At 38.4% G+C, this 576,716-nt stretch overlaps 3 protein-coding genes across 4 annotated transcripts; 1 reads left to right on the forward strand and 2 right to left on the reverse strand.

Moving 5' to 3' along the window:
• Positions 1–35,735: 35,735 nt before the first annotated feature.
• LOC131042441 (methionine aminopeptidase 1B, chloroplastic) lies at positions 35,736–301,409 on the reverse strand. The gene is made up of 10 exons (XM_057975714.2): positions 301,090–301,409; positions 250,903–250,981; positions 240,388–240,634; positions 214,743–214,904; positions 214,582–214,623; positions 214,128–214,199; positions 174,165–174,244; positions 88,020–88,117; positions 86,845–86,892; positions 35,736–36,372 (listed from the first exon to the last, which is right to left on the reverse strand). Exons 1-10 carry the CDS (start codon positions 301,175–301,177, stop codon positions 36,227–36,229), a joined length of 1,062 nt encoding a protein of 353 aa, XP_057831697.1. The 5' UTR covers positions 301,178–301,409; the 3' UTR covers positions 35,736–36,226.
• LOC131042442 (uncharacterized) lies at positions 144,150–145,359 on the reverse strand. Its single transcript, XM_057975715.2, has 3 exons — positions 145,039–145,359; positions 144,711–144,926; positions 144,150–144,608 (listed from the first exon to the last, which is right to left on the reverse strand). The coding sequence occupies exons 1-3, from the start codon at positions 145,313–145,315 to the stop codon at positions 144,364–144,366; spliced, it is 738 nt and encodes a 245-aa protein (XP_057831698.2). The 5' UTR covers positions 145,316–145,359; the 3' UTR covers positions 144,150–144,363.
• An 83,340-nt stretch (positions 301,410–384,749) lies between the features above and the next one.
• Positions 384,750–422,346, forward strand: LOC131042505 (uncharacterized). 2 transcript variants are annotated; one of them, XM_057975820.2, is made up of 2 exons: positions 384,750–385,313; positions 422,080–422,346. In XM_057975820.2, exon 1 carries the CDS (start codon positions 384,904–384,906, stop codon positions 385,258–385,260), a length of 357 nt encoding a protein of 118 aa, XP_057831803.1. In that variant the 5' UTR covers positions 384,750–384,903; the 3' UTR covers positions 385,261–385,313; positions 422,080–422,346. The 2 variants fall into 2 exon arrangements, with proteins under 2 accessions (XP_057831803.1, XP_057831804.1); XM_057975821.2 differs by having other exon boundaries at positions 422,085–422,346.
• Positions 422,347–576,716: the final 154,370 nt, after the last annotated feature.

Consider the following 576,716-nt stretch of genomic DNA (forward strand, 5'->3'; position numbering starts at 1 on the left):
ATCTAATCAAACATAATGAGATTTGTCTATCTTAGTGGGTCGCATTAAGGAAACCAAGGTCAACACTAGTAAGTTGTCTATCTTATATGAATCAATATTAGTTTAGCAAATATGCCATTTTTTGATCCATCAAATGTACCTAATCAATACAATTCTAATTTTAATCTAAACCCTAATGTAACCATGTCTGTCATTAAAAAATGGATCATGAAATTTTTGTAACCCTGAAATTTCATAATGATGCTTAGTACCCCTGGCATGTTAGTCATCACCAAGATTTTGTATTTAAAAGGGTGAAAGGTTGAAGCTACAAAAGTTTTCTTTCATCTAGCATAGAGCCCCACATCTCATCTCCATTATGCCCTAGATCCTATGTAAAGCATGCCTGATAAGACTCTAGCATAGTTATCTATCTTGGAGCTTCTTTTATATTCATCTATCCATAGAGACATATTGGATCACACCTTAATAGAATCATAAGTCCCTAGTGATATTAATCTAGATCAATTTCAAGCCATAGTGGGTCAGCTACCCTCATCTTATCAACCTATGTTTAGTTTAGCAAATATGTTATTTTTTGATCCATCAAATGTACCTAATCAATACAATTCTAATTTTAATCTAAACCCTAACGTAACCATGTCTATCATTAAAAAATGGATCATGAAAATTTTGTAACCCTGGAATTTCAATATGATGCTTAGTACCCTTGACATGTTAGTCATCACCAAGATTTTATATTTAAAAAGGTGAAAGGATGAAGCTACAAAAGTTTTCTTTCATCTAGCATAGAGACCCACATCTCATCTCCATTATGCCTCAGATCTCGTGTAAAGCATGCTTGATAAGACCCAAGGAAGATTAGTATAATAACCTTCATTGAGCAACACTTTATGTATATATCAGGATAGCTTACCCAATCTAAGAAGTCAATGATAAACATCAACATCGGGATAGGATTACTGAACATGAGGTCTTAATACCTATCAGAATAACCAATAAAAGTGGAATGGCAATTCTTTGTGATTCCAATAGAACAAGATATTCCAATAACATTGCATCAGTTTAGATATACTAAACACAACACTTGAGATGTCTATCGGAATGACTACCAAAGGAAGAGAAGCATAATTTTGTAATACCAATAGAGTAAACTATTCCAACATGTGTATTTCAAAATATGTTATGCCAATACAAGTTTTATCAAAATCATATACAAGATCGGGATAGGACTAGAAGACTATCCAGATGATGCAAGTTATCACGATAAAAGAAAATAAGAGGAAATGTATCTACAGCGACAAATTTGTCAGAATGGTGCCAAACTTAGAGGCATCAATAGAAAAGAATTAAGCCGATGTCACACATACACAACACAATTCAAATTTCAAAATGACTACCCCATTGATTAGCAGGTTGAAACATTTATTGTTACATGAACGAAATTCTCAGCGAATACATTCAGGAAATTTTTTCACACCAAAGTTGTAGACATTTAGGGATGAAATTAGAGTGAGTTGAGAAGAACAATAACAACGAACAAACAAGTATCTCAAGCAATTCCTCTATGATTTCCTCAAGAAATTAGTTGAATTGCCTGTAAAATGGAAAGTTCCAGTAGTGTCAAGAAGAGACAGAGAGGGGAAACAAGTAAGGGTAAAGGGAAGAAGCAAAAAACTGATGATGTGAATATAGAAACTCAAGTAGAGGAGATAAAACTAAGCCAGGACTTGTTAGACCAATTTCCTGGTTCTACCCCTAAACCTAAGAGGTCTGCGCAATGGAAACTAGAAGACAATTATAACAATGTGGGAGATGTGTATACAACTATCAGGGGTTATGAGTTGTTTTTGTTTCATTACCGTAGGTGTGACAGTCATGGGCTGATTTGCAACCCGTGGAGATAGGCTTGGGAAAACTAGTTGTTCCCAATGTTTACGTTAATGTGGATATACTAAAATTGTTGGAACAAAACTATGACCCCAAGAAGAGGGTAATTTGTAGTGGAGATGGGAAGCCCTGTTTTTATGTGTCAAGAGATGCAATTTCTGAAGTTTTTGATTTTCCTGGGATTTATGAACATCCCATTATTCTTGAGAATTTGTTGAAGGAATACCGAAGGTTAGAAACCACCTATACATGATGGAGGTTGCCTCTTCATATGCTCAGTCTTGATGCACCATTGGAGGCAAAGGAAGGACTTGCCTTTCATGTGAATTTTTTCAAAAATTACTTGAAGTATACCTCTTACTTAGTTGGCTAGGTCCGAGGGTTGAACACCCCAGATTTCATGGTGATTGAATCGATGGTCAATCCAACAAATTTGCAAAGCCTAAATGCTAGAGAGTTTGACTATGCTACATTTGTAGCAAGACAGCTTGATATAGGGCTCATTGCCATCAAGAAGGATTCTTCCAAAATCTACTTCCCCCATTATTCTCTGCTAATGCATATGGTGTTATTATATGGTCAAGAGCTTGGTCTGTGGCCTAAGGAGATTAGACTAAAGCAATTGTATGATGACAATCAACCTTTGCCAATCCAATTATGGACTTCAATATGGGATTGCAGATTTGTGAGATCTATTTATATTCATTTTGAAGAGTTCTTTGTAAAAAATTTATACATGTTCTATGATCACCCATGCAATTTTGCACTTTCAGAAGAAGTTAAGAAATTTATGAGGCCTGCAAACTTTGGGGGGCCTGAGACAGTTCAACATAACTGGGGTGACTGGTACTATTTTTTGATGTAACAATGATTAGAGTCTATGGCTTTGAGGGATCTCCATTTCTACTGCCCAAGACCATTCTTGACAGAGTTTCCTATTTGAAAATCATTAGGTAGATGGGAGTTTGAAATCACATGCATTTGAGTTCACATGACAAGCAAGCCTTTATGCTTGTAACTTTATGTGTTGGAGAATTCATTGTTACTAGGAAAAAAGGAGCTCACATGGCATAAACTATCCCATTTCAACTTAAAGTTGGGACCACCAAGGAGAGGCTTTGACCCTAAAGGATATATTCATTCAGTAAAAAAGAAACAAAAACTTGGTGAATGTGTACACATCCCATATATAAAGGATGACTTGATAAGAAACATGGATAAGGAGGAGGCCGAATTGGCCATTGATAACCATAACAAATAAGTGGAGCTAAGGGCGAGACAGATGCAAACAATTCATGTATCATCTTCCAGCGATGAGGGATCATCAGAAGGAGATGAGATTTTATTTGAGCAGCTCTCCAAGATGTTGATTGAAGAGCAAGTGTCCCCAATTAGGGATCTAGATGAAGAAGTGCCATAGAAGAGGATCCAAGGCAATTGGCTTGTAAGGATTTTGTGTCTGATGATAGTTTTGTAAAGTCTTCTGAATTTAAGTCTTTCTTGTGTAAAATAAAAGGTAAATTAGTTAGGGAGAGTGCTGGAGAGATGAATGCCTCTAATGAAAAATAATTATTGATTGCTTTGATAAGTGAAGTAGAACAGAAATGAATCAAATGACTCCTAAGAGAGGGAGGAAATTACTTGAAGATGCAGGTGTCTTAATCTTTCCTGGATGGGATCTAAATTCAACTCTGATATTTGATAGTTTTCTCCATGATATTGATGTAAAACATAAGTTGTCTCTAGAAGGTGTGACCCAAGTGTACATGGGGTCTGTGTAAAACCCAAATGAGCACTCTATGTTGATTTCGTCTTTATATCTACCACACAAAAGACCCATGGTGATTGATACACAAAAGTCCTTTGGGCACATAATGACTTTGAAGGTTGGAGAAATAGATCCTATAGTTACAGCTGATCTAGGAGTGAATATTGCCAAATTGAATAAGGCACAGATTCAATTGCTTCTAAAAAAAAATGAGTCTACCAAACTTGAGAACATTAGACTAAATAAAGAGATTGATCATTTGAGAGAAATGTTGAAACAAAAAGAGCCACAAAAACTATTGACACAAGGTGAAAGATCACAGCCTCAAACCAAAGCTAGCAAATTGAAAGAAGAGAAACTTCAGCTCCAAGCCCAGTTCACAAATGTCAAGAATGAAACTCTATTTGTACTCATAAAAAAGAGGCTAAAAAAATTTAATGGTATGGACAGATAAATATTGGGATATGTACTTTAAGAATGAGATTGTCATCGAGGAACATGAGAGATTGGATGAGCGACTACATGAATAACTTAAAGAGATTCAGAGCAAAGATGAAGTAGACCCTGAGGCTATGCAGAATTGTGAACAACTAATAAAAATTCATAAAAAAATTATGAAGGCTCTAAGATCTAAGGGTGTTGATTTCCTTGGTGATGGATCAAACGACATCCTGCCTTTGCTTAATGAAGATGGAGATCAGAAGGAGAAAGTGGAATGGATTGGGGAATGCCAACAGGTACTCAAGGATGCAATGAAAGCTACCAAAGCTGAGGACACAAACAAAGTGGCAAAATACATGGAGGGCATGGTGCTGATGGAGGTGGAGGCACGAGACAGTGTTCATGACTGTGATACTCATTTCAGCGAGAAATACTTGGCACACTTAGCCAAAGTGCATTTGTTCCTAACTAGATGATAACTACTTTCATTTAAAGATTAATGTTTTAATTTGTTTCCAAAAGACTTTTTCAAAGGGTGTAACCCTGTGATGTGTTATAAGTACTTGATGTAATCATTTACAAAGGACAATTTGATATATGTTTTTAAGATTTTACAAGTTTTTAAAAGTTCAATTTTCAAGCAATTCTCATGTTCCAAGAACAAGACTCTTATTTTTAGAAGTAATATACAAAAATCAGTTTCCTTATTTGCAAATGGTGTTGTGGATGTTTTCATTTTAAAATCAGTTCTCTGTTGTTATTATCTACAATTGATAATTGTTGCTTTAAATCTCTATGTGAAGAAATTATATATGTTGTTACATGGTTGGATTATCAGGATACATATGGCATAAAAATTAAAAACATCATGAATTAATTATGTAATCATATAAGTCAAATATAATTATATCAAGAAACCAATGTCAAATAGATAATGATGTCATGGAAATGGGGACAAGGCAACAACAAAGTTCAATGTTAATAAGTTAGTTTCAACCATAAAAACAAAACAAAGAACTAAAAACCATTCCAAACATATCAAGAGAGATTTCAAAAAGCATGAAAGAAGTTGAACAAAATAAAAGAAAGGAGAAGAGCCTCCCTAAGATGCTTCCATGATGCCTTTTGATGCTTCTCCCTTGTTTCTCTCCTCTCCAAGTCCCAAATGAGTGTAGCTCTCAGCTTTTAGCACTAGCCATGGATGCCATATGGAGATTCAAGATGGTTGAATATGATAAGAAAATACTATGCAAGAGTAGATAGTGATGCTATGAAAAAGCTCTATGCTAATGCCAGTATAACAACAATACTCTAAAATGCTTCTTTTTGCTTGAGGAGAAGGGTTCTATTTATAGAAGAAATGGGGAAATGAAGGGTTAAGATTGAATGGTTTAATCAAGGGCCAAGTTTGAAAGTTGGGGATCCATGTGCACAATTGGCACCAATAAAATGGTGACAAGTGTCAACATAGGATTGGGTTGAGAGAAGAGGTTGGAGGCATTAAAGGCCTGAGAAGACCTCATGGTTATCTAGAAGGTAAGGGTCAAGCCTAAATTAGGATTACCCACTGGATTAGGAGTTAATGCAAGGATAAACCTTTGTGCAAATGATTAAGAGATAATCATGGTCAAAGCATTAAAGGCTTGATGAGACCCTTGGGTTGGGTAGAGGTTGAGTCAAAACAAATGTTTTAACCATGTAGGAGGGTTTGGGTTAACCATTAATGGTTTTTGAAGACTTTGTGGATTAAGTGGTTGAAGGTTGAAAGCCTTCAATGGTTATCAAAGACTTTGAGCCATTTAGTGGTTGAAGGTTGGAAGCTTTCAAAGGTTATCCAAGACTTTGAGGGTTAATTTGTTGAACACACAAAGCATTAATTGCTTTTCAAAGACTTTGGAGTCTTTGAGAAGTGACTCCAATTTGCTTAGGAATGTGACAATATTTAGGGGATGGATTAGGCTAATTAGGAAGGGTTTAGAAGAATCTAGAAGGGGTTTAGGCATACAAGTGGATTTTGTAGGAAAATGCAAGTGGGAGAAATTTTGGTATTTTCAATTAAAATAAAATCATTTATTTCAATTAAATGGTGTAAGTTGAATTTGGATAAATATTTAAATAAATATTAATTTATTTAAATGAGAAAAAGAAGATAAAGCATTTAAAATGCTTGAAGACTTTGAGGGAAACCATTAAAGGCTTGAAGACTTTAAGGAAAACCATTAAAGGCTTGAAGACTTTAAGGAAAACCATTAAAGTCTTAAGAAGACTATAGAAGGAAGCCATCAAGTTTGAAGACTTTAAAGCCATCAAGTTTGAATACTTTAAGGGAAACCATTAAAAGTTTCAAGTGGGTGAGGATAAATAGGATTTTAAATAAATAATTTATTTAAAATAGTTGTGCAACTTGCTTTTGTAGGAAAATACAAGTGGGTGGAGGATAAAGGTGATTTAAATAAATTATTTATTTAAAATAATTGTGCAACTTGCTTTTGTAGGAAAATACAAGTGGGTGGAGGATAAAGGTGATTTAAATAAATTATTTATTTATTTAAATGTGAGAGGTGGGATTTTGGGGGATTTAAATAAATATTAATTTATTTAAATGTGAGAGGTGGGATTTTGGGGGATTTAAATAAATATTAATTTATTTAAATGTGAGAGAAGATTTAATTAAATAAATATGATTTATTTATTTAATTAATGGTCTGAATTTGGTTAAGTGAATTAAATCAAATAAATTGAATAATTTATTTAATTAATAGGAGAATAGGGTTAAGATGAATTAATTAAATATTAATTTAATTAATTATTAATTGATGGTTAAATAATCAAATAAATACTAAGTATTCATTTAATTAAGTGGATAGATTTATGTGACTACATTTGCCCCTCTTTGAGACGGTGCAGTTTATCGCGTCGTTTCAAAGAAAGAAAAATAGGTGTAAAGAAATGCCCCATAAAATGTAAATTTAATGGGTGGTATGCCCCCTCGAGAGATGGGCCGAATTTTTTTTGAAAAATCGGGCAATCTCTCGAAAAAGAATGAAAAGTGGAGGGGAGGTAGAATAGAAGAAATTAGAACTAATGATAAAAGAATGGGAGAAAATGGAGTGAATATGAAGAAACAACAAGCCAGCAAGTACCCTGAGGTCATGCAAGAGATACATAGCAGATGTAGTGTGGGGTTTTGATTGATGCTATACAATTGATCAAAATTGGTTGGACAATCTGGTGCAATCGGTTGAATTGCCCCGGTCAAGTCAAAGCATGACAGTTGATGTCAGTTGGTCGCTTGGACATGATAAAGTCTGAGTAAGTGAATCAAAGTGACCTGATGGTGACTTAGACAATTGATGTAATTGCCCGATGAAGTCAAGGTATATGAAGCAAAATACTCATTGAGACGTAGACAATTGATGTAATTGTCCGTTGGATTGTGTTTGATTGGTTGATCAATTGATAGTGTGTGCGTGTGATGGATGGTTGTGGGGAATCATGGCAACCCCGTTGAGACTAGGTCATTGTGATAAATGCCTGATGTAGTCTAGGATTACCATAATCGATTACCTGTTGAGACCCGAAGATACTTGATCAGAGTATCTGTTGATAGTCTAGGTGTGTGGGAGTCGATGTATCTGTGTAGATAGAGTAACTAGCTTAATTTTGTGGATGAGTGAGGATGGGAAGCGATGAAGGGATTAGGATGATGTTGATGATCAAGATAGGGAGGGTGAGGGGGGATTTGATGTTAGATAGAAGATATGGAGGACTAGGATCGAGTCCTATGGAAGAAGATGAGTAAAATAGAGTATGTATTATTATGACTATGTATGCATGATATGCAGCTATTATGAATGTATGGATGGGTGGAATGCAACGAAATGCAATATATACAAATGAGATGGAATGACGATCCATGGTGCTTTATTTTTCATCATTGAGCTTTAAAATGTTGTAAGAAAATACAAGCAACTTGACATAAAGATTCAAGATGACCAGAGTATTTCTTACATGGATTTTTATATAGCAAGTTAATACAAGCAACTTGATATAATGGATCAAGTTGACCTGAGTATTGCTTGTGGAACAGATAAGGATTATCTCCTTTCATGCATGACTTGGAACGTCCTCCTTGATCTTAGGCTGATCATATCCTGAGACAAGTGCATACCGTAATAAGAGATAAAACCTTTATCCAGTTTGGATGAGGTAGGAGGAACCAAAGAAAGAGAATTGTACCTGCAAACAAACAATATATACATAAAGAATAAAGAATATGGATCCTTGGTAATGGTTCATGCTCATATGGTCGAGGTATACGCTGTAGTCAGAAAGCCGTAATGATCTATGACTGCATTTTGCATAAGATCATGTAGCTTGGTGAACTTTCCACGTAGACACCATTAGTACATGCCCCAGTACTTCATCGGAAGTAATGCGCAAACGATACAAAACAATGCTGAAAGATCCCGATACAGATAAACAAATGATTGTACTCATAAATCAACGAAGTATTTGATAGCTTAACATAATTTTCTTGTCAAAGAAAATGTCATCTTGTCTTTGTTTTGATAAGGAAGGATGCATCCTTGTTTAAGACAGTTTGGATTGTTGATGTTGATTGTGTTGGTCGAGTGATAAGTGGTCATTTGTGTGAGTATTTTGTATCTGATCGGATGAATATGTACAAGGTGTTGTCATGTTTTTTGGGTGATTTTCGATGGTTTTTCGATGTTTTTGGATTTTGTGTAATAGTTTTTGAATGTTTGTGGATTTTGTGAGTCATTTTTGAATGTTTTTGATATTTTGCGAGACATTTTTGAATGTTTTTGTATTTTGCGAGACATTTTTGAATGTTTTTGTATTTTGCGAGACATTTTTGAATGCTTTTGCCAATGAATCACCAGTAATGTAGAATCCACTTCCATCATCTAGATTGTAAGGGCATTGCCCCCAAGTTGGACATGATTTATGAAAAAGCGGGATGCTAGACGCATGAAGTACTTTCTTGGATGACAGATCAAATAACAAGCCATGGTTAGATGGATGGATGTGTGTATGTATGAATGTGATCGCAATGAGCCTGAAAGATACTGGAGCCATTGCCTTTACGAGTGGCGCCTGTTTGCCAGGTTTTCGCCATCGTACTTACCCAAGGTGCCACTGGAGTGGTTGTTCACCGTTTGGATGCATGATTTTTCTTTACTTTTTTGAATGTTTTTGTATTTTCTTTAGGACATTTTTCTGAATGTTTTTGGTATTTTCTTTAGGACATTTTTCTGAATGTTTTTGGTATTTTCTGATATGTAGAGGAGCCTGATGCCTTGTACACCTTAGGTATAAAACCGTTTGAGGTGCATGCTATTGATTGGATCTGGGAGCCGTTCTCCGTCTGATGTAGCCAACTGATATGCCCCGGACCCGAATACAGCAGTGACAACATATGGGCCCAACCAGTTTGATTCAAACTTGCCTTGATGTTCTCTGTTTGGTTGGTTGCGAGGATTTTCTCGAAGAACAAGATCACCTACCTCAAATGTACGAGATCTAACTCGGTGATTGTAGCTTCTACTCATGCGCTGTTGATAGGCTTTGAGGTGATTGTATGCAGCTTGTCGCTTCTCATCTAGTAACTCTAAGTTCTGAAGACGAGATACTCTGTATGCTTCATCATCGATGAGATTGTGCAATGAAACTCGTAAGGATGGTATCTCGACCTCAATAGGTAAGATAGCTTCAGCACCATAGACCAATGAATAAGGAGTTGCACCTGTAGGGGTCCGAATGCTAGTTCGATATGCCCATAGCGCTGGATTCAATTGAACATGCCAATCACGACCGACATCATTGACTGTCTTCTTTAGGATCCTCAATATGTTTTTATTGGATGCTTCGGCCTGACCATTGCCTTGTGGGTAATAGGGAGTGGAAAAGCGGTGTTGGATATGAAATTTCTCACAAAGCTCACGAACATCCTGATTTTTGAAAGGAAGACCGTTATCTGTGACAATGGACATGGGCACACCATACCGGCAGATGATGTAATTGAGGATGAATGAGGCGATCTGCTTGCCGGTGACTTGGGTAAGTGGAACAGCTTCGATCCACTTGGTGAAATATTCGGTGGCGGTAATAATGAATTTATGGCCATTGGATGAAGATGGATGGATTTTACCCACAAGATCAAGACCCCATTGACAAAAAGGCCATGGTGTTGTGATTGGTTGCAGTTCTTGTGCGGGTGCATGTATCAGGTCACCATGAATTTGACATTTCTTGCATTTCCTGACAAAGTAGTAGGAATCCTTTTCCATAGATGGCCAATAGTATCCAGCTCGCATGATCTTCTTGGCTAGTGATGGACCACTTGAGTGAGTCCCGCAAATTCCTTCATGTACCTCTTCCAAAGTCTTTGTTATCTCACCTTGTTCTAGACATCGAAGGAGAGTACCATCAAGACCGCGTCGGTATAGGGTTTCGGCAATAATGGTATATCGAGCAGTTTGGCGAATGAAGGTTTTACGTTGGTTATTTGATTGGTTGGGAGGAAGGGTGTGATCGCGGAGATAGGTGTAGAACTCACCGTACCATGGGGATTCAGAACCAACAAGGCAACATATCATTTCAGATTCGGGGATATCATAAGCGGGGATCCAAAGTTGTTCTACCAAGAACTCGTAGCGTGTTGAATTCTGTAGAAGATCTAGTAGAGATGCGATGGTAGCCATAGCGTCAGCAGCTCGATTATGATCTCTTGGTATCTGCTCAAAAGTGATAGTAGTAAATGATGTCTTTAGATTGTCCACCATTTGCTTGTATGGCATGAGTTTATCATCTTTGGTCTAATACTCATCTGTTGCTTGTCGAATGACTAGTTGGGAATCGCCATATACTTGCAATTCTTTTAATTTCCATTGTATGGCTAATCTGAGTCCTGTGATCAAGGCCTCATACTCTGCTATGTTGTTTGTGCATGGAAATGTGAGCCTGTAAGACTTCGGGATGCTATCACCTTGAGGTGTGATAAACAGAATGCCTGCCCCCGAGCCGTGCCTAGTGTATGAACCATCAAAGTATAATTTCCATGACTGTGCTTCTGTAATCATGAATATCTCTTCATCTGGAAAATTGGAAATGAGAGGATGATCACCTATGAGAGGTGCATCGGCCAACTGATCTGCAATAACCTGACCTTTGATAGCTTTACGGTCCACATACTCAATATCAAATTCACTTAGAATCATCACCCATTTGGCTAAGCGACCTATCAATGCTGCTTTGCTAAGTAAATACTTTAGTGGATCAATCTTTGCAATGAGTTGCACCTTGTGTGTTAACAGATAGTGCCTCAGTTTAGTGGTTGCCAAGATTACTGCTAGGCAAGCTCGCTCAATAGGTGTGTAATTGAGTTCATAGCCCACCAGTGTGCGAGAGATGTAGTAAATAGCACACTCTTTTCCTTCTACATTATGTTGTGCCAGTAGTACACCCAATGCTGTACTTGTTGCTGAGATATAGAGCAATAATGGTCTACTTGGATCTGGTGGCATCAGCAATGGTGGATTCATGAGATAGTCTTTAAGCGCCTGAAATGCTTGCTGGCATCTGTCATCCCACTGAAAGCGGATGTTCTTGTGTAGCAGGTGTGTGAATGGGTGACACTTATCAGCCAATTGTGCAATGAATCTGCGGATAGATTGAAGCCGTCCTTGTAGTGTTCTTAGCTGACTGATATTCTTTGGAGGTGGCATGTCCATGATTGCTTTAACCTTTGCTGGATCGACCTCAATGCCTTTGCTTGAGACAATGTATCCTAGAAGCTTCCCGGAGGTCACTCTGAAGACACATTTCTTTGGGTTGAGTCGAACATGGTATTGTTCCAGTCTATCAAAGATTTTATCTAAGATGTGAAGATGTCCTTCTCTAGTAAGTGATTTTGCTAGTAAATCATCCACATAATCTTCCATTATAGTATGCATCATGTCATGGAAGATGGTGGTCATTGCTCTTTGATAGGTCGCTCCTGCATTCTTTAGACCAAAAGGCATTACATTCCAGCATTATGTGCCCCATGGACATGTGAAGGTTGTCTTATGTTGGTCCTCTGGTGCGATCTTTATTTGATTGTATCCTGAAAAGCCATCCATGAGTGAAAGCATGGCATGTCCTGCTGTCAAATCTACTATGATGTCGATATTTGGTAGAGGGAAGTCATCCTTAGGACATGCCTTATTCAGATCTCTGAAGTCTGTACAAATGCGGATGCCCCCTTTTGGTTTGCCAACTGGTACAATGTTGGAGATCCATTCTGCATAATCAATTGGTCTAATGAAACCAACATCCAGGAGTTTCTTGAGTTCTGTTTTGACTAGCACGACAATCTGAGGATGCATCTTACGAAGCTTATGCTTGACAGGTTTGGCTCCTTTTGCTACTGTGAGATGATGCATGACTAAATCAGGATCAAGCCCAGGCATGTCTGCATATGACCATGCAAAGTTGATCTGACGCTGTTGGAAGAACTCTATAAATTGAGGCTGTTCCTCTGGAGTGAGAAGAGATGCCAGATGTATGATATGAGGGTTTTCAGGAGTCCCCACATTGTATTCTTTAGTCTCCTCAATGAGAATCGTCGATCGTTCCTGTTGTGTAGTAGCAGGGAGAATGTCAAACCCTTCATCCTCAAGTGCCTCAGAGAGGTTTTCACCGTTGGATACGCTCTTTCTTTTTACTTTTGTCGGATCAAACAGTGCCACAGTGTGGTTTTCACTGGAAGATCCATGTTTTAATGTTATATTTTTGCAGCTGAAGGGTTTGGCATCCGCCCCGAAGTATGCTGCGCTATTAAGTTCAATGGCGAATCCAGCTTTGTGATCCCCGCTTGGTAGATTATCCCTTAATTCCAAAAAGTCAATGATAGCCTCATCGTTTTGGAAGAGGTCAAGACATGGGGGATTTGGTTGGTTCCATTCCATGAGTTCAGGGTGGATAATGGGCATTACTTCATCGATTAAGTTAAGTGCGGGAGATGTATCAGTGAGGGTTAAGACAGTGTGGTGAAGGTCGTTGATGGTACTTTCCCTATCAGAATCAGGCGTAGGATGAGACGTAGGGTCTGTGGAAGATGTTTCCAGCTCAGGTACCCAAGTGGTCTTTATCTGTGCTTCTCCGTAAACAGGGATGTCTTTGTGGGGTGGAGGTGGTGATGTGTCTTCCTCATCTGAAGTGTTAAGTTGCACTGAATCGAATTCCCACTCATGTGAGTTGGTCTCTGAATCACTTTCCAGCATTCGATTGCTATACCATACTGGGATGTCGCTGGAGTTGAATACTGCAGGTGTGATTGGTTTATGTACCTTTGAGGTGATCGGTGCTGCAGGAACTATGATGGGGTTTAAAGGTTTTGTCACTGGAAGTATCGACAGTGTTGATTTAGTGGCTTCTATTGGAACGGCTGGTGCCATAGATGCTGCTACGGGTTCCAATATAGTTGCTGCTATGAATGGTTTTATTGATGTGATGACTGCTATGGATGGGATTACTAGTTCGATTGGTGGGATTTTTGGCACTGATGACGGTTGCGGTGGGTTTGTGAGCCTCGATGGGGCAGTGACAATATTGCTTGATGGTGCTTTGATTATGAAAGGTGTCCTCTTTACAGTAGGTGGGCAAAATGGTTTGCTAGGTTTTCCTTTAAATCTGAGTTTAGGAAGGATCTCTTTTTCAAAGCCTAGGCCTGTATTACCTTTGGGCTTGAACTCTGGCAGCAGCGGTTCATGTCGTCCTTGTTTGCAGTATCCCAAAGCACTCTGACCATCATATCCCATTCTTTGCATAATGAGGAGGCCTTTGCCATACTGTTCTGGAGGAAGTGTAACTCGCGGTATGTCAGTGGTGATGGGATCTTTATAGATCCAGTCCGCTAGGTCCTCATCTTGTGTTTCTTCCTCTTGACTCCTTCCAAGGACGAAAGGCATCCAAGCACATGCTGGCATGATTAGTCGTTGCTGGAGTAACTGCTGTGGTTTACCATGTGTTTTAGGAGAAGTGGGCATTTGTCCCACACAAAAGAGTTGACTTAAGTTATATTCCCCGGGACCTTCCTCTGCGACTTTCATTTTAAGCTTTTCTTGCTTGGGTATAGGGGTGTTTGAACTGGCAAGAGAGGTGGGATTTACATATGATGTGGAGGAAATGGCTTCCCTATTATTAGGAACAGTAATCTCTGGTTGATGGCTGATATTATGGCAAAATGCAAAGGGATTTGCATCGCCCAGGATTGTGATCTCTGCACCGTTATGTGGGAACTTGATACATTGATGGTAGGTAGATGGAACGGCTTGCATGGCATTTATCCAAGGTCTCCCTAATAATAGATTATATGGCAGAGGAAGGTCCAGAACCTGACAAATGATATGCTTTACCACGGGGCCTACTCGGATTGGTAGTACCACAGCTCCTTTGGATGAACGCTCTGCATCATCATAGGCCTTGATGGTGATCTTCTTGCGAGGATCCACTGATTCTATTGCATATCCCAATGTTGTGACCAACTGTAGTGTGCAAATGTTTAGGCCTGCTCCATTATCGATCAAGACTCGCTTGATCCTGTGTTGGTTGACAAAGCCTTCAATGTGGAGTGAGGCGTTATGAGGTTGTTGGAACGAAGAGTTGTCACTTTCGGAAAAAGTGAGACAAGGTGATGACTTTAGAGTTCCAACCATGGCTTGAAATTGGTCCGTGTTCAGGTTTGCAGGAACTGACGCCTCTTGGAGTGCTTCATCCAAGATTGTTTTATGAGATGGCGATAGGCGCAATAGCTCTAAAATGGATATAAGCGCAGGCGTTTTGTCTAATTGTTCCACAAGATTGTACTGCTTTGGGATGGAGGTGGTGCCTTGTGGAGCTGCCTTGATGGTGACCTTGCCACGACGTGTAACAACATTGCAATTTGAGGTGGGATTTTTGAAGGTGATAGTTGCAATTTGTTCACTGGCATCATACAGGTGATTTACAGTGTAGTTATACGCAGCCTGCGTATAGTCAGTGGTATCAGTGCCTCGCCGGGAAGTGGAAGGACCCCTTTGATCTTGTGATGGAAGTGGATTTTTGAACATCAGGTGATCATTATTTGTCGTTTTTGGATCATGTCCTTCAATCTCAATTTCTCCTCGATCAATAAGATCTTGAATGAGATCTTTCAATCGGTGACAATTACTTGTCTTGTGTCCTCTTCCTTGATGGAACTCACAGTGTTCAGTATCTCTCCACCATGCTGGTTTGACCTGAGGCTCATAGTTGGATAGTTTAGGTAGAGTGACCAAATTCTGAGAAAGGAGTTGTCGCAACACTGTTTCAATGGGTTCCCCTAAGGGAGTGTATGTGCGTTTTTGTTTTTGTGGACGAGGTCTTGGTTCATCATGAGATGTGATGCGACCTTGATTAGGAGGAACATTTGTGTTATTCTGAGGTGGAGGATTTTGTCCTGCAAACCGAACCACAGGTTGTGCATTTTGGATAGTTCGAGCATCCACAACCCCATCGTTGACGATATTTTTATTCTTGTTCCAGAAGTTTGGTTTATCACTATTGAAGCGCGGGCGAGGACCATCTTTTGGTTCATTAAAGATTTTGATGAGTCCTTTCTTGATGAGTGCCCTTTCACATTTTATACCCTTGGTGATCATATCGTTAAAGGAGTCTGTGTTTTTGACATCCAGGTGAAATTCCATTTCTTCGTTTAAGTTGGAAATGAAAATTTCCACTAGTTCTTGTTCAGGTAACTGAAGAGAACGTCTGCTAGACATTTGGCGCCATCGTTGCAGGAATACTGAGAATAATTCACCTGGTTTTTGTTTGGTGTTGCATAGATCAGCCATGGTGATGTCGCGTTCAATGTTATGAGAGTAATGAGATAGGAACTTCTGGATGAGTTCCTCAAATGTTCTAATGCCACCTGGTAGTCGGGAAAACCATGATGTGGTGGTTCCTCCCAAGCTTTGGGGAAAAAGGTGCATTAGGTATGTGTCCTCATAAGCCACTTCAAGACAAGCGGAATGAAATTCTCGGACATGATCACGGGGATCCCCCTTTCCTCTATATTTTTCAAATTTGGGTGTTTCGAACCCGCGTGGAAAGGGTGGCATATAAAGATTCCTATCAAAAGGATAGGGACAGATGTCGTTAAGTGAGAATTGATTGGTCTTAACACCACTATGAAGTTGTTGGGCGAGATTCTTGACTTGTTGCCGCAACATCTCTATTTCATTTGGAGGAGGAGGTGGTGGGTTACCTCGAGGAATGTTATATCTGATGTGATTTCTACCCCTTTCCTCCTCATGGCGACTTTGTCTTTCTGATGCTTGTCTTAATTGGGCAAGATCAAAGTCCGAGGGGAGTTTGGCTCCTTCTTGAGCGAGTTTTAAGAAGTGAGCATCCGCATTGCTCCTTAATATTTCATCAAATAATCTGTTGAAGTGAGGGTTATGCTGAGCCCTTTCGATTGTTGAAGGAGTGGGAGTACTTGGGTTTTCATCAGTTACAGTTCCTCCAAGTGCTTCTTGAAATTCATTGAGGTTGTCTTCTTCTTCCTCAATTTCTATTTCTCGTTGTCTTGATCGCAATCGGGTTTGAGCCATTTTGTTTGTAAGTTTGTGTTGAAGTTGATTGAAGATGATGATGAGTTATTGATGAAAGATTGATGATTGGTGATTTGTATTGTATGGGGATCTCTAGCACTTTAAGGTAGATGTAACCGAAATTCCTTCTTTGAATTGCTTGTTTGTTTTGAGGAGTTTGGATGTGATAAGGTGTAGAGAAATCTGAGATGTGTTACAGATTTTGACTACCTAGCAATGAGAGGATTCACTCATGAACTAGTTTTAACCTGCGTAGATGTGTCTCTTAGGATGAGCTTATCCTAGATGTAGAAACAATCTAAAAGTGATGTGATGTGTTTGATTTCAAGCAATATCTAAAAGAGAACTTGGGACAAGAACCTCTTAATGTTTTGAGAGTTTTGGGATGAATTGATGATGGAAAAATGATGTATGAATGAGATGATGGATGTTTTGTTTTCAACTTCAATAAAAACTTTGTGTTACAAATGGAACAAACTCTACTTCTTCCCTTTCAGGCGTTGGTGGCACTTCTCGAGCTGTGTTGTAGGTGATACAGATGTTTGGGAAGAAGTTGGGATTAATCTTTCCTCCTTGATTTTTGTGATAACTCAAAGCTCTATATTGCATAAAAGCTCTGCAGTTCAATGATTCGGAATCAAATTCGTTTGTTTTACCTTGAAGGTATAGACGCATGCGATGTAGAAAGACTCTATGTGAGACAAAAATTTGTCTATTGAGATAGAAGAATTTCCTTCGTTTGATCAAAGCCTTTGAGCTTAATGGTCTTCTTTTCAAGTTGATATTCTGATGACACTTCTTCTTTCGCAAGATGTGAAGAATGGTCATAAAATTTGACTCTTTGTTGTTTGTACTTTGTTTTTGATGTGTTTGGTTGTTTTTGAGAAATGTTGGATGAGTACTTTGATTTTGAAAGTGATTTGCTGATTTTTCTTTGACAAGAAAACAAAGCAAGCACACAAACACAAGAATGTTGCCCCCAAAGGCACAAATGAGTATGGGTCTAGATCAACCCAATCTTTGGACTTGTATATGACCCTTCCTTTAGATTTATTTTAAAGTGTATTTCCAAAGCCTGAAGTCGGCTCAATTTGCACTAGGTCTGTAAAACGAACACACTTCAAACACTTTTTATCCCTAAGGTCAAATGGCCAGTTGTGATAAATTTAGCCCACATCTTGATATTTCTTCGACTTTGGTACTACATACCTTATGAATCCCGCCGTGGCAGGTAAGGATGTGATATACTAAGTCTTGCACGAGCATAACAAATAAATGATCCCTATGATGGGGGAGTCACCACTTTTATCAAGCCACAAGTGACTTTTCAAAAAGCTATGTTTCTACTCAAGGAAATATGTATGGTGAGTATCTTGGGAGAAAAACCATCTATGCTCTTGCACTAAATTATATCTCAAATATCCTCAATCAATAGAACGGGTGGGCTACTACTTAAAGGTGTTTAGTCATGTTCGATATTTTTGGACATAAGTTCATTCTGCAGTGACTCACTTAAGAGCCTTGTAACTGGTGGTGGGGCCCATTTGTCCTTTCGGCCAGTTACACTGTAGGAACAGCTATACCCAAGGCTACAGCTTTCGCTCTCACCTGATTTCTATAGCGGCTCGAAGGATTTACCGCTCGAGGTCGTTCCCAAGAGTATCAATCCCTTGGCAGGCCTCTCTTAAAAAGATAAAATTTGAGCGTTACTAACACTTTTCTCTTGCACCTAGGACCACGAGAGCCAAGGGAGAGGATAGTGTGTGTTAGAGGTAGGACCACTCGACCAACTCTTTTGCACAAGTGTGCCAAACACAAAATTCACTTGTTCCTTTTAATTTTTCATCGCAATGATTTTCTATCTATTTGGAGATGTTGCTCCAACAATCATGGTGTTCTTTTTAATTTTCAAAGGCAATTGTTGGAGTAAACTAGAATTTGAAAATCCTGGTCAACTTAATGAAAAACACGTTTGCATGAAGTAAAATTGCTTTAAAAATGAGACAAGTTGATTGTGAATTTTATATGCACCAAAAATGGAAGTGTGGATTGTAAGTTTTATCTTGATGCAAGAAATAAAATTTGCCTTGTTGATTTTAAGCACCAAAAGAATTTGTTCCTAACTTTGTAACAAAAAAATTTGCGTGTTTGTTTTTGTGATTCTTTTTAACTTTGAACAAGTGTGATTCTTTTTTAGAGCTCCAAACGAAAGATATGGTTCTTTTTAAAACTCCAAATGAAAGTGTAGTTGATTTTAACCCAAAAGGAAAATGAATTTATTTTATCCTAACTTGAAAGACAAAGTTAGCAATATGAACAAATTTATTTCCTAAGCTAAAATTGCTAAAAATAATGCTATTGTAGGGGTTAGTTAAAACCTGCACAAAAGATAATTAGTTAGAAAAATCTGCATGTTTTAGTGGGCTTCTACAAGCCTAAAATTTTTGGTTTTCGGTTACAAGGAATTTTCTTACAACTCTTTGTTACAATAGCTCTACTCTGTGTGAAAACAGAAGTGCTATTTAACATGAAAGAGCAACATTATAGACAATAGCGTTAAAGTATCAATTTGCGAAGGTGCTAAATTGAGAAGAAAAATGCAAGAGAATGACCTGTGTGTCAATTAAAACATTCAAAAGTTAGTAGTCTTCAAAATGATTGCTCTTTGATTCACGTCGGGTTCACCAAATGATGTCATGGAAATGGGGACAAGGCAACAACAAAGTTCAATGTTAATAAGTTAGTTTCAACCATAAAAACAAAACAAAGAACTAAAAACCATTCCAAACATATCAAGAGAGATTTCAAAAAGCATGAAAGAAGTTTAACAAAATAAAAGAAAGGAGAAGAGCCTCCCTAAGATGCTTCCATGATGCCTTTTGATGCTTCTCCCTTGTTTCTCTCCTCTCCAAGTCCCAAATGAGTGTAGCTCTCAGCTTTTAGCACTAGCCATGGATGCCATATGGAGATTCAAGATGGTTGAATATGATAAGCAAATACTATGCAAGAGTAGATAGTGATGCTATGAAAAAGCTCTATGCTAATGCCAGTATAACAACAATACTCTAAAATGCTTCTTTTTGCTTGAGGAGAAGGGTTCTATTTATAGAAGAAATGGGGAAATGAAGGGTTAAGATTGAATGGTTTAATCAAGGGCCAAGTTTGAAAGTTGGGGATCCATGTGCACAATTGGCACCAATAAAATGGTGACAAGTGTCAACATAGGATTGGGTTGAGAGAAGAGGTTGGAGGCATTAAAGGCCTGAGAAGACCTCATGGTTATCTAGAAGGTAAGGGTCAAGCCTAAATTAGGATTACCCACTGGATTAGGAGTTAATGCAAGGATAAACCTTTGTGCAAATGATTAAGAGATAATCATGGTCAAAGCATTAAAGGCTTGATGAGACCCTTGGGTTGGGTAGAGGTTGAGTCAAAACAAATGTTTTAACCATGTAGGAGGGTTTGGGTTAACCATTAATGGTTTTTGAAGACTTTGTGGATTAAGTGGTTGAAGGTTGAAAGCCTTCAATGGTTATCAAAGACTTTGAGCCATTTAGTGGTTGAAGGTTGGAAGCTTTCAAAGGTTATCCAAGACTTTGAGGGTTAATTTGTTGAACACACAAAGCATTAATTGCTTTTCAAAGACTTTGGAGTCTTTGAGAAGTGACTCCAATTTGCTTAGGAATGTGACAATATTTAGGGGATGGATTAGGCTAATTAGGAAGGGTTTAGAAGAATCTAGAAGGGGTTTAGGCATACAAGTGGATTTTGTAGGAAAATGCAAGTGGGAGAAATTTTGGTATTTTCAATTAAAATAAAATCATTTATTTCAATTAAATGGTGTAAGTTGAATTTGGATAAATATTTAAATAAATATTAATTTATTTAAATGAGAAAAAGAAGATAAAGCATTTAAAATGCTTGAAGACTTTGAGGGAAACCATTAAAGGCTTGAAGACTTTAAGGAAAACCATTAAAGGCTTGAAGACTTTAAGGAAAACCATTAAAGTCTTAAGAAGACTATAGAAGGAAGCCATCAAGTTTGAAGACTTTAAAGCCATCAAGTTTGAATACTTTAAGGGAAACCATTAAAAGTTTCAAGTGGGTGAGGATAAATAGGATTTTAAATAAATAATTTATTTAAAATAGTTGTGCAACTTGCTTTTGTAGGAAAATACAAGTGGGTGGAGGATAAAGGTGATTTAAATAAATTATTTATTTAAAATAATTGTGCAACTTGCTTTTGTAGGAAAATACAAGTGGGTGGAGGATAAAGGTGATTTAAATAAATTATTTATTTATTTAAATGTGAGAGGTGGGATTTTGGGGGATTTAAATAAATATTAATTTATTTAAATGTGAAAGAAGATTTAATTAAATAAATATGATTTATTTATTTAATTAATGGTCTGAATTTGGTTAAGTGAATTAAATCAAATAAATTGAATAATTTATTTAATTAATAGGAGAATAGGGTTAAGATGAATTAATTAAATATTAATTTAATTAATTATTAATTGATGGTTAAATAATCAAATAAATACTAAGTATTCATTTAATTAAGTGGACAGATTTATGTGACTACAGATAATATAATCGAATAACTCATACATTTTAATATCATTGATCTTCTTCTTCATCCAACTCTTTGTTTGTATCATCTGATCCAAATTCGACATTGTAAGGATTGGTCATATCATCATCATCGTCATTGATATCAGTTTTGATAATGTCATCATCCACACAGATATCATCTTCATGAACATTAACTCCTACATCATCATGATCTAGTTCCTCTTCTTTGACATCTTCCTTGGGCATGTCATCAACAAACTGTTGATCCTGATCATCATCTAGATCATCTTCTAGTTCTTCGAAATCTTCTTCTTCCACCACATTATAATTTACCGGCGTTCCTCTTGGATCATGTCTAACAACAAATGATCAACCTGGTTTACCTAGAACCTCTTAGTAAAATACCTGCTCACATTGGCTTGGAAGAACATAGGGCTCATTTCCAGCTCGCTCAAACGACCTTGTATTAACCATGGTAAATCCATTATCATGTTCAATAACAGTTATCTCGGGATCATTTTCATTCAATTGTAGCGTGTACCATTGGATGACGAACATAACTAATTTGAAGGACTTAAAGTCATGCTCAAGTATATCATCCAAAATCCCATAGTATCAATTTTCTAAGACTTATGGATCTATGTCGCTTCTGGATGAAACATTAGTCACCTGAAAGATTGCAGTTATCCCAGAATCACAAGTTTTCTTCGTGTCATCCAAGTTTTTGATTCAAAATTTACAACCATTGCACCATATAGCCTTGTGGTGTTTCACCTACAATATGTCAAACATGTAAAAATTATTGTATCGTCAGATGATAAACATATTTATTCTTGGCCAAATGTATGCAAAGAAAAAAAATTCAACATATATATATACATCAATAATATAATTGAAAATAATTAAATAATATGGGTGATTAATATATTTATATGTACCTGTTTATCTCTTAAACCATATGCTAAATCAATTTCCCTTAGTGTAACATTGGAATCTCCATTACGATGAGCTTCTTTAACCAATGAAGTCACACCTTCCCATGTTAATGCGCAACCAGATTGTTGACATCGTTCAATCCATACCGTCATCCAATCAAGATTGTTTGTGATGTAAAAATGTAGTGCATCCCACTCTCGACCAACTATATAAAAAAAATGAAATTCACAAACGACGTATAATTAGTTAATTACCACGGTATGCGACCTTAATTTATAATTGATGTATATTGAAGATTAATAATTAAATAAGTACAATATACATAAAAACCAAATGTAAAATGTATTCTAATTAATCTCCATGACCATCTTATAATTACCTCTCACTTTCCTCAATCTACCTTTCCCCATCAAGTACTCCCCTTCGAATTTGTTAATGGATCTAGGATTCCAAATGCGATCTACATGGAACTTTGTTGCAAACATAGGAAGATATTAAGTAATGTACACCATGGTCTGGTATACCATATATCCCTCCACAATAGAACCCTTAGGATGTGCTCTTTGTCTAACCAAATCCTTCAAAAATTTCAAGAGCCTCTCAACCATCCACATTGACCTTGTGTGTACAGGTCCAAATAATTCAATCTCCTCAACTTGGTGTATAAGGTAGTGTTCTTGTGCATTGAAAAATGTCAAAGGTAGACACTTTTGCATTTCACACATTAGATGAGGAATTTTTCTCTTCCAAAAATTTATATCTTCTTTATGGATTTCTTTAGATGACAACCATCTACAAGTGATTCAAGGCACAAATATATTAATGAGATTTAACAAAAATATTCAATATATTACATAACAAGTAAAACAAATGGCAAATATAAGATATATACAATGAATTGAAAAAATGTCGCTACTTACCTCATGTATTTTCTAAGATCATATATAACTTGCTTGACATTGTTCTCAAAGTTGTCTGGGAGAGATAGAGGTAGAACGTACTGCAACAATTATAAAATGATCTTTTCATTATTTTTCCAAAACTAGTAAACATAATACACTAAAAAGTACATGCAGTATACAAATATATATATAATATACCAGAATAATTACCTTAGTGAAGGTATGTCAATCATGTGTTTTCATCTCTGACCCAAATTCACCTTTCTTTTTTATGATATTGTTTATGTTCGCTGCAAATCTTGTGGGAAATCGAATTTTTTGTATGACTTCTCTATAGCATTTCTTTTTTGCTCCGTTAATAACCAAGGAAGGACGCTTATATTAATTTGGTCTCCATCGCTATTTAATTGAATGACATTTTTCATTGCATGATTGGTTTCTTGAATGTCACTACAAATTTTGACAATTTTTTCTTTGTCATGCCTTCCCTCCAATATTTCCCATAATGTTTCTATTATATTCTTTCTAATATGCATTGTATCAAACAACTACACAATTTGTAGCTTCCCATAGTAGGGCAACCTACTATATTGTCTGGGACAACTTTTCAATACATGTGGAAGCCGACAACTAATGACTTGACGACCTTCATGAAGCATATAAGTTAAACAAATTAACAACGACAACCATTGTCAATTACAACATGAGTAAACAAAACACAATATAAAAATTTAAATTCCAAACATATCATATATGATAGATAAACAATTTGAACCAATGTATAACCTTGATGATTAATTCTATTATATTCCAAATTTCATAGGTGAGGTGTCATTGTTCGTGGTTTTGATGTAGTTTGTTCTTTCCCATTAAAAAGATGTTTTTCAGTAGTTCGATACTTATGATTTTTGTGGAGGAAGTTCCTATACTCATCAAACACCTGCTTTCCTAAACTTGTAGAACGACGGGATTTCTTCTTTGGACCACAAATTGGACATGCCAATTTTCCCTTTGTTTGAAGACCTGCAAGATCATATATAATTGGATTAAATATGTCAATTTTTATAATATATATAATATCTACTTCATAAAATTAAATATCATTAAAGCGCAGTCAAATGTTATAACATAACACAAAAATGTGTTAGCACTGGGGCATCATGAATTGTCCATACAAGCATTGCATGGAATTGAAATTGTCTTTGTCCTATTGGTGTTGAGACGTCATACATAGTGATGCCATTCCATTACTTTAGTAACTCGTCAATAAGAGGCTCGATATATACATTCATATCTTTAACTTGGTACTTACCTAGTTGAATGAACAAAAAGATTACATAATTATTATAACCATATTACTACAATATATATAAATCAATGTACATGACTATTAAATGAAAACATTATAAGTCATTATGCAACAAATAAGACAAATGAGATGCTACTACGTTAAAAAAAATTGATGTAAACAAATACCTAGAAATCATTGCCAACATTATGTGCTCCCTCTTTATCGACATTCATGGATGAATGTTATTGTTGATAACAAAAACAAGCCACGCCGAGTAAATGTATCTCAGCTCTCCAAATGGATTGACACTGTTCGCTGCCAATGAAAGCCTGAGATTACGAGGTTCTTCTTTAAAGTGTGGCCATTTTTCCTCCATGTCCCTAAATGCATAACCATCTGCAGGCATTTGAAGAATGTCATTTCCACTTCTATTTCGTTCATGGTAATCCATAAATTGCAACAAGGCTTCACACCTAAATAATCGTTGCATACGTGGAATAATGAGAATATAACGAAGAACCTTGCAAGGCACCTTTTTTGTTAGTTGATCTGATCGATATCTACTGATATGGCATTCTGAACATTCTGTTGCAAATTCATGTTGCTTATGATATATAATATGATCATTGGGATATGCATCTATTGCTTGATACTCCATTCCAATATCTTTCATAATAGCAGATAAATCTCAGTATGAGAAAGGTAAAATATTTGATGGTGGTAACAAAAAATCACCTATCAATCTACAAAAAAAAAAAAAATTGTTAATATAAAGAAATATTAATGGTACATATTTCATCATTTATTTACTAGTGATGAACTAACAAGAAAAATAGATGGAAAAAGATGACATATATGACATACCTTAACATCTGTGAGATTGCTATGTTGGATAAACCATTTATAACTTTCAAGTTCAACACCAACAATACAGCAAAGAGAAGAGTTGTTCCAGAGCCTTCATAAAGGGGCTCGTATGACTTCTTAAGTACAGGTAAATTATGAACATCATCAAAGTCCTCTCGATCATCATGATCAACTACACCACTAAATGTGTCATGGATCAATGTATTTGTACCATCATCTTCAACTGTGTTTTCTGGCACATGATCATATTCTTCCATAGGATCATTAACTTCATCTTCGATATTCACAACACCATGTTCCTCCGCTTGCAAAACCACATTCTCTGGGCTGTGATAATCCATATCATGTCCCCTAGGGTGACCCGCCTTTATAATAATGATCGACACAAATAAACCATGATCATAATCAAGTGATTTTTTGTTTATATAAAAAATGTTAAAACGATATAAACATTTACAAATTCAATCAATATAAAGACATATAATGAATATCTTACCAATGGACGATAATCATGCCCCCTTCAATGTGACCATACTGCCTACAATGTTTCTCATTTGTTGTGATTAAAAGTCTTCTCGTCTATAAGCCCTTGCAATTATTGCAAGGACAATAACATTTCCCATCACCCTTTCTTTTCAATCTAGCCCACAATCTAACAATTGTCTCTTCATTTTGTTTTGAAATAATATTATTTGACATGATTTTTCTTTACCAAGCTCCCAAGTATATGCAAATTTGATTACAATGGATCAAGTTGAAGAGTCAACCACAAAAGTGCATACATTTAATTTGACAGAAGGTAAAAGACCCTCAAAGATCAAAATCCCCTAATAAGGGCCTAGAATCCCAAAGGATAACCAACCCCTATTTTGAGCAACAACTCAGATGAATTAAAATAAAGATCAATTTTTTGTTACAATGAAGATACCTTGTTACAAATAATAATTTGTAACTCTCGGTTGTACTCTGCACCTCTCCCTCTTCTAATTTGTTTGTTATCAACTCTTTGCTCTAAACTCTTCACTTTCCTCTATTTTCTATTCATTGCTCTCTACATTGTGCTATGCACGCATTCAATGTTCTTCTTCTCTTTCCTGACTCTCTATTCCCTTCTTTTCTCTCTGCTCCACCCTCTAAAACACTTCTTTCTACTCTACCAATTCTACTCTCATCATTAATTGTATTACCAAATTTAATTTTTGAGACTCTTCCTCTATATCAAAAACTTCCACTAATTCCTGAGTTAATTTTTACTTCTTTGGATGTAAAAGGATTCAAGATATTCCATCTACCCTGTAGACTAATAGCCACCAACATTAATTGACACACTTCCTTCTTTTGGTTCAAATTTCTATGTTTAGATACGACCAAGCTCCCAACTACCATTAATTCTAGTATATTCATGCAACGATTCTCTATTAGCAATAAATCTTAGACAGAAATTAAGAATTTCATTTGTGCTTTAATTGCCACACCCTCAAGATCTTCTTTTTCATTAATTCTGCCTTAGTCAAAATCCCCTACTAAGGGTCCAAAATCTGCTGCACGGACGTTAGTTATAAATGTTTTTTGACAAGCATTAGCTGCACTGGGTCAATTATAGATAAATTATCGAAATCAATTTTATTCAAAAAACATTAGTCGGAACCCCGATGAATGCTAACCATATATACCCATCAACCCAGAAGTTAAAGGGAATGTCGAAATAGCGATGAAAATCATAGAGCATCGCAAGATCGGCAAACATCGAGCAAACACGAGAAAAAAATGAAAAATTTCGCACAGGTACCCGACGATACAAATAATTATTGGACTTTTGTCGGAATTTGCAGTGAAATGAGTTAGTGAAGTTGGTTTAAAACAACAATTCGGTGAGATGTTAAGGGGAATCATTAGACAGGAAAGCAATTCCTTGATGTTAAGATTTGTAACTTAGGATCAACAATCTCATTAGAATGCAACACAAGATTTTGGTGAATATCTTTGTTGTTTAAATGAACTAGTAAAGCATATGTGGATGCAAAGGTCCTAGATTATTTAATTTGTAGTAATATCAAAGTGGTGTGGCAAAACATAGTGGTGAGTTCATTTTGCATATAAAATTGTTGGCAAATGCACACTCCAATGAGAAATTTTAGAAGTTATTGTCATTGATGGCAACCTTACAATCATGTGATACCGGCAGGCAGACACAGGCACCGGCACCAGCAAACTCTGCACAGTTCACCGGCACCTTGGCCGACAACAATTTTGTATAAATGTATTTTTTAATTAATTGTAAAATCTTTTGTAAGCCGACATAGCGGATTGTAATATGACTCATATATGTATGAGATCATTGTAGATCATTTAGGATATATATGATATGGTGTAATGCGAAGTATGAAAAGAAGATAGCAGACCTAATATGCGAATTATTGGATAAGGGTTTATGTATATTGCAGAGCTTAGACCGGTACTGAATCTAGCATAGCAGATGCTGATCTGAAGCAATACAAGACATTGGATTAGTATAATCCATTTTTGTAAGTCAGTGTGACTTCTTTTGTAATTGAGCAGTGAGCTCTAGGCACTTGGCCTTCCTGCATGTGCAGGCCCCTATTGTAAGCAGTAATATTCTCTTATTGGCTAGTAAGTGAATATTGTGGGTCACAAATCCCAATGAGGTTTTTCCCACACAGGGTTTCCTCATTAAAATATTGTGTTATGGTGTGTTTTTCATGTTGTGGTTGTTGTTCTTATTTGTTGCATTATTTCTGGTTTACTAGTACACAGTTTTAATATGCTTTTCATGTTATAAGTTAAGAAAATTATTCCACCGGTCAGATACTGATTCCCCCGCCCTCTCAATATCTTTGGGAATCCTAACAAAAATAGCCATTGGGTAGGCTTGAAATTACAAAAAGAAAACAAACAATAAGTTTCACAAATCTAAAGAGTTTGTAGAAGCTTTGTAGGAGATTATTGACTAGCAAGCAAAGCAACTTGAGGATGGTGCATCACAAAAGAAAAATGAAGACATCTCATACTCAAATAAATTGTGTAAATGGACATACAAACTCCCAAGGATCATTTCAGATCTTAAGTTAATAGAGATTATAAATATTCAAGATTCAAGGCTATACTTGAGAAGGGTGAATTGTCATGTCCCCTTTTTCTTAAATAATTTAATTATAATTATAATATTTCAAATTGTTCAAATAACTTTATTTTTATAACATTGTAAAAGAATGAATTGGATATTATTATTTTAAACTAAGCCTAATGCAAGGTTATATTAAAAAGTGTTTCTAGACATTTCTAGAGGGAACTGCAAATTAAAAAAGGTGTTTATGAAAGGAGAGCTACACAAAAGAGGGCATTTAGTTTATGAAATCAAACCCTTATTTTATAGATCGTGTCTTTGTGTTCTTGTTTCTATCTAAGAACAAAAACCCTTTTCTTATTCATTCAAATAATTCCATCCTAAATTGCAAAACAGTTTCCAAATTTTGTTATATTTTTTCTTGATTTTTGATGTAGTTTGAGAATTCCAATTTTTGTGTGAATCTAATCATTACTCATTTTTTTTATTATTGAGCAACAAAACTTTTCATGATGGGCATACCACCCTTGCTAATCATACCATGTAAGTAACCTCCAATTGTTGTTAAGTCCATTTGCTACTAGTTGTTATTAATGTATGTAGGGATATTGGTGAGCATTTGAGTTGTATAAGGGTTTTTGGGAATGTTGTAGTTCATGGTACATAATAAATTTCAATTTCTATGATTATATGGTTATTTTTAAAATTATTTTCAATATATATCAAGAAAGATATTGTAGTTATATCATTAAATTTGAGTTATTTTTTGCAATAGTTATAGATTTTGTATTTGTTCTAGAAGGCTTCTCATTAGAACTCATTTTCAATCATTTTCGATTTTTGTAATTGCAATATTGAGTTGTGTGGTTTAGTGTCAACAAATATAATATTTTATTAATATTGTTATCCTTTAAGAGGTAGGTGATTCATGGGCTTGTGGGGTTGAACAAATAACTCCAACATGATATTAGATCCCTTTTTTGTTGATTTTCCTCCTAGTGAATTCTACATGCCTCTAAAGTCACATCTAACTATTTGTGCTTTGAAGGCCATAACTTTTATGTCCATACTCCATTTTTTGTGATCCTTGAGGCATTGGAAAGTTAGTTCTATCCTCTACACATATCATTTACTATGTATTTGTTATTTGTATCAGATCTCATATCATGTTTATTGGGTTCTTTTTTTGGAAAACATACAAATCTGATGATTTTTTTGAGATCAAGAGGCAATATGTTTTTGCCTTAAGAGGGTCTATACTACCATATTAGTTCATTTTTGTAGTTTTTAAATTTATTTATCATGGATCTAAATCATGTTATTCCCCCAATTTTTTTCAACTACTTTAGTTGAAAAAATAAATGGAGATTAATTTGAAGAAATAGGGGTTGTGTGCGAGATACATCTATAGGGGTTATACAAAGTGACCCTATGTACAAAATTTGAGCCTACAAGTACTACTAAGAAGAGAAAGTGGTATAATATGTGTGCTAAGGCTTTTGGGACATTATGCATGTATGTCTCTAGATTTTCTCTTTCATGTTGAGTCTTGCACCACATCCAAACAAATTTGGACTCAATTAGGGAAGCGGGATACTTTGAGGGGTTCTTAATTGGAGAATGACCTTATTGGCTTGAATCCTATAGATTTGATAACATCCAGGACTTCTTTACCAAACTCAGTTCTCTCAAATTGCAATTGCATCAATGTGGCATTTTGAAAGAGGACTCTCAGTTGATTCTTTCCATCCTTGCCAAACTTGGTCTTGATTATTCAGTTTTTGTATCCACCTTTTATGCCACTAGAGATACACTTGGTACCAGGTTCACCATGCCTTCACTTGATGATTTTGCTTCATCCCTCACTCGGGAGCAAGCAAAGTTAGTTCAGATGTGTAGATCGTAGTCTTCCAAATCGAACACTCTTCTTGCATCCCAGGGCACCAAAGATCAAAAGGCTTCAAATGGAAAAGGTGAGAAACAAAAGCACAAGGATTTCAAGTCATATGAGCAACCTAAGGAATCATAATCACAGGATTCTTCAAATTCTTCTTCCTCTTCTAAGAGGTCTTCATCTAAGAACAATAAATTGAAGTTATGCAAAGAAAATTGATGAATTGAAGCACCTCCTTCAAAAGGATAATATTTAGTTGCCTTCATCTAGTTCATCCTTTTCTACCACTTCAAACCTACACATTATAGGTCATCTTCTATGGCACGTGGCAAAGACAAGATGAAAGGCCATGCTCTCTTTGCATCAACACATCTTCAATCAAGTAGATGACTTCTTGATTCAAGAGCCTTTCAACATATGGCATCATCCATGAGTATGTTTTTTTCATCGAGCCTTGCACTTTACCACACATTTTGATGAGTAATAACACTTATATGAGTGCTACTAGGAGGGTTTTTATAAAGGTTGATGATGGAACATGTCATGATGTACTTTGTGTCCCTCCATTATCTTCCAATCTCCTTTCCATCTATCAGATTACTTGCAATGGGTAGGGTAGATAGTAGAGTTCACACCTAATTCAATGCTTATCAAAGACTTGCATCATAGAAAACTTATTGTAGTTGACAATGTTGATCATGCATCTCGATTGTATGAGTTCTCTCACTTTTCTCTTGACGAGATTGCAGATTTATTAATTGGTCATCACACTCATGCATCTATAGTGGATCACATATTTGAGGAGAGCTTTTGTCACTTGAACCTATGTGTTCTTCTATCATCCACCTTGGTTCTTGAGTCTTGTGTTGAGCCTCCTCCATCTCTTGCTTCTTCAAATATCAATTCAATTCAATAGGTTGATACTTCACTACCCATTTCAACATTATAAGATGACTACTTGCTAGATATTGCAGGGTTATTTGTTGAGTCATACATTACCAACATTGGGGACATTCTTGAGGATCTCCACTTCCTTTTTATGGGCAAGTTTTCATCTCATCTTCAATGCTTTCAGAGATTATTCTTTTGGTATCTTCACAGTTGTTTGGATTGACTTCATTTTGTTTGGCATCTCTTGATTCAGACATGTGGACAATTAAGTAGTCTTCCATGGCACACATTTGGAGGCTCTACCTCCCATCTCCTTTCATGGAGTTGCTTCTGCCTTGGTCATTGACATTGTTTCTTCCCAAGGGGAGGAACATCATATGTTGCTCTTGGATCATCATGAACATTCATCTTCGAACATTTATCATTGGCATTGGAGCATGTTCTTTATTGGGGGATACATTGTCTCTTCCTTTCTCCTATTGGGGGGGATGGAGGGGACCGATTTAGTGTTTAGGGGGACATATTGAGTCCTTCATTCTTAGTCAAATATACTCCTTTTTATTTCTTTTTCTCTTTTTTGGAGATGATTTTTTTTTCCCATAAAGCTTTCTCCTTTTCTCTAATTGTGAGAGATTGCATTTTTTTGTACATGGTATCTAATCAAGTCTTGTTGTCGGAACCCATTCATGCATTCATCATTAGCTTTTTAGCTTCTCCCTAAGTTAATTGTAAGGGAGTGGTGGAGGTGTTAGAGTAATTAGAATTTCACCTAATTAATTATCAAATTAGGTCCTTATCACCTTATCCACTTAAGCTAAACTTATGAGTGTTTTTTCTTTTATTAGATTAGGCTAATAATAGCTTTTGTTGTCTCATTCATTTTGATGTGGACACTTGACACTAGCTAATTTAATTTTTTAAAGGGTTTAAATCCAAGGTTGTATCATCCTTTCTATAAGGTTTCATTCATTCATTATAACCATAATCTTTTGTGCATCAATGGAATTCTTAGGTTGTTGAACAAATCTATCTTGTTTGATCTTCATTTGTGATAGGTGTTTTGCTTGCAAGTGATTTATGAGCTTGCGAGGTTAAACAAATAACTCCAACAATCGCATATTTAGAATATGAGGTAAATTAGTTTCTTTTGTTATCCTTCTAAATGTGCTAATTAGATTACTCCTTTTAGAATACCATAAAGATAAGCAATGAAGGATAGACTTACCATAATTGTAAACTTTTGTTAGACTTTTGAACAGGAAAAGTAGAAAAATTATTTAGTTTAAATAATGTAAATGTCAAAGAGAACAAAAGGGAAGGCAAGAACCCTGTTCAAAAGTTGCAAGATGGATGCCAAATTTCATGTATAGGATAGGAGAAAAAGCTAGAACAAGAGGAAACAAAGCATTGTCACTATTTAAAGATGCTACCATAATTGTGGTGGGGGATCGTTCGTTTGTAGATTCATCTTTTGTGGAAGAAAAGTAAAACAAAGTCGTATAGTGACAAATATTTCTACAAAACAATCACACGAAGACTAAAAATACCACACAAATATAGACCAAAATGAAAAATCTAAGTAAAAATGCTGAAATAATAAATGGAGATAGAGAATATGAAAACTAATAATGTTTTACTCAATTTGGTAGAATAAAAACAGAAAGTTGTCTAGAATGGAGAAAATTGTTGTAATTGTATTGGAGTCTACCAAGGTGATCAAACCCCTATTTTAGCCTTTCAGCTTCAAGAAGTAAAAGAAATGTGTTTAATGCTAAGAACTAAATAATAGTGGGAACAATAAGAATGACAATAAAATAAAATATCGAGACATTTACTATTGTTCTAGTGTGCAAAGAGGAACCTAGGCAATGCATAGAACAGTGCCAATAGAAAACAAGCAATAAAGAATTTCAAAAAGATTCAAAGAGAGAAACAATTAAAAGCTCTTTGAATTAACTACAAGAAGAGCAAAACAATTCCAGAAGAGAGCTTAGAGAGAGAGAGAGAGAGAGGTTCTACAGAGAAGAGGGAATCAATAATACATAGAAACTCTTCAACATTAGAATCTAGAATCTAAAATGCTTCAGTGAAGTGTTGTAATGGAAGATGAGAAAAAAATTGTTGACTCCTCAAGAAGCAAAGAGGATAACAATGGCAAGAAGCTATGATAGAAACCTATTAGGGTTAATAGTAATATGGAAAAACAACAATCCTACAAACAATAGTTATGCATTCACAATATAGAAACCAACAATAAATGCAAACAAATTTTATTAGCTAAGAGAAATGGATTTCACATAAGAAAACTTATAGCAACATAATCCTTAGGAAAGCTCATACTATTGAAATCTCTTGTTCAAAAAGCTAGGCTTTAAAATAAGCTTTTCAAATTTGCAAAATAACCAACAATTTTTGTAGCATAAACTTGTAGAGAATTGAGAGCGAGTGTATGAAATAAAAATGAAAGATAACATGAATTTTAAAATGCAAGAGCTTCCTTTTAGAGAACAAAGAAGCAAATCGTTATAATATTAGAATAATTAATTCTTTTAGTCAAGTTACCTTTTTAGTGGTTCTATTGATGGTCATTTAGTTAGTCATTTAGCTTTTTAGTTCGTTTAGTCGTTTAAGTGCAACTATTGCTTCTTTTATGAGAACACATACTTTGTTTTTTAGTGTTTAGCTTTTTAGCTTTATTTAGCATTTTAGCTTCATGTTGGAGCTTTAGATTAATGGTTCATCCTTTTTAGAACACCTTGTAATTATTTTATATATAGTTGTATATTCGTAATTAATTTATCGGATTATTCAATATCATTCAATTAATTTTCATGGTATCAAAGCAGGGTGATGGGATTTTTTAGAATTTGGCAAATTTTTTTATAAAAATTCGTCGAGGCACTACTTGGAAATAATTTTCAAAAAAAAAAATTAAGTTTTTTTAATGAAGAAAAATCTAGTTGCTCTTTTTAGTTCATGGGCATTCGGTTCAAGTTTTTTTGGGGAAAATTTTTGGGCATATTTTCAAAGATTTGCAGATTTTTGCGGCTGAAAATTCAAGGGTTACGGATTTTGGGATTTTGCGTTGCAGTTTAGTGCTTTGACGCTTTTTTTGAAGGACAACATTTTCGAGACGTCCGACCTTTCTTTGTTTTCCGCAGGGTTGGTTGTGTGCAAGTACAATTTTTCCAAGCGTCAGTTTTCTGGGGTTGACTGTGATCTCCACAAAAGGTTTTTTTTGAGATGGCAGATATTGTTTTCGTGCGACAAATTTCATCTGGTCCGTGATTTTGTTTTTGCCTCTTGTGCATTTTTGTGGCGACGGTGATGTTTTGTTTTGTCGTGATTTTTTTGGGCATGCTTTTTGCGTAGTAGAGTTCAATGGCTTTTTTTTCACATTTTTCGTGGGTTTTTGCGTCCATTTTTCTCCACGCGGCTTCTTTTATATATAGTTGTATATTCATAATTAATTTATCCGATTATTCAATATCATTCAATTATTTTTCATATAATGCATTGAGAATGAAAGTGACCAACCAAAAAAGAGTGTCACAAGCAAATCTAGTAGGAGAATAAAGGTGATCAACCAAAAAAGAGTGTGGCTAGCAAGCCTAGTAGAAATTCCACATTTTAAATAGTCAATTGATTTAATTTTGTTGAGAACACTTTTGCAAATGTGGGTACACCTCTGCAATTGCATAAGAGTTCAGCAAGACATAAAAAATAATAATAAAAGTTATAAAATGCCAAGAGTAGGTCAAAAACAAGAAAGAATGCATGAAAACATACAAAAATTGACACGGGTAAAAAAAAAAGTTGTGTTTAAAATGAGTTCTACGACATACTACGTGAATGAACATTAAAATGAGTGCAATTTATAGTGTAACAATTTGTAAGGAATGCAATATCCAAGTCTACACACTACTTTGTTATATCTTTCTAAAGAACACATCTAGGGTGTAAAAGTGTTTGCCAAGTAATGGCAATTATTCTTGTCCTACCCATTCATTCAAAAGATTTTGTATGGACTCTTGGGGTCATAGCAAACCTTCACCTTTACATCCATCTTAAGATCCAAGAAGATATTGCCAATCTTTCATGGCATTCTTGTGGTGTGTGTGACATTTAGGCTGTCATCAAAAAGTTTTTTTGGATCTATTTGGTGACACTCCCATAGACGTTGAAATTGTTAGATGAGTAAAGTTTTATTTGGGTCCTAACAACTTGCTAGGGTGGTTGACATCATGAGGAATTCCTTTTCCAAGTTATGTTGCTTCATTTTGATTGTTGGTCAACTTTTTGGATTAACCAAAGAGTGGATAAGGGTGTTGTGATCTCTACACCTGTATCTGATGCTTTTTTATCTATTTCAGATCGATAACAATCTTGTGCATTGAGTCACATGCATGAGCCCATTTAAAGCTACATATAGATATTTGCAACTTAGAAATTATAACTAAAGTATCATATCAAAATAGTCCAAGAGATGTATTTAAAACTAGATGGATGTAAAAGCAACATGAAACGGGTGCATGTGAGAGCAAAACTTTACCAGGATTAACATAGAACCTTGCAATCTTTCAAATTATGAGATAAAGTTTATCAAAGAGCTACATTGTGCTCTCAAATGTCTAGAATTTTCTTTGAGAAGGGTAAAGATCTTATCTTTCTTTTACCGAATAATCACAACAATAAAGAAATCAATAAAATAGCACATAGATTAGGATTTCCAATGCCACACAAATGTGCAGGGATCATGTGTACATGTGGCTGCTTGTAGGCAAGGAAAGTGCTTCACTCCTAGGGAAATGGGGGATTAACTTTGAACGTGAACATATAAACTTTAAATGTAAGACTGAATATTATTATTATTATATCAAATCATCAAAAGTTTATAATGGCACATCTCTTGACAAAATGCGGAAGGACACGAATATTATTGATAGCTGAATGGTTATATTACATAAATAAACCTTGCACAGTGGATAGCCACCAAATTTTTTTGAGGAAATAAAGATTTGTCAAGGTAGAGTATAGGGTAATGATCTTCAACATTGTGTCAAAATCTCTGCTCCTCTCTCTGTGATCAGTAAGGTATGCTCAAACTGAGCAGCCAAACTGCCATCAGCTGTAAGTGTAGTCCAATTATCATTCCAAACTATGCAATCAGTTCTTCCTGATGCAAGTATTGGTTCTGTAAAATGCAAAATTACAATCAAGACTGGAGAAGATATATTATCATATACATGAGTTTACACAGAATTACATGACATAATCTCAAAACTAATTGATATCTATCAAATTCAAAGTAACTAGGCTCTAAATTTTTTTCTTTAAAACAGCTGGATAAAACAATATTATGGCTAAAAAAATGCTGCCTTTAATATTAAAAAAGTTTAGTGTGTTAGGATCTGAATTTGTTTTAATGTAAAGAAGCTCTAATTGGTCTAAAGCCAGGCTGTGAATGTGTGTGTATACCGAGAAAGGTTTGATATATATTATAAAACAAGAGTAATTACATTAACAGCAATCCCTTACAGAAACAAAATCAGGAGAGTGAGGAAAAGACCAATTCATGAAAGTACTCTCAGCAGACAATGGAGTTGAAGTTCAAAGTAGATGGTAAGAAGGTTGTATTGAGAGGTATGTCTAATGGTGCTCCTATGATGGTGTCAGCAAAGAGAATGGAGAGTATTTTTAGACATGGCAATGTGGCATGGGCAGCACAGTGTTTGATTTCATCCAAGGCCTGCATGGATAGTAGTGATCAGTATCATGTGTATATTCAAACATTGTTGGATAAGCTCACCTTGGTGTTCAGTGAGATTTAATGTTACAAGACTTCCCAAGACTTGCCTAGACTCAGCAAGTCCCAAGGCAAGCCACCCTCCAAGTCTCGCCAAACTTGTGAAGTTTGGTGAACTTGCGGAGTCTAGTCGAGTCACTCGGCAAGTCCTGAGCCCTAGACTCAGCCACACGGCTGGGCTTAAAAAGCAAAGAAAAAATAAAACTCAGCAATTTAACTTTGTTTTTTTGACTTACAATTGCCTCCACCCTAAAAGTAACTTCATTTCATTTTCAACCCAAAGGAGAAGAAGAAAAGACAATATTGAGCCAAATTTGGATTGCAGTGTAGGAAAACCAACAAGGAGTTTGAACAAAAACCGGTTGTTGAATCACATTTGCGCAGGGTAGTAGCTACTTTTGGTGCATCTAGAGGTGTCTACAAAGATTGGAAAGAGCTCACTCTTGATTTCAAGCAAGATTTAAGAGGTAAGTTTGTATTTTCTATTTTGAAGGGTTTTTTGTTTTCTTTAGCAAAAATTTTATTTTTCTTTTACATTTTCTCTTTCTTTTTCCATTTCAGTTTATTCGATCGAAGAAAAAACCCTAGGTGTGTTTAATTTTTTTGTTGAACAAACCTTAGGTGTTTTTGTAAAGAAAAAATATAGTTTTTTAGTTGCGAACTCTACATTTTTTCATATTAGTTTAATTATAAATCACAAATGTTAATTTTTTTCTATTTATATGTTATTGCAGCATTCTTGAGATTTACAAATTGTCTTTATCACAATGCCCAAAGTCCAGTTAAAAGGAATCCTTGCTGGAAACATGCTATTATTACCACTGGCCAAAAGGAGAAGTAACTTGTTTTCATTGCAAAACAACTCTTCATGAGGGGGACAATGATAGATTGAAATAACATCTTGTAAATATACTAGTCCACGATGCTAATCCATGGACACTTGTGCCTCCTGAGGTTATGCATGAAGTGCAAGTGCAACTAGAAACCTTTGAGCAACAAAAAAAAATGAGAAAAAAAGGCAAAGAGAGGAGATGACAGCCATTGGTGGAAGTGGAGAGTCTTCTTCCATTCCTCCATTTCATCCATCTTCAGGTGCTGGTAGTGTTAGTGTTGGTGTTGGTGCTGGTGCTAGTGGCAGTGGCAGTGGCAGTGGCAGTGTTAGCATTGGGCCTAGAGTTCATGCATCTAGATTAGATTCATATATTTTGTCACATGTTACTCTAGGATCCCAACTGTCACTTGAGAGCATGGGTTGGAACAAAGATAAACATGATGAAGCTAAATGTGCAATTGGAGACTTTTGGTTCTATTGCACCATTCCATTCCATGCAACAAGGTAATTCTTTTTTGTTTGTTTGTTTGAAAAGTTATAACTTGATTCTCCGTCTGTTGAGTTTTCATATTCAGAGGTATGTCGAATTCAAATTTAAACTCTCCATTTTACAATACTTATTTTATTCAATCATTTGTGACGTGTTAGGTCTCATTGGCAAAACACGGTTCATGCCATTACTGTTTGTGGGGTGGGGTTCAAAGCCCCTAATGATGAGGAAAAAAAAGGCCCAATTTTGTCACAAAAGGTGGCTGATGTGAAAGCCACAATAGAGAAGCAACAATTTATATGGAGGCGGAAAGGTTGCATCATCATGACCAATAGTTGGATGAGTAGAAAAAATAGAACATTGCTAAATTTTCTTGTTTCTTCATCAGGGGATTGTACTTCCTAAAATGCATTGATTTAGTGATTCATATTTTTTATTTATGCTTTATTGAATCATATATTTGTTTCTTTCTCAAGTGGCATCATATTCATCAAATCTATTGATGCTTTGAGAAACACCAACAATGCTGATTTTCTTTGTGATGCTTTGGAGGGGGTCATAGCTTAGGTGAGTGAGCAGAATGTGGTGCAAGTGGTTATGGATAATGCAACAAATTATGTTGCTGCAAGTAGACTATTGATGGATAGGCACCCATCATTGTTTTGGACTCCATGTGTTGCTCATTGCCTTGACCTCATATTGGAGGATCTTGGCAAGATCCTATGCAATCACACATGGGTTGTCAACCTAATGAGGCAATTCATAGAGCAAAAAGTGTTAGGAGAAAAGTTATATTGAGAGGGGGGAGGAGGGGAGGGGAGGGGAGGGTGAATCAGTATAACACACATTTTTTCAATTTTAAACTTTATTAAACAAAGAATGCAACAACTCAAATGCAAAGAACACAAGTACACAACATATATGTGGAAACCCTAAATAGGGAGAAAACCACGACAATAAAAATTGCTTTATATGAAAGATAGTTTTACAACTTGTAGAAGCACAAACCCCTCATTCAGTTAAGAGGCACCAATCCCTCATTCAATATTCCACCTTTCCAAGGATGATGGATGATCCTAATCTGCACACCTTATGCTGTGCTTATTCTTTTCTAATTAATCTCAGATCTGCTATGAAAACTTCCTCACAAATCTGCCCTCAAGTCTACTGCAAGTCTGATTACAAACCTGCCTTCAAATCTTCTCCAGGTCTGATCACAAATCTGCCTTAATTCTTCCTCAATTCTGCCATAAAATAAGCATACTACTTTCTTCAAGAATCTGCTCCAGTTTCTTCTTCAGATTTGCTTTTAATAGATCATTAATTCTTCATACTATGCTCTTCTCCATTCACTATATTGGAGTCTTCAATATCTCCTCAAGTTCAAAAAAATCAGATCAAGGGAGTCTTTCCCTCTATAATTTATGCCTCACACCACTCTTCTATTCTTCTTACAATGATCATCTTATATTTTCAGATGCAGATCTGTAGGTACAGATATGATATTTTTCCCTTTATTTTTTCACCACATTTTTTTTTCACTTCATGAAATGGTTCACTCTTTATATCTTTTATGTTGAAAGGTTCACACCCTTTCCATACAGCTGCTGCCCTTTAGTCTATATTTGTTTATTTCCAATGATCGTGTCTTTTTGTTAGAGTATTTTATTTTTAACAAAACTCCCTCCCTTAAAGAGAATCGCTGCCTTTCGTCTATTAATCTTAGCCTTCAAATAATGAATCGCTGCCTTTAAACTACTTGTCTTATCTGTTTTGTTTTACATGCTTTTGTCTTTTTAGAATGATCTTTAGTAGATTGCACCTTTTGGAGAGTTTCCTTTGATCGCTGCTTTTATGCAAATCAGACGAGACAAATTTTGTCTTATTCTTATTTTGGCTTTTCTAGTTTTGTCTTATTCTGTTTTTGTCTTCTAATGACACCTTTTCATGAAGTAATGTGTATCGCTGACTTGAACTTCTGATCTGTCTTTTGACCAACACAAACTAATTAAATTCTCTGCAAATCGTATCTTTCTTATCATTGATACATTGCTGCCTTCTGGTGAATATTATTTGCAAAGACAAATTGCCACCTTTGCTGTATATTAATTACTGTTTTAGTAATCATCTTTTAATCTATGTAACTGTAATTCAAGACTTCTTATCATTAAGTCCAAAATGGAAGTCTCATGATTAACTGATGCAGAAGTACAATCTTGGGCATATATGTGATATTCTCTCTTGCTTGACCATCAATGACAATATCTCAACAATCTCCCCCTTTGTCATTGATGGCAACTCTTCAATTCCATCAAGGTAGTGATCTTTACACAATGCTCCCACGTGCTCTAATCTTCTCCCCCTTTGACATCAATGGTGATGCAGAGGGTTTGGTGTTGTACACAACTTGATTGTTTTCACCCTTCAAAGGGTTTTCAATAGACACCATCCAATGGCGTATTGTCTTCAGCCTTCCCAAGGCTTAATATCCTTCCCAAGGATCACTCACAATAAGACAACTTCAAATTGACAAGGAGTCTTCTACTCCTATGGTCTCAACCCCTCCAACCAAGAACACCTAACAACCCCAAACCCTTAGCTTATAGGATCTTTTGCTCAAGTGGTGAAGTATGAAATTTGTGGATGAAAAACTATGTGAGACATGGCATTTGCATTGACTTGGACCTCTTGAACAGATTCTACAAGACCCCCAATATAGTTTACCCTTTTGAGACCTAGTAAGGGCTACAAGCAATTAGGCCTCCTATTTGGGTTTTCACTCAATCACTTCCAATCTCCCTTAACAACCCCTGGAACAAATTGCAGATTTGGATACCCTTTTGGATGCCCTTAGAAACTTCACACTGTTGTCCTCAATTTTTGATTTCAAAAATTGGACTATCACATGGAAATTTTTATTAAAAAATGAAAAATTTTACTCTATGGCACGCTTCCCGAGGTAGAAATTTGTCCCATCCTTGGACTGGATCGATTGTTGACCCATCCCCAAGCTACGTTTTGAATTTCGTCGCATTTCGAGTCCGTTTGCTATGTTTTTGCTTCAATGTAGGGGAATTTTTCGATAATTACCAGTAACTGGTAATTTGTTTTTCAAAACCCCCTTGAAGCTTTTGGTCTTGTAGGGGAATTTTTCTCCAATTACAAGTTTTTGGAAACTGGTAAAAAGGGTTTTAAAACCCCCTTTACTAGTAGAATGACTTAAGTGTTTTGTAAAACTTGTAAATGGGTTTTTAAAACCCCTTTACATGTTTTTATGACTTAAAGTTATTTTTTATTTTTAAATAGAACTTGTAAATGGGATTTTAAAATCCCTTTACATGTTTTAAGTAAAATCACTTGTAAAGGGAATTCTATTTCCCTATTACAAGTAATTTTACTTGTATTTTCTTTTCTAAAACCCGAAATTTGCCTTAGAGGCAAAAATATGAACATTTTTAAAACTTGTATTTCCATTTCTAAAACCCGAAATTTCTCCCATGCCTTTGCAAATTGATTTGGGTTCGAATTTTTTGGAAGAAAGATAGGGATTCCTTCCAAAGGCGGATTTGCTGCAAGTTTGAAGGATTCAAACCCTTGTTCTATGCATCTATCAAACTGATTTTCGCCATTTGTCGTCTTCAACGTTTTTTTTTCTGAATCATGCATTTGTGCCATTTGCCACGGTTTGGAGGTTCGAATCTGCTCTTTCCTAAGGCGTTTTTGATTTAATCATAAATGCGTTGGATTTCAAGCTGTATTCAAACCATTTTGTGCGCATTTTGGGGAATCGATTTGCAAAAACGCCCTAAAAACCAGTCACATTTTTTGCAAGTTTCGCACCTTTTTCATTCAAGGTATGCTTTCAATTCTAAATCATTTTTGCTTTCTCTTGTATGTAATAATGAATCAAATCGTTTTTGAACTACTTCCTTGGCATTTTTCATGGCGTTTTTATAGCGAATCAGTTTTTCTTTGGTCACCATGCGTGGCTAAGTTTCTTCCTTTGTTTAATTTCTATTTAAAGGGTTTCGTCTTCTATGTTTGGTTGACTCTACAAGCTTGGATCCCTCCTCATCTTTGCAAGGTAGTTTTTATTTTTGTATTTCTTTCTTGTTTCTTTCCTTGCAATTTCCTTGTTTAAGTTTTGTTTTCGTTCATGTTCATATTGGGTTTATGAGAGGAAATTCCCCATTTTACAAAGAAATTTGTAAAGTAAAAGTTGTTCTTCCCCATTGAAAATTTTCCTTCTTTACTTGCATTCGGGTTTTAGAAACCCGATTGCAAGTAAGAGGAAAATATGTGTTCTTCCCTTTTTGGACAAAGACTTAACCTTCTTTGATCCAAAAGATCAAGTTTCAAAACAAGAAAAAATGTGTTCTTCCAAATGTGTTCTTCCCAATTTGCAATCTTCCCAATTTGCAAAGAAATTTGCAAGTATGAAAAGTTCTACCTCAAGATGCGTTCCTCCCTTTTTGGACAAAGACTTAACCTTCTTTAGTCCAAAAATCAAGTTTCAATGACGGAAAAATCAAGTTCTTCCCAATTTCGGGTTTTGAAATCCGGATTGCAAGTTGAAAGTCCTTCCCATTTTGGCATGACAAAGTTCCAAGTGATCTTCCCGAAATTCATTTTTACCTATCCACTTCCAATTCCCTCATCCGTACTCATCATCTTCGTCATTTCCCGCATGCCTAAATATCTTTTTCCGTCCATTCCTTTGATTTTCAGTTTGTAAATAAGTTTGCATTTGGATTTAGAAAACCAATTGCAAATGTGTTCTTCCCACTTCCAAACTGAAAATTCATTCTCCTTCCATTCAATCATGCTTCGTGTTTCGCAAGTATAATTGCATTCGGAATTTAAAATCCGATTGCACGTTTGTACTTCCCTCTTGTGTACTTGCGAAACATGTTTCAAAACCCGAAATAAGTCAAAAGCTTATTTTTCCACCTCTTATATCTCCTCTCACAAAGCCAAAATACGAAAGTTGAACTTTCTCATTTGGAGTGAAAATGTCTAAAGATACTGACTTTGATATTGCCTTGATACTCTTGGATTTACATTGCAGCATTCCCGGTTGTTTCCAGATGATAGATGTATCATCATCTCCCACTCCAAAAAAGATGAAATACAGGTATGATAAATACTAGAATGAAGTTCCGCAGTCACAGATCTCCTCCTCCCTTGATCATATCAAGGATACTGAGATAGGGCATGTTGACATGTCTGAATTCATACAAAGGATTGAAGATCCGAAGGAGGGGGATATGCAACGGTTGCTGGACAGCCATATCCATCATGCGGCATCCTTTCCAGTTGCTGCCCTAGAACCAAAATTTATTCTAGCATGTGCTCATCATTTTGACAAGAAGTCACGAGTCATGGGGAAGTGATCATTCGCCTGGATGCAGAAGCTATAGAGAGGGTCTTCAAAATACCTTCCGAAACCATTTATATAGAGATCTCCAAGCAAAGTGCAGCTAAATACTTTGCCAAAAGGGAGAAAGACTGTAAGCGTCATCAACAAATGGATTCATGAACCTCGCACTGTGCTTACCAGATGGGCAAAGTTATATCGGTCTGATTTCAAGAATGAGATTGGTGATACTATTACTCTTCTTAGCCGTATGATGGGATTGGAGCATTCCAATGTTTTTGAACCTTGGATGTACCAATTTATTATGTTAGTAAGGCAGTCTCAGCACATCTGTTGGGGTGAAATCATCAGTGATGCTTTGTGTGAGCAACTTGCAGTCGTCCCTACTACCTTCACCTTCTACATGAATTCATATCTCGTGTATATTGCTGCGTCACTTAGACATTTCCCATGTCTTTCCACCAAGGGTGACCGCATGCTTGTACCGGTTTGGGAATACTATGATCAATTGCCTCTAAGATCAAGTAGGTCTCATTTCAGAAGGGTTCAGGATGCTTTCTTTGGTCATTATTTGTGTCAATTTGACAAGAACCTGAAGAACAAAAGAGTCTCAGATGAAGCATGGGAAAAGGTGAAAGAATATGGTTGTTTGTTTCTCCAATTTCCAACTTTACCTACATGAGAGTAGGGTGTTATGGCGGGCAGCCTTACATGCTACCATGGTACCCAACAGATAAGATTATTCTCATGGAATTGGGAAGGCAGATCATGGCTGTGCATACACACCAGTCAATTAAGCACAAGGTTGGCATGGGTATTTCTTCCAACAACCCATTGAAGATTGGTCAATATTCTCTAATGACTTCAATCAAGGCCAGGGCTATGCAGACTGAGTTGCAGGAAGTCAGACTCAAAAGATTCAAACCTAGAGCTGATTTCGATTACCAAGGCATGAAAGAGAAGATCAAGAAGACCTTCATCCATGTACACCAGATAGAAGATATCTGGGCTGACCTTCGTACCGAAAAGGAGATTCGCAAGATGGATTACTGCCGACTCACTGCAGAACAGATTGTGGATCTAAACCTCGCGAACATGCCACAAGGTATGATTGATGATGGTAACGTTCTTGATCCTGAGTTTGTCAATCAGAATGTTGATGAGGCTCCGCTTCCTTCTATCCACTGGTCTCACAAGGAAGGCACTTCTATCTTGGATAGATTTCAGTCAGTTCTTGCCAATACCAATATCTGGCTTAAGAATAATGGTGTCAAACTCATTAAGATTAAGGTGGGGAAAGAAGATGATTCTACAGGTCCTCTTGGGCGGAAGTCTGAAATTCAACTAGACAACAAAGAAGGTGCATCCTCTTCTAGTACGAGGATTAAATTGCGAGTCAGCCGTGCAATGGTGCTTCCTCCCCAGGAAATAACAGTTCAAGGCAAGGAGAAGCCACAATTGGAAATTCATGTGATTGATCCTGAAGCTTCAGAGGAAGAAACTCAATCTGATAATGCTCCTCAGTCACTTTCTACAGAGTCTCCACATAATTCTCTTTCTTCATTTCCTATTGAGGTACCCATGTTTCCTCCTGTGATAGATGTGAGCTCTCAATCTGCCCCTTCAGTTTCGGAATCTCCACAGAACGTCCTCCCACTTTCAGCAGCAGAACCATCTCAAGGCCATCCTCAGGAAAATTTGTTGAATATCTTTTCGAAAGATCCTTCATATGTACCTGTGTCTGATATTGATACTTCTATGACCTATTTTGATGAGTTCATGACATCTTCATCACATCCTGTCGTCACTCAGCAGACTATGGTGGCTATCCAGATGGACACTTCTCCCAAGGTCACCACTGTTATTCAAACAGAAACTGCTTCTCCCTCTATCCCAGAATCAGAGTTAATGGCTTTACCTCCATGGCTCAGTTCCTTCACTGCAAAGAGGAAGAAGCAGGTGATCTCACCTGATCCCTTCGACTACCAACAGTTGAAACAATCAAAACCTAAAGCTGTTAAGAAGGCAAAGACAGTTTCAAGGGTGATCGTTGATGAAAACCGGATGAGAGTGGCAGAGATTGCTGAACCAATATCAGATAAACCAGTTGAAGAAATGCAAGCAGCTGATTATCGGATCACCAAAGTTCAACTGGGTAAGCAGACTCATGAGGTTGTCAAGCACGATGCTCAACAAACAGTGGCTACATTGGTACAACGATATGATGAGGTGTTGACCAAGAAAAGATCAACTAGAAGTAGAGAATCAAAGACTCGTGGCAGCTATCCAAAGTATTACTCAACCTTCAAGTGGAGAAGGCCAAGTACCTATTTCTTCCAGGGTCAGTGAACCAATCCAAGGTATCGAGAGAGCCGCCCAAAAGGTTCAAGCCTTAGACACCTGGGTTGATCAACTGCATGACTTATGTTCACAAGTCATAAAACAGGTATTTGAAATGATGGTTAAATTGGAGATCATTGAAGATAAGTTGAATCAGATCTTGGTTGCTTTCAAGCTAAATTTGGAGAAGGTTGAGGGAAATTTAGTTTCTTGGCGAAAGATGCCTCAATGTCAGTTGGGCGTTCTCCAGGGGCATGATGTGATTCCTTCCAGAGTCACGTACATTGAATATGAGGAACTCCTGGAGAACAAATCTCTTGTTCTCAAATCACTCATTGAAGAAATTGATGAAACCTTAAAGTTGCGTGAAGCAGTCTTTCAAGATGTAACCTCCCATTGCAAAAAGGCATCCTGCGACATTTTAAATCAGAATGATGAGCTGCTGCCCGAGGAAGAAGTTCTTGCAGACCTGCAACTCAAGATTCATGATGAATGGAGAAGTCAGCAATTCTCAGTCGCTTCCATTCAAATATTGATTAAGTATCAAACTGAGTTGCAGGAAATCCGGTCAGCATTGGAAAAAGGGAATTCCACGCTATGCCAATGCCATGATGTCATCGTAAAAACTAGGGTGGTGGCTATGAACACTCATGAACCAGATCCTGATGAATTGCAGAAAGTTATTCAGAAGTTCGATTTGTTCGTATCTTCAAGAGTGGCAACTTAAGTGTTTTTAACACTTGTAAATTTTTAAAAATTGTAATTTCAGAATTGTAGTTTCCCTTTCGGCAAGTTGTCATCACTTGCATTTTTGTAATTGCAAGTTGTCATCACTTGCATTTTTGTAATTACTGGTAAGGCAACTACAAGTTGTGTCCGATTAGGACTGTAGTTAGAATAAGTCTTAGTTAGTTAATGAAGTCATAATTAGTTGTTGAATAGGTCTTGGTGGTTGAGGGAATTTCTCAAGTTAGTTAGGATCCTCCCACCTTTTTCTCAAGGCTCCTCTCCTATAAATAGAAGAGAGGGTCCTTTGTAATCTTTATCTTTTGGAAAGCAAGCAAAAACTCTGCCAAATTTACAGCAAGAAGTCTTTGAGCTTATGTATGTGGATTGAAAGTTTTTGAAGAATAATAAAGAAGGATTACTCAAGTTTTGAGTCTTTGAGCTACATGTTTGAGTTTGAATCTTTTTATATCTTCTATGCAAAGTGTTTCTAAAGGAACTTAGTCCAATCTGATTTGAAGTCTTTGAGCTGCAAGTAGAGAAGATTAATTAAAATAGGAAAATCTCTAGAAGGAGCAGCAAGTCTTTGAGCTTGTGTCTATTCTTGAGGAAAAGTTACTGTTTGATAAGAAATAGCAGCAAGTCTTTGAGCTTGCATTAGTTCTTGTCTGTGTTAAAAGAATAAATTATTCCAGTCTTTGAGCTGTTGTCGTTTATTCATTGTAAAATTTAGTATAGAAAAGGGTAGATAGGACTTCCAATAGTTAAGTCTTTGAGCTTGATATTGCTGTCTCGTCCCGAAGGAAGTGACGGAAGTCTTTGCGCTTTCAGGAAACTTCATTTCCTTTCTCTTATTTCACTTTAGAGTGGTTACTGTTGTTATTCAATCGCTATCCTTTTCTGTGAAGAGAAAAGGATATTGTCTTTCTTGAAAAAAGAAGAAAGATTGTTGTCCCATCCCATTTTACTTTCCAAGTTGTAGTTAGATAGGGGGAGCCTTCCCTTAATTAGGAGAGTTTTTACTCGTGTGTTGTGGTTGAAACCACAATTTTGTATATTTCCCCAAGTGTACAAAATTTTCAACCAACACACACTTTGGCATCTGGGTTTTGAGTTTAAGAAGTCTGTCCACACTACCCCCAATTTGGCCTATCTAGCCGGTATTGGAGATTTGACACCAAAAGTCTTCACCAATCATATCAGAAGGAAGAATGGGCACTTGTCTAGGGTTTGTACATGCTCAAGGGTCCCTACCATGCCAAGTTCTCACACCCTTCAATCCGCTGCTCAAGGGTTTCACCCACTTCTTCTGTTGCACAGGCTTGCCACATAGTAGATGTCAAGCCTAGGGCTTCATCTTAAAAATATCAAATGACACTTCCTGCCTCCCAAACCACTTGGAACATTTAGTATACAAGGCAATTCAACATTCCCCAAGGTTTCAGGCCATTCCCAAGATGGAATGTTGAATTGCGCCCCTTCTAGCATTAAAACCCTAATTTTAAGGGTTTCTCAGGCCAGCAACAAGGAATTTACTCTAACTCTCAAACCAAAACGCTTCAAGACCTCACTCCAACATCAAATGAAAGGTGATTCACAGCCTCAACTTATCTTGATCTCAATTCATACCTACCGTCCGTACAAATCCGTACAAGTGCAGAAAACTCAAGGAAAATGGGAAAAAATGCAGTTTTTGATTGGTTTGGAAACAAGAATTTCATTACCAGCTTCTCCTGACCTATTGGCATCGTTCCTCGGGCTTATATCATGCCAAGGAACTCCTCCAACCACCCCCAACATGTACATTCAACTAACTAACCGTTGGGTAGCAAAAAATGCAAATAATTGTCAAAGTTGCTCATGACAACATTGCAACTTTTGACCGTTATTACAATCTTGCTCTTGCCTTCACACCAAAAGGCCAAGAATGAACACACAACACATCTAAGACTCCTAAACACCAAAAACACAACTAAAATGCCCATATAAGGCTTTGGACCAAATTGACACCTTTTGGAGCCTTATGGCTTATTATATTGTCTTGGGACCACCATGGATCAACATGGATCAACACACATCCTACCACAACACATCACCCTAGAACAACACACAAATAAATTAACATGTCTCCTTGTGCCCTTGCACCATACTCCCCGAGACAGGAAAACTCAAGTCCCTTGAGTTGCCAACCAGGTGATTGTGGTTCCATGGTTGATGATATCAACATCCATGTAGCTTCAGATTCAGGAAGCCCCTTCCATTTGACCAAGTAGTCCTTGTACACTCCTTTTCTAGTTTGTTTGATCACCTTGGAGTCAAGAATGCACTCCAATTCCAATGGCTTGCTAGGTGGAAGATCCTTCACCCAATCTACATCCTCCTCCACAAGAGATGAATCAGATGCTGCATCAGTCAAAGACCCCTTGAAAGTTGTTAGATCACACACATTGAAGATGGGAGATATTCCCAAATCTGGTGGAAGTTCAACTTCATATGCATTGTTGCCAAATTTGTGAACCACCCGGAGAGGACCTATTTTCTTCATGAGTAGTTTGGAGGGTTGGCCCTTGGGTAGTCTCTCTTTCCGTAGGTAGGCCATCACCAAATCCCCTACCTTGAGCTGAACATCTCTTAACATCTACTCTGAGTTTGTACTTATCAGCACTTTGTTGAAATGAAAGTTTAATTTGATCATGAATCTCCTTCATAGTAATGGCAAAGTCTGCACCTTGGGCACTCCTTTTGTCCATGCCTCCAAGATCTCTAAGTTCAAGTATCCCTCTAGGATGTAAGCCATACACAACCTCAAATGGACTCCTCCCTATACTCTTATTGACTGAATCATTGTATGCATATTCATCTTGTCCAATCACCAAGTCCCAACCTTGTCCATGCTGCTTGGTAAGGCATCTACGGAGATTGCCAAGAGATCTATTAACCACCTCAGTTTGTCCATCAGTCTGAGGGTGGTATGCTGAAGAAAATGACAGATTGGTACCTAATTTTTTCCAGAGAGTCCTCCAAAAATGACCCACAAACTTGGAGTCTCTATCAGTGACAATATTGAGAGGTAAACCATGTATCCTTACAACCTCTTTGAAAAACAGACCTGCAATATGAGATGCATCATTTGTGCATTTATATGGCACAAAATGAGCCATCTTACTGAACCTATCAACAATTACAAAGACACTATCAAATCCCCTAGGAGTTTTGGGCAAACCAAGTACAAAATCCATACTAAGGCTTTCCCAAGGCCTAGTAGGAATCGGTAAAGGCTGATATAATCCAGCATTAGTTGAAACACCTTTTGCCCTTTGACAAATATGACAATTCTCAACAAACCTTCTTACTTCTGCTTGCATCTTAGGCCAAAAGTAAAACCTTGATACCTACTCCAAGGTCTTATCCAGCATTTTGAGGCTTTCAAATTCTCTTCTATGACTTTGAAGTTTTGCCTTTTTCACCTTAGTGTCTCCATCATAGATGTTTTTCAATTTATCCCAAACTTCCTTTGTTGATTGACAGTGCATCACTTTTACAAGTTCTGGTTCACTTAGTCCACACAAAATTGCATTTTTTGCTTTTGCATTGTTCTCATATGCTTTCTTCCCTGCTGCATGTCCATTAGATTTTGCGATGGGTGTTATTATGATCTTCCTTCTAGTTGGTTAGACTAGTTTGAAAGGCCTGCTCTAATACCAATTGTTAGGGCCAAATTTATACTAAGAGAGGGGGGGGGGGTGTGAATTTGTATGACACACTTTTTCAATTTTTTACTTTATTAAAAAAAGAATGCAACAACTCAAATGCAAAGAAGACAAGTACACAACATATACATGGAAACTCTATATAGGGAGAAAACCACAACAATAAAAATTGCTTTATATGAAAGATAGTTTTACAACTTGTAGAGGCACCAACCCCTCATTCAATATTCCACCTTACCAAGGATCATGGATGATCCTAATCTGCACACCTTATGATGTACTTATTCGTTTCTAATTAATCTCAGATCTGCAATGAAAACTTCTCACAAATCTGCCCTCAAGTCTGCTGCAAGTCTGATTACAAACCTGCCTTCAAATCTGCTCCAGGTATGATCACAAATCTGCATTAATTCTTCCTCAATTCTGCCATAAAATAGGCATACTACTTTCTTCAACAATCTGCTCCAGTTTCTTCTTCAGATTTGCTTTTAATAGTTCATTAATTCTTCATACTATGCTCTTCTCCATTCGCTATATTAGAGTCTTCAATATCACCTTAAGTCTGAAATAAATCATATCAGAGGAGTCTTTCCCTCTATAATTTACAGCTCATACCACTCTTCTATTCTTCTTACAATGATCATCTTATATTTTCAGATGCAGACCTTTAGGTGTCGATATGATATTTTTCCCTTTATTTTTTCACTTTATGAAATGGTTCACTGTTTAAATCTTTTATGTTGAAAGGGTCACACCCTTTCCATACAGCTGCTGCCATTTCGTTTATATTTGTTTATTTCCAATGATCATGTCTTTTAGTTACCACTCTTTGCTAGAATTTTATTTTTAACAAAACTCACTTAAAGAGAATCGCTGCGTTTCATCTATTAATCTTAGTCTTCAAATAATGAGTCGCTGCCTTTAAAATACTTGTCTTACCTGCTTTTGTCTCATCTGTTTTGTTTTACATCCTTTTGTGATGCAGCCATAACCGGTAAAACCCTCAAAGAGAATCAACCAGCTTGTGCAGCAAGAGTAACACAACGAAAGCAATAAGAAAACATAACAAGATTACATAAACAGATCATATGATTGCTTTAGAACTTTCGGCAACCATCCGGTTATCATCATATAATCATCAAAGAACATCCGGTAGTTAACCGGTTACATGCAGGCTATCAGCCAGATACAATCCAACGGGACTCTAAGAATCAATCGGATCACTAAATGCGAATCTCAATTCTACTTCCCCTGCCCCTACCAATGATTACATAATATCATATATATACCCACCGGAACATATCCGGGTTGGCCTCATGAGATTACATTTACCAATGCAAGAAAATGAAACGTGTAACTAGGTCGGCCCTAAGAATTAGAGAGATCTTTTCGGAAAATAACAACCAAGAGGTGTGGTTCAACAGGAAGATCGGCCACACGCCAAAGAACATCGGACAAAACCCAAAACAGATCCACACGCCAAGAATCGCGTCGGTAATGAAGGAAAACCAACCGGTAAGCACAAAAATTGTCCCAGAACCAAAAACAGTCAACAGGAAGCGATAATTGATCAGAAAAGAACCCAAATGAACTGAAAATTTGGAAATAAGCACATGAACCAGCCTAGAAACCGAAAATAAGATTTGCCACGAAAAGCAAGCAACTACTGGTACCAACCGGTAAGAACACAGAAAACTGCATAAAGAACTATACAAGAACAAAACTGAAAGGAAATATTTTTGGTTGATGCAAGATTGCTCATCGACTGGGGATGCTCTTGCATCAAACACCCCAAGTAGAAAAAAGATGTTCCATGAGAGGCAACTCATGAACATCTAAAAGGATTCGGAATAAAGACCTGTTGATGTGTATTTTGTACACGACCAAACACAGAATAAAATACCTAAAGGTACCTTATCCTCTCTTGAGTAAAGTCTCCCGACTGCTGAAGATCTCGCCGAAGGATCAGTCAAGGCAACTCCAAGGTTCTTGTATGTAGGTTCTCTACTCGTGGGTAAGCTCTTTGTGGTATGATGCGATTTTGCTGGAATCACAAGGGGACTTACACTTGATGACTAAACGTCTGATTTGCTTTGAACATTGCTGGAACACAAGATTTCACTAGCCTAGATTTTTTTGAAAAAAAGGAAAAAGGATGAGGGCAAGGAAAGGATCTAATTCTGACACTAAGAATGTAGGAGCAATGAATGATCTTTGATGAAATTCTAACTAAGTCTTGTTTTGACATCCCAGGACCATCTCCACAAGGTTAGTGCAATCTTCGGAGGAAAACTTTTATGATGTTCAGATCATCGCTACAAGCATAGACACCATCAGGCTGATGCATACCAGTGAAGAAGCGACAATTGAAGTTAAGCTTAAACTGAATGATTCCAGTTGACTACACAAGGCAAGTCTGCAATCAACAAACTGCTAGTAGTATGGATATACGAATTTCACCATCAATCCAACACATTTCTTCCACTCATCTAATAACATGAAATCAAATATGAGAAGTATAGAGACCATGCAAATTGTTGAATCGACCCATAGATTTCACCATTTCTTCAATGAAGTTTTACAAGTCTTTTACAACAACATCCTGGCAACAATCTTTGCCTTCTCTTTCTATTCTACTTCAATTGTTATTCTATCAACTAACTATTCACTATTTCTAACTATTCACCTTCTAACTACCGACTAACTATCAGCCTTTACAAATGAGGAGCCAAGTCTTATATAGTGCCCACAATACAATTCAATGGCTTAGATCAATTTGAGATCAATGGCCAAGATTTTACAATGAAACCCTAATTAGGGTTTGTTACAACAAACTTAATTCTGACCAATGAAATAATTGCATTATTTGGACACGTCTTCTCTGGAATATTCGACCAATGGATAGCCGGGGTAGGTACATCGAAGTTAGTGCCATCTTTGATGAGTCAGGTACATTGAATCTGGACATGCTGAAGTGGACCAACCCGACTAGAGGAGTGATGACTGGGATGCCACCTTGTCTTTCCTTCAAATGTTGGACTGGAAGAGGTCGTCCTTGATGATGTTGGGCTGGAGAAGGTCGTCCTTGTTGATGCTGGGCTGGAGAAGGTCGTCCTTGTTGATGCTGGGTTGGCCTGGCCTGGTCTTCTTTCATCTGCCAAAACAAACCAAAAGATGATTAACGACACATGATAAATTCATTTCAACATAGCATTTTCAACTTAAATCATCAACAAAAAGATATTAACATGAAACTTGCCCAAGATTTTCTCCAGGAATAGACCCTATAAGAATTTCGCCCTGGACCCTTTGGAAGGGTCAGGAGCGAAATTCCAACTTTAGCTCAAAATTCACATTTTTGAAGGTCAAACATCTTTCCAAGGCATTCCAAATAGCTTTTCTCACCCTAGTCCAGGCTTGACTTAGCACAAAATTTGGAGAAAAGGATGGTTTTAGTGTTTTTCGCTCTGGACCCTTTGGAAGGGTCAGGAGCGAATTTCTTGTTTGTAGCTCATTTTTTTCATCATTTCAACTTCAATCCACCTCGCAAGGCAAGGAAACACTTTTCTCACTCCTCTCCAGGTCATAAAAACCAAAATCTTGACTTGATTTGCAAGGAAAAAGGGTGATCTTAAGAATTTCGCTCTGGACCCTTTGGAAGGGTCAGGAGCGAAATTCTCATTTGGCTTCAAAATTTGCATTCTTGGCAACCAAAATTCACTCTAAGGCAATCCAAATGACTTCTCTCACCCTTGTCCAGGTTTGACTTTGCTCAAATTTTGGAAGAAAAGATGGTTTTTAGGATTTTCGCTCTGGACCCTTTGGAAGGGTCAGGAGCGAAAATCATTTTTAGGCTCAATTCCTTCATCTTTCATGGTTTCTAGCAACTTAAAGTCACTCTCAGAGGCAACTTCTCCTTGAATTTACCTTAGCCCACACTTGATCTAGCAAAAAATTGATAGCAAAGAGAGGTTTTGAGAAAATTCGCTCTGGACCCTTTGGAAGGGTCAGGAGCGAAAATCTCATTCTTGACCCAAAATCATCATTCTTTCAACTTAAAACTTCTTTGCAAGGTAGAATCTCATCCTTCATTGCCCTAGGAACAAGGTTTCATGTCCAAGAAAGGTTAAAAAGTAGGCTTATAAGGAATTTCGCTTTGGACCCTTTGGAAGGGTCAGGAGCGAAATTTCCTTTCCTGGCTAAAATCCTTCATTTTCACAACTTCCAAACACTCTGAAAGGCAAGATCATGTCCATTTCCCCTTTCAACATGCTTTGGACATCACAATTTGGTCAAATAGGGAAGGAAATGAGGTCTAGGAGGATTTTCGCTCTAGACCCTTTGGAAGGGTCAGGAGCGAAATTCGCTTTGGACCCTTTGGAAGGGTCAGGAGCGAAATTTGACATTTTGAACTCTCCGTCGGGATCATTTTATGGAATATAACATTTAAGTATAAGTTAAGTTATATTCCATATATACTTTCAAGATGTTTGAGAGTGGTTTCGAACCTCCAGGAGTTATATTGCAAAATCTAGTTTTTGGAGGATTCTTCAGTTTTCCAGACTTAGTCAAATTTCAGGATCAGGACATTCCAGACTTAGCCAAATTTCAGGATCAGGGCATTCCAGACTTAGCCAAATTTCAGGGCATTTGAAGATCAGGATGACATTCCAAACTTCATCACTCACCAACTCGACCTAACTCAGACCTTCAAGAATGATACCCACTCACAAAGAAAGGCACAATTAGCAACAAGAGCAAAACCAAGCCCTAAGGAAGACTCTCAAAGAAACCCTAACCTGGAGCACTGTGGACTCACCCTGGCTCAAGCAAAGCCTGTAATCCAACGATCCCCTCGACAACACTCATCCTACAAAGGCTAACAGACAAAACCCTAAAAGACCTAGAAAACAAACCCTAGAAAGAAAAAAGCAGGGATCCCCATTTGCAATGGGGCGATGTGTGAATACGTCACAACAAGACCCCATGCTCATTTATGATCCAAACATCTTCCTTATCTGCCAACCTCTGCTTTAGCTCCTCCGATGCCTCAACCGGCTTCTCTAACCCCTGACTCTCTCTGCTTATCTTCCTTTGCTTCAGATCTGCTTCAGATCTGCACATTGTCTCTGTTTACTGCTTTCTTTCTTCTGCAACTCTAATTTATTTCTGCCACGAGACTTCATCCTGTTTGTCACCATAAGCTCTTTGTCATCCGGTTCCATCTATCCATCAGGCTCATCTGTCAGATCCTTCTACAAACTCATGTCACCCTCCGGTATAACCTCTGCAACCGTTTCTATCAAATCTTTCTACAAACCTTTCGGTATAACCTCTGCCACCGGTTTCTCAGTACTGCAACTTTTCTCAGGACTCAGATTCTTCACCTCCTTCTCTTTCTCCTTCAAAGAAATCAATGTGAACTTCTACCCATCCTTCTCAATAGTGACTAGGTTTTTTCTACAGTCATAAATAGCTCCTCTATAAAACTGCCAAGGTTTTCCCAACAAGACATGACAAGCACTCATAGATACGAAATCACACAAAACTTCATCCCCGAAAGGCCCAATATTAAATTTCACTAAACATTGCTCCTTTACTTCTATCTTTTGATCATCTTGCAACCAACTTACCTCATAAGGACAAGGATGCTCAAGCCTCTTCAATCCAAGCTTCACAACCATCTCCTCAGATACCAAATTGTCAGTACTTCCACTATCTACAATAACCTTGCAACACTTACCACCTGATTTACACACAGTCCGGAAAAGACTCTTCCTCTGAGTAGATCCGGTATCCTTTCTTCTAAACATAAGGGATTCTCCTTGCTCCGGTGCACAGACAAATCCAGTTCCTCATTTGCCACACAACTTCTTGCCATTCCCTACTTACATTCATAGAATCTATGTCCGTTTTCTCCACACTTGAAACATTTGCCAGGAAATTCTCTACCGGTACTTCCAGTGCCTTTCCTCTGTGTTTTTTGCTTCGATTCTTTACTCCACTTAGGTTTTGATTCATCTTCCTCAACCGGTTTCTTCATATTGTCACTTATCTGTCCTTTGAATTTCTCCTTCCCTCTATTCGGTTGTCTTCTTCTCATCTTCTCCTCAGCCTTCAAAGCATACTGGTAAGCTTCTTCAACTGTGGAAACCCTCAACATACTCATTTCATCCTGAATGTTAAAAGCAAGTCCATTTATGTACCTCGCCACCTTTTCTCTGTCCATCTCTCTATGTCCAGATCTAATCACCACCTTATAGAATTCCTCAGTAAATTCCTTCGCAGTCATGTTTCTCCGTTTTAGGTTTTGCAACTTCTTGAACAACTCCAATTCATAGTCTCCCGGTATGAACTTGGCCTTCAATCTTGCAACCATCTGTCTCCACCAGGTGATCTTCAATTCACCATTCTCCACTCTGTCTTTCTACAATTATTTCCACCACAAGGCAGCATGCCCTTTCAACTTAGTTTGTGCCAATCGGACTCTCTGTGGGTCCTTGACATCCTCAAACTCAAAGTAGTCCTCCAACTCTCCGATCCAATCAATTAGATCCTCCAGGTTCAATGTTCCGAAAAAGTTGGAAACTTCAACTTTATGAACTTTACTCGCTTGCGCCACAGCTCTCAGGAATCTTTCCTCTCTTTCATCTTCCGATCCTTCAGCTTCTTCAAGCTCTTCACCGGCTTCTTCATATTCATCCTCAGATTCAGAGTTTCTCCGCAAACTAGCCAAAGCGTTTCGAATTTCGTTCCTCACTTCATATTCATCTGCTCTACCCTCCGGGGGTTTCTCCTTCTAGGTGGCATCTCCTCTTCCACTTCGGTGAACTACCTCAACTCGGCGATCTGACTACCGGTTTCAATTGCCTCCCCTCGGCGATCTATTGAACACACGCGCAGTGTGCCTCCAATCAGAGATCTATCCACCCAAAGGAATGCCTCAATGTTCACAAACAACTCTTCCACCAGTCAGTCCATAACCAGCTTTGATACCACTTGATGCAGCCATAACCGGTAAAACCCTCAAAGAGAATCAACCGTCTTATGCAGCAAGAGTAACACAACGAAAGCAGTAAGAAAACATAACAAGATTACATAAACAAATCATATTACTGCTTTAGAATTTCCAGCAAACATCTGGTTATCATCATATAATCATCAAAAAACATCCGATAGTTAACCGGTTACAAGCCTATCAACCAGATACAATCCAATCGAGACTCTAAGAATCAATCGGATCACTAAATGTGAATCTCAATCCTCAATCTCAATTCTACTTCCCCTGCCCCTACAAATGATTACATAATATCATATATACACCCACCGGAACATATCCGGGTCGGCCTCATAAGATTACATTTACCAATGCAGGAAAATGAAACGTGTAACTAGGTCGGCCCTAAGAATTAGAGAAATCTATCCGGAAAATACCAACCAAGAGGTGCAGTTCAGCAGGAGGTCGGCCACACGCCAAAGAACATCGAACAAGACCCAAAATAGATCCACAGGCCAAGAATCGTGTCGGTAATGAAGGAAAACCAACCAGTAAGCACAAGAACTGTCCCGAAACCAAAAACAATCAACCGGAAGCGATAAATTACTGGAAAAGAACCCAAATGAACTGAAAATCTGGAATTAAGCACATGAACCAGCTTGGAAACCGAAAATAAGATCTGCCATGAAAAGCAAGCAACTACCGGTATCAACCGGTAAGAACACAAAAAACTGCATAAAGAACTAGACAAGAACAAAACTGAAAAGAAATATTTTTGGTTGATGCAAGATTGCTCATCGACCGAGGATGCTCTTGCATCATTTTGTCTTTTTAAAATGATCTTTAATAGATCGCACATTTTGGAGAGTTTCCTTTGACGGCTGCTTTATGCAAACCAGACGACAATTTTTGTCTTATTTTTATTTTGGCTTTTCTAGTTTTGTCTTATTCTGTTTTTGTCTTCTAATGACACCTTTTCATAAAGTAATGTGAATAACTGACTTGAACTTCTGATCTATATTTTGACCAACACACTAATTAAATTCTTTGCAAATCGTATCTTTCTTATCATTGATACATCACTTCCTTTTGGTGATTATTATTTGTAAAGAAAAATCGCCACCTTAGCTGTATATTCATTACTGTGTTAGTAATTATCTTTTAATTTATGTAATTGTAATTCAAGACTCCTTATCATTAAGTCCAAAACGAAAGTAGCATGATTAACTGATGCATAAGTACAATCTTGGGCATGTATCTGATATTCTCTCTTGCTTGACCATCAATGACAACATCTCAACAAAAGATATTGGCTTGTCCTAAAATAACCCAATTTGCAACCAAATTCATGACATTACAATCCTTGCTTGAGGCAAAGGGAGCTTTAAGGTGCATACTAGTTAATGAAAAGTGGACTTCCTCATTGTATGCTAAGAGAAATGCAGGGGTTGACGTGGAAAATTGGATGATTGATGAGAGAAGCTTTTGGGTACCACATTGTAAAGGTAAATCTAATTCTAGATTATATTTATTCATATTTTTCTTTTATTTGCTTATTATTGTTCAAACTTATGTTAATGTTTCACAATAATTGCAGTTCACAGAGCCTTTAATAGTTGTACAAGTTGTTGATGGGGAGAAGCCCACAATGGGCTATATATATATGAGAGCATGATAGGGCCAAGGAGGCCATTAGATCCATTTATGCAGCTGTTGAGGATAAGTATTGACCCATTTGGGAAATCATTGATAAGCAATGGCACTTCTGGCTTCACAAGCCCCTACACAATTGCTTATTTCCTTATTCCAGCATTCCAATTCTTCCCTAAATTCAAGGTAGGTGAGGAGGTTCTGAGTGGGCTCTACACAGTCATAGATTGGATGACCCCCAATTCTAGTGTTGGAGTGTAGATAGTCCACAACATTAAGATCTTTAGACTTCTACAATGAGATCTCTTTTCCAGTGATATATGGAAGGCAACTCGACCTTCATTCCAATAAGGCAAAAATCTATTAAGGGATAATTTAAGTTTAAAAATAAAAAACATTTCCTCTTCTTATTTATTATTAAATATTGAAAATTGAAATTTAACGTTGGATCAAAGAAACGAGACTCGGACTCGGCTCGGACTTGGCAAGGCCAACTCGGACTCGGACTCGGGACTCGGCGTCAGACTCGGCTCCAGACTCGTCTGGACTCGGGATAGTGAAAAACTCAAGAAATTTAGAGATTTTTAAATATTTAAAACTTGTTTCAGACACCCTTTATTGAATACACCTTAAAGACACAATAACATCATCAAACTCGGTTCATTTGATTACATACACAAGTATACATCAATCACATAAGCATAAACGCAAATTGTAGCTAAAGAAAATAACAAACATAGATATATAAATATTGTCAAATGTATACAATATTACAAAACTCATGGAATAAAAAATCCATGTCATCATATGATCATCATCAGATGTTTCATACAAATACCAAAGGTAAATACAACTACAAGTCTATGGCTCAGAGGAGCCTGCACCCTCCGGCTCCAGCCCCCTGCGAAGGTGTCTAAGGTAGGTCCTGGATGATTCGACTGCCATAGCCGCTCCCCGTGACACCATGCCATGCTCACCAACATCAGGAACATCCGTGTCACTATCTGCCTCTGAATCTCCTGTTTGTGCTCGTGCTCTCCGCTCCTCCTCTGCCATGGCTACAGTCTCAACCTCTATATCTACCTGGTCGATCCAATCAATGTCAGACTCATAGGTTAAATTTTCTCTACTTCTATCGACGCAGTTTCCCCCATATTTTTCGACGGGGGTTTGGGGGCAGCGCCCCCAAGGTGGGGTCAAGGGGCAGCGCCCCTTGCGCGCTCCCTGTCGCGATACAGGGCGAGGTCGAGGGGCAGCACCCCGCGAGGCCAAAAAAACTTATTACAAGTCTGAATTAGGGTTTCTTGGAGAGTCTTCCTTAGGGCCTGGTTTTGCTCTTGTTGCTAATTGGGTCTTGCTTGGTGAGTGAGTATCATTCTTGAAGGTCCAAGCTAGGTCAAGTTGGTGAGTGATAAAGTCTGGAATGTCATCTTGATCTTCAAATGCCCTGAAATTTGGCTAAGTCTGGAATGTCCTGATCCTGAAATTTGACTAAGTCTGGAAAATTGAAGAATCCTCCAAAAACTAGATTTTGCAATATAACTCCTTGAGGCCCGAAACCACTCTCAAACATCCTGACAGTATATATGGAATATAACTTAAAGTATAAGTGATAAGTGACATTTCCTTATATCTTTCTTCTTTCTTATACTTAAATGTTATATTCCATAAAATAATCCTGACGGAGAGACCAAAATGTCAAATTTCGCCCTTTCAAAAAAACTTATTACTTTTTAAAAAAACTTTTTAAAATGTTTTTTTTTTTGTCATTTTATTAACCTAGCCAGTAGCCGAGTCTGGGGCTCAGGACTCGCCGAGTCTGGCGATTTTGAGCCAAAATCGCCAACTCGGCGAGTCTGGCGAGTTTACTCTCCAGACTCGGCCGAGTCCGAGTCCGAGCCCTTGGGACTCGTTTGGCCTGACTCGGACTCGGACTCGCCGAGTTTGGGTGATTTCAGGCGAGTCTCGTTTCTCTGCGTTGGATAATGAGATTGATTTTTTCTTTTTCTCATATTAGATGCATAGTGGGAAAGATTTGGTGTTAAGGCATGTTGTGACGTTTTCACACATCGCCCCATTGCAAATGGGGACCCATGTTTTTTTTGCTTTTTAGGGTTTGTTCTTTAGGTCTTTTAGGGTTTTGTTAGCTGGCCTTTGCATTTTGAGTGCTGTCGGGAAGATCATGGATAAGCAAGTCCGGCTTGAGTGATGTCTTGATCCTGAAATTTGGCTAAGTCTGGAATGTCCTGATCCTGAATTTGACTAAGTCTGGAAACTGAAAGACCTCAAAAAACTAGATTTTGCAATATAACTCCTGGAGGTCTGAAACCACTCTCAAACATCTTGAAAGTATATATGGAATATAACTTAAAGTATAAAAGTCAAATTTCGCTCCTGTCCTTCACTGAGGATCCAGAGCGAATTTCGCTCCTGTCCCTCCCAGGAGGACCAAGGCGAAGCGCTCCTGTCCCTCACCAGGGGACCAGAGCGAAAATGCTTAGTGGAGTCATTCCTGACCTTGTTTGGACGAATTGAGACATCAAAGGCATGGTGAAGGACGAAATGAGCATGATAGAGCATCCAGACTTGATCAAAAACGATGAAATGATGAAGTTTTTGCCTAGAAGGTCAAATTCGCTCCTGTCCCTCACTGAAGGACCAGAGCGATTTTCTTTATATGCACAATTTTAGACCTTTTTTGGACATTAACTTTTATTCATAGCATTAAGTAAGATGATATCTTCCTTAGCCAAGACTTTTTTTGATGAAAATTGTAACGATTTGGCCTAGAGAGCAAATTTCGCTCCTGTCCCTCAGTGAAGGACCGGAGCTTAAAGTCTGACATTGCTTTGTCCTCGCAGGATTTTAACGACTTGATGATTTGAAGAAGTCCAAAGAGATGCATTTTACCAAATGAATATAACTTGAAGTGCCGTCGTGAAGAAAAATGAACCAAAATGCAAAAATCGCTCCTGTCCCTCAGTCAGGGACCAGGGTGAAGTCTATTGTAGCTCCCGTCCCTCTCCCAGGGACCAGAGCGAAATTCTTCATAAGGTAAAATTCAGGCAAAAGCAAGCAACTTTTAAGTTTGAAGGCAAGAAAGGAGGGTGAAACTAGACCGTTGAAGATAAATTTGGAAGTTGGCAAAGTGTAGTTGAGCTTGAAAGTACAAATTCGCTCCTGTCCCTCAGGCAGGGACCAGAGCGAAATCTTCATGAAAGCTTAGATTTTGAATGTTGATCACGTTTCAAGTGTCCAAAGGGGACCAAGGGACTTCATTTTACACGATGAAAGCAATGGCAAGTTGATGAAAGCAAGCATGAGCCTAGGACATTGAGGTTCGCTCCTGTCCCTCAGTCAGGGACCAGGGCGATATCCACCATATTTGCCAATTCATTCAAAATTCATGCCAAGTTAAGATTGTACATGGTTGCACAGGGTCTAAGGCGTCTTAAGATGATGATATGCAAAGGTTTCAAACGTCAAAAGACTATCAATTTGAACAAGGAAGCTATATCGCTCCTGTCCCTCATCAAGGGACCAGGGCGATTTTCATTAAATCATTCGTTTTCCTTCAAGATCACGTCAAAGTCAAGGTTCGCAAGATCAAGGATATCATTTGCAAGGTGATGAACAAGGAGTAAAGCTTGAGAGATAGCAAATGTTGGCCAGAGCATGAAGTTCGCTCCTGTCCCTCACCAAGGGACCAGGGCGATATCCACCTTAGAGGGCATTCATCCACCAAATCAAGACGATCAAGCTCGAGTTTTTTGGCAAACATGCCAGTCTCAACGTGAGGATGGAGGTTTTGAACATAAAAGGCAAGAGAATCAAGACTAAACATCAAATTCGCTCCTGTCCCTTAGTCAGGGACCAGAGCGATAGATTTGTGTCCTTACCTCTTCCAAACTTGGCGCTAAAACATTCTTTAGATTTTATTAAATGCTAGGAAAAAATCGATAAATTTGAAATCCAATTAAAGTTAGCATTTAACATTAGCGCATGGGTCTTTATTAATTAATTTTGCCTATTAAAAATCAAAAAAAAAATTAATTATAAAGGCATAAAGTTAATTAATTATAAAATCAAGTTGAGCGCTGGGGTTTATTTTGTCAAGGTCGGCCATTATTATTTATTTAAAATCGTTTTAATTGCCTCATTTTATCAAAGTCGGCCTACAGGTAATTGTGAGAGGTGAGCGCTTATAAAAGGAGGTGTTTATTTCATTTTTAAATCATTATTCAAGCATCCTCTTTCATATGCGATTTGAAGTATACAAAGGAAGTGCGAAATTATCATTCAAGAGGAGGAGCGAATTTCAATGGGAAGGTGCAAGCATTATCAAAGGAGTTCGAGTTTCAAGTTAGGCGAACTTGCCAAGGACATTGAAGAACACATCAAAGACTCCAAGGGTGGCGAATTGATAAAGAGGACGTTCCTTATCCTTGAAGATCACGTTGAAGGCTTCCAACGTTAATTTTGCCTAGGCAAATTCCTCATTTTTGCATTCTAGTGTTAGCTCTCAAGAGAGGTATGGCGATATGGATTTATTGTTTTGATTTTGATTGTTGATCGTCATAGCCTTCAAATTTTGAATTTTGAATTTTGAATTGTAATAGCTCAATCGTTTTTTAGGAAATAATAACTCAAAGATTTATTATGAAGTTTCCTAAAAATTAATCTAATCTATGTTATATATTGCAAAATCATGTTACTAATTTTGAAATGTTGTGTAGGCATCAAATGGAGATCTCATCAAGGAAAATCAAGTCGGATCAAGGACGGTCTTCGCCGGGACGATCAAGCAAGGACAGGGGTGACCTCTTTCAATCCAGCGTTCCAAGGCGAGGTACATCATCATCCTGCACATCAAGGACAAAAGGAGTTAGAACAAGAGTTAATTAAAGATAGCCTCTCAACGACATCAAATTGAATATCTAGCAAGCTACAAGTGTCAGATGAGGTGGCATCCCAGTCATCACTCCTCCAGTCAGTGTGGTCCACCTCAGCATGTCCAGATTCAATGTACCTAACTCATGGAAGGTGGCACAAACTCCGATGTACCTACCCCGGCTATCCATTGGTCGATTTTTCTAGAGGGGACATGTGTCCAAGCAATACAATTTTATCATTGGTCAAGCATTAAATGTTATGTAATGGTTGTAACAAACCCTAATTAGGGTTTTCATTGTTGAATCTTGGCCATTGATCTTGAATTGATCTAAGCCATCAAATTGTATTGTGGGCACTATATAAGCCCTGACATTTCATTTGTAAAGGCTAATTAGCAATAATTAGAGAGAGTTGTAAATAATAGAAAGCAGTTAGTAGATAGAGAGTAGTTGAAAGTTGATAGAATAGTAATTAGAGTAGAATAGGAGGACAAGGCAAGAAATTGTTGCCATTGATTGTAAACAAACTCCATTTTCATTGAAGTAATGGTGAAGTATGTCGTTTCTTGCAATTTGCATGGTTTCTTGTTGAGTCTTCAATCCTAGATGGTAGATGATTAGATGAATGGAGGAAATGCGATTGATTAATGGTGGAATTCGTATATCCATACTACTAGCAGTTTGTTGATTGCAGACTTGCCTTGTGTAGTCAACTGGAATCATTCAGCTTAAGCTCAATTTCAATTTGTCGCTTCTTCATTGATATGCATCAACTTGATGGTGTCTATGCCTGCGGTGATGATTTGAACATCATAAAGCTTCCCTTAGAAGATCGCACTAGCCTTGTGGAGATGGTCCATTGATGTCAAAACAAGACCTAGTTAGAGTTTCATCAAAAATCAAATCATTGCTCCTACATTCTTAGTATTAGGATTAGATCTTCTCTTCGCCCTCATCCTTTTTCCATTTTTTCAAATCTAAGCCAGTAAGAGCCTGTGTTCCAGCAAAGCAGATCGGAAGTTCAATCATCAGATGTAAGTCCCCTTGTGATTCCAGCAAATCACATCATACCACTGGAGTTTATCCACACGTAGAGACCCTACTAACCAGAACATTGGAGTCATCCTAACTGATCCTTCATGCGAATCTTCAGCAGTTAGAGACTTTATTCAAGAGAGGATAAGATGCCTTTGGGTATTTTATTCTGTGTATGATTGTGTACAAAATACACGTCAACAAGGCACCAAATCGTTAAAGGATTGCAATTCAAATTTCGAGCCAACCATACAGTGCTCAGGTAATGAGCGCAATTGGAGTATGTTTGAGCACATACACTCCAAGATGGGCAATAGACTATCTATGCAGAGGTTGAATGATCTAGTCTATGTTCATTACAACCTTCGTCTTTGCCACGAACATATTTTGGATGACTTAACCCCCATCACACTAGAGGAGGTTGATCCATAATTTGATATCATCGTTTAAGATGAGGATCCTATCTTTGGTGATGAGGATCTTGATTGGGTTGACCAAGCGGATAGAGAGGTTGAGGCAGTACCCATGGTAGAGGAGGATGGAACACAAGAAGACACCTTAGATGTTGTAGGTATCATTGCAACAGAGGCAGATATCTTGGTTGCAATATCATTTAGGACCTATCTTTGACACCCACACAGACTGGCCCCAATCAAGTGATGCAGGCTCCTCTAACCATAAACTTCTGGCTTTTTTTTATATTTGCTTGAAAATTTTGATGCCATGGATTTTTTTTAATTAAATACCGATTACAAAAATCTTGCACATATGAGCATGAACATTAGACTACTACAAGCTCCTTATAAGAAAATACATTAGAAATAACCTATAGAAGACCACGAGTCACCACTTAGAAATCCACTTTTATTTAGAGCCACTTCCATGTTAGAAGCCAACTATGGAAGACTGAAAGATTCCAACTAAGAATCTGACCCAATCTGAAGTTTTGGTTTCAATTTTCAATCTTTGACCAGCGGAATAAATTTTGGTTTTTTGGTGAATTTTGATGTTTTTTGTTTTTTTGTGATTTTTGCTAATGAGGAATGAAAATAGGATGCAATGAATAAAAGAATAATTGTCTAAATGAAAACTCGGAATTCTGATTTTATTACCAGTAATTAACAAATTCAAAGAAATGACTATTTATAACATCCAAGCCAAAATTGGCCTACCGGGCATCCCATGCTAGCCTGGTTGAGCTTCTTTATTGCTAGAAGTGATGCAAAAGACAATAATGGAGCCCCAAGTGCTATCAATTGTTCCAAACTTATTTATTTGCTTCACTAATAATTATCTAAAACAAATAAATGGCAGATGTGATGCGAGTTCTTCAAAGTTGCCAGGCAAGGTCCTTGGATTTGACCAATATTCCCTAATAAATTGCTGACCCCAATCATATAAGTCTTCAAATCCCTGATTGAACCTCTAATCTGCTGATTATTATTACCAACAATGAATTCTGAAACAAAATTCAACTCTAAAACCCTCCAATTTATTTATTATGATTTCCCAGGCAAGGATGAATGGTACGGCCTGATAAGGAAGGTATGGCTTGCATTAATTGGTACTTAACTTGCTGGAAATGTCTACTCCTCTGCCCAAATCTGCTAATGTTGTCTTAGACCTGCTGTAAATGCATTATTTCCTCCAAAAATGGGCCCCAATGGCCTGAAAGAGGACTCATCTATGCTGCAAGTGAGTGGGTTTTCGTCTAAACACTATAAAAGATTGAGAGTTTTCATTCCCAACCTAAAGTCCAATTGTGGCTTGCTATTGCAGACCTCTCCAATGCTGAAAGTATGTAAAAATGAATTCAATAATCCAAAAATGAAAACTCTCAAGTTGTTTTATGCCTCTCCATGCCTTGGCACCAACCCTAAGCAGAGATTCTAAGATTCCATTGGAATCTTCCTCCCTCAAAAGCTACGCCTAACTTGAGGGTTATTATTCTTCATTAAGATTTGTCCACCTTTTAAAAACAACCTTTCACGTAGGGAGGCATGCCAAGGTGATATTATAATTTTAAATTGACTTGGCATAATTATATTATAAAGTCACTTTATAACTGTGTCTATTTTTAGAAAAAAAAAGTGACTTATAATGAAATATTATTGAGTTTTAATATTATAACCTCACAAAGGCCAAGAAAATGATTAAGTACAAATCCCCTTGGTTAGCCAATCATCTCCCAACCTATAAATTTGCCTGTGAAGATAGCTAACAGACAAATCTATGCACCTAAGTGGCAACTAGAGGAGAGGGGGCATTACAAAGGCCAAGAGTCACAACTTAGAATTCCACTTTAGATGTCCCTATGGGGAATTAAACTTGGGTCTCTACAATAAAAACTCACTATATACTCTTTCTACAATTGAACTTGAAGAGGAAAATTGAATTATAGCAGATGCTCTTTCTAGGAAACCCACCATATACTCTTTAATAGAGATTTCAGCTGATTGGAAGGCTCATCTTTTAGTTGAGTATTCCAAAAATACTTTTGCTTGTGAATTGATGGATGGCAAGATTTAGGATGAGAGGTATAGGGTGGTGGATGAGGTCATTTACTACAGGGATATAATGTATTTGATGTTTGAATCAAAGTACAAGGAATATCCATCTTGAATCAATGTATTTACTACGAGGAATATCCAGCTTGAAAGGGGACGCTTCAGCAATGGTAGTAAATTAGCAAACAAAACACTTCATTCCTCCTCCAAATCTGCACTCCAAATTCTTCAGTAATTTGCAACTCCTCTATTAATATAAATCTCTGCTAATCCAAACTGAACTTCCTATGTGAAAACTCCAAGTGATTCTCAAGACTGTATCTTGCAACAACGTGAAGAATGTTGCTCATGAGGGGTTTTTCCCTCACAAACCTCTGAGAAATAATCTCCAGCAACCAAACTCTAAAAATCTCCAACCAAACATGCTGAAAATGAACCCTTAAGAGTCTTTTATAACATTCCCAGGAGAGCCCACACACTTTTTCAGCCAATGTGGGATAACTAGAAATACTTCCCTTTTAATGTTTAAGTCTCCAAGTACCTTTAATGAAGGGGAACTTTTAAATATTTAAATAACTTTCCCTTTACTTAAGTCCCCATAACAATAAAGTTCAATATTTTAATTTTAACTTTATAGCTTAAATTTATTGATAAATAAATTCATAACCACAAACGATCATTAAAATCTCTGTCAATATCAACAATTACCATCAACGGGATATTATCCATGAATCATTGATGATCCTAACCTGGCCCAACTAACTTACTATAAATAGTATCCCAAAACCACACCAAAACACCTCAGAATCACCTGCAACTGAAATTTTCTAGGCCAATGTGATGAACCCTTGCTGGTTCAACTCTTCAACCTGCTGTAATTTGTAGATCTTCTTGTAATTTTTAATTATTAAGATGGTCTTTCAGAAATAGACAGAAGTTGCAGAAGAGGGTTTCTTTAATTTGCAACACATATTGAATAATACATTAATTTAATCAACTGAAACAATGAATTGGAGAATTTCGAAGCATACCCGTAGGTCCTGAGCCAATTTATTGAAAAGAAAGAATAAATCAGCAACTTACAAAGTTCTGATTTTTATTCTAGAACAATTCAGATCTACTCTTATTTTAATACTAAGACACCCAAACAGTGGAAGATGGTGCCAATTAATGAGCAAGCTGTGTGTTTGGGAAAAGAAGCCTCCAAACCACAGAAGAATCAACAACAAAACAGTAAATAGGAAAACCCTACAACAAATCTGCCTTGTAAGAAGTCAAATCTGCCCCAATTCAATTCAATTTGACTTCTGAATAAAGCCAACCAAGCTGCAACAATTCGATTGATCTTTCACAATCTCAAAGCTACTAAATTCTAAAGAATGGCACGCTCTCCGAAACAGGTCCAAACCCTAGCCGCCATAGCCAAGTGCTTAGAAGAAAATGTCAAATGCTCAATATCAAGAATGAGGTTTAATTTCCATCTTGGCTGCCTAAATACCCAAAAGGTGCGATTTTTGGCAATTAGGGATTTAAAAATAATAACTTGCTTTTAGGGTTCCCAACTTAACCCTAAAAGCCACGCCTAGCTTAGGAGATAATAAATCTTCACTTAAATATATTTAAGTGATGCACTTTATGATTTTATATTAATATTTCATTAAAATATTAATTACCTGTGGAACCACTAAAAAATTCATATCTCGCTCATTATTGCTCGGAAACTGAATTTGTCAGAAGCTAGGATCACAGTTCGCCATGCCAATGAAAATAGGACCATGTCTATTTTTAGCAAATTTTCCCTAAAAATAGGAAATCCTCATAAAGTGTCAGAAACTAATGAAATGAAGACCAGAACTGAACTCAACACTGAACTAGATCAAATAAACAAACCACTCCTCAAGATACTGCATTACTAACCCCTTTATCCATACTCTGTTAGCCTACAAGGGTCCAAAAATAAGCTAACTCCTCAATCCCAAGTACCTAACTAGAATGGGGACACTACAGTCCGCCCTCCCAAAATTTGCTTGTCCTCAAGCAAACGCAATGTCGGATGCTATAAAATGCTATCACACTCCCAAGTAGCATCCTCTATCGGCAAATCCTTCCATTTAATCAAAAATTCCCTGATGACACTTCTCCACAAATGACGCTCTCTGAACTCCAGAATGGCCTCAGGTACTAGCACTAACTTCCCCTCATCATCTAAGGGTGGTAGAACTGCAGAAGGAACTATCTGTCGTCCCAATGCCTTCTTAAGACGTGACACGTGGAACACATTATGAACTTTACTATCAGCTGATAAATCTAACTCATAAGCCACCTGGCCAACTCGCCTGGAAATCCTGAAAGGACCATAGTAACGTGGCTTGAGTTTCTCTAAGCCCTTCTTTCTAAGAGAGGACTGTCTGTAGGGCTGTAGCATCAAATACACCATATCCCCAATCTCAAAAGATCGCTCAACCCTCCTTTGATCAGCATATTGCTTTTGCTGAATCTGAGCCTTCTGAATATTATCATGAAGTGCTCTCATAATATCCTGTTTCTCCTGTAGCAGATTCCCAACACTCGGTACTCGGCAATCGCTCATCAATAAATCCAGAAAACTAGGAGCATCATATCCATACAAAACTCTGAAAGGTGTCATCTAAATAGTCATGTGGTGAGTGGAATTATAACAATACTCGCACAAATGTAACCACTTCACCCAAGCCTTCTGCTGCCCTGAGTTGTAGTTCCGCAGGTATCCCTCCACTCACTTGTTGACAATCTCTGTCTGTCCATCAGTCTGGGGGTGGTAACTGGTACTCGGAGTGAGCTCTGTCCCGCAAAGTCTGAATAACTCCTGCCAAAAGTGACCCATGAATCTGCTATCCCTATCACTGACAATACTCTGAGGTAAACCATGCAATCTAAATACCTCACGAAAGAAAAGATCAACCAGTAACCAGCGAAATAAGTAGTCGTGATCGGAAAAAAATGTGCATACTTAGTCAACCGATCAACCACCACATATATGTTGTCTCTCCCTTGGGCTTTTGGCAAGCCCGTAATAAAGTCCATAGACATGCATTCCCACTTCCTGTCAAGAATAGGAAGTGGCTGAAGTAACCCTGCAAGGAAGTTGTGCTCCTGCTTGTTCTGCTGGCAAATAGAACACTCTCTGACGTACTGAAGAACATCAGACTTGAGACCCTTCCAAAAGAATCTCTCTCGTACCTGCCTATAGGTCTTAAAGTACCCAGGATGTCCAGCCATAGGTGAATCATGGAAAGTCCTCAATACTATGCATTTCACCTCAAAACCTAGAACTAAAAATATCCTCTCTTTGTAAATGATGAGGTCATCCACAAGAGAGTACCTGATGTCCTGTACTGTCCCATCAATAATACTAGATGCCCATAGATTCTTGGCATACTCTGCTATAATCAAGTGTTTCCAATCTTCGTACACAACTGCCATGGAGCTCAATTGGGGGCGATGAGATAAAGCATTAGCAACAACGTTCTGAGTCCCTTTGACATAGGAGATGTCAAAATCATAAGACTATAACTTGAGATCCCGCTGTCCAAGAAAATGCTTCAAACTATTATGATCAATTTTGACACAAAACTTGTTGCCAACTAAATATTGGCTAAACTTGGCCATTGCATGCATGATGGCCAACATTTCCTTATCATAAATACTATAGCTCCTCTCCGGACCCCGAAGCTTCCTGCTCCCATAAGCTATAGAATGACGATCCTACATAATTACTGCACCAATACCCTCTCCACATGTGTCACAATGAAGCTCAAAAGGTTTGGTGAAATCGGGTAAAGCAAGAACTGGACATGTAGTCATCAATTGCTTGAACTTCTCAAAACAATCCTGTGCGAGAAGTGTCCAAACAAATGCGCCCTTCTTGGTCAAATCTGTGAGTGGTGCAGCATGCCGTGAAAAACCACTAACAAACCGATGGTAGAAGGCACATAAACTAACAAATCCCCTGAGTTGAGTCAGGGTCTCAGGAGTAGGCCAATCAACAATGGCATGAACCTTATCAGGTTCCATGCGAATTCCCTCTTTGCTGATTATGTGACCCAAATACAAGAGTTCTGCCATTCCCAATGCACACTTGGACTCTTTGGCGTAGAAGGACTCCCTGTCAAGTATGCCTAAAACAATATCCAAGTGAACCAAGTGCTCCTCCCAAGTTCTACTGTAAACCAAAATGTCATCAAAGAAAACCAGAATAAATCTCCTCAATTGAGATTGGAAGACCCTATTCATAGTGGACTGAAAGGTAGCTGGTGCATTGGTCAACCCAAAAGGCATAACGAAAAACTCATAGTGTCCACAATGACATCTAAATGCAACCTTCTCAATATCTTGCTCCCTGACACTGATCTGATAATAACCTGTTCTTAAATCAATCTTGGAGAAGTAACAAGCTCCATGAAGCTCATCTAACAACTCATCAATGCGAGGAATGGGATACCTGTTCTTTATAGTCTTTTTATTCAGCATACGGTAATCAATGCACATTCTGAGTGTACCATCTTTCTTCTTCACCAAAACAACTGATGAAGCGAAAGGAGATTTACTCGGCCTTATGTGTCCCATTGCTAGAAGTTCTTTGATAGTTTTCTCAATTTCATCTTTCAACCGCTTGGGGTGCCGGTAAGGTGTAATCATAATGGGTTTGGTGCCCTCTTCAAGCTCAATAATGTGTTCTATGCCTCTATCATGAGGCCTACCAGGAGGTATGTCACTAAACACCTTTGTATGCTTAACTCTAAGCTCCTGAATATCTGAATGATAAGGTGTTTTATGCTGCTCCTCATAAGTAGGCATGAGTTTACACTCTGCTGCCCAATCCACCATTTCATGCTTGACAAGTCTCTCCATTCTTTTAAGAGTGATTAATTTCAAGTTGCTGGCTTTGATAGCTTTAAGAATATGATTAGTCCCATCAACCTTGAATTTCATCTCCATATCTCTGAGGTTGAGTGTAAATTCACCTATGGCATGAAGCTACGTCATGCCAAGAACCACATCCGTATTTCCCATGTTAACCACATAAAAATCAGCTTTGAATTCATAATTATTGAGTTTCATGGGTAAGTCTGAAATCATTCTATCACAAGTCAGCACATTACCATCAGCAACTTTCACTCTTATGCCTTCAAACTCTTGAGTTTGAATCCCACACTTCTCCACCAACCGTGCATCTATGAAATTATGAGTTGCACCTGTATAAAGTAGAGAAATGACTCTTTGACCAGCCAAGAGTCCACGCAACCTAAAAGAACCTTCTCCTTGCATGCTAGACATATGAGCTTCCCGTAGATCGAATTCTCCTTCATTTTCAACCTCCTTTTTTGAATTTTCAGTCTCGGAGTCATTTTGATCAGCTTGCTGGTCCGTGTTATCAGTCATGTTTTCTCCCTCATAAAACCACTCCATATTCCTATTTTGACCCTTAGGCTTGCGGGGACAGTCATGGTTTTGATGATAAGGACCCTTACGATGAAAACATAGCCTCCTACGCAAATCATTGAGTGTTTCCCTATCCAAAGGCGTTGTAAACTTTTTCTCTTGGTCTGCATTTTCTGATTTCTTTTGATCAAACTTGTTGTCATTAAATGATGAGGATGGTTTTGAGTTGTTAGGAGCAGAGTTCCGTGACTCGCGGCGAGTCACGCGAGTCAACGGGCCGGGTGCCCCCTGCCGGGTCACAGTGACCCTGTCCCGGGGTCGGACGAGTCAAGGGGCGTGTCTCGCCTGACTCACCGAGTCAGCGAGTCACTCCCTGACTCGCCGAGTCTGAGGGTCATGACCCGGCCAGAGTCACTTAAAAAAGTGCAGTAAAACAAACAAAAATAAATAAATAACATTTTTTAATGATTTTTTGGCCTCGCGGGGCGCTGCCCCTCGACCCCGCCTTGTATCGCGACAAGGAACGCGCAAGGGGCGATGCCCCTTGACCCCAACTTGGGGGCGCTGCCCCCAAACCCCCGTTGAAAAATATAGGGGGAAACCGCGCCAATAGAAGTAGGGAAAATCTAACCTACGAGTTTGATTAGGCTCCATATAACAACACAACTTAGAAATCTTGGTAATTGGTATTTAGATTTAGTATTTCAAATTTCCTATAGTCTCATTTGAAAATGTAATTCTTATACTGTAATACTGTCATACATCTTTTCAAAACTAGTTTTTCAAGTCCCGTCGCCGTCCCCCTGCCGTCCCCAAACTTAGGCCCTTGGTCCCCCCGTCCTGGAAACGCGTCCCCGCATCCCCTCGTCCCCAATGCCCGTGGAACACTGGAAAAATAGGAAGCCATAGTTTTGCAACCAGCTGAGAGGAAGAGGTAAAAAGCTTGCACAAATCACATTGGGGCAACACTACAGTCTGATTGGCTCACTGAGTCCACCGATCCAGTCTTCACTAATGAGGACCTTGAGTGGGTTGACCAGGCAGACATAAAGCCTAAGGCTGTACCTATGGCAGAGGAGGAGGATAGAGCACGATCAGGCACAACACCTATGGCTACTCAGACTAGCACATCACAGGCAGAGACTATGGCTACTCAGTCATCCAGGACCTACCTTAGACGCCTTTCTAGGAGGCAGATAGACGAGGCTGAGCCAGAGCCTAAGCCATAGACTTTTTTTTGTTTACACTTTAGAGTTACATATATGTTTTGGAACATTTGAAGTCATGGATTTTATATATATTGGACAACATTTATAACTCTATATATCTATGTTTTCTAATTCCTTCAACTACAATTTACATTTCTACGCATGTGATGGATGTATGTTTATGTATGTGATCAAATTAGCTTCTATTTGATGATGTTATAGTGTCTTTAAGCTTAATTCAATAATGGGTGTATGAAACAAGTTTTAAATCGTTAAAAATCTCTAAATTTCAAGGGTTTTCTTATTTTGCCGAGTCGTTGCCGAGTCATTGCCGAGTCCGAGCCGAGTCACGAGTCGAGTCAGCCTTGCCGAGTCAGAGCCAAGTCCGAGTCTGGTGACTATGGTTAGGAGTGAACTTACTACGAGGAGCGGTAAGTTCCATGTTGCGTGCCTTCCTTATGGCTTCTTGCAAGGTAGGGGGATCAAAAGCCTTAATCCAACCTTTCATAGGCTCATAAAGACCTTCAACAAAAAGAATGACCAGCCTTCTCTCTGAAATGTTAGTTACCATAACTGAAAGCTTCTAAAATTCACTAATATAAGATTCCAAGCTACCCATTTGTTTCAGCTGAGTTAAATCCCTGAAATACAACACTGGATCTCTTTTATCAAAACGCTCAACCAATCTGTCAGTGAATTCTTGGTATGTAGTAATAAGGTCATGATGCAAAGTCACCATCCCATGGTGCCACCAATCATGGGCTACCCAATCCAAATGCAAAGCTGCAAACTTAGTAGCATCTTCTTCTGCCATAGGACGTAGATTCGGGAAGGTATTGTCATGTCCCCTTCTCGAGCATGATCTTCTCAGATGACCGTTGGCCTATTCTAGAGACCCGTAGGCTACTCGGACGGTTTGATTAGGGTTTCTTGTGTGGAGGTTGCAGTTGCTCGTGAATTGGTGTTGGCACTACGGATTCCTTCTGGGTTTTCTGTGGGCTTCGCAGTGATATGTTTCTCTTGGCATTCTAAGCACTTTCTGGAATTTACTATTTTTAGTAAATTCTATTTCTGGCAGTGATCCTATTGGTCTCGGCACAGTTGACTTTCCTCTTCAGTCAACTCAATTGGTTTATTCAATTTTGGCCTTGGGAATGCAGTTTCAGAGAGATAAGTTCATTTCACTTAAATAACATTATATTTTAATGTTATATTTCCCCCATTGGCCTAATCTCTTAACTTAATGTTGTTTTAAAAGGTGGTCTTTAAGGGGTGCCGCCATCATTGAGATTATTTTATAATTATTAAGGTTGAATTAAAGCCTTAAGTTGGACGCCAATACTTAAGTGATGAATTTAATTAAAAAGTCAAAATTGAAGCTTTGAAGAAAGGGACGCCATCTATTGGAGGATTAGGGTTTCGCTCTGAAAGGAAGATTAGGGTTTCGAGAAGGTCAACAGAAAATTATAAAAGGAAGCCTTTGGTTCTCTTTTCAGATCTTTTGTCTACAAGCATGTTATGCTGCCGGATTGGCTTTGGGATTGCTTCGCCTCCTAGCTTGGCATTGCTTCTCGCTTGAAAGATACCGACTAGTGGTGAGATAGTGTAGCTTTGAGAGTTTGTATTGGGATTTGTGCATTGTAATCAGCTTATGGCTTTCTAGTTCAGATTTATGCATATTAGAGAAATTCTGGAAATTGCATTTTCATTACAGCGGGTTGTCTTTTCATTCATAAGTCAAAAATACCAAAAAGATCGTTCTAGGTATTGTTTAGATCCTTTTGTCTGGGAAGGGCGCACCTTTGTCTTAAGTTTCAGATTTTTTAGAGAAGCATGGGATTTTTAAAGTAAAATCGCCCCTCTTGCTGGGCCGTACCTTTTGCTTGTCTTGGTTTTCGTGCATAAATTAAATAGACACTTTTGATCAGCTTTCAGTGTCCTATCTTGGTCGCCATCTTCATAGGATCATATTGCATTTCGTTTGGTGGAATTTGGTTGAGTTTGGAGTGAGTTGTGAGTGAATCGGTGAGTTACAAGGATGTTGTTCATGCCTGCGGAAAACAGGACTGTCACAAATCAGATTGTCAGGTTGGCTTAAATAATAGAGTTTTGATTTAAGCCTTATTACTCAATGAAGGAAACTCAATATATATTGTTGCAGCTCTATTCATCTCTTGATTCACATTGATAGCAAGGCATTATCTATCATATTGTAAGCTGGCAGTAGTACTGACAGCAGTTCATAATCTTGCTTTATCATTTTGTAATGCTCATCTCTACATTCCATAATTGCTTTGTAATATCTTACATCTCCACCCTATGGTAGCTCCTTTCCCACTCCGGGTTAGAAAGCACATTCTGGGTGTTGAGTTACTTTCAGCATTCTCGCTTATTTTCTGTAATTGCATTGTAATTCTTAGTATCTCAGTCATATGGTAGCTCCCATTCCATCTCGGTTTGGAAAGCACATTCTTGACGTCGAGTTATTTCAATTTATTAGTTGGTAGGGATCCTCTGACCACATGCTCGTCGTTCGTCGGCGCATTCTTGGTTAGAGTTCTTTGTATCAGCATTTCTTTCAAATCCTCTGACCAATGCTCACACCTTGCCCACATCGGGATCCTGGTGTACATTCTGGTTAGAGTTGCTTCAGCATCGGTTTGGTTTAGAGCTAACCTTAACGGGTGCGTTTTGTTTGTAACTTGCAATTGAAAAAATGAAAAAACTTGGCTCGGAATATTTCAGTGGTATCAGAGCCAAGATCTTGCCATCCTGTGAACAAACCGTCTATGAGTGACAGAGAAAAGAGATACATAGCAAGGGAAGACAAGAAAGTTGGAAAACAGTTTCAGCCCTATCAGGCTCCAGAAGGTCAGACAGCCTCAGAGGTCTTGAGGGCCATTGGGAGTCTTCTCAGGAAACAGATATGGCAGAAGGTGAGAGATCAGTTGGGGGTAACGAGAGGTTTGCCAGCAACAGAGATGACAGTAGAAAGGGAAGAGAGAGATCGATAAGTCCCAGAAAGAGATTTGAGAGGAAGATGGATGCCTTGATGGATATGGTATCTCTCATGATGGGAAAAGTGGGTCAGAACACAACTCCACAAAGTAACCCTAGACATAGAGGAGAACACAATGCCTCCAACCAGCATGATGGACATGCTGCTCGGCCTGTTTCAAACAACACACACATTTCTGCCAGGCCTTTCAAACCCACCTTTTTGGTGCCCGTAAACACTCAACCTAATCCTGAAGAGAATGCTTCATTCGTGGAGCAGTTGAGACTTGGCCGTGTGGAGTATGATTCTCTCTCTGATGAAATCAAGATGGATATGTCCTATAATGATTTTATGGATCACAAAAGGAAGAATAAAGGACAAGGGAGACATTATGAGCAAAGAAGACCAACAGTTCAAGGGGACTTGTATCAAGCTGTCAACAAGGTTATACTTCCACACTATGACGAGAGTGATAACAGTTCAGCTCGCGCTTGGATACAGAAGTTGGATAACTATCTAGCTCTTAGACCCATGGCGGAAGAGGAGGCGATTAAGTTCGCTACGCTACACCTAGATGGGGTGGCGCACGAGTGGTGGTACCATGGCCCAGTCACCTTGGGACATCGGTCTATCACAACCTATGATGAGTTCATCAATAGGCTCATCGAGAGATTTGAGAAGAAAGATCGTGAAATTCATTTCAGAGAATTGGCACAGTTGAGGCAGTATGGCACAGTTGATGCCTACATAGCTGAGTTCCAGAGACTCTCAGTCATGGTCACTAGAATCATGGAGAGGCGGTTGGTGATCCTTTTTAGTGAAGGATTGATGGAACCACTCAAGGGATGGATTAAAGCTTTTGATCCACCCTCCCTACAGAAGGCCATGAAGAAGGCAAGAAACATGGAGTGGGCAGCTCCTAAGGCAAAGTTTCAACCCAGGACATCCTTTCACAAAGGGGATAAAGGGAAAAGACCTCATCAAAGACCTCCTTTGAGACCTCAGCATAAGGAGTTCAAACATCATAATCCTCATGTCACAAGATTAGATCTAGAGACACTAAACGAACTCAGAAGAAAGGGGTTATGTTTCTGGTGTAGGGAAAAATGGTCTCAAGATCATGTTTGCCCAAAGGGAGTTAAATTTAATTAGATTGAGTACTATTCAGCTGGTGAAAGTAATTCTGATTTTTCAGACCAGCAATCTGATTTTGAAGATAGTGAAGTGGAAAGAGTTCCAGAAGAGTCTGAAGATGAAAAGGAAAGTGGAGGTATTTTGGCTCAGCTTTTGAGCTTTCAAAGAAATGAATCCTTCAAGGTTAGAGGGATGATTAAGGGGCAGCGAATAGTTGTTTTGATTGACACCGGGGCAACACATAACTTCATTGATGAAGTTGTGGTGGCAAAGAAGGGGCTGCAAACAGAAGAGTTTGAAGGCTTCAAGGTCATGGTTGCTGATGAATTCCACATTTCATGTACCAAGAAGATCTCAAACATGACTATGCAGTTGGGAAATTATGAAGTCAAGGACAACTTCTATGTAGTCAACATTGGAGATACAAATGCCGTTTTGGGCATTCAATGGCTGCATTCACTTGGAGAGATCTCCTTAAATCTGCAAACTATGGAGCTCAAGTTTCAATCCGATGGGAAGAGGGTAGTACTAAGAGGAATGTCCAATGGGGGTCCTCGGGTTGTGTCATTCAAGAGAATGGCAAGGCTGATTCGTCATGATCAAGTTGAGTGGGCTGCAGAATGTATGATTCTTCCTGCTAGTCCGGTTGACACTAAGAGAGACTATCATCCTGATGTTCAGTCTTTACTCACAAAGAAGAGCAAGGTGTTTGCTGATTTACCTCCTGGACCACCACCTGAACGGGGTTCGGAGCATATCATAGAGCTCAAGGAAGGAGCTAAACCAGTCATTACAACTCCAAATCGGTACCCGAAGAAGCAGAAGGATGATATTGAGAAAAATATTCAGGAACTCTTGGAGATGGGTTTCATTCGTCCAAGCAAGAGTCCCTTCGCTTCAGCAGTGGTTCTTGTAAGGAAGAAGGATGGTACCATGCGCATGTGTGTGGACTATCGTGCTTTGAATCAAAGCACCATCAAAAACCAATACCCCATTCCAAGGATAGATGAGCTCATTGATGAGCTACATGGGGCGAAGTTCTTTTCAAAGATCGATTTGAGATCGGGTTACCACCAGATTCGGATGAGAGGATCTGATGTTGAGAAGACAGCTTTTAGATGTCACTATGGCCACTTCGAGTTTCTAGTCATGCCATTTGGGTTGACTAATGCTCCTGCTACTTTCCAGTCTTGTATGAACCGAGTTTTTCAGAAAGCACTTGAGGAGGTTTGTGTTGATATTTTTTGATGACATCCTGATTTTTAGCAAGACATGGGAAGAACATCTCAGGCACTTGGAGGAAGTGCTTAGCATCTTAGAATCTGAGAGCTTGTTTGCCAAAGAGTCCAAATGTGAATTTGGAATGAAGGAGCTACTTTACCTTGGCCACATAATCAGTGATGAGGGAGTGAAGGTTGATCCTGAAAAAGATCAAAGCAGTTGTTGATTGGCCACCTCCTGAGAACTTGACTCAGTTGAAAGGGTTTTTGGGTCTTTGTGGATTTTATCGGAGATTTGTGAAAGGCTACTCACAGAATGCTACTCCTCTTACTGATCTCATGAAAAAAGGAGCTTTTTGTTGGTCAGAAAAGGCTCAAACTGTTTTTGATAAGTTTAAGAGGATCATGAGCTCTTGTCCGGTTCTGGCCATTCCGGATTTTTCCAAGCCTTTCGAGTTACAATGTGATGCATCCGGTGAAGGAATTGGGGCTGTCTTGATGCAAGACAAACATCCCATTGTGTTTGAGAGCACAAAACTGAGGGGTGTTGAAAGGACATACTCTATCTATGACAAGGAAATACTTGCCATTATGCATGCATTAGCCAAGTTCAGGCAGTATTTGGTGGGAACCAAGTTCGTGGTCAAGACTGAACACAATAGCCTCAAACACTTCATGCATCAGAAGGATCTGAACGAGAGGCAACAAAAGTGGGTGAGTAAACTTCAAGCTTACGACTTTGACATTGAGTATGTCAAAGGGAAAAATAACATTGTGGCTGATGCTCTGTCTAGGAGACCCCATTTGAGCTCATTGTGTGAGCTTACTGCTGATTGGAAGGACATGTTGCTTGCTGATTATGCCAAAAATCAGTTTGCAACCAGCATCATTGAGGGTACTTTTCATGAGGAAAGGTACAAGGTGATTGAAGGGTTGATACACTACAAGGGGAGAATGTTTCTGGTGGCTGATTCTAAGCTCAGGAAGAAGATTTTATTGACATTTCATGACATTCCGCTTGCTGGTCACCAAGGATTCTTTAAGACATATAGGCAGATCCGAGAAAGATTTTCGTGGAAAGGGTTGAAAGGAGAGGTTCAACGCTACATTCAAGAGTGTCCCGTTTGTCAAATGAACAAGAATGAGCATACTCTACCAGCTGGTCTACTGCAACCTCTCCCTATTCCCAATCAAAAATGGGAAAGCATATCGATAGACTTCATCACAGGGTTGCCCAAGGTCCAAGGGAAGGATTGTATCTACGTTGTAGTGGATAGACTAACAAAATTTGCACACTTCTTCGCCATTACCAGCTCCTTTTCAGCAGCCCAAGTTGCAGATCTATTTTTTCATGAGGTGTTTAGGTTACATGGGCTGCCAAAAAACATTGTGAGTGATAGGGACAGCAAGTTCCTAAGCACTTTTTGGCAAGAGGTCTTCAGAATGAGTGGTACTGTGCTTACTCCAAGCACTAGTTATCACCCCCAAACAGATGGACAAACTGAAATAGTGAACAAGTGGTTGGAAGGCTACTTGAGAAACTATGTTTCGGAGCAGCAAAGAGCGTGGGTTAAGTGGCTTCACATAGGCGAGTACTGTTATAATTCTTCTTTTCATATGTCAATAAAGATGTCACCTTTCTTGGCTCTTTATGGTTATGAAGCACCTAGCTTTGCTGATCTGGTGTTTGGTGATAGCAAAACTCCTCAAGCCAAGGACTTATTGCAGCAGAGTCAAGACATCATGAAATCATTGAAGAACAATCTTTAGATTGCACATAATCAGTAGAAGATGTATGCTGATCAAAGGCGTGTTGAGCGCTCTTTAGAGGTTGGGGCTATGGTTTATCTCAGACTACAGCCTTACAGACAGTCTACTCTCAAGAAGAGTGGAGCTGAGAAGCTCAAACCTCGTTTCTATAGGCTGTTCAAGGTTATCAAAAGGGTGGGAGTAGTAGCGTATGAGTTGGAGCTACCTTCAAGTAGCAAAGTGCACAATATCTTCCACGTGTCTCGCCTCAAGAAGGCGCTTGGACATAATGTTGTTGCTGCATCACAGTTGCCTCCTTTGGATGAGGAAGGACAGTTGGTTTTAATTCCAAAGGAGATTCTTGATTCTCGAGAGCGTTCTTTGAGGAAAAGAACAATGAGAGAGTAATTGGTGAAGTGGAAAAACTTGCCCATAGAGGATGCAACTTGGGAGAATGATGAGATTCTGCAGCATCCACGGTTGCGATTGCTTGAGGACAAGCAATCTTGGGGAGGGCGGACTGTAATGTCCCCTTCTTGAGCATGATCTTCTCAGATGACCGTTGGCCTATTCCGGAGACCCGTAGGCTACTCGGACGGTTTGATTAGGGTTTCTTGTGTGGCGGTTGCAATTGCTCGTGAATTGGTGTTTGAACTGCGGATTCCTTCTGGGTTTTCTGTGGGCTTCGCAATGATATGTTTCTCTTGGCATTCTGAGCACTTTCTGGAATTTACTATTTTTAGTAAATTCTATTTCTGGCAGTGATCCTATTGGTCTCGGCACAGTTGACTTTCCTCTTCAGTCGACTCAATTGGTTTATTCAATTTTGGCCTTGGGAATGCAGTTTCGGAGAGATAAGTTCATTTCACTTAAATAACATTATATTTTAATGTTATATTTCCCCCCTTGGCCTAATCTCTTAACTTAATGTTCTTTTAAAAGGTGGTCTTTAAGGGGTGCCGCCATCATTGAGATTATTTTATAATTATTAAGGTTGAATTAAAGCCTTAAGTTGGACGTCAATACTTAAGTGATGAATTTAATTAAAAAGTCAAAATTGAAGCTTTGAAGAAAGGGACGCCATCTATTGGAGGATTAGGGTTTGGCTCTGAAAGGAAGATTAGGGTTTCGAGAAGGTCAACAGAAAATTATAAAAGGAAGCCTTTGGTTCTCTTTTCAGATCTTTTGTCTACAGGCATGTTATGCTGCCGGATTGGCTTTGGGATTGCTTCGCCTCCTAGCTTGGCATTGCTTCTCGCTTGAAAGATACCGACTAGTGGTGAGATAGTGTAGCTTTGAAAGTTTGTATTGGGATTTGTGCATTGTAATCAGCTTATGGCTTTCTAGTTCAGATTTATGCATATTAGAGAAATTCTGGAAATTGCATTTTCATTACAGCAGGTTGTCTTTTCATTCATAAGTCAAAAATACCAGAAAGATCGTTCTAGGTATTGTTTAGATCCTTTTGTCTGGGAAGGGCGCACCTTTGTCTTAAGTTTCAGATTTTTTAGAGAAGCATGGGATTTTTAAAGTAAAATCGCCCCTCTTGCTGGGCCGTACCTTTTGCTTGTCTTGGTTTTCGTGCATAAATTAAATAGACACTTTTGATCAGCTTTCAGTGTCCTATCTTGGTCGCCATCTTCATAGGATCATATTGCATTTCGTCTGGTGGAATTTGGTTGAGTTTGGAGTGAGTTGTGAGTGAATCTGTGAGTTACAGGGATGCTGTTCATGCCTGCGGAAAACAGGACTGTCACAAATCAGATTGTCAAGTTGGCTTAAATAATAGAGTTTTGATTTAAGCCTTATTACTCAATGAAGGAAACTCAATATATATTGTTGCAGCTCTATTCATCTCTTGATTCACATTGATAGCAAGGCATTATCTATCATATTGTAAGCTGGCAGTAGTACTGACAGCAGTTCATAATCTTGCTTTATCATTTTGTAATGCTCATCTCTACATTCCATAATTGCTTTGTAATATCTTACATCTCCACCCTATGGTAGCTCCTTTCCCACTCCGGGTTAGAAAGCACATTCTGGGTGTTGAGTTACTTTCAGCATTCTCGCTTATTTTCTGTAATTGCATTGTAATTCTTAGTATCTCAGTCATATGGTAGCTCCCATTCCATCTCGGTTTGGAAAGCACATTCTTGACGTCGAGTTATTTCAGTTTATTAGTTGGTAGGGATCCTCTGACCACATGCTCGTCGTTCGCCGGCGCATTCTTGGTTAGAGTTCTTTGTATCAGCATTTCTTTCAGATCCTCTGACCAATGCTCACACCTTGCCCACATCAAGATCCTGGTGTACATTCTGGTTAGAGTTGCTTCAGCATTGTTTTGGTTTAGAGCTAACCTTAACGGGTGCATTTTGTTTGTAACTTGCAATTGAAAAAACGAAAACACTTGGCTCGGAATATTTTAGGTATCCAACTTGCTAATCCAAGCTCTGGCTGTAACACTACCGCTGCCATCAAAAGTAGAAAGTATGAGCTTGTTGATTGCATATTTGAGATCATTAGTTTTGTTCCAAGGTTTCCTATCATTCTAATTCCACTTCTTTTTGTGTTCCCTCTTTTGACTTATAAACCTGTCAAAGTTAAGATGTTCCTTAACTCTCGGTGGTAATGCATCCCATTCATCATGAAGTGTGGTTAAGTTAACTGTAAAGGCCACCTCATCTTCCTCCTCAGCCACGTCTTCTTCTTCAGGTTCATTTCTAACAAAGGTTGGGCGTGTAGGCCTATCATAGGTGTGTGTGGGAGTCACTCTTGCCCTTGGGCGACCAGCAACACTACCATTTTCCTCCAGGTTTTGATTATGCCCCCTTGGCAAAGTGATCCGTTGTATGGTTGTACTCAACTGCTGCAACACATTTGCCACTTGTCACTGCCATGTTACTAAACCCCTCATAATAACTCCGGCATCTTGGTCCTCATTGTTCACAGCCTCTCTGCATGGCTCATCATCATTCCTGTCCCCCATAATTTCCAAGGGGATTTCTTCAGTTTGATTAGGATCACCCTGTAAATCAGCTCTCCTGCGTGTGTAATACCTGTGAGGCCCATTTTGTTGTTGATGCATAAAAAAAAATTCTAACCCTCTAGGAAGCCAGGATCAAACTTTGATACCACTGGGATGAACCCTTGCTGGTTCAACTCTTCAACCTGCTGTAATTTATAGATCTTCTTGTAATTTTTAATTATTAAGATGGTCTTTCAGAAATAGACAGAAGTTGTAGAAGAGGGTTTCTTTAATTTGCAACACATATTGAATAATACATGAATTTAATCAACTGAAACAATGAATTGGAGAATTTAGAAGCATACCCGTAGGTCCTTAGCCAATTTATTGAAAAGAAAGAATAAAACAGCAACTTACAAAGTTCTGATTTTTATTCTGAAACAATTCAGATCTGCTCTTATTTAAATCCTAAGACACCCAAACAGTGGAAGATGGTGCCAATTAATGAGCAAGCTGTGTGTTTGGGAAAAGAAGCCTCCAAACCACAGAAGAATCAACAACAAAACAGTAAATAGGAAAACCCTACAACAAATTTGCCTTGTAAGAAGCCAAATCTGCCCCAATTCAATTCAATTTGACTTTTGAATGAAGCCAACCAAGCTGCAACAATTCAATTGATCTTTCACAATCTCAAAGCTACTGAATTCTGAAGAATGCACGCTCACCAAAACGGGTCCAAACCCTAGCCGCCATAGCCAAGTGCTTAGAAGAAAATGTCAAATGCTCAATATCAAGAATTAGGTTTAATTTCCATCTTGGCTGCCTAAATACCCAAAAGGTGCAATTTTTGGCAATTAGGGATTTAAAAATAATAACTTGCTTTTAGGGTTCCCAACTTAACCCTAAAAGCCACACCTAGCTTAGGAGATAATAAATCTTCACTTAAATAAATTTAAGTGATGCACTTTATGATTTTATATTAATATTTCATTAAAATATTAATTTCCTGTGGAACCACTAAAAAATTCATATCTCGCTCATTATTGCTCGGAAACTGAATTTGTCAGAAGCTAGGGTCACAATTCGCCATGCCAATGAAAATCGGACCATGTCTATTTTTAGCAAATTTTCCCTAAAAAATAGGAAATCCTCAAAGTGTCAAAAACTGATGAAACGAAGACCAGAATTGAACTCAACACTGAACTAGAACAAATAGACAAACCACTCCTCACGACACTGCATTACTGACCCCTTTATCCATACTATGTTAGCCTACAAGGATCCAAAAATAAGCTAACTCCTCAATCCCAAGTCCCTAACTTGAATGGGGACATTACAGCCAAATATCCTCAAGTTCCCTTAAATGTCCTAGTTAGCCTAGCGAACCAAGGAGAAATAGGCTAACGACAACATCATACAACATGTGCTAGAAATGGGACATTACAATTACTCACATAGTGAACAAACATAGGTTTAGTGAACAGACATAGGTTTGAAGCACCTATTTTCTTCAAAAAGTATCAAGATCTGACTGTTCTTGAATGGTGCTTTCATAAAGTTTGCAACCACCTTTAAAATTCAGCTCAAAAGTGTGCTCTAAGGATGTGATCATAAAAACTTGAACTCCTCTTGAAGATGTAGCAAAAGACCAAAACGGAATCCAATGCAAAAAATTTCATCTCAATCTTTGGCTTCTAGCTCAACAGTGAACTAATTCAATTGGTCGATAATGCTGGATGGTTTTCCGAGACAATTGGCTAAGTTGTTACCAGCATGCCAAAAAGTCCTTATAACCAAGTGGTTGGAAGCACTTCTGGATGGTAGAATTGAAGTCAGCTCAACTCTGAATGGGTGATTTCTTTATAGAAGCCAATAATTGGATGTAGAAAGCAAATAAAACTGTATCAAAGCAAAAGTTCAATAGGCCTAGCCATGTCTGATAAATCTTAACGTGTGCTCACAGCTAAAAGAATGAAACTAATGAGCAAAAGAGAAGACAAGAAGCAAGAACATGCACAAGCCATGCACATGATCTTGACCTCATACAGTGCATGATTTTCTATAACATAAATTCAATGAGTACAAAAAATACATATTTAAAGAATACTGAAAATACATCACATGCACACTTGTCTTTAATGATACAACTTATCAGATAAGAAGATGGCACAACGATAAAGAAACATATATAAAGAAAAATGCTTGACATCTTCAACCACTGACCATGAGTTATCATCACGTTGGTCTAATACACACACTTGCTAACTCCTAATGCAGCTTCCATCAGAAATAGAACAATGCCATCTGCAGGCAGCTATCTCTACATTCTAGTTTGTTGAAGAAACAAAGACAGGTACATATAATTTGTCTGAGTTCTCTAAAATTTTAAAGTACTTCTGAAGCTTACTGTTATGCACCAAAACTATAAAAAATAATGGCAAAACTTCACCTCCTAAGGACTTCTATTGAACTTTAAAGTTCTCTTACAATAGTGACTTACATTTACTCCTCCTAAAACTTCAATTGAAAATAATTTAATGATGATGAGGAACAGCATGTAGCCATTCAGGTAAGCATGAAAGAATAAATTGATGCTACATGCTCACCTATTGTAAAAGTCTGACCTGCCACCATATAGCCTGGCTTGTTATTACCTGAACAGATAAGTGCACATGTTAAACATTATTTATAAAGTAATGCATGGCACTCATTAAAATGGTTGATTAACAGGGAGTAGGTAATTTTTCTCTTTAGATGATACATAGATATAATAAGGATATTTTATCATTGTAATAATATGTTTGACTGCTTAATATTTTTTTCAAAGTGAAAAATAAAGATACAGATAAATGCAAAATCTCTATTAATCAATCGCAGACAATGTCCCAAATGTGAAGCCCTAACTCATGCAGGAAGGATACCAAAGAAAAGTAACACTCTATAATGCTCATTAAAGACTGCAAAAATTATAACAATCACAAAATATTAGGGGAAAAACATATCCGCATTTTATTCTTTCTTATATAAATTATAAGCACATATAGACTGTTCACAACTATTCAACAAGCTCTAAACAACACTGAAATGAATTATGCTATCTGTTATAACATATTAACTTTAGTTTGTTTCATGGCTTGGTGTTGATTCAAGCAATCAAAAATGCTTTTTTTCAATTCAAATTTTAGCTCTATCTCAACTTACACTCAATATAATATTTCAGCTCAATTAAAATCAAAGTGCTTTTAAAAATAAACAAATCCATTTTCAATAAAACAAAGAGTATTTTGTATCCAACTTTATATAAAATAGGTTTATGTTAAAAAGGAGGATCATTTTGTATCCAGCACTTATATGTTCAAACCAAACCTTTAACATGTATAAAAATGTTAGTAAACTGTAATAATATCTCATTCATAAACCCAATGTGGGAAATTTCCATTCATAAAGAGAAAGGTAAAAACAAATCTATTTCTTCGAGAAGTTTTATTGACATTGAAACTTCCAAGGAAATTCCAAATAGGAACTCTTCTGGTAATCAAATGATTGATTTAAATAACAAATTTCAAAATTAAACAACTATACAATTAGAAATTTATTTGGAATATTCTTTTCACATGTAATTACTAAAATGTAAGCCAAATTAATAATGTACTTACGGGGGTATCAATGGAATTAGAGCTAGGCTTGATGAAAAATTTTAAAACTAGTTTAGGTACATAAAAATACACACAAAAAATAACCCATAAAACAAGGGAATATTGCAATAAGCAGAGTTACTTACGATAATGAAAAATAACTGGTTCTGAATGAAAGATCTTGCCCACACCATGACCAACAAACCTTCTGTCGACAGTGTAACCGAATTTATCTGCATGTCGACTGAAGATATTTATAAGGTTAGCAATATGAATATGCATGGAAAAGCAAAACGGCATTCCAAGTTCTAAATCTCTAGTATTGAAAATTAAGAGAGTATAAAGACCCCTAATGTAATGCATTGCTAATGCACATTTTACAATGAGAAAATCCTTGAATGCTTAGTGTTATCAACCTTGAAAACATGTGATGTATTTTATTTGATATCAAGAAAGGAAATTCTACTAATATGCACAATATGATTAAATTACATTAGTCTTCATGTATAGAAAAAGAGCAGGTGATCAAATCTGTGGCTTGATCAATCTCCCATCTCCTTCTTTGCACATTGACAAATTACAAGTAAACTAGATGGAGATACCACATAAAGAGGATGCATTCAATGATAAAGGCAATAATATCTATCTAGGACATAGCTTGTTTGCTAGCATCATCGATCATACATAATAGGAAATCTGAAATTTAACTCAAAAAGTTAATATTAAAAAAATTTATAACGAAAACATTCTAAAATTGACAAGGTAAGAATATTGCTATCCTAGAGCCAACAAGTTTCTTACTGTTGTAGTAGGTCAAGACACCTTTAAAACTATGTTCAATGGGAGCACATCAATTGGGAATTTCCACTCACCCCCACATTGGGGACATTTCAAGGATGCAGGAATGGGTAGGAAACATTCCTGAGGCTGTTCCCTACCAAACAATAAAAATTGGAAACATTTCTGGTGCTTTAAGAAACAACATGGTGAGACTGGAAATGATGAGACAGAATGACCAGTGGGTGCCAAGACATCCCCAAAACATCCCAAGGATGGCTAGCTGTCCTCTACGTCCCAACCTACAAAAGTTCCAATTTAGAAAAAAGAACACAAAACTTAGAAGGAAAGGAAGGGGTTACGAGGATGCTTGAGGTGGAAGAGCCTCTACAGCCAATGATGGTTAATGCAAAGTGTGGTGGATGGCCAAAGGCAAACATAGCTAAAGGAAAAAGTGTGAAGAAAACAATCCTTGATGATGATTTTTGTTCCACTAAGAGGTAAGAGTATTCTAATTATCTTTATAAATTATTAATTTATTAATATTCGTAACGTTTAAATTATTTTCATTTTTTATATCAGCATTCACTTGTTATGCAGCAACTATACTTGTTCTGCAACATTGAAAACTGTTGCATAGAAATTAAAGACTTCTTGTTCTTTTTCGGAAAAAAAAATTGCAACTACATTTCGCTCTTTCTTCTCACTTGTTGTGAGGGTAATTAGATATATTGAAACCAGAGAAACGGGAATTGCCCTAAATCGCCGAGTTTGGGCGATTCCCGAGTCGAGTTGCCCTCCCCGAGTTTGCCATGCTCGGACTTGGAATAGGAGGAATCCAGAGGGTCAAAATCACCAACTCGGCGAAATTGCCCAAAATCGCGAGTCCCGACGGCTGGACTCGGCCAGCATTGGGCATAATGAAAGTAAAAAAAAAACATAATTTAAAAGGTTTTTTTATGATGTTTTCTTTTGGTTTATTATGCTATGCCCCTAAAAGTGAACTTCATTTCACTCATTTGGCAAAATAGGAGGAGAAAAGTGAGTTGTGAAGAGAAACAAAGGTTCATTGAAGAAAAACCAGCAAGGAGGAAGCTCAAAATTTCATCAATTCATCACATTGGGGCTGCATTGTACTTTGATTTGGCGCATCAAGTTGGAAAGGAAGAGTTTGCAGCGCATTTCAAGCTTGTTGTAAGAGGTAAGTTTGATTTTTTGAGGTTTTTTTGTTTCTTGTAAGCAAAAATTTCATTTTCTACTCATTTCATTTGAAAGTTTTACATTTTTTTCCAAAATCTTTTGTATGTAGGGTTTGTAAATTTTTTTTTTTTAAAAAGTAGTGTTTGAAATTTTGATCAAACCCTACATTTCTTTTTTTTTTAAATTACAAACCCTACCTTGTTTTTTTGAAAAAAATGTACAATGAGAATGAATGCACAAATTCTCAAATATTAATTTTTTTTGTATTTGTAAAGTCTTATTGCAGCAACCTTCACTTTTTTATTTGCCTCAATTTTCACAAAACTATCATACAATGTCTTCTTCTAGACCCCCACTTAGAAAGGACCCCGCTTGGAAATTTCATGAAGATTTTCCTGGGCAAAAAAAAAGGTAGACAAAGTGTGTGTTTTGCAAAACAATATTCCATGGAGGCATTTATAGATTGAAATATCATATTGCTGGTGTACGTGGCCATGATGCCGAGCAATGCCCAGGTTCAACTATTGAGGCTACACGCGAGTGCTATATAATGGTTGAAGCACTTGCAAACAAAAAGGGAATGGCAAAGAAGCAAAAGGAAGATTTCGCGGCCATTGGAAGTGGAACAGCTTTAGGTTGTGTTGGAGGGCCTTCTTCCATGCCTCCATATCGTCGCACTCACCGTGCTACTGCTAGCACTTCTGCTTTTGCAGATGGCAGTGATAGCGCTCATGTTCCTTGCTTTGCCAGTGGTAGTGGGAGTGTTAGCATTGGACCTAGAATTCGTAAATCTAGGTTGGATTCCTTCTTTGAGCGTCGCTCTACTCCTAGGTCCCAACAGTCGCTTGAGGGCATGGGTTGGAACAAGGAGGTCCATGATGCCGCTAAAATGGCAGTTGGCTGGTTTTGGGTCTACAACAATGTTCCATTCTTTGCAGCCAGGTGAATATTTTATGTTTGATTGTTTTAATATTTATAGTTTGATTCTTTGTTTGATTTTTTGTCGTACATAGTACATACTTATCTCATTTAATTTATTTGTGATAGGTCTCCCTATTGGCAAGAAATGGTTGATGCCCTTACCATATGCGGGGCGAGGTTCAAAGCCCCATCTGAATCTGATTTAAGGGGACCAATTTTGACTGAATTAGTGCATGATGTGAAGAGGCAATTAGCTGATCAACGCCAGATATGGAGTACTAAAGGTTGCACCATCATGACCGATGGTTGGACGGATAGGAGAAATAGAACTCTCCTTAATTTTCTCATTTCTTCTGCAGGTGATTGATTAATTTTAATTTCATTTAGTCAGTAATTTTTTATTTTTCATTTAATGATTTATTGAATGATCATTGATCTTGCTTTATTTTTTATTTTAGTGGGCACTGTTTTCATCAACTTCATTGATGCCTCCGTACATTGCAAAAATGCCACATTCCTGTGTGAGAAAATAGAGGAGGTGATCGATGAGGTGGGTGAGGAGAACGTGGTGCAGGTAGTCACCAACAATGCAGCAAATTATGTTGCTGCAAGTAAACTTTTGATGGAGAGGCACCCATCTATAGTTTTGACTCCATGTGCCGCCCATTGCATTGACCCCATGTTGGAGGATATTGGACTCCCATGGGTTAAGAGATGTGTGGAAAGGGCGAGAAATATTTGCAAATTTATACATAATCATTCATGGGTGTTAGCTCTTATGAGACAATACATAGAGGAAAGGGAGTTAGCTCGTCCTGGAATCACCAGATTTGGCACTAACTTCATTACATTACAGTCCATGCTTCGTTGTAAGGCGGTCTTGAGACATATGGTTGTTGGTGAGGAGTGGTCTTCCTCTTCCTATGCTGCTACCCCTGCAGGGATAGATATGGAAGATTGCATTTTTGATGAGGGAGGCTTTTGGAGTCCTTGTGATGAGATTGTGAAGGTAAATTTTTTATATATTCTACAATTTAAGTTTTTGTTTTATAATTTATTCATCATTTTCTTTTAATTGCTCATTTTTCTAAATTACACAATATTTGCCATTTTGCAGTTTGTTAAGCCCTTGGTGGTTCTCCTGCGAGTTGCGGATGGAGAAAAGCCTGCAATGGGATACATATATGAGGGCATGGATAGGGCCAATGAGGCCATCAAATCCATCTATGTAGGAGATGAGAGCAAGTATCGTCCCATTTGGGAAATCATTGATAGGAGATGGCATAACCAGCTTCATAGGCCCATCCATGCAGCAACATGTTATCTGAATCCGACATTCCATTTCAGCCCTACTTTCAACGCTGATGAGGAGGTTCTTAGTGGGTTGTACTCAGTCATGGAGAGGATGGTGCAAGATGGTTGTTCTCAGATCGAACTTATGCAAGAGATACAGTTGTTTTGCAATGCTCAAGGGGAGAACTTCCCTCGTACTATCTGCAAAGAAAGTAGGACATCTATAATGCCAGGTAAAAATTTAAAATACATTCTAAGACATAATTTTAATTTTATTATAAATTGTTAAATGAGAGTCCACTGATATTTTTTTATTTTTCTCATTTCAAATTTAGATAATTGGTGGAGCTTTTTTGGCCCAAAGACACCAAATCTTCAGAAGTTGGCCATTCACATTTTGAGCCAACCATGCAGCGCATCTGGTTGTGAGCGCAATTGGAGTATGTTTGAGCACATACACTCCAAGAGGCGCAATAGATTATGTGGAGAGGATGAACGATCTTGTCTTTGCTCACTACAACCTCCGCCTCAGAATGAAAAGGAATGCATCGACTAACAACTCCCCTATCATTCTAGCTGAGGTTGATCCTAAAGCCGAGTGGGCCACTAAGATAGAATTTGTCTTTACTGACGACGACATTGATTGCGTCGACCAGGTAGATGCAGAGGCTGAGGCTGTAGCCATGGTAGAGGAGGAGCAGAGAGCACGAGCAGAGAGAGGCACAACAAAGCCAGAGGCAAACAGTGACAGATATTCCTGATGTTGGTGAGGGTGGCATGGTGTCACAGGGAGAGGCTATGGTTGCCAAGTCATCCAGGACCTACCTTAGATGCCTTCGCAGGGGGCCGAGGCCGGGGGATGCAGGCTCCTCTGAGGCTGTCGCTGAGCCATATGCTTGTAGTTGTTTTTACTTTTGGTATTTGTATGGAACATTTGATCATATGATGACATGGATTTTTTATTCCATGAGTTTTGTAATATTGTATACATTTGACAATATTTATATATCTATGTTTGTTATTTCCTTCAGCTACAATTTGTGTTTATACTTATGTGATTGATGTATACTTGTGTATGTAATCAAATTAGCATATATTTGATGATGTTATTGTGTCTTTAAGGTGTATTTAATAAAGGGTGCATGAAACAAGTTTTAAATCCTTAAAAAATCTCTAAATTTCTTGAGATTTTCACTTTGTCGAGTCCAGCCGAGTTTCAACTCCAAACCGGGGTCCCGAGACGAGTAGGCCTCGCCGAGCAGGGTCCGAGTCCCAAGTCCCGTTTCTTTGATTCAAACATACTCTCCTAGCTTTGGAGAGACTTACGAGACATTAGACAACATGCTTGGGTAGATGAAGAAAACAATTCATAGCAAGGAACATAATTTGGGATTATATGATGAGCATATCAAGTCCATTGTGATGTAGCCATATAACACTAAGAAACATTTCCCTTCATATGGCAGCCTATGCTCTAAGTCCCGAATGGTAAGCACTAAGACCTAAAAGACTACCTCCTTTAAATGATTAAGGGGTGAAAGAAGGGCTCATGAAGGCCCTTCAAAAGATGTATAGCAATGAGGGGACAACTTTACTATGAATATAGTGGCTACCCTTTCTCAATCTTTAAGGTCCAACATTTAGCAAATTATAGGCAAGGATAGATAGGGCTACATTAACTCAAATAGATGTAGCAAAATTGTGGATGCTTGCCATTTGCCTCCTTTCACAAAATTTAAATCCCTTTGCTACAAAGAGGAATTGGTCCGCATACTATTCCATTTAATCAATCAAGAGGAATAGGCCTACTTCTAGACAGCTAGAGAAGTTGGTAGTTGTGCATAGTGCTTTGCAACTTAAGGATTGATAGACTTTAGTTGCATGGTGATGAGGAAGAAGCACAAGATTAATTCGTTCAGATTCTATCAGATGATTTAGTCCCACATATTGGTAGTGACTCAAATTCAAGGTTGAATTTAATTTAGGCAACGACATGCCAACAACATATCAGGTTGTGTACATTGTCATTTTTTAGTTGTAGCCTTTTAACCTAAGTTGCTGGTACAAGTATGGGTACGAGAATGTAGTACGTCTTTATGGGCAATTTATTTTTTGCCCTTGGGTACATCCATACATGTATATACATATATATACATATTATATACAAAACATTTAAAGAAATATACAAAATTTAAAACTAAATATATTTGATAGTATGATACTTCATTGAGCAATGCCAAATGACAAAATGGTAGCGATAAAGATAAATATTAAATGCCAATTGATAATTAAATATTTTATATTTATGTTTATCAATTGGCATTTAATAGTCATAATTTTAGTTGTTTAAGTTCTTGATTCTGGTCTCCACTCCTAGACCCCCTCATTGTAATCAAATTTCTTATATGACAAGAGATCCCACTAACTAGTGGGGGTTTGGGAGTGTAGACCCTAATGGGTTGGAGGGGCAGCAATGATAAGCTGCACAATGTGTTAGATGTGACAAAAACCCAAAGATAGAAGGGGTGCAGGGAAATGAACTTTCATTTCTCTGCGGGCCGGAAGTATAGGCCCACCCAAAAAAAAATTAGAGAAAATGAGAAAAGAGAGAGTGAAGAGAGCAAAATGATCTTTGTATTGGGTGAAATGATGCTTATAGGGACATTTTAGGGTTTTTGGATGCAAAACAAATTCAAAAAATCATTTTTTTACTTATTTTTTGGTGCTCGGAGCCTTTGGGTACACCCAAGTACATACCTAGGTGTAGAGGACGAGATTTGTCACCCTCAAGGTGATGAACCTCAAGGGACAAACCTACCTTCGCTCTACCTCACTTATACTGGTGCTAAAGATGAGCCAAGGGATGCTAAGCACAGAATTAGATAAATCACCAACAAACAAAGTTCTCGAACAACCCTGCTAAGCCTTTGTCCCCAAGACGAGCGAACGGAACTGGGACACCAATGCGGCTTGGTGTTGTCTTGTATGGATGGAGTATAGAAACCATACAGAAACGACAGATGCAACTACACTATTAAATAAACGAAGTAAATGACAAACTAAGCTAAGAGTACGAAATGTATGACACTGAAATAAAATAAGAAAATGGTAGGGAGAGCTTACAACCAGTCCACGATTGAAGCCTTTGGCAAGATAAGTTCACTCCTTTAACCACAAACTTACACACAAGCAAACAAAGGAAAATGTTGGGGGTTGTGTTTAGAGGCTTGCCTCAGTCAGACCCCCATTTCCATGTTTACACCTCAACGAACAACCCAGATAATAGCAACAATGAAAGATAAAATGATAAAGATAAAGAGGCAAGATTAAGATAATGGATAAATTGAAAGGAAAGATTATGGATGTGCAAATTTTATATACCAAGAAGAGTAAGTAAACTCCCTCCAACACTTGTGAAGACAACACCATGAGTTCTTCAAGAGGCTGCAACAATGGTGGTCTTCAGGATGCTGGAAAACCGATATATGATTAAGAGAATGGATGCCAAGTGCTCAGAATATCTCCGAGCAATCGAGAAGTCCCCATAAACACCAAAAATGTGAGAGATATAGCCTCCCAAATGAATCTCGACGTCGATGGCCACAAAAAGAGGCATTACAAACTCTTCCGAGCGCAGGGCGTAACGCTCAAACGGCCACCTGTCGGCTGATAGATTCACAGGATGTGAGCAAAGCGCGCGGACGTCTTTGCAGAGCACTAGAGTCCCATGCTCAATTGGTCAACATGGTCACTAGAAGCCAAGTTCTGGACTGACAAAGCGATCCATGTAGACAAAAGGACAAATATGACAGTGCATGATCTCCATCAAATTGGATCGAAGATGCTTATGTGACACCGAATTGCACAGGATGCAATTTATGACATTACATTTTGCCCCCACTTTAGTGAGCACATCTTTGTCAAGAAATGCAAAGCTAAAGTAGAGAGACATGATATTGAGATTCGCTAAGAGGAATCAACATTCGCTGATTAGACAAAGTTGCCCCTAGCTAGATAATTTGAGATAGAGGTAAATTTTGCTAAGCTATTTCATGACAAACTCGTCGTCTACAGTCCCCCGTGTTAGATGAAAAAGCAATCAAACATTGAATAGATAAGATAGCGTAATAGAAACAAACCCCGCTTAATGGAGGAAAACCCCTCTTATTAAAGATAAGGAATAGCAGCTACCATAATAAAAGAGATAGTGCCGGTATGAGTAGCAAGTTGTCTTATGCTAGATAGCTATACGATAGGGCGACGATTTTGCAAGATTTCGCCAGAATGGGTAGCAAGTTGTGTTATGCTAGATGGCCATACGATAGGGCGAGACTTTGCCGGCATGAATAGCAAAATGCTAGATAGTCATGTGATTGGGTGATTGGGCGATTGTAGATTGATTTGACAAGTAGTTGATTGGCCCCCACAAAAGGCGACAAGATAAAAACAGATGAGTGGTTTGGCCCCCACCGAGGCAAACAGGATAGATAAAATAGATCAAGAATGCTAAGCCAAATAGATAAAAAAGATAAATGCTGATGATGCAGATATGATAGCCCCCCCTTAGAATGGTATGCATGAAAGGCAGGTCATTCTAAGGAGAAGAAATGCATTGGCACGCCAACATAGCGAGATGTTTTCGTGGATTGTCATCTTCGCCAGATGACACATAATACCCACAACATCAACAAAGATGCAAGACCATAGGGGGATCCGATTATTTGGCATCTGAATCCATAGCAGGGAGAGAAATATGTTATAGAACTGTAGATAGGTGTTTCATCATACTGCCAAAGTTCTCGGATCTAAAGAAGAGCACATGAAGACAAAGCGAAAATAAAAATTTAGGTCAACATGGAAGAAGGCCTAAATGCCCCCAACGCTTTGTATCATCCCCGAATGTCGAAAAGCAAGATACAACAAATAGAAGAAGTTTTATGATAGAAAGTCTCCTATATCTCAGCACCTACGGAATAACTCAAGTCCTCTAGGAGAGCAGAACAGAGAAAGACAGTCAACCTCCCATTGCCAAGAGCCAACGGAGTAACTTGGGTCCTCCGAGAGGGAACAAACATGTAAATCAAGGACAGGGGAACACAATCATGCACACATGCTATGCTAAGAGATAAAGGTAATACCCTAGAAGCCCTCAAAGATCAGGTCATCGTCCTCCCAATCTTGATCATATGGGGAAGGAGGCCGAGACCAAAGCAGAACAATTGCAAGAGCAGCACTAGGCACCTCACCAGCAGTGAGGGCAAGGGACAAGGCTGCGACAACATCGGCGTCCACAAGCTCGGAAGAAGCAAGGGTCAACAACCGCGTGAAGATTGTAGACAGCATCGGGTTATCCTTGAGAGAATCAAACAAGCATGCCTCTGTAGAGGAAGCAGGTGAATTAGTGCGAGGAGATGAATCAAGAGTTGGACTGTCAGCCTCGGCGAGAGTGTGTAATGTACCAGAGGCGATCAACTCACAGAAACCCCTTCGGCAAGCTGTGAAGACCACAAAGAAGGCGTACGGTGGTGTTTGTGCGAGTCGTACGGTGAGGCTGTGCCAGGCCGTACAGTATGTACGATCTTGTACAGTTGGTGGTGGCGTACGGTAGTGCTAGCCATCTGATGGCATTGGGCGTACGGGGTGTTGGGCCTGACTGTACGGTTGGTGGCGGACGTACGGTGGTGTTGGGTGTACGGTGGTGTTGGGTGTACGGTGGTACTAGCCATCCGATGGCGTTGGGCGTACGAGGGTGTTGGGCTTGACTGTACGGTTGGTGGCGGGCGTATAGTGGTGTTGGGCATATGGTGGTGTTGGTGCAGAGGTCGTACAATACAGGGTCGTACGGTGGATGTTTGTACGGTAAGGGTCGTACGGTAGGTGAATGCTTGCCGAGTTCCGCCTTCGAACCCTTCAGACACTTAATCAGTGGAATGAATTATTATTTTTATTCCAGGCACAAGAGACTTCGGTGTAGATGATGAATATTTGCACATGCACAGGAAATGATAATGATAATGATAGGAAATAATATTGATAATGATCGCACAAAAGATTACACAAACTCGGGACAAAAGCAAAATAGGGTGAGGAGGACTCCCACCGAAACTACGAATGCCAAGTAGGGAGGATCTCTCACCTCCGAAATGACATACAAGCTAAACTCCAACTGGAATTTGCACAAGCAAGAGAAAATACCAAAATTCATACCTACCTATGACAAAGACTAACTCGGCCATATATATGGGCGACAGGGAACTTCCCGAAGGCTTACAAATGGGCCGACACGTCCAACTAAGACTTACCTAATCTAATTAAATAAAAGGGCCTGAAAGATTTATTATTAAGTTTGGGGCCTTACAATAAAGTAATTAAATTTATTGTTTAATTATATCGGGGACATTACAAATCCTCGCCGCCCAGAAATTGCTTGTCCTCAAGCAATCCATCATCAAACGGTTTGCCCACTGCAAAGATCCAAGGTCCCATACCAAGCACGAACACCGATAGTCGTATCTGAAATCTCCATGCCGCAACATGACCACGTGCACGCACATGGAAGTAAGCGAGAAGAGTAAATCTCCCTCCAGCTTCAACTGCTCCACTCTGATATAATTGTTGCCATGCTCGGAGTTGCCAAGATCCCTCTGAAACCAATCATCAAACACATCGATGCCCGGATCCCAAGCTATCATGTCATCTTGCCAATCAGCCTGGTCTAGAATCTCAAAACTCATCTGCAATAGGTTCTTATGTAGATGAAGCTCTTCCTTATGGAAGAACAACTCAGCCACTTGAACTGCCTGGCATCTGATGGAGATGGCAAAGAAAAGGGCATATTTGATCAACCGATCTACCACGAAAAAGATGCAATCCTTTCCCTGCACTATGGGAAACCCGGTAATGAAATCCATTGAGATGCTATCCCACTTCTAGTCGAGGATTGGCAACGGCTGAAACAATCCAGCAGGTAAGGTGTGCTCGGATTTGTTCTGCTGGCAGGTGGAGCATTCACGCATGTACTGCAGAACATCATTCTTAAGGCCCTTCCAAGAAAATTTGTCTTGGATTTGTCTGTAAACCTTCAGATATTCTGGGTGGCTGGCCAAGGGAGAGTCGTGCATTTCTTTCAGAATTCTTTCCTTCATCTTGGACTCGGGCACCAAATAGATTTTGTCCTTGTAGTAAATGATGTCGTCAACCACCTTGTATCTATCATCCTGCACTTGACCATCCATTAACTCACACGTGAATGAATTCTTGGAGTATTCAACCAACAGATGTTCCTTCCAATCCGTTGAAATCTGGGATAGAGAACATATGGAAAGCCTTCTAGCGAGGATCTGGCAAATCTCTTGTTGACTTCTTAACTCCTTCAACGCATCTATCAATCCTTCATTCGATGTCACGATTCTCCCGACAGGCTGGCAGAATTACCAGCTCTGATACCACTGTAATGTACCTGAGGCGATCAGCTCTCAGAAACCCCTCCGGCAAGATGCGAAGACCACAAAGAAGGCGTACAGTGGAGTTTGTGCGAGCCGTACAGTGAGGATGTGCCAAGCCGTACAATATGTACGATCTTGTACGGTTGGTGGTGGCGTACAGTGGTGCTGGTCGTCCGATGGCATTGGGCATACGGGGGTGTTGGGCCTAACTGTACGATTGGTGGCGAGCATACGATGGTGTTGGGCGTACGGTGGTGTTGGTGCAGAGGCCGTACGGTGGTACTGGCCGTCCGATGGCATTGGGCATACGGGGGTGTTGGGCCTAACTGTACGGTTGGTGGCAGGCGTACGGTGGTGTTGGTGCAGAGGTTGTACGGTGGTACAATGCAGGGCCATATGGTGGATGTTTATACGATAAGGGTCGTACGGTAGGTGAATGCTTGCCGAGTTCCGCCTTCGAACCCTTCAGACACTTAATCAGTGGACTAAATTATTATTATTCCAAGCACAAGAGACTTCGATGTAGATGATGAATATTTGCACATGCACAAGAAATGATAATGATAATGATCGGAGATAATATTGATAATGATTGCACAATAGATTACACAAACTCGGAACAAAAGTAGAATAGGGTGAGGAGGACTCCCACCGAAACTGTGGATGCCAAGTAGGAAGGATCTCTCACCTCTAAAATGACAGACAAGCTGAACTCCAACTGGAATTCGCACAAGCAAGAGAAAATACCAAAATTCATACCTAGCTATGACAAAGACTAACTCGGCCATATATATGGGCTCCAGGAAACTTCCCGAAGGGTTACAAATGGGCTGACACGTCCAACTAAGACTTACCTAATCTAATTAAATAAAAGGGCCCGAAAGATTTATTATTAAGTTTGGGGCCTTACAATAAAGTAATTAAATTTAATATTTAATTATATTGAGGACATTACAGAGTGGTAGTGACGAACTCAGGAGAAGGCAGGGCCTTCTCAACAAGACAAACAAAAATAGGCACAGAAACAAGCACTGAAGAAGATACAGAGATAGGAGAGGAGCATACCTGAGCCGATTTCTGCCAACAAAACTCTAGAACGAGACCCTGCTTGAACTTGCGCTTAGGTTGCGCGAGAGGCACAAGCGCTCATCAATTGTAGCAGGTTGAAGGATCCCGGGAAAGCTCTGATTAAGAAGCAGCTGCAAAATAGGAGTGTTAGACAAAGCTGCACTAGACACCACCTGCATGTGCAACATATCCAAAGGCTGGAACAACGGAGGGACATCCGGCAGTGAGGTGATAAGGGAAGGCTCCAAGGAAGGAGCAATGAAGACCTGCACCCGTTTAGGGGGAGGTTCATTGATAGGCCCCGAAACAACTGGAAGCAATACCGAAGATGATGCAGAAGCTGGAGCATCCAAAGAGGCAGGAGTTGATGCAATAGGAATGAGTGTCGAAGGTGCACCACCAGACTGCAAAGCAGCATCACATTCCCGAGTCATGGCCAATTGATAGCGCTCACGCTCACGTGCATGCTGATTGCGACGAAGACGAGGACCAAGAGTCGAAGCTCGAGAGGAATCAGGAGCATCGTGCTTCATAGGAGAGGAGTTTGAAACTTTCTCAGTAATAGGAGAAGGCCTAACCGATGGAACAAGAGGTGCATCTAAGATAGGCATGACATTCACAACAATGGGCGCCCTACTTTGCTTCGCTCGAGGAGCGGCTGGAGGAATAGAGGGTGCCGACATGGGCTGTGAAGCAGAAGCAAGCGGTGACGAACGATCATGAGAGCAACACTTCCCCTTCTCATATCAAGGAGGTTGAGGGATATTGGCCATGATCAAGAGCTCAAAGGGAGGGCAGATTGCAGACTTTGACAGAGCGGGTGCCTTTCCCTTGTTTGCACGAAGTGCAGTCATAGGAACAAAAAACACCAACGGAGGTTGTGTAGTTCTAGGTGGACGAGGAGGTCTATTCGGAGGAACGGGCTTAGCCTCAACCCTAGACAATGAAGGAACATAAGAAACTACCCACTCCAGCACAAGAATAGACAAAGCAGAGGTCGATGCAAGAAGAGGCAACGAATAACTAGGCTGAACCGATTTAGAGGCCGAATCACCCATGTGGTACTGATAATATGCGTCATACACCAAATCACCACGGGGAAGCATGGGCCCCACCGAAGTAGGCCAAAAATGATCCAGTGAAAAAACCCCACGGGCTACCAAGGGTCGATATCCAGTATCCTGGACGACATGCACCAAACCCTCATGAGGAAACTTTAGGCACTTATGAATCATTGAAGGGACCACATATGTGTTGTTTTTCCAACTCGTGTTGTTTTTGATATTATGCTTCGCTGACCTGCTATAATGCCACATCATTCCAAACACGAGGTGACATACATCCAAATGCATAATATCACAAACTATTTCATCCTTATAATTGCCTATGTGAAACTCAACTTTACATTGCTCACTTACGATTACCTGGGTACCTGTTTAAAGCCAACTCACTGAATAGGGCACGGGGTGTTGTATTCTTTCCAAACCCAATTTCAAAAACAATATGATCGGTGCAGTTATCTGAAATCACAACTTGACAACATTTACCTTTGGACTTGCAAGTAGTACGGAATAATCTTTCCTTTGCCAACTTGCTTTCTTTCTTGACTACCATTTCTTCCTCCTATAGCTTCTTTGTCATTTCTTCCTCTTGTAGCTTCTTTGCCACATTGAACAATGTATCTAACAATGTTGATGCCCTTTGCCCATCTTTCTTCTTAGTAAGAGCCATCTTTCCAAAACACAAACTTCCAAAACTTCCCTTGCCCAGATCTTTGGGCTCTCAAAATTCTCTTACCATACCTTTTAGGCTCTAATACCCAAAATGATGAAGAGGAAGACAATAATCAAGTCCTATCACAATGGATCCACGCATTCAAGCCTAGTTCATCATTCTAGGCACATTACTCCTTAAGCCTAATAGATGCATGTTCATTTATCTTGATCAATCTTATGCCAATGATGGCTTGCCAAGCCCTTTACCAAGTAATTTGAAGGTCCACAAACCATTACTCCTATTGGACAATTCAAAACAATGCATTATTTCATCAAACCCTCAATCACCTAGGTTCTTTTACAGTCTTCCCACAACATGAAACAAAAAATCTTGCATAACTCACACAAATGATCAAATTTTTCAATTTCCTTTGGTGGAAACTTGGGCAGCAATGCAAAGAAGGTTTTCACCAAGTTATATCAATTTTTAAGGGTTCAATCAAAAGATGAATTTTTATTTCTTGCTGGAAACCCTAGGCAGGGTTTGGGACTATTTTCACCAAAAATACTCTGCAAAACTCAATGAAATGGTTCCAAACGAAAACCAAAAATTATGTATTTCATAGATACATCATCCCCATGCCTGCCCTTGACCATATCAGGCCGTACAAAACCTTACCAAGCAAGTTTCTTTCTGTAAAACAATGTAAAACAGTAAAAATCTGGAAATGGTAATCACTAATTTGATCATAACTTTCACAAAAATTAATGAAAATCAATCAAACAAAAAAAATTTGAAAGATAACAACATTTTCCAACTTTTCCAATTGGTTTTAGGCCAATATCAATTTGTACCAGTCCATACAATGCAAGTTAAAGTCATATTTCACAGAAATTACAAGGAAATAGTAGTGAAAAATGATGTATCTCTTTCATTCAAACTTCTCCAACCCCAAATTCGAGTTGGAAGGGTAAATTTATACATATACCATCAATTCCAACTATTCTCAACCACCTTTTGATTAGTTTTTTAACAAAACACTATTTTGACACTTTTTGACAAAGTTGCTTGACAACTTTTTGAGCAACATTGACACTTTTTGTGCAACTTTTACAATTTTCAACATCTTGGTCTCCAACCTTCCAAAATGATCCCAAATGGTCTTAAATGACCTTATTAGACCGAAAACACTTAAACACACTAAAAACCAAAAAGTGATATAAGGCATGCTTATGAGGCTCCTGATGCCCCTGCATCAAAACAACCTATTATGTGTTCTTAAAGTTGCATGACACTCGTCATATCTCAGCCTATGCCATCCATTGACAAACAAGGTTTCCTCGGTGATGACATCGACTCTGCACGAAGGGTCAACCATCACACCTGTAGCAATTTGATCGTTGAGCTTCGCAAGGATGTACAGAGGAGTAGACTCTCCACAATATGGGGCATCCAGAAGGGTGAATGATATATCAGATACTTTCACCTTCTGACTAGGAGGCAAGATCAGAGTAATAGTAACCATATTAACATAAGGACCATCATCCGACACAGAATCTGATGCAGAGATAAAGTTAGAGGAATGTGGAGGGAACAAATGTGTGTATATCTGCAACTGATTGTTTTTTTTGTTTACAAACTCTTAGATTTATGCTTTTTATCACCGACCTTTATAGCTCCACTGTCAATGTGATCTTGGACTATGTGTCTAAGACGATAGCATCTCTCATTGTCATGACCGAGCACACGGTGATATTGGCAAAACTTTGAGCCATCATACCAACAAGTGTATGGTCTGTTGTCTGGCAGAGGTCTAATCTCAGGAAGGGTGATGAGATTGTCTTTCAACAATCTTTGCATTATGCTCAAATAAGAGTCATTTAATTTAGTGAAGACCCTATTGCACTATGGCTCCTATGCAACAGCCATCAAAGGGGTAGCTACGACATTAGCCACAACTTTGTTCTTTTGAGATCCTTCCGAGGACAGGCCTGCGAAAGTACTAGTATGAGGGTTCAAAGAGGACTCTTTGAAGTGAGTCAACGTATGTTGGTAGACAGTGAGCACAGATAATAGGTTGGCAAAGTTTTTATACCAATTGAGAGATAATTCCTCCCTCAATGTCGGCTGCAGATTTCCGAAGAACATCCTTTGCAAATCACTTTACATGACAATGCATACCAGACATAGCAGTAAAATATATCTTTATTCGCACATGCAATTATTACAGAGAACAGACCAAAGATGGTTGGCCATGGATTACAATAGACCCGACTATACCGTACTACCTTCCTTGGCGGTACACAAAATATTTAAAGGACCCGACAATTGTCGAAAGGTACACAACCTTTAACCAACCAACAAATTAACTAACAGAGAGTGACAAACCACTTAATACAAACAGTTAATACATTGGCAGATAACTAATAGGCATTTTATGTCGACTACATCGTCCCCCCCAAAAGAAAAAGTCGTCTTCCAAACGACAAGTAAACATCAAGTAATATCTGAAAAGAGTAATGACAATAGTGTAGACAATGACTTGTACTAGACAACCCCAACTCGCAGTGTACCTACCAAATCAAATGGAGGTTTGGGGAAAACACCCCCAATGGGGTCGAGGGGCAACGCCCCTCGTAGCGTCTCGGGGCAGCGCCCAAGGCACACTCACTGTCGCAGTATAGGGCAGGGTTGAGTGGCCAACACCAAATTTAGACCCTCTCGAACCACACAGAACTCCATGGCGCTCATAATTTTTTTGATTTTTTAAGACGCCAGAAACATTGTTGATGAAGCCAGAAAATGGAGGCTTTGTGTCAAAATTATAATGTAGAAGCTATGGATGCCTTAGAAAACTGAACTTATGATGCTATAGCTGCCACACCCAATGGTCTAACCATACTACACTCCTACCAAGGTACCGCTGTGCTGCTGCCAAGTGACTCGCACAATGTACCAGACCCCTCACCCGTATGGGTCGCTTGATGCAAGGCTCCCAAATGTTGAAGTATGTAGCGGCAAGAGAAATATTTTGAAGAGGCCAATACATGTTAAGAATCGTCGATTCTTAACTAATGTTTTATTTATTTTTTAGAGGTGTCTCTTAAGGTTGACTCAAGGAGGAGTTGCCTCTATTAAAAGAGACCTCTCTCTTCACCCTTGAATAGTCGCCTCTATTGGAAGTCGACTATCCAAGGAGAGGCACGATGTACATATTTATACACAAGGTGGGCTCATTCATTGGCATCGTATATACACACATTCAGTTCACTTCATACACTCATCTACAACAGCTCGATTATCATCAAGGAGATATTATATTTTGTATATCTTGCATCTTGAGAGGTGCTGTTATAGTTCTTTAGATTGGCCTAAGAAATTGATCATTTTGTAAAGCTTATTGAGGTCCATTGATTCAATATATAAGTGATATATTGTTCTTGGGTTTTTCTCCCTCAAAGGAGGGTTTTCCCAGGATATATACTGAGTTGATTATTCTTTATTTTCTTATTTCTGCTTAATTGAATTCTGATCATAAAAAAATAACATGGTATCAGAGCAACTTAAGAAAGATCGTGACTAGAATTGATTAAGCATCAAATTTTCATTTACTCTTCTCATTCTTCGTGCATCTACCCTTGCATCAAAATGGTGAATGCACTCAAGGTCGAAGATAGGCTTGATGGTGCCTCTAACTTCACCTCTTGGAAGTTTAGAGTTCTAATTACATTAGAAGAGAATGATATTCTCGAATTCGTGGAAAAAGAAGTGCCCGAACCTGATGATGAGAATGAGAAAACTCAATGGAGAAAGAATGGCACAAATGCCAAGAAGATTTTAATTGATTCTGTAAAGGATCCCCTTGTGCCTATTATATCCAAGTTCAATACGACAAGAGAGATGTTCAAGACCTTGGAAGGATTATATGAGATCAATAATACCAGTAGAGCTCTTGCCTTAAGACAACAACTACATCAAATCAAGATGGCTAAAGAAGATTCACTCATCTCCTTCTTCATGAAGATCACTGAGTTGAAGGACCAACTATATGCTAATGGAGATATAGTTGAAGATAGAGACTTGGTGATGTTGGCTCTCAATGGTCTTCCTTGATCTTGGGAACCCTTTATCCAAGGTATCAATGGAAGATCTAAGCTTCCAAAGTTTGATCGCCTTAGAGCTGACTGTATTCAAGAAGAATCCAGATTGGCTGCAAGAGGGATTGGTCAAAACTCTCCCAATGAAGACACTCATGTTCTTGCTGCTCAAACTTCAAAGAAGAGAGGAAGAAAAGGGAGAAAAGGAAATTTCAAGAGGAATAGAGACAGGAAATCAGATGCTGCTCCTGATTCAAAGAAGAAGAGAAATCCATCCCAAATTCAATGCTTTAGATGTGACAAGTATGGTCACTATGCTCGAGATTGCCCTACAAGACCAAAGCAACATGCTTCTATGGCGGATGTTGGTGAAGTATCTCCTCAAAGGGAATCTAGAGACAGCAAAGAAGGGTTTCTATTCATCTCTGCCTTATCAAACAATGTTCCAACCGATAACAGCTCATGGTTGATTAATTGTGGCGCTTCTCGACACAAAACCAGATATAGAGAGCATCTTTCAGATTTGGTGGAAAGAAAAACCAACCTTCAAGTCATAATCGGAAATGATGCTTGCTATTCAGTGAAAGGCACTGGAACCACCTCCCTTCACCTAGATTCTGGCATTCCTCTCCACTTAAGTGATGTCTTGTTCATACCAGGCATCAAGAGGAACCTTCTATCAATTTCAGCTTTAGAGGATAAAGGTTATCAAGTTGCATTCTCAAAAGGGAAAGTTCTTGCTTGGCCGAAGAACTCTAGCATCAAAACAACTAAGGTGACTGGTGTTCGCCAAGAGAATCTTTATAAACTTTCCACCAGCCCAATTCAAGCATTACCGCATGATTCTTCCAATTCGTGTGAACTATGGCATAGGAGACTTGCTCACATTCACTTCAAAGCTCTTCCATCCATGCAGAAGATGGTTACAAGCCTTCTGAAACTCAGTCCAGAGCATGATGGTATTTGTAAAGGATGCACAATGGGTAAGAATTTTAAAGGTTCTTTTCATAGTAGTGAAAGTAGATCAAAATGTATTTTATATCTTTTTCATTCTGATTTATGTGGACCAATGTTTGTGGCATCCTTGAGTGGTTTTTGGTATTATGTAATTTTCATTGATGACTACTCTAGAAAGACTTGGATTTATTTTTTGAAATCAAAAGAATCTGAAGAAGTGCTTGAGAAATTCAAAGAATTCAAAGCACAAGTAGAAAATTTGTTTGGGAAAAGGATCAAGGTTTTGAGATCTGATCACGGAGGAGAATACACATCTGGAGGCTTCTGTAATTTTTGTATTGAGTATGGGATTAAGAGGGAGTTTTGTGTTCCTTACAATCCTCAGTAAAACGGAGTTGCAGAAAGGAAGAATAGATCTATAGTTGAGGCAGCCAAAGGCATGATCCATGATCAAGATCTAGAAACCTTTCTTTGGGTAAAAGCATCCAAAACTGCGATGTATGTTCAGAATCGAAGCCCTCATCAAATATTAGAAAATATGACTCCTGAAGAAGCATTTACAGGTGTGAAACCTGAGGTTAGTCATTTGAGAATCTTCGATTGCCTTGTTTATATTCATGTGCCTAAAGATAAAAGAACTAAGTTAGAACCATCTAGCAAGAAAGAAATATTTGTGGGTTACAGTGAATCTTCAAAAGCCTCAGGATTTATATTCCAGGACAAAAACAGATAGAGATCAGCAGAGATATCTCTTTTGAAGAAGATGTTGCATTCAAAAGATCCAAAGGTTCACACATGGAGATAAATAATGAAGAAAAGGAGACCTCTCAGGACATGGACATTGATCATATTCCTGAGATTCAGAGGGAGTCTACTGAACCCGTAGAGTCTATTTATCCAGTTGAGCCCTTGGAACCTACTGATGGCCCGAGAGACATTGTTATAGGTCGTGTTGTGACCTTTTTCACACACCGCCCCATTGCAAATGGGGACCCTCTCTTTTCCTGCTTTCAAGGGTTTTTGTTAGTGTCCCGTGGCCTTCCGCTTTAGTTTTGTCAAGCCTTGCTCAGTTTTGAACAATTCGAGTCCTAGAGATTGAAAGTTAGTTTTTGCAAACCAAGTGATTCTAGAGTCAGGACATCGTCAAAGTGCCTAGAAAGGCCAAAGGAAGAAGATCACAATTCATTTGGATGAATTTGAACAACTTTCTATTTTTAGAAAGTCTTTTTTTTGCTTTTTCCTATTTTTTAGGAAGTTTCATTTTTGGCATTTTTAGCCCAATCCCCGGTATGGCTATTTTTAGAAAGTTTTCCCTATTTTTTAGGGATGGCTGCTTTTTGCTTTTTCGGAATGGGGACCTATGGTTTGCACTGATACCACTGACCTGCTACGACTGGGATCCAAAATTTCCAAGTTTTCACCTAAAAAGCCAGTTTCCTACATTTTAGGGGTCATGATGCTTTAGATGGTTTGCTTAAGTATGGATTTCAAATTTCAAATTAATCTGGTTAAATTCAGTTAAATTGTGAAATTTTGAAATTTTCTAAGTTTGGCTAATGGATGATGTTGAGTGTTATGGCAGGTGGTCAAAAGTCCACCCAAGCATGATCCACCATGTTGGAGGTCATTCAAAAGTCCGCCATGAAGGGATGTTCAAAAGTTTACCTTGAAGAGGATGGGATGGAGGCCTTCCAAAGTCCACCATGCTTGGTGGAGAGGTCATAAAACTCCGTCCTATGGAATGAAGGGACGTTTGAAAAGTCCGCCCTAGGAGATGCTTGAAAAGTCTGCCTTGGTAGCCATGTCTCAAAACTCCGCCCTCCTTGGTGACCTTCAAAACTCCGCCCAAAGAAGCGGATGCAACGTTGAAGACCTCCAAAAATCCGCCATGTAGGGGTAGTTCCTAAACTCTGCCTTGGATAATAAGTCCAAAAGTCCGCCCTATCATGGGGAATGTCCAAAGTCCGCCATGTAGAGGTAGCACCAAAGTCCGCTTTCCTTGATAGACCAAAAGTCCGCCCAAGAAAGACCTTCAAAACTCCACCCTTGGTGATGCATCTTAACTCTGCCTAGCCAAGGTGTGAAGATAGCCATGTCATCCAAACTTCACCATGCCTAAAGAAGCCTTCAAAGTCCGCCATGTTGGAGAGGTGTCTAAAGTCCGCCATGTAGAGGGAGATCTAAAGTCCACCATGTATTGAGGTCACTCCAAAGTCCGCCCTAGGAGATGCATCCAAAGTCCGCCATGCCTTGTGAAGGTAGAGAAAAGTCTGCCTTGGATAGCTTCAAAACTCCGCCCTATGCCTTGAGGAGGTAATGAAAAGTCCGCCCAAGTTTGATAAAGAAGATAGCGGAGTCATAAAAGTCCGCCATGCATGGTGAGAAGAAAAAAGGCCGCCCATGAAGAGAGCCTCTAAAAGTCCGCCCAAGCTTGGAATTTGAAATATTCCAAGCCAAATTTTTTCGTTTTTTCAATTGCAAGTTACAAACAAAACGCACCCGTTAAGGTTAGCTCTAAACCAAAACGATGCTGAAGCAACTCTAACCAGAATGTACACCAGGATCCCAATGTGGGCAAGGTGTGAGCATTGGTCAGAGGATCTGAAAGAAATGCTGATACAAAGAACTCTAACCAAGAATGCGCCGGCAAATGACGAGCATGTGGTCAGAGGATCCCTACCAAATAATAAATTGAAATAACTCGACGTCAAGAATGTGCTTTCCAAACCGAGATGGAATGGGAGCTACCATATGACGGAGATACTAAGAATTACAATGCAATTACAGAAAATAAGCGAGAATGCTGAAAGTAACTCAACACCCAGAATGTGCTTTCTGACCCGGAGTGGGAAAGGAGCTACCATAGGGCGGAGATGTAAGATATTACAAAGCAATTACGGAATGTAGAGATGAGCAATACAAAATGATAAAGCAAGATTATGAACTGCTGTCAGTACTACTCCCAGCTTACAATATGATAGATAATGCCTTGCTATCAATGTGAACAAGAGATGAATAGAGCTGCAACAATATATATTGAGTTTCCTTCACTGAGTAATAAAGCTTAAATCAAAACTCTATTATTTAAGCCAACCTGACAATCTGATTTGTGACAGTCCTGTTTTCCGCATGCATGAACAACAGCCCTGTAACTCACAAATTCACTCACAACTCACTCCAAACTCAACCAAATTCCACCAAACGAAATGCAATATGATCCTATGAAGATGGCAACCAAGATAGGACACTGAAAGCTGATCAAAGGTCTCTATTTAATTTATGCACGAAAACCAAGACAAGCAAAAAGGTACGGCCCAGCAAGAGGGGCGATTTTACTTTAAAAATCCCATGCTTCTCTAAAAAATCTGAAACTTAAGACAAAAGGATCTAAACAATACCCAGAACGATCTTTTTGGTATTTTTTGACTTATGAATGAAAAGACGACCTGCTGTAATGAAAATGCAATTTCCAAAATTTCTCTAATATGCATAAATCTGAACTAGAAAGCCATAAGCTGATTACAATGCACAAATCCCAATAGAAACTCTCAAAACTACACTATCTCACCGCTAGTCGCTATCTTTCAAGCGAGAAGCAATGCCAAGCTAGGAGGCGTACATTCCTTGAAGCAATCCCAAAGCCAATCCGGCAACATAACATTCCTGTAGACAAAAAAGATACGAAAAGAGAACCAAAGGCTTCCTTTTATAATTTTCCGTTGACCTTCTCGAAACCCTAATCTTCCTTTCAGAGCCAAACCCTAATCCTCCAATAGATGGCGTCCCTTTCTTCAAAGCTTCAATTTTTACTTTTTAATTAAATTCATCACTTAAGTATTGGCGTCCAACTTAAGGCTTTAATTCAACCTTAATAATTATAAAATAATCTCAATGATGGCGGCACCCCTTAAAGACCCCTTTTAAAACAACATTAAGTTAAGAGATTAGGCCAAGGGGGGAAATATAACATTAAAATATAATGTTATTTAAGTGAAATGAACTTATCTCTCCGAAACTGCATTCCCAAGGCCAAAATTGAATAAACCAATTGAGTCGACTAAAGAGGAAAGTCAACTGTGCCGAGACCAATAGGATCACTGCTAGAAATAGAATTTACTAAAAATAGTAAATTCTAGAAAGTGCTCAGAATGCCAAGAGAAACATATCACTACGAAGCCCACAGAAAACCCAAAAGGAATCCGCAGTTCAAACACCAATTCATGAGCAACTGCAACCTCCACACAAGAAACCCTAATCAAACCGTCTGAGTAGCCTACGGGTCTCCAGAATAGGCCAACGGTCATCTGAGAAGATTATGCTCGAGGAGGGGACATTACAGAATTGAAGGCAAATAAACATGTCGGAGTCCTTCCAAAAGTCCGCCCAAGTATGAAGTTGAACATTCAAAACTCCGCCCTACTCTTGGAAGTCAAATAAAGTCAACAAGAATGTGAGGGATGTCATCAAATCTTCCCAAAAATCGAACTCCTAATCAAATTAGAAAGTTGGAAAAGAAGATTTTCAAAGATCATCGAGTTGAAAAGTCAAAATGGAAACTCAAAATTAAAATTGGAAAGAAGATATTTGCAAATCAAAAGGATTTTCAGACTGAGTTCCATTGACTAAGTAAAAGAGAGTTTTTGAAGTTATAACACTTGGTGTTGGATTGTGATCACAGTCATCCTTAGGATTGAAGAATTTATATATGAAAATCCATTTTTTTTGGCTAAGTATGAAAATGAAACCAAATCTTCAAACACTTAGCCATTCGCAGTCCCTATTTTCTTCAATTCACGAATTCATTTCTAACTTAAGCTTCATTGTCTAATTGTAGATTCTAGGCACTATGAAATTTCAAGTGGACAAAGACGCTCCTCCTGAGTCAAGGATGACTTCAAAGTGGAAGAATGTAAGCGACACTAACCTCGGGCACATCAATCTCAGGGAATTCAAGAAGCGAATGTTTGGTTTGGACAACCTCGTGCCTACCACAACCACACGAAAGATGATGAAGAGTGGCATCGTGCATGCTGCTGGTTTTCTCCCCACCATGCAATGTACCGAATTAGTAGCTGAATGTGCTAGGCATTACAACCCTACCAGTAGAGATATTGTTGCACCTGATGGGAGAATATTGGCTAACATCAGTGATGAGGCCATCAGAGAAGCCTTCAGAATCCCAAAGTATCGTAACGTTGTGTACGTGACCAAGCATGAAGCTGATCGCATGTATCAGGATCACTTGGAGGAATATGATGTCATTGTCAATCATTCCTAGTTGGATAAGCCAAGGAAAGGTGTCTCCAAACTTCAGAGGAAGAGCTTGGTGAGAACATACTTCAAGGAAGATATCGGAGATATGATCGTTCTGCTGAACAGGATAATGGGGAATCCTCAAGGTGCTCTGTTCGAGCCCTGGATGTATTATTTTATTAATGAAATAATGAATGGAGTGAATATGATAGACTGGGCTGGGATGATAAGTGACAACCTGGATAGCCAGCTAAAGAACCTGGAAGCAAATAGGACCTTCTTCATGAGTTCGTACATGTTTTATTCCTTGGCTAGAACCTACAAATATAGAGGTCTCACTTGCAGAGGGGAAGTGGGAAACAAGGAAAACCAGTTTCTAGTCCATGATTGTTATCCCCAGCTCCACATGGAAGAAAAGTTCCATTTTAAAAGGGTGAATGATACATTTCTCATGTACATCACACGGACTTTGCAAGGTGGACTGTATCAGAGACTCTCCCAAGAGTCTATGGACTCCATCAGTAGATTTGGATATTGGTATATCCAATACCCGAAGTTCACTTACCTTAGAATTCAGGGGTTTACCGGGTCTCCCTATAAGCTTCTAGCTTACCCTACCAACCGAGTTGTGTTACTTGAGGTTGTGAGGCAATTGGAGGGGTATATGGCAATTCAAAGAGATAAGTAGAAGAAGGCGGGAAACTCCTCTCTCATGATTGGGAATGGACTGGAAACATGTCCGTCATCACAAGCTGCTGCCACTGCTAAGAAGGAATTGGCTTGGTATCCCTTTTATCAGTACAAAGCGAGGAAGAATTTTGATCTGTTCCACAAAATAAAAAGGGTTGAAGGGATGACATTTGAGCACAGAGCTGATTTAGAAGATTATTGGGCTAACGCAGCCAATAGTTTCGAAATCAGGAAGAGATTTTGGTCGAGGATTCCCTTGAGCCTGGTAAGAGCGACGAAGTTGTTTAGAGTTGCTAACCAAGTAGAGGACAGCCTTGAGCTTCAACAGCCGAGCTTCGAAAAGATGAAGAATGAACCACTAGCCTTGATAGATTGGGCAGAGGGAGAGAAATCAGATCTGGCAGAGAGAGAGAAATCAGATCTGGCAGACCTCATGAGGTCGGTGGTTGAGTATTCTAAGTGATGGACATCTGAAAGGAAGAAACAATTGAAGTCTAAAGGTGTGGCCTTGACCTATGACTTGATGGGAGTAGATGACTCTTTGTCCTCCAACCCTTGTATCTATGCAGGCAATGCCCGAAATCCAGAGAGTGTCGGGCCCCGGAAGAGGAAGGAGTTAGTTGGAAGCTCCGGAAAGGCTATAGGAAAGAAGATTGTACGGGAGAGACGGGAATCCAACGAAGGTCATTCCATCCTGAGTGCCGCATTTGCCGTACCTGATCAGAATGCCATTGAGGAGCAGGAGATGGACATATGTATGGTTAATAATGAAGTGAGAGTGCCTTCTCCTTCGATCAAGAAAATAATGAAAGCAGTCGTCCAAAGTCTAGACAGAGAGCAAATTGAAACGCCTACATCTCTAGTAGTCTTCTTGGATGGTATAGCTACTAATACAGGAAGGACAGATGATGGGTTTGATCAGAATATCGTAGAGCAATCAACTATCCCTGATTGGCTAAGGGAAAGGATAAGGGCTAAGGTCCCTAAGGAAGCCTATTCTGAAGAGATCATAGCAGCATTTCTAGAGAAGATGAATGAGCCAATCATAGCCAAACCACCCAAGCCAGCCAGAATGTTCTTGTTGATTCAGAGAGATAGTGCGGGATTCAGGACAGTTCAAATAGCTGTGCCGAAGGTAGGGAAAACTCGAGACAGTGTTGCTCCAGAGGACTATAAGATCACCACTATAGAACTAGGTAAGCCCACCCAAGACCAAGAGGTCTAGTACTTTGATGACTCTTGTAACGCACTCAAGGCAAGTTTAGCTCAGGAGAGAGAGAAGAGAAAGAAGGTTGAGGAAGAAAACCAGCAATGGAGGAAGTATGTTCTCCATCTTACCAAGCCACTTAACCATGAGATCCCGGTCACCCCTCCACAGCCTCTTCAGCAGGAATCGATGAAGGATTACGAGGATATGAAGGGCACATTCACACAGGCCAAGGAGTGGATTTCAAATGCTTCAGCACGTGCTGATATACTGGTGGAAAATTTAGTGTCAGCACATGAGTCAACCTCCTCGTTGGTCAGCCGTATCCAGGACCTAGCTTCCAATTGGGAAGACGTGGAGGAAATTCAAGATGAAATACTTCCGCATCTTAATGTTATCTGAGGCTTGTCGAAGAGAAGTTTGGTGGATGCAGGTGTCATACAGATCGGGGATAGGTATGACTTCAACACCTGGTATTATGCCTTGGTCACCCAGATTGAAGTTTTGAAGAAATCCGAGACTAAGTACTTTGAGAAAGAGGAGAGTGTTAGGGATATCTTGAGCAAGGTGTTTCATGTAGCATCAGAGATCTGGAAGAAAGAGAGTATAAGGGAAAAGCACTTGCAGGTAAAGAACCTCAGAGCTAGGATTCAGTCAAGCTTCTTCAAGGACTCAGGGATGATTGACAAAGGCGATCTTTCGAGGATTGCAAATTTTCTCTTCATCGATGAGAACTTTCTTGCCCAAGCAATTGAGTGGGAGAGCATCCTCGCCACATGTACCGATGATGTGGACATCATCGACTTCCAAATTAGCAGCTTGCCAAATGTCATCATGGAGGAGGTCAGGCTTATCGTATCTAGGTACATCGAATCTACGCAAGAGGAAACTGGACGCTCACCTCAGTGAGATTAGCAACTGCGCCACATGTCACTTTCTTATTCATTCAAGCTGATAGTTAGTTTTGGGAAACCTTAATTAGGGTTTGTAGCTTTCAATCTGGGTCCTTGATCACTGTTTGATCTCGGTCGTTCATTTATTTTTGAAAAACTATATAAGGCTACCTCCTCTCATTTGGAGAGTGAAGTTTTTGACATATTGTTACGTAAGGTCATTTCCAAATAATATATTGCATGTACGCTTTCTCTCAAGGCTTTGTAATCCCTACTGTTTGAACGATTTGCATGGTTTCAATTTCTTCAACACTTAGTTAAAGTTAATCTAGATTTGCTTTCATTGTTGTTAATTTGAATGAAGGATTTGATAAGTGTTAATTCATGGTGTATCTCCACTCATACTTTTGGTGAATGGATGATTTCCATTTTACCGTGCAAAGTTAGTCTAACCCATCCTCTGTGCATCCCAATATCTTAATCATAAGCACAATCCATTGAAGATTGCACCGGCTTTGTGTAGTTGTCCCTAATCTGGCGAAGCAAAGTTTGGTTTCCCGAGAGCAACCAATTGATACCATCTCCAGAGTTCGTAGGATTAGATCAGCTTTCCTAAACCCTATCTCTTTTCTCCATTTTGAAAGTCTAAATCCCGAAAATCCTAAAAAAAAGAAAGAGCCTAAAATTGCTAAATCCATCCAAGTCCAACAGTTCAAAGACGCTTGTTAACGTAAATCCCCCTTGAGATTTTCAGCATACACTACCCAAAGAGCTATTTCACTAAAGTCACTTGTTCGCACATATAGACCTTGGAATCAATAGTGATTTTTCAGGAGAGGATAGAATACCTTCAGGTATCCTATTCTAATGTTTGGTAGATGATAAAACAGACACCAACAGATCGGAAGAGACCTCTATGGGCTAGACAGACCATGCAAGAGGCAGAAAAGTATGCAGCTCCTCGAGGCACCTTTAGAGAAAGCAAGAGACCACAGAGGTTTCCAGGCTATGTGGCATTGATGAGTCACATCATTGATTCTGAGCCTTCCACTGTTGAGGAAGCTTGAAGCCAACATGTATGGAGAGATGTTATGGATGAAGAATATCAATCTATTATCAAGAATGATGTTTGGGACATTACTCCGAGACCTGAAGGAAAATCAGTTGTATCTTCCAAATGGCTTTTCAAGATCAAGCATGTAGCAGATGGGAGTATTGAGAAGTACAAAGCAAATTTGTGGCTAGAGGATTCTCTCAAAAGGAGGGAATAGATTGTGAAGAGACATTTTCTCTAGTTGCTCATTATACATCCATCAGAACTATTATTGCCATTGCAGCAGTAAAGAAATGGAAGGTTCATCAGATGGACGTGAAGTCAACATTTCTTAATGGTGTGATTGAAGACGAAGTATACATTGAGCAACCTGATGGCTTTGTGATTCATGGGAAGGAGTCTCATGTTTGCAGACTAAAGAAGGCTTTGTATGGTCTTAAGAAGGCTCCTCGTGTTTGGTATGAGATGATTGATCGATATTTGATGGGTCTGGGCTTCTTCAAGAATGACGCAGATTCAAATCTCTACTTCAAGGTAATTGATGGTGAGGCTCTAATATTGGTTCTTTATGTTGATGACTTATTTATTACTGGAGAAGATCATCTCATTGACAAATGTAAGGAGTTAGCTTCTGAGTTTGAGATGAAGGATCTAGGTCTTATGCATTACTTTCTAGGATTGGAGGTATGGCAAAGACCCAATGAAATTATTCTAAGTCAAGGGAAATACACCATTGATATCTTAAAGAGATTTGGGATGATGGACTGCAAGTCCATGTCTACACCTATGGAGACAGATTTGAAGAAGTTCAGGCAATCTGCAACTAGTTCAGATTTAGTAGATCCTACCATGTACAAATAGTTGATTGGTTCATTGATGTACCTAGTCAATACTAGACCTGACATTTGCTATGCAGTAAGTGCTCTCAGTCAGTTTATGTGTAAACCAAGATATATTCATCTAGTTGCAGCAAAACATATCTTGAGGTCCCTGTGTGAGACAATAGGATATGGTTTGAAATATACTTCCACTGCAGATCTGAAGTTACAAGGTTACACTAATTCTGATTGGGCCGGGAGTGTGACTGACAGAAAGAGCACATTTGGTTGTTGCTTCAATTTGGGGTCTGCCATGATTTCTTGGTGCAGTAGGAAGCAGACTTCTCTAGCAATTAGTACTGCAAAGGCTAAGTACATTGCAGCATGTGTAGCAACTCGAGAAGTAGTGTGGCTTCGAAATCTCCTTGCACGATTGTTTGGACAATCAATGGAGCCGACTGTTATTCACTATGACAATCAAAGCTATGTGAAGCTATCTATCAATCCAGTGTTTCATGATAGAACAAAACATGTTGAGATCAAATACCATTACATCAAAGATATGGTACAGAGGAAAGCTATTCAATTGAGATATATTTGCACTGATGAACAGACGGCTGACATTCTCACCAAGCCTCTCTCCAGATTGAAGTTTGTGTACTTTCGAGAGAAGCTTGAAGTTGTGGAGAATAAAGCCCTTGCTAAGAGGGAGACTCAGCATATGTAATCTTTTGTGACTTGCCTTAATGCATCTTTCTCTGTGAGAGAGAAATTTGAGGTGAAAGCCCTTGTCCATCTCTAAGACAAAAATGTTATTCCTTCCACCCTCTGGGAGTAGCCATGGTGGATGTCATGTTGATAGACTCCATGACAACATCATATTATGAGACTCCGTGATGAATTCTTTATACTTGTGTTTTTTCCACATGGGAGTAGCCATAGTGGACATCATGTTGAGAGACTCCATGATGACATCACGTTGAGTGACTCCGTGATGGGCACTTGTACACATGTTTCCTTCCACATGGTAGTAGCCATGATGGACATCATGTTGAGTGACTCCATGATGATATCACGTTGAGAGACTCCGTGATAAATCGTTTTCACTAATGGGTGTAGCCATTGTGATTGTCATGTTGAAAGACTCCATGACATGAGTATCTGAGAAGATATCTCCCTAGCTAACAGGGAGTGTTGAAGTATGTAGCGACGGGAGAAATATTTTTAAGAGTCCGATACATGTTAAGAATCGCAGATTCTTAACTAATGTTTTATTTATTTTTTAGAGGTGTCTCTTAAGGTTTACTCAAAGAGGAGTCGCCTCTATTGAAAGAGACCTCTCTCTTCACCCTTGAATAGTCACCTCTATTAGAAGCCGACAATCCAAGGAGAAGCACGATGTACATATTTATACACAAACCGGGCTCATTGATTGGCATCATATATACACACATTCAGTTCGCTTCATACACTCATCTACAACAGTTCAATTATCATCAAGGAGATAGTATATTTTGTATATCTTGCATCTTGAGAGGTGTTGTTATAGTTCTTCAGATTGGCCTAAGAAATTGGTCATTTTGTAACACTTATTGAGGTCCATTGATTCAATATATAAGTGATATATTGTTGCTGGGTTTTTCTCCCTCAAAGGAGGGTTTTCCCAGGATATATACTGAGTTGATTATTCTTTATTGTCTTATTTCTGCTTAAGTGAATTCTGATCATAAAAAAATAACACCAAACACCCCTCTGTTGAAAACACCCAAATGTTGAGGGGGGGTGGAGGTGAATCAGCATAAACTAAATTTTAACCTTTCATTAACCTTTAAAACATTAAATCAGATTTGCCGAAGTAAAGAACACAAACAAAACATGCACCACACAAGAACACCAATATTTTTATGTGGAAACCCCGAAGGAAAAAGAACAATGAAAATCAACTCACAATATATGAAACAAATATTATAATGTTTGTTTTAGGCCCACCGTCAAGGAAGCTCACTGCTCCTTGAATAGACTTGCAGGCTAAGGCACACTACCCTAGGGCAAGATAAAAATGGACTTGCAAACTGAAGATCACTTCTCTAGGGCAAGGTACAATGAGATTACAAAGAAAAACATTTTATAAACTATTGTAGAAGAAGCATCTGACAAATGTTGATTGTGCAGTCCTCTTTGTAGCCCCATTACTCTATCACATAGATTTCACACACTTCATAATCATCTGATATATCACTGAATTTTTTCGCACATCACAAAACTTCACATCAACTCTCACATCAAAATGAATTATCCTTCAATATATATATCCTCCGCAACACCCCAAAACTTCAATTAGGTCGGCTCAATAGGACCTAATAAATGAAACATGTGACATACCAAAGGTCAGCCTCAAATGTATTCACCATCAACAAAAATAAGTTGCGGATCAAGCCACACCTAATCTGAACACCAAATGTGTCATACCACATCCTTCAAAGCCAATGAAATAGGTCAAGATCAACTGCAATTGAAGGAACATACCTAGTTAGCTCAGATATTAACACCACTGCCAAAACTTGCCAACTATTTGTCTTCTTATCATCAAAGAGAGACTCAAAACATTGTGCGGACCAAGATGAAGGCATTGAAGACCATCTACACCCTTTCTACAAACATTTTCTTAAGTAATCAATGGTTAAGTGCTGGTGCAAAAGATCAACAACACTGTGTTGTGTGTATTGCACAGACACCCCATTTTGCTTTGCAGGGGACCCCCATAGTTGTAGTCTGCCCGAGTCGGAATGAGAGTCGTGGAAAAGTTTGGACTTTTTCATTTTACCCTATCAAAATGATGAAATCCCTTCTGTTATCGAGCCTCCAAAGGCCGAGTTTCTAAGTTCGGACATGAGTTCGACATTTTGGAATGAGATGCGTTTTTTTTGTGATCTTGTTTTCTTCATACATCGCCCTGCTAAGCCGAGAAATGCCCGAGGCCATTAGCAAATGGAAGCAAATATCGGGTTGAAAGTATAAAATGAGGGGTCGAGTTCTTCATTCGTCGTCACAAGTCTCCCAAGAAAATCTCGAAGCAAACTCACGATTTTCATTTTGCCTTGAAATGCCGAAAATAAACCTGAAAATCATTCAATGCAAGGACAAAATATGGATTTCGCGGAAATAGAGCCCAAGTTCGCGAATTTGGTTGGAGATGCAAGGTGATATTCGCGCGTTCTCCTCTAGAATCCCAAGTTTGCAAACAAACCAAAGCCCGAGCATTTCATCCAAGCATCCAACGTTGCCCTCTTCTTTTTTTCTGCCATCGCAAATGCCCTTTGATCGTCGAGTGAAGTTTACCCTAAATCGTGCCATCTCCCCCATTCGGCCGAAATAGACTAAAATCGCGCGAGAAACCCATATAGGCCGAAAGTCGCACAAATGAGTCATTTTAGCCAAAAATGAAGTCAAAAAAAAAAGTTGCGCAAGGTTCTCCTTCGTTTAGCCGAAATGATAGAAGCTTCAAAATCTTGCAAAAACCATCATTTGGCCGAAAATAACAAATAGCCCCCTTAGTCAGCAGTTTCATTGACTTTGCAAGAAAGGATTGAAGGATAAAATTCGCGCAAAACGCTCTATTAGCCCTAAAATGGAGAGCTAGACAATACAACTAAAAAAAAAAATTCGCGCATTTTGGGCAAATGACCCGAAATTGGTAAGAGAAGCGATTAAAAAGCAACACAAAAAAAAAGTCATGCATCCTCTCAAAAAGAGCTGAATTCCATCTAAGACGATATAACTTAGGCCATTTAAAATCTCTCAAAACAACTAGATAGCCCGAAATTAGAAAGGCGTCAAAAGGGTATTGAAGTAAAAATCGCACAAAACGTATCAAAAGCCCGACTTTCATAAAGGAGGGGTCGTTTGAACTAAGTTTGTCATTTTAATAAAAAGGTGAAAGCCCGAAGTTTGTGAAAAAGAGGCATTTAAACTTAAACAAATCGCACAGTTCATGAAAAATGGCCGAATTTTCCCTTAGTCGCAAAAAAAAGTGAAAAGATAAAAAGGCAAAATTTATAAAAGGGAGCTTTTTTTTAAACAAAGTCTCACATTTTCACTCACAAGGCTGAGGTTTCCTCAACAAGGGGCATTTAAAAGTTAAATTTTAATATTTGTTAAATTAATTTTTTTAATTTTTCAAAATGATTATTAAAAGTGGAATTCACTATTTGCAGATTGATGACAACCTGAAGCGCAAAGTGAAGCCTTAATCGCGATCAACGCCAGAAGAGGAAATGTGAAGCGACAGCCCCAAGTGCTACCAATGAAAAACGCATCATCGCCAAACCTCAAGACGACGCCCACCAACAAGATTTAAAGTGAAGAACACAAAATGCTACAAAATATGCATTCTTAGAAATACACTACTGGAAGAAATTCTAGAAAATCAGTCTAAAAACTGAATTGTTTATTGTAAAGAACTACCTGTGGGCCCCGTCTAATGAATTCAAAATGAGGGGACACAAGTCAATTATTTCCAACTACCTGATTGACCAAATTGAAGCCAAACAGTTGTAGATGGTTGAAAATGTGGTTGGGGGTATAGCTGAGAATTGAGTAGGCATGGGTTAAAGCTGCCAGGCTTCTAGAAGGCAGATCAGGACTGTTGGATGCAGTCAATCCTAGCCTCTGGTTCAATTTGTAAAATCTATAAAAGGCAGGATGCCTTTTTTTGTTTAGGGTTAGATTGTTAGATTCCAGTTAGATAGTTAGAGTTTTTGTAGAAAGTTAGATGTTATTAATTAGGAAAAGAGTAGAATTGCTGCAGAAATTGTTGTAATAGTAGCTAAAATCAATATAATGGACATTGATTTGGTGTTTATCATCTTGGTTTTATTTTGTTTGCATGGTTTCTTTCAACAGGTTTAGATAGACTATTTCTGGTGTGCAGGTATTTGATGGATTCGGGTTCATACCATTAGGGACATACTGATTGTGTATCCATTTGTATGGTTAGCCTGAGCATTTAAAATTGTGTTTAGTTCAATTGCAAGTGTTCGTCTGAGCTATGCCAAAATTGGGTGTTTGGATATGCACCTGCAGTTTGAAAATCTTCTAAGTCCCCTTGAAGATCGCATCGTTCTTGTGAGGTTGTGAGTTATTCTGGCCAAGCAAGGATTGGTTATGTTGGATCCGTCTACTCACACACTAGTCTAGTTAATTTTAGGTCTCCTAGCCCTTCTTTGCTTTTATTTCCCAGTTTGAGAATCAGATGTTGACCAGCTTGTTGTGTAAGGCCCCTTGTGCTCCCAGCAAAACACATCAAACCGTTGAGCTATCCTACAATCATGAACTGACATTTGGAACCTTGAGGTCGCCCCTTTGATCAATTAAAAACAACATTAGGGCTTCCTTATACAAGAGAGGATAGGATACTCAGCTAGTAAATTCTATTCTGCGTTGACCGGATGGAGTTGTAGCAATACAATTTTAGCCACATCAAGACATTGGACAAGTAAATATTTTTCAAACCAAACAGACTGTGTCACATCAAAATGATAAATATCTTGCACCGAAGCACCAAAGCACCTGAAACTCATGTCATTGGTTCAATACACCATCCTCAACATCCTCCCAAAACCGCACGATTATACCAATCACCACAGTAGAATGCAGAGTATTCTAGTGAGCCAACAAGACCACCTTATATTGACAGATTGTGATCCAGAGTACAAAACCTTATTACATTTTTTGTAGAAGATATTATTACTTGAAAACTTGACAGTAGTGTTGTGCATATCGCACACCCCACCCCGTTTTCCTCAAACAGGGACCCCCATAGTTGCAGTCTGCCAATTAGGAGAGAGGGAGAAATGATTGTGCTATGATCAAAGCACACCAGAGAAATCAAACTTGGAAAACGGCTTATTAGGTCGAAATAGAAGGTAAAAGACTGAAAGCATTAATCTTTCAAATTCGGCTCAGAGGCCGAAAAGGGGTAAATACCACTCAAGCCAAATTCGGCCTCTAGGGCCAAATAGCTAACTCCAAACACTAAAATCGGCTCAGAAGGCCGAAATTCAATTGAAGCTCACAAAATAACGTTTCAGGCCGAAATGGTAAATCAACATCAAACTCTCAAAATTGGTGTTTAACCCGAAAAATACCCTCTAAGGCTGAAAACCACGACTTTCAAAATGGCTCAAAGAGCCGAAAATAGCAAAGACATCAAATCGCGTGATTTAGTCTATATACCCGAACTCCATCAAAAGAAAAGTCGCACATCTTCCTGTGATTGGCCGTAGAAACATAAAATCATGCCAAATCGGCTCATAAGCCGAAAATTTCCAAACTCGTATAAAACCGTTAAAGGCCGAAGTCGAATAAAGAAAACTCGTGCATAACCTCCAAATAGCTAAAACGTCTTCAAAATCGCCCTCTATAGGCCGAAAAGGAAAATGTCAAAACTCTCAAAATTGTCTAAGAACCCGAAATTATAGAGGGTCATCTGGCCAAAAATGCAATGAAAGATGAAAATCGCGCAAACACTCTTTGAGCCAAAGTTATCAAACCCTAAGTCGCGCATTTTGTCTTGAATGGCCGAATTTCAAGATTCTTTCAAAGAAGAGACCAAAGTGAAAATCGTGCACCTTAGGCAAGATACCCGAAATTGCAAAGGAGGCTGAAATGCACAAAGCTTGTCGAAATCGGCTTCCAGGCCGAGAATCACTAAAATAAAATTGCACAAGATGAGCCTCTAGGGCCGAAAATGACCAAAGTCTAAAAATCACGTAATTCATTATAAATTTGCATAAAATTGCCGAAATTTCATATTGAAATGAAAATACGAGGGGAAGTTTTTGAAATCAAAGTTCGGACATTTTAAATGTTTTGCAAAATAAAATAAATTCGTGCATTCTCCCCTTATAGCCCGAAAAGGAGAAAGGGGGGCTAAATAACAAGTTCGCAAAATAGCCTTCTAGGCCGAAAACCTTTCATAAGCTGAAAAAGGTTAAAAGACGTTAACAGGCCAGAAATGAATAAAGGTTTCGAATTCGGCCTACGAACCTCTCAGCCGAAATTGAAGAAAAAAAAACAAAGTCGTGCATTTTTGCCTCTTAGGCCGAAAAAGGGACTCAAAAGGTTTAAATTGAAGGAGGAGGGAGGGTCTTCTTTTATAGTCAAAGATCATTCAAAAGGAAAGATCGCACAAAGGCCCCTTAGGCCCGAAATTCAAAATGAGTGCATTTTAAACTTGTCAAGTCGCACCAAGAGGTTTCTCAAGCCCGAAAATCATAAACAAAGGCAAGTAAAATATGATGAAATCTCATATTTTAGGTGAAGCGTTCGAAATTGGACTTAACATCTTGCAGTTCACCTCTTAGGCCTAAATTTCGTCCAAGTTAGAGAGCGAATCAAGATGAAGGATCGGAGTTCACGTTTGAGGAGAGACATTTAAAAGATATATCTCACAAAGAGTTTTTCAAGCCCGAACTCCATTGAGACAAAGCCCAACATAACATTTAATGTTTGTTAAATTAATTTAAATTAATTTTTCAAATTGATTAATTCAGGGTTAAATTGATTGTTCGCAAGAAAGCGACGTCAAGAGAAGCTAAGGCGTCAACCGGAAACGTCAAGGAGCCCTGATCGCGAGCGAAGCTGGAGAAGAAGATGCAGGGGCGCAAGATCGAAACCAAGCATTGGGAAGCATGTCGCTGAACCCGCTGGACGACAAGTTGAAGTCTACCACTGAGACCAAAGACCAAAAAAATAGAATGCTACCCAAATTATGCATTCTCGAGAAATGCATAGCTGGATTTAATTCCAGAAATTCAGTTTGGAAAACTGAAATTGTTTAAATGTAAAACTGCTTGTGGGCCCCACTTAGGATATTTTAAAACAGAGGGGACACAGGTCAGTTATGTCCAACCATCGAATAGACCCAAATTGAATCCAACAGTTGTAGGCAGCTGATAGGGTTGTTGGATGGATAACTGAAAATTGAGTGGGCATGGGTTAAAGCTATTGACTTCTAGATGGCAGGTTGCAGCCCTTGGATGCAGTCAATCCTGGCCACCAGTTCGACATGTAAAATCTATAAAAGGCAGGATGCCTCTCATTGTAAGGGTTAGAATTTTGTAGTTAGATTTTAGGAATAGCATAGAGATGCTACAGAAATTGTTGTAATGGCAGCTGAAGCAAATATATGAACATTGAAATATGGTGTTTGTTGTCTTTGTTTTAGTCTGTTTGCATGGTTTCTTTCAGCTGGTTAATTTTAGAGTGCAGGGATTTTAATGGTGAAGTGTAGAGGGGTATTTGATGCATTTCTAGTTCATACCTGTAGCGTCGTAAATTGTACGCACTTGCTAAAGCAGTACAATTTCACACCTAGTTTAGCACCCGCCTTGGCGCAGTTTGCATTTTGCATTGCTTTTCTCCTTTAGCACTTAATTAATCAAATTAATTAAGTCTAAGGTCCTATTTCATCGTCCTCCACATCATAAAGGTGGGCCCTTTCATTAAAGTGTGCCCTTTCATTAAAGTGTGCCCCTTTCATTTTATTCCTCCAATACATCATTTAATCAAAAACCCTAATTAGGCCCTATTTTGAACTTGGGGGCTTGATTTCGAGGGTCAAAACATCTCGAAATCACCTGTAACTTCGAGATTCTCTCTAAAATCATCATATCCGACGGCCTTGAAAATTTGGTGAAAAGTTGTCGGGACCATGGCGCCCGGAGTGCACACGGTCCCGGACATTTCTCCCGAAATTTTAGGAGCGCGATCCAATCATAAAATAAAGCTTAACCCCAAGAAATTGGTGGGATATTCAATCTCTAGGTCGGCCAAAAGTTGGAATTAAGACCTAGGGTTTCATATATAAGACCTCTCTTTCTTCATTTGAAAGGATCCGGAATTTTGTTTTCAGGAACCTTCTATGCAACGAAAGAGCAGATCTTTGAAGACTTCAGCAACATTCAACATCCATCCATCAAGCATCCATCAATTTCATTCATCCATTTAGGGCTTTGAAGGCATTGAAGAGCAATAAGGGATCACCGACTGAAGATTGGCTTGTACCCCCCCCTTGAGTTTGGGTGGAAATCACCAAAGCGGGGGTTTGACTAAGGCAAAACCCTATATAGCCGCCCAAACACCTTTTCAGATATAAGTGCAGATTTCGGGATTCAGACGACGCCGCAAGTTGCAGATCCGAAAGAAGCAGACGGAGACTGAACCATACACCAAGTTTCAGAGCAGAAGACCAGGACAAGGGCATGGGGCGCCCTGGTCCTGCCACGACAGGGGCGCTGGGCGCCCTGGTCCCTGGGACAGGGGTGCTGGGCGCCCTGGTCCCTGGGACAGGGGCGCTGGGCGCCCTAGTCCTCCTGACAGACAGCAATTTTTAGCATTTCCGATTGTTTTCCAGGTTGCAAAGTGGCAGTTTCAGGTGCAGTTTCAGGAACAGAATTAGGACAGTGGCGCCCGCGCCCCCGTCCCGAACATTTTCACTCAGATTTTGACTCCGGGTACGCATCTGCATTCTTGTCTTGTCCTTGTGTTTGCAGCTTTCCATTGTTTAAGTTCAATTCTGCAATCTTGTTATTAGTTCATACTTGCATTTTGGGGTTAGGAATTGAACTTGCATAATCTTACCTTTCAATTACAACAAAGGAATAGAAACCCTAATAGGTAGCCCGTGGCTCTCTCTTTCACCAAAAAGAAGTAGCCAATTGTGCGATACCTCTAGGCTCTTTCGTATTCCGCAATGTGTGTCAAAAGGTAGGATTAGGACATGTTGGCCTAGTCTCGCTTTTTCCCCTACACAATACCATTGGGGGTTTGTTGATTGTAGGTCACTGTGCATGGTTAGTCTGAACCCAAACTGTGCTTAGTTCAACTGCAGGTGTTCGTCTTAGGCTGCGCCAAAATTGGGTGCCTAAAACGTGTGTCTCCAGTCTAAAAATCCTTCATCCCTTGGAGCTTGTACCGTTCTTGTCTAGTTGTGAGGGTGTCTCTGGCAAAACAAGAACTGGTTTATCGAAATCTGTCTACCCGCTGCATCAACTGTTATCATCCTTGTCCTTAGGCTTCCTGAACCCTTCCCTTTTGCTTTTGTTTCCTTGTCCAAAAATCGCATTAGACCAACTTGTTGCAAAACGTAAGTCCCCTTGTGCTCCCAGCAAAACATGTCGATCACTGAGTTATCCTGCAATCAAGAACTGACAATCGAAACCTTGAGGTCGTCCCCATTGATCAATTCAAACAGCATTAGGGATTTCCTTATCTCAAGAGAGGATAGGATACTTAGCATTCTATTCTGCGTTGGCCGGATGGAGTCGTAGTTCCCCAACTTTAGACACGTCAACAAGTAGGTGCACCCCACACGTCAAATCTTAAATCCTGAATTGCACAACTAGAGGATGTAATGTGGTGAAATGCGGAGCAAAATACTAGTCCACAGACATAGGGAAAATGTGTTGTTTCAACACTTAGATTATTTTCTTCAACTACGAAGTGTGAGACTGAACTCAACCATCATCCAACCGACAACTTAACCATGTAGACACCAACCAAGATGACCACATCACAAGATAAATCGTGTATATCAGCAAATACCATCTATTCTAGATTAATATCCTTGTATATAATGTACCTCCAAACTGTCTCCTATGCTTTTGACCACATTGAAATGGCACAACTGCTCTTGAATAGCTAGCACACCACACATCAACTGATACATCAGTGACCTTAATACATACTCCAATCATCCTCTCAATGAAAACACATATTGTCAGACATTAAGTTGACATCAATGACAACACATATTGCCAACACCCTCAATACATGAACTGAAATGATTCTAAGTACCGATCCTGATTTTGTTTCTCCAGGGAAACATATTGGGTTTCTCAAAATCATTAAATACTTACTGAATTTCCAAGGGGGACCAACATTTCCAAATTATTTACAAGACAATCCCAAAAAGAACTAACTCATAAAAACAAAAACAATTTTAAAACTAACTCAACCCAAATCATAAAAAAAAATTATAAAACTACACGATATTTTTTAATTGTGTAGTGCTTTGTTAAGCTTAATGCCAATTATGCAAATAAAATTGATAGTATTGTTTTTTTTCTTTACATTTTTTATATTTTATTGGTTGATTCCTTGTTGAATCATACTTAGGATCCCTAAAAATTTCCCATAATGATGAGGAGGCAACAGACCGGAAGTATAACCTTGAACCAACCAACCTCTAAGGCTCACAAACTCAACCAAAATCCCTAATTCCAAAATCCTTACACAACACCAAATCAAGCAATGGTTAAATGACACCAAATAACACCTTCGAAGACCCAAAGGCTCCACAATGTCCACTTACCAACAACTAACATTTCTCAAGTTCTTGTGTGAGTACCCACACCCTTGCATACATGAGTGGGCTACTACTAGGCTTTAGGGTTTGAATGGCCCACTTGACCAATTCAATACAACAATCCTTGGAGGGGTGTTCTCACAACACCTTAACACAAATGAAACAGGATTTCATGGTTTAGATCCACCAGAACATCAATTTTGACTCACTCGCCCACAAACAAAACTGGTTGCAATTAGGCCTCCAAGTGAAGGAATAGGGTGATAAATTTTGACTCCTTGAGGATCTAGGCGAACAAATTATATTTTCAAATACCCTTTTGGGAGTTCTCAACAAAATCTCAGTTTCTGGTACAGGACCAACTTGCAAATATCCCAACCAATATTGCACTAACAGACCTAATAGGGCTATTAAACCTATTTGACTGAACGCCTTCCACAAACTGGTTTGGTTCTCCTAATGGATTACCATCACTTGCCATGAAATATTATGTAAACCTCCAAAGTACTCTTCTACCACATTCAAACCCCTTTTTAGTGCTCTACCACTCAATTCTCACGCACTGCACTCATCAAACCGGTCTGTCACATAGAGATGCAACACCTAGGGTTAGTTCTTCATCCTCTTCGCCCTGTTGTATCCTCTTAATGGCTTTTGGAACTGACATATGATACAGTGGCCTATAATCTCCTACAACGGCAGAGTGTTAAGGATTGATAGGCCAAAACCCATTATTGCAGTCAAACCCTAGGGGTTTGAAGGTTTTAGACTACCAGGTAGAGATTTGCTTGTAGAATGGGGCAGCGATCACTTCAAGACTTCACACTGAAAGCAAAACAAAGGTAAAACGATCTAGTTACAGGAACTATGCCATGACCATTCTTGCCAATCCACCTTCAATATGCAATCAACAGAAATTAGACGATTTTCCGAGTTTCCAACAATTCTTGATGCTTCAATTTCCTTTCCAAATCAACCAACATACATCCTTCGGTGTTTGGGGCCTTTGCAGGTATTTCCCAAACGGTCACAACCTTCTCCAATTGTTTTTCAAACTGAACTGACCGTTAGACAATCACAACTTACAAAAAGGTGCAAAATTGTCATGACAACAAATTGACAATGACAACTTTTGCATAATTCAACCAACTTAGACTCCAAACTATCATAGTCCCCCAAAATGATTACATTTGATTCTAAAACATCAAAAATGACTCAAATAGACTTGTGGTCACTTGATCCCTCAATTTAGACCATTGTGACCCTTATTGACTCAATTTGCTCTAACAGACCCTAGATGACAATTTGACAAAAACACTGGACAAACTTGTCACACTCTTAGGACATTGAATTACAAAAAGGACCTGTTATAACAAAAGCTTGCACCCTTGCTAAGCTATCAACTCAGCAACCTTGTGAAACATCGAAACAACCTCGAAGTGTGGAACCTTGCGCATGGGGGTTGAATCTCTAGAGAAGGCCGGCTTCCTTCTCAATCCAGGTGCAGGTGTTGAACCAACTCAACACTTAAAAACTAACTCCTAAGCCTATCCTAACAACTTGCAGAGGAAAAGGAAGAGAGAATTGCTTAAAATGCAAGGAGGTGATGCACCAAGAAGAGATAGTTCCTCTCCCTACCTAAATGACAAGTAATTAACTGAAACACCCTGAAGATGCACAACTTTCAGTTATATGAGTAACCCCAATGCATAGATGAAGGTTAGAATCCACTGAATGCCAAGAGGGGAGAAGGATTCCCACAAGTCACACTCTAGAAAACCAATTAACACAGCATATATGAAGAGAAAGAGACACAACACCCACCTATGATGAAGGTAAGAAAGCATACACAACACACATAGGTTGAAAGAAGGCAAGAATAGTGTTCTTCAATTAATCATAAGGCCAAACGCCAATCTTACAGTTGCACAAATGCAAAGATTACAAGTCTTCAAGAGAAGAGGAGAGCATGAGAAAACTCCAAGCAGCAGGGAGAGAACCCCTTACAATGAGGCTTAACAGCCTTATATAAAAAAATGGGTTACAATGGTGATCATGACCCCTACATGTCAGTCTGGAAGTGCAGGGAAGTGCATGCACTTGACTTGTACATGCAAGCAACCTAGCCATACCTCCAAAGGCAATTCTGAGGAAGATAGATTGACTGAGCTTCCAAAGTCAGATATGACATAAGTCACCCAGCATGGCCCCATACCTCCCTTGATGGAAATCCTGCCAAAAACATTAAATGTACCCCTGTGGCTCCACAAAAAAGTGCATAAGTCACCAAAACTGTCGGAGCATTTAAAGCCTTGAGTGTCAATCACGCCATCTGGAAGTGTTGCAAGCCAGAAGCAAGTTTAGAAAACTTCGGAGACTGGGGTCACCATAGTTAGGGAACTTCGAGGACCAAGGTCACCATAGTTGGGGAACTTCGGAGACCGGGGTCACCGTAGTTGGGGAACTTCGGAGACCGGGGTCACCGTAGTTGGGGAACTTCAAAGACCGGGGTCACCGTAGTTGGACAAGGAACTTGGGAACCTGGGGGTTCTGGAGTTCTGGGCTAGAAGGACACGAAACTTGGGAGCCTAGGGGTTCTGCAGTTCCAGGGTTGAAGAACAAGGAACTTGTGAACTTGGGGGTTCCGGAGTTCCAGGGTTGAAGAACAAAGAAGTTGGGAACCTAGGGGTTCCGGAGTTTCGGGGTTGAAGAACAAGGAACTTGGGAACCTAGGGGTTCCAGAGTTCCGGGGTTGAAGAACAAGTTCCGGAGTTTCGGGGTTGAAGAAGAAAGAACTTGGGAACCTGAGGGTTCCGGAGTTTCGGGGTTGAAGAAGAAAGAACTTGGGAACCTGAGGGTTCCGAAGTTTCGAGGTTGAAGAACTAGGAACTTCAGAACCTGGGGGTTCCGGAGTTTCGGGGTTAAGAGAAAGAGAGGGCCAAGGAACTTCCGACAAGGCAACACTTCAAACCATGATTTCACTGCTTTTCTTCTTGATCAATTGGGCAGCACTGGTCCATGGAACATATCTTTGATCGGTTCTCACTGATGGACCAAGGGTGTCATAAAATAACAACATTTTTAGCGATTTTTGCGGGATGCTTGCCTGCTAAGAATGACGTCCAGAAGCCTTAAGCATCCATTGGGCACTGAGTCATGGAAGACCCAAACATGTATGTGCCATCACTTGGAGGAAAATTGAAAACTAGAGCATACACCCTCCTAAGGAGAATGCGGCATGTTCATAAGCACTTATGAAAGCAAATCAACCTCTAGTCTAATATTTACATAGTCATCAACACCCTCTTTAGAAGCAAGGCTTGAGATGAATCCCATTCACTGGGATTGGAAGAACTTCGCCATCAAGCTTGCAGAGATGAAATGCATTGGCCTCCTTGCAACCAGTGATGACATAAGGGCCACTCCAGATAGCATCAAATTTGGAGTGTTGCCCAGCTTTGGCTCTGTCTGCATCCCACTTGAGAACTAGATCTCCCTCTTTGAAGACCCTATTAGTAGCCTTTTTGTCAAAAACCTTCTTAACTTGCTCTTGATGAGTCTTAAGTGTATACATAGCTTGACTTCTAACCTCCTCCAGCTCCATCAGCTTAGCTAGTCTTACTGTCATGGCATCATTCTCTATTAATTCCAGTTGATGCGCTAGTTCAAGAGAGGGTAACTCTAGGGAAGTTGGGAATCTTGCTTCCTTCCCATATACTAGCATGTAAGGGAGTTACCAATCGCCCGCTTGGGTGTGATCCTGTCAGCCCATAAGGCCGTCCTCAACTTAGTGTGCCATGTCCTCTGATTGTCTTCAATTGTCCTTTTAATTATCCTGATGAGGTTCTTGTTGGAAGATTCGGCTAAGCCATTACCCTGAGGGTAATAGTTGGATGATGTCTTCAAGTATACACCATGCTTAACTGCCTAAGAACTGATTTGGGTTCCAACAAATGCCCTGGCATTGTCTGATATGATGGTCGAGGAGACACCGAATCTTGTCACAATTCCCTCAAGGAATTCCAACACTGAGGCCTCAGTGGCATCCCTCAATGTGACTGCCTTCATCCACCTAGTGAAGTAATCTGTTGCGGCCAAGATCCATTTATGGCCAGCACTGGAAGGTGGATTGATCACGCCAATGAAGTCTAAACCCCATTGGGCAAACAGTTGATTTGCTTGGATGGGATGAAGAGGTAGGGCAGCTAATCTTTGCTTTCCAGAGAAGAGAGCACATTTCTTGCAATTCTTCACCCATCTATGTGCGTCACTGAATAAGGATGGCCAGTAATAACCAGCCCTCATTATTTTGATAGCCGTAGTCCTTGCAGAGAAGTGGCCCCCTGAAGAGCCATCATGAAATTCCTCTAACAATCTCCTGACTTGGTTTTGCTCAATACATCTTAGTAAGACTCCATTAGAGTCTTTTCGAAAAAGAGTGCCATTCACTAAGACATAGGGAATGGACTGCAACCTGAAATGTCTTCTTTTGGTCTCGTCCAGACCTTGGGGGTATCTACCTTCCATTAAGGTGGTCATGTCACTTTCCCAACTGAATTGAGTGTTATTGTCAGTTGGTCGATCCTCTTGTAACACAAGGGCGACCTCTGAAGTAGTCTCAGAAGATGAGACAAGTTGTTCACATAGGCCCCTGCCTCTTACAAGCTTGGTGATCTTGATGTTGATATCATACTCCATGACCTTGGTTATCCACCCAGCCCTCTTCTCACTGATGTCCCTGTTTAGAAGGAAATCTTTGACACTTGCATGGGGAACTAAGAGCTGGATCCTGTTGTTGGACAACATGTGCCTGAACTTTTTTAATGCCCTTACAACAGTGAGGACTCGCTTCTCTACATAGCTATATCTAAGTTCATAGTCCTTTAGCGCCTCACTAAAGAAAGCAATAAGTTGCTCCAACTTGTCATCGTTCAGCTATGTTAAGATAGCTGAAATCCTAGATTCTCCTCTGAAGGTATAGAGGATAAAATCCCTTTCATAATTAGGATTGACGAGGGTAGGGGCCTGAGCAATTGCTTGTTTGATCTCTTTGAAACTGACCCTTCCTTCCTTGGTCCAACTGAAAGCCAAGTTTTTCTTCAACATGGAAGTGAGGGGTTTTACCATGGTGGCAAGGTTGGGAATGAACCTCCTCACAAAGTTGATCCTACCAAGGAAACTTTGCAATCCTTTCTTGTGACTCGGGAGTGGAAGAGAAAGAATAGCCTCCACTCGCTCTGGATCAATGGTCAAACCCTCCTTGGATACGATGTGTCCTAGCAATCTTCCTTGATTAAATACACACTTGCTAGGGTTCAAGGACACAGCATACTCCCTGCATTTCATGAACACCTACTCAAGATGACCAAGATGATCGGTTGCATGCTTCGAATAAATAGTTATGTCATCAAGGTATACAAGTACAAACTTTGCTAATACACCCTTGAAGGCCATGTCCATTGCTCTTTGGAACGTGGCACCTGCATTGGTTAGCCCAAAGGGCATTTTACAATAAGCATAGGTGACCCACTTAGTAGTAAATGCAGTCTTGTATTGGTCTGATTCCTGGACCAAGATCTGTTTGTAGCCTGAATACCCATCCAAGAATGAAAATCTTTCTGAGCCACTAACCTTTTGGAGAATCTGCTCCATAGAGGGAAGGGGATAGTGATCCTTGAGGGAGGCTCTATTGAGATCCCTACAATCTACACATAGTCTGATTTCCCCATTCTTCTTCCTTACAAGGATAGGGTTGGCCACCCAAGACGAGTGCTTGATAGGGAAGATGATAGTGGCTTCTATTAGCTTGGTCAACTCCTTCCTCATTAGTAGCTCAATCTTGGGGTTTATTGGCCTTTGTTTTTGTCTTACTGGCTTTGCATCTGGGTTTAGCTCTATGGTATGATGGGCTAGGCTAGGATCAAAACCTTTCAAGTCTTCATAGGTCCAAGCAACTATGTCATCATATTGTTGGCAAAGCTCAATGAAGGTCTCTTGCTCGGTTGAAGAACACACCTTACCCAAGTTCAAGGACCTACCCTCAGCAACAACTGGTGGCTTGTAATCACCCCTCTTTGCAGCCAAGTTCATCCTCTTCTTCAACTGATCATCCGAGTTGAAAATGCCCTCCAAGGTAACTAGACCTTTAGGCAACTTGTTAGAGTTGAGCTGCATGATTTGATCTCCATACTAGTCTTGCAGCCTAGGCTGATTTTTAGCAGAAACTCTACTTCATTTTGCAAGAAGCTAACGATCTGCTGATCGCTTTCAAACACTTGCCAATCTACTTGATTGTCTGGGACAGCAGGCCTCACAACAAGCCTGATGTGTTGCTGCCTCTCACTTGCAACATGCGTTGGGACGTCGAACAAAGCACCAACCGCTGCAAGCCTATCAGCATGCTTGTTCTGACCTCTAGGAATGCTCTGGATATTGAAGGCTTCAAATCCTTCAATCAAATCCCAAACCCTGTGTTTGTATGATTTGAGTAGGTTGCTCTTTGCTACGATTTGGGCTCGGATGTGATTAACAACGAACTCACTATCTCCAAATACTTGCAGAGATCTGATCTTTCTGCTTTGTGCAAGTTGGAGACCTTGGATCAAGGCTTCATACGCAGCGACATTGTTAGTGCAACCAAATTGAAGCCTAAAGAAGAAGAAATATTTCTCCTGCTTAGGATAAACAAGCATCACACCGGCACCTGCACCATTCTTGTTTCTTGAACCATCAAAAAACATGTTACATAACCCCTCTGAATCTCCTTGAGTCTTGATGAGATTAGGGATAGGAGTATCCTCTTCATGGATACAATAGGTGCCCAGCCCAATCTCTTCAGTCTCAGCTAATGGATCAAACTGAAAAGCATTGGCCCATTCGTCCAGCAAGCAATCAGGAACCTCTTGCAAGAGAATAGTAGGCTCACGGACAACACACTCCTTCCCCTCTTCATGCAAAGTGCAATTCATGTTTACAGGGGTGGGGGTGTAGGGCTCAATGTGGTTTTGGGCAATGGGCTCTGCCCTTATGGTGACCTTGGTACCATACCTTGTTCGAAATAGCATGTGGGACCAATTAGAAGACAAGTACCCACCTATCTTGGCGGTGAAGTCTCTAGACAGGCAGATGGCAAAGAAGGCAGGGAGTTCGATGATTGATACGTCTTGCAAGACAGTGTAACCAGGGCATGCATGCAAGGTTTACTTCAATTTTTTTACCACCCCTACTGTCTTTATAGAAGTGCCATCTAATTGATCTGTCAAATGATCACTTCATCTGAGCCTGATGAAGCTCTATCTTATTCAAAGCATCCTTTCTAGTCTCTTCTAGCTCAAACAATTGAGCTAATCTCACTGTAAGGGGGCCCTCCTCCAGTGAGTCCAACTGATTTGCTAGGTCTAGTGCTGGCAGCTCGGATGAAATAGGAAGCCTTGCTTCCTTACCGTAGACCAGCATAAAAGGTGATTGTCCTGTGGACCTCTTTGGGGTGATCCTATCAGCCCATAAGGCTGATTTTAACTGAGTATGCCAAACCCGTTGGTTGCCTTCCATAGTCCTCTTAATGATCCTAATCAGATTTTTATTAGTCGATTCTGCTTGGCCATTTCCTTGCGGATAATAGTTGGAAGACGTGTTTAGGTAGATCCCTTTCTTGACAGCCCAATCAGAGATTTTAAGACCAACAAAAGCGAGCCCATTATCTGAAATTATGGACTCCGGTACCCCAAATCTGGCAACCAGATCTTCGTAGAAATTTAGGACAGCGGTCTCATTTGCCTCTTTAAGTGCTACTGCTTCAGTCCACTTGGTAAAGTAGTCAGTGGCTGTAAGTATCCACTTATGGCCAGCGCTGGATGCAGGGTTTATCACCCCAATAAAGTCCAAACCCCACCTCATGAAAGGCTGTTCCACCTGAATTGGCTGCAAAGGCAAAGCTGCCAATCCCATTTTGCCAGCAAACATGGCACATTCCTTGCACTTTCTGACCCACACGTGTGCATCTCTGAATAATGTGGGCCAATAATAGCCACCCTTCATCACCTTAAGAGCGGTTGCTCTTGGTGAAAAATGGCCCCCAGCTGATCCCTCATGAAAATCATGCAGCAGCTTACTTATTTGGTCAGGCCCAACGCATCTCAGCAACACACCATTAAAATCTTTACGAAACAAGATGCCATTAAGGAGTGTATAAGGTATAGACTGCAGTCTGAAATACCTTCTTTTAGCTCTGTCCAGCAACTCAGGACATTCACCAGTTTGCAGAAAATGAGTCATTTCCTGCACCCAATCAGCAGTAGGAGTCCCAACTGATGCTTGCTCGTCACCTTGCAGTGTTAGAACAGCTTCCTGTTCATGCTTTGGCGAACTAGAAATGCCATCAGCAAGCTGTTCGCATAAGCCTTTGCCTCTGACCAACTTGGTAACCTGAATTTTGACATCATACTCCATGACCTTGGTTATCCAACCAGCCCTCTTGTCATTGAGATCCCTGCTCAATAGAAACTCCTTCACGCTTGGGTGAGCAACCATTAAATTAATGCTATTGTTAGATAGCATGTGTTTGAATTTCTTCAAACTCCTGATAACAGCCAGCACATGTTTTTCCACAAAAGTGTACCTTAGCTCGTAGTCCTTCAATGCTTGACTGAAGAAGGCTAATGGCTGTTCCGAGCCTTCATCGTTCTGCTGTACCAGCATAGCTAAGATAGAATCTACATTCCCATAGGCATACAAAGTGAAATCCTTAGAAAAATCAGGGTTTAGAAGTGTAGGGGCAGCGGCTAACGCTTCTTTGATCAGCTGAAAACTTCTCTTGCCCTCCTTGGTCCAGCTATAAGACACATTCTTTCTCAACATAGCAGTTAAAGGGCTTAGCAAATCTGCAATATCAGGGATAAATCTCCTGACAAAATTAATTCTCCCTATGAAGCTCTGCAGACCTTTCTTATGAGCTGGTAAAGGAAGGGCCAAGATGGCACTTATCCTCTCAGGATCAATGGTAATACCGTGCTTGGATACCACGTACCCAAGCAATTTGCCCTCATGGACAGCAAATATACACTTTTTTGGATTAAGGGATATCCCAAACTGTCTGCATCTTTCGAAGATCAGCCTCAAATGGTCTAAATGATCCTTTGCTTCTTTTGAGAACACTGTGATATCATCTAGATAGACCAGCACTATTTTATACATCAAACCTTGAAACGCCATATCCATGGCACGCTGGAAAGTTGCCCCTGCATTGGACAACCCAAAAGGCATCTTCTTATAGGCCATAGTGCCCCATTTAGTAGTAAAAGCTGTCTTGTACTGGTCCTCCTCTTTGACTAAAATCTGGTTATAATCGGAAAAACCATCTAACAGAGAAAACATCTCAGAACCTGAAACTACTTGCAAAATCTGCTCCATAGAAGGTAAAGGATAATGGTCTTTCAGTGAGGCTCGATTAAGGTCTCTAAAATCCACACAGAGCCTGATTTCACCATTCCTCTTCCTTACCGGAACTAAGTTTGAAACCCACGAAGTGTGCTTGATGGAAAAAACTATGGCACTCTCAATCAGCTTGTCTAATTCCTTTTTCATCAGGGGCTCCAATTTGGGATTTATTGGCCTCTGTTTTTGTCTCACTGTTTTGGAATTAGGCTCGAGTTCTATTGTATGTTGTGCAAGCTCAGGGTCAAATCCCCTCAAATCAGAATATTGCCAAGCAAATATATCATTAAATTCTTGACAGAGGGATACAAAAGCTGCTTCTTTTCCTTTGGTATGAAATTTGCCAAGTTTAAGAAACCTACCTCTCGAAATCTCAACTTCTTCATAGTGGTTCTGATCAATTTGAATGCTGGACCTTTCTTTCCTAACTTGGTCGTCAGAATTGAAGATGGATTCCAAGGAGACCAATCCCTTGGGTAACTTATTACTTTTCAGCTGAATGATCTGGTCACCATACTGGTGTTGTAGTTTCTTCTGGTTAGTATGAGAGAACTCAGCTTCCTCTCTTAGGAAACTCACAATCTGCTGGTCACTTTCAAAAACCTGCCAATGTATATCATTATCTGGTACAGCAAGCCTAATAACAATCTTTACATGCTGATGGCTACCATTGCTACCAATTTCCTTGGGAATATCATATTCTGCCCCTATGGCTGCTAATCTGTCAGCACACTTATTCTGATTTCTGGGTATGGATATCAGATTGAAGGCATCAAATCCTTCTAAGAGGTCCCACACCCTATGCTTATAAGACTTAAGCAAATCATTTTTTGTAAGACAAATGTTCCTCACCTGATTAGCAACTAACTCGCTGTCCCCAGACACTTTCAGACAGTTAATACCTCTCTGTCTTGCCCATTCCAAACCGTGGATAAGAGCCTCGTATTCAGCAACATTATTAGTACAGCTGAAGCAAAATCTGAAAGCTGAATAGTATCTCTCACCTCTTGGGGAAACAAGCATGCATCCACCACCGGTGCCAACCTTGTTCCTTGAGCCATCAAAAAAAAGCTCCCACAGCTCACAATCTTGCTGATCACCGTGCTGTTCTGGATTTTTTTCTATATCAGGCATGAAAGGCTCAGCCTCAAGTATCACAAAAACACCAAAATCAGTCTCTTCGTGTTGTTCACATGGAACAGCAGCGTGGGTCTGAGCTGCCCACTCATCAAGAAGGATATCAGGTATATTTTCTGTGGACGTATTGCCTTCTTGAACTGCAGATTCCTCTTCACATTCACTTGCAATCAAATTGGCATTAAGGGGGGGCGGATTGTAAGGTTCTATATGATCCTTGGCTATAGGTTCTGACCTTACAGTGACTTTTGTGCCATACCTAGTCCTAAACAGCATATGGGACCAATCTGAAGATAAGTAACCTCCTATTTTTGCAGTAAAATCCCTTGATAAGCATATAGCAAAATAAGGAGGCAATTCTATAACGTAAATATCTTGTGGAATAGAGAAATTTGGGCATGCATGAAGGGTTAAACTCAGATTTTTAATAACTCCTACTGTGTTAACAGTAGTCCCGTCTAATTGGACAACCCCTTTTTCTAAAGGTTCATATTTGATCCCCAACCTATCTACAATCTGCTTGGGCCGAACTGCTAGCACCCGAGTCTATCATGCAGTTATGTACTAATTGATTTCCAATGATTAAGGACACATAAAAGGATGGGGGTTTAACCTTTGAAGCTTCTTTCTCTTTATCATTTGTAGCAGCATTGGTCAACACAGCCTTGGGTTTATCTTCCTTAAGTTCTTCAAATATATCTAAATTTGACAAGGCTGATTGGAGTAAGTCCCTTTGGCCGGGGATACACAAGGAATCCCACATAGTCATGGATACGTTTGCTTTCTTCATATGATCAAGAATATTGAAAGACGCATTTGACTTTGCTTGTATTTTAGGGGCAGCAACTTCACCTTGAGCAGCAGCTGTCTGGACTGATGGATTAGGTTGCTTCTTGCCTACCAAGGGCTGGCTTGTTGGCGATTGCCTAATATTTTCAGTGGTTGATGGGACAGCAGCATTCTGATCCAAGTTCGGCAGCTGGTGTATCAAGGTTTGATTATTATCCGATTGCTGCCCTCCTTCAATGGCTCTCTTCTTGGACCTTGTATAAACCAAAGCTGCTGGATCAGCCTGGTTAATCCCACAAAATTCTCCTCCCTGCCAATTTAGAAGAGCTGTCTCAGGTTGTTGATCCCCTTGCTGTTGGATAGAATCTTCATGGGGCGTATCCAATTGCCCACTTGAATTATTTTGGACCATCAAGGCCTAGTTAATCACCCCATTTGCACAAGTGCTTTGGTTATGGGGCAAATTGCAGGGAAAACACCAGTCAAAGTCCTATGACAAATTGTTTTGAATGGGCATGAGCTCTTTTGAAGAGCTGGCAGCATTGGGGCTATAAGCTTGATAAGGCCTTGGCACATAGGCTTGTCTTGGGCCTTGATTATTTGGCTGATAAGGTGGTCTATTTGACTGATTTTGCTGATAATTAGACTGGAATGGAGGCTGGTAAGGCCTGAAACCTTGATTTTGCTGCCTCTTCAAGTTTACTATTTCGCTGCCAAATGTTTGCAGCAGTCCCTTGATCTCCTGTAAATCACTTGATTGTGCCGGAAAGTTATTCTCTGGTCTAACAGGTTGAGAAACTGGTGCTGGTAAGGCTGGTGCAGCTGGGATGATAGCTATAGGAGGTATTTGCATTGCTATCGGTGGCTGGATGGTAGGAAAAATTGGCATGGCAGGCCTTGGGGCAATTTTACCAGCCTGTATAAGGCTGTTCTCTGCTCTAATGGCAATAGAATAGGCCTGAGGCAATGAAGTGCCTCCCATCGACTGCACCATCACTGAGATATCACTATTCAAAGCTCTTAAATAGTATAAGAAGGCGTGGTCAGCTGTGGGCCTCACCGTTTGCGGGATTCTATCCCAAGTTTTCTGGAAACGGTGGCTGAAATCTGACATGACTTCGTGGGGAGCCCTCTTTATTGTTGACAGCTGCTCCATTAGCGACAAATGGTCTGATTTGTCCTCGAAGAAACTGCATAATTGGTTACCCAACTGGTCCCATGTCGCAATAGAATTAATAGGAAGGCCTCTGAACCATTGCAAGGCTTTACCCTTGAAAGATGCTGCAAGCAATCTGACTGCAACATTCTCCTCTGTCACATGGTGAACAGCGCATAAGTTTGCAACATCTTGTATGTGTTCAGCTGGGGTAATTTGATCTTCACCATGAAAATATGGTAAGCTTTTCAAAGCAGCCACTGGAATATCATCATGCTGTGTTAAATTCAGTGGGCTGCCCTGGTTAAATGCAACAAATGGCTGATTTCTGCCTGCTGGAATCATGATTACTGGGATTATTTGTGACACAGTTTGAGCCCTAACAGCAGGGGGAGTAGACTTGGCTCTCCTGGAATAAACACAGTTCTCTTTCTGTTTCTCAACTACCCTCCCTCTTCTTCTAGGAGGGGATAACTGCAAAAATTCGAAGGATGAAGAATTACTCCTAGTTTGTATCCTTCTCATAAGCAAAAGTGCACTGGATTTACTAAACCAGAAATCAGAGTCGCCAGGTATGTTGTAAGAATGTCTCTGAAAGACTAAAATTACTGCTGTACACACCAAACAGCACCATAAAACATCTTATAAGGGCTGAAAAATTATGCTCTCAGTCCCACCGGGCGTGCCAAAAACTGTTATCACTTGAACCTGCACCCCTGTTTGCTAAGCTATCAACTCAGCAGGCTTGTGACACATGGGAACCCTCCTAGGCCTGTGGGTTGCCTAAAAAATGGAGTGAACCTCCAGAGTAAGCTGGTTCTTTTCAGATTCTGCACCTAAACTAACAATTTCTTCAGGGAAAAGAGTAAGGAGGAGAAAATGTAAAACTAAACTTGAATCTAAGGTGATTGCACCAGATGGTATTCTTTTTGGAATCTATTTAAGCAAAAGACACACAGTACAACAATGATAATAAACCCTTTTTTTTTTTTACACTGACCAACAACTCATGACCCTTGCATCAATGCTTCATAAGCAGGCTGGATAATCACAGTCCTAAGATGGAAAAAATCCTTTTTCACAACCTAAGACTATTAATCATTAAAACACAGCTAATGACCTACAAGTAGTATATATGTTTCTGCATAAGGCATCAAAAGGAAATGTAAATTTTAAGGGGGGCAAAAGCCAACCACCAAAGAACTGACTAACCCTGAAGATGCAGTAACAGAGAAAGATGAGGAGTAGTGGAGTAAACCAAGCTATTATCCTTGCCAAACAGGTATCACCAAGCTTTATAAATCCTGAAAATGTGTTACAAAGACATCCCTTCCTGCAGAGAGAACTAAAAAATTACAGTCTGCTCCAAGATGAATGAATCAGAACCCTTACAAAAATGAAGGTTCCCAGTATATCTGCCTTTTTCCAAAGTTATCAAGAAGTCTCCACCTCCTCATTTTAGGTCGAGCAAACTCAAAAACCCTACTTTTTGGGCCTCAAAAAATATCTCCAAAGGGATAAATCTGAGCCAAAAGGCTAAGTCATCCATTCTGCAACCATAAAACCTCATAAATGCAACATAAATGCCCCTAAAATGTCTCTGACAGGCCTGCAAGCCCTCATAAATGCAAAAATATCCCTCTCTTTGCCCAAACAAAATATCTAATAAAGTGATTTTTCAAAAAAAAGATTTATTATTATCTGGTCAGACATTTGTTTGACTTTATTTTTATTTATATTTAAAAGTTTTAATAATATAAAAATAATAGAATTGTTTTATTTAAAGTGACAAAATAAATAAATCACTCTAATAACACAATTTTATTATTTTTATTTATTAAATAATAAAGTGTAATAAAAAATATATTTAATAAAAGTGTTTGATTAACACTTTAATAAATAAAAAATTTTATTATATTTTATTATTTTTTAAATATAAAATAAAAATAATATCAAACCTATGTTTGATCAAAAAATAATAAATTTTTTAATAAAAAGAAAAACTTTTAAAAAAACATTTGTTTACATGTCTTAGAGGGCGCATTTCTTGAGTTTTGAAGGTCATCTTGCTAAGAAAATTGAAGGGGAGACATTAAGTGATATGTCACTTAGGAAAAAAGAAAGTTACAAAAATTAAAGTGATTAAAATCACTTAGAAGCAATGCGAACCCTTGCCATTTGGCCTCCAACCATATTGCGTGGCATAAGAAGGGAATAAAAATGATTATTATTTTTTTGAAGACATCTTAAGGGAAACTTAACCCTAAAATCTTCATTTGCCTTTTCACTTTGTCTTTCGAAAAATCTGGAAACTAGCTCTGCATCTTTCTGGGCGCCGCTTAGGGTTTGAGCTGGGCGTGGAAGAAGAAAAATGTCGATTTGCTCTCTGCTCTGGGCGCATTTTTGAGCGCTGGGCCTCTGTTTCTCCTTACGGTCTGCTCTTTGTTTGCGTTTTTTGTTAGTTTCGGGCTCATTTTTGGAGCCGCTGGAGATCTGTTGCGTTTCTGAGCGTTTCTTTTTGGGTGTTCGAAGCTTGGCTTCCTTGCTGGGCGCGATCCTTCCATTTTTCATCCATTATTCTGCACAGGTCCGCCATTCTTTACCGATTCTGGAAGGAAAAAATGCTTTTTTGAAGTATGCATGGCTTTTCTCTCTGTGTTTTTTCTGAAATATTTCATGGCACGAACTTGCTCGGCAGTTGCTTGCATTTTTTTTTGTAAAAAATTCATCTATGTGATCTGTTGCACTTCCTGTAAGCTATTAACACAGCACTGCAAAACTATCTTTCCCTTTTCCATCATAATTAGAATAATACTTCGAATCAATGAAACAATAATCGTTTGGGGAATTAATCGGCAAAACAAAAGTATAAGATTTTTTCAAAAAATCGGGAAAAAATCGGATATACAAAAAAACGTAAAAAATTGCAGAAAAACAATCAAAAACTACTTTTTTTATATATTTTAGGGTATTTCCATAGCATAGAGATATTGTAGGCAAATAAAATAGACACTGGAAAACATGAATTGCAGGAAATAGATTTTTGTTGTTTATATTCATATCACTGATTACGTTCCACAAAATATACTACACCATAAATAATATCTAGATGGTGATAGATGTCAAAATGTCAATTACAATATAGTTTGTGACTTTGAACAAAGTCAACCTATAAACTAAGTACAAAATTCCAAAATCTCAAATGTAGGCAATGACATGCTAGAGAGTAGGAGGCCCTGATGATGAAGCTCCTGGGTAAGAGCCTGTCCTAATTCCTTCAACCCATTCAGGACGAAAGTTGGCTTGCCTCATGATATCAAAATCTTCAGACACAAGCGGACGATCAGCAACAACATAATCATCATCAACATCATCATCATCATCATCAGCATCATCAGCAGCAATCAACTCGCACTCTGGATATATCTCATCGAGGTCAATTGGCAAGCATTCCTCAATAGTTCCTGATTTTGCCCATGTAGAAATTAGTGTTTCCCTTACAAATGAAAAACCAATGAATAGTGAATACAATTCAAAAAACTGCAACTATATATTAATATTCTCACCTTGAGCTTTCCTTATCTTCAAGCGGAGGTTGTGATGAACAAATACCAAGTCATTCAGTCGTTGTTGTGATAGGCGGTTGCGTTTCTTAGAATGTATGTGTTCAAACACACTCCAATTACGCTCACAAGCTGATGAGCTACATGGTTGGCTCAAAATACGCACCGCCATCCACCTTAAATTTGGTATTTCATCTCCAAAAGAAGCCCACCATGCAGCTGAAAAACACATTATATGGAGATGATATTGTAAGACTAAGAATATCTTATAATCTTAACAAACTTAATGGTTGGCAAAATAAAGAGATTGTCAAAAGTTTATAGAGTGTACCTGGTTGAATTGTCTTTCTGCTTTGTATAGCAGCCCTAGAAGAGAGAAAGCCCTTAGCATGCTTGTACATTTCCAGCTCTATCGTAGCCGCATCAAATTTTTCCAAGTCAGGAAACATTTTTTCCATGCACTTGAAGAAGCCTTGTTTGATCTCAGCATCAATTTCCAGGAAGTCAGTCTTATAGAATAACAGAGGATTGAGAAAATATCCTGCAGCATGGAGAGGAGTGTGCATTTGTCCATCCCATCTCCTATCAATTATGTCCCACAACGGCATATACTTATCCCTGTTATTTTCCAGCTTACTCCTTATCACCTCCTTGGCCCTATCGATGGCCTCATACACATATCCCATGGGGGGTTTATCTCCATCCACTAGTCTCAAGACTTTTACTAAAGGCTCTGAAAATTCTACAATTTGTTCAATAGATTCCCAAAATGTGGTAGAATACATATACCCTGCCACTGCTATGCCATTTGCTTGAGTTGTGAAACCAGACTCCATCCACTCAGCTGAAACAAACATTCGCCTTAAATTACCTTTTTGTTCACATAATGTTTGTAATGCAAGGAAATATGTTGCAAATCTTGTCACTCCTGGTCGAACTAGCTCCTTGCCTCCTGTGAAAGAGCGCATTATAGCCAAAACCCTTGTGTGATTATAAACAAATTTGGTAACCTTGTGAGCTTTCTGAAATGCCGCCTTAACCCATTCAATTTTTCCAATGTCCTCTAGGGTTAGATCAAGGCAATGTGCTGCACATGGTGTAAAAAACATGGAAGGATATTTATCTGTCAGAAGTCTCCCTGCAGCAACACAAGCAGCAGCATTGTCTGTGATAAATTGAACCACATTTTGTGGCCCTACATCCATAACTACCACGTCATACATCTCAAACAATGCATTTGTGGATTTCATCATATTAGATGCATCCACAGATTTCAAAAAAACAGTGCTAATCTCACAAGAGACAAGGAAGTTAATGAGAGTTCGGTTCCTTCTATCTGTCCAACCATCTGACATGATGCTGCAACCAGTTCTAGCCCACTGTAATCGATGTTGTTTAACAACATCTTGAACATCCTCTACTGCATCTTTCAGCATACCAACCCTCAATGATTCACAAGATGGGGCTTGAAACCCAGGACCTACAGCTGCAATAGCATCTACCATGGGTTGCCAATATGGATTTCTGGAAGCATGGAATGCCGTGTGAGAGGAGTACCAATAATTAGCAATTGCCTTCTTTGCTTGTTCAGTGACAGTTTTCCTCCATCCTGTACTCTCCAAAGTGGTTTGTGATCCTGGTGTGGTACGAGGTTGGAAGAAAGCATTAGTGTTTCCTCCACCTGTATTTGGTCCATGTGCTATAGAATTATGTGTCGACCCAGATACCCTGAAACTCCCATCTTCACCATCCTCCTCACCCAAATGGTTCGTCTTGGGATCTGCAGAACTAGAACCTAGTTCAACGGTAATTCTTGCCTTTTTGGCCTTACTCTCAGCAATCCCGTCAAGAGATTGCTTTGCCTGATACGAGACATCTGCAGGGCATGCCTTGCATATCACGGTGTTATTTCCTCGTTCTTTGGACAAATGCCATTTGAAACGATAAATTCCACCACTGATCTCTTCTAGACACCAATTGCACTTGACCTTCGTGCTACCAGGAACTGCTGTGCAATGTGTCCACGCAAAGTCTTTCTGACGCGGCATTCTGATCAAAAAACAGATCTGTAAAAACATTACACTTAGTCTTAAACTTTTGAGGGATCTAGGGTTGGGCTTGTGTATAATAATTGCATTTTAATTACATTGACATGGGAAATTGGAAACCTAAATGTAATTGAATTTCAAGTTTACACCAATGGTATACTTTAATCATTGCTCAATACATAACCTAGTAGATGACCACAAACAACTGTGACATAATGACATTAATTCATAAATTTACGACATCAAGACAAAGAACTAATAGTAGAAGTCACACACAGTTATATGGGCACCTATATTAGACCTTTGACACTTAAAGAATCAATGCCATGCAAAGTTATATCAAAATCAAGATCAAATAGAATATTAGTTGGGCAAAGCTAAGACTTCATATTGTCACAAGTCATAATAAAGACACAATTTCATAAGCATGTTAAGTAGACTGGTTTCTAAACGCCCTATGACAAGTAATTCCCCATCCTTTGTCAGGATTGATGATTAGGAAATAAGGATTGGGGCTTAAGCATAGTAACTGCCAAATGTATTATGAATCCTAATTGTTCCTTCACTTATGAATTGTTTTCTATCACAAAAAACCAAAACATGGAAATTTTTAAGTGATATGGTTGAGCAGTAGGGTTTCTGTGGTAGTCTACCCAATTTTATAAAAAATATATCTCTATTTTCTGTGCAAATTAAACTATATAAATTAATAAAGAAAATGGAGTTTAATATGATTTTTATTATATAGAAAATAGAGCAAAAATATATATACAAAAAACATATACATAAATTTTTTTAAAATATTTTATGTATAAATTTCCTATATATACTTTATTTTCTGTATAAATTTATATAGAAAATATAGCCACTGTATAAATTACAGTGGCTATATTTTCTGTATAAATTTTTTACAGTGGCTACAGAAAATAGAGTATATATTTTCTGCATTAATCTATGATTCTATACTATACAAAAAATATATAAGTACTTCTGTATACAGCCATTAATATAGAAAATTAATACAAAAAAATTATAAAGAAAAGTTAATACTATATTAAATAAAGAAATATACAGAAAAATACTCTGTTTTTTTAATTAATTTTCTATAAAATACATAAAATTAATATAGAAAAATTAATACTCTATTTATATAGAAAATCACATAAAAAAATTCTATTTAATATAGTCTCTTTTTCTGCATACAAATACTCTATTTTTTGTATTAATTTTCTATAAAATACATAAAATTAATATAGGAAAATTAATAATCTATTAATACAGAAAATCACATAAAAAAATTAATAATCTATTAATACATAAAATTAATAATCTATTAATACAGAAAATCACATAAAAAAATTAATAATCTATTAATACAGAAAATAACATAAAAAAATTAATAATCTATTAATACTTAAAATTAATAATCTATTAATACATTAAATTAATTTAGGAAAATTATTTCTGTATATTTCTGGCAAATCACATAAAAAATACAGAAAATCACATAAAACTTTGGATTAAAAAAATTTGTGTAAAAACCTGGCAATGGCAGAAGACCTCTTCCCGTCAATGTGCAATGGCGCGACCTCTTCTCGTTTTCGTCGAGCTCCCGTGCCTCTTCTCTTCCCGTCGGGCTATTTCACGACCCCACAATGGCTTCCGTCTAATTACGCGACCCCGTGGTTTTCGTTGTTAATTTACAAACACCTTCCCCGCGTATTTATAAAAAATCTGACATTTTCTAACATTTCGCAGCGTGTTTAGGGTTTTCGCGGGGATTTTTAGGGTTTTCACGGGTTATTATTCCGCGCTGGTGATTTTTACCGATTAATCGTGTCTAATATGTTCGTTTTTTTGCCGATTATACCCGAAAAAATCGTTGACCGCGTTGACCGATTAAAACGCGATTTTTGGGGGGAATTAATCGGCCAGACACCCGATCAATGATTAATCGGGTTTAATCGCGTTTTTTTCCAGACTGTTGTTTCTATGCTTCGAATTACTATGTTTTTATCACAACACCTTCAATGACTATCTTTGGGTGATTCATAACTAATGACTGCAATCAAAGTGCTATGATGGTATGCTGCTACTGTGAATGTCTTATGATCTTTGAAATCACCTTTCTGCTGCTCTATATGTGCTCTTCTTGGCTCTTATTGGTGTCTTGAATAAGGTTCACTAACCTTGTTATTTTCCCTTGAGGGACCTGTGACTGCTCTTTTACTAACTTTCCCATAGTGTACTTGGACTGTATTCATCTTTAAAGGTCACTGAGACTTTGTGTACCAAAACTATGCTTGCTAGACACAGTATGAAGACTGTGACATACATCATTTGTCCTTAAAGCTTTTCTTCTCTGTCAAACAACATGGCTGCTCATACTCACAAATAGCCCTTTACTGTGATATACATCATTGTGACTATATTCTATGTCACAAGGTCTTCTTTGTGTCTTCATGATCTTAATGCTACAATTTGATCTCATTCATTGTCATCTATGTGTGTAGTTGCCCTATGATTGTGTCAAACCCTTTGGGTGCAAGACTGTTATGAACATATGACTGTCTTTCTCTCTTTATATTCTTCCTCTCCATTCATGCCACAAATGTCTTATTTGAAATCCTTTGAGACTGTCTCAAGCCTTTATAACTGTATTTACCCTCTTCATAGATGCTCTGTCTACACTAGCCCATGCAGCCCTTGATTTATGCCTTTGTTTTGCAAATGGTGTTGATATCTCTGTATCTCTGTCTACCAATGTACAGTGGCTCGTGCACAATTTCAATGCCTAAACTTCATATTCAAACTTTGTATTTCATTCTCAGAAAGAACAAACAAAGCAAGAAATCTTCATGCATGTACAAGAGGACTTTGTTTTCATGAATGGCAGAAAAGAGCTTGAAGAAGTATATGACAAACTTGATCAAGAAAGGAAAGTGTACATGATGCTTGCATGGTTAGATCCCATTGATCACCATGCTTCACAACCACTTCTTCTTGTTAAAGCCCATTCCTTCATTTTCTTTGCTTTCCAAAGTCATTCCATCAAACTATGGTCTATTTTGAATGCTTTGAGTTTGAAACTATGCCCCTATTCCTAGTGTTTGGAAAGCTCCCTCCACTGTCTGTAAATACACTGTCATGGCATTATTAGACTGCAAATCTGCCACAAAGGTCTGAGACTTGCTTCTCTTGATTTTGTGTTTCTCATTCACTGTTGTAATTTTATCAAAGAGCCTCTTGTGTTGGTTGCATTGAACTACTGTAATTGATGCCTTTTGAAAAATTGACCTTGTTTGTGGGGATTTTCCTATTGCATATCTTAGCACTGTTTTCACTCTGTCTTCTTTCTCTTTTCAACACCACAAGTTGTCATTATTCATCCTCGAACTGGACTGCACTTTCTCCCTTGAGCAAAATACTATCGCAATTGTCCTATGCATGGACAGTTTGTCACCCACTTCTATCTCTGCCTTGACATAAGGTACTTCTATGATCATTTTCTACTCTTGGTTGCCACTTGGTAGTGATTGTTTCCTGATGAAGCTTCTGCTACATTTACTGTCTTTATCTTGACCTTGATGACTTTTGAATGCACTGTGTATCATGTCAATGTCTACATATTTCAAACTTTGCATCTCTCACTGATTGCAAGAAAGTGTCGCCTTTCGTACCTTTCTTATGGGATGAGATTGTCCAGCATACTGATCTTTGAAGTCTGAACTGTCTATATTACGATCATAATGATCCTTATGACACAAATTCAGTTATTCCTTTCTTCCTTTCTGTGGCTTGTTTTCCGGAGTTTTACCACCCTTGCAATGAATTTCTTGAGGTTTGGAATGTCTCCTGAGAGTAGGATTTGACCACTGCCTTCTACGATTAGACTGCTGAAATTTCTACTCCACATCTTCATAATTATTTTCAAGGTGATCATTGTTCTCAGGTGACTGAGAGCCATCCAGAGAATGTAAGGTACCATCACTCCTATGCTGTTGTAGCTTATATGGATGCATACCTACAGAATTGGAAGTGTAAGTTTTATCAATGTCATATAGCATATCTTCACCAGGATCATCTAGAGAGTGTAGGGTAGCTTCATCCTCATTCTGGTGGCCCAGGTGACTGATCTCTTATAAATCTGACTTTATCTTCAAACAATGGCTGCCATTACCCGAATATTAGTACCACAATCTGAATATTTTCTGACAGTAACTCCACCCTCTGTTTTGACAAAATCATCAGTATAGAATACCCCTGCTCTATTCTCATTTTTTTGAAGAGACAGTTCTAAAATGACCTGGTCTATTGGGCATAGGAAAAGTACTATCTGCACTATTATCGTAATCAGGATAAAGACTGTTAATTTCAAATGGAATAATGACTAGAAATTGAATGTCTTCTTCCCTTTATCACCAGCCCTGACATGATTTGATTGTACGAAACCTTGATTTTCCTCACATGAGCTGGGCTCAACCCTTGTGGGAGCCGCATTCGTCTCCACTCATCTTAGTGAATTTTATGACCAGCAAACTGTCCTTTTTCCTTTTCCTGCACATGAAACAAACCTGTTAGCAAAAAAAATGCATATTTATGGTGACTTTCCTTTGATCTGATTTTGCCTTTTGGAGATTCCTTTGTGATGCGAGCTATATGCATTCGATGTACGTAGGGATCATATATATATATGTGTGCATTAGTACATATGTCAGAAATGCAGCCAGCTATTGCTTAGAACAAAATGTTCTAACACATTGTTTGTTTCAACTTTTTGCAGATATCAGAAGGAAAACATCAACGGACCAGGGTGGAGCAGCAAGACAAAGGCTACGACGAGCGTCTCTCAACTGTTCCAGTCATTCAGGCAATGACTGGTTCCATTTTTGACATGCCTTTGCCTCATTTTTTCTTGTGTACTTGCATACATATATGTATATTTCCTTTCTACATTGGATGTACGTAGCTAGTCCCACGGCTCCTTGTGTGGGACGCAATTTTGAATATGAATAAAATACTTTTCTTTTGCAATGAGATGTTTTTCTTTGTTGTTACAGAATAAAAGTACTTAGAAACATCATCTTTAAAACACAAAAATAGAGAATAAGTATACACTAGCTTCTTTTGTTCATGCTAGCATTTCTCAACCTATTTTTCAGCCAGGAGCGAAAAATAGGTAACAGTAAGGTTTGTTATACTGAGTTTGTTGTCTTTTTAGTGCCACCAATTCATTGCCAAAGTTTTGCAGTAGAGCCTTAACCTCATGGAGCTCATTGGAGGATGTAGAGGGCGTGGATGGTTGACTTCCAGGTGCCATGGGAATAGGAGCCAAGGTTGGTTGTTGAGTAGGGGCTTCTAGGAAGAGAGGCATTGGAGGCCTTGGAGCTATCTTCCCAGCCTGAATCAAACAAATTTCAGCTCTTATGGCTATGTCATATGCACCCGATAGAGAGGCTCCACCCATCGATTGTACCATGACAGCTATATCGTTGTTGAGAGCTCTAAGATAATACAAGAAGGCATGATTTGGGGATGGCTTCACTAGAGCAGGAATCCTATTCCATGTCTTATGGAATCTGAAGTTGAAGTCTCCCATGAACTCATGGGGTGCCCTCTTGATCGTAGTTAACTGCTCCACAAGCGATAGGTGGTCACTTTTGTCTTCAAAATGGTTGCACAATTTCTCCCCCAATTCGTCCCAATTGTGGATGGAGCTAGACGGCAGCCCTCTATACCACTGCAAGGCTTTGCCTTTCAAGGATGTGGCCAAGAGCCTGACAGCAACATCGTCCTGAGTGATGTTATGGACGGAGCAGATGTTTGCAATGTCTTGAATGTGCTCACTGGGTGTAGTAGTTGTTTCACCAGTGAAGTATGGTATACTCTTCAACGCAGCCACTGGTATGTCATTCCATTGAGTCAAAACAAGGGAACTCCCCCCATTGAAGGTAACAAAGGCTTGATTTCTTGCCATGTGAAACAATGGTCTATTGATATGAGTGGTGTGAGCCCTTGATAGAAAAGGTCTTGTAAATGGAGGAGCAGAACGAGACCTGGGAGATGGAGTGTTTACAACTTCATCACCCCTGACTGGTGATAATGAAGGTCTACCTCTCCTCCTTCTAGAGCCTGCAGATGGAAGCTCTATGAATTGGAAATTGCCCCTAGAAGATGCCCTTGTATGAATTATGGGCATGAAGTCTGCAACAGCCCTCGAGAGCTCGGAGGTCCGGAGTTGCGGAATGTGACCACTTCGGCACCTCGGGAGCTCGGATGTCCGAGGTGAGGAAGCTCGGGAGTTCGAAACCTGGGAGTTCCGAGTTTCTGGGTCTAGGCACTTCGGAACCTAGGGGTTCCGCGGTTCCAGAGTAAGATGACTTTACTAACTTCAGAACCTAAGGGTTCTGCGATTCCGGAGGAAGCAGAGTTACGATGACTTGGGAACCTAGGGGTTCCGGGGTCCCAGACTTATGAACTTTATATGAGCACGAACTGATCCTTGAGCAGAGTCGCCAAGTGCTTGAGAGATGACTGCCTCTAAAGGCCAAAACACTAAGAATAGCACTAAATCCTTAGCATGTGAATTGAATAAGTCCCACCGGGCGTGCCAAAAACTGTTATCACAAAAGCTTGCACCCTTGCTAAGCTATCAACTCAGCAACCTTGTGAAACATCAAAACAACCTCGAAGTGTGGGACCTTGCGCATGGGGGTTGAATCTCTCTCCGGCTTCCTTCTCAATCCAAGTGCAGGTATTGAACCAACTCAACACTTAAAAACTAACTCCTAAGCCTATCCTAACAACTTGAAGAGGAAAAGGAAGAGAGAATTGCTTAAAATGAAAGGAGGTGATGCACCAAGAAGAGATAGTTCCTCTCCCTACCTAAATGACACAAGTGATTAACCGAAACACCCTGAAGATGCACAACTTTCAGTTATATGAGTAACCCCAATGCATAGATGAAAGTTAGAATCCACTGAATGCCAAGAGCGGAGAAGGATTCCCACAAGTCACACTCAGAAAACCACTTAACACAGCATATATGAAGAGAAAGAGCCACAACACGCACCTCTGATGAAGGTAAGAAAGCATAAACAACACACATAGGTTGAAAGAAGGCAAGAATAGTGTTCTTCAATTAATCATAAGGCCAAACGCCAATCTTACAGTTGCACAAATGCAACGATTACAAGTCTTCAAGAGAAGAGGAGAGCATGAGAAAACTCCAAGCAGTAGGGAGAGAACCCTTTACAATGAGGCTTAACAGCCTTATATAAAAAAATGGGTTACAATGGTGATCATGACCCCTCCATGTCAGTCTGGAAGTGCAGGGAAGTGCATGCACTTGACTTGTACATGCAAGCAACCTACCCATACCTCCAAAGGCAATTCTGAGGAAGATAGATTGATTGAGCTTCCAAAGTCAGACATGACATAAGTCACCCAGCATGGCCCCGTACCTCCCTTGATGGAAATCCTACCAAAAACATTAAATGCACCCTTGTGGCTCCACAAAAAAGTGCATGTCACCAAAACTATCGGAGCATTTCAAGCCTTGAGTGTCGATCATGCCATCTGGAAGTGTTGCAAGCCAGAAGCAAGTTTAGAAGACTTCGGACACCAGGGTCACCGTAGTTAGGAAACTTTGGGGACCAGGGTCACCACAGTTGGGAAACTTCGGGGACCAGGGTCACCGTAGTTGGGGAACTTCGGAGACCCAGGTCACCGTAGTTGGGGAACTTCGGAGACCAGGGTCACCGTAGTTGGACCAGGAACTTGGGAACCTGAGGGTTCCGGGCTAGAAGGACAAGGAACTTGAGAACTTGCGGGTTTCGGAGTTCCAAGGTTGAAGAACAAGGAACTTGGGAACCTGGGGGTTTCGAAGTTCCAGGGTTGAAGACCAAGGAACTTGGGAACCTACGGGTTCCAGAGTTCTGAGGTTGAAGAACAAGGAACTTGGGAACCTAGGGGTTTCAGAGTTCCGAGGTTGAAGAACTAGGAACTCCGGAACCTGGGGGTTCCGGAGTTCCGGGGGTTGAACAACTAGGAACTTCGGAAAGCGTTCCGAAGTTCCGAGGTTGAACAACTAGGAACTTCGGAACTTGGGGCTTCCGAAGTTCCGGGGCTTGAAGAACTAGGAACTTCGGAACCTAGGGGTTCTGGAGTTCCGGGGTTGAACAACTAGGAACTTCGGAACTTGGGGGTTTCGAAGTTCCGGGCTAGAAGGACTAGGAACTTCGGAACCTAAGGGCTCCGGAGTTTCGAGGTTGAAGAACTAGGAACTTCGGAACTTGGGGGTTCCGGAGTTCCGGGGTTAAGAGAAAGAGAGGGCCAAGGAACTTCCGACAAGGCAACACTTCAAACCATGATTTCACTACTTTTCTCCTTGATCAACTGGGCAGCATTGGTCCATGGAACATATCTCTAATCGATTCTCACTAATAGACCAAGCGTGTCATAAAATGACAACAGGATCCATAGGGTCTTATTACATTCCTTCTAGGCTAATAGAAAATCATCTTGTTCTTGGTTCATGTCTTCATAGTTAGGTGCTCCTGCAACATAATCCCTGGGTGAAATTTGTCTCAAGTCCTCTTCGAGACCAAGAGCTGCAAATCACCACCCTTCTTTTTTATATCTTCCTCTAGCATCCAGGTAGCTTTTGAGTCAGGAAGGCCCTGCTATTTAACTAAGTGCTCAAAATAGGTCTTGTGCCTTGTTTTCTTGGCTTCCCTGCTTTCCAAAATGCACTCCATCTTAGGCGGCCCCTTACGTGGTAAGTGCTTTATCCATTCTTCACCTTCTTGAACAGGTTCACCTGCACATTCTCCTACAGTAGGACTCCTATACAATGTTAGACCAGACACATTAAATATAGGTGAAATAGCAATATCATCATGGAGTTCAATTTTGTAAGCATTAGGACCATATTTATCCAAAATTTTACAAGGTCCAATCCTTCTCATCATCAACTTGCTATGGCTTCCCTTGGGCAACTTGTCCTTGCTAAGATGAGCCATGACCATGTCACCCACTTGGTACTGCACATCTCTCCTTCTTTGATCCACTCTTGCTTTAACCTTTTGACTGTTCTTTTGTAAGGTATCTCTGACTTGTTGGTGCACCTCTTTAATAGCCTCTACAAATTCATCAGCATGTCCACTCCTCTTGTCCAACCCTTGGACATCTCTCAATTCAAAAACTCCTCTTGGATGACTACCATACACAATCTCAAAAGGACTCACACCTGTACTTCTGTTTGTTGAATCATTATAGGCATATTCTGCTTGAGGTATCACCACATCCCAACTACTACCATGATCCTTTGTCAAACACCTAAGAAGATTTCCCAATGACCTATTTACAACCTCAGTTTGGCCATCTGTCCGAGGGTGATAGGCTAAGCTAAAAGACAAATTTGTACCCAACCTTTTCCACAAGGTTCTCCAAATATGCCCTACAAACTTGTTGTCTCGGTCAGATACAATACTCAAAGGCAACCCATGGATTCTAACAATCTCTATGAAAAACAATCCTGCAATATAGCAAGCATCATTTGTGGTTTTACAAGGAATAAAGTGAGCCATCTTACTGAACCTGTCTACCACAACATACACACTATCATGACCTGTCTTTGTCTTGGGTAATCCCATCACAAAGTCCATACTCAAACTTTCCCATGGTCTACTTGGTATAGGCAAAGCTTGGTACAACCCTGCATTGGTTGAAACCCCCTTTTCTCTCTAACACACAGTACAACTCTCTACAAACTTTCTGATATCAGTCTGCATCTTTGGCCAAAAGTAAAATCTCCGAACTAGGTCCAAAGTCTTATTTAGCCCAAAGTGACCTCCTAAACCACCACTATGTTTCTCCTTTACTACATTATCCCTCATTGAACACCTAGGGATACATAACTGACACCCCTTGAACAAAAGACCATCCTGCAAGGTGTAGTCAAAAAACTCTCCATGAAAAGCATTTGCAAACACACAGCATACCTTATATATTTCCTTGAAATCTTGGTCCTCTTCATACAATCCTTTGAGTGCTTCAACACCCATACTTTGCAACAGCACTTCTTGCACTATCAACACCCTCCTACTTAGAGCATCAGCAACCTTATTGGCTACCCCTTTCTTATGCTTGGTGATGAAGGTGTATGCTTGAAGACTTTCAACCCATTTAATATGCCTATGACTGAGCTTCTCCTATCCATTCAAAAAACTAAGAGCATGATTGTAAGTATACACAATAAATAGGAAGCAAGTAATGCCTCCACTTTTTCAGAGCTTGTACCATGGCATACAGCTCTAAATCATATGAGGAATACTTCCTCTTTGCTTCATTTAGTTTTTCACTGAAAAAGGCCATTGGTCTCCCCTCTTGGCTCAATACTGCTCCTATAGCCAATCCACTTGCATCACATTCAATGGTGAAGACCTTACTGAAATCAGGCAATACTAGGACTGGGTACTTGGCAACTTTCTGTTTTAAACACTCAAACCTCTTATCTGCTTCTTTGGTCCACACAAACTTCACCTTACCACCACCCTTGATGGTTTGTAACATAGGTACACAAATATCACAGTAATTTCTAATGAATTTCCTATAAAATGTTGCCAAACCATGAAAACTTCTTACCTCTTCGACTGTCTTAGGTGTAGGCCAGTTCAAAATAGCCTCTACCTTGGAAGAATCCATCTTCAAGTCACCCTTAGAGATGACAAAGCCTAAGTACACCAATTCCTGCTTCATGAAGTCACACTTTTCTAAATTTATCATCAACTTCTGCTCCTACAGCCGCTTCAAGACTACCTCCAAGTGTTTCAAATGCTCCTCCTTGCTCTTACTGAACACCAATATGTCATCAAGGTAGAGTACCACAAATTTCCCTATAAAAACCTGCAACACTTCATTCATTAGTCTCATAAAGGTGCTAGGGGCATTTGAAAGACCAAAAGGCGTCACAAGCCACTCATACAACCCTTCATTGGTTTTAAATGCAGTCTTCCATTCATCCCCCTCTCTTATCCTTATCTGATGGTACCCACTCTTGAGGTCAATCTTGGAGAAATAGGTAGCTCCCCCTAAATAATCTATTAGGTCCTCTATCCTTCGAATAGGAAACCTATATTTGATGGTTATCCTATTGATAGCCCTAGAATTAGTACAAAGCCTCCATTTCCTATCCTTCTTTGGGGCTAAACCAGTAGGTACTTGTTGATGTGTCTAAAATCGCATTGCTGCAAACTCCATATGGCCAACGCAGAATAGAATGTACTCGCTGAGTATCCTATCCTCTCTTGAGATAAGGAAATCCCTAATGTTGTTTCTCACGTTCGATCAAAAGGGACAACCTCAAGGTTTCGTTTGTCAGGCTTGACTGCGGGATTATTTAGTGGTTTGATGTGTTTTTTGCTGGAAACACAAGGCGACTTACGGTGATATGAATAATTGCTAGATGAGTTCCCTAGGACTTTAATGGTCTTGCTTATCGAATGGTTTAAGTTGGGTTGATACTATTTTCAGTAGGACTGTGGATTCTCTTGGTAAAAAAAAGGGGAAAAAGGAGAGATTGGGGGAGAGAGAGAGGCACAGAAAATATAACTTATTTAACTAAGATAGCAGATTCAATAAACAGACAGGCACCTCCAAATAACTAGATTAAGCATTACCAGCCATTTAAGCACAATACTTGCATCAATCTAGTGCGATCTTCAAGGGAAAACTGAGTTTTCATGCTATTAAATACAACATCAGAACTTTAACATTCATTCAGTAAGCATTCAATAACCGAACTAAGCATAAGAAGGGTTCAGATTAACCATGCAGAAGGAAAGACAATCAGCCATTCCCTAATGGTATGAACAGCGAGGATTCTATCAGATGTTTACTTAGAAAATGCTATATAAAGGAAGGAAACATAACTGAAAATTCTAAATTAATGAAGAAGGAGACCATGCACTCACAAGGAAACTTGAAACAGTCTTAACTTCGCATTAAATCCAGTAAATTTCGCCAGAGCTTTAGCAACAATCCATGAAGTTCTTACAAAATGAGGGAAAACTAGTCCCTTAAATAGGCTTCAAAAATGGATGAATGGCCAAGATCTAATCTAAACAAGAGGCCCAGATTCATCCTTACAAAAGAGTACCCATACCCATAAATGGAGGGTAAATATCAACAACTACTCCAAAAGGAGTAATAACTACCCAAAAAAGGTAATTAAAACTTATCCAAAATAATCCAAAAAGGTGCACACACATAAAGTTTACATTAAGTTGACTTGGAAGTCAAATATGACCCTTTGGCCAAAAAGTGCACTTTTCAAAATCAAAAGGAAAAAAGCACTTTAGGAGAGCACTTTTTCCTTTTCAGCTTCACATCCCTTTTCCAAGAATTCATCCTCGCCGTGCAAATATTCTTGCCAAAGGTCCCGACCTGCTGTATGTTCCTCACGAACATATTCCTGGAACCTAAGGCACAATTGGAATAGCAAACTGAATGGAGGCATAGGAGGATGACGAATTTTATAATGCATGCCCTCAAGGTATTTGTCTACGTGCTTCAAACCATCCTTCCAGCTGGAACGATTACGCTCGAAGAACAACATGTCTAAATGGAATTGACCAGCAAAACTCAGGTCCCTAGCGGAATATGTGATCCTATCCATCCCTAGTCTTTCCTCCTAGTCTAGCTGTATCACTTCATCGGACAGGACATTTTGTCATCCCGAGACCATTGATTGGAGGATCATCTTGCCGAGTTCTTGCATGGTTTTCAGAATTGTCTTGCATGCATCGTGTTCTTTATCAATGATTTCTCTTGTGTCATTCTTCATGGTGATAGTCCAGTAACATCTTTGAAAATGCCGATCTCATGGGGATGCAGGATGTCGGAGAGTGTGGGGATCTGTGCCTGGGTCCAAAAGAGAGCTCTTACGAGGGGAAAAGTAGTGGCAGCCACTTCATGCATTCTAAGGGATTCCCTTTTCACCTCTAATAGCCTGACCAAGGAGGTCTCTCGATGGTGGGCCATCTCTTTTACTTCTTCAAGGATTCGCTCTCCCCTCCCTTTGATACCTTGTATCCATTCTCTGACGGCCCTTGCAGTATCCCGTACTCCTTCAAATTCTGTTGTGGTCCTCTATACCAATGCCGTCGGGGGAATGTGGGATTCAGAAGCATTGTATAATGGTCTCAAGAGTTGATCGATGTATTCCTCGGCCTGCTCAGCACGAGCTCGATACATGTCCTTTTCAGCTGTTATTTCTTCAAGTTGCCTGAGTATGTTCTGTACTGAATCCTTAAATTCCTCCTTTTCCTGTTCCTTAGTGGCTCATCCGATGGGGACGGTTGTGATGCTATAATCTGCCAGTGTGATCTGATCTGCTGGCTTGTCTACAGACGGGGTGGCGATGTGAAGAATACGGTTCCTTTGCTCATCTTTGGTTATTCTGGAATATGCCTTGGGCTTTTTCTTCCCCTTGGCTTTAGCTTGATCTATACGTGAGAAGATGGCCTCCAAATCGATGGGTGGCTTTGTGGCGGCCTTGCGCTGGGCTCGGGCAATTAACCATTCTTGAGGTACAGTCTGGGTTGATGCTATGGTTAAATTTGCACTCTATTCTTTGACGTTTTCAGTCGTCTCATCACAAATTTGCAGTTGTTCTGCTCTAGGAGGAGTAGAGGAGGTGCCAAGTTCTTTGCTTGCAGCCAAGTTTTCCCCCACTTCACTGAACAATTGCCTAGTGCCTTCGTGTGACAGTTGCTCTTTAGTCTTTTCAAGCCCACGGGTATTATCTGTCTTTTTCTCTCCTTCAACAGTGGAGTAGTGTTATGGAGCAGCAATTCATGGCGGCTCTGTTGGGTGGGTTCATGTACTTCGATCCCCTGATTGGATGGAATCTCTCCTTCCACAATTTGGTTATGTGGTTCAACTGATCCAATTACTCTTAGCTCGGCGTCCAACATGTCGGGTGCGGGAGGATCATCAGCTCCAAATGCATCGATGTCACTCTGGGAAGGAGGAGCAGGTATATAATCCAATTCTACTACATCGTCGAACGAACTAGGGTCCTTTGACGATAAAGTGACCTCTAGTCTCCTAATGGGAATCTTTTCCCTTCTTGTTCTCTTGGACGTCTGAGTTCCTCTATTGGCCTTAGCCTTCTTCCTTTTCTCAGGCTTTTCAATCTCTTCCTTAGGTGCACTAGAAGTTCCCTAATCTCCGAAGGACTGAGAATCAAGGTTACCCATTAAGTGGTAAGTGAACTGGACTCCTTCATGAATTAGTCGCTCAATCTGCTGATGCAACCATTGGTCAGTATATCTTCCTAGGGCTGCCATGACTGCCTCAAAATCAGTGATCGGGTCCTGCGACCAATCAATGCCTGGCAAAAGATGCCTTACTGCCTCAAATTCCCGAACTTGCAAGCAATTTCCTGAATCTGCGAGTTGATTTGGGACCCGGCGATATTCATAGAGTCGCATTTGCTGCACACTCAGCCTTGAATATTCACGCCTTTGGACCTCATAGTCATCAGAGCAGTTTTTCCAATAATCTTCAACTGATTCTTTTGCTCTATACCGCCTACCATAGGCTCTCTTTGCCAGATTGTCGTGATCGAAGCATTTCCTTGGAAAATGCTCCTGTAGGCCATAGGAGGCCAGCTCTGCAAAGGATTCCTCCGCCTGGGATGGGGTCTTTATATGGACATCCTGGTTGCCTATAATCATGGGGAATGCGAATCCAGCCTGCTTGCTATCTCTAAGTAAGCTACCGGTCGAACGTGACTGCCTTGCGACCTCCATGAGAACTATCTTGTCGGTTGGGTACTGTGGAAGCCGGAGAGGGGGCACCATCGAAGCCAACTATCTAGATGTAGAAGAACCTTGGGAACTGGATGAACCAGGCTCCGTATCTCTGTACTAGAATAGTAGCTTGCTCCGAGAGCCTTATGTGTAATCCTCCCTACATAAGCCTGACTAAACGCATTGTGAAGGCGTCATTGACGCGCTCATACTAGCCAACTGCATAGGCCAGGTTGTTCTTTTCCCTCTGAACTATATCCTAATAGTGTAGCTGTGGGTAACAATCGTATACTTTCAGGTCCATTCCCGATTTGACCTTTCATTATCAAACCTGGCAGCGGCTGGTTCCTAGCAAACATGTAGACTAAATAGGATGTCATAGTGAAGTACTTCTTTGCCTCAAGTTCGATCAGCTGGGTGTGGATATTGTCGCTTATGATCTGGGCCCAGTCAAACTTGGATTTCCCAGCGAAGACCTGTTCTGTGAAGTAAAACATCCATTCTTCAAAGTAGTTGGATTTGGGGAGTCCCATAACCCTGCTGAGCAATGTGACCATGTCCCCATGCTCATTGTGAAAGTCACTTCTTGGGGTCTTTTTCCCAATTCTAACGCTTGGAGGTCTTCTCTCCCTATACCACTCTTCATTGATCAGTGTTCTGCATCTGGCAAGATTCATATCATACGCCCCCTGCGCTTCATCTATAGTCGTGGTTGTGGGATTGTTTGGGAAGGGAATATCAAATGCGTCGCCAATGGCCTCAGGAGTGAAGTTAGCGAGGACCATGTCCTCGAGGAGCACCAATCTTGAACCTGGTTGGTAATGTCGAGCGGCCTCCACTACTAACTCATAGTTTTGCACTACTGGGGGAAATCCCGCTGCTTGGGTGATGCCACTTTCCATCATCTGCCTAGGCCTGCCATAGGCATCAGGGGAGAAGACTCGGCTTCTGAAATCTTGGATATCGATATGGCCTAGGTCAGTATCACCAACATTCTCCCAGACACTCTGAACTTTTGACTCCCTCAGTCCCCCTCTTTGATACTGGTATTTCATCCTTTCGACTCTGTGAGGGATATCTGATTTGGATGCTCGTGATGTCTCGACTGTAGCAGGCATCTTTGATGATTCTACCGCTGATTCAGGCATTTATCCTACACAGCCGGACACGGATTATGAGGCGATAAAAAGGAAGTAAAGCGGGTTAGATAAAGGATATACCAGAATACCAGGATCAATTCAAAAATCGAATTGAAAGAATAACATGATATTGTTAGCCGAAAGGTTGATTGATTTAAACATGAATATTTATGAAGCTTTTCAATTGCGGATTTACACTTAAGCATTAATTTCAAAATGGATAAAGCTTGAGAAATTTTCCTAAGTTTGAAAATGCATTTTCTAACTGATTCTTAGGAGTAAGTTCTAATTTCAATCGCTTTGCATGATGCCTTACAAACGGAAAAAGATGCGATTTTGAAGACTTAAGCATTTTAATCAATTTTTTGCACAAACATCCATCCAATTTGTAAATATTTCAGATGATCGAGAGAGGTAAACCGCACTTACCTAGTGAAAATGAATGGCGAAAAATTGCACGATTTGCAAATTTGAATGGGAGAGCTCTGCAATTTTTGGAATTTTAATGGTCAACTTTTAATCCAAATTTTCACGCCCATGGTTTGAAAGGTAAATGTAGATTTAAACACTTGGACAGCGATTTTTACCTTGGCGATTCTGATGATTTTGACTTTCAATACTTTAAAGAAGAATTACGGTGGTACCTTCAAATGGCGAATTTCGGAGGACGAGGTGTCTTTGCAAGTTTACTCTTCTAGAAATCGCGGTTTCAACCCTACGCGAAGTTTCAGCGAAGGAGAAAGGAGTCCGTGGGAAACATTTACTGCGCAATTTGCCTCAAAATCGTGAACTCTTGCAAACTTCGGGTTTTTCCCTCTATTTTCAAGCTTTACCCTTTCACATGTTTTTCTTAAATCGCTATTTTCGGCAGTTGAAGCCGCTTTGCAAGGTCACACTTTCACGCGATTTCTCCTACCACGCATTTTTGGCACTTAGGTTGATTTCGCCAGTTAATGAAAAATCGCGATTTTCGTGGATGGCGAATTTCGGCATTTCTATGTTACCTGCAAACTTTAAAACTTCGTCGTTTACCCTTCCATGGCAAACTTCGGGGTTTTGATGATTCCTTTCAACCTTTTAAATCCTTGCGATTTTCCTCCATTGCGCGAAGTTCGGCGATTGGGCGCGTTTTGGCCACTTCGGACCTTTCTCACGTTTTGCTAATTTCGGCCCTTTTGGCCATTTTGCAAACTTTCTCATTTTCTTTCATTTCCGCCTTAAGGTCCGAATTTCGGCCCTTTTGGCCATTTTGTCAACTTTCTCATTTTCTTTCATTTCGGCCTTACGGTCCGAATTTCGACCCTTTTGGCCATTTTGTCAACTTTCTCATTTTCTTTCATTTCGGCCTTAAGGTCCGAATTTCGGCCCTAAGGTCCGAATTTCGGCCCTTTTGGCTGAAAGGTGCGAGCTTTGGCACTTGGGCTTGTTTAAGGCTTTCGCCCCTCCTTTACCTTCCGGATGGCGAAAATCGACATTCATACAAATCGTGCAAACTTCTAAAAACATCATGTAATCTCTCCCATTATTCTTATGCGAAAATTGGCATCTTTAGGTCCTCATGCGACCTTCAAATTCTTTATCCCTTACTTGGCGAACTTCGCTAGTTTCTATCATCCCACGCCTATTTAAGGCGATTTCACAAGCTTGAACAATCTCTTGGAATTCGTGCCCGAGGCTTCAACTAACCATACGGATCACCGGCTCCTTCGCTCAACATCATCCTCTCACGGACTGATCGCAAGCTCGCTTGAAAGGACGCGAGAGGCTCTGCGCGGAACTCAACAAGGCGAAGACGGAAAGGCCCAAAAAAGGAAGGGGGACCATGTCGGCGACAGGGAGCGTGTGCAACGCACAATAGTACTGCACATGGGCTAAGGCTCTTTCTCACCAACCCTTTATATCTCTTCATTTTGTTGTGGGGTCATTTTATATGCTGCCTTGTTAGGAAGAACTGCTCCTAGTATGAGGTCAATCTGATGACTAATATCTCTGATAGGTGGCAGGGAGTCTAGTGTGTCTTCTACAACCACTACTGAAATGTCCCCTACCTGATCTATTTAAATATATTAAAATTGATAGATTTTCTTCAATAAGTTATTAACAAGTGCTTGTCTATTTTTCTCATTAGCTAATTAATTTCATTATTCATAGTTCTTAATATAGATATCAAACCCTGCTACTACTTCAGATTTAAGGGAGAAGGGTTTACATATGTTACCAAAGCGCTTAGAGACCAACTACAATAGGTTCCCTCAAAGTTTACAGATCCAAGCCCTTACCTATCTTGGGTCTATACCCTCAAGGCTTATGGGTCACTGATCCCCACCCTATCTTGGGACTTAACGTATCGCTTGGATTTAGACTGCCCCTCTTTGAAACATCTCAATCCCATCTTCTTAAATACGGAAATTAATAACATGATTTAGACTATAAGTATATATATTTCTTATGTATTATGAATATATATATGAAATTAAGTATGACCGTCAGACATATTGCAGTCCATATTAGTATTACTATCAATTCTGCATAAGAACATTATTGGGCTTCATATATTAAGCATACTTAGTAAACGCATCCCCATGCATACCACTGAGAACAAGGATGCTACTGCCTATAACTTAATACTAGTTCTGATCTGATCCAATGCATGGTGATGTCACTAGATGCTTTTGATTCCTTCCCTTTATATCTCTCAATTTGAGGGAGAGGTCACACCTCTTCATCATGTATGCCCTTTGGCAAGAGACATACCCTTTCACCATTAGCACCCTTTGAAAGAGTGCAACTCTTAATTATTTCTACCATTTGAAAGGGACCCAACCTTTCATAATCAGATCTGCACTTCTCATTTCCAAATTATCCCCCCCTCTCAAATGAGGTTTTCTTCTCCCTTTTATATATCATTGTTGAGGGAGTCACAACTTTTCCTTTCATGTTTTTTGACTTTTCATTAACTTAATTAATTTTTAATTAATCATATTTAATTATATCATTTTATATTTTAATTTTATTATTATCATTTATTATTAAATTCTATTTCAAGTGGGGATATTATTATCATTTATTATTAAATTCTATTTCAAAGTGGGGATATTATTATCATTTATTATTAAATTCTATTTCAAACATTCATTCGTTGGTAATTATTATATAAATTAAGAATCATTGACTTATTTAGGATATATATATAACGATCATAGAGGGGACATGACAACTACTTTGTACCTCTCTAGCAGCTCCCTGACCTCCTTAGGTCTTACCTCACTCACACCCTTCTTCCTTTCTTCCTTGGGCTTCACAATCAAAGCTAAACCTACTCCACCTTCCTCCTTTAGTGTATCAAGGAATTCTTTTTCCCCTACCATCATCACACTAGATCCTACATGTTGTGGATCCCCTTCTACCATTGATTGTATCCTAAAAGTCACACCATCCTTTTGGAAAGACTAAGCATTCTTTTCTCCATCATGATGAGCCTTTTTGTCAAACTGCCATGGTCTGCCAAGCAAAAGATGGCAAGCATCCATTGGAAGGATGTCACACAAAATTTTATCCTTATACCCCCCAATATTGAACTCTACCCATGCTTGTTCATTGATGAGTATGTGTTGCCCTTTGTTCAACCAACCCTATATGGACAACTATGGGGTATCCTTTCCAAGTTCAACTTGTTTACTACTTCCAAAGATACAATGTTATCAGTAGACCCTGAATCTATGACAAATTTACAAACCTTACCTTGAATCTTGCAAATGACTCTAAACAAAGCCTTTCTTTGGGGTGGCTTAGTCTTCACTGGTTCCTTGAGCAGTGTCCTCTTGATCATTAGGTTCTCTCCCATCTCTGATGTCAAATTCACTTCAAGAGATGTCACACTCCTTGCATCTTCTTGAGTCAAAGTAGTTCTCCTCTCACCACCATGTAATGTCCCTGCTTAGGAACAATAAAATATATCATCATGCTCTAATACCACTGTAATGTCCCCTTAAGTTAACACTTAGAAAATAGGGACAAATAACTCGAAAAACCAATTAAGAGAGACTTCCTCAAAATCTTACGTAGCAATAAGGAGGACAATCTATGATACCCTGAATGTTTATATTATATATTTGATGACAATATCACTGCTATCTATAATATGATAATTGGATATATTGATATGATTGCACAATTATGAATACACTGTTATGTCTGTTATGACGATACGAGCATGCAATTTAGGAATGGCCTGTAATGTCTGATTCTTCAATATGTATATGCAACTAAAAAAGGGTATCACTTATAGCGATGAGTTGCTTTGTCTGATCTATATATTATATTGCAACAACAATGGTGATGCTGTTTTCGATCTTGACAATATGCTCTTACAATACTGGTGTTGTTTCTGATTATTACCTTATACGAATGCAATTGTATTATGCCAAGAGACTGTTGCTGAACGAACAAATCCAATGAAGCATATGAATAACAGATAAAATATTTCTGAATGATGATCGATTGAGAGAGATTCATTTCCTACTTATATCTTGAAAATTGATATAATGCCTCCAAGAGACATGTCTTTTGTCTCTTCATAACAATCGGTTTGTCATCCAAGGAATACTGATTAGTGTTCTTATCATAATCGCTGTAAAACTATCTCTAACATAATTTCTTTCTTTATACATTAAAACTCCTTTCTTTATTAATCATCTTGGATAACCATCTAATGAGTTATCTTGTTCTTAAATCGATATTACTTACTAATATAAATCGTTGTGTTCTCATTATATCAATGCTCGTCTCACTTTGTCATACTCGATCTACGTATTATATCGTACTTGATATCTTCAATGATTAATCGATATATATTCCATTCTAACCATAATATATCTAGCTTCTTCAATCTTGATCAAGGTGATCAAACCCTTCATTGTAGTTGATGCTTATTATCTGTTTAATGTTTGATGATTGATTTTTCTCTAATCGTTATCAATTATTTGTGACTTCCAGTATGATCGATGATTGCAATGTCCCCCATCTTTCCTTTAATTCGACGGCTCCTTTTGTGTACCTCCGCCATGCTTAGGTCTGGAATGGGGACATGACACACCATGAGAAGTTGAAGCCTTCTCTAGACACTTGTAGGCCGGGTGCCCCATCTGATTGCAATTATAGCATCTCATACTGGAGAACTTGGATCCTCTTCCTGATCCATTTGTCCAACCTCTTCCATTAGCTCTTCTCCCACGATAGCCTCCTCTGCTACTTGAGTCCCCAACTTGCTCTCCTTGGCTAGTGTAATGTCCCCTACCTGATCTATTTAAATATACTAAAATTGATAGATTTTCTTCAATAAGTTATTAACAAGTGCTTGTCTATTTTCCTCATTAGCTGATTAATTTCATTATTCATAGTTCTTAATATAGAGATCAAACCTTGCTACTACTTCAGTTTTAAGGGAGAAGGGTTTACATATGTTACCAAAGCGCTTAGAGACCAACTACAATAGGTTCCCTCAAAGTTTACAGATCCAAGCCCTTACCTATCTTGGGTCTATACCCTCAAGGCTTATGGGTCGCTGATCCCCACCCTATCTTGGGACTTAACCTATTGCTTGGATTTAGACTGCCCCTCTTTGGAACATCTCAATCCCATCTTCTTAAATACGAAAAGTAATAACATGATTTAGACCATAAGTATATATATTTCTTATGCATTATGAATATATATATGAAATTAAGTATGACTGTCATACATATTGCTGTCCATATTAGCATTACTATTAATTCTGCATAAGAACATTATTGGGCTCCATATATTAAGCATACTTATTAAGCACATCCCCATGCATACCACCAAGAACACAAATGTTACTGCCTGTAACTTGATAACAATTCTGATCTGACCTGATCAATGGTGATCTTACTAGATGCTTTTGATTCCTTTCCTTTATATCTCTCAATGTGAGGGAGAGGTCACACCTCTTCATCATATATACCCTTTGGCAAGAGATGCACCCTTTCACCATTAGCACCCTTTGAAAGAGTGCAACTCTTCATTATTTCTGCCCTTTGAAAGGGACACAACCTCTCATAATCAGATCTGCACTTATCATTTAAATCAGATCTGCACTTCTCATTTCCAAATTATTCCCCCTCTCAAATGAGGTTCTCTTCTCCCTTTTATATCTCATTGTTGAGGGAGTCACAACCTTTCCTTTCATTTCTTTTGACTTTTCATTAACTTAATTAATTTTAATTAATCATATTTAATTATATTTAATTATTTTATTTTATATTTTAATTTACTGTTAACTATTTTAATTTTATTATTATCATTTATTATTAAATTTTATTTCAAAGTGGGGACATTATAGCTAGACTCACCACTAGACCTTTGGTTAGGACTTCTTCCTCCAAAACTGCCTCTGCCTCTGAAACTTCTCCCTCCTTTACCTCTATTTCTCTGCTCACTTCTTCTTTTTAGTTTCTCTTCTGCCCTTAGGGCCAATTGAAAACACTTCTTCATTGTCTTTGGTGCCAAGATGCTGATCTCATCTTGGATGTTCATCCTTGGAAGTACCTGGCCACTTTCTCTAACTCCTCTTCTTGTCTCTTTGATCTGAGACTGAGTTTATGAAACTCCTCCGTATATGCATTCACATCAAGGTCTCTCTATCTGAGGTTCTTCAATTTTTGTACATCTGCACTTCATAGTCAATGGGCATGAATTGTGCCTTGACTTTAGCCTTCATCCTTTCCCAGGAGGTTATCATACTCTTTCCCTCCTTAACTCTCTCCCCTTTTACAAAGTTCCATCATGTAAGAGCAGACCCCTTCAATCTTGCTTTTGCCAACTTAACTCTCTTATCTTCAGGGATTTCTTTGTACTCAAAATGCCTGGTCAATGCCTCAATCCAGTCTATCACCTCTTTTGCTTCCATACTTCCATTATATATAGGCAACCCATCAATGGTGTCCCTATTGACTGACCTCAAGGCATCTACAAATGCCCTCTGATCTGCAGGTATCCCCTCTACCTGCTTAGAGGATTCCCCATCTTCTTTATCCCCTTCTTCATCAGTGTCACTTCCATCTTCCTCATCCTTAGTCTTTTTCAATTCTTCAAGCTTAGCCTCAAGCATCTCTTCAATCAACTTCTTCACCACACCTTGTGACATACTCTTAGGAGGCATTTTGTCAACCCCTATTTCAATCTCTTCCTCTGACAAACACTAAGACCACACCACCCAAGCGATCTTCAAAATCTTGCTCTAATACCAATATGATGAGGAGGCAACAGACCAGAAGTATAACCTTGAACCAACCAACCTCTAAGGCTCACAAACTCAACCAAAATCACTAATTCCAAAATCCTTACACAACACCAAATCAAGCAATGGTTTAATGACACCAAGTAACACCTTGCACGACCCAAAGGCTCCACAATGTCCACTTACAAACAACTAACACTTCTCAAGTTCTTGTGTGACTACCCACACCCTTGCATACATGAGTGGGCTACTACTGGGCTTTAGGGTTTGAATGGCCCACTTGACCAATTCAATACAACGATCCTTGAAGGGGTGTTCTCACAACACCTTAACACAAATGAAACAGGATTTCATGGTTTAGATCCACCGGAACATCAATTTTGACTCACTCGCCCACAAACAGAAACGGTTGCAATTAGGCCTCCATTTAAAGGAATCGGGTGATAACTTTTGACTACCTGAGGATCTAGGCAAACAAATTATATTTTCAGATACCCTTTTGGGAGTTCTCAACAAAATCTCAGTTTCCCGTACTGACCAACTTATAGATATCCCAACCAATACTCCACTAACAGACCTAATAGGGCTATTAGACCTATTTGACTGAACGCCTTCCATAAACTGGTTTGGTTCTCCTAATAGGTGACCATCACTGACCATGAAATCTTATGTAAACCTCCAAAGGACTCTTCTACCACATTCAAACCCCTTTCCAGTGCTCTACCACTCAATTCTCACGCACTGCACTCATCAAACCGATCTGTCACATAGAGATGCCAAACCTAGGGTTAGTTCTCCATCCTCTTCGCCCTGTCATATCCTCTTAATGGCTTTTGGAACTGACATATGATACAGTGGCCTATAATCTCCTATAACGGCAGAGTGTTCAGTTAAGGATTGATAGGCCAAAACCCATTATTGCAGTCAAACCCTAGGTGTTTGAAGGTTTTAGACTACCCGGTAGAGATTTGCTTGTAGAATGGGGCAGCCATCACTTCAAGACTTCACACTGAAAGCAAAACAAAGATAAAACGATATAGTTACAGGAACTATGCCATGAGCATTCTTGCCAATCCACCTTCAGTATGCAATCAACAGAAATTAGACGATTTTCCGAGTTTCCAACATTTCTTGATGCTTCAATTTCCTTTCCAAATCAACCAACATACATCCTTCGGTGTTTGGGGCCTTTAAAGGTATCTCCCAAACGACCACAACCTCCTCCAACTGTTTTTCATACTGAACTGACCGTTGTAGAATGACAACTTACAAAAAGGTGCAAAATTGTCATCACAACAAATTGACAATATGACAACTTTTGCATAATTCAACCAACTTAGACTCCAGATTATCATAGTCCCCCAAAATGATTACATTTGATTCTAAAACATCAAAAATGACTCAAATAGACTTGTGGTCACTTGATCTCTCAATGTAGACCATTGTGACCCTTATTGACTCAATTTGCTCTACCAGACCCTAGATGACAATTCGACCCAAACAATGGACGAACTTGTCACACTCTTAGGACATTAAATTACAAAAAGGACCCATAGGGTCTTATTACATTCCTTCTAGGCTAATAGAAAATCATCTTGTTATTGGTTCATGTCTTCATAGGTAGGTGCTCCTGCACCACATAACCATAAACGTTTCCTAGTAAATTGGGACTTTAGGATTGTTCACACCTGCACATTCAAAATTTATCCAAGTCCATAAAATGTGATGAAATTTTTCAACCCTCTATTGGAAAGAAGTGATTGCAAGAAAAGCTAGAGAATTTTATAGGCAATTGTTGTAGATAAACAAGACCTACAACAAGGAGTTTGTAAGAAACAGTGATGAGCGGCCAAAGATCGTACAAGAAAAGGAAGGTGTTGCTTTTAGCATCATAGTTACCAATGATGCTGGTCGTAGATGCCACAATAATGTGGCAATAAGATGGTGAATCCCAATATTGGCAAATGAATCAGGACATGCATCCAAATTATGGAATCGAGGAAGAAGTTGGTTCTATCACCAAGCACTATGAAGATCAGAACAACGTTGAATTTGACTTCAAGAAGTGGCTCACCTTTGCACGTATTCATTTGTTAATAGCTTGTGGTTTGTGGTTAAGCCATGTTACCTTCAGTTTATAGTAGATGGGGATGTGTCAGAATGAGGACAGCCATCAATGATGATTGGAAGGACCTTCCAAATTTCAAGAAACCTTGAGGTCCCTAGCAGTCATGACATCAATCCACATATGTTGATTCAAAATATAGTAATTTCAGATTTCAAGGACTTTTTTGTTATTGTCAAAACACTAAAGCTCATACAAGAAAGAAAAGAGGCTATTGTGTTTGGCATCGTATTTGCCAATAAAGATGGAGGTAATGGTGTCTGATACAATGTGGCAATGAGCTAGTGGATTCAAAGCTTGGAAAAGGAATCAAGCCATGCCACTTCAAGTTTGGGATCAGAACAGAAGTTGGAGCTATCACCAAGCACTATAAAGATTGGAAAAATGTTCCTTGGTTTATAGTATGCAGCTTGTGGTTAAGCCATGTTACCCCCAGTTTCCAGTCTGCGGAATATGCAGTAATGGAAATAAGCATCAAAGACACTTGAGACACCCCTCCAAATTTCAAGAAAACTTGAGGTCCCTGAAACACATAACATCAATACAAATATATAAATTCAAAATAAACAAAATTTTAGAAGCTTATACATGAATATTTTTATTTAATGAAAAATCATAAAAAGGGTCCTCTAAATCCCAAATCCCCTTCAGAAAATCTAAAAATGAAAAGAAAATCGTTGGAAACAGCTGCTTAAGTATTTTAAATATTCTGGACATTGTCTCGTAAGTTTCAAGTTTCAAGTTTCAACGGCTCTGTTATGAAAAATGGATCCACAGATAGGGTTTTATTTAGATTCAACACATGCTCATACATTGGAGAGAATATGCAATCATTTCAATAAGCAATGATTACATATTTTGACCTGAGATGAGCTGCTGTGTATACTCTCACTAACATCATTCTCACATAAAACATATATGACACCACTTATGTTGATAGTGGCTAAACTATTTAACCACTAAAAATGATATCAAATATTAGCTTAGTTGTAATCTAGCATAATTGTATAGTGCAAGTCTCATGATACAGATTTGAACATTTACAAAAATATAATTGGACCACAGTCATCCACAATCATGTCCTCCATCGTGTCTTCACTTTCAAATCTGATGCTATTTACCAGTTTCTAGGACTTCATCAAGTTGGATTTAATCAAAATCACTCCATCAGGCTGTTAACATCCAAAAGCATTGTAGAGGTAACCATCCCAAAAAATTATTACTGAAATCATAGAAGCACTATACTAGAAAAACTTGTTAATCCCAACTAATAGTGACCCACCATATCGTCATGCTGTTTCCCGAAGTTTTCAAAAAGCAGCTCTTGTTAAAAAAATTATTTAGAACTATCCTTTTTGGGATTTCTTTTTACACTTGGAGACAGAAAAATAATTAGCACCAGTAGACTGAAAAAAATTAGTTCAGGGTTAAGGATAGAGCATTATTAATTTTCTTTTAACTTCGAAATATTTTTGAATTAATATTTTATGCTAATAAGGGTTTTTCTTTTAATTTATACTCTAATGAGGGTTTAGATACAAAACACTAGGCTGCTCCTAAATAGTAAGTCGTGTTCTATCACGGCAGATCCTGCCATTTTAGGGCAAGAACTTTGTTTTTAACATTATCCCTCCTCAGTAGAAGTAAAAGTTAAAAAGTTTTTTTTTGAGCCCTACTCTCTTTTTATCATTGACATTTTTTATATACTACATTTAATTTTTAATCCCTATGCGCTACCTTTTTTCTTTATTTTTAGAGAATATTATGTTGTTTTTAGACTTCTAGTTTCCTTACTTCTTGCCAAGTTTTTTGGCTTTTGATACCAGGCAATTGAATTTCATTTACACTTTTACCATCATTCAGTGCCATGTAAGTGGAATACTTTAATGGCTGAAATAACAAATATCTAAATGCCCAATAAGAATAAAAGAATAATATATACAACAGTTCATCAATACAGTACCAGTTCTATACAGTTCAATTTGATATGAACATGGTTGAGCAAAATTGATTTTTCATATAGGATTTAAAGAAAACAATGAATGCAGATGGAAATTTATTTACATACTTAATTTTACTACCAATTCGATTGAAGCTTTCTCCCGCTTTGCAAACTGATATTGCCTTATACATGCACTCTTCAGTAATCTGAAATACATAGGAAACATAATCAAAGAAAGGAAAACAAGCAGAGCAATGAAGCTTACTGTAACTATGGATAACAAAGATAAACTAGATCCATCAACTATAGTTGTGGGAGCCACCCCCATCAACTCTAGTTGTGGGAGGCATCAGCCCCATAGACACGAACAATTGAAAATTTTAATAGTCTTTATTGAACCTGATGGACTGTTGTGCCATGAAACTTGTTGTCCTCATTTTTTGTTTTCAAAAATGATGGACCATTACATAAAAATTTTGTCAAAAAATGAAAATTTTACTCTGACATGCTTTCCGAGGCAGAATTTCGCCTTATCTTCTAGACTAGACTAATCCTTAGTCCATCCTCGAACCACATTTCGAATTTCATCGCATTCTGGGTTTGTTTGCTATGTTTTTCCTTCGATTTCGGGTTTTTTCTCCCTGACTGCAGGTGGGAAATTTTCCTTAAGTTGCAAGTTTTAATGTTTTCTTTTGTTTTAGTCTTTGTAGGGAAATTTTAAGTTAATTACAAGTGCACTTTATGAAATTAGAACTTGTAACTTGTTTTTTATTTCCCCCTTGATGTTTTTTGGCTTTTTAAGTTGTAATAGGGAACTTTTTGGATAAGTTACATAAGTTACCGGTTCAGGTACGGATTCGCGGATTCGGCAAAACAAAAAAAATTCTTGGGTACGGGTATGGGTTCGTCTGTACATATATACATATATTAATTATAAATATACACATATATTATATATATGTTCAATATATACAATCCATACAAAAATAAAATATACAATGTGACTTTCCATACATAAATCATAAATCATAAATCATAAATCCATAATTGCCAATGCCAATAAATATTCATATATCGCAAATGTTATCAGTAAACTAATAACTAAGTCTAATATCATATTCATAATTTGCAAAAAGATAATATTCAAGTTTCAAGTTTCAACTGATTCAAGTTTCAAATTGTGAATATGTCATGACACAATAAAAATTCAAATTACAAGCCATCTATGGGATTTAAATTCCATATTCATCTTCATCTGAACCATCCAACCCAAGCCCAAGGTCATCAAGTGGTTCAAATCCAGCATCAATTGAACCACTATCGAATGGAATGTCACTCCCACTAGCCAAGTCTCTCTCAAGTTTCGTAGCTGCCTCGTCTATAGAGACTTGGGCAAGTTGTGCAACTGTAGCATCTAAATCAGCACACTCAGGGGCTAGATCCCAAATCCTTGTTGCACCCACATTATATTCAGGGTCCTTATGTGACAACAAATGAAGGTTGGAGTGTACGTAGACCAAATCCTCAGCTCTCTTTGCACCCAAACGATTACGTTTGACTGAGTGGATGAAGGAGTATGTACTCCAATTCTGCTCAGCTGAAGAAGAACTTGCAACGTGTTAAAAGTTAAAACATAATTAGAAATTTATAAATTAAAAAATAAAAATATGATAGCATCAAATGGAATTGGAAAACTATAAAAATAAAAAGATACATACTTGGGAGAGAAGTTTAATTGCAAGCAGCTGCAAGTAAACGGAACCTTGACCATGTACATAGCACCACTCATCAGCATCCATCCCATATCTAGCATTGAGAGCTACAACATTCATGATTTTTTGTGGATACAAATTGGCCAAACTCCATCATGACAACATTTCTTGTCTCTTCATCTTGATATATCTTTTTAAAGGCAGCTCTATAGCCAGAAGCAACCTCTGCATCTCTATATGGTGGTACCTTCCTTGGTGTTGCAAGCATCTCTGCACTATAAAATTTTGGTGTCAAAGCAAATGCTAAGAGATGTAAAGGATTGGTCATCTTGTTCCAATGGTCAACAATAATATTCTGCACAACTTTGAAAAATGTTTCCGTTGGGTCATTTACTTTTCTTTTTATTACTTCTCTTATTTTCTCCACCATGCAATCCATGCCATCATAAATCTCACCCAAACATGGGCTATCAATATCAGCATACCTAATCATGCTCACGATGGGTTCAGTAAAATTCAAAACATATTCCACATTATCCCACCATTTCTCATCAAAGATCAATGCTCTTACTTTTAGAGCTCTTTATGTCTGGGCCTGCTTCCATACACTCCACAATCCATTGATGAGCATAGAACTCAAGGCCTCTCGCACCTTCACAAGTCATCTTAAGACGAGTGTGTGAGATGCAAATCATGTTTCAGCTACCTAACATGACATAAAAAAATACACAGCATATATCAATTATTAAAAAAAAACTAAAAAATTAAAAAATAAAATTTAAATTAGTAATTACCTTCAACAACTCCAACTTGGAGAAGGTCCTAAAAATGGCTTGTGACATATGATGATTAGTCACAAACATTTGAATCTCCTCGCCCTCCTCGTACAGTTTTTTCACCCAATCAATTTGTGTGCCAATCTTTTGCATGATTAAATTGAGTGAGTGGACTGCACATCGTGTCCAAAAGATGTGACCGTATGTAGCCTCCACTATAGTCCCTGCTGCCCTACAATTTTTAGCATTGCCTGTTATGACTTGGACAACATTTTGAGGCCCCACCATGTCAATGCATTCTATGAGGATATTGGCAATGAAACTTGCATCTTTCACTTGCCCCTCACAATCCACCACTTTCAAAAACATTGCCCCTTTAGGGCACACTGCTATAACATTGATCAATGGCCTATTTTTACAATCTTTCCATCCATCAGAAACGATGGTCAAACTTATTTCCGGCCATGTATCTTTGATGACTTTCAACTGTGACTCTATGGATGCTTTCTCCTTTGCCAATAAGGTGGTTCTCACTTTTCCATACCCTGGACAAACATAATCAGAAGGTGTGTTGCAAAAGGGTATGTACCATGTCCCGAAAGTAAGGTGATCTAACAAGGTTGAAAGGAATCCCATTGCCATAAAGGCAACGCCCGATGCTCTGATCAACAATCTCTCTCATTTCATTTTTGAAGGCAGTGTCCAATGGGCCTCTTTTCCGTGAAACCACAACATTTTGATTCTCTAGTGGAGCGACTGGTGGTTTTGGCATTAAAGGATGTGAACCGGCTGGTCTTGTGGAGCCAATATTACTAGAAGGCCTCGTAGTCTTCGAGCTTGATTGGACAAGAGGATGATCAGTCTTTGCTTTGCCACTTCTCCTATCAGCTTCCTCTTGTTCTCTAATATATTTCAAAACTAGAGCTTTTGACAGCCCCTTGCCATCTGAACCCTTCCAAAATTTTATTCCATGCTCGGGGATGAAACAAAGGTGGCCTTTCACTCGATAGTATGAGCTGGTATACTCAGTGTCACAATGGTTACACTTCCAAACTAAACCCCCACCACCAGACACTTGCTTGATCATTGTTGTATAATGCCAAAGTGGTGAATCTTGATCAATTTTAAAGGGGTTATTTTCAGTTCGGGTATGGGCAATTGAACTAGAGCTTGCACTTGCACTTCCAATTTCAGCCATTATGTATGATTATATGAATAATGCACCTAAAATAAAGATAGAAAACACAACATTATTGAAAAAAATTCATAAAATTTCGGCATTACAACCCCATACTATGCATACAAATTGTAAAAAATATACAAAACTTATTTAAAAAAATTTAGAAAAACTTAAAAAACAAAAATTTGAAAATTTGAAAAAAACTTTAAAAAATTCTTGAAAACTTGTAAAAAATTCAGATTCACTCACCTTTGATGGCTAAATCTTCCTTCTCCAGTGATTCCTATGCCTTTTATGTATGTCTCACATCTTCATAGTCTCTACCTAAGTCACCAGATTCGAATTCGAATTCGAATTCGAAGTTCGACAGCTTTGAAATTCGAATGAAGTTCGATGAGTAAAAAATTTGAAATGTATAAAATTCGAATTAAATTCGCCATATGTAATTTTTTAATTTTTTTAATAAATATATGTATTATATCTATAAAATTGCCTAAATAGTTTAACATTGATAAATAGTTTAACACTATTTTATATTATGTGTATAAAATAAAAAAATAAAAATTAAACATTATAAATACACGAGAAGCCTATTGTGTATTATGTGTATTTTAAACATTATAAATAAACATTATAAACATTATAAAAATTATATATAAACATTGTGTATTATGTGTATTTTATAATATTATATTGTGTATTATGTGTATTTTAAACATTATAAAAATTATAAATAAACATTGTGTATTATGTGTATTTTATAATATTATATTGTATAATAATATATTATGTAATATGAAACATTGAAACCTGAAAAAAAATTTAAAAAAATACACATAATCGGGAGGACAAACTGATGACAGAGGCAGAGGCAACAATTCGAGCTTCGACGGAATGTTTCGGAGCTTTTGCAACAGCGGTCGAAGGTTCGTCCAAGTCTGCAACGGTGGTCGAAAGTCCGTCGACTAAAAGTTGGAATTGATGCGTCCGCGACCTAAACTTTGCTATGTTTTCCGCCATGGCCCGTATTTATTAAAAAAACTAGATGAAACCCTAAAAAATGCAAGGAAAAATTTTTTTTCGGAAATTACGTCATCCCTAATTTTTGGTACGAATTTGATCGAATTTTTGACAAATTTTATAAACTGTTTGAAGTTCGACGAATTTCGAACTTCAAGGTTGAAATTCGGCCGAACCTGGTGACTTAGGTCTCTACCTTCGAAGAAAAATGCAAAAACTAAGAAACCTGGCTTTAGAGAAAAAATCTTCAAAAATGCAAATAGAATGAGTTGAATGAATGTTTTGATGCATGAAATGCATCATAAAGGGGCGAATTGGGGAATAATTATTAAAAAACTATTTTTTAAAGTCCTTTTTTATTGTTTTTTGACCTGTGGGCCCCGTTTTTGGGAACCCATGGGCCTGGGTTCACCCGGGTTCGACCTGGGTTCCACCCGGGTCCTTCCCAGGTGGTCGGGTTCCCTGCCAAAAGGACAAGAACCGGTAACTTAGGCTTACAAGTTAATTTTAAATTATAAATTTAAAAATCACTTTTTGATTCTTTTATAAAGTTCTTATTTAAGTGATTTTACTTGTAATAGGGATTTTATTTCCCTATTACATGTTTTATTTTCTAATAACTTGTTGAGGGGATTTTATTTTTCTCTTACAAGTTATTATAACTTGTATTCCTCTCACAAAAACCTGATTTTGCCTTGTGCAATGAAAAGTGACATTTTAAACTTGTAAATGAGTTTTCAAAACCCGATTTGCTCTAGAATGGAGATAAAGTAACATTTTAAACTTGTAATATGAAGAAAGGAACCCGGTTTTCACTATTACATGTAAAATTGAAACTTGTTGCATTTCTCCAAGAACCTGACCAGCTTCTTAGTGCATTTCTCCAAGAACCCGACCAGCTTCTTAGGCGAATTTGTTCAGAGTTTCCACCGATTTTTGTGGAGATATTTTAGGAGGAAGAATGCATTTTGAATTCTTAGCTATTTTCATACACCTTGAAACTCTTTCCATGCCATTTGGTGGATTTATTTCCTGGTTTGAAGGCATTATAACAGCAACACGTGTTTGCCAAAATACCAAGATTTTGTCCTCCAAAATGCCACGAATCTCTTCTCTCCCATATCGTTTTGCCTTCTCAACCCTAGGCGTTGAGATTTAGGGGAGATTTGACCGATTCTTGTGCCATTTTACAAGGTGTTTTTGCTGCTAAAGGCGTTTTTCAAAAATGTGGCTAGGGTTTTGAAGTTCGATTTGTTGCTTATTTAAAGGTTTTAAGTCTTCATCACAAGGATTATTGCATTTCCTTGGAAGAGCATTTGGATTGAAGCAAGGTATGTTTTCTTTTCATTTTGTTTTTATTTCTTGTCTTCTTGTTTTATCTTTCTAGTTGTAAATTTGTATATATGTTTGTTTTGCCCTAAAATCGGTTTTGTGAGAGAGATTTTCCTCTTTGCAAAGCAATTTGAAAATTGCATTGATTTTCCCCATTTTCCCTCTTTACTTGTATTCGGGATTTTAGTAGGATGAAAATAATTGATCTTCCCATGTGATTAAAATATTTTAATCATCTTTTGGTAAAATTCCCATTTTCTAAGTGGAAAAATACCCATTCTTTCAAAATCGGGTTTTTAGAACCGAATTATATGTTGAAAGTTCTTCCCATTTTCTTGAAGATGACATTCCCAAAACCCTTCCATTTTTGTTCATGCTCATTGCCTTTATCCATACATTCCATTCACGCCATTTCCCACATGTCAAAATCTCATTTTTCACTCATTTCTCCATTTTCCGTTTTACAAGTATACTTGCATTCGGGTTTCAAAAATCCGATTGCGTGTTTGTTCTTCCCCACTTGTATACTTGTAAAACTTTCCCCAAGACCCGAAATTGGTCAAAGTCAAGTTTCAAAAATTCCCATTTATTTCCCATCTTTCTGTCACAAAGTTATGAAGTGCAAGGGTTGGAGTTCTTCCCATTTGAAGAAGGAAAAATGTTAATTGCAGCTGATTATGATGTTGCTTTAACACTTTTAAGTTTTCATCACAGCATACCAGGTTGTTCTTCAATGTCAGATTTACCGTCATCTCCCATTCCAAAGAAGATGAAATATAAATATGACAAGTACCAGAATGAAGTTTCCCCTTCACAAGTTTCCTCTCCTTTGGATCATATCAAGGATACGGAGATAGGGCATGTTGACATGTCAGAATTCATTAAAAGGGTGGAGGATCCGCAGGATAGTAATATGCAACAGTTGTTGGACAGCCACATTCATCATGCATCTTCTTTTCCAGTGGCTGCCCTAGAACCTGAATTTGTTCTCATTTGCGCTCACCACTTCGACAAGGAGACGAAAACCATTAGAACTAATGATGGTGAGGCAATAATTCGTTTTGATGCAGATACTATTGAGAAAGTCTTCAGAATACCATCGGCACCTGTGTATATGGAGATTACAAAGGATAGTGCAGCTAAGTACTATGTCAAAAGGGAAAAGGACTGCAAACGCCACATTAACATATGGATTCATAAGCCACGAGTTGCTTTCACAAGGTGGGCTAAGTTGTATCGGTGTGACTTCAAGTGGGAAATTGGAGACATCATTACTCTCCTCGGCAGGATGATGGGTCTTGAGCACTCTAATGTTTTTGAGCCCTAAATGTATCAATTTATCATGTTCATAAGGCAGTCCCATCATATATCATGGGGAGAGATTATTAATGATGCTTTATGTGAACAACTTGCAGTAGTCCCTACTACCATGACATTCTACATGAACTCATACTTAGTGTATTTGGCAGCATCACTTAGACATTTCCCTAATCTTTCAACCAAGGGTGATCGCTCGCTTATACCTGCGTGGGAATACTATGATCAACTGCCCTTAAGACCCAGCAGATTACATTTCAGCAGGGTTCAAGATGCATTCTTTGGTTACTTCATGTGCCAATTTGACAAGACTCTAAAGAACAAAAGGGTGTCAGATGAAGCATGGGAAAGAGTGAATGAGTATGGTTGCATGTTCCTTCAATTCCCGACTTTCACTTATATAAGAGTCGGATGCTACAGTGGGCAGCCATACACGCTTCCAAGATACTCGACTGATAAGATTATTCTTATGGAGTTGGGAAGACAGATCATGGTTGTACATGCACATCAATCTGTCAAACATAAGGTTGGGATGGGGATTTCTACAACCAACCCATTAAAAATTGGCCGGTACTCCCTTATCACATCCACCAAAGCCAAAGCTATGGAGACTGAGATGTAGGAGATTAAACTTAAAAGGTTTAAGTCAAGGGCAGATTTTGACTACCGAGGTATGAAGGAAAAGATCAAAAAGTCCTTGATACATGTGCATCGCATTGAGGATATCTGGGTGGATCTCCGTACAGAAATGGAGGTTCTCAAGATGGACTACCGCAAGCTCACCCTTGAGCAAGTTATTGATTTGAACCTGGTGGACATTCCGCAAGGGATGATTGATGATGGGAATGTGCTTGATCTAGAGTATGTCTCACGAAGGGTTGATGAAGCCCCACTTCCTTTAATCCAATGGTCACATAAAGAATGCACTTCCATTCTTGAGAGATTTCAGCCTATCCTAGCTAACACCAACACTTGGCTCAAAGGTAATGGTGTTAGACTCATCAAGATCAAGGTTGGAAAAGAAGATGATGTAATGTCCCCTTATGGGTTTAGGGATGCTTTAGCCATAATTAATCAATTTCAAGATACTTATGACTCAGACTGAATATATTAGGAGACAACTCCACCTTAACATGCATCAAATCAATGATATTTCGCAAATCAATCAATTTAATATTCATAAATAAATTATTCGTCCATCAAACATCCCTAGTTCTTAATGTAAGTATCAAACCAATTGTAATGTCCCCTATTAGGAACATCTCCTTCCCCACTTCTTAAATACTGATAGTAATAACATGTTTTAGACTATACGTATACTAATTTCTTATGTATTATGAATATATATATGAAATTAAGTATGACTGTCATACATATTGCAATCCATATTAATATTACTATTTATTCTCCATAAGAACATTATCGGGCTTCATATATTAAGCATACTTATTAAACATATCCCCATGCATACCACCAAGAACAAGGATGTTACTGCCTGTAACTTAATAACAGTACTGATCTGATTTGATCCATGGTGATCTTACTAGATGCTTTTGATTCCTTTCCTTTATATCTCTCAATGTGAGGGAGAGGTCACACCTCTTCATCATGTATACCCTTTGGCAAGAGATACACCCTTTCACCATTAGCACCCTTTGAAAGAGTGCAACTCTTCATTGTTTCTGCCCTTTGAAAGGGACACAACCTCTCATAATCAGATCTACACTTATCATTTAAATCAGATCTGCACTTCTCATTTCCAAATTATTCCCCCCTCTCAAATGAGGTTCTCTTCTCCCTTTTATATCTCATTGTTGAGGGAGTCACAACCTTTCCTTTCATTTCTTTTGACTTTTCATTAACTTAATTAATTTTTAATTAATCATATTTAATTATATTTAATTATTTTACTTTATATTTTAATTTAATTTTAAATATTTTAATTTTATTATTATCATTTATTATTGAATTTTATTTCAAAGTGGGGACATTACAGATGACTCTACAGGGCCTCTTGGACATAAGTCTGAGATTCAGATCAACAACAAGGAAGGTGCATCATCTTCAGGCACTAGGATCAAATTGTAGGTTAGTCGGGCAATAGCGCTTCCTCCTGAGGAGGCGACAGTTCGTGGAAAAGAAAAGTCCCAGATTCACATTCATGTGATTGATCCCGATATAAATGGTCTGAATTAAATAATATTTCTCCAACACTTCTGGGAGCCGTCTTGAGGAACCTTATTAGTTTATAATTAATTAATTAAATTAATCGATATTAAGTCATCATAAGATATTTGATTTTAATTTTAGACGACTTAATATAAAATTAATTTAATTAATTTGTCACTTAAAATTGGGGACATTATAGTCCTCCCTTCCCAAGATTGCTTGCCCTCAAACAATCCGCATTTGCACACTAGAAACCAATTCCAGGATCCCATAACAATCTAAGATGCGTTGCTCCACCCGTCTGTTGCGCTACTCTGATATAAACATCTGTATACCTGAAGTGAAGCGATTGTTGGCGGCATTATTGTACACGAAAGTAAGACTAGTTAATTATGTGTAATTGTCTTGGTTAGTTGGCAACCGAGGAGTGGCAGTTGCAGTGCCACGGTTGGCGCTCGCACCCCCTCGGTATCTTTATATACTTCGGAATGAAACTTGCAACAAACAATTATGAATGGAATAACATCTCTTATACTTGTCTGATATCTGTGGCGTTATTATTCTACATTACGTGCTTTATGTTTTAAACTATTCACCCGAGAGGGCAAACATTTGGCGTTGTTGCCTAGACATACTCGGGAACGGAAGACGCGGATGGCGCACGGACACGATGGGCCTACCCGTTGGTGAGGTAAACCCAGAGGTCGACGAAGCGCGAACAGAACTTTACACAGGGGAAGACACCGCAACGAGAGAATTTTCAATTCTGCTCCAGGTAGCCATCCAGACCTACGTCCGACGAGAGGTGACGGAGGCGGAAATCCTACCAAGTGCCGTGTGGACAGCGTTGGAGGTGAGCCCGGCAATAAACCAGTTGATGAACCATCTTCCCCGATTGCTTGCACAAGCATCACTGGCACAGCAAGCTCGCCTGGAGGAGATTGCCCAAGAAGAGCGACGCCAACAGATCCTTTAGCAGTACGAAGATAGCAACCGACGGGAAGCAGAGCGGGATGGCACCAGACCAGGAAGGAATTGAACCTTGAATCTTCTATATTCAAATAAAAGTGTCATTGACACGAGTTGTATCTGAGGAAATGAATTAATAAAGACGTGTTTTGGTTTATGTATTGCGAATTATGGAAATGTACGGCACTTAATGCCCAACCTATTGAATAAAGATAGAAATAAAAACGCAGAAACGGACGAGTGGGAGGCCGCACAGAAGACCTTGATTCTGGAGCAGCAAGTAGAACATAGACGGAGGCAAAGGCAACCTGCCGAAGGACGACCTGCCGAAGGGTGGCCCGAGGGGAACCAAGGAGGTGTCACGGAGGGTGCAGAAGCCGACGGAAATTTCTACGCGTAGCCAGAACACTGTAGGGTGCAAAGCCACGAAGAGTTTCTGGAGGAAACAAGGTTATGGCGGAATATAGTCGAGGAGACTCAGGATCAGTTTAGAAACTTATCCCTTACACCACGGAGTGAGGATCACCAAAGGGAGCTAGGAGTGGGCGCGGGTGAGAACGAAGGGGAAGACAACCGTACGGCTGTAGGTGCTACACACGGCAGGCAAAACACTGTACCCCCAATCACCACGCAGGACACACCACCGACACCGGAGGGAGCGGCACAGGGGCTCAGACACAGCCACAGCCACCTCAGGGGAGACGACCCCCATCAATGGCGAGTAAACAGAAACTACCGAAGTTCAACGGCGATGAGAAGGAAGATCCCGTCCGCCATTGTCGAACGTGCAAAACCATATGGTCAACAAACAGTGTTAGCGATCAAGACGAATGGGTAACACAATTCCCAGCAACCTTGAGGGGAGTGGCCATAGACTGGTACTTAGATATGGATAAGGCCAAAGTCGGCACATAGCCCAACCTGAAGAAGGAGTTTGGGATAGAGTTCTGCCTCCTGGGAGATGACAACGAAATAGTCGCCGAAATCTATGGAACAAAGCAAAACAAGAACGAGACTGTCCGAGCCTATAGTCAGCAGCTGAAGGAACTATTGGGAAAAATGGAGAGTCAACCAGCAGATGGGTTGAAAAAGAGATGGTTCGTGGAGGGACTGAAACACTCCCTCCGAAAGAAGATGAAAATCGTTCCACCTACATCGTACGAAGACGCATACAATAGAGCGATGGATCTTGAGAGTGAGAACAAGACATCGAAGAAAAAAAAGAACAAGGATAGCTCGTCTGAGGAGGATGACTCTTCACAAGAAAGCAACAGCGACGGCGAGGTTGGCAAACGAGTGCAAGCGCTCCAGAAAGACATGGAGTGAATGAGAAGGGAATTCAAAACAATGAGAAGCACTGGTCGGACCGAAGGGGACATATGGTGCACTGAGTGTAAAGAGGAGGGGCATGCAAAGGGTACTTGCCCAAAGAAGGCATTCTGCGAGATTTGCCAAGTGATGGGACACTCTACCCGAAGTACGCAAATGAACCAGGTACTGTTCACGGAGCAGGCCACAACATCCACACCAGCGGGTACGGGCCAACAAACGAACACAATGACATCATCTGGAGGATACCGGGATAACAGACGCGACGGCGAAAGAAATAACAACAAGAGTAATACAAGAAACCGGATCCAGTATGACGCCAAGGGCCGGCCAATGATCCAGTGTAGGACCTGCAATCAGTGGGGACACTTCGTCCGCGATTGCACAAAGGAAGCCAACCCTCAGCACCTTTGCCGATGGTGTGGGCCAGGCGACCATGAGGACGCAAATTGCCCGAAACTTGGTGTAAACCTCCTAAACATAGAACCCACGAAAGAAGAAGTGTTGGCAATCATAAGGGCGCAGGCCAAACAGGGTGCATACCCAAATCCCCACACGAAGACAGCGAGAGTGCGGGAAGCAAGAGACGAGATCACAAAGGAAATGGCCGCACAAGGACAGAATAGCCACAAGGCTTCAAATCCGCCACGAACGAGGGGAGAAGAGGAAATCTTACGGCAAATATTGCAGATGGAGGTACCCGTGAGAATACAAGACCTCCTCGAGACCATGCCGCAGTTAAAAACAGCTATCTTAAACTTTGTACCCTCACAGGTGAAAATGAGGGAGGTCGTGAGCCCCAAAGCCGACCCTGTGTTAAGGGAGGTCCTAAGCCCCACAGTCGACCCCATGTTGTTGGTAGTCAACAGCGGACGCCAACCGGTGGTGGTAAAAATGGGCATACTGGGGACTACCTTGACAGACACTATTGTGGACGGAGGGTCAGGAGTAAATGTGCTCCCAGAAGCGACATGGAAAAAACTTGGAAAGCCTACGTTGTGGCCCCCCACGTTCAACCCATTAGGGGCAGATCAACACGGGATTAAACCCCTTGGTACCCTCATGGGCCAGCAGGTGATGATTGGCACACAGCCATTCGTGCTGGATTTTGTAGTAATTCCCCTGAAGCAGAAAGGGTATGATGCCATTCTCGGGCGTGGGTGGCTCATTGCAGCAAAAGCAAACCATAATTGGAAGCGGAATACTCTTTCCTTGGAAAACGTGGGGAGGAAGTACATGATCGATCTTCGTACGCAGATGGTGAGTGAGGAGTTAGCATCCTCCTCCGACTCGGACTCTGAGGGAGATCAGTTGGGGGACGGACGCCGCATGGAGCCTGGCAACGAAGGGGTGTTAGAACTGGAGGCATGCTCAGGGGACGACGGGGACTCCTTGAATGGCCTCTTCCATTGGCAAATGGGAGATTATGAATTATTTACACCTTCGTGCAATGTATTGAGCATTGAGGAAGAACCAGAGATATTTCCCCCAGAATATGGCGAGTACAAGGAAGGGAAGGCCTCGGTGAATGAGACGCCGGCACACCAATTCCCGAAGGAGGAGCCCATTAAATACCAGGAAGCCAATTTAAAGGAGACAAATCTCGGGGGGACGAGTGACCCCAAGATCATCCTTGTCGGAGATGACTGGAATCCAGTGCTGAAGGCCGCAGCCTTCAAAATTTTCCTTAAATACAAGGATGTCTTCGCATGGACGTACAAGGACCTGAAGGGCGTGCCCCCAGAGTTATGTGTACACTGAATAACATTGGTACCGGGAGCCCAGCCGATAAGGAAGCGGCCTTACCGTATGAACAAGAATTATGCTGCACGGGTGAATGACGAAATTGAGCGAATGTTGGAAGCAAGCATAATCTTCAAAGTGCAGACAAGCGAATGGGTGTCTCCCATTGTGATTTCTCTCAAGAAAGAGGCCAATCAGATCCAGATCTATGTAGACTTCCGATGTCTGAACGCTGTCACTATTAAAGACCCATTTCCCATACCCTTCACCGACAGCATCTTGGAGGAAGTAGCTGGACATGAGATCTATTCCTTCATGGATGGGTTCTCTGGGTACAACCAGATATTCACCGCGGAGGAAGATAAGTTGAAAACAACTTTCGTGGTGGAGGACGGTGTGTATGCATGGAAACGAATGCCCTTCGGTCTATGCAATGCACCTGCCACCTTTCAACGCATCATCTTACACATCTTCGACAAGATGTCGATGGGGAACTTCAAAGCCTTCCTGGATGATTGCTCTATTTACAATGGACAGGACACCCACCTAAAAACCCTCAGGGAGTGCCTAGAGAGATGTCGGAGGGCATGGTTGGCCCTCAATCCGAAGAAATGTAGATTCATGGTACCACAAGGAAGATTGCTTGGACACATTGTGTGTAAAGAAGGATTGAAAACGGACCCGGACAAGATTCGGGTAATAGTAGAAATGGAACCTCCTACAGACGTCACGGGGATAAAATCCTTCCTTGGTCATGTAGGGTACTACAGGAGGTTCATCAAGAACTTCGCTCAGGTGTCCCACCCGTTGGATAGGTTGACACAGAAAGGGGAACCATACATCTGGACAGAGCCACAGAGCAAGGCCTTTGAAGAGCTAAAGACGAGGTTGATGGGAGCACCCATACTGGCATACCCGAATTGGGATAAGGAATTCCACATTCATGTGGATGCCTCAAACTATGCCATCGGGGCTACATTAGCCCAAGTAGGAGGACACGGGTTGGAGCACCCCGTTTATTTTGCGAGCAGGTTGCTCTCTAAGGCTGAAAAGAACTACAGTACCACAGAACGCAAAGCCCTCGGCATGGTCTATGCCGTACAAAAATTCCGTCACTACCTACTGGCTACACCATTCACATTTTACGTAGACCACCAGGCACTCATGTACTTGGTAAACAAGCCTATTATCCAGGGGAGGATAAGCCGTTGGCTATTGCTACTACAGGAGTTCACATTTTCAATTGTGGTAAGACCGGGGCGAAGCCATGTCATAGCTGATCAATTGTCCCAGATTAAGTCGGGGGAACCGCCAGAGGGAGTAAATGATGATTTTCCAGATGCGCACTTGTTCCAAATAGCCGTACTCCCTTCGTGGTACAAGAAGATTGGAGAGTACCTGTCGACGTCCCGATTTCCGGAGGGTATGGCCCCAGGGGAACGGAGAAAGCTCGTATTAAGGAGCAAGACTTTCTCGCTCATCAATGGTTTACTCTACAAAATGGGGCCAGACCAGGTATTAAGGCGTTGTGTCATGGAAGAAGAAGTCCCGAGTGTATTAAGGGAGGCACAGGTAGGACCCGCAGGTGGACATATGGGCCCAAAAACTACAGCCCGCAAGGTGCTTCTGGCAGGACTATGGTGGCCAATCGTACATCACGACGCCAGGGAGTGGGTCGTGGAGTGCGACACTTGCCAACGAGCAGACAAACCTCTGAAGCGGGACTTCATGCCCCTCAACCCGTCGCACGCACAGGAGCTCTTCGAACAATGGGGACTCGACTTTGTAGGGACTCTTAAGGCTAGCCGCACACGACGGTGCCAGTACATTGTGGTTGCGACAGAATACTTGACGAAGTGGGTGGAGGCGAGGGCTCTCCCGGATAACTCGGCAGTAAGCATGGCAAAATTTATTTACGAACAAATCATTACGCGATATGGTATACCTATTCAGTTGACCAGTGACCGGGGGGGCCACCTCGTGAACCATGTCATACGGCTGTTGACCTCAGAGTTTAAGATTTTTCACTCATTATCAAGTTCGTACTACCCACGTGCCAATGGCCAGGCCGAGGCCACAAACAAAATATTGGTATCCGTAATTTACAAGTCCTGCGGGGTAGAAAAGGAAGATTGGGAGAAGTTACCCTCTGTACTATGGGCCTATAGAACGACCTACAAGGTGACCACGGGTCAGACTCCGTTCCAACTCATGTACGGGCAGCAAGCGGTGGTGCCAGCAGAATTCATGGTGCCAAGCCTTCGCATTGAGATAGAAAACAGACTCGGGGATATGGAGAGCTTGAGAGAGAGACTGTATGCCTTAAGCAAGTTGGACGAAAAAAGAATGATGGCACAATGGGCCACAGAGGCAGCCTAGCAAAGACGGAAGGCCTGGCACGACAAGCATCTTCGACGAATGAATTTTACTCCTGGGCAATTAGTGTTCAAATTCAATGGGAAGAACGAAATCAAACCAGGAAAATTTAAAGTGCAATGGCTAGGGCCCTTCAAGGTATGCCAGGTCAATGCCAACAGGGCGATCAAGTTGTGGATGTTGGACGGGAAGGAGATACCAGATGCTGTCAATGGGTCAAAATTAAAGGTTTATCACGAACGGAGGGAACCTGGACCCTCCAGTCAGGATGTTTGACAGTCTACTAGAAATAATTTTTTTTAAAAAAACGTACGGTCATACAATGGACCGTACGGTCCAAAAAAAAAAAAAAGAGGCACGGCAGAACATCGTACGATGGCAACACCGACGGTGGGACCACCATACGGTGGTAACACCGACAATGGGACCATCGTGCAGTGGCAACACCGACGGTGGACCACCGGCGGTGGGCACCACCGCGGGTTAAAGCCGCACAAGGCCACGCAAAGTAAAAAAAAGAAATAAAAACAAGGCCGCACAACCCCGCAAACACAAAACGCGCAACGCGCACAAGAAGTGAACCCCGCACCACGCAGCCCACGCAAGGAAAAAAAAAAGGGAGAAGGAACGCAAGGAAAAAAGAAAGAGAAGGAAACCCACAACTGCCACGCACGAAGAAAGACACACAGCCCAACCCGCACAACAACAACCATACACAACAGAAGAAGGTCGTTACAAAGGTGTCCAACGACCGTATGATTTTAACCACAAATCAGTTATACTAGAGATTAATGGATTCAGGGGGGAAACGAAGTTGGAAAAAACAGCTGCAGGCTTCCTCTAGTAGCAGCCAGATGGATAGCAATACCAGGGTTTTATTGTCAGGTGTACGTGTTGCAGGCAGCACCATGGATGCCAGCGCCTGACAGAAGCAAAAGCAGAAAGCACCACAAGCTGCCATAAGTGGGAAAAATACGTTAACACCCCAGAATATCACCTTTGAAGGCCTGAATGGGTCGGAATGCCGGAAATGGTGGCAGGACACTCCCAACAATGATTTGGTGAAGCAAAACCTCCGTAAGGCAGGCAGAAGTGGAGTGGGCTATTCGGATGCCCGTGTTTCCTATCCGCGAGTACGAGGGTGCCCTACGGTTCATGGTGGACACCTTCGACAGACACACATGCACCAGTACTTTTGAATACCTCGGGAGGGATGTTACCATATCCTTCAAAGCGGTGGACTTCACGAGAGTATTCGGCATTCCAGGCAGATAGGGCAGGAAAATAGAGTTGAAAGCTAAAAAGATGAAGCGGGAAGAGGAGCGATGGATTAAATTAATCTCCAAGAACTTGACGGCAGCAGAGTTGGACAGCGTAGCTAACGCCACAAAGGGTCGAGGAATCCGTAAGACCTTTGTTGCAGAGGGCCACTGGCGGTACATTATGGATGTCATCAAGAGCAAATTGACAGGATCGGGTAGCGCATCGGACATCGCCCTCCCTCAGATTATGCTCATGAACGGGTTGATGAATGGCATTGTGTATGATTGGGCCGCGTTACTAGCAGAGCGCATGTATGAATTCTTGACGATGCAGCATCGCACATTCTATATGCCCCACTATGCTATAGGGTTGTTCTTGGAGGCCACGCGGGAAGCAGTGCTGGAGGCAGAGTTGGAGGTACGGCCACAGGGACCGTTGGCAGCGGGTGAGCCTCCTATCATGTATTGGAGACACTTGGACATTGGGCACTCTTCCGCGAAGCGAAAACGGGCGGTAGATACGGTCTCAGGGGAACCTGACAGCGGAAGGGATTCAAGTAGTACAGAGGATTCAGAAGCGGAAGATGAGGAGGATGATAGCAGCAGGGCGACGGAGGAGCGGGTCCTTTTTGCCCCACCCCTGCTACTAATGGGCATGCCTGTGATATCATCTGGAGTGGGCGGCACCTTTATTCCGGCCTTTGGGCAGAGCCGCACGCCAGTTACACTTGGCCCCATCCAGCAATAGGTAGCATCACCGGGACCGTGCCCAACCACGGCAGCACTTAACGAGCACATGGCAGAGTCAGGGACGGAGGAGTCACCGCATCGGGTAGTGGTCACTGAGGAGCAGGGGTTGAGGGAGGTGGTGGATACGGAGCCTCTGGTGCGATTGGACGTTGTGGGGACTAAGGCAGTGGTGACTGTTTCTGCGTCTTTGTTGGAGCAGCCGATGACAGTGACCCATCCCCCGGTGGTAGAGATGCGTGGCGACCCGTCAGTCGTGGCTATGGAGAGTTGGCTCACACAGCGATTTCAGATGACATTGGCACAACCGGAGGGAGCTGTTGTGTTCTCACCGTGTCAGGAGACTAGAGCAAAGGTAGTCGACTTGGACGATTCCTCTGGCGAGACACATGTACCGGCAGTTGGGTACGCGGCAGGAGAGGTCGTCTCTGCCATCCAAGCGTCGGGGGATGGTACACCTCTAGTGGCGAACGAGGTACCTTCACAGCAGGATGCGGTTGTGTCTGTTCCGCCAGAGACTTCACAGCCTTCGGAGCAGGAGGGGGAGGACATTGAGGCTTATCTAGCTGACATGGTGACGAGGGGTAGGCAGGTGGTGGCCACTGCCCAAACGCGAGCATTGCAGCAGGTTGTGGTGGAGTTGGAGAGGGCCCTACGGTTTATGCAAGTGGGCTGCCCTGTAGCCTTTACTACATGCTTTGAGTCTCGGGGATGGCCGACTACTGAGATGGAGGAGATGCTCCAGGCTTGGATGGTGCGTCAGCCCGTTGTGGAGAGTCGGGTGACGACAGTTGTCCGAGAGATTGAGCAAGTCTATCGGGACGCCTACTATGCACTACGGCGTACACAGCATGAGTCTGCGGTCCACGAGGCTGCTAGAGTCGCGTTGGAGAGGGATGTGGCCACTCAGCAGGCCTCCTGGGCAGCAGAGAGGGCCCAGTTGTTGGCTCAGCTAGAGATGACCCGCGCCGAGAAGGCGGAGGTAGAGACTCGCCTGTCAGCAGAGCAGAGTGCGAGGAGCCTCGTGCAGCAGGAGTTAGAGGCATTCACTACCGAGAGGAGCCTGTTGCAGACTCGGTTCGTCGGTATGATAGTGACAGCGGATACCAAAGAGAAGGAGTCGGTGGAAGCCACGCTTATGGTGAAGACGGCTTTGGAGAAAGTATTGGTGGCGGAGCGGGATGTGACTACACGTACTCAGCAGGTTTATGAGCTCCGCGCCCGCTTGGCAACCCAGACACCGACGTCTCAGTCTTCTACTTCAGGGACGCTTCCCCAGCCCCCTCCTTAGTTTTTTCTGATGTATATATTGTATAGGTTGCATTGTCTCCGTTTTTGTTGTTAGTCGCCTGGAGACGACTTTTCTTTTTGGGGGGGATGATGTTGGCGGCATTAGTGTACACGAAAGTAAGACTAGTTAATTATGTGTAATTGTCTTGGTTAGTTGGCAACCGAGGGGTGGCAGTTACGGTGCAACGGTTGGCGCTCGCACCCCCTCGATATCTTTATATACTTCGCAATGTAACTTGCAACAAACAATTATGAATGGAATAACATCTCTTATACTTGTCTGAAATCTATGGCATTATTATTCTGCATTACGTGCTTTATGTTTTAAGCTATTCACCTGAGAGGGCAAACAGCGATTCATCATGTATCCACTGAAGGAATGCACCACACATGTCGATGCTAGGACCCCAATTCTTTGTACTGTCAGATCCATCCGTCATGTCAATACTCATTATGCTGTTGTAGTGAACCTAGACATCATCTATCTAGCTAAGAGCTTCACTCCAATTGAAGCCACAAGACCTCTAATGTCAGAGGATGATGGAAATTTATCACTATGCCAACCTCTATCATGGAAAGGATGATGCAAATCCCTCCAACTCCTCCAATCAACTGCAGCAAGTAAATGCCACTCTCCAGGAGGATCAATGATCGCACATACCCCATACCTTGAAAGTAAAATAGCTCGATATGCATTGTAAGGAAGTAGTGAACCAATAACCCCTCCAAGAGTATCTGCATGCTCAAACAAACATGAACCAGCAATACCATTGTTCATGTATATTCCTTCGTAAGCTAGTCTAAAAGACGTAAGCTCAACCAAATCTGCAATACGGACGTCTTCCTTTGCATATAAAGATGGGCCATTGGTGGTTGGTCCACTTAGTGTATGCTCAACTTTATAATCACATCTCACCCCTGAGTCCCATACATCATTTATGTCATCAAGATCAAGAATATCCTCATCATCCAACACAAAGAGGGATATTCACAGAAAGAAGGAATTGATTAGAATGAAACCTTTGCATCGGTAGCTAGAATTGAGGCAGTCAGATTATTCTTAGCTTTTGCATCACACAAGAACTATAAAGTATATCAAATGGATGTTAAATGTGCATTTTTGAATGGAGATCTTGAAGAAGAAATTTACATTGAACAACCTGATGGATTTTCTTTGACAGATGACAAAGATATGGTTTGCAAGTTAAGGAAAGCTTTATATGGATTGAAGCAAGCTCCTAGAGCTTGGTATGCTAGATTGGACAAATATCTTTTGAAGCTTGGTTACACCAAAGGTAATGCTGACAACAACTTATATTACAAAGTGACTAATGATGACATCTTGGTTATTGAAGTTTTTGTTGATGATATAATTTTTGGAGGAGAAGATGGATTGTGTAAAGACTTTTCTAATAAGATGCAGGAAGAATTTGAAATGTCTATGACTGGAGAGATAAAATTCTTTTTAGGATTGCAGATCTCACAATCTGATAAAGATATATTCATAAATCAATCAAAGTACTTGAAGGAATTACTTAAGAAATTTGGCATGGAAAACTCTAAACCAGTAAGCACACCTATGACTACAACTGATACACTATCTTTGAAGGATGAATCAACACCTGTTAATCCGACAAGATACAAGTCTATGATAGGAGGTTTATTGTATTTGACACAAACAAGACCTGATATTATGAATGCAGTATGTATTGTTTCAAGATTTCAGAGTAATCCTAAGGAAAATCATGAATCAGCAGTGAAAAGGATTTTCCGGTATCTACTAGGCACAACAAATCTTGGTTTATGGTATCCTAAAGATGAAAATTTTGATTTATCTGCATACACAGATGCAAATTGGGCAGGAGATGTAGATGACAGAAAAAGCACCACCGGCGGAGCATTTTTTCTTGGCAGCAGACTAATTTCATGGTTGAGCAAGAAACAAAGTTATACATCCTTATCAACAGCAGAATCAGAATATGTTGCAGCAGTAACTAATTGTACACAGGTATTATGGATTAAGCAAATGTTGAAAGACATAAAGGTAAAATGCAAGGAACCTATAATCATTTACTGTGATGATATGGCAGCAATTGGTATATCAAAGAATCCGATATTTCACTCAAAAACTAAACATGTTTCTATCAAATTCAATTTTCTGAAAGAGAATGTTGAAGCAAAAGAAGTGAAATTGGTTTATGTGAATACTAAAGAACAGATTGCAGATATCTTTACTAAACCTTTGCCTAAGGAAACTTTTGAATATCTTAGAGAGCAGCTTGGAGTTATAACCTCACCGATAGAAACTTAGATAGTTGGAGCATGGCATCAGACACGCAGAATTAACAGAGAAATTTTTTTTCCAGCTTTGATGAAGGAGAGCTACCTCTCAGGGGGAGTAGATTGAATAAATGTGGTTACAACCATTGGTATTTGTAACAAGTTCTTTGAACTGATTGTATTTGGTTTTGTATTGTTTTGGCATTTGATGTCAAAGGGGGAGAGATATCTATGGAAAAACACATTATCTTTTGGAGAGAGACTATTCATTGGGGGAGAGATTGTTACTCTCTGTATCTGTATTTTGATGATCTCTTTGGGAGATTGTTGGTTTTTGGGTTTTGGCATTTCTGCTTTAGCACTTAGATGGTTTTTCCATCTTGTGTTGCCATCACTGACAAAACCAATGCAACACATCCATAATACCAACATGTCTCACACTCGAAACTACAATCTAGGAGGTTTTCACCCTCGAAGAAGCCTGGAATCAATCCGATAGCATAACATTATATTTTCTTTTGATACCAAATGAGAGGCCAAGCACCTGTATTTATAGATTTTTCCCTCTGAAATTCAAATGCAAATGGCGCCCAAAACCATTGAAATTCAATTTCATTTCATGCCATATCCTCCCCTAGACATGGCGTTAATTTTCCCAAACTCCCTAGGCAAAGTTCGAACTTTTTCCTAGGTGACAACTTTGCAATATAAAATAATATAAACATGAAATATTTCATCTTTCTCAACGCCACCTTTTTAATGCCACTGACTTAGGAAAATAACAATATTGCTGGCAGATAGATATTTTTCCTAAGTTGCCTATAACACAATTAATCAGTAATAAAAATAATTAAATATCAAACCTTAGGACAAGAAATTAATATTTAATTAAATAACTTAAAACTCCAATACTGATTAATACCAAAATCAAGGATGAAGTTGTGCGATGAAGACCACTGAACTGTGTTGAGTCAGGACCCTGTCCAAGACTGCTAAAAATATAAATGCTCAACACAGCCACTTACAAAAAATAATAAATACTGCTCCGAAAAACATAATCTTCACACCCAAAGAAATAGCTTGGAAAGCTTAGTAGAACTGCATCATCCAAACAGCCAAACCCTAACTTGCTAAAAATAGTAAGTTCTGACTTCACCAAAGAATCAAATGCATGTTATGCCACCCTAGAGTTTATGGAAAACCTAGAAAGAAACCATAAGCAGAACTGAAGAATTCCCTCCAGCAAACCCTAAAAAGCTCATGCAGAACTCCACAAAAGTTGGAAACCCTGATTCTCTTTTCCAAATAGCCTACGGGTCTCCGGAATAGGCCAATGGACCACTGAATGCACATCACTGAGAAGGGGACATTACAAAGTGCATAAACTCAACCCTATGATAAGATGCATCATCAAAGTTACCATGTCCCGTGTTTGCATCTCGTGTACCACCAATGGTGGGGTAAATATCACCAATTTCTTCCTGACTATAGGCTGCAATATCTTGCGAAAGGAGAGATATATCAATGTTGTTGCAAATATCAGAATTCCTACCATATCTTTGAGTCATGCCTTCAACTTTTACAAGCACTTCTTCATTGAGAGCTTTATGATCAACACTTGCACTTTGAGTGCCAACACTTGTAAATTCCTCTTCATTAGTTATGCCATGTGTAAAAACTGCAAACTCATCAGGATGGGAAGGTGAACTATTGTCCCAAGCCAGAATTGTGGGCTCTTCCTCTATACTTTCTTTTGAATCATCAAGCAATACCAAATCTTGACTAGTCTCATGTCTTTCCTGTGTGGTTATAGGTGGTAGTGTCTCAATTAATTCATCTTCAAATGATGTCACAAAATTGTCGAGTATTTCCATGTGTAGCTCTTCCATCCTTTCACCAGCTTGTTCAACTTCTATACCTCTAGCATTGTCATTTTGCACCCTAGAAGTGGCAACTATAGCGGACTGATTTTCTGATTTATGCAATGCATAATGAGACATACTCAGCTGAAGACGAAGATCCACAGTCTCTCTATCTTTATCTTTCACCAACTTAACTGCCATGGCCCTATCTCTAAGCATTTGCAAGGAGTCCTCTTTCATCAATTCCAATGCCTCCTTAAAAGAGTGCAGATGAGAAATTCCTTGTGCCATACCATGTTGTCTTTCCTCTCTTTGGGCTGTCCAAATGAGGTCTTCTAGGTGCTTTATTTTAGGCCCTCTCGGTCTTTTGGCTTTCGTTTTTAGGCCCTCCAGGTCTTTTGGCTTTCGTTTTTGGGGTCTTTTCGCAGCAATTTCGTCAATCTCTCTAAACTTGCAAGTGAGTGGGGTCAATTTGATCAAGTTTGCTTTTCGTTTGAGCTAATTTGGATAAATCTAGGGCATGTTTTGGTCATTTTAAAGTTTTGTCCTTCGGTCCTATATTTTAGGGTTTTTAGAAAAACTAAACTTAGAACTGGAATCGGGACCCTTCAAGGTACCTCCCAATAAAATTTGAGTGAATTATGAGCACTTACTATTTTTAGTAAGTTTCACTGCCTCCCAGATTGGTCTAATTTTGCCCAAAAAAAAATCAAACTTACTGTTTTTAGTAAGTTTATATTTTTAGTAATTTCTATTTTTAGCAAGTTTCTATTTTTAGTAAGTGTTTTCCTGACCTATTTTGTCCAAACCCTAACATTTTGAAACACTTACTATTTGGGAAAATCTATTTTTCGCAGGTTCATCCCTGAAGACACTGAAGACTGAACATTCCAGAAGATCATTTCTAAATCCGAAAGAGTCAAAAAGCAGGCACAGTGATCAAAATTTAAGTCTGGAATGGAAAGCTTGAAAAATCATTTGTCTGGAAATTCACATCAATCCACAAATGTCATCCTGATCTGGAAATGGCCTGAAATTTGACAGTCTGAAAATTTAAAAGATCTTCTAAAACCTAGAATTTGCATTATAATTCCTATGGATCTGAAACCACTCTCAAACATCCTGCCAATATATATGAAATATAACTTAAAGTGTAAACTTATACTTAAATGTTATATTTCATATATATATTCTGATGAAGAGAATGAGACTGACTTGGTAGAAATCATCAATTCCTCCACAAGCATGGAAATCCACCTAGGCAACGATGAAGGCGCCAAAGTGGAGTGGTCTTGGAAAACTCCAAAAAATGTGAAATTCCTCTTCAAAGTGAAAATTCCGCCCAAAGAGGATAGAGGGCGCTAAACTCTAATGCTCATGGAATTCAAAGGAAATGATGAATTCCTCCCTCATTGCAAAAATGCGCCCTAGGTTGGAGGAGGGTACCAAAGTAAGGGTCCTTGGAATTCATAGAAATATGATGAATCCTTGGCAATGATAAAAAACTGCCCAAGGCATGGTGAAGGCGCTAAATTCAAGGGATGAAGGGAAATCCAACAAAGTATGAATTCCTCCTTGGCAATGACAAAAATCCTCCTAAGAAAGACAAAGGGCACCAAAATGAGATCAACATGGAAAACAGGGAAAGAGTGGAATTCCTTGACCACAAGCAAATAGCACCCTAGGAGAGAAGAAGGCACCAAAGGCAAGGAGTCAAGGAAGATTGCAAAATGGACAAGTTCCTTGCCAAGTGGAGAATAGTGCCCAGTGATGGGATAGGGCACCAAATGAAGGTAATAAAGGAAAATGTGTAATGTCCCCAATTTTAATAAAGTGACTTAATTAAGTTAATTAATTAAGTGGTCCTAAATTTTAAATAATATCATAAGGGCTTATTTAATTAATTAATTTAATTACTAAATAAAGGGGCCCAAATTAATAAAATAATAAACTTTTGGTGTCGGTCGTTTGTAACCCTTCGGGAAACTTCCCGGAGCCCATTTATAAGGCCAAGTTTGGTATAGTTGTAGGCTAAGTCACCTCATTCGCCGAATTTCATACATGAAATTCGAAATTTGGCGAATTTCAATAAAATAATAAAAATTCGTTCAAATTCGGCCCAAAATTCGTACGGAGCGAAACTAGGGCTTTTTATATTCAAATATATTCTGTCGTCTGATACACATTCACATTTTGGAGGAATAGGCGCAAATCTTGGCCGGAAATAATGGTGGTCGACGAGCAGGAGTGTCGCCGGTGTGAGAACAGAAGCACACAAACACAATCAAAAGAAGAGAAGCCTGCAGAGGTTTTACGCAACCAGCAACACATGGCCACCGTTTTGCACAATCTGATTGTGCAGCAAAACGGGGAATTGACGGGCATTTTTGCTACAGGTCGAAGGTTCGAATCACGGCTCAAGCCCGGGGCATTCTCGAAACGGCCTTGTGCACGAAAATGTGTAGCTACAGGGAGATTTGTTTGCTTGCTTTGCTTCTCTTCTCCACACATAAACATGACCCTTCACCTGGAGGAAACTATGCAGCCTGTGCCTCATCGCTATGGAAATTAAGTAATAAATATATTTTACGATCACGATGGAAGGAAACTATGCTTAAAATATATTTCGCTTAATATGTATTTAACATTTTTATTATTTATATATTACTAAATTAAAAATTAAAATTTTAAATACATTTATATTAGAATGTTTTTTAAAATTATTATATTGTATTAAAAATTCATAATAGAGTTTTATTTTTAATAATATTAATTTACATTGTAAAATATTTATATTAATTTTAAATTCAATATAATACTATTTAATTTTAATAAATGACAAATTTGATCATTTCATTTCAAAATTATTTTATTTTATAATAATATTTCAAATCTATTTAAAAATTTAAGTTATTTTGATAATTTAATGAATTTATTTTTTATATAGTTTTAAAAAATTTAAATTTATATAGGCGAATTTAATGTCGAATTTTTTTTCGAATTTTTTACATTTGTCGAACTTCATCCGAATTTTATTGTTGCCGAATTCGAATTCGAATTCGAACCTGGTGACTTAGGTTGTAGGTATGATGGTGAATTTGATGTTTTCTTTGTATTTGCGAATTCCAGTTGGAGTTTGGCACTGTGCAGTTTCGGAGGTGCAAGATCCTCCCTATTTTGTGATCGCAATTTCAGTGGTTCACAACCACCCTAGTCTGCCATTGGAAATATCATTCCAATATTTCATATTATGCTACAAATTTGTGAAGTCTACATTCGAAGACAAATCTGTATTAGACAGCGATATCTGATATTGTGTTCTGAATAATATTCATAATCCGAGCATTCCAATATTCCAGTAATTGTTCGTAACATCATTGCTTACATAGTCATAGCACCAACATATTACATATAACATAACCATCTTTCTAAGGCCGTGATTATTAGTCTGTACACGGAGAATCAATTGATTGTACGGAAGGCAAGGAGCATACAGAGTATAGGGTCGTACGGTGGAGGTTGCATGATGGAGGGTGTATGGGGCTTGTGTTGGCTGTACGATGGGTTGGCCGTACGGTGGAGGGGTATTGACCGTACGGTGGAGGGTGTTGATCGTACAATGGAGGTAGCCCATACAGTGGAGGTACAGTGGCAGTGGTGTAGATCGTATGTGGAAGTTGAGTTACCGTACGGTACGGTACATTACAGTGGTAGCAGAGCTAAAATCCTACCAGCCTGTGGAATGCTTGGGATGACTATAGAAATGGAAAAAAGGGATAATGAAATTGCTGCCAATAAAATCACCAAGTGGTATAACAAATATCAAAAGAGGAAGAATCTTCTGACATTTCAAGAATATCTAGTTCTGACCGGAAAAAGTATACCTGTGCATGAGGAGGTTATTAGAATCTTTGATGAATACTCAAGTGAACCTGAGCAGATCAAGGCTACCAAATCCTTTGATAGGTACATGTTGTGACGTTTTCACACATCGCCCCATTGCAAATGGGGACCCATGTTTTTTTTGCTCGTTTTGTTCGTTTTCGCTTTGCTTTTTCTAGGGTTTTGTTAGTTTGTTAGTTGTCTGGATTTAGGGTCAAGCCTTAGGGTTCTAATTACCGTCTTTTCGGACCAAAATCCAGTCGTTTTTGAAGGCTTTTGAGTTTCCTTTTCTAGAATGCAAATTTTGAATGAAATGAATTCGCCAGAATGGTCTAATTTTCAATTGGAATGTTGATGCAGAGCTTAAATTTGTCTAAGTGTTGAAGTTGAAATGTGAATTTTTGTCCAATTGAATATTTTTGAACAAATTTTGACTTTTTTGAATTTTGATCCTGGGCATTGGAATTGATTTGTTTTCGCCTCGTGAAGTGTTAAAATGTGAAAAATCTTGTTATTTTGGCCTGTAGGAGCAAAATCGCTCCTGTCCCTCAGTGAAGGACGGGAGCTCAATTTCAAATATCTCATCATCCTTGCAGAGTCCAGACAAATTTTACGTTTGAAGTGATGGAGAACGGCGAGATCTTTCCATTGAATATAAATTGAAGATTTTCATGAGCACAGAAATGCCTCAAGGAGGAAAATCGCTCCTGTCCCTCAGTGAAGGACCGGAGCTACAATTCAAATTTCGTCTTGTCCTTGCAAGATTTCGACAACTTAATGATTTGAGGACGTCCAAGGGAAGATGCTTTGCCAAATGAATATAATTTGAAGTGCTGTCGGGGAGATCAACAGGGTAGCAAGTCCGGCTTGAGTGAGGTCCTGATCCTGAAATTTGGCTAAGTCTGGAATGTCCTGATCCTGAAATTTGACTAAGTCTGGAAACTGAAAAACCTCCAAAAACTAGATTTTGCAATATAACTCCTGGAGGTCTGAAACCACTCTCAAACATCCTGAAAGTATATATGGAATATAACTTAAAGTATAAGAAATGCCACTTATACTTAAATGTTATATTCCATTAAAATTGTCCTGATCGAGAGTGCGAAAAGTCAAATTTCGCTCGTGTCCTTCTCCAAGGGTCCAGAGCGAAAAGCGCTCCTGTCCCTCTCCAAGGGACCAAGGCGAATCGCTCGTGTCCCTCACCAAGGGTCCAGAGCGAAAATGATTAGTTGAGCCATTCCTGACCTTGTTCGGACGAATCGAGACATCAAAGGCATGGTGAAGGACGAAATGAGCATGATAGAGCATCCAGACTTGATCAAAAAACAATGAAATGATGAAGTTTTGCCTAGAGGGTCAAATTCGCTCCTGTCCTTCACTGAAGGACCAGAGCGAAGTTCTTCATAAGGTACGATCTGGGCAAAGATCAAGCAAATTTTATGTTCGAAGGCAAGAAAGGAGGTCAATCGAACCCGTTGAAGACAAATTGAAGATTATCAAACGTCAACAAAGGACCAAAATGCTTAAGTTCGCTCCTGTCCCTCAGGAAGGGACCAGAGCGATTTTTGTTGTAGATGATTTTCTCGCCAAATTTCAACCGATCTCAAGGCATGAATGAATGAAAGGAGGCATTGCGAATCCGTTGAATATAATTTTCGAAGGTGATGAAGTGAAATGAGGCCCACAAGAGCAAAATCGCTCCTGTCCCTCAGTCAGGGACCAGGGCGATGAGGTACGTATCTTCCCACTTTTTCATTTTTGGGCGCTAAACAAACATTTTTTAAATTTATTTAAATGCTAGAAAAAAATCGATATTTAATTAAAAGCATTTAAATAGCGCATGGTATGTATTTATTAATTATTTTTTGCCTTTGTAAAAAATCGAAATTTATTAATTAAAAATAAAGGCATTTAATAATTAATTATTAGTTTAATAAAAATCAAAAGGGAGCGCTTGGGTTTATTTTGTCAAGGTCGGCCTTTATTATTTATTTAAAAATCGTTTTAATTGCTATATTTTGCAAAAAGTCGGCCTAAGGTCAATATGAAGGTGAGCGCCTATAAAGGAAGGTGTTTATTTCATTTTCACATCATCATTTATCATCTCTCATATGCAACTTGGAGAAGGCAAAAGAGGAGCGAATTTCATACAAAGGAAGGGCGAAATTATCATTCAAGAAGAGGAGCGAATTCAATCAAAGGTGGTGCGAAACTACTATCCAAAGGAGAGGCGAACTTGAAGTTTCCATTTGAGCGAAGTTGCCTAGGGCGTCAAAGACATATCAAAGATGGCGAAATTGCTAACTTGAAGAGGAAATCACGTCCAAGACTTGAAGGGTGGCGAAGTTGATAAGAGGAACGTTCTTTTGAAGATCACATCAAGACCATCTTATTTCAAATTTTGCCTAGGCGATTTTATTCATTTTGCATTTTAGAGTTAAGCTCTCAAAGAGGTATGGCGATATAGATTTATTGTTTTGATTTTGAACGTTGATCGTCATTTCCTTAATTTTGGATTTTGAAATTTTGTTTTGCCTTAGCTCAGTTGTTTTTAGGAAATGATTAATAAAGGACTTATCATTAAGTTTCCTAAAAAATTGCTCTCTAATTTATGTTATGTATTGCAAAATCATGTTACTAATTTTGAAATGTTGTGTAGGCATCAAATGGAGGTCTCTTCAAGGAAAATCAAGCCGGATCAAGGACGGTCTTCGCCAGGACGGTCTTCGCCAGGACGATCAAGCCAAGACAAGGGCGACCTCTTCCAATCCAGCGTTCCAAGGCGAGGTACATCATCTTGCACATCAAGGACAAAAGGAGTTAGAACAAGAGTTAATTAAAGATAGCCTCTCAACGACATCAAATTGAATATCTAGCAAGCTTCAAGTGTCAGATGAGGTGGCATCCCAGTCATCACTCCTCCAGTCAGTGAAGTCCACCTCAGCATGTCCAGATTCAATGTACTTAACTCATGGAAGGTGGCACAAACTCCGATGTACCTACCCCGGCTATCCATTGGTCGATTTTTCTAAAAGGGACATGTGTCCAAGCAATACAATTATTTCATTGGTCAAGCATTAAATGTTATGTAATGGTTGTAACAAACCCTAATTAGGGTTTTCATTGTAAAATCTTGGCCATTGATCTTGAATTGATCTAAGCCATCAAATTGTATTGTGGGCACTATATAAGCCCAGGCATTTCATTTTGTAAAGAAGAAATAATTAGAGAGAATTAGAGAGAGATAGTTAGAAATAGTTGAAAAGTAGTTAGTAGATAGAGAGTAGAATAGGAGGACAAGGCAAGAAATTGTTGCCATTGATTGTAAACAAACTCCATTTTCATTGAAGTAATGGTGAAATATGTCGTTTTCTTGCAATTTGCATGGTTTCTTGTTGAGTCTTCAATCTTAGATGGTAGATGATTAGATGAATGGAGGAAATGTGATTGATTGATGGTGGAATTCGTACATCCATACTACTAGCAGTTTGTTGATTGCAAACTTGCCTTGTGTAGTCAACTGGAATCATTCAGCTTAAGCTCAATTTCAATTTGTCGCCTCTTCATTGATATGCATCAACTTGGATGGTATCTATGCCTGCGGTGATGATTTGAACATCATAAAGCTCCCTTAGAAGATCGCACTAGTCTTGTGTAGATGTTCCATTGATGTCAAAACAAGATCTAGTTAGAGTTTTGTCAAAAATCAAATCATTGCTCCTACATTCTTAGTATTAGGATTAGATCCTCTCTTCGCCCTTATCCTTTTTCCATTTTTTTAATCTAAGTTAGTAAGAGTCTGTGTCCAGCAAAGCAGATCGGAAGTTCAATGTAAGTCCCCTTGTGATTCCAGCAAATCACATCATACCACTGGAGCTTGTCCACACGTGGAGACCCCACTAAAAGAACCTTGGAGTCTACCTAACTGATCCTTTACGCGAATCTTCAGCAGTTAGAGACTATTTTCTCAAGAGAGGATAAGATGCCTTTAGGTATTTTATTCTGTGTATGATTGTGTACAAAATACACGTCAACAGTACTATGTAAGGAAAAGAAAAGAGGAGTTGGATCCTGAATTTGGAACGCAATCATAATCAAAGAAAGAAGAAGACAAGTCCTCATGTTCACCCCTGCGACAGGAGGATATGGACAAGCCAGAGACAACAATTGTCCCTTCAAGTGGAGAACGCTTAAACTTTCATGACAATAGCAAGGATGAAGATGTTTGTATGAATTTTGTCAAGCCAACAGTGGTTGATCAACTTCATGGAGAGGCGAACTCTAGCAATGATCCCTTACAAGAACAATCTCTACAATTGGTTGAATACAAAGTTTCCCTTTCAGTTGGGCATGAGGCATGCATGATTCTCATCTCTCCTTGTGAGTGGCATCTATATGACAAAAGCAAGATGGATTTTGATGAGTTATTTCTCAACTGCGAGCAGGGCAATATCAAAGTGGAGCAGCGCAATCTGATTGTGGATTGACATGCGGTGCTCGCAGTCATGGCGCGGCGTCAAGCTTTCAACGGATACGGCTACCAGCATCTGCACATGGTCTGGGATACCGGAGCTTGTCAGATGGCAGATAGTTGCGGATTGCTTGAGGGCAAGCAATGTTTGGGCCAAGAGGACTGTAATGTCCCCAATTTTAAAGAATATCATAAGGACTTATTTAATTAATTAATTTAATTACTAAATAAAGGGGCCCAAATTAATAATATAATAAACTTTTGGTGTCGATCATTTGTAACCCTTTGGGAAACTTCCTGGAGCCCATTTATAAGGCCGAGTTTGGCATAGTTGTAGGTATGATGGTGAATTTGATGTTTTCTTTATATTTGCGAATTCCAGTTGGAGTTTGGCACTGTGCAGTTTTGGAGGTGCAAGATCCTCCCTATTATGTGATCGCAGTTTCGGTGGTTCACAACCACCCTAGTCTGCCATTGGAAATATCATTCTGATATTTCATATTATGCTACAAATTTGTGAAGTCTTCATTCGAAAACAAATCTGTATTAAACAGCAATATCTGATATTGTGTTCTGATTAATATTCATAATCCGAGCATTCCAATATTCCAATAATTGTTCATAACGTCATTGCTTACATAGTCATAGCACCAACATATTACATATAACATAACCATCTTTCTGAGGCCATGATTATTAGTCCATACACAGAGAACCAATTGACCGTACGGAAGGCAAGGAGCGTACGGAGTGTAGCGTCGTACGGTGGAAGTTGCACGATGGAGGGTGTACGGGACTTGTGTTGGCTGTACACTGGGTTGGTCATACAGTGGAGGCGTATTGACCGTAAGGTGGAGGGTGTTGGCCGTACGGTGGAGGTAGCCCATACAGTGGAGGTACGGTGGCAGTGGTGTAGATCGTACGTGGAATTTGAGTTACCGTACAGTACGATACATTACAAAATGTTAAAAATCATGAACTCCTCCCTCGATGAAGAATAGTGCCTAGCAGTGAAGGAGGGCGCCAAAACACACAGGGCATTGAAAAATGGAGAAAGTTTGAAATTCCATGGCAAGGAAGGATCAACACCCTGGTCAAAGAAAGGTATTGAAATGGCTAAGGCAAGGATGAAATGATGAATTCCACCATGAAGAATGAATTCCACACCTAAGTTGGAAAACTGAAAATTTGTCTAAGGCATGAAAATCCAAGGGTCAAGGAGGAATGAAAAGCCAAAAATCCCCTCAGGAAATTTTTTGAAATTTCCATTTTTTAGACACCAAATCTTATCAGAATCCGGAAATTTTTACAAATTTGGAATCGTGAGAGATTTCTCTCTCTCCTAGACCCGAGTCCTATATTTTAGGAAAGTTCCTAAAATAGGAGATGGTGGAAAAAAGTTGAAAAACTCTCCCAGAGAAAGAAAAGTTTGAAAAACTTCAAGAAATTTTTTCATGGATCAAATTCTTCTCTCCTAAAGTTTTCTCTCTCCAAGGGTTTCTCGCCAAGTGGCAATCAGGTCAGCGCATGTTGAGTCAATGGAGCATCTTTTGCACGCAGTCATCACGTGAAGGCATAGTGCCACCACATTTATTGTTGGAATATTTGGACTAAGTGGCCGCCCGGTCAATGCATGTTGAATGCATGAAGAATCTTTTTGCATGCAGCTGTCTTATTAATAGTTTTATGACAGATTCTCTACACATGTAGTCATCGCGTGGAGAATGATGGGCATTTATGTCTGCATGAGGAATATTCATGGTATTTTGGGCAAATTTAACGTAATGGGGTGCATTTAATGCATGAATGGATGCTATTTTGGGTACTTTTGAATTAATTATATAAGGGTATGATGGGTTATTAATGGCTGATTTCCACCTTGCTACATCATGTGTGGAGAATCTTTTAGGGTGAAACCCTAATTAGGGTTTGCATGTTTTCATAGCCCAAGGCCTATATAAAGGGGTGACCCCCCTCATTTGTAAAGGAGGGAGATTTGTATGAAATTGTTGCGATAAGTTTTTGAGATAATAACAGTGAAACATTGTTCTCTGATGGTGTCCACTTAAGTTATTTTTTCAAAACTTGCATGGTTTCACCTTCCTCACTTAGAGTAGAATTTTATTTTCTCATTTGTTAGATAAAGTGCTTTGATTTCAATGGAAAATGTAATGGTGTCTGATGAATTTCCATGGTTCATACTTTTTGCATATTGTTGATTGTAAGTTGCAGTGTAAAGTTAGCCTGAGCCACTAAACTTGTGCTAAGATCGGTTGTGAACAGTCATTTGGATTGCGTCATTTTGGGTATTCAAATGCACTTTCTCGATTTGAAAATCCTTCAACATCCTCAGAAGATTGCACCAGTTCTTGCGGAGTTGTAGTTAAACTTGGCGAAGCAGAGCTTGGTTTATTTGGAATTTGTCCACCAAAGCATTAACTGTTGATATCGCTGCTCTTAGGAGTAGATTTAGGCCTTTCTAACCCTTTCCCCTTTATTTTCAATTCATTTCAATTCGTTCAAAGCAGAAGCTACACCAAATTGCTATATCTGATGATGAAGTTCACACCATGTCAAAGAAGTGAAAGAATGATTCGAACGTAAGTCCCCTTGGATTACCAACAATCACATCCACCAACTGAGTCACGTCCATTGCATGAAGGAACCTTGGAGTTAGCCGTTTTAACTTTCCACAATCTTAGCATACGGTTGAACTTTGATCAAGAGAGAGTGAAGTGACCATTGGTAACTTTATTCTGTGTTAGATGTTGTCATAAAAAACACGTCAACGAGTCCTAAGTCTCCCATTGTTGTTTCTCTGAAACAATCTTGAACATGTTTTTTTGTATTCAAAGGAAGTACTTGTTCTTCATTTCTTTGTTAAATAGGCCTTCGAAAAGCATTGGCACTAAGTATATCCTATGCCTACGAAATTAACTGGACTTCTACGAGGAGCTAACTTCCTGCTACTTCTCCTATGAAGATATCAACTTCATGCATGCTTGAGTTGTAAAGTGATTGCGCTTCTTCTAACCTTTGTCTCTTCTGCTACGGTTCCTCCCTTGGAACCTCTTGCCTTTTCCTTGTCTGCAAATTCCCGGGGACACTTTTCTCTTTTCTACGTTTTGTCCTTTCCGGAGGAATTGCTTCTTCTCTGGCCTAAACTCCTGATGACCCTTTCCTGGCCTCACCTTGGGATTTCAAGTCTCCCATTAAACTGTAAGTCAAGCGGGCGTTCTTTGCCTTCAACTTATTGATATGACATTCAACCTAGTGCCTTGTGCGTTTCATAACTGGTCAGCTTAAGACATCCAGATCATCAATTTCTGATCCTGACCAATTAGGAGCTTGGATTGGCTTTTCTTTTTCTTTTTCATAATCCGGATGAATTGTGTTCCCATCTTCTTCTATCTAATCAGGCACTTGGATGATTTCACATATTCTTATCAACTTAAGAGTCAATTTGGAAAACATTCCTTTTCTGATCTCATAATCATCCTTGGCGTTAGCCCAATAATTTTCCAGTTGCATCGTATGCACGTACCTCATGCTAGCCACCATTCTTATTTTATCATATGGATCAAAATCCAATCTTGCAGTGTGAGGTGCGAGGTGGTAGAATAGCAGTTTATCCACTGACTTCTCTGCTGCTACCAATGATGGGCACAATTCCTCATAATCTCCCATGAAAATCGAAAATTTGAGCCCGCCCTTCTTTTTCTTCTTCTAAATTTTATCTATTGGATATCTTAAGAGCCTATAGGGCCAAGCAAAGAATCCTTGGACCCGGATGTAAGTAAATCTTGGAAACTGAATGTACCAAGCCCCATACTTCTTTACCAACTTCCTCGCTTCTTGCGACAACCTTGTGTGAACACCTCCTTGTAAGGATCAAGCAATGTGCATGGTGAAGGTGTCACTAGCTTTCTTGAAAGTAGTGTTGTACAAGTTCAACAATGGATAGCACTCGTAGACTTTCAACTATCCTGGACTACATCCCATGGGTCCTTTTCTTGATGATCCGCTGAACTTGCCCATTCTAGCCAACATGCATACAATATACGAGCTCATGTAGGACTGGGACTACATCAACAAGTTGCATGGTTTCTACTTCTCATTTGCTTTAGTGTTGATTAGATGAATGGAAGATTTAGTGGATGATTAGTGATAAAATTCACGTATCCATACTACTAGCAGTTTGTTGATTGTAAACTTTCCTTGCGTGGTCAACTGGAATCCTTATTCAAGATTAACTTCAATTGCTATGCACACATTGATATGCATTGCCTTGATGGTGTCTATGTTGTTGGTGATAATTTGAACATCATATATTTACCTAAGAAGATTGCACTAGCTTTGTGAAGTTGTTCATTGATGTCAAAGAAAAGTCTAGTAGAGTCTCACCAAATCATTCGCTACATCCTACATTCCTAGGATTAGATTAGACTCTCTAAACCCTTTCCTTTTGTTCTTTCTTCGTTAGATGAGTCAATCCCAAGTTCCAGTAACATTCAAACATTCAAGCATTCATATGCAACGTAAGTCCCCTTGTGATTCCAGCATTATCACATCAAACCGTTGAGTTTATCCACACGTCCGAACCCGACATTAAGAACCTTGGAGTCTTCCAATTGATCACATAGTTTAGCATTTGGGAAGATTTTGTTCAAGAGAGGATAACGTACCTTGGTATTTTATTTTGTGTTAGAGGCATCTAAAACACATCACCAGGTCTCCTGCTATGCTCCCCAAGCTCCAAGTGGTCTCCTAGTAAACCGTCAATCTCTTCCTAAAAAATAGGAGCCCTTCCTAGAAAATAGGAACCTAGCTTTGAGCTCTGGAAATGCCTCATAGACCTCTCCAACGTCAACTGACTCCTTGAATGGGCTCCCTATCCACAGGACCCTTGCTAATAGACTAGCCTTTGCGAAAAATACTGACCTAGGAAATGGCGACATTACATAATATTTGCTTTTGCATTTGAGAGAACCTATGTTCATCTCTAATTTTCTTGAGGACAAAAACCCTCTTGAAAATATTGGTTTCGGAGATGAAACCCCCCTTGGCTCATCTTGGTGGTTTGGAGCCATAGTTGTGTCTACAAGTGAAGTATTTATAGTTGTTGAAAATGGATTTATTTTTTACGTGTTTTGATTTGCTAAGGGTTTTTGTTTTTTCTTAAGCATAGTTTGAAAACTCGGCTAAGACTCTGGGGACTCACGAGTCTGTTGGCTCAACTAGTCGACTTGCCATAGACTTGCGAGCCGCATCTTGTCAAGTCACCCCAAAAAACACCCGATTTTTCGCAAAGGACTCGCGCAAGTCCTAGGGTTGGATTCATTAGTCCCGACCTAGGACTCTTGCACTTGCTTGGAAATGCCCAAACAGCTAAAAAAGATGGTTTTGGGGATTTTTTTCATTTCATTCTGTTGTTTGGTGCCCAATGATAGATGGGGTGCATTTCCGCGCACCCCTTCTATCGTTGGGTTTTTCTCATATCTAACACCTTGTGCAGCTTATCATTACTTCCCCTAAAACTCATTAGGGTCTCCACTACCAAACCCCCACTAGTTGTTGAGTATGAATTATGAAATCTCAAATATTAAGTGTTTAAAGATCATATGACATGTGCTGAATTATGACAAACTGATAGTCAAAATAGGATTTTATGTTCTCTTAATGCATTAATTTCTTTTTGATTTTTGTAAAACCATGGTTTTTTTTTTGCTGAGTTTTTCGCCTTGGCCGTGCCGAGTCTCGAGTCCTAGTCCTATTTTGGGCTGCTGAGTCCACCCCGAGTCCGAGTTTTCAAACTTTGTTCTTAAGTATTTCAGATGTTCTGGAGAGTTTGTAGGGTGATTCTAAAGGTCCCTAGTGCTGGTTGTACATCAGACATCCCCATTGTTAGTCTGACCAATTGGAGATTGATGAATTTGGGCATGTTAACAATCTCGTCACCCTGCTGTTTTGACCTCATTTGACAGCATTTGTAGATTATACAAGTGTTTGGAGGGACATTTGTGGTTTCTAGTGGGCAGCACCATTATGTAGGAGGTGTGGAAGTTATGTCATTGGAGCACCTACTTTCTGGAAGCTATTTCACACTATTTGGAGGCACCTTAGACTAGTTTGTTGCTTCCAAAACCTTTCAAGGTGAACAAATGAATGTTGGGTGAGTTCTAGGGAAAAATGTACTTGTTATACCTGTTGTGCCAGCAACTCAGTAAGCTGATACAGACCTATTAATGTCTGATTTTTCATTATCGATTTGATAGATTAACTTTGCAGTGTGTTTGGTGTGTTTTAGAGGAGAAATAAGTGTGTTTTCAGTGGCGTTTCAGTTCTGGTTGTGTTGGGTGTTTCCGAGCATTGTCTATAACAGTTTACAGGGCATTTTCAGTGTGTTCAGTTCTGATTTGAGATTTTACCAGCAGAATAAAGTGATGCCAGACCTTCATCAGCCTATGTTTCATCTATCAGGGGTGTGCATTTATGTCAATACTTGAATACATTGTTTACCTATGCTATATGGCTTCAGTTTGAATGTTGCAACAATAAAAAGTTGTGATCAGAACTTTAAATCAGCATGCATGAGCAGTACATTTCCTAATGATGTTTTGTAATGCAATTGATATAATCTTGTAATACCTGGGATGGTAGTATCACCAATGGTTTTGTCTTTGTATCTTAATGTAATTGCACAAAGGGTGGCTTTCAATCTTGTGTGCCTATTGCACTCTACTGAGTAAGTGAGAAGTGATTGTACCTGTTGTAATTGCACATGTCACTGAATAAGCGAGAAGTGATTGTGCCTATTTTACTTCTCATAATTACACACTCCACTGAATAAGTGTAAAAGTGTTTCCTTTCAGTTCTTGTATTTAAGCACACTCCACTGAAGAAGTGAGACTTGGCTGGCTCTGCCACCTAGTGTGCTTAGTTGTTTAGAGTACTTCATGTTGTTGCATTGAAGATAACTGAGTGTAGTCCTATACACCGTATGCTCTCACCTTGGCAATCTTGGGAACTACGTGATCAAAAAGTGATAAGGACATTCCATTGTAACTTTGATTCAGTTGAAAATTTCAAAAAAAAAAAATCATTGTGTTTATTACATAAAATTCAAAATTGCATGTGTGGGGGTGCAAGGGTGGCACAGATACATAGCACACAATGGAGATCCCCAAAGACTCTGCTTCACTACAATTAAGTATGAACTTAGATTTTTTCGTCAGACCAGCCCTCAATTTTTGTTGAGCAAATTGGCACCATAGACTACTTTAGCAAAGCAAGCTAGTAGAGTGTACGTTGAGATTTTGCAGCAGAAGATACATGTTTTATCCAATATGTTACATATTTTGTTATGTGATAATAACACCTATGTGTTTGATATCAATGTTGGCACACAGCTAACAGTAACAAGTTAGTAATCAACAGGCAGTACCATAGCAGCATCCAGCTACAGTAAAATGCAATTAAATCAAACCATTAGGCAGTTCCATAGCTCAATTTCTTGTATTATAAATAATAAAACTTTAATACATAAAGAAATTAACTAATGGTTCCAGGCTGATTTTAAATATCATATTCTGGACAGAAACATAGAACTATATGGGAATCGCAAAGTAATTGAGAGCATAATGCTGTTAGATTCTTTCATCTAACACATGTTGAAGACAATATAAGGAATTTTTGAATCATAATACTTCAATTACTCTGTAACCCTATGGTCTTGGGTGACTATTTTGTAAACCCTCCAACACTTAATAGGTGCAGTTCCCTGAACCTGATTTATGTACTGCCATTTGGTAAAGGAAAGTAGCTTGCCTCCCCTTCAGATTGTCCTTCCAATACCCTCTGATCTCTCCCACATGTAGTTTGTCAAATCATGTGTTTACCTTCTTTTGACAACATTGGTTCTCCTGGCCCAGCCCATTGCTAGCAATATGTGACTATACCACTTTCCAGTCTTGTTCGCTGACTTCTTCAGCTTGATGCACAGTTTACCTCCTGTAGTCATGTTGCTTTGTATTTCGCTACTTTTCAAAACCTATGGTTATGTTTATCATAGAACTTCTCTAGAGGAATTAAATGTACTTTCAAGTCCTATTTACCAGTTTTTGTCACCTGTGAACATTAATATAATTCTTTCATTCTTTCTGTGTTACCTAACTTCAGTGATTACAAAACTAGCCAATACAAATGTGTATTGAGATAGTATCGACAAGCATTTGCTATTGCCAATATGCATAACATTCACAGCATACAACAGAAAATAATCTCATAAACAGGCATTGCACGTTCATTCACAGAAACAAATAGTCTCAATTGGGTCGGTTTACAATTACACGATGTTTATGCAAAAACTCTACCTTGACCAGTCTCTTGGCTGCATGATCAACATTTCCACATAAGAATGTCTTTGAAGTATCTCCATGGTAACCCTACAAGAAAGTCCACAATGGCTAGATTCTAAGTATGGATATGAATTTCTAAAGATAAGGCAAGCACAAAGAAAGATATGAAATGGAGAACAAAATTTTACAAATTTCAATGGAACCTCTGTAACTGGTACTGTTAGAAAATGAGAGGTGAAGCATACCATAGAGAAAACCACATCATAGCTTCTACAAATTGTAATTTCAAAGTAATTCATCAATGAAAAGGGCTACCATGAACCAATAGCATTGCAATGAAAGTGAGGAATGCATGAAATAGACTCTAGAACAATGTATATTTCCTAAGTTTTATTTGCCAAAGGTCACAATAGCTTGTCTATATGGTCCACCGAAGAAAAGCAGATAAAATATGAGGATAATCACTTACATTCAGATAAACAGTTACATCGATGTTAATGATATCACCATCCTGCATAAAAAGGAATTTTAAGATAATGGAACCAATATATACTTTTTGTGTAACTCCTATAGTTATAAATTCTGACAATGATATTAGTAATAAACAAGATATGTTGAGCATAAAAAAACCTGCAATGGACGAGAATCTGGTATCCCATGACAGAGACATTCATTAACTGATGTGCACACACTTTTCGGAAACCCGCCATAACCAAGTGGTGAGGGATATGCCCCAGCTTCAATGATCATCTTGTGCACAGCTTTGTCAATTTCATCTGTTGTCACTGATGGCTGAAGGGAGTGAACTGTCATTTTACAGAAAAGAAGACAACAGAGCTACCATTTTATCGTAAAAAAAAAAAAACACTTAGGAAAAACAAAATTACAATAAAAATTTTCATCCAACATAATCCTGTGGCTTCCATTATCTTCATTAAAATTTTAACTTCAAGCCAAAAACAAAAGTCATCAATATTAACCATAAGATTGCTTATCAGATGGAATTATATGAGTCAATTTGTACGATTGGAAAAAAATTAATCTCTAAATAATGCCAACTTCATATTCCTCGCCTAGAAATTATCACAAAAATTATAATAAAGGCTCAACAAGAATAATTATTCTGTGAAGGTCAGCAGATGAATTGCAAACAATTGCCATCTATAAAAATGTGTAAGAACGAAAAGGAATACAAGAGTGAAAATTGTACAATTCCAAATGACATTTATGTAAATACAATAGAGTAGACCTACTTTTACCAAGAAATTTGACTTGCAAATATGTGTTCGGTGTTGCTACCTGCAATACTTTTCTCACACCTCTAAAAACCATGTATGCACAGAAATGCATAAAAATTGTATTTTATCAACACCATAACGGCAATGCATGCCATCAAACAATTTTAATTACAAAACAAGATTAGTTGCCTACCCTCAAAACATAACTTACAATGGTGCAACAGTTTAAGAAGAATAAGTAACAACTTAATTTCAGTTATTTATTTGACATATGGGCACATCGGTTTCACTGGTCAACAATTTTCAATAAGAGTTGAAGCTCTGGATAAAAAGTATCTTAAAAATATGCAAACGGATTGGCTATGGCTACAGAAAAAATCTATAGGCATCTTCCAGGAACGAAAAGAAAAATATATATGGAGGATATCAAAGACACTTGAAAGAAAAGAAAAGGGCTTTTTTGGAGCTAAATCTAATCCATGGAGACTGGCGATAGAATTTCTACTATCACAGAAAGTATATATTTCAGAAGGAGGGAAGCAGCAAAGATGAAAATTTGCTCAATTTTCAAATCACATTATAAACCTCTAAGTGCAGGAATAGATTTTAGGCATTTTCAATGCCTAGAATAGTTCCTCCTATTAGTCTAATTCTATATAGGGCATATTCTGTTTATTTCATTATTTTCTATGACTGCATATATCACACAAAAAGTTAAAACTAACTGCCAAAGATTATACATACCAATTAGTGGACAAACAGGTTTTGACATTCTAGTCAGCTATTGTAAAAATTGTTAACATGAACTTATAAAGAATACATTGCGTATCATTTGACACAGTTTGCTGCTTTTTTTGTTTTCTGATAACTCAACAAATAGAAATCCTGGGAAATATATAGAATATATACGATAAATGTACCTCAGGCTTACATGGATTGGAAAAGATTGGTATTATTGCAAACTTAGTCAAAGGATCAAAACCCAAAGACATACAAATTTGAACAATATATAAAGCAAATGGAAAATCAATCCCTTTAAGTCTTTCTCCACTAAGGGTCTTTTACACCAAATTGGTATCTTTTTAATGTCCCCTTCCCAAATTTGCACTGACCTTTACCTATAAACATAAATTACACAATTAAGGGTTAGGGATTGAACTTACCAATTAAACAATTTGCTAACAAATTGAACTCTTGTATGTAGAACCTGCATAAAAAGCATAAGAACAAATACAAATATATATTTATCTTATTGTTAGGGTTCAATCAAGCACTAAGTTTTATAACACATAGAGTTGGAAAGAAGGAGACATGAAGGTTTGCTTGGAGCCATTTCTACACCAAGCCCAAAAAAGGTTGCCTTCTACAACCTTCTTGCTCCACTTGGTGGCCCATGTTGTTGTATATAGCTATGGGAATAATCCTTTGGCAGCCGACATTATCCAAATAAGCATTTAGCCATTCGGCTATGCTAATTTGTCTCTTGCGATTATTCCTTTTATATATGAGCCAACCCTATTAACTAGAGTGCTCCATATACGTTTGAATATACATTAATTATGGAAGCCGACTTTATGAACCACCGCCACCCCTTAATGAAGAGTCATTTTGGTTTGAACTTTGAAGGGTGCCAACCATTGATGAAGGGGCACCATCGCTAGATATAAAGAGAGATCGATTCTCTCACCTTTAGCACATAGAATTACACACTAAGCAGATCGAATATACACACAGCAGATCGGACTCCTAAGACAGATCGTATATCTCCATCAACAGTTTGTAGATCCTCTACAGCAGTCCATGGTTCATCTTGTGATTATCTATTCATTCAAATAGCACATTCAGATCAGACCATGTATTATCAAGTCTCATTATCTAGTTTCAAGGAGTGAAGCAATTCAGATTGTAGTAACATTCTATTAATTGTCAAATGTAATAAAAGACATTTGTTACTGGGTTTTTCACCTTCAAGTTGGAAGGTTTTTCCAGGGTATATGCTGTGCAAATCTGATTAAATTGTCCTATATCTGCATTCTATTAATCTGATCATAAAATGAACATGGTATCAGAGCAGGTTTGAGAAAATCCTGATCAGATTTCCTTATTGCAGAGAAGTTCTCTTTCATCTCTCACCTTCAAGGAGCAATATCAAAGCCTCGAAAAAAAATGGTGAACGGTCTCAACGTCGAAGATAGACTTGAAGGTGCTTCAAACTTCACTTCATGGAAATTTAGAGTTCTTATTGCACTCGAAGAAAATGATCTTCTTCAGTTTGTGGAAGAAAAAGATTTATCTGAGTCAAAAGATCAAGCGGAGAAACTTCAATTCAAGAAGAATGCCTTAAAAGCGAAGAAGATCTTGATTGACTCAATGAAGGATCACTTAGTGCCTCTCATTTCCAAGATGACAACTACAAGAGACATGTTCAAAACCTTGGAAGGTCTATATGAGATCAACAACACAAGTAGGGCACTTGCATTGGGGTAACAACTTCATCAAGTCAAGATGGCGAAAGGAGAAATAGTCATATCATTCTTCATGAAGATCTCAGAGCTGAGGGATCAACTAAGCGCCATTGGAGATCAAGTTGTGGATAAAGATTTTGTCATGTTGGCATTCAATGGCCTTCCTCATTCTTGGGAGCCATTTATTCAACGTATCAGTGGGAGATCCAAGTTGCCCAAGTTTGATCGTCTTTGTATTGATTGCATCCAAGAAGAATCTAGGTTGGCTGCAAGGGGAAATGGCAAAGGCTCTCAAAATGAAGACACTCGTGTTCTAGCCACTCAATCTACTAAGAAGAAAGGAAGAGATTGGAGAAAAGGCAACTTCAGGAGGAATAGAGATCAAAGATCAAATTCTGCACCTGATTCAAAGAAGAAGAAGAAAGATCTTTCCCACATTCAATGCTTTAGATGTGACAAGTTTGGTCACTATGCAAGAAATTGTTTAACAAGGCCAAAGCAACAAGTGGCAAACATTAATGAAGTATCAACTCAAAAGGAAGCTGGAAACAATTCTAATGGATTCCTCTTCATATCCGCCTTATCAAGTAATGTTCCCATGGATAGTGACACCTAGTTGATTGATAGTGGAGCTTCTCGCCACATCATAGGTTATCGAGAACATCTTTGTAAGAACCCAACAGGCTCTAACTGCTGAAATTATCAATACTGTTTTTTCTTTTTTTTCTTTTTTTTGTAATTTTTTTGTTTTGAGAGGCTTTTACACAAAAAGCAAATGCATTTGAACATAGAAACTTCTGGAATTTAAAACTAATCATTTCGATGGAAAAGATATCGGATATTATTCGTCCTCAATTAATTCATCATAGGAATTCATTACATTAAACAAACATACCATTTATTGAAAGAATGACTTAATTATAAGTACTGGTCGAAAAAGAAAAGACAATGACTGTAGGTAACTCCAACAGACAGCAACTATGATCTCTTCTGATGATGCCAAGTCCTCTTCCTATACATTGTGCCCCTTTTGTGATTTTATTGGAATTTATTGAGGGCCCTGTTGTGACCATTTCACACATCGCCCCATTAAAATGGGGACCCCCTCTTTTTGCTTGTGTTTTGCCTGTTCTTCTCTCTGCTGTTAGGGTTTTGAGTGAGTGAGTGAGTTGTCAGGACTAGGGTTAAGCCTTAGGGGTTTCTTTTGGATATTTTCAAGCCGAGTCCAGTCAAATTTTGAAGATTATTAAGCATCCTCCCGAAGATTGCAATTTTTGAAATAAGATGAGCCTGTCAGGAAGTCAGATATGTCTCAGGTTAGGTCTAGTCAAGGTTTTTTGAGGGAAAAATCAAATTTTGCCTAAGGGTTAGCATTTTGAAGATGGAATTGTACATTTTTGCCTAGGTAAAGTTTTGATCAAATTTTGGAGGCAAGATGATGCCTGAAACAGAGAAATCACTCCTGTCCTTCACTGGAGGCTCAGGGCGATTTTCATTCTAAGTGCAATTTCTTGTTTGCGAAGGCTTGCTAACTGGTTCTCGGCCTTAAAGATGACCTAATTATGCCTTGTGGAATGATTGAAGATCTAAATTGTGGATATTTTAGCTTAGAAAGGTGAAATCGCTCCTGTCCCTCTCCCAGGGACCAAGGCGAAAATGTTTTTTAGTGCATTTTGGTCTCTGACTTTGTTAATTTGTTTTGTGCAGGGTCTCCAGGGGAGCTAATTGGACGTGACTTGACGATTTCAAGGATTTTGAAGGTTTAAAAATGATGAAATTTGAAGGTTTAAGAAGAATTCGCCCCTGTCCTTCCCTGAAGGACCAGGGCGATTTTCTTTATGCATCCCTTTTTTGGACCTTTTTCGGACTTGAACTCTCGTTCATGGCTTGTAACAGGATGATATCTTCCCTAGCAAAGAGATTTCGAGATGAAAAGCGAGAAGATTTGGCCTAGAGGGCAAAATTCGCCCCTGTCCCTCACTGAAGGACCGGAGCTTGAATTTCAAACTTGCATTTTCCTTGCAAGATCAAAGTCATTTTACGATTTGAGGAGGTCAAGGGAAGTGTGTTCTGTCCGTTGAATATAACTTGAGTGGGCCACAAAGGAGGGAATCAATCCAAAAGACAACAATCGCCCCTGTCCCTCACTGAAGAACCAGAGCGATTTTCTAACAAGGCAAAATCTCTTGAAAAGGTAAGGCAAGTTTCATATTTGAAATGAATGAAAGAGGGCGTAATTGGTCCATTGAAGATAATTTCGAAAGATAGCAAAGCACAGATAAGTTCATAATTGCAAAATCGCTCCTGTCCCTCTCCAGGGGACCAGGGCGAAAAACCTAAAAGCTATCTTTTCTCTCCAAATTGGGACGAACCTAGGCCAAGGCACAAGTTTGGAATGATACTTAAGATGTTTTGAGGTGAAATGGAGTTGCAGAGACCACAAACTTCGATGACAATTGGCTAAGGCGCTCCTGTCCTTCACCAAGGGACCAAGGCGAAATCCCCACATATGCCTATTTGCCTAACATTTTGAAATGCTATTTTTTGTCTTCAAGACTCAAGAGCGAGTGGGGAATGATGCTTTATGCTTGGAAGGCAATTGGAGGTTGATGTGATCGAGAGTTTGTGCAATGAACTAGAAGGCGCTCTTGTCCCTCTCCAAGGAACCAGGGCGATTCTTATAAAATCAACAAATTTTCCTCCAGAATCACGCCAAGACAAGGTGGTCCAAGATGAGATATACCTTTTTGAAAATGGTGAACAAGGAATTGCTTCCAAAAATTGACAATCCTAGGCTCAAATGCAAAAATCGCTCCTGTCCTTCACTGGAGGACCAGGGCGTAAATCTCTAGAACCTCAATTTTACCTTGCAAAAGCGAGTTGAGCATGCATAGAAGGGACGAATGGAGATCATTGCTTACCCACCAACTTGAATTGGCAATTTAAAAGATAAAGATCAAGGACAAAAGTGAAAATCGCTCCTGTCCTTCACCAAGGGACCAGGGCGAAACTATCCTAAGGCATGTTCCTTCTAAGAGCCAAGTGAATTAAACTCGAGACTCCTATAAAAAATATCATTTTGGGACACCTAGGATGAAGTTTTTAACGTGGAAACAAAAGATGCAAGGCTTAAAATACAAGAGCGCTCCTGTCCCTCTCCAAGGGACCAGAGCGAATTTATCAACATTCATTATTTTTTGCCTTATTCTAGCAAATCGCACTAAATGCCAAGTTCGCTAAAAAAAAAACTTCGAAATATTTTAAAAGTTTTAATTAAATTGTCATTTAATGAAAAGCGCATAGCATTTAATAATTAATTTTAAGCCTTGGAAAATCTTTTTTTTTAATTAATTGAGGCATTTCGAAATTAATTATTATTAAATTAAAAATTAAAAGAAGAGCGCTTGAGGCATCATTTTCATTGCTTAATTAAGTCGGCCTTCTCCTTTTATTAATTTTTGTTTATTTTGGCCTATTTTCACCAAGTCGGCCTACGGGAAAATGAAGTAGTGAGCGCCTATATAATTGGGGTGTGTTGAGCGATTTTATCAATCATTCATTCAGTATCAAGTGCGATTTAGAGAAACAAGGAGGAAGTGCGAAATTTGGTCTAGTTGGAGCGAACTTTGTTGAAGACTAGAGGTGGTAAATTGATGCTTGTAAAGACTAGAGGAAGGCGCATTTTGCTAAAGGGAGTCTTGATCTACATTTTGCCTAGCAAATTCACCTTATTTTTGCATCATTTCTTAGAATTAATCTTCAAAGTGGAGGTATGGCGTGATCACCTTTATCCCAATGTCGAAATTTTGAATTTAGAACTTCAAGCTTTTTTTTGAAAATGCATAGTTAATTAGGAAATGATAACTCAAGGATTTATCATGAAGTTTCCTAATTAAATGCTTAAATCTTCCTTTCTAATCTATATTCCTACGTTGCAAAATATATTGCTCATTATGAAATGTTGTGTAGGTGTCAGGATGGCGACCCCAAAGGCAGGAGCATCCACTAGTCGTCCAGCTCTCATGAAGGAAGATCAGAGGAATGAAGAATTGGAGACCAAGATCGTGTCAAAGTGGAGCAACATTGGAGATACCAACTTGGGAAACTTCAGTGTGAAGAAGTTTCGAGAGGTCCCTTATATTGGAAAACCATCACTTGTCGCAAAGAGAATAATTGAAAGTGGCATCATCAAGGCGGCCGGTTTCCCTCCAGCAGTCCAGTGCCATGAGCTAATGATCGAGTGTGCCCGCCATTATGACCCACAATCAAGATCAATCGTGTCCAAGGAAGGGAACACTTTGGCTTACCTTTCAGAAGAGGCTATCAGTGAGGCTCTCCATCTGCCAGAACATAAAGATATGATTTACAAAAGCTTGGAAGGAGCTAGGTCCATGTACGATGATGATCCAGACACTTGCTTGAGCATCATCAATAAGAATTGGTTACTCAAAAGTCGTCCTCGCCTGAGCAAGATTCCCAACACACCACATAGGACCAACTTCCAGGAGGAGTACAGAGATTTGATAACTTTGCTCAATCGAGTTACAAGGGCTCCTCAAGCCTTCTATTTTGAGAAGTGGATGTTCTACTTCATCCAAGTGATAGTTCAAGGAAAAGGAACAGTTCATTGGGCTAGAATTATTAGCCATTGCTTGGACGTGCAGTTGAGAAGACTGAAGGCCACCAAATCCTTCCACATGAGTTCATACATCGTATATGCCTTGATTAGGAGTTTCGAATATGCAGGACTACCTCACAGAGGAGTGATCGGAAGAGGGCCCGGGGAAGTCAGAGTTTGTGAATCTTATGTTCATTTGCATCACCCACCAGGAAGTGACTACAAGTTAGTCAATGATACCTTTACGATGAATATCACCAGGATATTGCAAGGCGGGATTCACAATCGGTTATCTCAAGATGCACAAGAGCTTGTAAAGAGGTATGGTGCTTGGTTCATCCAATTCCAAAAGTTTACATATATTAGAGTTCATGGGTGTCCTTCACCTCCCTATATGTTGCCAAGATATCCGACAGACAGGATAGTGCTACTTGAGGTGACTAGGCAGTTGGAGGCTTATGCGAAGGCATTCAGACACAGGCATGGAAATGGAATTCCTGTGCCTATCATACTAGGGAATTCAGTTGAGGTATGTCCTAATGCTCTAGCCTTGGATGATGCGGAAAAGGAGTTGGCCTTATATTCATTTTCATTCTTTGCCTTGAGGGAGAATTTTGATCCTTATGGGTATATAGAAGAAACAGTTGGTAGAAAGTACAAGCACGAATGTCAGGTAGAAGACTTTTGGATGAATCTTTCAAGTGATCTAGAAGTAAAAAGAAAGATGCATTCCAGATTGCCTTTAGATCTCATCAGGAAATGCAAAGTTTACAGAGTGGCTGATCAAGCTCAGGACAGTGGCAGACATCTCCAATCATCTTATGACCGAGAAGACAAAGCAGTGAGGATAGATTGGAACGAGCTTGAGGTTTTGGACTTAAAGGCTTTGATGGCTCCAGTTTTGTCATATACTCACAAATGAGTAGATATACAACATCAAAAGTTGAGAGATCAGAACGTACCAATAACTTTTACTTTGGAGGAAAAGCCGGGAGAAGGAGGAGCAAGCGTAAGTGAAGGCAATCCTCATCCTAGAAGTGCAAATGAAGGCAATCCTCATCCCAGAAGCGCAAGTGAAGGCAATCCTCATCCTAGAGGCGCGAAGAGGAAAGAAAGACCTGAGAAAAGGGAGCCCTCCAAGAAGAAACAAGAGGCCAATCGAGATCGCTCATCCAGTACATCTTCTCGACATGAAAAAAGGACAAATCAGAATGTAGGGCAAGAGAAGAGGGTACCTGAAGTTGAGGAATCTATGGAATCAATGGTACAGAATGATACACACGAAGAAGGGCAGGCATCTCAACGTTCATCAAGTCAATCTCCTCAAGTTAATGAGCTACATGAAGACAAGAATAATGATGAAGTGACATCTCCTCTCCGAGAAGAAGAACCATTGCCTAAAGAGATACAAGTTAGAGAGACAAGATCCGCCATTCCAGATTGGTTGAAAGAAAGACTTACAAGGGTGATCGTGATCGAGGATGAAGATAATGTGATTGACTTAGAGAGCCTTGTAGGAAATTCTCAGGGAGTGGCAGAAAAGAGGAAGGCCACCAAGATGTCCAAGATGATCAGAGATGAGACAGGGTCCAGGAAGTTGCAGATAGCTACACCAACAGTGGACAAATATGAAGGTGAAATCCTTGCAGAAGAATATGATGTAGAAACATTTGAACTTGGTCCACTCACCGCTGAGCAGACACTGGATGAGGCAACTGATTCATTTGAAGCACTTAAAGACAAGCTTAAAGAAGAAATGGAAAAGAATAGAAAGCTTGAGCGAGAGGTCGGTGCTTGGAGAGGCTACTTTAGCCATCTCAATCAGCCTTTGGGACATTAGGATCCAACAGTGTCTCCCGTGCAAGCACTTCCCCTTGAATCGGTTGGCGAGGCAAAAAGAGTTAAGAGCTTGGTTCAGCTTATGAGCTCTTGGATTGACAAATCCCATACCATAGCCGTTGAATTCGCAACAAGAATGATGCAGACCACCCATCGAGCTATCCAGGTCCTTGAGATCATTCACAAACCAATGATAACAGTAGCCGCCTTTGCCCACACTAGAGATGTTATCATTCCTGTTCTACAAGTAATCAGGCAAACACCAAGGAAGATCCTAGCACAAGAAAAGATAATGGATGGAGGAGCTCATAATTTACTCCAGTGGTCAACTCTACTCCAGATGAAGGAAGTTCTTTTCGAAGACATCAGCACCAAATGCAATCAAGTTGAGGAGGTCATCCATCCAATTCAGGACAAGGTGTTTGAGGTGTTATGTTCTATTCTTGGCAGAAGGATTGAAGATGAGACAGATGTGAATCTTCAAGAGTTGGAAGAGAAGGTTAAGGTCATCTTTTGCAAAGATGAGAATATTATCACAGATGAGCAAAGGGATCAAATGTTCGCTACTATGCTCCTGATTGAGAAAATCAAGGAACTCGAACCTGGATGGGATGCAGCTCTTCTCAAGGCCTTCAATCAAGTTATCCACTTGGAAGAACGAATGAGGAATCTTCCCGAGATTCCTATTGCTGAGATTGAAGGAATTGTGTCCAGATTCATTGCATATGCTAAGAAGGAGCATTGGAAAGGGAACAAGGTTCTAGAAGAGAGGTTGTTATAGATAATGTGGCACCTTAATTATCATTGGTGTATGTTTCCTAGATTTTTGTGCCAATTAAATATTTGGCTATGCATTTAATATTGTTCAATAAAAGGGGAACTTTTTGTAATAAACCCTAATTAGGGTTTAGGTGTCAGAATCTCAGCCGTTGATCTTCTTTTGATCTGGGCCGTTCATTGTAATTAAGGATGCTATATATACCCTCACTCATTTTCATTTTAAAAAATATATATAGAATGAAAGATTGAGAGGAGAAATAGATATTAGAGTCAGATAGTTAGAAGTTATTTTGTAGCAAGATTGAGCATTGAAGAGAGAATTTCAAGCAATTGTTGTCTATTTTGGCTTTGAGATCAATAAAATATTGAAGTTATGGTGTTTTATTGCAATTCTTGTGGCTACTTTCATGGTTGCTTACTTTCTTGAATCATTCTTGGTTGAAGTAGTATTTAAATTTGAAGGACTAAGTGTTGAGCTTGATCTTTGGTGAGATTCAAGTTCCAAACCACTAGCTTCTTGCTGATTGTAAGGACGCCTTGTGTGGTCAACTGGAGATATTTGGATTGCTTAAACCTTCAATTATCATTGAACTATTGATATGTACCTTCATGATAGTGTCTATGGTTCTTGATGAATTGAAAAAATCATTAGTCACCTTAGAAGATCGCATCAATTTCAGTAGAGTTGTGATTCCTTGGCAATACTGAAATTGGTAGAATCTTACCAAGTCTAGCCTACATTGAATCATTCTTAGGATTAGATTAGAATTCATCTCTTGCAAACCCTACCTTTTGATCTTTTGAGAACTTGTTAGTTTTAGGAAATTTTGTTCCTGCAATACGGAAATGTAAGGCCCCTTGATGAAACAGCATTCACAACGACCACTGGTGCTTATCCACACGTAGAGACCCTACATCAAAGAACCTTGGAGTCATCCTGATTGATCCTTTTTTGCGACATCTTCAGCAATCAGAGGCTTTATTCAAGAGAGGATAAGGTACCCTTGGGTATTTTATTCTGTGTTTGATTGTGTACAAAACACACGTCAACAGGCCCCTCTGCCAAAATCGTACCTTCTTAGAAGATAAGGTACAGCTATTGCTGGGGTTACAAAACACAGGCCGTACAGCCTGAAATTCAATGCCAACCACTCCCCAATCACTGCACATAAACCCTTCAACAGTCTGCCCACAAATCTGATAAAAATACTGCAATAATATACCCAAATCAGCTCAGTGTTGAACTCTATGTGAAGCCAATCTGTCAAGCAATATCAAGTGAATATTTCACACCCTCTGACTACTGATGCAAAGAAGAAGCAACACTCTCCAATGCCGATAAGCTCAGAAGACTGCAGAAACCCTTGGTTTTGCACGAACTCCAATGCTCCGGAGAAATGACAAGTAAAAACATCAATCATAATGAAGTTCGATTTCTCTAGGAAAGACTTATATTCCCTCAAGAAGTACGATTTCCCCAAAAAGCATTTTAAATAACATTTAAAATGTTATATCATTTCAAACTTAGCAAATCTTTTAATAATTCATTAAGTTTGGCATTTATAATTAATTGCTCAAATGACCCCCTTCCGTTGATGAATTGACCCTCAATGTTAAGTCACTTAAGTTATAGAATAAACTTATATTATAACTTTATATTATAAGCTCATAACCATTAATGTTTATTTAGCCAAATAAACATTAATATCTCCTTTATTACTCAACATTTTTGCACGTCATCTGAACTGGGAGCTGACATGAGGGAAGTGCATATGACCATACCCCCTTACTAAAAATAGCAGGGGTCCATCTCTAGCCAAATAAACATTAATATCTCCTTTATTACTCAGCATTTTTGCACGTCGTCTGAACTGGGAGCTGACATGAGGGAACTGCATATGACCATACCCCCATACTAAAAATAGCAGGGGTCCATCTCTAACATGTCTAACTTACTATAAATAGTAAGTACTGCATACGGAGTCCCGTAGACCTCAAACGAACACCAATCCTGCATAGCTCTGACCACTGAAGAAGCTACATCCCTCAAGGAACCCTCTATCCAACCTCATTAGCCTACGAGTGTCTATGATAGGCCAATATACACAGTTGACTGATGTCAACTAGAAGAGGACATCACAATCTTTCAGATTTGGTGGAAAGGGAGACTAATCTTCAAGTGATCATTGGAGATGATGCATGCTATTTCGTGAAAGGATTTGGTGCCACTTTTCTCCATCTAGAATCTAGCATTCCCCTTCATCTAAGTGATGACTTGTTCGTGCCAGGAATCAAGAGGAATCTTGTGTCTATTTCAGCCTTGGAGGAAAAAGGTTATCAAGTAGCATTTTCAGAAAGGAGAATTCTTGCATGGCCAAAGAACTCTAGCATCAAGATTGCTCGTGTGATCGGGAATCGACATGAGAGCTTGTACAAGCTTTCCATTTGTCTAGTTCAAGTTCTTCTACATGACTCTTTCAGTTCCAGCGAACTATGGCATAGAAGACTTGGTCATCTACATTACAGGGCTCTTCCATCATTGGAAAAGATGGTTAAAGGTATTCCTAAACTTAGTCATGTACATGACGGTACTTGTAAAGGTTGTGCTATGGGTAAAAATTCTAAGAGTCCATTTCATAGCTGTGAAAGTAGGTCAAAAGAAATATTAGATCTTGTAAATTGTGATTTATATGGTCCAATGTCTATGGCATCCCTAAGTGGTTTTTTGTATTATGCAATTTTCATAGATGATTTCTTGTAATGTCCCCTTTTTAGCGCAACATGATATGGGGTGTCGTTAGCCTATTCTGACACGGTCCCGAAGGCTAACAAGGACATTGGTGGGATCCTAAGGTGTTTTGGCCTAGGTGTTTTCAGTTTCAGGCCAATCGGTGCTGCTCTGACAGGGTTTCTAGACACTTACTATTTATAGTAAGTTAGTCTCCAAGCAGTGACTTGAAATTTTTAGTGTTTCCCTGGTTGGCATAATTATCAATAAAAAATATTTGAAGGCGACAATGATTTAAAGGGATTATCAACAATGTTTTAATATTTAACGATAAAGTGTAAAGTTAAATTAAATATTTAACTTTATCGTTATATTATAAGGTTGGGAAAATAAAGTAATGTTTAAAATATTAAAAGTTCCCTTTAATGTGTACATTGTGGGAAATAATATTTTATTCTAAAATGTATTGTCCCACATTTAGGAAATGAAGTGTTTACATCCAAGAAGAAGATATAAATTGAGGTTGAGAGCTCTCTTTTGGGGTATGCTTGGATGAGATTAATGTTATGCTGTTGGATTTTGTAGAGATCTGATTATTGGGCTTGGAGGACGGAATCCCTCTCTGCTAGCATTCTCTTCGCTGTTGAAAAACACAGTCAGGGGGATTAATGGTGTTTTCATTCAGGAAACACATTGGGCTTCATCTGGTGCTCTCGCATGAAGTTTTTACAGGGGTTTGAAAGTGCAGATTTGGAGATAGTGATTTTGCTACAGTACCGCGTGAATAGTGTTTTTGCTACAGTACCACGTGAATAGTGTTTTGCTACAGTGCCGCATGAATGGTGTTTTTCTACAGTGCCGCGTGAATAGTGTTTTGCTACAGTGCCGCGTGAATAGTAAAAATGCTACAGTGCCATGAATAGTGCTGCTATAGTGCTTGAACAATGTTGGTATGAAGTTTACTTGTTTTTCCTACTGATTAGAAGTTTGGAAGGCTACCATTACATCTGCAGACCACTACAACATTCAATTCTAGGTTTTTTCTATCATATTTTCATAACTAAGCATTGTAATTGTTGAATACAAACCTGAACAATTGTCGCAGCCCATAAGGCAGTTGAATGTGCACATTTATATTGCAAATCAATATTTAACAACAAATAAGAAGTTTCGGGTTTTGTATATATTGTTGTATGTTTGTCAAGTGTTTGATAAAATGCCATGTTGATTATTAAGCAATTTAATTGATATCACATAGTAGTTTGCAAGTCTCTTTCATTGGAAAAATAGGGGTGGTCATTACATTTCTCTATGAAAACTTGGATTTATTTCTTCACGACTAAAGAATCTGATGAAGTCCTAGGTAAATTTAAAGAGTTTAAGGCCCAAGTAGAAAACTTGTCTGGGAAAAGAATTAAAGTTTTAAGGTCTGATAATGGAGGTGAATACACCTTTGGTAGATTTCGTGACTTCTGTATTGAGACAGGAATTAAGAGGGAGTTTTGTGTCCCTTACAACCCACAGCAAAATGGGGTTGCAGATAGAGAAAACAAATCCATTGTTGAAGTTGCAAAAGCCATCATCCATTATCAAGACCTTCAAACATTTCTTTGGGCCTAAGCATCCAAGACAACAATAAATGTTCAGATCAGAAGTCCTCATCAAATATTGCAGAATATGACTCCAGAACTTCGCCTTTACAGGTGTGAAGCTTGAAGCCGGTCACTTGAGAATCTTTGGTTGTCCAGTCTATGTTCATGTACCTAAAGCTAAAAGAACTAAGTTGGATCCTTCTGGCAAGAAAGGGATATTTGTGGGCTACAGTGAAACTTCTAAAGCCTAAAGAATCTACATTCCAGGTCAGAAGCATATAGAGGTTAGCAGAGATGTCACCTTTGAAGAAGATGTTGCATTCAGAAAATCTAAAGGTTCATGCATGGAGATAGATGATGAAGATCAAGAGACTCCTCAAGACATGGACATTGATCATACTCCTGAGATTCAGAGGGAGTCTACTGAACCAGTAGAGACTATTGATCCAATTGAACCCTTGGATCCTACTGATGGGCCTAGAGATCTTATTGTGAATCGAAAGAGACCTCTTTGGGCAAGGAACACTATGCAAGAGGCAGAAAATTTTGCGGCTCCTAGAGGCGCATTCAAAGAAAGTAGAAGACCACAGAGATTCTCTAGCTATGTTGCATCGATATGTAATCTTATTGAGACTGAACCTTCCAGTGTTGAGAAAGCCTCAAATTAGCAAGTATGGAAAGATGCTATGGATGAAGATTATCAATCCATTATTAAGAATGATGTTTGGGATATTGTAACTAGACCTGAAGGAAAGTCAGTTGTATCTTCCAAGTGGCTATTCAAGATTAAGCATGCAGTTGATGGAAGCATTGAGAAGTACAAGGCTAGATTTGTGGCACGTGGTTTCTCTCAGAAAGAAGGAATAGACTATGAAGATACATTTGCTCCACTTGCTTGCTATACTTCCATCAAAACCATCATTGTCATTGCAATAGCTAAGGGATGGAAGCTACATCAGATGGATGTGAAGACAACTTTTCTCAATGGTGTAATTAAAGAAGAGGTCTACATTGAGCAACCTGAAGGTTTTGTGATTCATGGGAAAGAGTCTCATGTATGCAAATTAAAGAAAGCATTATATGGTCTTAAGAAAACTCCTCATGCATGGTATGAAAGGATTGACCGATACTTGGTGATTTTGGGGTTCTGCAAGAATGATGTTGATCTGAATCTTTACTTCAAGGTAGTCAATGGTGAAGCTTTAATCTTGGTTCTCTATGTTGATGACTTATTTCTTACTGGAGAAGAACATCTCATCTTTAGATGCAAGGAGTTGACTTCAAACTTTGAGATGAAGGACCTAGGACTTGTGCATTTTTTCTTAGGATTGGAAGTGTGGCAGAGGCCTAATGAGATTATCCTGAGTCAAGGAAAATACACCATTGACATCTTAAAGAGATTTGGAATGTTAGATTGCAAGTCTATGTCTACACAGATGGAAACTAACTTATAGAAATTGAGTGAATCTGCAACTAGTTCAGATCTTGTGGATCCTACTATGTACAGACAGTTGATTGGATCTTTGATGTATCTAGTTAACACTAGACCGGATATTTGCTATGCAGTGAGTGCACTTAGTCAGTTCATGTGTGAACCAAGGCACATACATCTAGTTGCAGCCAAACATATCTTCATATACTTGTGTGGCACAGTTGGATATGGCTTGAAATATTCTTCCAGTGTGACCTAAATCTGCAACGCTATTCTGATTCTGATTGGGCAAGAAGAGAACCTCTGGTTCTTGCTTCAGTTTGGGATCTGCTATGATTTTGTTGGTGTAGTAGGAAGCAGTCTTCAGTAGCACTAAGCACAGCAGAGGCAGAATATATTGCAACATGTGTAGCAACTCGAGAAGCAGTGTTTGGACAAACATTGGAGCTAACTATTATTCATTGTGACAATCAAAGCTATGTGAAGCTATCTATCAATCTAGTGTTCCATGCCAAAACAAAACATGTTGAGATCCAATACCATTACATCAGAGATATGGTACAGAGGAAAGTTGTTCAATTGAGATATATTTGCATTGATGAACAGACGGCTGACATTCTCACCAAGCCCCTTGCCAAAGTGAAGTTTGTGCATTTTCGAGACAAACTTGGAGTTGTGGAGAATGAAGCCCTTGCTGAGAGGGAGTCTCAACATCAGTTTCTTGAGATGTACTTTGATGCATTCTTCACTGTGAGAGAGAAGTTTGAGGTGCAAGCCCTTGTTAATGCATTCTTCTTTGTGAGAGAGAAGTTTGAGGTGAAAGCCCTTGTTCCACCCTCTGGGAGTAGCCAAGGTGAATGTCATGTTGAAAGATTCCATGACAACATCACTTGTGTTTGCTCACCCTCTAGGAGTAGCCATGGTGACCGTCATGATAAGATGACGACATCACGTTGAGTGACTCCGTGATGGGCACTTGTGGTCATATTCATTTCCATACATAGGTGTAGCCATGATGGATGTCATCACGTTGAGTGCCTCCGTGATGAACTCTATTCCACCCTCTAGGAGTAGCCATGGTGGATGTCATTTGAAATATGCCCCTCAAAATTTTTTTATTTTTAACACAACAACATTCACCCGTTAAGGTAAAGATAATCAAACTTGTGTAGAAAGGAAATGTTGAAAGTAACCCTTTCACTTTTTGATCACCGAGAGCCCAGTATGGGAGGGTGAGAGCATACGGTGTCAAGGGGATCGTTAGCTCAAATAACTGTTGAAAATGGAATCTCAAATGCAATACTGGGTGGCAAGCCAACCCCTTTCGCTTATCCAGCAGGTGTAAGAACTTCAACAACAGTATGGCTGTGCAGCCAGCCAATTAGAAGATAACCAAACTCAAAGAACAACAATCACTCGACCACTTATTTAGTGGGAGGATTGAAAATGAAATTACAATCAACTCAATCGCTTGTTTAGCGAGAGGACAGCATTACAACAAATAAGAAGGCGGCAAGCAAGCCTCTTCCACTTATGCAGTGGGACTAAGAGCATCAATCCAAGTAGATAGTTATCAGTACTACTAAACAGCTTTACAATGCAAACATGGATTATCAGAATTACTAGAAATCACTGTCCAGGACTAGGCGTCAAAGCCAGCCTCTTCCACTTATGCAATGGGACTAAGAGAAATCAAGAGAAATTGTTGTTAGTACTACTAACCAGCATTACAATATGATTCATAAAGAATATTCAAGTGCCAATAGCTTGACCAACAGCCTCAACTAATCACCAAGACCTCTCTCCACACACCAATGAATTCACACACCAAAAAAACCACTTCAAACTCCAAAACTAAATCTGATTTTAATGAACAGCAGGCTGGAAATGCAGACCAGCAACATAAAAACCCCTACAAACACTTCTATCTCACTCCAAACACACCCAGATCGACTCTAATCACTTCCCCAAAGACCCAAGACATTCAATGATTATGCAGAACTGAGAAAATGACACTAACTATTCAGAAACAGCATAACACGCACCCCCAAAAACCTCCCAGCAAGGGCGTCTACAGCAGAAAAGTTCAATTTACAATATAAAATCCAATACTCCGAGAAAATCAACGAAAACTTACAAGATGAATCGCCCAAGACAAAGGGATTGATCAAGCCAACACCTAGAACAAGCTGACACACACACAAGGAGCTACGAACGAAAACATGTTTCAGCTACACTGGAAAACAGCAACCTGGAACACACTACAGCACTCCCAAAAATCAGAAAATCCATAAAACTTCATCTTCAATGAGCTCCAATCTGCTCCTATGGATGAGAAACAGTCTCAGATTCGGCTAGGCGCTATCTCTCAAGCACGAAACTGAAGCACTAGGAGGTAAGCATCCCTCGAAGTAAAAAGTCTGACAACATTTTGACATCACTTTGTTATCAAACATGAATGGATACCAAAATGAGAGCACAAGGCCTGCATTCATAACTTTTTGCCAGCCAAATTCAAATTCAAAAGCTCTCCAAATGCGCCCAAACCAAATGCCATTCCATTTCATCCACATTTGGCATTGCATTTCATTTCATTTCCTTGCACAAGTTCGCCCATCTCACTTTCACCATAAATCGTATAAGACACATAAAATAATGTATAAAGTGGGTGCCCAACTATGACTTCAATAATAAAAAATATAACTAAGGCAATATACTTAGAAAATCGCCCATTTGCCTTGAGTTATAATTTAATCTCTAACACCAAGTCGACCCCTTGAAGTCATAACAAATTTCGCCTAGGCCATGGATAAAAATAAAGTATCAAAAATACTTCCTCTTCCAAAGCTGAATACTGCCAAAATGAACTGAGGCCAAGGTAATGACTGCATTGCCGGAAATAGACACTGAGCTGAGTTGTCGAACCCCTGCTAAAAATAGAAATGCCAAAAATAGTACTTACTGTAAATAGCATACTACTAAAAATTATAAGTGTTTCCAATGTAGATTTTTCCACATTCTGAGCAGCTGCCAAACTTACTAAAAATAGTAAGTCTTGGAAAGGTCTTCGAATTGATTTGCATGTTATACCATCGCAGAGCTCTCAAAAAAACCCAGAGAATTCAGCTACTTCTACCTCCACTTACTAAAAATAATAAGTCAGACAAACTCCATTACTTGCTATGCATGTACCCTCATTGTGAAGCTTACTAAAAACCCAAACTAACAAACTCCAACATGCAAGCCTTCGAAAATGCAAAAATATCCTCCCAAAGGTAGGAAACCCTCATTTCTGCTTCCGACTAACCTACGGGTCTCCGGAATAGGCTAACAGTTAACTACACTGATTACTACCGAGAAGGGGACATTACAGTCCGCCCTCCCCAAGATTGCTTATCCTCAAGCAACCGCAAGTAGGGATGCTACAAAATCTCCTCATTCTCCCAAGTAGCATCCTCCACAAGTAAGTTCTTCCACTTCACCAAATACTCTTTGATTGTCCTTCTTGAAGAGCATTCTCGTGAATCAATGATCTCCTTTGGAATCAATACCAACTATCCTTCCTCATCCAAGGGAGGTAAATCTGAAGAGGCTACAACATTGTGTCCAAGCGCCTTCTTGAGGCGTGACACATGGAAAACATTATGCACCCTGCTACTCGCTAGTAGCTCCAACGCGTAAGCCACTGCACCAACTCTCCTGATGACTCTGAATGGCCCATACAAACGTGGCTTGAGCTTCTCTGCTCCACTCTTCTTGAGAGTAGACTATCTGAAAGGTTGAAGTCTAAGATAGACCATGTCTCCCACCTCAAATGGCCGCTCTACACGTTGTTGATCAGCATACAACTTCTGTTGATTCTACGCAATTTGGAGGTTGTTTTTCAAAGCCTTCAAACTATCCTGACACTGCTGCACCATGTCCCTAGCTTGAAGGGCTTTGGTATCACCAAACATCAAATTTGCAAAGCTGGGAACCTCATAACCATACAGTGCCATGAAAGGAGACATCCTGATGGACATGTGATAAGAGGAGTTGTAGCAATATTCTCCCAAATGTAGCCATCTCACCCATGCTTTCTGCTGCTCTAAGACATAGTTTTTCAGATAGCCTTCCAACCATTTGTTCACGATCTCCGTTTGCCCATCATTATGTGGGTGATAACTCATGCTTGGGGTAAGCACTATGCCACACAATCTAAAAACTTTTGGCCAAAAAGTGCTTAGGAACTTGTTGTCCCTATCACTTACAATGTTTTTGGGCAGCCCATGCAATCTAAACACCTCATGAAAGAAAACATCAGCAACCTGAGCTGCTGCAAATGAGCTAGTAATGGCAAAGAAGTGTGCTAACTTAGCCGATATGTGCACAACAACATATATGAAATCTTTCTCTTGCATCCTTGGTAGCCCAGTGATGAAAGCTATCGAAATGCTTGGCCCTTTCTGATCAAGAATAGGTAAGGGCTGCAGCAAACCAGCTGGGAAAGTGTGTGCATCTTTGTTCAGTTGGCAGACCGAACACTCTATAATGTAGCGAAGGACCTCATCCTTGAGTCCCTTCCAAGAAAATATTCCTTGGATTCGTCGATATGTCTTGAAATACCCTTGATGACCAGCCAAGGGGATGTCATGAAATGATTGAAGAATCTTCTTCTTGAACTTGGAATCAGGAACTAGGAAGATTCTAACTTTATAGTGTATCAAATCATCATCCATCTGATACCTTCCATCATGCAAAGTGCCCTCCACTAGGCTAGTAGCAAACTGATTTTTGGCATACTCTACAATAATCTATTGTTTCCAATCAGCAGTAGTCTCAACCAATGAACTCAAATGCGGCCATTTTGACAAAACATCAGCCACAATGATGTTTTTCCCCACTCCTTGCACTCTGTCATAGAAATTGTCTCTAAGATCAAATTTGTTGTCCCAAATGCAAATACAAGCTGAGTGTAAGCAACAAGAATAATCTGGTGCTCATATGTTCAGCCAAAACCCAAACTGGTTAGCCCAAACGGACATCCAATCTATCTGAAGCCCAAAATTAATCCTGACAGTAAGTTGATTGGACTGAAATTGTTCAAATCTACAGCTGAGAAAATCTGATTTTTCAATATATAACCTTTGCATTAAAGAACCATCGCTGCAATACTGAGTAACTTCAACCAAAATCAATTTTCTTTTCAAACCATGTGCTAGAAGTGACTTTCCAAGAATCACAAACTTGGTGGGAAACCAAGTTTTACTCATAATCTCTTTCCATTCCATTTGCAAGAACTCAAAATGGGCTCATTTGGTCACAAGAATATGAGGTAACAGCAGCACTAAAATCACCTTTCAGATTCACAACACTCCATGGTATACTTCTTCCATCATCTTTCGTCACCAACAATCCTTGAAAAGGGTTTAATGCATAGATACCAACCCCAAGAGTGGCTCTGCCATGTTGTTGCTGCACTCCTAAGATTCCCATTTCGCCCCCACTAAAAATGCATTCAATGATGGTTGTAGACTCATCACCAATGCAATACTCCTCGTCAAACTGTAGGCTTTCAAGGTCAACCATCAAATCATGGCAATCCACACCATCATGGTCCTCTGTAGAGAGTAAGTCACCAACAAACTTGGATGGCCCAATAGACAACTTGACCTATTCTACTTCACAATTACATACCACACCTGGATCCCATATCTCATTCATGTCATCAGGGTTAAGAGTCATCTCATCATCCAACTGAAAGAGTGGATTATCTAACGTCACATCAACACTCATCACAAAAAGAGGGTTATCAACAATCTGAAAAGTATTTCCTTTTCCAACTTAGACCAACTATCCTATTGTCCTAAATCTGAAAATTCCAATTTAGGACATGTTGGTGTCTGTTTTATCATCTACCAAACATTAGAATAAAGTACCTGTTGTGACCTTTTTCACACCACCCCATTAAGAATGGGGACCTTCTCATTTCCTGCTTTCTAGGGTTTTTGTTAGTGTCTCGTGGCCTTCCGCTTCAGTTTTGCTCAGTTCTATCAAGTTTTGAACAGTTTGAGTCTTAAGGATTGAAAGTCAGTTTTTGCAAGCGAAGTGATAACAGAGTCTAGACACCGTCAAAGTGCCCAGAAATGCCAAAGGACGAAGAACGCAATGGATTTGAGCAAATTCGGACAACTTTCTATTTTTTGAAAGTTTGTTTTTTTTATTTTCCTATTTTTTAGGAAGTTTCATTTTTGGCATTTTTAGCTCGATCCTCGGGATGGCTATTTTTAGAAATTTTTCCCTATTTTTTAGGGATGTTTGCTTTTTGCTTTTTCGGAGTAGGGACCTAGGGTTTGCACCAGCACCATTGACCTTCATCAAGCGTGATCGAAAATTTTCAAGTTTTGACCCAAAAAGCTAAGTTCCTATATTTTAGGGGTCGTGACGCTTCGGATGGGTTACCTAAGTATGGATTTCAAATATCATGTTAATCTAGTGAAAATGGAAGAAGTTATTAAATTTTAAAGTTTTCCAAATATTTCCAAGTCTGGCTAATGGTATTTAATGTTGTGACAAAGGCTTCACAAAGTCCGCCCTCATGGAAGAGAAGAATGGTCATGTTCTCAGAAAAGTCCACCCTGCTTTGTAATCAGCAGCACATGAAGAGGGAGACTCACAAAGTCCACCCAAGGTAAACTCCAAAAGTCCGCCCTCCAAAGGATCAAGATAGATAAACTCCGCCCTATGGATACTGGAGAAGGTCATGAAAAGTCCGCCCTCCAAGGTCTCCAAAACCTCCAAAAGTCCACCCAAAGTACAAAGGCAATGGTCATGTTCTCCAAAAAGTCCGCCCTCCAAAGTGCACATGTAGGAGAAAGTCCGCCCAAGCAAAGTGGCATGAACATGAAAAAGTCCGCCATGGAGGAGAGAAAAGTCCAAGGGGAAGATGCATAAGTCTCACAAAAGTCTGCCCCATGATGAAGAGGGAGACTCAAAGTCTGCCCTAGGAGGAAGATAAATGAAGTGCATTGAAAGAAAGTTCGCCTAAGGGTGAAAGAAGCATGGTCATAACCTCCTCAAAGTAACTCCAAAAGTCTGCCCTTACCTTGCCTTGCACAAAATGGTAAAGTCCGCCCTCATGGTGTAGTCCTAAGAAGTCCGCCTTAAGACAAAGTATGATCAACCCCTCCAAAGTCCGCCTAAGACTAGTCTGCATTGGAGAGTGGAAGGCTTGAAGTCCGCCTTCCTACTTAGAGATAAGACAAGTAAAGTCCGCCCTACAGCCTATGGAAGTAACATTCAAAGCAAAAGTCCGCCCTCATGTGCTAAAGGTATCAAGTTTAACAAAGTCCACCTTGAGGGAGATTTGAAGACTAAGGGCATAAGGTAAAGAAAAGTCCGCCTTGGGGGTATTAGGAAGAAAGATGAAGCTAGTGCCCAACTCAAGAAAAGTCCGCCCTAGCATGGTAAAGTGTGAAAACTCCAATTCCAAAAGTCCGCCCTGCTTATGACTGAGGTTAAAACAAGTCAAAGATTGCTGACTAAGTCTGAAAATTGGAATATTCTGACTGATGTCAGCAAGATCTTGGGGAATGCGAACTGAGAAATGAAAATAGAAAGTTTCTTGAAAGATGAATCTTGCAGATTGAGTTGATCTTGAAATTGGAATTCAAAATAGGAAGTTGCATTTAAAAGAATTCGAACTCAAGGATAATAACATTGCAACTCGAAATTAAATTAGAAACTTTCTCCATGAGTGTCTAAGACTGAAATCGAATTGGAAACATGAATTGGAAGAGGATCTGCATGTTTCTAATTGTGAAATCCAACTTCAATACAAATAAGACATTATTTCCTTCATTTTTACACACAAGAGTTCAAATTTCTAAGTGTTGAGAGCAGGTTGAAGGAGTTATCTAGGAGGTTTGAAGACATTTTTAGAATCTTTTTGCAGGTTGGGCATATTTTTGGTGAAGGTCTGAGTTTAACTATGATTTTAAACTTGAGCATTCTCAGATTTTTGGAGTTAAACCCACTGATAGGAGGCAGATTCATCACATTTTCTGAGTTTTCATCGAGTTCTTTCTATCTTCTTGTCTTTTTCTTCTCATTCTATCAAAGGTGAAGTTGGTTTTGAAGGCAGATTTATTAGATTTTCTGAGTTTTCTAAGTTCGTTGGAAGAGATTTTAACAGATTTGTCCAAAATTTCAATAAGAAAGATCATGTTGGACTGAATATTCACACCTTCTTTCTTACTTCCCACCTTTCAAAACAAATTTGGATGAGATTTTTGTTATTGCAGACCTGGTTTTTGGATTAAAATCAGAATTAAGAGTATAGAGTTTTATTATTATTTTAGAAATTCCTACATGTGAAAACTCCATTTTAATGACTAAGTATGAAAAATTAAGTAAACAACTTCAACCACTTAGTCACTCGAAACCTCAAATTTTAAATTGAAATTCTAATTTCTAACTTAGGCTTCATGTGTTTTCGCAGGTTTCAATCACGATGAAGTTTCAAGTAGACAAGGATGAACTCGAAATGGAAGAATGTCAATGATACAAACCTCAGACATATCAGTCTGAGGGAGTTTAAGAAAAGGATGTTCGGCTTGGACAACCTTGTGCCCACCGTGACCGCACGTAAGATGATGAAGAGTGGCATCGTACATGCTGCTGGCTTTCTCCCTACTATGCAGTGCACGGAGTTGGTAGTTGAGTGTGCTAGGCACTATAACCCTGACAGTAAAGATGTTGTAGCACCATACGGAAGAGTGTTGGCTAATATCAGTGATGTAGCCATAAGGGAGGCATTTAATATCCCAGAATATCATAATGATGGATATGTAACCAAGGATGAGGCCAATCAAATGTATCAGGACCACATGTGTTTTTTCTATTGATTGACACAAATGTGTCCTGGGTTTGCCCGGATTGGACCACAACATGTTTGGTTTCAGAACTGGGGACATGGCAATCTTCCCCTAAAAAGCTACCTTGCATTTATATTTGTGAAATGTAAAGATAAATCATAAAACCATGAATGCATTATGTTAAGGCAACAAATAGAAAGATGCCAAAGAAGCAAGCATCAAGGTACACAACCATAGATAAAGGTAATCAATAATATAATTAAGTTCAGAACAAGTGTCTTCCTTCAAAGCACGGCCAGGGAAGAATACATATGGAGATAAGTTTGATTTTATCATATAAACATATAAGCATGGTTTTAATAATCCATGTTGTACTTTGGAATATATATTTTGAGATTCATTTTGTGTGAATAAAACTATGAAACTCAATTAAACCCATATTTGTTTGCATTTTTTTAACTCTGTGTTTATTGAACTTTAAACTTGCGTGCATATTTTGAAGTCCAAAACAATCCATTAAGTAGCATTCAAGTCCAAAACCTGATCTGCATCTAAAAAGATAAATTCCTACTAGTAAATGAGACCACAATCATTAAGAGGTCTGCTGTGCATGATTTAAAATTTGAGAAAATTATTGCAAGGAATTACATAATCCTTTTGAATCTACGAAGCAAAAACATTGATCAACTACAGAAAACTACTGCAACAATGCAATTACGAATGCGTACCCTGACCAAAGTCCCAGCATACTCTAAAACTTGTGCTGCAAGCCGGCATGATGCTCTCATGCATTCTATTCCTTTAGCATCATGTATTTGAGGCTCCTGTCCAAGCGCAGGCAGAGATTTGGAGTTTACATATGGCGGCTTTAAAATATGATCAGGTACAGGCAAGCAAGGTTGCACTTTTCCAGGCTTTAAAGGGAGACGTTTCTGTGTCTGGTTTGGAGTATCTCCTTCCCTCCTCTCTCTAGCTCTGCAAAAAAATCAATACATTTAGTAAGCTTAGTCTCCCATGTTACTAAATTTAACTCCACCTTTGACCACATACCATACATAAATGGATTTAGATAGAAGCTTGCAGACTATTAGATATTTACAAGACTACATATGGTGAAAATAAAATGTATGTATTGTATTCAACAAAGATTAATAAACTTCAACAAGCAATAGTCAAATGACCCTATATTGTAGTGATAACCAGTATGTAAAGTTAACCATCATTTCCTCATTGTGTAAATGTTATCCTTCTCCATTAATCTCTCAGAATATTGTGTGGATTCTAAGACATGATGTTGTTTTTTCTTGAAGGCAGTGCTGCAGCATCATTTTCAACACCATGTGCCACCAAAGAATGCAACACTGGTTACATGGTGGTAAAAGGCCAATTCATAAGCTTTTATGTTTCTGCATTTGATCTTACACACGAGCTCCAGGTAACACTAGACTTAAAAATCACCATAGAATAGATGAAGTATGTAATGTCCCCAACTTTTAAGGTGACAACTAATTAAATTGATTTTTATCAAGTTGTCAAAAATATATATATATTCAAACGTTGACTTAATATTAATTAATCTAATTAAATAACAATAAAATAATAAAATATTATTATAATGTCACTTTATTTAATTTATTTCTCCAGTTATGTCAAGTTGGCTTACCTTCTAGATGCTTCTTGGTGATGTATTGAATATGTTTGGATTTGAAATAACGATTATGGTTTCTGGAGATGGAAACCTTCAGGAATTGACAGAAGGGTTGGAGTCTTGGACAAAAACCTGACTCTTCCTGGGAGTGGATTCGCGACTGAGTTCACAACTGAGCCAAATTTGTGAAGTCTCTGTTGGAGACAAATTTACAGATAAGTTCTATTGTCAGATTTATTATTAACATGGTGTTTGCTTTTGGGTTTATTTCTGAGGCTAGTGTAAGGGTTTTATTAAGGATAATAATCTTCCGATTATTAAAGTGCTTACATTTTTTGTGTGGGCCTAATCCTTATTTAGCTTCCATCAACTATCATTATAGTCGGCTTGCTTGACATCACATCACGGGCTGGATATTATAAGCCAATCGTTCATTTGATTTTATCTCCTATCGGCTTATTAATTTCTCTAGTCATATTTGTGGGACACATTATTGGAAAATTAAATATGTGAAGCTGTGAATGGGGAAGGGACACAGATATTAATTTAAAGGAGCCGACTCCATATGTCCACATATAAGCCGATACATATTAAGGTTAAATTTTGTAGAAGACTATAGTCGAGGGAAGAAATATTACGTAGTGGAAGCCTTTATTACAAATCACAATCTCCTTTTATTTGCGAAGGCCTTCAGTAAGGTATCGTTCTATGCAAGAAGGCAGTTTGTGCATGTGGCGGCTCCATACTTTGCAGCAGAAGCTTGTAATTGCAACTGCAATCTATTTCAATATGCGTATGTGTCGGGTACCCTTTTATAAGCATGGGCTTTCCTTTCAACATCCCTTGTTGGTATCTTGGTTGAAGATCAAAGTTTTGGCATGAGCTTGTTGGGAGAAAAGGGAAGTAATATTGTCTGTGACATCTTCATTGTGTGGTGGAGTTTGTGCCCTGTGACTTCCAATGTAGACACTACTCCATATCAGTATCTATTAGCAATGTAAACATCCCTTACTGTTGTGCAGACTGATTAAAGGTGCAAGCTAATACTTGTTCTCTGCAAATCTGATAATATTTTGCAATTTGTTAGTGAACGAATGTAATGGAGTTCCCAGTTCTGAAGCATATGATATAATATAAGTCTTGTTTTAGTTCTTCTATATGTGTTAAACTTACAAACTTGTGTCAATTATTTGCAACTGGAACTAAGCATAAAACTGGTTGAAAGTAAACTACAGCAATCCAGTATTTTTTAAATCAGTTCATTATCCATGAATTTGGAGTGTGAATGAAAAAGCTTGCAATTGTGTAAGGATCACTTCAATGGTAAGAGCCAAAATTCTGCCAACTTGTGGGGTACTTAGGTTGATCACTGGGAATGGAAGATAAGGACAATGAAATTGCGGCTTCTAAAATTGTTGGACGGTATAAAAATATCAAAAGTTTAAGAATCTACTAACATTCAAAGAATATCTAAGCCTACCAGAAAATATTATACCTGAGGATGTCAAAGCCACCAAATCTTTTGACAGGTACTACATAAGAAAAAGGGAAGAAGAAATGAAGTCCGAATCAGAATCTCAATCAGAATCAAAAGAAGATCAAAATGTGTCTCGTCAAGAGGGAGTTGATTCTAAGTATGATGAATCAAAGGATTGTCAAAATCAACGAAGTATGGGGTATTGTCTTAAAGACAATTTGGATGGAGAAAATGAAACAAATGAGAAGAGTAAAGAGCTAAGGCCAGCAGGTAGAGAACCCTTTTCAATGAGGCTTAACAGCCTTTATATAGAAAAATGGTTACAAGAGTGATCATGACCCCTGCATGTCAGTTTGGGAGTGCAGGGAAGTGCATGCACTTGACTTGTACATGCAAGCAACCTAGCCATACCCAAAAAGGGCAATCTTGAGAAGGTGGACTGACTAACCTTCCAAAGTCAGACACGACATAAGTCACCAAGCATGGCCCTGTACCTCCCCTGAAAATCCTGCCAAAAAACATTTAATGCACCCTTGTGGCTCCACAAAAGAAAGGGCACAAGTCACCAAAACTGTTGGAGCATTTAAAGCCTTGAGTGTCGATCACGCCATCTGGAAGTGTCGCCAGTCGGAAGGAAGCCCAGAGACTTCGGAAGCTCGGACTCCCGAAGTGAGGAACACAAAGGAGCAAAGAACTTCGGAACCTCGGGCTTCCAGAGTTCTGGGATAGGAGAAAGGAGGGCAGCAAGGAACTTTGAAACCTCGGGGTTCCAGAGTTCTGGAGAACTTTCAAAAGGCTAAGGAAAGAACTTCGGAACCTCGGGGTTCCGGAGTTCTGGGATAGAGAGAGAAAGAGAAGAAAAGGAACTTCAGAACCTCGGGGTTCCGGAGTTTCGGAGGAACTAGAGAGAGAAGGCAAAAGGGAACGAACTTTGAAACCTCGAGGTTCCGGAGTTCCGAAGAGAAGAAGGGGAAGCGAGGAAGAGAACTTCGGAACCTCGGGGTTCCGGAGTTCCGGGAAAGGGGAGAAGAAAAGAAGGAAGGGGTTTCGAAGTTCTGGAGGAGGGGCTAAGCTAGGGAAGGGAACTTTGGAACCTCGGGGTTTCGGAGTTCCGAAGAAGGGAAGGGGAAGGGAGAAGAACTTCGGAACCTCGAAGTTCTGGAGTTCCGGAGAAACTGGAGAAAAGCTAAGGGAAGGAAGGGAACTTCGGAACCTCAGGGTTCCGGAGTTCCAGAGCGGGAAAGAAAGCGGCTAAGGCAAAGAACTTCAGAACCTCGGAGTTCCGGAGTTCCGGCGGAAGAGAAAAATAGGGCCTAGGAACTTCCGACAAGGCAACACTTCAAACCATGATTCTTCTCTCCTTGATCAACTGGGGCAGCGCTAGTCCATGGAACATATCTCTGATCGGTTCTCACTGATGGACCAAGGGTGTCATAAAATGACAACATTTTTGGCGACTTCTGCGGGATGCTTGCCTGCTAAGCATGAAGTCCAGAAGCCTTAATCATCCATACAACAGGTTCGCCCTTAAAAAGGGAGATAGCATCAGGAAAGGGCCTAGGTGGTGGGGTGTTTTGCAAAAGGCACTGAGGAGAAAACTCTTGTATAACAACAGCTGGAGCTTCCTTGAAACTTGGAATTTTAAAACTAGGGGGGTTAGTTGAAGGCTTGGAAGGTCTCCCCTGCCTGAAGCTTGGGATTTCAAACTTAGGAACTGTAGGAGCAGAAACCTCCTCCTGTATGAGCCGCATCTCTATGGCTGCTAGGTGCTCAATTTCTTTCTTCCTAGCAGAGGCAAGCTGCCTTGCAAGGAACTCCTCATGTTGTCTTTGGGCTCCCATCTGTTGTTGCTAAAGCTGAGCCTGATAAGCAAGTTGATCCTGCTACAGATCCCACTCCTGTTGCCTCTTCAACTCCTCCAGTTGCTTGGTAAAATCAAGCAACACACTTTTGATTTCTGCAATTTGCCTTTTTTCGTCATCTTGGAGCTGGTTGTGCTGCCAAGAAGGCTGAGCAGGGGTGGGTGGGTGGCAAGCATTAAGAAAGTACCCACCTGCTACTGAAGTGAAGTTGTTTGGGTTGAAACTAGGAGCAGTCCTAGTTCGGTCTTGTTGGTAAGGAGGGGAAAAAAGGTTGGCATTCTCATAGAATGGGGGTGAATAGAAGTTACACCCATGATATGAACTCATATTAAAGCATTTGAAAGAGATGGAGATTGTTTAACAAAATGCTTAAAGAGAGCAGACGAACCCTCTCAACCAGAGCTTGATAATATACCACAAATCCACCAAATGATTGCATAGTTGTCAGGTGCTTGAAAGATGTTGCCTCCAAAGGCTTCATGAACTGAAGAACACACCAAACCTTCAATTGGCTCGGGCTTAGGACTGCATGACTTCAGAACCTCGAGGTTTCGGAGTTGCAGACTTAGGCACCTCAGTACCTGGGGGTTCCGGGGTTCCGGACATGCGAACTTCAAAACCTGGGGGTTCCGAAGTTGGTGACTTGGGAACCTGGGGGTTCTGGGGTCCCAGAGTTAGGAACTTCGTATGAACAAGAACTGGACTTGTTGAGCAGAGTCGCCAAGTGCTTGAGAGATGACTGCCTCTAAAGGCTGAAACATTAAGAATTAGCACTGAATCCTTAGCATGTATATCGAACTAAGTCCCACCGGGCTTGCCAAAAACTATTGTCACAAAAGCTTGCACCCTTGCTGAGCTATCAACTCAGCAACCTTGTGAAACATGGAAACAACCCTGAAGTGTGGGACCTTGCGCAAGGGGGTTGAATCTCCGAAGAAGGCCGACTTCCTTCTCAATTAGGTGCAGGTGTTGAACCAACTCAACACTTTAAAACTAATTCCTAAGCCTACCAAACCAACTCACAGAGGTAAAGGAAAGAGAGAATGCTAGAAATAGAAGGAGGTGATGCACCAAGAAGAGATTGTTCCTCTCCCAACCGAGATGACACAGAGAATTAATTGAAACACCCAGAAGATGCACAAAATTCAATTGCATGAGTGACTCCAATGCATGTATGGAGGTTAGAATTCGCTAAGTGTCAAGAGGGGAGAAGGATTCTCACAAGTCACACTCAGAAAACAAGTTAACACAGCATATATGGAGAGAAAAGCCACAAGACATACACCTATAATGAAGGTAAGAAAACATACACAGCATACATAGGTTGAAAGAAGGCAAGAATGGTGATTTTCAATTAATTATAAGGCCAATGGCCAAACTTATAGTTGCATAAATGCAAGATAAATACAAGAGAAGTGGGAGAGCATAGAATAGCTCGAGCCAGCAGGGAGAGAACCCTTTACAATGAGGCTTAACAACCTTTATATAGAAAAATGGTTACAAGAGTGATCATGACCCCTGCATGTTAGTTTGGGAGCGCAGGGAAGTGCATGCACTTGACTTGTACATGCAAGCAACCTAGCCATACCCAAAAAGGGCAATCTTGAGAAAGTGGACTGACTAACCTTCCAAAGTCAGACATGACATAAGTCACCAAGCATGGCCCCATATCTCCCTTGATGGAAATCCTACCAAAAAACATTTAATGCACCCTTGTGGCTCCACAAAAGAAAGTGCACAAGTCACCAAAACTGTTGGAGCATTTAAAGCCTTGAGTGTCGATCACACCATCCGAAAGTGTCGCCAATCGGAAGGAAGCCCAGAGACTTCGAAAGCTCGGACTCCCGAAGTGAGGAAGACAAGGGAAGGAGCAAAGAACTTCGGAACCTCAGGGTTCCAAAGTTCCGGGATAGGAGAAAGGAGGGCAGCAAAAAACTTCGGAACCTCAGGGTTCCAGAGTTCTAGAGAACTTTCAAGTCTTTAATTATTAATGTCACTTCAATAATTAATCTTTTTGTAATTTGTATTTTTCAATTGTAGGTGTCAAAGCCCTTGGTTAGAGTTCTCCACTTGGTAGATGGGGATCAAACCCCAATGGGGTATGTTTATGAGGCCATGGATGTGGCCAAGGAGTCTATCAAAAATTACTACAAGGGGGATAGACTCAAGTTTGATCCCATTTGGGAAATTATTGATAAGAGGTGGAACAATCAACTCCACCAACCCATGCATGCAGCAAGGTACTACCTCAACCCTTGTTTTAAGTTCGAGGATTCTTACTCAGATCCTAATGGAGAGGTCATAGAGGACCTCACTACATGCATTTAGAGGATGATACTTGAGGTTGAGGTGAGAGACCTCGTGGCCGAACTCCAAAATTATGAGGAAGCAAGGGGTAAGCTATTCTCTTCAGAGATGGCTAGGAGAGGAAGAACCACTCAAACCCCAAGTATAATCTTTGCCATTTGGATTTTGGGGTCTAAAGTAATTGATTAATTGATAAAATATGTTTCAACTTTTTACTTTTCACTTTGCTTTCTAACTTTTCAATATTTTATTTTGCAGATGCTTGGTGGCAAAGTTAGGGTGGAAATACCCCAAATCTCAAAAAATTTGCCCTCAGAATTTTATGTCAGCCTTGTAGTCCACCTAGTTGTGAGCGCAATTGGAGCTTGTTTGAGGCCATCCACACGAGGATGAGGAGCAAGTTAGTTCAAAAACACCTCAATGACCTTGTCTTTGTGCAATATAATTTTCAATTGCGCATAAGGAAGGTAGAGGAAGCACCAACTGGTCCAATTGATTTGGATGATATAGATCCTTACTGTGATTAGACATCACAAGAGCAGCCTCCATTATTTACAGAGGATGACATCTATAATTTGGAGAGGCAGGCTATGGAGGAGGAGAGGGGTGGATTTGGTTTCACACTAGATGACATTGAGGAGGATGAGGAGGATGAAGAGTCATTGGCAATGTCAGAAGCAGCTAGAGGCAGAGCTACATCCAGGATGGAGGTCGAGCCACACCCACACCCACACCCACAGGAAACTTCTAGGGCTAGACCCTCTAGTTCTACCTCTCCCCAAGTTTTCACTAGAGCTGGGAAGAGGAAGATGTAATTGTATTGATGTAATTACTTTTAGTTTTACAAAAACTATTTACTATTTTGCTTCTAGCCATCAGCATTCTTCATGAGGATGCGATTTTGTACCCACTTTGCATCTAAACCAATTAAATATATCTAGACTCGGCTTGTTTCTTTTGTATTCTCATTTATTGACTTATTGGATGCATCACCTCATTGAATTTTGCAAAAAATATGCATTTCTAATTAAATTTAAGCAATTTTTTTAGTTCCCGAGTTTTTTGCTGAGTTTTTTTTCGGAACTTGGCGAGTTTTCGGTTTTGGGCGAGTAGTTCAACTATGACTGCAATAACCCATACGCAACAAAGGAGTGACCATTATAAAGCATTTGAAATACATTAGCTGCTGTCAGACATACATCAAACCCCTATTATCATATCAACAAATTTGGTGAGAGGAAATACACAATTGTGACTATACATTCCTTGAATCATTACAAACTGTTGTGGAGACATACCATTACATGTCGATGTGCTTTATAAAACCCTTCCTACATTTCACAAGTATTCCATTGTTTGGAGCTTAGACCTTCAATGTTTGATGCCCTAAAATCAGCTATAGTCATTTCTAGACTAGAAATTAGCTCAACGACCAACTCTTTGAATGATGATAAAAGCACAATCCTGAGAAATTTGAGCATAAAACACCCCACATTTAGAATTTTTTAGAATCCTAGCAACTTCCAAAACATGATAGGCATATGGGGTACAACAAAAGACAACACTTAGGCAAAATTGATAAATGAAGACCCATACAAAGATTTCTTAGATTGGTTATGTGGGATGGGAAAAATGAGACCTAAGAGCACAAAGGAGAAGGACATGGATGAAATTTGCAAATTTTGAGGCTTACAAATCTAGGTTCCCAAGATGTAAGCATGTATCACTGGATGGCTTTTATGATTCGAATGATTAGTGAATATTGAGTTGAACACCTACACTTGAAGTTTGTACATTGAATTTAGTATTTGAATCTTTTCAAAGGTCAGATTTTGTCATATGCAGCACATGTTAATTGCTCCTTGACTCTAACGTATGATTTTATCATTTAGTTTGAGTAGTTACTGTTCTTGATATATTTGTAATTCATTATGCATGTACTTACATTACCAGCAAATTAGTTTCTCTTTTCAATGAAATTTTTATTTGTGGGAGTTCACTAGTCCCCAATTTGAAAATCCTGTTTATTGTTGAATCCTTGCTTCCTAACTTTAAACAACAAGCTCAAAATGCATCCACATCAGCACTTCTGTTAAACTTGTGTAGAACAAATACAAGCATCTGTGGTTCCAGGGAAACATTAATTTCCCCACTCTGTCAACTGTGATGAAACATAACCATTAGGCCACAGTCTAGTGGTTGTGTGGGGCAAGTATTGCCATGGTAATCTTCAAAACCTAGAAACATGCTCCTCTGTTTTAAAAATGTACCATGCTAATGCAGGTCGAAATAAAATGAAGGACCTGTTGAGAATCGGTTCCCAGACATGTTAACAAATGGATCAAACTAATAGGAATTGCCTTTCCATGATTTAACAGTGCAGTGGCAGTGTGAAAAATTATCTCGTCAGCTTAAAAAAAAATATTTATCATGGGGAAGAATCTATTTAGTTGATAAAGGGCGATAAAGACTGATGGAATTTCATGTGAACAGATCTGAAAAGATGTATCCTTCTGTCCCTTTCCTCAAATTCTGACAATTCTCTCTTTCACAATGATGGTTATATTGTATCTTAGAGAACAAGAACAGTGGTAGAAGCAAATTTGTACAAGAAACTGTGGGAAAAACTTTTGGTTCACTGAGACCCACTACGTTCATGTGGCATTCCATTATTGCCCAATAATCTCTTGTGACATCTTAACAAGCATGAGGCTATATGGGCCACAAAACCCAAATTATTTAAGGTAATCAGTCAAACTGTGGACCATCTACTCTTGAACTGTATCTAGAAAAAAATTGTTAAACCTTCCCATTCAGCTTCACATGGACCCTATCTTCTTTTGGTGTATGTAAATTACATGGGATTTTGTTGTGGTTTGGGATGAGCTCTCTTCATTTTAATTTACCCTCAAAAAGGTGGTGTGCAAAGTTCTTTGGTAGTATGTGATCCCAGATTGTTTAGGAAAACTTGGAATTCTACAAATGGAGCATTTAAGAATGAGACAGAAACCAACAAGTATGTCAAACAGCTAATAATTGGATCAACAGTTATTTTCCATACCCGTTCCTTAAGGGCCAAGGGAGATGCATCTTAACCCTAGGAACATATGCGAATGGGTCAATCCATAAGCCTTTGGCAGCTAAGAAAGTTGATGGTCCGTTCAACTTCAATTGTTATGGATGCAAAAGATGATTGGGTTCCTGAAAAGATTTCTTGAGGTCCAGAACTTCAGATTATAAGGCCTCAAAAAGGGAACTTAGCACTAATGACCAAGTATCCATCTTTAAAGTTTCTTGGGAAAGTTTCTGCTTCTATTATGGAAGACTTTGATTCCACTATAAAGTACAATCAATTAAGTGGATTATTGCGTCTTGTTGAGGGGCCTAAGGTTGACAACTGTGAATAGTTATTGAAATTTTGACTGTCCAAGGCGGCTAGCAGCTGGTCCTTAAAACACTCAACGCCATTGCCATTACTTATGCTGAGCTGAAACTTCTGCAGTTTAAAAGCACGGATCTACTGATAACAGTCCATCGAAAAATCAACTTGATGTCCATCTACCTATAGATGAACTATAAAGCTAGTGCATGCAGTATATGTTCCCAGAGAGAACTTATAATTCAGAAATGATTATATGTAACTGGTCAACGTGTGAGACTTTTTGGGATGACTTATATGTTTGTATTTGACGTTACTTTTAGAAATCCTCTATCATCTACATCAAGTTAGTCCAAGCTGTCAATGCCCTCTTCTAAATTTATCGTGAACGTTTCTTCCTTATTTCATATATAGCTACTAGCAGACTCCATGATTTAGAACACTTTTGCAGGTGGATAAGCTAGATAATACCCATTTTATATCTGAAAAAAAAAATGCAAAATTCAGTTGTTCAGCTATTCAGATGGAAAAAAACAGTTCTGTCAGAATGACTTGAAAAATCAGCTTTACCTTTTCACCAACAAAACTTTTTCTCTTACAGAATTTTTTTCCGACACTATCAGAAGATGCTTGCGCTTGTATTTATTTCCTGCAATTTATATTTCATTGTACAATGAACACGATTAACTAATTGGAAAAAATATTGGAATCTCAAACAGGAAAAAACAACTATGACCTGAGTCTATGTAATAGCAGTCGATTATAACTTAAAAGCCTGATTCTGAAGTGAGTCGTAGCTAAACTACAAATACTCAAATTATATATGACCATCAGAATGCATATAAGGTACATCGAGATGTATTTTCTTAAATAGAAAACAAAAGAAGAAAAAGACACAAAAAGAAAGAAAGAAAGAATGTGGCAGTCAGAGTCAATTATTGCAGCAATATGTCAGTAATAAGCATTGTATTTTACCTACTAACCAGATGCAGGGTCAGAATTTTCAATATAAAATCTCTTAAGAGTGATAAAATATGCTTGCAGTTAAAAATAAATACTTTAGAGTTAGTGGCTTTAATAGGAGGTTTACAAAGAAAATATATGAAAAGTTTGCACTTTGCAGCTATAACCCCAGAGATATCAATTACAATAAAAGTATAAATATAAGATATGATTGTCATCATATAACTCATCTCCGAAGAGAATATAATCTTGTCACAAAGATATCAGTAAGAGAACAGGATGGTGAAATTGTTCAATTGGGACAATTTGCCTAGCTGTTATTTCAACAGAACATGTTTATATTAAGAAAGTGTGTCATTTACCGATCAAAAAAAAAGAAAGTGTGTCATCAATAACAATTGGCCCTACCATCTGTTGTGACCTTTTCCACACATCGCCCATTGCAAATGGGGACCCTCTCTTTTCCTGCTTTCTAGGGTTTTGTTAGTGTCCTATGACCTTTTGCTGCAGTTTCACCAAGCCTTGTCCAGTTCAGAGCATTTCAAGCCCTGATGATTGAAAGTTAGTTTTTGCAAGTTATGTGATTCCGAAATGCGAACACCACCAGAGTGCTTAGAGAGGCCAAAGGACGAAGATCGCAATTGATTTGGACAAATTTGGACAACTTTCTATTTTTAGAAAGTTTGCTTTTTTGCTTTTTCCTATTTTTTAGGAAGTTTCGTTTTTTGCATTTTTAGCCCAATCCCCGGTATGGCTATTTTTAGAAAGTTTTCCCTATTTTTTAGGCATGTATGCTTTTTGCTTTTTCGGAATGGGAACCTAGGGTTTGCACTTGCACCACTGACCAGCTTCGACCGGGACTCAAAAATTCCAAGTTTTGACCTAAAAAGCTAAATCCCTAGATTTTAGGGTTTTTGCTCTTTCGGAATGGGAACCTAGGGTTTGCACTTGCACCACTGACCAGCTTCAACCAGAACTCGAAAATACCAAGTTTTGACCTAAAACGCTAAATCCCTAGATTTTAGGCTTTTTGCTTTTTTGGGATGCAAACCTAGGGTTTACACTTGCACCACTGACCAACTTCGACCGAAACTCAAAAACTCCAAGTTTCAACCTAAAAAGCTAAATCCCTAGATTTTAGGCTTTTTGCTACTTCAGATGATCCACCTAGGCATGGGTTTCAAATTTCAAGTTAATCCTGTTAAATTTTATTAAGCTGTGAAATTTTGAAATTTCTCTGAAAATTCTTCTAAGTCTGGCTAACAAGGGTTTTGAAGTATTGCAGGCTCAAACTCCACCAACGATGTGGGAGCACTCTCCAAAGTCCGCCATAGATTGGGAGGCTATGTGGGAGCACTCTCCAAAGTCCACCAAGCTTGGGAGGCCATGAAGACCAACACACCAAAGTCCGCCATGAATGTGTAGGGTGCATAGGGGTACAGCCTAAAGTTCGCCCAGGATGCTAAGTCATGGAAGAGGACCCTCCAAAGTCCGCCCAAGGGGATGTTGCTTGAAGTCCGCTTAGGGGATGGGTTTGAAGTCCGCCAAGGCTAAGGTGGAGAGCCCTCCAAAGTTCGTCCAAGGTAGAAAGCCCTCCAAAGTCTACCAAGGTTGGGAGGCTAAGGAGGAGGAGTGATGGAAGTCCGCCCAAGTTGGGGACACCACCAAAGTCCGCCCAAGGTGGGAGCCGCCACCAAAGTCCGCCCAAGATGGAGGTCATATAGGAGCCCTCTCCCAAGTCCGCCAAAGTAAGAGAGCAAGGTAGGAGGTGCCAAGTTTAAAGTCCGCCAAGGGTAAAGAGAGCTATGAGGAGAGACCTTCAAAGTCCGCCCCATGCCTTAGCCAAAATTTCACCATGTTGGGAGGTAGACCAAAAGTCTGCCATGTTGAGAGGTGTCTAAAGTCCACCATGCATGTTGGAGAGGCTATGAAGAGGGACCATAGAACCCTGCCCTCAAGGAGACCTTCCTAAAGTTCGCCTTGAGAGGCTTCAAAACTCCGCCAAGTCTTGTGGACTCTCCAAAGTCCGCCCAAACTTCTTGGTGAAGATAGTAAAGACATCAAAACTCCGCCCAAGCATGTCAATTGGTGGTCATGCCTCTTAAACTCCGCCCTATGCCTTGTGGAGTGAGAAAAGAAGATGTGGGAGTCTTGTCCAAACTCCGCCCTCCAAGCATTGAGAGTCCTTAGAAGTCTGCCCTACCCTAGCAACATGATGGAGAGGTCTAGAAGTCCGCCTATGAGGAGCAACCTCCAAAGTCTGCCATAGGTTGAGAAGATTTTTGAAGAGCAAACTCCAAAGTCCACCCAAGGTCTTCAAAGTGGTCGGAGTCTAGCCTAAAGTCCGCCACACATGTTAGGGAGAGCCATGAGGAGAGGCCTCCAAAGTCCGCCATGTCTTAGGACTCTCTAAACTCCGCCATGTGGGAACCAAGTCCAAAGTCCACCCAAGGTAAGGAGACTCATCCAAAACTCCGCCCTATCCTACCATGTTGGTGGCCAACCCTTCAAAGTCCGTCATGTTTTGGAAGAGACCATGATGGCCAACACTCTAAAGTCCGCCATGTGTGTGGGGTGCCCAAGGGGTGAAGTCCAAAGTACACCCTATGTTGGAGACCCATCAAAACTCCGCCCTACCCTAGAAAAATGATGCAAAGGTCTAGAAGTCCGCCCATGTTGGATATGTCTTAGAAGTCCGCCTAGGGGGTGTGTTCCAAAGTCCGCCCTATGCCTTAGCTAAAAATTCGCCTTGATTGAGCTTTGCTCAAAGTCCGCCCTCCATGTTGAAGGGACCCTTCAAAACTCCGCCCAAGGAAGTAGATGCCAAGTATGATGTTGAAGAGCCTTCTCAAACTCCGCCATGCCTTGGAGAGGTAAGGAAAGTCCGCCCAAGTTTGAGGAAGATGAAGGTAAGCCTCCAAAACTCCGCCTACACATAAAAGTCAAACAGAATCAACGAAAATACAAAGTGATGTCATGAAAATCCTTCAAGATTTCGAACTTAAATCCAAAATAGAAAGTTTTCAAAAGGAGAATATTGGAAGATTGATAAGGATTTCGAACTTAAATCCAAAATGGAAAGTTTTTTTTTTAAGAGAATATTGGAAGATTAATAAATATTTCGAACTTATAGCCAAATTGGAAACTTTTGGAAGATATTTTCTTCGAATTTGGAAACATGACAACACTTTCCAAAAGAATGAAGTTAAAATTGGAAACATGATTTGGAAGATTTTAAGGGTTTCTGATTGAGGATTTAACTTTATTTACAAATACTTCGTTGTAAACTTCATTTCTACACCAAGAAGTTCGAAAATATTAAGGAGAGCATAGTCAAATACTTTCAGTTTGGAGTTCATCTGGAGAAAGTTTTGGATATTGCTAGAAGTTGGATAAACTTTTTTGACAAAAGTTTCACAGATTTTTGGAGAAAGACAACCAGTATAAGGACGAATTATTGAATCTCTCCTAAATTTTTGAGTATTTTTGAAGGTGAAATTAAATTCATGATGCAGATTTATGTATTTTCTGAGTTTTTCCAGAGTTTGAGAAATGATTTTTAGTGAATTTGTTCGAATTTCTAAGGGAGGAAAATCATTTTTTTGGCTAAGTATAAGAAATTTTTGGAGTTATAACACTTGGTGTTGGATTGTGATCACAGTTATCTTGAAGGTTGGAGAATTTACATGTGAAAATCCCATTCTCATGGCTAAGTAAGAAAATGAAGTGAAATTTTCCAAGCACTTAGCCGTTCGCAGCCTCGATTTTCTTTAATCCAAGATAGATTTCTAACTTATTTTCCTTTGGTTTTACAGGTCGCAGGAGGAAATAGAAGCAGGATCATCATAGAGATCGCAGTTGGAGTTTCAAACCAAACGAAAGATTGAGGACAAGTTTACAGGCAAGGTTCATCCGGGCGTGAAGATAGCCAAAATTTGGCTAAGTATGGGAAATGTTTCACAAAGAAAATTCCAATTTCCTCAATTATGATGAAGGCATGTCAGGGTATCAAGAAGAAGGACATGATCACAGTGAATGCCAGAACAGCTTGATCCCATCATTTCATATTTGCAAGGGGTTACCCAGAGCTTTTTTTACCTCCTCCCACGCAACATAAATTGGCAGCTGAAGGAAAGATAGTCACAGAAAACACAAATGGAGTTTCGAGCCAAATTCAGAATTGAAGATGGGACCACGAGCAAGGTTCGTCCGAGTATAGAGAGGGCCAAAATTTGTCCAAGTATAAAAAAAAAACTTCACGAGGGGATTTCTTCTCCAAATTCGAGGCACTTGAAAGAATCTCAAGGCATCAAGAAAGAAAAGTTCTCAGACTTGGTGAAAATATGGAAAAGTTAGATAAACTTCCAACTTCTTGAAGGATTTCATCTCCTGAAGGAATTAAAAAAGACAAGCTCCCAAGCAGAATCAAATGGTGACAAGAAGGAATCAAATTTCCATACTTAGACAATTTCTTGACACAAATCGGAGAATTCAAGGAAGACATCCAACACATTGAGGTGGCGCCTCGTCATTTTCCAACCAATCAAATCGCTCCAAGTCAGCATGTCCAGGTTCGATGAACCTGACTTATCCAGAAGCTTCTAGAAGGGCACACTTCACAATGCAACAACCTTCTATTTTCATTGATGGTTCATATTTAGCAAGAAGGACAAGTGTCCCAAATGTAATTGGTCGAGGGTAGTTAGTTTTGGGAAACCCTAATTAGGGTTTATAGCTTTCAATCTGGGCCCTTGATCACTGTTTGATCTCGGCCGTTCGTTTATTTTTTAAAACTATATAAGGCTACCTCCTCTCATTTGGAGAGTGTGAGGTTTTTGATGTATTGTTGCTTAAGGTCATTTCCAGATAATATATTGCATGTGCGCTGCTTTGTAATCTCTATTATTTGAATGATTTGATGGTTTCAATTGCCTCAACACTTAGTTAGAATTAATTTAGATTTGCTTTCATCGTTGTTAATTTGAATGAAGGATTTGATAAGTGTCAATTGATGGCGTATCTCCGCTCATACTTTTGGTAAATGGATGATTTCCATTCTACCGTGCAAAGTTAGTCTGAGCCCATCCCCTGTGCATCCCAACATCTCGATCATAAGCACAACCCATTGAAGATTGCACCGGCCTTGTGTAGTTGTCCCTAGTGTGGCGAAGCAAGGTTTGGTTTCTCGAGAGCACCCAGTTGATACCGTCTCCGAAATTCGTAGGATGAGATTAGCCTTCCTAAACCCTATCTCTTTTTCTCTTTCTTTTGAAAGTCTAAACCCCAGAAAATTCCCAAAAAAAAGAAGAGCCTAAAATTGTCAAATCTATCTAAGTTCAGCAGTTCAAGATACTTGTCAACGTAAGTCCCCCTTGAAATTTCAGCATACACTACCCAAGAAGGTATTCCACTAAAGTCGCTTGTTCGCACATATAGACCTTGGAATCAATAGTGATTTTTCAGGAGAGGATAGAATACCTTTGGGTATCCTATTCTAATGTTTGGTAGATGATAAAATAGACACCAACACCATCCCCCATTAATCAGGTAATCAGAAAAAACGTGAATAGGATAAAAACTATACAAGAGGCTGCTTAGGAAGGCTGATTGAAACTGGCTTTTGATGTTGCATCAAAAGGTAACCCAAGTTTGGTTTGTACAGGAGCAATCTAGCATAACCATGGAGGACCATTTTTCTAAAGAGGATCTTCTTTCCTAGGCTCCACGTCAAACAATAAAGCAGAAGCATTAGTGCTCTTGAAGGGGTTCAATAAGCCAAGTCTATGGGATGTAAACACCACCTAGTAGAAGGTGATTATCAACTTTTTATTTCTAGGTGCAACAATAGGGGCTTGAAGGACAAAAAACTGCAAAGCATTATAGAAAAACTGAAGTTGGTAGAAAACAGTTATGATAATTTGAGTTACATACAATGTTTCAGAGAAAGTAATGTCATCAGGACCATCTTACAATTCAATTTCCCCTCCATTCCAAGATTTGTGTGAATCCTAGTTAGTGGGAGATTTCAATCTTCCTAAAAGCAGTATTACATTGTAATCTGCAACCTTTGCCCATCTTTCACCCACCAGAAATGATTATATTCATATTTATTGAAGGAATGGAATTCTTTCGCGGAAGCTGTATGTGCTTAACATTTTCTTCTGTATGCAGTATTGATGGCACTAGCAAGGTCACTATTCCTCCACTGTGCAAGAACTTGATAAATTTCAGATCTCTTCAAGGCTTTTGTAAGCACTTTTGGTATATCTCTTTTGTGTGCAGGAGGAAGTGGTGGCAGGGTGCAAATCAATCTGGAAGAATGAAAAGAGGTATGGGAGGCCAAGATATGCCACATGGGGGAGTAGTTTCAGATTTATGGCAGGAATGCATTTCTTATATTAATGAATATGCTACCTTGGAGTTTATCACGGTGATTCTTTATGAAGACGAGGAATACAAGATTACTCCAAACCAAGCCATCAATAGTAGAGTATTTTTCTTACAAGTTGGAAGCAAGAGTTGCAGATTCAATGATTAGAGAATGACTTCTTAACACAGAAATGCCAGATTCTGAGGTTTACATTTAAATGACATGAATGTTTTTTGCTATTCAGAGCTCTTTTGGTAGTGTTGATGTGTTTTTTATGCACATAACAATACAGAATAAATTACCAAAGTAATTTACCCTCTCTTGAACAAAATCACCTCAGATGCTCAGAATGAGATCAACTAAAATAATTCCAAGGTTTCTACATGTCAGGTCTTGACGAGTGGGTAAGTTCAGTGGTTGATGTGAATTGTTGTGTTTCACTTGGGGACTTACGCAAATGTTTGGATTATCATGAATAATGTGGAATAGGTGTGCTGGCAACTTAAGATTTATCAATAAGGCTCTGGATTTACTTCTTACTAAAAAAGGGGGAAAAAAGAATAGGGTTCAGGAAATCTATTCTAAGCCTAAGAATGTAGGAAATGATGAATGGATCTAGTGGAATCAAATTAGGCAAGGTCTCACAATCAGGTATTGACACAAGCTTAGTGCAATCATCTAAGGTATACTTAAAGATTTTCAAACTATTACCATCAAACGTAGACACCATCCAAGTTGATGCTTGTCAACGGACGAATAATAGTTGAAGTTATGCTTACTTAAATTCCAGTTGACCACACAAGGTGCACTTACCAGCGGCAAGAGGCTAGTGGTATGGATTAAGGATTCCACACAAATAAATTCAACAAATCTTCCACTCAATCTAACGTACATGAAAATAAATTCTAATCTAAATTCTAATCTAACTTGGAGGAATTGAGAACCATGAATGCAAATACAACACTTGAAGAGCAAAATCACCAACAATTGAACAATGATTAGGATTCAAATAGCTGTAGCATATACCAACAATTCTACAAAAACTCCCTCTTACAAATGAGAGACAAAGGGGCATATATAGTCTCTTACAAAATGGATGGCCCAGATTGATCTAAGGTCAACGGCTGAGATCATGCCAACAAAACCCTAGAATTGCCCTAATTAGGGTTACATCAAAAATGGCACCACCAACATATGGCCCAATGAAAAGATACCTAGTCATCATATAGGGAATCTTCTAGAAGATTCCTTCCTGCATCTCTTTCTCTCCTAGCATACTCCAAGAATCTAGCCAATACTGAATCTAACTCCTCCATGGAAATGCTAGGCAAGATATCCTGCTGTAAATCAATCACATCCAATGAATCCGAGCAAGCATTCAAAGTGTTCTCCCATTCAAGCATGAGCTTCTGTGAATTATGAACATGAATCAACAAAGAGACCAAGTCATCAATCTGACTCTTCTTCAAAGAGTCCAACTGGCAAAAATACATAAATTTCATCTTGTCTCTTAATTCGGCTAAGTGTAAACCACTAGCATCACTAACATCAACACCCAATAATTCCTCAATCGAGGCAAGGATTTTCATCTGAATGTCTTGAATTAATCCTTCCATCTCCATACAACTCGATTGGGCGTTCTCATAAGTTGATTTCTTCAAGGCTAATGCACAATACCAACCATGGAAATTATATATGTCTCCACTGTGCACAATGTTCTCGCTGACCAAGGTGGAATTAGGAACCTTCTTTAATGCCAGGAGGCATGGAATAGTCTTCTCTTGAATAGGCCGGAATTCTTCCCAAACTCCCTCCAAATACTGGATTCTGAATACAAGCGTTGTTGTCTTATCATATGCTTGGACAAACTGAGTAAGAAAATCATCTGCCTGCTTTCTTGTGCTCTCAATCCACTTTTCCACCTCTGAGTGTGTACCTCTCGCTACCTCGCAATGTGAATGTATTCCATGGTCAACTGCAATAGGGGAAATAAGGGTGGGATCTCCACGCCTAGTCCCTGCAATATACTCTCTGAGTCTAATATTTTCCTCTTTGTACCTTTCATTCTCTGCAATCGTTGTGTCTAACTTTGCATTGATTGCTTGGAGGTTGTTACCAATCTCCTGGAATTCCTGCCCTATGGATGGACGACCAAGGGCAACTGAAGTGATCTGAAAATCCATGGGAGTAGCAGTGTCCGTTGTCACGCTGGCTCTAGGAACAGCAATTTGCGCAATCCGCATTCCTGTCTCATCTCTAGCAATGTGCGACAAAATCTCCACTCTCTTGGGCTCCTTCTTCTTAGCACTCCTAGCTAGGTAGTCATCAATATCATCAATAGGTTGTACCTCTATCATCTGTTTAATTTTTTCCATGCTTCTCCTCAGCCATTCAGGAATAGCGGTCATTTCCATACCATCATCAAGACACACTTCTCGATCAAGTCCTTTCAATGCCGAGATAACATCCTCATTATCATCAGGATTATCTTTAGTCCAATCATATACTTCATTTCCCAAGCTAACTTCCAAAAGGACAGTAGGGGATTCTGGCTAATCATTATTCTCATCAGGAGGTGCAGATGTTGCTATGGCATGGAACTCCAGAATATTCTCTAGTAGTATCACTGTGTTGGAACACTGTTGAGTCTCCTTATTCTGTTTTGTTACTTCAATCACTTCGATTGATGAGACACTGGGAGGGGGTGAAGGAATGATAAGTGGAGGAATGATAATCTTCTGTTTCTTCTTCACATCCTCAATCTTCTTCCCTCTAGCCTTGACTTCTCCAAGCATGTTCTTCCTTCTCTTGGGAGCTTGACTCTCTTCGTCTGCATGAATCCTGACATTACTGACAGTCCTCTGATCATCCTCGGAAGTAGAATCTTCCGTCTTCATCCTTTCATAAGTGAAGGGAACACCCATGTCAACTAATCTGTTCATCTGCATATCTATCCATGTGCGAGAGAAATTCAAGACCTCTCTCATCAATACATTCAGGTCAATTTCTTCTGACTCTGACCAATTTGGCAATAGGATTGCCTTCTTCATTTCATTCTCATAATGTGGGTGTGTATGATCTCTATCATCTAATACCTGATCAAGGATGAGGAAAAGTCCACACTTCCTCATGAAATCCACTGACATTCTGGACCACATTCTTCTCTTCACTGCTTGTTCCTCCATTAAGTTAGCCCAATAATCCTCTATGTCAACCTTATGAGTGAACTTCTCTCCTCTGATCCTTCCGACCTTCTTGTATGGATCGAATCTTTCTCTTTTCTTGTAGGTAGCAAATCTGTAGAATGCAATCTCCTCACCTACAGTGCTGGCAACTATGGCGGATTGGCAGACCTCTGACGTCTTCCCAACTGAAATAGGGAATGTCATTCCTATCCTGTGCTTCTCTCTCTGGATAACATCGAACTCTAGAAGTTGTCTCACCACTTCCAACAATATCATTCTGTCAGTAGGATACCTAGGAAGTCTGTAGGGTTCAGATTGAAACCCATGAATCCGAGGTATGTGAAAGTGGGGAACTGTATATACCACGATCCATATTTTTCTATTAACTCTGTTGCCTCCTTGGACAATCTTCTGTGGATTCCGCCCTGCAGCATCCGTGTGATGTACATAGTGAATGCATCATTCACTCTCTTGTAGTCTTCAATTCTATGCATACTCAACTGGGGGTAGCATTCATAACTCTTAAATTGTCCTTGCCCATTCCCGACTTCACCTTTGCATATCAATCCTCTGTATGAAACAAATCGTGCAAGCAGGTACACCAGGTAGGAAGTCATGGCAAATGACTTGGACCGCTCTACATTCCTCAACTGGAAATCCAGATTGTCGCTTATGATCTTGGACCAATTCACTAGTGTTCCTCTAAGACAATCCTGGATGAAGTAGAACATCCATCCATGAAATATTGCTCCTTGTGGCATTTCCATCACTCTATTGAGTAGGAATATCAAATCACTATATTCCAGCTTAAAATCTACGCACATAAGTGTCTTGGGAGCCTTGGAATGATGATTCCTAGGTTCAATCATCCACTCTTTATTAATTAAACTCTTGCATACACCCATCTTCTTCGTGTATCTATCTGCATAATCTTCCTTGGTCACATCCTTCATGTTTGTTCTGCGTGGAATTCCGAACACCTCAGCAATGGCATCCTCGGCAAGGTAGGCGATGACAATGCCCTTAGGACTCTTGATCATTCTTGTGAGCGGATCGTAACATCGTGCACACTCCAGGATCAACTCACTGCACTGTATGGATTGTGGAAACCCAGCAGCATGGAAAATGCCACTCTTCATAATATTCGCATATGCTGGAGAAGGAACCTGATCTCTGGATCTGAACATCCGACGCTGCATCTGGTCGAAGTCCAAGAAATGCATGTTAGTATCAGTGATCTCCTTCTATCTGGATGAAATCTTAAACTCTGGATAAAATCCAGTCTCCAATGTCTTCAGCAGTTCTTTTCTTTCCTTGTATCCTGATTTTGACATCGCACCTGTACGAAGCTGGAAGTTAGTCCTAGGATAAAAATAAATACTTGTAATAAAATTCCTGACTTTCTAGAGATTTAGCTAATTTAGAGCATGGAGTCAAGAAAATAATCCATAAACTTGGTAAATTTTAGCAATTACGTTCAAAGTGTGACAACGCTAAGGCATGGAAGCCTTCCATAAAATTCATTTATACCTCCTTATGCTTAGAAAATATGCAAGCAAAGAATGCAAAGGAGTATACCAAATAAGTGGTGACTAAGGAAAAGTGTGAAAGGTTGTGTTTTCACACAAGGAATGTCTGAAGACACCTTCCGCAGTCAACAATAGAGGTCAAAATTCTGAAGACACCCTGAAAATTCAGACTTTCAAAACATGTTGTAATCTTCAAAATGTGCATGAAATCAATGAAAACAATCATTTTCTGGAATGTAAGTATGGCTGGAAAAATTTAGTTTTCTGAGGACAAATCTGAAAATCGAACACTTCAGACTTACCAGCACCTTGCAAAGTGGTTTAAATCCCTGAAAATGATGAAAAATTGTTAAGGAAACAACCCCAAGCAAATTCATCAAAATTGGTTAGGTGGCTGGAAATGAAAATTTCTGAGGACAACCGCATAACAATGGAGTTTCAGACCTGCAACAGCGATAAGATGGTCTAAAAAGTGCACAGAAAACTCCATAAAACACCTCTGAATGCTAAATGTCCAAGTTGGAATTGGCTAGGCAATAAAAACTTAAATCTGAAAATTAATGGCAGCCATTAATGGAGGTCAAAGTTTGAAGCAAACCTCAGATCTGAAGCGAATCAGCAGGCTAGAAATGATGGCAGCCAACAAACATGCATAAAAATCATCAAAATATGGCACCAAAACACCTCCCAAGCAAAATCGAAATTTTCCCAAGTCTAGCGCAAAATGGAATTCTGAAAATTGATGCCAATGGTAGCTCTGATCTGCAGCAATAGAGAATGGCAACAATCTGGAAAAATCGCCCAAGTTGGGGTTGGATACCCCAAACACAAAAATTTGCCTGCCTTAGCAAAAATCGAAATTTTTAAAATTCTGAAAATTGTTGTTAATGGCAGCAATCTACAGCAATGAAGGATGGAACAGCAAGCACAAATGGTGGAGGAAAAAATCGCCCAAGTCTCCAATCATGAATTTGCCAACTTTTACCAAAAATTGCTAAATTTGGAAAAAATCGCCAAACTTAGCAAAATCGAAAATCTGAAACTGGTCTTTAATGGCAGCCAAGGAGGATAGATCAGCAAGCTGGAAAAAATGGAGGAAAAATAAATCCTCAATCCCACACTTCACAAAAATGCCTTGCTAAAAATTCGCCCAACTTGGAGAAAAATCGCTTTCATGGAGACACCTGGCAGAAATAATAATAAAATAATGCTGAAGTTCCTCTCATATACTTGCTTTCATCTTTCACTTTCACCACACAAGCAATGTGGGATAAAAAACACTTGTATAAATACTTGTTGGGTGAAACCCTAACTTGCTTCTAGAAGGTTCAAACATTTAATAATTATTGCAAGTTATTAAATTTGCTTTTAAATTTTAAATAACCATTTAATAATTATTTAAAAGCAATCAAAATGGGGCTTTTTATTAAAATATTCCAATTTAAATCCAAAATAAAGCCTCCAGGGGAAAATCGCTATAGGTTGGGATTAAAAAATCCCTTCAAAAATCACTTAAGTGTCAAAATTTGCCCCATAGGGGAAATTCAACCCATGCTTGGATAAAAATCCATGCTCAATTTCACCAAAATGCACATAAAAAACCTCCCAGGGGAAAATCGATGTGAGTTTGGACAAAAATCCAGACAAAAAAGCACTCATTTTGCAAAAATCACCCCCCAGGGGAAATTCGATGGGTGTCTGGACAAAAATCCACACTCAAAACTCACTTAACTTGAAAAAATACCTCCCTGGTAGAAAATCGACCTCAGTCTGGACAAAAATCCGGACTCAAAACTCTTCATAATGTTCCCAATGGAAAATCGATCCCTGTCTGGATAAAAATCCGGACAAAAATCCTTACAAAAATGCTCAAGGGAAAATCCTGGTGGAAAATCGACCCAGGCATGGAATTATCCTTGCATTCCAGTCCGCACTCCCGGGGGAAATTCGATGGCAGTCTGGATAAATCTTGACACTTAGCCAAATTTTAGCATTTCCAGGGTAAAATCGCTCCAGGTGTGGATAAACAGTGGGGGAAATTAGTGGCCAGTATGGATTCTAGGGGAAACCCATGTGTAGTATGGATTTTGAGTGGAGGAATGGGTTGGGTAGTCTGGAATGTGAGGGGAAAATCACCTCTAGCATGGATTTTGACCCTTTAACCCTTGGAATAAGGATTTCCCTTAGGATTTTATCATTTTAACCACTCAAAATCACTCAGCGACTTTAAATTTGACTGGACTTATACTAATTTTCCAAAAATATGAGCGAAATGCTAGGAAAATATTGGAATAAAGTGCGAAACCAACTTAAATATTACCTTAGGAGCGAGAAAACAACTCCAAAAGGTCTGTGAATACCTTGGCACTTTAAAATCATTTGATGCACGTGTTTAAAAACACATTAACGTTCAATAGGTCTAACACTTGGCAAAACTTAGGATCAAAAAATATCATCTTTTGCAACCTGATCCTAATACTTCAAAAACCCTAGACGGCACTAGGCATGATCAAAACTCTGAGACTCGGGCATGGGAAACGCAAAATTGCCCACTAAGCAGCCAAAACTCTAACCTAACAACCCAGGAAGCCAACAAAGAGGGGATCCCCGTTAGCAATGGGGCGATGTGTGAAAAGGTCACAACAGGTAGCACCTCCAAGCATCCCGAGGTTTCTAAGTTTAATTGGCTTGATGGTGTTGTAGTTTACTGTCAAGATCTAGTGCTCTATGAGGATAATATGTTTGGTAATACAAGGAATGGATGCCTGGCTACATCCAGTCTCTTCACTTTTCCAGCTCTACATCAAAGAGGGGCTGAAGAGGGAACTCAAGCAAGCCTGTGTAGAGCCAGGCATATTGGTCATCAAGAAGAAAGGTGAGGCAAATACACTTCCAGCTCCTACATAGACAGAAAAACGATGGTCTCCTTGGTTTTGTGCAATTTGTAATGTTGTGGTTATCTAGTATGGTATCTCCTTGTTGCAGCTGTTTAGTGGTTTGCATCTTCAGGTGTGTATTTAGGCTTTTAAAGCTTTTGGCCTTTATGTAAGAATTCTCTCTTTGGGCATAGGCCCCTATGGAACCTAGTACCTACAACTAAATTATCAAATAAAACAACTGGCCCCATTGTATCTGTATTGATCATTGTCTTGCAGAAGCTAATTTTTTGCACATACCAGTAATTTTTTTGCTTTAGACTTTTACAAAACGCATCAGATATCTATGTCTATCAGGATGTATAGCTGCTTCTACAGCAGAAAACAAAATTGTAAAAATATCTGCTTCTAATCTGTTCACAACTATGACCCAAATTAAAAAATATTGGCCACACACAGAGTACAATAGCTCTGAGATACTGATGTCAGCTCTTAAATTGGACGTACATGCAATAATTGGCATTTATCTTCTCAAGTACTCTCACAATTTATATTCTCTAAGAACACAAGATGGTGAAATTGTTCGATTGTAATAGTATGTCTGGCTGTGCTTTAAAATAAATAGATATATTCTTGAATATAAAATATTTATGTAAGGAAAGTGTCATAAATAATAACTGGCTTCACTGTAGCCTTACTGAGCATTGTCTTACACAAAGATTTTAGAACTTATCAGTAACATGTTTAAGCATTTTATGAAATGTGTCAGACAGTTATGTCTCTCTCGATGTAAACAAGATTCCAGTAGTAAACAAAGTGTAATGCAACTGCCTATAAACTGTTCACAACTCTGATAGAAAATTGAAAACTTTTGCTCACACCACTGATCACAGTAGTTCTAAGGGGCTGATGCCAACTCTGAAAATTGAAGTAGCAGCAATAACTGGCATTTATCTTTACAACTTCTCTCAAAAATATTACATCAAAGTTCCTTCTGCTCACATACTCTGATGTTTGATTGCATGTGAAGGAGTTCTTGTTCCTTTCATCTCCATTCAACACTAACATCCTATGAACGATTCCATAAAGATTGAAGCATATTTTCTGGCAGTTTATCAAAATCCAAAATTGTTTCTTTCAAATCAGAGACCAGAGAATCTCGGATTTCAAAAGAGATAAGCCTAGGAGTAAGAATAAATGTTAAGATGCCTATCTTGGTAACAATTGTAAATACCCAATATTTATAAGGATTATAATTCCTTGGTTTTTTTGGCACAACTTTTGGTTCTGCATATCCTTTAAATTTACTTTTTAATTTTCAACATGTAGGAATAAAGAACTTTAAAAATTACACATATTAGCATTCCATGAAAAGGGGAATTTCCCTCTTAGCAATTACTGTGCAAGAGAAAGAAGCTTTTTCAGATGATTTTCTCCATGGAATCTACGTGAACAGTCTGATTATATGGTTGTCATCACTGAGTTACTCATGCATGATGTAAGAACTTATAAAAGCTACACTATTTGTGAGGCAATCTAGACTAGGGTTTCCAACCCGTGAAAACTTCAATGTGAGATTATGCTTGAAGCAACCAAGATCTAAGAGACCAACAGATAGCACAATGACAAGAGAGATAAAATATGACAAGAATAAATTGTATTCATATCAAGATGCAAAAGGGATCAACTGGATCATCATTAATTACTTACAATGCATGATAATCCTTCTTATAAAGGCAAGGCTAAGAGACAAGAGAGCACACAATGATGACATGTGGCTCAATGAGATGCAAAGGTAAGTAGGGGTAGGTAGGAGAAATAGTAAAATATTCCACATGAGGTGGATCACCCACCGAAGGTGGAATGTAACAACAAGATCGCACCATAAAAGGTGGAAATTCTCCTACATACACACTCCCAATGTATGCACATCTCCCTAAGTGTCTCATATGCAAACTGCAATGTTATGCATGTACCTAAGTAAACTTAAATGTAGTGTAATTATATCCAACATGAATAAATAATTACACCAAAACCCCCTCTTAAGTGCAACTTAGGGGAATGCACTTAAGTCTATAATGCAACTAAGCAATGCAAGATAGGTCCCAGCTACATGGCCATGTTAGGTACCCATGTCCAAATGCAAATTCAATCTCCCATAAAGCGAGGAAAGAGAGGAAAACCCAATGGGAAAAAGCCCTCCCCCAAAAGAGAGATGAAAACTATACAAAGAACTCTCAAAGAAGTATGTGAAGGACCAAACCCCATGTGAGGAAAAAGTCCCCCCATACAAGAGAAGAAGAGAGACTAGGTAGCCCCCCCTCAATGTAGAATCTGCAGAAATGGAAGAAGCTCGAAACTGAATGAAAAAACTACTCCATGAACATCGAACAATGTTCCTCCCCTTGGGAAGAAACAAAACCAAAGGTGTATCCATGAAGTCTCCCCAATCATAAAGGGAAGATGTAGGAAAAAAACTCATGATGTATGAAGTCTATGAAAACTGCTCAAGTGTCCCCATGTCGATGCTGAAAGTTACCCCTCCAAAGGTGGTAAACTGATCCACACTACTGAAAAAGGCACTCCAAGATCTAGTGGAGATGAATGTAGAACATGTCCCCAAAACTCACATGTCTCCTCTAAGGATAAAGAGACCTCCTCCAACTGTTGTACATAAAAATCCACAATCATGTCAACCTCGAAAGAATGATCATGTAGAGAATGAAAAAGAGGGTCGGAGTGTTCCCTCGCAACAATCGAAGAAGGATCATCTTCATCAAAGAGAAGATTAATGTCATCAATGATGTCTCCCAAATCTGCAATGTAGGATTCCACAAACAAACCTGCAATGTATGTCAAGTAGTCATCCCAATGAATTGAAGTTGGAAGACAAGATATACCCTACTGCACTGAATCACAAGAAGGCAAAACTATCGCATCATCTGCATCATTAGGTGCAATAGGCGATGTGATATCAATAGAAGGAGATGAAATGCAAGGCTCAGGAATGGGGTCACATGTGAGAATCCCCAAGTTCAAGTACCCAAAGTTCTCAAAATCTGAATCATCACAAGAATTGTGATCATTATATGTAAAATCATCCTCATCAATAGGAACAAAATCTGAAAAGGAATATAACCGAGATGCATGATCAACAACCCCAGTTGCAATGATAGATCTACTCTCCAAGTCTCTAATGATAACTAACTCAGGTGTAAACTCCACAGTTTTCTTTGTTGCCCCATGTGTGTTTTGATAGATGGAAAGAAGATTGTTTGTTAAACGGGGTACACATAGCACATCATTGAAGGAGTTGTCCCCAATGGCAATAGTTCATTTCCCAATCACATCCATGTATGTATGATTGCCCATCAAAATCTGTGGCATGGAGCAAGGCTCAAATGTAGAAAACATAGACTGCGAAGATGCCATAATTTAGAAGCCCCTGAATCTAAAAGCCATCTCCCTGAATCATGACTTGTAGTAGCACAAAGAGCTTGTCCTTTTCTTGTCCCAAAAGAGTGAGTCTTCCCACTTGTTGAGGCCATGAATGCTTGTCCTTTCCCTTTTGATTGTGAGGAAGTGGAAGGTGACGAATCTTCCTTCTTGTAGGCATTAGGCAAATCAATGTTGTTCTTTTTGAGGATATGGAGGAGCTCATCAATCTTCTTAGAATGGCAACGACGTTCCTCATGACCAACCTTTTTACAATAGGCACAAGTAGGTCTCTCCTTCTTTGGTGAATTGTCCTTCTTGGAAGAGGATGAATCTCCTTGTTGTGGAGAAGGTGGTGCTTTGTCCTTAGGCTTTGATTGCCATTTCTTCTTGTTTGAGTTGTTCTTTCCTTGATTTCCTTTGTTCCCTTGAGTTGCCACTAATGCTTGAGACTTAGAAGTCTTAAGAATGCCCATGCTTATCAACTTAGTTTGTTCCGTCATCAACATGTCGGTGAAAGCATCAAATGTAGGCATTGTGTAGCTTGAACCCATTGTCATCCTATGGGTTTGGAAACTAGAAACAAATGTTGCATATTCTTGTGGAAGTTTGACCATCAAATTGAAGATCAATTGAGTATCCTTCTTATCAATGCCACAATCCTTGAGTTGTGCCCTCAACTCTTTTGCCTTGTGACATAATCTTGTATTGTATCAAAGTTCTTGGGATCTAACATGGTGAGATCACTATCAATCTGATATCCCCTAATCTCATCAACTTGACCATACAAGTCTTGAAATTTTTGCCAAGCATCCTTAATTAAGGTACATTTCTCAATATGAAAGATGAGATCCTTTGATACATACTTTCTTAAGGTACCAATTGCCATAATATTCTTAGTGAGCCAATCCAAGTGACCATTAAGATCAGCGAGAGCAACAATAGTTCCATCAATGTAATGAGTTAACCCTTTTTCCATTAGTTTACTCCATGCATCAATTTTCCAAGTAGCATAATTATGTGGAGTTAAGAGAGGAAACTTAGGAGAACCCATAGCAGCAAAACACAAGAGCACAAGAGCACAAAAGACACCCCCCCCCCCAAAAAAAAGATGATTTTGGCACTTTATATGTAGTGCGTGTACAATAGGCCACTTGCAAACAATGGCAAAGTGGACTTCTGATTTTGTTTTACAACTTGCCCCAACAGACTTAGAACTACAATGCAAAAGACGATAGATCTATGCAATACAAGTGCCAAATTGGCCAAAAAAGACCATATGCTGAAAGTACGATTTCCACTCAAAATCACGGCAAACTGATACCAGATTATGAAAGTAGACGAAAAATCATGCACTTTCAAAAAAAACAGCACCTGAAAAGGAGTTCGTATGAGCCCGAACGGAGTCCCGGAAGTTGCAAAAATGGGGATTAGACGGGTACAATCACCAAAAACTGAATTTTTTGAAAAATTTTTCCACCCAAATCAGAAAATAACACCACCACGTGAAAGTATATGAAAAATTAGCACATTTCAAAAAACATTGCACTCAAAAAGGAGCAAAAATATGGCCTTCCAAAGTTGAACTGCAAAACTAAAAAGCTCAATGGTGAGGGGAAAAAAATTCAAAAATGCGATGACATCAACAAAACACGAGGTTAAATTTGACGGTCGTATGGCCGTCGCAAGAATTTCACCAGCCTGCCTGCGGGACGTTTGTACCGTACGAACAAATGACGTGGCAAAATGTGTTTCGTCCGTACGGATGACGTGTCAATACAGAAATCATGTGTGAGATGTTGAGGTTGCACTATACGGCGGATGAATGGGTGTACAGCTGGGATGACTTGGCAGTGTACGACTGCTTATGTGGCATGCTTACTGGATAGGCTGACTGTGTGTACGGCCGAAGTCGTGGCGGATGATGTGGCGTCCGACTGTGTGACGCATGTGCAAATCGCAATGTGCCATGTGGCGCAAGGAAGCCTCGTGTTAGTTGATGTGGCTGAGAATCGACCAGTGGCGAGCTAATGTGGGCACTATCGGCCTTCCTGCGTGGCCGAATGAGTGTGGGATGCGTGGCAGGGGCCACTGTCTGGAGCGACAAGAGGTGTGAGGTCTCTGGCGAAGATGGAATGACGTGGCTGAGGTTGGGCCGGAGCTGTTGGTGGTAAGGCCGGAGTGGTTGCCAACGGGAAGGCTGTTGGCAGCGATGGGGCCAGGAGGACAAGCATCGGGAGGAGTCACTGTGAGTGGTCGTCGACGGGGTCAAAGTACGATACGCCTGCAACTTCTGCGCACTCCCGGTATGGGGGGTGGGGTCAAAGTACCCCCCTCGAAATGAAATATATATATTTTTTGTTTTTTTTTTATTTAACAATAAGAACTTTTTTACAATAAAAACTGCGAAAATAAATAATAAAAAAAAATTTTAAATTCGCAGAAGAAAAGAAATTTTTCTTTTGATTAATTTTTTTTGCAAAAAATTGTACCGTATAAGTCTAATTGGGCAATTTTTTTCCTCCAAAGCCCCAAATCTGATTTTCACCCGATATACACGAATTTATAGTCAAAATTCATGGAAACGGCCACCCGAACGCAATGGTGAGGTCGGATCTAGTCTAGGATGCCTCTATAAGATGCTACTCCTCAAATCTGCCTCTTAACCTCCTTCAAGGATGCAATAAAATCTCTCCAAAGGCTATTCAATGGTGCTCCAACCGCTCTGATACCATGTGAGATTATGCTTGAAGCAACTAAGATCTAAGAGACCAATAGATAGCACAATGACGAGAGATAAAATATGACAAGAATAAACTGTATTCCTATCAAGGTGCAAAAGGGATTAACTGGATCATCATTAATTACTTACAATGCATGATAAGCCTACTTATAAAGGCAAGGCTAAGAGACAAGAGAGCACACAATGATGACATGTGGCTCAATGAGATGCAAGGGTAGGTAGGGGTAGGTAGGAGAAATAGTAAAATATTCCACATGAGGTGGATCACCCACCAAAGGTGGAATGTAACAACAAGATCACACCATAAAAGGTGGAAATTCTCCTACATACACACTCCCAATGTATGCACATCTCCTTAAGTGTCTCATATGCAAACTACAATGTTATGCATGTACCTAAGTAAACTTAAGTGTAGTGTAATTATATCCAACGTGAATAAATAATTACACCAACATTCAATCATAGAAGAAGCAGCTTACTTCAAGCATCACTTGGTTTGATTCATTTCCAATACTTGCTAGTCAAAATTGCAGCACCTCAGTGATTCTAAGTGACCATTCCCTACATTTTGAATTAAGCATTGTATACCTGGATATTGTAGGGATATTCAAAACCCCAATCAATGGTTAATTATGAACATTGATCAATAAGCAAAATTCTTAAGTAATGGATGTGTCATAAAGCAATAATAAAATTGCTCCGTACATAAATGTATGTTTAGAAGGATAGATTGTGAGCATACTATACATTCTCATTTGTTATCGTTTTGACTTTTGGTCAAGGAAGATGCACCTAAGGATACATTCATTAACAAATACTCTTTTCTCAAGCTGTGTGGTAACTATTTACTTTCTATAATCATCACCTTTGTTCTAATATCTGTCATACATATTGAAGTGTATCTATCTTATCGTATTAGAGAAAAATAAATTACATATTGGACAATACATTAATTACCTAGGTTAGGTCCATTAAAAACTTTCCTCGCAAAGACGTCTTGTTTTGATTTAAACATTACAAAATGTGTAAAATTCAAAATTTATCCTATTATTGCATTCTATAGGGCTTTGTCAATTTCTCATACCGCCTATTGTATGGTTGGCAATCTGATTCTTGTTAATTATAGCTTTTGCGATAATCTCTGATCTTAACAGTGGCATCAAAGCATGTAGATAGAACGAGGAAGGGACATTGGCAATCACAAGAGCACAAGCGAAGAAAGCTACATACCCAGATCCCTGTACGGAAAAGGAGAGAGTACAGGAAGCTAATGAAGAGCACACGGTTATACTGAGAGGAGGGGATGAATCAGTATAACAACAAATTTTACCAATTTAAACTCTTTCAACTTCAATCACAATTATATAGCTTATCTCATTAACATATTTATTGCATACCAACATTCATATGTGATCTAACTAATATGAACACAAGTAGAACACAAGATATATATGTGGAAACCCTTACGGGAGAAAACCACGGCAATAAATGCTTTTATATAATTCTTCTTTTACAATGTTCGTAGGCACCAACCCCTAACTCTGTTTGTGAGCACCAACCCACTGGAAGCAACAACCCACTGGAAGCACCAACTCCCACTTCTAAATTTTGTAAGCACCAACCCACTGGAAGCACCAACTCCCACTTCAGAATTCGTGAGCACCAACCCACTTCAATTAAATCTAATTTTCCACCTTTACAATGTTGCTATAACAACTGATGATGGACAATTCAATCTTTTCAAATTTGCCTATAATCCTTTCTCAAATCTGCTACAAAGTCTTCTTCAAATCTGCTATAAAGTCTTCCATAAATCTGTCAAAACTGATTACTATCCCTTCTTAAATCTGCAACAAAGCTTTACAAAATCTCCTCCATTCTGAAAACTATATCTTCATATAAATGTATTCTTCTTTGACAATCTTATTTTCAACTGACCTCGGTGCATAAGCCTTTACCTTCATTACACACCACTTGTATCTTCTTTTAATAAATCTGCCTCAAAAAGAAATATTCCATTGTTCATTTTATATTCTTCCCCTTTTTTTGGTTTATACTCCACACACTACTTCATATTACTCTTGTTCTCCTCAACCTGATGTATATTTTCAATTTATTTTTATTTACACATCACACACTACACATAAACCATGCATCCATACATTTTTTTAGAATTGTTATCACCGTATCCCTCACATCACTCTATTATCTCTTTCTGATTTATAATATTAACATTCTATACTCTCACACTGTACAACTTCCTATCGTGTTCTTTATATATATCCCACACATGTTTTATGACAAAAGTCGTGTCTCTTTTTAGCCACGATTTGTTCATTTTTCCTTTTATGTGAAGGGTCACACCTCCTTTGATTTAGAAACCGATTGTTGAATAAAACTTATATGACTTTTAGTTAGTCAAAATTGGTGCCAATCAATTTATTAATCAGCCATGTAGTAGTAAGTCACCGGTAAAAAGAGATATAATATTGTACGAAAGACAACCTCTGTAAACTATAATCTTCGAAGAAGAAGATTATTTGCTGATGGTTCGATTTATGATTTACTTTTTCCAGTAGCCTCTTCTGGTCATCCTTAAATCTGCTTGATTTCTATACCATTTGTGCCTTCGTTCAATCGCATTCTTTTTTATTTTCTTTGACCACCGACTTTCATATTATGTGGGTCTGATTCTATTTAAATAGGAAACTCTTCATATTGTTTATGTTTGATTGATACTTTACTTGGATGAATCACTGTCCATATTTTCACCATTCTACTTCAATTAGAATCACCGCCTTTGTTCATCATGGAATCGCTTCGATTAAACAAGTCGACGGTATTATTTGGAGAGTCACTGCTGTATATCTATAAACCCGATAGGAATATCTTATTGCAGTTTATAATCATTATGACTGATTGTTCTTTGTGATCGCTCTAATTCTTGATTCATTATAACTGCTGCCATATTAATTCATCTTCAATTATTGCTACACTTTTAATCATTTGGTGCCTTGAGTTATCTTCAGTGAGTCGACCAGATTAATGAAGTCTCCAAGATGTTCGCATCATTCCACACTTTATCGAGCTTGTTCTCCAATAGTATCTTAATCTGAATAGTCGCTGTTCATAATTGTTATCGCTGCACTGCTTTTGTATTATTAACTATCCAATGTATCGGGTTTGCTTCTTGATATTAAATAATATAATCATTGTTATTAATCCCGATAAATTCTTGAATGTGCATCTTACTCATTGTAGATAATTAGTATATATCTTTCTTTATCCTTTGTATAGCCAAGTCGTCGGTATGTTGTTCGTTGAATGACTTCTAATATATATCGCTTTGTTATCAATCCTCAGTATGATTGCTTGCTGTATGATCCTTGAAAACATATGTCTTCCTCACGTTGGCTATGAATCATTTTACTAGTATCGACCATGCTCATTATAATCTGCTCAGTGAATAAGACTTAATCTGTATAATTGCTCCACATCTCAGTCTCTTATTGGCTGCTATTATAAATGGACTGATCATTAAAGTCTGATTGATTGCTTCAGGTATTAAAATCTCTTTCTAACCATCATGATCACTGCCAAAAAATTATTGTAATTGCTGCATATATTTTAATCAATGTCTATTCTGGAAGTTTAACCTCAATTGCTGCTCATGATGAGGTCGGTGGATCTCCTTTGGAACAGCATTATAATACCAATCGCTGCCTCTTTTCTTGTTCTCAGTATATTTATCCTTTGGATTGGTCGTTGCTATCATTGACTTCAAAGTCAATGTCTTCATTACATATTGTTGTTTGCTAATCACAGATATCATGATGTCGGCATCTTTTATTGCTGCTAGTGTCATCATTTCTGTTATATAGTTAGACTCCCATCGCTGATCCTCTCTTTAATTAAATCACTGTACTTAATTCGATTTTCTCTATAGACGCACTGTACTTAATTCGATTTTCTCCATAACTGCGTCTATATTTGATAACATTGCAGTATTACATGTGTCTTCCTCTGTCCAAGAGCATTAGCAGCATGAATGATGAACTCTGTTTGCATAAGAGTCACATGGACCTCTTGTATAACTCGGATTGTTGTCCATATCTCTTACTGATTAATCTCTGCTGTCAATACAGATTAATGGTATCAACAATAGTAGGTTGCCTTTATGTATTGTGGAGATGTCTAATACAATTCCAATCTTCAACATCATAAATAGGACAATTAATCTCTGTCAATATAGTGCTGATCAACAACTCAACAAATATATCAATCTTCATCATTCAATTGTCTCTTAATGTCTTTGACATTAATGACAATATTGTCTTCACTTCTTTGACATCAATGACAACACTTCCAACAGCTAAGGCCGACATTGAGAGGGAAATGATGGAGGAGCGAGGGGAAACAAATGACACTACATGTACTTCGCTATGTGCGGAGTCTGAGAAAAATGTGCGGAGACAAGTGTTGCAGATAGAAGTGCCAATAAAGATTAAAGACCTTCTGGGGACTATGCCATGACTAAAGGTGGCTATCACCAGTGCCATAAATGTGCCTATCCGTACGGCAGCACTCCACACGGAGATCCCAGTCAGCTCTTCGATGGACCCAATGTTACTAGCGGTAAACAATGGAAGACACCCCACGGTAGTGGAAATGGGTATATTGGGCACAATCCTCACCGACACCATTGTAGATGGAGGATCAGGAGTGAACGTGCTACCAGAGGAACGTGGAAGAAATTGGAGAAGCTGACGCTATGGCCATCGACATTCAATCTAGTGGGGGTCGACCAACAGGGCATCAAGTCGATGGGAACCTTAATGGAACAACGAGTAACTATTGGTACACAACCCTTCATTTTGGATTTTGTAGTAATTCCCCTAAAGAAGAAAGGCTATGATGCAATCCTCAAGAGAGGATGGCTCATCACAATGAAAGTGAACCATAATTGGAAGCAAAATACGCTATCCATGGAGAGTGGAGGGCGGAAATTTGTTATTGACCTGAGTACGCAAGTGGTGAGTGAGGAGTTGGCATCCTCCTCAGGATTAGAGTCAAAGGGAGAGCTTCTTGGAATAGATGAAGGCAAACAGCAAATAGAGTCGAACGATGAGGGCAATTTGGAGTTGGAAGGTTGCTCGGAAGATGAGGTGGGCTCGCTGAACGAGCTCTTGCATTGGCAAATGGAGGATTACGAGCTCTTCCATCCTGAATGTAACATGTTGCAGGTAGAAGAGGAATCGAGGGAGAAAGAAATGTTTTCGCCTGAATATGGGGAGTATAAGGAAGGGGTGGCTCAAGTTAATGAGACTCTGGTGCACCAATTTGACAAGGACAAACCCATATGGTATGAGGACCCTAAACTTAAGGAGACAAACCTGGGGGACGAAGCAAATCCGAAGAATATTCTAATTGGCGACGACTGGAATCTCGTGCTAAAGGCAGCCTTCAAGATTTTCATGGAGTATAAGGATGTATTTGCTTGGACTTATAAGGACTTGAAGGGGGTTCCCCCCGAAACCATGGGTCCACGGGATTCCACTTGTACCAAGCACCCAGCCAATGTGAAAGAGACCGTACCGTAATTTAAAAATTATGCGGCGAGAGTAAATCATGAGACAGAACGGATGCTAGAAGCAAGCATCATATTCCAAGTGCAGACAAGTGAGTGGGTCTCACCTATTGTGATATCATTAAAAAAGGAGGCGAATCAAATTCGCATTTGTGTGGATTTTCGGTGTCTGAATGTTGTCACCATCAAGGACCCATTCCTGATACCCTTCACGAATAGTATCCTCAAGGAAGTGGCCGAACACGAAATGTACTCCTTTATGGACAGTTTTTCGAGGTACAACCAAATTTCTATTGTGGAGGAAGATAAGCTAAAGACTACATTTGTGGTCGAGTACGGCGTATATGCTTACAACCAAATGTCATTCGGGTTGTGCAATGCTCCCGCCACCTTCCAAAGGATAATCCTGCATATCTTTGACAAAATGTCTGTGGGGAACTGTTGACGTGGCTAAAATCATACAGCTACAACTCTATTCAGCCAACACATAATAGAATGCTAAGAATCCTATCCTCTCTTGACATAAGGAAATCCCTAAAGCTGTTTTAAATTGATCGATGGGGGTGACCTCAATGTTTCAACTGTCAGATCATGACTGCAAGATAGCTCAACGGTTTGATGTGTTTTGCTGGAAACACAAAGGGGACTTACGGTTAGGTAGAATCGGTTATGCTCGCACGAGTTCCCTAAGACTCTACAGTCTTGATTCCATCAGATTTTATCTTTGACATGATGTTGTTTAGGTCTCAACTTTTGATAAAAAAAGGAAAGAGATAGAAAATATCTAATTAATCTATCTAAGATATCATATTCAAGAAAATAGACGGAAACCTTAAAAAAAACAGATTTAACATTATCAGCTAACAAAGCACAATGTTGTAAAATCTAGTGCAATCTTCGAAGGGAGTTGGATTTTCATGCTACCAAACATAAATGCAGAATTTGACATCCATTCATTTGATGTTTAACAACTTAACTAAGCATATACATGGGTTCAGACTAACCATGCAGAGGGAATGGCAATCAGCCAATCCTTAATGGTATGAACGCCAAGGTTTCTATCAAATATTATCCCAAAAATACTATCTGAAAGCAAAATACATAACAAGAAAATTAAATGGTGAAGAAGGAGACCATGCACTCACAAAGAAACAAGACAGCTTTAATTTCCATTAATTCTGCATAAATTTCACCAGAGTTTCAGCAACAATCTTAAACTTCTTACAAAAAGAGGGAAAAACAGTCCCTTTCATAGACTTCCAAAACTGGATGAATGGCCCAAATCTAAGCTTTACAAGTGGCCCAGATTCATCCTCTAAGGTATGGATGCCCATACCTATTAATAAGGAACAAAATATCCCCCACCAACTACCAATTAACGAATAACTACCCCACATAAAGTTGCTCCCCAAAAAGTGCACTTGCACGGAGCTCAAAATCTGCAATGACTTTGAGTAGTTGAAAAGAAGTAACTAGCTTGGAAAAGTGCATTTGGAATTGAAAAGAAACAATTATTTTTATGAAAGCACTTTTTCCTTTCCCGAGGTAGATTCTTCCACCAAATTTCAACTTCCTCTTGCAATTAGTCCTTCCAGATGTCTCGACGCGCTGCACGTTCTACCCGAACATAGTCTTGGAACCTCTTGCAAACCGAGAACAATTCCTTATTAGAAGAAATGGGAGGATTACACACTTTGAACCGAGTGCCCACTATCCTCAGCCACTCGTGCCAATCTGATTAACGATCCTCAACGCAGTATATCTGCGTGCAACCTGCTGATGCATTCTATGTCCTCTGCAGAGTATGTGGTTTTATCGGCCCTCAACCTGTCATTCCATCGTGACACAACATCGTCACCCCCCATGCTATCCTTCCAGCCGATGACCAATGCCCTAAGGATATTTTCACCGACATTCTCAATGCTAGCCAAAATTTCATCGCACTCCTCCGGAGTTTTTCTGATGGTGTTCGCCATGTCATTCTTCATGTTTATAATCCAATACCATTCCTTAAAGGTGTTGGTATTGTGAGGATCTAGGATTGTCTGTAGCGTCAGAATCTAAGCGTGAGTCCAAAAAAGAGCTCTCATGAGGGGTAGAGCTATATCAATCATCTCCTGGATTTTGGAGCACTCCTCTGCCTTCAATGTCTTTATGCAGGTTGACTGTATACTAAGTGCTACGTCAAATACATCATGGATGATTCTCTTCCCTCTTGTCTTAATGCCCCAAATCCATTCTCTAACTGCCTTGGCCGTGTCGTGCACTCCTTCAAATTCAGCTGTAGTTTTTTGTGCCAACGCCAATGGAGGAATATGGGACTCAACAGTGTGTTGCAGTGGTCTTAATAAGTAATCTATGTATCCCTCGGCTTGCTCAGCACGAGCTCCATACATATCCCTTTCAGCGGTTATTTCATCTAGCTACCTGAGCATATTCTACACAAAATCCTTGAATTCTTCTCTCTCCTGATCTTTGGTTGCTCTCCCTATTGGGATGGATGTGATGCTATAGTCGACCAATGCAACCTGATCTGTTGGTTTGTCTATGGCGGAGTAGCAATATGAATCGTCTAATTCCTTTGCTCATCCTTGGTGATCCTGGAGTAAGTTCTTGGCTTCTTCTTTCCTTTGGCTTTTGCTTCTCCTATCCGAGAGAATATGTCCTCTAGGTCAATTGGTGGCCTGACAGCCACTTTCGGCTATGCCCGGGCTATCAACCAGTCATGAGGGATGGTCTGTCCTAATGTGACTACCAAATCCCCACTTTGCTCTTTGGATGCCTCAACCGATTCACTGCCTATCCGAAACTGATAGGACATAAAAGGAGGATTGGGTGCAATATCTGGTCCTTTACTCACCGTCGAGTTTTCTCCCACTTCACTGAGCAACTGATGTGTAGCTTCTAATAGTGGTTGCTCCTCAGTTCTACTAGGTTCTTGGGTTCTATCTTCCTCCTTTTCTCACTCAATTGTGGTGTTGTCCCCTTCCTCCTGCTGCAACTCGTGCCTTCTCCCTTGCGTGGGCTCGTCTGTCAATCCCTTGATTTGGCACAATCCCTCCATCTTCGACCTGATTTTCAGGTCCCTCCAAACTAATGATCTGTGTCTCTGTTTCTTGCTCACTTTGCGTCTGTGAATCATTCGCCTCCGATGCAATTGGATCATTCTGCGAAGGTGGAGTTGGTAGATGATCAAGCTCGACTACATCATCATCCGAACTGGGATCCTTGGATGAGGTAGTAACTTTTGGCCTCTTGATTGGTATCTTTTCCCTTCCTGTTCTTTTTTATGTCCGGGTTCTCCTACTGGCCTTTGCCTTCTTTCTTTTCTTCTCAGGTTCTTCAACCTCCTCTTCCCTTGGTGCACTTGACATCCCCTCATCTTCTGAAGACTGGGAATCAAGACTACCCATCATATTATAGGTAAATTGGGTCCCCTCATGGGTTAGCCTCTCTATCTGCAGGGATAGACAGTCGTCAATGTGTCTTCTAAGACCCTCCATGACGGCCTTGAAGTCTGTGATTGGGTCTTGAGCCCTATTAATGGCTGGCGGGAGGTCTTTGACTGCCTCATACTCCTAAATTTGCAAGCAGTCCCCATAGTCTGTTACCTGATCTGGGACCTGGCGATACTCATAAAGTCGCATTTGCTGAACACTCAACCTTGAGTATTCTCGTCGGCAGACCTCAAAGTCATCTGGACAATTGCTCCAGTAGTCCTCTATGGACGCCTTAGCCCTATAATGTCTTCCATAAGCCTTCCTTCCTAATCCAGCAGGATCGAAGTACTTCCTGGGGAAGTGCTCCTGCAAGCAATATGATGCTAGCTTGTCGAATGATTCCTCGTCTTGCACAGAATTCTTGAAGTGCGCATCAAGCTTGCCCATGATCATTGGGAATGTGAATCCCGTCTACTTTCTATCCCTAAGTATGTTGCCTGTTGGGTGTGCCTGTCTTGCAACCTCCATGAGGACCAATCTATTTGATGGGTAACGGGGAAGCCGGTACGGTGTTCCCTCAAAGCCTGATATTCTAATGTAGGAGAATCGAGGGAATTGAATGAACCACACACCGTACTTCCATATCAGTGTGGTAGCCTGCTTTGATAATCTTATGTGTAATCCCCCTTGGATCAATCTAACCATGCACATTGTGAAAGCGTCATTTACACGCTCATACTGACCAATTGCATACGCAATGTTGTTTTTCTCTCTCTGAGCTATGTTATAGTAATGTAGCTGAGAGTAGCAATCATACACTTTCACTTGATTTGGCCCGTTCCCAATCTCACCCTTTTTTATCAATCCTGGTAGTGGCTAATGCCAAGCAAACATATAGACTAAGTAGGAGGTCACGGTGAAGTATTTTTTCTCCTCGAGCTCAACCAGTTGTGTATGAATGTTGTCGTTGATGGTTTGAGCCCAGTCAAACTTAACCTTCCCATTGAAGACTTGCTCGGTAAAATAAAACATCCACTCCTCAAATAGGTTAGAGTGGGGAAGTCCCATGACCCGGCTGAGTAAGGTAACCATGTCCCCATATTCGTTTTTGAACTCGCTTATGTGGGTCTTTTTGCCGATCCTAGTGCTCTGGGCTCTTCTTTCTTTAAACCATTCTTCATTTATCAATGTTTTGCACTGACTAGGATTCATGTCATAAGCAAGTTGGGCTTCATCAATGGTCACCACAGTGGCGCGCTCATGAAGCGGGATATCAAATGCTTCCCCAATAGCCTCAGGTGTGAAGTCAGCCATTACCATCGCCTTTACCACCACCACTCTTGTTTCCGGTTGATAGTGCCTTGCGGCCTCAACCACAAGCTCATAATTTTGTATTGTCAATGGGAAACGAACAGCTTGAGCAATACCACTCTCCAACATCTGTATGGATTTTCCATATGCATTAGGAGAGTGCACCCTGTTTCTGAAGTCCTGAATGTCTATGTGCTCGAGGTCTGTATTCCCTATATTGTCCCAACTACTTTGGACTTTTGATTCCTTGACTACCCCGTGGTACTGATACTTTATTTTCTTGAGTTTACGAGGGATCTCAACTCTGGAGGTCTGCGATGTTCCTAGCGCGTCGGGTGCCTTTGAGGATTCTGTCGCCTGCTTAAGCATTTATCCTGCACACTCGGACACGGATTACGAGACAAGTTTTAATGTAAAAACATGGGTTAGCAGTGTGTTGTGACGTATTCACACATCGCCCCATTGCAAATGGGGACCCCTGCTTTTTGCTTTCTAGGGTTTGTTTTCTAGGTCTTTTAGGGTTTTGTCTGTTAGCCTTTGCAGGATGAGTGCTGTCAAGGGGATCGTTGGATTGCAGGCTTTGCTTGAGCCAGGGTGAGTCCACAGGGCCCCAGAATTAGGGTTTCTTTGAGAGTCTTCCTTAGGGCCTGGTTTTGCTCTTGTTACTAATTGTGTCTTGCTTGGTGAGTGAGTATCATTCTTGAAGGTCCGAGCTAGGTCAAGTTGGTGAGTGATAAAGTCTGGAATGTCATCCTGATCTTTAAATGTCCTGAAATTTGGCTAAGTCTGGAATGTCCTGATCCTGAAATTTGACTAAGTCTGGAAAACTGAAGAATCCTCCAAAAACTAGATTTTGCAATATAACTCTTGGAGGTCCGAAACCACTCTCAAACATCCTGGAAGTATATATGGAATATAACTTAAAGTATAAGAATTTCTTATACTTAAATGTTATATTCCATAAATAATCCTGACGAAGAGGCTAAAATGTCAAAATTCGCTCCTGACCCTTCCAAAGGGTCCAGAGCGAAAATTCACCAAAGACTCAAGATCTCGCCTAAGTCAAAGAGTGGTCGAGCAAGTTTGCAAGGATATGGAAGGAAATTGATCTAGGATCGGGTCTAAGACAAAGTCAAGTCAATTTGAAGGTGAATTGAGCCTAGAATAGAAATTTCGCTCTTGACCCTTCCAAAGGGTCCAGAGCAAAATTCTTGAAAACACTCATTTTCCCCTTTGCTAAAGTCAAGACCAAGATGGAGATGAAAGGAGAGTAGTCTATGTTTGCCTCCCAAAGAAAATTAGAGTTGGAAAAAGCAAGAATCAAGGTCAAATCATGATTTTCGCTCCTGACCCTTCCAAAGGGTCCTGAGCGAAAATCCTTGTAGCTCTTATTTCCTTCTTTGTTTTGGCTAGGTGTTGGCGTGACGTAGGATAAATTGGTATGTTCTTGCCTTGGGAGGGAGTTGGACACTTTGAAAGATGAAGATTTTAGCCAAAAAGTGAATTTCGCTCCTAACCCTTCCAAAGGGTCCAGAGCGAAATTCATCATAAACCTTTTTTGCTCCCTTGTTTTGGCTTGAAACCTTGCTCCTTTGATGGAAAACGATCTATATTTGCCTCCAGAAGAAAATTGAAGTTTAAAAAATGAACAATCAAGCCCAAATGGTGAATTTCGCTCCTGACCCTTCTAAAGGGTCCAGAGCGAAAATCCTCCTAAGGCTCATCTCCTCCCTAGTTTGACCAAATTTTGAGTTGCAAGGCATCTTGAAGGTAAGTGTGGACATGTTTGGACTTTGGAAATGTTTGAAAGCCTTGAAAAAATGAAGGATTCTAGCCAAGAAGGTGAATTTCGCTCCTGACCCTTTGTTGACGTGTATTTTGTACACTATCAAACACAGAATAAAATACCCAAGGGTACCTTATCCTCTCTTGAGTAAAGCCTCTGATTGCTGAAGATATCGCGGAAAAGGATCAATCAGGGTGACTTCAAGGTTCTTTGTTGTAGGATCTCTACGTGTGGATAAGCTCTCTGTGGTATGATGTGATTTGCTGGAATCACAAGGGGACTTACACTCAATGACTGAACTTCTGATTTGCTTTGAATATTGCTGGAAGACAGGATTTTACTGCCTTAGATTTGAAAAAAAAAAAAGGAAAAAAAGACGAGGGTGAGGAAAGGATCTAATCCTAACACTAAGAATGTAAGAGCAATGAATGATCTTTGATAGAATTCTAACTAAGTCTTGTTTTGACATCATAGGACCATCTCCACAAGGTTAGTGCGATCTTCGAAGGAAAGCTTTATGATGTTCAAATCATCACTGCAGGCATAGACACCATCAGGTTGATGCATATCAATGAAGAAGCGACAATTGAAGTTAAGCTTAACCTGAATGATTCTAGATGACTACACAAGGCAAGTCTGCAATCAACAAACTGCTAGTAGTATGGATATACGAATTTCACCATCAATCAAACACATTTCTTCCACTCATCTAATAACACGAAATCAAATACGAGAAGTATAGAGACCATGCAAATTGTCGAATCGACCCATAAATTTCACCATTTCTTCAATGAAGTTACAAGTCTTTTACAACAACATCTTGGCAACAATCTTTGCCTTCTCTCTCTACTCTACTCTAATCGCTATTCTATCAACTAGCTAATCACCTTCTAACTACTGACTATCTGCCTTCTATTTTCTGCTTCTATATGCCTTTACAAATGAAATGTCAGGGCTTATATAGTGCCCTCAATACAATTCGATGGCTTAGATCAATTCGAGACCAATGGCCAAGATTTTACAATGAAAACCCTAATTAGGGTTTGTTACAACCATTACATAACATTTAATGCTTGACCAATGAAATAATTGTATTGCTTGGACACATGTTCTCTCTGGAAAATTCCACCAATGGATAGTTGGGGTAGGTACATCGAAGTTTGTGCCACCTCACATGAGTTAGGTACACTGAATCTGGACATGCTGAGGTGGATCAATCCGACTAGAGGAGTGATGACTAGGATGCCACCTCGTCTGACACTTGTAACTTGGTAGATATTCAACTTGATGTTGTTGAGAAGCTAGCTTTAATTAATTCATCTGGAACTATCTGCTTCTTCAACGAACCCTTTACTCAGACTTCTCATGTCCTTGATTTGCAGGATGATGATGTACCTCGCCTTGGAATGCTGGATTGGAAGAGGTCGCCCTTATCCTGATGATGCTGGATCGAAGAAGGTCGTCCTTGTCGATGCTTGACTGGAGGAGGTCGCCCTTGTCCTTGCTTGATCTTCTTGGAGGAGACCGTCCTTGATCTGGCTTGATTTTCCTTGAGGAGAGCCTTCCGACTTGTAGATCCTTCGAGCTTGGGAGTCGCCATCTTGATACCTACACAACATTTCACAATTAATAATATATCTTGAAGTGTAGAAATTAGGATTCAAAAGGAAGATTTAAGATTTTAATTAGGAAACTTCATGATAAATCTTGAGTTATCATTTCCTAATTAACCATGCAATACTTAGACTTTTCTAAAAAATGTCTAAAAAAATCAAACCTTGAATAAGGGTGTCAAGATGATTTTGCCATACCTCCTCTTGAGAATTAACCCTAAGAAATTATGCAAAAATAGGAGAATTCGCTAGGCAAAAATGTAGATCAAAGCTCTCCCTTGGATAAAATGCACCTCCTTTAGCTTGGAAAAGAACTCCACCTTCCACTAGCTTCTTCAAGATCTGGAAATTCGCCTTCAAATGTCTTCAAAAAATCTGGAAATTATCCTCCAAACTAGCAAGAAATACGCCTCTCCAATAGCCTTCAAGATGAATTTCGCCCTCCACTAGCTTCTCCACACTTAGTAGAAATTCGCTCCACTCCTCTGGATTTCACTCCTCAAATGGCTCTCCAATTTCGCACTTGAAAGGATGATTGAATGATTTAAATTGTGAAAAAACACCTTCCAATATATAGAGCGCTCACCTTCCACTTACCCATGAGGCCAACCTAGCAAATAAAAGGTGAAATAATAAATAAAAACCCAAAAGGAGTAGGCCGACTTGTCAAATAAAGGCAAATAATGCCTTGTGCGCTCCACATTTAATTTTTTAATTTAAAAAAATTAATTTTAAATGCCTTCACAATAAAAGTTCGATTTTTTAAGGCCTAAAATCAATTTATTAAATGCCAATTTAATTTAATTTTTTCAATATTTCGAAGTTGGCAATTTTGGCATCTAATGCGATTTGGAGGATATTAACACCCAAATATGGTAAAAAATAATGAATGCCATTAACTTCGCTCTGGTCCCTTGGAGAGGGACAGGAGCACTTTTCTCAATCCAGGCCTTGCATTCCTCATTTTCACGTTCAAAACTTCATCTAGGCATTTTAAAATGACATTTTTGATTGGAGTCTTGAGTTTAATTCACTTGATCTTTTAGAAGGGACGTGCCTTATGACATTTTCGCCCTGGACCCTGGGTGAGGGACAGGAGCACTTTTTCACTTTTGTCCTCAATCCTTCATCTTTCATTTGTTGATTCTCGTTGTGGAGTAAGCAATGATCTCTTTCACTTGTTCCATGCATGCCCAACTCGTTTTTGCAAGGCAAAATGAGTGTTCCAAGGATTTTCGCCCTGGTCCCTTGGTGAGGGACAGGAGCACTTTTTGTATTTTAGGCTAAGATTCTCAAAATTTTGAAGTCAAATCATTGTCTACCATGCTTTAGAAGATCCTTCCTATCTCGCACAACCTTGCCTTAGCATAATCTCGGAGGGAAATTGTTGATTTCATAAAAATCGCCCTGGTCCTTCAGTGAGGGACAGGAGCACTTTTTAGTCCTTGTGCAAATTCTTGATAAAATTAATCTTCAAATTACCCTCAAGGCGTAGAACATCATTCCCCACTTCTTCTTGAGTCCTGGAAACAAAAAATAGTATTTCAAAATGCAAGGTAAATGGGCATATTTAGAAATTTCGCCTTGGTCCCTTGGAGAGGGACAGGAGCACTTTTGCCAATTGTCATCAAAATTTGCAACTCTTGCATCTCAATTCCACCTCGAAGCATTTTAAATGTTATTTCAAACTTGTGCCTTGGCCTAAATTTGTCCAAAATTGGCGAGAAAGGCTAGATAATATGTTTTTCGCCCTGGTCCCTTGGTGAGGGACAGGAGCACTTTTTCAATTTCAAGCCTATCTGTCCTTTGCTAGCTTTCTGAATTATCTTCAATGGGCTAATCATGTCTTCTTCCATTCATTTCAATCACAAACTTGCCTTGGCCTTGCAAGAAATTTGCACCTTTTAGAAAATCGCTCTGGACCCTTGGAGAGGGACAGGAGCACTTTTTTACATCTTGGTGTATTTCTTTGTTCTTTAAACCTCTCAATTGCATCTAAGGCATAAAACATCATTCGTCCTTCCCATCCAAGTCAAGTTTTGCCATAAAATATCAAAGAAAGAGGAGAAACTTGAAACAGCGCCATGGTCCTTCAGCGAGGGACAGGAGCACTTTTTGTCATTTGGGTTGATTTACTCCTTTGTAGACCGCTTAAATTATATTCAATGGACAAAACATGCTTCCCTTGACCTCTTCAAATCGTAAAATTGTCTTGATCCTGCAAAAACAATGCAAATTTGAAAATCAAGCTCCGGTCCTTCAGTGAGGGACAGGAGCACTTTTTGCCTTCTAGGCCAAAATGCCTCATCTTTCATCATGACATGCCTTGGCTAAGGAAGATATCATCTTGTTTCACGCTATGAATAAAAGTTAATGTCCAAGAAAGGTCTAAAATTGTGCATATAAAGAAAATCGCTCTGGTCCTTCAGAGAGGGACAGGAGCGCTTTTACCTTTCTAGACAAAAAGTCCATCATTTCATTGTCTTTGATCAAGTTTGGATGCTCTATCACGTTCATTTCGTTGTCCACCATGACTTTGATGTCTCAATTTGACCAAACAAGGTCAGGAATGACTCAAATAAGCTTTTTCGCCCTGGACCCTTGGTGAGGGACAGGAGCGCTTCGCCTTGGTCCCTTGGAGAGGGACAGGAGCAAAATGTGCTCTGGATCCTCAGTGAAGGACAAGAGCGAAATTTGACTTTTTGAACTCTCTATCAGGATAATTTTTATGGAATATAACATTTAAGTATAAGTGTCTTAAACTTTAAGTTATATTCCATATATACTTTCAGGATGTTTGAGAGTGGTTTCAAACCTCCAAGAGTTATATTGCAAAATCTAATTTTTGGAGGTTTTTCAGTTTCCAAACTTAGTCAAATTTCAGGATCAGGACATTCCAGACTTAGCCAAATTTCAGGATCAGGACATCACTCAAGCCAAACTTGCTATCCAGGTGATCCCCTTGGCGACACTCAAAATGCAAAGGCTAACGGACAAAACCCTAAAAAACCTAAAAAACAAACCCTAAAAAGCAAAAAAGCAGGGGTCCCCATTTGCAATGGGGCAATGTGTGAAAACGTCACAACACCCTTCCAAAGGGTCCAGAGCGAAATTCCTTACAAGCCTACCTTTTTGACCTTGCTTGGGCTTAAGACTTTGTTCCTTGCATGAGAATGATGTTTAGTTACCTTCTAGAGAAGATTGGAGGTGAAAAGATGAAGGATCAAGTCAAGAATGAGATTTTCGCTCCTGACCCTTCCAAAGGGTCCAGAGCGAAAATCCTAAATCCACCTATTCCTTTCACATTTGTGCCAAGTTAGGCCTAGACAAGGATGATAGAAGCCGTTAAGATTGCCCTTGAATGGATTTTTGTCTCAAAAAATGATGATTTTGGGCTAGAGGAAGAATTTTGCTCCTGACCCTTCCAGAGGGTCCAGGGCGAAATTCATTATAGGTCCTATCCCTGGCCATGATTTCTAGCGAAATTCTCTTTTCTAGTCACTTTGAGGTCAAGCGAAATGTTGCAAGCATGGGAGAGGGATCCAAGGATAAGAGTCCAAGTAAACAAAGTGAAAAGAATGGAATTGAATGAGGATAAACAAGCAAATCATGAAATTCGCTCCTGACCCTTCCAAAGGGTCTAGGGCGAAATTGTGCAAAACCTATCTTTTCCCTCAAATTTATGCCAAGTCTAGTGTGGGTCAAGATTAGAGGTGTCCTTAGGCATGTCCTTGAATTGTCAAGAGTCATCAAATATGAAGAAATGAGCTCAACACAAGAAATTTGCTCCTAACCCTTCCAAAGGGTCTAGAGCGAATTTTCTCAAAAAACAACTTTTTTCCCAATTTCGTGCCAAGCCTAGTGCTGACTAAGGTGAGTTTTGATGGAAGAGGTCCTTAAAAATAACTTTGACTTATCAATGATTATCAAATGTGAAGGAATTGAGCCAAATGGTGAATTTCGCTCCTGACCCTTCCAAAGGGTCCAGAGCAAAATTCCTAAAATCACTTATCTTCCTTGCAAATCAAGTCAAGTTTTTGGTTTTTATGGCCTAGATAGAAGTGAGGCGATGTGTCCTTGGTCTTGGAGGTGGATTGGAGTTGAAAAGATGAGGAAATAAACCTAAAAGTGATTTTCGCTCCTGACCCTTCCAAAGGGTCCAGAGCGAAAATCCTAAAAACCATCTTATCCTCCAAATTTTGTGCTAAGTCAAGCCTAGACTAGGGTGAGAAAAGCTATTTGGAATGCCTTGGAAAGATGTTTGACCTTCAAAAGTGTGAATTTTGAGCTAAAAGGTGAATTTCGCTCCTGACCCTTCCAAAGGGTCCAAAGCGAAATTCTTCATCTACCTATTTCCTCCTTGTGTCGAGTCAAGACTTGGAGTCCTAAGGCGAAGTTGAGGTTAAATTGATGTTACTTTGCCCTACAAGATGAATTGAAGTGAAGAAAATGAAGAGTTGTGACCTAAAAGGTGAATTTCGCTCCTGACCCTTCCAAAGGGTCCAGAGCGAAATTCCCAATTTCACTCAGATTGCTCATGATAAAGATCAAGGCGAAGAGTTGGTTGTGAGGTAATGTTGAAAAGAGGTCTAAATGAGCCAAGAATGCAAATTTCGCTCCTGACCCTTCCAAAGGGTCCAGGGCGAAATTCTTATGAAGCCTGTCCCTAGAAAGAATCTTGAGCAAACTTCATTTTGATGTCTTCTTGTTGATGATTTAAGGTATAAAATGCTATGTCGAAATGAATTTATTATGTGTCCTTAATCATCTTTTGGGTTTGTTTTGCAGAGGAAAGAAGACCATAATAAGGACGACCTTCTCCAGTCCAGCATCATCAAGGATGACCTTCTCCAGTCCAGCATCAACAGGGACGACCTTTTCGGTCTAGCATCATCAAGGACGACATCTTCCAGTCCAAGGTACATCATCCATCCTGCACATCAAAGACAAAGGAAGATAAAGCAAGGGTTCGTTGAAGAAGCAGATAGTTTCAGAAGAGTTAATTAAAGCTAGCTTCGCAACATCATCAAATTGAACATCAGCCAAGTTCCGAGTGTCAGGCAAGGTGGCATCCCAGTCATCACTCCTCCATGTTGGGTTGATCCACCTCAGCGTGTCCAGGTTCAATGTACCTGACTCATCAAAGATGACACAAACTTCAATGTACCTACCTCGGCTATCCATTGGTCGAATATTCCAGAGAAGACATGTGTCCAAATAATGCAATTATTTCATTGGCCAGAATTGAGTTTGTTGTAACAAACCCTAATTAGGGTTTTCATTGTAAAATCTCGGCCATTGATCTCAAGTTGATCTGAGCCATCGAATTGTATTGAGGGCACTATATAAGCCCTGGCTCCTCATTTGTAAAGGCTAATAGTTAGTCATTAATAGCTAGATGGTTAATAGTTAGTTCATAGAGATTAGAATAGCTAATGATTAATAGCAAATAGAATAGCAGTTAGAGTAGAATAGGAAGAGAAGGCAAAGATTGTTGCCAAGATGTTGCTGTAAAAGACTTGTAAACTTGATTGAAGAAATGGTGAAATCTATGGGTTGATTCGACAATTTGCATGGTCTCTATACTTCTCAGATTTGATTTCATGTTATTAGATGAGTGGAAGAAATGTGTTTGATTGATGGTGAAATTTGTATATCCATACTACTAGCAGTTTGTTGATTGCAAACTTGCCTTGTGTAGTCAACTAGAATCATTCAGCTTGAGCTTAACTTCAATTGTCGCTTCTTCATTGACATGCATCAGCTTGATGGTGTCTATGCCTGTAGTGATGATTTGAACATCATAAAGCTTTCCTTCGAAGATCGCACTAACCTTGTGGAGATGGTCCTGGGATGTCAAAACAAGACTTAGTTAGAATTTCATCAAAGGTTATTCGTTGCTCCTACATTCTTAGTGTCAGAATTAGATCCTTTCCTCACCCTCATCCTTTTTCTTTTTTTTTCAAAATCTAGGCCAGTGAAATCTTGTGATTCCAACAAATCAGACGTTCAAGTCATTGAGTGTAAGTCCCCTTGTGATTCCAGCAAAATCACATCATACCACAAAGAGCTTATCCACGAGTAGAGATCCTACATAACAAGAACCTTAAAGCTTCTCCGATTGATCCTTCTGCGATATCTTCAGCATTCGGGAGCTTTATTCAAGAGAGGATAAGGTACCTTTAGGTATTTTATTCTGTGATAAGGTACCTTTAGGTATTTTATTCTGTGTTTGGTCGTGTACAAAATACACATCAACACAGTGCCCGAAATCGGCGTTAGTATAAAAATTATAAAACAGCCAGACAATTTAATATTTGAAAACATGTTAAAACGGGCTATTTAAACAATTCAAATTTGTGCGTTTTAAACGGAACTAGACACTGACTATTAGTTGGTGTTAAGTTCGGGCAGTTGATATCGAGCGGATTTTGAAATGAGTTGCTCTCTAAGCCACTGAAGAGCGAAAAGCCGCAAATGAAATCAGTTTTCGTGATTAAGCGTTTTAAGTTTTCAATTTTGGTTTGCGCTGATTTATTTGAAGATGATTGTGCTTGCATTTTCGGGCCAGGATTCCAAAATTGTCAAGTTTGAAAATTTGGCTAGAAGGTCAATTTTGACAGTTTATGGTTGTGCTGATGTTCACTTGGGTATTTAAGCTTCAAAATTAATTCGAAATTTTACATCGTATTTCAAACCCTAGGTTTAAAAACATGATTACTTTGCACAATTTTAACCCTTTGAAGAAGAAATTCAAACTTACTTGGCAGTTGATGAGCTTGTCTTGGGTGCCCTTAGAAGGTAAAACTCGGCTCTCTTCCTACTTCGGCTAGACGAGGGAGATTATGCGCTTGGAGCTCTGAATACTTTTCGGTCAATAAGAAAACCCCCTAGCGAGTTTGAAGATTTTATTTGCTTTGGTTTTCAATAAATGCAGAGACTGGCGTGATCTTTCTTTCACTTATTTTCGAGCCTAAAGGAGACTTTGAATCTTGAATCATTCTGGCTCAACAAGAAAACCCTTTTGCACGACTTGCCTTCTTGAATAATTCTGGCCCAAAGAACATATTGCATGATTTGAACTCCTCCCCTTGTCAACCTGGAACACTATTTCGCGCGATTTGGAGGTCTTTGATCATTTTCGGCCTAAATGGGCCTTCTGCGTATTTAGAACCTTGTGCACCCTTTTCGACTTATTTAGGTTGAATGGCGTGACTTAGACGTTTCTCCCCTTTTGGCTTACAAAGGTCTTTGTGTGATTTTGAAGCTTAATGAGATTTTTGGGCAAATGAGCCAATTTGTGTGATTGTGAATCTTTATGAGGACTATCGGCTTGAAGAACATATATCGCGTGATTATGTTTTCGGAGATTCTCGGCCTTTTGGCTTGATTTGCACAAACTTTCTCTCATTTTGTCTTAGGAGGCCGATTTGAGAGTTTAAGTGATTTTCGGCCTATAAGGCCCTTTTTGCGAATTTTGTCTCACATTTCGGGCTTTTAGGCCGATTTGTGAGCTTTTCTTTTTATCACTTTGGCCCTTTAGGCCGACCTTTAGCTAGATTAAGTTGCATTTTGTCTTGAATATCGGCCTTGGAGGCCGACTTATGAGCTTTTGACTTTGCATTTTGGCCTAAGAGGCCAATTTTGAGCCTCTTCAGTTATATTTCGACCTGAAAGGTTATTTTGAGAGTCCTTCAAGTTGTCTTGTTCACTCATCTCAACCGGCTTCAGGCTTCAATCTTGCCCATGAGCAATGTCGACTTGACAATATTTGCGATTTCACCCTCAGGCTCTTCATTCATCTTTCCCTTTGCGAACAGAATCGCAATCATCTTTCAAGCTGTGAATTCCCTAGGACTCAGGACTCAGGACTCGGGCTGGCTCAATCTCAAGTAGGATCATCTTCTCAAAGATCAAATTCCTTACCGTTGCAACTCCTCTCCGTGAATTTACCAAAACTCCCTACTCAAGACCTCAGCGAGGATGAGACGAAAAAACGAAGAAGGGGGGACCCTGTCAACGACGGGGAGTGCGTGCAAGGCACAACAGGAACTTCAAGGCATTTTTAGACGACTAGTTCATCTACAGTGGACAAGACACCCACTTGGTGGCCTTGAGGGAATGCATGGAACGATGTCGGGGAGCCCAGCTAGCATTGAATCCAAAGAAATGTCGGTTTATGGTGTCTCAAGGGAAACTACTTGGCCATATTGTGTGCAAGGCCGGATTGAAAACAATTCCAAACAAGGTGAGAGTGATCATTGAGATGGAACCCCCTGACGGATGTAACAGGAGTCAAGTCCTTTTTGGGACACATAGGATATTATCGGAAGTTCATCAAGAATTTTGCCCAGATTTCTTACCCTCTCAACAAACTGACACGGAAGGGAGAGTCGTACGTGTGGGAGACGGCACAAGGAGAAGCCTTCGAGGAACTTAAGACAAGGCTGGTGGCTGCACCTATCCTGGCCTACCCACATTGGGATAGAGAATTCCACGTACATGTGGATGCCTCTAATTATGCTATCGGTGCCACACTGGCACAAGTGGGAGAACATGGGTTAGATCACCCCATCTACTTTGCAAGTCGATTGTTATCAAAAGCAAAAAAGAATTATAGCACCACAGAGGGGGAAGCTCTCGAGATGGTCTACGCGGTGCAGAAATTCCGACATTATCTACTGGCAACTCCATTTACGTTCTATGTCGATCACCAGGTGTTAATGTACCTGGTGAATAAACCCATCATTCAAGGGAGGGTCAGTAAGGTGGCATAAAATGTCTATTGTTATAATTAATAATATTTGTTATTTGCCAATGAATTAATTGTTTGTCTTAAGTGGGTTGTCACTCTCGGGTAGTTAATGTGTCAATTGGTTGACGGTTGTGTTCTTCTCGGCAACCGTCGGATCCTTTAAATATGTTGTGTACCGCCAAGGAAGGTATTATGGAATAGTCGGGTCAATTGTAATCCTTGGTCGACCATCTCTGGTCTTCTTCTCTGTAATAATTGCATGTGCTAATAAAGATATATTTTACTGCTATGTCTGGTATGCATTATCATTTGTATTATTATTTCCTGTACTTAATTTATCAGATATAGCAACAAACAGTATCCCAATATAGGTGTCACAGCAAACTTATGTGCTAGCTTAAACCTGAGAGACTTAGCACCTTACTAAACAAATGATCTGCCATATAAGTATCAATGAATGTGTTTTATAATATCCCTGAAAATGTTACATACATTCAGAAATGGCAGCTAGACGCACAAACAGAAAAAACTAAAAAGATTTTGATGTATTTTGAGTGTGTTGAGAATGATGGGAGAGAAAGTCAGTCACAAACCAATGCCTTCATCCATTTGGGCAATAGAGCCTCTATATTCAATGACAATCAAACATATAATAATAGAAACCCAAGTGATATCTTAATCAGGACACCACAAAAGACTATGCCTTTCAAAATGCACAAGCAAGCTGGGCTCTACACATACATTCATAAAGACAATAAATAGTTGCACGATACTAAGTAAGTCTACTTAGTAATCCTTGAGCATAAACATACATTTCCTTTATTATGTTGAAAAGATACCTTACATGGGCTTTGCAAGGATTTTACAGACTTCTAGTTGACCAACTAAACAACATATATCCAGAAATATATATTACACACAAGGAGACACTCAACTAAGGTTGGTTCTACTTTTAATCATTCAATCTTCAAAGTTTACAATTGTTTATTACAAGTTTAGGATGAGCTCAAATCATTCAATACCAAAATACCTTTACTCAAAATTGGAAATTAGAACCCTAGGATTCCGTATGAATATCACTTTTTTACAGTGTTCCACAGGCGTTGGGGACGAGGAGACCAAGGGCCTAAGTTTGGGGACAGCGGCAGGACAACGGCGGGGGGGGGTGGCGGGGTGGTGGTGCTGATATAGTTATACATATACATATAGTACTTGAAAAACTAGTTTTGAAAAGATGTATGACAGTATTACAGTATAAGAATTACATTTCAAATGAGACTATAGGAAATTTGAAATACTAAATTAGTAAATCTAAATACCAAGATTTCTTCAATGCTAATTGTGTTGTTATATGGAGCCTAATCAGACTCGGAGGTTAAATTTTCCCTACTTCTATCGGCGCGGTTTCCCCCTATATTTTTCAACGAGGGTTTGGGGGCAGCGCCCCCAAGTTGGGGTCAAGGGGCATCGCCCCTTGCGGGGTCAAGGGGAACACGCAATACAGGGCAGGGTCGAGGGGCAGCGCCCCGCGAGGCCAAAAATACTTTTATTATTTTCTAAAGGCGTTGGGTGTTATTTTTCTATTGGCCCACGTCCAATTAGGGTTACCCCTTAACCCCCAAAAAACTTAAAAAGTCACTTTTTTTAGATTTTAATTTTAAACATTGCATATACGTGGGGGGCGACGGGAGATGTCTAGGCGTCTCCCTGTCCCTCGAGAGACGTCTGCACGTCTCTCGAGGGACAGGGAGACGCCCAGATGTCTCCCAAGGAGACATCTCCATGTCTCCCTGGGAGATGCGGAGACGAGGAGACGGCAATTGGGTGGCGGTGGCGAGACGGCGGGGGACGTCGCGTCCCCGTCCCCCCGTCCCGGAGACGTCCCCCTCAGGGAGATGTGGCCAAAAAGGGGGGGGACACGTCCCCGTGGAACACTGCTTTTTTGCTACTTCTATGTAATGTCCCCTTTTGGGATGATATGGTTTATGATTGGATTAGCCTATTATTGGCCCTCGTAGGCTAAGACTGACGGTTAGAGGGTCCCAGTTGGCAATGCAGGAGACTTATTCCCATTCCGGAGGTCAAAAGTGTTCAGGATTGCTCTTCGTTTGGTTTAGTTTGGCAGGCTTAATATTTATAGTAAGTGACTATTTCAAGAAAGTCAAGGTTATAATTTATAGCAGGGCACCTGAACAGGCTATGATTGCAATGCACAATTGGTTTGATCAGATAATGAGGGATTTACTATTTATAGTAAGTCAGTGTGTTGATAGAGGCCAACCTTACTATTTATAGTAAGGCACCCTAGTTAGCAGTGAATGCAGTGGGCTACCTCCTGGTGAAGTTAGAATGGATTTAAAATGATTAATGTTGGAGTTATAAAATTATAATTATTATTAAAGTTATACTTTAATTATAATTAATTATTAAATGACTTTATGATATGATGACATAAAGGGGGGTTAAAGTGTATTTAAGTCATTTTCATAAAGTGATTTTATAAAATGACAATATAAAGTCACTTTAGTTATTAAAGCTCTTCAGCTTGTTCGAGAAGCTACTTCATAAGGAAGAGTTAAAAGTAAAGAATGTTTTATCCCACATTGCTAAGAGTACAAGCATTCACCTACTTAAGATGCTATATAAGCAAGGCTATCTTTTCATTTGAGATATGTTATGGGAATATTATATTGAAGCTACTTCTCCATTGTTGCTGAGAATCAGTGACTGGTTTTCCAAGGACGAAACCCCTTGGAATTTGAAGGTTGGACAAAACCCCAACTTTCCATGAGAGGTGAACTCATCTTCAGAGTTTGCTGCTGAACTTAATGGTGGAAGTTTTGGTTCAAATAAGAAGCTATGATGCAGACTGAAGGTGGCATGAATAGTAATGTGAACAGTGCCGTGAATATGTCGCTGCAGTGCTGTGAACAGTGTTGACAACAAGGATATCAGATTTGTTGGAGCTGATTTGGTTTGTTTCATTACCCTATAGTCTCCTACATTCTTCAGCTTATTGCCCTGCAGTTATGCATCATTCCGGGACTCCCTAGATGTGGTATTCAGTGAATGTGCAAACCCAGAAAAAAAATCAGAATCCTGCCATATTAAAAAATCAGATCATTAACAGCAGTGATAAGGTGATTATAGCTAGTATGCAGTCCTTACTTGTGCACAACCTCCGGGTATGTGAAATACATGTTCTAAACCATTCTTGCAATTAAGAATATGATTATTGAGAGATATGAATGTCTGAATCATTTTATCAGAATTGTCCATGTATGAATTCTGACTGATTTAAAGCAATAAAGTGGTCTTCTTTAGTACTATAATTGTTCAAGTAATTTGCTTTACATTCTATATGTTCTATATGATATTTGGCATTAAAACTCAACTGCAAATCAGACAAAAGAAGTCAGAACAGACTTTGCGTACAAACTGTTTGACGAAATGCATATGACCCAAAACTGAAAATTTGAAGTCACAATTAGACAGGGATCTTACATTCTGCAACTACTCCACTTTTTGTCCTCTTCCCCTCTCTCCCTTTTTTCTAGCCAATTTGGAAAATATATCCTTCAACACCATCTAGAGATATCGAACATATATCCTTCATCTATAAATGTGCATGCCTCCCATCTCTACTTGTGTCACCTTTACATGCCCATTACATCATCAACCATATGCTTTTGTCCACTATCCATGCTTTAGAGGGGCCTAAAGGTACCAAGAGGTGTTTGGCAGTCCTCAATTGTTAAATCATATACATTTTGAGGCCATTAATGGTATCCTAGATCATGTAGGAAGGTAGGTAGAGCTTTTCATTTAAACAGTAGAGTTTCAAGACTTTGCATGTCAAAGGGGCAAGAGGAGAAAAATTGCCCCAAAGGTTTGACAAGCATTACAATATGAGAAAACCCAAAATCTTGAAATTGGACTTGGAGGGAAAGGAATGACAGATATGATAGTATGAGAAACCTCAAAATCCCGAAATTTAGCAGAGTGGAATTTTGGAAAGAAAAGTTGGCAGTTAAGGAAAGGATGCATGGATGATCAAACCCAAAGCATGGCATTCAAGGAAAAAGGGTTTAGAGCAATGTTCCACGTGGACACTGATGAGTCCTAGTTTTTATCTTTTATTGCAAGACATTTTATGGTGTTTAAGACTTTCATATACTTACTCTTAGGGTCATATGTTATGCTTTAATTTCCTTTTTGAGCCCGTATGCTAAATATGTTGTCCTTATTCCAAGACCTTTGTTGTGATGATATACTAAGTTTTATGAATGCAATATAGATATAACTTTATCTTTGAATAATGATAAATGTGTTGCATTGTATAATCATGAATGTGTTAGATGTCTGTGTGCTAACCTGTAGACTTAAATATCATCAGCAGAGGCATGGCAGCATTCTGAAGAGGACTAGACAGCAAGGCAGGAAAAGGTCAAAATTGTTACAACTCGAGTACCAGCTGTTCGAGTTATTTAAGAACATTCAAGACCAGTCATGCGATACCGTTATCTCTTATTAATGATCATGTTTGATGTTAGAGCAAATCTAGGGAAAGATGCAAAGTGTTCAAGGTTAGAACAAAGTCCTGTTCTTTTCAGCTTTCTTAGACTTTGTTTTAAATAAAAGCCTCCTCCTATATACTAGGAGTGGAGCGGCTGTTTTGGAAAACTGTTGAGAGGACAATTGTTATATAATTCTCCTCAAGTTTCCCGAATAAAGTTAGTTATTATTATGCCAAGTGCTATTGTACTTTTAAGATAATTCTGAGAATAAAGACGCAGACTTTTCATTTTGAGCAGTATATGGTGTTGTTATGATTATGAGAGCTTTGTAGTTAATCTCTGCTGTAGCTTGTAGTCCAGAAGACTCACTCAAGAGGGCCCACTTGGTGAGGATTCTGTATATTTTCTTTCTGCACTTTTATTTCTTAAAGTTGTTTCATCTTTGTTTTATTAAATTGCTCACTATCTGCTCCTACAGCCACTAAACTGTAATTTTGTGAGTGTTGCTGCAGCCACGGCAGAGCAGAGTAGTTGTTTCTATGTACCTAGAAATTTTTTGCTTTGACAGTAAAAGTGGTAGAATTTCTTTATATCAAAACATAGGAAGAAGTTATTTCTTTACGCAGATTTATACAGTATTTTATTTATCTAAGCTTAGGATAGGATTGTCTTCTAGAACTCTTGGTGAACATACTGTGCTGTCCCACTTCAAACTGTACGTCCTCAGGTTAATAAAATAAATAAACCAAAATGATGGTGTCAAATGGCTACTCAGTTAAGAATTCTTGTCTCTGAGTTTAGGTGCAATGCCTAGTTAATCATCCATTGTTTTGAACCAACAGACACCCCCCCCCCCCTCCAAAAGAAAATTTGTGTTTTGGGGATAGGGACATCTCCAAGATGCGGGGACTTGGGGAAATGTCCCCCCATCACCCCAACACACCACCCAAGTCTCACAGACATTTCTAAGACGTCCCTAAGAGGTTTAGAAGACTTTGAAGAGTCTCCCAACCGTCCCAAGCACTTCCAAGTGTTGCAAAAAAAAAGTGAAAATTGTGAAAATGACACTTGCCATGAAGGTTTGTGAGGTTTTGAAAGCCTTAATTTGTGCTTGGCGCTACCCCTCAACCCTGTGGGGTGCTTTGTCCCTAGACCCCTGCAAGGGGTGATACCCCTTGACCCCATAGGGGGTTTTGCCACTAAAAACCCACAAGAGGCAGTGCCTCTCGATCTAAAACCTCCAACCACCATTGTTAATGTTCAATGCAATCATTGTCATGTTTTTAATAATTATTAGATTAAACTTTACTTAGTATGCCAAAGTTTCATTTGTAATTCTTATACGTATTCCTCATTTGCCCCAAAATCTCTACCCACCATTGTTAATGTTCAATGCAATCATTGCCACGTTTTTTATGTTTATTAGTTTAAACTTCACTTAGTATGTCAATATTTCGTCCACAGTTCTTATACTTATTCCTTACATGTCTTTTTACAACTCTTTTTTCAAGTACTATATGCATTTGCATAACCACCACCACCACCACCCCACCGCCCACCCTCACCACCTCACCACCCCTATGCCACCATCCCCCCACTGTCCCCAAACTATGGCCCTTGGTCCCCCATCCCTAAAACCCATTCCCCCATCCCCCCACCTCCCCGTCAGGAAACTCCATGGAACTATGGTTCAGAGGGGAAAATCGAGCTTGTCGAGGAAGGCATGCTAGGAATGACAAATATGACAGTATGGAAGTACGAGAAACCCCAAAATCCCAAAATTTTACAAAGTCGCCTAAAGAAAAGACAAAATGCAAGGCATTGACTCTATAACAAAATTCACTAAAGATATACAATAAACACACTTTGAATGAATACCCTTAGACAATTACTCAACATAGGGGATCCAACTGAAAACTTCTCACATCAATTTTTAACAAAGGGTGGATAGGGCCAAATACACAACTTGTGGCGCACAACAAAGCAAAATTTCAACACACAAAATTGAGGTGCCAACACATGGCATACTGTTGTGCTCCATCTTATGCGCAGTTGTATGATAATATGTTTTCTCGCAATTTGAAAGAACCCAGCATTGTAAGTACATAGGCCCAAAGGAAAGCAAATCCCCAAACTAGATATTGTAAATGGGAAATCAAAATTTTAACAGACTAATGAGAAAACAATTCTAAAAGAGCCCTACCCACATCTCCAAACTAACCATACAAACTGAGAAATCACACTTAGAGAGAGAGCTTCACATCTCCATACTAACTATTAAAATTGAGATTAAAATTTTCATTTATAGAAAAACACAATGGTTGACTCACATAGAGCCTACCAGGGTTCCACTCTCGTTAAATACAAATTCAAATGTACACAAGCTTTGGTGGCCAAAAAGCCTACTTCTGCACGTGGCTTATATGCCTATTTACAGCATCACCCACACCTTCAATCTAGCTATTAAAAATATTAATTATATTTATAATGGAAGAAATGAGAATATACTGTAAAACAGTAACGCACATCTCAAATCTAACTATTAACATCGAGAAATAAATTTTATAATATGAGAAAATCAACAATTGTAAGACAGCAATGCCCCCATATTTCAAATAGAAGCATTCCAAGAAAAGATGAGATGTACCTGAGTTTGAATCCATGTTGAATTTCATAGATGAGAAAGGTAGGCGATTATGAGCTACCAATTCTCCCGTGATGAAAGAGCAAGCCATTGAAATTAACGTTAAATGGAACCTTATTATTATTATTCAATGTGGGGGGCTTGCAAAATCCTTTACCATTTGATCTCCGAACTCCGGCATTAAAAAGTGATAAAGCTGAAGATCATCTGTAAATACTATGGCATCCGAAATCTAAATACTAATAGATATAAAAACAAAAAACACAGATATAAAGCGAATTATCTATGGAGGATGTTAATCGTAGCTTAATTTATTTGGATCGTTAAACTCTTCCTTTGAAATGGTATATTGTCTCGTCTAAAGAAATTTATTTTGTTATATTATTTGTATTTTTGGTAGGTAATATTATTGCATTCATGAATTTTAATTAATGAATATTGTTTTGCACTAACCAAAAAAATTTATCATTTTTGTTTTTAAAAAAAAATTATTTTTATTTTTTTTGGGGGTAAGTGTTATCAAGTATGGGGATAGCGCCCTATATTGATATTTCAAAAGATTGCAAAAAGTTTTGACTAAAAAACCATAGACCAATCCAAATTAACTAAACCACTATTAACTGCCACGCAGGGCTTGCAGAATAGCAGATGTGCATTCACCAACATGGATGACATTGCTAGTCGACTATTCCGACAGCCTCCAATCCTCAGCTTGAGTAACGCGTTTGAAGGGATCCATATTGTTGTTCAGAACAGCACAACGAAATACTTCCCAAGCATTCTCACAGAAGACTCGCATCTTATCTCATTCTTCCATCTTTGCCAGATATATCTCCATCGCACGATTGTGCCTTTCATTGTCCGAGTCCTCCTCTTCCGCAGACGACCCATCGTCCGAGCTATCAAACGGCAAGTAATTCTCCATCTGGAAATAAACTTTTAATATGCTCAGTCTCTGGTCAGATGGCAGACTTAAGACACGGTTAGCCACTGCATCCACCAGGAGAGGTTTGACAAACCCACTGAGAAGCTCAACCATCTTTTCCCGTGACTCCAAGACATTCACCACCGGGATAAGTGTAGCTTCCAGGACCTTAGAGTCACACCAATGCCTATGGTGGTTGAGGGCCACACCAACCAAACCTTCCATGGCATCATAGGTCGTGTCCACTGTAAAAAACAGGTCCTGCAACTGCCCTCTCAGATCCTCTGCACAATTAACACACGAGACATCACCAAAGAAGGCCATTAACCACAGTCCCGGCTCAGGATAAGCTTCAGGTATAGAAGTTTTCAAAGAGCAGACACATAAATAGATGTGGGCATCCCGTTCTAGGAGCTTCCGGCACGAACCATGGAGAGATTTGTAGAGTCTAGCGTGATCCAAAGGATCGGAAACTGTCAGTGAAGATTTCAAATCCACTGCATTCTTGGTCCTCCTGTCTGTAGCAACCGCAACCATAAGGGTGCACTGATCAAAAAACAGAACCCACTTATCAAAAGTGTCCTGGCACACCGCCAAACCGTGAAACCTTCGGAGAGTTTTACTGACCGAAGTCAGATTGAATTAGATCTCGGACAGGTCCAGGGACCGAATGTAAGTCAAAAGTGACAATACCTTGAGGGATGTCCGCCCCCAAATTGGCAACACAATCTGCCACTCGATTGGCTTCTCTATAAGTATGAATAATTTCATAATGGTTGATATCGTTAAGGAGCCGAGATATGCATGGGACCCATTTGTTTAAGTTCCTACTCCCAAATCCCTTTTTGATAATCCCATGGATAATAACTAAAGAGTCCCCTTCAATGATGATCTTTGACAAATCATTGGAGACACATAAGTTAAGGCCTTCCAAGAGGGCCCGAATTTCTACTTCGTTATTAGTGGCCACGCCCAATGACCCATAACTTCCTAATACTAACTCGCCAGCACCGTTACAAATAACGATCCCGAAGCCAGAAACCCCCGGATTCCCCCTACATGCACTGTCAAAATTTAGTTTCAGCCACCCCTCGGGGGGAGCCTTCCACCTGATATGTTTTCTGATACCTTTCTTTTTTGAGAGCATTGGCATCAGGGCAGGAGTAACCAGGGACCAATTTTCCATCATTTTCCTATCCCAATTAGTAAAGTGTTGAGACTGCTTTCTTTGCTTCCCGTTGATCAGTTCCTCTATGGACGCTTTGATAAGTTCAATGAGTCTATCCACTGGGAGGCATTTATCTTTAAAAATCCTCCTATTCCTTTCCTTCCATAAATGCCATGCTATCATTGAAGGGCCTGTGATCCAAATATCACTCCACATAGAGGATCTATCCACAGGCCACGAAACTAGGAAATCCTTCAATTTCAAATTCCCAACTGTGGAGAAGCTAATTTTATCTAAAAACCAGTTCCAACAAGATGCAACCAATGGGCAAGTGTAGAGTAGGTGATCAACTGATTCTTCCGCATTCAAACAAAAGACACATATACTTGGACCCGAGATGCCAATCAATTTAAGCCTATCCCCAGTAAGGATTCGGTTATGAAGAGCAATCCATAAAAAGGCACCGGCTTTGGGGAGGAGCCTATTGTGCCAGCAGAGTTTGGACGCCCAATCAGTGAACGGGCTAATTGCCCTTTGGACCTTATATCCCAACTTCACACAATACTCCCCAGTCTTCGAACCGCACCAGAAAATGCTATCCTCTGCATTGGACACAAGAATATTTCTTTTGCTAAGAATGAGTCTTAGCTGTTCACACAGAGTAGGGCTACCGGATTCCACCTGTTTCCACATTCGAATGTTACTATTTGCTTGAGTTGGATCAAAATAGTCCTCAACGAAGGAACGGTATCTATCTTTTATTAAGTTAATCCAATCTTGTTCCAAAATCAATTCAGTTAGTGTTGGTTCACCCTCCCAAGAATCCTCCCAGAATTTTGCTCTGTTTCCACGGCCAATATGCCAAGATATATGGTCTGTAATTACTGATCTACACTCCCATAGAAAGTTCCAAGTTGCAAAGCCTCTGACAGAGTTAGCCATGGTAAGGATTTCGTCCGGCTGGACTGAGTCAAGATACTTCTTTTGAAAGATTTTACACCATAGTTTTTGAGGTTCCCAATACATCTTCCAAGAGAGTTTTGCTCCAAGGGCAATGTTTTGTAGATCCATCTTCCTTAAGCCAACCCCCCCGGATTCTTTATTATAACACATAGTATCCCAATTGATAAGGGGAATTATGTTAGTATCTTTAGCCCCATCCCATACAAATTTTCTCAACATATTATCTAAATTCCTTCCAACCGCCTATGGCAATCTAAAGCAAGACATGTTGTAGATTGGGATAGCTGATAGAATTGATCGGATCATAGTGAGTCTCCCGGCCTGAGATAACCATCTATTCTTCCATTGTGCTATTTTAGCCACACAGGATTGTTTCACATCCTCCCACATATGTGTTTGACGATAGCCCTTATCAATTTTAATACCCAAATACTTCATGGGAAGTGCCTCTATCTTGATCCCCAGAATACCGAAATACGAGTCTGCATTTGTCTGCTAGAATTAAAGAAAAAGAGTTGTGACTTATCCCTATTCATTACTTGGCCCGAGATTTATGAATACTGATTCAATGTTTCTAATATGCATCTAGCTTCTGCCACCAAGGCCTCCCCAAAGACCACCATATCATCTGCAAATTGCGAATGTGTGATGGAAGGAAGCTGATCATGGATGCAAACGCCCTTCCATGACCCTTGTAAATGTTTTTTTTGGATTAACTTTCCTAAAACTTCTGCCATGATGATGAAAATCGATGGGGAAAGGGGATCACTTTGCTTAAGACCATTCGTGGCAGGAAAAAAGCCACAAACACCCCCATTTATCAGTAGGGAAAAATTGACAAAAGATAAACAGAACTTGATACAAGCTATCCATTGGGGAGGAAAGCCAAATTTCTCCAGTACATGGACCAGGAACTCCCATACCACTTTATCACAAGCTTTTTCCACGTCTAATTTAACTACCATTCCTCCTATCTTATCTTTATGCAAGGTATGAATGACTTCAGAGACTAGGATGATGCTATCGGTTATCTCCTTGCCCGGGGTGAAGCCATTCTGGTGTTCCGAGATCAACTTTGGTAAAAAAACTTTGAGCCTTTATGCCATTGCTTTGGAGATAATCTTGTACAGGGTGTTGAAGAGAGAAATCGGTCGAAAATTCTTCATGGTAGTGCACTCTGCTTTTTTAGGAATAAAACATATCAGAGTATGGTTGATTTCCTTAACAAATTTGCCACTCTTCCTGAAATCTTCAATTACTCTCCATAAGTCAACCCCCATGAAATCCCAACATTTTTGAAAACACTCAGCACTTAAGCCATCCGGACCAAGCGATTTATTTGGGTGTAGCATGAAGGTGTCTGCCTTTACCTCTTCTAAGGTAAAAGGAGCCATTAAAAACTTATCATTCGCGTCTGACAGCATCGGGTGAATAATGTCATCTAATGCAGGGAAGGAGGATGGCTTTTCCTTCTTACTATCTCCCAATAGCCGCCTGAAGTAGTCAAGAGCCACTTGTTCTATTTCTTTAGGAGTATGGACCCAGGAATCATTCTTGTCTTGGATCGAACTGATTCTGTTAGCGCATTTTCTAGCCTTTACAAAGGCATGAAAGAATTTGGTGTTCATATCGCCCTCAGCAACCCAATTCTCCCTAGCCTTGTCTCTCCAATACTATTCTTCTCTCCACAAAATATCAGAATACTGAGCCTTGAGGGACTTTTCAGCCTCAAACTCCACATTTGTCATGCCATGGGCCATTACGACTGAGTTAACTACTTCTAATTCACCTTCTATCCGAACTTTTTCAGCGAAAACATTTTTGAAGGAGCTATTCCACTCCTTTAATCTTCTTTTGATGAAGTGTAGTCTTTTGGTAAATTTGAAGCTAGGGGAACCTGAGAAAACATTACTTTCGCACCACCAATTTTTGATGTGACCAAGAAGTGCTGGGTCCAACCACCACATACTAAGAAACTTAAAGTAACTTTTATGCCTCTCCAAATCTTGCCCAATGTTAAGAGATATAGGGTAATGATCCGATCCACTCCGGGCTTCGATAAGAGAATCAATTGAATGATGACTTAACATCCACCATTCCCCAACGAAGAACCTGTCCAATCTTTCCGCAATATTCGCAAAGTCGCGTCTTCTGTTATTCCAAGTAAAAGTATCGTTCTTAGGGATGATATCAGCCACTTTACAAATAGTAACAAAATCTTTGAAGTCTTCCACCACCTTCGTAGGTAGCTTTAAGCCACCCCGTTTATCTTCTGCACACAAGATTGCGTTGAAATCCCTAGCCATGACAACTTTTCCAAGATCCAGACTAAGGGCCAATTTTGACACCTCTGACCACACCTTACGCTTATCTTCAATTTTGACTGGACCATAGATATTAAACAACGAAAAACAAATATTTGACTTTTTACATTTGATAGAACATGCCATCCAAAAATTAGAGGAAGCAAAGCAACTTATCTCGATGTGAGAGGGGTTCCATAAGATCCCAAGCCCCCCAGCCGAGCCACGAGCCTCCTGAAAAATACCATCCCAAAAGTAGCAAAAAAATTTAAATTCTAGCACTTTCTCTGGATTTAACTTGGTTTCCTGTAACAAAAAAATGTCAGATGCCAGCTTGGTCATGGTTCTTTTGACCAAGCGTCTCTTGTCAGGGGCTGCTAGACCCCTGACATTCCCGGAAGAGATCTTCATCGTTCTCCAAGGGAGGTTTTCCCTCCCTTGGATACTTTAAGAAAATCCATAACACTGACAATTCCTTTTTCATGAGCTCTTTGTTCTCTTATAACTTTGTGGCTCCTGCGCCCCTTTGAACCCTTGACTCTACCAAGGAGAGCGTTCGCGGATTGACTAATGCATCTAGGATCCATAATATCCAAATCATCCAAATTTTCTGGTTCATCATCCGGCCAGGTAGATTCAGATTCTTCTTCAGAGAGCCTGTCATCCTTATTGTCGTTCTGGCTATGCGGAGGAGGGAGGGATACCGAGTCTAAAATTGGGGCGATGTTAATGGTGGGAGCCTCAACAAGCGCACCGATATCATGGGATGGGTCCTTTGGAAGTAGATTAATATTGCCATCTAGCGGTCCATTCAGAGGGGGTAAATCTGATATCACAGGAGGCAAGTGGTTCCCAACTTTATCAGATTTATTAAAAGGCTTTTTGAATGCTCTCCTGGTGAACATACCGCATCTCCCGACAGGGTGTCGCCTACACCACATCTAGAGCAATAGACAACATCTGTTTCGATCTCCACCTGTTGAACCCAACACCCTTCTTTTGTTATAATGGAAATGGAGGACGAGATTTCTTTGACCGCGGCAATTTTCATTCTGGCATAGATATATAGGTCTGCATCAATGATTGCTTCATCAATTTCCAGCAAAGTGCACAATGTTTGACCAATACGTTCTAAGCAAGGGTTACTCCAATATTCGGATGGAAGATTGTAAAGACGAACCCACAGAGGTTTATCATTTATCGCCAACTTAGTAGGGTCGAAATTAGGATACCAGGGCTGAAGGTAAAAATGATGGTTTTCCAAAAACCAGTTTTGAGAGCAAAGTATCATGTCCCTCTCCTCGGCCTCTGCGAAGACTACAATGAAGAAGCTTTTCAAAAGGAACTTAATGACAACATTTTTGCCCCAGTTCTCATCCACCCACGTCCTGATTAAACTCTGGGGAAGTTTAGGTCCAACAACTCTCCCAATGATAGCGTGGTTTTCAAAAATGGCACAATCCTCAGATACTTCCTTTGATAAATCCACTTCGCACAACTTAGGGTTGTGGAGACTAAATTTGGTTGCCTGACCTAAGTTTTGGTCTCTATGGGAGATGTCTTCCCAGGTCTCCTCATGTTCAGAGATAACATTATCCTCCCAATTCACATCGCACACTTTCCATTTTTTGACATTCTGTTTGCTAGAGGCGTTCTGCAGAAATTCTTTATCATTGAAAGTCGGCTTGTACTGTTCACTCGACAAGACTCACGCATCGATTTATCAACTTCCACAGTGCCATTTCCACGTGCCTGATTTTTCTTCCGGGCTTAAACCTCGCGAACCAACTTATCTTCGCGTTCCTGCTTTTTGTGGACCAGCCTTTCCTTGCGGTCCTGCTCCTCTCTGCGCTCCATCCATGTTTTTAAAAATAAATTTATTTTTATAAAATTGAGATTTATATTTTAAAACTTAATATATTGTAGAAACTATTTATCTATACTATCATTAGTTTAAAAAAATTAATATTATAAGAACAAATTTTTAAGAATAATAGATTATTTAGTTTTTTTAATTCCTTTATATTTAAAAAAAAAAAACTTTTTTTTTTGTATTAAGTATCATAGAATCACAAAGCTCATTTTTGCTCATTCGAGCATCCAAACTTGAATTCTACACAAAGGTGTCCCTAATGAGTGTTGATCTTGGGTCTCCACATTGAGAACTCAATGCTTTAACCAACTAAAAAAATCTATTTAAAATAGCTTTTGATTATTATTATTTATAATTACCCTGCTTGCCCTTTCTATTAAGCAATTTATCTAACAAGATGGTGGGATGAGCGCTAAGCAAAAGAAAACCTTACCCGACATGGTTTTTTTGCACAACACTTTTATGTCACGGGATAGCGAGATACCCACAAGGCGTAGAGAATTCAGTAATCCCACTACCCTGTATGGTTGAAATAGTAATGAAGATGTGAAAAATAAATTATCTATCGGGATAGCAGAAGACACTAAAAAGCTAGAGCAACTTTACCCCGCAGGAGTCAAAAGGCTTAAAAAGAAGTAATGCGGACTAACGGGGTGTTGTATTTGCTAAGGTAATTTGGTGATCCCGCGACCCACCTAAGCAAAGGTGAAAGATGAAGATTGGAGTACCCCGCAAGCTGCCCCGTGAGCTGGTAGGATGCGTTCAAAAAGCAAGGCTAGCTTCACCCCGCATGGGTAAAAGTGATGAAGGGAATATGATGTGGGTTGGCAAGATAAGAGTAAAGCAACTACCTCGCCACCCCATGAGCCAGAAATAAAGAAAGCCACCGCAGTGGGGGTCAATAGGATAAGATGAGACGGCGAAGAAGAGATAGCCTTTGCTACCCTGCGAGTCGAATGCAAAGAGGAGAGTTGTTCCATGGGCTAGCGGGGTGAAAGAGACAATGAAGGAGATTGTGGCCCCACTACCCTACAATATGGAGAACGATGGAAAATTGACTCTGCAAGGTAGCCAAGTGATAGAAACAATTAGGCCCTGATATCCCATAGGGGGAAAATAATACATGAAGTTGGAAAAAAATTATCAAAGGCGAGACTTTAGAGTATAATGAAAAACCAAAGGTGGCAAAGGAGGCATTTTGGGGAACCATGTCAGCAGTCAGAAGGGTCAACAATGTAATCTTAACCGTCCATTCCCAAATCAACCATGGAGTTTGAATTTCAATGCCACCAACTTGTCGAGCCTGCACATAGGAATTAATAACAACATTCCTGGAATTAATAAAAGCAATTTTTGAGGTTCAATTGTGCACCCTGCATTCAAAGAGTGATTAAAAGGTGATTCAGAGAGACCTTTGAAGATGTATATTGCGTCTAAAGAACATTTAGGAAATCAAGTAAGTGGTTTTCGAGCCTTTTTCTTTGTGTGTTGTAAGAGAAGTATGGAGCATTCTAGGGTTTTGTATTTGAAGAAGAAGCGTAGTTTTAGACCTAGAATTGTAGTAATGGCATACCCAGTGAAAGAAACCACTTCCCTAGTTGTTGAAAAGACTCCTAAGAAAGGAGGGGCTTCCACCACCCCAGAAATAACACATGTCACTCCTCTTGTTGTAATTCACCCATCTCTCACCATCTCAAATGAACCAGTTGTTGAGCCAAACCCTCTGCGTGTTAAACAAACCCCTCCCATTGTTGGATTAATTTAGCCTTCCCAAGAAGAATCCTTGAAACCAAAGAGGAAGAGAGCACTAAAGAAAGTTGTTACTCCATCCTGCAGGTAAGAATTACCTGTTGAAGAGCCTATTCCTTCTGCCCAATCTAATACCCCACAACCAAAGAGGAGGGTTCTCATCAAAAAGACTACAATTGCATCATTCAGGCAAGCTCCATCCACTGCAAAGAACCCGCAAATTATTGAATTGGACCCACAAGATGAAGTCCCAAATCCTAAAAGGAGAAGAGCTCTTGCTAATATATTTGCCTCCTCATCCACTCATCGAGCCCCAATTGTGGAAGAAAACCCTCCTACTGTTGGAAATCCTCCACCTGCTCAATAAAAGGAACCCTCACAAGCCCCCACTACATTAGATCTAGCCAAAAGTGTTGAGGAAATATCAGAAGAAGTAGAGAAAAGGCTGGAAGAAACGGAGAAGAAGAGGAGAGATACAAGGGGTCTGCACCAGAATCTTCTACAGTTGTTTAAGGGGTCCACTGTGTAGGAGACCTTCAAAAATGCCTTCTCAGATAAGAGTTCTAAATGTAGAGATACCATAACCACAGACAAGGGGTGGGACATCTTTTATTATTTTTATAGAAATAGAGACAAACCAACACCAGTCTCTAATTCCTGGAATCTTGATTTAGCTAAGTTGGTTGTCCTGAATGTAATTGTAGAGCCACTATTGATTAGGAAGCTTGGCAGCCATTACCATCCTGAAAGAATGACGGTAAGGATGGAAGATGGACACATTTTGGTTGATGTTGCAAGGGATGCCATAATTCAATGTTTTTATTTGAATAGGAATGCTCTCAAGATAATTGACTTGAGAAGGGTGGAGACAGAATATGACTTGAGGAAAGATTTCTACAAAGAGAAAGAGATCCCCCACTATAGAAAGAAGATGTATCAAACTGGGAAGAACCATATTCTAAATATTGAAAAGGATTCTTTTCACCTAGTAACTTTTGAGCATTATTTTGTAAAAACTTACTATGCTCTTTGCCAGGTTCTGGGAGAGGATTGTGGGAGGTCCAAGATGTCGGTGGACTTTATGATGATGGCACCAAAGATTCAACACTCCCAATCTAATGCTTTATATGATTTTGTTACATATATTCAAGATAATATACATAAAGGACTGACAAGTGCAAAAGATGATAAAGTCCAATTGGACTTTAAATATTATTCTTTATTGTGTCATTTAATTCTTTTCTAAAACATGATAGATTGGGATGGAGCTCTAAAGGTGACTAAGTTTGACCCCAACATAGGTAACAGATGATCAGTCCAAAGATGGACTCAAATATGGGATAAGGGCTTCCAGTATTCAGATTATAGGGCATTCTTTGACCTTTTTGTTGTTAAGGTCCTACAAATGTGTGGGTTTCAGCTTCCAAGGCTCCCAAAAGACATCATAAAGGTCCTAAGGGTAAGGGATGCCAAGCCAAAAAAAAATCAATTTCTAGAGGGTGCATTCACCCATAATTTTGGTGATTTCTTCTTCTATTTTGACTATACAATAATTAGAGTTTATGGTTGTAATCAACCACCCTACATTTTGCCACTAATTGTCTCTCTAAGGCTTGCTTTCATTGAATTCATGCGGCAAATTCTGTGGATGGAGAAAATTTGGTTCAAACAGAAAAGAAAGGGACACACCTCCCTCGTCTCACAGTACATGGAGACTTTAGTGTGGGGAGTGAGACACTAGAAAAGGTGCAAGACTTCATGGTGAGCACCTATTACCTCCAAGTAGGAAAAGCTCGAGATTATGATCCAGGAGGATACGTTATTGAGCTAAGAAAACAAAAAATGAAGGTAAAGGGCATCTCCCACCAACATGATGAATATGCAGATCTAATAAGAAACTACAGCCCTAAGGATGTTGTCCAAAGAAGAAATAAATGGAAGTACCTTAAAAATCTAGAGAGGGAGAGAAGAGAAAGGGACCCTGATTTTTAGGGATTTTGTTCAAATATAAAAAAAGTTTTTACAAGAATGCTTAATAAAATGAGAAATTTTGAGGTCATTGTCACCAATGCATTAGCGCAAGTTGAAGCAGAGCAACCAAGAGGAATAATTAAAGAAGAAAGACCTGTACATGTTTCCTCAACTGTCTACAAGCTAAAGGGAAAGACAATTTTGGTAGAGGGGTCCTCCAAAGTTGTCCCTTCACAATAAATTCCACAATATGCAAGGGTAATTAGGAAAGTTGACAAGAGGAAGGCAACCATGTCAGATTTTGTTGAGATTATAGATGATGAAGTGGATGCAAATGTTCCACCACCATCCCCTCCAAGAGAAACATTTAAGGATGATGATTCAACAAGTATTCCAAATGATGAAGATAGGACAATTATTCCTAATTTTATCCCAAAGGAGCAAGCTCAAGATGAAAGGATAATTGTTGCCCATCAATTTTTGTCAAATGACAATTTTGTTAAAACCATAGAGTTTAAGGCCTTTTGGCTGAAGGAGAAATTGAAAAATATGTCAGATGAAAATACCTCCAATTTTGATAAGCACAATATAGAGTGTACCGCACAAGAGGCCAGAGAAATGATTAGAAACAATGACATGGTGTTAATTCCTGGGTGGGATTTGGAGAGACATTTTGTATTAGATCAAGTAATGAGGTAGAAATATCCCATATATGCTCAAGAATTTGGTAAGCAAGGCTTGAGTTTCAATCCAAGCATCAAGGCATTTGCACATTGGGTGAAAGCCCCTAATACAAAGAAGCCAATTGTGTTGCATGGGATACAATAGAGAGTGGAAAATGCTATAGTCAGGAGCCTTGCTGACACCACAGTTGTGAAGGCTGCCCCATTAGCATTTCACACCTCACATTTTGCAAAGGTGGTTGTTGAGGAGGAAGAGAAAAAACACGAAGAGCTTAAGAAAAAACATGTTGCTCTCAACACTAACCACAATGAATTCTATATAGAAAATTTTAAATTAAAGAAAGAGCTAGCAACAAGAGATTCTACCTCCATGATAGGACCAAGACCCGAGGATTTGCAGAAGATAAAAGAAGAAATGCAAAAGGTATAGGAGGATATAGAGAACATGTACTTAGAAATTAGGAGGTCGACAATTTTTCAAATCACTAATAAACTGTTGAATAAATTGAATGAGGTGAATGCCTCATATTCTTTTGTATTCCAGGTGTGCACCCAATTGGGTGATAATCTTTCATTCTTCCAACCATTAAGGGCCACGTGGTTCCCAAAAGCCACTATATTGAAGGAGGTCCTCTTAGCAGTAAAAAATGTGTCTTATGTAGTGACATGGGAAAATTATAACATGATGATAAACGAGCTTCCCCGCGTGGAGAGTGAAGACAAATTGTTAAAGGAAAAGATGGTATCTCTTAGGGGTTCGCAAAAATCGGACACCCACAATATTTTGACCAAGGACAACCAAATCAAGGATTTGGATAGGTGGGAGCCAAAGTTTAAAGAATCAATCAATGCAATTTTGAAATCATTAGTAAGAGGGGACCCTAATCAAAAGGACATTTATCATTTAATTATTGACAAAATCCTTGAAATTGATTCTTTGTACCATACATTCATTGTAGAGGCTACCACTATGCCTACAAAGAAAAGAAAAGAGGCTATGAACAAGTTGCGGAGTCTAAGAGCCTTCACTTGGCCTGCTACAGAGAAGTTGGACAACTGGTACAAACAATACTTCTTGCTTGAGGAGGATCGGCCAGAAAAAGAAGAATAGTCTACATCTTTGCCTTTTTTGTGTCTCTTACATTCATTCTGTAGGTTCCCATTTTTGGAGGTATACTCTGGACACACAATCAATGCGTACTTGGCCTAGTCTATTGTTGCCTTCAGAATCAAATTTTGAATTTTTGACAGCAAAAGGAGGTGAAATATGAAGGCATGTCAACCCACACCTTCCAAGCCTATTGCACCATTTCCAAGGATTAGTTATTGCAACCGCCTTCCAACCCCTATTCCTAGGGTGATTTTTTTTAATGTACTTGTAAAAGATGCCTTTTGGCATATTCCATTATAACTAGAAATCAATTTTTGACAAGTGTCTTACTCGGCCTGAAGCTTTTTTTTGCTCCCTTGTCTTATAAAAGGGAAATCAGAGCTAGTAAGAGAGGATTCTGAAATTTTGAGAAGTATAATGTATTAGGAGACAGTCTAAAAATAATAGAATTAGAACATTTCCTTTCTGCAGATGGTATACCCTTCTGTTATATTGTATCAATCTTTTGAAAATCGATGAAAGAGAATTACTTTCAGACTGTTCAATTCCTTGTGTGCATGGTGTATGAATTTTTGTGTTAATGACACATTAATTTGTCTTCTTCAATGAGGAATTTGTTGTCTTGGTAACGAGTCTCTTTCAGGAAAAGAGTTAAATTTTGTATTGAGATTACTACAATGTGTACATGGCGGAATGTGATTCAGTTTGTTCTGATTTCTTACCTGGGCATTATGATAGGGAGGAGACCTAGTTTTCCATCAATTTGGTTTCTTTGATGGTTTGCTTCTATCCCTTTCCGGGTTCCAATTCTACCCCTCTAGACTTATAAGGGCATCCCTACCATTTGTTTGCTTATCTCATCTCCCTCAAGCTCATAAGGTAAGCTTGTTCACTAAATCCTTGCAGGGGTTTAGGACACACACACATTCGCTCTCTTTTTGCAAAACCACCCATCTTGTTTGGTTTAGCAAACTTTTCCCTATGGTTACACAATGTCTCATTTTCAGGCTTGTAGCCTTCTAGATCTTTTCCTAGTTCTCAACAGTTTCCTTCCCCTGCAAGTTATCTCCTTCAAATTATTGATACCTAGCCGGACTATCACCAAGCTTGCCTAGGCTCGGTATGCAGAAATGGCGATTGCCATTTTCTGGTCTCTCTCAAATGAAAACCTACTATACATTTATGGTTTTGCTTGACAATCTCCAAAGATCTTGTGGAGTTTCAAGTTAGAGTCATTTGATTATTGCAAACAAGGAACAAAAACTGAAAAGGAAAGCTTTATTTACAGATCCCGAATGTATTCACAGGTTCAAACCAGCAACTCACAGAACAAAGAAATGAAACAATTACATTAACAACTTACATGAAATGAACATAAATGAAACTCTAATTGAAAACCATAAAATGGACTTCTCTATTGCATTTCAAAAAAACAAAATATGTTCTTCGAGGCAACCAACAAACAATGATCAATGATCCATGATCAAAGATCCACGATTAACCATTAGCCCCTTATAGATGCTCATTGGGTCTTTTTATACATACATCCTCTATTTGGAACTCCTTCTATTGGACGAGATAAATCTCGTTACCAACGATCTCCTTTTGCAATTGCACCAACGGTTTGAAATTTAACCGTCTGATCTTCCTTGATCTCTTTCTGCACTCTACCACGTGGCACCCTCTGATTAGCTCTAGGGTCCCTGCCCTACCACCTTAGCACAACCTCACTAAACGCCCAGAATGAAGCTCTTCTTTGTCGCTGGGTCGCGATGGATATTCTAACAAGTAGTTTCCCATTGCGACCTAGCGACCACCGTTGGATCAACCTTGATCTAATCAACCGTTATCTCCCCTGAGCTTCTCTCTTGTCGGGTCCCACCACTTGGTCACCAAGTCGTGGGGAATAACTTTCGTGCATCTCTCCATTGCAGTATAGCGACCGTCGTTCAACTTGCATGGCTGTTAACTCGCCTCTTTTTGCACGTGCTTTGTTGCCAAGTCGTGAGGATTATCTGGCGATCATATTCCCATCGGGATATAGTGACAATCGTAGGATCATCTGCGATCACCATTCGAATACAGGTCAAGTTAATCATCGGGGTAACTTGAAACCGCTCCTTCTGATACCCGATACAACCACTCCAAACTCTGGCGAACTCATCGGGGTAAGACTTGCCGATCGGGGTAGGTCTTGTCGATAAGATAAATTTTTAAAACTACAATAAATAACCATCCAAATGGACTAGAGCCAGTCCTTATGTATTTACATGACCACTAGAAGGTCTCACAAGACAAAATTGGTTAAGGGTATTTCAACCCTTAGGTGCTCCTGCACCACATTAGCATGCAAGTCATGAGATTTTAGAATGTATGAAGTGATGATACATTGCAATAGTTTATGATTTGTTTATAGATTGACTCCGTTCACCCTAGGATAAGCATTGCTCTCTAGTTCTCAAATCATTTTAGGATCACCTTCATTAAATACCATTTCAAAACTATTTGTAGGAGTAGGAGTAGGATTAGTAATAATTCAAGTTCAATTCCAATAGCTAAGTGAAGGTTTAAAACCAGGATTGCAACCAAAGTATAGAGTTTATAAGCTTTCCTTGGTATATTTTCATTGGGAAATCTGCATAAATAATGGTGTCCATGTATGTAATAGAATAGTTTGTTAAGACATTATTGAGGTACACTTTCCTTGGTCTTATAGAGCCAAAAGTGCAAAAGATTTCAGTCCCGAGACTAAATCTCGTCCATTGGCCAAATCCAATCTTAGACTTGTTGATGAGAAATTGGATAATCCTCTGGGGTTTAGGATCTGTTGATTTGAGAACCAACAGAACACACACATAATAACCTAAAAAATTTAACCAATTCCTTTCTACAAAATATTCCCCCAATTAACTCTTTCCTTGAGTGAAGGTCATACTCTTGGATGGTAGTATTTTAGGGTGTTACCAAGGAACAATCTATCATCCACATAATTAACTACTAGATCTACCACTAGGACATACGACTATAGTAGGTCCATAAAATTGGATAGAAACATGTTGACAACATGGGTGGGATACAAAAGGCGAGGGAAGGCATCCAGAAAATTATTTCCGACAACACATCTTATAGCCCACTCAACCCTAACACATTGAATTGTAAAGATTCTGGTAAGCATTAACAAATAAATTTCCCCAGACTTTGGATAATCACCTCATGGGATGGGTAGAGAGATGTGCTTGTTGATAGGAGAGATGTCCATCGACCCACAAGAATAGCCACACAAGAATCTTGGAAGATAAAAGACCACCCAAGAAACATGATTCACACCACAAACGATAGCAATAACACTGAAGAGAAAGAGATAGTTTCTCGGCTTAAAGAGAACATAGGCAGGCCACGAAGAAATAATTGTAGATGTCATGAAATAATAGGGATATAGGAAAAATTGTACTTCAAATGATGGAATCCCTTGGAAAAGCCCACCTTTGTGAGCACGCATGCGAGAGGCTGACAGTTGTGCAAAATTGCAATATGAGATGAATTAGTGGATGATTGGAGAGTGGTGAAAGTCTTTTTTACAGCACAACATCCTTCATCAATATAAAATGTGGTGGTTTGCCAACTTTTCAAATGAATTGAAATCATTTTTTGGCTAGGTGATATACCAAGCTAGAGTTTATATATTTATCCATAAATGATGGAAAGGACATTCCCTCAGATATGTGCAAGTCTTTGTATTAATCACCTACACATATTTAAATTGTTAGTGGGACTCATAGTTGCTAATGTATGTGTCAGCGGTGGAAAAAATTGGAAAAGATTTCCATGTCTCTAGAAATCTCTTCAAAGAGGAAGCTTGTTATGCCAAGTCATTAAGGAGGGGTATGACAAGGACAGATCCATGACATCAAGATAAGTTCTTATTTTGAATAGTAAAATGAAAGATGCAGGTATTATTGTAGAATTATGAGAGCATATTGATGTCCCATCATGGTCACTTAACTTTGGAATCCAAATTTACCATCTCATGGCTCGTGGGGTGGGATGTAAGATCAATATGTGAAAAATAAATCTCCTCATTCATTGGTGCTTCACATCCCCTATTTGCAAGTCATCCTTCTAGTTTGTTTCCTTCTTTATAGCTATGGAGAATTTCATAAGCCTCAAATGAATAGAGAATGCTCCATATTTATTGCAGGATATATATAGTCTTCCAATCAGTGTTTTGCTTTTGCTTATAGGCATTTATGAGGACTAAAGAACCCCCTTCTATTTTAAGTTTCTTAGTCCATAAATCGTTTGCCATTTTGACTCCCTTAAAGAGGGCTAAGGCTTCAACAATGTTATTAGTTCCAGTTGAGATGTTATAGGTCGCAGCTCTGATTATCTTACCTATATGATCTCTTCATACGCACCCACAACCATTAATCCTAGGGTTTCCTCTAGGTGCACCATTAAAATTTAAGTTAATCCATTTTTTTAGAGATGGAATCCACGAGAACTTGCTTTAGTGAATTTTCTTTTTATTGCATTGAAATAGGTTGCCTTTAAAAGGTAATTTTAAATCCTTCCAGGTTTTCATAATTTCAAAATCCCAAACTATGAAGGTAGAGTCAAGTCTCTTATTATTTTAAACATAAGTATTTACTATTTCTACAATTGTTGGTTCAATTTTGGAGCTAATTTGGTTTGGGCTTAAGGTGCGTTGTTTGAAGATTCTTCAATTTTTCTCCCATTAGATCCCCCGTATTACCACTAGAGGGGCAATTCTACAAAGGAAAGAAAAGAATGATGTAGTATGTAAGATAGGACAACTAGAAAATAGATCCCAAATGTTGTTGGGTAAAGGTGCTTTTCAATTCAATTTTTTGTATGATGGTCACCCAACATTTTTTTACTAAAGGAGCAATTTAAAAATAGGTGATTCACATCCTCTAGATGATCATCACATAACACATATTTGAAAGGTTCCATTGTTCCCAATTTTGAGAGTCTTGAACTTGTTAATATTTTATTTTTGATGACTAGCCACGAGAAACACCCCACCTTAGGAAGAATTGTATCATTCCAATACAAAGAGTAAGCTCTTTTTTTATCAATCATTTCTCCTTGACTCATTAAAGATCTATAACCTTATTTGACTAAGTAGTTGCTTGATTTAGATGGGGCCCATATAAGTCTTTCTGAATGTGATAACATGAAGATCAAATTTAATGAGAGGATGCTCTAGAGTAATTATTTTTTCTATGGAGGAATTATCTCATCTTTGAGGTCTTTCCATTTTCTAGTATTCGAACTGGTAGTCCTTTACTTTTGGACCCCATGACTCTGACAAGATTTGTCCTGCATTTTGTAGCTTCTGGTTGGTTCTCAATGGGGGGTAACCATTCTAGAATTCCTCCCAAAATCGTGGTGGAGTTTGGGTTTGTGAAATTGAACTACACCAAGTTTTGGTGGATTTGGGGTTTATGAACCCATTCTCCACTTTGTCCCCTTTACCATTGCTCTCTATTATGTGTGGCAGGGCCATAGGCCCGTCATGCACCTTGGGTTGGCTTGGTGCATGGTGGGTTTGTGACCTCACCATGCATTTCATCCTGCTCTGTGTTTTTATCTCTACGTTTTCCCAAGTGTAGGTGGAGTTCGGGTTCGTGAACCCAAACTACACAAAACTTTGGTGTAGTTTAGGTTCACCGACCCGCACTTCACCTCCCTTGAGATCTTTCCTTTTCTTGTGTGGGCAGTGCATTGCGGGGCCATAGGACCACCATGCACTGAAAGACTTGGCTTGGTGCATAGTGGGTCTATGATGTTTCCATGCACCTTCATCAATCTCATACCATATCCTAAGTGTATGGTGGGTTTGCAAACCCCCCTTACACCATCTATTGTTGCTATTGTGTATGGCGGGGTCACAAACCTGACCTACACCTTGTTTTAATTTTTTCCTTTTTCAAGTGTATGGCGGGTTTGTGAACATGCCTTACACCATGATTCACTCCTGCAGGTGTATGGCGGACCTATAGGTCCGATTTATACCTGATTTTCACCTTTGTTTTTCCTCAGGTGCAATTCGGGGCTATGAATCCGAATGACACCTGTCAGCCACACTTTGCCCAAAAAATGTAAATCGAGACTAAGAACCCAAATTTGATCAAATGCACACACGTAAATTGGGTTCATAGGCTCAATTTATTTTAAAATTATTATGATACAAGGTAGTTTTTTGGAAACCCTAATGGCTTCAAATGCAACACATTCATGATTTTTCTCAACTCATAATGAACAAATGGTTGGTCAATTGCACTTCTCTAGTATGGATGGTTTTCCCATGTTAAAGTGTTGTTATCGTGAAAATGACAGAGGCATCTCCAAACAAGAAGGTCATGAAGTTCAAGAAGTAGGACCCACATCTAATTTTCCTATCTTCTTCAGTCTCATCAAACATAGACCATATCAGGGACATTGAGATAGGTCATGTTGACTTAACAAAGTTTCTCAAGAGAGTTGAGAAACATCCTTCATATTATAAAAATGAGTCCATTATCAATAGTGGTATCCATTTAGTTGCTACTTTTCCCATGTCTGCTCAAGATCCTAAATTTGTCAAGGTAGCGACAAGTCACTTTGCTCCTACTAGTAAGAGTGTAAAGGACACCACTTGTAAAAAGTTGATCAAATTGGAAGAAGATTTCTTTGATACTATTTTCTAGTGTCCTAATATTGAGAATTAATCAAACATCACCATGCAAACTACTCAAACCTACTATGACAAAAATTCAAATAAATGTAGGAGGAACATAAATGATAACCAATTGAAGACCCCAAGGCCTACAATTGCCAGGTGGTCAGAGACTCTTCCTAGAAGTGATTTCATTAAGATGTAAATGATTTGGTAACTCTCCTAAGTAGGGTGAAAGGGCACACCACTTCTAACACCTACTATAAACGGATGTATCAATATATCCATGTTATCAAATAGAATAAGGAAAGTATATTTTGGGGTAATCAAATCAGTGATGATATATGTAATAACCATTATCAAGTTCTACATGACCTCTTATTTGCTTTATGCAACACCTTCAACGAGACATTTCCTAGGACTGTCTACCATAGGAGACAGAAGACAAGTTGTCCTACATGAATATTACTCCCAATTGGTGTTGAAAAATAGTTTCAATCATTTTTAAAGAGTAAATGATGCCTTATTTGGGTATCATATGTGCATGTTGAATAAGGATTTGTACAATAAGAGGGTATTATATCATGCTTGGGAGGTGGTATATGAATATGGATGTATGTTCCTACAATTCCCCACCTTCACATATCTCAGGGTTGGGTTTTTCAATGGCGAGCCCTTCATGCTTCCAAGGTACCCATCAAGTAAAATTATTTTGTTGGAATTGGCACGTCAGATGGTGGCGGTCCATGAAGCTCAATTAGGTTCTCATAAAATAGGTTTGAAATTATCTCTAACTATTGGTATATATTCTATCAACTCAATCTTCAAAGCTAAAGCAATGGAGGAAGATATGAGAAGAGTAACTACGAGGTTCTTCGAGGCCAGGAGATATTTTGACTATAAGGGAATGAGAAACAAATTGAAAAAGGCATATGTTCATGTCCATCGTATTGAATATTTTTGGGTTGATTGACAAAATGAACATGATGTCAGGAAACTTGATTATTGTTGGCTCACAGTTGATCAAATTAGGGAGTTTGAACTTGTTGATATTCCAGATGACATGGAAGAAGATGGAAATATCCTTGATCTTACCTACATTGATACGAAAGTTGCATCAACTCCCTTGCCCCTCATTTAAATGGTCTTAGAAGGAATCAAATTCCATCAGAGATAGATTTAAAAGTATTCTCACAAAAACTAATGCATGGCTCTCAAGCAAGGGAATCCACTTGAAACCTTTCTCCTCTAGCTCTTATGATGATACAACTAGACATAATGGAAATAAATAAGAGATTAGAAAAAAGAAAAAAACGAGATTCCTCCACTCCTTCAAAGGCTCCAAAGTTGAAGTTCATAGTTGGAACTGAGAAAGGAAAATCCCAAGGAGAACCATTGGCCTCTAATGTCCATGAGACAGAAGAATCTAAAGAAGAAGAGAAATAATTGGAAAACAAACATCTTAATATATAACTTGTTGATATTGATCAGCTTGAGGATGATCAGGAAGGTGATCAAGAGCATGAGGAATATGATAAGGAAGGACTACCACAACCAGATTAGTCTCATAAAGTTTTATCCCAAGTTCCCTCTACCTCTCCTATGGTACATGCTACTGCTCCTACCTTTGAATAATAACTTTTTGTTGTCACATGTGTTTCTCCTAGCACTATTCTTCATATTTCTTCCACTAGTGCTAGCGAGTCTACCTTAGATACTCCCCATGATAATTTTGAGAATGTATTCTCTTCTTTTCCCAATTTGTTTGAAGTTTATGCTTCCATGTCATATGATTTTGACAAGTTTATGACAGAGTCGGGTCCTAGACCCAATGAGTCATCCTTTGATAATCTTCCCCTAGTTATTACGACAACGTCACCTATTATGACTACTACCCCTCAAGAGCCATTAAATCCTTCTCAAGCTTTAGCTACAGGTGATGATGAAGATGCCTCTTTACCACCATGGTTATTCTCTAATGCACCAAAGAGAAAGAAGCAAGTGGTGTCTTTCGATGACTTATATTTTAGTTAGCTCATCTCCACCAAACCCAATATCACCAAGAAACCTAAAACCTTATCAAGGGTAAAAGTGGACAAATCGAGAAACAAGTATGCAGAGATTGTCATCCCTTCTCCTGATAAAGATATCGATCAGATTCAAGAATCAAATTTTGTAATCAAGAGGACTAAGTTAGGCAAACAAACTCATGATTCTACTTCAAGTGACGCTCTTTCAGCTTTAGATGCTCTTGTATCCAGATATGATGAGGAAAAAAAGAGAGGATCAATTCAAGGCACGGGTTGATCAACTCACCATGATGTTACTTAAAGTTACCAAGTCTTTAGAAGCCATTGAGCCAATAACTTCATCATTGGATGAACAAGTTGTGAAAAGGGCCAAGCAAGTAGCGTCACAAAGTAGAGCAATGAAAGAATGGATGGACCAAATGCTAAGTCAAGGTACATGGCTCTTAGCTCAACATTTGCTACTATCAGTAATCTTGATGTTGCAAGGATAGAGGGGGACAATGCTATGGAATTTTTTCCCCAAGAATTAGAAGCGCAAGAGAAAGTTTTTGAGGCATGGTTGAAGCTTGAAGAATTTTATTCAAATGATCTTGTACAGAATGGTGTCATTTCTTCTTGCCAAATATATATTGAGCAAAGAGAAACACTAGAGAATTAAATGAATATTATAGAGCACCTTATTAAGGACATGCACAAAGCTCAAAAAGAATGTGCAAAAAAGAAGAAGGAGATTGTTGATAAATCTATGAGATCCCATGTGCTATCCTTGATGAAAATAAAAGTTATTGATGTGGATGCAGTCATTAAAGAATTCAACTTGTTGGTGACTGCCGAAATTGATAGAGAAGACTTATCCTTATCTTCTATTGATAAATTAGTTGATCTACAATTTATGTTGGACTTTCTGGATTCTCTTTTGAAGAAACACAAAAAGTGTTGCACTGACTTAGAATAGTCTATCACATGGGTTAATATCATCAATAGTCATACCCAGGGACCGATGGAGCTCAAATGAAAGATGTCTTGCATAAATTTGAAAAATTCTAGAAACTGGTGTCAACATGAGGAAAATGACATAATCATTTTTTGTGATTTCCCATTGGCATTTTGTAATGTCAATCGACACCTTAAGTGGATTTCAAACTTTGTGTTGGAATCAATCCTTAGTATAGTGTGAATGATCTTATGTCATTTATGTTATATGTTCCTGGAAGATCTAAGTTGTGTATTATTATTGCTACAAAATATTGTGGAGTAACTTGAGTTCATAAAGGTGGACTTTGTGTTACTTTAAGAATTCAAGAGTAGGAAATTGGTGTGGATAATATTGGAAAGTATTTGAGATTTTTTCTATTGTCTTTGAAGTTTATATTAAATGGGTGAGGAGGTAAAGTCTTTGTGCCTTACTAAGTTATCTTGTTAGAGTAGAAAGTTTTACAATATATCTAAAAGTCTTTGAGCTAGCAATGTATTGGCATTTGGGTTACAATGGCTGATAAGACTTAGGTATTTAAGAGATACTTTGAGTTCTTTGTATACACATGGCTCGTCCCTAAGTCATTTTTTAGAAAAACAAAGTAACGAAAGTCTTTGTTCTTTTATAGACGCTTTACTTCCTAATTAGCATAGTTTTAATATTACTGCAAGTTTGAATCATTTTGATTGAAAGAAGAAATTTGTTCTAAATAGAGAATTAGATATAACTTGATCTAAAAATGTGGCATCCTGAATTAATTGGCAGGTAAAATAGAGAAAATAGAAATTGCAGCAAAAAGGGGGAGGATTTCCTTAAAATTAGGAGAGATTGTATTTAGCCTTTTGAGAAGTATTGTCTCATGTACTATCGTGAAACTCAAATTTTGTAACCCTTCACTCGTTTACAAAATTTTTACCCAAGAGTTTTTTGGCGACTCAACTAGGGATACGAACACATAACTAGTTTCTAATCTGGCAAGTCAAAGTTACACTCATGTTAGAAGAAATCAAGGTATTTTTTATCCTATCTTTGAACTTATTCAGAATCATAATTTTGATTATTTACCCGTGCATGCAAGTTCTCTGCTTCAAAGAACAAGGAGTTTTTCGTCTACTAATCAAAGATCTCCTATTCCAAATGAAGCTTCAAGTGCACCAACACCTTTGATAATTACACAAGTACAAAGGTTTGTAATTCCTCCATTTCAACCTCTCCAATTAGTAGCAATGGATGCTCTACAACTATGGGGGCAGAATTTTGGCCCCTTAAATTTGACTCTACCTCTTCATCCTCTTCCACATGGTTCGAGGAAGAATATTCCCAAGTTATTTGGGGGTGGCAAGAAACACCCAGATGAATGCATTGCAGTATTTCATATTGCATGTGGAATTATTTGTGTTGAGTTTGAGGATGTAGCAATATGAATTTTTGTTGAAACATTGCAAGGTGCAACAACAAATTGGTTTTACCATTTGGAACCTCAAACTATCACCACATGGGATATTCTTAAAACTCAATTTGAGGGATGGTTCAAACCAACATAAGATGCACATGCTCTCTTGGCTTAGTTAACTTCAATGAGAAAAGAACCACATGAACCCATGAGGGATTTTGTCTCTAAGTTCAATAAATTAAAGAATAGAATTCCTACCACTTCTCAATCGATTGAAGAAAATATCAAGTGTTTCTTTGTGAATGCTTAGTTAGTCAAGGTTTGTTTCTTACTAAGAAGGAAACCTCCCACAAACATGGGAGTAGCACAAGCTCAATTTGTAGAAATTGAAGATCGATTGATTATTGCTAGAAAAATTAAGAAGTATCTGAGGAAGGTTAAAGTAAGTTTTTCTACTCCAGAGACTTCCAATTTTCCTTCTTAAGTACCATCGATCCTATGTTGCAGAGACTTGCAAATGAAGTGCTTGCTTTGAAAAAGAAAATTTCACAAGCATCTTTTTCAGCTCCATACAAAGATGTTCCACAAAGGCCCTACCCCAACAATGCTTCTAGTTATGCAGCTAGAAATCAAAACAAGTTACCTCCACCTCCTAAAAGGTTGGCTCTTGAAGCACCCCCTGTCAATGCTTCAGTGGGTTATTATGAAGCAAAACAAGAAGATTACATTATTTAAGATCTTCCCTTGGAAGAGATTGTTAATTTCTTTCAAAAATATGAAAGTAAATTAACTAGCGAATCAAGTATCAGGTTCATGCAGTACCAAGAAGTTAAAGAAGAAAGTAAGAGTGAGGCATTTGCAATCTTCACATGTTCACGAGCTTCTAACGAGCCTGATCAACAATCTGGTGATAAATATAAGGTAAACAATGCTCCTCAATTATTGTCGACTCTTTCAAAAAGGGATACTCCTTTGCCTACTTTGCCTAAGGACCCTATTGCGAGTAAACATGTAATAACTCTTGATCATCCTTCATTAAATGTGTCAAAGATTGTTCCTATTAGTTCTAGACCCATTAGTGATGTTCCCACCCCTCTTTTGAATTTGAAATATCAACCTTATGACATTAGTGACCATGCTAAGAAAACTAAGATTCAAGTGTCAGAAGTAGAATGTCTAAAGGCAAATCTTGACCAGTTTGATAGATTAACTAAATTTGTCAAAGAGAAAGAAATTTCCCAAGTTCCTATTGTGTCCCAAAATAACCTAGTCGATGTCCCATCCTCCATATTAGGTAGGATAGAACCGTTTTACATTTCACTCCTTATAGAGGGATTTAAACTTAGCATTTGTGTTATTGGTTCTAGAACCTCAGACAATGTAATGCCCTCTAACGTAGCTAATGCCTTAGGTCTTACCCTTACCAAAACCTTTAGAAAATGTTTTTCAATGGAAAACAAACAAGTACCCTTGATTTGTTAGATCGAGGATGCTCAATTTGCTTTTGCAGCCTATCTAGACATGAGAATCAAGATGATTGTTTATGTGGCTAACATTCTGGCTTCCTATGATATGCTTCAAGGAAGGAACTTTTGTAAGGATGGAGATCAACATGGATTGGTCTGAAGAAAGGATACCGCTCAAAGGTGAGATGTAGAAGTTACTTCCTGAAAAGGAAGTAAAGTACTCAGTGGTTAAATCAGATGATCACAAAGCTCAAATTATTTTTGAATCATCTGGTATGGGCACTTATTTTATACAAACATAAGAAGAATCGATTTCTTCAAGTAACTCCAATAATGACAGTTTGTCAATCGAAGACTTTATGTTCATTTCTTCTTCTGCTGAAAATTTCAACTTTACATTTGTTTCTTCTCCTAGTGAAACTTCTAGTTCACAACCTATTGTTACAAGTGATGATAATCAGGTATGGCTGATGGATTTTGATGGTACCTATACCTATGATAGCTCTGGTGCTAGAGTTGTTTTAATTTCCCCTCAAGGTGAAATCTTCCCTTATTCTTTCAAGCTTTAGTTTTCCAATACCAATAATATGATTGGGTATGAATCTTTGTTATTGGGTATTGATGTGGCTTGTAAGAAAGGTATTAAAAATCTACATGCACATGGAGATGTTGAGTTGGTAGTTTGCCAATTTAGAAATGTCTATCAAACTAGAAATGTTTGGTTGAAACAATACATGAATTTAGTTTGGGATAGGATTGAATGTTTTGATGACTTTGACATTTCAACGGTTTCAAGGGAGTTTAATTCTAGAGTTGATTCTCTTGCTCAGTCTGCTATCATTCTCATTTCACATAATGATTTTTCTTAGGATGTATACTCTATTGAATTGATCTACAAGCCAAGTGTACCAGATAACTTGGATAATTGGAAAATCTTTAATGGTAATAAACATATTGTGATTTTCCTCGAAACTAGTAATAGTTTCAATAATTTGTACTTTGAAGGGATTAATTTATCAGACTCAGCAGTTAGTGACAATTCTTCACATGATGAGGGTTTCCTATAGTTGAAAGGAAATAAAATCCCAAAAGGCCTGGTGTCTCTAGAGAATTTGTTTGATAAGCATGATCGATAAACATAACAATAGGTTCAAATGTTGTCATGGGATATGAGAAGTACAATATTGGGTCATATAATGATCCAAGGTACGTGAACATTGGTAATAGTTGTACTCCAAGGGAAAGGGAGCAATTCATACAATTGATATGCCAATACATTGATTTATTGGCATAGTGATATGATGATCTAAAGTCTCTTTGACCCAAGGAAGTACAACATGACATTCCATTCAAATTTGGGATGACACCTTTCAAACAGAAACAAATGCAATATAATCCCAAGATTTTAGGCACTATTCTTTCATAAATTTAGAAGATGTTGAATGCAAAAATAATATTTCATGTTGGGATATGTCCTAATTTTTTTTTGTCTTGAATGACAATAGAGCTTGGTTTAGTATTTTGGCCTTTCTATGTTTTCTAAAGCTTAAAAACCTTAAACCTTAAACCCTAATGGTGATTGTTATCTTTCTTTCTTTTTTGTTTTAATCCCATGGTAACTTCCAGTAACTAGTTCCTGGTCATATAAGTTATAGATTGAGCCTTTTATGTCATGCTCATGACTGACCCTTTTGTTAGCCACCTGGTCAATTTATTTTCCTAAGCTTTCTCTTGTCATGCACCTTTGGCAAAATCTATAGCTCAGATGATAGCACAATTGCGTGGTTAACTAAACTTGCTCACTTATCCTAACTTTGTACGCCTACGTGGTATGTGGGTCCTGCCAATGGTGACTACACATATTCAGGCAAATAAACAAATGATATATGGAAGATTGCATGACATGGTAGAGGAGTGGGCCAGGTATGCTCACTTTTTATAAGTAATATTCCATGATCACCTTGTACAAGATTGATGAACAAATTACTCACGTGATTGCGCGACTGACTGAAGCTACGCACCAAGGTTAACTCTGCAGCTCTGTCGTGGATGTGGCATGTAGGCCCCGTAGGTGATGACGATAGACACTTGGAACAATGAAACCTTGGACACATGGGTAGTTGTCCTATGTGGTAGGATGTGGGTCCCATTGGCTTGTCTTCTAAATGTAATAAACATCGATACCTTCTAGATAAATCCACGACTAAGATCCTGACGTGATTGCACAATTGAACAAAGATGTATGACAGGACTAATTTTAGAACGTCGAAATGCCTCATAAGTGGTGGCCAATATAAAATTATAAATCTCTCCACGAGTCGATCTTTTATTCATCACCAACTGAAAAGGATCTTGTTGTTGGGAAATATGAATTCTAATCTCTATCTCCCGCCATCAAACCATCCTATGTGCCTGCAGTTAATAAATTCAATTTCCCTTTGTAATCTAAAATTTCTTGGCTATATCATCATTGTCTTAGCTCAATTTTACATTTACAGTGCTCTAGACATGCTTTGAATTCATTCTGAAATCCTTTGCTATCACTGTTAGGGTTTATGTGATAGGTGTTGTCACAAAAGTCTACACCCTTGATGGAGACTAATGCTCAACAACCTTGTGAAACATGGAAATAACCTCCAAGTGTGGGATCTTGCACATGTGAGGTTGAATATTTGGAGAAGGTCGATTTCCTTTCCAATTAGGGTGCAGTATTAGACCAACCCAACACTTGTAAAGCCTATTCTAATGATCGAGAGGGGAAAAGGGAGAAGGAATGTTGAAAGGGAAACAAGGTGATACACTAAGATTGAAGTGATATTTCCCCTACCTATGACAACACAAGACATCAATGGAGCAACCCAAAGCATAAACAAATTATTATCCTTAATCAATCCCTAAGACATATACGAGATCAATTTTTAATAAGGAAATGAGAGGGAATAAACATCCACACACATTCCCCATACACAAAGTTGATATAACATATAAATCAAACAAAACAATTAAGAACACATTCATAAAAAAGGCAAAGATAATTTACGCAAGGTAAGTGAACTTAGAAAGAGGTAAAAAAGGTTAGCTTAATTGATGCAAAGGCAAGGTAAACTACAAGTTACATAAGAGATTTCCATAAGAGAAAGGGGAAAAGACACTTGGAATATGCTACAAATTTTTCTTTATAGGTCAGATAGAACCTTAGGTTCAAATACCCCAACCAACTAGGGCTTAATTGGAGAGGAAAGGGAATCAGATCAAATTTGATTGTTGCATGTCTGAAAAAGCCTTGCAAATCCTAGAAGGAGAAGCAATCCCTGAAATTAAGGAAGCCCCTACATTGGGATGGAATTTGAAAGTCCTCTGTCAAACCCAAAAAGTCTTATATCTACAATAAATGGGCATGGGCAGCTAAGAGAACATCCACATAAGTCATGGTGGAGTAATGGATGTCATCCTACATCGAGTGGAATTGATTGGAACTCAATCTGATCAAATATGACATGTTGATGAGGACCTGCATTAAATTTTGACCTAATGGGTCGACAACCACCATGGCAACATTTGAATTCTAACGTTTATCCCTAGATTTGAATCTTGGTCATTGGATCTTCTCTTTGCTTGTGGATGAACGACTGAGATGTGCCTAGAAGACCCCCAAAAATCCCTCAAAAGGAGATTAAAACATAGCCATCTATCTTTCCTTTAATTGAAATCAGACAACTTTCATTGGTTCGTGAAATTTTTTGGCCCTACCATATGTCTGAGCCCATTAATCGCATGTTCATAGCTTGGCCCAAGATGGTTACAAAGAAGTCACGACGATGAGGCCTAACATTCACCTAACTGTTAGCCGCTAAGCGCAAGATCACAACTTGAGATAACACTTGTCCCTAAACATCACGACCATGCGACTGAACTGCTGGTGGCCACCACAAATCCCATCACCACATCACAACCTAAAAAATATTTTATCCCTGACTGTTGTGAACCCTATGGCCAACCACTGGTGGTAAACGCAACAGGTGCATCACAACATCACAAGGCCAAGCGGCGGTGACCGCCAATAGTTGTGAACCATGTGCCCTGACATCCACTTAATCGCCAATGGTCCATCGTAATGTCACATGGTCAATAATTTATGACCGCCAATGACTATGAACCGTGTGATCAAGTAGTCATAACAACAATAGCTTCATGTTTGTCGGTAGCCAATAAAATAGGGCCAGTTCCAGGATGGAAAAGAGACACTCTAGCCGGTAAGTTTTAAGTGAAATGACTACCTGGACCGGTCAACAACAAAATAGAAAAAGGCCAAAAAATGACTAAGGCAAAAATGCCTTAAGGGTTTAGGGTTTAGGCCTTAGGGAAATATGCAGGGTTTCAGCCATTTATGATTTCTTAGATAAGTTATCTGCAGGGCTAAAGTTGACACAAAAATGGTCAACATGTTTGGCGACTTTGAGGGGGTGGCAAGCCTACTTGACACATGATCAATAGCCTAGGAAACCCATTGGGGCATAGAGTCAAGACTGCAACAAGATGAAAAACCTCTACCTCCACAAGCAGCGAAAGATCAAAACTCTGCTATTCCAGGGGAGAATAGCCTATACTTGTGCACTTCTTGTTAAGATGAGAAAATTATTTACAAGGGTCATAAATCACCTCAAGAACAAGCTTTAAGGTGGATTCCATTGACTGCAATGGGGAGGACCTCACTACTAATTATGGATAGATGGAATGAATTGGCCTCTTTGTAGTTGTTGATAACATATGGGCCATTCCAAATCGCATCAAATCTGGAGTGCCTACTTGGTTTGGCTTGGTCAACATCCTACTTTAGGATAAGATCACCAACCCTAAAGGTCCTATGAGTTGCCTTTCTGTCAAAACTTCTTTTGACATGTCCCTAATGAATATTAAGGGATTGCATAGCATTCATTTTGACTTCTTCTAGCTCCATCAATTATGCATATTTGTCCATCATGACATCATTTTCCATGAGCTCTAGCTGATGCACTTAGTCAAAAGAGGGAAATTCTTGAGATAAGGGAAGCCTTGCTTCTCTTCCATATGCTAACATGAAAGGTGAATTACCAATTGCTCTCTTAGGTGTGATCTTGACAGCCCATAAGGTTGTCCCTAACTTCAAATTCCAAGATCTATGGTTGTCATCCAGAGTCCTCTTGATGATTTTGACGAGGTTCTTATTGGAGCACTCAGCTAGGCCATTCCACTGGGGGTATTAGTTTGATGATATCTTCAAATATATGTCATGCCTAACTACCCATGAACTGATTTAAGCTCTGATAAAAGCCTTGGAATTGTTAGATATGATGGTGGAAGGAGCACCAAATATAGTTACAATTCCCTCCAGGAATTTAACCACTAAAATTTTAGTAGCATCTTTCAAGGCAACTACCTCTGTCCAACTTATGAAGTAATTTATGGTGACCAAAATCCACTTATGGCCAACGCTTGACAGAGGATTGATTGGGCCAATAAAATCTAGGCCCCATTGAATAAAAGGTTGATCATTATGTATAGGATGAAGAGGAAGGGCAACCAACCTTTGTTTACCTAAGAACAAAGAACACTCTTTTCATATCCTCACCCACCTGTGTGAATCCCTAAATAGGGAAGGCCAATAGTGGGCTACCATGATTATTTTTATAGCAGCAGTCCTTGAAAATAAATGGCCAGTTGAGGGGCCTTCATGAAACTCTTCTAATAGTCCACTAACCTGATCTTATTTGATGCATCTTAGTAGGACTCCATTAAGATCCTTCCTGAACAAAATTCTGACCACTAATACATAAGGGATAGACTGAAGTCTGAAGTGTCATCTCTTAGCTCTATCAAAATTAGGAGGGTAATGACCATCCCTTAAGAAGGCAGCCATATCATCAAACCAACTGGTTTGTCCATATTCATTATTGTCCAGTTGTTCCTCCTCTTGCAACACAAGGGCAACCTCTAGATATTTTTCAAAATATGAAACAAACTATTCACACAGGCTCTTGCCTCTTACAAGCTTGGTGATCTTTATGTTGAGGTTGTATTCCATAACCTTGGTGATCCATTCGGCCCTCCTCTCACCGAGATCCTTGTTTAGGAGAAAATCCTTCACACTTGCATGTGGGACTAGGAGCTAAATCTGATTGTTAGATAACATATGTTTGAACTTATTCAAAGCCCTAACCATAGTAATGGTTTGCTTCTCCACATAGCTATATTTAAGCTTATAATATTTGAGACCCTCACTGATAAAGGTGATGGGTTGCTCTAACTCATCATAATTTAGTCATGTTAAGATAGCTGAGATACTTGCTTCCCCCCTAAAGTATAGAGGATGAAGTGTTTATTGTAATTGGGATTCACCAGGGTAGGAGCCTGAGCAATTTATTGTTGGATTTGTTCAAAACCATATTTTTCCTTCGTGGTCCATCTGAAAGCTATATCATATTTCAACATGGCCTTGAGAGGTTTAACCATATCAACCAAGTTTGGAATAGATCTCCTTACAAAGTTGATCCTACCAAGGAAACTTCGTAACCCTTTTTTGTGAATTGGGATTAGGAAAGACAAAATAGCCTCCACCCTTTCTGGATCTATGGCCAAACCTTCCTTTGATATGACGTGTCGTAACAACTTTCCCCAATACGTAGAAAATACACACCTATTAGAATTTAAAGACACCATATTCTCTGCGTTTCTTGAACACCTATTCAAGTTTACTAAAGTGGTCTGCAATGTGCTTGGAGTACACAATTATATCATCTAAGTTATAATCAACACAAATGTTGCCAATACTCCCCTAAAGGCCATATCCATATCTCTTTGAAAGGTGGCACTTACATTTGTTATTCCAAATGACTTTTGACAACAGGCATAGGTGCCCTATTTAGTAGTAAATGTAATCTTGAATTGGTCTGATTCTTGGAGTAGGATTTGATTATATCTTGAATATTCATCCAAGAATGAAAATCTCTTTGAACCACTAACCTTAGCTAAGATTTGTTCCATGGAAGGAAGGGTATGTGTTGGCAATTTTTTGTGCCAACCCTTGCAAATATTAGTCCCCAGTTTCACTATGCGACTAACATGTGGTGTTGTCGTACTCAACAAAGTTAGTTGCTTTATTTTTTCAGAAAATATGCATAAAAAGGTTATGTGAGGGTCAATAATGTGAGGGTTATTGACCCATGCCTTGTAGTTACACCAACATCTTGTGCAAATAACACATCATGTTATTCGCCATCTTGTTATTAACATTGTGTGTTAATCAGTTGCGGTGGGCTAAGGTTTTGGCCGCACAAGTTTTGACCAATAGGTTTTGCTCGTGTGGGATGGCGGGGAAGGCAAGGAAGTTAGTTCCTTTCTTCTCCCATGAGGGAATAGATCAAAGGAAATGATGCTTGTGAGATAAGAGAAAGTGAAGAACGGGCGATGTTCCAGCTATCTCGCAAAGCAAAAATTGATAAAGAGGGTGTGTTGCGGGGCAACACATACAAGGAAGGTTTTCCTCCCCTTAGCTACCCCACACCAAAGAAAAAGCATACTAGGATGTCATGCGGGGTAATGAAGCAAAGTGAACAGAGGGTTTCCCCGCCATCTCGCAAGCAATTGGGCCCTACAGGGTAGATTGATGTAAAGTAAGGACTATAATAAAGACGATGCAAAACCTAAGGACTCTCAAAAATATGTAAGATGTCTCTACTGTAAAAATTCTAGACTTTGTTGGATTGTTTGATATTTCAAGATAGACTTTGTTTTAGGTAACTCTGTGGGACAAGTCTTATTTCAATTCTGAGAACACTGTCTGAAGATGAGTATAGCTAGATGAATTGTGTTCTGACAAACTCTAAGAATTTAGAACTAGGCAAGGTAGGGCCTAAAATAGACCAAGATCGATACTGCCTCAATACTGGTTTAACACAACGATACATACAAAAACATAGCAGACAATCTTAGGTTGGATATTGGAAACCATTCAAAGAGGCCCTTACACAATACCGAAACCACATGAACAACTAGAGAGTCTGGCAGCACTGGCTCCACTCCACAACACACACTTCTCGGGCATGCCAGTCTCTCTTACCTCAAAGATCCTGAGATCTTATAACCGAGGGATTTTTGTTTCATAATGCAAGGTACGTGAAAGTTGTCTATGGGGTATGATCCGCACTCTCTGAATCAATGAATGTGGGATTTGGGCTACTAAGTTGGTTCTTATTGTAAATTTTGAGGGATCTTGATCCAACGATGAATTCTCAGAGCAAGCCACTTAAGGCTTTAGTCAAGCTTATCAGTGCAGAGAAGGCCTCCACATGTGTTGAATTCACTCAACACTCTAGCCGTCTGATCAATATGTTTATATAGTGGCTCAAAAAACACGCTCGAGAGTATGTTGGGAGAGATGATATTCCCAACGCATCCCAATTTGAAATACCTCCGTGGGCTGATGAAATCCCCAGTCAAAGATATCCCTCAACTACTAAATTAAAAAAGTGGGTGTTTTTATCATCTTTCGCTCTCTCCCAAGGCCCTGAAGGTGGGTGGAAAGGTACTTAATGCAACAATGGGTCCACCCTATACATAAAAAGTTCCTTTTCCCTTATATATCGCAATATGTGATTTATTGTATTGATAAGGCAGATTCACGTCAATTTTAAAGCCCAAACTGAGGTGTGAGATACACATGTGCATGTCTATTTTAAAAACCAAAGTGAAGTATGAGATCATGCATATCAATTTTAATCCCAAGATTTGTTTTAAGCACCAAGATGAAGTGTGAGATCATGCATGTCAATTTTAAACCCAAAATCCAAAAGTGAATTAACTCTAAAAGATCCTGCAATCAAATTATTAGTAGTCTCAAAATAGTCTGGGATGATCAAACCTTCTCTGTAATTTTACCACACTCTGCAAACAGGGAATCAGTAACCAGATAACCACACAGAAAGCCAATTATCTACCAAATGAATGTGATACAATAAACCTACAAATGAGCAAACCTGACTGAACGAATGTGGAATTTTGATAGGACGATTTCATATTGCGTGACAGTAACAAGACAAATGCGACAGAGAAAAAGTTAGAGGATTAAAAACCTAATAAAAAATAAACACAAACCAGAAACCTGCAAAACCGAATATTAACCCCTAGGCAGATCTCTCATCAACGAGTCTATGTTAATCAATTTATATTTCATTGTGTATGATAGAACAAGGTTGTCAAATCTAGCAATAGCCACTTGGTCTTCTGAGTCTTGCATTCTTTTTTCCACTTCTAGGATTCACTGGTAATGTTTGGCTTGCCTTTTCTGTTCAGCTGTTCTTTGAGCACCTGAAATCTTAAACTTCACTTTGTGTGTCATGATATTATATTTAAAGCAACAAACAAAGATAAACTCTTCAGATTTGCATAATTTAATGATGAATTAGACAAAACAGAGAACAAAAAATCGAGAAAAGATAATTAATAGCATGCAGAATTAATAACTTTGAATGCGTAAAACTATCTGGATGAATGCATAATCATGTCTGCATGAATGTGTGATAATGTCTAAATGCATGCGTAAATATGTCTATACGGATGCGGTATCTTATCTGAATGAATGCGAAATATTTAGATCCGCCTGCAGAATTTGTACAAAACTTACAAAAATTCTCAAAATCCATACAATTCTACAAAAAAATAGAAAAGAAACACAGAAGGATTAGTTGTTATTCACGTTGGGTTCACCAAATGTTTATGCGTAAAATTCATCATTGTATAAATAGAAAATAAGGAAAGTCACAAATTCCTTAACTATATAAGCAATCTTAAACATAAATCAATGAAATAGATGCATAATTGAATAAATTAAACAATATAAAACTCCTCGTTTTGCATCATAGCTTCCATTGTTCTTCTCTTCTTTGTGGTGTGGTGGCTCTTAGATATCGTGTTGGTAACTTGCAAGTGGCACGAAGATTCAAAGTTTTTGATTGTTGAAAATGGAGAATTGGTCCTGAATTTATAGATTTTTGAGTGAGATTGAATGAGAGGTGGAATTCAAGTGAGCTCACATGCTGATTGATAGTTGAACTGCTGATTTGGAGGTGGAACAAAATGATTAAGAGGTGGAACTCAATTGATTGAATAGATAAATGAGTTAACTGATTGAGAAAAAAGTTGATTGAAAGATGAAAAAGAATGATTGGAGGACAATTAAAGAAATGATACTGTATATGGTGAAAATGGATAACAATAATAATGATATTGAAAGGCTAAATGAATTCAACCACAAAACCCTAGCCTAACAACAACAAAGATCCACCATAACATATGAAGATTACCTAGGACAATGCAAATCAAACGAAATCACAAAGATTATACCATCACACGTCCAATAGGGTTTGGATCTCCATTCTTCCTATCTCCATTGATCTTGCTTGATATATTTGCTCTCAGATTTTATGTGCACAAGAGCTCAACAAAGAACGAAATGTGGTTGCAAGTAGGATCATAGTGTAGTCAATTGCATAAATTGATTTGAATGATTGATTAGGGTTTGATAATGAAGGAAACATTTCCTTATATAGAAGACACAATATGGAATGGAGGGATAAGATTGAGAGGTGTAAAAGGAGGTCGGCTATGATTAGAGGGTAGATAAAAGAAATAATAAAATAATGAAAAGGGTAGGTAGTGTATGAATTAAGAGATGAATGACATGTGTCATGTGTAGAAAAGGTTAATGAATTAATTAAATAAATAAAGATTTATATAATTAATAGAAGAAGTGGGATCAATTAAATAAATAAAATATTTATTTAATTTAGAAAAAGGACAATTTAAATAAATAAATGTATTTATTTAAATGAGAAATAAGGCTAGAAGAGGATAAATGAATGAATTAAATAAATAAGGATTTATTTAATTAATAGAAGAATTAGGCTTAGATAATTAAATAAATAAAATATTTATTTAATTAGTGTAGACACTTAAAATTGTCCAGTCTAATTAAATAAATATTTTATTTATTTAATTATCTAAGCTTAATTCTTCTATTAATTAAATAAATATTTATTTATTTAATTAATTCCTTTATCCTCTTCTAGCCTTATTTCTCATTTAAATAAATACATTTATTTATTTAAATTATCCTTTTCCTAAATTAAATAAATATTTTATTTATTTAATTGATCCCATTTCTTCCATTAATTAAATAAATCTTTATTTATTTAATTAATTCATTATCTTTTTCTACACATGACACATGTCATTCATCTCTTAATTCCTACACTACCTACCTCTTTCATTATTTTATTATTTCTTCTACCTACCCTCTAATCATAGCCAACCTCCTTTTTACACCTCTCAATCTTATCCCTCCATTTCATATTGTGTCTTCTATATAAGGAGATGCTTCCTTCATTATCAAACCTTAATCAAGCATTCTAATGACTTAATGCCCTAATGATCATTTTTTACTACACTACGATCCTACTTGCAACCACATTTTGTTCTTTGTTGAGCTCTTGTGCACATAAAATCTGAGAGCAAATATATCAAGCAAGATCAATGGAGATAGGAAGAATGGAGATCAAAACCCTATTGGACATGTGATGGTATAATCTTTGTGATTTTGTTTTATTTACATTGTCTTAGGTAATCTTCATATGTTATGGTGGATCTTTGTTGTTGTTAGGCTAGGGTTTGGTGGTTGAATTCATTTAGCCTTTCAATATTGTTATTATTGTTATCCATTTTCACCATATACATTTTGGCACGCGCGGTGGGACTCTTGTCCCTTTGCATCTAACCTCCTTGTTGCAGATTTTGCGTTTTTGAAGTTGCAGATCGGACATTTTTTGACAGCATTTTAGTTTTTTTTCCGCGTTTGTGAACTTTCGGATCGCGTCTTTGATTTTCTGGCGTGCTTGCGGGATCTAGAATCGCATCTGTGTTTTCGACAAATTTTATTTTGCAGGTTTCAGAAAGGAGCGTCTGTGTTTCAGAAACGCGTCTGTGTTATTTCTACCAGCGTCTGTGTCGGAAAGGAGCGTCTGTGATTTTTAGGCGCGTCTGTGCATCACAGAACTGCGTCTGTGTTATCCAGACACGTCTGTGTTGAGGGTAACAGCGTCTGTGTATTTACTGTTTTGAAATTTTGAAGTTTTCATTGATTCAATTTTTGGATTTTGTACTTAGGGTTTCAGATCTGGTTTATTTTTGGACTAACACTTTCAGATCTAGCTAACTAAATTGGTGCAGCTTGTCTTGGAAGCAAAACGTTTTGTTGAAGGCCCCTATGTCACAAAGTCTTTTGGGTTTTTAAAATGTACCTAACTTGTGTGTTTGCAGGAAGGGGTGATTATGTCAAACAACCCAAACTACTAACAACTTTTGTTGCAGGTCCTTGGCTAGGGTTTTGAATTTTTGTTGTGTGCTTTGTTTTCATAGAATAGAAAACACTTCCATTGGTGCACTAAAATTGAATCATTGTCTTTTGTGTCTTGAGCAATAGGCTTTTTTTGTTTAATCTTTAGAGGGCCTGTCTTCCCGTGTGGTCATTAGGACTACTAGTGAGAAAAGAACGACCCAAGTGGTAGTGAGGAAATGCCACCTCTTCCGAACCACTATAATCAAATGTATTCATGGTGAAAACTATGAATAACGTGTGCTGATTAGTTCATACCGACACTATGTCTCCCCATAAACCCGTTTGATCAAATTTATTTGATCATTTGTAGGGCGTAACCCCTACCGGCTGGGAGCCTTCTGTATTTACAGAGTTGAAAGTGCCGCATGTATGGCCACACGAGCGGATACCCTTACTAGAACCATTTTGTTTTAGAAGCCCAAATCCTTCTAGTTGTTGGGACAGGAGGTCGGACCTCTGGTAGCGGCCCACACACATACGGTTCTTAGTAGAGATACAAAGTTCGCCATGGGGAGTTTTCATGGGGACTGATGCTTGGCTGACCCGAGAAGTGAGTGCCGAGGGTGGAGCCAGTGAGGTCAAGCATCTAAGTATCCGCTCTGAATAGCGTAGCCTCGGGGGTAAAACCCCATGTGGGATCAACAACTATTGTCTTGGCCAGCCATAAGAATTGTGCTTGACTTATTTTAAACATTCAAACATTCAAGACCAAACAACAAAACATTGTGTCTTTTGTGTCTTCAAGTGTATGCAAAACAATTTTACATCAAACAACACACTTTTCTTGGAGTCATTTTGGAGTCTAAACACTTGCAAACATTGAGTCCTCATCAACATTGTGTCCTCTTGTCACGAAAAACAGTCAAACAGTCAGATTTGGTCACAACAAAACGACTTCACAGATTGGAAAAATTACACAAATTTTACAGAAACGCGTCTGTGTCTGTTTTAATCGCGTCTGGGTCATATAAACGCGTCTGTGTTTATAACAGCGTCTGTGTTTATAACAACGTCTGTGTTGAATAGAAACATGTCTGCGTCGGATAACCGCGTCTGTGCAGTATACAGGCGCGTCTGTGTTCAAAAATTGCAAGAAAATTTCACAGTCCAGCAAACAAAAGAAATCAGTTTCGGAATACTTGAGCTTCCTAGGTTGTTTCTCCAGGTTTCATCTAGCATTCAACCTATCTTTGGGTCTCACATAGTCCATCATTGCTTCACATCTCATTTTACATTCATACTTGTCTAAACTTGAGTCAAAAGGTCACTTGCTTGTCCTCATCATACTTTGTCAACATACTACATACAACAACACTTTGCTAAGTGGTCCCTCATCAAGGTTTCTTACCTTTGGGTCTCATTTGGTCTTACTTAGAGTCAAGGTCAACTTACCTCATCAAGAGAAACTATCCTCTCTTTGGAAGTCACACCTACTCTACGACATACATACTTGGTCTTACACTTTGGACATTGCAATTGCACTTCAGATTCATTTACATTTCATCCAACTCTTGGTCTTCCATACTCTTTCCATTTTTCATCTAGTCTTACACATCTTGGTCAATACCTAGTTCATGGTTGAAACCCGTCTTCAAAAATCTAGGAGAGAAACTAAAGAGGCTCAAGAGTCCGCAAACATGAGTTCTTATGAGTATGACAATGATTTATTTTTCAATACTGATCACACTACATTACCTGACATGGATGTCTATAGAAACATTCCAAATGTTGAGAACATGGACACTATAAACAACAATGCTACACAAAATGACAATGTGGACAACTTTTCAATACATTCAGCAGATGTGGAAGAATCCATCATGAATCCCCATTTCAATCGATTGGTTGAGGAAATAATGAGGAGGGATAGACAATACTTCTTACACATGATGGCACAAAGTGGAGCCAAGATACCTCATGATTTTGACATGTCTCAAATAATGGAAAATCAACCTTTGCAACAAACTCACTCCAACATGGATCAAAGGAGACCTAATAATGGAGGAAATAGAGGACCACATATGGTACCTGAATCACCATCAGCTTTGCTTCAAAACCAGAGGTCCCACATACACATGGTCAAACATATGATACTCACCTTCGCAGACCATTATGGAAGTCTTATGGAGAAAAATATGCTCAATCACATATCAATGCTAAGGATCAACCACCAAAGCAATGGGATATTCCAAGGCATGCTCAAAATTTGGACACAAGGAAACCTCATGTCAAATTTGGGGGCAATACAATAGAACATGACATGCCTGTAGAGTATGGTATACATGCACAAAATAGATATGGTGTTCCTCGACATGAATCTATACCAAGTGGTCCATATATGCAACATCATTACAGACCTCCTCCATATGAACATGTGTATGATCAATATCATCCATATATGCAACATGCTCCTCCTCCAATTGGTGCCTCAAGCATGGGATATGGTCCAAGAAGTCGATCTCCACCTAAGAGCAATTTGGAGCAACAAATCAGGGACTTACAAAAGAAAATGGAGGACATAAATACACCGAAGCCAGCATACACAATGAGAGACATATGTCCTTACCCATTTGACAAGAGCATTCCAATGCCTCCTTTTCCTACACACTTTGTGACACCTAAATTTGACAAGTATAGAGGAAAAGGGGATCCTAAGGCGCACATAAGACAGTTTTTCACAGCTTGCATTGAGGTAGCAGCAGAAGAGACATATTTGATGAGATTATTCCCACAAAGCTTAGGTGATCAAGCTATGGAATGGTTCTCCCAACTTCCACCTGGTATTAAGTCATGGGGTGACCTAGCAGAAGCATTTATTCAACATTTCTCCTACAATATAGAGACAAACATATCAGTCACTACTTTGTGCAACACTAAGCAAAAAGAAGGAGAGTCCTTTGCATCATTTTTGCAAAGATGGAGAAATCTAGCTAGCAGATGCTCTTGTGAAATTCCACAAAAACAAATGGTAGAGATGTTCACACAAAATGTTAACAAAGACATTGGCTACGACTTAAAGAAAGCTTGTTTGTCCACCTTCAAGGATGTCATTGAAAAAGGCTTAGCGACAAAAAAGGTCCTAATTGAACAAGGAGTCATTAAAATATTTAAGGAAAACAAAGATGACTTTAAAAGAAAAGACAAGCCAAAATTTTGGAATAAAAACAAGAACACAGTCAATGATGGTGTTGTTGATGCCAACACAGTGCGACCCAAATTCATCTTTTCGGGATCAAGTTCTACAAACAATCAAGTGAATACTCAAACAACTTCCAGATCACAAAGGAAGTACACTCCATTGGGAGAACCACTTCAGTCAGTTTTCAAGAAGCTTGTGGCAAACAAGGTAATCACAGTTCCAAATTTTCCTCCATATGAACCAAAGGTTAAGCCGAATTGGTGGAATGATGATGAGTATTGTGAATTTCATAAGAGCAAGGGTCATAAGACAGGAAATTGTCATCAACTAAAGAACATCGTACAAGATCTCATTGATAGAGGTGACATTGAAATTGAGGGACACTCATCCAATCAAGAACATGAGATGTTTAAGGAACCATTCCCAAAGCACGACAATGGAAAAGCTAAAGTCACAGATGATCAAGCCAACTATACTAGAGCACCTTAAAACTATGATTCAACTATCAATCATATCTCGATGGACAATCATATCTCTACTATTACCATCAAGAACAAAAACCCTGAGAATCCTCCTCAGTGACCCAAGATTGTCCTAAGAGGTGTTGGATCTTCTTCTGAACCTACCTCGGAGTGTCATGTTACAACCCGTCAAGGTAAAATTACTTTGCCAGGTGCTTCAACTAAAAACACTGCTTCTTCATCAACCAAACCTGAGTATGACCTTGTAGAACAGTTAGGGAAGACACCCGCGCTCATCTCCATACTTGAACTCTTACGCATATCCCCCACTCATAAAGCTATTCTAGACAAAATCTTGAGAGACATCGCCGTTCCTACTGATCTGAACGTGGACCAGTTTCAAGCCATGGTGGGATACCTTTCCATTCCACATTCCCTTACATTCATAGAAGCCGATGACGCCTCCGTAAGTCAGCCACACAATGCACCATTATATATTGAAGCCTTCATACACAAACATCGAATAAAATGAGTCCTGATAGATGGAGGAGCTGGTCTAAACATTTGTACATTAAGCACTATCAAACAATTGGGATATTCCGATAAAGCTGTGAATTCAACAAATCAAATCACCATCAAGGCATATGATGATGAAGAGTGCTCATCCAAGGGCACAGTCACCTTACCTCTAAGAATTGGGCCAGTTGTAAAGGATGTGGTTTGTCAAGTCCTGGATCTAGACCTCACTTATAATATATTGCTAGGACGTCCTTGGATTCATGAAATGAGGGCAGTCCCATCGATATATCACCAATGCATTAAGTTTCCTCATAATGGAGTCGAAGTAACAGTTAACGGTGATCCTAATCCATTCATATATTGCAATAACCTGAGATCACATACGGAAACCATCATTCCCAGTAATCGTGAAGCTGTCCCTTCTTCGGCATACATTGACCCTGAGTCATTGAAACCTTCAACATCTAAACAGGGTGAACTTAAAGGCAGATTTCAGGATAAAGGCATGGGAGAATACACTTTAAATCAGACCATGTATTTACGACAAGTCATGAGCTCTCCAAAAGAATATGGAAGGCCACATCCTAACAAGCAAATATCCATCATGGTATTCAAATGGGATCCTACTACCTTTCAAAGATGGGGCGAACTGGAAGAGGAAGGTTTATACAAAATTCTCTACAAAGACATTGAAGATGACACACAAGATCAGATCAATATACCCTGTGAGAAATATGGCAAAGGCTTCAAGATTCTACAAAAATTCGGGTATGATGGAAAAAGCCTTCTTGGGTTATGCAAAGAAGGCGTTATGGAGCCCTTACAACCTGAATTGACTGTAAAAAGGGAACGCTCGAAGGGACTTGGTTTTCTGACTTCCAAGATCCATACTAAAAGGATAGAAGAAGCCTTACAAATCAAAGCTGCCAAAATTCAACAAGAGAATTGCTATTCCACGGATTCCAATGAATGGGAATGGGGTTCTGACAAGTCTTCCAGTGACTACGAGCTCACCGAGACATTCAGAGAGCCAGATGAACCCACAAAAGAGGAGGAGTTTTATAACAAATTCAGAGTTGGTCAAGAAACAACCCATGAGGAGTCTACACAGTCCTTGTCTCAAGGTTCTAGGTTGAAATCACATAGGATGAGAACACCTGTTCCGGAATGCGCTACTAGTGATGATAATTTGGATTCACTCGTGATCAAGACTGATGAGGAGAGTGCCATCGATGACCTTGATAATTACCTTGACATACCCGAATATAACCACATCTTCACTCTTAACCCCGCAAACTCCTAAAACATTAAAGGCCTTCCCCTTGTTCACCACCAACTCATTGACTGGGATTATGAAGGACCAGCACAGTTTGACACATTCCAAAATGATGAAGCTGTTATTGACTATCTTGGCATACGAGATGATCTTCCCCTTGGGGACCATAAATCAGGATAAACTATAGAACTCAACAACATGACATATTTTGGTGAGGGTGTCGGACCTTCCAGTCGCAAAAATGTGAAAATAAAAGCAAATCAAGGATCTTATGGTGAAAACCACACTGTGGCGCTATCTGATCCCAAAAAAGTAAAAATAAAGGACGTATCTGAGGGCGAAAACCTCTCTGAGGCACCCGAAGATGGAAGGCTCGACATTCTCCCAGCCTCGTATGAGGAAAAGTCGTCCATGCTGGTAGAGGAGACTATAAAAACAAACATTGGTACGGAAGAGGTTCCACACAACATATTCCTGGCTAAATCATTGACAGAGTCTGAAAGGTCAAAATTCATAAGTTTCTTCAAAAAGAGACAAATCAACTTCGCCTGGTCATACGCTGATATGCCTGGATTGGATCCGGATTTGGTAATGTATCATCTGACAGTCAAACCGGGGGCAAAACCAGTAAAACAGAAATTAAGAAAAATGCATCCACAAGTGGCATTACTAGTCAAAGCAGAACTTGAGAAATTACTCGATGTTGGATTCATATGCCCAATTGATTATCCGAAATGGATCTCTAACTTGGTACCTGTCAGTAAACCAGATCGCAGCATCAGAATTTGCACAGATTTCAGAGACATCAACAAAGCTTGTCCAAAGGATGACTTCCCATTACCAAACATTGACTTGATTGTTGATCTCACAACAAGTCATGAAATGCTATCATTAATGGATGGATTCTCTGGCTATAATCAGATAAGAATCACACCCAAGGATCAACATAAAACAGCATTTACTTGTCCGTGGGGAACTTTCTGTTGGAATGTCATGCCCTTTGGGCTAAAAAATGCAGGTGCTACATATCAAAGAGCAATGACCACTATCTTTCATGATCTCATGCACATAACTATGGAAGATTATGTTGATGATCTCTTGGGTAAATCAATAGACAGAGATACACATTTGGACATACTTTCAGTCGTCTTTGATCGGTTGGAAAAATACAAAGTAAGATTAAACCCCAAGAAATGTGTCTTTGGAGTAGCCTCCGGAAAGCTCTTAGGACTGGATATTACTGGCCCAATATGGAAAAAGACTCATATCAGTTTGTCAAGAAATGTAGGCAATGTCAAATTCATGGAGACCTCATACATGCGCCAGCACAAGAATTACAACCACTTGGGTCTCCTTGGCCCTTTTGTCAGTGGGGACTCGATCTCATAGGCAAGATTCACCCTCCTTCCTCTAATGGTCATAAATTCATTATCACAACCACAGAGTATTTCATAAAATGGATTGAAGCCGTGCCTCTCACACAAGTCACTGGAAAACAGATTGCCACCTTCATCCTTAACTATATCATATGCCAATATGGTATTCCTGTTTCCATTATTACTGATAACGGGCGTCCCTTCAAAAATCAGGATGTTCGTGAACTCTGTGACCGCTTCCATATTTCCCATCGTTTCTCCACACCGTATTACCCCCAAGGTAATGGCCAAGCTGAGGCGTCTAATAAAATAATTCTTAAAATCCTCAAGAAGACAGTCGACGACGCTGGCCGTAATTGGCATATCCAACTCAATCCTGCACTTTGGGCCTACCGCACAAGTGTCTGCACACCTACAGGAGCTACACCCTATTCACTTGTTTATGGCACCGAAGCCATCTTTCCTATTGAGGTCGAGTTACCTTCTTTACGGGTCTATTTGCAAAACATCATCACTGATGAAGATTACAAGGTCTCTCGCTTACAAGAACTAGAACTACTGGATGAACGAAGACAAAGTGCTTTTAATCATCTCAAGGCTTACCAACAACGAATGAGTCGCAACTACAACCACAAGGTCAAGCCTCGCACATTTGAGGTAGGTGACTTGGTTCTCAGAGAAAACCCCAAGAATCAGCAAGACAGAGAGAAGAAGGGCAAGTTCGAACCAAATTGGCTTGGTCCTTACATCATTACAGTGGCATATGGATCTGGGGCATATCAGCTCTCAACTACAGAAGGTGAACCTTTGGAGGATCCTATCAATAGCATGCACCTTCGCAGGTTTTACACATAGCTCTTCAGAATATCCTAATTCAAAAATTTAAAAAAAAATTATAAAACAAAAAAAATCGTTACTTGGTGAAAACCTAGCAAACAGGCGTCTTGTGACACAAAAACATTGAAAAATCGAAAAAAGTAAAGAGAAATAATTTCGTCCAACGGTGAAAACCACTTCGGTGGCACCCTGGGCAAGTACCATGGTGAAAACTGGGTCACCAGCGCCATGCGTAGAGACATTACTCCTCCCTCCTTCAGGATTCACTTTCATCCTTTCACTTTGCACACACTCACAACCTATTCGTTCATAATAAACTTACCCATTCCCATCATGGCTTGTCAATTGATCTACCCAAGATTGGTTAGCCATTCATAATAAACCTCCCTTTTTGCCTCCCTTTCCATCCATAATAAATCAGATCCTATCTGTGGCTAAGGCAAATCCTACGTCTAGTGATGGGTGTGGAACTGAGAACATCACATGTTTTGAGGAGTACAGTTTCTTCCAGCTTCCTTCAGTCTATCCGTGCACAATCCGCAATAAAGCAACATCGGCATCATAGATCCGCAATAAAGCAACATCGACATCATAGATCCGCAATAAAGTTTTGTCTTCTCCGCAATAAAGTATCAGTTTCATGGATTCAGTCAGTTTAAGATGAGACACAGCAGCAACAATGGGCTTCAACAAATCAAATCTTTCAACAGACTCAGACAACATATGGTTCAGTGCTATCTATCCTTTTTGTGAAAGTAAACATTGTGACCACAATCAAATAAGATTTATACAAGTGACAAGAGACACTAAACTTGAGGACTACAGTGGATGTTGGTGTCGAGTCTTGGTTTTCTTTTGATTTCATCTTTTTTGGTGACATGTCTTTTAGCTTTTCCGGGATGTCTTTGACTAGAGATTCTATCTCCAAGATGTCTTTGACTAGAAAGGCGAGGATGGGGTATCGTCACCCATTTTCTTTTGCTGTTTGTGGATTGTCTCTTAGTAATGCTATGACTTGTCCAAGGATATGAGGACACTGTGAGTCTAGTGTGAACTGGGGCATTCCTTGTTTGTGACTGTCTTATCTCCATGCAAACAGGTACAATGACTTTCTGGGTCGAACATATGCCTCGATTGTCATAACCTACTTGCCATAATAAAGCTCAATGATGATAACGCACAAGAAGCTCTTTCACTTTCATATCTTCTGTCTTCCATCCCTCTTTCTTGATTGACTTCCACCGTCCTTCTCGAGTCCGCGTAGCCTGCTATCATATGACTGAGTATAATGACACACCAAAAACATTTGCATCTCATGTAGTTGCACCTGCATTACCACATATAAGCATTTCATACACACATATAGATATCACAACTGCATCACATCCTGCACACAACACCTGTTAGCACAATTTACATTTGCATTATCATATTCATCTGCATGACATACATTCACATTTGCATCATGCATACACATATATAAAACATAAAAGAACAAAATATATTGCATTGCATCATATACATATTTGCATCCATATCATAAGCATCACATAGAAACATACATCATTAAACATCTCATCACATAGGTACACATGCATATAGCTGCCGCAAAAAATGAATCATCTCATATATATAATCATAAGTGTCATGATACAATGATGTCAAAAATACATATGGCTACAAAAGCACCCGCAGGTGTCTACAATACAAAACAATGGTACAAAACTGATACAATGGGAGCCCTCTAAGGCTATGATGAACTCCCTCCCTCGGAGCCGCCTGGCCTCGATGGAATCTGAGCCCCCGAAGGACCCGCCCCAGGATCATCCTGCCTGCCCCCTCTATCTGGTGGTGGTGGAGGACCCATGACCCCACCACTCGATGCCTGCCTCCTCCGACTCCCTCCCGTAGCTGTCGCTGTACGCGACGGTCTATGGAAGCTCCTCGCCCGCTGATCTGTCGGCACTGCATCGTAGTAGAGGTCCCTCCAGTATCCTATCTCCTCTCCAGCTCGCAGGACATATGCATATCCTGCCCCTGTGTCCTCCGCCGCCTGCCTCCCTGCCCTCAGCGCTATCTCAGCCTCTGTGTAGCGCTGAATCACCTGATCTCTCTCCCGCTCAGTATCCCTGAGCCTCGTCCTGAGTCGGTCTCTCTCCCTCTCCAGATCCTATATCTCATTTGCCTGGCCTTGGTAGATCTCCTTGAGCTCAATCAGCTCATCCTCCTCTGGATCCCCACCCTCTGCCTCTGCCTGTGGCTCTCCCTCTGCAGGTTCCTGCCCCTGTATCGGTACCTATACTGGTGCCTGTACGGGTACCTGTCTCTGTACATGCCTCTGTCCCTGCACCTGTCCCTGTCCCTGTCTCTGCCTGGGACCCTGTGCTGCTGGTACCTGTAGGGGTAATCCACCGCGACCCTTCACCACCCGAGCCTGCCGCTCCTCTCCACCCTCTCTCCGAGGTGCAACCCTCATCTCCCCAACTACTCCCCTCCGCCTTCGTTGGCCTCTACCCCCATCACCTCCGCCATCATCATCATCGTCCCCACCTCCATCTCCATCCAACAGCTCCCCTGGATCTGTCAGTCGTGGGAATGGATGCTCCGCCCAATATGCTGAATACTTAGCATCCATCCCGGCATCGTCGACCTCTGGCCACATGTCCCAGGGTAGGGGTACCATCTCTGCCAGCTGTGTGACCGCTTGATCATATGACAGTAGAGGTCCAAACTGTGCCTGATCCCTAACTGTACGGGCATACATACCCGAGCCCCGTGGCATCCTCTGGATCCTGCCATACTGCCTACATACCCTGTCCACAAGCTACCTCTCTAATACATAAGGCGTCCGCCCAATCAGGTACCTGCTCCGGAAGGTGTATGGCAGCTCCACTGCGTCATCCTCCCACTCCTCGCATCCTAGATACGGTCTCCAGATGACTACATCAATATCATCCAGCATTCGCCGCCAATGCTCTAACCTGCCAATCCGCGACTGCGAGGTGATCATGTCATACAAATGCACAAAACTGCGTCCATGTCCCCTGCCTCGGAAGTGTATCGGCCTCGTCACTGGCAGATGCTCATAGGCCCATACCTGCAATAGTGTCACCCCGCAGTCCAATCCCACTGACCCGTGATAGACAAACTGGTGAAGCTCATAGTACAGGTGGGCCAATACACATGGTCCCCAAGCATATCTAGTGTGATGTGTCACCAGTGTCTCCAATGCTCCCCCCAGCCCACAGCCAATCCCCGTGTCGCCCTGTCTGGGCATAGAAATCCATTGATCGCTCCTCCGATCACGACCGGCAATGCTAACCCTGTGGCGGTCATGGTGTCCCATGCCACGTGTCCTGCCCTCATCTCTAGTCCAGGATCCTGGAACACCCGTCTCAAGGTCTCCCGATCTCCATCACGATCATATGGAATCAAATCTCCATCAATCGGTATCCGCATAATCCTGTAGACATCCTCAAGGGTGACTGTCATCTCACCCATCGACAAATGGAAGGTGCACGTCTCCGAGTGCCATCTCTCAGCTAATGCAGTCAGCAGTCCCATGTTCGCCCGAAACTCAGGCACATACAATATATGTCTCAAACCCATCTCCTCAATGGCAGCTCTATCCTGAAACGACAACTCAGATCGCAATCTCTATGTCGACGGGAATCTCTCCCGTGACTCCAACATAGGCAAATACTCATGCAGTCAAGCAAATCAATCATGTCAGTCATGGTGGCATTCACTGTTTATCACAAAATGCTACTCGTTATCTAAATGCATATGGCTATTTACCCTAGTGACACTCACTGTTCATCACAAAGTGTTGCTATTTATCCTAGTGGTACTCCCTGTTCATCACAAAGTACTACGTGTGTGACACTCACTGTTCATCACAAAGTGTTACTCACATTTGCACTTCCTGTTCATCACAAAGTGCTGCTCATACTTTGGGTACTCGTTGTTCATCACAAAGTACTCTATCTTGGTACTCACTGTTCATCACAAAGTGCCTTGATCTATCATAGTCTTCCTAGAGGACCTGCTTGAGTGTATCCTCTCAGCAGCTTATCCAATCGACAGCGTATGTTCATCACAGAACTGCCGATTTGACCTCGAAGACCAAAACTTGCATTTTTTCAACGCAAACGCGCTTGACTGACATAAACGCGCCTACAGACTGCACAAGCGCGCCTGAAAAACACAGACGCACCTGTATGACATAGACGTGCCTAGGCTATGCATAAACGCGACTATACTACGTAGACGCCCCTGCACATCGCAGACGCGCCCGCATTCGACGCAAACGCGGTTCCAGACGCAAACGCGCCTGACACCGACACAGATGTGCCTAGCAGACACAGACGCGCCTGGCACCGATGCAAACACGGTTAAACGGTTTTTGACATTTTTTTAGTCCTACTTCTAAGCGTATTTATTTCTCTAACTAGCATGCATTAATGACAAAATTAAATGCGTCAAAGTACAAGGAGGCTTGGTGGTACTTACCGGCTCTCCTGCCTCTGCTGGCCTCTGAAATCGTCAAACGCGGTCGAATCTATGCACGAAAGCCATCACTGCTGACTGTTGCTGCTCTTTTTTTGCTCTGCACTTTGATCTCGTGAAGGTGTAGATGACAATGAGGATGTCTTTTGCCCGTGGTCTATCTTATAGACTACCCCTAGCCTTCATTTCCTGAGTCAATCTTCCTCATCCCGTGACTTTGTCACTTTATCCGCCCATTCCATTCTAGCCTTTCTTTCTTATCGAGAAATTGTCTGCAATCTTTCCAGGCATTTTCATCCAATCTCTCTAGGGGGCATATTATTCCCATTCTGGGGCAACGCTGTATCAGTTCATCTTATCTTCTTTGAAACAACACGACAAGCCGCATTGTCTCAAAGAGGGGCAAAATGTAGACACCTAAAATTGTCCAGTCTAATTAAATAAATATTTTATTTATTTAATTATCTAAGCTTAATTCTTCTATTAATTAAATAAATCTTTATTTATTTAATTAATTCATTTATCCTCTTCTAGCCTTATTTCTCATTTAAATAAATACATTTATTTATTTAAATTATCCTTTTCCTAAATTAAATAAATATTTTATTTATTTAATTGATCCCATTTCTTCCATTAATTAAATCTTTATTTATTTAATTAATTCATCTTTTTCTACACATGACACATGTCATTCATCTCTTAATTCCTACACTGCCTACCTATTTCATTATTTTATTATTTCTTCTACCTACCCTCTAATCATAGCCGACCTCCTTTTTACACCTCTCAATCTTATCCCTCCATTTCATATTGTGTCTTCTATATAAAGAGATGCTTCCTTAATTATCAAACCCTAATCAAGCATTCTAATGACTTAATGCCCTAATGATCATTTTTTACTACACTACGATCCTACTTGCAACCACATTCCGTTCTTTGTTGAGCTCTTGTGCACATAAAATCTGAGAGCAAATATATCAAGCAAGATCAATGGAGATAGGAAGAATGGAGATCAAAACCCTATTGGACATGTGATGGTATAATCTTTGTGATTTTGTTTTATTTACATTGTCTTAGGTAATCTTCATATGTTATGGTGGATCTTTGTTGTTGTTAGGCTAGGGTTTGGTGGTTGAATTCATTTAGCCTTTCAATATTGTTATTATTGTTATCCATTTTCACCATATACAATTAGTCATGACAATTTTAGGTGTCTACATTTTGCCCCTCTTTGAGACAATGCGGCTTGTCGCGTTGTTTCAAAGAAGATAAGATGAACTGATACAGAGTTGCCCCAAGATGGGAATGATATGCCCCCTCGAGATTGGATGAAAATGTCTGCAAAGATCACAGACAATCTCTCGATAAGAAAGATGAGATAGAATGGACCGACCGGATAAAGCGACAAAGTCATGGGAGAAAGAAGACTAACTCGAGAAACGAGGGCTAGGGCAGTCTATAAGATAGACCACGTGGGAAATACATCCTCATTGTCATCTACACATCCACGAGAGCAGAGTGCAGAGCGAAAATAGAGCAGCAACAGTTAGCAGCGATGGCTTTCATTCACAGATTCGACCGCATTCGCCGATTTCAGAGGCCAGCAGAGGCAGGAGAGCCGGTAAGTACCACCAAACCTCCTTGTACTTTGACGCATTTATTATTGTCATTAATGCATGCTAGAAAAGCAATAAATGCGCTTAGAATAGGGTCCAAAAAATGTCCAAAAACGTTCAGGCGTGTCTGCATTGGTGTCAGGCGCGTCTATGCTCGCGAGGCGCGTCTATGTTTGTGTCAGGCGCGTTTGTGCTTGAAACCGCGTCTGTGTCAAATGCGGTCGTGTTTGTGATGTTTAGGCACGTCTGTGCCAAGAAGGCACGTCTATGTCGCCCAGGCGCGTCTATGTAGAGCATAGACACGTCTGTGATGGTCAGGCGCGTCTGTGTTTTTCAAGCACGTCTGTGCAGTCTTTAAGCACGCTTATGTCAGGTAAGCGCGTTTGTGTTTAAAAATGAGAAATTTTGTCTTCTAGGTCAAATCGGCAGTTCTGTGATGAACATACGCTGTCGATTGGATAAGCTGCTAAGAGGATACACTCAAGCAGGTCCTCTAAGGAAGACTAGGATAGATCAAGGCACTTTGTGATGAACAGGGAGTACCAAGATAGGAGCAGCACTTTGTGATGAACAGGGAGTGCAAATGTGAGCAACACTTTGTGATGAACAGGGAATGTCACACACGTAGTACTTTGTGATGAACAGGGAGTACCACTAGGATAGAAGCAACACTTTGTGATGAACAGTGAGTGTCACTAGGACAAATAGCAACACTTTGTGATGAACAGTGAGTGTCACTAGAATAGAATGCCATATGCATTTAGATAAAAAGTAGCATTTTGTGATAAACAGGGAATGCCACGATGACTGACATGATTGATTTGCTTGACTGCAGGAGTATTTGCTTATGCTGGAGTCACGGGAGAGATTCCCATCAACTCAGAGGTTGCGACCTGAGCTGACAGCCGAGGAGCGAGCTGCTATCAAGGCTATGGGATTGAGACATGTTCTATATGTGCCTGAGTTTCGGGCAAACATGAGACTGTTGACTGCGCTAGCGGAGAGATGGCACTCTGAGACATGTACTTTTCATTTGCCGATGGGTGAGATGACAGTCACCCTTGAGGATGTATATAGGATCTTGCGGATACCGATCGATGGGGAGCTGATCCCATATGATCGAGATGGAGATAGAGAGGCCCTGAGACGAGTGTTCCAGGACCCATGATTAGAGATGAGGGTTGGACATGTGGCGTGGGATACGATGACAGCTACAGGGCTAGCGCTGCCAGCAGTGGTAGGAGGAGCGATCAATAGGTTCCTGTGTCCGGATAGGGCGACATGGGGGTTGGTTGTAGGCTGGGGAGGAGCACTGGAGACACTTGTGACACAGCACACCAAATATGCCTGGGGACCATGTGTGTTGGCACACCTCTACTATGAGCTACATCAGTTTGTATACCATGGATCAGTGGAATTGGGCTGCGGGGTGACATTGTTGCAGGTGTGGGCTTATGAGCATCTGCCAGTGACGAGGCCGATACACTTCAGAGGCAGAGGTCATGGACGCAGTTTTGTGCACTTATATGACATGATCACGTCACAGCCACGGATTGGTAGGTTAGAGCATTAGCGACGAGTGATAGATGATATTGACATGGTCATATGGAGACCATACCTAGGATGCGAGCAGTGGGAGGATGATGCAGTTGAGCTTCCCTACACCTTCCGGAGCAGGTATCTGATTGGGCGGACGCCCTATGTGCTGGAGAGGCAGCTAGTGGACAGGGTTGGCAGGTAGTTTGGCAGGATCTAGAGGATGCCACGGGGCTCAGGCATGTATGCACGGACTGTGAGAGATCAGGCGCAGTTTAGGCCATTGCTATCATATGATCAGGCGGTTACGCAGCTGGTAGAGATGATGCCCCTACCCTGGGACATGTGGCCAGAGATTGAGGATGTCGGCATGGATGCTGAGTACACAGCATACTGGGCAGAGCATCCCTTCCCACGCCTAACGGATCTGGGAGAGCCATTAGATGGAGATGGTGGTGGGGATGATGATGATGGTGGAGGTGATGGGGGTAGAGGTCGACGGAGGAGGAGGGGAGCAGTTGGAGAGAGAAGGGTTGCACCAAAAAGGGAGGGTGGAGAGGAGAGGTAGGCTCGGGTGGTGAGGGGTTGCGGTGGATTGCCGCTACAGGTGCTAGCAGCATAGGGTCCTAGACAAGGATAGGTACAGGGACAGGGACAGGTACCAGTACAGGCACCCATACAGGTACAAGCACAAGCACAAGGGTAGGCACCCATACAGGGGGAGCCACAGGCAGAGCTGGAGGGGGTTGATGTAGAGGAGGATGAGTTGATAGAGCTGAGGGAGATCTGTCAGGGACAGGCAGATGAGATCAGGGAGTTGGAGAGGGAGAGGGATTGGTTCAAGAGGAGGCTCAGAGATACTGGGCGGGAGCGGGATCAGGCTATTCAGCGTTATACAGAGGCTGAGACAGCACTGAGGACTAGGAGACAGGCAGCAGAGGACATAGGGGTCGGATATGCCTATGTCCTGCGAGCAGGGGAGGAGATTGCCTACTGGCGGGATCTCTATTATGGTGCAGTGCCAGCGGATCAGCGGGCGAGGAGCTTCCATAGACCATCGCGGACAGCGACAACTACGGGAGGGAGCCGGAGGAGATAGACATCGAGTGGTGGGGTTATGGGTCCTCCACCACCACCAGATGGAGGGGACATGAGGGATGATCCTGGGGCGGGTCCTTCAGGGGCTTAGATTCCATCGAGGCCAGGCGACTCCGAGGGAGGGAGTTCATCATAGTCGTAGAGGGCTCTCTATGTATCAGTATTGTACCATTTTTGTATGATGATGTAGACACCTTCGGGTGATTGTAGCCATATGATTTTGAACTCATTGTATTATGACATTTTATATATATATATATATATATATATATATATATATATATATATATATATATATATATATATATATATATATATATATATATATATGAGATGATTTATCTTTGCGACAACTATATGCATGTGTACCTATATGATGAGATGTTCTTATGTGATGTTTATGATGTGGATGCAAATATGTATATGATGCAATACAATATTTTTGTTCTTTTATGTTTTATATGATATGCAAATGCAAATGTGACTGTATGTAATGCAGATGAATATGATAATGCAAATGTAAATTGTGCTAATATGTGTTGTGTGCAGGATGTGATGCAATTGTGATATCTATGTATATGTATGAAATGCTTATATGTGGTAATGCAGGTGCAACTACATGAGATGCAAATGTTTTTGGTGTGTCATTATACTCAGTCGTGTGATAGCAGACTACATGGACTCAAGAAGGATGATGGAAGTCAATCAAGAAAGGGGATGGAAGATAGAAGATATGAAAGTGAAAGAGCTTCTTGCGCGTTATAATCATTGAGCTTTATTATGGCAAGTAGGTTATGACAATCGATGCATATGTTTGACCCAGAAAGTCATTGTACCCGTTTGCATGGAGATAAGATAGTCACAAACAATGAATGCCCCAGTTCATACTAGACTCACAGTGTCCTCATATCCTTGGACAAGTCATAGCATTACTAAGAGATGATCCACAGACAACAAATACAAATAGGTGATGATACCCCATCCTTTCTTTTCTAGTTAAAGACATCTTGGAGATAGAATCTCTAGTCAAAGACATCCCGGAAAAGCTAAAAGACATGTCACCAAAAGATAAAATCAAAAGAAAATCAAGACTCGACACCAACATCCACTGTAGTCCTTAAATTTAGTGTCTCTTGTCACTTGTATAAGTCTTATTTGATTGTGGTCACAATGTTTACTTTCACAAAAAGGATAGATAGCACTGAACCATAATTTTGTCTGAGTCTATTGAAAGATTTGATTTGTTGAAGCCCATTGTTGCTGCTGTGTCTCATCTGAAACTGACTGAATCCATGAAACTGATACTTTATTGCGGAGAAGACAAAACTTTATTGCGGATTAGCGATGCAAATGTTGCTTTATTGCGGATTGTGCGCGGATAGACTGAAGGAAGCTAGAAGAAACTGTACTCCTCGAAACATGTGATGTTTTCAGTTCCACACCCATCAGTAGACGTAGGATTTGCCTTAGCCACAGATAAGAGCTGATTATTTATGGATGGAAAGGGATGAAAATGAATGTTTATTATGAATGGCAAACCAATCTTGGGTAGATCAATAACAAGCTATGACGGGAATGGGTAAGTTTATTATGGATGAATTGGTCGTGAGTGTGTGCAAAGTGAAAGGATGAAAGAGAATCCTGAAGGAGGGAGGAGCAATGTCTCTACACATGGCGCTGGTGACCCAGTTTTCACCATGGTACTTGCCCAGGGCGCCACTGAAGTGGTTTTCACCGTTGGATGAAATTATTTCTCTTTACTTTTTTCGATTTTTCAATGTTTTTTTGTGTCAGAAGGCGCCTGTTTGCCAGGTTTTCACCAAGTAACGATTTTTATTTTTTTTTCTTGTATTTTTTTTATTTTTTTTGTATTTTTCGAATTAGGATACTCTGAAGAGCTATGTGTAAAACTTGCGAAGGTGCATGTTGTTGCTAGGATCCTCCAAAGGTTCACCTTCTGTAGTTGAGAGCTGATATGCTCCAAATCCATATGCTGCTGTAATGATGTAAGGACCAAGCCAATTTGGTTCGAACTTGCCCTTCTTCTCTCTGTCTTGCTGATTTTTTGGGTTTTCTCTGAGAACCAAATCACCTACCTCAAATGTGCGAGGGTTGACCTTGTGATTGTAGCTGCGGCTCATTCGTTGTTGGTAAGCCTTGAGATGATTAAAAACAGTTTGTCTTCGTTCATCCAATAGTTCCAGCTCTTGTAAGCGAGAGACCATATAGTCTTCATCACTGATAATGTTTTGCAAAGAGACCCGTAAAGAGGGTAACTCAACCTCAATAGGCAAGATGGTTTCAGCGTCGTAGACAAGTGAATAAGGTGTAGCTCCTGTAGGTGTGCAGACACTTTTGCGGTAGGCCCAAAGTGCAGGATTAAGTTGGATATGCCAATTACGGCCAGCATCATCGACTGTCTTCTTTAGGATTTTAAGGATTGTTTTATTAGACGCCTCAGCTTGGCCATTACCTTGGGGGTAATATGGTGTGGAGAAACGATGGGAAATATGGAAGTGGTCATAGAGTTCACGAGCATCCTGATTTTTGAAGGGACGCCCGTTATCAGTGGTAATGGAAAGAGGAATATCGTATTGGCAAATGATATAGTTGAGGATGAATGTAGCAATTTGTTTTCCTGTGACTTGTGTGAGAGGCACGACTTCAATCCATTTTGTAAAATACTCTGTGGCAGTGATAATGAATTTATGACCATTGGAAGGAGGAGGGTGAATCTGGCCTATGAGATCGAGTCCCCACTGACAAAAGGGCTAAGGAGATGCAAGTGGTTGAAGTTCTTGTGCTGGTGCATGTATGAGGTCTCCATGAATTTGGCATTGCTTACATTTCTTGACAAACTGATATGAGTCTTTTTCCATATTGGGCTAGTAATATCCAGTCCTGATGAGTTTCTTGGCCAAGGTAGGACCACTAGCATGTGGACCACATATCCCTTCATGTACTTCACGTAATGCAATATGAGCTTCGTCGCTTTCTAAACATCTAAGAAGAGTGCCATCTAGACCTCGTCGGTATAGGATATCAGCTAAAATGACATATCGAGAGGATTGGCGAATGAAGGTGCGACATTGGTTAGTTGATAGATCAAGAGGTAGGGTATTGTCACGAAGGTATGTGAAAATGGAACCATATAACTAGGACTCGGGACCGACAACACATATCATCTCAGTAGGCATGATCTCATATGAAGGAACCAAAAGGCTATCCACCAAGAACTCATAACGGACCTCGTTTGGAGGTAGATCAATCAGTGAAGCAATTGTAGCCATGACATCTGCGGCACGATTCTACTCTCTTGATATCTACTCAAAGTCTATCTTTGTGAAGTGTTGTTTCAAGTCCTCCACCATTTGTTTATAAGGCATTAATTTTTCATCTTTTGTTTGGTAATCATCAGTTGCTTGACGGATGACAAGTTAGGAGTCCTCAAAAACACGAAGTTCTTGGATCTTCCATTGAACTGCAATTCGTAATCCTGTTGTTAATGCCTCATATTCTGCTATATTGTTAGTACAAGGAAATGATAAGCGGTATGATTTTGGTATAGAATCCCCTTGAGGAGTTATAAAGAGAATGCCAACTCCTGCCCCATGCTGTGTGTATGAGTCGTTGAAGTATAGTTGCCATGGCTTTGCATGCGACATTGTCAAAATAGATTCATCTAGAAATTTTGAACTTAAAGGAACATCATCTATCATGGGAGCATCTGCTAATTGATCTGCGATGGCTTGTCCTTTTTTTTTTTTCTGTCCACATACTCGATGTCGAATTAACTCAGGATCATTACCCATTTGGCGAGTCGCCCAGTAAGTGTTGCTTTATTGAGAAGATATTTCAATGGGTCTATCCTTGCAACTAACTTAGTCTTATGAGTGAGCATGTAATGTCGTAATTTTTGTGAAGCAAAGACCACGACGAGACATGCACACTCAATTGGTGTGTAGTTTAGCTCATATCCCACCAATGTGCGACCGATATAGTATATTGCTTTTTCTTTGCCCTCAGCACTTTGTTGTGCTAAGAGTGCCCCCAGTGCTGTTGAAGTAGCTGATATGTATAGTAACAGAGGCTGATCTGGAACTGGTGGCATTAGAACTGGCGGATTTAGAAGATAATCTTTGAGCGTCTGGAAAGCCTGTTGACAGTTATCATCCCATTTGAATTTGATGTTTTTATGTAGCAGGTGCTGAAAAGGATTACACTTATCTGCAAGTTGTGCTATGAATCTTCGGATGGACTGGAGTCTGCCTTGTAAAGACCGAAGTTGACTGATATTTCTTGGTGGTTGCATCTCCAAGATGGCTTTTACTTTTGCTGGATCAGCTTCGATTCCTTTTTTGGATACAATGAATCCTAGGAGCTTCCCGGAGGTTACTCCAAAGACACATTTCTTGGGGTTTAATCTTACTTTGTATTTTTCCAACCGATCAAACACGACTGAAAGTATGTCTAAATGTGTATTTCTGTCTATTGATTTGCCCAAAAGGTCATCGACATAATCTTCCATGGTCACGTGCATGAGATCATGAAAGATAGTAGTCATGGCTCTTTGATATGTAGCACTTGCATTTTTTAGCCCGAAGGGCATGACATTCCAGCAGAAAGTTCCCCAAGGACAAGTGAATGATATTTTGTGTTGATCCTCGGGCGCGATCTTTATTTGATTATAACCAGAGAATCCATCCATTAATGATAACATTTCATGACCTGCTGTGAGATCAACAATTAAGTCAATATTTGGCAATGGGAAGTCGTCCTTTGGACAAGCTTTATTGATGTCTTTGAAATCTGTACAAATTTTGATACTGCGATCTGGTTTACTAACAGGCACCAAGTTGGAGATCCATTCAGGATAATCAATTAGGCGTATGAATTCGACATCCAATAATTTCTCAAGTTCTGCTTTGACCAGTAATGCCACTTGTGGATGCATTTTTCTTAATTTTTGTTTCACTGGTTTTGCCCCCGGTTTAACTATCAAATGATGCATTACCAAATCCAGATCCAATCCAAGCATATCAGCATATGACCAGGCAAAGTTGATTTGTCATTCTTTGAAGAAACTTATGAATTTTGACCTTTCGGACTCTGTCAATGATTGAGCTAGGAATATGTTGTGTAGGATCTCTTCTGTACCAATGTTTGTTTTGATGGTCTCCTCTACCAACATGGATGACTTTTCCTCATATGATGCTGGGAGAATGTCGAGCCTTCCATCTTCAGGTGCCTCAGAGAGGTTTTCGCCCTCAAATACGTCCTTTCTTTTTACTTTTTTGGGGTCAGATAGTGCCACAGTGTGGTTTTCGCCATAAGACCCTTGATTTGTTCTTATTTTCACATTTTTGTGACTGGAAGGTCCAACACTCTCACCAAAATATGCCACGTTGTTGAGTTCTATAGTGTATCCCGCCTTATGGTCCCTAGGAGGAAGATCATCTCGTATGCCAAGATAATCAATAAAAGCTTCATCATTTTGGAATGTGTCAAACTGTGCAGGTCCTTCATGATCCCAGTCAATGAGTTGGTGGTGAACAAGGGGAAGGTCGTTAATGTCTTCGAAGTTAGCGGGGCTAAGAGTGAAGATGCAGTTATATTTGGGTATGTCAAGGTAATTATCGAGGTCATCGATGGCACTCTCCTCATCAGTCTCGATCGTGAACGAATCCAAATTATCATCACTAGTAGCGCATTCTGGGACAGGGGTTCTCATCCTATGTGATTTCAACCTAGAACCTTGAGACAAGGACTGTGTGGAATCCTCATGGGTTGTTTCTTGACCGACTCTGAACTTGTTATAAAATTCCTCTTCTTTTGTTGGTTCATCTGGCTCTCTGAATATATCGGTGAGCTCGTAGTCACTAGAGGACTTATCTGAACCCCATTTCCATTCATTGGAATCTGTGGAATAGCAATCCTCTTGTTGAATTTTGGCAGCTTTGATTTGTAAGGCTTCTTTTGTCCTTTGGGTGTGTATCTTGGAAGTTAAGAAACCAAGTCCTTTCAAGTGTTCCTTTTTGAAAGTCAATTCAGGTTGTAAAGGTTCAATGATGCCCTCCTTTCGTAACCCAAAAGGGCTTTTTCCATCATACCCAAATTTTTGTAGAATTTTGAAGCCTTTGCCATATTTCTCACATGGTAGACTGATGTGATCTTGTGTGTCCTCTTCATTGTCTTTGTAAAGCATTTTGTATAAATCTTCCTCTTCCAGTTCACCCCATCTTTGAAAGGTAATAGGGTCCCATTTGAGTATCATGATGGATACTTTCTTGTTAGGATGTGGTCTTCCATATTCTTTTGGGGAACTCATGACTTGTCATAGGTACATGGTCTGATTCAAAGTGTATTCCCCCATGCCCTTGTCCTGAAACTTGCCTTTAAGCTCACCTTGTTTTGATGTCAAAGGTTTTAATGACTCAGGATCAATGTATGCCGAAGAAGGAACAACTTCACGATTACTGGGAATGATGGTTTCAGTTTTTGATCTAAGGTTATTGCAGTATATGAATGGATTAGGATCACCGTTAACTGTTACTTCTACTCCATTGTGAGGAAACTTAATGCATTGGTGATATGTGGATGGGACTGCCCTCATTTCATGAATCCAAGGACGTCCTAGTAATATGTTATAAGTGAGATCTAGATCCAAGACTTGACAAACCACATCCTTTGTAACTGGCCCAACTCTGAGAGGTAAGGTGACTGTGCTCTTGGATGAACGCTCTTCGTCATCATATGCCTTAATGGTGATTTGATTTGTAGAATTCACAGCTTTATCAGAATATCCCAATTGTTTAATAGTGCTCAATGTACAAATGTTTAGACCTACTCCTCCATCTATTAGGACTCTTTTTATTCGATGTTTGTGTATGAAGGCTTCAGCGTGTAGCAGTGCATTATGTGGCTGACTTACGGAGGTGTCATCGGCTTCTATGAATGTAAGTGAATGTGGAATGGAAAGGTATCCCACCATGGCTTGAAAATGGTCCACGTTCAGATCAGTAGGAACGAAGGTGTCTCTCAAGGTTTTGTCAAGAATGGCTTTATGAGTGGGGGATATGCGTAATAGCTCAAGGATGGAGATGAGCGAGGGTGTCTTCCCTAACTATTCTACAAGGTCATACTCAGGTTTAGTTGATGAAGAAGCGGTGTTTTTAGTTGGAGCACCTTGCAAAGTGATTTTACCTCGACGGGTTGTAACATGACATTTAGAGGTAGGTTCGGAAGAAGATCCAACACCTTTTAGGACAATCCTGGGTCTCCGGGTAGAATTCTCAGACGTTTTGTCCTTGATGATAATGGTAGAAACATAGTTGTCCATCGAGATGTGATTGATGGTTGAATCATAGTTGTAGGATGTTCTGGTATAGTTGGTTTGGTCATCTATGGCTTTAGCTTTTCCTTTGTCATGTTTTGGGAATGGTTCCTTAAACATCTCATGTTCTTGATTAGATGAGTGTCCTGCAATTTCAATATCACTTCTATCGATGAGATCTTATTTGATGTTCTTTAGTCGATAACAATTTCCTATCTTATGACCCTTGCTCTTATGAAATTCACAATACTCATCATCATTCCACCAATTTGGCTTAACCTTTGGTTCATATGGAGAAAAATCTGGAACTGTGATTACCTTGTTTGCCACTAGCTTCTTAAAAACTGACTCAAGTGGTTCTCCCAAGAGAGTGTATTTCCTTCGTGATCTAGAAGTTTTTTGAGTATTCACTTGATTGTTTGTAGAACTTGATCCTGAAAAAATGAATTTGGGTTGCACTATTTTGGCATCAACAACACCATGATTGACTATATTCTTGTTTTTGTTCCAAAATCTCGGCTTGTCTTTTCCTTTAAAGTCATCTTTGTTTTCCTTGAATATTTTAATGACTCCTTGTTCAATTAGGACCTTCTCTGTTGCTAAGCCTTTTTCAATGACGTCCTTGAAGGTGGACAAATAAGCTTTTCTTAAGTCATAACCAATGTCTTTGTTAACATTCTGGGTGAACATCTCTACCATTTGTTTTTGTGGAATTTCACAATAGCATCTGCTGGCTAGATTCCTCCATCTTTGTAAAAATGATGCAAAAGACTCTCCCTCTTTTTGCTTGGTGTTGCACAAAGTAGTGACTTATACGTCTGTCTCTATGTTGTAGGAGAAATGTTGGATAAATGTCTCTGCTAGATCACCCCATGACTTAATACCAGGTGGGAGTTGGGAGAACCATTCCATTGCTCGATCATCTAGGCTCTATGGGAATAATCTCATCAAATATGTCTCTTCTGAAGCTACCTCAATGCAAGCTGTGAAAAACTATCTTATGTGTGCCTTAGGATCCCCTTTTCCTCTATACTTATCAAATTTAGGCATTACAAAGTGTGTAGGAAAAGGAGGCATTGGAATGCTCTTGTCAAATGGATAAGGACATATGTCTCTCATTGTGTATGTTGGCTTCAGTGTATTTATGTCCTCCATTTTCTTTTGTAAGTCCCTGATTTGTTGCTCCAAATTGTTCTTAGGTGGAGATCGGCTTCTTGGACCATACCCCATGCTTGAAGCACCAATTGGAGGAGGAGCATGTTGCATATATGGATGATATTGATCATACACATGTTCATATGGAGGAGGTCTGTAATGATGCTGTGTATATGGACCACTTGGTATAGATTCATATTGAGGAACGCCATATCTATTTTGTCCATGTATACCATACTCTACAGGCATGTCATGTTCTAATGTGTTGCCCCCAAATTTGACACGGGGTTTCCTTGTGTCCAAATTTTGAGCATGCCTTTGAATAGCCAATTGCTTTGGTGGTTGATCCTTAGCATTGGTATGTGATTGAGCATATCTTTCTGCATAAGACTTCCATAATGGTCTGCGAAGGTGAGTATCATATGCTTGACCATGTGTATGTGGGACCTTTGGTTTTTGAAACAAAGATGATGGTGATTCAAGCACCATATGTGGTCCTCTATTGCCTCCACTATTAGGTCTTCCTTGATCCATGTTGGAGTGAGGTTGTTGCAAAGGCCTATGTTCCATTATTTGAGACATGTCAAAATCATGAGGTATCTTGGCTCCACTTTGTGCCATCATTTGTAAGAAGTATTGTCTATCTCTCCTCATTATTTCCTCAACCAATCGATTGAAATGAGGATTCATAATGGATTCTTCCACATTTGCTGAATGTACGGAAAAGTTGTCCATATTGTCATTGTGTGTAGCATTATTGTTTGTAGTGTCCATGTTCTCAACATTTGGAATGTTTCTATAGGCATCCATGTCAAGTAATGTAGTATGATAAGAATTGAAAAAGATATCATTGTCATACTCATAAGAACTCATGTTTGCGGACTCTTGAGCCTCTTTAGTTTCTCTCCTAGATTTTTGAAGATGGGTTTCAACCATGAACCAGGTATTGACCAAGATGTGTGAGACTAGAGGAAAAATGGAAAAAGTATGTAAGACCAAGAGTTGGATGGAATGTAAATGAATCTGAGGTGTACTTGCAATGTCCAAAGTGTAAGACCAAGTATATATGTAGTAGAGTAGGTGTGACTTCCAAAGAGAGGATAGTTTCTCTTGACGAGGTAAGTTGACCTTGACTCTAAGTAAAACCAATGATGGACTTTGTGAGACCCAAGGACAGGTTGACTGCTAAATGAAACCCTGGATAAATGACCTAGGAAGCTCAAGAATTTCGAAACTGACTGTGTTTGTTTGCTGGACTATAACAGTTTTTTTCAATTCTGAACACAAACGCGCTTGTACACAGACGTGGCTCTGTTCAACACAGACGCGTCTCTGAGATTTTGTGCAAAGTGTAATGTTGATTCTGGGAACACAGATGTGTTTCTGCCCTTCACAGACGCGGTTATACAACATAGACGCTATTATGTCAGACACATACGCGTTTCTGCAAAATTTGTGCAATCTTTTCCAATCTGTGAAGTCATTTTTGTTGTGACCAAATCTGACTGTTTGACTGTTTTTCGTGATAAGAGGACACAGTGTTAATGAAGACCCAATGTTTGCAAGTGTCTAGACTCCAAAAACGACTCCAATAAAAGTGTGTTGTTTGATGTAAAAATGTTTTGCATACACTTGAAGACACAAAAGACACAATGTTTTGCTATTTGGTCTTGAATGTTTTGAATGTTTAACATAAGTCAAGCACAATTCTTATGGCTAGCCAAGACAATAGTTGTTGATCCCACATGGGGTTCTACCCCCGAGGCTACGCTATTCAGATCGGATACTTAGATGCTTGACCTCATTGGCTCCACCCTCGGCACTCACTTCTCGGGTCAGCCAAGCATCAGTCCCCACGAAAACTCCCCGTGGCGAACTTTGTATCTCTACTAAGAACCGTATGTGTGTGGGCCGCTACCAGAGGTCCGATCTCCTACCCCAACAACTAGAAGGATTTGGGCTTCTAAAACAAAAAGGTGCTAGTAAGGGCATCTGCTCGTGTGACCATACATGCGACACTTTCAGCTCTGTAAATACAGAAGGCTCCCAGCCGGTAGGGGTTACGCCCTTCAACTGATCAAATAAATTTGATCAAACAGGTTTATGGGGAGACATAGTGTCGGTATGAACTAATCAGCACACGTTATCCATAGTTTTCACCATGAATACAGTTGTTTATAGTGGTTCGGAAGAGGTGGGTTTTCCTCGCTACCACTTGGGTCGTTCTCTTCTCACTAGTAGTCCTAATGACCACACGGGAAGATAGACCCTCTAAAGATTAAACAAAAAGAGCCTATTGCTCAAGACACAAAAGACAATGATTCAATTTTAGTGCACCAATTGAAGTGTTTTGCTAGTCTATGAAAACAAGGCACACAAATAAAAATCCAAAAACCCTTGCCAAGGACCTGCAACAAAGAATTGTTAGTAGTTTGGATTGTTTGAAATGATCACCCCTTTCTGCAAGCACACAAGTTAGGTAAATTTTAAATCCAAAAGACTTTGTGAAAATAGAGGCCTTCAACAAAAACGATTTTGCTTTCAAGACAAGCTGCACCAATTTCGTTAGCTAGATCTGAAAATGTTAGCTTCAAAATAAACCAGATCTGAAACCCTAAATGCAAAATCCAAAACTGAATCAATGAAACCCAAAATTTGATACTGTTGAACACAGACGTGGTTCTGTGAGGCACAGACGCTCCTGTAGAACGCAGACGCGATTTTCGGACACAAACACGGTTAAAAACACCACAGACGTGACTTAATAACACAAACGCGCTTTCTCGAAACCTGCAAAATAAAATACTGCCAGTAACACAGACGCAATTCCAGATATCGCAAACGTGCCAGAAAAACAAAAACGCGATCCGAAAGTTCGCAGACGCAGGAATATCAAAATGTTGTCGAAAACGTCAGATCTGCATCTTCAAAATACAAAATCTGCAACAAGGATGTTAAAAGCAAAAGGGACAAGAGTCCCACCAGGCGTGCCAAAATGTATATGGTGAAAATGGATAACAATAATAATGATATTGAAAGGCTAAATGAATTCAACCACAAAACCCTAGCCTAACAACAACAAAGATCTACCATAACATATGAAGATTACCTAAGACAATGCAAATCAAACGAAATCACAAAGATTATACCATCACATATCCAATAGGGTTTGGATCTCCATTCTTCCTATCTCCATTGATCTTGCTTGATATATTTGCTCTCAGATTTTATGTGCACAAGAGCTCAACAAAGAACGAAATGTGGTTGCAAGTAGGATCATACTGTAGTCAATTGCATAAATTGATTCGAATGATTGATTAGGGTTTGATAATGAAGGAAACATCTCCTTATATAGAAGACACAATATGAAATGGAGGGATAAGATTGAGAGGTGTAAAAGGAGGTCGGCTATGATTAGAGGGTAGGTAAAAGAAATAATAAAATAATGAAAAGGGTAGGTAGTGTATGAATTAAGAGATGAATGACATGTGTCATGTGTAAAAAATGTTAATGAATTAATTAAATAAATAAAGATTTATATAATTAATAGAAGAAGTGGGATCAATTAAATAAATAAAATATTTATTTAATTTAGAAAAAGGATAATTTAAATAAATAAATGTATTTATTTAAATGAGAAATAAGGCTAGAAGAGGATAAATGAATTAATTAAATAAATAAGGATTTATTTAATTAATAGAAGAATTAGGCTTAGATAATTAAATAAATAAAATATTTATTTAAATAGTCATGACAATTTTAGGTGTCTACAGATACAATTAATCAATTAATTGAATTGATCAATTAAAATAGATTGAATTGTTAACTGGAGATGACTGATCGAAAGCTTTTTGGAAAAAAACCAAAGTGGAAGATATAAATAAAGATTGAAAAGATAATTGATTTAATTAATCAATTAATTGAATTCATTAATTTAGCATGTGCTTGAACTTGATTTAGATTTTCAATTTAATCTTTGCATGAGAATTGATTTTAAAGATTTGGATTTGTTTTAAATTCAACTTGATCTTTGAATTCATGCAAACTTGACTTAGAAATTCAATTTGATTTTTGAGTGTTAATTGAAATTTGATTTCGAATAATGAAATTGAAATGCACGTGTAACTTAAATTAGATGAAATTGGAAGAATATGAATTTGAATTTGAGGAAATAACGAAATTAGAATTTGGGGATTTGGAATTTGAATTAGAGGAATTAATTAGTTAATTAAATAATTTAAATAAATTATTTAATTATTTAGAAATTGAATTTAATTAAATAATAAAAATGATTTAAATTAAAAGATTTAATTCATAATTAATTAAATTATTAAATATTTATTTAATATTTATAAAATGGTAAATGATTAATTGATAATAGAATAGAAATAGAAATAATTAATAAGATGATGAAGAAATGTGATTTTAGAAGAATAAATGTGATTTTAGAAGAATAAATGTGATTTTAGAAGAATAAGATTAATTAATTAAATAATTAAATAATTATTTAATCAATTAGATGAATAATTAGTACATGATTAACAAGACATTTTTAGGTGTCTACAACATACATACATGTATGTATGTATGTATATATATATATGTGTGTATGCGTATATATATATGTGTATATATACACGTATACATATATATACATATATACATGTTTATGGTGAAAGTGGATTAACAACAATATTGAAATACAAAATGATTTCAACCACAAAACCCTAGTCTAACAACAACGAAGATCCACCATAACCAATGAAGATTACCTAAGACAATGCAAATCAAATGAAATCACAAAGATTATACCATCACATGTTCAATAGGGTTTGAATCTTCATTCTTCCTATCTCCATTGATCTTGCTTGATATATTCGCTCACAGATTTTATGTGTGCACAAGAGCTCAACAAAGAATGGAAATGTGGTTGCAAGTAGGCTTGATCGCATATGAAAGTTTGAAAGCGTAGTTGAATAGAATGATTAGAATGATTAGAATGATTAGGTGATTAGTTGAATGATTCATAAGGAAACATCTCCTTATATAGAAGACACTACAAGAAATGGAGGGATAAGATTGAGAGGTGTACAAGATAAATGGTCGGCTATGATTAGAGGGTAGGTAGAGGAAATAAGAAAATAATGAGAGGGTAGTTAGTGTAGGAATTAAGAGACAAACGACATGTGTCATAGGTAGAAAAGGTTAATGAATTAATTAAATAAATACAAATTTAATTAATTAATAGAAGAAGTGGGATCAATTAAATAAATAAGATAATTATTTAATTTAGAAAAAGATAATTTAAATAAATAAAAGTATTTATTTAAATGAGAAATAAGGCTAGAAGAGGATAAATGAATTAATTAAATAAATAAAGATTTATTCAATTAATAGAAGAATTAGGCTAAAATAATTAAATAAATAAAAATGTTTATTTAATTAGACAAAACTATTTTAGGTGTCTACATTTTACCCCTATTTGAGACAATGTAGCTTGCCGCGTTGTTTCAAACAAGATAAGATGAACTGATACAAAGTTGCCCCAAGATGGGAATGATATGCCCCCTCAAGAGATTGGATGAAAATATCTAAAAAAGATCGCAGACAATCTCTCGATAAGAAAGAAAGGCTAGAATGGATTGACAAGATAGAGTGACAAAGTCACAAGATAAAGAAGACTGACTCGGGAAACTAGGGCTAGGGTAGTCTATAAGATAGAATACGAGGGGAAAACATCCTCATTGTCATCCACACATCTAAGAGATCGGAGTGCAGAGAGAGCAGAGAGCAGTCAACAACGATGGCATTGGTGCATAGATTCGACCGTGTTCAACAATATTAGAGGCCAACAAATGCAAGAGCGCCGGTGAGTACCGCAAAACCTCCTTGTACTTTGTTGCATTAATTGTTGTCATAAATGCATGTTAGGTATTGCAATAAATGCGTTCTAGGTAGGTCTAGAAAAATGTCAAGCGGGGGGAAAACGCTAAGGCGTGTCTGTGTTGGTGCCAGGCGCGTCTGGGAAGGCTAGGCGCGTTTGTGTCATGAATGCGCGTTTATGTCTTCAAGGTCGAATCAACAGTTCTATAATAAACATATGCTGTCAATTGGATAAGCTGCTAAGAAGATACACTCAAGCAGGTCCTCTGGGGAAGACTAGAATAGCAGATAGGGCTAGGATTGACAATTCTGTGATAGAACATATGTTGCCAATGAAGAAAATACTCAAGAGGATACACTCAAGCAAAGGCCCTAAGATAGGATAGATCAAGACACTTTGTACTGAACAGGGAGTACCAAGGAAATTGATAATTTTGTGATAAAACAAATGTTGTCAATTGGATTAGGCTAAAATTGACAATTATGTGATAGAACATACGTTGTCAATTAGATAAGCTACTAAAGAGGATACACTCAAGTAGGTGCCCTAAAAGATAGGATCAAAGTACCACTTTGTGATGAACAGGGAATACCACTAGGATAAAAGGCAGCACTTTGTGATGAACAGGAAATACCACTAGGATAAAAGAGCAACACCTTGTGATGAACAGGGAATGCCACTAGGATAAAAGAGTAGCACTTTGTGATGAACAGGGAATGCGACTAGGATTGACACAGTTGAATTGCTTGATTGCAGGAGGACCTACCTATGCAGGAGTAATGGGAGAGATTCCCTTTGACTCAGAGTTTACGAGCAGAGCTGACACTCAAGGAGAGAGCAACAGTCCAAGCTATTTTCTTGCGATATATTCTGTATGTGCCTGAGTTTTGGGCGAACATGGGATTGGTGACTGCATTAGCAGACAGATGGCACTCAGAGACTTGCACGTTTCATTTGTCAATGGTTGAGATGACAGTCACCTTGGAGGATGTATATAGGATATTGAGGATACCAATCGATGGGGATTTGGTTCCTTACGATCGAGACAGAGACAGGGATGCACTGAGATGAGTATTTCAGGATCTAGGACTGGAGATGGGGGCTGGACACGTGGCTTGGGACACCATGACACAGATAGGATTGGCGCTACCAGCGGTATTAGCAGGAGTGATCAGTGGGTTCCTCTATCCGGATAGGGTGACATGAGGGTTGGCTGTGGGATGGGGGAGGACTCTGGAGATATTGGTGACAGAGCACACCAGGTTTTCATGGGGTCAGATATGCCTATGCTTCACAGGCAGGGGAGGAGATAACCTACTGGAAAAATCTATATTATGGAGTGGTGCCACCAGATTAGTGGGCTAGGAGCTTCCGAAGACCATCGCGAATGACAACGACCACTAGAGGGAGAGACAGGAGACAGGCGTCTAGCGGTGGGGTCATGGGTCCTCCACCACCACCAGATAGAGGGGTCAGAAAAGATGATCTTGGGGCGGGTCCTTCCAAGGCTCAGACTCCGTCAAAGCCAGCCAACTCCGTGGGAGAGAGTTTATCATAGCCTTAGAGGCTCCCTATGTATCAGTTTTGTACCATTTTGTATGATGACACCTTCGGGTGATTGTAGCCATATGTATTTTGACATCATTGTATCATGACACTTATGATTTTGAGATACATATATGAGATGATTCATCTTTGCAGTAGCTATATGCATGTGTACCTATGTGATGTTTCTATGTGATGCATGCTTCTATATGATGCTTATGATATGGATGTAAATATGTACATGAGGAAATGCAATATTTTTTGGTCTTTTATGTTTTATATGTTATGCAAATGCAAATGTGAATGTATGAAATGTAGATGAATATGATGATGCAAATAACTATTTACATGATGAGAATGTAAAATGTGTTAACATGTGTTGTGTGCAGGATGTGATGTAATTGTGATATCTATATGTATGTATGAAATGCTAATATGTGGTAATGCAGGTGTAACTACATGAAATGCAAATATTTTTGGTGTGTCATTATACTCAGTCATGTGATAGCAAGCTACACGGACTCGAGAAGGATGATGGAGGTCAATCAAGAAAGGGGGTGGAAGATAGAAAATATGGAAGTGAAAGAGCTTCTTGTGCGTTATCATCATTGAGCTTTATTATGGAAAGTAGGTTATGACAATCTAGATATATGTTCGACCCAGAAAGTCATTGTACCTGTTTGCACGGAGATAGGACAATCCCAAACAAGGAATGCCCCAGTTCATACTAGACTCATAGTATCCTCATATCCTTGGACAAGTCACAGCATTACTAAGAGACAATCCACAGACAAAAAAAAAAAAGAGGTGACGATACCCCATCCTCGCCTTTCTAGTCAAAGACATCCTGGAGATAAGATCTCTAGTCAGAGACATCCTGGAAAAGCTAAAAGACATGTCACCAAAAGATAAAATCAAAAAGAAAACCAAGACTCGATAGAAACATCCATTGTAGTCCTCAAGTTTAGTGTCTCTTGTCACTTGTATAAGTCTATTTTATTGTGGTCACAATGTTTACTTTCACAAAAGGATGGATAGCACTGAACCATAATGTTGTCTAAGTCTTTTAAAAGATTTGATTTGTTGAAGCCCATTATTGTTGTTGTGTCTCATCTGAAACTGACTGAATCCATGAAACTGATACTTTATTGCAGAGAAGACGAAACTTTATTTCGGAGAAGACAACGTAAATGTTGCTTTATTGTGGATTGTGCACGGATAGATTAAAGAAAACTGTACTCCTCAAAACGTTTGATGTTCTCAGTTCCACACCCATCACTAGACGTAGGATTTTCCTTAACCACAGATAGGAGCTGATTTATTATGGATGGAAAGGGTGAAAAGTGGGTTATTATGAATGGCTAACCAATCTTAGGTAGGTCAATAACAAGCCATGATGGGAATGGGTAAGTTTATTATGAATGAATAGGTTGTGAGTGTGTGCAAAGTGAAAGGATGAAAGTGAATCCTAAAGGAGGGAGGAGCAATGTCTCTACGCATGGCGCCAGTGACCTGGTTTTCACCATGGTACTTGTCCAGGGCGCCACCGAAGTGGTTTTCATCGTTGGACGAAATGCTTTCTCTTTACTTTTTTGATTTTTCAATTTTTTTGTGTCACAAGGCACCTGTTTGCTAGTTTTTCACCAAGTAATGATTTTTTATGTTTATGATTTTTTTGTATTTTTGTATTTTTTTGTATTTTTTATTTTTTTTATTTTTTTTTATTTTTCAATTAGGATACTCTGAAGAGCTATGTGTAAAACTTGTGAAGGTGCATGCTTTTGATAGGATCCTCCAAAGGCTCGCCATCTGGAGTTGAAATTTGATATGTACCAGATCCATAGGCTGCTATAATGATGTGAGGACCAAGCCAATTTGGTTTGAATTTGCCTTTCTTCTTTTTGTCTTGTTGATTTGTAGGATTTTCTTTGAGAACTAAGTCACCCACCTCAAATGTGTGAGGCTAACCTTATGGTTGTAGCTACGTCATTCCTTGACTGAATGATGTGTATCTCGAGTGACTATCTTCCTTGATGAAGAAACTAAGGCAAAATTACTAGATTGTGAACTACATAGGCCCATATGCGTGTCACCTAAAGAAGTATGGGAATCCCTGACAACAAATTCCTTCGAGGAAGTTCCATTAAAGGTCCATGATGTATTAGCAGAAGGGAAAGGATGTGCGAAACAAGTGGATGAGGAATGAAGGCTTATGATTGCGAAAAGAAGTGAAAGTAGGATAGCATGATGGAAACTTAGGATCAACAAGTATTCTTTTTTACTTGAAATTTTAGAAATTTTGCCCCCAGTTATTTTGATATTAGGGGAGATTAGATCTTGTTCTTTTTGCTTCATAGGATTTTTATCCTCGACTTTGATTTTTGCAGAGTCCAATAGCTTTTGATTTTGATTTGGACTAAAGGACTTCTTTTTATTTTTGACTTTTAGATTTTTCTTTTCAAAGCTTGATTTTTGATCCCCAATGAGTAAGGGCTTTTGTAATTCTTGTTGATCCAAGTTTGGAAGTGGAGTGGAAATTGGAGGAGGGGATGAAATGATAACACTATATGAGTTCTCAAGAGGGTTGGCGATACGCTCAATAGATTCTTCGCTGGAACCACTCTTAGGACTATTGATATCAAGAGCTGCTTGCACCACTGGAGGAGATTTGCATTCAGACTTAGTAGCCACAACACTAGGTGCTTCCTACCCAATTCATTGGCATTGCAAATTGTTTGTAGGTTGTCTTGTCGACTAAATGTGTTAGGAGAAAGTGGGAGTTGATCAACATGAAAGATATAGTCACCACATCCGATGTCTTTAAACTTGAACTTTTCTTTGAACTCTGCTTGCTTTGATGTAGAAGGTTTCAAGGATTCTAGATCCACATATGCTAATGAAGGAATAACTTCTCTATTGACTGGGATTGTTATTTCTGATTGAGGTCGTAGATTGTTGCAATATATGAATGGATTTGGATCCGCTTTGACGGTCACTTCAACTCCATTATGTAGAAACTTGATACAACGATGATATGTAGATGGTACTACGCTCATCTCATGAATCCATGGACATCCTAGCAATATGTTGTATGTGAGATCGAGGTCTAGGACTTGACAAACCACATCTTTTGTAACTGGCCCAACTCTGAGAGGCAAGGTGACTATGCCTTTGGATGAACACTCTTCGTCAGCATATGCCTTGATGGTAATTTTGTTTGTAGCATTCACATCTTTTTCAAATAATCCCAATTGCTTAATAGTATTCAATGTACATATATTAAGATCAGCTCCTCCATCTATTAGGACTCGTTTTATTCGATGTTTGTGTAGAAAGGCTTCAATGTGTAAAGGTGCATTATGTGGTTGGCTCACTGAGGCATCACCAACTTCTGTGAATATAAGGGAGTGCAGAATGGAAAGGTATCCCACCATGGCTTGAAACTGGTCCATGTTCAGATAAGTGGGTACAGAGGTGTCTCCCAAAGTTTTGTCAAGAATGGCTTTATGTGCGAGGGATAAGCATAAAAGCTCACAAATGGAGATAAGTGTGGGCATCTTCCCTAATTGTTCTACTAGGTCATACTCGGGTTTGGTTGATGAGGAAGCAATGTTTTTAGCTGGAGCACCTTGCAAAGTGAATTTACCTCGATGAGTTATAACATTACATTCAGAGGTAGGTTCAGAAGAAGATCCAATGCCTTTTAGGACAACTTTAGGTCTTTGGGTAGAATTTTTAAACGTTTTGTCCTTGATGATAATGGTAGAGACATAATTGTCCATTGAAATGTGATTAACAGTTGAATCATAGTTATAGGATGCTCTGGTATAGTTGGCCTAGTCATTTGTGGCTTTAGCTTTTCCCTTGTCATGTTTTGGGAATGGTTCTTTAACATTTCATGTTCTTGATTAGATGAGTGTCCCTCAATCTCAATGTCACCTCTATCAATAAGATCTTGTATAATGTTCTTCAGCCGATGACAATTTTCTATTTTATGGCCCTTGCTTTTGTGATATTCGTTGTATTCATCGTCATTCCACCAATTTGGTTCGACCTTTGGCTCATATGGAGGCATATCTGAAATTGTTATTATCTTGTTTGCCACTAGCTTTTTGAAAACTGATTCTCCCAATGGGGTGTACTGCCTTCATGATTTTGAAGTTGTTTGAGTATTCACTTGATCTAGAAAAAAACGATTTTGGGTCATACTGTATTGGCATCAACAACACCATCATTGATTGTGTTCTTGTTTTTATTCCAAAATCTTGGCTTGTCTTTTCCTTTAAAATCCTCTTTGTTTTCTTTGAATATTTTGATGATGCCTTGCTCAATTAGGACCTTTTCTGTTGCTAGCCTTTTTCAATGACGTCCTTAAAGGTGGACAAGCAAGCTTTTCCTAGATCATAACCAATGTCTTTGTTAACATTTTGGGTGAACATCTCTATCATTTATTTTTGTGGAATTTCACAAGAGAATCTACTAGCTAGATTCCTCCATCTTTGTAAAAATGATGAAAAAGACTCTCCATCCTTTTGCTTGGCGTTGCACAAAGTAGTGACTGATATGTCTGTCTCTATGTTGTATGAGAAATGTTGGATAAATGCCTTTGCTAGATCACCCCAAGACTTAATTCTAGGTGGGAGTTGGGTGAACCATTCCATAGCTTGATCACCTAAGATTTGTGGGAATAATCTCATCAAATATGTCTCTTCTGTTGCTACCTCAATGCAAGCTGTGAAAAACTGTCTTATATGTGCCTTAGGATCCCTTTTTCCTCTGTACTTATCAAACTTAGGTGTGACAAAGTGTGTAGGAAATGGAGGCATTGGAATACTTTTGTCAAATGGATAGGGACATATGTCTCTCATTGTGTAAGTTGGCTTCGGTGTATTTATGTCCTCCATTTTCTTTTATAAGTCCTTAATTTGCTGCTCCAAATTGTTTTTATGTGGAGATCAACTTCTTAGATCATATCCCATGTCTGAACCACTATGTGGAGGAGGAGCATGTTGCATATATGGATGGTATTGATCATACACATGTTCATATGGAGGAGGTCTATAATAATGCTGTGTATAAGGACCACTTGGTATAGAGTCATAATGAGGAATGAAATATTTGTTTTGTCCATGTATAGCATACTCTACAGGCATGTCATGAGTTTGTTCTAATGTGTTGCCCCCAAATTTGATGCAGGGTTTCCTTGTGTCCAAATTTTGAACATGCCTTTGGATATCCAATTGCTTTGGTGGTTGGTCCTTAACATTGGTACGTGATTGAGTATATTTCTCTACATAAGACTTCCATAATGGTCTGCGAAGGTGAGTATCATAAACTTGACCATGTGTATGTGGGACCTCAGGTTTTTGAAACAAAGATGATGGTGATTCAGGCACAAGATGTGGTCCTCTATTGCCTCCACTATTAGGCCTCCTTTGATCCATGTTGAGGTGAGGTTGTTGCAAAGGTCGATGTTCCATTATTTGAGACATGTCAAAATCATGAGGGATTTTGGCTCCACTTTGTGCCATCACTTGTAAGAAGTATTGTCTATCTCTCCTCATTATTTCTTCAACCAATCGATTGAAACGGGGATCCATAATGGAGTCTTCCACTTTTGCTGAATGTACGAAAAAGTTGTCCATATTGTCATTGTGTGTATCATTGTTGTTTGCGTTATCCATGTTCTCAACATTTTGAATGTTTCTATAAGCGTCCATGTCAGGTAATGTGGTATGATCATAATTGAAAAAGACATCATTATCATACTCATAAGCACTCATGTTTGTGGACTCTTGAGCCTCTTTAGCTTCTCTCCTAGATTTTTGGGAACGGGTTTCAACCGTGAACTAGGTATTGACCAATATGTTTGAGACTAGATGAAAATGGAAAGAGTATGGAGGACCAAGAGTTGGATGAAATGTAAATGAATCTGAGGTGTACTTGCAATGTCCAAAGTGTAAGACCAAGTATGTATGTATTAGAGTAGGTGTGGCTTCCAAAGAGATGATAGTTTCTCTTGATGAGGTAAGTTGGCCTTGACTCCAAGTAAAGACCAAATGAGACCCAAAGGTGATAGACCTTGATGAGGGACCACTTAGCAAAATGTTGTTGTATGTAGTGTGTTGACAAAGTAAGATGAGGACAAGCAAGTGACCTTTTGACTCAATTTTAGACAAATGTGAATGTAATGTAAGGTGTAAAGCAATGAAGAAATTTGTGAGACCCGAAAATAGGCTCAATTCTAGATGAAAACCCAGAGAGATAAACTAGGAAGCTCAATGAGTTTGAAACTGACTGCTCTTGTTTGTTGGACTGTAGATTTTTCCAATACTGAACACAGAAGTGCCTATATACTTCACAGACGCGGTTCTAAAATCTGAGTGCAATTTTTCCAATTTGTGAAGTTGTTTGTTGTGACCAAATCTGAATTTTTGATTGTTTTTCCATGACAAGATGACACAATGTTGATGATGACTCAATGTTTGCAAGTGTTTAGACTCAAAATGACTTAAAGAAAAGTGTGTTGTTTGATGTAAAATTGTTTTTCATACACTTGAAGACACAAAAGACACAATGTTATGATGTTTGGTCTTAAATGTTTGAGTGTTCAAAATAAGACAAACACAATTCTTATGGTTGGCCAGGACAATAGTTGTTGATCCCACATGGGGTTTCCCCCGAGGCTACGCTATTCAGAGCGGATACTTGGATTCTTGACCCCACTGGCTCCACCCTCGGCACTCACTTCTCCAGGGCAGCCAACCATCAGTCCCCATGAAAACTCCCTGTGGCGAACTTTGTATCTCTACTAAGAATCGTATGTGTGTGGGTCGCTCCAGAGGTCCGACCTACTGACCCAACAACTAGAAGGATTTTGGCTTTCTAAAACAAAAAGGTGCTAGTAAGGAAATCTGCTCGTGTGGCCATACATGCGACACTTTCAGCTCTGTAAATACAGAAGGCTCCCAGTTGGTAGGGGTTACGCCCTACAAATGATCAAATAAATTTGATCAAATGGGTTTATGGGGAGACATAGTGTCGGTATGAACTAATCAACACACGTTACCCATGGTTTTCACCATGGATACAATTGTTTATAGTGGTTCAGAAGAGGTGGGTTTTCCTCGCTACCACTTGGGTCGTTCTCTCCTCACTAGTAGTCCTAATGATCACACGAGGAGACAAACCCTCTAGAGATTAAACAAAAAGAGGCTATTGCTCAAGACACAAAAGACACTAGTTCAATTTTAGTGCACCAATTGAAGTGTTTGATAATCTATGAAAACAAGGCACACAATAAAGATCAAAAGAAAACCCTTGCCAAAATTTTGCAACAAAGATTTGTTAGTAGTTTTGCAATAATACCCCTCTTGCAAGCACACAAGTTAGGTAAATTTTAGATCCAAAAGACTTTGTGAAATAGGGGCCTTCAACAATGCGTTTTTTGACAAATTCAAAGATCTGATTTTCCATGAGTTGTTTTGCATCATAAAAAAAACAAAGAACCTATAAAATTTTAGGACATTTTCAGAAATGTAAGAAAATCCAAAACATTTGCTAATTTGCTCCAAATTTTTTTTTTATGAAAAATCATAGAAAATGAAAAATTGATCCAAAAAATCTGAAGTTTTTACTGGACACGCCTGATAGCCTTTCAAACCTGCATAAAAAAATTCCTGCAAAATTTTCAAGTAGTTTGTGAGATATGAGCAACATAATGCAAAACCCTAATTTTCAAAGATCCGATTTTTTAGGAATGATTTTGTATCAAATTTTAAATCACAAATAACAGATCCTGTGTATAATTCTGAGAGCTTTCCAAAAATGTAACAAAATCCAAAAAATTCACTAATTTTCTCTCACAATGAATTTTTTATGAAAATGCATAAAAAATTCATATAAATTTCACATATGATCGAAAAACTATGATTTTTTTACTGAGAATTTTTTATAGTGTTCTTAACCTTCAAAAAAAAATTTATGTCAAAATTCAAAGCCATTTGTGAGATCTGATCAAATCTCTCCGAGATCTTGATCTTGTGTCCAAAACCCTAGCCGCACAAGGTTATTATCCAAATTGTTTTACAAAACAACAATATAGGGTTAGAAAAACTTGCAAAAAACACAAATCGAACAAAAATCCATGTCCCACGGGGCATGCCAAAATATTTATGGTAAAAATGGAAACAACAATATTGAAAGACTAAATGAATTCAACCACAAAACCCTAGCCTAACAACAACAAAGATCCACCATAACATATGAAGATTACCAAAGACAATGCAAATCAAATGAAATCACAAAGATTATACCATCACATGTCCACTAGGGTTTGAATCCCCATTCTTCCTATCTCCATTGATCTTTCTTGATATATTTGCTCTCAAATTTTATGCGTGCACGAGAGCTCAACAAAGAATGGAAATGTGGTTGCAAGTAGGCTTGATCGCATATGAAAGTTCGAAAGCGTAGTTGAATAGAATGATTAGAATGATTAGGTGATTAGTTGAATGATTCGGAAGGAAACATCTCCTTATATAGAAGACACTACAAGAAATGGAGGGATAAGATTGAGAGGTGTAAAAGATAAATGGTCGGCTATGATTAGAGGGTAGGTAGATGAAATAAGAAAATAATGAGAGGGTAGGTAGTGTAGGAATTAAGAGATGAATGACATGTGTCATAAGTAGAAAAGGTTAATGAATTAATTAAATAAATAAAAATTTAATTAATTAATAGAAGAATTGGGATCAATTTAGAAAAAGATAATTTAAATAAATAAAAATATTTATTTAAATGAGAAATAAGGCTCGAAAATGATAAATGAATTAATTAAATAAATAAAGATTTATTCAATTAATAGAAGAATTAGGCTAAAATAATTAAATAAATACAAATATTTATTTAATTAGACAAGACAATTTTAAGTGTCTACAATACATATATGTATGTATGTGTATGTATATGCATACATACATATATACATACACACACATATACATACATACATGCATGCATGCATGCATGCATACATATACATATATGTATACGTATACATACATACATACATACATATACATATACATATATGTATCTATGTATGTATACCATACATGCATGTACACACACACACACATGCATGCATGTATATATATACATATGCATATATATATGTATGTATGTATATATATATGTATGCATGTATATATATGCATACATGCATGCATGTATATATACATATGTATGTTACATATATATATATACATACATACATACATATACATACACACACATATATATGTGTATGTATATCTATATGTATACATGTATACATATATGTACACACACACATATATATATATGTATGTGTGTATATACATACATGTATACACACATACATATATGTGTGTATATATACATATATACATATATATGTATATATACATATACATATATATACACACATACATATACGCACATATATATACACACACACACACACATTTGTATGTACATATACACATATATATACATGTATATACACATACATGTGTAGAAATGTATACACATGACATGTGTATATATATACACACGTGTGTGTGTGTGTGTGTGTGTGTGTGTGTGTGTGATATAAGAGAGTGCGCATGTGATCCATGGTGTGGACAAAATCAACTAATAACAATCAATCATGTGTAATCATTTGGAAATCCAAAACACAAATAAGGTAGGGTTGAGATGACTAAAAAGCATAACATGTGAATCTCACGTGACAACGAAATTATGCAAAGATAAAGGACGCCTAGGATAGTGAGAAGAATAAGGCATGATGAAAGGTCAAATTTGAAGTCCCCCCCCCAAAAAGACAACGATTAGAAACATGAGAGGCAGGCCTAAAAAAATAGCAAGTGTGCTAATAACAAATCCTGACCGAATTCTATTCTACATTTGGGAGGACAATGGAGCATAATGTTATCCATCCAGTCATACTTAGGTAAATGTGTAGAAAAGACAGGGGAGAGATGGCATGTCCATAAATTAGGACAGAAGTTTAGGACAGAAGTAGAGGAAAGCCACACAAGTTTAGACAATGGTAACTGTGAAGAAGCCCATAACATAGAAATGACATAAGTGTTTGGGGTGAAGTGCATATGTGCATCGCAGGGGGTTACTAATGAGACACCTGAGGCATAGGTTGAAAGACTATTTTATAAAGTGGAGGAGAATGAGAAAATGACAGTGATCCAGATTTTGGGTGTTGATTTATGGTCAAATGGGCACATCCATGACGGGCAAGTGTATGAGAGTCTGTTTGATCCCATAGTTCAAATTTTGGGCCATGTTGTGCATGCATATAGCATTGTCCACTGTATGGTTAGAGAGGAAAATGTTGTGGGTGTGAAGATGGCCTTGGAGACTTTAGGAATTGTCCCTGAATCAGGTACAATGGTGGGATATTTTGATCTCAATACGGAAGGGAGAAAAAGGAAAATGGCAAAGACTTGGAGGCTTTTAAAAAATGGTGTGGGAAATGCGTATAGTCTGGATGAGTTCGATGCTTTCATGGAAGCAAACAAGGATGTTCTCCCTGAACAAATGATACACAAGGTGAAAGAAATAGGGGAGGGCATTAAATACCCGTATCACTAAAATCCCCGTATGTTAGACTTATCGATAGTTATATGTTTATGCTTAGAGTATTAAGTGTAATGCTTTTTTATATGTTATGTAATATGGTAGTTATATATTCATGACTGCATTATGAACAGTTTATGAGACTCTATATGAGCAGTTTATGTTTATGTTAATAGTAATTCTCATAATAATACAACATTTAACTATGTTTTTGTTAATAGTAATTCTCATGTAAATACAATAGTTTGAGATGTTAATGTTAATGTTTATGTTTATATTAATAGCAATTCTTCTATGTTCGAAAGTGTCTGCTAGACTTGTCTATTATATTGCTTGGAATGCCTTGTGTGTATTTGTCCGACTGTTGGATTGAGATGATAGGTGATTTGATTGATTTGATTACAAGCCAATAGATATGCACTATGTTTATGTTAACTATAATAATAATTGTCATATTACTACAATAGTTAACTATAACAATGAACCCTTATTAATTGTTATAGTAAACTATTGATAGTAATTGGAATATTACTAGAACAATGAACCCTTATTAATTGTTATAGTAAACTATTGATAGTAATTGGAATATTACTGGAACAGTTAACCATAACAATTAACCTTTATTATGTTTATGTAAACTGTTGATATTAATTGTCATACTACTACAACAGTTAACCATAACAATGAACCCTTATTAATTGTTATGGTAAACTGTTGATAGTAATTCTCATATTACTACAACAGATAGCCATAACAATGAACCCTTATTAATTATTATGGTAAACTGTTGATAGTAATTGTCATATTACTACAACGGTTAACCATAACAATCAACCCTTATTATGTTTATGTAAAATGTTGATAGTAATTTCCATATTACTACAATTGTTAACCATTACAGCAAACCCTTGTTAATTGTTATGGTAAACTGCTGATAGTAATTCTCATATTACTACAACAGTTAATTGTACCAATTAACTCTTATTATGTGTTGTGCCTTGCACACACTCCCCGTTTATGTAAACTATTGATATTAATTCTCACATTACTACAATAGTTAGCCGTAACAATTAACCCTTATTATGTTTATGTAAAATGTTGATAGTAATTCCCATATTACTACAACTGTTAACCATTACGTATTAACCCTTATTATGTTTATGTAAAATATTGATAATAATTTCCATATTACTACAACAGTTAACCATAATAATGAACCCTTGTTAATTGTTATGGTAAACTGTTGATAGTAATTCTCATATTACTACAATAGTTAATCATAACAATTAACCCTTGTTATGTTTATGTAAACTGTTGATATTAATTCTCATATTATTACAACAGTTAACCATACCAATTAACCCTTACCATGTTTATGTAAAATATTGATAGCAATTCCCATATCACTACAACAGTTAACCATTACATATTAACCCTTATTATGTTTATGTTAACTGTTAGTAGTAATTATCAAATTACTACAACAGTTAACATAAATTACTATAGTATGGTATAATTATAAATTTACCGCTAACAATAAAGTAAACTGCATTTCACATTCATCAACCAATACAACATAAATTACCCTATGAAATTATACCACACAAATTCTACAAAGCAAAAGTAGCTTGTTTTTTTAAATGATAATAAATAAAAACTACTTTGTAGAGTAACATAAACAAAAAACCCAATTTTTTTATATCTTCAAAACCCAATAGAAGGTTTAACCGAAGACCACATTTCCCTTTTGGAGATATTTGAGTTGATGAACACATATTTTAGTGTTAAAAAACACAAACCCTCACAAAAAAATCGACCAATATCAAACAACGGCAAATGAAACAAAAAATGTTAACCATTATGCATCTGAACATACAATAGGCGACGAACCCACAAATATAGAGCACATTATAGCTTACAAAGTGTCCAAATCTGCGACATATATATACCACATTATGCATCAAAACAATTTACAGATGAAGAACCCACATTCCTATACCACGTTATGTTCACCTCTGCCTTACAAAACCACAAACAAAGAACATAAACGTTTTCATAGTACATAGCATCTTTACTATGAACACAAATGTTTTCATAACACAGAGACAAAACGTTTAAAAGAAGCACGAAACGTAAAAACACAAAATTGGACAATGGAAGCCTTAGTGAGGAGTATTCCTCACTTGGGTCAAAAACCAAGACCCGCAATCCACTCCTTTGAGCTAGATGGCAGCTTCAAAGCCACTCTGTGACTACCTACAAGGTGAAAAAGGGGAAGTAACCACGCACTTGCAAGTTATACAGTCCAAAAAACGCATAAAAAATCGTGTAAGGGAATTCACTCGTGCTTTGTTAGCTTTTCACTCCAAAACAGTGCGAAAGAAACGCCGTTTAGTGGACCCAAACACTTTGGTAGACATGTAGGGATACTAGTAGCCAACACAGTTTCATAATGCAGAGCGAGTGCCAAGGTGAGCATCTTCCAATGGTTGGGTGAGCACGTCGTCGTCTTCAAACTCTTGAAGAGTTGAGAAGAAGTGGGAAGAACAAAAGGAAAGTTGCGAAGGAAAGGCGTAAATACAGGTGCATTTAATGTTGTCTTGGTCGGGAAGGCCGAGCTATGCTGTGGCAGTAAGGTGAAGCGACACAAAGTTAATGCGGGGAAGAGAAAGAGTGTAGGGTGGCGACAAGTAGAAAAAATAGGCAAGTTGGTCATTAAGGTGGCCATGTGATCAGATTCCACGTAGCCACCCTATTAGATACGAGATATTTTAGGGGCACGTTGACGAGGTGGGCCCATGCATGTTTCAGACAACACACAATTTGGGGTGTTTTTGAACACGGTGGACGATTGAGATTAAACAATGTGACAGTCGCGTCAAAAATGACAAAAAAAATAAATGACCGGCTTGTCCAATCAACGGTCCAACTAGAAGGAAAAAAAAATAGATTATGGGATCCATGTGGCGGGTCACATGAACCTCTAAAATTAGGGTGAGCACGTATTGGCGTCTCTCCCTATATCTGCATTAGTCTCAACGTCCATAACATTCTTTCTTCAAAGCCCATCATCCTTGGGCTTAACTTATTTTTCCTTTAATTATCTTATTCAACACATCGAATTAAAAAAAAGTTTGGTTTTTAACAGATCTAGACCAGAAGGACTGTAAAATTCACCATGGAAGAAATCACAGATAAAACGCACGAAGAAAACCAAGAAAGCAGTTCCAATCCTCTGGTTAAACGCATCCGTAAGCTTCTTTACAAAAATCTACGTGTTGGTGTTACAGATGGCCGTGTTTTCGTGGGAAAATTCCATTGCCTGGACAAGCAGGGAAACATTATCCTGTACGATGCAGTTGAGTACAGACCCATCACGAAAAAGAGATCATCTTCATCTTTATCAGCTTCTTCTGATAGTATGGAAAAACGCAACCTGGGGCTGATTTTGATATCCGCCAAGGTTCGAACCTCCTGCCACGTGGAATGTTCGCTTGAAGAACAGACTTCACTTCTTTCGTTGGATGAAGCCTGAATCCTTTTTCGGACTACGGGATCATCTGTGTTGAAAGATTTGATTGCTTCAAGGTTTAGTTGAATTGATTTTTTGATATAATTAATCAATTAAATTTTAATTTAGGGTTGTTTCTTTGAGCCAAAGGTTTTTGAATTTGGGTTTGCACCTGTTTTACTGGAATATTTTAGAATTCAATTTTTTTTTCCGGGGAGGGGAGGGGGTTGGTAAATCCTGGATGAGGCTATGGGATTTCAACACGCTGTGGTATAAGCTTGGGCTAATTTCACAATATTTTTAAACATGTGTCACACTTGAAATACTACATAATCATTACCCTGTAAGCATTTCATAGGTCACTCTCCAATTTACACTGTGATCATTACCCTAAACGCCTGGATGTTCATTACCTTGAACATACCCTTTACTCTTTACTTTACAACTTTGCTTTGACTGCACTTCTAAGATTCGCAAGCCTTTAGTTATGTTTAAATGTTAGATCGTCTGCTTAAGATTTGTAAACGTTAGATATGCCTGAATGCTAGGTTATGTTCTTAAGATTTTCAAACTTTTATCGCGCTCAAATGCACCACATAAGCATTATATTCTAACTGTCACCCCATTCTTGGGGAATTGTAGACCTTGCAAATGTCCAAATGTACTGGATAAGCAATTCTCTACAACCTAGGTTAGATGGAATTCATAAGATTTCTAAACCTCGTCTAGTTTCTAATGTATTCGTTCTATAATAATTACAGTATAACCTAGCTTAAACTGCATTCTTAAGTTGTAAGCTTTTGTAACACTCAACTGTAGCCCTTAATCGTTTCAGTACAGCCTAGGTTAGGCTGCAGTCATAAGATTTGTAAATCTCATTTATGCTCAAGTGTACCCCATACTCATTACTATACAACCTAGCTCAAATTGCATTCTCAAGTTTTGTAGGCCTCTGCCATACTCAAATGTGTTCCTTGATGCCATGTAAGCCTTAATTACATATGAATCTACCCCATAATCATTAACTCTAAAGCCTAGCATAGACTATGTTTTAAGAATTCGAATCTCTATCACACTCAAATATGTCCCTTACTTATCACTCTCTAATATACGTTAGAGTTCATTCTTAAGATATGTAAACTCAAGATACGCTCAAATCTACCTCATCATTATTACAATACATCACAGACTACAACATATTCTTAAGATTTGTGAACCTCAGTCAAGCTTGAACGTACCCCATATTTTCAGTACAACCTAGCCTAGATTGCATACTCAAGATTTGGTTACCTCGGGCATGGTTATATAAATATTACTTCATAATTGCTACTCCACAAGTTATCTTAGATCACAATCTATTTATTTGTAAATCTAAGCCACACTCAGATGTGTTATGGGATCATTACACCACAACCTCGCTACATGTCTGTTGAAGTCCTGGATCCCCTTGTTATATCTACTAGATCAGGCTCCTAGGAGAGTACCCTATCACCATTACACTGCAACTTCTTGGACATTTTCTAGAATGTATTATAATTGTCTTAATTTTTTTTTGAGTTTTTTACATTTTTGCGTACATTAATGTTTAGAAATGGCTGCATTATAGGCCTTGGTCATGTTTATTAACCTGCAACTTAGTGTAGACTTCGTTCTTGAGACTTGTAAACTCCAGTTGGCCTCAAATGCCACAATCATTCTAGGATAATTAATAAAATCTAACCGGGTATATGCTTGAATGTACTCATAATCAATGTCCTACAACCTAGCTTACAACATATTCTTATGACTTGTTTGCCTGGGTGACTGTTGAATGTTTTCCACAATCATTACTGGACAACCTTGGTCAAGCTCAAATGTACCCTAAAATTGTTACTGTAAAACCTAGCTGAGATCACTTTCCTAAAATATGTAAACCTTGGTCATGCTCCAATGTGACCCTATAACCATCATAGGATAACCTTAGTCACACTTGAATACCCTCCCCATAAACATTAGCCTGTAGTCACTGGATTGTACCCTATACTTGTTAATTTACAACCTTTTTAGATTGCTTTTTTAATAAATGTATATCTCTGTTATGCTTGAACTTACCCCATAATCTTTATAGAACAATGTAGCTTAGACTGCATTCTTAAGATTCGTAAATCTCGGTCATTGTAATGTCCCCAATTTGGGATACTGAGAAAGCTATACTATTTTAGTTTGTATTTTTTAATATATGTAGTTATTTTTGGCATTTTGATTTGCAAATTGGAAATAATACTGAAAATAAACACCGGTTGTAGTAGTCAAAACCTCAGCTGGAAATGAAAGCTTACTGTAACAATTTATAACTTAATTTGATAATTACTGAAACTGACATTGAATGCCAAACCCTAAGCAAGCAGTCTTATATCCTATGCTAGTAAAAACCTTGGTAAAAAGATAAACACTAAATCCTAACAACAAATTCAGGGTTAGATTCAATCTAATAAGCAATCATCAGTTAATGATAGTAAGGATTGAGTAAGTGTATTCGGATCTAAATAAATGTTGAACACAGTTGCATACAGTTGACTGTGTGGAGTGAATACTGAAATCACCCAGGCTGGAGTTGGCATAGTCAAATCAGGTCTGAAATTAGATGCAGTGCCAAAATAGCTTCCAAAGTGTGTGATCTGCCTATGGCATTAAAGGAAGGACTTATGGCCAAGGCAGCAGCTGCTATACTAGGGAAAGAGCTGTAGGTACCCTCTGCTAGACAGCAACAGGTCTGTGGTAAGGGCAGCAATCACATTAGGCCCTGGTGAACAGCTTTTGAAATTGCCAGTGATGGGTCTTGTTGACAGCCCTTGATGCCAGTGACTGTAGTTGGCTTTTGGCAGCACCCCACATGGTAGATTAGATCCTGCAAAATTAACAATGGACCGGCAATAATTCATAAAACTATAACCAATAAAATATGCAAACCCTCAAATGTGACCTATGGAAAAACCAAATAAAAATTGTTCTTTTTAGATCAAACTTAGATTTGCTTGCAAATAATTAATGTCTCCAGCTGAGTTGTTGAATACAAATGCGATCCTTGAAGCGAAATCGCTCCGACTGGATGTGAGGGTTTTCATCCTCAAATCCTCCAAGATGCCATGAGGCTTTTTGTCCTCTGAAAATTAGAGTCAAGGAATTTCGTCCTTGTTTGTACTTAATTTGAAAATATGAATTTTGGAAATGACAAATGATTAATTCAAAAGGGGCAATAGGTTTTCCTTTATAGGCATTCACAATTTTGGTTCCTCATATAAAGTTTTTCCCTCCAGAAACTAAAACAAAAAAGTTAATTTTATTTTAAAACCAAATGCATAGGCCACCAATTCCCATTTGGATGGCCTCAAAAGTGATACGAATTCCCCCAAATAGATCAGTAATTGGGCCTCAAAAAAGAATTACAGTTCTTAATTCCAAGAATGGGACATGACAGCCTGCCGTCCCCAAAATTGCTTGCCCCCAAGCAATTGCAAATGTGGATACTCAAGTATTCTTCCACTATCCTATATTGCATTTTCTGCAGGGAGGTTCTTCCAACGCATTAGGTGCTTGGTGCAACTTTGGTTCTTCAACCTCTTCTCTTTGATGCTGAGGATGGCATTGAGCTTTTGTTGCCTCTGAGTTTGTTGAAGATGACCCTTGAGTGCTCTCAACATGTCTTGACCATGCTTAATCAAACCACTAACAACCCATACCCTACCGAATTAAGCACACCACATGTAAGCACCAAATTAACCAAAGTTAGATCATAATCATATAGAATCATAAATGGAGACTCACCTGGATATATGTGGTAGAAGTGTTTTAATTGTATTTTTCCAAACACAACCACTTGACCCATGCTCTTTGTTGATTGTGGCTCCTTAAGTACCTTTGACCCATGAGCTCATTTTTTTCACTGTCCACTGGTGTGCAAGTGATGAATGGTGTTTGGAGTGAATTCAGTCCCCATTAATTAAAATAGTTCTTGCAACCAAACAGCAAGGAATCTGCTCTCTTGATGCTCATTATTCCTAAGAACAAGAATGCAAACCTTGAGGATGCCTATGATGAGATTTATGATTGTTTCTTCCCCCTTTGACTAGGATTAGGCAAATAATTGAATTCAGCTCTCGATATTTGTAAGAACCTAAAAAGGCCCTCAACTCTGACAATTGAAGTTTAGTTGAACCTGTTGCGTTTAAGTTTGTTCTTTGCAAATTTTTGAACAGCAAGTATAATTTTGACTATTACAAGCTCAAAAAACAACTATGGGAAATTGCTAGAAATCAATTATAATTCGGTAGTAACTGACCAAACCCTTGTTACATTTATTCAACATTCATTTACCCTCAATACATAAACAAACAATGCTAAAGAGGAAGCTGATAAATACCAAGAAATTCTGAAACCTCTTATTTCCTTCTTGCTGGCCATACACAGTCCATTATGACAGCACGCTGTAATTTATTCCAGATTGGCCTGAACAGCTTGCATGATAGCTTAATGGGAAAGTCAAAGCTAGGCGCACCTTTTACCTATTTTTAATATTTTTTGCAACCCTCCAGCATGCAGATCGCAGCCTCCTTCAGGTGATTGGCGCAACTCCCAAGCAGCCGTACAAGTCTCCACAGCCACCTAATAATATCCTGTTTCTGTACCTTTGTTTCCCTCTCACTGCTGCAATCAAAACAATGAAGATTGATGATGACTCTGATCAATTAGCACAAACTTGGTCCCTGAATGAAACCAACTGAATAAGCAAAATCAACTGATATTTCACAGCCTTTGATGCTGATGTACAAGAATCCCATGTTTTCCTGCACCGATACCTCCGATCACTGCAGAAGAAGCTTCTGCTGAAACCCTTGGCCAAAAACTCCTCTCAGAGCTCAAATCCAAAATATCAAAACTCAGCATAATGAAAAGAAGACCTAAAATCTTCTTTTATCTTCTCCACTTAGGGTTTGGTGCGATTTCCAAGAAAGGTGCGATTTGGCATTAAATGATGTTTTAACTTTTATTATTTATTTTTGACTATTGAAATATAAAAAATAAATCACTTTCAATTTAATATAAAAACTGGCCCCATCTGATGAGAAATAGATCCTCACTTAAGATATAACTTAAAGTGACTTTTAAAACATTAAAGTTCGCCAATTAATATTTAATTAAAAAGAATAAAATATTAATATCTTTCTACGTATTCATCATAATTGCCTGCCGTCAGAACTAGAGACTGCCAAAGCATACTCTGCCCCTGCCCAACCCACTGGCTATAAATAGCAAGACTGCTAAAAATAGAAAGTATCTCAAACGGAGTCCTGGAGACCTCAAACGGAAACCAGTCCTAGAGTGCTCACTCTGAAGATGAAGAATCAAATTCCGGAGGACCCTCTAACCAACCTCATCCGCCGACGAGGGTCAGTGATAGGCTAATCTACTCAACTGACAGATGTCAACTAGAAGGGGACATCACAATATGTGCCTCCTTGATTTGAGGATGAGTGAAGCATTCCTCTTGATGTACGAGGATATCCTAAATCTCTTGCAAGGTCAAGGACTGCCTTACAAATTTACCACCATGTTTTGGGTGCACCACTCTGTTAACAGTGCACCATAAACTGAAGAATATAAGGCTTTCAATTGAGCCTTATAATAATTTCTTGAACTCCAGTAGATCTCACAATTGTATTGCAAGCTGAAACCTCATAAAAAAGTGCAGAATCAGATTGTACACAAGTTGGAAGAAAGTTGCAACAGTTATAAATTATCTGAAACTTTTCATTATCAGCATAGTGCATGAAAAACCTCTTGAAATTTGCAATCTCGTGGCTGTAGGTGACTGATGACGGTATTTTAAAGCCTGAAACTTTGAAAACCAACAGCAAGAAAATGCTATAGCAACAACAATACTGAAAATCTTCAACCAAAATCAGCAATATCAGCAATATGGAGGCTGGAAGTAATCAATTAATGATTGAAAATGCTTCAACAAACAGTAGATCACTCCAGAGATCCTTGGAAATTAGCAACCCTATGACTGAAAAAACTTTAAGGTTGCAAATGGGAGTTTGAAACAGCAATAAATGATGATCGCAGCAGTCTTAAAGCTAGAAATTATGATGACAGCCATCCTTAATATATTTCCCTTACAACAAAATTGTATTAAGCCATCACTACTCTCCTCCATTATTTCTTGTTTGTAATCTTTGGTAATAATATCTAAATTTGAAGTCATTCCACCAAGCTCACATTGTGCTACTCTGATAGTTTTATAAACTTGTTTCTCCCCATGAATGTCCTTTGGAGTCCTTCTGAGTTGGCCCTTCCTACTCCTATGATAGGAGAGATTCCTCCAACACGTTTCCCTCCCATTTCTTAATGAATTCCTCTACTTGGACGCAATCTTGGATATATAGTATAGAACTTCATGCTATGCCTGTCCAAAACAGGCCAAATATCAACATGATGAAAGCTCTCACTTATGGATGTGGTTATGACCATCGTGGTTTGATGGATGGTTCCAACTGCTTGCTCTATTCTCTTAGTCAAGACGTTTCTTGGGGTCCTATCATTGATGCCTCAAAGCGCTACCTCTTCCCATTGGATTGAATTTCAATTCCACCATTTGACAATTCAAGGTGAACTCCCCAATAGCATGTAGCTACTGGATTCCCTACACCATGTCATTTTCCCCTAAATTTACAACCTAAAAATGATCACATACTTTGTGCCCATCAATCATGACGATAAGTTGTACCATTTTGATGCATGGAATGGTGAAGCCATCTGCTACTACAACATTGAATCCTTAAAAATTCTTTGTCTTCACATCTCTTTTGAATGCCGAGGCCTCCTCTATAAAATTGTCTGTGGCCCCACCATCAATCAACATGGTGATCTTATTATGTCCATGCAAAATCCCATGAACCATAAATGAATGATACTTAGGAGCATGTGAAACTAATGCAAGGGTGCCTCCTAAGCTTTTTCTTTGGGCTCCTTCTCAACTTCTTGTTCTGGGTTCTCTATTTCTGGGTCTTCTTCAGGCACCACCTCTATGTAATGTGCTTGTCCACAACCGAGGCTGTTGGATATTCCATCATATACCCGTACCGTTTGATTTATTTGTTTTGGTTTGTTATTATTTGATAGAATATTTAGGATATTATTTGTTATTTTGTTGAACCTATGGTTCATAGGATTCATCATATTTAATTGTATAATTATGTGATTCTGAATGCAATCAACTGAGTTTTTTCTCTCAATATGGTATCAGAGTCAGTTTATTCCTGAGCTTCTATCTCTACATGTTCGGAGTGTTGCATTCTTTGTGCAATAGATTTTGCACTATTGTCTTCTCGTTGTCTTGAAAAAGTTTCTCATCTTTTGGAGCTAGATTGTTGGCTGAAAGAATCAAATCATGATAAGAACTTGGAGCAAAATTTAATGCTGATTTCTTCAAGAAAATGATAAGACCTATTTATGATTGAAAAGCAAGCAAGAAAAATTAGAATATGTCAGTTATGGGTGGAGAAATTTGGACTGTTTGTGGAGGGTCACGAGTCCACTTGATCTGTGTACTTGCATAATGGAGGTGTAAAGGGGTGCATAAGGTGGATAGAGGTGCATGCTTGAGAATTGCCTGTTGTTCGCTTGCTCCTATAATTTGCTTGTTTGTTTTCAAATTGCATCCATTTTTTTCTAATCAAACGATTGGCTCAAGCAGATCCATCTTCCAAGATTATCATCAATCTGGTTTTGTTGTGGACACATCTGCCACTGTCACTGTTGAAGCTAGTTGCTTGGATCTAATGTAGGCATCTAGCATCTCAAATTGGAAACAAGGCTTGCTTTAATTACTTCCCAAGACCAAAGGAAGAAAGTAGAAGAAAGCCATGAGGAGTCAACGATGGAACATTGTGGAATGAGCTAGTGTAGATTGTGACAATGCAGGGTTTCAATGGTGGTATCAGGCTTGGTTGGCATTCAGACTGACATTGAGGATAAGAAAGGTGAGGACTCCGGTGACGCATGAGAAGGCACCTCTGATCATCAATGCTGAGCAACTTCTCACACTTTATTCTATCGCCAATCATACTATTACGAAACTCAAATAAAGCTGAATTTTCATTCAACTTTGACTACAATTGTTTTGTATGCAACGTCCAAACATTTTGTTTTATGCTGTCATTCACAATGATGTAATCCATTTTAGTATCCCGCATATGCATTTTAGTAATCAAAGTAGTGACCCACAAGCAAAGATTTTATCTCTCCATCTTTTGGATGAACACGACCATCTCTGTCTACTGGCATAGAAAGTTGGTGTTCAATCTTTCCAGCTCTCGTCTTAAAATAGGCATAGCTGCTGTCTTTTGTTCTGTTATTGAAATTATGCAGGTCACGTGAAAAGTTAGGAATGGTTCCATTTGCTATTGCTTCAGCAGATGTATTTCCTGTTGGGTTGGGTTGTGAATAAGCCCTTTACTTATTTCCGGGGTTTAATTTTAGCAAAGTTTAAGGATACATTTGAAGGATTTCATAATTTTGACATCTCTACATCCTCTTTGGCGTTTAGATTTTGAAAAGAGACATTTGCTTGCTTCAACAAGCTCAGGGAACTGCGAATGTGGGGATTGGTTAATTTTAATGGTGAAAGTTATGAGGGTCTAGGATTTACTTTTTAAATATACCGCGTCAAGCTGAAGATGCAGCTGCAACAGTAGGCCTCAAATCATTGTCAGAGAAATGTAGCAGACAAATTGTATCACCACCTTTGATGTGAGTAGAAGCTTGTGATCTCATGCTTAACAAATTAGAGAAGGCAGATTTTATGATCAACAAAGTCAGGGCAATATCTGGAAATTGACAACAGCACTGGAAATAGGAGAGAGCCTTGTACTGGGCAGCATTCTAATATTAATCCAACATGGTTATGGTTATCAATAACAAGGTATATGACTGAAAATAGAAATGCGTAATCTGCATCTATAATCTGAGCATTTAAAATGAACCATTGTAAGAGAATGCTTTTGAAAATAGTTTGTATATATCTCAGCTCTCTTCTTAAAGATATTTTTTTCCTAAAGTATCCTCTCCTTCATGGCAAATTGCTGATCTTAGTAATGAGAAATAGGATAACATAACATAGATATCTTGTTGGCACAATGGCAGGAAGCTCTCCAAAAATTCTTCTTCCAGACTCTCATTTGCTATGTACGAATAACTATTCCGCATGGAAGACCAAACTTAAAGCTCAACTTGTTTGAAGAAGCTTGGCATGTGGTCAATGGTATTACTACATGGCATAAGACTAATGCTAATGAGCAAAAGAAATTTGATCAAGCCGATAGAAAGGCCAAATTGATCATCATGTTCAGCGTATCTGATGAAGTTCAGCCCTTAAACTGTGACTTGTCCCCAACCAAAGATGCATGGGACAATCTCAGGGCAGTATATCAGGCAAAGAACTGGAATTAGGGCCTGAATTTGCAGAGTCAACTACATAGTCTGAAGATGAGAAATGGAGAATAGTTGGAATCCTTTCTCGAAAGAATTGCTAAGTTGCGAGCTTCACTACAAGAATTGTGAGAAATAGTTGAAGATGCTATCCTAGTGCCTATTTTTCTACGAACCATGCCTTCCAGATATCAAGTGTTTGTGACAACTTTGGATGTCATAGTACAGACACCAAGTTTTGAGAAGTTAGTAAATCAATTTCAAAAAGAAGAATCCCTAAGCCAAGACCATGGTGAGGAGGATCATGCAATGACCAAATGCCATAAAGGTAGTGTTGTGACCTTTTCACACCTCACCCCATTGCAAATGGGGACCCCCCTCTTTTTGCCCGTAGTTTTAGGTCTCAGACAGTCTAGCAGCAATCTGGTGTCTCGTTAGGTTAGAATGAAGTCATTATAGCTCTCAATGCTTAAGTATGGGATAGAGGTCAAGATGATCATTGGGTGATGCTTCATAGAGTGACCTTCAGGTCAGGTTTAGGGTATGAGTCTTAAGGGTGATGAGCAATTAAGCAAGCAAGTAGACTTCCTCAGGTTAGAGCATGGAGATGGCAAGATTGATCCTTGAAGTGAAGATGGAACATTGAACTTCCTCAATCCTTGACTTGGAGTGAATTGATCAATATCATATTGAGAGTGAATTAATTGGTTAAGTGCTTGAAGTTGGCAAGATTGAACAAAGTGAACAAGATTTTCCCTCACATGCCCAACTCCACGACCAAGGTAGCATCTATTCCCTCACCCCTTCAAATCCCCGACCTAGGATGCTTTTTTCCTTGACTTGCTAAGATTCACGCCTGGTGGAGGTCAAATACTTGAAGAGTTTTGAAAGCCAATGATGAGTAATGCTATCTTAATACCTTGTCGAATGATGATAAAAGTAATTTCAAGTAAATTGAGTGAGGAGTGCTTGAAGTCAGCAAGCTTGAACAACAAGGAAGATTTTATTCCTTCACTAGCCAAAATCCATGACCATCCTCATAACATTCCCTCACCTCCTAAAATCTGTGGCAGTGATCAAATTCTTCCTTCTCTCCCTCAAATCCACGGACAAGGTAATGAGGTAACACATTTGGCGCTAAGGAAATGATAAGTCGACATTTAGAATATAAACATTTTAATTTGAAATTTGAAAAGCAAGAAACAAGTTGGCTTTTACCTTGGAAGATGAAAAGTTGCAATGTATGAAATGATAAGTCGGCTACATGGGAAGTTGGAATGCCAAGAGACACACCTCCAAGGTGAATCGACTATAAAGAGGACTTGATGATCATTTCATTTGATCATCAACTCAGCATATTTTTCCTTCAAACAGCGTTTTCTTTCCATTATTGAGCGAATTTCCTCCTTCAATCAGCAAACACCAAGTCAGAAAATCAAGAAGGCAAATTTTGCATTGTCTCAGCAAATTCATTAGCATCTAGGCGAATTCCATCAGTTTTAAAAATGTTTTTTCTAAGCATAGCATCATTTGATTATCTTCTTGTGCACCAGCTCTGATTTCTGAGTTTTTGAAGCATTTTTTTGAAATCCAGGTCTGCTTTTGAGCAGGCGCAGCTCTAGATCAGGGTTGTGAAGGGTTGAATTTTGAAATTCCTTTCAATATCATTTGTGGTCGAACCCTTAATTACTGATTTCTGTTCCTCATAGAGAATCATTGCATTTTTATTATCATTTTTCAAGTAAAATTTGAGTTTTTAGAGGGTTAAGTTTTAAATTGTAGCTAGGTTTATAGAAATTCAATAGGGTTTCTATTGATTTTCAAGTTTTCAAAGACTAAACTGCTATCCTTCTTGATAATTTTCAATGCTCTATACTTTAACAGCCTGTCAAAACCCTAACTTAGAAAACTCTCATAGGTGAAAGATGTCAGCCCGGAAGGTCAGAGGAGTTTCAAGGCAAGCTCTCATCAAAGAAGATGCAAAGGGAGTGCTACTTGAGTCGAGGATCACATAACTATGGGCTAACGCTGGAGATACCAACTTAGGCAAGATCAACATGAGGAGGTTCCAAGGACCTCTCTACAAGAGCAAACCTCCAGAGTGTCAAAGAGGATGATTGAGAGCAGAATTGTGCAAGCTGCTGGCTTTGCTCTAGCTATCCAATGCAACAAGCTGATGGTTGAATGTGCCATGCACTACGATACCAACACAAGTTAAATAGTGGCACCTGACGGCAAAGTTCTAGCATTGCTATCAGAAGCAGCCATCAACGAAGCATTCAACATACTTGATCGCAAGGACATGATATATAAGAATAAGGAGGGAGCACATGCAATCTTTGATGACGACCCTGGCAAATGCTTGGGTATCATCAATAAATAATAGTTGTTAGGCTAGGTCTTGCCTCTTTAAACTGCCTAACAAGCTTCACCAAATCAACTTCAAGAAGGAGTTTAGTGACTTGATCACCTTGCTGAACCGGATCATGGGAAGTCCTCAAGCCTCTTAGTTTGAGAATTGGATGTTTTACTACATGGAGGCAATGACAGCAGTTGGAGAGAGGGTCAATTGGGTGAGGATCACAAGCAATAACATTGATCTACAACTGAGAAGACTAGAGGGCACTAAACAGTTCTACATGAGTTCCTACATTATCTCCTCACTTGCAAGAGCTTATGAATATAAAGGACTGACATATAGAGGCCCAGTTGGAAATTGAGGATAGATAAGAGTGTGCGAGTGCTACACATAGCTGCACTTCCACAACATTGCACACTTTAGGAGGGTGAATGATGGCTTCTCCATGCACATAGTAAGAACATTGCAAGGTGGCATCCATCAGAGGCTATCCCTATGAGCGAAGGAATTAGTGAAGAAATATGGAGCTTGGTTTATTCAATACCCTAATTTCACCTATATAAGAGTGCAAGGATGCTCATCTCCACCATACAAGCTTTCATGTTATCCTATGGACAAGATGGTATTATTTTAATTATTGAGGTAGTTAGTCACCTACAATAAGATTTAGAACAACAGGCATAAGATTGGAATTTCCTTTCCTATCTTAGTTGGACAGTCAATGGAAGTGTGTCCATCTATACAAGCAGTCGAGAAGTTAGAAGAAGAGATGAGATTCTATCCTCTTGTTGAGTATCCTTCACGAAACAACTTCGATCCATATGGTAACATAAGGAGGATCAATGGAAGTGGGCACAAGCACATGCCTCATATAGAAGATTACTGGATAACCACCAGGGATGACTTTGAGATTAGAAGAAAGATGTTCTCCAAGCTACCGATATAGATATGTTTGAAAGTATCAACAACGGTTGCACTCAAGTTGAGCAGATGATCAAAGTGATAAATGATAGGATCGTGGTAGTAGTTGAAACCATACTTGGGATAGAGATGAAGGAAGAACTAGACATAGCTGTTGACAGGTTACTAGAAAGAGTAAGATGTATTTGCTTCAGGATAGCTGGATCACTTTCAGAGAAGCGACTGGAGCACATTCAGTCATTCATGACACTTGTGAGCGATGTTAACAACTTGGGGCATGAGTTGGAGAAGATTTTCATTTCATCCTTAGTCGAGTTGGATTACATGGAGAATCAATTGAAGATCATGCCAAGTGTCCCAATGGATGAGCTTGATTGCATGATATCCAGATTCATTGAATTTGCTTGTAGAAAAAGAGATAAGGGGAACAAACTTCTAGATGAAAGTTTGATGATCCCATGTGGCATTGATTTTTCTCATTGGAGGATTCTTCCTCATAGTTTGTGCCAGAAAGTTGTTATTGTCTCATTTGCCAATATTTAAGGATATGCAATAATTAGGTATTTTGTTGTAACAATTCCTAATTAGGGTTTAGGTTGGATAATCTTGGCCCTTGATTTTGGATTGATCTTGGCCACTCATTTGTATTGAGAGCTCTATATAAGTTCAACTCATTTCATTTGTGCTTCATTAGAACAAGAGATTTTGAAGAATTGTTGCTTTGATGCTGCCAGAGATAATAAAATCATCGAAGTGTTGGTGACTTGTTATGTTTGGAGTATTTGCATATTTCTTCATCCTTTCAAATCAGAAAATTTGATGATTAATGGTGAAATTCGCATGTTCACACTGATGGTATTTTGCGTATTGCCTAATATTTTGCGTGGTCTATTGAATTCTTTATTCAAGCTCAACTTCGATTACTACTTACCCATTGATATGCATCGCATTGATGGTGTCTATGTTGTTGGTGGTGATTTGAACATCCTTAGCTTACCTCAGAAGATCGCACTAGTTTTGTGGAGTTGTTCCTTGCATGTCAAAGTAAATCCTAGTTGAGTTTTACTAAAAATCGTCCATTGTCCTTGCATTCCTAAGATTAGTTTAGCATTCCTCAAATCCTTAATCCTTTTGCACTTTTTTTATCAAAGCATTCATTAGTAGTAGTAATCAAAGAGCCTCATTGTATATCATTCGAAAGCATAGATTAGACTCATAGAGCGTTCCTTGCGTTTGAAAGATTCATCTCCTAAGAACAACTATGTAAGTCTCCTTGGATTACTAGCAATCACATCAACCATTGAGCTTATCCGCATTTGGAAACTTGGAGTCACCTCAAGTGATCTCTTAGTTTAACATTTGAGGAGATTTTGTTCAAGAGAGGATAAGATACCTTGGTATTTTATTCTGTGTATGAAGTGCATAAAAAACACATCAATAGAATTGTTGCTAGGAGGGCTTTAAAACGAGAATCATTCTCAAGGAGAATCATCAATCCAAGGACATTAACAGCTACAATTTCTCACCATGAGTCAAAATGGTTTTTGCCACATGAGAACATATTTCTAGTACTTCAACCAAATCTAGGGTGGCAAAACGAACAAAAGGATATCATTTCACAGTTGAACACTCTTGCGTGGAGCAATAGAAGAAGTGCCGCTGAATATATGCGAGTACAATCTATTTTGGAAGAAGAAGAAGAACTAGCACAACCTCAAGTTGTCCTCCAAAGACTAGTTGAGCCATTGAGTTATTATCCAAAGGAATCAGCCATGTCCTCAATAGAAAGTGAGCAATGCTGGATCGTATCAATTCATTTTCACCAAAAAGGTTCCAAAGAATCTGAGGATCTATTCCCGGAGAAAAGGAACACCAGGAACTCAAATTCAGTCCTAAGCCTAGTCGTGGAAAGAGAGAAGTTTCATCTAGTCAAGAGATACCAAGTGGAGAAGACATTTTCAGTTTGTTCCAAACTCCACCACCTCAAACTCAATTCCAAGGGACTACCCAATCATGAAATCGACAAGGTCCAAGCTTGGTAGTTGTACAAACATTTGGTCAAACAAGTTCTCAATCAAGCTTTCAATTAAGCTCTCAACCAAGCATACAGGCAATGGCTCACAATAATCTGCCTCCTCCAAATGGTGCTTCATGGATGGTTACCAACCCATCTCCACTCGTATTTAATGATTATCATGATATGCCAAGGAATCTTGAGAGCTTTTGCACCAAATTCAATGTGAACGATTCAAATCAAACACCCGAGGAACATATCAAGATCTTTGAGGATGCATTGCGCAATAGACAGGTGGAGTATGCCGATGTAGCATGTAGGCTCTTCCCTTATTCCTTGAGGGAAGAAGCATTTTATTGGTTTATTCATTTACCTACATCCTTTGGCTCATGGGAAAAGTTGAAAGAAGCCTTCATAGGGAAATTTGGTATCCCCATTACGCCTTTAGAATTGTACATACAATTTGTGGATGTCAAGAGACAAGAACATGAGCTCATTAATTCCTTCTATAACCAATTTCATAGGGCTTACACAAGGTTGCAACATCCTTATATTGTTATTGATGAGGCCGCCAAAGAAGTTTACTACTCAACATTGGATCATCCGACCTCCATGTTTGTGAGTCAATCTCATCCTGCTCTTGCTGATTTGACAAAATCTTATTCAAAGGCCGTAGAAGTCAGTAAAGGTTTGGGTCAGAAAGTAGCTGGACCCTTGCTCCATATGGGATCGCCCACAACAGCAAATTGGATTCATGGCATTAGCCAAGCTTTGATTCATCATACGCCAGTCAGGAATCCAAGTCCACAATTGGTGTATCCAACCACGCAGCCATCTAATCGGTTGGTGCTTCACCCAAGAGCTCTACTTTCTCAAGCTCCCCAAACACATCCGGTGTACCTGCAAAACACACCAACATCTACAAGGATACGAGAAGAAAAAGAGGAGATGAAGGAGCTGATTGAACAAGTAAAGAAGTTGTCCATTGAAGTTACACATTTAAGAAATCAGAACAATCAACTCCAAAGTATGCAAAGAAATTATCAAGGACACCAAAGTAATTACCAAGCTTATCAAGGAATTAATCAAAACTTCCAAGGAAACAATCAAGGCTACCAAGGAAACAATCAAGGGTTCCGTGGTAATAATCAAGGATTTCAAAAGAGGACATGGAATATTGCACCTAATAATGGAAATGCCCCTTCACCTTTGGACAACCCACCAATGTCAGAGAATCAATCTGTTCATAAGGTCTTCCTCGCAGAAGCAACTTTATCAAATTGGTGTAGATTACACAATACAAGTCAACATTTTGAACTACACTGCCTTGAGTTCAAAGTTGTAGTTGACATATTCCAACAAGAGATGCGTAACATGAAGCACCTGAGAATCATTCAATGATAGGATATGAGATAGTCCCAATGGTGAGATATGATCAAACCTTGATCATTGAAGATTTCAGGTTTCCTCCCGAGTTTGATAACGATACGATGCAGGATCAAAATGGTAGATTCCCACCAACATCAGCGAATGGCCCCATGGTGCCTCTAGGTTCTCGATTAGCACCTTCATCTACAAATGGACTAGTTGGAGAGTCGCATTATATGTTTCCTCCACTCAACGATAGTGTTCTAGTAGAAGGTGTAAGGGAAGTTCAAGCTTTCCAACTATCATCGGGAAATTACTTACCCAAAGTTTACTAGAGGAACAATCGATCACAAGATCCATTGACTACATCGATTCCTCCAAATAACTTCTTGACTCTGTCGAATCCGAATGCAAGCAACACCTCGAACTATCCAAAGGATTCACCAGAGTATAGATAGAATGCTGCTTCTCCTTAGATTCAAGCAAGGAATACTACACCTCCTCAAAGTCAAGATAAGAATACAACTCCCCAGAGTGAGGTGAAAAGATTAAGCTTATATGTGATGGAAGAATTCAAGAAAGTGAAAGTAAGCTTGTCTTTGATGGAATTGATGCGAGTGCCTGAGATTAGAGACATTGTTGGGAAGTCTGAACGATACTACTGCTGCAAAGACTACCACTCAGAATGTCCCTAACATTCCCAAAAATACGACAAGTGCTCCTCAATCCAATGTAGTTCAGAACACGAATGTGGTCCATAGTGCATCACCTACTCCTCAAAGTGAACTTGATGTTGCTCAACATCCCCCAAATACTATATACATGGTTCAAAATTCGTTCAACTTGCCAAAAGTGGAAAACACTTCCAAGATACAAGCACACCCAAGGATGATGGTGTAGGGAAGAAGTAGCTAAGAAAGAAAATGTTGTGAAAATTCGAAGTTCACTTGCCGCAAGTGGGAGTGCAACAAAAGGTGAAGGCATGGTGAAAATTGAAAAGGCAATGAAGAATGAAAAGGTTGTCAAAGGCAAAGACGTAACAAGAAATGAAAATCCAAAAGAGAACAAAACTACGAGTAATACAAAGAAGGAAGAGAGTTCGGGTGCCCATCAAGAAAAACTAGTCATCTTCTATCAAGGGAAAGACGAACCTGCTCCATTTTTTCTATCTGTTAGAATTTTTGGGAAGCTTCTACACAATTGCTTGATGGATTCAGGCGCATCTAGCAATGTGATGCCTCTAGTCGTATGTAGAAGGTTGGGTTTAACTCCAACTCCTACAAATAAGATGGTGACTCAATTGGACAAAACAGGAGTCCCAGTGATAGGAGAACTAAACAACATCCGCATGTAGCTGGTAGCCGATCTGAGAATCCAAAACTTCATCAACACTTTAGTGGTAGACATCCCAGATGATATGCTCCTAAGTAGAGATTGGTCCAGAAGATTGAATGGCTATGTAGCGACCAAATGAAAGATAGACAAGACACTGAGATTGAAACTCATGATAATTGAATATGGAGAAGGCAATGAGATCTTGTTCCTGGAATCATACATGGGGATTTATAGACCTAAAGTGGAAGAAGTACTGATGTTGCAAGGACTGATGAAAGAAAACAACTCACATGAAGTGCTAAATTCAAATGAGGTGCTTGTTGAAAGTGATCATGATTCCTTTATTGAAGAAGGTGATGGTACATTTGAGAACTTTAGAAATTTCGTTCTCAAGAATGTAAAGCAATGAGTTGAATTGGGTAATCAGACGCGCATGCAAGATTTGTTATTACCCAATTGGTGCAGAATACACAACGCTTTCCATTCCAAGTTTTCTTGCTCAATGTGCAAGATTGCTTTGGATCAAGTATATAAAAGAGTTCCACGAGCATCAAGAGGTGAAGATATTGAAGTGCCCGAAAGTAGTATGAGCCGTCTCGAGGAGATATTGCCGGTAGTAGAAAAAATTGAGAATGAGGAAGTCGAGCTGAGAGGTGAAGATATTGAAGTGCCCGAAAGTAGTATGAGCCGTCTCGAGGAGATATTGCCGGTAGTAGAAAAAATTGAGAATGAGGAAGTCGAGCTGAGAGAAGATCAAATGCCACAAGAAAAACATGAAGAGCACACTAGTGATAATCAAGATCAATACCAGAGCCCACAAGATAAGAAGCAAGCATGGACAACAAGGTTCGATGGGTCTAAGTCTAAGAAAGGGTCTGATGCTGGTTTCGAGTTGGTCAATCCATTTGGAGAAGCCTACCTAGCTACCCACAAATTGCATTTCCATGTACCAACAATATTGCAGAGTATGAATCCTTAATTGATGGACTATCGTTTGCTATCAAGAAAGGAGTCAAAATCTTGCATGTATTTGGAGACTCTAAAATAGTCATAAGGCAAGTAAGAAAGCAATATGTTTGTTTGAGCTACTACCGAAATAGAGTTTGGGATCTCATAGAGAGCTTTGATGCATTTAACATCAAGTTTGTTTACAGGTCAAACAATCAAGTAGCAAATTCACTAGCTCAGGCTGTAAGTTCACTAGGACCACTCACCATGGAAGGGTTTAAGAAATTCACGGTTTAATTGACTCCGGAACTCTCAGTTCTAGACAACATCACCAACTTCTAGGTGTTTGAAGATGACAAGCATATACTTGACTTCTTGACCAACTTAGATGTGTTCAATGTTCTTGACTTAGATAATCGATGAAGATGAAATTGAAGAAGCTGGGTTTGATTCAGAAGGGGTCATGAATTTAAAAACCAATACCATCCCGAGGGGAATGATACAACTTGAGAGAATTTTTGTTTCTATTAATTTAAGCTCACTCAAGTACTAGAGCACCGAAGGAAGCAAATGAAAACCAGTGAATCTGGGAATCGACGAAGAAGTAAAGAATGTGTTCATAGGAAAAGTTTGCATACCTGAAGAAAAGGACAATATACTTAAGAGCATGAGAGAATTTTTTGATGTGATCGCATGGGGTTATGAAGATTTGAAGACCTACGACACCTCCATCATAACACACAATTCCTCTCAAACCTAGGACAAAACCTTTTCGACAGTGTTAGAGGCTGGTCAATCTGCTATTGGAACCTCTCATCTATTAAGCAGTAAAGAAATTGCTCTTAGCAAAGATCATCTTCCCAGTAAGGCACTCAATGTGGGTCACCAACCGTGTCTTAGTCAAAAAGAAGAATGACGAAATAAGATTGTGTAGATTTTTGCAATCTTAACAGAGTAGCAGAGAAGGATAACTACCCATTGCCATCATTAGACGAAGTATTGCAGATAGTGAATGGATCTTAGATGATGTCCTTTTTGGATGGTTATTCGGGATATAACCAAGTGATGGTTGAACAAGAAGTTAGATTAAAAACTTCTTTCGCAACCAAGTGGGGAACGTCTGCATACAAAAGAATGCCTTTCGGATTAATCAATGTTGGAGCCATCTTCCAAAGAGCCATGGACATAGCTCTCTAGGAAAATGCATTATCATATATATGGATGATCTTATAGTGTTATCAAAGAGGAGAGAAGATCATGTGCCAGATCTAAGGAAAGTTTTTCAAAGATGTAGAAAACACAGGATCTCTCTCAATCCGAAGAAATGCATGTTTAGGGTCACAGAAGGGAAACTTTTAGGACATGTGATTTCAGAAAAGGGAATCTCCATTGACCTTGATCGGATAGAGGCAATTTCAAAGATAAACATGCTTGCAAGCAAGAAAGAATTGAAATCATTCTTTGGAAAGATCAACTTTGTAAGGAAATTCATAACTGGGTTTGCCAATATAGCGAGGCTTCGAATGAGATGCTGAAAAAAGATGCCAAGATTAAATGAACTCCACCAACGACAAGGGCGTTCAAAGAAATTAAACAAGCAATCACCAATTCTCCTATTCTTATGAGTCTAGATTACCCAAAACCGTTTTACCTGTATTCATTCGCCTCAGAACATATGTGCGCGGCTATCCTTACTGAAAGGATGGAAAAAAAGGACGAGCAGCCCATTGCATTCATGAGCTCACCACTTAAAGACACAGAATTAAGATATCCAAAAGTGGAAAAGCAAGCATACGCACTGGTGAAAGCAATCAAGAAATTTTGACATTACATTCTTAGAAGCAAAGTTCATGCCATTGTCTCGGATTTAGCAGTGAAAACACTCCTAATGCAAAATGAGCTAAACGAGAGGAGGAAAGTGGGTTGCCGCTATCCAAGTATATGATATAGAAATTCAGCCCATGAAGCTTGTGTTAGGACAAGCTCTGACACAAATGATTGCAATAGATGGACCCGATCTAGTTCAACAAGTCTATTAGCCACAAGACATAATGCCAAATGAGTGGCACAAGGACATTGTATGTTAATTGCTAAATCAAAAGTGCCCCTCACATTTGAATCTAGTGCAAAAAAGAGCATTGAGGATGAAGAGTCGGAGATACATGCTCCACTGATCGGTTCTCTACAAAAGAAATCATGGAGTTTGCTTGAGATGTGTCGAGAAAAAGGAAGCAAAGGACATTATGGAACATTTCCATAATAAATTTGGAATTGCTCATGTAGGCGCTCTAGCTATAGCTCACCATATCTTGAGAGTAGGATATTATTGGCCCACACTATTCAAGTATGCATATCAACGTGTGAGATCATGTCATATTTGCCAAGTAGTTGCCATTTGAGAAAGGAATCTCGTCCTGCTGTTGCAGCCGATCATCAAAGTAAGACCTTTTGTACAATGGGGTCTCAATTTCATCGGTATCATCATTCCTCCATCCTTAGCGCAACACAGGTATATCCTAATCGGGATCGACTATTGTACCTGATGGTCAGAAGCTCAAGCTTTAAAGTTTTGTACTACGAAGGTTGTGATTAAATTTCTTGAAGAGAATATTGTTACTAGGTTTGGTTGCCCTCATGCTTTAGTTTGTGACAATGTTCCTACATTCACGTCACTTAAATTCTCAAATTGGGCATTTGAACATGGTATAATCTTGAAATTTTCATCTAACTACTATCCTCAGGGAAATGGCTTAGCTGAATCAAGAAAGAAGAACCTTTTGAGCGCAATCAAGAAGTTATCGAACAAAAACCCTAAGGATGGGCACACACAATTGAAATATGCTCTCTGGGCGGATAGAATAAGAGTCGAGAGTTCTTTGGAAATTGCCCCTTATCACCTAGTATATGGACAAGACCCAGTTTTCCCAATTCAATTATGGATCCCCACTTTGCAGTTCATGTAAGAATACTTAGAGGGTGAGGATAGAGTCTAGACACGACAAGCACAACTATTACATCTCGAAGACAAAAGAGACGAAGCTCTGGATAACTTTGCGAAACACTAGGGGGTCGTAAAATGATGGTTTGATAGACAAGCTAGGATCAAAGGCATTTAGGATTTTTGACTTGGTTCTATATTGGGACAAAGCCCATGAGAAAAGAGAACATGACAAATTGGACAAACTTTGGAAAGGCCCATATCAGATTTCTGAAGAGAATGCTTTCAAACTGAAACGCTAATTGGAGAGGATGTCAAGTTGCCCGTCAATGGACAATTCCTCAAGCATTACTTCCAGCCCTAGGTTTCCTTCTGAAGCCTACCTTGTAAATAGTTAGACTAGGTTTCCTTTCAGTTCGGTCTTAGAGTAGGTGAGTTAGTCTTCGAATAGGTTTCTCTTTTCCATTGTTTGCTTGAGTTCCGGTTTGCCTAGAGTCATTTGATTTTAGTGATTGTCTTCTTTAGTTTAGTTTTCTTTTGCTTTAGTTTTAGTTTGAGGGATATCTGTAAATGAGAAAGGTAATTGTGTCAAGACATACTCTGACATTCCGCTAGTTATGTCCAGTCCATTTCTTGAATGAATACTCGTGAAGTTCTTTAGAATCAGAGATTGTTTTTTTATAGTGCTATCATTTGATGAGAATCTGTACTTGGCTCGAAAGTAAATTGCCTCTTGTATCTTGATACTGAAATCTACTGATTAGTATATTTAACGAGTCATTGTGATTTCTTAGGTAAAGTTGTGACTAGTGAAAAATTTAAAATCTTGCTTCATCGCCATTGTAATTCTCAAACCCATGTGTGCTTCATTGCTTACAAGTCATAGTATGGAAAAGTATGTGCAAAGAAAGCGGTATCAAAAGAAAGAAAGATTAAAAAGAAAAAAAGAAAAAAAAAAAGAAATATCAAATTACTTGTCTTTGGTTGTGCAAACATCTCTACAAGTACAAAAAGAAAAATTATTGGAAGTAGAGCAATCTCCGTGAGATTACAGCGATAACCTCGTTGGGGCTATGGACGCTTGCTAGCAACAAGGCTCTATTTAGGATGCTTTTGGAATTGGGACAAATCATGTAGCTAGTCACAGTGGAATCTATGAGTTACAATTGTCTTGTGAGAAGGAACGAACGCAATCGCACACACATAGGTAATCAATGACTAAGTGCCTTGATACAATTTAGGATTTTCCTCTTGTTTGAGTATGTTTTATAACCTCTTGATACATTAGGGGGATTCAACCAAAGATTCTAGGTTCGGAATGAGTTTTGTTCTTGAAATGTTTGGGAACATTTCCCTAGTGGAGTTGCCAGATGTTGTGACCTTTTCACACATCACCCCATTGAAAATGGGGACCCCCTTCTTTTTGCCAATAGTTTTAGGTCGCGGGCAGTCTAGCAGCAGGTTGGTCTCTCTTTAGGTTAGAATGCAGTCATTATATCTCTCAATGCTTAAGGGATAGAGGTCAAGATGATCATTGAGTGATGCTTCACAGAGTGGCCTTCAGCTCAGGTCAAGGTATGAGTCTTAAGGGTGATGAGCAGTCAAGAAAGCACGTAGACTTCCTCAGGTTAGAGAATGGAGATGAAAACATTGATCGTTGAAATGAAGATGGAACTTTAAACCTGCTCAATCCTTGCCTTGGAGTGAATTGAACAAGGATCAATATCATATTGCTGGTGAATTAATTGGTTAAATGCTTGAAGTTGGCAAGATTTAACAAGTGAACAAGATTTTCCCTCACATGCCCAAATCCACAGCCAAGGTAGCATCTATTCCCTCACCCCCTCAAATCCCCGACCTAGGATGCTTTTTTCCTTGACTTGCTAAGATTCACGCCTTGTGGAGGTGAAATGCTTGAAGAGTTTTGAAAGCCAATGATGAGTAATGCTATCTCAATACCTTGCTGAATGATGATAAAAGTAATTTCAAGTAAATTGAGTGAGGAGTGCTTGACGTCAGCAAGCTTGAACAACAAGGAAGATTTTATTCCTTAACTGGCCAAAATCCACGATCATCCTCATAACATTTCCTCACCTCCTAAAATCTGCACCAGTGATCAAATTCTTCCTTCTCTCCCTCAAATCGACAGCCAAGGTAATGAGATAACACATTTGGCACTAAGGAAATGATAAGTCAGCATTTAGAATATAAGCATTTTAATTTGAAATTTGAAAAGCAAGAAACAAGTCGGCTTTTACCTTGGAAGATAAAAAGTTGCAACGTATGAAATGATAAGTCGGCTACATGCGAATTTGGAATGCCAAGATACACACCTCTAAGGTGAAGCGACTATAAAGAGGAGTTGATGATCATTTCAATTGTTCATCAACTCAGCATATTTCCCCTTGAAACAGCGATTTCCTTCCATTATTCAGCGAATTTCCTCCTCCAATCAGCAAACACCAAGTAAGAAAATCAAGGAGAAGGCAAATTTTGCATTGTCTCAGCAAATTCATTAGCATCTAGGCGAATTCCATCAGTTTTAAAGACGTTTTTTCTAAGCATAGCATCATTTGATTATTTTCCAGCGCACATACCAGGTCTGATTTCTGAGTTTTTGAAATCCAGGTCTGATTTTGAGCAGGCACAGGTCTAGATCAGGGTTGTGAAGGGTTGAATTTTGAAATTCCTTTCAATATCATTTGTGTTCGAACCCTTAATTACTGATTTCTGTTCCTCATCAAGAATCATTGCTCTTTTATGATCATTTTTCAAGTAAAATCTGAGTTTTTAGAGGGATAGGGTCTGAATTGAAGCTAGCGTTATAGCAATTCAATAGGGTTTATATTGATTTTCATGTTTTCAAAGACTAAATTGCTATCCTTGTTGATAATTTTTAATCCTCTATACTTTAACAGCCTTTCAAACCCTAACTTAGACAACTCTCACAGGTGAAAGATGTCAGTCCCGAAGGCCGGAGGAGTTTCAAGGCAAGCTCTCATCAAAGAAGATTCAAAGGGAGTGCTACCTAAGTCGAGGATCGCATAACTATGGGCTAATGGTGGAGATACCAACTTATGCAAGATCGACATGAGGAGGTTCCAAGGACCTATCTACAAGAGCAAACCCTCTAGAGTGTCAAAGAGGATGATTGAGAGTGGAATTGTGCAAGCAGCTGGCTTTGCTCCAGCTATCCAATGCAGCGAGTTGATGGTTGAATGTGCCAAGCACTAAGATCCCAACACAAGACATATAATGGCACCTGACGACAAAGTTCTAGCATTCCTATTTGAAGAAGCCATCAACAAAGCATTCAACATACCTAATCACAAGGACATGATATCCAAGAATAAGGAGGGAGCACAGGCAATCTTTGATGACGAGCCTGACAAATGCTTGGGCATCATCAATAAATACTGGTTGTCAAAGGCTAGGCCTTGCCTCTTTAAACTGCCTAACAAGCTTCACTGAATCGACTTCAAGGAGGAGTTTAGTGACTTTCACCTTGCTCAACCTTATCATGGTAAAGTTGTGAAGCCTCTTAGTTTCAGAATTGAATGTTTTACAACATGGAGGCAGTGGCAACAGGTGGAGAGGGTCAATTCGGAGAGGATCATATGCAATAACATTGATCTACAACTGAGAAGACTAGAGTGCACTAAACAGTTCTACATGAGTTCCTACATTATCTCCTCACTTGCAAGAGCTTATTAATATAAAGGACTGAGATATAGAGGCCCAGTTGGAAATGGAGGAGAGATAAGAGTGTGCGAGTGCTACACACAGCTGCACTTCCACAACAAGGCACATTTCAGGAGAGTGAATGATGGCTTCTCCATGCACATAGTAAGAACATTGCAAGGTGGCATCCATCAGAGGCTATCCCCGCAAGTGAAGGAATTATTGAAGAAATATGGAGCTTGGTTCTTTCAATACCATAAGTTCACATATATAAGAGTGCAAGGATGCTCATCTCCACCATACAAGCTTTCACATTATCCTACGAACAAGATGTTATTATTGGAACTCTTGAGGTAGTTTGTCACCTATGATAAGATTCAAAAGAATAGGCATACGATTGGAATTTCCTTTCCTATTTCAGTTGGACAGCCAATGTAAGTGTCTCCATCCATGCAAGCAGTTGAGAAGTCAGAAGAAGATGTGAGATTCTATCTTCTTGTTGAATATACTTCATGAAACTACTTCGATCCTTATGGTAACATAAGTAGGATCAATGGAAGCAGGCACAAGCACAGGCTGCATGTAGAAGATTACTGGATGATTGCTAGGGATGACTTTGAGATTAGAAGAAAGATGTTCTCCAGCCTACCGATTGAGACATGTTTGAAAGTATCAACAGCGGTTGCACTCAAGTTGAGCAAATGATCAAAGTGATAAATGATAGGATCGTGGCAGCAATTGAAACCATACTTGGGATAGAGATGAAGGAAGAAGTAGACATAACTATTGATAGGTTGACAGAAAGAGTAAGATGCATTTTCTTTGGGACAGCTGGATCACTTTTAGAGAAGCAGCTGGAGGACATTCATTCATTCATAACACTTGTGAGCAATGTTAGTAACTTGGGGTCCGAGTGAGAGAAGATTATCATTTCATCCTTAGCCGAGTTGGATTACATGGAGAATCAATTGAAGATCATGCCAAGTGTCCCAATGGATGAGCTTGATTGCATGATGTCCAGATTCATTGAATTTGCTTGTAGAGAAAGAGATAAGGGGAACAAACTTCTAGATGAAAGTTTTGATGATCCCATGTGGCATTGATTTTTCTCATTGGAGGATTCTTGCTCGTAGTTTGTGCCAAAAAGTTCTTATATTCTCATTGGCCAATATTTAAGGATATGCAATAGTTAGGTATTTTGACATAACAAGCCGTAATTATGGTTTAGGAGGCATAATCTCAGCCCTTGATTTTTGATTGATCTTGGCCACTCATTTGTATTGAGAGCTCTATATAAGCTCAACTCATCTCATTTGTACTTCATTAGAACAAGAGACTTTGAAGAATTGTTGCTTTGATGCTGGTAGAGATTACAATCATTGAAGTGTTGGTGACTTATTATGTTTGGAGTATTTGCATATTTCTTCATCCTTTCAAATTAGAAAACTAAAAAAAAATGATAGAATAGATTTGCTTCAAATGTTTTAGATGAATGAAAGATCATTGTTGATGATTAATGGTGAAATTCACATGTTCATACTGCTGGTATTTTACTTATTGTCAAATACTTAGCGTGGTCAACTGAACTCTTTATTCAAGCTCAACTTCGATTACTACTTACCCATTGAGATGCATCACATTGATGGTGTCTATGTTGTTGGTGGTGATTTGAACATCCTTAACTTACCTCAGAAGATCACACTAAGAACAACTATGTAAGTCCCCTTGGATTACTAGCAATCGCATCAACCATTGAGCTTATCTATACGTCAAGACCTAACATTTGGAACCTTGGAGTCACCTCAAGTGATCACTTAGCATTTGAGGAGATTTTGTTCAAGAGAGGATAAGGTACCTTGGTATTTTATTCTGTGTATGAAGTGCTTTAAAAACACATCAACATGTAGGAAGCCTAAGAAGCAATTTGGTGGACCTCCCAAATTTGGTAATTCATCTAGATTTGAGAAGTGTCTCTTATATTTGAAAGGATTGGACATGATGTGAAAAATTGTTGGTACAACTCCTTGGCCAAAGGATCATCCAGCAAATTGCATCAAAAGAGGCCATTTCAAAGTGGTAATATACGATAGGAGTAGAAGAACAAATAGAAATATGTGAATGTTGTTGAAGAAGAAGACTCACGAAAAGAGGAATATGTGTTTTCAGCCCACACTTTAGAAAATAGTTCACAATGAAATTCTTTTTGGTATGTGGACTTTGGTGCTACCACGGACATGGCTGGACAAAAGGAATGGTTTCTCACATTGAAACCCCATCATGGTAAAGTCTTTCTTGGAGATGATACCACATATGACATCCAAGGTATTGGTGAAATCTCCTTGCAATTTGGTATTCATTATTGTAGGCTCATTGAAGTCTTATATGTGTCAGGACTTACCAAAAATCTTCTTTCTGTCAATCAATTTCTTCACCACAACCTAAGGACTGAATTTGATAAAAATCAAAATAAAAAGGTATGTCTTATTTGAGATAAATCTAAATGTTCAAAAGTTGTTGCAATTGCCCCGAAAAGTTGTAAAATGTTTAGGCTTGATACAAATGACAATAATCAAGCTTTAGTGACTAAGGATATGATCTTGCTTTTTTATGGCATCACCGATTCGATCATTTGAGCACTAGTTATTTACTTACACTTAGTAAATAACACTCTTCCCTCACTTGAGAAGTTGAGTGCTATATGTTCCAATTGTCTTGCTAGAAAACAATATAGAACACTCTTTCATTCTATTGAGCATCGTACAAGACAACCTTTGCAATAGGTCCCTTCTAACTAGTCATAATGGATTTAGGGACTTTCAACTTTTTGTTGATTACACAAGGAAAATGTGGGTATATTGCTTGTAGACTAAAGATGAAGCCTTTTCCTACTTCAAATAGTTTCACACCTTTGTGGAGAAAGATACAAATCGTATTCATGTCCTCCACTCAGATCGGGGGGGAGAATACACCAGCATAAAATTCTCCACCTACTTGAAGGAAAATGGAATTCGTCATCAATTGACTACAACTTACACACCTTAGCAAAATGGAGTTGTTGAATGGCATAACCGTATCATCATGGAATGGTATGTAGCATTTTGAAGGATTCTCACTTGGGACATGTACATTGGGTTGAAGTTGTGCATACAATGGTTTATCTTCTGAACTGCGCACCAACCAAAGAACTTGATGGCATCACACCAAAAGAAGCATGGATAGGGGTAAAGCCATATGTCTCTCATCTTCATGTATTTGGTTACATAGCATATATGCACATTCCTAAGCAACAAAGAAAGATGCTTGGTGAAAAATCCATGAAATGTATCCTTCTTGGTTATAGTATCGTGTCAAAGGTCTTATGGATCCTACCACAAAGAAGATATATATCATTAGAGATGTTATTTTGGATGAGAAGAGTGAGTTAAGTTCTCCTACCTCATCATCACGTGCTCCAAATAGTGCTCCTATATTCAAAATGGATACGAAAAGTAATTGGGATGTTGATAGTCAAACTAATTCAACACTAACAAATGTCACATGACAATTTATATGTTGATGACCTAGTTATCATAGTGTTGATGTGTTTTTATGCACATGCGAACACAGAATAAAATACCAAGGTATCTTATCCTCTCTTGAACAAAGTTTCCCGATTGCTAAAGATCTCGCCAAAGGATCACTCGGAGTAACTCCAATGTTCTTGTATGTAGGGTCTCTACGTGTGGATAAGCTCTTCGTGGTATGATGTGATTTTGCTGGAATCACAAGGGGACTTACATTTGACTGCCTGAGCATCTGATTTACTGGAACTCAAGTCCTATCTACTGGTTGGAAGATAAAGAAATGGCAAAAGGTACAAAGTTTAGAGAGTCTACTCTAAGACCTAGAATGCAAGAAGATGGATGAATGACTAGGTGGACTCCTACTGGGCTGGGTCTCACCATCAGGCTTGAACAATCCGACACCAACTTAGTGCGATCTTTTGAGGGTTGCTTCAAATATATTCAAATCAGATACCATCAGATACTGATCATCATTCAAGTTAATGCATGAACAATAGACGTGTAACGACTTGAGATTAAGCTCATTCTATGCCAGTTGACCACGCAAGGTGCACTTACAGTCAGCAAGAGGCTAGTGGTTTGGACTAGGGGGATTCCATGCGAGTGTATTCAATAACTTCTTTAATTCAATCTAATCATTTATCATCTACAATGAAGATTCAACTAGAGACCATGCATATTGCAAAGAAACGACACATTTCACCATATCTTCAATGAAAAGGGGGTTCATTTACAATCAAGGCAACAATTTCTTGCCTTCTCTTCCTAATCTACTCTAATTGCTATTCTATTTGCTATTCTACTATCTATTCTCTATTAATCAATCTCTTACTATTATCTATTAACCAACTATTAACCTTTACAAATGAGGAGCCAGGGCTTTATATAGAGAACCCTTTACAAATTGACGGTTCTGATTGACTTAGAATCAATGGCTAGGATTACAAGATAGAAACCCTAATTAGGGTTTGTTACAACAAACTTCCTTAGCCAATTAGAAAATTACATTTCAGAAGTGAGGACCAATAGGAAGCAGGGGTAGGTACATCGAAGTTTGTGCCGCCTTCGGTAAATTAGGTACATTGAATCTGATCATGCTGAGGTGGACCAATCCGATTGGAAGAATGATGACTAGGATGCCACCTTGTCTAACGCTTATGACTTGGTTGATCCTCTTCTGTCTTTTGACATGATGAATGATGTACTTCCTTTGTTTGACTAGGCTTCCTTATTGTCAAGTCTTTCTTCTCCGGTAGCACACCTCCGCTTGGAAGTGCTGGCAAAGCCGTTTCTTTGTCTTCTTGTGAAAGAATGAAGTCTTGAGGCTAACTTGAACTCCTTGAACACTCCTAGTCTTCCAATACTTCAAAGCACCTTGAGTCTACCCTTTTGCCTGAGGAACGTCCTTGATGACGATGGACTGGAAGAGGTCGTCCTTGCCTTGGCCTGGTCTTCTTCTATCTGCAAAATAAACCAAAAGATGATTAAGGATACATAATAAATTCATTTAACATAGCATTTTCTACCTTAAATCATCAATAAGAGTTATCAAAATGAAGTTCGCTTGAAATCCTTCCCAGGGATAGGCCCCATAAAATTTCGCCCTGGACCCTATTTGGGATTTTCGCCCTGGATCCTCTGGAAGGGTCAGGAGCAAAATTCTTGTTTAAGGTCAAATTCCATCATTTTATTGGTTCAAAATGCCTCCAAGACAAGCATATGCTATCTTTCTCTTGTCCAAAGCCTAGGAATCCATGTCTTGACCTTCATCATGAGCAAGTTAGGTAAAATTGAGAATTTTGCCCTGGACCCTTAGGAAGGGCCAGGAGCGAAAATCATGTTTTAGGCTTGATTCTTCATTTCTCCAACTCCAAACCACCTCAAAAGGCAAAGACATGTTACCTCACTTCCATCCATGCCATAAAGACCAAGGACTTGACCTCCTCTAAGGGAAAAATAGGTGTTTGCAAGAATTTCGCCCTGGACCCTCTGGAAGGGGCAGGAGCGAAATTCATGATCTTGGACAAAATCTTCACATTTTGATGCTTTCATTCACTTCCTAAGGCAAGAACATGTCAAAACCTTCTCAATATGCCTTAGAAACTAAGATCTCGGTCTAGTTAAGGAAAAAGTGGGTGTCTTCTAAGAATTTCGCTCTGGACCCTTTGGAAGGGTCAGGAGCGAAATTCAAGTTTTGGGTTGATTTCACACCTCTTTCCTCCTCAACTCACTTCAAACTTGATTTAACCAATTTCTTCTCACCACAATCAAGTCCACTTACCACCAAATTAGCTTGAAAACTTCGCCTCTCAATGCCTTAGGCAAAATAGGGGGTCAAATGAGGATTTCACTCTGGACCCTTTTGAAGGGTTAGGAGCGAATTTCCTCCTCCAAGCTAATTTTCATCATTTTGTCGCTTCAAACCTTCTTCCTAAGGCAAATATGCATCCAAGTCCTCCATACCATGCAATAGAGGTTTCAAACTTGGTCAAGACAAGGAGCAAAGCAAAGGAAATATGAATTTCGCCCTGGACCCTTTGGAAGGGTCAGGAGCGAAATTCATCCTTAAGCTCATTTCATACCTCAAACCTCCTTTCCTTGCCTTGGATATAACTTTTCAAGACTTCTCCTATCATCTCCAAGCCAACTTGCCTCTTACTTAGCCCAAAAATCTTCATTTTCAATGCCGAAGGCCAAAATTGAGGGTCAAATGGAGGAACTCGCTCTGGGCCCTTTGGAAGGGTCAGGAGCGAATTTCCTATTCTAAGCTCAAATCGCTTCTCAAACTATCTTGACTTTGCCCTAGACTTGATCCTAGATCAATTTCCTTCCATGTCCTTCGCCAACTTTCTCAACCTTACACTGACCTAGATCAATTTTAGGTTCCTTATGAAATTTCGCCTTGGACCCTCTGGAAGGGTCAGGAGCGAAATTTGAGTTTTGCTCAAACTTCTTGACCTATTCCACTCATCTCACCCAGTCTGGCCTCCTTTGATCTTCTTCTCATCAAATCATGCCTAGGATCTCATTTTTCACTAATTGGACCAATCTTAACCCTGAGAGATGACACTGACTCACTGACTCACTTGAACTCAAACAAGACAACTAAGCCAAAGGAAGATCTTGAACGAAACCCTAACCTGGAGCATCCACTGACTCACCCTAGCTCAAGTAGAGCCTGCTATCTAGCGATCCCCCTGATAGCACTCATCATGCAAAGGCTAATAGACAAAACTCAAAAAGACCCAGAAAACAAACCCTAGAAAGCAAAAAGTAGGGGTCCCCATTTGCAATGGGGCGATGTGTGAATACATCACAACACATAGGTAGCTTAGCAACATTGGTCAAGACAACCAAGAATGTTCTCAAGAAGGCATCTGGTATGACAGATCTCGGGCTACTACACTATTGCCTCAGCTTAGAGGTATGGCAAACTAATCACCATATTTTTGTATCTCAAAGAAAATATGCCAAGACATTGCTTGAGAAGTTCAAAATGATGGATTCCAAACCCATTTCTATACCTATGGGATCAAGATTTCAGTTAGTTGTTTCTGATCCATTTCCTCAAGGAAATGTCTCTCTATCAACAAATGATTGGAGGTTTGATTTACTTGACTTGCACTAGACCTAATATCAGTTTTGCTATTAGTTATCAATATAAAAAGAATGATACAATTCAACTTGACTAGATATATAGCTGCAGATTATGCAGGTTCTGTTGATGATAGGAAATTCACATCTAGATTTGTTTTCTACCTAGGATCAGGTCCTATTTCTTGGGGAAGTAAGAAGCAAGCCACAGTTGCTCGTTCTTCAACATAAGTAGCAAGTGCAGCAATTTGGATACGTTGCATATTAGAAGGATTGGGAGTACCTCAAAATTAACCCACAATCCTTAATTGTGACAATCAGATTGTTCTCAAGCTTGTTCACAATTTAGTGTTTCATGAACAGACCAAGCATATTGAAGTTGACTGCCACTTTTTGAGAACATGTTTAACAAAATATCATTCAGCTCCAATTCTACATTACTCAAGAACACGTGCTAACATCTTCACTAAGTCTCTTGGATGTGTGAAGCTTGAAACTTTTCAAAATTTCCTTATTAGTACTTTAAAACAATTATGTAATAAGGGGGGAATGTTGGACATTTTGTCATTCACCCATACTGTTTTATTTCTTTGTTTTAGTTTGTTGTTATTTGATAGCATATTTAGGATATTATTTGTTATTTTGTTGAACCTATGGTTCATGGGATTTATCATATTTTATTGTATAAATATATGATTCCAATTGAAATGTAATCAATTGAATTTTTGCTCTTAATAAAGGAATCAATTCCACGACCCCTTTAACTCTTTGCATGGAAAACATAACTTCTTCCTTTTAAGCTTATTCTAGGTGTCTTTTATATTGATATACCTTGACATGTTTTTGGAGGAGGGGATTCCTTTTGAAATGGTTTTATTGATTGGTCTAAAAGTGATGCCTTTGAAGGATTCTTGTTCTTGGATACTGAAATCTCCAAACTCAAGGATTTCTTGATGGACCATGTGGTTCAAAGGCCCAAATAAACCCTTTGAGTGACTCGGTTAATTCTTCCACAAATCAAACTACGGGCCTCCTTTTTGACACATCGGACATTATAACTTGAAGCTTCTGAAATTCTCACACATAAATATCCACTATCCCATATTGTTTAAGTTGTACCGATTCCCCAAAGTGAATTTGTGGATCTTTCTTATCAAACTAGTTTATCAACTTTTGACTAGATTTGTCCAAGGTGGAAATAAAATTACGTCTATGAATGAGCATCCTATGGTACCACCACTCATGAGCTAGTCCCTCTAAATGGAGGGTTGCAAACTTGATTGCCTCCTCTTTTAACATCAGATCCAATTTTTGTAACCATAACTCATAGAATATTTGTTAAATGTATTAAAAGTCAGAGTAGTAATCTTTTTTAAATGATTCTAGATGTCTTGTGGTTGCTCTTATTAAAATCTTTTTCCTTTCTTCAGTTCTTCCCTCATTCTTAAAGCACTTTGACTATTGGGACTCAGCTTTCCATACTTTTCTCGAACTGTACAAAGATTATTCTTTTCTTGAAAGTGTTGGGCTCCTTTGCTTCTACCTATTCCTCTTCTTTTTGCAAAAAAATGGATTGGAAGATCTTGGATGGCAGATTAATTGAGACTCGGTTATGAGCTGAAAAGCTTCCTTCACCCTATTGTGCCTTGCCCGGATTCAACTCTATTGCTTATGCTATTATAGCCATAAACCTCTGAATTTCCCTAGCTATTTGTCTCCGACTTTGTACAATGGCATTGTGCAAAGAATTAATGTCCTCATTAGATGCTCGGTATTCCTTGATCTCTTCGTTTGAATCTAGTGCCTAAAACTTTCTTCTTTTCTCTCTGATAATATCTAATTGGTCTTTCACTAGCTGGCATGTGAACCCAAGATCTAAATATGCAGTAAATAGTTCGTTTTACACTCTATAGGCTTGCAAGATCTAATCTCTGATACCTTTGTAATGTCTCCAATCAGGGATAATTAGAAAGCTATACTATTTTGTTTTGTATTTTTGAATATATGTAGTTTTTTGATATTTTAATTTGGAAACTGGAAATAAATATTGAAAATAAATGCTGCATGAAGTAGTCAAATCCTAGGCTGCAAATAAAAGCTAACCATAACAATTTATAATTTAATTTGATAATAATTGAAACTGAAATTGAATGCCAAAATATAAGTAAGCAGTGCAAGATCCTATATTAGTAAACCCTTGGTGAAATACGAAAAAGATAACACTAATCCTAACAATAAATTCAGAATTAGATTCATCTAATCAGCCATTGATGAGAGTAAGGATTGAATAAGTATATTCAGATCTAAATAAATGTTCAACACAGTTGAACAGAGCTGACTGTGGGGAGTGAAGACTGAAATCACCTAGACTGGGAGTTTGTGCAGTCAAATCAGGTCTCAAATCAGATGCAGCAACCCCTAAAATGGCAGCAACTATATTAGGCCTTTGGCAGCACCTCAAATGGTAGATTAGACCCTGCAAAGTTAATGACAGCCCTGAAATAATTGATAAAATCGTAACCAATAAAATATGCTAACCCTGAAATGTGGTGCTATGGGAAACCAAAAAACCAAATAAAAACTGCTATTTTTGGATCAAACTCAGGTTTGCTTCCAAATAATTAATGTCTCGAGCTGAGTTGTTGAATACAAATGCAATCCTTGAAGTGGAATCGCTCCAAATAGATATGAGTTTCGCCCCTAAATCCTCTAAGATGCCGTGAGGGTTATCGTCCTCCAAAAATTGTAGCCAAGGGATTTTATCCTTGTTTGCACTTAATTTGAAAATTCAAATCTTGCAAATGACAAATGGATCGTTCAAAAGGGGCACTAGCTTTGCCCTTATAGGCAATTACAATTTTGGGCCCTCAATAAAATTTTCCCTCCAAAAAAAGAAGTAAATTTATTTTAAAACCAAATATACAGGCCATAATGTTCCATTTGGACGGCCTTAAAAGTGATACTAATTTGCCCAAATAGATCAAAAATTGGTCCGCAAAAACTAATTACTGTACTTAATCTCAAGAATGGGACATGACAGTCACCCCCAATAATTATTCCTTATTATCATCTCTTACAAGCTAGTATAGAGTCTATAGACACATTCTTAAGATTAGTAAACCTTGGGCTCAAATGGTATACAATAATCATTACTTGTACCACATCTTTGATATTTGTAAATCTTTGTTACACTCAGATGTACCCTAATCATTACCCTAAGAAATCTCAACAGTTTCCTCATTATGTTGATTGGGCTGCACTCTAAGGAGTTCCTTGTTACCATTACAGCACAATTTTGTGGACTGTTCCTGTAATGTATTATCGTTGTGATTCTATTTATATTTGTTTGGATTTGGAATATGTGTGCAAGGTACAAAAATGTTTAAAACTGATTTGGATTTTCAGAGGGTGCAACACTTTCTTCCCTAATTAGTAGCATAGTCATGGGCATTAGAGTTGTTGGTTCATCATATATAATGGTAAATTTCTAAGTTACCGATTTGGGTACGGGTACGGATACGGGTACGGCAAATTCTTTTTTTTCCTTGGGTACGGGTAGGGGTATGTCCGTACACACACACATATGTATACATATATTATATATATTTTCAAACATCAAAATTAAAAAATATAAACTTAAGTGTATAACTATAAGAAGAGTGATGCTCAAAATCCATAATTGCCAATAAATATAAATAAATAGAATATTTTGATACCTCATTCGTAATTTGCAAAAATGAAAATAGTAAAGTCTCAAAATGTCATTACACAATGCAAATTCAAATTATAATCGATTTTTAATATTCATGTTCTTCATCAGAAGCATCAAGGTCAATACAACATTTGGTTCAGTTTCATTTGAAGCACAATCAATTGGATTGCCACTACTACTAGCTGTGCCAAGTGCAGAAGTTGGTTCAATTTCATTTTCCAAACATTTGACAAAATGCCAACAACATAAGGAAAGTGATTTCACAAAACATACGCAAACAGCTGCTGCATGTGCATGATGTAAATCAACTGAAATCAATCTCAGTAATGCTGATATAAAGTTTACTAACCCCGTGTTCATAGGTATAGCTCACAAATGCAACTGAAATGATATTTTTTTGCTTGCTTGCTTGCATATTTTGATAAAAAATGCTGTCACAAAGTTATGAGAGTGAAACTGAGGTTTTAATTTATGGGTCCTTCATAGAAGGACCCAGGAAGAACCCAAGCTGTACCCAAGCTAAAACAGAAGAATCTGGTATCTTAGGTAAATTTGGGTTTGGTGGTTTAAATTTTTTTTTTTTTTGAATGTGGTTAATGTTACGAATTACAGAAATGATTGCATTTAATTAGCAATTTCAGAGGAGACTGCAATGTCTTTCTTTGAATTAATAACATTGGCTTGAAGGAATTGCTTCAGCATATTTAATTGTATATTTAGGTTTTGCAAAATTTTAGGCCATGTTTGTCTTACCATGAGTATAGTTATGGCACTCAGAACAGGCAAAAAACAGTTTGTAACTTGAATTGCTTGGTTTATAATGGAATTGGCATGAAGCAAGATTTTCTCTCATTGGAGTTATCATCTTTAAAGATAATTGTTGGTTATGCAAAATTTTTATGGTATACTTGCTTTAGTCTGACTAGAAGTATTGATGTTCAGAACAGGCAAAAGGATGTTGAGCTGCTCAGAGCTTATAATAGCTTTGGCATGAAGCATAAACCTCATGCCATGAAATTTGCTGCACTGAATCATTGTGTTCTTCAGTAGCTACGGGCAATAAAAATAATAGTTTCTGCACTTCTAAAATATTACTGGAAATTTGTAGGTCGGGTTATTTGGTGGTAACTGGTAAGTATCCATGTCAACAAATATAAATGTATATTTTACCGTGTATCATCCTATAAATATTCAATAAAAATTTGTTGTTACCTAACACTAGCATTATCGTGTATCAAGGAAATAGACTATCTGGAGGCTAATTTGCATCAGATCAACCGTGCAGATTCATTCACAGATGTGGTAACTTATCGATAACATTGTGGTCGCAAGTTTTACTTAGATAATCTTCACTTGAAGCAGGGGATGGTAAACTTTAGCTGTAGATGATGTTCTGTGTTACATCCAATCGAAATACTTGTGTGTATTTAATTAAATTTTTAAACTGTTTTTTAGTTAGAATATAAAAATTTCTGTCGATAAAAAAATTATCATTAAAAAAGAAAAAGGAAAACCTATTCTCCACTAATTCAAAAACAGAATTCATAAAAATGCAAACATGAAGAGAGCTAATTTATTGCAAGGAATGGATTCCCCAACAATAGGCCAAGGATATTATTGAAGATATATCCACTAATGTAATCCCAAGCTCCCATCTTGGAAACCTATGGTACTCAAACATCCATTAAAGTCAAGCTTATACGTGCTAAAGCTTTGCCCTCTCTCTACTTCTGCTTTGGACTCGCATCTAAATCAAATAGGATTGGATTCCTCCCATTATGTATCTAAGCAAATTTTGTCTAAGAGTGTAAAAGTCTTTTCAATTTTCCAATTGTGTTTCCGAAGATTAAATCTTTTGTTTTGACTGTTGTGGATACTTGGCAATATTACATTGCAACCGGGCTTTTTTATGTACCGTGAACCCTCACTTTGGTCCCCCTTATATTGCACTTTGTAGATGGTAGTGTGTAGCAAATTAATATCTTTAAGGAGACTTGCTGTATTGCCGTGGACATTTCTACATAACACACGGAGATCTGTGGCAGAAACTGATTTAGGAATTACACTATTGCAAGGGAGTAGAACATGATTTAACATGTGCAACAGCACCATTTCTGCACTTCAAAGTTACTTTTGCTAGCTTACACTAAGTTAGATGTAAAATTATATATTTGTGTTTGAATAGCATATGCAATGCAAGGACCAAACTGCAAACAAGAGATTGTACGTTCCTCTTCAATTTCCTTAGTTCCCTCGGGAGTTCATCTCCATTGGTTTTCATACTGGTTTAGTGACCACAAACTGTGCACAAAGCAGCATGTGTGGGATTGTCAACTGATTCTCTAATATGTCAATTCTCACAACACGGGAGAGCTATTGTTATGAAGGACATTACCCGATTTATCTTTAGGTAAGTATGTAGATTGGGTATGGTTTGGTTGGTATATTGATCACCTCAAATGCTTTCCAAGTTCATTTGTGAATTTTGGGAGGGTGTGTCAAATAGTTGAATTTGCCATACTATATATTCCTCTCAAATTTGCCTTGATTTCCACCCTTCGACACTTGTTGACTTGATGTATCCTCAATCATTTTGTGCAATAGGGTGAGAGTCGTCAACACTCCTTATCCACATTCATCTGCCACCACCCCCTCTTGGGCAACACGAACAAGTTAAGCAGCACAATTCATTGAACAAGTTCAACATATATGTAAATTGAGTTAAATACCAAACTCTATTGGAAGTAAAATTGAAATATCACATTTAGGCCCATATTCCTCTTTCCCTTAAAGAAGGCCGTCAAGTATGCCTTCAAATGTTAACTTTTCAAACTAACTCTATAATCCTCTATTCTTACACCCAAGTACTTCAACTTTAGGTTCCTTAAAGAAGTACTTCTTGTTGCACCCAAGTGTTGTGGATGAAGTAAACATTGAAGGATATCAAGGTGGTATATGATGAGCCTATTCCTATTTTGTGGGATAGGATAAGTACTATAAACATTTCAAAAAATCTAGTGATTCATTCAAGGACAAAACATCTCTCTATTTGGCATCACTTTCTGAGAGAGAAGGTTGTAGAGCAAGAAATCAAATTGGAATATGATCCTACAAAAGATTGGGTTGTAGACATTTTCACAAAGGCTCTTTCAATAGATACTTGTGGGTATATTAGGGAGAAGCTAGGGGTTATTGCCCCTCCCAGATAGATGTATAATATGATACAGCTATCCAGGAGGAGAAATTCAAGGTATATCTTTTCTCTTGGATTGATGCAAACTACCTTGTAGGGGGAGTAGGTAATTGGATGGTTGCCATTGATAGGGGGAGAATGTGCAGTAAAAAAAATGCTAACAAGTGATGAAGACCTTAACACTTTGTCCTTGATATCAAAGGGGGAGAGAGTGCAAATGAGTGTCTCAGAGGAGAGAGTGCAAATGATCATTCTATTAGTGAGTGTCTTCATCAATGACAAAGGGGGAGATTATTGGAAATTGTTGTTATTGATGTTTAGGTGTTCTCATTGATGCCAACTCTCAGTGTTGTGTCATCATTAATGTCTCAAGTTTAGTTGTGGTTTTCATGTATGTTGAGATGTTGTTGATGTGGTTTTCAAGTTTAGTTGTGGTTTTCATGTATGTTGAGATGTTGTTGATGTGGTTTTCAAGTTTAGTTGTGGTTATCATCGATTTGGTGTTGATGTCTACACTCAGGGTGTTTGGAAGTCATTGGTGCTTGCTCCTATATGATAATGATGAAGTGGTGAAGAATAGTGATGATGAAGAAGTTCATGATTGAATATCATGCCTTGGTTATTGTCTGCAAAGATATTATCATGATGATATCATATTAAGATGAGGATTAAAAGTGTTAAGTTTATAATTATAAGTATTAAGACGAGGACTAGAAGCATTAAGTTGAACTTAGATGCTCCTAACTTAGATTTTAAAATTTTTACTTGTGATCTTAGATTTTTAATTCTATCAAAAAATCTAGCAATAAAATTTTGTCCATGATCAAACCTTTTGGTGTAGGATGACTTCTCGATGTCTAATTTCAATGAAAGAAAAATTAAAACTAGCTTTTTCAAGCCTCCTAAACATAATGAAACAACTAAGAAAAACTATCTAGATTACCATTATTCCTCAATCCCTTATCCAACCCATGTTCTTACATGTTTACCATTTGATATATTTACATCATACATTCTTTAAATTCATTACTGTAGATGCTTGCGTGCTCATGTTGTATTTTCTTTTCATGTAATATTTTCTCCCACTCCTACAATTCCTTGTATCCTACAAGTAGAACTAATTGTCAAAGGTATATCATCTTACTAACACTGTCATGTTTATATTTTTCAGATATTTATAACTAATTATAAAGAACCAACTTTAATTCTTATGGATGGTACATACATAGAAGGAAATCCTACACGATGATGCCTTGCAAGGTCCATTACTTTGCATGGACCTCCCCCCTTTAAAATATCCTTTGATGTTTGAATATTTACTTTGCATATATTTTTACAAGTCTACATGCTTTTAGATGTGTGATAGTGCACCTCAAAATGGAGTAAGATCTTATATTGGTAAATTTGGATACCCATTGTATTTTTTATTTAGTTTTGTGCTTGTTTTGAGGAGAGTGCCTTGCTATGTAGATCTATTAATAAATTGCATATTTTTTTGATTTTTTTTCCCTTTGCCCAATGCTACCTACATACCCATTACACATATTATTACGAAGTCATCCCTTAATCCATCCATATGTTTATATATCCCCTTACATTATCCCTATGTGCTTATTTATTTTACTTATGCATGAACATATTTATATACACATGCTAACCACTCTGATCCACCCCCCTTCATGACCCAAGACAAGTTAATAGTTGCGAGGATGTCCTCACAATCATAAACTCATCCTTCCCAATTTTAAATTATTAAAAACCAAAATTGGCCTACTGCTATGTATACCCTTACTACTTAGAGCTCATTAACATAATTTTGTGTGATGTGTTGCTATACCCCCCACATTATAAGGCAATCATTACATTCATTTTATCAATCAAGAAATCCTCAAGCATTATCATATTATCATACAATAAACTTTTCAAGCAGTGCAGTAAAAGGAACCTAGATCTACATAAGCAACCATGCAAGCATATGCATTATTATGGGAAGTTCAGTGAATGGGGATGCATTTCATTGAACAACCTTCAGGATTTCAGAAGTCATTTCTTCATAAAAGTGGGGATAAAAGGGAGAAAGTTAGAACTTATAGAAGTAAACTAAATCTAAGGCAATGTGTTAGAACTTAAAATGCTCAAAAGTATTAACCAAAATCAAAGAACATATCATCTCATAACAAGGGCACATAATACCGCAATCTCTTCATGGGTAGGGAGAGAACAAAGCACATAAGGTCATTTAGACACATAACACAATATTCAGATCTCCTTGTGAAATGCAACTATTAAGGCTAAAGAGAAGAACATGTACTTCACTATCTTAGGGTATTTTATGGATATTTCTAAACCAACATGATGTAACATTCATTTAATTAATGCAGCTGTATGAAAGAGTGAAATAACACATGATTCAGGAACTATTAAATTAAACAGAAACAATAAGAGCTATGCAATATTTAGGTAGCATGTCATACTCACTTGCATATAGAGTTTTAAACCATTCATTGAGATTGAAACACACAACAAAGGAAAATGATAACACAGTCTGACATGTCTCCTTTCATTTATGAATTAAAATTAAAGTGAGTAATGACTATTACTTTACTATATTGCTAGAAAATCAGTCCTTTTTCCCAAATCCAAAAATCCCCTTCAAGGAGAAAGCACGCAGGCTTTTATAAGATCAAAACTCTAGAACTGTAATAGCTCAAAACAGAAAAGACCGCTACATATCCGTCACATGGAAAATCATCATGGCAATCGTTGGAATCACTTGGTAAAATAATTCGAGCTCCATCGTTAGCCTGCCACCTCTCATAATAGAATAATTTTCTAGCATGCCTATCACCTTTTGGTTGCAATAGAAAAGATGCGAGGATGAAAAAAACATGGACATAGCTTTTTGACAAATGGAGCCATCTGATTTCCTCAAGAAAAACCTCTCCAGCTTGTTGCAGAACGAAAACGCCTACCATTATAAGCACTTTCTATCAAAGTTGAAGACCTAATTTTGATACGGGGCAGGATGGCGGGCCTTCTCTCACTCTCTTCCCTTTCGAAAATTTTAAATCCACGTGTACATAGGGAAAATTAACACCTAAATGTACCAATGAAACATTATATTGAAGGAATTTAACTAAAATTATGAAACATGAAAAGCATAGAAAGCTCCCTCAATTGCGTCCAATTGTTCTCTATCCCCAAGGACCTATTTAGTCTTCGATTTAGTGCGTTCAGATTGTGCACAAGGACTTTAATAGATGACAACTTAGAGAACGAGATTTACAAGATATGATGCTATCTAAGCAAACATGAGAGCATATACAAACTAACAAATGATGAAAATGATGTTTAAGATGCAACTAAGATAATGATAATGACACTAAAAGATGATAATTAAGCTATAGACAAAGTCATGATATCTATCAAATTATACTAAAATGCTACTAAATTATTTTAAAATGGATGTAAAAGCTCAAATCTCACACTATCATAAGTTTGATGCAAAAAGACTAAGATCCATAAAATGCTGGAAAACCTCCTATTTATAGACCTTCCAAGGCCAAGGATGATGTGGCAACAGATCAATGGCTAAGATTCAACCTGGAGATTTGGATGGTGAGGATGCAAAGATCATTTAGTGTAGGTAGATGGAGGTTGAAAAGGATTTCTCATATTTATTGCCAAGTGGTCAAAGTTGTGGGTTCAAGAGAGAACCTGGAGTAAATAAGCATGGAGAAGTACTCCAAAGTGATGGCCAAGTACCTAGGGGGTATGGCCACAAGTACCTAGGTGGATGTGGAAAAATCCAAGTTTTTAATTTTAGAAAATAATCATTTTGTTTGACACATGCTGAGATGGCAATGAGGTGGAAAGATGGATAAGATGAGGTGGAAAGGTGGGTAAGATGTGGATTTTTAGGTGAAAAATAATTGTGCGAGAAAAGGTGAATTATATAATTATATTGAGAAGTTTAATTATACAATAGAATAATTAATTAGAAGAATAGATAAATGAATTACTTAATTAAATTAAACAATTTAATTACATAATAGAAGGAAATAAATTAAAGGAATTATATAATTAAATTAAAGAATTTAATTATATAATAGAGGAATTAAATAAATGACTTGTATTTGATTAATGATAATCTCTAGGTCAAATTTTATGTGTATACATTTTGCCCCTCTTTGAAGCAATGTGTTTTCGACATGTTTCAAAGAAAGTTTTCAAGTGATATTTTTGATTGCATGATTGATCCAATAATGATGCCCCGAATATTTGGTAAAAATGATTTAATGCCTCTTGCTGATGATATTGGTGATGTATGCCTCCTCGGTAGGTAAATCGGGAAAAACCAACAAATGTTAAAGCATGTTTGATTTTTTCGCAATGATGAAAATTTTGTTGAAATTTTGCGAAAGTTGTTAATTTAGAAAAGATTTTTGTCGATTTATCTCGCGATAAAATTTGCCCCGGTGAAATGTTGAAATAGTTTGTTTGAAGAGAATTAGGCCTTGATGAATAAATAATTAAATGCCACCAAAATCCCTTTTTCCTATTGCATAAAAGGTCAAAAAGGCCCTTTTTACATGTCATTGTCACTTTTGCCTTTTGGAGATTCTGTGCTAAGCTGAACATTCCTTGCCACATGTCACCATGCCAATCCCTTACCACTGACACTGATTCAAGCGGGTTCAACGTCATAAGTGGCCAGAGGCATATGGACCACCGATATGTTGCCATTAAACCTCTTTGTGATTAAAAAAATTTCAATGTTGACGCATTTTTAGGATTTTTTTGGTTGGTTTGAAATTTTGCTTTATGTTTTAGCGCATTTACCTTTCTTTTAGCACATATGATATTTGTTTTTGCGCATGCGATACGCGTTTTAGCGCATTTGAAGTGGGGCAAACTAGGGCACACTTTAGCATAATAACGCATTTAAAGATTAGTGTAACACATACAACAACTTTTGCACATTCAACCCTTAGTATAGCGCATTAGGTTCTAACAATGCATATGAAGTGCATTATTGCGCATTCGATAAAATTTTTAACGCATTTGATGCACAATTTAGCGCATATGAAACAAAATTTAGCGCATATACTCGTTTTAGCGCGTGCGAAGCACAAAATAGCGCATTTGCCCCAAAGTTAGGATTTTTTGATATTTGGACTCTTGATTAGTTTAGTCAACTTGTGATGATTAGTTAGCTTGATAGGATCAATGATTGATGATTGATGGATGATTGATGTGCTCATAAGAGCAGATAGGTTGATAGATGCGCTCAAAAGAGCAATTTTTATGCGCTCGAGAGAGAAAATAAGATACTTAGATGCGCTCACAAGAGCAAATAGATGATTAGATGTTTAGATGCGCTCATTAGAGCAAGATGATTAATGTGCTCATAAGAGCAAGTTGATGTGCTTAAAGAGCAAATAGATGTTTGACTGATGGTTGATGCTTGTTGCTCGATGATTGAATAGATTAGATTAGTTTTGACGTTTGGGTTGTTGTTGTATCATAGGAGCATTTACAAGTTTTCCAGATGCGGGGATAATATCCTGGTACTTTCAGTATGATCCCTCAGTCGACTAAGGATGACAGAGGGGTGATTGATGTTTGTGGGTTGGGGTTCTTGTTGGATATGCCACGGTATCGGGTGAACTGTGGTCTACTGATGACACTTGCAGAGCGGTGGCACAATGATCATAACACCTTTCATTTGCCAACTGGAGAGATGACAGTTACTTCAAAGGATGTATAACGGATCCTATGGATACCAATCATGGGAGAGCTTGTGATTTATGATGTAGAGGAGCAGGACATGGTTGATGAGTATGAGCCACTTCCATAAGTTTTGGCGGGGTTGATTGGAGGATTCTTATGGCCAGACAAGAGAGGACATGGTTTCTCAGTTGGATGGGGTTGAGTATTGGGTCGCATTCTGGAGGAGCAGACAAGATATGCTTGGGGTGCATGCATGCTAGCACACCTATACCATGATCTGCATTAGGTGGTATATGATGATGGAGCTGCTTTGTCTTCCGGGGTTATCTTGTTACAAATTTGGACTTGGGAGCATATCCTAGTGGCATGACCATTGGCGAACAAGGTACGATCGATAGGTAGGCCCTATGTATATGCTTATACAGGAGCAGTTGTCCAACACCAACTGGGCAAGCTAGAGTATTGGCGGAGGGTTTTGGACGATGTGGTTACAGTGGTATGACGACCATATCTAGATTGTGAGCAGTGGGGAGATGATGTGAGGGAGATGCCTTATGTTTTTTACTTCTAGGTATTTGATTGGTAGGACCCCATATATCATTGAGCGTTTCATTCTTACGAGTCTATAGACAGTATGGTTGGGCACAGGGGATGCCGAAGGGGACAGTCAAGTATGTGCGTGCGCATAAGGAGAGGCCAGAGTGGGGTATGTTTATTGATTTTGACCTGGCTTATGTAGAGATGATGACACTCGGTGCACAGGCATGAGATTACAGGCCGACGACACTAGATGGGGGTATATTGCCACCATATGCTCAATATTTTATAGAGCACCCATTTCTGAGGCTCACAGATCCAAAGGAGGAGGAGGGATGGAGGGGATGGCGGGGGAGATGGAAGAGATGGCGAGGGATATGGAGGAGGAGATGGAGGGGATGGAGGGGGAGATGGAGGAGGAGATGGAGGAGGAGATGGAGGGCGACAGAGGAGGCCTCCTCCCTAGGCATTAGCTCGACTTGCTATGCCAACACCACCTCGGGTACCAGTACATCTGAGGGGATCTAGGTTACCCCCACCACGACCACAGGGATTGGGACAACCACAACCACTGACACAGAGACAATCACAATCACAGGGACAGAGGCAACCACAAGCTCATATATGCTCACAACCACTTGTACGATTGCAGCCACAACCATGCCCACATGTCTGACCACAGGCATTGCCACAAACACAACCTCAAAGGTCACAGGGTACTATTGATTTGTTGAGGGCACAACTGGTACAGGTACAAGGTCAGTTGGCCCAGGCTCAGGGGCAGATTACTCAGCTTCAAGGACAAATCGCTCAGGTGACCATTGAGCGAGATACAACCATAGAGAGGTATGGTTGGGCAAAGGAGCTTGTTCATACCTTACAATGGGCATCAACCCAGGGGCTTACCTGGGATATCTTGAGAGAGCTCATATATCGGATAGGGAGGGTAGATTATTACAGGGGTCTATATTTCTAGGCAGTGCCACTCGAGAGACAAGCACAATCATATGCCCAGAGCTCTAGGCGTGGGGGATCTCAATGTTCTGAGGAAGGATCCAGGTGGCGATGGTGCAAGTGCGTGCCCTTCTGGCATAGGTCCTTCAGGTGGTCAAGGTGGGTTGGTTGCAAGGCCGACATATTTTGGAGGGAGCCACTCATCGATTTGCCCCTCATTGATCCTATACTGATGTATTGATTTTATCCCTCTTTTGATGTATACACATTATGACATTATGATGTGTTTGATTATTGCCACTCTTGTTGTATTGATATCATTGTACATGGACATTGATTATTTTTTGATGATATGATATGCGATGATGCTCTTGTGGATGCATTCTACATGTTTTATGTAGTACTTACATGATTTTTTTCATGATTATGATGGATGCATGCATTTGATCTATTTGTCTTATATGTGCTTCATGCATTTATGTGATGATCGTACATGCCTATGTGATTGAAACGGATTCCTATGTTCCTTTGTTATGCATAATGCTACTATATACACAGGATTATGAAATGCAATTTATGTGTGATGATGTACATTCTCATGTTGTTGATTGTTAAATTATAATAATGTATGAATTTCTTATGCTCATGAGATGATGCTATGTGCTCATATGATGATGCTATATGCTCATATGATGATGCTATATGCTTATATGATGATGATATGTGCTTATATGATGGTTTATAATAATTGATGCAAATGAGATGATGAAGTGTATGCACAAAGTATGTTAGATGATATCTTGTGTGAATATGAACAAAGTGATGATGCATATGGTACGTATATATGAAAATGATGATGTTAAGCTATTTGTACATATGTTATGAAATGGAATGAATGCATTTAAAACGATATACTAATGTAATGATATATGATTCTATGCATTGAGAATAAACTTAAAATGAAATGAAGAATGCTTAATGACTTAAAATGAAATGAAGAATGCTTAATGATAATTGCGATAGCTAATGACCGTATAATTTGTAGTGCGATGAACTAATATGTTTGATAACTAAATGTAATTATATATAAATGACATGAATAGGTATAATGAGACGAACCTAATGATATAAATACAACTAATGAACTAATTATATATAATGAACTATAGTGCAACATGCAGCTAAAATGTTATAGTAGGATATGCAATATGTGCAAGATGCTATGCAACTAAAAATGAGATGGAATTCTAAATGAAATGCAACTTGATGAATGATGTGATTATTTTTTATCAATGTCCATTATACTCAATCAAAACCCGAATATTCCCATCCTTGGAAAGTCCATAAATGCAATCTAAAAATGAAATCTAGACTAAATGCAATCCTAAAAAATGAAATGCAATCCGAGAATGTCATCCTTAAGAGTCATTCAATTGTGCTTTTTGTCATCATTGAGCTTTTGAAATGTTGCAAGATAGTACAAACATCGATGGTATAATGAAACCATGATGACTTGAGTATATCTTACATGGATTTTGATATTGCAAGCTTTACAAGCATCTAGGTATAAAGACCGAGATGTCCTGAGTATATCTTGCGTAAAAATAGGCAAAAGTTAATTATGTTCGTATGCGGATCCGAAATGTCCTCCTTGATCTTTTTATCAATCATATCCTTAGACGAACCCACAAATTACTAGGAATCAGGTTACAATCAATAGACAAAGAAAAGATCATGTCCCCATCCTTGCTCCTCTAGTTGATGACATCCTTGAGTTGCTAGGAGACATGATGCATAAGTCAAAATACAAATGATGAAAATGTATGCTAATGAGATCAAATCACAATACAAGAAAGACCATCCAATCATTGCTTTTGAGTTTTTATTTTTCGTTTGATCGTTTAATTTCACATTTTTCGATGCTGTGTTGATGTTCACACTTTGCGATTTCAATCCTTGTGTCAGTTTCGTTGTCTTTTTTTTTCCATTGGTTGCCTGCTTTGATATGCTCAATGTCGGACGACAAGGGTCAAGATTTTGCCCCCAGTTACGAAATAAATTGATTATCATGGATATATACACCAATTACCAAGCCATAGTGGGACGTTGCTTGGAATGTTGTTTGAACAATCAAGGACAGGGACTATGCTAAGTGTGTCCAAAAGTTGTATTTAGTTAAAAGGCTTCTTGTTGCAGATAACCTGTTGATGGCTAAGGTAACCGAATGAGATGGATGCAAAAGAGTGAAAATGGATATGGATGCAAGCCAGTGCAAATGCATTGATAGATGGAGAAGCTGATCTAAGACAAGTAGCATCTATTTCCAAGTTTTCAACACTTGTTTTTATTGCAATTTTTCTTTGATTTTTTCACTTTGATTTTTTATTTTTCACTTCCTTTTTTTTTTTTTTTCTTATAATTTTTTGTAATTTTTGAAGATGCTTATGCATAAAACTTCTTGAGGTGCTGGGTATTGATAGGTTCTTCAAGTAGATCACCTTATGGAGTAGAGATTTGATATGCACCAGATCCGTAAATAACTACAACTATGAAGGGGCCCAACCAATTAGCCTCAAATTTTCCTTTCTTTGCCCTATCTTGTTGGTTACAAGGGTTCTCTCTCAAGACAATATCACCTATTTAGAACTCTTTGTTTTTTATTTTACGGTTGTAACTTTTGGACATCCTCTGGTTATAGACCCTTAGATGATCCAGTGCTTGTTGTCGGCGCTCATCTAACATCTTTGGTTCTTGTAACCTAGATATCCTATATTCCTCATCTGATACTAGCCCCTTCAGTGATATTCAAAGAGAAGGCAATTCCACTTCAATGGGTAATACAACCTCTAATCTATAGACAAGAGAATATGATGTAGCTCCAGTTGGTGTTCGGATGCTAGTATGATATGCCCATAAAGTAGGGTTTAGTTGAATGTGATAGTCTCTAACGACATCATTTACTATTTTCTTCAGTCTTTTCAACAATATACTGTTTGTGGCCTCTGCTTGTCCATTCCCTTGAGGGTAGTAGATAGTGGAGAAGTGTTGTGTGATATGAAATTTCTAACACAATTCTGTAACATCCTTGTTCTTGAATTGTTTCCCATTGTCTGTTACAATGGCCATGAGAATCCATATTTGCAAATGATATAATTCAAGATAAACATGGAAACTTGTTTTCGTATTGCAGTGATAAGAGTTATAGCCTCAATCCATTTGGTGAAGTACTCTGTGGCTGTGATGATGAATTTGTGACCATTTGATGAGGATGGATAAATTTGTCCCACTAAGTCAAGTCCCCATTGACAAAAGGGCCATGGAGTGGTAAAAGGTTGAAGTTGTTGATCTGGTGCATGTATTAGGTTTCTATGGATTTGGCACTTTTTGCACTACTTGACAAACTGGAAAGAATCCTTCTCCATTGTGGACCAATAATACCCGATTCTTACGAGTTTCTTAGCCAAGGCCAAATTGTTTGAATGAGCCTCACAAATTCTTTCGTGGACTTCTTGTAAAGCCTTCTTAGATTCATCACGCTCTAGACATCTAAGTAAAGTACCATCAAGACCTCTTCGATAAAGGGTATCAGCGATAAGGGCATAGTGAGTGGATTGCCATATAAAATTGTATTTTTGATTTTTGGATAAGTTTGGGGAAATATTATTATCCTTGAGGTAGGCGTAGATGTGACCATAGCGACGAGAATCAAGACTTGTTAATTGGCATATGATGCGGGACTCAAGGCTAACATGTGTATGATAAAGTAGGTCTTCCACCATGAACTCATAATGAGCGTGTTGTTCTAGTATATGTAGCAGTGAGGCCAAGGTGTCTAGAGCATCTGTAGCCTTGTTCTAGTCTGTGGGTATCTATGTGAATAAGAGAAACTGTAAATTTCATTTCAAGTTGTCCACCATTATCTTATATGGCAGTAGCTTTTCATCCTTTGAGAATCATTGTTTTCCTGACAAATCACAAGCTGAGAGTCTCCATAAACATATAAATCTTTGATGTTCCATTCTGATGCCATCTTCAAACCATTTACTAGTGCCTCATATTCCGCTATATTGTTTGTACATGGGAACATTAACCTGTAAGGTTTTGGGATAGTGTATCCATTGGGCATGACAAATAAAATCCCTACACCAGATCCATGTTGTGTATATGAGCCGTCAAAATAGAGCTTCCATGTTGAATTATCGACATGCAAGATGGCTACATCTGGAAACTCAATATGTAATGGTTCTTGATCTTGCAAAGGTGCTTCTGGTAGCTGGTCAGCTATAACCCGTCCCTTTATAGCCTTCCTATCCACATATTCAATGTCAAACTCACTCAAGATCATAACCCATTTGTCCAATCTTCCTGTCAATGTTGCTTTACTGAGAAGATATTTTAGTGGATCTATCTTTGCTATGAGTTTGGTTGAATGACTAAGCATATAGTGTCTCAATTTTTGTGCTGCAAAGACAACTGATAGACATGCCTTTTCAACTGCTGTATAATTCAACTCGTAGCTGACCAATGTTTTGCTGATGTAATATATTGCTTGTTCCTTTCCATTCTGGTCATGTTGTGCTAATAAAGCTCCCAAAGATATTTTTGTTGCCGAGATATAGAGCAACAATGGTTTTCCTTTGATAGGTGATATCAGGATCGGTGGATTTGCTAGTTATTGTTTGATCTGATTGAAAGCTTCTGCACATGTGCAATCCCAATGATACTATGCATTCTTGTATAGTAACTTTGTGAACAAATGACTTCTATCAACAAGCTGTGAGACAAATCTCCTTATAGATTGCAACTTTCCTTGTAATGACTGTAGCTGACTGATGTTCTTTGGTGGATTTCCATGATGGCTTTTACTTTTTTTGGTTCCACTTCTATTCCTTTTGCTGAAACTATATAGCCTAATAATTTTCTAGATGTCACACCAAATGCACACTTTTTGGGATTGAGGCAAAGACTAAACTTTTCTAATCTTGTGAAGATTTTGTCTAATATGTGCAAGTGGTCTCCTCTTTTATAGGTTTTTCCCAGGATAGCATCCACATAATCTTCCATTATAATATGAATCATATCATGGAAGATGGTTGTCATTACTCTTTGATATGTAACCCTTGCATTCTTGAGTCTGAAGGGCATGGCGTTCCAATAGAAAGTACCCCAAGGGCATGTGAAAGTTGTCTTATCTTGATCTTCAGGAGCTATTTTTATTTGATTGTATCTAAAAAATCCATTCTTTAGAGAGAACATTTCATGCCCTACTATTTGATCTACTATCATATCAATATTTGGTAAAGGAAAGTCATCTTTCAAAGAAGCTTTATTCAGGTCCCGAAAGTCTATACATATTCTGATGGTTTTGTTGGGTTTTGATACTGGCACAATATTAGAGATCCATTTAGCATAATCAATTTCTTTGATAAAGCCAACATCAAGCAACTTCTTTAGCTTAACTTTCACTAGTAATGTAATATGTGGATGCATCTTCCTCAATTTCTGTTTCATTGGTTTCATGCCTGCCGCTATGGATAAGTGATGCATGATAATATCTGGATCTAACCTAGGCATGTATACGTAGGACCAAGCAAAATTGATTTTCTTTTCTTTGAATAACTTTGTATGATCTTGGTTTTCTTGTTCTGATAAAGATGCAGCCAAATGAACAATTTTGGGAGTTTACTCTATCCCAATATTGACAGGTACCATCGGTTCGATCAATATTGTTGATCTTTCTTGATAATACTTAAGGAGAGTATCAAGTCTTCCATCCTCGGGTGCTAGAAATGTACATAGGGAAAATTAACACCTAAATGTACCAATGAAATATTATATTGAAGGAATTTAACTAAAATTCTGAAACATGAAAAGCGTAGAAAACTCCCTCAATTGCATCCCATTGTCCTCTATCTCCAAGGACCTATTTAGTCTTCGATTTAGTGCTCTTAGATTGTGCACAATGACTTTAATAGATGACAACTTAGAGAATGAGATTTACAAGGTATGATGCTATTTAAGCTAACATGAGAGAATATACACAATAACAAATGATGAAAATGAAGTTTACGATGCAACTAAGATAATGATAATGACACAAATAGATGATAATTAAACTATAAACAAAGTCATGATATCTATCAAATTATACTAAAATGTTACTAAATTACTCTAAAATGGATGCAAAAGCTCAAATCTCACACTATCATAAGTTTGATGCAAAAAGACTAAGATCCATAAAATGCTAGAAAACCTCCTATTTATAGACTTTCCAAGGCCAAGGATGATGTGGCAACAGATCAATTATTGAGATTCAACCTGGAGATTTGGATGGTAAGGATGCAAAGATCATTTAGTGTAGGTAGATGGAGGTTGAAAAGGATTTCTCATATTTATTGCCAAGTGGTCAAAGTTGTGGGTTCAAGAGAGAACCTAGAGTAAATAAGCATGGAGAAGTACTCCAAAGTCATGGCCAAGTACCTAGGGGGTATGGCCACAAGTACCTAGGTGGATGTGGAAAAATCCAAGTTTTTAATTTTAGAAAATAATCATTTTGTTTGACACATGCTGAGATGGCAATGAGGTGGAAAGATGGATAAGATGAGGTGGAAAGGTGGGTAAGATGTGGATTTTTAGGTGAAAAAGAATTGTGGGAGAAAAGGTGAATTATATAATTAAAAAGAATTAATTACAAGAATAGATGAATGAATTACATAATTAAATTAAAGAATTTAATTACATAATAGAAGGAAATAAATTAAAGGAATTATATAATTAAATTAATGAATTTAATTATATAATAGAGGAATTAAATAAATGACTTGCATTCGATTAATGATAATCTCCGGGTCAAATTTTATTTGTATACACCACGTGAAGGCAGCATGTGGTGATACCTTGAAACAAATTTTAGAAATTATGCCTCCCAAAAACTTAACACACCACTTTGACAAGTGACGACTTTGTGTGCAACTGAGAAAAACTTAGGTTGAGGGGCTCTCAAACTTATGCCCAATCAATGCGTGACATCATCGCGTGAGCATACAAAGATAAACATTTTGCAACAAAATAAAGGGAAAGCGATTGTGAAACAAAATGGGGTGGAGAAAAAGGAGAAGCCTGAGGACCCTTGTAGATTTAATCTACATTTATTTTGTACAAACAATTCCATAATTTGATCTAGAATATGTCCCCTTGTGACATAACCCTACCAAAGAATTTATAAATATTTTATTCAAACATCATAAGAGATAGAAGATATATAGCTATAACAAATGAAGTGGACAACATAAGTCTACATAGACACATCAAACAAACATAAGAACACTATAAGTTTGTAAGTTCAAGATATATCCACAATCATAGATTCATCCTTGTTCCTTAAACACATCCCTACATAAAATAATAAAATATTATATTTTTAATGAAAATAGTAATTATAATTGATATATGTCAAAGACTACAATGTTCATATTTTTGTATTATTCTAGATTGTAGTAATTTTTCACTCATAAAATTAAATTCTTATTATATTTTTTATTTACATTTTTAAAATAACTTACAAATTATTAGATCATCAAATCTCAATTATAGTTTATCATTCTTAAAAAAAATAAAAAATTATCATTAATTAATCTAAATTAATGACATTTACATATATGTACATTATTTGATTAGTCTAAATGAAAACTCAAAAAGTATTAAATATCATGTACATTATTGGATTAGTCTAAATGAAAACTCAAAAAGTATATTTATATATGCTATTTAAATGGGTCAACCATTTTGAACCCCATGTTTGGTAATGGAACGTCAAAGGTGACAACCATTGTCTAATAAACTATGATGCATATGAAAATGATAAAAATGATGAGAGTATTAAACTATTGAAATGATAAATATGATGGTAATGTTAAGCTACATGTTGGTGTAATTATTTATTCATGTTGGATATAATTACACTTTACGTAAGTTTACTTAGGTACATGCACCACATTGTAGTTTGCATATGAGACACTTAGGGATGTGCATACATTGGGAGTGTGTATGTAGGATAATTTCCACCTTTTATGGTGTGATATTGTTGTTACTTTATCATATCCACTTATTGTGGAGTGATAGTTCCACCTTCGGTGGGTGATCCACCTCATGTGGAATATTTTACTATTTCTCCTACCTACCCTTACCTACCCTTGTTTTTCATTGAGCCACATGTCATCTTTATGTGCTCTCTTGTCTCTTAGTCTTGCCTTTATAAGCAGGTTCATCATTCATTGTATGTAATTCTTGATGATCCAGTTGATCCGTATTTTCATCTTGATTAGGATACAATTTATTCTTATCAATATATTTTGTCTCTCTTGTGCTATTCATTATGCCCTAGATCTTGGCTATTTTCAACAAATTCTCACACTACACAAGTTGAAATTGTGTTAAAAAAGTATTGAATTTTATTCTTATAATATTTTTTATCATATAAAATTAACTAAAGACATTTAAACTATCCATTAATTATAATTCAGATATTTATTCAAACTATCCATTAAATTTCAATATACAACCTAGACATGTGTTTATAAAAAACCATCCATTATATTTCAATCCATAATTTGTAAGAAACATTAAAATTAAAATTAAAAATTAAAAAAAATGCAAACACAAACACATTTAAAACTTTGCTTGAAATCAATTGAAGCTCCACTATGCAAAAATACCTAAAGACATGTAAGTGGAACTCCTAAAAGTACTTTGGGAGACCCAAATACTATGAAAGAGAAACAAAAATGACTAAAATAATGGATATAGAAAATTCCATCATAATCATTGATTGAAGACTGAGGTGTGAAGGATGGGCAATGGATGTTTACTTTTGGTACAAAACTTTATTAAAAAAAAAATGATGTTGACTTGGGGGTTGAAAAGGGGTGTGTGGGGAGAAGCACTTAAATTAAATGGTTCCACTATAATTTTGAAATGTAACATGATAAAGGAATAAGGATTTTGTATCGTACATAATATGATTGATTTTTATTGTCTTTTAAGTTAAATGGGTCTAATATAATTTTAATATAATTTTAAAATGTAATATGTAATTATATAATAATAATATATCTTTTGATTAAAATATTATTTTTGTTATTTTTGTTTTCATTTTTTCAATCATCTATTTTCAAGAATCTTCATAATCTTAAAGAGTCTTTTTTTGTGATTGATATCAATAGTGACATTCAATGATGCTCTTTATTCCAATACTTCATTTGTTTATTCATTTATGAACAAAAATGAGACTAAATATTCTTTCATCATCATTCTCTATGTGAACATACTAGAAAATAAGTTACCTAAGTATTTTTTTGTTTATATATTAGAAGTTATTGAATATTATTTAAATAATAAAATTAGATTTTTTAAAAAAGTTTTCAATAGCATGTTGTATTAAATAGATTTCTACCCTCTACTAATCTCATATTGTCACCCATGAACTTAAAATATATAACTTTGAATACAATAATAATAATATCATATATTTCACCTATGTATATTTGAATAGAGAATGGTAAACATGTTTCTTTAATATCATAAGTGTTAAATTTTTTATGTAAGAATGCTATTAAAGATATTTATCTATTTCCTAAATAAGATATGTCGTTTATGCAGACTATGCGTATTTAAAAAGTGTCATTAACATTGTTTCTTCTTGAGAGAAAGTGTTATAACCTATAAAGTTCTAAAAATAATGTATTGAGTTGAAATATTTCATTAAATCTTATATGTAGATTGGATTAGTCTTAGCCAACACAAGTTATACGTGCTTTTTTGGGTGTGATTTACAATTTACTAACTAGAAATTTAAATTTTAAACTTTGTGGTTATAATAAAAAAGATAGTTGGTCAAGTCCATTTAAGTTTGAAAGTGTTATTATGTTTTTCGCTTCACAAATATAATAGCTCATTTTGGAGTGAAAGTAGTTGTCTTACTTCAATCAATTTGTGAGAGGAGTTGGTTTCTCCAATTTGATGAAATTAGTGGCTCACTCACTTGAGAGATATTTTTTTATAATAAAGTACTAATTTATCAAGGGAAGGGGGTAGCCAACTTATAGTAGAGTAGTCTTTCCTTGAGGGGGGAGGCAATTAGAATAGTAGTCAAACCACAAAGGGAGAAACTATAAATCTACATGGAAAACTATTTAATATAATTATGAAGTGGGGAATCTATCATATATTTGCATCTTTGACTTGACAAATTGCATTAAACAAAGCGAGGGAAGGGTTCTGATCCACAATCATTCATCTACTTCCTAAGTGAAGCAAGGCCACATATTCAAATCACATAAGGGAGTAATTACGAAAAGTATGATTTTTGGATATAAAATGAAAAACTAAATCAATAGGATATAGGGTTATTTTTTGGCCAAAATAAAAAAAATGGTTGCTTGGAATTGCCTATTAGGTTGCTTGTCGTGTAGATTTCCTCAAGTGTGTCAATTTTTTAAAAATGGGCCGAATTGGCCTACCAAAACGAAAGTTATGGCCACCAATTTTTTGTATGGGAAATGGAATTTTTTCTTGGATGCATAAAAGAGTTCTAAAGGAGACTTAAACATGTTGACCAACTTATGAAGCATATTATGACATATCCTAAGCCATGTTTGATTATTTAGCAGGAAGAGAATGAAAGAAATCAACTAGTGGAAGAATTAAGCATCAATGAGTGCACTAAGGGGATTGGAGTTGGAATTACGGATTATATGGAACTTTTTATCATTCCCCAAATAGAGGAACAAGGATTAACTATATCAATCCATAATAGAGACATGCCTAAGAAACTCAAAAAACCATATAGAGGAAGAAAATGAGACAAAAAATTAGTAAAATAGATTAAAGAATGTGTATTATTTCATTCATAATAAGAAGGGTGTAGAAGAAAGGGTGCTCTACCATTCAAATTTTTGACTTGTGAATCGCAACTAGAATCCAGTTTGTCTAAAATATAAAACTACAATTTAACAATCGATTTGAGGAATTACTAATCTAATTAATTTTAAAGGGTGAAAAATTTAGGGTTTCCACCCCAAGGAGGATGAAAACTGCTAATTTTTTGATTTAAGACCTTTACATTCAAAAGAGGGTTAGAATCCACTAGATCCAGTCACAAATTAGATAAGGACTAAATACTAAGTGGATTGGATTGATTTGGTTAATTTGGTTTCCCTCTTTTGTGAGTTAAAGTGCTGATTTAGTGTAAAATATTGGGAATTGAAGACAAAACTAAGAAAACAGTGAGTTAGGAATATGGGATTTTGTTGGGCAGCTGGAATTTAGTAGTATAAGCTGATTCAGACCCATCCCTCAAAAATGCCTTGAAAAAGCAAGGATCGTGATGCAACAACATGGTCCTCCAAATTTTTCCCACACCAAAAAGGGTTGTTCCATCTCTATGTCTGAAGATTATTCTGAGAAGTACAGTTGTGCATCTATTTCCTGCACACAAAAAGAAAGGGAAAAAGGTTGGGAATAGGGGTTTGGATAATTCAAACTTTGGTTGAGGAATCAACCTTGAATGAAATATTCCAAATACTAAAAAAAATAATGAAAATGCATACCTCAGATCTGCAATGATTGATGATGATGCTTCGCTTCTTGAATGCAATCACATATGTTGTATGAAATGAAATGAATGTGAAAAAACCCTAATCACACACACATGCTTGCAAATTGATGAGGAGGCAACAGACTGGAAGGATAACCTTGAACCAACCAACCTCTAAGGCTCACAAACTCAACCAAATCCCTACTACCAAAGAGTCCTTACACAACACCAAGTCAAGCAATGGTTCAATGACACTAAAAAATGCATTGGATGACTCAAAAGATCCAATATGTACCCTTGCAAACAACTAACACTTGTCAAGTCCTGTGTGACTACACACACCCTTGCATACATGAGTGGGCTACTATTAGGCTTTGGGGTTTGAATGACCCACTTGACCAATTCAATACAACAACCCTTGGAGAGGTGTTCTCACAACACCTTAACACAAATGAAACATGGTTTTGGAAATGACATATGATACGGTGACCTACCATCTCCTATAATGGAAGAGTGTTCAGTTAAGGATTGATAGGGCAAAACCCATTATTACAGTCAAACCCTAGGGGTTTGAGGGTTTTAGGCTACCCGGTAGAGATTTTCTTGTAGAATGGGGCAAGGACCACTTCAATACTTCACACCAAATGCAAAACAAAGGTAAAAAAATCTAGTTTAAGGATCTATGCCATGATCATTATTTCCAATCCACCTGTAGTATGCAATCAACAAAAAATAGATGGTTTTCCGGGTTTCCAACAGTTTGGATGCTTCAATTTCCTTCTCAAAACAATCAAATCAACCAACATACATATTTTGGTGTTTGGGGTCCTTAAATGTGTCACCCCAAATTAACACAACCTCCTCCAACCATTATTCAAATTGACTGACCATTGGAGAATCATGACTTAGAAAAAGTGCAAAATTGTCATGACAACAAATTGACAATATGACAATTTTTGCATTATTCAACCAAATTAGACTCTATATTATCATAGTCCCCCAAAATGATTACATTTGATTCTAAAACATTAAAAATAACTCAAATAAACCTTTAGCCATTTGATCCCTCAATTTAGACCAATGTGACCCTTATTGACTCAATTTGCTCTACCAGACCCTAGATGGCAATTTGATTCAAACATGGACAAAATTGTCACTCCTAGGACATTGAATTACAAAAAGGACCCATAGGATCTTATTACATTCATTATAGGCTAATAGAAGATCATATTCTTGTTGGTTCATTTCTTCATAGGTAGGTGCTCCTGCACCATACTCCCCAGGTGAAATTTATCTGAAGTCCTCTTCGAGACCAACTTCTGCAAATCACCACCCTGCTTTTTGATATCTTCCTCCAACATCCATGTAGCTTCTGAGTCAGGAAGACCCTTCCATTTAACTAAGTGCTCAAAATAGGTCCCGTGCCTTGTTTTCTTGGCTTCCTTGCTATCCAAGGTGCACTCCATCTTAGGCAGCTCCTTAGGTGGTAAGTGTTTTACCCATTCCTCACTTTCCTGAATAGATTCACCCGCACTTTCTCCTGCAGTAGGAGTCCTATACAATGTTAGATTAGAAACATTAAATATAGGTGAAATAGAAATATCATTAGGGATTTCGATTTTGTATGCATTAGGACCATATTTATCCAAAATTTAACAAGGTCCAGTCCTTCTCATCATCAACTTGCTATGGATTCCCTTGGGCAACCTGTCCTTGCTAAGATGAACCATGACCATGTCACCCACTTGGTACTGCACATCTCTCCTTCTCTGATCCACTCTTGCCTCAAACTTTTGACTATTCTATTGTAAGGTATCTCTGACCTGTTGGTGCACCTCTTTCATAGTCTCTGCAAATTCATCAGCGTGTCCACTCCTCTTGTCCAACCCCTGGACATTTATCACTTCAAAAAATCCTCTTGGATGACTACCATACATAATCTCAAAAGGATTCAGACCTGTACACTTTTTTTTGTTGAATCATTATAGGCATACTCTTCCTAAGGTATCACCATATCCCAACTACTTCCATGCTCCTTTTTCAAGCATCTAAGAAGATTTCCCAATGACCTATTCACAACCTTAGTTTGACCATCTGTCTGAGAGTGATAGGTTGAGCTAAAAGACACATTTGCACCCAACCTTTTCCACAAGGTTCTCCAAAAATGACCTACAAACTTCTTGTCCTTGTCTGATACAATACTCAAAGGCAACCCATGGATTCTAACAATCTCACTGAAAAACAATCTTGCAATATAGCTAGCATCATTTGTGGTTTTACAAGGAATAAAGTGAGCCATCTTGTTGAACCTGTCTACCACAACAAACACACTGTCATGACCTATCTTTGTCTTGGGTAATCTCATCACAAAGTCCATACTCAAACTATTCGAAGGTCTACTTGGTATAGGAAAAGGTTGGTGCAACCTTGCATTGGTTGAGACCCCCTTTGCTCTTTGACACACAGTACAACTCTCCACAAACTTTCTGATATCAGTTTGCATCTTTGGCCAAAAGTAAAATCTCCTAACTAGGTCCAAAGTCTTATTGAGCCCAAAATGACCTCCTAAACCACCACTATGTTTCTCCTTCACTACATTATCCCTCATTGAACACCTAGGGATACATAACTGACACCCCTTGAACAAAAGACCATCCTGCAAGGTGTAGTCAAAACATTCTCCATGAAAAGCATTTGCAAACTCACTGCATACCTTATATACCTCCTTGAAATCTTGGTCCTCTTCATACAATTCCTTAAGTGCTTCAACACCCATACTCTGCAACTACACTTCTTGAATTGTCAACACCCTCCTACTTAGAGCATCTGCAACCTTATTGGCTACCCCTTTCTTGTGCTTGATGATGAAGGTGTGTGCTTGAAGACTCTCAACCCATTTCATATGCCTATGATTGAGCTTCTCCTGTCCATTCAAAAAACTAAGAACATGATTGTTAGTATACACAATAAACTCCTTAGGAAGAAAGTAATGCCTCCAATTTTTCAGAGCTTGTACCATGGCATACAACTCTAAATCATATGCGGAATACTTCCTCTTTGTTTCATTTAGTTTTTCACTGAAAAAGGCCACCGGTCTCCCCTCTTGGTTCAATACTACTCCTATAGCCAACCCACTTGCATCACATTCAATGGTGAAGACCTTACTAAAATCAGGTGATACTAGGACTATGTACTTGGCAAATTTATGTTTTAAACACTCAAAACTCTCATTCGCTTCTTTGGTCCACACAAAATTCACCTTACCACCACCCTTGATGGTTTCTAACATAGGTGCCCAAATATCACTATAATTCCTAATGAATTTCCTATAAAATGTTACCAAACCATGAAAAATTCTTACCTCTCCTGCTATCTTAGGTGTAGGCCAGTTCCAAATAGCCTCTACCTTGGAAGAATCCATCTTCAAGTCACCCTTAGAGATGAAAAATCCTAAGTACACCAACTCCTGCTTCATGAAGTCACACTTTTCTAAATTTATCATCAACTTATGCTCCTGTAGCCGCTTCAAGACTATCTCCAAGTGTTTCAATTTCTCCTCCTTGCTCTTACTGAACACCAATATGTTATTAAGTTATACTACCACAAATTTCCCTATAAAATCCTGTGACACGTCATTCATTAGTCTCATAAAGGTGCTAGGGGCATTTAAAAGACCAAAAGGCATCACAAGCTACTCATACAACCCTTCATTGGTTTTAAATGCAGTCTTCTACTCATCCCCCTCTCTTATCCTTATCTGATGATACCCACTCTTGAGGTCAATCTTGGAGAAATAGGTAGCTCCCCCCAAATAATCCATTAGGTCCTCTATCCTAGGAATAGGAAACCTATATCTGATGGTTATCCTATTGATATCCATAAAATCAGTGCAAACCCTCCATTTCCCATCCTTCTTTGGTGCTAAAATAGTAGGTACTGCACATAGGCTAAGGCTCTTCCTCACCAACCCTTTATCTAGGAGCTCTTGAATTTGCCTTGCTATCTCTTTGTTCTGCTATGGGGTCATTTTATATGTTGCCTTTTTAGGGAGTACCGCTCCTGCTATGAGGTCAATTTGATGACTAATATCTCTGATAGGTGGCAGGGAATCAGGTATGTCTTCAGCAACCACTCCTTTGTACCTCTCTAGCAGCTCCTTGACCTCCTTAGGTCCTACCTCACTCACATACTTCTTCGTTTGGCCTTCACAATCAAAGCAAAACCTACTCCACCTTCCTCCTTTAGTGTATTTAGGAACTCTTTTTCTCCCACCATCATCACACTAGATCCTACATGCTATGAATCTCCTTCTACCACTTACTATATCCTAAAAGTCACGCCATCCTTTTGGAAAGAGTAAGCATTCTTTTCTCCATCATGATGAGCCTTTCAATCAAACTGCCATGGTATGCCAAGTAAAAGATGGAAAACATCCATTGGAAGGATGTCACACAAATTTTTATCCTTATACCCCCCAATACTAAACTCTACCCATGCTTGTTCATTGATGAGTATGTGTTGTCCCTTGTTCAACCAACTGACCCTATATGGACAACTATGGGGTATCCTTTCCAAGTTCAACTTGTTTACTACTTCCAAAGATACAATGTTATCAGTAGACCCTGAATCTATGACAACTTTACAAACCTTACCTTGAATCTTGCAGTTGTCTCTAAACAAAGCCTTCCTTTGGGGTGGCTCAGTCTTCACTGGTTCCTTGTGCAGTGTCCTTTTGATCATTAGGTTCTCTCCCATCTCTGATGTCAAATTCACTTCAGGAGTTGTCACACTCCTTGCATCTTCTTGAGTCAAAGTGGTTCTCCTCTCACCACCATGAGAAGTTGAGGCCTTCTTTGGACACTTGTAGGCCGGGTGCCCCATCTGATTGTAGTTATAGCACCTCATATTGGAGAATTTGGAATCTCTCCATGATCCATTTGTCCCACCTCTTCCATTAGGTCTTCTCCCACGATAGCCTCCTCTACTACTTGAGTCCCCAACTTTCTCTCCTTGACTAGACTCACCACTAGACCTTTAGTTAAGACTTTTTCTTCCAAAACTCCCTCCGCCTCTGAAACTTCTCCCTCCTTTACCTCTGTTACCTTGCTCACTTCTTCTCTTTCATTTCTCTTCTGCCCTTGGGGCCAATTGAAAACACTTGTTCACTGTCTCCAGTGACAAAATGTTGATCTCATCTTCGATGTTCATTCTTAGGCCATTCAAGTACCTGACCACTTTCTCTGATTCCTCTTCTTGTCTCTTTGATCTGAGACTAAATTAAACTCCTCCGTATATGCATTCACATCAAGGTTTCTCTGTCTGAGGTTCTGCAACTTTTTATACATCTACACTTCATAGTCAAGGGCATTAATTTTGCCTGGACTTTATCTTTCATCCTTTCCCAGGAGGTTATCATACTTTTTCTCTCCTTAACTCTCTCCCCTTGTACATAGTTCCACCATGTAAGAGAATACCCCTTCAACCTTTCTTTTTCCAACTTAAATCTCTTATCTTCAGGGATTTCTTTGTACTCAAAATGACTGGTCAAGGCCTCAATCCAGTCTATCACCTCAACTGCTTCCATACTTGCACTATATATAGGCAACCCTTCAATGGTGTTCCTATTGACTGACCTCAAGGCATCTACAAATTCCCTTTGATCTACAGGTATCTCCTCTACCCGCTTAGAGGATTCCCCATCTTCTTTATCCCCTTCTTTATCAGTGTCACTTCCATCTTCCTTATCCTTAGCCTTTTTCAATTCTTCAAGCTTGGACTCAAGCATCTCTTCAATCAACTTCTTCATCGCATCTTGTGACATACTCTTAGGAGGCATTTTGTCAGCCCCTATTTCAATCTCTTCCTCTAACATACACTTAGACCACACCACCTAAGTGATCTTCAAAATCTTGCTCTGATACCAATATGATGAGGAGGCAACAGACTGGAAGAATAACCTTGAACCAACCAACCTCTAAGGCTCACAAACTCAACCAAATACCTACTACCAAAGGGTCCTTAACACAACATCAAGTCAAGCAATGGTTCAATGAAACTAAAAAATGCCTTGGATGACTCAAAGGATCCAATATGTACCCTTGCAAACAAACTAACACTTCTCAAGTCCTGTGTGACTACACACACCCTTGCATACATGAGTGGGATACTATTGGTCTTTAGAGGTTTGAATGGTCCACTTGACCAATTCAATACAAAAACCCTTGGAGGGCTGTTCTCACAACACCTTAACACAAATGAAAAAAGATTTCATGGTTTAGACCCACAGGAACATCAATTTTAACTCACTTTCCCACAAACAGAACCGGTTGCAATTAGGCCTCCATTTGAAGGAATCGGGTGATAAATTTTGACACCCTGAGGACCTAGGAAAACAAATTATATTTTCAGATACCCTTTTGGGAGTTCTCAATAATATCTCATTTTTCGGTACCAGACCAACATGTAGATATCCCAACCTATACTGCACTAACAGATTTAATAGGGCTATTAGACCTATTTGACTGAACACCTTCCACAAACTGGTTTGGTTCTCCTAATGGGTGACCATCACTAACCATGAAATGTTATGTCAACCTCCAAAGTTCTCTTCTACCACATTCAATCCCCTTTCCAGTGCTCTACCACTCAATTCTCACACATTGCACTCATCAAACCAGTCTGTCACATAGAGATGCCAGACCTAGGTTAGTTCTCCATCCTCTTCGCTCCACTGTGTCCTCTTAATGGATTTTGGAACTGATAAATGATACAATGGAACAACAAGTACTTGAATCTGTACCCAGAGAGTTCAGTAGAATCGAATATCAAGGAGATCAGAGACACTAAAATCGGGCATGTTAATATGCAAGAATTCATTGACCGATTTGAGAAGGCTCCTGCTCGCCTAACTAATATGATCAAATCTGAGTTGCATAAATATGCATCCTTTCCAGTTGTAGCTGATTATCTAGAATTTGTGCTTGTAGTAGTGGATCACTTTGATCCAAATACAAGACAGGTGAAAGATGCAGATCGGAATGTCATCATGACTCTGGACAATGTATTTTTCAATAGTGTCTGCAAAGGTTCCCAAGTTGAAGAGGTGGCTGATATTTCTCGAGAAAGTGCTCAAGAGTACTATGAGAAAAATGAGGATAAATGCAAGAAGGTAATCACTACTATTTTCCTCTCTACCGCAAGAGGTTCCCTAACCTCATGATGGCCTAGGGGCTTTCACAGGAGTGATTTCAATGAGGAGTACAATGACATGGTCACCATATTATCAAGGGTGAGGGGGTTAAAAGACTCTCATTACTTTCAAAGCTGGATGTGCTAATACATGAAAATAATCAGGAAATGAGCAACAAGAATTGATTGGGGTGAATAGATCAGCGATGCCCTCTGTGCTCAGTTGAAGGAGGTCAAAGTAACATTGAAATTTTATATGACCTCATACCTGGTTTATGCGGTTGCTTCAATGAGGCAATATCCAGGCTTATCTACTAAGGGTGATAGGAGGTTGGTACCCGTTTGGGAGTACTATGATCAACTTACTATCAAGAATCAAGGTAACCATTACAGAAGAGTTAACGATGCTTTCTTTGCTATATGGAAGTGCATGTTTGATAAGGGCCTGCAGAAGCAGAGAATATCAGAGGCTGCTTATAACAGGGTATCTCATTTTGGGTGTGTATTCCTGCAATTTCCCACATTCACTTACATCCAAATTGGATGTTTCTCAGGCGAGCCCTTTATTCAACCAAGGTTCCCTTTAGAAAAAATCATTCTCATGGAGTTGTGTAGACAACTGATTAATGTGCATGAAAAATAATCACAAGTACATAAGACTGGGCTGAAGTTCCTAGAATCAATCGGTAGGTACTCAGTGCTAACCAACCCCAAGGCCAAAAACATGGAGGAAGAAATACAGTGGAATACCTTGAGAAGATTCAAGGTCCGAAACAATTTTGACTTTCATGGCATAAAGAACAAACTCAAAAGGAGTTATACTCATGTTTATAGGTTGGAAGATGTTTGGGCAGACTGTCAAAATGATGAGGATATAAGAAGGGGGGATTTCAGCCGCCTTACTCTGGAACAAATTAAAAACTTGGATTTAGCAAAGATCCCAATGACCATGGAAGATACATATGACATAATAGACCCGGTCTATTATGAGAAGAAAATTGCCGACTCTCCGCTTCCTCCCATACAATGGTCAAAGAAGGAGAGCAAATCAATCACTCAAAGGATTTCTCCCATCCTAGAAAACACCAATGCATGGCTGGTAAAGAAGAATCTCAGGATGAAATAACTTCCTGCTAGTTCAGGAGATGATGATAACAATGATGGCCCAGTCGGCAAGACAACTACAGCCGAGACGAGAATGAAGAGTAGGGCAGATCCGCAAGCACTATCCTCAGCTCCTATGATACAATCAAAAGGGAAAGGGCCCAAAATTAAATTTATAGTGAAAGGGTCCAAAAAGGGTGAATCATCATCTGCAGTACAGGAAGCAGTGGCAAAAGAACCAGAACAACTGCCTGCCAGTCAAGTTGAAAAAGAGAAGGGAATTTAAGAAGGTGAAATTCCTCAACAAGAGGAAGTATAGGCTTAAGAAACATCACACCCAACTGAAGTTGATGCCACAATCACCTCACAGGTAATCATGCACTCTATTGACTCTGACTTTGACCAAGAGGATGAGGATTTTCCAGATGGGGATCTAAGTACAAGCATGGCGCAATCGGAGGTCACTAATTAGTTTTTCACAATAACCAACTTCTCCAATCTAGACGATATCCCTTCGTCTACCATTGAATCCACGATGATGGATTTTAATGAAGCCTTGGAAGAGGCACTTGCAGAACAGGTTTCAGTAGACTTACCTGTCACTACCACCTCCACAGAAATTCCACCATTGGTAAGTGCTGAAGTTGCATTCACAACACCTTCAACTCTCCCATCTGTAACTGAAGAGGTGTCAGCAGCAACAAATGTTCCACTAGATACTTCAATATCGGTGCCATCAATAACACTCATAACTAATCCGAGCTCTAGTCAACCTGCTCCCGAAACTTCAACTCAAAATCAGAAAGGAGATGCTACTCCATCGACCAATCCAGAGTTACCCCCTTGGATGGAAGTAGTGGCCCCTAAGAGGAAAAAATAGGTGATCTCTCCAGATGAGTTTGATTTTGAGCAGTTGGTTCCTCCAAAGCCAAAAGGAACAAAGAAGCCAAAGACCGTATCTCAACTGTTGGTGGACCCGACTTCTAAAAGAAAGTATGTTGAGGTCATGGTGCCATCATCAGATAAGGACAAAGGCAACATACGACCTAAGGATTATACCATGCAAGTCGTAGAACTCGGGGTGGAAACACATGAGAGTGTCAAATTGGATTCTCAGACAACTTTTGATTCCTTGTTGAGAAGATTTGACCAGGAGAGGGATGAGAAAAATGAATTGAAGCAGAAGTGTGAACAACTAACCGATGTTCTTCTAAAGGTCACACAATCTTCTCAAGAAATTGAGCCCATAGGATCCTCAATGGATACCAAAGCTCTAAAGAAGATTGAACAGGTAGAAGCTAAAGGCCGAGTGATGGATGAGTGGATTTCATGGCTAAGGTTAGAAGGCTCTCATCTTCTAAGTTCGATAGTGGGACTATTGGCGGATTATGAAGTAATCCAGAGTCAGATGCAATGACTCAAAACTTCATTATCATAGGAGATTGAGGAAGTTGTGAAAAGTACTACCTTTTGGAGCAAAATGGAGGACTTCAGGATAGATGTGCTTATTGAAAATAAGGTAATTACCACAAGGGAAAAGTACATCCAGATCTTGTCATTATTGTCTCATAAGCAAGAGACAATAAGGTTGATGATTGCAGAACTGGACCGAGAAAAGAAAGAAGGTGATGACGAGATTGATCTCATTTTTGCCAAAGTTGCTGATCTTCCTTGTTGCTTATATGATGGCGATCAAAATCTCGTTACTGGCGAAGCTATCACACAAGAATTCCTTGCCTTAATATATCATTGCACGGGACATGATTTCTCGCTTGACACATTTGATAAGCTATTGGAGATCCAAGTCAATTCTGAAGTCCTTGCATCTACTCTAAAGGATGGGCAAAAGAAACAGGTAAAGATTGAAGATGCAATTTCTCGCGTCTGAGTAATCACAAGTTCTACCCCAATGCCGAACGAAGTAGAGATGAAAGCTATCCTGGCTAAGTTTGAGGATTTTAAGAAATCCAATGAGGAGGAGAATGAAGAATGAAGTGACCCCTTTTGACACCTTCTCTTTATGCAGTTGCATCGATAGATGGTGTCAATTTTTATGCAGCTGCACATTTTCTTTATGTTGTAGTTGTAGTAAAATGGGACTGTGCAGTTGAATAAGTCAATTGTGCCCACCTTTTTCTCAACTTCTTTTCCTATATAAGAAGGACCTCATTTGTAAATATTTATCTTTTTCATGCTTAGCATAACTCTGCAGAATTTTTATCCCAACTAAGACTTTGGGCTTTTGTGGTGAAAATTCTATCAAGCAAATAAAGAAAATAGTTTTGCTGATCTCAAACTTTGTGTTGTATCAAGAAAATTGTTTATATAATTTAATGTTCCTATGTTCATTGAATATATATGTTCTTTATTTCTTTGATCTTGAAGATATTGTTATATGGGTTAAAGAGCTCCTAAATCTTGCAAGTAGATGGTGTGCTCCTAGCATATTTGAGAAATCTTCTGATAATTGAGTGATTAGTGGTAGGCTTTGTATTACTGCAGTTACTTGTAGTCTAAAGGATTAGAAATTTTTACTTGAATACTTTGAGCTACAAGCTAGGTTTCTAATTATTTGATTTGTAATAATCAGTTTGAGTTAGTGTTACCTTCAAGGAGACTTTGTGCTGCTTAATAGTAACTCTTGGTGTAGTTTGTTAGATTCATGGTTCTTTTCTTTAAGTATCTAAAGAGATAGAGAAATTATAACCAGGTGAAGCGAGAATACACAGACTCTGAAAAAAGAGAGTTATATGCCCAACACCAACCCACAAATTTAATTTCTTATTAATTAGAGGAGAAATTTCATAGGGAACCTCCCGTTGATGAGAGGAGAGATTAATTTCTCAACATAGCTTTGTGTGAAATATATATTTTTATCATTAGTACGCTGGTGACAAAATATTCACCCAACAGTCCAAAATCTGGATTTGTGTAAAGTGTTGTTGTTGTTTTGATTGTTAAAGGAGTGAGTGTTGGATGAGTTAGTTCCTTCTTTAAAGAACTTCAATGTTCCTTTCTTGATGCACGCTTTCTCTACTTGGATTCCGTTTTTGATTAACTTGGAAAAATATGGTATGCATTGGAGCTTGAGTTGATAACTCATCTCACTATTTAGATTGTCGATAAAGATCCCCATCTTTTCCTTTTTAGGAACGTCTTGAGGATATCTCAAAACCATACATCTCCAACGCTGAAGAAACAACATAAATGTTTCATTGTTTTTTTGTTTGGTGTTACATACATCCAACGTGGTGATTTCATGTTGTATATTATAGGAGTATTGTGTGATAAATTTGTTTACCAACTCATCAAACAATCTGATGGGGGGTGTGAGTTTAGAAAACCACTCCATTGTTTTCCCTCCCAAACTTCTCAAGAATATTCTCATTAAGTAAGTGTCATCGTGAGAAAACTCTAGGCTTATGGTACAAAATTCCCGAGCATGATCGTGGGGATCACTTTTGCCATCGTATTTGTCGTATTTTGGTATACTTGAATTTGAGGAAAAAGGTATCATGTTTAATCTTCTACCAAAGGGGTAAGGACAAATATCATCCAAGGAGTATCACACTGTGGTCCCTTTTTGAATGTCCTACATTTGCCTTTGCAACATTTAAATTTCTTGTGTAAGAGCGACCATGGGTGCATTTGTACGTTGAGGGAAAGCTTCTTCCCTTTCATTAAGATTATCCTAAGTTTGGACATGGTTGTGTTCGCGTATGTTATTTTGTTCAGGTATGATTTCAGGGTCATGCATTTCTTCTTCTCTTTGTTGGTCTTGATAGGCATAATTTCTAGTCCTCGTCCTAAAAATTTGTTCGTCTACATTCCTTAAGTTTTTAGTATCAAAATCTTCAGGAAGTCTAACTCCTTTGCTAGTTAGCATAAGCATATATTTTTCCTTGTAAGCTTTAATGAGTCTTTCCATGAGCCTTTGGAATGAGGGGTTTTCTTGACATTCTTGGAGAAGTTATTTAGTGATCTCTGTATCTCTAAGATTAGTATACTTGAAAGGGTTGGATAATCTATGACCCATACTTGACTCTGGTTGTGATTCACTTTGCTTGTTTCTCTGAGAGCGAGTGACAATGAGCATTTATTTTTATCGAAGTCCTTAATGGTGTTTGGTGGATAGAATATGTTCTTCAATAAAAACTTTCTGTTACAAAGGGAGTTTCATCTTCTTCTTCTCTCTTAGGGGTTGGTGGTTCAGGTCGAGCTTCGTTATAAGTGATACAAAATTGTGGGAATAAAGCGAGGTTAATCGTTCCTTTGTGATTTAAGTGTTGGTTGAATGCTACTTTCTAAATATAAGTTCTGCTTCTTAAAGGTTCTTTGTCAAACTCGTTTGATTTGCCTTGAATATACAATCGCATGTGACGCAAGAATGCACGATGTGATTTAAAAAGTTGGCGATTGATATAGAGAAACTTATTCCTTTTTGCAAGTTTTTTAGAACTAGGTTGTCTCTTCTTCAACTTAGTTTTGTGATGAAGACTTGTTCTTCTCAAAATATGAGAGGTGGTCATACACGAATGATCAAGGGTTTCCTTTGATGTTTGGATTGTGATACTTTGTTTGAAAAACTCAAGCTTACTTCATCAAGTAGAGGTTTAGATTCGACCCCACGACAAAGTGTGTCAAATGATATGGATAAGAGTCTCCCAATATGGAAACTTGATTTGACAGCTTAAGGATTAAACTCGGTATTTTGTTTGTGATAGGATCCGTTAGATGGTAAAACTTTGATCAATGTGATAATACTGCCCGATTTTGGTTGGATGAAGTCTTATCTCGAGCTAGTTTAAGATTCAATTTTTTTTTTCTAAGGATGCTTACTTGATCATGGAATTGTTTTCTCTAATGATCTGGTTCGGATTTTGTCTGGCGAGTTTGTCAAAAGGCCCAAAATGGTGTTTAGGACTGGTAATAAATTTTTTCCAAAATGCCTGGCTTACTCTCTGTTTTATGTGTTTTTACCATGCGCTAAAATAGAGACTAGATGCACTAACTAATGGTCTATATGCGCCACAGAAGATTCTCTATGTACTATGCTACCTCTTCTATGCACTAACTGGGATTTGTTTGAAACTATTTTGACAGAAAGGTTATGCGCTAATATGTTCTTGCAAAGTGTTATTGTTTAAGCTTAAAGCACTAAAGTATGCATCTGATGCATTAAGCTGATGTGTGAATGCGCTAAACTGGTATCACAAAGTGCTATTGAAATTTTCTCAATCTGAGACTGGTTATGCGCTAAAGTGAAGGTTGAGAGCGCTACGTTTTGGTGTAGATGCGCTATAGAATGATGGATACATGCTAGGAAGTTGCTCCTATGTGCTAAGATTCCTTGATTTCTTTGTTTTCTGTCAATTTGGAATTTTAACTTGTGTTTTTGATGGATGATTTTCTTTGAAAAATAACTTGCAAACATGACACACAAATGAGATAACAAATTTTGCCTGGGCTAGACAAATAGTGTATGTTCTGTGAGGATGTGTTCAAATACTCGATGTTTTCGCAGGTTTAGATAACAAGTAAGACAAATTAGATAGACTCTTTAATCAAGGGTCATCAACAATATCATAGCCCACTAGTCTCGATACTCTGTCAGCTCAAACAACCTTGTCACCCCCTAGGGGGCGCCCGCTTTTTTGCCTTTTGCCAGAAATTAACTCAAAGTGAAATGCTTCACAATTGAGTAGTTATCTTGGGAGATATATGGTGAGTGATCTTGGGGGAAGATTCGTCCCCACCCTTGCACTATCATATTGAAGATGTTTGGATACTGACTGCTCAAAGTTTCTAGTTCTAAAGTTCTTAATCAGGCTTCCCTTCGGTCTTCAGTGATAAACTCCCTCGAGAGGCTTCCCAACCTTTAGTACAAAGGCTTTACATATCTTAAAGATACTGGGGGAAGGCTAATCGCTGAGAAAAACTGTTGAAGGGACTTTCATCAACCTCCACTTTTGATTATAGTGGGTTGGAACACTTGGCGATAAAGCTGTTTCCCACTTAGGTCATTCCCCTCTCACCGACAATTTAAATGGTGCTCTAAGAGCATCTCAGGAGAACATTCCTGCTAAAGGTTTTAAATGCTTGAAGTAAAGAAAGATTTTAAGAGTGGTTTGACTTTTTGGTCACCCAGTTAAGGGGAGAGAATATACCTTCCACTTTTGAGGCAAGGCAAACAATATTGTTTTTAGCCTTCAAGACAATGATTTGCTAAAGTCTATTTGGAGATTTTGTTCCAAAAAAGCATGGTGTTCTTTTTAGATCCTCATAGAAATAATTTTTTAACTAAGAAAATGGAAATCCTTGTCAGCAAAATGAATCATGATGTTTGGTCAACAAAAGAAAAATTGCAAATTTAAAACTCCCTTGCTTTCACAAAATAGAAAGTGAGGTTCTTTTTACACTTTGCAAAATAAAAATGGATCCTTTTATGCACCAAAGGAAGGTGAAGTTATTTTGCAAAAAAGGAAACTTGTTCTTTTTAGACCCAAATTGAATAGTTTTGCCTAACTTGCAAAGAAAAGAGTTTGTTTTTGTTGTTCTTTTTAGCTTGAAATGAAATTATTTTTAGAACCCAAATGACAATGTAGTAAGTTTTTAAACCCAATATGAAAATACGAGATTCTTTCCAAATTATAGAAAAGTGAATTCTTTTTTACTAGAAAGTTAAAAGAATTAAAATTCCTATTTAACTTAATCTAAACCTACATGAAAGGAGTTAGCTACCTGCAAGAAGAAAGTCAATAAAATCAGAATCTGATGGGGGCTTCTACAAGCCTAAAATTGTTTTCCTTTGGTTACAAAAATTTGTCTTTTCTCTGCCAGATCAATGTGCTACACTGCTGCACCTATGCGCTACAAAAAAGCACAAATGCGCTACAAAATGCTTCCTATGCGCTAAGCTATTTACTGCATGTGCTACTCTATTTTTTGAATGCGCTATGATTATACAAAAGGCAATCAGACTGTTATGTGCTAATTAAAATTCTAAATGCGCCAATGAAAAGGTCTTATGCGCTAAACAGTAAACCAGAAGCGCTAACTAAAGATTTCTATGCGCTAAAGAAAGGGTCCAACGTGCTAACTCAACTTTTCTGTGTGCTTGCAATGTTTCTCTTGCATAAAAAATGATAAAATTAATGGGGTTATGCCCCACGGTTGGCACCAGAAATGTGTGCGGGAAAAGTGGGGTAAAGAAACGTAAAATTCGGTTTCAAAAAGGTCCACACACCAATGGGACTCTTGGTGCAAGTTATGGAGCTATTGAAATAGCTCAACTTCCCAAGGGATGTTCCATTGTTCTCTATCTCATAGGATCCCTCAAGTCAATGCCATTTCTCTCAGATCACTGAGCAAAGTGACTTCAGGAATGACAACTCCAAGAATGAGGGATGTTTGATTAATTTATCGTGAATGCATTCCTAGATGTGTATGATATTGAAACTAGAATGATTTAAACTAGCATGAATGTGATGTTATGATAAAGATGTATAATCCTATCCTAATAATATATACTATTCTAACATGGATGTGCTATGATATTTAAATTTACTTCTAAAATTATTATTAAAATGATTTTATCAAAGAGAGGCTAAATGCTTAGTAAAATGACTATAGATTAGATGCATGAAACTTGGATATATCAAAATGAGAGAATGAGAGCTCTATTTATAGGAAAAATAGGGCAATGGATGGTCAGGATTGGATAATATTAACAAGGGCTAGGATTGAAAGTTATCAATCCATGTTTACAATTCTCACCAATGAAATGGTGATAATTGTCAACAAGAGACTACTTAAGAGGAGATGTAAGAAGCATTAAATGCTTGAGAAGACATGATGGCTACCTTAGGAGGTAAGGGTTAAGGTTAATTTAGGGTCATCCATTGGTTAGAACTTTTACCCAAAGGATAAACTCTTGTGCAAAGGTTAAAGAAATAACCAAGGTTAAAGCCATCAATGCTTGATGAGACCTTTGGGTTAGATGAAGGTTGAGTTAGGCAGAAAGTCTCTAACCATGCCAAAAGGATTAGTTAACCATTAATGGTTTGGAAGACTTTGGAGACAAATTTGTAAGTCCTTCCAAATTTGGGGGAACTCAACAAGTTAGCTTGTTGAAGACATAAAGGCTTTAATGCTTTTGGAAGACTTTCCTCCAAATTTGAGAAGTGACATCCTCAAATTTAGGGAAAGGGGATGATTGAAGGGATTAGGCTAATTGTTTAGGATTAGATGGGTTCTAGAAGAATGCTTTAGGAGGAAAGTGGGAGATGTAGGATTTTGCAAGTGGATGGAGGGGAATTTTAATTAAAATAACAAAAATAGATGCAACTTGGATAAATACAAGTGGAGGATTAAAATAAATAAATTAGATTTATTTACTTGCAAGGATTAATTTAACTAAATGTAAATTTAATTAAAAAGGGAGAAAGGGGAATTAATTAAATAAATTTATTTATTTAATCAAAGGTTATGAAAGGCTTAGGTGAACTTAATTAAATAAATTATGTAATTCATTTAATTAAAATAAAAGAATGAGGTTAAAATGAATTTTAAATATTCACTTAGGAAAGTGGTCATTTTTATACGTCTACACAAACAAATATAAATTCAATTCAATCTCTAGATAGATCATAATACACAATATTCCTGTTGAACTAATGCACACCAAAATCCTCATAGATATTGGGGACAAATTGGGCAAGTTTATTGGCTTCGAAGAAAACAGGACGGATAATTCTGATATTAAAATCTTAATAGATGTAAATAAAGCTCCGATAAACTTAAAAACATATCCCTTAACACAATGGATGACAACTACACGTTAATCCCAGAATGGTATCATGATCGAGTCTCTGAGGAGCTATCTTTCACAAGACTGTTAACCCTAGAATTCAAAAACCCCAAGCACCCAAACTGGTCAGACCAGAAACGCGATCTAAGAGAATAAATATTCAGTTTAATAACGATATTGGGGGCTTCATCATCAATAATGAGCCTTAAGAGAAAGGAATTCATGCACCTCCCTTGGTTAGCCAAACCAAGAATAACTCAAACAAAACCAACAATAATATTGAGCCCCTTGGGTGCAAAAATGAGGAGCAAATTCAAAAGGAATTGAACAATGTTATCGACAACCTAATGGGGAAATTTGCACAAGAAATTGGAGAGGAGATCTACAAGGATGTCCCAGCTGGCATGGTGACCCACAACACCAATCTCAATTTAAATGAAGATTATACCCCCCATACCCCAATCATTGGGGAAAAATTCACCTCGGACTAATGCCCTGGACTCCCCCAATATGGATGACCCTTCTCCTGTGGTAGAAGGGTTGAATGAAGATGAAGAAATATAATTCATAATCAAAGAATTGACAACTATGTTGGAAGAAGAGAACAATATGGTATTAAACAACAACCAATGTAATCTAGAAAATAGAGGCATCCTCTAGATGGAAGACAATAGGATCACTCTGGATTGTGGAAAATCCATCACCAATAGGAGAGGATGAAAGTCTTTTTTAGACAAGATGAAAATGGATGGGGAAGCGAAGGGGAAAACCAAAATCACAACTCTATTTGGCTCAGGAAAGACCCCCCTAGCACCTCTAAAGGATTAAACATACTAACGTGGAATGTTAGGGGCCTAGGGGCCCCTAACAAACATCGCTTAGTGGAGTGCAACATAAATAAATCTACTCTAGACTTATTAATGCTGCAAGAGACAAAACTGGGAAGGGATGACCTGATCAAGTTCAATAGAAAACTTCCCTAGTGGCAAGCAGAGATGGTAGAGTCCACCGGGGCCTCAAGCGGGCTGGCAATAATGTGGAATAAAAACTCAACATTATTCACATGTTATGACAAAATGCAGAATTGGATGGCTAGCAAGATTAGGTCCCTCAGTCTGAATCTTGAATTTAACATTATAAATGTCTATAGTCTGATCCCAACTGATAAAAAGAAACTAGTATGGCAAGAAATAGATATTTTTTGAAGTAATCAAGAAGCACAACACATCATCATAGGAGGTGAATTCAAAACCATTCTACACCAAGTAGACAAGTGTGGGGGAACAAGGACTATTAGACAGTCCCAGAGAGACTTTGCAAAGTGGACAAATAAAAACAACCTCTTGGAAATCAGAATTGAGAAATGGACACACACCTGGAACAACAGGAGGCTGGGATTTTGTAACATTGTTGAAACACTGGATATATTCTTCTTCAAGAGAGACTTGACCTCCTTCTAGGCCGAGCTAAAGGCCACTGTCTTGCCATGGTCAAGATTTGACGATTTTTCGGTCCTATTGAACTTGATGGGGGGACAAAGATAACTAGGAGCCCATTCAAGTTTGACTTGATGTGGTTCAAACATGAGGAGTTTATCCCCAACATCCAAAAGTGGTGGAACAAAGGAACCTTTTCTGGATCCAAAATTTATTGCCTAACCTCAAAACTGAGAGGGATAAAACACAAATTACTAGATTGGAACAAAAAAAAATTCAAGAACATATTCGAGAAAAAGACAAGAATTGAAAGGGAATTGGAAGCAGTAAATAATGACATCATGCAACACGGGATGACCCAGGTAACATATGAAGCAGAGAAAAGGCTACTATGTGAGTACAAGGACATTCTAGCCAAGGAAGAGGTATTCTAGAAACAAAAATCCAGAGAGACCTGGCTAGAAGATGGGGACAAAAACATCAAATTTAACCACAACAATGTCAAACTAAGAAGGGTGGTGAATAGAATAACTCAAATCAGTAATGACAATGGGCAAATCATCAAGGACCAGCAGTTAATTGCTGAAGATGTGGTGTAGTATTTTAAGAATGTCCTCAACAACTGGGAGTACTTTGACCTCCTAAACAACAGGGCCCTGCTAAAAAACATTCCTAAACTATTAACAAGAGAAGATAGCCAAATGTTGAATGCCAAATTCTCTAAAGAAGAAGTCAGAATTGCTCTATCTCAATTCCAAGGGCATAAGGCCCCTGGACCGAATGGATTCCCCACTAGCTTTTACTAGAAATGTTGGCATATCATAGGAGATGAGGTCACTGATGCCCTGGAATTTGCCCAGAATGCAAGCAAATTCTTAAAACAAATAAATAGCACTTTCCTAGCCTTGATCCCCAAGAAGGATAACCCAACAAAATGGGAAGAGTTCAGGCCCATCTCATTATGCAATATGACATATAAATTACTAACAAAGATGATAGCCAATAGACTAAAAAATTTATTACCATCCATTATCTCAGAGGAGTAGACTGGTTTTGTACCCAACAGATCAGTTTTAGATGGAATAGTCATAGTCCAGGAGGCTATCCACTCCATTCAAGACCAAGGTCAACCAAATATGTTAATAAAACTAGATATCAAGAAGGCCTATGACAAAGTGGACTGGTACTTCCTTTGTAGTTTCATGCGGGCTTTTGGCTTTAACAAACAATGGGTTAATTGAATTCACTACTGCATCTCGATCCCAAGGTTCTCAGTCCAATTGAATGGAAAACCAAAAGGATATTTTGAAACAACTAGGGGCCTGAGGCAGGGAGATCCACTTTCCCATTTCTTATTCATCATAATGTTTGAAGCCTTGGGAAGATGCCTGGATACAACATGAAGATCCGAAAGGTTATTAGGCATCCAAATTACTAGGGGTGTGGATCCTTGCACACACCAGCAGTTTGTAGATGACACGATGATATTGGGACAAGGAAAGTTGAAAGAAGCCAGGGAAATCAAGAAAACTATGCACTCTTATGGACAGTCATCCAGGGAAATAGTTAATGGGGACAAATCCAAAATTTTCTTTTTTAACACAAATGCTCAGGAGGAATCTATAATTACAAACTTGCTAGGCTACAAAGCCGGCCAACTACCATGTACATATCTTGGCATGCCTGTGGACAAAGGCATTAGGACCAATAAACTTTGGGAACCCCTGAATGAGAAACTTAGGAAGAGGTTATCATCTTGGAAAGGATTATGGCTGATAGGTGCAGGAAGGTTAACACTTATCAAGACAGTCTTAGCGGCAATGCCCATCTATCTTTTATCATGCATCCCACTATCAGTGGGAGCCAATAAGAAACTGACTAAAACAATCAGGAACTTCTACTAGCAAGGCACAAAGGACATAAGAAAACTCAAATTAATATCATGGGATAAAATCTACAGAGACAGATGTGATGGAGGCACTGGGATTAAGAAACTTCCATGGCAGAATAAGGCTTTAGGAGGAAAATTAGTTTGGAGAATGTATACCTCCTCTGAAGCCAAATGGTCCTGAATGCATTGAAGTAAGTATCTAACAAACAAGAATAGGGAGTCAATATTTAGGGATATGGACCCCCCTAAAGGATCTAGGATATGGAATTTTATGAGAGAATGTCGCAAACTCATCACCAATCACCTGGCTTGGGACATTCATGATGGCAAATCTGCCTTATTTTGGGATGACTCTTGGAGAGGCCATCCTCTGATAGACAAGTTAATGGACACCAATAGAATAAAGAAACAATTGAAGGACCCATGGGGTTTTCATGTAGGGGAGTATATAACTTTGGAGCCAAACTCGATAGTTGGATGGAAATGGAAAGACATGCATGAGTTCATGTCGGATAACAAATTTTAAGAATTACAATAAATACTTAAAGGAAGGATGATAATCTTCAGACATGGGGCAGATAAATTGATCTTGTCTAAATCCAAGGATGGACAATACAACTACAAAGATGACTTCAGAACCATATATAACAAGGCAAAGATATGCAAGGATCATATACCAACTAGAATTTGCTGGGATAAGTTTTGCCTCCCAAAAGCGGGCTTCTTTGCCTAGGCTACAATTCAAGGAAGTGTTCTTACGATAGAACAATTCATAATCAGAGGATATGAAGGACCATCAATTTGTTTCTTATGCAAAAGGAATGAGGAGACAAATGATCATATCTTCATTACCTGCAACTATGCATAGAGGTGTTGGCACTAGCTAATAACACAACTAGGGTGGTTAGGTGTTATTATCCCTTCCCTAATGGAGTGGTTCAAAATCTGGCCGATCATCAAGAGAAATAGTGTCTTCCACAATTTATGGATCTGTAGTCCAGCCATAGTCATTTGGGAGATTTGGAAAGAGAGAAACAAGAGAATATTCAAGGAAACAAAAATGCAGGTGGAAAAACTCATAGTAAATATTGAGGCCTGCATCACCAAAATATGCAACAACAGAAATTTGACTATCCCACAACATGGGAAAATATTTATAGAGTGGGATAACTTTGTCAGGAAGTAGTGGAATGGTATTAAGATTCCTCCCTTTAGTGGGGAGGGAGGTACAAATAAAACCATTGTGAGGAAAGCATGTAAATGGCAGCCCCCGAGAAATGGGTGGTTCAAACTCAATTTTGATGGCACCTCCCGTGGAAACCCGGGGACCGCTGGGATAAATTGCATAATACATATGGACAATGGAAATTGCATTGGCTCTAAATCCCTACATTTGGAATAGTTCACTAATAACATCACATAACTATTTGGCCTAATAGAAGGACTGAACCTATGCATACAACTGAGAATATCCAAATAAAAAAATTGAAGGGGATTCAACCACTATAATCAATGCAACCGGGACTAGGAAAATGCCAAATTGGGAACTCAAATACCTTCTGGATAGAGCCCTAACATTACTTGAAAGTTTCCTAGATTACATAGTCAATCATATTTACAGAGAGACCAACTCAATGGTTGATAAGATGGCCAATGAAGGGGCAGATGGAATAAACAAAACTATGAACAACACCACCACTCACCTAGAATAAGATATATGTCTAACTTAGAGGACCCTTTTCAGACTATACTCAAACCCTTGGGAAGTTGGGACACACTTACTTCCTAATCTCCCTTAACAACCCCTTTATATATATATATGTATATATATATAATTACACACACAGATATATACAACTTGTATATATATGTATATATACATAATTACACACACAGATATATACAACTTGTATATATCTACACACACACACGCATGCACACACACACCCATATTCAGCCGTATCAAACATATTCACTCATCCTTTTGTCTTCTCTCATTGCCACTGTCATAATTGCATGTGTGTGTGTGTGTGTGTGTGTGTGTGTGTGTGTGTGTGTGCATGTGTGTATATATACATACATATATATATATATATGTATATATATACACATATATGTATATATATACATACATATATATACATACATACATATATACATACATACATATATACATACATACATATATACATACATACATATATATACATACATACACATATATACATACATACATATATATATGTATATACATACATATATGTATGTATGTATATATATGTATGTATATATATATGTATGTATATATATATGTATGTATATATATATATATATATATTTGCATATATATGTATATATATACCTATTTTATATATTCTTATATATTGAGAGACCTTTTATCACTCTTTCTATTTTCTCTTGTTTGTCTATCTCATCAGACCTATCCTTTTACATCTTACTTTTACATTTTACCCTGAGCTCCCCTATTCATTCTTTTCTTAGCATATATATATATATATATATATATATATATATATATATATATATATACTTCTTTCTTTTCTTGTATTAGGTTCTCCATGCTTCCGTGTGCTCCCTGTTTCTATTTGAATTCCTACCTTTAATTTTCTGGGTAGGTTGGTACTCTTTATATGTACTGATACATATTTTTCCTATCACTCACTTTCATGATTGCAACGATTGAGATGTCCTCCCTTTCTGGTCATTCCCAAATGCTTCTACATGTGTTGCCAGAGTAGATGGACATCGATTATAAACCTCAAATTTAAGAACCAAGTATGACACATATTGGCAATTGAGACATGATGCTATGTTAAAGAATCCGAATAATCAATACCATCCTCGATCATGAGACATAGAGGTACTCATGGTAGAATATCATATTCCCCAACTAGGGACTTCATTGATTACTCACTTAACCGATTTACAAAGCTTTCCATTAAAGCCATCTTTTTAAAGATGGATTAAACCACTTCATCATCTTACACTCTACATACAACAATCGACTTTGGGATCTGCTTGTGTCCAGGCAAACGAGAAATGGCCTTTTTTGGAGAGATTTCTAAAAAACATTGGTCAAAAATTCTAAAATTGGAAGATGACTTGGTCATCCATGCGACCAAGAGGATATTAGGGAATGAATTCCTAAACACACAATATAGGAAGCAGGTAGATAGAAAAATTCTTGCTGGCTTCGCAACCATTCTACTCACAATGGGTGATAACAAGGTAATAATTGTCGCATTATGTAGGCTAATCTTCAACATCAAATACCTAGAAAATATTGAAATGGCTATTAACTAGGTAGATGATAGACTCGTCATCCCCTACCCAGAGGACTATACTAGAGTCTCAGAGGCCACTGAAAGGGGGGAAATTCATAGGGTAGATTACAAGAGACCCATTCTCATAGTTAAAGACCATAAGTCCTTTCTACAATGGAAATTGGATATAAGGAGGAACATCAACTTCCTAAAGCAATGACTTGGGGTGGTTAAAAAATCAGAAGGTGAGTGGTGGGTTGAGTACATGATAGCGGAAGGTTGGGTGCCGATGAAGACCAAAAACTCCAACACTATGGAAACAACAAAGAATATGGCTTCTGGTCAGAAGGTGATGAGGGGCAAAGGAGAATAAGGGTATCAACATCTGAGAAAGTCTTGAGGGACTATGTCATCAAGAAGAGTACATGGGCTAGCTCTGGAAAAGGGGAAAACTCAGGCTTTGGTTCAGGATTTAGAATGGTTGATCTGGATCATGTTGAGGGATGAACATCTTCAAACTCATATTTAGCTATAGTTTTATGAGAACTTAGACATATATAATTATAATTTTATAATTAGATACAATAATGCCACTAAAATCTAATTCTGAATGGACAAGGAAACGGTATTTTGGACACATGTTTAATAGCTCTTTGCCCAGAATTTGCATGTCTCTACATATGGTCCCCGATATCTCTAATGCGTGCATGTCTAGATCACCTTGCTACAAGTTTCCATGATATATATATATATATATATATGCATATATAGGCAGAAAATTCTTAGGGTGGATTACAAGAGACCCATTCTCATAGTTAAAGACCGTAAGTCCTTTCTACAATGGAAATTGGATATAAGGAAGAACATCAGCTTCCTAAAGAAATGGATCAGGGTGGTTAAAGAACCAGAAGGTAAGTGGTGGGTTGAGTACATGATAGCGGAAGGTTGGGTGCCGATGAAGACCAAAAACCCCAATGCTATGGAAACAACAAAGAATATGGCTTCTGGGTCAGAAGGTGATGAGGGGCAAAGGAGAATAAGGGTATCAACATCCGAGAAAGTCTTGAGGGACTATGTCATCAAGAAGAGTACATGGGATAGCTCTACAAAATGGGATAGCTCTACAAAAGGGGAAAGCTCAGGCTTTAGAATGGTTGATTTGGATCATGTTGAGGGATGAACATCTTCAAATTCATATTTAGCTAAGTTTTAATGAGAACTTAGACATATATAATTATAATTTTACAAGTAGATACAATAACACCATTAAAATCTAATTCTGAATGGACAAGGAAACAATGTTTTGGACACATGTTTAATAGCTCTTTGCCCAGAATTTGCATGTCTCTACATATGGTCGCTGATATCTCTGACGTGTGCATGTCTAGATCAACTACAAGTTTCCATGATATATATATATATATATATATATATATATATAGGCATGATTATATATATATATATATATATTTATATATATCTCTGTCCTCCTTTGCTCTTTTTTCTTTCCCTGTTTGTTTCTCCTATCTATCGCTATGTGTGTATATATATATATATATTTTCACATTCCTCTCTACGTACTTCTTCATTCATTGTGCCCTTTTTCGTACTTCTTCTTATCACTCGTTGGTCTTGGCAGTCAAATTACTAACACAAAGTCTCTCACTTGATGCTCTATTATTACCGAATTTGATGGTATGACTAAATTTTATGGTATCTATTACTCTTCTTTAAAGTGATGAAATTAACACCATGGAACATCATATTTGTTAACATACTATCATGGCCTAATTATAATAGGTTTTATTTTATGGGATTCAATTCAGTTGGTATGGTCAAAATGACAAATTAGTAATGAACATTTGAAAGTTGCATTTAAAAAGTGTATGATATATGAACATGTGAGAAATATCAGCACAAAATGTGAATGTGTTGAATTATGATTATCAAACTAACCTTTATGACTGAGTGATGTACATGCATTCTTAGTCTTACGGTTGCACAAGACAAGACTACCTTGGGTTAGTGATCAATCCAACTCTCAGATTTCTTTCTAACTTCATTGAATATATAATGAAAGGAAAGTTTGATATTGGAAGCTGATTTGCACTTGTAATTATCATCTAACCATTGGTCTAGTGGCTTGGAAAATCTGTTATTTGTTGTTTTGAGGTGCAGGGAATAGTATTAGACACAAACTAGTGAATCTATGAGTTATGGACTGGAGATTTTAGTCTCCATTGGAGGGACACACATTGAAGAACACATAATAAATTGAGGTTTCAAAAGGATGGAAATTCCTCACTCTAAGTTCTAATTTGTAATTAACCAGCCAAATAATAAGTGGCTGAGAATGTATATTATCCAAATTTGTGATAACTCTGATTCCATTACTTTATGGGGAAAGACCAGAGGTTTTCTCCACCCAGCTCTTTCCTATCGCTGCCCCTAGTGAGCTTGGTTGTATTAGGTTTCAAAATTAATAAAATTATAGCCTAGGCCTTTTATCAATAAAAAAACAAAAAGATAATGCAAACCAAAGTGCAAATGTTGCCTCCATTTACCTCCATTGTTTCTCTTTTTCCTCCAAATGTGTTGTGGATTTCACCTAAAAAGTGCAAGTGTGATAGAAGCAAGATGATAGAAAAATCACCAACGTGAGGATACTTGAGACGTGGTTGAAAAATATTGATGAGAGAGACCAATTTATAGAGAAAATGATGAAACAAAGAAATTAGCATGATTGATTCGAAAATGGCAAATTGAATGACTCACAAATCATGACAAATTAATTGCCAAATTTCCATGTCAAAACATGACAAGTTGCTATGCCAAATCAATGACAAATTGAGAGAGATTTAGGTCTCCAAATTATGACAAATTGACCATAAAATTTGCTCATTGATTTATGACAAATTGGCCTAAAACATAGCTTCAAATTGGCCACTAATTTAGCTTCATTCATTATGACACGATTGAGCACAAAAAGGGGAGAAATTAGTGGGAAAAGTTAGGAGGCAATAATTAGAGGAATTTGAAATTAAAAAATTTAGCAAATTAGGTGGAAAAGAGGAATTAGAAAATGAGGAAATTAGGTAAAATTAATTAATAAGTATTCATTCATTAATTAAAAAAGTGAAGAGGACATAATTAGACAATTAAATGAAACATTTAACTATAACAAGATAGACATAGGATAAATGGAATTAATCCATTTAACCTAAAGAGAAAAGTTAGAAGGATTAAATGACTAATTCATTAAACCCTAGAAGAAAGATTAGAAATGAGAGGATGACAATTAGGTCATGACAAAATTGAAACTGATATAAGGTCGATCATGATTAGATGATGAGGATTTGATAATTGATAAAGAGCTGATATCAATTGACTGATGAAGATCAACGACAAATTGATCAAGATTGACAAACAGACCAAATTGATAGATGACAAATGACAAAGGATCAATGACTAATCGATCCAAAATTGATAAGGATTGATGATTGATTGAGATCGATGACAAACTGATCAAAGATTGACAAAAAGGTCGAATTGATGAAGGTTGACATGATGTCGAGATTGACAAAGACTGATGATGAATCGATCACAAACTGACAAGAGATCCAAAAGTATTGAAAATGATTGAAGATGACAAAGATCGAGGACAAAACCCTAATTCGACACAAATGAGGATTGATGATGTCCAATTGATACAATAAGATGATTATGACCAAAGATTGTAATTCAAGGATGACATTGACAAGACCTAATTGCAGATGTGAAAAATGCAATCGAAGGGGAAAGAAGTGCAGAAGAATGACAAGATGTCGACAAATGATAAGATCAAGTGTGTGACATAGAAGAAATGTTAATAATATGAGAAAACCCTAAAATAAGGTCACACAAACATTTTAAAGTATGGCACCACAAGCAATAACCATTTTTTAGATGCCTACATTTTGCCCCTCTTTGAGACAATGCAATTATGAGCATTGTTTCAAAAAACAATCAAGAAATATGCTCCAGATGACTATTAGGATATATGTATGCCCCCTCGAGGAACTGGCCATAAAATCCCAAAAAGAGGCCAATTGATTGACAACGACGACAAAAATCAATGGTTTGAATGACTGAAAATCAGAGATCGGATGCACAAGATACAAGAAAAGGCACAAAAGACCACAACCAATACAACATGAGAAAGGTGCACGTCCATCTAGACACTTGGAAAAGCTATAAAGTGGGGTGGGGAAAGGTGAAAATGACTCATTTGCACTTGCAAGCTTGGGAGATTTTGAGCTCTGGATAGAGGACCTTGCAGAGAGATGGGGAAAATGTTAGCATTATAAGAGACAATAAGAGATTGTTGGCATTTCAATTAGGATATTGAGAAGGTTGTTGATGATTATGGATATAACTGATTAAGGATGTTTACTGTCTTAATATTATTATTTTGTCATTGATGTCAAGAAATTGATTTTCTAATTCAGTATGATGTTGCCATATCTTAGGAAGTATGATTTGATGAGTATAAAGATGTTGGTAAAAGACACAGAAAGAATGTGATGAATAAGGGGAGAAATAAGTTATTCAATGGGCAACTATTACTGAGTTAGACAATGATGAGATCATGATGTTTAGATTGTTTTGACATCCTACATATGTTGTTGATTGTAAGGTTAATACTATACTATGTTACCGAGCAAAGAACCTAGTCGGTAAACCCTACAGTTATCGCTATCGGTTAATGAAGGCGGAATGTCTACTAAGTGAAGTTTAGTATTTATCGGGTTGCAACCGAGCTGTAATAGAATGCATTAAATGATTAAAAGCATTATTTAATGAAGGAAGCTGATGAGCTGGAACTGATTAAATGATTGGTATGCCGTGCATGAAGTTTGTTAAAGAATCTATGGCAAAGGAAAATCGGCAGGAAGATGTACAACGCAGATTGAACTGCAATACCTTAGCACAAGTTCCAAGAAATGTATGCAAGTTCCAAGGCGAGGTAAAACATTTTCAGATTGAAGGATACATTGAACCTAGTCAAGTTTGAAGATCTCATGGCTATGATTGATCATGGGATATGTGATCAAGGAGGTTAAGCGGTTAGTAAATTTTTTATAAATAAGGAACTGTTGATAAACAATGCATGTGGGCAAGTGTAAGCACAGGGATGCTACATAGTGATTACTGAGCATAGAAGCTTGAAGAACTGTTTGAATAACAAAGTAGAAAGCCCAACTGAGGGACAAGATAAGTCCTATGACTAGATTATATTGAGCAAATAAGAATTTGCTTTAGCATTTTAGATGTGAATTTGTAGATAGATTTTTATTACTGTTATTTTGTAAAGTGACAGAAAATCTCTTAACCGAGTGGACTTAACAGTCTTATTTGTAAAACCCTCTAGCAAGGTGACATTCTGATTGAGTGTTTGAAATCCTTTAACAAGGTCACTTCTAACAAGGTGAAGATCCTAATAGATCTAAGGGAAATCCCTTAACTGGGTCACATCTAGCATTGTGTTTGTAATCTTTAACAGGATTTGCTTTTAACCGAGCATACTCTAGAAGAGTATATTTCTTAGTGGGTCCGAAATCCCATAGTGGTTTTTCCCTATTTGGATTTCCACGTTAAATTTGGTGTTATGAGTGTTATGATGTTTATATGCTTATGAGTTTGCATGTTTAGCAATTTTGGTTATATTGCTGAAGTATATGTTACCGAGGTTGAATCTGTTGTTTTTATGGAAGATTAAGTTTGTATGATTCACCCCTCCTCTCATCTTGTTAGCTTGGCATCTGTACTTACATTAAGTATCAGAACTATCAATTGGTATCAGAGCTTTGGACTCTAGAAGAAAAAGTTTAAAGGTACTTGAGGCAAAGATCCAAAGATGTACAAGAGGGATGCACCGAAGCTGAGCAAGTCAAGTTTCTCTACATGGCAGAAAAGGATGAAGCTGCACCTATTAGGAGTTGGAGAATATGCTATATATTATCTGGAGAATGATTTCATTACACCTAGCACCTATCCATTGACAATGGAAGAGATAAAGGCAAAGCAAGAACATATTCAAGCAATGATAGAAATAACATCTGCATTGACCGACTCAGAGTTTAATTATCTAGAAGGCTGCAATGATGCCAAGGCAATGTGGGACAAGCTCATATCTGTGTATGGCGGTGATGAACATGTTCAAAGAGAAAAAGTGGATAGTCTAAGAGGACAACTTGAATCTATGAGGATGAATGAAGGTGAGAACATAACCCAGTATAGTACAAGACTAAAGGAGATTGTCAATCAAATCAAAAGAGCAGGAGGAACCATTGAAGAAAAGGATGTCACAAGTAAGTTATTGAGAACCCTTCTACCTGCTTATGCAATCCGAGTCTTTGCAATCAATGAATTGAGGTCTGTACCCAATATGCCAGTTTCTTTGGATGCTACTATTGGTAAGCTACATGCATTTGAGTTAAATAATTTTGATAACAATGGGTCTTCGGTAAATAAAGTTGAATCTGCATTTAGTTCTTTTCATCTTGATGAATCTGATGATTACAATGATAGAAAATATAAGTATTATGAAGGGAATCACAATGGAGCAAGTGAAAGATTTCATAATAACATGGAAGAAGTACACAAACTATATGAGGAAATCAGAAAGCAAGAAGAGTTTGAAGCACTATTAGCCAGAAGGTTACCGAGAGGCAAAGGTAAGTATAAAGGAAAACTACCTTTGAAATGTTTCAATTGTGATAAGATAGGACATATGGCTTCTAACTGTCCTAACAAAGATTCTACTGAAAAGAGAGATTATCGAGATGATAGACATAAAAATAATCATTACAGAGGACACCGAGACTTCAGAAGAAGAGATAGAAAGTCATGCCTAATAGCTGATGAGGAATCCAATGATGATAAATCAGATGAAACTGATGCAGAGGAAGTAGTTTATGTGGCTATCAAAGATGGATCAAATGAAGAAAGGTACAAAGATAAATCTCTAATATCTCACATAAATACTAATGATTCGTGGATCATAGATATGGATGCTCACATCACATGACAGGTGATAAACACAAGTTTGTTATGTTAGAAGATTATGAGGGAGGTTATGTAAGATTTGGTAATGATGCACCATGTCCAGTAAAAGGTAAAGGATCCATAACACTTCTTGACAATGCTAAATGTAATGATATTTATTGGGTTGAAGGACTGAAATATAATTTGTTGAGTGTAGCACAACTAAACAACATAGGTTACCGAATAGAATTTCAGAAAGAAATTGTCAAAATTCATGACAAGCATGGAAAGTTAGCTGCTACCAGGACACAAACAAAAGGTAACACATTTCACCTTGACTCAACTCCGAACAAGTGTCTGTATGCAAAGATAGATGATACCTGGTTATGGCATAAAAGGTTTTGTCATGTAAATTTTGATAATCTGATCAAAATAATTAAGAAGCACTGAGTAACAGGTCTACCGAGTTTGGAAAAACTTGAGAATGCTATGTGCTGAGGATGCCAGATGGGTAAAATGACAATATCAAGCTTTACAAGTAAGTCCTACACTTCTAAGGGAATTTTAGATCTTGTGCACACTGATCTTTGTGGTCCTATGAAAGTTCAAAGTTATTATGGTGATAAATATTTCATATTATTTGTGGATGATTATTCAAGGATGATGTCAGTTATGTTTTTAAAAGAAAAATTAGAAGCTTTTCAAATGTTTAAATGGTACAAGGCAAGAGTTGAAAATGAAACAGGAAGACAACAGAAATGTTTTAGATCAGATAGAGGAGGAGAGTTTACCTCTGATGAATTTAACTTATTCTGCAATGATCATGGTATAAAAAGACAAGTCTCTGCACTGAGAACTCCACAACAAAATGGGATAGCTGAGAGAAGAAACAGATCTATTGTGGATTGTGCCAGAACCCTGATGATTGAAAAGAAAGTGCCACAAACATTTTGGAGAGAAGCAATAATCACAACAGTTTACACCCTGAACCGAGTACAACTGAAGAAAGGAACTTTGAAGACACCATATAAAATCTGGTATGACAAGAAACCTAATGTAAGTTAATTCAAAATATTTGGAAGTAGATGCTAAGTACACAAAGATGATAGATATGGAAAGTTTGATCAGAAAAGTGAAGAAGGAACATTTCTTGGTTATTCTTCTAGAAGTAAAGCATTTAAATGTTTGACCAAATCATCTAACAAAATAGTAGAATGTACAAATGTGAAAATTGATGAATTTACAGAAAGAAATGATGAAGGAAACTCTATGGAACCAGAAGATTATGAAGAATTTGTCTATGCTCAACCGACAAGTCCTACCAAGAGAGTTACTGAAGAAAATAAAGATAATGTCCAGTTACCGAGTGATGAAGAAGATCATACAGAGCCTACCGAGCCTGTATTAGCCAAGTATGTCAGAAGGAATCATGCATCAAGTCAAATTATAGGAGATAAAGATGATCCAGTGATGACAAGGAACAAATTGAGACAGAACACATGTTTGATATCTGAATTTGAACTGAGAATAGTGAAAGAGGCATTTAACAGTGAAGATTGGATAAATGCTATGACAGGAGAGATTGATAAAATCAAGAAGAATGACACATGGACACGGGTCCCAAGACCGAAGGACAAAAATATAATCGTTACAAAGTGGATTTTCAGAAAAAAGCTAATGAAAAAGGTGAGGTCATTCGAAATAAATCAAGACTAGTTTGCAAAGGATATGCTCAAGAAGAGGGAATTGATTATGGTGAGACTTTTTCACCTGTGGCAAGACTTGAAGGAGTAAGAACATTGTTGGCATACGCTGCTTTCAAAAATTTCAAGGTATATCAAATGGATGTCAAATTTGCATTTCTGAATGGTATATTAGAAGAAGAAGTTTTTATTGAACAACCTGAAGGATTTGTTGAAGACAAGAATAAAGATCAGGTATGTAAATTTAACAAAGCTTTATATGGTCTGAAACAAGCACCTAGAGCATGGTATGAAAGATTGCACTCTTATTTAATCAAGATTGGTTTTATAAGGACAAGTGAAAACAACAATATGTACATGAAGAATGATGAAAATGGAATACTGATCTTAGCCATATTTGTTGATGATATTATCTTTTGTGGAAATGACTCTTTATGCAAGAACTTTGGAAATGAAATGAGCAAAGAATTTGAGATGTCATTAATTGGTGAGATAAAGTATTTTATAGGTTTACAGATACTACAAATGAAAGATGAGATTTTCATTACTCAATCCAAGTACATAAAGGAAATCTTGAAGAAATTTGCAATGGAGGATTCAAAACCAATAAGTACTCCTATGACTACCAACTATAAATTATCAAAGAATGATGAATCTGCATCTGTTGATGAGACACTTTACCGATCCATGATTGGAAAGCTACAATATGTTGTTCACAACAGGCCAGACATAGCACATGCAGTAGGTATAGTTGCAAGATTTTCTGCAGATCCCAAGGAAACACACATGACAACAATCAAGAGAATTTTCAGATACTTGAAAGGCACTGAAGATTATGGCTTAGTATATAACAAGAGAAATGACTTTGATTTAAAAGTTTATATTGATGCTGATTGGGTAGGCAACATTGATGACAGAAAAAGCACAAGTGGAGGAGCTTTCTTTTTAGGAGAAAGACTAGTGAGTTGGCTTAGCAAGAAACAAGGATGTGTTTCACAGTCAACAACAAAAGCTGAATATGTTGCTACAGCATTGAATTGTACCAATATAGCATGGATCAAACAACTGTTAGAAGGTATAAATGAGAAAGTTACCAAGCCAGTAACTATATTCTGTGACAATACTAGTGCCATTAACATTTCATAGAATCCTGTTATGCACTCTAAGACAAAGCACATCTCTATCAAATATCATTATCTTAGAGAAGAAGCTCAAGAGAAGAAAGTGATGTTGGAGTATGTTAGCACAAAGGAACAAATAGTAGATATCTTCACCAAGCCACTGCCAAGGGACACCTTTGAGTATCTCAGAAGCAAGTTAGGGTTCCTACCCTTATCTTCTACTCATTGACAAAGTTTAGTGAAAGCATCAATTCGATGAATCTACAAAATATTATGTGTGGATTGATGCTTATTTACACACTTTAGGATGTTTTCTAAAGGTGTGTAGGAAATAAATATAGGGAACAGGAATTGAAGACATAATGCTCTAACCGAGACTAAGTTGACACATAATAGCAAGGAATTCACTTCTCAGTGGAAGAAATCATGTTTTAGTTCTTTACTTTTTGGTATTGTTGTCAAAGGGGGAGAAGACTATTGTATGGGGGAGAAGTCTGATGACAGGGGGAGAGCATTTCAGAATCTCATAGCAATCCGAATCAGTTAGGTCAAATCAATTTGTTTTTCCATCAATGCCAAAGGGGGAGATTGTTGGCATTATAACAGACAATAAGAGATTGTTGGCATTTCAATTAGGATATTGAGAAGGTTGTTGATGATTGTGGATATAACTGATTAAGGATGTTTACTATCTTAATATTATTATTTTGTCATTGATGTCAAGAAATTAATTTTCTAATTCAGTATGATGTTGCCATATCTTAAGAAGTATGATTTGATGAGTATAAAGATGTCGGTAAAATACATAGAAAGAATGTGATGAATAAGGGGAGAAATAAGTTATTCAATGGGCAACTATTACCGAGTTAGACAATGATGAGATCATGATGTTTAGATTGTTTTGATATCCTACATATGTTGTTGATTGTAAGGTTAATACTATACTATGTTACCGAGCAAAGAACCTAGTCGGTAAACCCTAAGGTTATTGCTATCGGTTAATGAAGGCAGAATGTCGACGGAGTAATAAAATGCATTAAATGATTAAAAGCGTTATTTAATGAAGGAAGCTGATGAGCTGGAATTGATTAAATGATTGGTATGTCATGCATGAAGTTTGTTAAAGAATCTATGGCAAAGGAAAATCGGCAGGAAGATCTACAACGCAGATTGAACGACAATACCTTAGCACAAGTTCCAAGAAATGTATGCAAGTTCCAAGGCGAGGTAAAATGTATTCAGATCGAAGGATACATTGAACCTTGTCAAGTTTTAAGATCTGATGGCTATGATTGATCATGGGATATGTGATCAAGGAGGTTAAGCGGTTAGCAAATTGTTTATAAATAAGGAACCGTTGATAAACAATGCATGCGGGCAAGTGTAAGCACATGGATGCTACATAGTGATTACCGAGCATAGAAGCTTGAAGACCTGTTTGAATAAGAGAGTAGAAAGCCTAGCTGAGGGACAACATAAGTCCTATGACTAGATTATATTGAGCAAATAAGAATCTGCTTTAGCATTTTAGATGTGAAGTTGCAGATAGATTTTTATTACTGTTATTTTGTAAAGTGACAGAAAATCTCTTAACCGAGTGGACTTAACAGTCTTATTTGTAAAACCTTTAGCAAGGTGACATTCTGATTGAGTGTTTGAAATCCTTTAACAAGGTCACTTCTAACAAGGTGAAGATCCTAATAGATCTGAGGGAAATCCTTTAACCGGGTCACATCTAGCAATGTGTTTGTAATCTTTAACAGGATTTTCTTTTAACCGAGCATACTCTAGAAGAGTATATTTCTTCGTGGGTCCAAAATCCCATAGTGGTTTTTCCCTATTTGGGTTTCCACATTAAATCTGGTGTTATGAGTGTTATGATGTTTATATGCTTATGAGTTTGCATATTTAATAGTTTTGGTTATATTGCTGAAGTATATGTTACTGAGGTTGAATCTATTGTTTTTATGGAAGATTAAGCTTGTATGATTCACCTCCCCTCTCATCTTGTTAGCTTGGCATCTGTACTTACATTAAGTATCAGAACTATCAGAAAATTCCAGTGGTGGACCACCTTGGGGAACGTGTACATAGCTTCAGATGATTGGCCGATGCAAAAGCACCGATAAGTGCCACAAAAACCCATGTTTCAATTTTGATCAATTTTGCATGTTTTGAGAAATTGTGAGGCATGTTCGGGGAAAAAAAAGAGAAATTGCACCTGTGTAGGGAGAACTTGTGCCTGTGTGAGGGTTTTTTGCACTTGTTCAAAGTTGTTTTGTGCTTGTGAGTTTTCACATAGGCACAAGTTGAGGCTGCACAAGCATAAATGTGCCTAAAGATAGGTTTCGAGTGAGTCATGCAAGCAGAGAAACTTGTCAATGAAGCCGATGGGGGTCCTAGGGAAAAGGGGACATAAGGGAGATAGAATAGGGCATAAATGCACCCAATGCACATGCAAAATGAGGAAATGCAGACCTTAGGGTAAAACCCCAAAACTGACAATTAATGCCCCAATGGTGATACTGATTTGCCACTACCACAACCAGGACCAGGGAGAGGAGGAGTGTCATTATTGAGACATGACGAGGATTAGGAGGATAGAGGGAGCACCCAGTGATAGAGGCACATTCTCACTATGATGTAGACAATTTTTGATATTATGAACTGAGCCCGTGGGCCATATTTGAGACAGACAGTCTGATTTTGTACTTTGACACTTTTGATATATATATGATATGATATGATATGCATTTATGTTTCTTTCTATATGTGCCATGTGTGGATGCTTTATGTACATTTTCATGTGATGCAATGAATGAAATATGCACTTGTTTTTTTAATTTTTGCTTATATGATATGCAATGAATAAAGATGTGACGTAAATGATTGATTTTTGTTGTTAATTTTTCATGCAAAATGATAATGATGTGCAAATACTTTGGTTTTGATTTTGTAATGCAATAAATGATCATGATATGCAAATGTACTAATAATTGAATGCAGGATGCCACTTGTTTTTGGTGTATTAGAGAACTAGACTAAACTGACTGCGAGGATTGATGGAAGAAATGTTAGGAAGGAGAAATTAGACGAAGAACGATTAGTGGTGAAGAAAAACTTGCTTTTAAAAATGCACAATAGTAGGTGGCAACCTTTATTTGATATAGTAAAATGGATGCGGCACACCATGGCAATGACGACTAGGGCGATAATGCAATCCCTTTGCATAAAACAGAGATATCGCAGATAAAGAAAGTCAAAATATCCTAAGACATGACATGTGTCGAAGGTCGAGGTATGTGTGGCGTTCACCGAGCGAATTCACTTATCAGAGACACCCAAGACATACTTGCCCCATAATGCTAGAAACATTCCGCAAATAGAAGACAAAAACAAAAGAGACCGTGAGCCATCCCGATCACTCTAAATCACTCAATGACATCATCAAGCAACATAGGAACATGGTTGAAGATAAATCAATGAAAGATAAGACTTGCAAATTCAAACAAGTCAAACAAACATTCTGATCTTCGTTGCCAAAGTGATAGTGTTGTGGTGGTAGGACGTTCATGTAGTCTAGTTTCAAGGAATGCAATACCTTGTATAAGAGCCATGATAATGTTGACAAAATGACCAATAATGTTGATGTTGTTTAGTTGATAGGACAAATTTGACCAGTTTGAATGTTTGGTTGGTTGAACAGTTCATCTGTTAATTTATGATTTCGTTAAAGCACAATTTTATTCTGTTATTTGTTTGTTGTCTGCTCAAATGTATGTCTTTGGACAAGGGGACATATAATTGGTGAAAAATGAAAGGACTGTTTTTGGATTTTTTAACGTTTTCCAATTTTTAGGGTTTTTGAACTTTTTAATTTTTTTGTTCTTTTTTTTTATAACATTTTACGATGTTTTTGTATTTATTTTAGGACATTTTTCAAATTTTTTGTGTTTATTTTAGGACATTTTTCAATTTTTTTGTGTTTATTTCAAGACATTATTTGATTTTTTTGAATTTTTTTAGGACATTAACTGATTATTTTGAATTTTTTCAGGAGATTATTTGATTTTTTTTTGAATTTTTTTTAGGATCGTATTTGACTTTTTTGAATTTTTTCAGGACCGTATTTGCTTTTTAGTTGTTTTTTTAGGACTTTATTTGATTTTTTGAATTTTTTTTTAGGATTGTATTTGATTTTTAGGGCTTTTTTTTTCCCCCAGTGTCTGTCAAGGCAAGGAATATGACGAATGGACAAACAAGCTTGCTGAATTATTCATGGATATAAGGAAGACAAAGTCCATTTATGATGGAGATAAAACATATTCAATTCCCAAGGGCTATTGTGTGATGGGATAGGAGATATGATTTGACAATGTAAAGCAATGACATGGCATGAGTGACATGTCAAGAGGCTTTTGAAACGATGTTTTTGCATTTTACCTCCTTATGTTGGATCAAGATCAAGTGAAAAAAGAGAGTGTATGGATGGTGATAGGATATGGATAGAACAAGCAAGACCTACAATGGATAAGGGACATGGAATTAAGGTTGTGATAGCCAAAGGATAGTGATAAAAGGTTTCAATAAGCCAAGGAATATGAATCAAAGGTTGTAATAAGACAATGGATAAAGACCAAAAGCTATAATAGATTGAAAGCTATGAATAGGATGCATGACATTGATGAGGATCCTCAGGCTTGTAAAGATCAAAGGTGGAAAAGGGGATATGGACATGAGGGATGATAGGATAATGGGTATATGGATATGATAGGGGTACAATAGGATAATGGGATAATGAAGGGCAATAGGATATGATAGGATAATGATGGATGAAACTTGCCCCCAAATATGGTATGCAATAAGTTCACGGTTTACGCATGATGCCTGTTTGCCAGGTTTTCATCATGGTACTTGCCCAAGGTGCCTATTTGCTAGGTTTTCACCAGTGGACGAATTATTTTTCTTTACTTTTTTTTCTTTTTCAATTTTTTTTCACTTTTTTACACTTTTTTACACTTTTTTACACTTTTTTTTCTTTTTGACTTTTTCATTTTTTTGTATTTTTTTTTTGACTTTTTTATTAGAAGAAAATGAACACATGATATAATATGGAAGAAGGACTCAGGAATTACATTTTTCAGATAGTATCCTTGAAAAATAGACCATGACTATCAAAGGTAAGCTCAAGGACGTTGGCAGGAAAATGACATGGAAATGAGATGGGACTAAGCCAAGGATTTATGCAAAGGATTGGATTAGAGGGACAAAAGGATGGAAAATATGCATTAGATCACGAATGGGGTACTGGAGGAATTGGGCCCGAGCTAATGGAAATGCTGGCAAGATCAACACTAGTACAGACCTTGAGGGGTGGTGGATTGATGGAGGAAAAATGGATCTTAGATTTTGAGATTTGGATGGAGGAAAGGTTGTGGAGTTTGGGACATAAGGACCCAAAATGGATGGAGGGATAAGTTTTGAAGGTTTGAATAGAGGAATAGCAACTTTGGATGCCAATTTGGATTCTTCTTTTTGTGCTTCTAGGAGCTTCTTGGGAACCCACATTGTTTTTTATTTTTCATTCTTTTGTGGTTCCTTGGAACGAATTGCTTGCACAAGGGATTTAGGAACCCATATAGATTTTGAATTTTCTTTCTTTTTCTCAGTGGGAATTTGTGGCCTTTTGGATATTTCTTTTTCTTTTTGAATCATATTTTTCTTTGCTTTGACATGTCGATTAGACTGGACATGTTGATCCTTGACTATATGTGGATTTCTAGACTTATGAATTTTATGCTTGGCATCCCAATTGCTTGGAGGGGGAAAGGAATTGTATGGATGGATAAGAATGAAATGGAGGTCATTTGGATGGATGGAGGGTGCTCAAGAATTTGTGGCTTTGCTGACCTTGAATAGGGGATAGATGGATATAAGGACCTAAGATGCATGAAAGGGATGAGGGGCTAGGTGCATATTTTGATGTAGGTTTGGTAGGAATACCAACATCTTGGGAAATGTCACTGAGGCCATGACCATTAGTATTCTCTTTAATATGGAGGGGTTCTTTCTCATTGTTAGTCCCCCCTGCAATTTTCCCTTTTGATGTTTATACTTGCGGGTTGCCTCATTGTACCTTTATTTTCGTTGGGTCTTTTCTTCTGCTTCGTACTTGAATCGTTGAACTCTTTCTAAAAGTTCAATAGGTTCAAGGTTCAAAGCGCGTTTTAGGAAAAAGTCATTAGTGGTCTTTGTCTTCGTGAGAGCAAGCGCGTTTTTGTTCTACGTCTTGAGTTTTGAACCCATGAACCTTAATTGGTTCAAGGTTCAAAATGTCTGTTGTGAGCCGCGGTATTGTATTGTTGTATAACGGGCATGTGACTTTATGTTTAAAGTTAGTTTCCGACCTTGAAATTTGAACCAAATCTCAAGCGGTTCAAATGGTTCAAGGCTTCTGCTTAATAATCATTGTTGATGCTCGTTCTTAGTATTGTTGTGTGCTGCTCATTCATTGACGTACTTCCTAAATGAACTTGAACCGTTGAACTTTTGGTCAAACGGTTCAAGGTTCATGAGTTCAATTCAAAACTAACTTTAAGGCTTTTTGATGATAATGAAAGTGGTGCAACAAGAAGGAATATTCCCTCATTCAGCAGTTTAAAATTCAAAACATGGAAACTAATCATGAGTACATCAACTACTTGTGCAGAAGTGATGGATAATTAAGAAGGTGTCATATTTTAGTCATTTCACTGTTACTTTGCATGCATGAGTAAATCATTATGAAGCATGTGTGGCCTTATAGATATTTTCCCATCTGATAAAAAAGAAAGTATGAATTTATTTCCATAGTTTGTAAGGGTTGCAGCTGCAATACTTGAGCAAATTAGATGCGCCGAAGGCAAACCCAGTTTTGATTTCCTGAGGAAGTTTCCATTTTTCATGGTGGTAATGGGTAAGTTCAGATGACTCCTCCTAAGCTGTGTTTCTTTAAGTTCTGAATATTTATCAATATAGGAGGAAAATCTCTAAATTGTTAGAGTAGAATTCTACCTTGTTTTAGAATTTCTTGGTTAGAAGTATAGATAGGCAGTATGAGGCCAATATTGCCGAAGCTTGGTCAGACCTCATGTCTAGTGAGCATATTACTAGAGCTAGAAGACACTTCCTTGGTTCATGTTGATTTAGGGGATTCCTTAGAGAGAGCCAAGAACCCTCAAACTAGTTCAATGATGGAGAAAATAGTAAAAAGCGGTCTTGTTGAAGCTGCTGCCTTTCCGCTTGTCGTGCCCTATCTAGATTTGGTGATGGCTTGCATGAATAGGTATGATACAGAGGATAGATGCATCAGAACTAGTAATGGTGAGCTTCTAGTTAATATTAACAGAGAAACAATAATGGCGATAATGGGAATTCCACACAAGGATGAATATGAGGACTAGACCATTGGGAACTCGCATGCCTACTTCTTAGAAAAGAAGAATAAGTACAGGAGTGTGGCTGCTAGGAACTGGCTCCTAAAAGTTTAGAAAGGAGGGTCACAACTGCCAAAACCCTTGACTAGAGAGCACTTCATCACAAAAGTGTAGGATATTGTGATACTTCTGAATAGGGTGAAGGGAAACTCACATTCTTTCTACTGGGAAGATTGGATGTACTTTTTTGTCTAGGTGGTGTTATCTAGTGATAGGTATCTCGATTGGTCTCAGGTAATTGCAGAAAAAATTCATGAAGGGTTGAGTAATTTTGTGGGAATGCTAGGTTTTTATATGTCTTCTTATCTTTTCTACAAACTAGCTTGTACAAGGGATTGGCCTGGTTTGCCTAATGAACCTTGGGTAGATGGGATGAGGGTGTATAAATTTTATCCCCTATTATAGCAACAGAGACATGTCAAGCAAATTGATAGATGGAATGGGGTCTTCGCAGGAAGACTTACTTTTGAGCTCCAGGGGAATGTGAATAAGAGAATGTCTGTTGAAGTAATGGAGTTCATAAGCATATATGGTAGTTTCTTTATTCAATTCACCAGGTTTACTTACCTACGGGTAGGTGGTTTTGAGGGTCAAACATTCAAGTTGCCTAGGTATGCTTTCGACAACAATGTACTTATAGAGGTGAGCAGGCAGCTAGCTCACATTGATAAGAGATTGGGAACATAGGGCGAGTTTGGAATTGTATTCCCTATTGAACTTGGATACTATAGCTGCAAATCTGTATCTGACGCCCTGAACCTGGAATTAGAATTCAAGAGGATGAACCTTCAGCCATATGTGGCAAGGCGAAAGTTTGGTAGTAGAGGTTATGCCATTGAAAACCTAAATGTAGATAACCATTTTTGCCATGAGCCTCAGTTGGAGGATTACTGGGAGAATTACAGTGATGAATATGAGGTAAGGAAAAGACTGTGGTCAAGGTTCACTTTGCAATAAATAATTACCATGAAGCTTCCGATTAATATATCTGGAGTTATTAGAAGATACAGGGGAAGATGTCCTAGATCCCGAGTTCAACACAGAGGTTCAAGGAAAACCAATTCCAGAAATTGATTGAAATAAAAAGAAGGATGACAATATTCAAAATAGAACCTTCAATGTTGTGAGAAGAACAAAAAGATGGTTGAGAACCCAAAAGTTGAAGGAGGGATCTCCCATGTCCTTGCGTGAACTAAGAATTGATTCACACATTGTGAATCAATCTACCATTTCTTCCACTAATGAAATTGTTAATATTGTAGGTGTTTCAAGTCTTATTGTTGAAAAAATCCAACCTAGGGGGTCAAATAAGTCACCATCAGGTCTCACAGTTGCTCGAGTAACTCGGTCTAGGAGTAAGAAGAAGAGTAGGGAGCCCATATTGAAACAGGTTGTTGTAGACCCAGACCCTAGTGAAGAGATAGAGGAAACAATGGATCCACAGGATCTGGATGAACCTGAAATACAGGAAATGGACACGAGCAAGGAAGAGGAAAGTCGACAAGATCCCATGAACACCATGGTTATTGTCACTTCACCTGGTATACAGACAACTCCTCCACCTAAAGAGCCTTCAAGTGTACCATGATGGTTGGAAGCTGCTGTTGGAAAGAAACAAAGTGTGCCGATTACAATCCCTATGGAAGACATGGTCAACAAATGTTTGGGAAAGGCATCAAAGTTGAAGAAACTCAAGACGTAGACAATGCTTGAAGTAGATGAAGCAACAGGTCACTGGATGACTGAGATTGCTAAACCAATTCTAGGGAAAGATGCAGACAAAGCTATTGAGGAAGATTTCACAATTGAAAAGATAGATTTGAGAGTTGCTTCACGTGCTGTGGATGTTAAGAATTTGGAATCATCCACAAAAAGAATAATTTCAAGAACATGGAAGGATGAAAAAGACAAAAGGGAATTGAAGCAAGCTGTTACTTTGATGGATGAGTATATCAATACCATCCATAGCCCAAATCCCCAACCTTTGTCATAGATATTGGTATCATTTGATCCCAAATCTCCAGCCAATCAGAAGATGTTGGACTAGGTTCAAAGGAACATAGTAGTTACAGAAATGTTCAATAAATGGTTGGATCTTATTATGCAACAAGGATCAGATTATATTGTTAATCTAGTAAAAGTTTATAAAGATGCCAAAACTGCCATCAAGGAATTAGAGCTGGAAACGGTAGCTTGGGAAAAAGAAAGAATCAAATGGGTGGCAGTCCTTGCACAAATGAATGATATACAGAAATATAGGGTGATGAAGTTCTTGGCTGAAAAACTAGTAGAAAGTTTGGATGATAATGTATTGTATGTATCAAGGAAGAATGTGGAGTGGCACAACTTGATCATCAAACAAGGTCACGAAGAATCCACCAAATTGCTCAGAGGATTGACAGACTTGATCGATACAATATAGAAGGATCTCAAGTGCATTGACATCCAACTCATGAAAGATGGTGCCAAGACAATTGAGGCAACTGAGGATATGACCAAGATTTTTCAGGAAAGAATCCAATTCATTCAGATGACAAAATCTTTGACCACAGATGACTTCTCAAAGGTGGCAAGGATCGAATCGATGCTCATAGTATGTTATGATCAGTTAGAGGCACACAAGGAAAAAGGGGCACAAGTGAACATGGATAAGGAGGTGTGGAAGCAAAGGATTCAACACATTGGTCTTCCTTATTTTCAGGTCATCTTGAACTTCTCGGCAGCACACCTGGAATGGTGTGGCTCTGCGGCAAAGCAGGACAGATCCATAACCTCTTCTGACATAGTGGAAGCATAGTTAATCCAAAAATGAGGTGTTAGCCTCACATTAGCTATTGATTTAGTTTTCTTTCCTGTTATAGTAAACAGTTTCTTTAACTTTGGTTAAAGTAAAATGTAATTTTGTTATGTAAAACTATGAGCCTGGAGGCTACTTAAGCTGGAAAGCTTGTCTTTGTAAGGGTCCCAAAAAACTATGATTTTTTTTGGTACAACAGATAATATTTTGGTTTTTCTATGAATTATCTAAAAATAGAATGGCTGATTATCAATAAAGTGCTATGTTATGCAGAGTTTGAATCTATGTGTTTGAAGATTAGTAATCTTTCTTGAGAAAATTGCTATAGGCATGGTATCATTATATGATTAGTTATCTCTGTGTTTTCCTTAATTCATGGTTATCATTAGTAGTTAGAAGACTCATACATATTGATTTGCTTGGTCCCCCTTACCCTGTGAGGCACGAGAGAGTATCGATAAGCCTTCAGTATTGCTGAGCTTCTGCTATGCTTTGAATTTATACAATGAGCATGTTTGTGAATCGGAGTCTGTGAGCTCTCATTAAATTCTTTTAAAATTTTTCTTTGCTCTTATTTTGGAGGCATTTATTTGTGTTGATGGATGAATGCTGAAGCCTTTCAATGCTTTCATACGAGGAGCTTCCCTGTAATGCAGAGGTTGAATTTTAATCAATTCATCCAATTGTTGGTAGTTTGTTTCTTTTTATAAAGGGAAAAACAGAGTTATATCTTTGCTTAAGGAAGATAATTATTAAGATTTCAGAAAAGGGACAAATCTGTTTACCAACAAATTTTCAGTGACTCTGCTGGGGAGTCGAATCATAAGACTGGTCACCTAGTTGCAAGACTGGAGTCAAAGAGATATACTAGGTCCCGAAGAAGGGAGGGGGTAGTTGATTCTATCTTTCAGGAGTTAAATAACCTAAATTTTCAAACCACTTTTTCACCTCAAAGAAGAGCAAGAAGTAGGCCTCCTTCCCCATCACCATCATCTCCCGTGTCCTCAGTTTGTCAAGCTCTGACCTTGCATGGTATTGATTTACCAAATATAATCAACTCGACTCCACTCAATATCATACTTCCAATGGAAGTAAATAATCCTTGGGGGGCTACTGTAGGTCCATTGAATTTAGGTTTAAATCTCAATCCCTTACCCAAAGGTGCTAGAGATCACTTGCCAAAATTTAGTGGAGATGGAAAAATCACCGTTGATGAGCACCTGAATGCATTCAATGTGGCTTGTGGGATAATAGCGGTTCAACACGAAGATGTTTCTCTAAGATTGTTTGTTCAGACACTAACTGGAGTAGCAGTAGATTGGCTCTATCACCTACCAAATAGTGTGATAACAACTTGGCAAGATCTGAAAATGAGGTTTGAGGCAAGATTCAAAGTAGCTGAAGATTAAAATTCTCTCCTGGCTCAATTGGCCCAGTTAAAGAAAGAAATTACAGAGTCTATGAGGGACTTTGTAGCAAAATTGATAAGATTGTGCATAAAATTCCAGTTAATTAAAAGCCCTCAGATGATAATCTTAAGTGTTTCTTTATTAATTCTATACCTTCAGAAATAGGTTTCCTGATTCGCAGGCAAATAATTGTAGATTTGAGTGCTACCAAAACACTTGTAGTTGAGTTGGAAGATGATCTAATCATGACAGGTAAATGGAAAAGAGAAGTACAGACACCCATTGCTCAACCTTCTACTTCTTCTGACCCTGTAATCCAACGACTAATGAATGATGTGATTGTGTGCAGGAAAAGCGGGTCAATGAAACTTAAAATGTGAAAAATATGTTCAAAGAGACTTGTCCACACACCCACAGGACTTCTTGGTGCAAGTTATGGAGTCATGAAGAACGACTCAACTTCCCAAGGTAGGTTCCATGGTTCTCTATCTCATAAGGTCCCTCAAGCCAATGCCTTTGCTCTCAGATCACTGAGCAAAGTGACTTAGGGATGACGAATGCAAGAACGAGGGATGCTTTAGATTGATTTTAGCATGAAATGCATCCTATCTATGCATGATTTTACAAATGAAGAAAACTAGATTATAAGATGACAAGGTTAGTAGCAATACTATCATAACATGATATACTAGTTAATGATTTAAGCTAATGATAAAGGAAATACTCTAAAATGCTTATTAGATTAATTCCTATTACAAAGAGAAGCTAGATGTATTGATAAATTTGAGCATAAATGAGATACTAAAAGCTTGCATGGATCCTTAAAATGGAGGAATGAGAGCTCTATTTATAGTGAAAATAGGGAAATGGATGGTCAAGATTGAAGGAGTTAATCAAGGGCCAGGATTGAAAGTTATCAATCCATGTTTACAATTTTCACCAATGAAATGGTGACAATTGTCAACATAAGACTGCTTGAGAGGAGATGAAAGAAGCATTAAATGCTTGAGAAGACCTCATGGTTACCTTAGAAGGTAAGGGTTAGGGTTAGGTTAGGGTTATCTAATGGATAAAGCTTTTACCCAGAGGGTAAACTCTTGTGCAAAGGTTAAAGGGACAACCATGGTTTGAAGAAATGAATGCTTGATGAGACCCTTGGGTTAGATGAGGGTTAAGTTAGGCAAAATGTCTCTAACCATGCCACTAAGGGTTAGTTAACCATTAATGGTTTGAAGACTTTGGGGACAAATTTGTAAGAGTCCTTCCAAATTGGGGGTATTCAACAAGTTAGCTTGTTGAAGGCATAAAGGCTTTAATGCCTTTTGAAGACTTTACTCCAAATTTGAGAAGCGACTTCCTCAAATTTAGGGAAAAGGGATAATGGATGAGTTTAGGTTAATTGATTAGGATTAGATGGATTCTAGAAGAAATTAGGAATAGGGTTAGGATGCAAGTGGGAGATGTAGGAAAATGCAAGTGGATGAGGGATAATAGGATTAATTAAAATAAGTTGCTTTATTTCAATTTGGTTGCAAGTTGGGAAATTAAATAAATTAGATTTATTCAATTGGGGTAAACTATTAATTAAATGTAAATTTAATTAAAAAGTAAGGAGAAGGGATTTAATTAAATAAAATGATTTATTCAATTAAATGACATAAAGGGCTTAAGTGAATTTAACTAAATAAATTGAATACTTTATTTAATTAAATAGAAGAATGTGGGCGATTTAATTAAATTAGATTTAACTAAATAGAGGAATGAGAATAAAATGAACATTGAATATTCATTTAGGAATATGGTCATTTTTATACGTCTACATTTTGCCCCTCTTTGAAGTGACGTGTGTGCACATGTTGATTCAAAGAAAATGATGTATCGTCATGATTTGGTTATGATCAATGTTTATGTCATTTTGAGATTTTCATGTCATGCCCAAATTTGATAAATGATGTTGATAATACCCCTCAGGAGATGAATAAAAATTTTGAACATTTGATTTGATTTGGATAAATTTGATAAATTTCATTGCATTGTAAAATGTTTGGCTATGTTGAATGCGGTTATTTGATTCATCTCCTGATAATGATGTTTGGTAGGGTTGTAAGAGACACCACGAGCAATTTACGCATTCCTCCACGTAACCCTAATTTTGATTTACCCTATAAAAGGGAAAAAGTGATTTCTTTTTGTCTCATTTGTGCTTGTTGACCTTGGAGAAAGTGACACTTGGAGAAAAGTCAACATGCCGGTTCCCTATTATTTGCATCGATTTGAGCGCGTTTGGAGGTATCGGAGGCTCGCTGTGTATGGACCACCAGTAAGTCAACCCTTTTGACCCCTTTTGGATTTTTTATTTTATCGTTTTTAGGCATGTTTTCAATTTTGTCATGCGGATTTAACGGTTTAGCGCATCGGGTAAAAACCTATAGCGCATACGATAAGTTTTGCAATGCGTAGTGCTTTAGGATCTAGGGTAGCATCTGCATAGGTTAGGGTAGCGCATCGATGTAAGTTAGCGCAAAGGGTAAATTGGGTAGCGCTTTGATAGGATAGGGTAGCACATAGGTGTAGGCTAGCATGCAGATAGGATTTTTTTAGCGCATGGCGGAAAAAGTTTGGGAAAAGTGTGAATTTTGGATGAAGAAAAATTGGTAGGTTGATGCCAGTTTTGCTGGGATGGGTGCGAATTGTCAGTCTACGTGTCCACTGTCATTGTTTTGATAAGTTTTCCAATAGGAGTTCCGATATAACTTGATTTGATTTGCAATGTTTCAAGTTGATTTTGATCTGATGTTGATTTGATATTGATGGTGGATATGTACTTGATTTGATATGAATTATTTCAAGTTGATATATATGTTGAACTTGAGTTGTTTTACAAGCTGATATGAATGTGAAACTTGAGTTGTGTTACAAGTTGATATGAATGTGAAACTTGAGTTGTGTTACAAGTTGATTTGATTGTGGAACTTGAGTTGTGTTACAAGCTGATATGATTTGATATGAAAATGGATTGATATGATGTGGAACTTGATTAGATTTTCAAAGTTTCAAGTTGATATGAATTGTTTTGAAGAGGAAACTAATATTGGACTTGTTTTGTTTTGTGACAAGAGCGCATTGGAGTGGTTCAGTCATGAGAGCGATTTCCAAGACCGTGGTCATTGATACCATGATTGACACAGGCTGACAGGGATATTATTGAGAGGTGTGGCCTATCCTCTTTGTTAGAGATGCCTCAGTTTATCATTAACAGAGGTTTGTTGACAGTGTTGGCCGAGAGGTGGCATAGTGATACGAACACCTTTCATTTGGCGACAGGTGAGATCATAGTGACGTCTGAGGATTGCTACCAGATTCTACGAATTCCTGTGGTAGGTGCATTGTTACCTTATGAGAAGATAGAGGAGGGTGGGACAGAGGCACTTCATTGGATTCTTCATGATGATACAGTTTGTGGATATGAGATCCCCTCACACGAGTTCATAGATTTGGATTACGCTCCTCTACCATCAGTGCTGGTAGGTTTCATAGGTGGTTTCTTATGTCCCGACCTTAGGTCAAAGGGACTGGTAGTAGGATGGGGGTTGGTCCTGGAGGACATGGTGACACAGGGTCGCCGATTTGCATGGGGGTCAGCTATGCTGGCCCATTTATACAAGGATCTGCATCAGGTGGTGTATTTGGGATATAGCAGTCTATCCGTTGGAGTTGCACCGTTATAGGTATGGGCATGGGAGCATGTTCCTGCAACCAAGTCACTGGTGGATAAAGATAGGCCTACTAGGTGTGCTTATGCATACAAATATCAAGAGATAGTTGTCCAACGTAAGCTGGGAAAACTAGAGCACTGGAGGAGAGTTTTGGATGATATTGATACGGTCATCTGGTGACCATATATAGGTTGTGAGGTATGGGTAGATGATGGGATGGAGATGCCCTATGTATACATGTCCAGATATCTGATAGGGTGAACGCCCTTTGTTATCGAGAGATTTCTGCATAGCCGAGTGTTGCGGCAATATGGTCGACAGTAGAGGATAGCACAGGGAGCATGTTTATATGCTCAACAGAGACAGGATGTTCCAGAGTGGGGACCCACTATTCATAGCGCGGTGACAGTTGAGGAGTTCTTTCACTTAGCCAGCCAAATATGGGACTATGCCCTTGAGATAGTGGATGCATGGATGATTGATGAGTTTGCAACACTCTTTACAGTGCATGCAGTGGCCAAGATATTAGATCCAACGGAGATGATTCCCGCTTTTGATGATGATGAGGATGATCAGCCTGAGAGGCTAGGGAGACGGGGAGAGGCTGGTGAGGAGGTGGATGAGGGAGGTGGTGATGGTGGAGGAGGCGATGGAGGAGATGGTGGAGGAGGTGGCCAAGGTCGGTGAGGGGATAGGGGGAGGAGAGGAGATAGGGGTGGAGATGGTGGTGATAGAGGGATATGGGTTGAGAGAGTAGTGCAGAGAGCTATGGTGGATAGAGGGAGAGGAGGTTTGGCTATTAGAGTTGGGGGCGAGGAGAGGGTTGCAGAGGTGATAGGGGTGGTGGGAGGGCATGATGATTTTAGACGACCGGCCGAGAGGAGGAGGTCAGATGTTTTACCTCCACCAACACTGAGGACAGGTAGAGGGACAAGGGGTACCCCTTCACAGGAACCCCTACAGATGCGGATTCTGACGCATCGGGAGGAAGCACATATTAGATCTCTGTAGTTGTCAGTGCAACATTTGCAGACATAGTTGTTGGCGCATCAGCGTCAGATTACTCAAATTACCATAGAGCGGGATACATAGATAGAGTGTCAGGGTCAAGCAGAGGAGCTTGCAGAGAGTGACAATAGATGGTCCGATGAGAGACACCTTGAGAGAGCTGGCTTTGAGAGCCAAGGAGGCAGAGTACTACAAGAGGCATTATGAGGATGCGGTGCCCAGGGAGTGTCGAGTGCCGGGTTTCACAACATCGAGATCCAGTCGATCTCGAGAGACTGGGTCGAGGACAGAGAGAAGAGGTGTGACAGGGCCTCCTAGAAAGGATCCACCTAGAGATCCAGGTGTTGGGACATCTACAACGAGACCGTCTCCTTCAAGAGAAAGTCATACTTGAGAGACATTGTCTCCATTATTTTTTTGATCATTTTGTTGTATTAGCACAGACATGACATATTTTGTACATTGATCATTTTTGAGATATATATGATAGCATTTTCCTTGATCCTCATGTGACATGTGATGGTTGATGCTTTCTATATGATTTTGATTTTTCTATGATGATGATGCAGTGATTAGATGTATGTGCATTGAGAGTTGATGAATATGATGTGTTAATGCATGATGTTTAAGAGATGTATCTTGAAAGTGAGATGTATGATATGATATGCTGTGAGATGTATTTTGAAAATGAGATGTATGATATGATATGCTGATGATACTAATGCAATATTAAAATGAGATGCAACTTAATTGTAAAATGATATGCAACTTAATTGTAAAATGATATGCAACTAATTGTAAAATGATATTCAACTAATTTAATTTGAGCATCCTCATTCTACATTGGTCATCCCTGTATAGTCACATGTTTTTGCTTTCTTTGTAGGTATCATCATTGAGCATTGATTTGTTTGGGATATGTTGAAAATTTATACAAGCATAATGGTATAATTGAACCATAATGACCTGAGAAAAATTTACATGATTTTTTATTTTGTAAGATAGCACAAGCATCAAGGTATAATTGAACTAGGACAACCTGAGTGTGGATTGCGTATAAACAAACAAGATTAAACCATTTGTATGCGCAATGTGGGATCATGTCTTCAGTGATATTCTTGGAATCACATCTCGAGACAAGTATTTGCACAGTATAAATGATCGCCTCACAGATAGAAAACTAAAAAATATTGGAGTCCCCACGACTTTATCTAGCTTTGAAGCTTTTGTTGAGAAAGTGTAGAGGATCCAATAATTCAAAAAGTTCAAGTACAAAAATAGTAAAAAATTTAAGTAAGATGCAAAATTTGATACTTCAAAAAATCATCCATCATATTTTGTGAATCCCGTTAAGTGATCAATGTGTGGTTTTGTGATTGTTGAGTTTGTTTGCTGGATATGATGTTATGAGTTTGCTACAAGTTTTGATGTCTTGAATGTGCTGCAAGTTCTGACCAATGTTGCCTCTAGTTGAGTGTTCCTCTTAATGTGGATATGTACAGTGATTACCAAGCCATGGTGAGTTATGGTGAAAAGATATCCAGATAAACCCAGATAGTGACTATGCTAAGTATGTCTTGGATGGATATTGTGATAAAAATGTCGGGTGATGGCTGATAGTGCTTAACTGTGGATAAAATGGTAAAAGATAGATAGAGGAGCTATCCTCTCATAATAGTGCCTGTTGCTAGGTTTTCACTAGTTGCTTTTATTGCACCTCTTTTTTTTTTTTTTTTTTGCTTTTTCTTAATTTTTGATATTTTTTGATTTTTTGACTTTTTTGTGCATTAGACTGCTCAAGTGTAGTATTTCTTTAGATGGATGCTATTAGTTGGTTTGTCGAGCACATCTCCTTTTGAAGTTGTTAGCTAATAAGCGCTTGATCCATAGGCTGATATGATGACATAGGGACCTAACCAGTTAGGTTCAAATTTCCCTTTCTTTTCTCGATCTTGCTGATTTCTAGGATTTTCCTTGAGTACTAGGTCACCAATTTAAAAAATTCTGGGAATGACCTTGTGGTTGTAGCTTCTGCATATGCATTGATGATATGCTTTGAGATGAGTGTAGGCAAGTTGGCATCTTTCATCTAAAAGTTCTAGCTCTTGCAGTTGGTTGACTCGATACTCTTCATCTGGAATTAGGCCTTTCAAAGAGACTTTGAGAGATGGAATTTCTACCTCCAATGATAAAATTGCTTCTGATCCATATACCAATGAATATGGTGTAGCTCTCACAATTGTGTGGATGCTAGTTCTGTATGCCCAAAGTGCTGGATTGAGTTGTACATGCCAATCTTTGCCTGCATCATTCACTATTTTCTTTAGGATTTTTAATATTGCCTTGTTGGATGCTTCTACCTGACCATTCCACTGTGGGTAGTAAGGTGTAGAGAAACGATGTTGGATTTTGAATTTTTCACATAGTTCTCGCACATCTTGGTTCTTGAAAGGTCGTCCATTATCTGTGATGATGAAACTTGGAATGCCATATCTGCAGATTAGATAATTAAGGATGAAAGAGGCTATTTGTTTCCCAGTTACTGTGGTCATGGGGACCGCTTCAATCCACTTGGTAAAGTATTATGTTGCAGTTATAATGAACTTGTGTCCATTTGAAGATGAAGGATGAATTTTGTTGACTAAGTCCAGTCCCCACTGGCAAAAGGGCCAGGATGTTGTGAATGGCTGCAGTTCCTGTGCTGGTGCATGTATAAGATTGCCATATATTTGGTATTTAGGATACTTCTTTGCAAAGTGACAAGAGTCTTTTTCCATTGTTGGCCAGTAATATCCCATTCTAAGAATATTTTTAGCAAGAGTAGGACCACTTGAATGTGTGCCACAGATACCTTCGTGAAGCTCTTGTAAAGCGAAGTCAGATTCATTACAATCAAGACAATAAAGAAGAGTACCATCTAGACCTCCATGATACAAATTATCAATAGTGAGAGTATAATGGGCGGCTTGTCGGATAAAGTTGCATTTTTGGTTTCGGGATAGGTCAATGGGTAGGATATTTCTCTTAAGATAGTCGTATATTGGTCCATATAATGGAGACTCAGAACCGGTCAAGGCATAGATAACATAGGAATCAGAATGGTCATAGGCTGGGGAGAACAGTTGCTCTACCAGAAACTCGTAACGATTCTGTTGCTCTGGAATTTGCAGTAGTGAAGCGATAGTAGCCATTGCATCGGCTGCTCTATTGTCCAACCTTGGTATTTTCTCAAAGGTGATGTGTAAAAAATATTGTTTAAAATCATCTACCATTCACTTGTATGGTAGCAGCTTGTCGTCCTTCGTCTGGTAGTCATTGTTGATTTGATTGATGACTAGTTGTGAATCTCTGTAGACTCTTAATTCTATGATTCTCCATTACACTGCCATTTTGATGCCTATAACCAGTGCCTCATATTCAACAATGTTATTCATGCATGGAAACATAAGCCTATATGATCTTGGTATGGTGTGCCCTTCAGGAGTGATAAACAAAATGCCAACACTTGAGCCATGTTGAGTATAGGATCCATCAAAGTATAAGGTCCATTGTTTGGTGGAAATAGAAAGAACATCTCTGTCCGGAAATTTGATTTACATAGGTTGTTTTCCAGGTAGTGGTGCTTCAGCCAATTGATCTGCAATTACTTGTACTTTGATAGCTTGTCATTTTATGTAGTGGATATCAAATTCACTGAGAATCATGACCCATTTAGCCAATCTGCCTGTAAGAGCTGCTTTGCTGAGTAAATATTTGAGAGGATCAATTTTTGCAACTAGATTAATTGTGTGAGCTAGCATGTAGTGTCAGAACTTTTGAGAGGCAAATACCACCGTTAGACAAGTCTTCTCAATGAATATGAATGTATAGTTGAGTTCATATCCGTTCAATGTCTTGCTGATGTAATATATAGCTCATTCCTTGCCTTGTTGATCCTCTTGTGCTAATAATGCCCCTAGTGATATATCTATTGTTGAAATGTAGAGACTGAGTGGCTTCCCTACTATTGGTGGTACTAGAAATGATGGATTCATTAGATACTGCTTGATTTGATAGAATGATTCTGCACATTTGGCTTCCCATCTTAATGGTACATTTTTATGTAGCAAATGATTGAACGGTAGAATTTTATTTGCTAGTTGAGCGATGAATCACTTGATTGATTGGATCCGTCATTGTAGAGATCTGAGCTGGCTGATGTTATTTGGTGGTGGCATCTCCATAATGGCTTGTACCTTTGTTGGATCCACTTCAACACCCTTAGCTGAAACTATGTAACCTAGTAATTTGCCTGATGTAACCCCGAAGACACACTTCTTAGGGTTGAGCCTAACTTGGAATTTTTCCAATCTGTCAAAAATATTTTCTAAGATGCTTAAATGTTCTGTCCTGGTGAATGATTTAGCTAGTAAATCATCCACATAGTCCTTCATGAAGGTATGCATCATGTCATGAGAGATTATTGTCATTGCTCATTGATAAGTTGCTCCTACATTCTTTAAGCCAAAAGGCATGACATTCCAATAGTACATTCCCCAAGGACAGGTAAATTCTATTCTATCTTGATCCTCCAGGGCTATCTTGATTTGATTATAGCCTGAAAAACTGTCCATTAGTGATAGCATTGCATGGCCTACTGTGAGGTCTACAATTATGTCGATATTGGGTAAAGGAAAGTCATCCTTGGGACAGGCTTTGTTGACATCTCTAAAATCAGTACATATTCTGATACTGCCATCTGGTTTTGATACTGGTACAATGTTGGAAATCCATTCAGCATAGTCGATAGGTCGAATGAATCCGACATCTAATAGTTTTTTTAGCTTAGCTTTAACCATGAGTGCCACATGTGGATTCATCTTTCACAATTTTTGCTTGACTGGCTTAGCTCTTGGAGTAATGGATAAGTGATGCATGATTAATTGTGGATCAATCTCGGGCATATCTGCATATGACCAAGCAAAGTTGATTTTCTTTTCTTTAAAAAATTTGATAAACTCTGATCTTTCTTCCTTTGTCAAAGATTCTGCAAGGTGTATATTTTTGGCTGCTTTTGTAGTACCAATGTTGATTGATTGAGTGGGCTCAATTAATATGGGTGATCGCTCGTGATAATGCCTAGGAAGAGTGTCAAGTCTCCCATCTTTAGGTGTCTTAAAAAGGTTTTCACCCTCTGATGCGTCCTTTATTTTTACTTTTTTGTTATCTATTGCTGCCATTGACTAGTTTTCAGCAATAGATCTGTTATGTTGTTCATTTTTGCGACTGAGAGACTTGGCACTCCCCTGATTGTAGATGTCGTTACTTTGTTCACTGGTAGAGTCTATTTCCGGGTTAACAGTACACAAGTAATGGATAACGGATTCATCATTTGGGAAAATTGGTATATCATGAGTTTTAGGTTCGTCCCAGGCTATGAGGTTAGGAAAGACAAGTGGTAAGGAGTCATTAGGTAGATCAAGTTCAGCTGCTGTAAGTGTCAGGATGGAGGTATCATTGTGGTTGGCCTGGGTGATAAAGAAGTTAAGGATTTCGTCAAGGTCTTTGATGGTATCATCTACTGTATAGACTTGCTCATAATGTCGCTGCTTATTTTCCTTGGCATCATAGATATTTTGTGGACCAAATTCAAGCTAGATTCTGTGCTGTGTTCTTCTTGAGAGATGGGTGTATGACTGTCATTTGCACAAATATCTTTAGTAACATTAGAATAGCTGCCCCATTCATATTCATTGGAATCAGTCTCAGAGGTATTATCCTAGATTCTGGCAGTGCTGTGGATTGGTATGTTGTAGGGTGAGAATAGGTCTTTGATGATTGATACAAGTTTGATAGTTTTCTCTGATTCTGTGTCAGATCCTGCTTCCACTCTTTGCATTTGTTTATATACTATCTCTCATCGGGGAGGAATGATGTTATCAGGAGGTGATTCCTCTTTTTTGGATATTGGTTCTTGAATATGATGTGCTTCTACAGTAGATGTTTCCTTCTTTTGTTTGATGGGCTTCCTTTGATATTGCTTTCGTTCTTGATTTTCACGTTCTTTGCGTATAGTCTCTATTGACTCAAATAGTGCCTCCTGCCAGGAGTCCTCCTTGTATTTCTTCTTTGCTTTCCACTGAGGTTTTTGGTATTTTCTTGGTGTCTTCCTTGGTGGTAAAATGTATGCATAGCCTAATCCTTTCTAGTCCTTAGTGAATTGCGAAGGAGGATCTAATGGTTCCATGACACCTTCTTGACGTTTACCAATAGGTCCTTTACCCTTGTATCCCATTTGTTGCATGATCAAGTAACCTTTTCCATACAGGTGTGTTGGTATAACTACCTCCACAGTATCCTCTTTGTCTTCTTCCTCATCCTTGTACAACCAACTAAGGATGTCTTTCTCCTCTGATTCATGTGCTAGAGTTCCTAGTTGGATAAATTTGCCATCAAATTTGGTGATGGGTTGGGTTGCTTGATGTGTTGATGCTGTAGGTAATCGATGAGATTTAGGTGATGCTGGTAAGTTGGCCAAACACATGGGTTCCAAAGAGTATTCTCCCATGCCTTGCTCTTTGATTTCCATTTTCTACTTTAAATCCATAGATAGTGATGTAGACTTTTCTTGTTGAAGATTTGGTGCCAAGTAACTTTGTTTTTCTCTATTATGTGGAACCAAGTTGTCTTGGGCTGCCCCCATAGCATTACAATGTTGAAATGGATTATGATCTGCTGATATAGAAATCTCCTGCCCATTGTAGGGGAACTTAACATACTGATGATAAGTAGAAGGTACTGCTTGCATTTCATGTATCCACGGTCAACCCAATAAGATATTGTATGTGAGGTCTATGTCTAAGACTTGGCACATAGTGTCCTTTTGTATTGGTCCCACTTGAATTGGCAACATTACTGTTCCTTTGGATGATCTCTCTTCATCATCATATGCTTTGATAGTGATCTTTTTGCGTGGATCAATAGATTGCTTAGAGAAGCCTAATGCACATATAAGTTTTAAGGTATAGATATTGAGTCCATCTCCTCCATCTATTAATAGTCTTTTGACTCGATGCTTGTAGACCAAGACTTCAATGTGGAGTGGAGTATTGTGTGGATGGCTCAATGAGATATTATCATGCTCAGAAAAAGTGAGGTTATGAGGCCCTACCATATGAGCTACTATGGCTTGGAATTTGTCAGCATCCAGATCTTGAGGTACATTTGTTTCCAATAATGCTTGTTCTAAGATGTCTTTGTGTTTTGGTGAAAGTTCCAGCAACTCCAGTATAGATATTTGAGCAGGACTTTTGTGTAGTTGACTGACTAGATCATATTGAATTTTAGGTATGGTGTTTGCTATTGACATATGCCCTTTCAAGACATATTTTTGAGCTCTGGTTGTTACGTTGACAGATTCATGTTCACACTTGTCCTTGATTGTGATAACATTGACTTGATTGTCCTCAGCTGATATATGATTGATGGTGTTATTGTATATGTGATTGATATGAGCTCCACATGTATCGTTTGAGGTTGAAGCTTCATCCTTGTTGTAGTTTGGAAGAGGTTTTTTAAAGGCTCCATGGTCACCATTTGTCTTGAGACCATTGACTGTTAAATCGCCTCTATCAATCATGTCTTGAACAATGTTTTTCAGTCTCATGCAATCATTTGTTTGATGACCTTTGTTGTGATGAAAATCACAAAAGTGTGAGTCATTCCACCAGGGTGGTTTGATTTGTGGTTCAAAGTTGTTGATTGCTAGTAAGGAGATAATTTTGTTTTCCAAGAGTTCTTTGAATGCTGACTCCAATGATTGCCCTAGTGGTGTGTAAATGCATTTTGGAAAGTTGTTTGCATTACCTCGTGAGTTTGGATTAGGTCCTCGATTGGTATTATTGTTTTGGGTATTGTTGGTGTTGTTTTTGTTGAGTTGATCTTGATTGGTATTTGGTGCATAAGTGTTAGTACCTTGGTTAGCACCTTTGGGATTCTTTGTAGCTTGAGGATTACCAAATAACGCTAGCATGGGTTGCTTGGATTTTAGATCATTTGATTCATTTCCCCCTTCATTTCTAGGGTTTTTGTTTCATGTCTAGAATCTGGATTTGTCTAAGTTGTTGTTGTTTTGGTTGTTGTAATTTGATGAACTTGTTCCTTCTTTGAAGAATTTTAATGTTCTTTTCTTGACACATGCTTCTTCTACCTGGATGCCATTTTCAATCAATTTGGCAAAAGATGGTATGCATTGAAGTTTGAGTGTGTAACTCATCTCACTATTCAAGTTGTCGATGAAAATCTCCATCTTTTCCTTTTCAGGCACATCTCAAGGATATCTCAAAACCATATGCCGCCAACGTTGAAGGAATACCATGAATGTTTCATTGTTTTTCTATTTGGTGTTACAAACATCTAACATGGTAATAGCATGCTAAATGTTATAGGAATATTGAGTTATGAATTTGTTGACTAGTTCATCGAATGATCTGACGGGAGGTGTGATTTTGGATAACCATTCCATTGTTTGTCCTCCCAAGCTTCTTGGGAATAACCTCATCAAATAGGTGTCATCATGGGAAAATTCAAGACTCATGGTACAAAATTCCCGAACATGATCATGGGGATCGCTTTTCCCATCATATTTGTCAAATTTAGGAATATCCGAGTTTGGGGGAAAAAGGCACCATGTTTAATCGTCTGTCAAAAGGATAAGGACAAATTTCAGTTAAGGAGTACCGTACTATTGTCCCTTGTTGCATGTCATGCATTTGTCTTTGTAACATTTGCATTTGTTGAGTGAGAGCAATCAAAGGTGCATTATTTTGCCGAGGGAAGTGTTCTTCCCTTGCATTAGTTCTAAGCTGAAATGGTGTGTGGAATGGCATGTTTTGCTTGGGGATGTTTTGTTCAGGGATATCTTGCTCGGGCAAGTTTTGTTTTGGTAGATTTTGCTCATGTATGTTTTGTTCAGGGTCACAAGCTTCTTCCTCTCTTTTTTGTTCTTGATAATCATAATGTCAAGACCTTGTTCTAAAAATGTCGGTGTCAAAGTATTTCAGAAGTTTAACTCCTTCGCTTGTGAGCATGAGTAGATATTTTTCCTTGTCGCTTTCCAAGAGTCTTTCCACAAGTTTTTGAAATGAAGCGCTTTCTTGATATTCTTGGAGGAGTTCCTTAGAAATTTTGGTGTCCTCTAGATTCGGATACTCGAAAGGATTTGATAATCTTTGATTCATGCTGGACTCTTGTTGCATTTCACTTTGTTTGTTTCATTGAGAGCGAGTAACAACAAGCATCTAATAAAAGCTTTCTGTGACAAAAGGAATGAACTCCTCTTCGATGTTTTGCTCAGGGGTTGGCGGTTCAAATCGAGGTATGTTGTAAGTGATGCACTCTTTGGGAAAGAAGGCCGGATTGATCTTTCCTCCTTGATTCAGGTGTTGACTGAATGCCAACTTTTGATAGAATGCTCTACTCCTCAATGGTTCTTTGTCAAATTCATTTGTTTTGTCTTGAAGATACAAGTGCATATGACGAAGGAATGTTCGATGAGATTTGAAGAGTTGGCGGTTGATGTATAAAAATTTATTCCATTTGGCAAGTTTCAGAGAACTGGGTTGTTGTTTCCTCAACTTAGTGTTATGATAAATACTCTTTCTTCTCAGAATATGAGGATTAGTCATGCACAAGAGATCAATGGTTTCCTTTGATTTGTTTTGGATTTAGTTTAGCTTGTTTTGGAAACTCAAGTTTTACTTTATCAAAATGAAGGTTTAGATGCCCCCTCACGACAAAGCATGTCAAATGATATGGAATACGAGATTTCCCAATATGGAAACTTGATTTGACAACTTGGAGTTTTAAAACAAGTGTGTTTTGGGATAGAAATCCATTTGATTGAAGGACTTGTTTGATACTTGTGATGAGGTTTCCTAATTTTGATAGGAGAGATGTGTTATCTTGCGACTAGTTTTCAGATTTTGGACAACTTTGTTAGAAGGAAAACTTGTTTTGAGAATAGTTTTGGATACTTTGTTTTAGTTTTATGTTTGATGAAGTTCAGGCTGAGGAAGGAAAGCTCCTGAAATTGTTTTCAAAATTTTCAAAAATGACCTCTGTTTTGCCCCCTGTTTTCCTGGTTTTGGTACGTGCTAAGACAGAGATGCAATGCCCTACAGAAAGTCCTTAATGCGCTAGAGAAAAGACCCCATGCGCTACGCTGCTCCCTGTGATGCGCTAACTAGATTGCTTTGATTTTGACTTGGTTCAAAAGGTTATGCGCTAATATGGGCCGCCAACACGCTAACTGTTGATCTCTACATGTTAAAATTTGATCTCCACGCACTAAGTTGATGCTTCAACGTGCCAGACTATTTTCAAAAGGTGCTACTTTAAAATGTCAGTTTTGGATTTTTACGAAGCGCTATCGTTAAGCCCTAAAGTGCTAAGGTAAAGGTCAAATGCGCTAAAAGATGGTTTCTATGCGCTAAGAGGTTTCTCTTACATGCTAAATTGCCCTGATATTTTGACTTGGTTGCTTTTCTGCAATTTTTGGAATTTTGTTTTGAGTTTTCAATGATGATAGATGATTTTCTGAAGTAACAAATGAAGACACAACACCAAAGAGACAACCATTTTTCTTAATCTAAATAATGAGTGTATGTTCTGCGAGGATGTGTTTAAATCCTCAATGTTTTGACAAGTTTAGATACAACATGCACTTCAGTCAGACTCTTTATTCAAGGGTCATAAGCAATATCATAGCCCACTAGTCTTGATACTCCGTTAGCTCAAACAACCATGTCACCCCCTAGGGGGCGCCCATTTTTTTGCCTTTTGCTAGAAATTAATCCAAAGTGAATTGCTTCACAATTGAGTAGTTATCTTGGGAGATATATGGTGAGCAATCTTGGGGGTGGATTCTTCCCCACCCTTGTACTATGATATTATAAATGTTTGGATACTGACTTGGCTCAAAGTTTCTATGCTAAAGTTCATAATCAGGCTTCCTATTTGATCGTTAGTGATAAAATCCCCTAGGAGGCTTCCCAACCTTTAGAACAAAGGATTTACGTATCTCAAGGATACTAGGGGAAGGCTAATGGCTGCGCGCAACCGTTGAAAAGGACTTTCGTCACTTTCCACTTTTGATTATAGTGGGTTGGAACACTTGGATTCAAAGTCGTTTCCCACTTAGGTCGTTCCCTTCACACCGGCCAAAAATGGCTTTAAGAGTTTTTCAACCCCTCGAGAAGGCAGACCTGCTAAAGGATTTAATGCAATATGACTGAAAGCGTAAGAGTGGTCTAGCTTTTTTATCACCCATTTAAGGGGAGAGCATATTCCTTCCACTTTTGAGACAAGGCAAACAAGGTTCTTTTTATCTTTCAAAGCAATGATTTGCTAAAATCTATATGGAGATGTTGCTCCATAAAAAGATGGTGTTTATTTTATCCTTTTAAGGCAATGATTTTCCGATCTATGAAAAAGAACTGGTCAACAAAGTAAATTCGATGTTTGGTCAACAAAAGAAATCGATCACAAGGGGAAGATCTTCCCTCTCTAGTTGCAAACAATTTTGGACAGGTGTGATTCTTTTACTTTGTAAAAACTTGAAGTGGATCCATTTATGCACCAAAGGATGGTGAATTTCTTTTTAAACACCTTTGCTTGCAAAATGGAAAAATTGCTTTGTTCTTTTTAGAGCCCAATTGAAAATTTCTCTTCTAGAAAAAGGAAGAAAAGATTGTTTTTGTGGTTCTTTTTATAGCCCAAATAAGGTGAGTTCAATTTTATTTAACAAGAATTAAAAAAACTTTAAATTATAACTACCTTAAATAAGTTAGTAAAAATTTAAACTATTTATAATTCTAAAATAACATTAAGCTCCTCCCTACAACAAGATGTCAGAAAACCTGCAAAATACCCACCAAAGTAGTTAGAAAAATACAGGCTTTTGTGGAATTCAACAAGTCTAAATTTAAACTCATTTACAATTTTAATTTTTGCCTTCTGTCTGTGATGTACTACAGAAAAGATTGTAAGCACTACAAGATGACTAGGATGCGCTATCGGACAGACCTGATGCACTGAACTATTTTCGAAATGCACTTCTCTATTGTTTTTTTGCATCGAGACCTACAGGACAATGTTAGTAAAGTTGATGCGCTAAGTGACGGTCTGCACGTGCTGGAGAATGAGTCCTATGTGCTAAACAGTGAGCCAGATGCACTGGAAGATTATGCAGATGCGCTAAGGGATGTTCCCCACGCACCGATTCCTGTTTCCCGTGTACCTGCAAAAGTGATTATATTCAAAAACTGATTTGATTAATGGGGTAGTGTCCCACGGTGGGTGCCAGAAATGTGTGTAGGAAAAGAGGGTCAATGAAACTTAAAATGTGAAAAATGTGTTCAAAGAGACTTGTCCACACACCCACATGACTTCTTGGTGCAATTTATGGAGTCATGAAGAACGACTCAACTTCCCAAGGTAGGTTCCATGGTTCTCTATCTCACAAGGTCCCTCAAGCCAATGCCTTTGCTCTCAGATCACTGAGCAAAGTGACTTATGGATGACAAATGCAAGAATGAGGGATGCTTTAGATTGATTTTAGCATGAAATGCATCCTATCTATGCATGATTTTACAAATGAAGCAAACTAGATTATAAGATGACAAGGTTAGTAGCAATACTATCCTAACATGATATACTAGTTAATGATTTAAGCTAATGATAAAGGAAATACTCTAAAATGCTTATGAGATTAATTCCTATTACAAAGAGAAGCTAGATGTATTGATAAATTTGAGCATAAATGAGATACTAAAAGCTTGCATAGATCCTTAAAATGGAGGAATGAGAGCTCTATTTATAGTAAAAATAGGGCAATAGATGGTCAAGATTGAAGGAGTTAATCAAGGGTCAGGATTGAAAGTTATCAATCCATGTTTACAATTTTCACCAATGAAATGGTGACAAATGTCAACATAAGACTTCTTGAGAGGAGATGAAAGAAGAATTAAATGCTTGAGAAGACCTCATGGTTACCTTAGAAGGTAAGGGTTAAGGTTAGGTTAGGGTTATCCAATGGATAAAGCTTTTACCCAAAGGGTAAACTCTTGTGCAAAGGTTAAAGGGATAACCATTGTCAAAGCAATGAATGCTTGATGAGACCCCTGAGTTAGATGAGGGTTAAGTTAGGCAAAAAGTCTCTAACCATGCCATTAAGGGTTAGTTAACCATTAATGGGTTGAAGACTTTGGGGACAAATTTGTAAGAGTCCTTCCAAATTTGGGGGTATTCAACAAGTTAGCTTGTTGAAGGCATAAAGGCTTTAATGCCTTTTGAAGATTTTACTCCAAATTTGAGAAGTGACCTCCTCAAATTTAGGGAAAAGGGATAATGGATGGGTTTAGGTTAATTGATTAGGATTAGATGGATTCTAGAAGAAATTAGGAATAGGGTTAGGATGCAAGTGGGAGATGTAGGAAAATGCAAGTGGATGAGGGATAATAGGATTAATTAAAATAAATTGCTTTATTTCAATTTGGTTGCAAGTTGGGAAATTAAATAAATTAGATTTATTCAATTGGGGTAAAATATTTAATTAAATGTAAATTTAATCAAAAGGTAAGGAGAAGGGATTTAATTAAATAAAATGATTTATTCAATTAAATGACATAAAGGGCTTAAGTGAATTTAACTAAATAAATTGAATAATTTATTTAATTAAATAGAAGAATGTGGGTGATTTAATTAAATTAGATTTAACTAAATAGAGGAATGAGAATAAAATGAACATTGAATATTCATTTAGGAATATGGTCATTTTTATACGTCTACAGTGATTACTCTTAAAAGACAATTGCCTAAAGCCAGTACCTCATACCCATCTCCCTATCAAGAGTACCTAGGAGGAATACAAACCAGTCTTTGGGCTATGGGAATAAGACTCTGCAATTACCCCCTGCTCAACAAAGATTAGCAATTGAGGCACCGCCACCTAAAGGGAGTATGTGTGTTTTTCATCTCACCGATGAACATGATGGTGTTCCTGTCCTGAAATGGTGCGTTACGCACAATTGATGAATTCTAAAGATACCTCAAATGAGTGGGGTGAAGAAGAATCTTTAAAACAACCTGGCGACTCTGAAATCCATTTCCTTGAGTACGAGTTAGATTCAGAAAGAGGAGGTGATATTTTGGTTACTTTAGAAGATCCTACATGCGATGTGCTCACAAGAAATCAATAAAATGTAAAACCTCAGGGTGTTTCTTCATCGTCTGCTGTGGCTTTCAAAGGTAAGGGGATTGGCCCAAAATTTCATAACAATGATAAAAAATTGCAAGAACCTCCATTTTTAAAGTTTGTTGAAAAAGAAAGTTCATTTGATATTGTAGAATTTTGCAAATCTTCTCAAATTCAAATTACACCTGCTAAGTACCTTAAGCTAAATCCTAAAGAACTAGACAGGCTTGTGCAATTTTAAAAAAGGAATAATGTACAACGGGCTAATGGGACACAACAATCAATAAATGCCACATTGCCCTCACATTGTAATGAATTACTTCACCCTGCGGCTTACGAAAAGATGCCTGAAATAACTGCTCTTCAAACAAATGATTCTATACCTACCCTTGAGTCAAAACCAAAACCCTTTTACATATCATTATTCATAAATGGTCACAAGTTGAATAATTGTATTGTAGATTCAGGTGCATCTGACAATATTATGCCTTTTGCAGTGGCTAAAGCATTAGGGTTGTCTTTGACAAAAACTTTTGGCAGATGCTATTCTATGGATTCAAAACAAATTCCTCTACTAGGTCAAATTAAGGATGCTCAAGTAGTTCTTGCTTCCCACCCAGATAAAAGAGTTAAGTTGACTATTCTGATAGCTCACATCCCAACTAGCTATGGCATGCTGCTAAGTCGTACCTTCTGTAAGGATTTAGGTGGTGAAATTAAAATGGATTGGTCTCAAGCTACAATCCCTGTTGGAAAATAGGGAGTGATTCTGCAGCCTGAATCAAAGTCTAAATTCACTATTTTCCCTTCTGATGACCCAAGAGCTCAAAATTTGTATCATGATTGTCAATTTGGAAACTACATAATTTTGTCAGTTAATGAGGTAGTGAAAGGTCCATCACAACCCAAGGGAGAAGAAAGCTTGTGGTTAATGGAGTTTGATGGTAGTTGTGCAACATCAGGTTCAGGTGCAGGGGTAGTGTTAATCCCACCTTCTGGCAATCATATTCCTTTCTCTTTTAAATTAGAATTCAAAAATACCAACAATACAATTGAGTATGAAGCTTTGTTGTTAGGTTTAGCCGAAGCTAAGAGATTGGGGGTGAAACTCCTGCGGGTTAAAGGAGATGTTGAACTAACTATAAAACATGTTAGAGGGTTGTTTAATGTTAAAAATGAAATATTGAAACACTATCGGAATAAGGTTTGGGATGAAATCGAAGATTTCAATGCATTTTCCATTGAAGCAATATCCAGTGAACTGAATTCAAAAGCAGATTTATTAGCAGTCTCAGCTTCATTACTTGTCTCACATCCTTAATTTATTGATGATATTTACAGGGTAGAGTTGGTATATCGGCCTAGTGTCCCAGACAACTTTGAGTTTTGCAAGGTATTTGAAAGTGACAAACAAATCAATAACTTTATGCAAAGTATAGACATGTTTTTTGCCATATATTTTGAAGGTTCAGATGTAGAGTGCAAATAATTCTCACTAGAACGAGCCAAGGAGTTGCCTGATGGAATAATGTAGTTAAAAGGAAACAAGATCCCTAAAGGGTTGGTTTCATTGGAGCGTCTGTTTGATCATCACGACACCTACAAAAAGAACAAAGGTGATAAATCCTCGGAGGTTCAGGATATTAAGGGTTATGAAAAGATTAACATCGGCATGGAGGATGAACCTAAATATATCAATTTGGGAAAGTGTTGTACGTATGTAGAAAAGGAGAGGTTCATTAGTCTCCTATTAGAATTCAAGGATGTGCTTTCTTGGTGCTATGACGGTCTTAAAAATTTCAGAGGGGGAAAATTCCAGCATCAGATTCTGCTGAAACCTAGAGTAAGTCCTTTCCGGCAAAAGCTTAGAAGCTTCAATCCAAAAGTAGTTGAGAGTATATTTCAAGAAGCAGATAAGATGTTAAAATCCAGGATTATATATCCCATCCATCATTCTACATGGATAGCTAATATCGTACCTATTAGAAAGAAGAACGAAGAAATAAGGATCTATGTAGATTTTAGAAATCTAAATCAGGCCAGCCTAAAAGATAAATATCCATTACTAGCCATGGACCACATTCTACAAATAGTTTTAGGATCAGAGATGATGTCCATGCTTGATGGATTTTAGGGATATAATCAGATCAATGTTCAGGACGATGATCAATATAAAACTGCCTTTATTACTCCCTGGGGTACATTTGCTTATAACTGAATGCATTTCGGTTTGATTAATGCAGGAGCGACATTTCAATGTGCTATGGATTTGTCCTTTGGTCACTTAAAGGATAAGATTATTGTTGTATGTCTAGATGACTTAACAATATTCTCAAAAAGAAGAAAGCATCACCTGCGGGATCTGAGACAAGTGTTGCAGAGGTGCCGTGAGCATGGGATATCCTTGAACCCAAAGAAGTCAATGTTTGGAGTCACAAAGGGTAAGTTGCTTGGTCATATTGTTTCTAAGGAAGGGGTGAAAATAGATCCTGAGAGGGTAAGAGAAATTCAATAGCTAACTCTACCATCAAGTAGGAATGTCGTTAGATCCTTCTTCGGACAGGTAAATTTTCTAAGGAGGTTCATCCTAGATTTTGTAGAGACTTCCAGATACATTGTGAATTTGATGAGTGAGAAACAAGTTTTTAAATGGAATGAGGAAGGGAAGAAGGCGTTTTAATCAATTAAGAATGCTATTGGTATGCGACTATTCTGGTTAACCCTGATTTTAGTAAGGATTTTGTTATCTACTGTTATGTCTCAGAGCACACTATGTTAGGAATTTTATTACACAAGAATGAGGATAATGATGAAGTCCCAATATCATTCATGAGTGTACCACTTAAAAAGCATGAATTGAAGTATTCAATAATGGAAAAGCAAGCATATGCGGTTGTGAAGGCTTTAAAGTAGTTCATATATTATATTCTCCATTCCCACGCAATCGTTTATGTGCCTCATTCAACAGTCAAGAGTATATTGACACAACAAGACGTAGGATTGAATAATATAGCCTATTGGATGTCAAAAATTCAGGAGTTCAATTTAGATATCAGACCCACAAAATTGGTAAGAGGGCAGGGTTTGTGCAAGCTAATTGCAGAGAGTAAAGAGGAAGTGACAGAAGAATTTACCTTAGTCTTGTTTGTTGGCCTTCAGGACTCCTGGTACGCAAATGTTGCTTACTACTTGACATATGGAGATTCCTCAGAACATCTTTCTTAAAAAGAGAAGAGGAACTTGAGATTAAAAGCCACTAAGTATGTCATTTTTAATGATGTATTGTATAAGAGGGGATTGGATGGGACCTTCTTACGTTGTGTTGATAAATCACTCCAAGAGTCTCTGTTGAAAACATTTCATGACGAAGCATGTGGTGGCCATTTCTCTTCAACAGTGACTGCTTACAAGATTTTAAGGAATTGTTATTATTGGCCAGGGATGTTTAGGGATGCGTATGTATGGGTGGCCAAGTGTGAAAAATTTAAGTTCTTTTTAGCCCAATTGCATGAAAAATAAAAGATGTGAGGATTGTTGTTCTTTAACCACCCTAATTAGAACTAGGTGAGTTCAATTTAAGCCATTGTTTTATGGAATTAAAGCTTAATTTAACCTTACAATCCCTCAATAGTTAAGATACAAATAGATTTCAAACTTAATTATCAATTAACCCTATGTTGTGCAAGGGCACAATTCTATGTCACACAGGCACAAGTTTATGTCAGACAAGTGCAAGTCTATGTCACACAAGCACAAAAGTACTTCTCAAAGGTGCAATAGGCTTGAAACTCCTAAAAAAGGCTCCTTTTCTGCAAATTGGACCTGCAAAACACCTCGAAAGAACTCAAAAAATAGAAAACCAGCCAGTTCACATCGGGTTCACCAAGAAATGTAAGGTAGGAAATCAGAAAAATATCAAAGAAATATGGTATTAAGAAACCACAAACCTAAATTACAATGAAAACAAATCCTATCACATTCAATAAAAGAATAAAAGCATAACATCAAAACATAATGCAAACCAAAGTGCAAATGTTGCCTACATTGACCTCCATTGTTTCTCTATTTCCTCCAAATGTGTTGTGGATTTCACCTAAAAAGTACAAGTGTGATAGAAGTAAGATGATAGCAAAATTTCCAGCGTGAGGATACTTGAGACGTGGTTGAAAAAGATTGATGAGAGAGACCAATTTATAGAGAAAATGATGAAAAGAATAAATTAGCATGATTGATTCAAAAATGGAAAATAGAATGACTCACAAATCATGACAAATTAATTTCCAAATTTCTATGTCAAAACATGACAAGTTGCTATGCCAAATCAATGACAAATTGAGAGAGATTTAGGCATCCAGATTATGAAAAATTGACCACAAAATTTGCTCATTGATTTATGACAAATTGGCCTCAAAAATAGCTTCAAATTGGCCACTAATTTAGCTTCATTCATTATGACATGATTGAGCACAAAAAGGGGATAAATTAGTGGTAAAATTTAGGAGGGAATAATTAGAGGAATTTGAAATTAAAAAATTTAGCAAATTAGGTGGAAAAGAGGAATTAGAAAATTAGTAAATTAGAAAACGAGGAAATTAGAAACTGAGGAAATTAGGTGAAATTAATTAATAAGTATTCATTCATTAATTAAAGAAGTGAAGAGGACATAATTAGCCAATTAAATGAAACATTTAATTGCGACAAGAGAGACATAGGATAAATGGAATTAATCCATTTAACCTAAAGAGAATAGTTAGAAGGATTAAATGACTAAATCATTAAACCCTAGAAGAAAGATTAGAAATGAAAGGATGACAATTAGGTCATGAAAAATTTGAAATCTATATAAGATCAATCATGATTAGATGATGAGGATTTGATAATTGATAAAGAGCTGATATTGGTTGACTGATGAAGATCAACGACAAATTGATCAAGATTGACAAAAGGACCAAATTGATAGATGACAAATGACAAAGGATCAATGACCAATCGATCCAAAATTGATAAGGATTGATGATTGATTGAGATTGATGATAAACTAATCAAAGATTGACAAAAAGGTTGACTTGATGAAGGTTGACATGATGTCGAGATTTCCAAAGATCGATGACGAATCAATCACAAATTGACAAGATTGACTGACAATTGACAAGATATCCAAAAAGATCGAAAATGATTGAAGATGACAAAGATCGAGGACAAAACCCTAATTCAACACAAATTAGGATTGACGATGTCAAATTGATACGATAAGATGATTATGACCAAAGATTGCAATTCAAGGATGACATTGACAAGACCTAATTGGAGATGCGAAAAATGCAACCGAAGGGGAAATAAGTACAAAAGAATGACAAGATGTATAAATGATAAAGATCAAGTGTACAACATAGAAGAAATGTTAATAAGATGCGAAAACCCTAAAATAAGCTCACACAGACATGTTAAAGTATGGTGCCATAAGCATTAACCATTTTTAGATACCTACAACATGTGATGAGAATGTTGATGATATAGGCATTTTATGCCTACAAGATATTGAAATGTGTAATGCAATGACTGAGTCCAAAAGTTTAGGTATACATTCTTGCAAGCATGACATGATGCAGATACAAGATGCACCATCATATGGATGCTTTTCTTTTGACACTTTGGGTAGTTCAAGTCTTGGTCTGCAACAGTATATTGTTGATGAATGTGTTAGTTATTTGTAAAATAATGATGAAGATAAATATGATGAGGCTAGCTGTATGGTGGAATATGAATGCTTTAATTTTTTCAGTTAGATGATCATGTTTCAAAAGATGGCACACAGATGGATAAAAAAGGATTCTCTATAGAGTATGAATTTTTTATGTTTGGTAGATGCAATAAGGGAGTTCCATATGAAAGTGAATTCATTTAGTTTTCGTTTGATTACACAATGCATAATTATGGAGACAACATTGATGATGATAAGTGCAATACCATTATAAAAAGATTTATTGGCCTTGTGTGAATTTGTATGCCTACCAGTGGTAGTTACAAGATAGTGCTACTAATATGTGATGAAAATAAGATACTTGACAAAGGAAAGTATTGGTTCTACCTTTTTGGTGGTCTAGGAACACCACCTAAACAAAGATCTTGATTTTCACTCAATAAATAAGGAGCCCAATGGATAAGGCACCTGGTCTGCTCCTCCATAGATATGAATTCTTCCTGCAAGGGGCATTCATCCCCAACCATAGGGCACCCTTAAATTTTGATTAATTTTTGGTTCCCATGGGAAAATTTGAATGAGGCACATAAATATGCCCCAACAAAAATCTTTGCAAAGTACTTTAGGGATTGATCTTTTGAAAATTACCCTAGTTTTAAATGTAAGTGCATCTTTAAGCGGATGTTTTTTTTGTTCACTGACTCTCTTTTATGGTTACCTTTGGTTTAAGATTCTTGTCTTGAGGGTTTCCTATCATTCACAACTAGCCTTATTCCTTTGTGCTTTCTTTCCAGCTAATTTTTATAGCCTGTAGTAACCTTAGGTTCATCGTTCCCTTGATATTCTAATTTTAGGTTCCTAACATTCGACCCCTTTTCACGATCCTAAACCCTTTGGGTGCCTATTTTGTCCCTATGGTTGTTCCCCACTACCCCACAAAGGTTTTACCCACTGCCTCAATTGATATGCATTCATGTGAGGCTAGGATCTAATATGTACAAGGTGGTACCCCACACCCCCACATTGCTGATAAGCATGTCATATGTTATCATGCAGGTATGTGGGGAGGAAAATGAGGAATATGCCAAAGGAAGCATTGACCTCGCATTCTCGCGATATTATGACATAACACTAGGAGAAGTTTGTGGGTATGTGGGGGTAATATAAGGAAGATATAGAAGCAAATAATGACCCCACATTACCACTCGAGACACATGAAAGAGGTAGAACAATTTGAGAGTATGTGGAGATGGAAAAGATTAATGCACCCTACTGAATGATGTGGCACACACGTGGAGTAAGAAGGGACTCCAATTTGGATTTCTTGTAAAATTTGATGGGTCAAATAAGCAATTTGCTATCATATAGCATCATGCTGGACAATGGAGTGTCGATGAAGACAAGTCAAGATTTTTGACTCTACCAAACAACGGACAAGGTATATAGTAAGAAACATGCAAAACACATTGAAAAAGTAATAGGTTGGGAATGCAAATATTATGGACTGAAAATAGGAAGATCCCAATGGATCACTTATAGAAGATCATCACCAGTTAGGATAATCGGAAGACCTAATTTGTGATAAGCTTGAGAAAGGATTGAAGTTGCATGAAAATTTGCAAGTACATATGTTGGATTATTCTTGAAGAATGAATTGAACTGGTGGCTAGACAATCATAGTGAATAATTCCTAATCTTTTGAAAATAAAAGATGCTTTGTATGCATGATACAATATGCTTGGCTATATTTAGATATTGTGAATTTAGAGCTTCAATTTTTTCTAAGTTGGTGACTAATGCGTTGGTTAAGCAACGTTATAAACACTTCCCTCTATGCTTGTTTGAGAATAGTTTTAGAGATGGAGTGATTATATGTAGAAATAGTTTATGTGTTCGCAAGGTATAAGTTCCATGACACTGTGTGGAGAATATTTTAATAAACTTCCTTGTAGCTAAAGGGATATTGAAAATTTAGAAGGTAGCTAAAGGTATATTGAAAGGATATCTTAGCTACAAAAGTCCTTTCAAAATATACCTATCATCATCCCTTTATCATCTAATGACTAAGAGGCAAGGGGAGTGAGGAGGAGAACAATGAGGATAGAAGAGAATCAACTTTAGTACAGAGCTTGTTTATCTGAAATTAATAACTAAAGTTGAACCCATTGTTCTTCTTACAATATTGCTCTATGAGCATCTCTTCTAGCTCCATGAGTTTGGTGAGCTCCTCCTTTAGTTTGTCTAGTGAGGATCTTGTATCCCCAAAGTGATCAGCAATGCAATGGTGGCACAAATCAAGCAAATAGACTTCAAGGACATTATATTCTTCACCAAGATGTTTTCTTATGCATATAGTGTAATGCCTCGACAGGAAACCCCGGAGGGATAAAGCTAAAACACAAGAATAGAGTGCAAATATTATTTTTTAAATTAAAAACAACATAATGATACATTAAATTATCATTAAGTTCAGGTTACACAACGAAAGACTTAAATAACACCTAAAGAGTTTCCCAACGTGATTACTCGATTCAACACTTATCTCAACTCACAATAATTAATCCAATTAAGTTGATTAACTTAATGACATGATAATACTTTAAACAAGGATAAATTTTTTCGGTAGGTTAAAAAAATAGATAACATGATTAAGTTCATTTATTAAAATTTAACCATACAATTCGACCAATCTTACAATAAAACATATGTCATGCATCTACTTTCCATGCATACTTTAATTACATTATCAACAAATGAATACATTCCATTATTCAAATCTACATTCTTCAAGATCCAAATTACTGCATTTAATAAGATAACTACATACATGCATTTAAGATTAACATCATCTAGTTCACATTATACATTTTAACCATAATGACATCCATACATGCTAAATTAAAAAGGAAACAAAAGAGCATAAACACCACATAACATCAAAATGATATTAGAGTTCACCCCTAGTGGGATACATATCCGGGTCTGCTCAACTGCAAGACCCCTCTGATAAATAATAGGGTGAAGAATACATAAGGTTCACATCATTTACATTTTGCCATCAAGGCATACATAAATCAATAATACATACGACCACATCGGTCCAATAAATACATGAATGATCCCTGAATAGGAAAAGGATCCAACTGAACATGATAAGAAGCAAATACAAAGATCAACTAGAGCACCCACGAAACTAAGTCTTCGCAACCCATCCAAAGCAACCCATGGTCTAACATGAATATCAGGTTCTCACAAGGGCATAAACAACAAGACAACTCCACAACAATGCTCCTATCAAAGACAACACAAACAACACACTAGCGAATATAAGGGACAAGTGTCATCACATAACTTGGTATGATTACCATGGCAGACCTCCATAGGTTCTGACCCCATCTACTGGGTTACCCTAGCAACCTATCCCGAACCTTCGACCCATCCAAGTCTCATCTGGACCCAACACATCCTTTCATGAAGACAAGGTTGTTGGTTTGCCATTTCAGGCCTTCTCACTGCATGTCGAGTCTGTACTAGCACTCATCCCATGCATGAGACACAATTATCTTACTTTGTGTTTTCATTAACTAAACTCTCTAATATGCTATTAGGTTATCACTTATTTAGACACACTTTCGATGGGTTACCCTGCAACCACTTTGGGCACGACCCCCACTCAAAAGCCACTTTCCCATATGACACTAGACCATAATCCAACGAAACTCCTAAACCAAGGAATACACCAGGACAAGATTCCAGAGTTCAATATGGTAGGAATAATCAGTTGGCCGAACAAGTCTTCGTACAAGGGGCACTAACTGACGGTACTCTAACAAGAGACATGACCAACTATGGTCAACCACATACCAACATTTCAGCACTCGCATAAAGGATATGACCGGATACAAAACCATCACACGAAAGCAGTAAATACTCAAAATCAAGAACATAAGCAGGTACCCAAATCAACATACAACAATATTCAACACTCACAATCAAAGGCTTGCCATTTCTTAATCAAATGCGAATACAAAAAATTAAACATGCATAGGCATAAATCGGAAAATGATAATCTTTTTCCATATTGTTTAAACATTTCAATCGATCCAGTTTTCTAATAGATCTAATTAGATTGCTATTTGTCTGCCTTGTCTAGTTACATGTCACTCATGGTTTACTAACTCACTAAAATTCATTTTGTATCATAAAAACAATATAATCAATTCGTCATGAGTTTTCAAACCAAAATCACATTAGTATAATTATAATTATACGCAAAACACACAATGATATAAAATCAAATATTCATTAATCAACTAAAATATGATATTTATTTTTCAAAATAAAACATCATTTCCATCTTTGTTCGAAATAAATAATCTAATCTCATCTCTTGCAACACGAATATATACTTTCCAAAAATGGAAATATACTTTTAAAAGGAAATTAAAATCAATGATCATTTTCCAAATAAAATGATACTTCCTTGCATACATGTATATAAAAATACAAATTAAATATTAATTAATATATATATTGATCCACAATTAATAAAATATATACTAATTAATAATTAATAATAAAATTATAAATTAAATATTAATTAATATATATATATATATATATATTAATCCATAATTAATAAAATATATACTAATTAATAATTAATAATTAAAAATACTATTTAAAACTTTTTAATAAAATATATTAAAAACTTTTAAATAAAATAAAATTAATAAACTTTGCTATTTTTTTTTTTATTTAAAATAAAAAAACCAAACCGTGGGGTCCACATCCCATTCATGGGAGTGGAGGTTGGCCTCATCGCGGAGGCTGCGGCAACAATGTGGACGCAAATCGCGACATCCACACCGTGGACGCGGCTGCGTGCATAATGTGGGCACAAGCCTCTGCAACCACACTATGGTTGCAGACCTCCAATGGCTGCGAACCAAGGGAGTGGGCACGGGTCGAGCTTCAGCTTCCCACCCTTCAAAACCTAAAATCGCCCAATAAATTTCTTTTTATACATTTATTTTTATCTTTTAAAAAGGGAAAAAACCCCAGTTATTAATTCACTGTCTCAACTGAGACTAAAACAAATTTTCTAGAATACCCATGGTATTCAAAATATTAAAATTTTTCAGAATAATCAGACCCAAAATAGGTAAATTTGGGCAAATGTCTCCATCCAAATACCATATTTTGGTAAATAGCATTGGTTTAAACACAATTTATTGAACCAATATGTCAAACCCCAAACTAATTTCCAATTAAAAGCTTAAATCTGAGAACATTCAATGGAGTTTTAAACAAAAAATCATCATGAATAGCCAACCCCAATATTTGGTTTTTGAAAATCAATCTGAGCAACCAAAATTAAATTTGAAGGTTGAGAAAGAAGCAAGGAGGGTTTGAGTTTGTGATTTAACTACACTCTTTCATTTTCCACAAAATATAAGAGATTATCAACACCACAACCAAATTTCTTCCAAAAACCAAACAATCTCTGTTAAACAAAGAAACCCAAGAGATAAACAAGAATCCTACCTCATTTAGCAATCCTTGGAAAGATTTGATGAAGAGCCCATCCTGCAAGCTCAAGAAATTCCTTCTTCCCCAAATGCCCAAAAACTTCATCCCAAAAATAATTCTCCAAAAATCATCCTCCCAAAAATATTTTTCAAACCTAGGTTAAATGGAAAAATGTTTAACCAAATTTCTTTTTTTTTTGAATTTAAAATATTTTCTTTCAATTAAAATAAAAAATCATTCTTTTCAAACAATTCAAATATGCAACAACTTGCCTTTCTTTTAAAAATTGATTTTCTCAATTAATTGAAACTAACATTTCTATTTAACAAATATCAATTTGCACATATGTATCCTTTTCACAAAAAATGAAACATTATTGATAAATCCTCTACGAATGCCATTATCCATTGGTAAGATACATCTAAATTCACACATTTCTTATAACATTATAGGAACTGTCTACAATCATAGCAGAGAACCAAGAATTTTCTTCCTTTCACCACACCAAATTAAAGCATCAAAAGAGGTAAACAACAATTACCATACTCATCTACCAAATATGACAAGAAAATATGTCATCATGATCAATTTCTTTTACCAATTCATCCTCTTCATAAAATTTTATTGCATAGAAGTAGCTTCAATTTTCAAATTCTACAACCAAGTTAACTTTCATGAAATAATAGCAACATATAGAACACAATTGTTAACACTTTCTAGACATATACAAACCTTTCCAATGACTATGTCCCATAACATAGTGACAAGATAACACATTTTACTCCATGATAACACATAATAACCACCCACATAACTAGAATGTACAACTCAAAAGGACACATGTGAGCATGTCTAATGCTTAGTCATAGATAACATGCACGATCAACATCTCTATGCCTGATCTCAGAATAAATAACATGATCATAAATATCCAATATCTCACTCAAGGGCTTGATGGTGCTAGGGCACACCATAGTGGTGCTACCTTCCATACAAGACCCTCATGAACATCCCTTGTTGAGTAAGGTGGTTAACCTCCAAGAGATAGTCACCACACATAGGTAGGTAGTGGATCCTAGCTGTATCACAGCCTCACATACCCCCATCCTCAAGGTTCCCTACATCTACTTCCTCATATACACTCAACTAAGACCGTCTCATATGTCCTTGGAGAGGAATTCACATTTCAATACAAGACCAACATACAAAAGCAATAAGGATACACTAGTTTTTACCACCAAAATACAAATGAACAAAGATAATAAATCATCAATTCCAACAGTAAGAAAGAAAAATCCGTAAATTTGCAACACCAAATCAAGTAAGCAAAAGATCGCAAGATCGTGGCTAAATCTTCAAAGTCAAAATAGAATAAATTGCTGGTCCATAAAGAAATAAATAAGAATATCATAATTGCACATAACATCACTATGTGACTAGTATCTAGCCACCAACAAGGAAGGAGAGAACAATCCTCTAGCTATCACAATAGCCCATCATGTGATGCGGCCTAATCACACATCCACATGGCATGGCAGTGTGCACCTCGACATCACCCCGCATCACGTTGTCACATGACATGGCAATGCTCCAAGCAGAGAAGACACACAATGGACATATCCCGCATGATAGTGTACCTCGCAGAAAAAGGCACACACAGTTCACATCTCGCATAGCGACGCACCTCTCAGGATACTCACCGTAAGCCAGAGGTATACATGGCTAAGGTCCACCCACATGTCTACCAACGCCTGCTAACTGGAAGCTCATGTGGAAATAACATACCTTTCATGAAGACAAGGCAAAAGATCCTCCAAAATACACCATCACTACGCTCAAGAACTGCCATAAATATGCTCAAATAAAAGAGAGGAATAGGCTGGCACACATAAACCTTATAAATTGGTTCATCAAAAAGGGAAAGTATTGAGTACACCTTTAATATAGTTTCATAATATAACTATATTTTTCCTTGAAATAGAGAAGCTAAAGTCACTTCGTGCCAACATTACTCGTACGTTGATCCATACAATTCAAGGAACGATGACTTCTAATACTACCCCTTAACATACTGAATTACCAACAACCCGTGGTTTGGTACTTAGTAGGGTAACAAATAAGCAACATCATATAAACAATATGGTTTCCCATACTCATAAGTAAACATATCCTCCATGGTCGATTACTTCACCATACCATGGGCACTTAAAGCAAGCATGAGTTTCTTACAATACACAACGAAAGCACAAGTACTGGTTTATTCACATTTACGGGGAGTACTTTTCAGTACACTATCATCTACTCAAGGAAGGTTTTAAATATGCTTCCCACATGAATAACTGAATGAAATTTATTCTAGATACAAGTACTGAAATTCTTTACAATTCAAAATTACATAAGGAAGTAACATCATTCCTCTATCTTTCACTAATTCCACTAAGCATTCATATTCACATTACTAAACATGCAAATTTCCTTTCCAAAGTGTAAGACTTCCATCTTTCAATATGAAGCCAAAATGCAAAAATACAATTTCATATGCTTTATAGACATTCTATTTAAATCAATGCATCCTTTAGTAGCATTTCTAAAAATCTTATAATCTAGGCAGAGAGAAGGGGAAAGAGAGTTTGATAGTCAAACTATTTCATACATAAGTACAAAATCAACAAGGTCACACAACATGCTAAAATTTATCACTATATGCCTATCATCTTAATTGAACAGTTTTCATTTCACTACCATTTAGAAGAATACCAATTGGCCTAATCATGACATTTCTAAATATTATGGTTGCAACAAAATATCCTAATTTTTCCAACACAAGAAATCAAGACAGACAATCTTTCGTTCATGCAAAACCTCTTGCAAACACTTACTACTCTAAATTAATACGAGATATATCATAATCTACAACCTTTCATCAAAAAATCAAAGTACGATAAGAAGGTAAACGAGGAACTATCAACTAAATAATACATATTAATGCATGCACATCAAACAAGATTTTCATTTGCACTTACTATTCATGCAAAGTCAATTATATATATCCAAAAGCAAGTTCAATGAAGCATTGTTAAAATAGGTCCTCAATTGAGTCGGTATTATAAAACACATAAAACAATCTTTCATGGAACACATCAACACACTCTTAGCCACTATAACATGTTCCCTTTTATACATCTTTTACAAACAAGATAGTTTCACATAACCGCTATTCACACATTAATGCACATTACTTAAGATAGAAATTCTATTATGTTACTCCTACAACACACATGGAGAATTATTAATGAAAACATACAATTTCCTCCCAATAACCATTATGATATTTTAAACCCATAGCCCTCTTATTATCCAGAAGCACAGAAGCATAATGGGGCTCACACAAGGGTTCAAGAAGTCGCAACCTTTCTCTCGCAATTAGAAAAATTACATAAGAGATAATTACACATATAACAAGCATTTTAATTTCTATAGAGAAAGAGGAGGAAGGAGGGTAAACATTCAATTCACTACATCATAAGCACTCAACATCTACCATACAAGTCCTTCAAATTAACAACACCAAGCTAGATCGCAATCTTAATACAAACACATTTCATACTTCCAGATTCAAAACAAGCACTGACCAACCCAATGGATTATTCTAAAGAGTACAACAACCAAAAAGGGAGGTACATACAATTCTCTTTTTGAATAAGAGTAATCATAGACCAAGATATCTAATAAGAAACAAAGCACATATAATCACTCAAAAGTACCAACATCAAGAAGATGAAAGCAAGGTGTGAACACACATGTTACACACAATTAAGGTTTGCTTGAAAGAATATGCAAAAGAATAGAACACGTGTCCTTAAGATCTTCAAGATCCTATGCCTCAATCACACACATACAAAAGGAGGACAAACATACACCATAGGGTTGATACACCTCACACCAACTAAGGGCACAAGCGACACCAGAGATCCCAGTGTTTGCAACATTGGCTCTGATACCAAATGTAATGCCCCGCCAGGAAATCCTGAAGAGATAAAGCTAAAACACAAGAATAGAGTTCCAATATATATATTTTTAAATTAAACACAACATAATGATACATTGAATTATCAATAAGTTCAGGTTACACAACGGAAGACTTAAATAACACCTAAAGAGTTTCCCAACGTGATTACTCGATTCAACACTTATCTCAACTCACACTAATTAATCCAATTAAGTTGATTAACTCAATGACATGATAATACTTTAAAAAAGGATAAATTTGTTCAATAGGTTAAAAATATAGATAACATGATTAAGTTCATCCATTAAAATTTAACCATACAATTAGACCAATCTTAAAATAAAACATATGTCATGCATCTACTTTCCATGCATACTTTAATTGCATTATCAACAAATGAATACATTCCATTATTCAAATCTACATTCTTCAAGATCCAAATTACTACATTTAATAAGATAACTACATACATGCATCTAAGATTAACATCATCTAATCCACATTACACATTTTAACCATAATGCCATCCATACATGCTAAATTAAAAAGGAAATAGAATAGCATAAACACCACATAACACCGAAATGATATCGGAGTTCACCCCTAGTGGGCTACATCTCTGGGTCTTCTCAACTGCAAGACCCCTCTGATAAATAATAGGGTGAATAATACATAAGGTTTATATCATTTACATCCTACCATCAAGGCCTATAAAAATGGGAGAAGACCACTAAGTACTAAACCCTCTAAAAATGTCATTTTTGGGATCCGTACCAGTACATATAGACTAGAATGCCTACCCTAGTGGATCCAAAAGTTTGTCCAAAAGGGTACTCGGATCACCAAAGGTGTTGGAAGGTTCTTTGATTATTTTCCCCAAAAACGGCAAGGTAGGGCGAATTGGGGCTCTAGGGCTACTAGGCCCAAAAATTAAGAGAAAGAGGGAGAGATGGGAAAATGATGGAAAGACAGTTGAAGAACCACTTGAATGGAATTGAAACACCTATAAGACACCCCTAAAACCCCTAAAAGTACATGTTGGAGGTTTGGATAGTCTAGTGGTTGGATTTACCCTTGTGAATCTCAACCATGCTTGAAGCTGATGAATAATGATGAACACATGATACCCTAACTGGTACTGAGAGGGGGGGGTGAATTAGTACAAACAAAATCTTCTCAACAACTTATCAATTTAAAACAATCCTGATCAGTTGTCTTCATCACTGAACTTAACCATGGGTATACCGGTTAAACACAAAAATGCTTCAGACAACTAAACTGGTTAACTGAAAGTATTTTAACAGATCTCAGATCTTGATAGTAACTTTACCAGTTTAGTCATGCATGAGTAGCATTAATAATACCACAATCATTTAGCACTACATGCATATTCAACTTTAATAAAAAACTACTCAATCATCACATGAAAACTTACAACCCATAACACATAGATTTTTCACGTGGAAACCCAAATGGGAAAAACCACGGTGGGGATGAATACCAACAAGCTTGTTTTGAACTCTTTTGAAGTCTGCTTTGTTAGGAGCCTAGCCTGGTTAAATACTTTACAATAAGGTTCTGTTAGGAACCGATCCTGTTAAAGATCACCCAGTTAAGGGATGGCTATATACCTTGTTAAACATTCAAACCTTGTTAAAGATTACCTTTCCAGAGGATTTGAAGAACTCAATGATCTTGAGTCACCTAGTTAGAGGATTTACAATAAGCCTGTTAAAGCTACCTGACAAAGGGATTTTCCTACTGTTAAAATGGTTAGAAGACAACATGTAAAGCTCTGATAACAACACTACATGCTAAGGCAAAACCTTTTCAGTTCCTCTACTCTGCAATCACACTCTGCAGTTTTCCACTCACTGGTCTGGCAAGTATCTCATCACTCGGATACAAACACAACATTTGCCAACAACAAAAATATCAAAACTCATCGACCTTATAGACAAAAATTAGGTCAGTAACATAAACCCTAAACCCTAAGTATTTTAGGTTTACAATTTTAAGCGGTTCAAATCTAAACGTCCAAACACATTACATAGAATGAAATGATCTAAACAGATCTCAAGTCACTCTTCATCATCCGATCTTCACCACATCTGGATTACGGTAACCCATCATGCGCTCTTCATAATCCACTTAGAAAATCACGCATTCCTGAGGTATGCATTCAATGCATTCGATCTCCATGCGCAAAATCCTCAAGCAAATCCTTCACGTGCACACAGATGACATGGCATCCTGATCCTTATCTTTAACATTCACAAAACACCATCGGTTGCACCGCACAGGCCATACCGGAAACCTTAAAACTGAACAAAGACTACCAACCGTTAATTACACAGTGAACCCCGACACGGGTCCACTTCATTCCGGTTGACCAAAATCGCTTCCAATCTTCATACCGGTGCATACCGGTGTATTTGCTTGAGCACTTATTGACATCAATGACAACATACTTTGTCACCGCTTCATCATATGCCAACAGAAGCAACTATTGAGCACAAATTTATAGTGAGTACTCCAAGAGATTTTGAGTGTTTGACTTGTTAATTGACAAGTGAAGAGCTATAGGAGCCCACTAAAACATCATTCAACTACCTATTGATCAAGGTGAAACTCTCTTTGAAAACCTCTCCCCATCTCAATGTTACATATTTTACGTCCTTATGTTGAATCAAGATCAATGGGTGGAAAAGAGTGTATGGACAATGATAGGATATGGGTAGGATAAGAAAGATAAAAATGGGTAAGGGACATGAATAGGACAAAATTCTGATAGAATAAGGGATAGTGACAAAAGGTTGTAATAAGCCAAGGAATATGGATGAAAGGTTGTAATAAGCCAATGGATAAAGACCAAAAGCTATGATAGACTAAAAGCTGCGAACAAGATGCATGACGTTCATGAAGATCCTCAACCTTGTAAAGATCAAAGAAAGAAAAGGGAATATGGATATGAGGGATGATAGGATAATGGAGGGTATGATAGGGGTATGATAGGAGATGAAGGAAAAAGGGCAATAGGATATGATAAAATAGCAAAAATGAAACCTGCCATGAGGGACAATAGGATAATGCAGGGTATGATAGGGGTACAATAGGATATGGCATGATAATGGAGAAATGAAGGGAAAAAAGGATATGATAGGATAAAACTTGGCCCCAAGTAAGGTATGCAAGAAGTTCATGGATTACACATGATTCCTGTTTGCCAGGTTTTCATTATGGTACTTTCCCAAGGTGCCCATTTGCTGGGTTTTCACCAGTGGAAAACTTATTTCTCTTTACTATTTTTTTTTCTTCTTATTTTTTTGCATTTGTGATTTTTTTAGCAGAAAATAGACACATGATAGGGGATGGAAGAAGGACTCAAGCATCTTTTTATTTGGATATTAGCCTTGAAAAATGGACCATGACTATCAAAATTATAGTCAAAGACGTTGGCAGGATAATGACATGGAAATGAAAAGGGACTAAGGTAAGGATTTATGCCCAAGATTGGATCAGAGGGACGAGAGGATGGAAAATATGTATTGGATAATGGATAGGGTATTGGGATAATTGTGCTTGAGAAGATGGAAATGTTGGAAAGACCAACATTGGCACACATCTTGAGGGGTGATGGACTAATGGAGGAAAAGTGGATTTCAGATGTGGAGATTTAGATGAAGGAATAACTAGGGATTTTGGGACATAAGGACCCAAAATGGATGAAGGAGGTGATAGAGGAATATAATTGAAAGATTTGGATGGAGGGATAACAATTTTGGATGCCAATTTGGATTTTTATTTTTGTGCTTCTAGGAGCTACTTAGTAATTCACATTGGTTTTGATTTTTCATGCTTTTGTAGTTCCTTGGAATGCATTGCTTGCACAAGGGATTTAGGAATCCATATAGCTTTTGAATTCTCTTTCTTTTTCTCAGTGGGCCTTTGTGGGCTTTTGGTTATTTCTTTTTCTTTTTGGATCAGATTTTGCTTTATTTCGACATGTCGATTAGATTAGACATATTGATCCTTGCCTGTATGTGGATTGCTGGACTTATGAACTTTATGCTTGGTATCCAAATTTATTAGAGGGGGAAAGGAATTTATGGATGGATAGGAATGATATGAAGGCCTTTTGGATCGATGAAAGGTTCTCAAGGATGTGTGTCTTTGCTAACCTTGAATAGGGGATGAAGGGATGAAGGGGAGGGCACACATTTGGATTTAGGTAGAGGGATACCAATGTCTTGAGGAATGTCACCAATTCCATCACCTTTAAGATTTTCTTTGAAATGGAGGGGTTCTTATTTTTGAAGATCTACCCCTTTTCTTTTATAAATATTTTGACCTGCAAGATACTCTTTGCTTTGGGAGGCAGACATGAGTCCATTATGAGGTCGATGCGATATGGAAGGAATGATGGGATCATGAAGAGGATCAGACTAGACCAAAGTAAAGGAACCCATTGTACATGTAGGGCATTCATGAACATCTTGCACCAACATGTTAGGATCATGAGGGGGATTAGGATCAATGACAAGGTCTTCATGATATGGAATGGGAGGAACAATGGGATCATCAAAATGAATGAGACCTTGGAGTGTATATGGAGGATTAGGACATGGACATGGAGGAATGGTAGAATCTTGTGGTGGATGTAAAGGGATAATTTGATCTTGAAAAGGAGGAAGATCATTTGATTCCTCTTTAAAGGTGATATGTTCTTGACTTTCAATGGGATCATTAGGAAGAATGGAAGGGATATCTTGATCTTTCTCAAGGAGTGAAATGCCAATAGAACTTTGGATAGAATGGACAAGGATAGGGAGATCTTCATGAGTTTCTGGGAAGATGGGATCCTGGTCAACAATTGGATGGGATGATAAGGTTTCAGGATCTTTATCTTGATTTTCTTTAGGACTCATTTCTTGGTGCTTTAAATCATCCTCTTGACATGGGGTTGTAATTTCAACATACCCAAGGGAATCTGGCAAGGAATCAATGCTTTGAAATGAAGGACATGGAATTTGAATGAGATTATCTAAAAGAGAAGCATTTGGTGGCATTGAATCTAGTTGTTCCAAATAGTACAAGGGATTTGTATAAAGACATAGATTATCATGTATTTCTGTTGTAGATATCCCTTGGGGGATTTCATCCTTGGGTGTATCATTTGATGAAGATGATATGAGAGGTTTTTGCAAAGCTTCAAAAGGTGTAGGGATAAATACCATTGGAGAGTCAATTTGATTATGAGGGGATGGGCCATTGCTAGACATGGGTACATGATTTTGATCTTTCTCAAAAGAATCACTTAGAATTCTCTTTAAGAGTTGTGTAATAGAGCCACCTTTGCATTTGAATCCTTGCGAGGTTTTGATATGGTTGGGTTTTGATTTTGAACTTGTTTGAAGGTAATTTGGTTTTGTTTTGTTGTTACATTTTGATTTTGAATTAGGTTTTGGTTGAATTGATTTGACATGTTTGAAATTTGGTTTGGTGTGAGTTGCAACTTTTGTTTTTAAATTTTTGGTTGTAGTTGTTGATACTGATTTGTTGACTAATGTTGTTGTTGATACTTGACAATCGGTTGAACAAGTTGTTGACATCATGTGTTTGGTTGTACATATTGTTGAAATTTCACCATTGATTGTGTTGGTTGGACATGTTGGACTATAGGTTGTGTATGTCATGTCATTGGTTGGAAATGTTGGACCATTGGTTGTGTTGGTTAGATCATTGGTTGTTGATTCAAGATTTGTTTGAATGGAGTTTGATCAAATGATGTCTGACTTAGGATTTGGTTGAACGAGGTTTGATTTGGGACTTGGTTGAAGTTTATCTCCATTGCTTGAAATTGTTTCATTATGTCTATTTGCGCAATGAGAGCCGGCATGTCTGATCGTTCGACAAGAGATTTTACATCAATTGGGTTAAGTTTTGGGTTTGGAACTTTAAATTTTTGAAACGTTTTCATCATCTGGGATCTAGAATTTTCAATGTTTTTCACTCTTTGTTTGAATACCTCTGTTTCTCAAGCTAATTTTTCCTCAAGTTTTCATATTTGGACACTTGTTTTGTCATAAAAAGTTTTATCCAAGTTTTGGGACATGTATAAATTGGGTTGACATGATCAATTGTTTAATTTTTATGACATGGTCTCATAAAAAACTTGGGATCTCATTTCAAAAGACATGTCACTATGCAATGCAACTAATGGAATTGACAAATGCAACCTAAAAGGATGGAAATGCAACTTGTGTTTTTGGACTTTTTTTGAATTTTTGGAATGACAATGAAATGCAATTGAGTACAACCTTAGCAAATGATAATGCAATCTAGGGTAAGATTGCAACCTATGTTCTTGGAGTTTTCAAGGTTTGGTCAAACTCTTGGAATGAAAACCTAAAGACACAACCTTGGGAAATTGAAATGAAGTCAAGACCTTAGAAGGACAAGAGGATAAAGGATGAAAATGATGATAGGAAAATGAAAATGTCTCACCTATATGCTTGGATACTAAGATAGGTTTGACAAAATGATGTTGATGACAAAAGGACAAATTTTGGACAAGGTCAAGACTCCCTAACAACAACTTAGGGTTTAGTCTAAAGTTTTGATTTTTTAAGTTTGATGAACCTAATTTTGAAGACAATGCAAATCGACAATGATAATGACAAGGACCTAAGGTTATGATATGAACATGATATGACCTATGGATATGATATGAATAAACTAAGGATATGATATGGAAAAACTAAGGATATGATGATATGAAAAATGATTTAAGGATATGATATGACGTAAGAACAAAGGATATGAGGGAAAAATGTATGACAATGTCAACCTAAGGAAAGACCTAGGGTTTAGACTATACAATGCTTGACCTAATGCAATGAGGATGTATGCAAGGAAATGAATTGAGATATGCAAAATATGACCTAAGCCAAGACCTAACTTTGGTACAATAATGGATGAAAATGAATGATAATGACCCAGGAGGATGAATTTAAACCTAAGTGCAAAAGGAATTTATGACTATGTAATGGACCTAATATGAAAGAAGATGAATGTATGCCTTAAGACCTAAGTTTGAACTATGTAAGAGCTAACCCTAAGTGACATGAATTTTGAAACAAATATTTCTAATGTTTTGATAATTAATGTTTATGAAATCTTTTGGATATTGAATTGATACTTTGAAATGTTTAAGACCAAGTTTGACTTTGTTTGACTTTGTTTGAGGTTGTTTGGATTGCTTTTTGTTTGCCAATGTTTGGTATGTTGATTATGTCCTTTGTTTGGAATTCACCTTTAACAAGTATGAAAGACAAAATGTTTGTTTGACTCTAAAAGAAGACACTCATGTACATTCAACAACAAGTCCTAAGGCTATCCAGGGCAATACTTTTTGAATCCCCTTACCTAGAATACCTCATTCAACTGGATAGTTTGAAGCTTGGTAGCACTAGCTCCCCTCCATGAGACTCACTTCTTCGGGCATACCAAGCTTCAAATTCCTTAGATCATCACTTCTCAAGAAATTTACTATCTATGATTGAAGGGCACATGAGGGGTTTCTTCGACATGTGCATATCACAATGCCTGAGTCAAAAGTAGAAGGTTTTTCAAAAATCTAAACATAAGGGGTTATTGTCAAGGCATCCATTCGAATGGCCATAATTAGTAGTGTTTTCCAATCTGTTAAAGGAGGCCTCCTAGCCTATAGAGGGTACGCTCTACAGGTTTTTACGTCCCACATGGGCACCAAGGAAGAAATAACACCATTATGGAAGCATGTAACACTCGTCACTTCCAACTTTCATCACATGCACATTTGTTAATAGTGGCTTAGAAGAGCTTGGATTTAGCCCGTTGCCACTTGGGCCATTCCCTCTCACCAATGTCTATGCAAAATGCAAGGCAGATCAAGAGGCAGACCCTCTAAAGGTAAAAGCACACACATAAAATGAAATAAGACATAGCAAACATGGTGTTCTTTATTCTTTAGGAAATTGAAGTGTGCACCAATCTAGAAAACACAAACACTTTGTTCCGATTGCAATCCTTTGACCGCATCCCACACCAAATATATTAGTAGTTTCAATGATATCTTTTACCCATGAATTCCAATATGCTACACAAATCATCAATAAATTGTCAAATTTGTACCCCTACTTAAAAAGCTAGATGAAGATTTTGGGGTTCAATTTAACACCTTATGAAATGAAATGAGAATTTGTTGTTCATTCAATCCCCTAATTAGACTATGTGATGATTCATTTTCAAACCCTTAGTATATTATAATGAGAGATTGTTGTTGATTGACCTCCTAATTAAGCTATGTGAGGAATTGTTGTTCATTCAAACCTCCTAATTAGGCTATGTGAGGAATTGTTGTTCATTCAAACCTCCTAATTAGGCTATGTGAATAGTTGTTGTTCATTAAAACCTCCTAATTAGGCTAAGTGAAGAATTGTTGTTCATTAAAACCTCCTAATTAGGCTATGTGAAGAATTATTGTTCATTCAAACCCTCTAATTAAACTATGTGAAGAATTGTTGTTCATTGCATGCTAGAAATCCTGCATGAATCATTATTTAGACTCCATAAAACCCACATACAATAATAGATCCTCATGTAACAACAAATCAACACTTGAAACCTACATGCAACAATAAATTAGTACCTAAAACCTGCATGCAACAACATACTAGCACCAAAAACCTGCATGCTAGAATAAATCCACACATAAAACCTGCATGCAAATATTAGATCTCAAGTCCCTAGAGGAACCAGATATTCTATAGAAGTACCATGCTATCTAATGTCTTCTTCAGTCATCCATGTGGCATCACCATTAGGTAGGCCACACCATTTTACAAGGTAATCTTTGTAGGTCTTTCTCCTAGTCTTTTCCACCTCATTCGTGTCCAAAATACACTCAAGTTGTAAGGGTTGGATAGAAGGAAAACCCTTAACCCAATCATCATCTTCATTTGTTTCCATACCTACATCATAACCTACAAACATAGAGCCTTTATATGGAAATAAATCATAAACATTAAAGATTGGAGAGATTGCTAGACCCGGGGGTAGTTCAATTTATATGCGTTTTATCCAAACTTGTGCACTATCTTGCATGGTCCTATCTTCCTCATCAACAACTTGGTTGGTTGGCCTTTTGGGAGTCTCTCTTTCTTTAGATGAGCCAATACCAAATCCCCAACTTGAAATTGTACATCTCTCCTCTTTTCATCAACCCTTTCCTTGTATTTGTCTACATTCTTTTGTATAGTCTCCTTGACCCGGTCATGAATATCCTTCATGGTTATGGAAAAGTCCTCTCCTTGTGCACTATTTCTATTCACCTCTTGCAAATATCTGAGTTCCAAAATACCTCAAGGATTCATACCATAGACTATCTCAAAAGGACTCTTTCCTGTGCTTCTATTTGTAGAATCATTGTAAGCATACTATGTTTGTGATATGATCAAGTCCCAATCCTACCCATGTTCCTTGGTTAGAAACCTCAAAAGATTTCCTAAAGATCTATCGACCACCTCAATTTGGCTATCAGTTTGAGGGTGATATACTAAACTAAATGATAGATTGGTTCCAAGATTTATCCACGAGATTCTCCAAAAATGACCCACAAAATTGGAGTCTCTATCTGTGATAATATGGAGGGGTAAATGATGTATCTTGATAACTTATTTGAAGAAAAAAATTCCTATGTGTGAGGCATAATTAGTGAATTTTCATGGCAAGAAATGTGTCATCTTACTAAACCTATCCACCACCACAAAGATGTTATCAAAACCCCTTTGAGTCTTAGGTAGTCCCAACACAAAATCCATGCTAACACTTTCCCATGGTGTAATAAGAATTGGGAGTGGCTGATATAGACCAGCATTAGTGAAGGTTCCCTTAGCCATATGAAAAATACTACAACCTTCCACAAACTTCCTAACATTTGCCTACAACTTCGGCCAAAAATAGAATCATTTCACTCGATCTAAGGTCTTGTCAAGACTAACATGTCCCCCCAAACTGCCACTGTGCTTCTCCTTTATGATATTTTCCCTCATGGAGCATTTGATAACACATAATTGACTCCATTTAAATAACAATCCATCCTGCAACAAATATTCAGAATATTCATTATGACATGAATCAAAAAATTGATGACAAACCTCATATACCTCCTTGAAATCAGCATCATCCTTGTAGATATCTTTAAGGGAATCAACCCCCATGTTGTGTAATTGTACTTCTTGTACAGGAAGTGTTCTCCTACTAAGAGCATCTACTACTTTATTGTCCTGACCCTTCTTATGCTTTATGGTGAAAGTGTAGGCTTGAAGATATTCCACCCATTTCATATGTTGATGATTTAGCTTATCCTGTCCATTCAGAAAACTCAATGCATGATTGTCAGTATAAACAATAAATTATCTTGGAAATAAATAACAACTCCAAGTAATGTGAGGAATACTTCCTCTTTGCATCATTTAGCTTCTCTGAGAAGAATGCCACTAGTCTGCCTTCTTGGCTTAGTACTGCCCCTATGGCCTGATTGCTAGCATCACATTCAATGGTAAAAATATTGTTAAAATAAAGGAGAACAAGTATAGGTTGTTGTGCCACCCTTTTCTTCAAGTATTCAAAACCCCTATCAGCCTCATTAGTCCAAGAAAACTTACATTTTCTCCCACCATTAATGGTATCTATCATAGGTGCACAAATATGACTAAAATTCTTTATGAACTTTCTATAAAAACTAGCAAGCCCATGGAAACTTCTAACATCACCAATTGACCTTGGGGTTGGCCAATTAAGAATGGCTTCTACCTTGGAAGGATCCATTTTCAAACTTCCCTTGGAAATGACAAAACCAAGGTACACTAGCTCCTCCTTCATGAAGTCACATTTCTCCAAGTTCATCATGAGCTTCTCCTCATGTAACCTTCTTAGAACCATGTCCAAATGCTTCACTATTCTTCTTTTGACTTGCTAAACCAAAGTATGTCATCGAGATAAACAACAACAAATTTACCGATAAAGGGATTCAACACCTCATTCATTAGGTGCAAAAATGTACTAGAATCATTTGATAGCCCAAAGAGCATCACCATCCATTCATAAAGACCTTCATTGGTCTTAAAGGGAGTCTTCCATTCATCTCCCTCTCTGATCCTTATTTGATGATAACTGCTCTTGAGATCAATCTTGGAAAAGTAACATGCCCCTCCTAGGCAATCCATTAGGTCTTCAATCCTTGGGATTGGGAATCTATATCTGATTGTGATTCTATTTATTTCCCTTGAATCCATACAAAGCCTCTATTTACAATACTTTTGGGGTGCTAGGATAGTTGGAACAACACATGGACTTAAAATCTCCCTTATTAGCCCCTTATCCAACAACTCTTGGACTTGTTTTGTAATTTGTTCATTTTAAGAGGGTGTCATCTTGTAGGCAACTTTGTTAGGTAATGGTGTACCAGGTATAAGGTCTATGCAATGGCTTATATTTCTGATTGGTTGTGGGAGTTAGGAAACTCCTCAACTACAATGTCTTTAAACCTCTCTAGCATGTTTTGGACTTCTTTAGGAACATGTGTCTCCTTGTTTGCTATCAAAACTGATTCATTTTTTGGCTTCAAAATCAAGGGAAACCCTCAACCACCTTCCTCCTTCAAGGTCCTCAAAAATTCCTTCTCTCCTACCATCATGGAACCAGTACCCACTTGTTTGTCTACACCTTCATCTAGCAAAGGGTTTAAGGTAAAAGACTCCCCATTATTGGTTATGGTGTAGGTGTTTTTCTTCCCATCATGTTGGGCATTGAGATCATATTGCCATGGAGGCCATAGAAGCAAATGACAAGCATCCATGGGGATCACATTACATAAGAATCTATCCCTATAGCCCTCAATTTGAAATTCTACCCATAATTTCTCATTTACAAGTACTTGTTGGCCCCTATTCAACCAAGACACCTTATAAGGGGTAATATGAGGGATCCTTTTCAATTCTAACTTCTCAACCATTTCTAGTGACACCAAGTTATTTGTGGACCTTGAATCAACTATGATTTTACATACCTTCCCATCGGATTTACAAGAAGTTCTGAAAAGGGACTTCCTTTGTGGTGGTTCCTTGGAACTTGGCACCTTTAAGAGAGTTCTCCTCATCATTAGGCTTTATCCAAACTCTAGATCAGTTGGCTTAGGTGGTGTGTTGACACTTTGACAATCCTCCTCTTGTACTAACTGGTTTATCCTTTCTCCTCCATGAAAACTAGAGCCTTTCTTTTCAGGACATTTGTAGGTCAGATGTCCTACTTGGTTGCAATCATATCATCTACCAGTGAAGGTTTGAGAGCCCCTTCTTGGTCCTTGAAATATCCCTCTTCTATTAGGTCTCCTTGATAGTTCTGATACTTAATATAAGTACATATCCAATAGCCAACAAGATGAGAGGGGGGGTGGGGGGGTGAATAATACAAACTTAATCATCCATAAAAACATCAGATTCAACCTCGGTAACATATATATCAGTCATATATCCAAAACTGTCAAACATGTAAACTTAAAAGCATATGAACAATATAAACCTCATAACACCAGATTTAATGTGGAAACCCAAATAGGGAAAAACCACTGTGGGATTTCAGACCCACTAAGAAATATACTCTTCTAGAGTATGCTCGGTTAAAAGCAAATCCTGTTAAAGATTACAAACACATTGCTGGATGTGACCCGGTTAAGGGATTTCCCTCAGATCTGTTAGGATCTTCACTTTGTTAGAAGTGACCTTGTCAAAGGATTTCAAACACTCAATTAGAATGTCACCTTGCTAGAGGATTTACATATAAGACTGTTAAGTCCACTCGGTTAAGAGATTTTTTGTCACTTTCACAAAATAATAGTAATAAAAATCTATCTGCAACTTCACATCTAAAATGCTAAAGCAGATTCTTATTTGTTCAATACAATCTAGACATAGAACTAATCTTGTCTATCTGCTGGGCTTCTATACTCTGTTATTCTAACAAGTCTTCAAGCTTCTGTGCTCAATAATCACTATGTAGCATCCCTGTGCATACACTTGCCCGCATACATTGTTTATCAATAGTTTCCTATTTATAAACAATTAGGTAACCGCTTAATCTCCTTGATCACATTTCCCATGATCAATCATAGCCATCAGATCTTCAATCTTGTCCAGGTTCAATGCATCTTTCAATCTGAAAAGGTTTTACTCCGCCTTGGAACTTGCATAATAGTCTTGGAACTTGTGCCAGGGTATTGCGGTTCAATCTGAGCTGTAGATCTTCATGCCGACTTTCCATTGCCTTAGATTCGTTAACAAACATCTTCCATGGCTTACCAATCATTGATCCGCTCTAGCTCATCAACTTCTTTCATTAAATACCGCATGTAAACATTTAGTGCATTCTGTTATAGCTCGCTTACAACTCGGTAACAACTCGGTGAATACTAAACTTCACTCGGTAGACATTCCTCCTTTATTAACCGATAGTGATAACCTTAGGGTTTACTGACTAGGTTCTTTGCTTGATAACATAGTATAGTATTAACCTTTACATTTTACAACATATGTATTGTTGTTCTCAAAATCTGATTTCCCTTCAATGCCCTTAAAATAATACAATCTAAAATGAGTGCCGAGGAGACATTAAGGATAAAGGGATTCTAGAGACAACATATGACAAGGTTTGGGTAGACCTTCTACACTTCGGACCTTTCTTTGAGCCCAGGTGGGTATACCTTCTGTGAATTAACTCCACACTCTTAAGCAACAAATCCACAGCAAACCAGTCCAGAAACCAGTGGATTCATTCACCTTGAAAAACAATTGAAAACAAAGGATGAAACAATACTCAACTTCAACATATTTGATCAACAAAGTATGCAATAAACAGCCTTCGATTAATACCAGTGCTTTATCCAAGGCTACAGAGTCACTCAAACTCAAATAAAACTCCTGAAACAAAATATCTCTATACGTCCCATCAACTTAGTTTCCATTTATCCTTGCAGATGCCTAACATCAACAAGAATTTAATCACTTCAAAATAAACTATGGCCCTCAAAATTCAAAGCTTCTCCTAAAGTATTTACTGGTAGAGTGGTCATGCATGTTTAATTTCCCTCCTAAAGAGAAAAGCTAGAAACACCCATACTGAGATTGCCTTACAATTTCATTCAAACAGAAAAATCCTAGACTATTCTGAATGAAAAAGAGTAAATAAACTCAAGGACAAGATTGAAGACGACACAAAGCTTTCATTCCAAACTGACGGCCTGTATATTGATATTCATTTGAAAAGATCTTACAAAAGTCTGATTCTCCATTAATCTTTGGAAAAGCTCAGATAATATTTCTGCAGCGTTTTCTTACAAAATTTTTGTGATCCCTTTCTCTCTAGTCCTGGTATCCATTTATAACAATATGGATGCACAAAGCTTTGGACTTCTCGAGGAAAGTTTGTTACAATTACTTCAAAAATTGAAGAAGTTACAATTTCAGTTATGCGCTCTTTTCAGCTTCTTCAGCAGTCTGTTGGACGGGTTGTTTAGTTGCAACCTCTTCTGGCTCTTCAGGGGCGCTCTCTAACTGCTCCGGATCTCGAGTGGAATATTTAACTCTCCACTCACTATACATCTCCTCGGTCGGCCATACAAAATTAATCACATCACTTTTAACCTTAGTCAACCTTTTCCAAGAATTCCTCAGTTTGTTGACTTCGGAGTTGAGAAAATTGTAGTGTGATTTAATTCTTTCTATTTCCTGTATGGTTAGAACAAAGAATGAGGTGTCATCAAGATCAATGATTCCTTTGACCCTTGCTGACAACTTGGCATCCATCTCTCTAAGCCATACCTGCTTGTCTTTCAGCTGATCTGGATTAACAAAAATTCCTGGGAGCAACTCAAAAACCTGATCAGTGTATTCCTTTTTGCACAAATTTACCTTTCTATCCACATTATCTACATCTGTAGCTAATTGCATTAAAACTTTAGCAACATCAGAAGTAGCCTTTATAATGGGATTGGCCCTTGCTTCATCACATGAAACACACATGAACTCCAAATCCTGCTCCCTAGGCCTCCATCTGTCAAAAATGGGTGTCAAGATGGCCTTATCTCTTCTCAACTCAGTCCATATCTCCATGAATTTTCCTACTCTATTGTGAAGGAGTGAAGCATTTATAGTGTCTGCAAAACTAGAGATTGTGGCCTTTATTTTCTCTTCATACTTCCCTGCATAATAGGCCTGAGTTTGCTTAAGACTCTCCAATTCTTGGGGAGTTATCTCTATCATCTGAGAGCTGGAAGGTGCAGGAGATGGTGGGAGCTCAATAATGGGGCTAGTAGGTGGAGGTCTTGCAGGAGAAGAGGTGATCATTAATGTTGAAGACTCACCTTGTTGACGTTGTCCTGCTAACTGGCTCTGCAATTTGGCAATAATACTCTCCTTGCCTCTTATTTCCTCCTTGGCACTGTCATAAGCCTTCAAGACTGTTTCCAATTTGAGCTGGAGGGCTTCCTTTTCTTTAGCATCCTTCTCAGCTACTGCAACACTAAATTTGGCAGTCTCCAACACTGTGCTAGCAGCCTCTACTACCCCTGTACTCTCTACTCTCTTGACCATCAATCCACCAATGTGACTTGTCCCTGTGGTGTCTTTACCCTTCTTGTCCTCATTTCTCTTAAGGGACCACATGACTAGAGCAGCATTGTCTTTACTGAATGTAACCCCTTCCATGGGTTTGGTTTCTTTTCTCACTGCATCCAGCACCAGAGCATCAGCAATATTCCATTCTGGTAAAATGAGCACTCCAGCTTGTGCTACTAAATCTCTTCCCTGTTCAGGAGTGATGGTTTTGAATTCTTCCATCATCTCCTATTTTATTTCTTCCCCCACTGAGGCTGGATCTTTATCAGGTTGTTGTGCCTTTCTTGTTTCACATCTAGCATTATACTTATCTATATGTTGTTTCCAGATAAATTGCATGAACGCTTCAGATGTGACAAAACTATCATCCGCTAGAAAGGCACTAGTGGCCTTCTTTATCTCAGGATCCCACTCCTGGCCTTTGAGTTCAGTTGAAGTGATGTCCATTTGTGCTTCAATGGGCTCCTCTGGCATCCCTTCTTCCACTTCATCATATGTATACACAATCTCCCCCAAGCTGCCCAACTGAGAGAGGTATTCAGTTGCTGCTTGTTCATCTCCAATGTGGAGAGGGGATTGGGATGGGGAATATAAGGGTGTATCTGATTGCACTTCCTTCCCCACCCTCTGCTTCTTTGGGCTGTCTTGGATGTCAATGACTTCATGTGCTTTCCTCTTCCCTTTAGAATGAAGAGGGTTCCCTTGTTGCAGACACCAACACACTGTAACCTGCTTTCTTATGCAGGGTGTAATCACCAGGAGGGATGGCTTTAGTGGGAGCTGATTTCCCCAAAATCATTCTTGCTTTCTCAGGGTTGTTTTTAATTACAACTTCCCTTTTCTCCTTTATTGTCTGCATCACATCCTCAAAACAAATAATCAAAAATTTTATCTTTTCTTCCAATGGGAAGAAGCTAGACAATGGGTCATAACTAGCATCAAATTGATGCACAAAATCCAGGGCCTTCCTGTAAGCCACCCACTTTTCCTTCCTTAACTCCTGTTCATCCAAATCAAATTCATTCTTGATGAGGTCTTCAGGAAAGTGGAATTGATGAGGCCTACCTCTGCATGCTACTTTCTTTCGGAATACACCATTGTAGAAGTCTTCCGGATCAGCACATCTAGACACTGCAGTGGACAAATGGTAGGGTTTGAGGAAATCCTCAAAACATTTCCAGCCTCCCTTGGTGATTATAAATTGGTGGGCTACTGTAGCTATAGGGAAAATAGTCCCTTTACCTCTGCCTGTTAACTCTGCCTCTTGCAAGTCACCAATTTGTCTGAGAATCTCAGCTATTCCCACTTTGAGGGGGACCTGGTATGGTAACAAAAATGGGGTGCCTCTGAAACCAAAGACTCTAAAAACTGTGGAAACTGGATACAAGTACATATCACCCCAGTTATGAACTATCTTGATACTCTCTGCGAATTCTTTTGGTCTTAAGAATTCCAGAAGAACCTTGGGGACTCTTGGATTGTCAGAGCAAAGGAGAGTCCTTATCTTGGATGCAAAATATTTATCAAACTTTAGAAAACTTGCATCCTCTCTATCCCATGACAATACAGTACTCCATAATTGTACCGACATCTTTTCTCCCTCCTTTTCTTTTACCAGGTCCATTCCACTGGCGAAATAATCTCCACCTTTGAAGAGGAAGAGGTGCATCAATAGTGAATACCACCCAAATGGCCTATCCACCTTTCCATTCTTTATCCCTATCAATCCTCCATGGATAGCATCAGCAATATAGGAAGCATAATCAAATGTAATAGCAAGAGAAGGATTCAGAATTTGAACAATCATTAACAAATAATGATTTGGCATATTAGATTCGGCATCCTCTCCCAGAACTTGGCAAAGTGCCCAATACATCCCTTTTGCCCTCAAGGTAAACATACTTAATGAAAAAGGCTCTTGTGTATTAGGCCCTACAACTGCTAACCCTCCTACTTTCAGAAAAAGTTCTTTGAGAGGCCCATTCCTGAGATGAGTCCTCTGTGCCCTGTATACCTGAGCTAATTGTGTGAAGTTTATAGGTTCCAAGAAATTGGTAAACTCACTAAGCCCGAACGCTGTTCTCAACTCTTCCGCATTTATCTCCACGAGGGTTTTTCCATTCACATCCCGGATACACCTGGTAACTGAATCATAATTTAATGCCATTTGGGTTAACAAATCTGTATCCATGAACACCCCTGGGACTACCAATCTCCCAACATCTAATTCCCAAATGCTATTTTGAGGAGCAGGAGAATTCCTCATTCCAAAACCGACTTTAAATAACCCCAACCTAGACAGTCCCACCTGCGGGTCTCTTAACCAATTACCCTTGTCATATAATCCTTCTCCAATCTTCAGACGGGGAGCCCTGGGTACTAACTCTTTGGCCTTAGATGCCTGGTTAGTTGACAGCGTCAACTGTTCTAAAAAGTCGTCACACACACTTCTTTCCAGATAATCAACTTTACCAGAAAATTCTCTTTTAGGAGCCATTTGCAATACCACCAGATGAATATCACTTCTGAAAACACTTCTGTTATATGAGAACAATTTCACTTATTACAACACAAGAATGGCTGCAAAATAAGAAAGAACCTGATGCTTGCTTGAAGAAATTTGCCCTGCAACCAATTTGCCTTCTCTGTATTTGTAAAAGATAACTCTGCGTTTGCTTCCTCTGCAAAAATCCTTTTAAAAGGTATCCTTACTTGGTTATTAGGAAATCAAATGCTTGTACTCTGGGCCTTAACTATAACATTGATTCCGCATGCTTCGGCCGTCCCTTCGAAATCGAATTCATACAAGAATTCATATTTTAGCTCCAACGGGTCGCAGTCTTCCTGCAAGTGTCTCTCTATGAATTTCATTTTGACGGCTTTGTCCTTAGTCTAAGTCCTGTCTTTTTATTGGCTGCATAATACCACGCGGCATCCGACCATTGGCTTAGAAAATCCTCTCACATTCTATTTTGATACTGGCTGAATGTCGCTCTTTATACTGTGGTGGGCCCATGTTTTACCCTTTTTGCCATGTCATCATCGTGACATGTGGACGACTCTCATTAACTCTCGCTATTTCACGGCCTTAAAAAGTGAGCAGCTTACCCCTGCGAAATAGCGCGGACCGTTGGATCATCTTTCAAGTTGATCGCCTTTTAATCCTTCGAAAAAGTCCTCAGGAATGGTGGGCCCGCTGTATCGTCAGTGACATCTGGCATCTAGTCATCCACTGTGCTGATTTGTCGCTCTGTCACTTGCCGGAAGAAGAACCACGGGGGCCCCACTTCAGTCTCGACAGGTCTATCTCAGAAATGGTGGGCCCACGGACACGCCATGGACACCTGGCTCCTCGTCATCTTCGGAGCCGACCTGTCACATTTTCATTTGTCAAGCATACACTATAGGGACCCACAGCATCCTTTTAGACCGCGTGTCATCAAGACACGTGGATGGTCCAGGTTAACTTTCACTATTTTGCAGCCTTAAAAAGTGGGCATCTTACCCCTGCGAAATAGCGCGAGCCGTTAGATCCTATCTCAACTTGCTCAGCATTTAAACCCTGGTAGGAGCTTTCAGAAGAGGTGGGCCCACGGACACGCCATGGACACCTGGCTCCTCGTCATCTTCGAAGCTGACCTGTCGACTTTTCATTTGCTGGAAGGAGCCACGGGGTCTCAATGAATTGTAAGAGCTGTCCCTGCCAGGTCACCTCCACCTGTGAGCTGACTCATCTTTGGGGCCCACTTTTGATCCTTAATCTTAACATGCTGACTGTGGCGACCTGTGCCACGTGCTGCCCTCTAATACGCCAGAGAAGACCACGTAGGGGGGCCCTACCTTCTTTGACGACCGCAACCTTTACTTTCTCCGCATGACACATGGACGGCTGATATTCGTCCTCGCTATTTCGCGGCCTTAAAAGGCGAGCACCTCACCCTTGAGAAATAGCGCCGACCGTCGGATCTTTCCCCAAGTCGATCGGTGTTTACTGGGCCCGGCACTTTAGAAGGAAATAATAAAAGGCGAAATTTTTTCAAATAACCAACATAACCGCCTAGGTAAATAGCAAGGGGGGACACTTCTTACGACCCCGCGACCCATGACTTAAGTGAAATAAAGTAACGACGGAATAGAAACCAGGGGACCTAATACAAAAGATAAAGCCTAAAAATTAGAACAACCTTAAACCCTCTAGGTTTAGAATAAAGCTGAAGCATTTGGGGCCACACCCTACGAATATTTTCAAAGAACCATAGCCAATTATGGGGAAAGAACCCAATTTAAAAAACAGTGATAACATGTATGATGTTAAAATAATCTAAAACATCATGATCTCGTCATTGTCTGACTCGGTAGTAGTTTCCCATTGAATACCTTATTCATCCCTTTATTCATCATATTCTTTCCTATCTTTTACTGACTTCTTCATAATCTTCATATCATACTTCTCAAGATATGGCAACATCATACTAAATTAGAAAATAAATTTCTTGACATCAATGACAAAATAATAATATCAAGATAGTAAAACATCTTTAATCAGTTATATCCATAATCATCAACAACCTTCTCAATATCCTTATTGAAATGCCAACAATCTTTCATTGTCTGTTATAATGCAATATTGCCAACAATCTCCCCCTTTGGCATTGATGGCAAAACCAATTGATTTGACCTTAGTAGATTCAGATTGCTGTGATTCTGAAATGCTGAAATGCTCTCCCCCATACATTAGACTTCTCCTGTTTTCTCAGTCTTCTTTCCAATTTGTAATCTTCTCTTCTCCCCTTTTCATAGGTATTCTCCCCCTTTGACAACAATGCCAAAAAGAAAAGAACTAAAACATAATTTGCTTTTGTAAGAAGTTATTTCCTACTGTTGTGTATCAACTGAGTCTCGGTCAGAGCATTTGTCTTCAATTCCTGTTCCTTGTAATATTTTCTATATTATTTCCAGTATTAATTCCAGTACACTTTTAGAAAACGTCCTAAAGTGTACAACTCAGCATCAACTCCCAAAAGATATTCAATAGAGTCATCGGATTGATGCTTTCACCAAACTCGGTCAGTGAGTAGAAGATAGGGGTAGGACCCCTAACTTACTTATGAGATATTCAAAAGTGTCCTTTGGTAGTGGCTTGGTGAAGATATCTACTATTTTCTCCTTTGTGCTAACATATTCCAACACCACTTTCTTCTCTTGATCTTCTTCTCTAAGATAATGATATTTGATAGATATGTGCTTTGTCTTAGAGTGCATAACAGGATTTTTTGAAATATTAATGGCACTAGTATTGTCACAGAATATAGTTACTGGCTCGGTAACTTTCTCATTTATACCTTCCAATAGTTGTTTGATCCATGCAATGTTGGTACAATTCAATGCTGCAACAACGTATTCAGCTTCTGCTGTTGACTGTGAAACACATCCTTGTTTCTTGCTAAGCCAACTCACTAGTCTTTCTCCTAAAAAGAAAGCTCCACCACTTGTGCTTTTTCTGTCATCAATGTTGCCTGCCCAATCAACATCAGTATAAAATTTTAAATCAAAATCATTTCCTTTCTGATATACTAACCCATAATCCTCTGTGCCTTTCAAGTATCTAAAAATTCTTTTGATTGCTGTCATGTGTGTTTCCTTAGGATCTGCAGAGAATCTTCCAACTATACCTACTGCATGTGCTATGTCTGGTCTGCTATGAACAACATATTGTAGTTTTCCAATCATGGATCGGTAGAGTGTCTCATCAACAGATGCAGATTCATCATTTTTTGATAATTTACAGTTGGTAGTCATAGGAGTACTTACTAGTTTTGAATCATCCATTCCAGATTTCTTCAAAATTTCCTTTATGTACTTGGATTGAGTAATGAAAATCTCATTTTTCATTTGCAGTATTTGTAAACCTATAAAATACTTTATCTCACTGATTAATGACATCTCAAATTCTTTGCTCATTTCATTTCCAAAGTTCTTGCATAAAGAGTCATTTCCACAAAATATAATATCATCAACAAATATGGCTGAGATCAGTATTCCATTTTCATCATTCTTCATGTACATGTTGTTGTTCTCATTTGTCCTTATAAAACCAATCTTAATCAAATAAGAGTGCAATCTTTCATACCATGCTCTTGGTGCTTGTTTCAAACCATATAAAGCTTTGTTCAACTTACATACCTGATCTTTATTATTGTCTTCAACAAATCCTTCAGGTTGTTCAATGAAAACTTCTTCTTCTAATATTCCATTCAGAAATACAGATTTGACATCCATTTGATATATCTTGAAGTTCTTGAAAGCAGCATAGGCCAACAATGTTCTTACTCCTTCAAGTCTAGCAACAGGTGCAAAAGTTTCACCATAATCAATTCCTTCTTCTTGTGCATAACCTTTGCAAACTAATCTTGCTTTGTTTCGAATGACCTCCCCTATTTCATTTAGCTTGTTTCTGAAAATCCACTTTGTATCGATTACATTTTTGTCCTTCGATCTTGGGATTAGTATCCATGTGTCATTATTCTTGATTTGATCAATCTTTTCTGTCATAGCATTTACCCAATCTTCACTGTTAAATGCCTCTTTTACTATTCTCGGTTCAAATTTAGATATCAAACATGTGTTATGTCTCAGTTTGTTCCTTGTCATCACTGGATCATCCTTATCTCCTATAATCTGACTTGGTGCATGATGTCTTCTGACATACTTGGCTAATACAGGCTCAGTAGGCTCTGTATGATCTTCTTCATCACTCGGTAACTAGATATTTTATTCATTTTCTTCAACAATTTTCTCGATAGGACTTCTCAGTTGCACATAGACAAATTCATCATAGTCTTCTGGTTCTTTGGAATTTCCTTCATCATTTCTTTCTGCAAATCCATTAATTTTCACATTTGCACTTTCTACTATTTTGTTAGATGATTTGATCAGACATTTAAATGCTTTGCTTCTAGAAGAATAAACTAAAAATGTTCGTTCTTCACTTTTCTGATCAAACTTGCCATTTATATCATCTTTATGAACATAGCATCTACTTCCAAAGATTTTAAAATATCTAACATTAGGTTTCTTATCATACCAGATCTCATATGGTGTCTTCAAAGTACCTTTCTTCAATTGAACTCGGTTCAAGGTGTAAACAACTGTTCTTATTTCTTCTCTCCAAAATGTTTGTGACACCTTCTTCTCAATCATCAATGTTCTAGCACAATCCACAATAGATCTGTTTCTCCTTTCAACTATTCCATTCTGCTGTGGAGTTCTCGGTGCAGAGACTTGCCTTTTAATACCATGATCATTGCAGAATAAGTTGAATTCATCAGATGTGAATTCTCCTCCTCTATCTGATCTAAGACATTTCAGTTGTCTTCCTGTTTCATTTTCAACTCTTGCCTTGTACCATTTAAACATTTGAAAAGCTTCTAATTTTTCTTTTAAAAACATTACTGACATCATCCTTGAATAGTCATCCACAAATAATATGAAATACTTATCACCATAATAACCTTGAACTTTCATAGGACCACAAAGATCAGTGTGCATTAGATCTAAAATTCCCTTAGAAGTGTAAGACTTACTTGTAAAGCTTGATCTTGTCATCTTACCCATCTGGCATCCTTGGCACATAGAATTCTCAGGTTTTTCAAGACTCGGTAGACCTCTTACTCTGTGCTTCTTACTTATCTTGATCAGGTTATCAAAATTTACATGACAAAACCTCTTATGCCATAGCCAGGTATCATCAATCTTTGCATGCAAACACTTATTCTGAGTTGAGTCAAGGTGAAATGTATTACCTTTTGTTTGTGTCCCGGTAGCAGCTAACTTTCCATTCTTGTCATGAACTTTGACAATTCCTTTCTGAAATTCTATTCAATAACCTGTGTTGTTTAGCTGTGCTACACTCAACAAATTGTATTTCAAACCTTCAACCCAATAGACATCATTGCATCTTGCATTATCAAGAAGTGTTATAGATCCTTTACCTCTTACCGGACATGGTGCATCATTACCAAATCTAACATAGCCTCCATCATAATCTTCTAACATAACAAACTTGTGTTTATCTCCTGTCATATGATGTGAGTATCCACTATCTATAATCCAAGAATCATTAGTGTTTATGTGATATATTAGGGATTTTTCTTCATACCTTTCTTCATCTGATCCATCCTTGATAGCCACATAAACAACTTCCTCTGTATCAGTCTCATATGATTTATCATCATTAGATTCCTCATCAGCTATTAAGCATGTCTTTCTATCTCTTCTTCTGAAGTCTTGGTGTCCTCTATAATGGTTATCTTTCTGTCTGTCATCTCGGTAATCTTTCTTTTCAGTAAAATCTTTGTTAGGATAGTTAGAAGCCATATGTCCAATCTTATCACAATTGAAACATTTCAAAGGTAGTTTTCCTTTATACTTACCCTTGCCTCTCGGTAACCTTTTGGCTAATAGTGCTTCAAACTCTTATTGCTTTCTGATTTCTTCATATAGTTTGTGTACTACTTCCATGTTCTTCTAAAATCTTTCACTTTCTCCACTGTGATCTCCTTTAGAGTACTTATACTTTCTTTCATTGTAATCATTAGATTCATCAAGATGAAAAGAACTAAATGCAGATTCAACTTTATTTACCGAAGATCCACTGTTATCAAAATTACTTAACTCAAATGCATGTAGCTTACCAATAGTAGCATCCAAGGAAACTGGCATATTAGGTACAGACCTCAATTCATTGATTGCTAAGACTCAGATTGCATAAGCTGGTAGAAGGGTTCTTAACAACTTACTTGTTATATCTTTTTCTTCAATAGTTCCACCTGCTCCTTTGATTTGATTGAAAATCTCCTTTAGTCTTGTATTGTACTGAGTTATGTTCTCACCTTCATTCATCCTCAAAGATTCAAGTTGTCCTATTAAACTGTCTACTTTTGCTCTTTGAACATGTTCATCTCCTCCATATACTGATATGAGCTTATCCCACATTGCCTTTGCATCATTGCAGCCTTCTAGATCATTAAACTCTGAATCGGTCAATGCAGATGTTATTTCAATCATTGCTTGAATATGTTCTTGCTTTGCCTTTATCTCTTCCATAGTCAATGGATAGGTGCTCGGTGTGACAAAATCATTCTCCAGATAGTATACAACATATTCTCCAACTCCTGATAGATGTAACTTCATCCTTTTCTGCCATGTAGAGAACTTGACTTGTTCAGCTTCGGTGCATCCCTCTTATACATCTTACATATAAGACTGTTAAGTCCACTCGGTTAAGAGATTTTCTGTCACTTTCACAAAATAACAGTAATAAAAATCTATCTGCAACTTCACATCTAAAATGCTAAAGCAGATTCTTATTTGTTCAATACAATCTAGACATAGAACTAATCTTGTCTGTTTGCTGGGCTTCTATACTCTATTATTCTAATAGGTCTTCAAGCTTCTGTGCTCGGTAATCACTATGTAGCATCCCTATGCATACACTTGCCCGCATACATTGTTTATCAATAGTTTCCTATTTATAAACAATTAGGTAACCGCTTAATCTCCTTGATCACATTTCCCATGATCAATCATAGCCATCAGATCTTCAATCTTGTCCAGGTTCAATGCATCTTTCGATCTGAAAATGTTTTACCCTGCCTTGGAACTTGCATAATAGTCTTGGAACTTGTGCCAAGGTATTGCGGTTCAATTTGAACTGTAGATCTTCATGCCGACTTTCCATTGCCTTAGATTCATTAACAAACTTCTTCCATGACTTACCAATCATTGATCCGCTCCAGCTTATCAGCTTCTTTTATTAAATACCGCATGTAAACATTTAGTGCATTCTGTTATAGCTTGGTTACAACTCGGTAACAACTCAGTGAATACTAAACTTCACTCGGTAGACATTCCACCTTTATTAACCGATAGCGATAACCTTAGGGTTTATCGACTAGGTTCTTTGCTTGATAACATAGTATAGTATTAACCTTTACATTTTACAACATATGTATGATGTTAAAATAATCTAAAACATCATGATCTCATCATTGTCTGACTCAGTAGTAGTTTCCCATTGAATACCTTATTCATCCCTTCATTCATCATATTCTTTCCTGTGTCTTTTACCGACTTCTTCATAATCTTCATATCATACTTCTCAAGATATGGCAACATCATACTGAAATAGAAAATCAATTTCTTGACATCAATGACAAAATAATAATATCAAGATAGTAAAACATCTTTAATCAGTTATATCCATAATCATCAACAACCTTCTCAATATCCTTATTGAAATGCCAACAATCTTTCATTGTCTGTTATAATGCAATATTGCCAACACTCCTTCCCCTAAAACCTCCTCTATTACTTGAGTCCCCACTTTTCTCATTGTGGCTAGACTCCCCTTGTGGTCTTTGGGACTGATTTCTCCCACCAAAAGACCCTCTTCCTCTAAATTTTCTGCCTCTTCCTCTAATTTGTTGATCACTCTTCCTCTTCAACTTTTCTTCTACCCTCAATTATACTTGATAGCATTCATCCAAGGTTCTAGGGGTTAGGAGGCTGATCTCATCTTGGATACTAAACTTCAAACCATTCAAGTATCTTGCAATCTTCTGCTTCTCATCTTCCACATGCCCCGATCTTAGGCTCAATTTGTGGAACTCTTCTGTATATGCCACCAAATCTAAATCTCTTTTATTCAAATTTTGTAATTAGCTATACACCTGTACTTCATAATCTGTTGGCATGAATTGGGCCTTATCTTGTCCACCATCCTCTCCCACAAAGTGATCATGGTCCTTCCCATCTTCACTCTTTCCCCTTGAGTGTAGTTCCACCAAGTAAAGGTTGCCCCTTTTAACTTGGTTTTAACAAATTTAACCTTCCTATCTTCAGGTACCTCTTTATATTCAAAATAATTGTTAAGGGCATCTACCCATTCAATAACCTCCTCAACATCTATCTTCCCACCATACTTAGGAAGATCCATCTTAGCCTCTGAAGTCTCTCCCTTAATTGATTTGATAGCATTAATCAACCTCCTCTCCTCTGGAGGTATCTCCTCTCCTTGAGGGGATCCACTCTCACCCTCTTCTTCTTCTTCCTCAGGGTCACTCACATCCACTTCACCTCTTTCCCTTCTTCTTTCTTTGGTCTTTATGGCTTCTATCTCTTCTCTAAGGGCCTTCAACTCCCTAGAGACTGCAATAGGTACACCCTTTGGGGGAATCTTTACTCCACTTCCTTCTTCACACACCAAACCTTTCTACCCAAAAATTAGACTATCTTTGATACCAATATGATGTAGAGGAACAAGGAAGGTCCAAACCACTTATCACAATTCTAAGAGTTCAGTAAGATCTTCTAGTCTTCAACCCCTTCAACCCTTGTTACACTCGGGCTCCTAATTGACAAGAAAATGCATTACTTGGGGAAAAAAAGACTTAACCCCTTCATTTTTTGAAACCAATGGATTGTACATGATTGGGACACTTATAATACCCCCAAAACAATTGAACTTGATTTGACAAAGCTTGAAAGACAAGAAAGTGAAATCTTGCACCTACCCGATCTACTAGGATTAGGGCCTTCCCAATGGAGGTTTACACTCAACTAGCATCTTAGCCACTTGGAAACACTTCAAGAACATCAAGTAAGATTGGTTTATAAAGAAAAAAGTGACACAAAAGAATTTTGACGGGTTTCATAATGGTCCTATATGACTGTCCTAAGATTGTCATGATTTTAGGCTTCCAAATTGGCCTTCCACACAAGGATACACAACATTGACAACTCCAACATTGAACTCAGGGCAAAAATACTTGTATTATAAAATCCCCTTTCCATAATATTTAAGCATCCAAGGGGTCAATTTATTCCGTTGTCCCACTTATTGCAGCCTTAAGTCACTTTCCTAGGCCTCTCACATAGAGATGCCAAGCCTAGGGAATCAAATATCTCCACCCAAACTCCTCATTCTTCCTTGCAACCAAAGGAATATGAAATTATGTAAAAAAAATAACATTCCACCAAAAATAACAATTTTCCCACGGTGGACATGGGAGTTATTACAATTTTTGTGTCCAAGCCCTAGGTAAGGAGGGTTTCTGGACTGTTTTTATAAAAAATTCAATATCTCACTCAAAACTCAATGAAATGAGCCCAAACCAAAGCCAAAAAAAAGGTGATTCTCCCCTCTTTTGAAAAATTTCACGTGAAGGTCATGGATATCTATAAAAATCTAGACAAATTGATTTTTTTTGGAGAAAAATGTGAGAAAATATGCAAAAATCAGAGTTTATTGATTGAATTTCCACCATACAAAGCACCAAAAACCATGCCTCGACCAAGGGTAGGAATATTTAAATCATTTTTACATAATCCCAACTGATTCTAAGAACTTTTCAAATCAGTTAGCCATTGGGATCATGATTTAACACAAAAGTGTAAAAATTGCTAATCCAACTTTTGAGCAACTTAGCAACTTTTGCTCAAAAAGTCCAATATGACTCCAAACTCACTCCTAATAAATTTTACATATAAAAATGGACCTAAATAGACCAAAATGATCATCTACAAACATTTATGACCCCCTTGGAATGGTTTGACCAAGGTTGACCCAATCAGGACCTAGTAGGACTACAAGGCCTGAATGGAGTCAAAACCATACAAAATGATTACATATGACTAGAAACAACATGAAATGGTTCATAGGACCTTATTAAATCAAAAAAAAAAAAACCATCACAAGGCAACCTGTGATCAATAATGAGATCACAGGTGCTCCTGCACCAACCACTGACAAGGTGAACAACTTAAGCCTAGAGTATGAGAGGGAAACACATGCCATCTCCGACAACTTGCCATTGGGATAAAGACATGCTCAGACCTGTGAGACCAGGTGGATTGATGGATGGTACCTATAAACCTGCATCTACCACTAAACACAATACAACATATATACAACACATATACTCATAAATGATCAGGCAAGTGATAGAGAATCACAACGTCATATCGTGTTGGCAATGAGTGGTATGACATCGTCTCTAATCATGAAGACACTAGAAAGCAATTACAATCATTGTAGCATCAACTCAGTCATCATGATTATAGAGTAGGGTTAGCATAATCATATTATCATCAAAATCCCATAAGCAATATGATCCATCATGAATAATGAACACATATAAATCATCAAATATAGGTTCATCATCAATATAGTCCAAGATGTATCAATCATCCTCATAATTCATCAAATAGAATATGTCCATATAAAGTATCTAGAATCATCAATATCATTTGAGATAGAAATCAAAGCATCACATAAGAGTCTATATATGTCTATCAATGCATAAATCAAAATGCAAGTCTAGGAGGGACTAATGTCAAAAAGACTATCAAAGCACAAATCTAAAAGTGTTTATCACATCCTCTAACAAAAGATGAGTCAAGGAGGGGCACTACAGTTGATGTATTATGAACATAAAAGAAAGTAAACCCTTAATGTCTTGTGAAGGGATGATGTGCATTCCCAATAATACTCATTGTTATGTGAAATCTATGATATTTATCATAATCTAATAAATTATGCAATTATGATGTCCACGAGCAAAGATGGAGAATTCCATGATGAGGAGGGTACTATAAAATTTTAGGAGGATGAACTTGATCAATTAAATAACTTTAAGTATGAATTCCTAGAGGAGGATACTAAATATCTTGAATGTAAGGTATTTTATTACATCATCTATTTTAGCATGGTGCAAACCCACATACATATGAAATACCTACTCATGATTTTGATAAATTAAGAAAAACCATAAAGAAAAAATATAAAGATACTATACCAATAGCTAAAGAAATAAGAGCTCCCACAAATGTAATAGAAATAAATTTTCTAAATACATATCATATCAATTGAGCAACAAGAAATACCATACAAGGGATAAGGTTTTTGATGTGCCAAACAAAGTTGATTTAGGTGTAAACAAAGGCAAGCAATGGAAAAAAAATCAAACTAATGGTATAACTATAAGGAAGGAAATGGATATTAAAATATATTACAATAGCAATATTCCAAGAGTATGCATGTGCCTAATCATCATAACCAAGAAATTCCATCAAGTGCTAAAGTTTTTTCAAAGTGGGTGGACTTGAACAACAAAGTACAATGAATGTAGTCTCAATAATTGAAGGGTTGAGATGAAAATAAAGAAAAGAAAAAATAAATGAGAGGTAAGGGTCTCACCATTTATGATCTATCCATACATTAAATTATTTATTATTATGAATTAACTATTCCAAATGTTTTACCCTTTCCTAGTTACATAAAAAAATAAGTTATGAGTCAAAACAAAATATCAATATTGATGGGGGAAATCATTACAATCACTAAGAAAATAGAAAGGGTTTGACCTAATTTGTTACAGTAAAGGAAATAGACAAACCTATTGATATTCCTAATGATGTATCAAATGATAAGGATAAAGATAAATCTATTGAATTATACCTAGGAAAATTTCCTTTGCTAAGAATAAACTTGACCCCTTATAAACCATATTATTGATTAATGGATGGTTAGTTCACAACTACATGTTGGATTCTAGAGCTTTAAGTAATGTCATGTTTTTTCATGTTATGAATGATATAGATCTAAAGGTTTATAGATCCTATGGTAAATTATTATATATATATTAAAGAGAAGTGAATATGGTAGGAGTTGTGAACAATATAGAGGTTCAACTACTTGTATGCCTAGATGAATAATTCCTAATGGCATAATTAATATATATTAAAAAAATTGGCATAGATATTACTTTTCAAAAGGTAGCAAACTTCAATGGGAGGTAGTAGGCAAATGGATCTATCATATATTACTTTTCTATTAAATTAGGATAAGACCTCAAATTGTATGGAGAAAATATGTTACACATCATTGAGGACCAATATATGCCAACCAATAAATTTTTGCACAAATATGTTGGATACAACAAATTCATTAGTATCATTATGAAAAAGTTAAATAAAATGCAAAGCATTATGTGTATTCTACCCCTAATATAAGTGAAAATTATGTATGGGTCATGTCCTCTAATGGAGCATGCTTGAGAGATGGTTCAAGAGTATAGGCTGTTATTGTCTTAGTCAATGGTGGCTCTTTCAAGTATGTACTCAAGTTAGCATTCTCATGCACAAATTCTATTTTATATTATGAAATCTAATTGTCACATTCATTTTTGGACAAATTTAATTATGTTATTTAACTAATTATAAGTCAAATACTCTGTATTTTATGTTATCAAAATTATGATTTGAGGATAATTACATTAAGATGGTTGTAGTTTTTTATATGTAGAAAGATAATATCAATTTGATAATGATTAAAAGAAATAGATGTGAATTCTTATCTTCATGATTATTGTTTAATGAGTATTTATTTATTATGATGGTTAATGAACTAACTACCTTATTAGTTAAATGATGTGGGTGCAAGAAAGTTAGTTCCCCCTCCTCGACAAGGATGGATAGTCAATAGAGAAAGAGAAGAAGATCAAGGAGAATGCCAATTACATCATGAATTTGATAATCCACACACATAGTATTGTATCTTGTTGCATATGTTGATTACATAATTTTCTTGTATCCTAAGCATGATGGTGCCTTACATTTAACATAATCATTGATATTTTATTTTGGTCATTCATTGTCTCATTAAGTTGTAAAGTTATCTTTAGTAGTTTGACATCAAATTATTTCTTTTCTTTTCTCCTTATCAATATTATCATATGTTTAATAAGATTCTTGTCATAAGAAAAGTGCATGGGTATTAAATTTGTATGAGATGTTGTATATATTCCTTTGCAAGATGATTTCATGAATTTTACATTTACTAAACAACATACGTACATATATAATTGATATAAAATATATATGAAAATATACATATATGTACATATATAATTATATTACTATAAAGTTATTTTTCAAAACAAAATTGAATTTTAGACTCTGAGAAGTTTAAACTCCACTTAGTAGATATAAAATGCATTGAATGTATTTATTAGGTATATTGTGAAGTTATTAGGCTAAAAGACTCTAATGAATAGTTTCATGCAAGATGGTGATGGACAAAGTGGGAGATAATGTTGGAGAAAATTTGGGGGTTTCTTTGACTATAATAAAAATGAGAAAGAAAAGAGAAAAGAGGAGGTCATGGTAGAAAACGAAAAGAAGGATATCAGTGATTCAAAGGAGAATCATTACATTTGTGATACATCATCTTAGGTAGAACATAAATATTTTTAATTGAAATAATGTTGTGCTTATGTTCTATGTTTTGGCACCTTTGTAGCATAGAATGGTTCCTCTACTTCAATAAATGGCACCTCTATTTTAATTAGTTGCACCTTTGCTTCATTTAGCTATGATTTTTTATGTGAATTATTTAGGGTCTTTCTCTATACTCTTGTACCTATGCTATATAGAGATATGCCTCGATTTCACAAAATCATGTTTGTGTTCTAAAAAATATTGCCTATGTTGCATAAAATTATGGTTGTGTCTCATATTGTGTTACATGTATTTTAGATTGAGTTCTTGTAGGGCTTTGAGTTAGGTTTTTTTTCTAACTTGTTTGTTTGGTTGACTAATGAAGTGGTGTAGCTATCTAGGATTTCAAAGATCATATTTATGCAAACTATTAATGGTTTAGTGTAGGTTTCATTCATTCAAATCTTGTTTTATAACTAATTTAGGCATTAAAATTATTTTAGTTGGTTAATGAACTTATTTTCAATGTTTAGAAGCTTATGTAGATGTATAATCTCTCCTTGAACTTCATGCAACCTTGGATGAGCATAAATATCATATTATTTATTTGTTTAAATTATATTTGTGTTACCCAAGGCTTACTATTTTGTGTGTATGCTCTCATCTTGCACTCTGTATAATTTGTGTGATAAAAAATACATAGTATAGTCTTTCTCTATTAGGGGGCTTCCTTGGGGATTTCATCACCTAAAGGTTGCCTCAACCATTTTTTTGGTGGGGTATGTAAAGGGAGGAGAGAAAATGTTGTGCCTCAAAGTGTGGCTAGCATCATTCAAATTTGAGTTGCATGATCTTTGATCCTTCAAGACTTGTTTGGTAAGGAGAGTGGAGGAGTAGCCTATAATATTAGGCTCCTATAGATGGGTTAATTTTTCACAAATACTACTAAGAACCACATGTTTAGAATCCTTTGAGACCATCAATTGTTAATCCATGTGGTACACCACTACTGGGAAGGGAAAATTCTCACATTATCTTTGTGTGATGACATAGAGTCTACTGTAGGAAAGGTCAGTCCTTTAAGGTAAGAGGTGCATGGTGGTACATGACCCTACATTATCTATCTATCCATTTTGTGGTAATATGGAACTAAGGGGAAGGATGTTTCCTTTCAATTAGAGAGGGGGTGAATATCAACCTTGTGAGTCCTTAAGGAATAACATATCTACTTGAATACTCTAGGATTGTCCTTATGTGCATGGAATACTTTCATGTGCAATACTAGTAGAATACATTAAGTATTATTACCTTTAATTCAAATTCATCCATTGTATCTTGTTTTTTCGCTCATATTTTGTCAAATCCATCTAAAATCACTCCAAAACAATCAAAACTATAAAAGTACTCTTTTGTTCATCCAAATTGTTTATGACACCTAAAAAATATACCCATATTTAGTCTTTCATAAAGTGGTGCCTTTGTTCTAATCTTTGGTGCATCTACTTCAGTCTTAGGTGCCTATGTTTCAGTATGAGGTGCCTATGTCGTAGTAAGTGGTGCCTATGTTCTGTAGATTTTATTTGAACTATTGGGATCTCCTATCCATGACTTGTCACTTTCCAAACCTAAATAATACATCGAGGCATCTTCTAGGACCATCGTTTCAATATTAACATAACCAAAACTCTCACCTCTCCAAAATTATAAATCTAATCTTGCCACTTTCATCCATTAAAATATCAATAAAATACCCACCCTTTCTAGACCTTGGATTAGGTTTGAGTTAGCTATTTATCATCATCCATTTTCATTTCTTCACTTGCCTTATAATTCAAACCCATATCCATAGCCATATCCATTATAAAAATCAAGTTTGTTAAGGGTTTAATCTAGATCTTGGATCCTTATCCATATTTCATTCAAACCTAGCTTAGGGAGTGTCCAACCTAAGTCACTCTATTATTTATGTATTCTACCTTTGGGACTGTCTGACCTAGGTTAGTTTATCTTATCATATCTTTCTTAGAGATTTTCCAACCTAAGTAAGATCATCACCTTGTTAAGAATATACGTTACTTTAAACAACTTTGGTTTTGTTTTCCACTTATCACTTCTTAGTCATGCCCATAATCTTTCAAATCCAATCCCCATCCATATCCTAAGGTATAATCTTCCCTAAACCATATTATTCATCCCTAAGTCTTCTCTAAACAATCTTATTCAACCGTAAACCATCCTATCCATCCCTAAATCTTTCTTAAACCATCCTAGTCTTCCATAATCCATCCCTAAACATCCAACTCCATCATCCAAAGCTCTAGGTCTATAATTTGATCACAAAATAGGAAAATTATGGCTTCATGAAGTCTCCCAATCTCATCATCTAACACTATCTTATTTAAATAATTCATTCATCATATCCTGTCAAAGAAAACATTCTTATTTTCACCCCATGTCACTCATTATTTTAATTTTTTATGGGTTTTATATGGAAGAGTTTCCTCAAGTCCCACAAGAAATGGACTACATGCACCATTACCTTAAGAAAAATCATAAATAATACCTCGTAATACTAGCTAATTCATGTACTAAATTACCCCATGACTTCGATATGTCTAAGATCATCTAACAAGGTCCTTTCACACCTCCACATTCTAATCCCAAAATCCAGCACATATGGCATTAACTTTTAGTCAGCCTATCACTTACCAAACATCCATTACAACCTCTAGTCAACTTAATATAAATACTTAGCTTGTTTAATAAAAATCCAACAACCTCAAGTCTCCATACCTTCACTTTAGGTTTCCACATCAATCCCACTACACACAACTCATGCCTTCCAAACTTCCAATCCCATTTCACCCACTTAGTAAAACATCCAAACATCTCAACTCCGCATTACCCATTATCAACCACATACACCTCCAAATCCCCCCATTTCCTTAGACCAATATGTTCAAAAAAGAAAATACAAATCAAAATAAAATATACATCTTTCAAGAGTTATGTCCTTATCCTTTTGAAAAGCCTATCGTAATCATCCCTTTTCATTAAAACTTTGGAATTCCTAAATGTGACAAGTAAAAAATTGGAAAGGGACACCCTCAATAACACCTTAAGGAATTATATATCACATTTCAAGTGATCTCTTATCTTGATGCTTATATTTTGAGACCATTCCATAGGATCTTAGGTGGACAAGCCCTTGACTAGTTTACACTTCTTCCACATGGAACCGTAAGCACATTTTCCAAGCTAGCTACACAATATGTCACACACTTTTCCTAAAACAAATAACATGAGATCACCATGATGGACCTATGTATAAAAAAAAAAAATAATGGTGAAATGTTTTCCTCTTCTTTGTAATGGTGGAGACACCTTGCTAATAGAGTTCCTTGGCCTATTCTGAAAAAAAAACTTGTAATGATCTTTGTCCAAAACTTGAACCAAGAAATGGGCTTTCATTTGCATATTCAATATGTTGATTCCTTTGATGAGATAATAGAAAAAGGAGTTGCTATAGAAAATCCCCTTATAGACAAAAGCCAAGTTAAACTATACAAAGCGAGCAATGATAGACACAAATACTCTAGTGACAAATTCCATATTTGGAACAAGAAAAATAATGTTATTAATGATGTGTCATTGATGTTAAACATGTCCAACATATCCAAATAATTGCACCATCATCGTATCAAAACAATCAACTTGCATCACAACATGTGACCATCCCTAAGGGACAACCTAAATAGGGCCAGAGACATACATTTAATCCCTTGGGTGAGCTTATTGACACAATCCTCTATAAACTTGTTCAATCCAATGCCATACAACTTCCAGCAATAAAATTTCTTAGCAACAATATCCTTAAATCCCCTTGGTTTAATGAGAGTTACTATTGTGACTATTATATGACCAAGGGACATAAAGAATCCACTTGCATGAGACTTAAGCATCTAATCCAAGATCTTATTGACAAGGATAAATATCCATTGAAGGCCATAAATCTCCTAATGATGACTTGGATGCATACAAGACTACTTATTGTAGTGCCTCTCCCTGACTCACCCTTAATGAAAGAATGCGGTGAACACTTTTAGATTTGCACATGTTTTCATATCTTTTGTCTCCTTCTTATATCGATAGTTTCTTGACATTAGTGGATTATGATGATTTATGTGAATGATTAATTAGCATGGACTACTTGATAACCTTATATGTGCTCATATTCATAATGGATTATATTGCTTATGGGATTTGTTGACATTATGATTATGCTAACCCTACTCTATTATTATGATGATTGAATTGATGCTATGATGTTTGCGAGTGTCTTCATGAGTAGAGATGATGCCATATCACTCATAGCGAGCATGATATGACGTTACAATTCTCTATCACCTACCTGATTATTATGATGTATATGTATTGTATATGTTGTGTTAGTGGTGGATGCAGGATTGCAGATACTAGACATCGACTCCACCTGGCTTCACATGTCTAAGCATGTCTCTATCCCAATGGCAAGTTGTCGGAGATGGCATAGCTTCCCTCACACACTCTAGGCGTAAGTTGTATACCTTGTTAGTTGTGTCACAACGCAAGTTGGTGTTAGAGTCTTGAGTTGTTGATCGACCCCTTTGTTAGCTTGAGGTGATGTGGGTATATGTTCATTCATATTTAGTGATGTTTGACTATTTAATATTTATTATTGGATATTTAATTGCTGATGAGATTTTATGATTATTTAATTGAGATTAATTTATTTGATCTATTGATTATTAATTATTTATTATTGTTTAATCAATTTAATTTAATTTATTTGATTTATTGCTTATTAATTATTTAATTGATATTTATCTTTAATTAGCTTTTATTTGTTTGTATTTTAATTGAGTTTTATTGAATTATTATTTATTAGAATTTATAGTTATTTTATTTTATTTAATGATTTCCTATTGTTATTTATTTATTTATTTATGGTTAATCAATATATATTGTGAATTGAGGTTTAATATATTATTGGATGAATAAATAACATTATCCATGGTTATTGTGTTATTATTATTGGGGTATTGATTTTATAATCTATTAAATTGTCTTTTTACCCCTTAGATAATTGGATTTTAATATAATCTACCTACCTTCCTATTTATTGATCGAATGCAGGATGGTAGGTAAATGAAAAATAAATATATATTTTATTATTTGTCTTGGACTATGTGAGGGGTAGGTATAATATATGATTTATAGATTTTGATTGGTCGGTTTTGATTAAGGTTTTGAGTTTAATTTTTGTATAATTTGGGCTTCTTGTGCATTCATGGGGGTTGAAATCTCCGGGAATTTTTCTGAGATTTGCTTGAGGAATTTGGTTTTGGTTTTGGATCTGGATTGTGATTGGTAGCTTGCTGGATTTTGGAATTCCTTCACCAAATTTCTTTTCTAGGTTGGCTTCGATATCCCCACACTCAGATTTTGATTTCAAGAAGATTTTTTGGTGGATTTTGGAATTGAGTTAATTTGATTATTATTATCAAGAATTTGTAAGGGAAAGGATTGGAATGGTTTCATTTGATTTAGAAACTTTTGGGATTATTGCAATGACGGGTATGGGAAATGCTTCCTAGACTTATCTGAGATTCCGTGTGACACTTAATTGGCTTTGTTTTGGTTTTGAAAAGGCTTTATCTACCCTTGTATATCATATTTCAAGACCTATTAGTGTTTGTATTACCTTAGGTTAAGTTGTTTGTAAGTGGTCGTGTCTGTGACTCTTCCTGTGCGTAAATCTATCGAGTTAAAGTTAATATTCCTTGGATGGTTGATCTTATTTGCCTTATGAGAACCCTATTATTCTTTATTTATGGTTTCTAATGATTTCTGGGTAAGTTTAGGGCCTTTGGAAGGTCTAAACCTGAATCTGGGCAAAGATGTTTGCCATTGTATCTCGTTTTCCGCATGTGAATCCCATGTTATAATAGTGCCATTCTGGGTTGCAAAGGCACCACTCTAGGCAAAAACAACACCAGAGTAGTGACAATAGCGCCAAAATAGTATCAATGTATTTCTCGGTTGAGTTTTGACTTCTCGATTGACTTTTTTGGATGGATTTTGATTCCAGAGGATTTGTCTTGCATTATTGATGATTTTGGGGCTCTGTGACATGCATTTGAGGTGTGTATGAATCCATTTGGGCTCTACCAAGTAGTTTTGTGCTTGTCCATGAAGGTTTTGATATGTTGCTCCAACAAGTTGAGTGTATCCTTGTTGTTGAGGAAGGTTAATTGCAGCTCCAACGAGAGATTATGTTGTGCTTTGCTGTGGAGGATCATGTGATGTTATTGGATTCATGTTTTGCCTCTTTTTATGTGTAATTGTTGTTCTTGAGGCTCTCTTTATTGTTGCATTTTTCGCATTTTGAGCTTATGGCCAATTCTTGATAAGTGGCTCTTGGTTGTGAGCTAATGGCTATCATTTGTGTTTCAGTTGCATCAGATTGTAATGACTTTTGGATGTATTCCATGCTAAGATTCATGTTGTTATTGTGATGTCTTTTGTTTATGTGTTACCCTATGGTTATGGTCCATGGTTGGGAGAGTGGGATCTTGCATGTGTATGACCAAGGTCATGAGCATTAGATCTGATGTAGGAGCATCTGGTGGCATAAGGGCAATCTTGCATCACCCAAAAATATTTCTTTTAATATTTTTGCAGTTATGGATGTTGGCATTTGTGCTGAGTATGTTGACATGATGATATTATGTTGTCATTGATATCAATATGTTGGAGAGTGAACTGACAATATGCTGAAATGTGAACCGGTACAATGTGGTGAACTGGTATATGTGCAAAGAAGTGAACAAGTATATTGAAGCTAAATAGTTGGCAAAGTGAATCGGTATAGTGGTATAAACTGGTATATTGAGCAACAGGTGAAGTGGTATGTTTGTCCAAGAGAACCGGTATGATGAAATGTGAACCGACATATGGAATGTTCTCTATGAAGACTTAACATGATATGACTACCGGTTGGTAGTCTTAGCTTAAGGGTTTCCGGTTGAAGTGTTCCAAGCCTATGTGACTCAACCGATAACATTGTGTGATGGGTTAGCATTGTAATGAAGATCCGATCGTGTTGCCATGTTAGATTAAGCGCGTGAAGGATCTTGCATGAAGAAGATCGATCCTATCTACCTCAGGAATATGCGAAGTCTCTATAAACGATGGAGAATGCGTGATGGGTTACAAGCCGCCATGAAAGCAGTGAAGAGTGAACGATGAAGAATGTCTTGGGATATGTTCAAGACTTTTGTATTCAAATGTAAAGTGTTCAATGGACAGGATTGAACCGCCTGAATTGCTTAACCTAAATGTTTAGCGTTTAGGGTTTATGCTACCGACCTATCTGTTTCCTATAAGGTTGATGTTGTGTTTCTTTTTGAGGTTGTTGGCAAATGGTGTGTGTGTATCTAAGTGAAGAGATACGTAATTCTTGCCAGACCAGATGAGATAAGAGGATTGATTCCTGCATTGTGTGTGTGCAGAAGGAAGGAACTTAAGCGGATCTGCATTAGGCATTGAGTGCTATTATCAGATCATTGTAATACCTGTTGATCTTTAACCACTTCAATAGTTGGAAAATCCCTTAACCGTGTAGTTTTAATTAGCTTGCTATAAATCATTTAACAGGGCGACTCAAACTAATTGAGTTCTTGAAATCCTCTAACAAGGTAACCTTTAATAGGGTTTAACCCTTAACCAGGTATTTAGCCATCCCTTAACCGGGTGATCCCTAACAGGATCAGTTCCTAGTAGAACCTGTTGTAAAAATCTTTAACCGAACTAGGCTCCTAATAGAGCTCAAAAGTAGCTTGTGGGTATTCATCCCCATCGTGGTTTTTCCCAGTTGGGTTTCCACATGAAAAATCTGTGTGTCATGTGTAGTATTTTTCATGTGATGATTTAAGTGATTTGTGTCTGAAGGTAAAACATGCTGAGCTAGCTGTTATTATATTTCTGATGATAGATTACCTACTTATGCATAAGGGTGAAATGGAAGTGTAGTATTAAGTTGAGTGGAAAGCTAAGTGATCAACCGGTTAATGCTTGTCACAGTTAGTCTTTGCTTTACCGGTTGCACTCTGTTTCAGACTGGTGTTACTGTCTATCAAACATTTGCAGTGTTTGCAATCAAATCGGTTCGGGAAATGTTTTTGTGACTGTACTGATTCACCCCCCCTCTTAGTACCGGTTTGGTACTTATTGTTCATCATTGAGTTATCAATTGGTATTAGTGCATCCTCTAGGTCCCCTGTGTTGTAAGCTTAATTGCTTGAGGGAAAGATCCTATTGTAATGATGAAGAGAGAAGGTCCAAAGTTCAACAGAGATAACTTCAAAATTTGGAAGGACAGAATGAAGATTTACATCAGAAGCATGGGTGCTCAACACTGGAGCTATGTTGAGAATGTTTGTGTTATTCCTACCAGTACTCTCACCGTTGATCAAAAGATTGAAATATAGGAGAATGGGCAAGTCATGGAAGCCCTAATCAGTAGCTTATCTGACATTGAGTTTATTGATGTCCAGGATAAAGATAATCCCAAAGAAGTGTGGGACACTCTTGAGAATATCTATGGTGGTGATGAGCATGTAAAACAAGCTAAGGAATAAAGCCTTAGAGGGAATTTTGAAGACATGCAGATGGTTGAAGGTGAGACCATTCAATAGTATGGAATAAGGATCAAAATTGTTGTTGGAGATATCAAGAGTGCAGGTGGTAAAATGGAAGATTCTACTGTGGTAAGCAAAGTCCTGAGATCCTTATTACCAGTCTATGCAATAAGGGTCACTGCTATTTAGGAGTTGAGATCAATAGACAAGACTAAGGTATCCCTAGACTCCATCATTGCAAAGTTGACAGCCTATGAGCTCAATAGTTTTGATGGCAGTGTTCAAAAGACTGAATCAACTTTTAGAGCTTCTGCTGTACCATCCAGAAAAGGAAAAGAAGCAAGCACCAGTGGTGAACCAAGACAGAGCAGAGAAATGGATGATGAGGAGATCTTGATGGAATTTGAAGCTCTTCTTGCCAGGAAACTTCCTAAAGGAACTGGAAAATACAGAGGTAAGCTCCCTTTGAAATGCTTTTCTTGTAATCGAATAGGACATATTGCTATAAACTATCCTAATGGTGACAGCAAGGACAAACCAGAGAGGTTCAAGAAATTCAAAGGAGGAAACCAGAGAAACTGTTTTGTTGCAGTTGATGAAGGTGTCACAGATGAGGAATCAGAAGATGAAGAGAATGAAGATATTGTGTTTGTTGTAGTAAAGGAAGATGTGTCAGACAAGAAGGCTCTTGTCTCTTGCTTTGATAATTCCAATGAGTGGATTATTGATAGTGGTTGTTCTCATCATATGACTAGTGACCAAAGCAAGTTTCTATCTTTGGAAGAATATGATGGTGGCGTGGTTCACTTTGGTAATGATGCACCATGTATGGTTAAAGGAAGAGGGTCCATCTCTTTGAATGGAAAGAGAACTGCTGACAATGTGTATTGGGTGGAAGGTCTCAGACATAATCTATTGAGTGTTGCCCTACTGAATGACAGTGGACTCACTCTAGAATTAAAAAATGGAGCGTGCAAAATCAAAGGAAAGAATGGTGAATTGATGGCCATCGGTATGCAGACCAAAGGTAACTTATTTCAGCTGAATGCAAATGTAAGTACATGTCTTATGGCTAAATTTGATGATAGTTGGATATGGCATAGGAGACTCTTCCATGTAAACTTTGATAACATTGTGAAGGCCAGTAAGACCAAGGAGCATCCGGTAGTGTAAGGACAATCTTGCATCACCCAAAAATATTTCTTTTAATGTTTTTGCAGTTATGGATGTTGGCATTTGTGCTGAGTATGTTGACATGATGATATTATGTTGTCATTGATGTCAATATGTTGGAGAGTGAATCGACAATATGCTGAAATGTGAACCAGTACAATGTGGTGAACTGGTATATGTGCAAAGAAGTCAACAAGTATATTGAAGCTAAACAGTTGGCAAAGTGAACTGGTATAGTGGTATAAACCGGTATATTGAGCAACAGATGAAGTGGTATGTTTGTCCAAGAGAACCGGTATGATGAAATGTGAACCGGCATATCGAATGTTCTCTATGAAGACTTAACATGATATGAATACCAGTTGGTAGTCTTAGCTTAAGGGTTTCCGGTTGAAGTTTTCCAAGCCTATGTGACTCAACCGATGACAATGTGTGATGAGTTAGCTTTGTAATGAAGATCCGATTATAATGCCACGCCAGCTTCAGTGCATGAAGGATCTTGCATGAAGAAGATCGATCATATCTACCTTGGGAATATGCGAAGTCTCTGTAAACGGTGGAGAATGCGTGATGGGTTACAAGCCGCCATGAAAGCAGTGAAGAATGAACGATGGAGAATGTCTTGGGATATATTCAAGACTTTTGTATTCAAATGCAAAGTGTTCAATGGCTAGGATTGAACCACCTGAATTGCTTAACCTAAATGTTTAGGGTTTAGGGTTTATACCACTGACCTATCTGTTTCCTATAAGGTCGATGTTGTGTTTCTTTCTGAGGTTGTTGGCAAATGGTGTGTGTGTATCTAAGTGAAGAGATATGTGATTCTTGCCAGACCAAATGAGATAAGAGGATTGATTCCTACATTGTGTGTGTGCAGAAGGAAGGAACTTAAGCGGATCTGCATTAGGCATTGAGTGCTATTATCAGATCATTGTAATACTTGTTGATCTTTAACCACTTCAACAGTTGGAAAATCCCTTAATCAGGTAGCTTTAATCAGCTTGTTGTAAATCATTTAATAGGGTGACTCAAACTAATTGAGTTCTTGAAATCCTCTAACAAGGTAACCTTTAATAGGGTTTAACCCTTAACCGGGTATTTAGCCATCCCTTAACTGGGTGATCCCTAACAGGATCGGTTCCTAGCAGAACCTGTTGTAACAATATTTAACCGGACTAGGCTCCTAATAGAGCGGACTTCTAAAGAGTTCAAAAGCAGCTTGTGGGTATTCATCCCCATCGTGGTTTTTCCCAGTTGGGTTTCCACGTGAAAAATTTGTGTGTCATGTGTAGTATTTTTCATGTGATGATTTAAGTGATTTGTGTCTGAAGGTAAAACATGCTGAGCTAGCTGTTAATATATTTTTGATGATAGATTACCTACTTATGCATAAGGGTGAAGTGGAAGTGTAGTATTAAGTTGAGTGGAAAGCTAAGTGATCAACCGGTTAATGCTTCTCACAGTTAGTCTTAGCTTTACCTGTTGCACTCTGTTTCATACTGGTGTTACTGTCTATCAGACATTTGTAGTGTTTGCAGTCAAACCGGTTCGGGAAAAGTTTTTGTGACTATACCGATTCACCCCCCCCTCTCAGTACTGGTTTGGTACTTATTGTTTATCATTGAGTTATCAATGGATACTGTTTTGGACGAATAAGAGATTGCAACTCTCAGAATTGACAAGCTGCTTTTTCTAGCCGACTCTCGAAAATAGTAGGTTTTTATTTAAAGGTGGATGGAGCCCAAAATTTTCAGGAATCTTAAGGAGGGAAAAGTAATAACTTTAGCGAAATAATCAAATTAAAATCATTAATGGTTTGAAAGTTATTCAAGTTTCAGTTTCCCAAAAAATCAAAAAAACATCTTCCAAGTCAGATTTGAGGCATTAAATGGGCCCAAAAATGGTGAGAATTGATAGAGTGGATTCTAAGAATATTCTACACTTAGAGAGATTTCCAATGCTTCAAATGGTTCATAAATCCGATTCCCAGATCAAAAGTTATGGCTGACGGAAGTTGGACAATTTTTTGGAAAGTTTCAATTTTCGAATCTGGCTGTATTTTCATATTTCCAATTTCATGTTTTGGCATTTTTCCGCCAATTGGTAATTTCTAAATTATAATTTCAGCTCCAAAATGGTGGAAGGCTATTTAGGACTCATTTCAGGAAACTTGTAATAGTTTTTTGAGTTGAGTTTTTGGGAGTTGGTTTTTGGGTTGGAAATTGTTTTGCAAGGGTTTTCAAAAAACTCTGTAACCTGTAAAGTGTTGCAGCCTGTGAGGATTTATTCCTCTAGATTGTAATTGCATATATTGTAGTTAGTTTGATTTCAGATAATAATAACATAATCTTCTGCGTTTTATTGCAATTTGTTGTGTTTTTCTATTTCTCGGGTTCTGCCCTCATCAAGTGGTATTAGAGCGGGTTGTTCCTAAGTGTATGGATAGATTGTCGAACGTGAGGCAGTTCATATCAAGATCTATGATTGTGGGCTCGTGTTCAAGATGCCTCCAAGAGTGATGCATGGTGGAAAAAATGTTGGTGCTCGAAATGCTGGTGGTAGGAATGCTTTGGCAAATGAGGGTTTGAGAGCCCTCTAGAGACAGATTGATGTGTTGCAAGAAGAGTTAAGAAGAGGGTTTAATCCAAGGAGAGGAGAAAGTGATGATGAAGGAGAGGTTGAAGATTCATCCTCAAGTGAATTAGAAGAAGCAATAGATCAGGATCAAGCTCGATTTTTAGGGTCATTTCCCAGATTGGGAAGAGACCCAAAATTGAAGTCTCTAATTATTCTGGGAATTTGAACCCAAAAGAGCTGATTGACTGGATAAATGAGCTAGAGGAATATTTTGAATATGAGGAGATAGAAAACCTAGATTGGGACAAGTTTGCAAAAATGAAGCTGAAAGGTCATGTAAATATTTGGTGGAAAGAGGTCCAGCTAGACATAAATCAGAGAGGAAAGGGAAAGATCGCCAGATGGGATCACATGGTTGATAAAATGAAGAAACAATTCATTACTATGGACTATGAATTGGATCTGCTAAAGAAACTACAAGGGTTGAAATAAGGAATTAAATATGTGAAGTAATACATGGAGGAATTTTACAAGATAATTATCAAAACAGGTCATGTAGAGGCTAACAAGGAAAAGGTCACCCGTTATCTTAATGGGTTATGTCCAAGTATTCAAGAGGAGCTGAGTCTCGTCAGAATGGCTAGTATTGAAGAAGAATATATTAGTTTTCTTTGAAAGTGGAGGAAAAGTTTAAAAAAATATTTAAGGAAAGAAAAAAGAGAAAGCCCAAGGTGGTAGAGGCGGCAAAAGGTCCTTCGGGAGCCGAAATGAAGATCAGAAGAAAAATGATGAAGCAGGTACCAACTGAAATCAGAAGGGTGATAATTTCTATCACCCCTACAATTAGAACAATGGTGAATAGTGAGGAAGAGGAAGAGGAAGGCCTGAACAAGGGTTTGGGAGAGGGGGTTTTAGATGAACCAGTTTCCAATATGGTGAAGAAGGGAATAGAGCCTTTGAATGAACACAACAGCAAGGGAGGACAGATAGAAGAAATGATGGCCATGCACGATTTGCACATGAAGACCATGAAGCTCAGTATGAACATTCTGATGATGCTGAAATGGGAGAAGCCCTAGTTATCAAGAGAACCCTGATGAATGAGGAGAAAGGACCAGATCAGAGAAAGAGTTTGTTCTACACCAGATGTAAATGTGAAAACAAGTGTTGTGATGTGATTATTGATAGTGGGAGCACTCATAATGTAGTGTCTGAAGAAATGGTTACAAAGTTGAATTTAAAGAGGAAAGACATCCACAATTGTATCGGATAGCGTGGCTGCAAAATGACCACAAGGTTTTGGTTAATGAATAGTGTCTGGTAAAGTTCAAGATTGGAAGCTACTGTGATGAGGTACTCTGTGACATCATACCCATGGATGCATGTCACATGCTAGTAGGGAGGCCATGACAATTCGATAGGCATGTTGTACATGATGGTTGTGTGAATACTTACACCCTCACAAAGGATGGAGTTCATGTTGCAAGGTGTGCGCTCTTGGTCTCCTTGTGTCGTGTAGTGTAGCACTCAGGTTTGTGATATGGCTTAACCATCTCCTATGGATTCTATAAGTCTAGTGGTTGTATCGGGCATTAACGGGTTGATCTTTTGGTGCAACAACAATCACACTTGTAACAAGTAGTATCAGAGCTTGGTCATGGGTTCAAACCCCTTGCTTGCACTGGGGGGAGATTGTTGCAAGGTGTGCACCCTTGGTCTCCTTGTGTTGCGCAACACAATGCTTGGGTTTGTGACATGGATTAACCACCTCCTATGGATTCTATAAGTCTAGTGGTTGTATCGAGCAGTAATAGGTTGATGTTTTGGTGCAACAACAACTGTACTTGTAATAGTTCACCATACGCTGAAGCCCCTGAAGGACGTGGAAGAAAAGGTATGTAGTAATGTTAAATATGTTTTGTTGATGGAATAAATATTTTTGAAGGCATGAAAGATGAAACTATGTATTTTTCTTTAATTTCTAGGGTGGATAAAGAAGATAGTGAAGAGGTGCTTGTAGAAGTTTCTGGTATTTTGAATGAGTATCAAGATATTATGTTTGATAATGTACCTGAGGGTTTACCACCTGTGAGGAAGATTAGTCATCAGATTGACTTGATCTCTGGAGATAGTTTCCCAAATAAGGCAGCCCATATAATGACTCCAACAGAAAATGAAGAGTTGAACCGACAGGTTCAAGAGTTATTGAGAAAAGGATTGATTTGAGAGAAACTGAGTCCATGTGTGGTACCTGCAGTACTAGCACCCAAGAAGAATGGAGAATGGAGGATGTGTACATACTCTAGGGCCATAAAAAATATAACAATCAAGTACAAATTTCCCCTGCCAAGGATAGATGACCTTATGGACTTCTTGAGTGGAGCAGAGTACTTCACAAAGATTGATCTGAGGAGTGGATATCACCAGATCTAGATTAGAGATGGGAATGAGTGGAAGACTGCCTTAAAAACCAAAGAAGGCCTATACGAGTGGTTAGTCAAGCCTTTTGGGCTAACCAATGCACCGAGCACATTCATGTGGATAATGAATGAGGTATTAAAATAATTTTTGGGTAAGTTTGTTATTGTGTACCTCAATGATATTCTGATTTTTAGCAAGACATTGGAGGAGCATATGATGCATATTCATAGAGTTTTTGAGAAGTTGAGAGAGGAGAAATTGTTGATTAATTTGAAGAAGTGTAATTTTGTAAAGAAGAAGTTAGTGTACTTGGGGTTTGTTTTCTCAGTGGAAGGACTTAAAATGAACCCAGAGAAGGTGAAGGCTATTTTGGAATGGCCTACCCCAAGGACTGTTACTGAGGTGATATATTTCCATGGTTTGGCTAGTTTTTATAGGAATTTCATTAGAAACTTAAATAGCATTTGTGCACCCCTGACTGAAAAATGAGGGGATAGAAAATAATTCAGGTGGGAGTATGGGAGCAACAAAAAGTTTTGATTTCAGAGGTAACGGGGCTCAAGATGGAGGGGACCAAATTTTATAGGGATAGAAAGTACATCGCTGAGGCCTTCAAAAACTTCCCTAAGATGGAGCATGAGAAGAGCAACCTAAAGAAAGAAGGATAATATCTCTTACTTCACCCCCCAACAGGTAAAACCTTTCTGGCAAAAAATTCTTAGGGCATTAATGGAATATTTAACTGTGGATGGTAGGTTTACAAAAATTTACAATTATCACTTTGCCATCCTGAACCACTTCCGCCATGGGGTGAAAATTTCTTTGCCCTTCTATCTTGCTTCTTCTCTGAACGAGAGTTTGGCCGACCACATTAAAAAACCCAGCTCCTACCCTCTTGCGTACCAGGGTCTCATCCTACTGATTTATGAATATATGAAGAATAAGACTAGGGAAACAAAGGATGACCCTTTAATTCTCAATGCTCAGACTTTTGAGAAAAGCATAGACTCTGGTTGGACTGAGGAGACCAAAACCCCTTCCCATAAAAAAAGGAAGATTAATGTGCAGGAAGAAACGGATGTGCTTTTTGAGGAAGAAGAAGGAAAAAATAATGAAGAAATTTCTGAAAAGGAGATCAATAAGGAGGAGGAGTATGGGGAAGGAGAGGAAGGGGGCAATTCTGAGAATTGTCAACATAATATTGTCAGCTCGGAAATTGAGAGAGAGGCTCTAAAGCCTAAGGGTGAAAAACCTAATGAGGAGGAGACGGAACAAAGCAAGGATTCTGCGGAAACCATACTGAATACCGCCCACAATTGCACCCTTGAATTCTTCAACTTTCAGAAGTGGGTGGTGGAAAAAATTACCAGTATGCAGGGTAAACAGAGGGAATTGGAAGTTAAGATCAACAAGTTGATCAACATGTCTGATTCTGGGAAGCAACATGAGGAGATGGAGAATAGTGAAGCGGAGGAAGAAATGGAAATGGAAGACTGGCAGGAGAAAGACTTGATTAAAGGCGACCTAAAACACCTGGAGGACGTCATCAAAATTCTGAAGGAATAGGTGGAGGAGGATAAGGACAATGTCAATGCCCGGATGGCTAGAAACGAGAAAGCCCTGAAAAGCCTTATGGATCATAGCCTCCAGGTTCTAAAAGTCTCCTCCCAGAACATGAATGCTCTAGTGAACCACTTGGAAAAGAAAAAACAGGAGAAGGACCTCATGGTTATTGAAGATGCTCCTACTTCTAGCCTAAAACACCAGACCTCTAGGTGTAGAACCAGGCAGACTACGACGGAGAAGGAAATGAAGATGAAAGATAGCCAGACTGCTCAGGAGAATACTGATTTGAGGGAAGCAGCAAAAGCTATGATGCTTTTGGTACAGGATGCAGAGGAAACCATGAAGAATTTCTAATTGTTGTCATTTGCTGGGCTTGAGGCCAATTTCTTGTTGGCCTTTTGCTATCCTTTGCTTTGTTGCTAGTCTTTTTGCTGGTGTTTTGCTGCTGTTGTATTTTGTTGCTATATTGAATATCTTTCTTATGTATATGGGTTTCGGGTCCCTTAAAACCTGTTTTTAATTAATCAAAAACAAAAAAGTTTTGATTTGTTGAAGAAGAAGGTGACAGAGAAACCCGTTTTAGCCCTTCTAGATTTCAATAAGGTGTTTTAGGTGGATTGTGATGCTAGTGGCAATACCATTGAAGCTTTTTTGAGCTAGGAAGGTCGACCCATTACATATTTCAGTGAAAAAATAAATGATGCAAAGAAGAAATATTTTGTTTATGATCAAGAATTTTATGCAATAGTTCATGCATTAAATAAATGGAGACACTATCTATTGTCAAAGGAATTTGTTTTGTATGTTGATCATCAAGCATTGTAGTACTTGAATAGTTAGGGAAAATTGAATCAAAGACATTTGAAATGGGTGGACTTTTTGTAGAGTTACACTTTTGTTTTGAAGCACATAAGTGGGAGGTTTAAGAGAGTTGTAGATGCCTTGAGTATGAGGCATATTTTGCTGATAGAGATGTAGTTTGAGGTGGCTGGGTTCAATGAAATAAAGACATTGTATCCTGAGAATCCAGATTTTGTAGAGGCTTGGAAAGATTGCAAGGAGCCTGTTACTTTAGACATGACAAGGTGGTTGGATTTCATAATATAGGATGGTATATTGTTCAAGGGAAGCCATTTGTGCATTCCTAGGAGCTCCATGATAGATAATCTGATCAAAGAGAAGCACAGTGGAGGAATGGCATGACACTTTGGTCAGGATAAGACCATTGCCATCATTAGTGAGCATTATTATTAGCCTTGGTTATTATAGGATGTGAAGAAATTTGTGCAGAGTTGTAGAGTGTGTCAGAGGGCTAAAGGAGTGAGCCAGAATATAGGGTTGTATTAGCCGTTACCTATACCAGAGAGGCCATGGGAAGATATAAGTATGGATTTTTTTCTTTGTTTACCAAGGACACAGAGAGGGAATGATTTAGTTTTTGTGGTAGTTGACAGGTTTTCAAAGATGGCACATTTCATCCCATGCCAAAAGACCCATGATGTTGTCCACATTGCTGATTTGTTCTTTAGGGAGGTGGTAAGACTACATGGTTTGCCTAAAAGTATCATTTCAGATCGTGACACCAAATTTGTTGGATACTTTTGGAGGACCTTGTGGAAGAAGTTGAAGACATAATTGATTTTAGTTCTGCACACCATCCACAGACTGATGGGCAAACTGAAGTGGTGAACAGGAGCTTGGGTAACCTACTAAGATGCTTGGTATAAGACAAACCCAAGGGATGGGATCTGATCTTACCATAGGCAGAATTTTTTTACAACAATTTTGTCAATATGAGCACTGGTAGATCATCATTCTAGATTGTGTATGGAGGCAGTCCAAGGACCACTCCAAAATTGAGGGAGATGGACCAGAGGATGCATACAAGTGTCAAAGCCAAAGACTTTGCATAACACATCAAGAATATACATGAGGAGGTGAAGAAGAACATCAATGAGATGAATCCACTATATAAGGCGAAGACAGATCAGAAAAGGAGGTATAAGGAGTTCTAGGTTGGTGATGAGGTGATGGTCCATTTGAGGAAAGAAAGGTTTCCAGTGGGGACATACAATAAGCTAAAGATGAAGAAGTTTGGTCCCTACAAAATTTTGAAGAAGCATGAATTTGGAAACTCATATGAGGTAGAGTTGCCAAAAGGAATTAATGTTTCCCCTATGTTCAACATTTCAGATTTAACAGAATATCATGAAGGTAGCACAAAGGAGGAGCCAACAATAGCACAGTACAAAATTCCTACACCTACTTCAAAGAAGGAGGAGATCAAAGCAATTCTGGATAGCCATGTGAGGAGGAGTACTAGAAATAGGAAGTATGAGGATTATGTAGTTAAATGGAGGGGAATAGATGTTGAATATTATTCATGGTTGTCTAAGGAAGAGATTGACAGTTTGGGTTTTCCTCAACCAGCTGAGATGTGATGGGGTCACTTCTCAAACGACTCTGGGTGTCTGATGCAGGAGCATCTAGTGGCTCCAAGGTGAAGATGGTTTGACATGTCTATCAAGGTGAGGCTTGGCCCCTTCTTTGTGAGGATAGCATGTGATGACACTCTTTCCCTTCATGTGTCCATTATCCATATGCCTTGTTTGTTGATTAAGCCTCTGGAAGTTTCATTGGTTGCTTAGCCTTGTGATGTGACTTGAATGTTATATTGATGTTGGAGTCTTGTGATGTCATATTGCAACCTTTGGTTGTTAGGTGACAACCTAGGTCTTGAGTGTGAGTTGGAACCTTATGTCATCTCCTAGCATGGGGAGTATTTCCTTGTTGGCTCCACATGGTCAGGTGATTTGATGCCTACTTCTGTTGGGATGTTCTTCATTGGATGTTAGCGCTCTTGGATGTGGATTCTATGATTCCTCTTTATGTAGTTGGTTTTATGGAGTTGGATTCTATGCATTTGAGAAAACATATTGTATCATGATGAGGTAAATGTAAAGGATATTATGTACTTGTATCATGTATTCCTATGTATTAGGATGTGATGATGTAGATACTATAATCTTGTGATGGAAAAGGATGTTGTAAACATTACATGTATTATAATAAAGAATGTTATATACGTTATGGTTAGATAATATGAATCCCATAGTGTGTATAATTTATTATGGGTAGATCAAGTGTATTCTAGTGGTAAATGGTTTCATGTAGTTACTTTGCAATATTAGTCCTTGATAGGGCAAGAGAGTAGTGCTTGTTGTAAATGATCATGCATTAGCATGTGCAAAGTAATCTTGAATGAAAGTAATTAAATCCTTAAGAGAGTAATTTAATTCTATTTGTGGAGGATGGATATATATATATATATATATATATATATATATATATATATATTTGTGATGTATAATGAAACTACTAACTTGGGATTAAATGTGTTTTATATTGAGAAATAAGCTTTATATTTGTATGGAATCTTCTATTTGAAATGAGAATAGTTTATACTTAGAATTAAAATAGTATATGTATGGATTCTTGGATTGTTCATTAAGTGGATATGCCTGGAGCTGATTTCTACATATTGGAATAGAAAACATTGTGTATTGATGATTGCATAGGTAAAAGAGATCATGTATTCTTGTGTTATGTATCTTCATGTATATGTAAATGAAAGTTGTAATAGGATATGGTGTAGTGAATAGGAGAATTTCTCATTGAGCATTCCTAGATGTATTGGATATTCATTATGCAATAGGAAATTATGCGTTCTATGTTGGAAAAGAAAGAGCTAGTATTCATGTAATCATAATTGTGAGATTTTGCCAAGATCAAGAGCTCAATGAAAAGTACAAAAGAGATAAAATATAGGACAAGAATAAACTGTATTCTCATCAATAGATAAATGATCAATAGATCAAAGTTGTTACAGTGAATATGAGCCTGCATATATAGGCAAGGCTATATGGATATGTGAGCACACAAACATGATATGTGGCTCAATAAGAAAAAAGGGTAGGTAGGAAATAGGTGTGGTAGGTAGGAGAAACAATATAATATTCGACATGAGGTGGATCACCCACCGAAGGTGGAATTATCACTCCACAATAAGTAGACATGATAAAGTAGTAACAAGATCAACACCACAAAAGGTGGAAATTCTCCTACGCACACTATCCCAATATGGCACAAACACCCAAGTGTCTCATACCCAAACTACTATGAAATGCATTATCCTAAGTAACCTTAAGTAAGGTGTAATAATATCCAAGATGAATAAATAATTACACCAACACCCCCCCTTAAGTGCAACTTAGGGGAATGCACTTAAGTCTACAATGTAACTAAACAATGCAAGATGGGTCCTAGCTACAAGGCCATGTTAGATACCTATGTACAAATGCAAATGCAATGAAATCTCCCATAAAGCGCGGAAAGAGAGAAAAACCACATGGGAAAAAACTCCCCCCTAAAAGAGAGATGATGAAAGCACACAATTCTCTCAATGATGTATGAGAAGAACAAAATAACCTCCCCCATAAGAGAGAAGAGGAGACCAAGGAGCCCCCCCTCAATGTAAAATCTCCTCCAAAGATGGTCCAATGATGTTGACCAAAATACCTCCGAATAAGGAAGAAAGAGATCCAATGTTGCACCAATAATGTCAAAGTGTGACAAAAATAGGTACCAATGTCGATGATGATGAATCACTCACTGCAACATGATAAAGATCACGCATGGAGACAACCTACTTTCAGAATCACCTGGATACTCGTAAATGCAGAAATATTGGTATAATCTAAGTCTCACGAGAGCCATGCACAAATGTGTACAATCTAAGTATCAACTGGATCCATGCACCAGGTCTCACAAGATTGTACACATTTGTGCATGGCTCTCGTGAGACTTAGATTGTACCAGCGAGACTTAGATTGGGATAGTGTGTGTAGGAGCAAGGATTGGAAGAAAACTCTCATAATCAGCAACTCAAAACCTTGCATGTTGGAAAGATCTTCGCTTCGATACCACTATAATGTCCTAAAAATATAAATATAATTTTTAACCTTTCCCGACATCAAGTAACAACAAAATCAAATAAACCGAATACTATTTTCAAACCTCTTGTGTTGAAATAATATAATTTCCAAAATCCAAAATGAAGTGTGTAATATATTGAAAGATTGTGGCACTTGTAGACACCTAAAATTGTCCTATCTTAATTAAATAAATATTTTTTATTTATTTAATTGGTCCCACTTCCTCTATTAATTATATAAATCTTTATTCATTTAGTTAATTTATTATATTTTTTCCCTTCATGACACATGTCATTTATCTTTTAATTTTCTTCTACGTATCCCCTTCATATTTTATTTTTTTTCCTACCCATCCTTTAATCTTAGCTGACCATTTATCATTTAACCTCTTGATCTTATCCCTACATTTCTAAAGTGTCTTCTATTAGATATTGTCATGCATTGCTACTACTAGGATATGTTGTTGTCATTGATGTCAACATATTACTATAATTTGCTCTGGTGAATGCAGATTGGAAAGATTCTCTGATCCAGTTTGTAGTGGTTTACTGATCATTGTTTTGCAGAGTTCAGTGTATCCTTTGGTATCCTCCGGTGTGATCATATCTGGTGCTAAGCTTTTGGGATATTTCTTATGATGGTCTTTTGTATCTTTATTTCAGATGGTTCATGATTTGGTACTCTACAAGTTATCTTTCTTCGTGACAATTGTTGATTGGTTGTG

Source organism: Cryptomeria japonica, chromosome 1, assembly GCF_030272615.1.
Source record: "Cryptomeria japonica chromosome 1, Sugi_1.0, whole genome shotgun sequence".
Taxonomy (NCBI): Eukaryota; Viridiplantae; Streptophyta; class Pinopsida; order Cupressales; family Cupressaceae; genus Cryptomeria; species Cryptomeria japonica.

Excerpts from the sequence above, each read along its gene's own strand:
- LOC131042442 (XM_057975715.2), bottom strand. The coding sequence starts at position 145,315 with ATGCCGTTGTGGGACATAATTGATAGGAGATGGGATGGACAAATGCAC. Across the intron at positions 144,927-145,038 it reads CAGAAAGACAATTCAACCAG|CTGCATGGTGGGCTTCTTTT; the intron begins GTACACTCTATA and ends TGTGTTTTTCAG. Across the intron at positions 144,609-144,710 it reads GAAGATAAGGAAAGCTCAAG|GAACTATTGAGGAATGCTTG; the intron begins GTGAGAATATTA and ends GGGCAAAATCAG.
- LOC131042441 (XM_057975714.2), bottom strand. The coding sequence starts at position 301,177 with ATGGCTTGCTCTTTCATCACGGGAGAATTGGTAGCTCATAATCGCCTA. Across the intron at positions 240,635-250,902 it reads AAAGTTTTGTTGGTGAAAAG|AGCTAGAGAGAGGAGGGAAG; the intron begins GTAAAGCTGATT and ends ATTTTTTTGCAG. Across the intron at positions 88,118-174,164 it reads CGAATTGGTAGTAAAATTAA|TCGACATGCAGATAAATTCG; the intron begins GTATGTAAATAA and ends AAATATCTTCAG.
- LOC131042505 (XM_057975820.2), top strand. The coding sequence starts at position 384,904 with ATGGAAGAAATCACAGATAAAACGCACGAAGAAAACCAAGAAAGCAGT.